Source organism: Homo sapiens, chromosome 3 (genome assembly GCF_000001405.40).
Source record: "Homo sapiens chromosome 3, GRCh38.p14 Primary Assembly".
NCBI lineage: Eukaryota > Metazoa > Chordata > Mammalia > Primates > Hominidae > Homo > Homo sapiens.
This window is the reverse complement of record NC_000003.12, coordinates 17,958,355-18,535,070: the sequence shown is the minus strand read 5'-3', so window position 1 is coordinate 18,535,070 and position 576,716 is coordinate 17,958,355. Positions and strand designations below refer to the sequence as shown.

Here is a 576,716-nt window from a genome sequence, read left to right as displayed (position 1 = left end):
CTGACCTCGTGATCCGCCCACCTCAGCCTCCCAAAGTGCTGGAATTACAGGCATGAGCCACTGTGCCCAGGCCTATACTTTTAATATATTTTATTGGCTCAGGGAAGGTATATAATTGGTCATTCATTCACTTGTTTTAAAAAATCATTTAAGAAATGATGATTGAATGACTATTATGTCCTAGACCATGATCATCCTCTGTGTAGGAGTCCATTGTCAACATAAATGCCATCCAGCCAGCCCTCTGCTAGGTCTAATCATCTTGATTCATATTTCTCCAATCATCTTCAGTTTCTTCATGTTTCTCTTTTATTATCTTGTTTCTTGTTCTGAAGATCTGCTTTTGGTTCAAAAGCTCAGAACTGAATTCAGCAAACGTCTGACCTAGTGCAGATAAAACCAACGACCCACAATATAATATCTTGGTATGAAGACAAAAAAAGTATAAATTTTTCTAATTATAAAACTAATAAATTTTATCACCCTAAAATACTTGAAATGGTAAATTTACAAGGAAGAGAATAATACAAAATAATAAAAATCCCTCTAATCCCAGCACACAGAGATAATCCTCTTTATAATTTGTTGTAGTTCCCTCCTATGCATATTGTTCTAAATAGTTCCAGTAGACAACTTATGCATTTTTCTTTTCCACTATTGATAATTTAAATTTTTAATAAATATCATAATATTCTGTTTTATGACATAATTTAATTACTCATTCCCATGATGCCAAACATATTTATTGCAATTATTTAACATATATGTAGTTGATTCATTAATATTGAACTCAGAGCCAAAAGCACTATAATGCATGCCTGATATTCATGTTACATGAATGAAGCTTATTTAACACAAATAAGTTTGTCATTTTCCTCATAAGGTACATCACAGGGGCTTCTTCTGCTTGGAAACACTAGACAGCACTTAGTGCCTCAGTGCTATGCTAAATAAAATTATACTCAATAACGTTGCAAAGGATTCGCAGACTATTCAAGTAAAGCCTTAGTCATTTTTCTGGTGGTTGAATATGGCCTGTTATTTCTGATTGATATACACAGCTTTAAATGTATTCTTAGAAACTGTAATACTCTGTGTTTTTTTACTTTCATTTGTGTTTATCAAGGTTGCTTCAAATTTATTTCTATTAAATGTGTGAATTTGGCAATGGAAATTTAAATGACTATATTTATAAATAAGTGAAACTTGAACAGAAAATGTGTAGAATAACATCTCTGCTATAAACAATACAAATAAAAAATTTTTTTATAAAACAAAGAATGTTATGATAATACCAAAAATGAGCAGGAAGTTTATATATGCTGGAATTCAAATTAGCCAGTAAAGGTGACAATATTTGGCCTACTTAGGGCAGTTTATTTCACAATAAATTATATATTTTATATCATGCATGATGACTAAAAAAATTAGAGCTCTTATTACTCAGATTAACATTTTCAAATATAAGTATTTACTTTATCATTTTAATCAAGGCAAATATTCTCACCCCTTAGTATTTATTGAGCCTCCCACTCACCCTAGGGAACATGGCAGTGCTGCAGTTTGCTTTGCATTTGCTGAAAATGGCAATTAACAAGTCAAGAGAATTTTTATTTTAAACAAAATTGTTAACACACTGCTAATAGGTAAAATCATGTGTTCTGGGAAGTAATTTGTGGGCAAGTGGTTATGATACAAGCATTTTTAAATAGACTTCAAGGAAGGGACACCAAACTGGAATGTTGAAAAGTATGTAAATGTGGGTAATGTTGCATGGAAGTAAATCTCATCTATCATTCTTCAGAAAATGCATGTGGTAAGACGGCACTTCCCTACCTCCTTGAAGTGAGACATGTTCATGTGATTTGCATGGTCCAATGAAACCTAAGAGTGTACGTCACCTCCAGATGACAATTTGAAGAAACATTGCAGAATTTGCCATGACTTTTCCTTTCCAGTGTGATTGTGGATGCACATTTTGAGACAGAGACTTCATCTGCTGAGTTCTTGAGTGACTAGAATGAACAGTACTACTGCTACTTTGCTTTGGAAATGTGGCATGAAATCTCAGTGGTTTCAAACATAAGAAATACACTTTTACTTTTGAAACCACCGAGATTTTGGGCTTGTTACTATAGCATAACCCTAAAATATCCTAACTATTACTACCTCTATGAAAAAAATCTCCAGTTAAAAAAAAAAAACACATAAAATGTTACTTATTCTCTGAGTAACTCTAGCTGCAAAGGACCAGCTAGAATTGGGGGAGGTGGGTCTTGTGAACTGATTATTTTTTCAAAGCCTATGGATCTGCTAATATTGGAAATTTGCCTTTAACACACACAAAACTGCTGGATTTTCCTTATTCTATGAAGTAAAATCCTCCTCTTAATTAATTTTATGTTTTCTTTTTTCCAAACTCATTTACTCCACAAACATATATTTGTTATCTAATATGAGCAGGTGATCTGAAGAATTCAAAGATGAGATGAAACTCATCCTTGAGGTCTTTATCACCTAAGAATGGGGATAAAATATTTACATACATTAGTGTATAAAATAGGAAGTGAAGTCCCCCACCCATAACCCCATACTTAGGAACTGATTAATCTGCTGTATAGCTTTTTGGATTGTAATAAACATATAAACATCTTTTTCTTTTATATAAATGAAAATGTATTCTAAGTGATTTTTCTGGAACCTGATATTTTCTCACTCTTTTAGAGTATCTTTCCACATGAATACACATAAATAAACCTCATTATTTTTTAATGGCTGTCTTGTATTACATTTAGAAATGTCTCAGTTTATATATCCAAGCTTTCTATTGTGCATCTTTTTAAAAGTGTGATTACAAAGTGGATAGAACCTTCTTATTTACAAAATGCTTTTTACTACAAAACTACATATATTTATTCAAACTGAACATAATATTAAAATAAAGGAAAAGAACTCATCTAGATAGGTCCTAATTCAAAGTTCCCTAAGGGGAAAAATTGCTTGTTTGTTTGTTTGTTTGTTTGTTTATTGTTGTTTATTTAACTGAAATGTCCAATGATCTGTTCTGGACATATCCGCTATGCTTCTTCCTCATTGTTTTGTTTCCTCTTTCATAACATTCATAGGCTGGAGTAGTTCAAGCATACATCCTCCAGACTCACACTCAGAAGAAAAGAGTTTTCTATAGTCCCAGGGGCTCACATACAAGTCCCAAAACTCTCTCAGGTTTGACCAACTTTCAACTCATAACACCCTTGATGAGTCAATGTGGGTAGTGAAATTGGGTAGGCTCTTTTACCAGGCTTGGGTCTCATCTTGCATCTCTGGAGTTGAAGTAATGAAGCACCTTCTTCAAAGCATGTATGTGAGTGAGAAGGGTTTTTTTTATAAAGACAAGGAATGGTGAGTGAGCATCGCCAAAAAATAATTGACATCCTCTACAGCCCTGCTCTATCTCCCTGAACTATTAGCCCTCCCCAAAGGCTGCCACTCTTAACATTCTCGTATTCGCTCACAAATTGTCTATGCATCTGCAAGACACACACACGAGTGGAATCACACTATAGATTGCTTTTTGTATTTCATTTTTCATCAATATTCTATCCTAGGCTTTTTGTTTCAGCCCACAAAAGTCTATTTCAGGCTTTTCAATGGCTGTATAATACTTCGTTATAAGTATGTACTATAAATCATTCAGCTAATCTCCTATCTATGGACATTGGTGGATGGGGGTGTTATAATGACAAATAATGTTTCACTGAACATATTAGTATTAGTCTATTATTGCATTGCCATAAAGAAATACGTGAGACTGGGTAATTTATAAAGAAACGAGGTTTAATTGCCTCACAATTCTGCAGGCTGTACAGGAAGCATGGCAGCATCTCCTTCTGGGGAGGCCTCAGGGAGCTTCAAATCATGGTGTAAGGCACAGCAGTAGCTCACACATCACATAGCAAAAGCAGGAGCAAGAGAGAGTGAGGCGGGGAGGTGCTGCACACTTTAAATGACCAGATCTCAGAAGAACTCACCTCACTATGCAAGGACAGGGCCGTAGGGGATGATGTTAAACCATTCCTGAGAAATTCACCCCCATAATCCAATCACCTCACACCAGGACCCACCTCCAACACTGGGGATTACATTTCAATATGAGATTTGGGTGGGAACACACATCTAAACTATATTAATACTTATACATAAATCTAGATGCATTTGTTCAAGTTTATCTCCAGATTCAAATCTTAGACATAAGATTATTGGGTCAAGAGGACATTAGCATTTAAAATTTTAACATACATGTTTAAAAATAGAAATAAAATTAGAGGTTGAAGGTCTTTGCCCTCCCATCCACAGTATATGGGAATGCCTGAGTCTCATTGTATCTTTGCAGTTTTGCTCAAGTGATGGCTGAAAACCAGTATTTCATTTTTATTTTATTCTGAATGTCACACATTTTTTTATTCGCCAGATGAATGCCATTATCTGTGAATTGCCTATTTCCATGTTCATTTTCTTCTAGATACAAAATTTCTCTTATTGAGTTATTAGTATATTAAGAAAATTAGCACCTAATCTACTGCATTAACATATTTTTTAAAAACTTTTGACTCCTTTTATGCCATTTTTGTTACATTAAACTTTTTTAAAGCTTTATATATTTATATTTGTGAATCTGTTTTCTTATAGTTTCTGGATTTTGTATGTTACTTATAAATCACTTTTAAATTTACACTAAACTCACTATATTTTCTATTCCTTCAATGGCCACATTTTTGTTTAAGTCATTGATTCTTCTGCAATTGTTGTTAGTATTGGGGTGTGGTCATCATTAATAATTTGTTTCTCTCATCTTCTAGGTACATGGTAGATTGCAAGTACACACCCAGTGGTAGATTGGAGCCAGGTAAGTAGCTCTGGGCAATCACTTGTGAGTGGAAGTAAGCACAAGTCACTACAGGGTAGACATTTCATTGTCAATGCAAGAGCTTATTTTTCTCTCTGATGCAGCATCACGCCATGTTTGAGATGGTAGCTATTCCACCAGCCGTCAGCCTGGGTCTTTGAGTTATAGAATCCACAGAGGTCTCCTGATAACAAGAAGTGAAAAATAAACTTTTGTGGTATTAAGCCATTAATACTTGGTTGCTTTTTAACTGCAGCATAACCAGCTGTATCCCATCTTTTCTTTTGGGGACAGTTTTGTAGCAGATGCTGTCAGTGCCTCTCATATTACCTCCCTGTTAGCATCTGTTTCCCTTTGGCCCAACTTCCAACTCCTAGCACCAGTAGTTCTTTGTTAAGGGTGTCCTCTCACTGCTGAAACTCACTCTGCCACCTGTTCAACAGGTTGGAAGCTTCTGGAATTAATGTCTCTAGGAGCAGCTCTCAAGCAATATCTGAAGAGTGTTGGTGTATAAATACTTAGCTCCCTTACCCCTTGGGTAGGATAACTTTAAGGCAGAATAGCTTGTCTGGGCTTCAAGAGCTTTCCCTGTGGGATTATGCTTCAGTTGCTTCCTGGAACTGAAAGCTGTCTTGATAACATGCTCTTCCAAAATAAACTTTCTTTCATTCTTTCACTTAATCATTCTCCTACCTTTACTCTCTAACAAATTACTCAACCTTAAAAGCTTGTCTCAGTGTCTATATCTCAGGTAACCCAAGCTAAGTCAAATTTGAATAGCAACAGTTTGGGGACAGAGAATGTCAGGTAGAGAAAGCAGTATGAAAATAGAGGCAGAGGTAGAAAAACAAAGCATTTAAAGAATAGCAAGTTATTTAGTGTATGGATTAAACTGTATGCAAAGGGAGATAATATGGGATATAGTTGGGAAAATAGATTGGCAAGATCATGAAGGATCTTGAATGATAAACTAAGTGTTTGGGTGTTTAATTATGTGGATTCTTAGCACACTTTCATTTCTCATATATTCTCTCATATTCTCTTCATCTCTCTCATTATGGATCAAAAAGAAAAGGTCATGTTCCTGCTAAATACAGAAAAGTAAAGAGAAGCAGTAGGCAGTTTTCTTGATCATTTAATCACTCAATAATATCTATATAAGAATTAGACTATGGCAGCTGTGTATTTCTAACCTCCATCCTGCATCCCCTTGCCTTTCAGCTGAGAAAGTGTAAAAGACATTATTTCTTAACAGAATCATTAACAAAATTTCATCCCCCAAAAAGTCTGATTTAAGAAATTCGGAAACACAGGGTTATTACCTACTCATTAGGTTAAGCAAGCACAAACTCAAGAAGAAAAAAAAGGCCAACTAAGAATTCCTTAGTTTGGCATATCAAAAAGCTGAAATCTCTCTCTGGAGATCACAGGCCTTAAAAAGGCAGCATATGGTAATCATAAAAGCATTTGATACAATACAAAGGATGTAGGATTCTAGTTTCTGTGTGAGCTTAACCAAGTCATTTCTCCTCTTTGGGATCCAGTTTTTACATCTTTAAAATAATGGGGTAAGACTAGAAGAACACCTAAAAAATTTTACCCTAAAAAATTATAGGCTTCCAAATAATTGTATTTGGTGTATGCTTTATTAGTAAGCAGAACAAACACCTACCTTTAGCTGGTTCTGCAATTCTAAATTTTTGTGGCAGCTGTATATTTTCTGCTCTACTCTCTTAAATCATCTTCCTCCTCTATATTTGCCTTCCCTTCCTGTGCATTCTTTAAAATACGTTATGCAAATATTTTCCCTAACCACTGTATTTTAAGATTATGCTGTCCCTGACCTTGGGAGAGTAGAAGTTAATTTTTTGGTTGCTAATGATTGAGTCTTAGGGCTTAATAAGCCCTCCAAGTCCCCTAAGAATAAGCCCTCGAAGAACAAGAGGATAATAGCTTTAAGAAGAAAGCAAACACCTCTAAAGACACTCTAGGAGTGGGGTGGTACTGCATAAGTCAGGGAATTACCAGATGAAGCTTCAGGAGTGTAGAAATTGACAGGAATGCTGAGGGCCTTTTAGTCCAAGAAGAGCTGTGTAACAAGAGCTATCAAATTATTTGGGTGCATTATTTGGGTGCCCAGCAGTCCCACAGCAAGGGGAGAGGTTTTCTTGGGCAACAATTGCCAGTATCCAGGGATCACATCATTGGTTCTTCCTATCAACAGAGATGAAAACAATTCTCTTCAACCTCAAGCACTTAAGGTGTTGACCATCTGACAGGAAATGCACTTGACTACACTTTGCCATAACACTTTGCTTAGTGTTTAACTGATTATAACTTTGGTAACTCCATTCTCACAACAACCCAAGATGTCCATATTCTGAAGAAGATACAGAGGAGGAAAAATGGTGTCAGCCATTAGAACTCAATGTGAATTAAAACCTGGAAGAATTAATCTATGAAGATGGAATTGACTTCCAAAAATATAAAAAGCCATTCAATTATCCCATGCTTACTCACATTTGCTATTTATATTTAAGCTTTTTATTGTTGTTGTTAAATATATTTGAAATTCTCCAGTAACAAGGATATCTCAATTTTAAACTAAATGATTATATTTTAACAAAAAAGTACATTTATATAGAGTAAGAACAACTGGTATGTGCATGACCAGAAAATCACTTATATAATTCGGAGATAATATCGTAATTCTTGATGTGATGATGATTGAATTAAACATTTTTGAATACTTTTATTGGTGAGAAAAATCAAGTAAGAAATATTTTTAATGAAACAGAATATAGTGCTATTCAAATAATTGAATATTTATTTACTTACAGTTAATTCAAAGCTTATTTAATGTCTCCCATGAGAAGAGCATTTCAAGAATGTAGAGGTCTGGGCTGTGAAATTGATACCTTTCCATCATGAATTAATCAGCATCCTCCGACTTGAACGGGTGTTGGATGAGAAAGTTCAGGCTTTCCTGACCTACGGCAGCAGGAAACCAACAAACTAAAATTCTTGTGATCTATTCCCAGACTGCAAATTGAAAATTGAAACACTATTTCAAATTATAGTTTGTACTGTTTTATCATTAGCCAATATTACTCTGTATTAGAGAAAAGGAGGCTTGAGAAACTCAGAGAATAAAATCCACTTTGGCAGTTTACATGAGATTACAGCTGTGGAAGAAATTTTTCCACTATTGCTAAAGCCAAGAAAAAAAAATCTTTGTTTGTTTTTTTGTTTTTTGCAGAATTTGCAAAAACAATAACTTTAAATCAGCCATCCTGATCTACCACAGGCTCTGGGTAATTATCCCCAATAGGTCCCTTTAGTGAGTCAGTTCCTATTTTTTTCTCCAAAAGTAGTTTCTTTCTGACATTTTTATGTAGTCTTTCTGTTTGCTAAAATAATAGAAGTCTCCTATTACAAAAACATCAACAACTGTCAAGGATTTTGTTTCTCCAAGGCTCAGCTCTCAAGTCTTCTGACTTAGTGGCTAATATGGCAATCTGAATTGCGAATTTCATGCAAATCCTTCTTTTTTTACCAGATTAATGAAACAAATTAAGACTGGCCCACTGCTCTACGTAGTTGTCAAACACCTATGCTGCATACCTGAAGTCTCTTCATGAATTTCTGGAAGATTCTTTTATTTATTTATTTTTGTTCTGGTGTTAAAGAACCCAGTATAAGGCAAGAAGAAAAATCAGCTAAGGAGAACTTCTGCTTCCTGTCAAGATGGAGAAACAGGAACAGTTTACTCTTCCACCTGAAACAACAAAAAAATAAACAAAATATATGAACAATAGTTTTTAAGACACTGAGTCACCAGGCAATGCAGGATACTGAGCCCTCAGATATGTGAAACAAGTGATGTGGACTCTGTGATTCCTCTACCTTACTACCTTAAGGGAGTTTCCAGGCCAGAGAACAGGGAGGGGAACCCAGGTGGAGTGTAGAAGACTCTATGAGCTGAGGAAATGAAATGGAGGGTCTGAGGAGACCAAAACAGCTTGAGTTCACAGAACAGATTACCAGAAAAGAAAGAGCTGTGCAGAGAGAGAACTTCAGATTTCTACAAAATGTCCCTCATTCTGAGTATGGGTAAATGCATTCATGTAAAGATACTACCTACGACCAGAGAAAGGACCACCCAAAATGTACCTAGTGAGCACTCACTGGGGAGAATAGTGCCTGCCATCCACCAGGAAGACTGGAAAACCTCAAGATTTATGTGGCATTGAGTATGGTATTCTGAAGGGTCTTGATTCAGTAGTAATGAATAATTAACCCATGACTAACACTACTCTGGTCTACCTAGCAATGCCTAAAAACAAGGGTAGAAAAGATCAAACTGTTTCCAAGTAACTTAACTGTGTCCTATAATAAAGCTCAAGAATATTTATAGGAACACAAAAATATATAGCATCCCACAAGGCATAATTTACAATGTCTGGCATTCAAACAAAAATTTCCAGACATACAAAAGAAACAGGAAAATATGATATATAATGAGGAGATAAATCAATCAATTGAATCTGATTAAGAACTAACCACAGATGTTAGAGTTAGCAGAGAAGGATATTAAAATGGTTATTATAATTGTATTCCATATGTTCAAAAAGTTAAGTAAAAACATGAAAAGCATAAAAAGATCCAAACCAAACTTTTAATGATTAAAACTAAAATGTATAAGATGAAAAATATACTTTCTAGAATTAACAGCAGATTAGACATTGAGGAAGAAAAGATTAGTGAACTTGAAGGCATGGAAATAGAAGCAACCCAAAATGAAACATAGAAAACATAACTGTTAAAAACTGGACAGAGTGTTAGGTGTGGGACAACTCAAACAGCCTAATACATGAGTAATTGAAGTCATAATGGAGGGGAAATATTTGAAGATATTATGGATGAAAATTTTCCAAACTTGATAAAAATGACAAACCCACATATATAAGAAGCTTAGCAAACCCTAAGCAAAAGAAACATAAAAGAAAGAATACTAAGGCACAGAATAATAAAATGTATCAAAATGGGTGATAAATAGGAAATCTTATAAGCAGTAGAAGGAAAAGATATGTATACAGAAACAGAAATAAGGGTAACAGTAAATTTCTGTTACAAACAATGCAAAAGTAAAAAACAGTAGGGCAATATCTTTAAAGTATTGGGAGGGAAAAACTATTCTAGAATTCTATACCCACTGAAAAAAAAGTATTTCAAAAATGATAGCAAAATAAAGACTTTTGAGACATACAAAAGCAAAATAATATGTCAGTCTTGAGAAAATTGAGAAAATTGATGAAATTAATAAATCCCTAGCCAGACTGGTCAGAGAAAAAGAAGGAAGATACAAATTGTCAGTAGTAGGCATGAAAGAAGTGAAACCAGGGCAAATTTTACAAATATCAAAATGACACTAAGGGAATATTATATACAACCTTATTTGAATAAACTCTACAACTTAGATACAATGGACAAATTCTTTGAAAGATACAAACTACCAAAGCTAACTCAAGAAAAAAATTAGGTAATATAAATAGCCCTCCACTATTAAAGAAATTAAATCAATAGTTATACAATTTCCCACAAAGAAATGCGGAGGTCCAGGTGGCTTCACTTGATAATCCTACCAAAGATTCAAGGAAGAAACAGTGTCCATTCTACACAAATTATTGCACAAAATTGAAAAGGAGAGGACATTCTTCAACTCATTCTATAAGCCCAGAATTAAATGTCCAAAACAGATAGAGATATTACAAGAAAAGAAAACTGCAGGCCAACATCCCTCACGATCATTGTTGAAAAAGTTGTTACTGAAATTTGAGCAAATTAAATCCAACACCAGGTTAAAGGATAATACATCATGACCAAGTGTGCAAGGTTGGTTTAACAACAAAAAATCAATTAATGTACTCCATAATAATAAAGAAACAAAAGAAATGTATTAACTATATGATCATCTCAATAGATGTAGAAGAAAGTATTTGACAAATATCAATATACATTCTTTATTTGCTTTAAAAAAGGAATTTTACTGCCTTAAAAAAGGAACTTTCTCAACTTGATGAAGGGCTTCTATGAAAATATAGCTTAAAAAAAATAAGGAATAGCTAAGATCAGGAACAAAGCAAGATATCCACTCTCACCACTTCTCTTTCACATTATATTGGAATTTCTTGTCAATGCAATAAAGCAAGAAAAAGAAATAAAAGGTATCCAGATTGAAAAGAAATAAACAAAACTCTTTATTCACAAATGACATAATTATTCATGTAGAAAATCCACTGGAATCTATATTTTTGAAATAAGCTACTAGAATTATTAAATGAGTTGAAGCAATGTTGCAGGATAAAAGATCAATATATAAAAATCCATTTTATTTTATATATTAGCAATGAACCATCAGAAGTTAATATTTTGAAAACAATGCCATTAAAAATGGCCTCAAAAATATGAAATAATTAAAAATAAAAGTGTCAAAAGATGTAAAAGACCTGTGCACTGAATAACTATAAAACATTGCTGAAAGTAATTAAAGATCACCGAAATAAATGGTGAGATATACAGGTTGTGTATTCCTCATCCAAAATGCTTGGGACAAGAAGTGTTTTGGATTGTAAATTTTTTTGGATTTGGAATATTTGCATATGCATAATGAGATATCTTGGGAATGGGACCCAAGTCTAAAGACAAAATGCATTTGTTTTATATACACCTTATGTACACAGCCTAAAGGTAATTTTACACAAAATTTTTTATACTTTTGTTCAGAAAACAAAGTTTGTATATATTGAACTATAAGAAAGCAAAGGTGTCAGATGTGTAATTTTCCACTTGTGGCATCATGTCATTACCGAAAAAGTTTCAGATTTTAGAGCATTTCAAATTTCAGATTTTCAGATTAGTGATGTTCTACCTATATTGTGTTCATTAGTCAAAAGACTCAATAATGCTAAGAAAGCCACTCTTCCCAAACCAATCCATACATTTAAACCAATCCCAGTTAAAATTCTAGCAGGGTTTTTTGTAGAAATTAACTGATTCTAAAATTGATATAAAAATTCAAAGGACCCAGAATAGCCAAAACAACTCTGAAAAAAAAAGATGAACAAATTTAGAGAACTAACACTTATTATGAAGCTACAATAATCAAGACAGTTTGGTACTGGTGTAAAGATAGACAAATAGACAAATGGAACAGAAGAGAGTCCAGAAATAGACCCACACATATACAGACAAATGATTTTGACAAAGTTTCAAAGGCAATTCAGTAGAGAAAGATTAGTCTTTTCAACAAATGGTGCTGGAATAATTGGATATATATATATATGCAAGAAAAAAAAATAAACTTTGATCTATATCTTGCACCATAAAATTAACTCAACATGAATCATAGACCTAAATGTAAAACTTAAACCTATAAAACTTTTAGGAGAAAACTTCTGCAACTTTGATTAGGTAAAGATTCCTTAGATATGATACCAAAATCACAATCTGTAAAATAAAATATAGATAAATTGGACATTATCATAATTTTAAAACTTCTATTTTTTGAAACACACTGCTAGCAAAATGAAAAGACAAACCAGATACTTGGGAGAAAATATTTGCAAACCACATATCTGATTTAAGACTTATATCCAAAATATATTTATATATATATATTTAAAATTCTTAAAATTCAATAATAAGAAAACAATGGACAAAAGATTTGAACAGACACTTCACCAAAGAAAACATATAGATGGCAAATAAACCTGAAAAGATTCTCAACACCATTAAGTTAAAATCACAATGAGATAACATTATAGACCTATTAGAATGGCTAATTTAAAAAAAAATACACCGCATCTGGTTTTAGCAAGAATTTTGAGCAACTGAAACTCTCATACACTGATGATAGAAATGTAAAATGATTCAACTACTTTGGAAAACCATTTGATAGTTTCTTAAAAAGCAAAACACACACATGCATATAATCCATGCAACCTACTTCCAAGTATTTCCCCCAAGAAAATTAAAGTATCTGTCAATATAAAGATTTGTACACAAATATTCATAGCAAATTTATCTGTAACATCCTGTGTTACCCAGGGTTCTCTAGAGGGACAGAACTCATTGGATACATATAAAGGGGAGTTTATTAGGTATTAACTCACACAATCACAGGGTACCACAATAGGCCATTTGCAGGCTGAGGAACAAGAAAAGCCAGTCTGAGTTCCAAAACTGAAGAACCTGGAGTCCGACGTTCGAGGTCAGGAAGCATCCAGCACAGGAGAAAGGCTGGGAGGCTGGGCCATCTAGCCTTTTCACGTTTTTCTGCCTGCTTTATATTCGCTGGAAGCTGATTAGATGGTGCCCACCCAGGTTAAGAGTGGGTCTGCCTTTCCCAGTTCACTGACTCAAATGTTAATCTCCTTTGACAACACCCTCACAGACACCCAGGATCAATACTTTGCATCCTTCAATCCAATCAAGTTGACACTCAGTATTAACCATCACAAGTCCACCTTTTGTCAGCTTGTACCCACACACATCTCCTGAGATCATACATACTCTTCAAATAAACACATTAATAGGTCATAATTATGCTTAAGATAATACAACTATCCTTCATAGAACTATCCTTCATAAAACCAGAAATGCACCAATCCTCAACCCAGATACTATTACCTAAAGTTAACAATACTTAAATGCTGATAGGAAGTCAATAAATCTTATGTCACATAATAAAGGAAAAAGAAAATGAAGATTTTTCTTAGTACAAGTGTGTACATGCATAAACATCATTTTAACAAAATCAAGAGGAAATATTCATGACAATTACACTCCTCATTTCTGCAACTGGTCACGTAGTCGTAGCTGGTGTTGATGACTACCTTCTTCTACTACCCATTCTGTATTCTCTTTGCCTTCAGCAAGCACCTCAATAGTTCATGGTTTTTTTCCTGGTGGTGTGACCCAAATCTTCATTCCTGAAGAGTCTGGGCCATCTGTAGTCCTGCCTGGATTGGGCTGTTGTAGTTTCCCATTGACTTTAATCACAGGCATGGTAATACTAAGAGACGCCCTAATGGGTCTCCTGTGTTCCATGCATACTCTTCCTTGCCTCCATTGTGGAATAGTAGAATGATTTCATCTTGATAGTCCAGGTAAATCACCCCAGCCAACACTGTAACTCCTTTCTTAGCCTGTTGACTTAAAGGTAGGAGGAACCCAAAGTCTCCAGGTGGCAATACTAACTTCCAGTTTAATGGAACTGTTGTGTCTCCTGGTGGCAGTGTTCCTCCCTCTGGAACTAAGACCTCTAGGCCAGCAGAATGCAATGTTGTGGGGACAGGAAGCAAAACTGTTGCTAGTGGATCCCTAGGGGTGACAGTGAATGGTGATGATCAAGAGGTGCCACTTCCACTTCCACCCCTCGATTCCTGGACTTGCGAATCCTGGCTATGGGAGAAAGAGTACCATACACTGGACGCTGATTCAGAGCATATACAGCCTTCTGGAGAACTTTGCGCCAGCCCTGCAAAGTATCGTCGCCTAGTTGGCATTGTAACTGTGACTTCAAAAAGCTATTCTAACATTCTATCAATCCGTCTTCTTCAGGATGATGTGGAACATGGGAAGACCAGCGAATTCCATGAGCATGAGCCTACTGACACACTTCTTTAGCCGTAAAGTGAGTGCCTTGGTCAGAGGCAACGCTGTGTGGAATACCATGACACTTGATAAGGCATTACGTGAGTCCACAGATGGTAGTCTTGGCAGAAGCACTGCATGCAGGATAGGCAAACTTATATCTGGAGTAAGTGTATATTCCAGTAAGGACAAACTTCTGCACTTTCCATAATGGAAGAAGTCCAATATAATCAACCTGCCACCAGGTGGCTGGCTGATCACCCCTGAAGTTGCTTATCAGCTTAAGGAGATTTTGGGCTGAGACAATGGGGTTTTCTAGATATACAATCATGTCATCTAAAAACAGGGACAATTTGACTTCCTCTTTTCCTAATTGAATACCCTTTATTTCCTTCTCCTCCCTAATTGCCCTGGCCAGAACTTCCAACACTATGTTGAATAGGAGTGGTGAGAGAGGGCATCCCTGCCTTCTGCCCGTTTTCAAAGGGAATGCTTCCAGTTTTTGCCCATTCAGTATGATACTGGCTGTGGGTTTGTCATAGATAGCTCTTATTATTTTGAAATATGTCCCATCAATACCTAATTTATTGAGAGTTTTTAGCATGAAGAGTTGTTGAATTTTGTCAAAGGCCTTTTCTGCGTCTATTGAGATAATCATATGGTTTTTGTCTTTGGCTCTGTTTATATGCTGGATTACGTTTATTGATTTGTGTATATTGAACCAGCCTTGCATCCCAGGGATGAAGCCCACTTGATCATGGTGGATAAGCTTTTTGATATGGTGCTGGATTCGGTTTGCCAGTATTTTATTGAGGATTTTTGCATCAATGTTCATCAAGGATATTGGTCTAAAATTCTCTTTTTTGGTTGTGTCTCTGCCCGGCTTTGGTATCAGAATGATGCTGGCCTCATAAAATGAGTTAGGGAGGATTCCCTCTTTTTCTATTGATTGGAATAGTTTCAGAAGGAATGGTACCAGCTCCTCCTTGTACCTCTGGTAGAATTCGGCTGTGAATCCATCTGGTCCTGGACTCTTTTTGGTTGGTAAGCTATTGATTATTGCCACAGTTTCAGATCCTGTTATTGGTCTATTCAGAGATTCAACTTCTTCCTGGTTTAGTCTTGGGAGAGTGTATGTGTCAAGGAATTTATCCATTTCTTCTACATTTTCTAGTTTATTTGCGTAGAGGTGTTTGTAGTATTCTCTGATGGTAGTTTGTATTTCTGTGGGATCGGTGGTGATATCCCCTTTATCATTTTTTATTGAGTCTATTTGATTCTTCTCTCTTTTTTTCTTTATTAGTCTTGCTGGCGGTCTATCAATTTTGTTGATCCTTTCAAAAAAACCAGCTCCTGGATTCATTAATTTTTTGAAGGGTTTTCTGTGTCTCTATTTCCTTCAGTTCTGCTCTGATTTTAGTTATTTCTTGCCTTCTGCTAGCTTTTGAATGTGTTTGCTCTTGCTTCTCTAGTTCTTTTAATTGTGATGTTAGGGTGTCAATTTTGGATCTTTCCTGCTTTCTCTTGTGGGCATTTAGTGCTATAAATTTCCCTCTACACACTGCTTTGAATGCGTCCCAGAGATTCTGGTATGTTGTGTCTTTGTTCTCGTTGGTTTCAAAGAACATCTTCATTTCTGCCTTCATTTCGTTATGTACCCAGTAGTCATTCAGGAGCAGGTTTTTCAGTTTCCATGTAGTTGAGCGGTTTTGAGTGAGATTCTTAATCCTGAGTTCTAGTTTGACTGCACTGTGGTCTGAGAGATAGTTTTTTATAATTTCTGTTCTTTTACATTTGCTGAGGAGAGCTTTACTTCCAAGTATGTGGTCAATTTTGGAATAGGTGTGGTGTGGTGCTGAAAAAAATGTATATTCTGTTGATTTGGGGTGGAGAGTTCTGTAGATGTCTATTAGGTCCGCTTGGTGCAGAGCTGAGTTCAATTCCTGGGTATCCTTGTTGACTTTCTGTCTCGTTGATCTGTCTAATGTTGACAGTGGGGTGTTAAAGTCTCCCATTATTAATGTGTGGGAGTCTAAGTCTCTTTGTAGGTCACTCAGGACTTGCTTTATGAATCTGGGTGCTCCTGTATTGGGTGCATATATATTTAGGATAGTTAGCTCTTCTTGTTGAATTGATCCCTTTACCATTATGTAATGGCCTTCTTTGTCTCTTTTGATCTTTGTTGGTTTAAAGTCTGTTTTATCAGAGACTAGGATTGCAACCCCTGCCTTTTTTTGTTTTCCATTTGCTTGGTAGACCTTCCTCCATCCCTTTATTTTGAGCCTATGTGTGTCTCTGCACGTGAGATGGGTTTCCTGAATACAGCACACTGATGGGTCTTGACTCTTTATCCAATTTGCCAGTCTGTGTCTTTTAATTGGAGCATTTAGTCCATTTACATTTAAAGTTAATAGTGTTATGTGTGAATTTGATCCTGTCATTATGATGTTAGCTGGTGATTTTGCTCGTTAGTTGATGCAGTTTCTTCCTAGTCTCGATGGTCTTTACATTTTGGCATGATTTTGCAGCGGCTCGTACCGGTTGTTCCTTTCCATGTTTAGCGCTTCCTTCAGGAGCTCTTCTAGGGCAGGCCTGGTGGTGACAAAATCTCTCAGCATTTGCTTGTCTGTAAAGTATTTTATTTCTCCTTCACTTATGAAGCTTAGTTTGGCTGGATATGAAATTCTGGGTTGAAAATTCTTTTCTTTAAGAATGTTGAATATTGGTCCCCACTCTCTTCTGGCTTGTAGGGTTTCTGCCGAGAGATCCGCTGTTAGTCTGATGGGCTTCCCTTTGAGGGTAACCCGACCTTTCTCTCTGGCTGCCCTTAACATTTTTTCCTTCATTTCAACTTTGGTGAATCTGACGATTATGTGTCTTGGAGTTGCTCTTCTCGAGGAGTATCTTTGTGGCGTTCTCTGTATTTCCTGAATCTGAACGTTGGCCTGCCTTGCTAGATTGGGGAAATTCTCCTGGATAATATCCTGCAGAGTGTTTTCCAACTTGGTTCCATTCTCCCCATCACTTTCAGGTACACCAATCAGACGTAGATTTGGTCTTTTCACATAGTCCCATATTTCTTGGAGGCTTTGCTCGTTTCTTTTTATTCTTTTTTCTCTAAACTTTCCTTCTCGTTTCATTTCATTCATTTCATCTTCCATCGCTGATACCTTTTCTTCCAGTTGATCGCATCGGCTCCTGAGGCTTCTGCATTCTTCACGTAGTTCTCGAGCCTTGGTTTTCAGCTCCATCAGCTCCTTTAAGCACTTCTCTGTATTGGTTATTCTAGTTATACATTCTTCTAAATTTTTTTCAAAGTTTTCAACTTCTTTGCCTTTGGTTTGAATGTCCTCCTGTAGCTCAGAGTAATTTGATCGTCTGAAGCCTTCTTCTCTCAGCTCGTCAAAGTCATTCTCTGTCCAGCTTTGTTCTGTTGCTGGTGAGGAGCTGTGTTCCTTTGGAGGAGGAGAGGTGCTCTGCTTTTTAGAGTTTCCAGTTTTTCTGTTCTGTTTTTTCCCCATCTTTGTGGTTTTATCTACTTTTGGTCTTTGATGATGGTGATGTACAGATGGGTTTTTGGTGTGGATGTCCTTTCTGTTTGTTAGTTTTCCTTCTAACAGACAGGACCCTCAGCTGCAGGTCTGTTGGAGTACCCTGCAGTGTGAGATGTCAGTGTGCCCCTGCTGGAGGGTGCCTCCCAGTTAGGCTGCTCGGGGGTCAGGGGTCAGGGACCCACTTGAGGAGGCAGTCTGCCCATTCTCAGATCTCCAGCTGCCTACTGGGAGAACCCCTGCTCTTTTGAAAGCTGTCAGACAGGGACATTTAAGTCTGCAGAGGTTACTGCTGTCTTTTTGTTTGTCTGTGCCCTGCCCCCAGAGGTGGAGCCTACAGAGGCAGGCAGGCCTCCTTGAGCTGTGGTGGGCTCCACCCAGTTCGAGCTTCCCCGCTGCTTTGTTTACCTAAGCAAGCCTGGGCAATGGCAGGCGCCCCTCCCCCAGCCTCGCTGCCACCTTGCAGTTTGATCTCAGACTGCTGTGCTAGCAATCAGCGAGACTCCGTGGGGTAGGACCCTCCAAGCCAGGTGAGGGATATAATCTTGTGATGCGCCGTTTTTTAAGCCCATCGGAAAAGCGCAGTATTCCGGTGGGAGTGACCCGATTTTCCAGGTGCCATCCGTCACCCCTTTCTTTGATTAGGAAAGGGAACTCCCTGACCCCTTGCGCTTCTCGAGTGAGGCAATGCCTCACCCTGCTTCGGCTCGAGCACAGTGTGCGCACCCACTGACCTGCGCCCACTGTCTGTCACTCCCTAGTGAGATGAACCCGGTACCTCAGATGGAAATGCAGAAATCACCCATCTTCTGCGTCCCTCAGGCTGGGAGCTGTAGACTGGAGCTGTTCCTATTCGGCCATCTTGGCTCCTCCCTCTGTAGCTATGTATTCTTATCACATTTGGGGGAAAGACTGGAGATAACAAGGAATTATCACAATAAAGGAAAATATATTTTGCTTAATCTATGTTCATATATTTTAATGTCTCACAGGGAAATGAATGTGTACATACATTTTTCTAAATTAAGCAAATATAAATAATTTGAAAACTTTACTTACCAAACTTAGACCCCAGTTTTTATTATTCCTACTGGAATTAAAACTCCAATTAACTAGAATTATCAGAAAAAGGCATCGTTTAATTAGTTTTTTTCTGCCTACCTTAAAATCATTAACCAAAACATTCTTTGTTTTTATTCTGTATTGCTCAGAATCTTCGTAAATTTTAAGTGGGCAAGTTTTTTCACTTAGCAAGGAGAATAGCCTGAATGTAATCTTATTTGATTAATTAGGTTGCTGAATTGTTTCAGGAGTGTGATTGTGGAAGTCAAGTCTCATCATACCAGAGATTTGGAAGATGTAAATGTTTTTAATGAAGGAATAGTCCTGGGGAGTGCCTGTGTTACTTACAACTCTTTATGTTGAAATTGACACGAACCCCATAACGTGGCTCAAACTACAAGTTGTTGTTTGAGCAAATATGTTTACAATTGAGCCCAGAAGCCGCTCTTACTTCAGATAAGGGTTGACCCAGGAGTCCAAAAGTTGTTGTTTTGACCCTGGATTCCCTCTGTCTTCTGCCCCAGTGGCTTCAAACTAAGGCTCTACACAGTGGTTGCCACACCAGAAACAGGCTGTCTCCTATAGGTAAAAAAATGTTTCCACCACTTCAGAACTCACATTCTTTTGCAACACAGTTAAAGAAGGGAGCTTCTCCTTCCAAGGTGACAAGGAAATATCTCCTTCTATCTCATTGGCTCTGATTGAGCTACCTACTTATCTCTGAGCCAGGCAGTATGGGAGGGGGAAATGAGGGAGAGGAATATAATATAGTGGTTGGCCTAAGTCAATCTGGGCTCACTCCTAAGACAGGCAGTGGGGTCAATTCCATACAAACTAAATGTCTGTGATGTGGTGTGGTATGGGGGACAGGTAGTGAAGGTAAAATTTTCCAAAGGAAAATAATGGTAAGGGAGAATGGATGTCAGGCACACAACCAACAAACGTCCACCACAACATCCATGAAAAGGCTCTTGAATTTAGGGTCAGTCAGTCCAGAGTTCACAACCTGTCTTAGATTGTTTTGTGCTGCTATAACAAAATACCAGTATCTGAGTAATTTCTAAAGAGAAAAAATATTTATCACAGTTCCATAGGCTAAGTCCAAGATTGAGGAGCTGGCATCTGATTAGGGCCTTCTTGTGGCATTATCCCATGGTGGAAGGCAGAAGGGCAAGAGAGGGCAAGCGACAAAGAGGACCAAATTTGGCCTTTTATAATGATCTCACTCCTGTGAAAGCTGGATTAATCCATTCATGAGGGTGAAGCTCTCATGGCCTAATCTACCTCTTACCAGTCCTACCTCTTAATACTGTTACAATGGCAATTAAATTTTAACATTAATTTGGGAGGAGACATTCAAACCACAGCACAACCCAATTCTATCATTTATTATTTATAGGACTTCCAGCAAGCTGACTTCTTTACATCTATTTCCTCTTCTGTAGAATGGTGATAATAATATAACATCCCAAGGTTGTTATGGAGGCTACATAAGATAATATATATACAATGAATAATATAGTGTCCAATACATAGTAGGTGCTAATAATAATTGTTGCTCTTGTACAAATTCTTCAATCCTATGAAAGCCTGCTATTAAAATGGAAGGAAGGAAAATTCTCTTTCACAGAGCACAAGTCACCACTCTGGTTAAAGGAAAAGCAATTTCAGGGAACATTTGACTTTTGACAATTGGCTTTACCCAATGTGTGGAAAACCCTCTGACAAACCTCTACTGAGAGGCACATTAGGATGGAAATATTTCTGGAGTTCCAAATTCAAAATGGAATTCATTTTTTTCCAGAGAAATAGTGATCTGGTGATCGAGTTTCTCCAGTAACTCAGAACTATTAATTTAGTCTACAGTGTAGCTGGAAAATAGTAACTTCACAGGTAAATTTGGTGTGATTACAGTGATATTCTGCCCCCAAATAATGACATCTACAGCAGAATGTTGATGGGGAAAACACATTTGTAAGTGACTTCAAAATAAATTTTTAGTATACACCCCATTATAAAATAATGAGCTAGTTTAAAGTCTGGCTGCAGTACATACCATCTCAACACATCATTGAGAGTGTTTATGTATATATATCTATATGTATGTGTGTATATATATAGAGATATGTGTGTATATATGTGTGTGTGTATATATATATACATAAATCTAAATTGGTTATGCAGAAAATTTTCAGGGGCAGGGTCTATGGGTGCATAGAGGACATCAAAACAATAGATTATTCAATGATATGTGCCACTTCACAAGGTACCGTCAAAGTCCATTCCGTTTGCTATCTAAACAGTCATTGACTCTGTGCCACATTGTTGCATCACCAAATGTTATTTCTTGTACTTCTACATAAAATGCTCTTTTACATATACATAATGTCTTGGAAATGTTTGTCTTTGGGGGAGAAAGGACAAAAGTGAAAAAGAGAGTTCGCATTAAGAAGCAAACTACTAAACCAGACCAGTACATGTTTCTGCCCTAATACAACAATTAATATGATAGTTTCTAGAAGGCCATCAGGTTTCCTGGCATCCTCAGCTACAATGAAGTTCGCTGCTTTATTTTTTTAATTCACGGCTCTCCCTCTGTGGAAGGTTGCAGGTGTGAAGCAGCTGTGTTCAAGGTAACATCTCATACATTTGCACAGCATGACAGACTGTGCTCACATCTTTTCTTTTCTTTTCTTTTATTTTTCTCTTTTCTTTTCTGTTTTCTTTTCTTTCTAATTTGAGTTTATAGGATTTCACTCTAGTGCTCAATAGCCCTTTTGCCCAGAGAACACTTTCTTCAATCCAGCCTAAAATCCTCGTGCTATAACAGCAAATAGTTTTCTTTTTAAATTCACTATGTAGAAATTTGAGCACAGCTGGCCAATCTATTCTGTGTTAAACCCTTTCATGAACTTGAAGATCATTAGTAAGTTTCCTCAGTCTTCCCTTCTCTTGGCCATAGAATAATCCCCACTCATTTGCTATAACATTTCTTAGTTACAAACTATTTTATCATCTCTGCTTTTTTTTTTCTTCTGTTTACCCTATCCCAAGTTCTCCTATCCTTTCTGCACTTCACCTCTTACTTTGGTTAGGAGGCTGACCAGGAGGTAGTATAATAAGGAGAGAATAACGTGACTGTGGACATGGCCTTCAGACAGACCAGGATTTGAATCTTGGCTCTATTGCAGACCTTTTTTTAAACACTCTTCCAAATTACTGAACACTTTAGTTCCTTAGTATGTAAAACAGAGATAATTCTAAGGGTATTGTGAGAACTAAATAGCTTTCTACACACACTCACACACACACAGCTTTCTAGGCACCACCAAACGCTCAATAAATGCTTAAAATGATGTAGTAGTCACTGCAGTGACCCACCTAGGTTTCCCTGAATTCCTTTACTGTTTCCTGAATTTCTTCCTAGGTCCAGGACTCTTATTTCCAATGGCCTGTCCATTTGTCTGTTTTTAGAGGATTACCCTATGGCTGTGAGAGAAGTAATTGGGAGTTTACATGGCCCTTGGGTGTTCTTAGCTATGACTGATAATGCAAGTGTATGAAAACCTAAGTTCCTCCCAGTTGATTTATGGCAGACAACTCAATTTATGCTCTAAGTTTCCCTTGTAGATTTAGGCCAAAGCTCCCTACTATAAGACTTGGCCAAAAATAGCACACTTTGCTTGACTTCCCTTTTCCTCTCCTCATGCCCCCACTCACTTACTGACTTCTTCTGGGGACACTTTCTTAATGAGTCATTTATTCACAAATTCTCATCTGCTTCTGGGTAATTTTTAAGACATGTACCAATATAATTATTGTTCTCACCTCCGCATAGTGCAACTTGTTCAAATGCTTCTGTTTAAGAGACAGAATATTGATTTTTGTTCAAGTGGACAAATGTTCTGAAAAAATTCCCAACAAGGCAATTTTAACTCATCACACCACAGATGAAATGCAGAGCATAGTGAATTTAGTGAATTATGAGAAGTAAAGGAGGTTTAGTGAATTATGAGAAGTAAAGCAGGTGGCATGGGCATTTATAAGATAATTCATAATAATTCACTCTTTAGAAATTGTTTTCCTTTCCCCACCTTGTTTCTGTACTGCTGAGCCTACAAGGAATAAAACATTTTCTAGTCTGTGAACTGGATTCTGCTCAACATCAAGAAAATGTGGTTTCAGTATGTCTCATCTCCTTTCCTCTCTTCCAAGAGAGCTAGGACTAAAGACAGCATCTCGAGATGTTGCAACAAGTCCCCTTACCTGAGCCACTGTGAAAAAGGAGACATGAGAATCCAACAACTGAGAGCCAAGCACGGATACATAGTGCAGCTGGAGCGGGAAGAGAAAAGTTGAGATCCTACAGAGGCAGGTTAAGGGCAAGAACAATGAAGAACCTTCAAGAAGCATCCAGAGTAATTGCCAGCCAGTCCCTTGGGTCATGGCATATGTGGTGGCACATCAGCCTATCTCAAAAGTTCGACCACAGAGATTTTAGAGCTAAAGACGACTGAAGATGGGAGGGGGAGGTGTCTATTGAACATCAGTATCAAGCCAACCACATCACTCCCAATGGGGTCATTAAGGGACTTAAGTATATTGTTCTTCTCATGGATTATCTCTTTGTTTCTATTCTCTCCTTTGTACCCCACTCCTAGATAGGTCACAAATTAAAAAGTAAGTTTTCTGTCACTAACCTCAAAGAGGAAATCAAATAACCAACAGGAATCAGTATGTTTAATGTTCCCCTCTGCCCTGAGGGGCAGTCCCACACCTATCCTATACTACATAAGCTTCGTGACAGCCTTCTCTAAGTGGCTGCATTTCGGTTAGTTGAGACTACCAAAAATGCAATTCCAAACATGTGGAGCAGCACTATCTTTATTTTTCACCTGTATTCACCTTTCTTGTGTTTCATGGGGGGAAGTTCTATCGTTTTCCAACTTTGATCACTCCCTTCCATCTCTCTTCCCTTTTTCCAATACTAGTTTAAATCAGACGGACCTTGGGGCATTCTAAAAAAATCAAAGGGATATACTTTTCTTTAGCAAAGATTAAACTCCACTCTGTAGCAAAATTAAACTCCCTACCAAATCCACCCACACAACTGCAACACCATTCACTTTTTTTTTAAATTGGGGCTTTACGTTTAAATTGACAACTACAGAGAGGACTTTTATCCATTTACATTAGGCCAGTTTTGTTTTTTTCCAAAAGATGAGAAATCAGTTATTTATTTATCTCTACCTCTTGTTCTTGCCAAGGCCATGACATGATAAATACATTGAGAAAGCAGAGCAGAAGCACACACACAATTTTTTTACAAGGCCTCTTTTCCCTGTTGTCATGGTTTCCATTGAAGACTGTTACATATAATCTATTCAGATGATGTTCTATTTGTTTGTTTGCTTGCCTGTTTTGAATATTACATTCTTTCAATACTTTAGTGTGCAAGAAGGTGATGGTAAGGAACTTAGAACTCTCAATATCTAGCTCCCTCACTCCAGCTTGCTTTCAAACAAGTTACTTACACAGGAGCACATTGTTTTATTTAATCCATAGAGGTTGATAAGCTGTTTTGGGTTACTTCAGACTTGTGCTCAACAGATATTCTGAAGTTATTCTGAAGGTCACTGATCAACTCTATATTGTTAAATGTGGTCACTAAATTCCATTCAATGATTCCCATCTTATTTGTCCTTTCAGCGACATGTGACCTTTCAGCAATCAATCACTGTATCTGCCTTGAAACATGTTTTTCACTTTTCTTCTAGGACATGGTACTCTTTTTATTTATTTATTTATTTTTGAGATAGAGTCTCGCATTGTCGCCCAGGCTGGAGTGCAGTGGTGCAATCTCGGCTCACTTGCAACCTCTGCCTCCTGGGTTCAAGCGATTCTTCTGCCTTCGCCTCCAGAGTAGCTGGCACTACAGGCACACGCCACCACTCCCGGCTAATTTTTGTATTTTTAATAGAGACAAGGTGTCACCATATTGGCCAGGCTGGTCTCAAACTCCTGACCTCGTGATCCGCCTGCCTCGGCCTCCCAAAGTGCTAGGATTACAGATGTGAGCCACCATGCCCAGCCAGTACTCTTTTTGGCCACTCCTTCTCAGCTTCATTGGCTAGTTTCTCCTCATCTCCCTGAACTCCAAGGTTCAGTTCATAGATGCCTTCTCTCAGAGGTGTTCTAAGGGATCTCATCTAATCTCATGGCTTTAAATACCATCTATATGCTGATGATACTCAAATTTCTATCTCCAACTTTGCCTCTTTCCTCAACTACAGACTTATATATTCAAGTGCTTACTTGCTACCTCCACTTGAATATCTAATAGACATCTTACTCTTAGCATGTCCAAAATCAGTGTCTTTACATACACATGCCACAAAAAAACCTCCTCCAGTCTTCCCCACCTCAATTCATTGAATCTCAATTCTACCAGTTACTTAGATTCATATTTTGGTTGTAGCCATAACTCTACTCTTACTCTAACAGGCATCATCAAATGCTATCGTTTCTACCACAAAGATGTATCCAGAACATGACTACCTACCACCCCTGCTACCGTCACCCTGATCCTATCCTCTCTGAATAACTTCTGTAGCCTTCTAACTGATCTCCCACCATTCACCCTTGCACTCTTTTCATCTATTCTCAGTCAACATAACATTCATTATTCTGCACAAAACCCTCCAGTGTTTTGTGCACAAAAAGCTCCAATGGCTTCCTATGGGACTCAGAGCAAAAGCCAATGTTCCTTTCATGGCTTGTAAGATCCTACGTGGCCTGGTCTTCATTACCTCCGTGACATCATTTATAACTCTCTCCCTCATTTACTCTACTTCAGTAATCCCAGCCTCTTTAGCTTTCCCCACAAAAATGTCGGGCATGTCCCAGCCCCACAGCCTTTGCACTTGCTATTCTGTCTGGATTGCTAATCCACCAGATATCTGCATGGCCACTTCCCCAACTCTCTTTAGGTCTTTCATCAAAATCACCTTATCAATGAGACCACCCTTGGCTACTCTGTCTAAAACTTTCCTTCCTACCCTCCTTTCTGGACTATTAGCCCTTATCTTTTTTTTTTTTTTTTTTTTGAGACGGGATCTGGCTCTGTCACCCAGGCTGAAGTGCAGTGGCAGGATCTTAGCTCACTGCAACTTCTGCCTCCCAGCAGCAAGCAATTCTCCCACCTCAGTCGCCCAAGTTGCTGGGTCTACAGGCATGCGCCACCGTGCCCGGCTAATTTTTTTATTTTTCATAGAGATAGTGTTTCACTATGTTACCCAGGCTAGTCTGGAACTCCTGCACTCAAGCGATTCACCCACCTCAGCCTCCCAAAGTGCTGGGGTTACAAGCGTGAGCCACTAATTCATTTCATCTAATTTCATTTACTTTGTTTACGTATTTTGTTTATTATTCCTCTCACTCACTAGAGTCCAAGGTCCAGGAAGGCAGAAATTTTTTTCTGTCTTGTTCATTACTGAATTCCAGCTCCTAGTGCCTGAAGCATTATAGTATCTCAATAAATATTTGTTGAATGAATAACATTCAATACAGAGATAGTTTTATCTAACCATCGCATTTAACTCAAGCAAAAAGAAAGTAGGCAGAGTAAGAGTTGCTCTGGAAATGGATACAGGAGTGGTCACCAGGGGACCGGACCAATCATTAATGAAGCAACATGGGATATCAGATTAGAACTTGTGACCATCCAACTTAACATTGCCACCAAATGCATCAGTCATTGGATGTACATGGTTGGGAAGAAACAGATTTCACCAAAATCATCAGGCATGTTAGGCTCCTAAGAACTTATTTTGTGCTAAATTATCTGCTAAGGTTTTAACCAAGCCCTCAACTTTCTTCCATGCAGTAGGCTTAGCAAATTTACTAACCAGTAGTAATGGTTTTATTAGGACCTACATCATTGTCCTCTTCTTTGAAGTGTGTGTAAACATGAAGTTTTTGGCCTCGATATAGTGAAAAGAATAATGAGAGTTTTGTTTAAAAATTGTTTTTTCATATACTGATGATAAGATTGCTCCCATAACTTGGAGATTCAAATCTCTTTACCCAATCCTTCTACCCCTTGTTTTTATGATCTTTTACAATTCTCCTTTTTGCCAACTATTTTTGCCCTCTCTTTTGTTGTTATTATTACTATTATTTTTTAATTTGAAGATACATAGCAGGTATCCTACATGGTTCACCTGAGAGCTACAGAAAATTAGTCAAGGAGTAAAGAAGTACCTGCAACTTTATTACTCAGTATAGACCAGTTTAGACAACTTTTCAGAATTGTGACAAGTCTTCCAGTTCTGTTTGGTTGGTTGCTTGGTTGTTTCTCTGTTTTTTCTGCTTCGCTGATTTCATCACACCTAAGGCCGAGGGGAACTTCCCTTCCCATATTATATCACCTACAGGCATGAAGATACCTATAGGCATTTGTGTGTATTTTCTGTTCATTTGGGGATTTGGTATATTACTATTAGGGTGTGGAAGATTTGTTTCATACAGGGAGTTATGTAGCATCTTCAGGGGATCTGAGACCTAGAAAACAGCAGTCCTATTCAAGGAAGACCATGTTACCAGGGAGCCCAGTTATCAATCAATGTACCACAAAAATTAAACTGTCTCTTATAACAGCAGTTGAAGCACTGTGGGCAATGAATTCTTAGGGGGTGGCAAAACAGATGAAATCCAGTCATCACATTTTACAACAGATCTGCTGCTTGATAAAGTACAACTGGAGAGCAGACTGTTAGCAATAAGGCCATTTCTAAGAATAAAATGAGTTTGTAAAAGATCTGTTTGAATTATTAACTCCAAAAAGTGGCTGGAGAAGAAAATGATTGCTGATATCACTGGCTTTTCTCCTCACATGTATGATTAGAACAAAGGGAGGCACAGGAGAGCAGGGAAAAGAAGTGAAAGCAAATTTCCCTCCGACATAAGGAGGCACATTTTCACGCAGTGCCTCATCGATACATGGAGAGGCCACCTACCAGGTAAAGAAAAACACTGCGGCCATTGTAAACGCAAGCAGATGCCGGAGCAGGGGAAAACAACATTCATTTTTACCAAATATTGTTTCTTTTTGTGCTTGCAGAAGCATTTCCTTAATACCAAGTGGACACATCTAGCCTTTATTCTGCACCCTGTAGATTTCCACTCCCTACCCCCAGACACCCCAGTCCAGATTCAATTTTAAATGCGAGCCATGTTGGAGGTCACAAGGAAACAGCCAAGGTGACCATTAATATCTTTTTCTTGTTTGGAAGTTACAAACAGACAATGACTCAATATGGGAAGACAATGTTAGTGTTTTCCAATTCAATATTTTTCACCACATTAATGATGAGATTTGAAATCTCTCATCCGAAGCAAAGCGGAGAAATATGTTAAACAGGTCACAATAGTCAATGCTCTCCTTTGATTTTGTAAGCATGTGTTCTCTATGTTGTAAGAAGACAAACAAATGCATTTTGACTTCCAAATATAAGACGCTTAGTTATGGAGCCTAGTCCAGTGAAGGAAAACAAAGCCATACTATCACTGCTACTGAAGATCCTGGGGTACTTTTTAGCCTTTTCCTCTATAGAATGTTGCTCTCAGGACCCTTCCAAGTCTTGATTTTCAAATTCTTTCAGTAGAAAACCCTGAAGTCTTCTTAAAAGAATGTACAACATAACCTTTCAGAATATGTGGGGCACTTCGACCGTAAATACTGTTAATAAGCAATGTCAATGTTTGCTGTTTATTTCATTGCTAAAAATGCATTCCTTTGCTATATAAAGAAATTGAATGTTAAGATAAGTTGAATAATATTTAGGATCACTAAGGATTATGTTGCTCTTCTTTTTAAAAGAAAAAAAAAGTAGAGTTGAATTTACATCTCCAGTATTGCAGATCTGATCAGAGCACTTCAAGGAAGACATAATAAAAGACCCTAAATAAGAAAAAAAGAAAAGGTATTACAGACATGCTTCCTCTGAAAATCTGGAGAATGAGAGGCATATGATCAAAGGCTACAAAATCATAATGGATAAATAGATTCATTCACCAAATTCTGGAATAACAGAACTAGAATACTTGAAAGAAATAGCTTTAGATTGAATTATTGCTTTTTGCTTGTTGTTGTTTTTAAGAAAAATTTCCAAATAGGGTAGACATTGATTTAGAAAGCCAGAGTTTTCTATAAAATTGATATATGATCCAAAGATGATTTGGTTTCATTTTATTTGTATATATTCATAGTATGTTAGGCATTCTTCTAAAGGCTTTTTAAAAATTAGCTCATTAATCCCCACAAAACTTCAGTAAGGTAGGTACTCTTATTATCTTCATTATTCAGATGGAAACTGAGGCTTAGAGAGGGTAAGTAACATGCTTGATATCACACAGCTGGTAGGTGGAAGAGTCTAGCCCTAGGGTTTGTGTTCTTCACTACTCCATCATCTCTTCAATAAATGTTTAGTCAGCACCTACTAGGTGCAAGTGGCTGTGCTAAGGTAAATTAGATGTTTCCTTTCTTCAAAATTTTTATAGATTAAGAAAAGAATCAGACATGGACACAAATGCCTACAGCCTAAGAACACATGAGACAGAGGAAATTACCTGACAAAGATGCCAGGAATGTATGAAGCAACTCCATAATCCTTACAAGTAGTCTTAATGAATTGAGAAGTGAAGAAACAAAAGAGAAGGACTTAGGAGGAGGGACCAGCAATCATGATTATGATAATGGTGAAGTGAGCCTATAGTAATTACCATTTAAATCTTGGGAAAACAAAGTTCTTCATGGGAGAAAAATGGATTCTTACAAAATACTAGGATTGTGCCAATTTCAATGTGCTGTGGACTCAGGAAGTCTAGGTTTGTTAGAGCAAAACTTGTCTCTCTTGCCTTTTCCTCCTTTAGACAGCAAAGAAATTGACCAAACATTTCAACATTTTAAAAATACAATTCATATACTTTAAATATATACAGTAAAAGATACAATTCAGGTACTACACACACATAATAAAGCTAAATTAAAAAAAAAAAGGATTGACAATGCCAAGTATTGCCGAGAATATAGAGAAAAATAGGACTCCTATGAATTGTGGATTGGAGTGTAAGATGATAAGCCTCTCTGGAAAAAGTTTGAGAAGTTTCTTTTAAAAAAACACCCAGATACACATCTACCTTCTGATCCAGCAATTCTACTCCTAGGTTTTTTCCCAAGAGCAATGAAAACAGATGCCTACAAAAAGAGTCGTACAAGGTTGTTCATAGTACTAAAAGGTGGAATAATCTAGGTATCCATCAACAGGAAAATGGATACCTAAACAATCTCTTATACAGTGGGAGATAACTCGGCAACAAAAAGAAAATGACTAAAAAACAAAACAACACGGATGAACAGCAGAGACATTATGCTGAATGAAAATAGCACAAAAGACTGCATGCTGTATGATTCCATTGATATGCAGTTCTAGCCTTGGAAAAACATTACATTGTAGAATCAAATCAGGACAATGGTTGGCTCTGGGATGGGCAGTTCAGGGACTTAGAAGAAACATGAAGAAATTATCCCGTATTATGGTGATGTTCTATATTTTGACAAGAGTTTAGGTGACACAGACACACACATTTGTCAAAACTCACTGACTGGTAACTAAAGATTTCAACATTCCATTGCACATAAATTTTACCCCCAAAGCAAGAAAAAAAAGCGAAAAACATCGAACTCTTTCAGTTAAAGACATGCGTGGAAGAGTATTTAGGAGCAAAGCATACTCGTGTCTGCTACTTACTTTGAAATGTATCAAAAAATAAGATGGATTGATGGAAGGGTAAATAGATATGTGAGAAAGCAAAGATACTAAAATGTTAATTATAGAATCTAGCTGATAGGTCTATTAGTAGTATAAACTGTACCATTTTTTAGCTTTTCTGTGTGTTTGAAATTTTTCATAATAAAATGTTGAAAACGTATAACTCAGATATAGATATACATACATATTTAAAGGGGTTTGAAGATTGAATTGCCAACAAGTTAAAGGTACTTTGCAGTGAGGAAAGCTTAGGTTCTTATTTTTTAAACTAGCCTTCTTTATTGAAGCACAAGAGAAAATAACCAGAGAGGTGACACCACTGTACATCATAGCTAAAGGAGCCCATTTTTATGCTACTAGACATTTGTCCTATATGTGTTATAAAAATAATTTGACTATAGACTTCAAATGGGTTTTGAATTTAAAAAAAAACCGGAATAGATAAACAAAAGATGGTGGAATATAAATGTGGTCTCTGGGGGCATCGGGAATTTATTGAAAGATATTTTTTGCTTGTTGTATAGAAAATTTGGAAAAGCACTTAAGTGCACAGAGAAGGAGGAAGAAACCACCCAAAATCCCACTACCAAAAGAAAAATTCACGGTAATAATAGTGACTTAACAGTCTGAAAAACTCATTTCCAATCATTCCTCTTTTCATATTTTTAACAGTTAAAATGGTAAATGCCATACTAAAGTATAGTATAAACATGTTTCATGAGAATAAAACTTTTTTCATTGATAATCTTAAGGAAGGCCAGGCGCAGTGGCTCATGCCTGTAATTTCAGCACTTTCGGAGGCCGAGGCAGGCGGATCACGAGGTCAGGAGATCGAGGCCAACCTGGCTAACACGGTGAAACCCCGTCTCTACTAAAAATAGAAAAAATTAGCCGGGCGTGGTGGCACGTGCCTGTAGTCCCAGCCACTCAGGAGGCTGAGGCAGGAGAATTACTTGAACATGGGAGGCAGAGGCTGCAGAGAGCCAAGATCATGCCACTGCACTCCAGCCTGGGCAACGGAGTGAGATTCTGTCTTAAAAATAATAATAACAATCATAATCATCTTAAGGACTACATAATGTTATTTTTAATGAGTATGTCACATTTTACCATGGAAACATGGGCGTATAGTTCTGTTGATTGTTTGTTTTTCATTTTATTTTGCTATAAAAAGTAATATTGAAAAGAAACATCCCTGGGCAAAAAATTCTTTACATTCCTGTTATTTTTAGGACAAAGAACTTCTGGAAATGTAATTTTAACAGAGTGTTTAGTTTGCCTGTAAGTTAAGAAGAGTCTTCTTGTACTCTTAACAAAAGTACTCTTATTGCTATAGACAGCTCTATGACATTACATAAAGTTTTAAACCCCATTCCATGGTTTGTCAGTATTCCTCCAGCTCATGAAAACAACTCTGTCTACACTTGCGGTTCATGCAGACAGACTTATGAACTGGACAGGGGGAGGAATGGGAGGTAGGAGATAATGAACTAGATTTGAAAGTGTCCCTGTCTTTCCCAGCAAGGAGAGAATGAAATATTTTCTTAAGTGAGGCAGAAGCCTAGCACTGAGGAAAAGAAGGGAAGAGTTGCTCTTTTTCACAGTGTGAGGCTGTGCTTGAATCTCTCCCAGACTGAGGCCTAGTGGCCCCTGGGTGGCCTCTGTATTATAAAAAGGAGGCCCTCTTTGAAGGTAGTGGGCACAAGAAGATAAAGTGTTTTTCATACATAACTGAAAATAGCGTGAGCTGTAGAGAGACATTCAGAAATGGGGATTCATAGCAAAATAATTTAATTAAACTCAATGTATCCTGCAAGCAAGAAGACCTGGTGTAAGGTGAGAAAATAATTGTATCTTTCTCATTCTCTGTCTCAGCAGATGACTCAGATCTAGCAGTTTGCTGGAGGTGGCAGTCACCAGCTGAAAAGAGCTGACTGATAAACATTCAGGAATTTTGCAATCTGGTTTGGTAACTTTAAATTGGTCATGACACAGTATTTACAGCATGGAAACCAGCAAATACTACAAGTCACACCTTTCCAGACCCTTCCCATCCCCAGAGATCTGGTGTATCTGTTCAGCACACCTCAGATCCAAAGCTCCTTTTCTGATTTCTCTCCCAAATTCAAGACCCATTATTGACACTACATTCAGGACATCCCTATTTGTCTCAAATTCATTAGATGACTCATTATTCTCTCCCAGGTATGATCTTACTAGTGTGCTCTGTATTTCTGTTAACAATTTATCATCTTCACAAACAGCAGCAACCAAAACCTGACAGCCATATTTGACACTTTACTAAGTAATAAACAAGAAGAAGGACAAAAAGGAGGAGAATTAGTCAATAAAGTAATTTCTTATGTCAGCCCTTGTGATAAGCCTTTTACATACATTCCTATAACATCTCTTAAAGAAGGTATTATTCTAGCTGTGCAAAGGGAAAACAAGTTCAGGGAGGTTATGTTACTTACCAGACTTTGCCAGCTAATAAGTTTCAGAACTATGGTTTGAGACTCTGAGTATAACCCAATATGTAAACCAATATGCCATATTTCTAATCAATTAATTGCAAAATCTGCCCTCTAGAACTTTTTCATTGTTTTAAGGAGGTATTATTTGCATACAATGAAATGCTCAAATCTTAAATGTGCATTCCCCCAGTGTTGATGAAGATAAACTGTTGTATAACTCACACTCCTATCTATATATATAACATTTCCATTGCTCAAGCACATTTCCTCCTTGTTTGTTCCAGTCAATCCCCGCTTGTTACAGTCAGCATAACACTGCCCTAACAAAATATTACAAATTGAATGACTTATAAACAACATTTATTTCTCACAGCTTTGGAGGGTGGAAAGTCCAAGATCAAGGCACTAGCACATTCAATGTCTGGTGAGGGCCTGTTTTCTGATTTATAGATAGTGCCTTCTTGCTGTTTTTTTCACTTGGTGGAAGGAGCAAGAGAGATTTCTGGAAACTTTTAATTGGGATTAAGGGCAGTAAATCCCAATTATGAGGGCTCTGTCCTGCTGACCTAATCACCTCCCAAAGTCCCCACCTCCTAATGTCATCACACTGGTAAGTAGATTCAACATATGAATTTGAGAGAGACACAAACATTCAGACCACAGAACCACTGCTTTATTTCATCACAGGTGAGTTTTACCTATTCTGGCCCTTCATATAAATGAAATCATATAGCATATACTCTTTTGTGGAAAACTTCTTTAGCTCAGCATTTTGAGAATAATTTATATTATTTATGTATATCAGTAATTTGTATATATTTATTGCCAAGTAATATTCTATTATATGAATAAACCAAAGTTTGTTTATCTACTGTTTTATTGATGGACATTGGAGTGACTGGCTATTATGAATAAGGATGCTTTAAACATTCTTGTACAAATCTTTTTGTTGACACATGTCTTCACTTCTTTTTAGTAAAACCTAAAAGCATAAATGGTGAGTCGTAGGACAGGTGTATGTTTACATGAGAAATTGCCAGACTAATTCCTAGGTCGTTTTGTCATTTTATACTCTCATTATCAGTGTATGGTGATTCCACTTGTTTCACATCCTCAACAACACTTAGTATTGTCAGTCTTTTAGTTGTAGCCATTCTAGTGACTCTGTAGTAATAACTCATTGGTTTTAATTCACATTTCTCTAATGATTTATTATGTAGACCTAGACATCAAAGAAAACACAGGCATATATCTTAGTGACTTAAGAATAACAAAAAATTCCTTTTACAAGACACAGAAAGCACTCACTATTAAAGGAAAAGCATAAAGATATAGTAGACTTCACAGAAATTAAAATCGTAAGAAAATAGGTTTAAAAGCCACATGTATGTACATATAATATATACATGCAAAGGACTTGTACCTAGACTATGTAACAATTTCTATAATGCAATTTTTTTAATCCAGTGGAAAATTATGGGCAAGAGATTTGAACAGGCACTTCACAAAGGAATATATATATACGCACACACAAAATGACCAAAAAGCACATGAGAAAATGCCTCATAGCATTTCATCATTACCTTTTATAGAAGCCATCACTTTTTATTTTTGTACCACAGTTTGTGAAAGTATAACTCCCAACCCAAACTGTATAAACCTGAAAGTACAATGAATATTTAAGGCACCTTTGTCCTACCTCCAAGGTATATGTACATGTGGAGGAGTGAGAGACTCACAAATATTTTTAAATCATTGAGCAAATGAATTAACATTGTATATCTTAAGACATTTTAGCAGACATTAATATTGCAAACAAATGAAGCAGTAATAAGGCAGTGCCTAGAGAAGAAAAAGAAAACAGATAACAAGAGAAATAAGCCTAAGAAGTGAGGGGGCGGGGGGAAGTATTTCTCACAGACAAATGAAGTGAATTTAAAACGCTAGTGTAAAATAAAAGAGGAAATAGGGTTAGTAGAATAAAACAACAAAGATAATGTGAAGCAAACTTTCCCAAAATAAGACACCTACTCTTTTGCATGGGCAACCCATCTCTGTGTGGGTAATTTTGCATTAACAAAAGCCCAGGGGAAGCTATCAGACCAAAACAGGAAGCCGTGCATGTGTGCTCAGGTGGAAGTTGCCAAGACATGCCCCTTGTGTACTCTGATGTGCATTCTGCTTGCCAGAAAACTCAGATTCCTTGTCAGAAGTTAGACCCAGAAAATGCAGATAGCATCATTATTGCATCCACAGTAGTGTTTTCAGATTCTGGTGACATCATCTAGGAATTCTCAGCCATGATAATTTTAACTCCTATGGGGCATTCTCTTTCTGAGATAAAATTTGTCCACTGAGCCATTTGTGAATGACTTATATGAAACCCATTCATCCCCATGATTCAAAGACTACTGTTCAGTATTTATAGTAACTCTATAAGGAATTTTCTAGAACTATAGGCTTACTCGAACCATCTTTATAATTATTTCAAAATAATAAGGCACATTGTTTCAGATGATGACCTCAAGACTCAGTTATTTTCAGGCTAAATCTCTGAATATATTTCAATGATCTTATTTCTATCTCAAATTTCAAACTAATTTGTATAAATCATTTAATTTCCATGTGAAAGACTTTTTTCTCTCCTGATCAGATACTAAAATATCAGAACTTTGAAACGTGGAAATTCTGACCAATAAATGCAATTTTCATGATTTTTCTTTTTGGGATTCTCAGGAGGAAAAAAAACCTCACCTATTGAATAAGTTACATTTCATGACTAGGGCAGTAAATTAGTGGATTCGAGGTAAACTCTGGGTGAGGTGTATATGGGTTCTGGGAATAGAACCAAAAACAGAAGTTTAAAAAAAGAGAGAAGCTTGAAAAAATTTAGAGAACCCTAAAAAATGAAATTCCAGAGGGATATCTTATACTTAACTGTAAAATATGTGTGCTTGTGTGTGTGTGTGTGTGTGTTTGTGAGGGTGGGTTGGGGGTGTATGGGAGTCAGAAAATGAAAAACTTAAGTGAAAGTTATAGTTTTGTTGGGAAAACCTTCAAGGCTGAGTTTTTCTGTCATGAAATCAACACATAAAGCTATTTTATAAACAAAGGAGATGGAGACAGTTAACTTATAAATAGATCTAATTCACACACTCATTCATTCATAATTTAAATCCTGCAACAGGAAATAGAGCATATTCTAAACTTAATCTCATCCCCTTCTTCAATGCATTATGAAGCTCAAGACATAGTTTTGAAACAAATTAAAGATACTATCTTTATGTAAAGGATAAAATTTGTTATCCTAAGATATAGTAAGTGGGTTTAGCCAATGTGAATCTTGTGTCTTAGGCTCACCCAAAAGTCCTATAAATGAATCCAACCTAACCTTAGAATGCCCATAACTACATGCACACTGAATTTCTGTCTGACCACCTGGACTTCAGCCCAAACTGTCATGCTCTCCTTAGCTTCCAGGTTCCACATCTCAGCTCCTGACATTGCTTTAAGTTCTTCTGAGTTTGGTGCCCTTGTCTCAGCCCTTCATTCCCACCATGCTCTCAAGACTTCAGTATTCAGTCTCTCACACCAGATCTCCAGGTGAGAGTCACCCACATAGCAACTTGACCCAGGTTGGTGAAACCAATCAAACATTTGCTTACTCCCATCAAGATTCCTACAGGGAAAGGGTTACATTCAGTAATTCTATTTGCCATCTTTGTTGCAAGCATTCTCTTCTTTTTCTAGAAAATGTCTCCTAGAAACTAAATCAAATGCAGGAGATGGCTTGGCAGTTACCAAGAGAAGTCATTGAAATAACTCCTGCAAAGTCATAAACTGTTGAGGAAGCAGAAACTAAGGACTGGCCATTTGCTTTTTTTAAACACCAAGCTGAACAAATTTTCTAGCTGTTTCTAAGAACTAGAAATTGTAATTCATTCCATTATACCTTGATAAAGTTGGGAAATATGAAATAGTTGACACCAACTTAAAGGAATTAACATGTCTGGGAATGTTTGAAATGACATTTTGGATTTCGGAGTGAATATGCAGACACATAAATGAGCTGAGTAAAACATCAGGGTGTTATTATACTAAAGATTCATAAAACAATAGCAAACTGTACAAAAATATTGCTTTCCTTGCACACTCTGCTCAAAGAGAATTTCCCATTTTACTTTTAACATTTGGATCCAACTGTTTTTACAGCCATCTCTTTGGTGTTAAAACGGAGGATAAACATATTTATCTCTAAGCAAAACATACCCAGAAAGTAAGAACTCCTTTAAAAAATGACTATGCCTGAGATGCCACCTCAGAAGTATTATTCTCTAATTGAAGACAACCATCTAAAATACACATACAACATACACACAGATGTTGTGTGTATGCCAGATCTGAAGCCAGAGACCTAGATAAACATAAGGCAAGGAGAAGCCACCAAAACCAAATGGCAGAGTACTCTTCAACCTGGGGGATGGACATACTACCTCAAACCATTCTTGAAGCCTCCCTTATTTCTCATGTTTTCTCAATGAATAGCTAAAAGGAGAAAAAAGTGCTGTGGCCAGGATTGGGAGAAAACAAAATTAAATGGTTCAAAATTCTAGAATGACATCAAGGTAAAGGCAAATTGATTACAGTTATCATTTTCTTTGTCTTTTCCAATTTATAGTAAACGGACTCTGAGAATACATGCTTGGGGCTCTTCTGCTCTCCTTGACTGCCCTCTCTCAGGGTAATGATGGCTTAGATTTTCCAATAAAAAATCTGATATAGAATATATATACATCCTAAAAAAGATGTATGTACATCATTTTTCAGATGTTTAATATTTTTTAAATGCTCAAAGAGGGTCTCATATTTAAAGGTCTCCCCAAAATTATATATGTCTAAGTTCTAATTTTGGCATTTGGGACTATAATGTGCATCATATAAGAATAGTATTCCATTTCAGAATTAGTGAATGGGTTTGCTACACCAGAACATCAGACTTCAGCATGTTATTTTTGTATTTTGTTTTACATCACAATTCAGATCATTTTTGTGACTACCTATCCCTTTCTAATTTGAATTTTGCTGATGGTTTAAAGCTTTTTTCTTTCTATCCATTCTTTTTTCTTTCTATCCATTCTAAGTTAGCATCTTACATTTTCCCCGCAGGGTTTTATTCGTGCATAATTCTTTGGCACCCCAGGCAGCAGGCTCTGAAACAGTTCTTGAGCTTTCTGTGGCCCCCAAACCATTCCAAGGAAAATGGGCAACTTGGGAGCATCCTGAAGGATTTGGTGCCTGGGGTAACATGTACTGTTTGTTTAGTGAATTAGCACCTCAGAAAAAGATCGTAAAAGAAGGTGTTCCTAATGGCATGGAGTGCAAAAATAGGAGGCTGATGCAATCTGTTTCAGCACTATTTGGTGCTCCGTCAGCACTATCCAAATTTTAGTCTCTGGTTTAAAATTGATAACCTAGAAGATGTTTTTAGCCATGTTTACAGTATTTGAAGATACTATTTAGAAGATGTCAGCTGGAATCTGTGATCTTGGAGGCGCTTTGTATGAGAATGTGGTTTATTTGGTCACGGAGAATTCAACTGCCTATCTTGTTCTCTTGTGCCTCTTTGCTGGAATGTGGTGCAAATTTTCCAGGGATCTCAGTTCCGATGTAGATTTTTAAAAAAAAATTCTGTACTGTAGCAATAAATTTATAATAACTATCTTAAGATCTAAATATATAAAACAAGTGAAAAGGATACCTGCATTATTAGGGTAGTAACAATGATAGCTACCGTTTATGCTGTGCTAACTAGGGCACAGTTATAAGACTAAGCTATTCGCATACATCTAATCTTTATAATAATGCTACAACTTAGGTACTATTATCTATATTTTTACAGATAAAGAAACTAAGCCTTTACATTGCTAAAAAAGTGTTGCCTTAACTCCAAAGTCTAAGTTTTTGACCTTTACACTACACTGCCTCTTTCTCTAATGCATTTAAGTATACTTTGAAAATGTATAACAATCTCTACAAATGTCAGGTGGTACTCTTACCATGGCTACTAGAAAAGAGTCTTAATCTTGCACTATTCTTATTGCTACCATCTAAAGGAAGTGATACCCTAAAGTGGTAAGAATGGTACAGCTATCCTTGTGAGCCATTTAAGTGAGTGTAGTTATACCTTGGGAATTGGGTGCAGTAATACTTCAAAACCAGTGTTTTACACTTTTAAGAACTCAAGATATAGGCCAATGTCACAAGAAGCTGTTGCTATTTATTTCTGAGTGAGAGAAGGAAGAGTCTTGATAAAAAACAAAAAATAAAAAAGCAAACAAAACAACTACTTCAAGGCTGATGAAGGCCTACCTTGGATGCCTGCATTTTTCTGAGGCAGTTACAAAGAAAATGTTTGCATTAGGAGAGCACTTCAAAATCAGTTCATTTATCCGCTCCCTGGAAGATACCCATATGTTAAGTTCCCTAAGGAAAAGATCTTGTTGCTGACACCACAAGTTAAAGACGTTTATTTCCATTATTCATCACTATTATTCTGAAGAGAGATATCAATTGAAAGTCAAAGGTCAATACTCCTGAAGCAGAGAACTCAAACAATATGTTTAGTACTTCAGCAACGCTTCCTCAATTTTTGTGGATATGATGCCTCATAGTTTAAGGATTATTGTTGTCTTACATGTTTCTGTGAAAACTATATTATTTATCAGTCTTCCCTGAAGTAAAAGTAGGCATCACTATCGAGACGTGAGACTGTTTTTGCCAACAAGTCGATGACAGGGGAAGCAATAAGCAATTGCAGGTTATCAATAATTGCTTTGTTAAGCAAACAGATTTTAGCAATTTCTCTCCAGTAAAATATTGCTTTCATGACATCAACCTTTTAACTGAAAAGAGGAATTAATCTGTTGTTGAGACAACCAAAGTGATCTTAATTACAGCTATGGGTTTGGTCTCATCCACAGATTAGAATAACTGTTTTATTGATCTCAATGAATTCTTGAATTTTCAAGAATTATCTTTCTCTGTCTTTCTTTCTTGTGCTCTCTTTCTCTCAAAATTGTGCAAGAATCCTCAGGCCTGAGCTAATGTAATAAACTTCTACTGAGGAATTCAAATTATGTACCACTCTACCATTATCAGTCAACACTGCTTTGGAACGGGCACAACAACAAACAGCCTCTGTCAGTTGAGAGGGGATGTCACTACATATTGCTTGATAAGGTATGATACCTGTGATCACACACCTTCAGGAGGGAGCAGATGGGGTGTGTTAGGGTGAGAAACATGAATAACCAAACTTGGTGACCATGCAAGCCAGGAGTAACCCAAGAATTGTAATTGGAATATGGAAAAGGGCTACAATGCATAACTAGTTTCTGCCCATTTCTATTTTTAAAATTCTTATTTTAAAAACAATGAAAAAACTGTACCCAGTATCCCCTTTCAGCATTTTTATTTTTCTCTGCCCCAAGGAAATCTAATTTATTGTACACAATTCTTGTTTTGCGTTATCACCAATTTGTCCCATTTTGTTTTAAATTGCACCATGTTTTATTCTGGAGGGGAAATCTTGAAAATTTCAGCCTCTCATAACAACAATATGGTAGAGAATGTTTAACTTTTATCAGCCCATATCTAAAGATACAAGTACAAAAATCACAGGGTTCTATGTAAATTGTTATTCCTGATTTAATGAGAGACAATGGCTTTGACCAATTAATACATACTTTTCAACCTTTAAAACAATGTGGAAAAGTCCTTAAAAGATTTCTGACAAAAGTAGCTAAAACAATGTGCATGTGTGCACACACAAAGGTAAAAGCCAGAATGAGAGGTGAAAATTAAACACGCAGAGTCTCGAAAGTCTAAGTACTGTGTTCAGTTTGAATCTTAAAGAAGGGTTTGAGTGGTCATATTCTATCTAAAATGGTTTGCTCATAAATAATGAATGACAGAAAGGCAGCTTCCATAACTAGCCCCTTTCCACCCAAAAAGAAATTTATGATTCCTTCAAAATTTTAAATCATTTCAGACTGTGTAAAAAGAATACCTTTAGGTATTACTCTTGACCAAAGTTTTACTCAGGCAACTTGCTAGCATTATATTCCATATAAGGCAGGGTTACTCAACCTCAGCACAATTTGGACCAGATAACTGATTGTAACAGGGAGCTGTTCTATAAATTGTAGGATGTGTAGCACTATTCCTGGTCTCTAGCCACTAGACGCCAGTAGTAACTCCCAAGTCTCGCTGAGAATCAAAAATGCCTCCAGTCATTGCCAAATGTCCCTTGAGGAAGACAGGGACAAAACTGCACTCAACTGAGAACCACTCATATACAAAATTACTAGTAGTGTCTGTGTATTTTGGGAGGGAAGATGAGGGAGGCAGAAGGTGGAATTTCTTACTAAAGAAACCTAACTAAAAGATAATTTCTCGTTTAAGATGCAACTGTACATTGAAAGACATGGCCACAGCATTTGGCATCTCCTCTCATAAGATGTGAAATGTATTTCCCCCTCTCCTCAAATTTGGCCTTGCCTTGTGAAGAACTTTGACAAAAAGAATGTGCAGAAGTAACATTGTGTGACACCTGAAGCTAGGCCTTAAAAGGTCTCCAAGCTTCCAGTTTGTTGTATTGGGGTGCTGTCCTGAGACCAGTATAAAAGGAAGCCAGTCTAGCCTCCTAGAAGATGAGAGAGCACACAAAAGCAAAACAAGATGCCCCTGTGAACAGCAAGCACCAACTGCCAGACATATGAATGAGGCCATCTTGGACTTTGCAGATTAGCCTATCCTCCAGCCAACTCACCCTCATGAGTGAACCTGGATGAAACCAGCAGAGGAAGCACTCAGCCAACCCACAGAATCAGGATAAATAAGGAGTTGTTGTTGTTTTAAGCCTCTAAGTTTTAGGGTGGTTTGCTATACAGCAAGGACAAATGATTCCTTAGCTTGGGCTCAAAGTATGCGGCTATCAAAAGACTTATATGTGCTATGTAATGTGGTGGATCAGATCCAGAGAGCTGAATGACTTATGGCTCAAGTCATGAAGACACAGGTCCTAATGTCTTCAGAGATTTCATACAACTTCTCAATAGCATATTTGTCAATAAGGAAAAAATACATTTATCAAATAGGATATCAATAATGTAGGAAGTGTATAAAAGAAGGAGGGGGAGGCTATAGTTTTCTGCCTGTTTTAAAGCAGTTTAAAACAAAATCTTGGCTATAACTGAAAAAGAAATAAAACATGCTGCTCTAGAAAAATATAGAAGTATATGCATTAAACTCATAAAGACTCTAAAGGTTTCCTATTGATAATTTATCAAATTGGCTATGCTGGAAGAATTTTCCCAAAGTTTCCTTTCACTTACAGTTCCAGATTACAGTTGATCAAAATCGAAATTCACATGAGGTTTTTGAGTTGGAGGTAGGCCAGGTGCGGTGGCTCATACCTGTAATCCCAGCACTTTGGGAGGCCGAGAAGGGTGGATCACCTGAGGTCAGGAGTTCGAGACCAGCCTGGCCAACATGGTGAAACCCAGTCTCTACTTAAAAAAAAAAAAAGTTAGCCAGGTATGGTGGCACATGCCTGTAATCCCAGCTACTCAGGAAGCTGAGGCAGGAGAGTCACTTGAACCCGCGAGGCAGAGGTTGCAGTGAGCCAAGATCACGCCACTGCACTCCAGCCAGGAAAACTCCATCTCAAAAAAAAAAAAAAAGTTGGAGATAAAGCTGTAGTCATTATACTCTGAAGTTTGTCATGGCTAGATGCAGTGAAAGATAGATGCAGAGATGCCTATAGATTCCAGCTTGTCCTTACTTCACTTCTCTTCCATGTCCAGTTCTGCTTCTCATCTGTGGCACTGCTGATCAAATGCTACCCCAGACACACCACCTGACACAGAGGCAACAGCTTTCCATATACTTCTCTACTCTCACCCCTTCACAGTACAACTTCAGCATCTGGACATGCTTTGCTTCCCAGATTTTCCTGTAAGCTACTGGTTCTCTCATACCAGTGTGTCAAAAGGACCACTGAATGGTCCTTTTATTTGAATCTTTACCTCCTCCTTTTGGACATTTCTTCAACTTTACCCTCACATTTGTATAAGGTCTTTCTATTATGGATTCTGTATATCATAATAGTTTTGTTCCCCAATTGAACTCTGACAGAGTAACACAACTGTTCAGAAATGAGATGCTAAGGATGAGATTTTGCTCTGGCATTCTATGTGTTCACAGTTTTATTTTGAGGATCCCGTATTAGTTTGCTTTTCTAGCATGAGTGATGCTGGAAAATGTCCTTACATTATAAGGGACACACAGCTCACTCATTCTTCACCTGGCATGGAGAAACAGAAGGTAAGAAAAAACATTAAAATCATTCCTGCCCTTCACTTGCTCCAGTTATACATCCAAGAGGACTCAGAAGGTATTTTTACAGAATAGCATAGGGGATTATGATACTATCTGAAAAGATAAAGATCTCCTATGCAAAAATTGTATTGAGGAATAGTAATTGTGGACATATTTTAAAACCAGAAATACAGAAAACTAACACTAGACATTTTAGTGAGACAAGAAAATGTTTATGGCATTTGAAGGAAAATGTATGTCAGAAATAATTTAAATAGGTTTCAGTGCCCATCATAAATACGAAAATACTGAAAGAAGAGTCTGTAGGCAAATGTAACCTTGAGAGGTATAAATTAGTAAAGAAAAAATTTTCTGTAAGACAAAATCAAATGTGTCAGGAAGAAATAAATGCTAGGCAGTCCATGCTTCATACAATTGAGCTTTGGACTTCTGAAAGTATTAGATGCACAAAAAAGTTATGTTTGTGGTGTTTTCCATAGTGGCTAGAAGGAGTTTTGAAATTATAAAAAAGGCTACAAGACTATAATTCTGAAATGTATATATAAATATTTTTAAGTTTGATGGATCGTGTCAAACATATGCTATTGGTTTTCACTTATTTGGGGCCCTAAATACTTAACCCAGGGCCAAAGCAGTTGCAAAATGTATACCAGTGGTTCTCTAACTAGAGTGACAAGAAATCACCTGGGGACTTGCTAAAAATAAAACATATGTACTTATAGCCAGAGATTCTGATTCAATAGATCTTGAGCAGAACCAGGGAATTTGTACCTTCTCAAAATGTTCTAGGTTATTCTGACCTAGACAGTCCAAGGTCACACCCAGTTATCCGGGCCCAACAGAATTGAATTCCACTTATGTATGAAAATACATAAATGTCATTTAAAAGTTTTAAAATAAAACATAATGTCCACCATGCCACTTTGCTGAAGACGAAGAAAAGAAAACTCAACCATACCATTTGCTTTTGCCCCAAGGAAAATGCATGTAAGTTTATTATTTGTGCGTGTGTGAGTGTGTGCATCAACATCCTGTACTGATGACCTTGATGTGGTTGCAGCTGTGCCTCAGGTGTGAAAGCGTGAGGGTCTCAAGTTTGCTAGCAGGCCCAGGAAGGTGGCTCCAGACAAAAGCAAAATCTTCTTTCATTGTGTATTGCTCATTCCAAAAAATGCAACAAATCGATCATATGAATTTCCTGATGCAATGAAAATCTATATTTTCTTTCTAATAGAGTATATTTAGGAAAATCAAGGAAAACTTTGGGTCACTATAAAGTGTTTACTTTCAGCAGAAGAGGTAATGTTCAAACATTCAGTTTTCAAAAACAGCAGAGGAACGAATATTTTGTGTTTAAGGATTTCTCAATAATTCAGATGTGAAATGGGATATCAATTTTCCAAACTTGGCATCTCAATTTTGCTTATTTTCCTCTGAGTGAAAATGGCATATCTGAAATGTCATTGCATTTAACAACGACAAGTGTTTCAAATGTTCTCTCTTGCATCCCTGCTTTGTAGACTGTGTTTTCCCTGACTGAAAGGTCTTCCCTATACCTTCTTCACCTAACTAAATCCTGCTTTCCCTAGACACTCAGCTCAGAATCCATCTCCTCCAGGGGCCTTTGTCTGAAATGCCCCTCTCCCAACTGCTTCACCCCCTGAATTAGACATTTCTTTTTACATGGCCTCATAGTGGCTATAGCTTCCCTCAGTGCACTATGATACTGACTTCTGTAGCCCCTTTGACTTTGCCAATAACCTGGGAATTCACTGAGGTCAAAAGCCTTCCCCTATTTGTTTCTGTGCATTTCTGGGGCTGAGCAAATAGTACGAGTTTTTTTTAAATCTGCATAATAAGTGGAGGCTAAAAATTGAACATTATTTGCCATACATTAAATCCTAATAAAGCATAACATTAGTGTTTCAGCATTAGTGTCATATGTGTACATTTTAAAAAACAGGTCATTAGTTGTAAGATATGTAACAACATCAAGAAAAGCAAACATTATATCACACAACCACAGCAGCAAACACATACCTTATCGCATAACTAAGAAAGTAGCATCATATGTTATGTTTAACTGCTGCAAAGTTAGCATAATTAGTAGGTGTTTTCCTCATCACACTGAAAAATACACACACATACACACACACTCAAAAGCAATAAAGTTTTCTGACCCTTTTTGTTTGCTCCACATATACCACCAAGCTCTGCAAATACTGATCTTGCTATTTTCTTTGGTCTTATAATAGGAATAATCCAGAACTATTCTTTGAGTTATCCTCACCAAATTATCCTAACCAAAAATAAGAACACAAAAAAGTGCTTAATTTTCAAAGAAAAGGCATAAGATATTTTCTTTCATTGATTTAATCATTTAAAATACAACTCTACCACTTAATTAGCATTGCTTACTTGAGTACAATTTTACATTTGTTTTTACTGTCCAAAACTTTTTTTAAGTACAGATTGCTTATTTGTTTTGTATTCTTTTCTCTAACTGCAAGTTGAGCTGTGCAATGCCAAGGAAACTGTGATTAAGAAAATTAGTTTTGCTTTTAATCAATTAAATTAAAAAGTTGGCACATGAAACTCATAGTTCCTTAAAAGAATGACTAAATAAAAAAGAGGTAGTTTAATATTTAGCACAGTGAGACAATCGTCAGAAGGTAATAAAAACAGACATTTTTAAATAGATAAAAGTGACAAATCTATATAATGTATAGGGTTTACTCCAATAATCTCCAAAATTAATATCTTATGAAAGAGTGAGTGCAAATCACTGCACTTTATTCAGTGCAATCAGATTGAACCTACTGTCTCCCTATAACATTGCACAGGCATTTATATCCTCAGCAAACAATTATTGTTCAGGTAGGAAAATGAACACATATGGAAGGGCAAAACATGAATATTTCAAATGGAAAACTATTTATTGAACTCAAAAAGAATAAATACCTCAAATAGTTTTGCCCTACATTCACTCAAAAATCCCTATATCACTTTGTATCATCTTAGAAATCAAAAAGCTTTATGATTTCAAATACAGTGCAGGTTGAGATGTGAGTGAAGATGCATTTATCTTTTTAGAAGTATGATACCTGGTTTGTTTATATACATACATACATACATATATATATATATATATATATATATATATATATATATATATAATTTCTTTTTAAAAGAGGGGCACCTACATTTTGGATTCTGAGATAGGCATGAACAAATATATTGATATAAATTATTCCAAAAGAAGTAGACATTGATGTAAAATAACTTCAGTATATTTTAGGGAACAATGCTGGGGTAATGTGAATTTGGAATTTTGACTAATCAAAATAATTCAGCAATTTAAGTAAAAGATAAATGCAAATTTCCCTATGAAAACAAATTTCTTTTTTTAAGAGTGCTTAAGGCAGCACTTCATAATGCTTTTCTACTGTTTCACCTCCTTCATGTCTTCACAGAAATGTTTCTTGCTCAACGAGTCCCACCTTGAAGACCCTATTTAAAATTTAAAATTAAAATATCTCACCCACATTTCTGATCCCCTTTACCTTGGTTTCTTTTTCTTTTTCTGCTTTACTTTTTTCATTATACTTTTTACTAAGTATTTAACTTTTATAATATGTTTATTGCTCAGTCTTTCTCCCCACACAAGAAAATAAGTTCCTCAAGAAAGGGATGTTCCACTCGATTTGTTCAGTGGTGTATCCAAGTATCTAGAGTAGCGGCTGGTGCTTGAGGGACACACAGTAAATTAGGTGACTTTCAGTGAATTTTTATACTGTTTCATAAAATCAAAAATATATGGGTTTTAGTAAAAGCCACTTTATCAATATATAGAAATTGTATTTGGGTATTATTTGACATCAATTCATGGTACAAATTTCAAGCAATTTTTAAATTTTACATAATCAAAATATTTTCATATATACGTTTGTTAATATAATAAATATGCCTGAAACTTCGGTACATTAGACTATAAAACTATTTTATTTGCCAATGTATAGACTTAAAGATATGCCTCTATGGGGAAATGACTCTTTCAAGAGTAGCTTCACAAAACACAGAATTCTGAAAAAACTGAAGACACGGCTTCACTTTATACCCAAAATTTTGAACCTGAAACTCTGCCTTAAATCTGACATAAGAAAACTTTTGAAAGAAAACAATCGAAAGGCATTTTCATAATACATTGTTTTATACCCATTTCCTTGATGATCTAATCCATCTCCATTACTGATCTACTGCCTCTGTATTACTTACTTATCCATTAAATTTCAACACCTGCTCCACATCTGTCTTGCTGGAATAACCTCAATGCTTTGTTATACATAGGACTATGCGTAAAACAAGTACTTTTTAAAAAAAACTTTTATTACTACACTTCTATTAAATTTTCCCAACGCCCACTTTTCTAGTCAGAGAAATGTGACCTTATTGTAAATTCTACTAGTAAGAGAGTTATCCTTGACCTAAGAATGCCTCTGCTCTTCCAGGGAGCATTGTAATCTTCAACCATGCAATGACATTTGGAAAGAAAATTTAGTATCTGCCTTGGAGTTTAGGGATGAATTGCCTCATCCTCTCAATATCACATCTGGCTACTTGGGCTCACAATTTAGAATTACATGTGATTCCCCACTATCAATACTCAAGTACCCACACAATTCTAATACAATTTCATTTTGAAGCAGCCCATGATCTACCCTTTATGCATAAAATACATGATGTAAAATTTGCACAACATATAACAGTACTAAAATTATAAAACTTTACTGACACTACTCCTCCTGACTATAGTGTGGATAAGGAAAAAGTAACAAGCAAAATAAATTACAAAAAGGTGACCATTGTGGTTGTTGGTTAATGATGTAGCTCTTTACATGAGTTGTAATGCCAGTTTCTAATAAAAGCGCATTTAGGGAAGGTATTGGGTCAAGTATTTTATGCTCCTTTTCCAGTCTCCAGTGCCATTGCAAAAGGTTAGATGACAATGATCCTTCTAGACTACAGGAATTACCTCCTAAAAGATTTTCCCTTTCCAGTCCTGCCTTCTTTCTTTTCATCCTTCATGGTATTTTTTTTAAAAAAAAATTTCCTAAAAACTTTTCATCATGGCCAGACAGGGTAGCTCACACCCTTAATCCCAGTACTCTGGGAGGCCAAGATGGGAGGATTACTTGAGGCCAGGAGTTTGAGATCAGCCTGAGAAACATAGCAAGACCCCATATCTACAAAAATAAAATGAAAAATAATAAACCAGTGGGGTGTGGTGGGATGCACTTGTAGTCTCAGCTACTTGGGAGGCTGAGTCAGAAGGATTGCTTGACGCCTGGAATTCAAGACCAGCCCGGTTAACATAGCAAGATGCCATCTCTATCTAAAACAGATAAACACAAAATTTAACCCCTTTTCAGCTACCTACTGTGTACATAATAAAATCCAAACACCTTAAGAAAGTATACAGAATGAGAGACCCCAATTTGCTGTTCAGATCACCTCTCTCTCCACTTTCTCTCACCTTTTTCTGTGTGCCTCAGAAGAAAATGCTTTAGTGTTTGCAATGTTCATGATGTTCTATTTGATTGAGGTCTCTACGCCTGCATTGTTTATCCAGTGATTAACATGGAACCTGACACATACTAGATAGCAATCAGCAGATTCCAGATTCAAGATGGTTGGTTAAAACATTTAACCAGTACTGTCCCTTCCAAATCACAGGAAAAAAAAATGAAGGTAAAAATATGTTCACAGCAACACTTAGGAATCTGTGACCCAATATATACTCAAGAGAACGCTCTTGTAAATTTTGCTGATTTTCAGTTTTTAAGAAAAATCTGTTTGTTTTTTTTTTTGCATGAACACAATAATGAACAGATTAGCAACCTCAAAGATCAAGCAAACCATTCTGTCAGAATGCATTGAGAAGGGTAAAGGTGTAGAAAGTGTGAAGAAACAGAAAAAATAAAGTATAGATTTAAAAGTTTCAATTTCTATTTAACAGAGATTCAATAAAGACAGAATTAATAAGGAATAAGTTTGGAATAATGAAAGAATAATAATAAAAAATTCCCTGAGCTGGAAAAAACAGATGCAAACCTTTAATCTGACAGGAACATCAACTCCCAAGCAGAAATGTTCATAACCTGGTGAAAATGTAGAACTTCAAAAATAAAGAAAAAATCACAAAACCTTCACAAAATTATGAAAAGAGTTATTTTCAGCTTCAAAAGCATGAAATTAGAATGAGAATACAAAAGTATCAACTGCAATCTGGATCCTAGAAGACAATGAAAAAATGTCTTCTTGGGTTCTGAGATTACATTATTTTGAACCAAGAATTCTATGTCCAGCAAAATTATCAATCATGTGTAAGAGTAAAGGAAAACACTCATGGGCATAAAAAGACTCTGACAGCTTAAAATCCACAAACTTTTTATGCAAGAATTACTCAATTCAGTACTCAAATGAAGCAATATATATACATATATATATATATATATATACATATACGTACACATGCAATAAAGAAAAAAGCATAAGATTAAAAAAGTAGAAAAAAGAAAGCCATTAAAATCTTTATTCAATTTAAATTATCATTATTAAGTAAGACATTTAAGGCAATTGTATAATTCTTATTCTCTAGAAATAATTTTTTAACATAGCAAATATATACCCATAAAAAAGGAGAATATTATATTACATACTCCTTTATACCAATACACTAGTAAATCTAGAAATCAAGACTCCAGAATCCTGGATTCTAGGTTTCAATGGGTCCATAATCTTAGATGTTAAAATAAATTATGTCTTTATTTCCACTCATCTCTAACTCAAGTGTAGCGTGGCCTTCAATTATGAATTTAGGTAACAAACACAGAGGTATTAGCAATATTTGCGAACTTCATCAATAAAAGTCACAGAAATGTTGACAGAGGCTCCTCGACTTATGTTGGGGTTACATCCTGATAAACCCATCATAAGTTAAAAATATCTTAAAGTCGAAAATGCACTTAATAAACCCAAGCGATTGAACATCATAGCTTAGTCTAAACTGTCTTAAATGTGCTCTGAACACTTACATTAGCCTACGGTTGATCAAAATCCTCTAATATAAGGCTTATTTTATAACAAAATGTTGAATATATCATGGAGTTTATTGAATACTGTAATGAAAGTGAAAAACGGAATGATTTTATGGGTACTCTAAGTACAGTTTCTACTGAATGTATATTGTTTTCACACCATTGTAAAGTCAAAAAATCTTAAGTTGAGCCATCATAAATCGGGGACCATCTGTATGTCATTTTTCAGTTGGTACATCTATGTGAAACTATCATTCATGGCAGTCATTAGATCAGCCTATAGACTGCACATAATCTCCAAGTTTCTGTCTACAGATGCCCCTGCAAATGAGCTGACCACCCACCAGGCAAATGTGCCTACTTATCTATGTTCTCATATTGGTGACCCAGCCCCTATTTTTCCCTCTAAAATTTTTATCTACCTATATTCATCAATACATGAAAGGGGGTGAGTTTTTTGCATTACTTATTAAAGCTTTGCAGAAGAGGACAGTTGAAATGAGAATTTTTAACTCTCCATAAGGCATTACGGTATGTTATAATATAGATAACTGTTGAGCTGAAAGTATTAGCCTTGGAAGTTCAAACAAATCACATGATTGAGATAACTGCTGAAGTATTATTTAAAGTAACTTCTTATTATTCACAGATTGTGTGGTGACACAGGCCGTACATGTTGCAAGTTGCACGGGTAGTATTTTCTTTTCTTTATTTGACTTCCTCTTCAATTCCCTTTTTGTACACTGTGTTATGAGGTAAAGGAGGCAAGCACACAGAATATATTATTCAAGCAGGGTTTATACAATTTTATTCCATAAAATTACTGAGCATATTAAGATAGCATTGTGAGAAAACCATGTATGTAAACAGAAAACACACACACACACACACATTTTTGTAGGAAGGCACAGAAAGTCATGTGACTCCACTCCCAAGTAGGATTTTTTTAAATGATTCTAAGAAGAGGTCTTTATCAACTTCATCAACTTGATCAACTGCCAAAGAGTTCCACAGGGAAGAAACAAATCCCTAATCTAGATGAAGGACAAAGTAGATGTTTTCTGAAGATAAAAATTACCAAAATGAACTTAGGAAGTAGAAGAAAATTGAGATAGACCAATAATTATAGGAGAAACTAAAGAAAAGGTTAATCAAAGATTGGCATACACACAGGCACACACACACATACACTAATATCACCCTTACCACTACTCAAAGACTTGTACCAAAATGCTGCTACCAAACTTTCAAGGAACAAATTTCTTAGAGCACCGAGTAAAAGGAAAAAGCAAAGAAACAAAAGAAAGTTTCCCAAGTCATTCTACAAGTCAAGCAGAATAAACCCTGATATCAAAACTAAGAAAAGCAGTCTACATAGGAAAACTGTTAAAATAATATTACATAAAAATATGTACAAAATTCCTAAATGAAACAACAGCAAAGCAAATACATTTCTTCCATGTAAAAAGAAGGAAGAGAGAGAAAAGATACACAATTGAGAAGGTTTATAAATTGGTACATGGAAGTCAAGGCTTCAATTTTTTCTATATTATGAGACATCATCAGTCTCTGAGAGGGAAAGTTGGAGGAGATCCAGGGAAATCTGACTTTTGAGGGGAATGGAGACCGTTTGAAATAATAGTGGCAGACAGTGAGAGGGTGACCTCACCAGAGAAACTAGCAGGATTGCCGGGTAGTATTGAGTGTCTTAAAAGGTGGGACATAACTGCCCTATGGCAGGATTTTCTTCAACAGTGCTTGTCTGCTTGGTTACACAGGGAATTGAGAGTTGTGGTTTTGCAGATGGGGCAAAAAAAGAGAGCGTCAAATGAAATAATAACTATATAAGCTGGAAAAGGAGAGAAGTGAAAAGCAGAGAGGAAATGAAGAAAAAGGTCAAATCTATAAATCCTGCTGTTGGAACAGAATGGTGAGAGTAGCTGATAAGTGTGGTAAGTAGTTGATAAGAATAATCAGAGTAGTTGATAAGAAAGGGTATTACACAATCATATTATGGAATACCACATAGAAATTTAAAGAATGAAGTAGATCTACATGCACTAACACGTAAAATTCTCCAAGATAAACTGTTGAATAAAAAACCAAAACAGAAGGTAGCATGTGTATGTGTGTGTGTGTGTGTGTGTGTGCGTGTGTGTGTGTGTCCCCTACCAAATTATGCAATTAAAAGGAAAAGGGCTTACAATTTTTACTTTCCTATAGTTTGAGATTTTTACACCTACTATGCATTTTAATTTTAAGAATATTTTAAGAAGCTATTTTCATGTTGGAAAAATGGTATTCACAATTCCTTTATATACAGATTCTACTGTTAACATTCTATTTGTTTTTATCCAGTATTTTTGATGCAAATTTTTTTTCTTACAAAAGGGAATCACATTGTGCATACTGTTTTTAATCAGCTTTTTTAACCATTTCCATGGCATTAAATATTTCTCTAGTATCATTTTTAATGGCTGAATAGAGCCTGGTTGTTAAATATTTATGCTTTATCCAGTTCTTGTTTCTACCAAAAACACTTACATAAAAATCTTGTAGCTATAATTTTGCAAACATCTACGACTATTTTCTTAGCATGAATCTCCTAAAGTAAAAATGCTGGTTTAAAGGTTTTATGCAAAATTTGGAGGCATTCAACAGATATGGCCAAACTGCCTTCCAGAAAGATTTTAAAAAATTATGCTTTCAACAACAGCATACAACAGTGGCTCTTTCCATGCCATTTTGCCAACACTGAGAGTGTGATTTCTTTAAAATGTTGAAAATCTAGTTTCAGTATCAGGTCGCTAAAACTAGATTTATCTTGAAGATAAGCATTTTTTAAATTATAACTCTATATTAAATTACATTTGCAAACTCAAATACTATACTGATGACCTCAAAGCAGTCAGTTTGATTCTGTGGGATGAAGAAATCAGGGAAATATTTGTGTACCTACTGCAGACGTTTTCCTGAGCTTCTGTTCTTTGCCAAGCAGTTTCACTAAAAGATTGAGGATTAAGTTCTGAAAGTCTCATTCTAGCCTCCAATGAGTATAATTATTAAAATTTAAATATAGCTTTAAAAACTGCGCATTGGACCTTTGTGCCATTGAAGAAGGTCAAGTTCAAGCCCCTTATTTAAAAAGACCTCTCCCTAAGAGATCACAAAAGGAAGCCTATTAACATTACATTTTTCCTTTTTCTTTTCTTCTTGTTCTTTTTAAAACACAGCTAATACAGACTGAAAGCTAAAATTGCAGAAAACAGTCCTGGTTTATACTCGGTTGATGCAGCATCAAACTTGAGTGTGCTCCCCCTGAACGAACTGGACATGATTATTAGTGGAAATCCTTGTTGAATTATCCATCTAAACAAAGCCTAGCTGTTTTGTTTTCTAAACAGAGCTACTAGAAAGGACCCATGAAATATTGCCATCTTAGGCATCTGGGGAAATTCAAAGTTTGGTATGGCTAAAGTTTGGTTATTAAACATTCTGTTATTCCTGTAAAAGACAGTGGTAGGTTTTCAGATACGAATGCTGTTTGAAATGCTTTAGCACTAAACTTCAAGACTATGAAATGGTCTAATTTTTAAAAAAGTATTCTTTTGGAAAGACAAAAAGATATTTGCTTGCTATTGCTGCAGTTATGCTGTATATATGCAAATGAAAAATTAATCTACTGAGAAAAAGATGAAGATGATGGTTGCAAATGGTTTTATTGTGTAAACACAGCCATACTCTTCAAATTAATTATGACAGTGTTAACTTTTATTGTTCATTCTCATGTAAAAATTTCAAAAATACTACAATGCTGAAAAAAGAGTAGCTGAGGAAGATCAAAGAGGATCAAAAACAATTGAAACCTCTGGTGTCTTAGCAGTTATCAAAGAAAATCACAAATCTCCCAAGACATTCAATACTTATTTATTTCACTAAAAACACACAGCTGAAGCCAAGAAAAGAAAAATGATACCACAGTAAAACGCTATTTTTGCTCCGTAGTTTCACCCAGGATCTTTTCAAATGTGTAAAGACCTGCTTATCTTATTTAAAAAATTATTACAGAACCCTACAACTAAACTTTTACTTTTCCTAATTATCTATTTTTTTCATTGTTGAGCTCCAATTGTAAAAGGTCCATGTTAGCCACGTCTATTTCATTTTATTTCCAGCACAATTTTTTTGTAATAGCCCTATCAAAATATTAAGTTGTTATTCTCAGTTGAGTTACCACATAAGCGTGATGCCATGTGATAAAGGAGGTGCTAGACCATATGGAAATTTACTAAAGGGGATGTGCTGAAACCTAGTTACAAATTTCCTGGAAGCCCTCACCCACCTCAAGGATATAAAAGTGTCAGGTTTGAGAGATGAAAGAGGAATTTCTGAGGAGGACCACTTTGAAAAGAACTGCTCTTGAGTCCAGTTCCCAACAGGGAGAGGGGACACTGCTACCTCCTGCACTATGAAGTGAGATTCATTTCTTAAAATCCTGTACTTGACATGACAAAATTGCAGTGTAGAACAAAGACTGGTAAACTTCAACTGGAAATGGCCAGAAAGTGCATATTTTAGCCATTGTGCACCACAGATTTTCTATTGGAGCTACTGAACTCTGTTACAGCGTGGAAGCAGCTATAGACAATACATACGTAAGTGGACATGACTGTGTTTCAATAAACTTTATTGGACACTGAGAGGACACCAAAATTTGAATTTCATATAATTTCTAATATGCCATGAAACATTCTTCTTCTCTTTTTTTTTTCAACCACTTAAAAATGTAAACATCATTCTTAGCTTCTGGACCATACAAAAACAGTCAGTGGACAGGATTTGCTTGGCTTTCATAGTTTCCTAACTCTTGGTGTAGAATAGGGGCGTCCAATCTTTTGGCTTCCCTGGGCCACACTGGAAAAAGAATTGCCTTGGGCCACACATAAAATACACTAACACTACCGACAGCTGATGAGCTTAAAAAAAATCGCTAAAAAAAACTCATAATGTTTTAAGAAACTTTCCAAATTTGTATTGAGCTGCATTTAAAGCTGTCCTGGGCAACATGCAGCCACAGGGCCGTCGGTTGGACAAGCTTGGTGTAGATAGAACACAATTTAGTACTGAGTGGTTCAGATGCAACAATAACAGAAGTGTAAGGAAAAGAGATGCATCATTGAGATCCCTTCATAGAAAAGTCAAAACTTAGATTGGATCTGGAAGATAGTAAAATAATTTGGATGAAAGGAAAAAGGGATGTTTCCAGTCAGCAATAGCATGATGAGTTGAGTGTGGTATTTAATAAATAGTGAGATTATGCTGAGTACAGCAGACAGTCCTTATTATCCACCAGCTATTGGGTATCTGTGTGTGTATATACGCACACTATATTTGTGTGTGTGTGTGTGTGTATATATATATATATACACACACACACGACCCTATATATTACAGAACCCTAAAACTAAACTTTTACTTTTCCTACTAATTATCTATTTTTTTCATTGTTGAGCTCCAATTATAAAAGGTCCATGTTAGCCAAGTCTATTTCATTTTATTTCCAGCACAATTTTTTTGTAATAGTCCTATCGAAATATTAAGTTGTTAGTTTCAGTTGAGTTACCACATAAGAGTGATGCCATGTGATAAAGGATTTGCTAGACCATATGGAAATTTACTAAAGGGGATGTGGTGAAACCTATATATATATATATATATAGGTGTATATATATAGGTATATGTATATATATAGGTATATGTATATATAGGTATATGTATATATATAGGTATATATATGTATATGTGTGTATATAGGTATATATAGGTATATATAGGTGTATATATAGGTGTATATATAGGTATATATAGGTGTGTATATAGGCATATATAGGTGTATATATAGGTGTATATATAGATATATATAGGTATATATAGGTGTATATATAGGTATATATAGGTGTATATATAGGTATATATAGGTATATATAAATAGGTATATATATGTGTATATATATACCTGTATATATAGGTGTATATATATGTATATATATATACACACACAAATATAGTGTGCGTATATACACACACACATACATATATGTGTGTGACCATAAAGTAGATAAAATGTAAATATTGCTTCTCCATCTCTCTTCTATTCTTGTAGAATTGCTTTTAGAAAAATATTGAACCTTCACCTTCTACCCTTCATGAATCAAATTTTCTTCCAAAATTTTCTTCTCTGTACTTCTTTGATCTTTATTCTGGATGATTTCCTCAGATCTGTTTTCTAGTATCTAATTCTTGCTCTTCATTGTGTCTAATCTCGTGTGTAACACTTCCATTGAGGTTTTAATATCAACGGCTTACACGGATTATTTCTAAAATTCCATGTTTTCCAAAATCTTCATTTTCTAGTTTCATAGTCATTTTTTTCTTAAACAAATTAAACATACTTATTTCAAACTATATTTTAGATTTTTTAAATTATCTTTAGTTTTTAGAGTGTTAATTTTCTGGGTTCATTGCTGATGAGGATTTGTTTCTTTGCTTTATAATTTTTGATAGTAAACTGACATTCAGTAGCTTTTTACCTGAGAGACTCTCTTGCTCAGGCTTATGAAAACATCCCTGCAAAGTGGTTTTGCATTTGTCCCTGCCAAGCCCATAGAAGTGTTACCCATTTCATAACCATTTCTACGTTCATTTATTAGCTTCTGTGCCATATAGATAGTATGAATTTGGATCCCACAACTACAAAGAGTGCAGGTTTGAGTTTGATAATTTATGAGTGATTATTTTCCCAATTGTGGCCCCTAGCATAAGGCGCACATCTTTGACACCTCCCCGGCCAATGATCGGTCTTTCCTACACCCTGTGTTTTTGAGGATGCAGGGTCCAGTTCTAGCTCCTTACCTTATCCATGCCTGAAGCTTTCTTTCCTGTCCCAGCAATGGCATTACAACTTCAGTCCTGCCCTCAGGTCCAGGGTTTCTAATGTCTACAGACCATCGCTTTCTGTGCTGGCACCTGGGAATTTTCCCTGTTTGAGTTTACCTATACATTTTAAAAACAATATTTTATCTAGGATTTCTGTACTTGGAGGGCAAAAGGAGACTTGCCATTCACTTCCATCTGAGAAATTATCCAGAAGACCCAGTGGCTTTTGTTTTCAAGGTGACAAGATAAACACATGTGAGGACAAAGGGGGTGAAGATTTTAAATGTGGACAGGAAGAAGGCAAAGATTTTAAAAAGGCAGAAAAATAAGATCCTATCAGAGAAACAGAGGACTGAGAGGTCTCTGTAGGTAGATGTTTTGTATGTTTAACTTTTTATTTTGAAATAATTGTACATTTACAGATTTGTAAAGATAGCACTGAGCTCCCATATACCCATCACTCAGGTTCTTCTAATGTTAGCATCTTACATGACCGGGGTACAATGATCAAAAGTAAGAAATTAACATTGGTACAATATCATTACCTGAATTACAGACTTTATTCAGATTTTGCCAGTTTTCCACTAATGCCTTTTTTCTGTTCCTGGGTCCAATCCAGAATTCCACATTGTATTTAATTCTTCATCACCTTAGTCTCCTCCAATCTGAGACAATTCCTCGTTTATCATTGTCTTTCATGACACTCTTGAGAAATATCTGTCAGGTATTTTGTAAAATACTCCTCAATTTGCATTTTTTTTTTTTTGCAGTAATAGCTATTTATTTATTTATTTATTTTTAGAGGTTTACTTTGTATTTCAAATATTGGGTCTCCTAGTCTGAGTAATTCTTTTTTTTTCTATACTTTTAAGTTTTAGGGTACATGTGCACAATGTGCAGGTTAGTTACATATGTGTACATGTGCCATGTTGGTGTGCTGCACCCATTAACTCGCCATTTAACATTAGATATATCTCCTAATGCTTTCTCATGATCAAATTGAGGCTATGTATTCACAGGAAAGATACCACAGAGGTGAGGTGCTCTTCTCAGTGCATCATATTCACAGTACCTGTTGTCAGTATGTCTTATTACTGGTGATGTTGACCTTGATCATTTGGCTAATGTGGTGTTTACCATGCTTTTTAATTATTGTAAAGGTTTTTTGTTTGTTTTTGTGTTTTTTGTTGCTGTTGTTGTTGTTGTTTTTTGAGACAGAGTCTTGCTCCGTTGCCCAGGCTGGAGTGCAGTGGCACAATCTTGGCTCACTGCAGCCTCTGCCTCCTGGGTTCAAGCAATTCTCCCACCTCAGCCTCCTGAGTAGCTGGGATTACAGGCACCTGCCACCACGCCCAGCTAATTTTTTGTATTTGGAGTAGAGACGGGGTTTCACCATGTTGGCCAAGCTGGTCTTGAACTCCTGACCTGGTGATCCGCCCGCCTCAGCCTCCCAAAGTGCTAGGATTACAGGTGTAAGCCACCGCACCTGGCCCCAAATAGCCATTTTCTCTCAAAACATTGTCCATTAATTTATGCATGCATAGGCAGATCCTCCCTGCAGCAACGTTTCACCAGTGTTCTAGTGTTCTCACAACGATTTTCTATTTCCTCCTTTCCTTTTGCATCTATTATTTGGAATTATTCTGTAAGAAGTTGTCCTTTCTCTACCATTTACTTTTATTCAATCATTTATTTATATCAGTATGGACTAAATTGTGTTTATTTTATTCTGCTTCATAATTCAATATTTTATTTTGTCTGAAATTGGTCTAGCTTTGGCCATTGGTAGCTCTTTTAGGTTGGCTCCTGTGTTCTCTCAATGTGCCCCCCCGCTTTTCTTGAGTACTTACTTTTTGGTACCATGACATCCTCCAGGCTCATCTTCTTTTATCCCTCCCCAGCCCTAGACAAATCACTTTTCCAAGGAGCTCTGTAATTGTATTAAACCATAGTGGTGGATAGTTTGAACCCTCTCCTTTCATTCAGGGAATGAGAACAGAGGCAGAAGAGCAGCTAAGGAACTTCAGTTGAGTCCAACATTCAGAGACTGAGTAGAGAAGAGGTTGGGAGCCAACAAATGAAAAGAGAAGGAACCACGAAAGAAATGGGAGCAAACTTAGAGCATGGTATCAGAGAAGCTGAGAAGACATTCTCAGCTCTAACTTCAGGGTCCCCCATCATTTCCTACCTGATCCCTGCCACCTTAATCTATTCCCTCTAAAGGGAAAACAGGAATCTTCCAGGCAGATATCCTTACTGTCCTGGCCTAACCACATCTCTAACTCTGCTGGAACTGCAGTAAACATAGCCACAACCAGCAAATTCAGCCCTAAGGACTTTAGACCTTCATCTCACAAGCTGAAATGCTTTTCCCTCCTCTCTCATAACCAAGTATCACTTATCTTTCCAAAGCCAGGCAAGTCACAACTTTTCTTGAAGTTTTTCCCAAACTCTCAGCCTACATTTATCCACTGCTTTATAAATATCATGGTTCTTATCTCTTCAGTCATTTTAGTACTTGCATTATATTCTCTAAAAATGTTCTGTTTCATACAATTTATTACCCAACAATACTGTAGTTCCTTTAGGTGAGAGCCTATACTTCATGCTCTCTGGTATGCATAGCAGTTAGTAATATCTAACTAATAATAGACGTTTAGTAAATATATGTCAGCTTAACATTTATATCAACAAATCAATCACTATAGATAGTCATCAAAGAAATAGTTGAAAATTGGGAAGATTCCAGGAGCTATCTTATCTATTCAGGAATGTTAAAAACTACTCCTTACGATACAAAGTTGGAATAGCTATCAAATTCCTTTTGGCCTTGGTCACATTACAAGAAAATGTAACTCTGAGCCACAGCAATTCTTATTTCTCATCAGAAAATAATTCATCAGGATATTTATGGCTTATCTATTAATAAAATAAGTCATTATGGTATTTTACACAACCCTTTCTTGCCTTGTTTTAGAACAACTACCTAATTTTCTATTTTCAAAATCAACTACTTATTATGGAATAACTAATATATAAAGTTATTAAATTTTCAAAGGACAAATGGAAGCATATTAATGGAATTCATTTTTTAAAGGTGAATGATTATTTTCCTTATTAAAAACATAATGCTTGTTAGTTGAAGGGTCAAGAATATACATATGAGAAAAAAATGTATTTCATAATCCAACACCCCAAACCAGAGACTGTTAACATTTCATTATATAACATACTATAAGTATATATATGGGGGGGTGGTGTATGAGATGATTTTATGCAAATTATTTTGTAACTTACCTTTTTCACTTAATATTTAGTATTTTCTCACATTACTAAATATGTTTCTACATTATCTCTTTGTGGTTGTGAATAGAATGTCAGATTGGATGTATCTTCATTTACTAAACTTCCAATATATGCCATGCTGTGATAAACATTCTTATGCTAAATTGGGAACACAACCATAATTATTTCATTAGCGTAAATTTATAAAAGTAAATCTCTCTGTATGAATAGCTTTATACAGCTTAAGGGTTTTCTTGTTTTGTTTTTTAATGACCAGTGCCCACCTGCCCATCAGAAAGGTTGTGCCAATTTACCATCCCAATCATTAGTAGTTAAAGCAACTTTCAGATACTATATCATTTCATATTTCTAAAAAAACCATGCATCTTTCTGAAGAGTCTCCATAAAGATGATGAAGTAATGCTACATTTTCTTTTATCTACTATGGGAGTGCCCTTTTTCCCTTCAACTTTTATAAATTTTTAAGTATTTTGCTTCCTGATATAAAAAATGCAAAACAACACAAATTATTTAGTATGAGTAGCAAAGAAAGCACAAGATCATTGAGCAATATAGTCCAAGAGAACATGGCTGCAGCTAAGGAACAGTAATGAAATTGATTAGTCAAGCTGCTATTTATAAATCTCTTGTCAAGAAAAATTATTTTTAAGTAAGTTTTTCTGCTTTCTTTGGTATTATTAGTGTATTTGCATGAAAGATAATATTTTGCACTTTTATTTGAGATTTACCATTTTTTTTATAAAAGAGAATCAGGCTTAGCCAACACTTGCATGTGCACAAACACATCATGGAAAGATAATTGACACATTTAAAGTAAGAAATAATGATGTTTCCCAGTAGAAATGTGATCATTAGTTATTTATTTATATTTATATTCATTTATACACTCACCTTTACACAAAAAATTTTAGACTGCAAATTTATATTTTAAATAACAGAATAACAAAATAATTGGCTAAACTTATTATTTTAAACAAACCAATAATTCCAAGACAAAGGGAAATACAAATATGTCAGTATGATAGCTCTGCTTGAATTTAAAATTTGATTCCATGAATTGTCTGCTCCTATTTGAGCCACAGGTCTTCGTTGCTAAGAAACATATCAAACTTACTTAATAAAAAACATTAAAATGACAATTTAATAATTTTCAATTATTAATACTTATTGCAAGAGAAAAATGTACACAAGTACTTAAAAGAAACAAATCGTTAATATATAAACTTTTCTATTTCTCTAGATAAAAGTCAGAGGAGCAGTGTTGGACTAAGATTACTTTTGAACAACTTTTGAAACATTTGATCAGGCTGCAGTTTAAAAAACTAGCCCACTTTCCCCTTCAAAGATCTGAAAGGCAGAGGATAAAATCAACATTTTCCTTTCTACTCACCCAGCATCAATCATGGGTGACAATCTCTACAAGATTGCTTTAAGTTGAACAATCTTTTAAACTAATATTGTATTCTTAAAGAGAGATGAAGTTGGTATCTAAGAAAAAAAAGAAACACTTTATTGATCCCCAAAGAGGAGTTAAGAAAGCCAAAGATCGCATAAGCAGTCTGTTTGGCAGTGGCAACAGCACAAGGAAAAGCTATTACTAACATGACAGGGCCCACCAGGATGCAGAGATCTGCACATACAATCCCATTTTGCTGTTTGCAATATTACTTATATTTCCTACAAATTGGACAATATACATTTGGTAAGCTAAACAAAGTTACTTCTAAAACAAAGAAATACTGGGCAAAAGAACTGGTAAGTGATTAGCAAAGCCAGGTCTACTTCCATCAAGCACATACAATATTTATAAGTCATGTACTGTGTGAGATTGCTAGAGTGGCTACAGGACCGCTGAGCAAGACTCATGCTTCTCGAAAAATGCCTCCCAGTTTAAATGCTAAGAGAGTGGCTCTGTAAATGCATGTTACACTTTGGAAGCTCCCAATATTGTGGAGTAAAAACATAACACATCTGCATGCAAAATGCTTTATTCTCTCATTGTAATTTTCCAAATTTTAAAATGTATTTTTTTATTGGTATGAGTTGTCTCTATGATATGAGCAAATTACCTGTTTTTCTAGCTTATATTTTTGGAAGAGTGTTTTTTTGGTAGATTAAGAGTATGAATTGAAAAAATGAAATATTATTTTCCAGGAACCATAGTCATTACAAACTTTTAGAGGAAGAAAAATATTCATGTAAATTGGTACTGTGCAACTCAGTAATTCTGAGAGCTTTAGTTCCTTCTTAGTAGAGAAGGAATTTTGTCTGTATGTGAAACGATATGACTAAATACAGTGAGTTACTGAGAACTTAAAATTAAACTCCAAAGGCAGCTTCACTTATGTCCAGTGAATGCCTAAGTAGTCCATCTTTTACTGCATCTCATTGTGTGCAATAATGTCATATTTTGGTTATTATGTTTCTTCTTTCTTTGTTTTTGTTTCTGGTCTTATAGAAGTGTGGTATATCTCCTATGTCTTTTAAATCTCTGACCAGTAAGCACTTTCCTTTTCTGACTGTATAGAGGAGAGAGGAAACACTTTAGAAAGGACCCCAGACTCTTGCTTCTCAGAGACCAGCAGCATGGCATCATCTAGGAACTTTTTATAAAATCAGATTAACGGGCCCCTCCCCAAACATACTGAATCTCAACCTACTTTAAACAAGATCCCCAAGAGATGCAAACACAAAACCAAAGTTTAAGAAGCATTGTCTTGAAGCACCTTTACTCCTCTCAGTTCTGGTATTTCCCCACCCCCAACTCCAACTATTCTTCCATTTAGAAAGAGAGACAACTATGTGAACAATGGCCCATTTGCAAATAGACATGAAATAAAGATAATTATATTAATCTACTCTCTGTTTATGACCTCCTTCATCATCTAGAAACATCCACCCTCAGGGTGGGCAGGATTTGAACTATTACAGAAAGACTATAAAGAAAAAGAGAAAGTTAATGCTCAACATATAGCATCCTAAGTGGAATGTTTTATGCTGTGAAAAGATAAAAGATTTTAAAATCCAAGTTTATTAAGAGGAATAATGTTTCTATCATCCCTTCCTTTCCCCCTTTTATTATATCACAAAGCAAGTGAATGTAGGACACAGGGTTTTTCATAGACTAGAGAAGATATCCATTCTATCTGTTATGTCGGCCATGTTTTTTTCTTATATTAGTTTTATTTTGAAATAATTTTATGTTTACAGAAAAGTTGTATAGATAGTAGAGTTCCTGTATACCTTTCACCCAGCTTTGCCTAATGTTTCTATTTTCTATAACCATGCCATCAAGTTAGAGATTAAAAACTTAACATTAGTACTACACTTAGACTGTATTCTCATATCCCAGCTTTTCTACTGTCCTTTTCTTTTCAGCCCAACTTATGAAACCATATTAAATTTAGTGCATTAATGTCCTCCAAGTTGTGATTGTTTCTTCTTCTCTCCTCGCCTTTCAGGACCTTAACTGTTCTGAAGAGAACTGGTTAGGTATTTTATAGACTGTCCCCATTTTGAGTTTGTTTAATGTTTTTTCATGATTAGACTATCCTTATAGCTTTGGCGGGAGAAAACAAGAGAGATGATGTTAGGTCATGAATGTTTATCCTTGATGTATAAGAATAAACTCCGGAGGCAATAAAAAGCTTCTACTTCTGGACCCCAGAGATGGCAGGGAGAGAAAAGAGGCAGAAATAGGGCAAGTAAATAAGATGATCTTAGGGTTTTAGTTTTTATTCTCCTCTGCACACACACCTTTTTGGGGCAGACCGTTATGGGAAGGGCAGCTTAGTAACAGCTAGATATGTATAGGGTTATCACAGGTCATTGGGTTAGTGGCTCACTTTCCCAGATGCAGGCTCTGGGTGGTTGCATGCTGGTAAATGTTTAACAACTGGCTGGGGGGTGGGGAGGTAAGGGAGGGTGGAATGCTGATTTGTAATATTTGCCAATTTCCAAGATATAAATACTCCTATCATGGCTGATTTCAAGCTACCAAAGTGATGTCACTGAATGCAGAGTTGTGAAGAGCTGTGTGGCAGTACACCATTAAATATCATTATGTAGTATTTCCACCATACACATACAATAAGCATAGATAGTACTAAAGTGTAAAACAATAAATAGGAAGTGATGAGTTGAGGGCATTATCTTTATTTTTAATATATTTGATTATAAGTTTATATTGTTTAATTTTCAACAATGGCTGTGTTTAAAAACTGGCTCACAAAATTCCTGAAAATTTAAGAATCAGCTAAGGTATAAGCTGCCTCCAACATTCCACTGCTTCTAGAAGACTGACCATTTGGCTCAGCACCACATTCCATGTGACTCAGGAGGTACAGAGGTGACAGCAGAAAGTGGGTAGATATATCGGACTTAGAAAGCATCTGTCTCATCATGGCCTTTGTGTGGGAAGCAGGATCCACCAGGCTTCTTACTTCCCCACTGAGAGTGTTGGTGGACTGGCAGAGGTCTAGGGGAAAAGAGGCCATGGGGCCTTTTTGATGCTTGGGGAAATGTTCAGAACTACGGCAGTAGCAGTAAGGGCAAGCACACAACATCTCAAAAGATCAGTTGGGTTCTAGTTATATTTCAGTGGTCCCAATTCCAGGGAGAAGATAAATTGAGCCTCTCTATAGTAGAAACTATTGATTATTTAGAGGGTAGTGCATGATCCAAGGGTGTCACAAGATTATAATAAGACCCCACTCATGTACCCAGATCTATGTTGGGAATGAGATGGAAGAGGGAGGTAGAGAATCTAAGAAAGACTGTGCATTTTCCTATAAGAGACCGTGTCATCTATAACAATGTCACTCGAAGTGTGGTCCAAGGGCCAGCGCAAGTCCACAAACTGTTCCTGTTCGGGGGTGAGATAAATACAGATGAAAGTTCATGTTTAGAAACTTCTATCATAAATTGACATTGCCATGACATCCTAGTATGTGATCAGTGGGCTGATCTTGTTAAACAGGATATAACCTGTTCAGGTGTGTGGAACTGGCATGGTGAGTTGCTTGCAGCAAAAGCTGAATACTGGTCATGTGAAATAGGACTATGTATTTGGTACATGATTGGAAAAATCAATCAGTTTGAGGAGCATTAATCTAAGATACTTTTTAAATAATCACTTTTGGATATGAAATAAACTCTGAATAGTTTGAATCAGAGGTTCTTAAAGTGTGGCCTGTGGACCAAAATGTCGGCATCACCTGGGAACTCAGAAATGCAAATTCTAGGGCTCCACCTCAGATGTGCTGAATCAGAAACCTTGAGGGCAGACCCAGTAACCTGTGTTTTAACAAGCCCTCCAGGTGACTGATGCATGTTTGCATGTTTGATTTTTAGAACTACTGGCTTCAATGTTGAAAGAGAAAGAAATATGTTCAAGCTAGAGGAGAATGAAACACTATTAATTAAGTGTCAATTATCCCTGCTAGACTGCAGAGCTGAAGCCCATGAAGATCAGACCAGGTAGAAAAAAGAAAGAAAACTATTCTTTGCACACTGTATTTGAATGATATGCAAGTGGATGAGGCCAAGATCTGGAGTTGAACACTTTTAGTGGATGATCATTTTGGATTTTTCTCTACAAGCTTACCGCTACAAGCTTACCACTTGTGGCTCCACATTTCTTTCTTTCCTTTTTTTTTTTTTTTTTTTTTGAGATGGAGTTTCACTCTTGTTGCCCAAGCTGGAGTGCAATGGTGTGATCTCGGCTCACCACAACCTCCGCCTCCTGGGTTCAAGCGATTCTCCTGCCTCAGCCTCCCGAGCAGCTGGGATTACAGGCATCCACCACCAGACTAATTTTGTATTTTTAGTAGAGACAGGGTTTCTCCCTGTTGGTCAGGCTGGTCTTGAACTCCTGACCTCAGGTTATCTGCCCTCCTCGGCCTCCCAAAGTACTAGGATTACAGGTGTGAGCCACCACACTTGGCAGGCTCCACATTTCTAAGCATAACCCATTTCCCAGCCCACATCAGCCTAGAAGTGGTAAAAATAGGGTCACAGTACTGGCAACATTAATTTCTCTAGCTTTATTCTTACCATACAATTGCTGGCTTGCTGGCTTTTCTCACTTTCCCTACAAATACTACTACTATTAATAGTTCAGGGGGTCCCCTCTTGGCTAATTTGTGTCAGCCTCTTTCTCCCTCTCTGCCTGGGTTGCTCTCCATCCCTAGGTTGCGTCCTTCCCAGGCAAGGTTGATCTGGTTTTAGCTTAGTATCTGATCAACCTGGATATTAGCCATATTACAGCCCAGAGGAAATTATTTCTGCCACTTGTGCTCCATTATTTACTGTGGGATGCCACAAGATCTTTTGAGACAAACTCTAATGTGCATACAAATCACTCAGAGCTCTTGTTAATATGCAGATTCTGATTCAGTAGGTCTAGGATGCCTGAGTATCTGCATTTCTAACAAGCTCCCAGGTGAAGCCTATGCTGCTAGTTTCTGGACAATATTTTGAGAAGCGGAGGTTGACAGCAGTGATTTTTTCTATTTTTATTATGCCTTCTCCCCAGGTCTTGAACACAGGTGAAAGGGCAGAGTCTTAAGGTGACTAATTGTCCCGCTTTGACAAGGATTGTCCTGGAAATCCTATGATGTGGGCTATCCCTCACTCTTGGGCAAACCAGGATGACTGGTCATCCTAGCCATCTGGATTGGTCATTCTAGCAATCTGAACAGCTCACCTCCTGCCTCTCCCCTCCATCTCCTTCCCAACTGACCCATGATATCTCTGTCTTGACTCTTTCCCCTTTAGGATAAATGTTTCCCTGCGGCTCTTCATTTTTCCTCCATGTAGTGTGCTCTCCTTTGGCAAATTTGTATCCACCAGCCCTAAAGACACAGGTGTGTTTGTAGCCAGTGCAGTTGGCTTAGTCCTTGGCATAGGCTTAGCTGCCCACTTTAAACCAATTTGGAAGGTTCCATTTAATGTTTCCCCACAGTTGGTCAGGACTAAAGGCTTACTTACTCCTCTCTCTGCAGAAAGGTTGGGGCCGTATTTGACAGTCCGCTCTCATTTACTTTTTTCACATAAACATTCTCATCCTGCCTGGGCTCTGCAGACCAAGTGGGTTTCCCCAGTGCCTGGGAGCAATGCTTGCTCTGCTTTGCCTCTTAGGTAAGTATGGGGATATTATTCGGAAATAGGTAAAAACAAAATCTTCATTTCTGGAGCTTGGCAAATACGGTGTGTTTTCCAGTACTTCTAATTGTCCTTTTAATGCTGAAGTCATAGATATTGTAGGTACAACCTTCTGCCTCATCATCCTAGAAATACGGCTGTGATTATGTCCACCCACAGTTGAAAATCTTCATTAGCACCGAACTTACAGAAAAATAATTTCCAAACTCCCCACCTTAATACAAAGTCATGGTTCTCAAAACTTTGCTATGCATCAGAATGACTTAGAGAGAAACAGATTGCTGGGTCCCACCCTGAGTTTCAAATTCATAATTCTTTTTGCATTTCTAACAAGTTAACAGGTGGTATTGACACTGCTGGTCAACAGATCACATTGTGAGAACCACAGACCCATTCCAGCTAGCCACATTCACATCCCTAACATCCAGTTCTAGTGCATGCTTCCAAATAGAATCCCTTATTCTCTGCTCATATTATGTGCTTTCCTACTCCATACCTTTGTTTAATTCATGTATTCACTTATAAATTCATTCATTCAACCAATAACTAATTATTTCACCAAACATTTTTTAAATACCAAAACGACTGGCTCTGTTAAGTGCCATCATGAAATTTATGGTAAAGGGAGAAAAGGAAAAAAAGATACCCTTTTCATTTTCAGAGTGTTTCTTGGTTTCCAAAGAGCTTCCACATCTAAGCTCCCATTTGATCTTCTCCAGAGTCCTGAAAGACCAACAGGGCAGGGATTATTCTACATCTCTCACAAGTGAAGAAGTTGAAGGCTACAGGGGAGAAGTGGTTCATCCAAGGTAATGCCAACCTGTCCTTCCAATCCTGGGACAATGGTTTTTCTCTCAATTATACTACAGTTGTCCCTCCCCTCGGCATGCGCAGGGGATTGGTTCCAGGACACCCCACAGAATACCAAAATCCTGGTATACTCAAGTGGACCCTGCTGAATCCGCATAGAAGAAAAGTCAGTCCTCCCTATACATGGGTTTTGCATCCAGCAAATACCATATTTTTGATCCACTTTTGGATGACAAGAATCCACTATAAGTGGACCCATACAGTTCAGACTTGTGTTGTTCAAGGGTCAACTGTGCTTCAGTCATGACTCATTGTATTTCCTCTCTTCTTGCTTTCCAAACTATACCCATTCTTTAAAGCCCAAACACTACCTATTCCATGAAACCTTCCCTGGTAACCCCAGTTAAAATGATTTTTCCTGCTTAAAACCAGGACAGTGCTTTATTTTGTCTCTCTAATGGCATTAAAAAAAAATCTCCCTTTCTAGATGCCAATGTCCTTGAGAACAGAACAATACCTGACTCTCCTTTGTGTCTCCCATAGCACTCAGTTCTTAGTTCATAGTAGAAATTTGATAAAGCACTGAGAAATGAAGGATGAAGAGATGAGAATTTTGCTGTTTTTAGGTTTACTCATAAGGTAATCAATGAAGGATATATGTAAAAATAAAAGTAGAGCTGTCTGTTATCTTTTTTCTTTCTACCTCCATAAATAGGGGTGGGAAGGACTAGCATTAATTGCTTGCTGGGTGCCAGGTGTTTTATGTTATGACATTTTTGCTCTCATAACCTAATAGACAAATAATAGATAAATACAATTGTTCTCACTTTCAAGCAGAGGTAGTGAAGCTCAGAATTGTTTAGAAATTTGCCCAAGTTCAGACACTGAACTCATGTTAGAGAGGGAACCAAATCTATTCCATTTAAACTCATGTGGCAAAATGAACACATGAAATTGCTTCTAATTATACTATGACAATAAGAAATTATCCAGTATTTTCCTATATAAAAAAGCAATTCATATGCACCAGTAATCTTGAGGTCATCTTTTAGTAACATTTTTTCCTCACCATTTTACCACTTTTCATTGATTCACCACTTGCTGTTTGAATCCTTTGATCCACTTTTTCAAGAAGGAAAATGAATTTCACTACTACCAGACTCTGGTTCTTCATGTGACCGGTTATTTCTGGTTGTGAAATGCTGTCCTGAGACTTAGAAGGTAAATCTGTCTTAATAAGTACTATTGTGTCATAACAGAACTTTCCTGTTAGAAGAGAGTGTGGAAGGTTTGGGGTAAATCCTGGAATGGGTCAGGGGAGGCATAAATCCAGAAATGCCTTCATGAATAAGCCTGAGAGGAATAATAACTTCAACAAAAATGAAAAACTCAAACATTAAAGCAATGTGTTAAACATTTACCATATGATAGAGCTGAGAATTATTAGGAAGTTTAACCAAAGGACTTTGCCAATGAATGTCAGATGGACGTAACTGAGGCAATTAAAACACAGTATTAGTGAAATGGTGGACTCACCTACAAGGATTCACATGTGGGTTCTGCAGCTAACTTCTTACAAGAGCAGAGGCCTGCAATATTATGAAAACCAAATAGACACATTAAAGGCAATTGTTCTCACAAATGTATGAAGTGCCAATTTGTATCCCTTCCTCTTACAGGTACTGCAATATCCTCCCTGGTAAAATCCTGTCAGTTCCATTGGTAGGGTTTGTTACAAGGTCTTATATCACTAGCCATTAAGATAGCTAACCATAAGTCTTGGTAACCTAACAGATATATATATTCAATTTTCATAAAACAACTTCAAGTAATGAGGGAATTCAACCAAAAGCTTCCAAATTTTTTTTGGATCTGCCAGGTGAAACAAAAAGTTTTAAAGCACATTTCTAGGTTCTCTGGGGCACTTAATTCCAAAAAAGTCCCTGCATAGCAACTCTTCTATTTTTTAAAAAGAACTTTCTATTGTTATTTAGCCTGTCAGGTAAAAAGTCATACATCAAGAGACAGGTGGAATTGGTGACATTGATAGATATTTTCTCTAATTCAGTATTGATAATGTTAATGTAATATTGCTTTCAATAGACAGTTTCAATCACGCATGTACGTATGTTTAGAGATGTGACACAAGCAGGGAGGCTGAGCTTACTGAAAGGTAAAGAACACATCGGATGTTTGATTTTTGTCACTGCCTCTGGGAAAGAATTCAGAAGCAACCCTTCAGCCAATGGCAGGTAGGTTCCTAGAAACCTCAGTATTGGGGAATTCATAATAAGGATGAATAAAGATCCAAATACAGAAATGAAACTTACTAATAGATGTGCCCATCTGAGGACCAGCTGGAAGGAACTGCCATTTTGCCTGGTCACCTAGGGGCTCTGAAACAATAAGCTTTGGTAGTAAAATAACAATAACAACAAAATAGCTTATGATTGCATATTTTCCAAGTAACAAATAGTGTTCTAAATAATTTAATCCTTACAATCATGTTATTAGGTAGTTACTACAATTATCTTCATTTTACAGGATAAACTTAGAGACTTAGAAACAAAAGGTCAATAACTTGTCCCTGGTCATACATCTAATAAGAGATGACACAGGCAGTCTGAGCCCATGCTCTGATCTAATACATGCTACTACTTTTTAATATTTGTTTTTTAATATAGGCAACACACATTACTAAAAATGTGAGAAAATGAGAAAAGAAACTATTGTGCTACTAACCTGACATAACTGCCATCAACCTTTTGGGATATTTGCTTTCGATCATATTTATATGCATACATCACATCAGAAGTATTTGCCATATTGCTAAAAGGGTTCAGAATGTTCACTTTTTAATACCTGCAAAATGTCACACAGACCAGGTATACTGCACTTATTTAGTCAATGTTAGCTATTTAGGTTGCTTTCAAAAGCCTAAATAAAGCAGGTTAAAGTGCATGTGGAACCAGGCAATCTGGTTCAAATCTTTGCCCCTCTATGCACTAGCTATATAATCTTGAGCAAGTTACTTGACTTCTCAATGTTTCAGTTTTCTCATCTGTACAATGAGGATAGTAATGTTCACTAGCACCATAGATTGTTGTGAGGATTAACCTGCATTAATTGAAATAAAGTATTTAAACATTGTCTGTAGATAGTTATTACTATCATAAGTCTGTAGTGAATATCTTCATACATGAGGCACTGTGGATTTAAAAACTTATTTCCTATGGCACATTCCCAGAGATAAGATTACTGGGTTAAAAGATATAAATTTTTTTGTTCAAATAGTGAATTCACATTATCAAAGTATTTCCAAAAAGTGGTATATAGGTTTACATGTCACCAGTTACATGAGAGAAACCATTTTCCAATACACCTTTTCTGACTTTGTTAGGTATTAACATCAAAATTTCTATTGCTCATAAGTTTGTTCTTCAAGAATTTCTAATCTGCTCTTATATCCAACTATTGAGTTTTTAATTTCAGTTAATTTTTCAGTTCTGGAATTTCCATTTGATTCTTTATCACAGTTAATAGTAGTCTGTTGAAATTTTCTATCTACTCATATAATTTTTAAAAGATAGCATAGATATTTTAAAATTTGTTACTCCTATATCTGGATCTCCTCTAGCTCTGTTTTCAGTCATTTTATCTTGTCTTCTGGTATGCCTGGTAATTTTATTGAATGCCAGACATTGTGTATGAAAAATTGTAGAGATAATTTAGACCTCTGGAAGATCATCTCTTCTTTAAGTGATGTTTTACTTTAGTTTCTGACAGGCAGTTAGGATCTTTCTTAAATTCTCTGCTCTCAAGCTCTCTCCACTGTGGAGCTCTCCAGTGCTTTTAAACAAACGTTTGGTAGATTTTATTCAACTTTTCTATTTGTTCTACTTGTCCTTATAGGATGAGCTGATCTAAATGTAACAGCTGAAAGTGTAAGTCCTTGACATCAATTTTAAATAGTTGATTAAACCTAAACATAACTCATTTTTTTTTGTTTTAGTGTATATTCATTTGATTGTTATTAAGGCTGGATTTTTATGTGCTTGCAAATGTGTTATATTTCATATTTTATGAAATGTGATTTCATTCTTATCTCATATATTGATTAAGTATGAGTTTGTATGAGCTCTTGTGAAATCATATCAACTCTTTGTTATTATGTTCAAATAATTGCAATTGCACATAGGCCACCCTTTGCTTGTTACATTGTTGTTTTAACTAATCAAGTGTTTAATATAATCAAATCTATTTTACTGTTCACTTTGCAATTTTGTTACAATGTTTTAAGCCTATAAAATAAAGTCTCGTTAGACTTCCTAAGGTTTTAGTTTGCATAATGTATTTTATGTACATAATGAGTGTAAAAGCTGATTTTTTTTTTCCATTAGCCCATATATTGCAAAACATTTTCCCTCTCCTTTAATCTGTGGTCCAGCCATTATCAAATATTTCATTTTTATATATAATTTATTTGCCCACATGTTTTGCCTCATTAATATATTTATTTTGGTGCCAGTATAGTTTTAATTATTATAACTTTATTATATATTTTAATATTTGATAAGACTAGTCACTCCTTCTTTCTAAAAATTGAACTTTGCTATTCTTGACTACTTTTTCTTCTAGATTTACACTAAAATCAAATTCCTCTCACCACTACCTCAAAAAGTAAAAAATGAAAGGGAGATTGTTATTACATTTCCATTAAACTTGGGAAATAACAATATAAAAATGTTATCGTTCACACTTGAAACCAGTCTGTGAATTTGTTTTTTATAGTTCTCTCTTTTAAAAGTTTATGTTTGAGTTAATGATTGCTTACATTTATACTGCTGATTTATGTTAATGTTTATATGTTTTAATATTTTACCAATTATTTTTATTTAGGTTTTCATTGACTACTTTGGGTTTTTAAACTATAAAAATATTTTTTCAATACATAATGTTGTATCTCTTTTTTCATTCTATATAGCTTTTCTTTCCTTGGTATGTTTTATTACATTGATCAGAGTTTTAAAAATACTATTAAATGATATTATTATGGCAAAACCATTATAGCAACTTTCATCCCATCCTGTTTTAAATATGTACATTTTTAGAATTCTTAATTAATTTTGATATTAATAATTAAGATAAAATATTTTATTCTATTTTCAACATTTTTTCAGGAACAGATAGTAAATTTTCTCTTCTGCTTTCAAAAAATGTATTAAATTAATAATTTATTTCTTATTTAACCTACTGATACAAAGTATTTCACTTGTATAGCTCCTAAATTTGTAAACTTTTGTACTGCTTGTATATATATTATTTTGCTGTGGTAAGTAATACTGTATTTTTAAAACAGAATGTATAAATTATTTTTTATTTGTAGTTATTTAATGCATACTCTTTCAGTACTATTATTCCTTCAGTAGAACGACATTATTAACAAGTATAAAATAGTCCCTTTTGTCATGATTACTGTTTTGGAGTTTTTCTGCCAAAAATTCTGCCCTGTTTGATATTCATATTGTATTTTTGATTTGGATGTGAACATGTTAGGCTGGAAAAAACTTTGCCATTAAAAAATAATTCTGTGTTCTTTTCCTTTACGTATGACTTTTTTAAGCACCACCAAACCATTAGACTTTGATTTTAATTTAATATAAGGATCTTTCCATTTGAATAGGAAAATTTAAGCCATTTATACTTGTCATATTTTTTAAGCTTGATTGGACTTAAACTTTCTTCTCTTCAATAATTCCTTGTTGTTGCCTTTCATTTTGTCTTTTGAATGGACTATGTTTGCTTTTTTATCTTTGATAATTATTTAGAAAATAGATATCCTGCTTTCAATTCTACTAGTGCCGACATTAAATTGTCTACAACTATACTTTTATATGCATTCTTATTTAATGACTTGAAAATAAAGCAAAAATGCTGCTTCTTATAATGCTTTTATTTCCTTCCTGTCCTCTTTCCATATTGTGATCACTAGGTATAGATGCTTTATTTAAAAATGTAAAACCCTCCAGGATTATTTTATTGAAAACATTGCTCCCTTAGTAAAAAATATCTAGCTATCAGCATCAATTCCCAATTCACTTTGATTTCACTATATTTCACTTATTTTGTCTTTGCCTTCAATGCTTAGTATTAATCTTTTTTATTGGAATTTCTTATTCTTGAGTTTTTATACTACCTCACCTCTCAGTGATCTGGACAATATTTCCTGCAATTTTTAAGGAAAAGACATTCGGTTGTTATGTTCTCTGATACCTGGAAGATTTTGTTATTCTGTTGCTTTTATGTATAAGCTGATAATTGGGTAGGCATAAAACGTTTTATAGAACAACACCATTTCTACATAAATAGCTGTAGTTCCAAATATACCATCGTGTTAAAACTAATACTAGCTGGTACAATGCAAATGTTGTAGCTTAGTGCATCATTGGTGTTATCTCCAATTGCATTTGTAAAATATCAGGAAGTAGAAGTGATTGAACTCTCATACGGAAACAACCAGAGTTTCTAGTATACTTCAAACTTGTTTCTCTTAAAATTATGTGGACATTTACCTGTGTTCTTTAAAAAGTTCTTGTTCTATATAAGAAAGATGAAGGCAATCTACAAAAGCGTGTATGTTTTTCCTTCACATGTACTTTAAGAAATTTTCTTCGTCCCAGAAATTTAAAAATTTATTTACTTATGCCTTGCATTCCTTAATTTTGCTCAAAAGAAATCCTACAATGTCAGTGTAGTTGTTACATATGGAAAGTTTTATTTTATTATAACATTATAACAAGTTTTTACTTCTGATCCATCTGCTCTATTTTTAAAACACTCATTATTTTATTTATAAATTCAAGAAAATAATGTTTATTTAACAATAATAGTATATACTATATGTTAAGCTATGCTATATGTTAAGCTATGTCTTAGGGGTTGGGTAACAACAAGATGTTTATTGCCATTAAGTAGCTTACATTCTAAATTAGAGCTCCATAATTTGTCATCTAATTACCTCTTATCCATTTAACTCTTATTAATTTCCTTGGATGTTTATGAAGTTATGAAGTTTTTCCTCTATATCTTTGATTTCTATTTCTGCAAAACAGAAGTTACATCTCTCTAGTACATTTTTTCATTTGGTCATGATCTATTCTTATTTTCACCTGTTCTTGTTTAATTAAAAACAATATAGTCTCTCCTACTATACTGTTATAATTACATTCCTAAGAACATTCATATTATCAAATTGGTATTATAAAAACAATTATTTCCAGAGGAAAGGGGGCTAGGGGCCAAAGAGTTTCAAATGCATAACAATAAAATAATTTTTACTACAATCTCAACAATAAATGTGTTTCTATATCTCTAAATGTTTTCTAACTCAAATTACAACTAATGAATTGGTCTACAAAAACAAATATATACAATTCTAAACATTATTGATCAAGTAATGGAATACCTACAACGTAAAATAAGATCAGATCTTAGACAAGAAGTTTCCAGGACCATAAAATAAATTGCAACAGTTTGTGACTGCCCATGGTAAAGACTATAACAGTAATTGAGCAACTAGCCATTCAAACAAATGTATTCCCATTTTTTTTATGGAACAACTTCATTTCTACATGGATAACTCTAGTTCTAAATATGCCATCATGTTAAAACTAATAATAGCTGGTAAAATGCAAATGATGTATCCTAATGTATCAATGGTGTTATCTCCAACTTCATCTATAAAATCCTCAGGAAGTAGAAGTGATTGAACTCTCATTTGAAAACAACCACAGTTTCTGGTACACTTCATGTACTGGGGGATGTTAATTGCCCCACCTCCAAAAGCTGCAAGGAGACCCCACCAAGTGAGAACCCAAAAGGAAAAGAACCCATGCTTTCAGTGTGCTTCCATGAAATTCTCCTTTTCCTATAAGCTCACAGTCAGCTTCTGGCACTTACAACTAGAAAACAAAGGAGAAAACAGAAAAGATCAAAGAAAAAATATCTGTGTGGTGCTAGCATATTTCAAGTCACCCATGCACTAGGCTCAAGAAGCCATCAGATGGGAAGTTTTTTATGTTTGTCCATTAAAATGCAGAAATAAAGTTCTGGCCAGGAGCAACTTTCACTCTGTTAGCAGAGGAAACTCTCAAGATATTTCAAGGTCAGAAATACAGAAGACCATATGATAGGGTTTGGCTGTGTCTCCACCCAAATCTCATCTTGAATTTTCACATGTTGTGGGAGGAACCTGGTAGGAGGGAATTGAATCACTGGGGCAAGTCTTTCCCATGCTGTTCTCCTGATAGTGAATAAGTCTCACAAAAAAGAGGAGTTCCCCTGCACAAGTTCTCTCTCTTTGCCTGCTGCCATCCATGCAAGACATGACTTGCTCTTCCTTGCCTTCTACCATAATCGTGAGGCTTCCCTAGCCACATGGAACTGTAAGTTCAATTAAACCTCTTTCTTTTGTAAATTGCCCAGTCTCAGGTATGTCTTCATCAGCAGTGTGAAAACAAACTAATACACCATAGGACCATGTTAGCAAGCAAACTGGAATTGAAGAAGCAAACCCTCCATCCCTTCCAATAACTGAAATATTCTTATTTCTTATATTTTTATTGTTGATAGTTTTTTTTTCAGATGATTCTGAAGCTTTTAAAAAGTAACTCAGTAGAAGAGTGTTCATATACTGAAACTCACTCTGCGTCTTTCTAGAGTCCCCCAAATTGGAATCTTAAAACATGCATATTAGGATAAAAAAGCAGCTTAAAAACAGTTTTGTTAAATAAGTCTATTTTTTAATTCAATGAATGATTTTAAAAATTAGCTTCATTGTTTTTTAATTTACCATCTGTTAACTCAATAAATATGAGTTCTTAAAGTTATCCTAATTGTCTTGGAATTTGCTGTTTTTGAAGTTGATTAAAATTATTTAAATTAATTTTATTGTATATCCAGACTAGAACAAATCATGTCTGGATTTGAATAGATCTTGGCTAATAATTTATAAACAAATGTGCCCATTTCTAAAATGAACCATCTTTGTTTATGGCCCTTAATATGTATTAGTCAATACATAGATATGCAGAGAGGAGATGCCGATATTAGATAATCAAAAAAGTAAAAAACCAACACAACAATAATTGTTGCCATTAAAAACTGTGACCAAATGCAAAATTTTTGTGAACTCTGTCTCATGTCTAATGAAGAGTAAATGTACAGTGGATCTCAACTGTGATGCAATTTCTTTTCACTCCACATTACAAGAGATGAAAGAAAATGCTATGTTTCTTTAAACATCATCCTGCCTCTGGTCACAGCTTATTGGAATAAGGGTGGTCACTGGACCCAAGCAGGCCAATCAGACTCTTCCCTGAGAATTGTGAAAGACAGGAAGATGGTCCTTTCTCAGGGTGGACTGACTGAAAATGGCTCAAGAACAATTAGAAACCATGATTCACTGTGTGAACTGAGGAGGCAGGGAGCTGGACTACTCTGAGGAAGAAAGACAAAGATGAGATATGGAGAGAAAGAATTGACTTGGTTCCCTATAGCACTTCAATAGTTCTTCTATTCTTTTTTTTTTTTTTTTTTTTTTTGAGACAGAGTCTCTCTCTCTCACCCAGGCTGGAGTGCAGTGGTGCAATCTTGGCTTACTGCAACCTCCGCCTCCCAGGTTCAAGTGATTCTCCTGCCCCAGCCTCCCAAGTAGCTGGGACTACAGGTGTGTGCCACCACGCCCAGCTGATTTTTGTATTTTTAGTAGAGACAGGTTTTCACCATGTTGGCCAGGATGGTCTCAATCTCCTGGCCTCATGATCCGCCCACCTCGGCCTCCCAAAGTGCTGGGATTACAGGCGTGAGCCACTGTGCCGAGCCAGTTCTTCTATTCTTAAGGCTCCATTGCATCCCTGATTTTGGATTGCATGAAAATCCCCCATGTGCTTTGCTTAAGCTCACAGAGTCAGCTTCTATCACTGCACTGCAGCCTGGGTGATAGAGTGGAGCCCCTGTCTCAAAAACAACAAAACAAAACAAACAAAAAACTTGAACTAAATGCACAAGAGAGGAAATCCTTCTAGTAGTAATGTTTGTTTAATAAGGAATTTCCAGATATCACTCCTCACTCTGCTTTTCTTTAAACATAACTTTTTAATTAATTAATCATAGAAATGCAGTCTTGCTATGATGCCCCGGCTTGACTTGAACTCCTGAGCTAAAGGGATCCTCCTGCCTCAGCCTCCTGGGTAGCTGGGACTACAGGCACATGCCATTATGCTAAGTTTTACATTTTAACATGTAATTTACCTATTTTTTATTTTATGGTTATTGTTTTCTATGGCTCATCTAAGAAATCTTTGTCTATCTACAATTTACATTATGTTTCCCTATAAAAGCTTTATACTTGTACCTTCTACATTTGGATCTATAATCCATTGCAAATGAATTTTGTGTATGGTATGATATGGATAAATGTTGTTTTGTTTTCCCACGTGGATATCTATTTATTCCAGCATTATTTGTTGAAAACACTTTTCTCTGCACATTGGATTACTTTGGTGAAGGTAACAGTGGGGCAAGGGTATGGAAAAGCATCTGAAACTAAACTAATGACTTAATACTAAAATGAAGAGGTAGACATTTTATTTTTATTAATTGTATTAATGAGCTTAAGGAAATGATAGCAGCTTCTTCACTTAACAAAAATAGGGGTTAATAATTCATTCATCCGAATTTACTTCCATGAACTCGCATGTAATACACCTAAGACCTATCTGATAACTAAGTCAACTCAGTTTTGTCTTCCACACTGTTGCCTGCTTACCCCTTTTCATTATCTGTATAGCATGTATCCATTATGTTTCAAACATTAATTGGAACCAGGCATGCTGGGATCCAGGCTGGGGCTGTATTCATTAGATGAATACATTTGTCCAAGATTATTAAATAAACACAAACTGATAACCAAATCAAAGCAAGATTTAATTGCTGGTCCTGCCTGTTTCTTTGTCCCATTTTTTTTTGTACTAGGGCTTTGTCTTTTCAATTGCATCAACCAACTTCCAGGTTATGTCATGAAGATCCTAGAGTAGTACTATTATTGTATGCCTGAGATGACTTCAAAATGTCATGTCAAACATAACAATAATGATTTTGACTGATTCTCAAAATCCACTGATTCCCATAGCACAAGTCACAGTTCACCTGCACATAGATCACCTTCATAGCTGATATGGTTTTGCTCTGTGTCCCCACCCAAATCTCATGTCAAATTGTAATCCCCACAAGTTGAACGTGGGACCTGGTGGGAGATGACTGGATCATGGGGGTGGTTTTAATGGTTTAGCACCATCCCCCTAGTGCTGTCTCAAGATCTGATGATATCTGATGGTTTAAAAGTGTATGGCAGTTCCTCGCTTGCTCTCTCTCTCTCTCTCGTGCTGCCACGTAAGACATGTCTTGCTTTCCCTTTGCCTTCTGCCATGACTGTAAGTTTCCTGAGGCCTCTCCAGCCATGTGGAACTGTGAGTCAATTAAACCTCTGTTCTTTATAAATTACCCAGTCTCAGGTAGTTTTTATGGCAGTGTGAAAACTAATACAATAACACGTGGAAAATACTTAATATTTTCCCCAAACACTGAGGTAAATAGGTGAGGCACCTGGCACTGGGACTGTGACCATCTTAGGTACTTCTCAGCCCCTGCTTTGTCACATTGAGGGCTGAATGCCTCAATGTCTTGGAATACTGGTTATATTTTTGTAACATTTTTGGATCATTCATCTCTAAATACGTCTTAAAAATGCTCAGTAGTGGAAGGAGATCTATAGTTTTGGCTAAAAAGCACCCATTTTCCTTATTTCTAAAAAAATTAATTCCAATTTGTCTTGGAGAACCATCCCACCTTCACGTCCAAGCCCACATGGTTTGAGTTGAGTGACTGTACTCCCAAATCCAAGGTGGGCATTTGACTCAAGGCTGCTGAGGTGTGAATCACAGGTGCTGACCATGGTGATGAGTGCAGGTACGGGTACCTGACATAATCTAATACAGTCAAGTTGGGTGTAGTTTCTTTAGCTGGAAAATTTGAGAAAAAGGAATACTCTTTGTGCTGGGGTTTCTATGTCAGAAGAATGGAAGCTAGGAGAAAAGGCAGATTAAGAATGAAGTTCTTAAAAATGAACTCCTTAAAGGAAAAACCAGACTAAGTATAAAGTTAAAAGAGAAGAAAGCATAACCAAAAGATGGTTGGTGACATTATTTGAACAGCTAGATCTAATTATGCCTTAAGCAGTCCTTGCATTGTATTTTCCAATTTATGTGCGGGGAGGGGAAGAGAGGGGGGACAAAAAATGAAGCAAAATAAAAAATAAAACCTTTCTTTTTAAGTTGGATTTTTGCTCCTTACAACCCAAGCCCCAAATCCATGTGGATTGCTGAATAGCATCTGGTTCTACCAAATCTGAATTTCTGGGCATGGACTCAAAGAACCTGCATTTTAAACAAAAACTCTATTTAATTCCATACACAATAAAGTTTAAGTTTAAGATCACATCTTTGTTTTGCAGCTGAGGAAACTGAGACTTTAACAAAGTGTCTTTCCCAAGATCATTCAACATTATCTATTTATTCAAGGTGTGGAGGATTATCAGTGAAAAGGACAAAAATCTCTCTCTTTATGGACATTAATAAGCCAGCTGGTTAGTAACAGAATGGGAAATAGAATTCAGTTCAGCTCTTTTCTTTTTTGTGACTTGATTTCCCTAAGGTCATGCTCTAATAATTTTCTTCTTTACCCCAACACATTTCTGGTTTAAAATCTGAACATTTAAATGGCAAAGATTCTGCACTTGGGCAGCATTCATAGCACATAAATACAGGAGGTACTTTCACAGTTTTGAGGCAAATGTAACTAATGTAACTAGTGTATATGGTCTGCTAATCATAAGCATTTCCACCAACCTGATAAAGGAGAGAGTGCAGCAAAAGGAAGAAAATGCAGTTCCCATTCTTCCCCCCAAAATCCGAAGCAGCTGAAAGATCTTTAAAGACTCTTGTTTTTCTTTAAAATTCATGCAAAATGCTACAGTTAATTCCATTATATGTGTCACTGTTTTCATAAGAAAATAATTTCTAAAATCCTCAAGTAAAAAATAAATATTCCAGAAATAGAAGCCATAATTCTTCTTTGGCTTGTGTACCCCCAGCACAACATCATGTCATCCAGGAGTTAAGTACTTATATCCCACTTACATCCTAGTAAATTCATTTTTCTATTCTGAAGCACTCTGCACCTACTAACCCCATCTACTAACTATTAGCATCCCTGTAACATGGATGAGGAAATTGAGGCATAAAGAAATTAGGAGATTTGCTCTAGGTCATATAGGTAGCAACTAATTGAACCAGGATTAGAATCCAGACAGTTGGACACCTAAAGTGGCTTTGCCTAGATATATTTATTTACTTCAAAGTTCACATAAAATATAATTTGCTCATGCTGCCCCTTCATATTCAAAACTCACAGAACACATAAAATGGATGATTGTTATTGTTTATAAGTTAGACAAAACAACCCAGGAACGTTGACTTTCTTTCAGTCAAGAAGATCGAATAAAATTTGTAATCTGTACAGCCAAGTTGTCAAGAACTTAAAGACCTGATGGCCCAGTGAATTGAATGACTTTAAGAATCTGGATGTACCCATGGGACCAAATCTACAAGAAAATGGTCAGCATGCGTTATGAAAGGATACCTAGTATTTCTAACATTATAATTGCTATAGGAAAGTGTGGGGTGTTGCTGCATATTTCTGACTATTGAGTGGCAGCAAGTCTGGCATGAAAGCAAGAGAGCAGCTAGGAAGAGTAAGTAATTAGTGGACTCAATTAAAAAAATGACAAAAATTAAATATCCTCAAGACAGTCCTTAGGCACATGGCTATGGGATAGGTTGAGATAAAACAGGCAATAGTCTTCCTTTATTTGAGGTTTCTCTTCTGGAGTTTCAGTTACCTGAGGTCAATTGCAGTCTGAAAATAGGTGAGTACAGTGTAATAAGATAACTTTGAAAGAGAGAGATCATAGTCTCTTTTATTACAGTGTATCATAACTATTCAATTTTATTATTAGCTATTGTTAGTAATATCTTACTTTGCCTAATTTATAAATTAAACTTCATCACAGGTATGCATGTATAGGACAAAACAGTATACATACAGTTCAGTACTATCCACAGTTTCAGGTATCCACTGGGGATCTTGGAACATATAACTTGCAGATAAAGAGTGGCTACTATTCTCCAATGGGTATAAACACTTTGACCTTCAGTAGAAATATACATGCAAAAGCTATACAAAATTTGTCTGTAGGTCAAAATTAGCTTAAGGACTAACAGTGTACTTCAAAATATGGATAAGTTGACAACATTTAATATTCAATTTTTCATATACATCTAAATTTCCTGCTTTTCTTTGGAGAATGGAGGCACCAATGGCATTTACTATCCCATTTGGACAGAGGATATATTCTTCACATTGCCACAGCCCCACGACTGCTTATAGTCTTAACTTGGTCTGCTTTAGTCATGTACATCCATGCATGGCCCAAGGTAGACATAAGAGTTTGCAGTTCCTGATGTATGGGATAATGTCCAAACTCCAGAGAATGTCTGCAAGGCCCTTCAGAATTTTCAGCCTTTACAAAGACCCCATGCGCCAGCCTCACTGAATTCCTTACAGTTCCATAAACAATAAGCTTTGTCATGTTCAGTGCCTTTGTCCATGCTGGTCTCCTTGGTTGAAATATCCCCTCTCTCCCTCCTCTTTCTGCCTGGAGAAGTCTCACTTATCCTCAAGACTTAGTTTAAGTGTCAATTCCTCTATGGAACTTTTCTAAATCCTGCCAGCTAGCTATTTGCTTCTTTCTAAATGTTCACATAACACTTTGTGCTTCTATTAGCATTATAATGACTTTTAATTCTGTCTGCCCAATCAGAAAATGTGTTTCTTGAAGAGGAGAACTCTTAATCATCTCCATATCCCCAATCCTTAAAAGAGTGCCTGCCTTCTACTAGGTAGAAAATGAATATTTATTGAATGAACAAAAGTAGGATAAATGAATGAATGAAGGATTTTTAAAATTTGTGTTACAAAATCATATAACACATTTGATGTTCACAACAAGGGAAGTAGCTACTCAGACCAAATTTCAAATTTTGATAATGACCATGACATTTTCAGAAAACAGTTGTTAAAAATGCCTGTTTATTATACCCTTGCCAGGAAAATAAGTCCTGAGAAAATACAATGTATATAATATTAGTAAATATAAAAGAGTGACATAAAATTGATAAGAGGCCACACTTTGTTAGGGGTTCTAAGGGTACAGGAGGTTGTAGTGTTGCATTCAAAGAGACAGTAGAGAGTAAAAGAAGTCACACAATGTGTTGCAGGAAGTCAGGGACCCCAAACAGAGGGACTGGCTGGAGTCACAGCAGAGGAACATAAATTGTGAAGATTTCACTTTAATATGGACACATATCAGTTCCCAAAATTAATAGTTTTATAATTTCTTACACCTGTCTTTACTGCAATCTCTGAACATAAATTGTGAAGATTTCATGGACATTTATCAGTTCCCAAAATTAATACTTTTATAACTTCTTATGCCTGTCTTTAATCTCTTAATCCTGTTATCTTCGTAAGCTGAGAATGTACATCACCTCAGGACCACTATTGTGTTAAACTGTACAAATTGATTGTAAAACATGTGTGCTTGAACAATGTGAAATCACTGCACCTTGAAAAAGAACGGAGTAACAGCAATTTTCAGGGAACAAGGGAAGACAACTGTAAGGTCTGACTGCCTGTGGGGTTGGGAAAAAAGAGCCATATTTTTCTTCTTGCAGAGAGCCTATAAACAGATGTGCAAGTAGGAGAGATATCGCTAAATTCTTTTCCTAGCAAGGAATATAATATTAAGACCCTAGGAAAAGAATTGCATTCCTGGGGGGAGGTCTACAAATGGCCACTCCGGGAGTGTCTGTCCTATGTGGTTGAGATAAGGACTGAGATATGCCCTGGTCTCCTGCAGTACCCTCAGGCTTACTAGGATTGGGAAACACCAGCCCTGGTAAATTTGAGGTCAGACCGGTTCTCTGCTCTCGAACCCTGTTTTCTGTTAAGATGTTTATCAAGACAATACGTGCACCGCTGAATATAGACCCTTATCAGGAGTTTCTGATTTTGCTCTGGTCCTGTTTCCTCAGAAGCATGTGATCTTTGCTCTGCCTTTTGCCCTTTGAAGCAGGTGATCTTTGTGACCTACTCCCTGTTCATACACACCTTCCCCTTTTGAAATCCCTAATAAAAACTTGCAGGTTTTGCAGCTCAGGTGGGCATCACGGATCTACTGATATGTGATGTCATCCCCAGCGGCCCAGCTGTAAAATTCTTCTCTTTGTATTCTTTCTCTTTATTGCTCAGACTGGCCGACACTTAGGGAAAATATAAAGAATCTATGTTGAAATATTGGGGGCGGGTTCCCCTGATAACAATGTTTCCCTCTAAGCTGGTGGCTACTCTGGCAGTTTGCCCTAAAAAATGGAAGACTTGGGCCATAAAGCTACAGGAAGAGACTGTTTAGCTGGCAGGTTATCATATGGACAAGGATTACTACCAGTAGCAGTAGTCTGCAGAATTGTGTACCACAGCTCTCTACTGTTGGGTACAAGATAGGCTGCACTATCCGACCTTCTTGTCATGATTCTTTGGAGCCACACAACTAATCCTGGTTAATTCTTTGTGAGGCCATATGATGTATGGCATTTCTGGGCCATAGCATTTAAATGTCTGCATGAAACCCTCCAGAGTGATCTTTATTTTTGCCATAACAACATGAAACATTCAAGATGGCAACTGTTCCATTAGCCAGGGACCTGGAGTGACAGACATGGAACAGACCAGCTGAACTGCAATGGATTCAAACCATAACCAAGAAAACGTTTGCTGTTACAGGCCACTAAAAAATTGGAATTGTTACTCCAGCACATTGCCTATCTTGACTGATAAACAAATTTGTTCTGTTTGGCTGCAACTGGCAGGACGAAGACTAACGGTTGGAAGTTTCAGGAAGACTAATTCTGTGCAATATAAGGTAAAAAAATATATATAAGGTAAAAACATAATAAAGTATATAAAGATGAAATACTTTTGAAATTATCCATTCACTTGCACAATATATAGTGAACTCTATTCTCTGGTAAGTACGGTATAGGTAAAAATCCTTGCCTTAATGGCGGTAAGTAGTAAGTTCCCCTTCACACCCAAAATATCTGCATTGAATGGCCTCTAAAGATTTGACAGAACAAATTAACTTTAAAAATACCTTCCAACCTAGAGCTTTAGGATCTCTGATTCCTCTGGTCTTAAGAGAAAAATATGTACATATATATATATATTTTTTCTTCCTCAAGTATTTCTTTGATTCAAACCACTAACTGATCCATTGTCTTTTCACATTTTGATGTCTTTTTTCCAGCAAATAACTTCCTTCAAGGCCAATGCTGTTTTATCCTTTCCCTTGATCTTTCTTCTAATATTTAGTAGGCAATATTTTATTGTCTATTCTTTTAAGGAAATAACCAGTGCAGCTTTTGATACCAGCTACTATTATTGGCCATTTGATATGTTCCAGATTTGTCTTTCAGTCATTTAAGTCACATTTGGACTTGTTAAAAAAATCTAGTAGCACAAATGTATTATTGTGTTAGTTCATTTGAGGTGCTACAACAAATTATCTTTGACTGGGTAATTTATAAGCAACAGAAATTTATTGCTCACAGTTCTGGAAGCTGAGGAGTCCAAGATTACAGCACCAGCAGATTCAGTATCTGGTGAAGGCTCACTCCTTGCTTCACAGATGGCACTTTTGTTGCTGTGTCCTCACACAGTGGAAGGGGCAAGGTAGCTAGATTCAGCCTGTCTTACAAAGGCACTCCTGTCACTCATGAGGGTTGAAGCCTTCATGACTTAATCACTTCCCAAAGGCCCTACTTCTTAATACCATCACTTTTGATATTAGGTTCTAACACATGAACCCCAATATTGGGGGAACACTAACATTCAGACCATAGCAACTAACCAAATAATCCAGATTAAATGCCCCTTTCTTCTGAAAAATGATCTTAGCCTTGTGCTATGAAATTTGTGGCCAACTACAATATTTTATTAACATCTGAGCTGTAAGGCTTAAGAGTTTATCAAACTATGTCATTTAATGCACTGCACCCAGAATTGCATAATTCTGTATTCTAACAGAGCCCATGTGCTTTCTATACAAGACTATTGGGAGGAAAAAGCAAATTCAAAAAATGAGGGGCAAAATGGTCTCGGTTCAACTCAGAGGAGCATATCATACTTTCAGTTATAGGGGCTTGGCTGATAACTTGGGGAAGCAGATGAGTATATAAGAGTGTAAGAAAGAAAAAAAAACCTTTTTTAAAAATTTCAAATTTCTGTTCAGCTTCATTTCAGGCTTTCAGAATTGGAAAATCAACTGCCTGCTACAATAAATTACTGTTAAGCAGTAATTAAATACCGAGAATGTATTTTTTTCCATTCCAAACCTGATGTCTTTCTCAGACACAGATATTGTTACTGGTTAGGAAATGCAGCATTTTGGTAAATTAAGGCAGGAGGATTTAATGTCTCCTGGGACCTGTGGGGACAGAAAGTGATCCAAGAAGGAAAACGTTTTACTATGTTTTGCTCATTATAATCATTTATACCTTTTTGCTTTGCTTTACAAAACTAGGAGTTGTGGTGGGCACTTGTATCTTTAAAAAGGAGGGTTGGTTCCCTAAAAGAACCCTAATTCATAATTTTAAAAAATTCCTATATGTTTGGAATTGTGGTCTCGGCATAAAATGATGATCAACTGAAAAAAGATGAATAACTTCCAGTGAATTCAATAACCATGGATGAGGGGAAAAAAGCAGCATGAATACATGCTGTATTCTCCTTTATTTAGAAAAAGCACACAAAAATACAGCAGAGTTGATGTGTTTGTCACCAGGGCTTGAAAGTCGAATCAACCACTGTGTAAAAGATAAAATAAGACTGCACGGATATCAGGATTTTCCCAGCGTGCTTTATTCATAGCCATCTGACACAACAGGACCTAACAGAGCTTTTAGGAAAAACTGAATTCTCAGCCCACAATCACTTTCCAGGAACTTCCCTGCAAACAGTGCTGTGCGCTGGCAGGATGGAAATCTTAGCAATCTCCCTCCTGCTTCCATAGTTTCCTCCTCTCTAAATAAAATTATTTATGGGGACTTAATGAGAGAGCAAGCCTTGTGTGAAAGGAATTCAAGAAAGTGCGGCTTCTAAAAATACACCTAGGCAGCTCTACAGTCCTTATTGTTACAACCTGACGTTTTGCAGTTCATGCCATGAACCTAACTACACTTCTTGCCAAATACACACAAGCGTACAAAGAAGAGGAAAAGTAAAAACTATGTTACTATGTTTTATCTTTCTGCAATCCCTTTGAGTAAACAGTAGTAATTTTCTGTTGACATACTCAATGCAAATTTCCCAAAGGCTACACAATACAAAACAAAAGACCTGTTAGCTTCCTCAGAGCTGGGGGGAGGAGAGGCAGGGGGAGAGAAATAAAGTTGATGGAGCTCCAGTTTCTCCTAAGCCTGCAGTCCTGAGCCTCCAGTCACCCTAGTCTTTTTGTAGAGATTTTTTGAGTTTCAGTCTCCACTTGGGAAGGTTCCTTGGCCCCTTCTCTCCCAATGTCAATAAAACCCTCATCTCTCCCGCTTTGCCCCCAGCTTTTTGGGGAAATTGGACCTTGCCTAGGCGTCTTGTTCCAGTGGGTTGAAAAGTACAGCTGGTGATGTGAGGATAAATATTTAAACTAATGGGCTGGGTCACAGCGTGGGGGTCTTCAAGAGAGGGCCTCCTCCTCCTTCCGCCACGTGCTCCTCACTTGGGGTGCAGGGCTCCTGGACAAGGGGCTAAGACGGACGAGGGTGGGATGAAGGGAGATGGACAGACCAGACTGTAAGTGAAGGAGGCCCTCTAGGAAACATCGTCTCGACCGAACATTGACGGAGAAAAAAAAAATGGCCCAAATGCCCCTAGTGGGGAAGCATACACCCCACGCAGGCTGGGTTGGGGTGGGGGTGCTTCGCGGCCTCTCACCTGACTTCCTCCTCCGCCTGCACACACACTACAGTAACCCCCTCTACTCACCCCCCAAAACCCAGCCAAACAACAAGCAACAAGAGGAAGCCGCAGGCGACAAGAGGAGGAGTGCGCGTGTTGGGGGCCCCCGGAGAGGTGAGGGGGCAGGGTTGGCGGGCGACGAGAACCGCGCCGCGCACCCCAAGCGCACCCCCAAGCGCCCACACTTACCCCTCGAGGCTGAGGGTCCTGTCTTCCGCGCCAACCCCCGTGTGCGCCCCCTGGCCCGCCCTCGCCCCTCCGGCCCGCCGCCCCCCACACCCCGGCCGGCGCGCTGGGAGGGAGCCCGGGAGCGGTGCGCAGCAGCGGCGGCGGCGGCGGCGGCTCGGGCTCGGCTCGGCTCGGGCTTCAGTGCGCCTAGTGTCGCCAGCGGCCGCCGAGGCTCCCACCGCCAGGGGGAGAAGCCGGGCGGGCGCTGGGGAGGCGGGCCGGGCCCTGGCCGCCCCGCTGGCCAGCCCGCGCCGCACAAGCTCCGAAGCGGCGGCTACGCGGGGTCCGCCGAGCCCCCGGGCGCAGCGTGCCCGGTCCGAAGCGCCACGTCTGGATGCGCGTCCCGGGTGGCTGCGGGCTCCCGCGGGGGACGCCCCGGCCGCTCCGGTGCGCCTCCAGACTGCAGGCGCCGCGACCGACGAGACGAGAGCAGCTCCCGCCGGCCCCTTCCCCCTCCCGCCCCCGCCGCCGCCCCCTCCCCCTTCTCCCCCCCCCGCCCGTTAACATCTCCTCCCTCCCCCTCCTTCTCTTCCTTCCCTTGGCCCCGCGCGCTCGCTCGCTCGCTCCTCGCCTCGCTCTCCCCTTTAAACGCCCACTTCGTATGGGGAAAGAGGACAACTTGAAGTCAAGTTGCAATTAACTTCCGCGGCAGCCGCAGCTCCGGCGGCGGCGGCGGCGGCAGGAGAGGCAGAAGCCGCCGCCTCGGAAGTCCGACGCCGGCGCGCCCGCCCGGGGAGCCGTTCTTGGTTTCAGGCCCGCACTCGACAGCCACCGCCGCCCCCAACGTCCATGCCTGAGTGAGTTCTGCTCTTTTGCCTCCCTTTTCCCCTTGCTACTCTTGCTGTTTTATCTCTGTCCCTCTTTTTCCGGAATCAATCCAAACTTCTCCGTAGCACCCACTCCTCGTCCCCTATTGGGGCGGCTGGGCTCCCCTCTCGTGGGCGCAGGGCTTCAACGGTCTTCCGAGCCCCTTTTCTCACGCAGACGGACCTTGGAGGGGTGGGCTGGTAGAGTAGGGGAGAGCGGTCGGGATGGGGGATTTGAAGATGCCATTCGTTTTCTGTCTGGGTGTGGACACACCACCACACCTGCCCAATAGACCCTGGCTGAACAAACTCCTTCAGGTCACCGGTATGGCCCCTTTTAGAAAAGGAAAGGGGAGTGGAAAAGACCGAAGGAAGCAAATGGGGAAAAGGGGAGCCTCTCGGTGCGTTCTGGAGCCGGGCGGGCAGTAAGGTGCCTGGAGGAGTGGGCTGCGGGAGTGGTAATGTTCCCCCACCGGATCGCGAGTCTGCTCAGCATCCTTTCCCGGTCCATCTCCGCCTCCCTCCGCTCCCTGCCTGCGCGGCTGATTGTAAGCATCGGCGAAGAGGGGCCTGGGAAGTTTGTGGCAACTTCTGCATCCCGGGAGCTACTCGGGCGCCGGGGCGCTCAAGTTGGAGCCCGGAGTTTGAAAGCCGCGGCACTCCTCATTTCGAGCCCTCGCTGGCTGTAGCGAGGCCGGTCCTGGAGAGGCTGCTGGCGTGAATGTGGGTTTGGAGTTGGGCAAGAGGCAGAAGAAAGGGCCGTCCTCTTAGCAGGGGCCGGGACATCACAGGTGCAGCCTCGCAGTCCACACCGTGTTTCCCTCCTGCTGTCCAGACCCGAGCGCGGTGGCCTTTTCCTATTGCTCCAGTGCTAAGGCTCCCGGGCCGGCAGAACCGGGGTTTGGGAAACCACGACGAGAAGGACGAAGCAGGCAGGTGGCAGGTCCGGGGAGTGCCACGTGCTTACTGGGGAAACGCAGTTTCCTCTTGGGATGACCTCAGAAGACCAACAGGGGAAAGGGGCATAGGGATCTCCTTGAAAGTTTTGGCCTTGGCCTCCACTGAGGTGTTGCAAATTTCACTAACAAATGTCAACCACAGGGTCCTCTCTCAAAGTGTCCTGGTTGGCAACTTTGACCTCTGCGCCCTTCCTTGGCGAACTTTCTCAGTGGCATTCCGGACTTACAAGCAAATGTTCTAAGACTTGGACTCCACATGGTTATAAAAGAGACAGGGAAAACAGAAGGATGCCCTATTCCCCAGAGAGAACCTTACTGCTCTGACTGACTGGGTTTCCATGTTTGCATCCTTGGAGGCCAGGGGACCTGACTTTCTCAAGGGGGTGGCGGGTAGGGTAAGAATGAGTAAAATGTTACCGCTCGGTGTCAGGTTTTGTCCTAAGCAATCTGAAATTTACGGTGTTTGTACTGCTGACAGAGTAACTCATCCCGTTGAAACTTAGTTGAAATTTACACTCTATCCAAAGTGGATTTTTCTGAGATGTCAGGAATGTGAGATTTATTCTGTGGTCAAATGTAGCTGCAAAAATCAAAAACAAAAACCCATACTTTAAGTCTGAAGAAAACCAAGGTTGAGGTGTTTGCTCTAAAAACCTCTCATCTCCTGTATGGTACTACTGCTATGATTTAGCAGTAGTCCTCTATTTCTATTGCATATTATTTTCTTAGAACAGTAGTACATTCATATACTGGCTGCTCCAGTCTGCTGGCAAACATTAGCATTCAAGCTTACATTTTTGACAAATGTGCAGACAGGAATAGCATGAATAGGCATCTTAAATATTAACAACCTAAGCATCTGTTGTGAAACAAATTTAATATATTTACTCTGTTTTTCTCACATTGTTAGAAAAGGTTATAATAAGTGCATAATTTCAACTTTAGTTAGCAGAAGTAACTGGCTGTATCTTTCACTACCTCTCCAAGTGTTTATTACACAATCATCAGACATAAATACTTTAATTAACTTGGTTAAGCACATTATTAAATACACTGTAGACAATGTGTATACTATATAAAATGTAACAGTAGCAAACTATGTATTCTATTTGTACACGTTTTAAATGACTATGCATTTTATAAATATACCAAATATGTTTATTCTTCATCTTCATTTGACACTTACTACTTCATAGTTTTTTCTAATGAAAACAATATTTTAAATGTAGAGTTGTTCAGTCATAGGTAATACATAATATTTAAACAGTAGCTATAAAATACAAGGCATTGTCAAATTTGGATAATGCTACATCTAACATTATACAAGAGAAATAAAATTACAATTCAATTTTGTATTTATTTCTGAATAATGAATATAAATAATATATGAAAAAATAACGAATAGGGATTTCCCTCCTAAAGTACTACCTCCTTAAAATTTGGTGGGAGGGCAGGATGGGGGGCGGGGGGAAGATAGAGAAAGAAGACCTAAATAACTTCCAAAAGTCTGAATAGTTATTTCCAGAATCAATGCATTCCTCACTTTCCCACAAGCTGAAATATGTAATAAATAATAGTTCTTTGTATGTAAAAGTATTCAAAAGGAATGTTTTTTGTTCAGATTTGTAAGAAATTAATATATTCTTTGGTTGATAATCTACAAAAGTAGTTCTTTTGTCTCCCAGCATCTTAAGAACGACAACAAAATGAATATTGGTTTATTTCTGCAAAGAAATCTGTTGCCAGCTATATGAACCTGTGATTAAATAAGACATGATATGCTGAGTGATGGTAAAGAAATACTACATTAACTTAGTAAAGACTAAAATATCTGGAGGAGAATTTTTAGTTCTTTTTCATATGACAGGTTGTGGATTGTAAATTAGGCCTAAAAGGTCAGGTGACAGGCACCTGTTCCTCATTATTGTAAAAATATTTTGGTTACAAACACTGTTAAGCTAAACACAACATGGATATACAGCAGGGACTCTATAAAGCACTCTAGTGGGTTTTCATCTGTTCTGTAAATTTCCAAAAGGGCTATACATAGATATGCCCTTTACACACATAGTTTCTTCCATACATATTGTCTTGGATGGCTGTAATTAATATATTAGCACTTGGAATTGATGAAGTATTTAAAATAAATGCATATGACTAAAGCAATCTTCAGACTATTTCTAGACATGATGTAGTTGAATGCAAAAATGTTTTTAATCTCTTTTCCCTTTTCAATATATTGATTATCAGAATTTTGTTCATGTTATAAATAGAAACCTCCCCAGATTGCCTTTTACACTTTTTAGATAAGATGGGTTCTTATTTTAAATGCTGCCACGAAATATTTTGCTCAGTACTCATATATAAAAAGAAAATTAGTTGCTATATACTGTCATAGCTTTGTGGCATACATAAAATAGAAAAAACACGTTTTACATGAATGCTGTTAGGAAGGATATCATCATTTGATCTTCAAACTTGCCGCTTCTCTCAGGAGAGTTCAGCAATATTTCTATTGGAATTAAGGAATGGGGTTTGATTTTTATGAATGGTTTACCTTCAGATATTTCAGAGAGCAGAATAAGCATACATATTGAAAAGACCAAAGTGGCACAAGGCTGCAAAATATTAAAGGTGCCAGGTGCTTTTAATTAACAAATGAGGACTATCTCGAGTAAATCAGATAACTTGGATTAAGTTCTATGATATTTCAAAATGTTTTTCGTCTTTTTCAGTTTTGTGTGGTTTGTGCTTATTATATTAAGTATTCATTTTTAGCATTTGTGATCAGATTACAGAACAGTCATTACTCTTGCTTTTCAAATTGATTTGGTTTTCAAACTCCAAAACTCTGTGATGATTTTTACAAATTGGTTTACATTTTGACAGAACAGAGTTAAGTTAATTAATAGATCAGGCACGAAAAATCATCCACAGTAGGGTATATTTTCTGGTAAAATGAAAGTTATGTTTCAGCATGATGAGCATCAGGCTTCAGTAATCTGTTCCTCGTGTGGAATGAACACTTCCTACTTCGAGCTAGCAGGCACCTACTGTTTATTTACGCTGCATTAAACTGACAGTGCAGCAATCAGAGGAAAAATATTACTTACCTTCCTGAAGTAAATACCAGTTTATAGTTTAGTGCACGTATTTATATTCCTGTCACCACTAAATAACGGCTCTGTCTCCATTTTAATATCTACCTGTGCTATAATCCAGGGCTTCAGACTCTTCCTGGTTGGGGATAGGGGTCGAGAGGAGTTTTTCTTATCATTTCCCTATGGCAAAACTTTAAAGACAAGTAATTTCATCTTTTCATTTCTGTCATGTGAGAACCAGTTGAAAGAAATGTTATGCACTTTTACTTTGCATACCTCAACTATAACATCAAAACCCCAAAAGAATCTGCATGCCACTTAAAATAGTCATCTTAAAGCAACCTCAGGATAAATATGTTCAAACACATTCAAATGTGTTTTGCTAAATTAACTTTCTACAAAGTTCCAAAAAGATTAAACTATTTGATTCCTCAGATAATAACTTCAATAAAGTGTCTCCTCTTCCAAGTCTTAGATGGAATGTTTAAGTTTTTAATGGAGTTCTGAAAATATGAATATAAAGTGGGGCTCATTGATTGATTTATTGATTGACTCGCTAAGCTTTTCTCTGAAAATATTCTTAACTCCTTCATTTGACTTCTTGTTAATCTGCCATCCTTAAAATAAGGGAGATTTCTACTTTGTTGTAATACTAAATGTATTTGTTGTTTTTCTTTTATGATAAAAATCCTTTCTTTTTCAAGACCCCTTTGAAACATCAAAATACTGTTAAAGTTGAATTCCAGAACTCACAATTAACTTGAGAAAAGGCTTATTTTCACTTAAATTATCTAAAAAGCGGTTACACTTAACTGTCTATACACAGTTATCAATACCTAGTCACATATTCCACTGACATCAGGGTAGAATATGGTCTTAATAACAACATATAAATCAAATCTGTTACATAAGGTTCTCCTTCACTACACTGAAGAAAAAGTGTCTACTATAGTAATTTATATATCGTTCCTAAATGCTGTTCTCAGTGGTAAGTCTATTTAAACTTGATGTCTTCATAGAGTGTGATCAACACATTAACACACATTATTTCATACTTTTGAACTTATGCCAATGGTATCTTTTGCTGTTTATTTTTTTAAGTCTTTTTTAAGATTAGATATTTCAGAGTAAATAGATACAGATTGTGTGTGTATATATTCAGGGTGAGATTTAGTAGTGTAGCATTTCTTCAACATATTGGCCTATTTTTATGCTTTCAAGTTATTTTGTATCACTTTTACAGTTGTTGCAGTTTGAAAGTTCAGAAGCGAAATTCTAATAACCTCTTTCAATGGACTTTCAAGGATGTAATTCAGTTTATGCGGTGATGTAGTTTAGTTACAAGAGATGAAAATTAGTTAACTGGTACCTCAGGATTTATGTCCCTGGTTTCTGCTGAAATTTATTCAGTCCAGTTATTTGACATTTGGTAGAGAAGTGGCTTGTAATCAAAAATTAAGAGTTGGTTCAGTTTCCAGTGGAGAAAAGATTTCGCTGGATAAAACATTTAACTGTGCAATATTTTATTACACTCCTCACTCATTTTAGAGCCTGCTTATTGTTGCACACATTTTTGAATACCTAGGGGTGCAGGTCCCCAGATGAGGCTGAAATGCTTGCGGAAGAAGCAGATGTCAGGCTGCACCTCGCTGTGCCTTTACTAGTACCTATGTGGACTTAAGCTGCCCGCCCCCCGCACCCCTTTCCCCCAGGTGTGCAGGAAGTAGAGGGCGTTATACTGGGTGAAGTGGGTGGACTCTACCCAGAGCTATGACCTGATTTGTGACGCACCCTCAGAACTGCAGTAATGGTCCAGCTGCTTCACAGGCAACTGGTAACCACCTCATTTGGGGATGTTTCTGCCTTGCTAGCAGTGCCAGAGAGAACTTCATCATTGTCACCTCATCAAAGACTACTTTTTCAGACATCTCCTGTAGGGCTAGATTCAGAGAGCAGCTTCTGATATTTGGAGGGTAAGTGCCAGAAAAGTTACTGTAATGTTACATGTGGAGAATCAGGACTCCAGCCACAGTGACAGATAGGCATTGAGTGTTCGGGGGAGGGCTTTCTGTTGGGATGTTGCTTTTTCTCAGCTCTAGAAAATTTGGGACCAGATACTAAGAAAAATTCTTCAGTGGGCATTCTTTTTTGGGTGGTGAGATACAGTAGCAAGTTCCCAGGGAGAATTATTAGACCTTCTTGAAATATTTAAAGAAAAGGTAGTCAGTAATCTGTGTGAGGGGGCATTCTTTAGATGCAGTTTTCCTGGAAGCTAGGCATGTAGTAGAGTTGATTGCTAGAGATTCCTCTATAGTCTTATTCATTGGTTCCTGATATGCCATTAAGAGCATGTAAATGACAATTTGGCCTTTTAATGTTTATAATGTTAAGGACTTTAAGGCAAAAGAGGTTTTATGTTATAAATATTTTATTGTAATAATTATTATAAATAGAACCTAGTGTATGCAGATATCTTTGAAATGGAGATAGTCTTGAATATAGCATATCCATAATTAGCTGTTTGATATTGAATGCAATTGAGTTTTCCTGTTCTAGTGAAACAGACAATGGAAATCATTGGGGATTAACAACAAGGCTATGTGATTCTTGATATAGCAAGCCTTTCTTTCCCCCAGAAAATATTTTATCAATGAATGAAGTACTAAATTAAGATGCATACAGTTTTAAATTTTTAAAAAATCTATAGAATTTGTAAAATAATCCAAATGCTTCCCATTGTATTTTCACCAACTGAAATGATACTTAGATGTACTGTTTAATGGTAGACAGTGATCTCCAGACTGTGGGAGGAAAAAACAATATTTTAATAACTATGTTTTAAAAATTTTCTTAGAGTTGCATTTCCCTTTGGGTGGTTCAAGAGGACTCAGAAACAATTTAGAACATTATCTTAAAAGTTTAACAATGACAGTTTGTATAGAATCACTGTATTTTAATAATACTGTATGCTTATTAGTGTTATTAGAGCAGTAGACAGTTAATTACAGCCTTTTCTGAGACATGTTAACTATATATTAACAACCATGTTAAAAAAGAATGATGTATACTCTTAACATACAAGCGGCTGCTTGCTTGATTCTTTAAAAAAAATCTTTTAGAATGTATGGAGTCAGGGTTTTGGTTCAGAATTATGAAAGGTTTTCTACTAAAGCAACTTAATTTTAAAACTTTTCACTGGGTTATAAAATTTTTCTCCTGTTTTTTTTTCTTTCCAGTGTCATTAGAAATTATTGCTCCTCAGTGGTTTTAGTTTTTCCAAATTGTATTTTGAGATACCCATGTTTTCTTGTTTTTTGATGACTTCGGCCAACATAATCCATTAAAAGCTTATTTAATTGATTTTGCTCCTCTTAATACTTCTTTTTGTGGAATAATTTTAGTCACTTTTTCTTTAGCCAAATTGTGATTACTTAAAACTCTATATAACCTAATATTCTACATACATTTCAGCAGTTAATCACAGAGGTAGTTCTAAGATTATTTCATTGTCTAAATCTCAAACCTGGATTTTCACTATGGCTTCTAGAATGGCAAAACAATGGGTTACTGAAACTAGAGGGATTTAAAGCTGGACTTAGGCTTACTTAGACAATTCTATCAAATTGGTTAACTATTTGAGTTATCTTGGTTGATTTGAATTTGTAGATCTTGTAACCTCGTAATATGGCTCTTAAAAACGCACTAGTATTCCCACTTTCTGAAGTTTGTAGAAGCTGCTATATATTTCTGTAAGTATTAAACTACAAAAAAGTAAGTAAGTAATAAGGTATGTCTGTGTTATATAAAACAGAAAGTTCATAGTTAGCATTCTGTGCCTTGTACGTATTGAGCACTCATTAAAGAATTGCTAAATTAATGATAAAATATAAAATGTAGCTTGTGCCGATAAAGATTTATTGGCAAAGAGAATTTTCTTTCTAATTTTCTGTTTTTACTAGGGTTATCTGAACACTTAATCTGCACATGCCTCATTTTCTGGATAATTGGATGATTTTTTTTTTTTTTTTTTTGGTAGCACCTGGGTCTCTGTTCTATCCTCATTGTCTGACCTTCAGTATTAGGTTAAGTGTGCCTGCTCAGCTTCATTCTTTGGTGTTTGGTTGTGGTAACAAACAATACCGGAGTCAAACAGAGCACTCCCCTGAGTTCCTTGCAATTTGAGCCACCAAGTAGCCATCCTTCTGATATTCCAGAACCAAAAATATTATGGACTAGTGCCTCAAGGCTGATTGACCTTCTATGCGTTCTTTCCTACAATAATGATTGTTTTTCAGGCTCCCATTGAATAAATACTACTGTAATTATTGCATAAAAAGATATTTTTCATTGCAGCTTAAATACATTGTTTGAAAAGTACTCTAAGATTTGGAGTGTTTGTATATGAATATTTTACTCCATTCCTTAAAACTAATTCTGAAATTGCAGTAGGGTTGTGTTAGCTGCATCCAAAATATTCTGAAAAGTTCTAGGCATTCTATGAAAGTTATCTAAAAAAGACACTTCCTTTTAAAATTTATTTTCATTTTAAAATATGAGTGGGGCTGCTTGTAAGACAGTCCTATTTAGTTACACAAAAGACAGAATTTCTTAAGTGGTGCACTGCTGTGTGACCTATTACATTATCATGCACATTCTGTCTCTTTAAAAACACAGTCTCCTCTATTTGCCCTATTAATTGTTGATATGTTGCCATCCACGAGACAAAAATTAGAGCTGTAATTAAATAATCATGTGATGCTCCTTAGTGCCAATGAGAGCAAACTCATTTTTCCAGGCCCTGATGGTCACTGATTATTGTATTACTACTGGCTTGCTTTATTTTTTTTTAATGATTCTCTATCTGTAGATTACCTAACTACTGTCCTTCTTTTCAAAATTAAAGAAAGTAGAAAACATTCAGCCAGTTAATTGGCTAGAGGTCCTCAGGGACATAAGGTAGACATACCTTTTTTGCTTTTGGTCACCTGGTGGGTTCTTTGGGGAGGCTACATCAGTGGTGTGGTTGCCTGCCATTTAATTTACACTGGTGTTTTGGCTGGGATGGAGGCATATGGGGAATGCCAGGAGAATTACAAAAGGAGCCGGGTATTAAAATTCAGAAATGATTAAAATTGAAATAAAAGGATGCTGCTTCTTTGCCAGTACTCTGGCAGTCATAATGACACATAGAGATTAGTTTCCACCTTCATCTTTTCCTTCTTTCTCATTTCCTCTTGTTTATTGTTGACACATTTTCCTTATGTCTGTCTCCTGTCTCTGTATCTTTTTGCACCATTATGCATTCCTACTTCTCCCTCTTTCTTTAAGCATGGAGAAGCCTACTTAACCTTATTATAACAATAACAGAATAGGTTATTAATATTTAATATGCACATGATTAAAATTTCTCTCCCTTAAACATAGGTCAGCTGTATTATTACTAACCGGCATGTAATTTTTCATTTAAAATATTGGTATTCTGCCCCATGCCGTTTCTGAAATGCAGTCTACTTTAGTAGTGATTTAATACACAACGTTTAGAAAATTGTGGTCGGCTAGTGAGAAAAGAATTTACCAGTCATGGATAATCAATTATGCATGAATTCAGATGTAACAGATGGAATCTGGTGAGTTAAAGTTTCTCTTTGCCTTAGCGGTTATTTTTTTTTTTTATTTGTTTGTTTGACACCTGTCTCTTATATAGAGATAAACATCTAACGTAGCATGTGAGAAATTTCCTTATATTTATATTTTCTCTTTCAAGTGAACTTAATTTTTTTAATTGAAGAAAGAGATTTTTTATGTGATCTTAAAGATGATCAGACTCTATCCATTCATTTTATAGATACGGAACCTGATCCTGCTTAACTAATGAAGGATCACTCAGCTAGTGAGTAGAGTAAGAAGCAAGACCCAAATCTAGTTTCTCTATCTTTTCTCCACTACTTTTCCCACTATGTGACTTATGTTCCTTTTTGTGGGAGTTACTTAATAGTAGGGGTATTATACTACCTCTGAGTTTTAAAGGCTTTCTGATGAAAACTGTGGTAGACTAGTTTTAAATTGTGGAATACTCTCTTGTATAACATGCAAATATTATCTGTGTACATATAAAAATGTTATGCTATGTGTATATTTTATATATATATATATACTTATTCTTACTTGGATGTTGGCCAAACAATTGGATTTTTCAAATCTATTGAGAATGCCACAAGATTTGGTTTTACATCCTAAACTGCGGCATATGCCAGCCTTGAAGATACATTTACACTTGGTTGCAGTGTTGTAAATTTTTAGTGACAAAACCCCTTTGCACAAAGCGAAATAAAAAGTTATTTTTGAGAGCCTTGTTACCTCAAAGAAGAGATGAGAGGTTAATTTTTATTAAATATAATGTGAATATGTAGTGTTTCTTCAACTGTAAAAGTAATAGAAGAATAGTGGATATTGACCTTTAAAGCAGTCTAGCCTTAAAACAGAAAGCTGGTTTCCATCAAAATTTTTCATAAATGTGCTATTTGTTTCTCTCTCAAGTGTATTTATGTATTAAATAACACAAATGAAAAGTCTTTGCAAAATAAATAAAAATAAATGATTAAAAAACAGCCTCAAGGCTCTCTAGTTCTTTTTTAAAGTTCTACTGTGGCATTATTTATCAACTTTTTCCTTCATGTTGGCTCAAAATGTCCATGTATAGTCCATGCTAGTTATCTAATAAATTTTTAAATGAACACATTAATAAAGAAAAAGGCACCTACAAGATAGGTAACTGGATATGCCTTAAGCATAGCTATACTGTGAAGCTGTCTTTTAGTATTTTATTTAATGCTTTTACACATAATAAATATATGTTTGTAAGTTGGTTTCACTTTATTAGCATTCCTTAATTATGCGTATAAGAAAAAAATACAGATACGAACTTCAATAAAATGATTTATACATGAATTTCCAAATCATTAAAAACTCCATCATTAATACAAGTTTTTAATATAAAATCCATAGGAATAGATGATATGAAAACTGAATGTGGAACAGTACAGGAAAAGATGATATTTCAAATTATTATATGTAGATATACTTTCATCCTTATTACTAGCACTAAAAAAGTAACTGAGCTGATTAAATTTGAAAGCGTTTTTTTAAACAAAATTTTCTTTTATTAAAAAAATAGAATCTAAAGTCTTTTTATGTAGACAATTTGCAAATTAGTACTTTATACAGTTGTTACAATTGCAGCTGTTCTGCATATATGAGCGTGACACTCAAAGTACTGTGTAACAGAGAAAATCTATTTCATGCATATAGTTAATTTTTACTGTTTTGAAAAACATTCCAAAAGAATTTTTTGGACTTAAGGAACTCCTGTTTGTTTTTGTCTATGCGCCTTTCTCTTTTTTTGGCTAAGATATTGTATTGAATAAAACCTTAAAAGAGAACCATTTTCTTACATTGAAGGAACCTCAAAGTGAGTGGGATCTTGGTCTCTAATTACCAATCCATGTTAATTATCCTTGGGTCAGGTATTCATCATATTAATTGTGTAGCATAGACTGGACTGTAGCTGTTAGCAGGTAAGGACAAAGCAATGTAAGATTGGGGTGGGGATGGGATTGTTCAATGTGATGTAGCTCATTGTTTCTCTGAGGCTTGGCATGATATTTTCCTGGTATTATATATCTGCCAATACTAGGCATACATGAAAGATTGTTTTGCTTTTGTTTTTTTTTTTTTGAAAATGTTTATATGGTAAAATATGTGTTAAAAAATACGCCATTTTGACTGTTTCTAGGTGTACAATTCAGTGACATTAATTACATACACACTGTTGTGCAACCATCACCACAGTTTGTTTCCAACTCTTTTTCTATCAGCCCAAATACAATGTGCTTTAGTTTTGAATTTAATTTCTCCTTCACTTCAACAAATTTCAAGTGTTACAGTAGTATTTAATTATTGTCCAGGTGTGAAGCATTTGTTTCTGATGGTGGCTTTCCTTCCAACGGACAATGCCTCGTCCAGTGCCTTATGGTGGTGGGCATAGCAGTACAATATCAGATATTGCCTTTGGCTGATGTTGCCACAAAAATGACCTGGACAAGGATTCAGGACCATTGTTATCGCGAATTCTTTCTCCCTCCAATTAAGCTAGGAAAGATTAGAAATAACATTCATATCAACTAAGGAAATTTGGTTGATATGTACATCTTGGTTAAAAGTTGATTGGGAACAGTTGCTGTTCGATTTCACCGGAATTAAAAATTGGAGGATTTTACCTCGAGCTTTCTGAGAATATTAAAGGCACAGCAACTAGGTCTAGGATGCTTTGCAGTTGGCTCCTTGACATGGACAGTCTAAATACTTTGGTTCTGTTCAAGTGCAGTGACAGTCTGGAAATAAGTTGAACAGTTTTCAGCCCTTCAAAGAGAAGCCCACTCAAGGTTGAACAGTTGTCTGAGAGAAAAATCATGTTATATTGAAAAAAGAATTAGAGGAAACTTGGATGGTTCTGGCTCCAGTAAATAATAGACTGGTTTGAGAACTGTACTTCCATGTATAATTTTGTGGTTAGTCACTTAATGTCTATCATGATAAATAACATACCTGCACAGGATTTCTGGCACCCCAGTAAATCTCAAACAAGTGCCCAAATGCTAGTTTATTATGGTTCCTCAAATAGCATGTATTTATTTGCCAAATCAATGATCCAGTAGCTTCCTGCCCCCACTTTTATTGCCTTTTTAGAAATTTGAAACAAGTAGCTTGCCCACATATACATTTCTCAAATTTTGGTCTACTGCTGGTTCATACAACAGGTTAGCTTTTCCAAGTGACTCCAGGAGTGAGTTAAAAACCACCTCAGAGATGTCCTGAGTATTTGATTCTCTGTCTCTAAAACATCACCTAACCTGGTAGATGCCAAACCTGGCTGTATATGAGAATCACCTTGAGAGCTTTAAAAAACTGAATGTCTTCTCCTCATCCTCAGCCATTCTGATTTAATTGCAGTGGGGTTCAGCCTGGACATCTGGATTGTGATCTCAGTACCTGGTTTTACGTCCTAAGACTGTCAAAGGGAATGCAGAAATATATACATGAGTAAACCTTCAAGATGCTTAGAGTCTTGCAGTTTGGAGAGGCAGACATATAGATAGATATGAAATGTCACATTGCATTCAGGCAGTGTGATGGAGCATGGAGAAGGAAATAACTAACAACTGGAGAAGGCTTCGGACTGACAAGGGGAAATCAAGCTGCACGTTAAAGAAGATAGCAGAAAGGAGGTCCTCAAGTGAGAAGGGACATGAAGGGCACTCCACGAGCTACAGGAAAAAAATGAGGCATCTTTGTGGACTCTAGGGCAATTTCAAGAATCCTTCCTTCTTCTTACTCGATTTTGGATCTGGGTCCAGATAAAGGTACCAATTTTGGTGGAATTATTACCACCGTGCCCTGTCAAATAAGTGATCCATACTGACATCCATGGAAGGAAAGGTAGCTAAAAGATTTTTTTCCAATGAAGTTCCCAATGAAACAGTATTGTTTCTGAGTAAAAGGCCCAGATATCCTGTCGGTTTCCAGAAGCCAGCTGCAATGGCTGCTCGTTTTCCCTCTCCAGATCTCCCAAAACAAACATAAACATTGGGTTTTTTCCCCCTCAACTATAATGACCTTTGTCTATTAAAACTGTATCATGAATTACCACTCTGTATTTACATCTATGCCAAGTAATTAGGGAAATAACTTTTGATCGCTATCATTCTAGCTAAAACTGAAACTCAACTTCTTAGGGGAAGAAAACAAAACCAAAAAATCCTTAAACCCTATATTTAGAGTTCATTATCATCACTCCTTTAACTCGCCTGCAACATTTTGAAGCTTTTTGCCATTATTCTCTGCAGTGCATCATTATTTGTTATCTGGATGCCCTCCCAGTTCGAGTAGGTATCTACATTAATGCTTCCAGAGAGGCATTTCTAAGGGTAGCTATGCTTATATAATATAGGTACAGGGGTAAGGGTGGGAATGACTGTGATTTTTAACTTCACCTATGAGATACTTAAATGTTCACGGAAAGCAGCTTTTGGAGTAAACACATTACTTAAAATGTATTACAGAACCCTTTCAAGTACAGACATGTCTAGAAAGTTCTTAAATTTGTATTTAGCAGTATACAGGTATCATTTCCTGCAACTTTACAGATCTACAGGCTAATTCTAAAATGGAAAATTATCTTGACTCAGATGTCATTGGAATGTCTGAAAGCCATTTAGCACCTCTAAGACTCCTCCTGGCCAGGTCTTGGATTCCCTTAGTTGTCTTTTAAAGGAGTTCTCTAGGGTAAGCACTGTCCAATGGAACTTTCTGCAGTGAGGAAGTGTTCTGTAATCTACACTGTCCGCTATTAGAGTATTAGTCACATGGGGCTATTGAGCACCTGAAATGTGAATGAGGAATTAAATCATAAATTTCATTTAAATTAATTCAAATTTAAATGATATAGCCACCTTCTTCAATGTTCCCTCTTCCTACAATCACTTTAAAAAACTGTCAATGCAATTTGTAGTGGAAATTGGTTGCAAGTGACACTGTGAGCTTTTGTTCCCATTTATTCATTTATAATATAAATATTACAAGGACACTGTATAAATTCCTAGTAATATGGCAGTGAGCAAGACACCCAGTCTCTGCTCTCATAGGGCTTACAGTCTAGTAAGGGAGACATGTATTAAGCCAGTAATTACCCAAATTGTTAATTAATTAAGACTGTGATGACTGTTTCAAAGGAGAAATACAAGATTCTGTGAGGGTATATAATGGGGGCCAGAACTTCTTGCATAATTAGTCAGAGAGTTTAATCAGAGTTCTAATTATTAACTAGACAAGAAAAGCATGAGGCAGCTTCCTTTCCCCAAGTTCAAGGCTGGGTCAGGTTGGCTGCAGGAGGCACAGCTCTCAGAGTAGGGCAGCTAGCATGTGCCATGCCATGACCTCCAAAGAAGTGGGATCTGTTTAAGACGTAGGATCTTAATCTGATTAAGCTCTGTGCATACAAATACTGCAAACTTCTGAACTTGAACAAGTAGATTGTTTCCCAAACTGTATGCAGTTGTAATGATGTCGGTCACAGATAATATGTGAGAAGAAGCGTGCAATGTTTACAGGATATTGCATTTCTTCTCCAATATATATTTTGACAAAGTTGTTTGGGCTGCAGCCCCAGCTTCTTCCTCCCTGCTCTTTCAAATTGGTATTTGGTCCATTCAGGAAACGATGCAGAAATCGGTCCTGACATCCCAGACAGACAAAATGAGACACATGACAGCAAAACATATGGCTCAGACACACATCCTTATATGGCCAACAGAGAACCATATTCCCAGAAATTCATATATGGAAAACACCACCTGCAGCTAAAGCCAAAAAACAAAGAGTTGACACGACAAAAAGAGCAATATGCTACATAAATTGTGCTGCTTTAAGAGTGTAGAGATAGCCAACTGTATTTGAATTTAAAAAGATGAAAAAAGAAAAAAAAACATGTCCTTAGAAAGTGTTATGGTGGTAAGCATTGCTTTGCTAACACAGTCACTGGCGGAGTTGCTATATCTTAAAAGCACTCGAATTCTAAATGCTTTCTCTGTTTATTACAAATGTATGTGCTATTCAGAACTCTGAATGTGTTTTAATGCGTTCGGATATCTGCCTGCATATTTATCTTAATACATTGCCATCTGAAACATGCAGTAGTCCTTTCATTAAGTTTTTAAAAATTTTGTGTGTAGCCAGGATAATGCCTTCTCATGTGATAGAAAATTGATGCACTCTGTTTTAAATGTGCATCCACATGTTAAATAGTTCATGTATTTGAATTGCAATATTTTATGTTCCTGAGGTTTTCTATTTTGATGGCCAGACTTATAAAGTTTAACTTTCTTCAATACTTGCATGCATCATTATTGCTTAATATAAGATCCCTGTATTGAAGTTTTTTCCTCCTGCCGTGATAGTTTATGTTCACATATGCCTAGGAAGGTGGTATTTTCTTAATTATTGCTATTATTTGAATACTTGTCCTCTCCAAAACTCATGTTGAAATTTAATCCCCAATGTGGCAATACTGAGAGGTGGGGCCTTTAAGAGGTGTTTGGATCATGTGGGCTTTGCTCTTGTGAATGGATTAATCCATTCGTGGATTAATGGGTTAATGGATTAATGGGTTATCATGGGAGTGGGACTGTTGGCTTTGTAAGAAAAGGAAGAGAGCCCTGAGCTAGCATACTCAAGCCCCTTGCCATGTAATATCCAGTGCCACCACAGGACTCTGCAGAGAACTCCCACTAGGAAGAAGGCCCTCACCAGATGAGGCCCCTCCACCTGGAATTTCTCAGCCTCCACAGTGTAAGAAATAAATTCCTTTTCTTTATAAATTACCCAATTTCAGGTATTCTGTTATAAGGAACAGAAAACAGACTAAGACAAATTTCTTTCTTTTTTTGTTATTTATTTTTATCTGGCTTTACACTGGCCAATACTCAGTGGCTTATAATGAAATATTCTAAAGGGTAGTTAATATATAGTAATTAATTTCATCAGTGATGTATACCACTAGTACATTAACCTCTATGTGCCATTTTACTTATGTCATTTCTTATAGTTCTGGAATAAAAAATGTGCTTGAGGGAAAGTTTATTGTGCTATATTGTTATTCATTATAATATAGTCATTCTTAGATGCCTTTATGCTCATTTATTCTGTTTATCATTTTCCAAGGCCATGTCAGTCCTTATTACATACTTTCATGTTTTGTGTTTTTGAATAGATTTGTGACTCAGATAAAAGGTGCTATTCAAATTTAAGGATTGCTGTATTAATTCCCATATTATATTAGCATTCACCAGGTCATTAGGAGGGTAAAACATTCAGATGGCATTTTGTCTTATTTATTTCTGTAAAATGATGTAATAAGCATGTTTACAATATTTTATTTCAGTCTATCTTAATATTGATATTTCCCGTGATCTTTGTTTAGTGGTGTTTTCTCTTAGTTTAAATTTTATTTTGCCCAACAGCTTTCTTTTCTTTTATAAAAAACATTCAGCTTGAGGTGACATTGCCTGGCTAAATTACATTTGTGTGTGTGTGGACCACTATAATTTTTCTTTATTTTTAAATGTTGCTATTGTTTGTAAATTTGTACAACAAGGCACTAGAGTGCACAGTCCCTACTGAAAACAAGGCAGGTTTCAGGGAAACATGTCAGGCATTACTAGTTTGAAGCAACTATTAAAGTATCCATATTGGAAATTTCAAATTTAACCTACCATATTTCTATTTCTTATACTTTAGCTAACATATCTTCCTTCAGATTTCCCCACATTTTAACTTTTAAAAATTTACTATCATTTGGGCTTTTTACTAAAAATTTGCCTTAAATTTCTTTTCCTATTTTTGATGCTGTGTTTTCTGTTTATCACATGTTCATTCTTTTGCTCAAGGCTTGGGTTTGTGTGCCAAGATTCACGGTTGCCTTCCCAGATTTGGCTAACCTTTCTGGTTTGTGGGTGAAACGTGGGTGCTATTAGAGTGATATATTTTCATTTTGTTTCTCCTAAACTTACTCTCCCCTAGGAGGCCATCATTTCCTACACTTTTCTGCTTTACCTTTTGGCTTTTCTTTAGATTTGTAATGTAAACAGTGTGCCTAAGAGTGTATTGGTGGCTTTACAGAGCTTAATTTGCAAATTTCCCTTTTATCTCAGTACTTGTGCTAACTTGTTGCTTTTTTATGTGTAACAAAATGTTTATCTGACTGATTTTTCTCTTTTCCCTACCAGCAAATTCTGAAAAATAATTCTTGTTTTTTGTTAATGATTAACTGCCTTCAGGGTGCTAAAATGGTAGAACTAAAACCTAAGCGATAAATGAGGCATTTCTATTTTGGGTTACATTGTAATATTCTTTATTTTTACATGAACTATATTTAATAGATTGTCTAAATAATAGGATCATACTTATGTGGTAATGACCATTTATCTAACTGGGTAACCTACCCTAGATTACAGCAGAAGTGTTTATTGCTACAACAGATGTATTTACCAACCCAAACTTTCCTCTTTTGCCTAGCGTAAATTATTTGAAGAATGATGGCATCTTTTCCTTTATAATAACAAGTCAGGTCTCTTTCAAGTGACCCAAATTTTGTTTAACTCGGCCACGTATTTCTTCTTCCAAAGTATTCTATGGCTCAGAAGTGAGGGCGATTTGAACCAACGTCTGACTAGTACAGAACGCTCTTACTCAGTTCTTTCTAATGTTGGCTCCTCATAGTTTAAGGACCACCCTCCTTAGAGGATAAACATTCCGAGCGTTTCGAGGCTCCTGGCCTTTATTGCTGTACACGTTTCTGCACCCTCCGCGCTTCCCCGGAGAGAACTGCCTTCCGTCTGTACCCCTCCAGCCACTTCCTGATGGCTCCCTACCTCATTCCTCAGCGCCTGTCACCTGCGTACCCGCGCCCTTCTCCCACGGGGCCGGTGCGTCTCCCTGTCCCCCCACCTCGCCTGTCCCTCTGCGACGCTCCAGGCGTACTCCTTTTTGTGGCTTTTGTGGCGTGTGGGTGGTTGGTTAGTTTTCTCCCCTGGCCCTCGCCCCCTCCTCCCCGTCATTTTCCTTCCCCCCGCCCCCCGTGCCCGTCCTGCCCGTCCTGCCCCTCCTCCCTCCCACTCACACACCTGCCCCTGCCGCCCGCGCGCCGCGCGCTCCCCTCCCCGCTCCGGCGGACGCTGCCAGGGAAGCCCCCTCTCCTCCTCCCCTCTGCGCCCTCCCTGGCGCGTCTGGCGGCGGCCGGCGCTAGCCCTCGCACAGCGCCCTGTTATTCTGGGTATTGTGTGTAATAAATGTCGGGCCGCCTCACTCTAATCAAGCTCATTACAAATTCTTGCGCGCCCGGGGCCGGAAATCGTGCGCTCCCCCCATTCCCTCACTCATTCACTAGTTACTTGTCTTTCGGCTTTTTAACTCGCCGCCCCCGCCCCCTCCCCCAATCCCGGCCCTCCAGCCCGGGTTTTAATCCCCATCCCTTTTCCGCCCGCTCCGTGCACCCTGCCCCCCCACGCCGCCTTCCTCCTCGGCTCCGCACCCCCTTCCTCCTCTCCTCCCCCCTCCTCCTCCTCCGCCGCCGCCGCCGCCGCCGCCACTTTCTCGCTCGCTCCCGTTCCCCGGACGCGGCGGATGAGCCGGCCCCGCTGGGGAAGGCTCCGGGCGGCGGCGGGCGGCCGGGAGGAGGCTGCGTGCTCGGGGCTGGGGCTGCGAGCGGGGTGATTTTGTATTAAAATGAGGAGGAGGAAGAAGAGGCACCCACAGCGGCAGCGGCGGCGGCGGCGGCAGCAGCAGCAGGAGCAGCGGCGGAGAGGGCTGCAGCCCGGGCGGACGCGCGGAGCCGAGCGGGGCACGGCGGCGGCAGCGACAGCGGCCGGGATGAGTCAACTAATAATTTAATGGGGGCAGAGACGGCAGCGAGGGGTAGAGCTAGCGAGGGAGAGAGCGAGAGAAGCAGCCCCGTCCGGGGACTCGCGCTCACACTCACGCACACACACAAACACACACACACCTCTCCCTGTGCCACCCAGCAACACCCGGCCTCGTCACAACAACAACAGCCGCGGCCGCCCTCTATCCTGCCCGGGGGCCCAGCCGAAAGCCAGGGCGACTCTAGAGGACGCTGCCCGCCCCCCTCTTTCATTTCGGGAAACTCCTGATCAGTTTTGTCGGGGTTTCTGGGTTTCTTTTCCCCCAAAGTCCTAGTGCCATTGTGGTGCTCGTTGTTTACCTCGGACTCTGGACGAGTGAGAGCTTGGCGACTTTTTGGGGGGAGGGGGCGGGGAGTTTGTCGCTGCCTAGGCGGTGGAGGTGGCTGGGGGTGCCTTCTGATCTTCCTCCTCCTCCCCCTCCCCCCGAACCTCTTCTCTCCTCACTTGCTGGGACCCCAGACGCTCACAGCCCCGCGTCAATGGGCAGGGAGAGGGTCCTTGCGGCTGTTGTCAGCGAGGGCAGAATCAAAAGTGGCATTTTAGTGCCTTTCCGGGGCTTTTCTCGCGACCCCCTGCCCCCCACCCTCGCTGTCCCCCGCTAGATGCCCTCGTTGGGGGTGCGAGGCTGTGGGGAAAAGTTTAAGGTTTGTTAATATTAGTCGCGATTGTTGGCGAGGGGGGTGGGGGTGATTGGAAGGGAGGCGAGGTGGCCTTCCCAATGCGCGTTATTCGGGGTTATTGAAGAATAATATTGCAAGTGACAGCCAGAAGTAGACTTTCTGTCCTCACACCGAAGAACCCGAGTGAGCAGGAGGGAGGGAGAGACGCGAAGAGACCTTTTTTCCTTTTTGGAGACCTTGTCCGCAGTGATTTTTTTTTTTTTAAGAGAATCCTCAGTCACCACGTCGTTTCCCCAGCACCATCACAGTGTACAGCTCATAACGGGTTTTGCTTTGTTTTTACGATTTCCCCCCAACGAATCACTTGTCAGATCAATTTTATCTTCTTCCTCCTCCCTGCTTCCCACTCTCCCCTCCTCCCCATCGCAAACCCTGTTCTCTGAGGTTAGACATTTTACAAACCCCTATATGTTGGTTTTCGAATTGTGATTTTTTTTTTAAACCCCTTTCTCATGGCTACTCTTCTAGACGTTTATTTCTGCCCTTCCCCCGCTTAGGGGGGCGGGGGTAGGGGAAAGGAAAATAATACAATTTCAGGGGAAGTCGCCTTCAGGTCTGCTGCTTTTTTATTTTTTTTTTTTTAATTAAAAAAAAAAAGGACATAGAAAACATCAGTCTTGAACTTCTCTTCAAGAACCCGGGCTGCAAAGGAAATCTCCTTTGTTTTTGTTATTTATGTGCTGTCAAGTTTTGAAGTGGTGAGTTTCAGGTCGGTTTTGCTAATTTCACTCAGTAAAACTGCAGTGTTTCTGTTTCTAGATAGTACTTTGCTTCTTTGTCTCTTTAAAAGGTCACAGTGAAAGCTTGGCCTGGATCGTGCCGGCCATATGGAATGGATAAGGGCACAATCTTAAAATGTGATTATGGGGTTGTGTGGGGGCGAAGGAGGCGATCCAGCTAGAAACTCATTGAAAAGGATCTCGCTTTGCAAAAAATCGGTTCCTAAAAAACTAGAATTTCGAGATTTTCTTTCCTTTTAAAGGAAATAATTGTTGTTACTGAGTTCACTGTTTTATTCAGTAATTATCATATATGGTCTTAGTTTATGGGCAGATAAATGGGATTTTCAGAAAGTAGCTTGCTTTCTGTGTGGCAACCAGACATTGCACTAAAATGGGTTGTAACGTGTAACTCAAAAGAAACTCTTCAGCCTGGCATCTGTTGAGACCATAGTTAGTTCCTGCTGCTGTCATCCAAGCAGGCCTGTTGGAGGTTGCTCTTTTCAATCCCAAACTGAGGTTTGGTGAACTTTAGCCCGGGCATAGAGTTAAAATGAGTAAATTGGGTGTTTTATGCGCATTTAATTTTGGTTTGTAATGTAAAGCTTTTTACACCACGACTTAGTGTTTAATAGATGCTTATAGGTGGGTATTCAAAGGACAGTTTTTCATGACCTATATGATACTTTAGATTGTCAATACATTAAATTATAATGTATCACTTTCATTTGCTGTACAGTTTCTAGTGTTGTTAAGCCTCATGATTACTTAATATGTTTTATAGCATTAACTTTGATGCTGTTGTCTACACCCCCTCCCTTTTTTTCCTCTTAAATTGCCCCAAGGGCTAAAGATTTTTCTTTTCAAATCATATGTTTTAAAATTCATCTTCTGCTCTAGGATGAGGCAACCAATTTCAGAAAAAGCTCTGTGTTATCCACATGAAACGTTATAAAGAGTGTTTTGAATAAGTTAATAATCATCTCTTTCTAATTTTGGCTTTAGACTGCAGTTTAATATAATGGAAAAGAGTAATCTTGCTAAAAAGTGGTTTAAAAAGGCACATTTATTGTTAATGAACCTCATAACCAAAAACAGATGGGACCTCTATCAACGGTAAACCTTTAGTTCTCAGTGTGCCACTCTGGAGTACAAAGATAAATAGCCATTAATTTTTCTCAAACTTTATAGTTCTTCAATTGGCATTCTTAAGGTTGCTTTTAAACTTCCAGATTAACATTGCTGCCCCCCTTTTCTTGATTATATGGTAAGAAGTAGGCTATGGTTAAACAGAAGAAAAAATATTTACAGAAAAGCCATGCTAATACAAACTGGCTTTCAACAAATCCAGATTTAAATAGCTCCAGTGTAAGAATTTACAACAAAAACAAGCTATATCAAATTACTAGACAGCTAGGAAAAATGGTAATTATTCTCTCTGGTTTTCCTAAATATGATCCCCTTAGTTTCATAAGCTCAATACTTCAAATACCATCAAAGTTCATAAAATAATTCTACTTACCTGTTCTTATCAATTCTAATTAAAACTATACTTTAAAAATGACTTTGATATTGTCTAATCACTTTACTATAAATGATGGGAAAATTGATGTCTAATATATAACTGAAAATAATTATCTGTTAATTTTTTTGAAGTTAATTACAATGTTAATGCCATTGCATGCTGAGGTTATTTCTGAATACTGGATATTTTGTTTTACCAGTATCATCAAGGTTTTTTGTTTGTGTTTTTTTTTTTTTTAATTGAGCTTGGCACTTCAACCTAATGTGCATATCACGAAGTGTATTCAATTTTTTAAAAATATTTATTGTTAACAGCCCTCTATTACTAATGGACACCTAAATACTGACTCTAAAACACATGAGTTTTAATGCATCAGTACGTTGGATATTTGAAAACCCTTCACTTCTTCCTGTTTCTTTAGGGGTAAACTGATCCAATCACATCTTTGGCCCAAAACTTGACTAGGTCTGTCACATAACTCTTGGAACTTTGATAGTAGAAAACTTTTTCTATGCATTAATTTACAAAAGCCAATGGGGAGTTTAAAAAGCAGTTAGATGTTTGTTACCTTCTTTTGAGATGGTTTATGTTTTTTTCATAAGAATTAATATACATACACATATAAAATGTATACATATAAAACATATACATTAGATTTCTAATATTTTGAACTATGATCATCTTTCCATCCTTTATTAAAGTGTTTCTGCTGTATTTTGTAATGTGTTTCTAATTGTTAAAAATTGGGACTACGTAAATGCAATTTGCTGTTTTCTTTTTAGCTATACTTGTAATAATTCTTGTTCTAAAAGTAAGCCCATTTTTCCCCACTTAGTTTTTTTATAGGCCAGTTATCTTTTTATTCATGTGTATTGGTACAGTTTCCACAGATCATTTTGTTAATTTGAATAAGAATGTAATGCTATCATCTAGAAATATAGTAACATCTGTATCATATCTAGATAGGCCATTTTACAAATACATTATATTTGTGGAGAGATATCTAGAGCTAAAACATTTACATAGGACACATATATACACGTAGGTCCCCGCCCAACTATAACGTGTCTTCTTTTTAAATTCTGGCAGGTGATCTTTAGACAGTGACTGAGTATGGATCATTTGAACGAGGCAACTCAGGGGAAAGAACATTCAGAAATGTCTAACAATGTGAGTGATCCGAAGGGTCCACCAGCCAAGATTGCCCGCCTGGAGCAGAACGGGAGCCCGCTAGGAAGAGGAAGGCTTGGGAGTACAGGTGCAAAAATGCAGGGAGTGCCTTTAAAACACTCGGGCCATCTGATGAAAACCAACCTTAGGAAAGGTAAATACCTTCAAGCCAAATCTTGAAAAGCTGAAAGCCCTGTTGTCTACACAAGGCCACACTGTGTGGGGGTGGAGTGGCAGAACATGTTTTGTATACTCTGCCTTTATTCTCCTTATGATCGTACATTAGTTACATTCTGGGTCCTTAGTATCAATCACGTTGGAAAGTATAGCCTCCATGCTTGGGTGGAGCGTTCTACTGTAGACTGGAATCATGGAACATTTTGGGTAATAAGGACTGAATTAAATATAATGGTTTTAGTTTTGGCAGGGTCCATTCAAAAGGTGTTGTAGTCGAGGATTGTAGGCAGCTGTTTCTTCAAACTAACCTGATTAAGAATAAAACACTTAGGTGATTTGAGAGTTACCCTAGCTTCTTCCTAAGATTCTTAGTTGTAGGGCAGTTTCAGAGATCTTGGACATCTTATGTAGAAGTTTGGTAATGTTATTTTTTGTGGCTTATTTTCTTAAGAGCAAATTCATTAGCAGTAAAAAATCTGATGATTCTAGTTTTTTATTTTTGTTTTAATTGGGTATTTTTGATGAAGAAAGAACAGATTTAGGCAAGTTTATAAGGGGAAGATGTGTAACTGTGTGACTTTTTTCTACCAATATTAAATTGATGCAGTTTAACAACTTGGACTGTGTTTAACAGTGTTGTTCCTGTAAAGCAGTGCCTACCCTGGGTGTAATGCATGTGCCTCATAAGGAGCTTCATTTTGTGTCTGAATAACATGTATAGGAATCAGATTTTCCTTACATTTGCTAAGCAATGGATAAAAATGCTATATTTTAGCAACCAAGAATATTAAGTAGATAAAGTTAGAAGGCAGAGGAATTTCATTGTGTTTGATGCGTAACATTTATCATACAATCATTTATTTTTTCCTTGGTTTGGCGAAAACAAAGAATATATTGATCCTGAAATGAACAGACACAGCAGTCCGTATTGTTAGATCTTTATCTATTAAAAATGGGAAAACAGCACTTCAGCAAATTCTTTGGCCTCTACTCATGATTACCCTATTTATTGATTGTTTGCCAAGAATGTATGCATCTTAAGAAAGCCAGGGTAAGAGCATTAAAAATATAATTTATTACGGCTTTTCAAACAGAGTGCATTAATATTGTACTGTGAAGCACTGGGGCTGTATAAAAAAGACTTTCTGACGCCTGCAAACATGTAAGTTCCATAAATTCCTAAATAGGAGATTTCAGCTGTCTCTGGTATTATGTGATATTTGCACAGCAAACTTTAATGCCAGGACAGTTTTAGACAAGGATTCTACAGACTTCACTGCTCCTTATGGCAGACGTGCTGTTTACACAGGCTCATAAACCTTCAGCAAAAGCTTCTAAGACTGCCTTCAGGTTTAAATCATGTGGTATTTTTAGCATTCAGCAGTGACCAGTGCTCTCCCCTTTAAATGCTGGAAGGTTATGAAGTTGCTGTAGTTGGAACTCTCGCCAAACACTAGCACGAATAATCATACAGTTCAGAAAAGGCTTGTGTTCAGCATTACTCCCAGAAACGGGAGGGTAACCGCAACAGTTTGCTAGAAGGTCTGTAATTAGATAGTACTATTGTCACTTTATAGCCGTCTTTATTATTTTAGGGTACCTCTAAACATGATCAATAAAATCCACAATAAATCCAATATATTTCAATAGTTTGAAAACCCTGCAGTTATTTCATAGATCTAAGGAAAAGCATATTGTAGAATACATCTGATTCATCCTACAAAAGGAAAAATGAATGTGTACATTTTTGTTGTACTTACCCAACTCTTTGAAGATATCAGGACAGGAGGAGGAAAACTAAAAGTACAGTAAATTCACTTCCTGCTCAAATGCTTTTTGGTTTTGTTTTGTTTTGTTTTGGATGTATTCTAAAAATGCAGTTTAATTGTAGGAGGGTCTCAGATACTCCAAATAACAAAATTACTAAAGTCTTTTTGTGGGTTTTTATTAACATTTTCATCTTATTTTTCATGTGCATGGTTTCTGTCTGATAGGTGCTAAATGAAAATTATGGCTGAGATGAGAAAACACTACTAAGAAAAAGGGATTGAATGGTTTTATTTGTTTAGGCGATTTTGCCAGAATACCTTCAAGCCAAGGAAGGAATCGCCAGTTTGCATATTGCTATTTTTGCTGTGGTCTCCCCAAGTTGTCTTCTGATCCCCGACGGGTTCTTTCTCTGGTATAAAACAGCTGAATGAATGACAAAAATATTGGCAAGCTCTGCGGCTTGTTTTTCATGCCTAGCCTATTGGTACCTCCGAATGAGTTTGTGAGTTTTTCTAAGTAAACCTAAAGGGTTTTGTCAGACCTAGAATCTCTTGTGAACAGTTCACTAAAGCTTTGGTGAAGACTCACATGTAGAAAGATGTAGCTGTTTTATTGCCGGCTTTTGTTCAGCAGAAACAAGCAAATAGAGAATCTTTGAAGGGCCTCTCTGGTGTCAGTAGGAAATCCTGATTTTTAGCTACGGTTGGTGTGCACTAAGTCATCTTCAGAAGTTGGTAGGATTCTGTGAGTCCAGAGGACAGAGCTTATAGAGGCATTAGTATTGTAGGACTAATTGTGGATCCTGGGTGCCCTGTTAAAGTAACCCTTGTCATCATTTATGCTAAAGATGATACCCTTCTGGCAGTTTGCCACAGTACAATTCAGATGCATCTGCTTTTAACCCTTTTCCGTTATCATTGGAAGTCTGACAGTGCGCTGCATAAACACCTTGAGTACCACAGCATTCCGTAATATCAATTTCTAGAAGAAGCCTCTTTCTAATAGTAGTGTGGCCGGTGCTTATTAATCATCTAGCTACTGAGTTACTGTATTGGATTAAAATATATAAAGAGAGAGCACACCAAATCTATGCAGATTCCTTTATCCTAGTATGTCAGTTTCCTTTTCTATCTCTCATTTTTACCTTATTTACTGTAACAAAGATTGTTGATTTTAAAGACTTATGGGTACCGTGCTCTCTTTTTAGTTAGGTAGGTTAAATGAGTATTCATAAAAGCAAATGTTATTTTTCTACATTATGCAGATATTGAAATTGTGTATTATGAGCACCAGTTTGGTTAAGTACTTTTTGTGGAACCAGTTAGAGCTAATATCTAAAAAAGGAAGAAAATGATTTGTGGAACCAGTTAGAGTTAATATCTAAAAAAGGAAGAAAATGAAAATTTCGTGGTCGAAGATAATTTGTTTGGACACAAACCCAGGAAAAGTTTATTATTAACAAAATCATGTAAGCAGTAGAAAGGTGGGTTCTTCTGAAGATAAATGGTGAGTTATGTTTGCATACTGTATACTACTCATAGCAAATTAGAGAAGATACATTTATTTCTCTTTCGTCACCATTATTATTTGATCAGAAAGGTAATTCTGCATTCATTGCTTTTGGAAAATGCACTGTTAATTTAGAGCACAGCTTACCTTAGGACCAAGTTCATATTCTACTTAAATATTTCTGTTACGACTTTAAATAATATGAGAATGTATATATTTGTGTGCATTTGCCTGTACTGTACCCAGTCTGCCTTGGAAGCACAGTGAATCTCTTGTGATTATTTATTTTCATGGCTAATATTTCCTCCCGCCACCCCCAAGCTGTATTTCTGAAGATTGTTGGTTTTCCATCTCTTCTTCTTCATCTTTTTGATAGGAACCATGCTGCCAGTTTTCTGTGTGGTGGAACATTATGAAAACGCCATTGAATATGATTGCAAGGAGGAGCATGCAGAATTTGTGCTGGTGAGAAAGGATATGCTTTTCAACCAGCTGATCGAAATGGCATTGCTGTCTCTAGGTTATTCACATAGCTCTGCTGCCCAGGCCAAAGGTAAATAATGTGTACGTGGGGTTGGAAAAATTGCTTAGCATTCTTTGTTTACCTTGCAGAGAAAGCACTGAATATTTTTATTCAAAGAACTGTAGCCTGTGTATTACATTGGTTCCTTATAGGCTGTGGCTTTAAAAAATTGGCTTAATTCAGTTTGGTTTAGTTAACACACATTTTGCTCATGTGGAATGTCGAGGTAGATTTTTTTTTTAAATTACTTCAGCTGAATCATTAGTATGCTTATTGACCTTAATAATCTGCTCCACTGAGGACCCACAAGGAAGTGAGGAGCGTATTTGAGCAGATGGACTGTTGAGAGTCAATTTGCATTTATGACTGAATATCTAGTTCTGTTTCTTTTATTCTGTTTCTGATGGTTTTATGGGCTGCAAAGTATTTTTCAATGCTGATTCCCACTGCAATAGAGAATCTTATCTAAATCATAAAGCCATTTAGAACTGGTTCGGCTATGTCTTATTAGAACTTCCTGTAAGTTAGGAAAATGTGGCCTTATGCATAGGTTTTATTGATGGGGTTTTATTTCCAAAATAATAAACAACCCTACAGTCATTTACATAATTTTACAATTTGGAAAGCTAAGCTGTGAATATTTTCATTGACCTGCCTTTTAGAGGGAAGGGAATCATTCAAACAGAAATAACGGTACTGCTTGTGGTAGGGGTAGTAGAAAAGAAAAGAACACCCTTCTAGTAGATATATTATCTGAGGGTAAAATATTTAGTGACATATTCTCTTTATCTGAAATAGGGCTAATCCAGGTTGGAAAGTGGAATCCAGTTCCACTGTCTTACGTGACAGATGCCCCTGATGCTACAGTAGCAGATATGCTTCAAGATGTGTATCATGTGGTCACATTGAAAATTCAGTTACACAGGTGAGTCAAGACAGCAAATCTAGGGTGAAACATTCTTCTTACCTGGTCTTTTGAAATGAAGCATTTCTCTCTGGTCGACCTTCAATTTTTTTTTAGTCTGTGTTTCAGAAAGGTTAATACAGATCGATTTTGTTACCCTATCCTTCTGCCTTTTTTCCTAACTTCAATGTATAATTTAAAAGCAATCCCCCCCCCCACACACACAAAAAATGTGTAGGTTTGTGCAGGTTATCAAAAGACAAGACTTTTTACGTTTAGTCAATTAAATAATGCATCACAAGAAGGCATTTTACATAAAGTTTACTTAAGAAAAAAATATTTTTGCATATCATGAACAGTGCCATCTGTGTACATTTTGTGAAAGACTGTCTTATTCACTATTACCACAGTCTTATTTATTTATTTATTTTTTTATGATTTTTAATTCATATGAACAGAGTAATGAAAGGAAATCGGTTAATACATTAAAGCTTTTCATGATGGCTCAGGAGAAAGCAGTACACCTTAAATTGTCTTCCCAAGCGCATCAGAGCAGGAAGGTAGAAGTAACATGAAAAAATAGCCACCACAGGCAGCTGATGTATAATTCATGCATCGATACAGCAGATGTGTTGTATAAAGTAATTAACTAATCGGAACAATCAGGAGACCGAGAGCAATCTCCAGATGCATCTGTTTGATGCGCAAAATGAAATCTGTCTGTCTTAAAGGAATGTTCTGCAGCGGGATGCAATCTTGTAATAATCCCCTTTCTAATCTATGTCTCAAATAGTTGCCCCAAACTAGAAGACTTGCCTCCCGAACAATGGTCGCACACCACAGTGAGGAATGCTCTGAAGGACTTACTGAAAGATATGAATCAGAGTTCATTGGCCAAGGAGTGCCCCCTTTCACAGGTACTTAGCATAGAATGTAATAAATAATAAGACATCATGGGCAACCCTGATTTGAGGTTTGATGGAGCTCCCTGGTTTAAAGCAACTGGTATCTGAAGCAAGAATCTGCCAAAAATGCAAAGTGACTTGACCACTGGTGACCTTTTAAAATATGCCTGATTCCTTGTGAACAGAGCCTATAGGCTTTTTCTCCCTTGGGGAAAAGAGGCAAAGGACTGTTTACAGGAAAAACAGTTCAGTGGAAGACTCCGCTGGCTAATTTTTAGATTTGTCTTCTGAGTGCTATTAGCATGATGGCTAAATTCTCCTGAATGCCCTTATTTAAGAAAGAGTCGAGGTGGTACTACTCCCACGAAGCTTCGGTGAGAGGGAATGGCAGTGTCAGTGTTAATGTGTAAAACTTCACCGTGCTATCTGAGTAAAATAACAGTACAATTCTTGGATACTTTACTCATTACCAAAAAATTAAAAGTATTTTAGTACAAATAATTATGAAAATAATTACTCTTAACTAAAGGTTGAATAGTTAATTCATTAGGATTTTGTGACCAGTTTTGTGGCTTTGGTTTACTTCTTTTCTGTTTTTTTAAGTGGAATTTTCTTTTTTCCCTCTGAGATGCCTGTTATACCATCAGGGATTTTTAAAATAAAGATTTTTTTAATGATTTTCCTTGATTTCTTTTTTTAGAATAAATTTGGTGGAGGGCAGCTAAAACTCTAGATAGAGACTGCCTACCTGCTTATAGACAGAAAATCAAACATCATTTTTGATGAAACTCAGCTGATTTCAAATAAAAAATAAAAAGGATGCTGTGAATCTACTCTTAAAGGGCTGCTTTTGTGGTCACCATGTAAATGTGTTATAGTCATCCCCTCAGTACCCAAACCCGTTTTAAGGCCATTCCATGATACAGTATAATTAAAATGTTGGTCCAACTAGATTTTTACCAGATTTTTAATGTTTTCTTTTAATTTGAGTTTTAATTCTGAATATTAGTCTTAGCCATTTGAACTTGAACTGTAGGATGCTGCTGTAAACATTTCTGCAGTGGAGAGATCTCAAAGTGTATTTCTGCTATATTCTGAGTAGCAGATATTCTCAAAATGTGTTTCTAATGTGAGGCTTATGAAGATTATTGGGTACCTTTGAAGGGAATCTTGTCAGCTTTGTGCTTCTGTTTCATAGAAACTCCATGCATTTCAGATTTGCTAAGTTACGTTCCAACACTTTTACTTTGATATTTGCTAGAAATTTTAGGAATGAAGCAAATGAATTGTTTATAATTAATAGCTTTCTATATATTCTAAAATAAGCTATAGCCACAGGTTACATATTCTCTGTATTGTTAAGTGTCCATTTCTTGCAATTCAGAGAAAACTCTTATTTGTCATTTCAGTTATACCTACAGCTAATCTCCTGTCTTCCCTCTCTCACCCTTGGAATAGAGAGGATATGAATTTATAACCATCAAATAAAAATAATTTAAATTAATCACAAATGAATAGGATGATAGAATAAAAGGGTGACTCTTACTTCAGGGACTTTGTTTCGCAGACAACTCCAGATAACATGTTACATGGTTGCTAACATATGAAAATTTGAAATGATCTAGAAATAAACTTTTTAAAAACTCAGTTAAAATATGATGTAAACACCCAGTACTGGAATCGCATGTGTCTTTATGTTACTAAATGTCCCATTGATCTTGGAAGTATATTCAGACAAATACTTAAGGCATTTACTATGAGCTGAAGAAGAGGCTGTCGTTACAAATATTTATTGATACAGTCAGTGAGAACTAATTGTTAAATGACATCAACATTCAGCCAATAAACTCTACCTCACTATAACTTATAAATAGAATTGTGAATTTACTTAATGTTATCATGGAAAATGAATTGCATACAATTATAACATTAAGTAGAATGACAAAATGTAATTCAGGACTTGGTTTTGGAGTCATACATTGGTGAATTTCTATAGAGAGAGGTTTTCAGATATATGGCTTCCTGTGGCTGGATACCTCACTGTAATCATTAAGTGATGGAACTAGGCTACAATATCAACATCAGTTATAATTGCAGTATTCTTTTCCATAAAAAAACTTCTAAAAATTATGCATAGTTTAGGAGTGAAAGCAAATATTTGAAATTAATATTTAATAATATGAAAACATGTAAATTGTTCTCTAAATGAGGTACTTATTTTATATTTTGCTGAATCATCTTCTCTTTTTCTATGAATCTGATACTCCAGTCAGAATTTTTTCAACATAAACTGTTTTCTGTTTGCTTCTTTATTATGTTTTTCTGTCTAGAGTTATTAAAATGAGAGATGCAAGTTCCCTAAAGCCTATGTCCAAAATATATGCCAAGTTTGACAAAACTACTCTTTTTCCTATGGTTAAGATTTGGTGATGAAGATGTCATGGTGAAAAAAGCCTAGCAAATAAATATGGCCTCAGTCTTGAGCAAAATGGGACCTAACACCAAGAAATGCCAAGTGTTAAGCCCTTTCTTCCCCTGTGGAGTGTTGATTCATTCATGGGAGAGAACCTTTAGCATGCAATACACCATACACATTTTACTGTACAGTAAGGGTTTTATTTTGTTGAATATGATAAAGTACTCCAGTAGCAAGTATGGCTACAGGGGCCCTAAATATTATAGTTAGTAGAAAGTTCACCCTGTGGGCAGGTAAATTCCTTTTATAGAGCAGGGGCCAGGAGGAGTGGAACTGGGGAGCCACCAGGATTTTGCCTGGGGTGTTGAATAAGCCCTGCCTCCAATGCTCTTAGGACGATTGTCTAATACTTGCTAAGCAAATGTCCATTTGGACTTGGATTCTTAGAACCAGAAGGGATTATCCTTCCTAGGCTCCTCCTTTTGATAATTGAAGGAGCCAGTGTCCCTGGAGATTAAAGTCACGGTGCAATGACTAACAAGAAAGTCCTGACTTGCTAAGCCTATGTCCTTGCCTGACAATAAATTTTAAAGTGCTGATTTAGCTACTTGGGAGGCTGAGGCAGGAGAATTGCTTGAACCCAGGAGGCGGAGGTTGCAGTTAGCCGAGATAGCACCACTGCACTCTAGTTTGGTGACAGAACGAGACTCCGTTTCAAAAAAAAAAAGGAATACTTACATTTGGGTACAATAATGTTTTCTTTGATGATATTCATAAGGTTTTCTTCAGCTGCAGAAATTCCATAAGTGGGCTTAGTTTGATTTACAACTCATACCTTTATTTCTGTTATCACTTTCCTATCATAAATCTGCCCAAATCGATTGACACTAATTTATTAAATTCTTTGTACCATGTGTTTTTTTATTTTTGTAAAATGTTCTAAGACATAAGAAACACTTAGCTCATTATAGGTCTGAGGTTAGATGTTTTGTTGTTACTTTTGTTTTTTTCGGTGGATGTGGTTAGATAAGTTGGATGGTGCATTCTGAACTGCAGCTAAGGAGAGAATAAACACTGATTTGGGGACAAGAGAGCCTGTAGTCATGAAACTTTTGAGGATATGGATTTGGGAGGAAAATTGGGAATTTAAAAAGTAAACATTTTTATTTATAATAAAACATTAACATTTTGATGCTTATTTTCCCTGGAGTTTTAGAAATTGCATTTAAAAACTAGATAAATGTATATACATTCTGATACAGGGTAGATTCATTTTGTTAAGTAAAGGTCAGCTATTACTTCTACCAGCGTAATGTCTTCCTTCTAAAAATGTTTAGGTCAAATATTTCATGGAGGTTTTAATCTGATTTGCGCATTTTTACCTTCCCTCTTTCACCACACATGTGGGCGTACATACTCGCGCGTGCACACGTGCACACACACACATCACAACTTTCACATTTTTAAGGCATTGGATTATTTTCTATCTTATTTCTCACCTGGAAAAGATATCTTTAAGCCAAGTCATATAAAGTGGGTGAGAAGTGTTATTTTTATTTTCAAGTAGCAAAATATATATAAAATAAATTTGAACATTCCATTTAGAAGTAATATTGAGAAAGATGATTTTCCAACTTTCCTTTTATTCACAGCATCCTGAGATCTCAAATATGTTGGACAATTTATTTATTAATGGAAAAATAAATTTTAAAAAGAAACTACCTCGTGCTCCTGAAGCTTAGCTTCAGTACTGCTCTCCTGAAACATGACAGTCATTTCCGTAGGAATTAAATACACTTAGGTGTTTAGTTGATGTTCAGTCTGTATTATAAATGATATTGGAGCAACAATTACAAATCTATCATGTTATACAAATGTGTTTTTAATAAACTGTACTTTATTTCACAGTTTTTGGACTGGAATGACATGTTTCTTAAAATTTTAAATCAGTTTTAGTAAGCACATTCTTAAGAGAATAGCCAGCATCAGTGTTCATATACTGCATTTCACATGAGAGTCTAATCTATGAAATTTGTTCACATTCATATATTCAAAAGTATGTATTGACAGTCTGCCGTATGCCAGGCATTCCATTTCCTATGTAGTGTTAAGGATATAACATCTTATTAGTTGAAATAATAGTATTACACTTTGATTTAGTGCTTTTGATGTATCGAGAGCGCCTTTGGTCCCCCTAAGTAGGATATAGTCTTATATCCCCATTTTTAAATGAGGAACCTGAGGCACAGAATGTTGACATGAGTGAGCGTCCATGGCTACATCGCTGGTGAAGCACAAGGGTGAGACTTCATACCGAGAGCCCGGGAGCTTCACCAAGTAGCCTTTTCATCACATACCACAGATAAAGGAAGTTTAAAAAAGACAAAATGAAAGCCTCTCAGATGAATTGGATAGGTTTTATAATATGCTTTGATTTCTCTAAAGTAGTGATAACTACTTGTAGTTTTCCAAGTGTATTTATTCTCATTGCTGAAAATTTTCTTTACCGTGCTTTGGTTTTGTGTCTTTGATTTTTTGTTTGTATGTTGTCTTGTTTTAAAAGTACATTGCTGTCATATCAAGCCCCTAATCATGGGTGATCTAGACAGGAACTGACTTTTGGGATAACTTGGTATTTGGGACGTTCCAGAAGATTTGCCGGTATAGTTCTGTGCAGTTACTTCTCTTTCCTATTCTTTCATATTCTCAAGACCAGTAGGCATAATTATGCTAATAGCCCTTTGTTTTGAACCCCAAGGTAACATTAGTCATTTTCATTAGAAATAGTGGGCAGATGAATTTCTTGGGTCTGTTTGAAAATACAGACTCCAGTCATCAGACTGGTCTTTTACGAGCAGCTCCATTTTAAAATAAAAGGATTCCTGTTTGAGATGAGCTGGAATGATTTTGTACTTGCCCCTTCCCAGTATAAAATTATCTTATGTTTAAACATCATATATTTTGAATAAAAGCTCTACAGAGAATCTTCTTTCCTTTTTAACATTAAAAAACTTTCCCTAGTTTTTACCCTACTGACCGTGGGAATCTTAGATTATAAATATCTGCTTTGCCAGGCACTGAAGTACTTGATACTAATTGGATATTATGACCACTTTTCAGCAATTGTATTACTGTAATGGTGGGATCCATAAAGGAAATGGTAAACCTGTCTTATATGGGTAGTTGTGTGAATTGCAAAACTTACATCAAATAATTTTTTTGCCTCGTCTTTTGAACAAGTCATGACATCATTCTAGTTCCTTTTTCAACTTAGTGAGATGTCTGCTCTGTGTTAATATTATAATGTGTATAATCTACAACAGAATTGTCCTCCAAATTGCAAGTTTTCCTTTTTGAATCTAATATATCAGGCTCATTTTTAGATGACTTAGATGCATAAGGATTTTATCGTAGCTTGATGTTAGCTCTCTGTAACCTTTCAGGTATATTAATCAAAAAAGCCAAACTTAATAAAGCATCTAATTTAAAATGGATTGATCTCAAATATTTTATAGCCACTATCTTTTCACAATAGTAAAACATAAAAGAGTTTAAGCTATGCCAATTTAGAGAGTGCTTAACAATGTGTAATTACTTTATTTTCACTTAATAGATTTTTACCTGTGCCTTGTTTCAGATCTGAATAGGTTTCCTTTGACCTCAAAATCACTAATGCAGGGAAAATTACCATATCATGAGAGTATTTTTCCTCTTTCTTTTTTTTGCCTGATGCTTAGAATAATAAATACTCCCAAGGCTTAGGAGTAGACATGGCCTGAGAGAAAGCCTATTAAATGCTATTTTCTAATGGTTTTAAAAAACAACTTAAACAAATCATGCTACTCAAACTGATTTTCTTGCTAAAACAGAACTAGTTTTAGAGTATATTTTAGACATCTTTTTTTCTCAATTACTAGTTAAACTTGAAGTTGGGCTCTATCTGGATTTGCTTTATAGATCTGCTTCATTTCATGCCAGATTTGGGCAAACCATGAACAACCCCCAACTCCAGGAAAAAAAAAAAAAACCTGATAATCAAAACAAACAGATACACGAACTCAATTTCCCCCTCTTTCATTGGAAACTGCTTGATTATAACGTGCTCTGAGTATGAAAAACATAAGAGAGCCTTTAACATAACAGAGGAGAGCCTCAGCCCTGGTTCTGCAGCTCATTGCCAATTGAAGTAAGGAACGCTCTGGCTGTTGGGACTTTTAAATCTAGACTTAAAAGTTATTTGTTCTGTTTAGCATTTTTAAAATGATTCTATTAGGAATTGTATGTGCTTCAGTTTTAATTTTAACTCATAATGATTGTAAAGCACCCTGGGATGCTTGCATGAAGGGCGCTACAGAAATATAAGATTGTATTGTGTTCTAATATGCAGTCTTACGGGGTGCTGGAGTTTCATCATGGACAATTCATAAGATTGCAGAATTCCTCATGGCAGAGAAGGTGGCTGACTTCTTTAGCAGTCTTTTTCTCTCATTCTTACTCTGAAACTTTGTTCTCTTTAGTCATCATCTTTCTCTCTTAAAAAAATTGATTATTTTCTATTGTAATATTTTCCCATAGAAATGCTAATCTAATTTAGTTTACTCAGGTTGAAGATGCAAACCAGTTGATAGGTTGGAAGTTAAGAAAAGATTAAAGCTTTAATTGCTAGCACTATTTGAGATCACATTCTTATCTGAATAACAAGACATGGTACTTCATTACTGGATACCACCAACTCTCTCAGGCTTGTCCCATTTTACTGTCCACCTACTATTTGTTCCAAGGAAGTTCAGAAATGTAACAAGTATTAACTTTGTGAAATGTCACAATGAGACTCTTCTCTGTATTGAAACTCCTGTCTTATGATAACATACGACACAGCTTGATCTAGTTTTCTTTTTACTTTTTAATGGGACTGTTTCTTTAGAGTAATGGCATTTCTTCAGCAACTTCATTGTGTTACTTTTTGTGTGTTTTTGTTTGTCATTGCTCTCTAGCATCACTTTAATTAGCTCCTAGCATCGTAGGAATCAGGAATGTGAGTTATGTTGTGGCCAGCTATATGAGCTTGGGCAGCTGACTCCATGACTCAATTTTCTCATCTATAAAGTCGGAAGATAATAGTACCAATGTCTCGCATTGTTTAGAGAATTAAATGAGCTAGTACTTAGAAAACATTTAGAACAGTTTTCAGTCCTAAAGTGTGCCATAACTAGTTGTTTTTCTAAAATGTGGGCATTGAGAGTTTGAAATCACACTTGTGCATGCCACATGGTCTATGTAACTCTCTGGCTACATGGAAGATTTTGGTGCAATCTTCATTTTTAGTGAAAACAACCAAATACTTTTCATTTGTGAAAAAATTAAAAGACTATATTATAACTCAATCTCAACATTAAGGAACACTTACAGTCATTATAAAGTTATGATGTATTTTAAATTGGAAGTGGAAGACTGCAGCTTATACTTTAAATAAATCCATTTGGAAGTTTAGCATATATGATACCCTAGGCTAGATAATGTCAAGTAGAATAAAGATACCTGATGGGACTGTTACCAAGAGGTGAGCTTTTCCCAGTGTCTTTTCCGTTAACTAACTTCGCCTGTACTCCCAGCACCCAAGGTTCTGTCCTCTCCTTATGTGCCCATCGTAGCATTTGCCACATTGTTCTGAAATAGTCTGGACTAACTAGGCTGTGTACACTGTAATTGTCCCAAAGGAACTAAGTTGTATTCATCACTGTCATAGATCCTGACACACAGTAGGAACTCGGGAATATTCGTCAGACTTAAACAATCTTGTAGGATTTGCACATGTTTATTTCATAAGCCAGTATACCGTGTCAGTAGTTGTATTAGTAGTACTTTATACTTTTATCTACAGTATCCTATCTTATGAAATATTTTCCTATTATACTTAATTCTGTATTTTTACCTAACAAAGAACAAATCACTTCTGAATTTTTCTCTAAGAAAACCTACTGACATTTCAAGCTGTCTCATGCTTTTGTATATTTGATAATGTTCATGAATATGTGTACTAAACATTTGTAAGCACAACAATAGCCTTGGAGTTACAGGGAACTCAGAGGTCTGAATGCTTAAAAAGACCTGATTATACATCACAGTTAAGGGCAAGCTTTAAAAACATATGCAGCATTTCTAAATTTTAAAATTTTTCTTCCACAATTGTACATGTATTTCAGCCTGGCTAATAATTTTCATTTTGTCTCAGTTACATTATATTTGAGACCCACACTTCTTCACTATTATTTTCATTTGTTTATTTTCTTCTCATATTCAAGAGTAAAATAGGAAATTTTCAATAACAGATAATTTATAGACAAAGATACTGATGTTGCCAATACGGAAATGTTAACAGTATCACCCCATGTTCACTTCCAGCGTCCATTCCTCAGTTGTGTTCTAAAGTCTACATTTGGCATAAGAGACTCCATTTAAGGCTATAAACATGCAGTGTTTTAAAGTCAGCTGTATACAGGTCTAGAGTCACCTGAATTTAGAGAGAGCTGCAAGGGTAGATAACTGTTCAGCCATTCCATAATGGGCCTTAGGGACTTGGTTTGTCCACTTTCTGCGTGATCACCAGCTCAGCCTGGAAAACACATGTTTAGTGATGGATGGAGCTCTTTATTATATGATTTACAACCCATTCCAACACATTTTTATCATTTCGCCATAACTTCTAATGAGATGATTACCAGAGGATGGCATTTTCCTACACTGTGAAGGATTTTCATAATATTGATTGAGATGAAGCCAGATTAATTTGATTTTTCTTTATGATCTAATCCAGAGGTGACATTGGTTTATGTTTATCTGGTAGACATGGGAAGTCTTATCTAAAAGCTGACAATGATGAATAAAACACAGAAATCAAAGCTGCGGTTTAGCCCTCAGTCTTCTGTGAAGTCTTGGATCAGATCTGAGAGGGGTCCATGGACCCCACAATCTGTGCAGACCCTGAAATTATAAGCCAATTTTGGGAATGCATGGAGGACAGCTTTCATAGGTTTTATGTAATTTCCAGAGTTAGTTCTGTGGCCCTGTAAAGAGCTAAAAGCCAGGAGGTATTTTACCTCCAATTTTTAGGCAGTATGGCTTAAAAATCTAATATGCTCCTGTACAGAAGGAATGCAAAGAGGTAATATAAAGTCTTCCTGTGAAGAGTTACAGAACCTAATTCTAATATTTACTTTTGGAAAATGAATTGCTCAAAGTACTTTAGTTCTTGTTTTCGCTCTGTGGTTTAAGGGTTTTTTGGTTTTGTTTTGTTTTTTTAAAAGGCTCTATTTAGGACCTCTGGAACTTAACACGAATTTGGTATCTTTCCAGATACTAGAAATTGTAATCTCTAGAGAGGATGAGCGATTTAACCACACAAGGGCATCAGAGAAAGAGATTTCTCAAATGGGTACATTGGTATAGAGTGCCTAAGATTCAGAATCAGGAAACAATTTTGTCAATAAAATCAAATAAAATTCCTTGGATTCATATTTATCTAATGAAAAACTTGTGAAAATTCTATTTGGATATAACATAATATATAAGTTAATAATGAGTGTATTTTAAATAATCATAAGCAGGATGCCAATGGGGTCGTAACCTTCCTAAAAATAAGACTCTAGTTGGAGACATTTGCACAGTGAGTACCTGAGAATGAATAATGTGCGTTACAATTGAATCTTTTTTAGTCACTCTGTTTGAGAAGACATACAGATTTCATAGACTTTTAAATCTGTTAGAGGAGACGTTGGAGATTATCTAGTTCAGTTCCCTTCATGTTACAGCTTCTGTGTGCAGTTAATTTGGAATATCACATGCTCTTAATATACCTTTTAAAAATATTTTATAGTTTAAGCTCTTTACCAGTATATTCATTTGGTTTGAGTTAGGTTTCAGTGTGATAAGAAAGGTCTGGCTAGGTACTTATACAAAAGGGCAGAATAGAGAATCTGGTCAGAACATACTATCTGGGCATTATGTAAGTTATTTTAACTATATGGAAGAGCCATATAAACTGTGAACCAACATTTTCTTTTAAAAGTTATGAATCGAGTATTTAAATAAATAAAATTTCTGTGCTTTGATATGATCACATTTTCATCTTTAGGAAATATAGTAGGAAAATTAAAATAGAATTGGATGTGTTCTCTTTGTGCTTCCTTTTGTATTCCTTTGGAGCTTTGTACTGAGTTTCCAATTTTAGCAATGTGCCAGGGTTACTTTGTATGAAAATGCCATTTTCAGGCACTAGGATTGATCAAGATGGCAAGAGCCATAACTATGACAACTGGAGTTTAAGTAAAATTTAGAAGTGATTAGTCTCTTCTCAACAAATTGAGATTCCAAATATGCCCCAGTTGTATCTCCCAAGAGAATAGCTTAGAAAGCAATAGAGGATCCAGAGGGAAAGATTTGGGAAACAGAAGCTGACAAGCACAAACAGAATATTGCACTTAGAAATCCTGCCATTCGCTGTCATAAATTGAAGCCCATTTCCTGTCCTTCCCACCCCAAAATACCAGATGGGAACTACCTGTTAATTTTCAACAAATTCATTTCTTGTCAATATATCATATCTCATACGATGCCTCTTAGAGCTTGTTTGTAGTATTTGGTGTCCTTTGAGATTAAAAGAAAACCTCATTTACGAGGAATCCCTGTGAAAATTGTATTTGAATGTGTAGTTGATGTGAAGTTAAAGTTTGACCTTTGAATTTTCCATGGACAGATAAAAAGCTGCTGTAAAAAATCAGGCCATAGGTAGTCAGGACATGCACAAAGGGGTGGGAGATTAGAATGTATGAAGTTGAACTTCTCAAAAAATAAAAATATAATAAAAGCCAGTAGTTTGACAGATTGTTCAGTAAATGCTCATTTTATTGAAAACTACAAAAAGGTGCTTAATGCCTTTGCGCCATTAATACAATACATAAAAAGGTTACTGTCAAGATTAGTGTTCCATCCCTGAAAATTAACTGTAGGGCTTTATACATCACCATGCATAGACTGAGAAGTTAAAGGTTTTTTTTAAATACACATTTTGCATTGTGCAGGCATTTATTTCAGAAAACAATTATTTTAGACTTTGTGCCAAAGACATTAGGAATGATGTGCTTTCATTTAAAGCACAGACATAACAGATATGTATTATAAACAGGTAGAACCATGAAATTTTCCTTATAGAATAAAACCTGTGCAAGATTATTTCCCTTGCTGTCTCTCTAGAGTATTCCAATTCAAAACATACATTCCTTCCTACAGAAAAAAGATATTCAGATTCCTTAGTTGAAATTAATTAGCATTCAGAAACCAGATAGCATGTTTTTGGGTATTCATGAGATCTCTGTTTGAAAAAAATGTTTTTAACTTGTAGAAATGTGTTGCAACACACAGATGGGAAGAAAAAGAAAAAAAAATCTCTTTAGCAAGCACTGTGTGTAAAAGGAATATTACATTTTGCACGCTCCTGATTGCTCTGTGTAAACAGTTTTTGACATCTGTCTTTATAGTTTTCGAGGAGAGGAAGACTTTGTTAAAAGAATCATTTTTATACAGCAGTCACCATTTCAGTCTTGCTTTACCTGTATTATGAAAGCAGATGGTCTGCATGTCTTTTGAATATTTATAACTATCAAAAACAATCTCTTGCTATTCACCCTTAGGCTTATGAGATGTCAGGACTGTTCTGGTTGAAAAAAATCATCTTGGGTGTTTACAGAAAGAGGATTACATTAAGCTGAAATGACTATACATTTTCCAGTTTAATATTTGTCCATCAGCTGTTTAATCGTATTTAGATAATTGTGTAAATAAGATGTTGTAGCCCTTGCCCTCTCTGCTGATGGAGCCTGAAAGCTTTAAACATGGGTGAACCACCATTTTGTAGATGCTCTTGCTACCTCCTCCCCACCTCAGCTAAACCATCGGCAAGTCCTTGATAAGTTTTGATCATGATATCACAGTCCTGTTTTTTTTGTTTTGTTTTTAAAGTAGTGCAAAAAACGCAAGCATGTAGATCATATGAAATACTAGGAAGCTGCTGGCTTCCGGTACAGGCTGTTTAGTTTATTAGGGTATATTGTAATATGCAAATATGGTACAGCACTCCAATTACCCTTTAAAGCTGACATGGTTTTCTCTTTATTTTCTATGAGCATGCAGAGCTCTGAGGGTATTTGGAAAACTTTTGGTATAGTGGGGGTTAACTGTTTTTTGACTGGAAGCTGAGCAATCAGTGATAACAGATTTTGCTGTGGTTGGTTGATTTGGCAGAAAAGCATGAACAGTTTTGGTTTAAATGATTGAATAACCTGATTAGCATTGTTTTGGGGTGGTTTTTTTTGGTTGTTGTTAAAGACACAACAAAGCAATTTTAAGGGTAATCAGATCACTGCCTTTCCCCATCTGATGAATCTTTTTTTGAGAAGGCCTCACCTCTCTCAAAACCCCTTCATTGGCTACTGAGATGAACAAGTAAAAAAATAAAACCATCTTCCTTCATTTTTAAACGTGTTATAGATATATACCTACAGTACATATGATATTGTAGCAGGGGTTTAAAAGAATAAAATTTTTTGAAACATTATGTAACCTTAACCGATTCTTTGTGGTTTTTGTTTTTCAAATTTAAAAGAGCTAGAGTATTTTAGAGCAAAGGTTCAGAATGTTCTATCTATCTTTAAGTTAGGCTTTAGAAAAATTCCACCCTTACCTTTTCACAATTAGAAAGGTTATAAATAATGTATTTGGCTGAAAAGGAAGCTCAGCCTGTGGCAGATGGTATCATTCTAGAGTACTGGGGTTTCTGTGAAGATGGCATTCTTTCAGATCGGAACTTCAGCAGACTCTCAGAAAGAACCGAAGCTCCTCATAGGGAGTAGACATGTGCTTTATGGATCTTAGAAAAGCTTACAACTTGGCTCCTAGGATGAGAATATTGTGTCACACTGGGGTTATGAGACCCACAGCCAATTTCTGCCAACTTTGAAATTGTATTTCCCAACACTGGAAGCTGTGGCCTATTTATTGGTTGGTGTACCGTGTAGCATTTGAACTTGGTATTTCAACCGACTGAGTTTTGTCGGTTGGTTTATTTTATTCTGTGAACATTGATGTTTTATACAGACCAGCCACTGAATAGGAAACTTGCCATACAAGTTGTGTCTTTTTCAAAGTGCTTTGGATAGCTTATATAAATAGACACTGAGAGAGAACTGGAATAACATAACCACCGAGCACTGCAACTTCCGAGACATCTGTGTGGATGTATTTTGAAAAACCTGGGAAGGGATCTCTTGCAAATTAATGAACAAAGGTTCTTGAAACTATGATTTCTATCACGACAGCCAAAGCGATGGATTTGAAAGATTCGTGTCATAGTTAAGCTGCTATTATGTTTGACCTTTAAGGGGAAAAAAGGGGAAGAGGATTTCTGGTGGCTTGTTTCAGTGACCCTTTTTATTGATCACCTAGTCTGTGTCCAGCCCTCTGATGAGTCCAGGATATATTCAGATGAGACCTAAGGCCCACAGTCCAGTGCAAAATAAACAGCAGGATGAGTGCTCTGCTGCAGGAGGTTTGGGAAGTTAGGAAAGGCCTCATGGAAGCAAGGATGCCCAGGCTGTATCCTGAAGGATGAGCAGCTGTTAGCTAGAGATGGGAGAGGGCATGGGCCGTGCATCCAAGCCAGAGGAGTGGTGTGCCTTCTTGATGCTTTCTACCAGATATAGGCCAGCTTCAGAAAACACCACCAAATTGGAGTATGAGAAGGAAAGAAATATTTCCCCGTGGTGTTTTCCTTTACTATTCCTTGTACCAACTTGTAACTTAATAATTTAATCAGTATACTTCATTCTACATTAAAAAGACTCAAAATACTGTATATCATTTGAAAATTTTATCTGATACTCAAAACATAGTCACCTGATATGAAATGTGATCATATAATGAAAGCCCAGTGATGAGGAGGAGGCAAAGGATTGTCATAGTAATTAATATCTCTTCAGTCTATATGTAATATGTTACAGGCTCTGTGCTAATTGTATCACATCTATTATTTCCTGTCCAAGGGCAGATAATATGTCTCTTCAAGTCATTATTTTCCTAGTGACTTGCCCAGTGCTTGGCACATAGTAGAATTTAAGTATATGCTAAATGAATTTTAAAAATGCCTGAATTGATGGATTCTCAGAACAACTCCATGAGGTGTATGCTATTATCATTCCCATTTAGCATAGGAAATTGTGATGGAATGGTCAACTATTTGACCCAAGGTCATACTACCAGTGTGTGACACATCCTCACTTGAATATATGTTTATTTCTATTCTGTTTTGTCAGATGAACATTTAGTGTTTATATTAATGCATGCCAGGCATTGAGCTAGAAAATAATATGGTGCCCCAGACCTACGTGAACTCACAGCTTAGTGCAATCTTTTTAAACCAGTACCTCCTTTTAAGTGACACAAGAATCCCAAGCCTTTCTAACATGGAACTTGGCCTACTATCTGTACATCCCACCACCTAGGAAAATTTTACCAATCATGACTTTTTTATTTGTGTTATCAAAACATTACGTGTTTTTTTCCTGATATTCTAAATTTAAGATTACACTACTGTATATGATTTTTCAAATGCCATGTGCACCACAAAATTCTGCAGTCTCTTTCCTGCCATTGAAACCGGCTGGCTGGTCTACTCCAATGCTATGCCTAAGCCTTTAGTAGGAATTTTACCACCTGAAACACACACACACGCCCACGCCCACACACATACACCTCATGAAGTGGCTATAGGAGCAATCTAATTGGACAGATTATTGCATATTGTCCAATAAAAATAGACATGACTCCAAGTTACCTGAATTAGGAAATATTTCCCAGTCACCCAAAAGCACAAAAAGATAGGGAATCCAAAAAGTTGCTTTGTCATGCATTATAAGTTACGGATTAGCCTTTTGATTTAAGTCTTGCTTAGGCTATTATTTACATTAATCAGAGTTTCCTAAGCATACACCATGTGACAGAAAAGCACTTAAGCCCAGAACCTACCAATTTAGGGTTAAGTAGGGTAGGGGGAAGCTTTGACAATGATGCACATATGGATATTATTTTCCATGTACGAATAATAATAAACTGTATAGCACTATTACATATAGGTTCTAGTTTTATAAAACTATTTCAGACATTTTTTCACACACACCATGGATGATTCTTCCTTCCGTCGTCCCCTATACATTTTCCACTGTTGATATACCAAATCACATTAAATTGAGATGATCTATTTACATATCTGTGTTCTTAATAGATAGTAAACTTCTTGTAGGCAGAGGCTGTCCGCCATCTTTGGATGACAGGTGCCTCATCTTTGTAGGCAGAGGCTGTCTGCCATCTTTGCATCCTTACTACCAGCCAGGCATATAGTAGGTGTGCAGCAAAGAGCAAATTTCATATATAGAACTGTTGGCAAACTGGAGTAGACTGGATGTTTGTCAAAAACCTCGGCAAAATTTGGATATTCCATACACTTCTAAAAAGTAAGACATAAACCACATCTAGAACTCATGTGTATTATTAACATTTAAGGAACTGCCAGAATGTCTAGATAAAGAGTAATAATTTTTTTAAAAATTGGACCAGAGTGGAAGAACATCAACTGTCATCCATTTGCAGAAGAATCACCATTATCCATCAGCGATCTCAATAGTTTTTATTAGTGTCTGACTTTATTGATCCCTTATTACAAGAGAGTAAGTGAGATTGAAGCTGACAGATCAGGTAATCTTCTGGCTCTGGTTTTGGCAACTTTGCTAAGTGTCTTTTTACACTGTGGACTGTGGGAGGCTCTTAGTGAAATTGCAAGCTATTGGATTAATGGCAGAGCATCATGAACACATTAAGAATGTCTTTTTAGAGATATAAAATGTGAAAATGACTATAGAGAGTGTCAAAAAAAAAGATATCACAGTGCCTCTTAGGAAAGATAGCTGTGTTTTACATAAATAATGCGACTCCAGCTTATCCTTCACTGGAAGTTCTTTAGAGATCCCCCAAATTTACATATTCCAGAAATGTGTGCATGCTACAGAATTAACACTGATAGTGGATGTCAGGAGAATGAATAATAACTGAAAGAGCTTTACATTAGAGGTAACTTAAAGAAGATAATTATATAAAAATACTTTTGTCCCCAAACTGGCTTTTCTGGTTGTTCACTGCCTCCTGAACAATGCTGCCTTCTATAAATTATTTCACCATAGACCAACTGATGTCTGAAATGTGAGTTCTCATGTTTCTGCACATAGGGGTGAGGGATAGATTGGTGCTACAAAATCTTACTCCTAAGACTCGGTAGGAAATTAAGTTAGCTGTTACTAGAGAATATGGGTAACAGGTTAATATGGACCATGAATTTAGTCATTGAAATTACCGTAACCAAAATTTGCTGGGAAGATTGAAAATGATTTAAAAAAAGAAACCCTCCTAGTGATTCATTAAAATCATGTTTTTCTTCATTTTTGTATGTTAAAGGGCTGACAGTTTTCCGGGCATTTATTAAAAGCAGGATAAAGATAAGTCACGATAGGTCATCTTTTTGTGGTATCCTTGAGAAATTTAGAAGCATGAAATGTATAAATTTAAAATTTTTATGATCGGTTTGAAATTCAAAACTTAAGCTTTACTATTGATGAAGCCAGTAATAAGATTGCAGAATGTTTTTCTCTTGATAGAGGATCTCTGTGAATAGTTTGTTTCTTCTCAAATACGGTCAGTTAACCTTTGATCAGTGTTAATGCGCGTCCACTTTAAATCCAAATAATAGAGTGGAAAGTGCAAGTTCTGTTTCTCAAATTTTAATATACATGTGAATCCCCTGGGATCTTGGTAAAATTCAGCTGCTAAGTGCACTGGTCTGGGGTAGGGCCCAAGATTCTGCATTTCTAACAAGCTTCCAAGTGATGCCCATATTGCTGGTCCCTGGTCTATACTTTGAGTAGAAAAGATGTAGAGTCCAGTCAAAAAATCGCGAAGTCTCGTATATTTATGAGTCACAATTATAAAGTCATCTTCATGTATTTGGATTTATTGGGACCAGTGAGTTTGACAGCCTAGTAATAGATGGCATTGATGGAGATTCAATGAATGCTAGAGCAAAGTCTGTGGGTTTGATAGCTTTATACTGGTCTCAGTGGGCTGTTGCTTTCTACTTAAATAAGCATTTGATGATCTACTTAATGAATATTAAGAAGTCGAAGCTTTAGGCTAAAGTGTGAAACCAAAATGTATTGGTACTCAGTTGATTAAAAAAATACAGTTGCCACAATTGAGATCATTTCTGTGTTCCATCTTGTGCTGCTGTGTATTACAAATATTCTCCCCCCTTCTTCATGCAGAGTATGATTTCTTCCATTGTGAACAGTACTTACTATGCAAATGTCTCAGCAGCAAAATGTCAAGAATTTGGAAGGTGGTACAAACATTTCAAGAAGACAAAAGATATGATGGGTAAGCAAAAAAAACATTGCAGCAGTGGCTACATACCATTACGTGTCATTTGGGGGTTTATCAAAGTCACATCTAAAGCCAGGTCTTTTGATTGCCCAATTAGAGATCAATTTAGAATGTTTCTTTGGGGGTGGGAAGTGGGTATGAGTATAATGAGATAATTAAATTCAATAAATGTTTGTGTTTAAATCAGCCAAACTGACTTGGTTGTCAGACATGCAGGAAATTGAGGCGTTGGGAGGGGAGCTGTCATTTTTTAACAACTCAGTGAAGACCTAACCAGGCCTTGAATAACTAATATTAGCTGTGATTTCTTTCTCTGATAAGTCTTGCTTTTAGGTTTTTTGTTTTTGTCTGGTTGAATGAGAAAGTGCCTATTTTTACACCCAATTTTAAAGGAAATTAAACTTCTTAAATTAAACTATTTATAGTTTCCACAGTAGAGATCAAGTGATTTTTATAGCTCTAACCCCCAGCCGCCATGGATGGGCACTTTGATAAGCACATTGCTTTACCATCCATACCAGAACAATTATTGCATCATTTCTGAACTTTTAATTCCAAGGTAGCATTCTATCTTAACACATAACTTTAGGTGAATATTTGTTATGCAAGAAGTACACTAAAATTATCTGCAGTGTAAAATGATAGATAAAAGTTGTGTATGGTACCTAAGCATTTAGATGATGGCATTTTCTCTCTGTTGAGTTTGTTAATGTTCACAAAAGCAAACACTGTGATTAAGGTTAATGTTTTAATTTTTATTACTGTTCTCTTTCACCTACTTTTACCCTCCAAAACATATATTTTAAAATAATATAGGAATGGGCATTATGTCCTGTTTTAAATCTATTTCTATTTATTTCTTTACATTCATTTAATTTTTTTTTAATTTTTTAAGAAAAATTAATCCAAATTTTGAGCAAGTTTTAGCTCTTAATATTTGAAGAAAAACCATCCATCTACCAAAATGGATTCTTTGCCTTTTATAGCTTAAGGCTGTAATGAAGACAATGCATCATTTTTGGAATAATTGCTTGAATTACTGTTCTCTGTGAATGGCCCACTTGGGCTGATATCACTGGTAGAAATTGAAGATTTCTTCCCCAATTCTTAGTTATATTTTGCGTATATCAGGAGCTATAGCGCTATGATAAAGTTCCTCTAAATGTAAAACCTGCATATTTAATGAAAAGAGAATTGATGATTAAAATCAAACTAGAGTCTACATGTGGGAAGTCTGTGTACAATTTGGAAAGTCCTGTTTATGTACAGCTTCATGCTCAGCCCTTCCAGCCAAGAGCATCGAACCAGTCTCCTCTTCGTACAGAAAAGCATTTACATACTTAGAGATGATGCTCAGCCAATCCATATGAGGAACCTAGCCAAGGAAGAAGCATTCATCCTGGGTAGGTGGGAATAAATTGCAAAATCATGACAGCCTCACCATTGTACCAGAACGATTCCCTGCAAGATTGTCTTTAGCATCTGGTGATGGCCATAGCTTCCTGAAGAAAAAACATTTGGATCTTAGCAACACTGGGTATGCTGGCTTGATATACAATAAATCACTTGCTTTATTCTAAAAAGTATTTCCAGATATACCTACTGCCCATGATGGTTAGAATTAAAATGAAGCAAGGCATATAAGATATTCAGCAAGTGTTCAATATACACTTATTATTATGCCCATTTTTATTTATTACATTAACTACTTCTATTCACTGCTGGGTAAAAATTGAAAGTAGGTGACTTTTTATGTCATATTTTTTCTTTTACACCTTTTTCCTAGAGTACTAAAGTTAATGAATATCATGAGAATATATTTGTAAATTTTTTTAGTTGCTTATTATAAGCTTATTTTCTCAGCTCAGCTCACTGTTTGTAGTTGTCATTAAGCAAATGACATTCTTTTAGAAGCCATTTTTAAAAATTGTTGCTTAGAAGCCTTCTTGGGGTAATAAGTGAGAGTGAACAACTAGTTGGAAAGAGTTTGGGTAATAATTGATTTTATGCCTTAAATCTAAACCACTTTTTAAAAATAAGATTAGGAATGCTGTCCCATTTCCAAAGTTTGTAGAATTGTTCAGGAAAGGAGAGCAAAAACACAGCCTGGTAAGTTGCAACTTGAAATTTTCTTGGTTTTATTGGATTTGGGGTGTGCCCTGTGCCTACCCTTTTTTAATTTAGGAAATGGTTAGAAATCTTTATCAATGCCAATCATTGTTGGCTGAATGTGATTTTACTCTTTGTCCACTTTAGTTGAAATGGATAGTCTTTCTGAGCTATCCCAGCAAGGCGCCAATCATGTCAATTTTGGCCAGCAACCAGTTCCAGGGAACACAGCCGAGCAGCCTCCATCCCCTGCGCAGCTCTCCCATGGCAGCCAGCCCTCTGTCCGGACACCTCTTCCAAACCTGCACCCTGGGCTCGTATCAACACCTATCAGTCCTCAATTGGTCAACCAGCAGCTGGTGATGGCTCAGCTGCTGAACCAGCAGTATGCAGTGAATAGACTTTTAGCCCAGCAGTCCTTAAACCAACAATACTTGAACCACCCTCCCCCTGTCAGTAGATCTATGAATAAGCCTTTGGAGCAACAGGTTTCGACCAACACAGAGGTGTCTTCCGAAATCTACCAGTGGGTACGCGATGAACTGAAACGAGCAGGAATCTCCCAGGCGGTATTTGCACGTGTGGCTTTTAACAGAACTCAGGTCAGTTGTGTTTCATAAGTGGTTCTGTGCTGTCTCCTATTTTCTCTTTCTTTAGTCCCATCTATAACTAAAGTTTATTCTTTTACTTCTGTACTAACATTTTCTCTCTCTCTTCATGTGATCATATTACCTATTCCTGGTGGAGCCTCAATTTTACCACTCCTTTTCCTATGATATACTTCTGAATCAAGGGAACCTATGTGCAGATTGATCCCAATTCAGGGCCTTTGAAAGACTAATTAAATGTCAAACGTACTTTAAACTGGCATTACTTATGCTTTTATATAATGGAATCATAAGCTATAGTAGATGGTTAAGAAAAGTTTCATGACTCAGTCAAGGCTATTGGCAGGATTCCAGGCTTCTAGCCTATTGTCTTTTCCATTTATGTTGTTACTACCCATATCAAACTTAGGTATATAAATGTTCCCTCTTAAAGTTCTACTGCAGCGTTGTTGTTGTTGTTGTTGTTTGTTGTTGTTAACACCTTGGAAGCAATAATCCACTTAATTCTAAGCAGCCATTTTGAAAAAATATTATATGACTTATTAACATAAAATATTTGTAAGCTGTGTGCGCTCCCTCATGCTATTGTCTTCCAAATTCATTGTCTAGACCAGGCATCAGCAAACTTTATTCTGTTATCGACCAGATAGTAAATATTTTAGGTTTTGAAGCACTTAAATCTCGGTCACACTGTAGAGTAATAAAGCAGCCATAGACTATAAATGAATGGCACTGGGTATGGTAGTATTTCAGTAAAACTATTTATAAAACAGGCCATGGAGTAAGTGTGGCTGGCAGGCCTTAGTTTGCAGACTCATTTGTAGAGATCTCACTGCCTGCTTATACCCCTAATGTGCACACCTTTGTCTTCCTGGCCCAATTCCTGTGAAGGTACTATCTATCAGCCTGGAAGATGTTTAAGAGGGTCATGGAGAAAAAGTGATATATATGAGAGGTCATAAGATAAAGATATTTGAGAAGCCCTAAACAAATTGACTCTGTTGAACTGTGAATGAGAAGAATTTTTTTCTTTGTTTGGAAACTAGTATGATACGTGATATATATGGTGTTTATTTTTGGCCCAGGTACACTAAAACAAAACAAAAAACAACAACAAAACCAAAAAACAAACAAAAACGAAAAACCGCGTAACTTTGATTAGAAGAAGGACATTATGCCTTTTCAGCTCTTTTGTTTTACCACTGTTCTTTCTTTTGTCAATTTATCTTATTTTTTGACCTGACTCACATTTTCCTTTCATATTTAAGTTATTTTGTTTATTACATGATTATGATTATGAGAATAAAATTCTGGTACAGAAGTAATCTAGTATTAATTCCTAGTTTGCAGAGTTTCCATACCTAGGAGAATCCCAGCTGTGACTTATTTTTGGCGTGCCTTAACTAGATGGGGAGTTAGGAGACCTGACAAAGCCTCTAATTCAGTGTTTGTTTTCAGTCGATTCATCTTTTTTTTTTTTTTTGTACGTTCGTCTGTTTTTGAAAAGGCAGTTGCACAAGGCTATGTCTCAGGTTAAAATTGTATGGTTTTACCTAGTTCTATATCTTTATAGCTTAAAAAACTGTGTTCATCATTAGCTGGTGAACTTAATATGACACCTATATTCAGTTGGGGGATAATTATTGAAAATGAATGGCTCAAAAGTCAACCCTCTAAATATTCCTGTTTCTGGTAGCATTCTTTATTTTAGTAAATATAGTAAGTACTAATAATTCTCCGTACTAGGCCAAAAAAAGTAGGTCTCTACATAACATTTCAATAATGCTTTTTTGAATTGAGTTAAAAGCCCACAAAGACATCATGACATAGACACAAATTATATATATATGTATATATATGTGTATATATATGTGTGTGTGTATGTGTGTGTATATATATGTATATATGTGTATATATATAGTTACTGGTGTCTTAAAAATTGAGCAGTTATTTCTTAAAGCACTAAGTAAGTGTCCTTTATATAGTGAAGAATGCTAAGACAGTAGAACTCAGAGAAGTGAGGATAAAGTTGTCACCCATCATTACAGCTTTTCTCCTTTTGGGTTTATGATGTTACAGCCATTACTATGAGGAGTTGGCCATTTGTTCTGCCTTTGGTCCTTAAAAGGACAAATTCCACAATATCTACAGGATTTGTTACTGGAAGAAAGGCAAAATTTTCTCTTTTATACCATATTAATCTCTTTGAAAAAGGTAATCATCTCTGTGGTTAATATCAAAAACAGTGACTTTTTTTTCTGTGAGAGGAGAATGAAAACTTTACCTTGTATAGCTTGATTGCAGATACCTCCTTATTAATAATAGCCAATTTAGGAAAAAAAGTCATTACCAAAAAAATATTTAGTGCCCTGGATTATGAAGGGTGTTTTAAAGCTTTATATTGATAATTGATACTCTTCAGTCAAAGTAGATATAGGGCCATATTTGAAGATGTTTGACTTAAGAGGAAATTTGTATATATATTTCAATATTAATTCCTTGAGAACTAACTTTTGCACATGCAGGCATGAATTTATTTTCATTGGTCATTCTTAAAAACCACACACACATACATACACAGCTGCATTTATTTTTTAATGATTATGCATTGGTATGACTGGATGTAGTGTGTTGATTTCAAAGTGTATGCATTTCAATAAAAGCAGGTGCAGAGGGTATGGTGTGAGTGTGGAGTATGAAAATACACATGCTAATGCGTATGTATAGACAAGGAGCTCTGCAGAGTTAAATCACACATCACACATTTGTGTGCACCTAGTACAATGTGCAGTTCCAACTCCAACTTTTAAAACATTAAAAAACCAAACACCGCATATTCTCACTCATAGGTGGGAATTGAACAATGAGATCACATGGACACAGGAAGGGGAATATCACACTCTGGGGACTGTTGTGGGGTGGGGGGAGGGGGGAGGGATAGCATTGGGAGATATACCTAATGCTAGATGACGACTTAGTGGGTGCAGCGCACCAGCACGGCACATGTATACATATGTAACTAACCTGCACAATGTGCACATGTACCCTAAAACTTAAAGTATAATAAAAAAAAAATTAATGTAAAATATGTACATACAAATACAAAGTTACATGATAGGGTCAGATGAAGATACTGTTTCTTATAAACGGCATTAAGACCTTAATATGATAGAAAACACTTGTATGAATTGAGGGTTATTTTAGTCATTGAAGCTCTGTATAACTTTAAAACCCTGGGTCTTAGGTTTTAACTATTGAGAATTTTCTTATCATCTTAATAGGGTTCCCTATATTAACACATTACCCTCCCAAGACTTTCGCACATGGGTTTTTTTTTAAGCCTACCTTTTCTGAAAATTTATGGTAAACTTATATAGTTACTTGTTTTAAGGAATTTTTCCCCTTCTGAATTGATGGGCATGGGTTCTTTAATTGCCGTTGAAGATATCAGCTTTTAGCATATGTCATTCATTCAGTTATGCCTACTTGATGTCTTTTTAATGGAAACCTATGGCTAAAAGTAATTGCCAAAGCTTCTAGATTTCTACTTTTCAATTCACTTCTCTATCTTATTGCTATTTAATGGTTCTGATACATGCAAATACATTCCTTAATACCCTTTGATTTTTAAAAGAATAAAATTCAGAGTTTAACTCTGATCCCACTCTGTGGCTTTTTTCCCCTTTTTCTTCCCCCTCCTCTTGTCTTTTGGCACACTTTATTTTCCAGTAAAATAAAGAATGAAGATGGATTATTCAAAACTGATAACAGTAATGGACCATCATGTAATGTTTTATTAAATTTGAGTTCTGTAAATTATGTGGTGGAGAGAAATTTGCCTGCTTAAGTATAACAGAAATTGCTACTGTGTTTCTATAATTCTTCACAGTGTAATTTAAGAAAAGTCCACTATCCATATCACTATTGAATAAAAGGTAAAAAGGTGCTATTACCCCAACAAGACAGCTCTCTGGTTAGCCTGCCAAACGACAGAGATAAATGTGTCTACTTAAAACTTACTTGGCATGAATCCATGGTAGTAGGTGGAGTTTGAAAATAGTCTTTTACCTGGACATAGGATTAAAAATTCACCAAACAACAGAGGCAGGTAGCCTTGAAGAATATTCTATGTATTTTCTTTTTAGGAGGGAGGTTTCATCAAATCATATTTTCTTCCTGAGGGCTTTGAAGTTCCATGAAGCTGATAAAATCTATTTGAATCAGTGATTATGTTCAAAGAGGAGACAAACGGGAGGCCAGACAGCCTTTTTGTTCAGATTGGCAGTCTCTTTCGCTTATCTGCTGTTTTAAAGAATTCATAATTAGCTTTTGGAAATACTGATAATATTTATTGGAGGTTTTTTCTTTCTTTTACAACTACTAATGAATTTTACTTGTAATAACTTGTAAACTGTTTTTGGAATGTAAAAACAGGTTTAGGAATTCAGCAGTAAATTCATTCTTTAGTTGAAAAAATTAGAACTCTGACTTAACCGCTATGTAATGACAATGCAAAACAATTTTGTGTTTTCATAGATACAGCACACATCTAATTATTGGTAAGATGTGAAGTCCCAATGAAAGGCAGCTTCTGATTTTCAATAAAATGAATATTTATGAGGTACTGGTAACTTCCTACATAACATACAAGTTCTCAGGTTCTTTTCAGACACAAGAATGACTAATGATTTTGTTTAATTTAATTCAACAAATTTATTGAGCGCCAATGATTCTTGATACTGATGACATATTTTAGTCCTGATGTTTCAGCATATTCTATGACATAAATAAGGTACATGATGGCCTTTTCATACTATTTTTTAGCATGAAGAATTTTTGGTAAAAGGTCACGCTTACTGTCCACTGTGTGGGCAGTACTACAAATGACCTTGGCAAGTCTGTACTATGTCTTCAATTATAGGATATGGGAACTGGTGGCCACATATATCTTGAATTCAGCATATAAATATGAGTGCAGCTATTCAAGTAACAACAACCTGAACAGGACCAAAACATACATTCCCATATCTGGGATCTGATAGCAGTCATTTTGCATCCAAAATTATTCTAAAGTGACTTTTTTTTTTAAGTAATTATCACTAATCAAAATGTTTTCTGACAATATTTTCAAGCATTTCCACCAGGGGGCACTCCCCTCATTGAAAGCTCTGGGCCAAAAAAAAAAAAAAAAAAACCCAAAGGTTTCTGAAACACCTGAGACTGTCTACACTGGCTGCTTTAAAGCTCTTTGAGTGTTTCAGGGTTTGAAACATCACTTTATACCATCAACATATTTCAGACGAACAAAAAACCTTGTTCCAGTAGAATAATTAAGTGGTAGTAAAATGCTTTGCCCCTAAAAACACTTGTATGCTTAAATAGGAAGTCACACCAACATCAAAATATAGGTAGAGAACTTTTAAAATTTTCTCCCAAGTGACATAACTACCTTCCAATCTCAACCATATGGAAATGACTTAGTCTTATATGTTAGCAAGACTTGAGAAAGAATATTATTTTGTATGTTTTCCTGTATTTGACTTTCTCACTATAGATCTCTGCTGCCTCAGGAAATATTTTTGATAGAAATATGTGATATAGTACTTTGTTATTTGGGATTTTTAAATACCTAATTTCAAGTTTCCCAAATAACATCCTAAATATTTATAACTATGTTTTGCCCTAATCTAATTTTTTTAATTATTAGACAATTAGGAAAAACATCTCAAAAAATGCCACAGAACTTTTCACTGTAGGCCCAACATGAGTGCTAATAACTACTACTAGAATTGACTCATGGGTAACACATCTTGTTCTTAAGTTTCTATCACCTGTTTGTGATTGTTTTCTCCATTGTGGTCTTTATACACATGATCAGTCCATTTAGTAAATACTTATCAAACATTTACATGAGAGACATTGTGCTGGGATGATGAAAGTGAATATTAGATTATTATGCTCAAGGAATTTGTAGCATATTGTGTTTATACTGATGTTTTCATGTATCCATATCTGTGTAGTTGAGAATATATTGCTTTGTCAAGTACATTTTTTAAGACATAACATTTGGTGGAGAGGAGTAAAGAGCAAGGGTTATTTCATTACACCTATTTTCAAACTTTTTTTTTTTGAGACCTGAATGTTTTACTTTCAATATGGCACATCAGAAACACAGTCAAACTAATTAGGTGGCCTTGTGCAAATTAAATAGCTGGATGATTGACTGCCTGTTTGACTGAATTTTAGTTAAATTGACTAGATGTTTTGCTCTTGTGTAGACACAGTTACAGCATTACTCGTTAGTATCCTAAGGACACATGCCCTTCATTCTTCAGTCACATTTCTTAGGGTAAAAACGAAAGTTCAGGTCCAATTTCCAGGCTTTAGCTGTAAGAGACTAAGTGAGAGACAACTTTAAAATGGACTCTGAAGCCCTCTGCACCTGTTAAAAGTTCTTTTTAAATACCAGCTTATAAATCATTTTAAGAAGTATCAGTACTTTTGTATTGTCTGCACCCAACTGTTGCATTTCGGCAACATGGTACATTATCTTTAAATTTGGGAACAAAACCAGGTTTGTACTTCTAACAAACCATGAAAAAAACAAATGTTTTAACCTTGGGGCTTCATTGTTTTGACATGACACGTTACCTTCCTTCCCCCAATATACCTTTAACTGTTTCTGCAGGATATTGGAAAGTAGATTTGCAAATTATATAGAAATCCTGACAAAATTTTATTCTGAAGCTGATACTCTGGCTAAGTGAAGAAACCAAATATGTCTTACTATTCCAAGCATTATTTCATGTACAAGATTAAAGAGAGAAGAGCTGCTTAGCCCTTATAAAATGAACAGAAAATTTTCCAATTCTTTTATTTCATATTGTCTCTTAAATGCAATGGGGAGAACCACCCATTTTTGAAAGAGTTCTTCCAAAAGTTAAAAAAATTAGTTGAAAATTGATGTTCTGTTATTTAGGGGGGAAAGACACCTTAAGAGTTTTCTAATGATTTATAAATTTCTTCTATCACTAACAATTTTTATTCCCCAAGAAATTTGATAATTACAGAATTTGATACTCTTTTCCTTGGCATGCTGTGATGGACTTTCGCAATGTTGAAAATTAGTTAATATATTTCAAATCTTGTCTATGGTTTTTAAAGTTCAAAATTTAAACCTGTTACCCAGTGGTATAATACAGCAAGATAGTATTTAGAATCATTTGTGATAATCAGTGAGGTTCTCTGAAAATGGTAAATTGAAAGGGTCACGTAGTGTCATGTACTTTGATAAGTCAGAGTTTAAGGAATAATTTTAAACATTGCCTGTGAAAATACAGCATAAACCTTAGGTGATGCTTTAGTAATAACCTTTGTTCTAATATGTTAAAATTCATTTTCTGGTATTTTCTTTGAAAGTTCTACTTCTCTAGAAATGGCTTTGTATCTTTACATATTGGGCTGTAGGCATTACACTGCCTTTGTCTAGGCAGCTTGGGAACTATACAGTTCAGTGCTGTTGCATTATAAGGATTTCGTTTATTCTTAACTTCCCTGGATCGTCTCTCTGTGAAAGATTTCATGGCAAGTTAAGCTACTCAAAGGAAGGAGACCAATTAGGCAGTTTCAGTTTATGTTATATGTAAAGCAGATGCTTAATAAAATTAAGAATACAATTGAGGCTCTCTTCTCTACCACTTCAGTTGTAACTAATATATTCCTATGCAGAATTAATGCCTCTGACTGTTCATTTTCTAAACAGAGTGGAGAAGAAAAGGGAAGGATCACTGCTGGCCAGGCAAAGCAAGGCAGCAGGCTCACCCTGTGCCTTTCATTTCTTGCAGGGCTTGCTTTCAGAAATCCTCCGAAAGGAAGAGGACCCCAAGACTGCATCCCAGTCTTTGCTGGTAAACCTTCGGGCTATGCAGAATTTCTTGCAGTTACCGGAAGCTGAAAGAGACCGAATATACCAGGACGAAAGGGAAAGGAGCTTGAATGCTGCCTCGGCCATGGGTCCTGCCCCCCTCATCAGCACACCACCCAGCCGTCCTCCCCAGGTGCGGTCTCCTTTTCCTCCTTGCCCTTCTTTGTTTAGCTTTTTTTTAATGCTTGAGGAAGAATCTCAATAAGAAATTAGATAGATAGATACATAGATTTATATGTTTTTAAATTCGTATAGTTGCTTGAGGAGAATTTGGTCCCAAATCATTAATTCTGATATAAAAACAATAAGCTCCTAATTAGATAGAGGGAAGAAAATTGCTTTGTGTTCCTTCATTCTTTGGGTTATTTGGGGGTGAAAGTAGTCTTTAAATGGGATATTTGTCTCTACTGTTGTTATTAAGTAAAGTATTTTAAACTCAATAGAAAAAGAATAAAGTCAGTTTTTTCCCAACTGGTTTCAGAATCGCCATTTGAATAGTAAATAAATAAAAATAAATAATTTCATTTGTATTTATACTTTCCAGTACGAACTGCAGCTGGTACCAATTACACACCATCTCATTTGTAATCTTTCATAATTAAGTTTAATAAAATCCTTGAAGGCAGCTTTAAATGGGGCTGATAAGGAATTCTATCCATACTCCAAGATACGGGCATGTTTTCTCTTTCTTAAAATTTTTGGACTTTTTAGGAAAGAAAGTTGCCTTCCGGGTAACTTTGGGTATGTGAATCTGTATTGTTTTTTAAACTAAGTTTTAAAAGTAACCTCATAACTGTTATAATTCAGTAAATCAATTTGCATTACAAACCCTTAGATAAAAGTTTGCTAGTTAGTGTATTAGACTCAAAAACCACAAGCAAATATATTATCTTTTTTTTTTTTTCTTTTGAGATGGAGTGCCGCTCTGTCACCCAGGCTGGAGTGCAGTGGCACGATCTTCACTCACTGCAAGCTCTGCCTCCCGGGTTCACGCCATTCTCCTGCCTCAGCCTCCCAAGTAGCTGAGACTACAGGCATCTGCCACCACGCCCAGCTAATTTTTTTGTGTTTTTAGTAGAGACGGGGTTTCACCGTGTTAGTCAGGATGGTCTCCATCTCCTGACCTCATGATCCTCCCACCTCGGCCTCCCAAAGTGCTGGGATTACAGGCCTGAGCCACCGCGCCCGGCTGCAAATGTGTTTTCTTACATGTTTAACTTGTGACATTTACAGCTCTTAAAAATAAGGTCAGTTAAAATTGGATAAAAATTGAACATGGAAGAAAAAGTCGAAATATTCATATGACAATCTCATAGTGAAATTGTATCTCGATTTTACTTCATTCTCATCAATGGTAGAAAGTGGTTATACATTTTCATGTATAGAAATCTAGAAAAAACTCATTCAACACTAAAGAGTGAAAGTACTACGGATACTGCATAAATAAGAAATATTTAGCCACTTGTTGAGTAGCTAAATAAACTGCTTATCATAAGGTTCTGAAACTATTACTTTTTAGAAATGTCACAAAATCCATTTTCACTAGTTTATTTAATGAAAATCAATCTGGTCTTGATGTCTATAGGAACAGACTATAAGGAAATCATTGCTATAATTGTGAATAAAAAAGTCATGCTTCTTTAGGAGAAAAGCATGGCATCTATATACGTATGTACACACCCACCTGCCCACGCACACAAAGTTATTGAATTTGATCTCTAAATGCTTCTATAAAATATTTCCTAAGATAAAGAATGAGGAACTCTTTATGTATAAAAAATATGACTTCTAAGTATGGTTAAAGAGAAAAGATAAACTATGACTTCTAGGAATGATAAAAAAGAAAAAATATACGAAATGAAATAAAATAATTTGGTTTGGTACTTTTTCTGTAGTGTTTAGTGTTAATACACACACTTTTATTAGTTAACTTTGCTCCTGAAGTCACCACTGACAGGGCTCTGAGCAGAGAATTACTTTACTTATCACTTAATCTGCAATACTAATAAAAGAATGGCTTACTTAAGACCAATATGAACTTCAACATTGAACTGCTTTAAAAAAAAAAAAAAACATCTAGCCAGATATTTGACTTTGTGGTTCCTTAATACAGCTTTTGTTTTCTAATTTTTCTAGGACTCTGGTTTTATTTATTTTCCAAATGTGATTTGGGTGTCCTTACTCATCAAGCTTTTTCTTGAGCTAAAGTTATACCAATTCTTATTAAGTGATATTTCTTTTCATATGCTGTTAAGATACTATAGGATAACTTTCCTGTATGTATGCTTAAAGGCTTTATCTGCTGATAAGTTGGGATAGAATATATGTTTAATTTATTTTTGCCTGAATTATTGGTTAACTGGTTGTGCCACCCTTAGCTGTATTTGTTTGTTCTGAAGAGGAGCTGAGACCAAGCCCATAGCTAGGGTATTCAGCCAATGATGAAAATATACAGTATATACATACTGTAGATTCTTAGTGAAACTCTTTCAAATAAAACATTTCTATTACTGCAGTATTACTGGCCATCTAACCAAACTCCAAAATGACTAACTGATATGTGTATGTGTGTGTAATTTTATTTTGCTGCTGCAATATAAATCTTTAAATTATTAATATTATTATAATGGAGATCACTACCAGTTTGTTCACATTCTTCCCTTTAACCATGATTAAATGAATTAAATTTTAAGAAATCTTAAGGTATTAAAGGTATTATCAATGCAAAATTAGTACTTTAGATTTGGAAAAACACGTTATAGAGCACTTGAATTAGTGCTGTCTTGTAGCAGTTGAAATAATGAAATGATGCTTAAACTGGAACCAGTATGCATATTAAAAATGAGTTAAAATAAAGGATAAAATGGAGAAAACCACAGATAACACAGACTGCAAAATTTTGTCTTTTTAAATTTTACATTTTGCCAAAGAGGAGTCCATGTGAAATCAGTATACATTTCATTTCCCCCAAAATGAGGAGATTTGAAACATATTTTGAGACAAATCTTGGGTTTGGGTTGCACCTGAAACCTGATTTCTTTCTAAAGAACCACATGTTAAAAGCAGAGGCCCTCAGTGGTTCACAGAAAACCCAGCCCCCATTAAGGCCTGGGAAACTGGATTCTCTTCCACCTCTTTATAGAGTGTAAAACATGCAGAAGATGATTTTGGAGTGCCCTTGGGACATACCATAACAAGGACCTAAACTATTGAAGGACTTGAATTCTAAGTCATCTTCAAGAAAGGACTTCCTGGCTAGTCAGACCCCACCTGGGGACACCTAGCCTCAGGAAACACCAGAGCTCCTTGGTGGCCCAGTCCAGGTGAGATGCCTCCCTGCAGAGGTATCCCATGTGCTCCAGTAGGGACAGTTATGCCCTGTGCTTCATCCTCTGCCTGGGCTATAGGCTCTGGGCCAGACCTGGTTGCTGCAAACATTTTCACAACTTACATGCTCTAATTCAACAAATAAGAATATCTTGCACCTGATAATGATTCACACCCTAACTTGATAAAAGCTATTCTGAAAGCAGCTGAATACATTAATTCATTGAATCCTCATACCAACCTTTCCCTAGAAGAAAAATGAGAAAACCAAGTTTAAGGTTGAGTCAGAGTTTTCAAATCCTCTGCTAAGTCTCTTGCTCCTTCCTCTACTTCAAGCCACCTCCTCAGAATAAAAGCAAACTTATTTTAGAAAGGGAAAAGTGAAACTTGGAGATCTTTTTGTTTGTCATAGAGGATGGGAGGTTTTCTTGTTAGAATGGGAAGAGGAGCATGTGCTAAAGCATTGTCCTAATGAAATAACTTGTTTGACAAATTATCCAGTTGGGAAAACTAGACAATGGCATTTCTGGGATTGTGGGGAGAACAGCCCCTTTTAAACTTTGGTCTCATGAAAATATCTGGGAGAACCCAGTCCTCCCAGCTTCCTTGGTCTTAAGGTTTCTTTTCACTATAAGCTTTGCAGATTTTCCTGATGAGTTTATTAGAGGAATTTTTATGAACAATAATAATTCATGATTATTATCTGAGAATTGTATATTTTACAGAATTTTAAGTGATGATTTCTACCGTAAGGGTATACTTTTTAAAATTTGATTTGTGCATTTTATGGTGTGTGACTTTTGGAGTTAAATTAATTTAGCAGTTTGTTTCCATGAAGACTGTTTGAAAGCATATAATTACTGAGTTACAGCTTTTACATGAATTACACAAAAGTCTTTTTTTCTTCATTTTTTACATCTCTTTATGTAATTCTTCATTTTTTACATCTCTTTATGTAATTACCTAAAGAATTACTAAAGGTATGCTATTTCATAACAATGCTTTAGAAAATTTATGAAGTTAATATAAACAGTATATGATTAATCTGGTAGTTGCACTATTTTGTCTCTTTACAAGAAATCCCTCTACGATATAATGAAACATAGGTTCATCTTGATTTCAGGTTCAGTTACAGGCAGGAACTTAACACTTGGTAAAAGTTTTATTTCTTATGAATCCCTTGAAGATCATTTTAAGATGTTGCTTATGTGGTTATAAAATGCATCCCATTAATTGTCGTCTTTTAAAAGCTGGAAGACTTTTAAAGGCTAGATTTGGAAAATAATACTGTTCCTGGAAGGAAAGAAATATCTAAAAATATGAAACCATGGTGCTAAAGACAGTGTTAATATATTAAAATTTGAGAGTGGGAAATATTTTCCATCACTAATAAGCATCCATAAAAGAGGACATTTCTTATTTTCATTAATAAGAAAATATAATTTTTATACCCTGAAAAATAAATTTAGATTGGATTTTAATCAAAAATCAATAGCTATTAAAAAATTAGACATTAATGAGCTAGATTTATCAAAGGGCCACCAAAAAACAAGTCCAGCCTGCTCTAAAAATTAAGAATTTTTTCAAGTAAAGAAGGTGCAGGTAATGTCATGAACTCTAAATAACTTTGGGTTTCTAGTTAAGTTTAGATCTCAGCATTGCTCCACCAACAAATTGTTTAACCTGTTTGTTTTAACGGAGTTTTCTCAATTTTAAAATGGGACAATCATAATACCTCCTCCGGGCTGTTAGGCAAGTTAAGAAGTTAATATACATTAATACAATGTCCAGCACATAATAAACAACTAATAAATGTCAGTGTTTATTATCACAATTATTAAAACTACATATAACTTTAATTTTGCTTGTGTAAAAGCAGTGTGCTTGCAGGCAATTCTTCATGCATCAGAGTAGGATGTTCACCAATCAAGGCTGAAATAGAGTTCATTTCGTGTAAAATCTAAAAGCATGATTCAATGCATACAGCAATCCATGAAGAAGCAAAATAGAGTTTTTATGGAAAATGTGTGTCCTGCGGCACAATTTTAGTGAAATAAAAAGCAGACTCTAGTGCTGCACCCTATCCCCACATGGGAGGGTAAGTAGTAGAAGCTCCAATTCTTAACTACTTCCCCGGCGCCGCCTTAATAATGGAGTAGTACACCCTACCTTGATAAAAGCTATTCTGAAAGCAACTGCATTTATTTTACCTCCTGTGCTATTTGCGGAGAAGAGCTGAACAGTAGTTTGTTTTGCCTGGAATGAACTACTTTATGAATTTTAATGTGTGATATAATATTAAAAGCTAAACCAGGATTAAAGAAGATTTTTTTGTACTAAGCTAAAATAGTACTTAGTAGAGTGAGGTATAAAAGATTTTTGTTTCCATTTTTACCTGGGGAAAAATTCAGCTTTCATATTTTTGAAAAGCTGTCCAAGTCAGTTTCCCTTAAGCAATAGCTTGTGTTTAGGAAAAAAAAAAATGTGATTCTAGAATTCTAATAGCTTATCTATGATAAGATGTGTATCTGGGCCAACAAAATGGTAAAGAAGAGCTTTCCTAAATATTTTTTAAATGAGTAGTACAGAGATACTTTCTAACTTTGTAATTGTTAAAGTTTCACCCTCACATTCTTTTTTTAAAAAAAAATATTTCTTGTATACTTTTTTCACTTTTGTTTTGATTGTGTTGGCTACTAGGAAATGATTTTTTAAAATAATTTAGAATTTGTGCTTGATTATAATTGCTTTAAAATAAAAAAAAAAATTAACCAAAGAAGTTTTTAGAAACAAAGTCACAGGGTTGAAACAAATGATTATAGCGCACCTCAAAGATAAATTCTTAAACATCATTTTTACAAAATAATGAAAATTACTTTAAAAACAGATCGAAACACCAACTTTCCAAAGTCTGTTCTTTTAACTATTGCTTAGCAGATTGCTACCAAGGATCTGTTTCTTCAGTGCACTGGACTTGGTGCCCCCATTTCCATAACATTCAGTTTTCAAAATGATTGAAATGGCTTTTCTTTTCTCTTTCATTTAAGCAGTGAGAAAAATAGGTATTAAAAGGGACCCCATGGGGTGATCAAATCTATCCCTCTGCCTCAAAGCAAGACCACCCCAGAGCAAAGTTTCCAATCTCACCAAAGCAACTTTGTAGGCAATTTATGGTAATGTGTTGTTAACTCTTCTGGCTCTTAAAGTGGTGTTTAACAGATTATTGCTTCAAAGCCCTGTATGTGTTCTAGTGGCCTCCAGTCATTAATATATCTCTATGAGTGCCCTTGCTTACTAGAGTGGCAAAGCTAGAAGGGGAACTCTGGAGAGGAGGCGGATGAGGCCCCACCTTTGGTCACCTGTCCTGCCTTACCTGCTGTGTCCCCTTCAGGCCTGCGGGCCAACTATTTCCCAGCATTATCTTTTCCATGCTTGGAAAGGTGGTATCATGGTGAAAGCATCTACCAGCTTTCTCAAGATAAGCAAGAGGTGAATTATTTTGCTAATTGGCTAGAAATTAGGATTCAGCAGGCACATTTTAAAGGGATCTCCTATTTATGCTTTAAGTACGGAGAATTGAATCACTGAATATTTTAGGAACAGAGTAAAATAAATCTTAAAGTCCTGCAGCTTGACTCAAAGGCTATATCATTTAATGCCAAAAAAATCATTTGTTTATTCTACAGCATACTTCATTTTCTATTTTCATGGTTTATGTGAGAAATTGTCCAGGATGGTAAGTTTCTAGAGGATAGAAACCTGAGTTCTGTAAAGTAACTGAAAAGATGTCTTTAAGGGATCAGTTTGCTGGAAGAAACATGGTTTTGTATCTGTAGTAATTTTTCATTTATATTTTCATCAGTTTCCCAGTAAAAAATCAGCTACATGGTTTTTATGTAAATTTTCCAGGCTAGTTCATACTACTGTGTAATAAAAAATAAATTTGGAGTTTTAAACATGAATTATAGTATCAGTACATTTTGAAGTTGAGATTTGCTTTCAGCCCCTAAAATTTTGTGGCATTTTACTGCCGATATCTGCTTATCACTATTACTAAAGGCATTGATGCTGATTTTTCTCTCAAGATTGTACTTTTTGAATATATTAGTAAAGTCACTGATTATATATTTTGTGATGCTTACAGCAATATTTTATTTAATATTGTGAAACATTATCTTATTGTGTGGTTTCACAAGTCAAAAGGAAATAGTTATATACAGGGGTGCCAGGAAAAGATGAAATAATTATACAGAACAGCTTGGACATGCACGTGTAAAATTCAACCAGCCTTTATGATAATTAAGCAAGGCACTCTACCTGCTTCATGGATGGATAGAAGATTTAAATACGCAGTTCTGCAAATGGCTTTGTTATGGAAGATTTTTTAAATGAAACATAAGAGGAAGATGCATAAAAATAGTCTAAAATTAAAAAGGCCATAGTATGTAATAGCTATTAGTGATTCAATTGTCTATTAGGCACCGGGCACCCAGTGAAGATACAGCACTGTGCATTATGATTTTAATTGTGAATTTCCTTTGTTAGGATTGCAATGGAAGGTAATTGGGAGACAATTAGTTTAGGGTTTTCAAGTCTTTGAAACTATTTCGTTTTCCAGAAAACTTACTTTATGGCATTATAATTCCTGGTTGTCAGCTGGCAGTTGCTGTCATATTACAGATGCAATCACCTGTGACAATGTGACTTCCCTTAACTTAAGCAATCTGATCTCAGGGCAATAACTAATGTTGAATGACTGCACTGTTGATCACCTTGATCATAAAAGGAACAACAGTGTCCAGTTTGGATGCTGAGCCTGAGAAGCTTCAAAACAATTCAGCCAATGAAAAATGACAGCCATGTTCAAAATGTTTTGTAGGTGAAAACAGCTACTATTGCCACTGAAAGGAATGGGAAACCAGAGAACAATACCATGAACATTAATGCTTCCATTTATGATGAGATTCAGCAGGAAATGAAGCGTGCTAAAGTGTCTCAAGCACTGTTTGCAAAGGTTGCAGCAACCAAAAGCCAGGTAAGAGCCTCTGTTAGGCATTGAGAATGTTTATCTGTGTTGCCTGTAGAATTTTCATTAAAAGGAGTGTCTATTTTCAGTATGAACTTGCATCACGGAGAGGCCTCTGTGTCTAGGATTATTTCCAGAGCTCTAAAATGAAACAATATTCAAATTCAGGTTATAGGCACTTAGTTTTGTTTTTTCCAATAGCCACTCCTCAGACCAAGGATTTTATGGTAAATCCCCAAGTCAGTTAATAGGTATTTTGAGAAGGATATCATAATGGATAGTCAGTTTCTCAGTCTGGTCTATTGTAGTAGAATAAATAATGTGAATTACTATTATTTCATTATTGCTTAGATGATCTTTATTTTTTTTCCTACTAAAATGCTACAAAACTTTATACAGTTTCTTCTGTTCCAATTCAGCCATCTAATGTGGCATTGGTGGTATAGCAGTGAGCATAGTTGCCTCTCAACTCAGCTGGCTGCAACTATTAAATACACTTATTAAGACAAACTGACACACACACACACATAGCTTTGCATATTAATGATTTTAATTTTTCTGTAGAGTATGCAAGACACACAGATTGATTACAACTTGTCCAACCCTGAATTACAGCTGAATAGCCTTGAATTGGAAAAGTTGTAAACTTCTACCAAACTAAATAAAAAAGGATAGGTCGTATAGTCTTTTATCAGCATAACTGTCAAATATTAATAATTCATGTTCATCAAAAGTGGAATCATCTATATGAACAAACTTAGTTATCTATAAACCCTTCTCCAAAGCCAAGAATACTTTTTAAAGGACCAGAAGAACACTAAACTCTTTTCCCCCTTGAAAAAGAATTTCATAACACTATCAAGGTGACATTAGAGGCAAATAGGGACTCCAGGTAAGATTTTAACAACTTGAAATTTTACACAAGTATATTTTTATTACCATTAATGAATCCTAAAACAGCCTGGCTGTTGTCAACTTCTGATGAAATACACAATTGTGGGAGTATTTATAATCCGATATATTTGTAACATAATAATCTTTTCAGATTTTCCTAAACTTTTACCCTATCGACATTTATAGTGTTACTTGACAGGAGTTTTGCTTTAGAAGAATGTTGTTCTTGTTTAAGTTATAGGCCTGATGAAATACTTAAGGGATATCTTGGAAATGTTATATAAAAATGATTAAACTCAAGCTGTGGACTGTAAAAATTATAGCTTTATAGGCCACATGCCTGCCTACCCTTCAATCACTGTCAAAGTGATAATTTCTACAATAATATGTTTCTTTTATTGTGAGATTCTAAACATCAAGTGCTGTTTAAACATTAAACTGAATTGTTTATGTTAGTGCTGTACTCAGCGTGTCATACATCAGGCCACCGTAATCTCTCATGGAATGTAAAATTCTGTCATGAATCATGGCTTGTATATCGGAAATTACTGTAATTTTGATTGGAAATTACAGGGCTCTTGAAATGTTTCTAATTATGATAGAATGTTAGAGCCGCTTTAAACCTGTGTGCTTCTTCAGATGTCTTCATTTACATGCCAAGACTACGCATTTAAGAGAAATGTCCTGGTCTCACTCCCCCCCCCCACCTACTTGCCCACCCCACACATTCTTGTTTTGGCTCTTTAGCCTAATTATGATGAGGATATCATATTTAAATATATATTATCTTGCCTTTCTTATTCTACATTTTTTTTTCTGACCTGTCCGATCATCAGTAATAATCAGACTGCATTCCTACAAAAGCCTGTTTCCCTAAATCTCCAAAATGGAGAAACTGGACATGTATTATAGTAAAGGTTAGCTTTAAAACAAAAATTAATATTATAACTTATTAATAACCATATTTAGTTATCTATCACCTGTCATTTAATTCAATCTACCCCCACCCCCGCCATCATTTTCCTTTCTGATTCCCTGTGATTGATAATTCCTTTGCTATCTTTGACTTCATCCTTTTAAATGATACCCCGGGTTCTCCCCAATCTGGGCTGAGTACTGATTTTGGAGCTATTTAGATAGTAGCAGCAACTGGCTAATAATGTCATATAGGTGATGTTCTAAGCCATTTTAAACATCCCTGCTCTTTGTTACCCTGTCCTACACAGCTCCTCATGGGTCTCTATTTCAGCAATGTAAATAAGCAAATTCCAAGCATCTTCTGTGATGGTGTGTTTCCCAAAGCCCCAAAGCTTTTAGCTAATTACTCATTACTAGTTAAGAGAAAATCAAAGGGGCCAATAGTGGGCTATGGGAGTCAAGCAAACTATTAACTTTATTCCCTTGGATAGTTATTCTCAACTTCTAATTTACTCTAACGTCCTAGTAGAGCATTTTTGTAGTCTTGACTTAGTTGTTCAGTTTAATGTTAGCACTACCCTGTTTATGAAAACATGTAGAAAGATTGATGATTGCTTAAAAAATGAGACAGTCCAAAACCTGTGTATATCACTAACAAAAGAAACCCGACTTAATAAGGAAAAGTGGCCATTTACTTAGGTTCTGTTCTCATGCTATGATGTTTTGTGAAGGAAACAGAAAAACTAACAACAACAACAAAAAAACCCTTCAAATCAGACTGACCTTTTTAATGGTCAAAATATTGCACTTCTAAAATAGATATTTAGGCCTCAGATGTGTGCCAGGACTTGCCAAAATGAGGCAGCAGTCCCCCAAGACAAAATGTGTGTGAAGCAGGAAGAACCAGAGTCTCTTCTGTCTCAGCCCATCTACCTACATCTGCTTCTGTGTCTTGCCCTGGTTGTCTGGGTTGACTTAACCATCGTGTTTTTTTGTGCTAGACCCTATCATGCATTATAGATTATCTGCATTAATTTAGTAACCCTGTGAGCTATTATTTTCTTACTTTTACACATGAGAGTTTCTTAAATAATAAATGTAGTACAGCCAACTCCAAATTCTCTGCATTTCTCCTATTTTAGACTGTCTTCAGGGTTCAAGGCAGCATCATCACTGAAGTACTACCCTGATCTGAGGAAGAGGAATTAGGGATACTGGTCTTATTGACAGTAGAAACAGTGAGGGCTTTCCTTTCTTCATTGACATATTCATGGAACACAAGGTTCTTACCAACACAGAGCCTTCAGAGTCCAGGCTCTATCATACCTAATGGAGGTGGGTGTACAGGGTGGAGGAGTCAAAGGAGGCCAACTCTGATCCAGGTTGTGTCATTGGTGGTATAATATTGGAAAATTTTAACTTTTGAGCCCAGGATTCTTTTAACATAGAAGGCACATGCTACAATGTATGCAAAAGAGCTTTTAAATTATATAGCACTATACCCAAATGGTAACGTTTCATAATGTGCTAAGCAAGAGGTTCAGTCCTCCACATGGATAGAGATTTATTTATCAGGTATTTATGTATCATAAATACCTTCCATTTTAAAAGGTAAAGCGTGCTCTGCAGTGACTAATGCACAGTGTATTTTCGGTAAAAGAAGCCAACTCGTGGATTCCACCATTTCACATGTATTGTCTCTTCAATGAATAATAGATATGGAATTGTTTTTAACTCTAATAGAAACGTCTGATAAAATATGCAAGTAAAAACTGAAGGTAGGCTACTTTTTGTGCTTGGTTAGGAAAGCAGGCTAATGCAAACTTTAAAAAGATGATATGCTTTAAACATAATGTGAGTAGCTACAAATGAATACACTTTATATTCTGGGTATTCAAATAAGCAGCAGTTTTTCCAAGTGAATCATATTGGAATTTTATCAAACATTTAGTCTGATAACATTCAAATAATTATGAGAGCAGAATTTGCTAATTTTACTGTTTAAAAAAATAGTTGATTTGGGTAATAACCATTACAGTATCAAGGTTCAGTTACTGTTCATTGGTTATAGTGTTTTCATATGGGAGATGGAAATGGAATTTTTTCCTTAATGGTGGCAGATGTTGGAATCTAATTTTATTCCACAGCAAACCCCTCGAGAGCTCTGAGACTTAAGGTGTGTGTCCAGCAAGGAGACATTAGCAGCACTGTAGGCCTTGCCTTGTATACTGAATTGTTACATTGATTTTCATGTTTGCATAGGTGGAGCTTGCAGGTACAGTAGTGCAGTAAGACAGTAAAGGGCTTTCACAGAACCACACTGCATCATCACTTGTGCTTAGAAAATAATTTCCTCTAGTGTTTTATTGAACAATGTATTTATTTTGGATAAAGCAACTAGCTGGTGAAAATTCTGTTTGACTAACATACTTTTGGTATAATATTTTTGCAGTCTCTGAGTTGTAGTACTTTCTGGCTGCTACAACTTTGGCTGATGAATAGGTATGTTTTTAATACAAAAAAATATAAATAAAGAGCATTTCTGACTATGCAAAAATAACATGGCTAGTAGAAGAGACTGAATAATTTAAAGCCTTCTCTTTCATCTACTTTTCAGTCACTTTTGTTTGTCATTGAGATTCATGGCCCCTAGGATGAGAGAGAGGGGAAAACAAGGATGAAAGAGAGAAAAAGAATACCTCCATTTTCCTTAGGTTTGTAGGTGAAAGAAAACGTCATTCTGACCTTTAGGTTTGGAAATTCTCACATGGTAATGGATGTCTTAAATGCAAGTAAGACACGTGTCGCAAATCATTGGGGCTAGAAATAGGGCTAAAAATGTAATTTTCATTGCTGAAAATAGATCTATAGTGACAAAATCCAGGAGTAAAATCATGGAACCATTGACATTGCATTCTGTATGCTAGCATGCTAGTGAAGGCATCTTTTATTCTGTTAGAATTAAATTACACTTCAGTTTTTAATTCTGTGCTGATTCATTCTTTTGGAATGTTCATATAACAGACTTTGCTACAACAAGAGTTCACCTGTGTAGCCTCCTATTTAAGGCACATAGGAGGCCCTGCAGATTTGAGAATCATGGTTTCTGTTATTTCCGGTGCTACATCCTTTTGTAGCGGTCTGTGGGATCTTCACATTGTGGCCTAAGAGCCCCTTCTCTTGGGCAAACGAAGCCTTCTTCATTCACTTTCTAAAGAGAGAACTGCCCCTTTACATGTTCTCCATCTAAATGTGTAGAGGACACCCTGAGGGGGATACAGCTTCTGTCTCCCTGGGACCCACTTGCCTGGAAGAGGAGGAGGCAAGAGAAGTATTTGTGAGGAAAACAAGAAGACAAGTAAGACAGTCCAGAGTGTGGTCCCTGCATCTCAGCAGTCTGCTGGTGTTAAGTTTAACACAGATCTTTGGAGGTCCCTGTGCTCCATTCTTGAGTAAGAAGGATGTGGAGTTCATCAGTCTCTTTATTTAAGGTGTTCTATATTAGTGGCCATTTATAACAATCTCTTACATCTTAATGTTGGGAATTCATATTGGATTCAATTTTCTAAAACGTTGATATATTTTTATATTTCTAGTTGAATGCCAAACAGGACTATTAAAATTAATGGCTTTAAATATTGACATTAATAGTTTGAAGGTACATGATTGTGTATGATTTTTTAAGAGCTAATTGTGGATCTGAATATGCCTTCTTTTGAGATTCTTGCCTCCTAAAAATAAGTATGTTTGTTTTAGTGTATCTAGGATTTGATCTGTGAGGTCCAGAATTATTAAATAGAACAATTGCTTACTTATCATATTTCTGGCTAAAAAGTCGTATCAAGAGGTGATTTATCCCCTAGACACTTGGTATTACCTACCTTTAAAAAAATGAACAGAAGATCTCTGGTTATCGTGTTGCTTCTTTGAAATAATTTAAAATTTTCACCTTTTCCCCATAAATTTAGAATTAACTGAAAGTCAAATATATTTTCTCTTCGACCCACTTAATAAGCTTAACTGTTACAAATATAGACATAACTCATTAAGCCTCATTTCTGCATCTTTAGAAGATGTCATAAGAAAATTTTTAGACCAGATTTGAAGAGAATTAATTTGTGAATATTGAGCCAGCTTTAAGGAGGTTCATCATGTAAGGAAACACAAAGAAGTTCACTGCAAGAGTGGTCCCTTTACAGCAATCCAGCATATATGTTCTGAAGCACGGCTATGCCAACTATGTATTCATAGAACCTGCTTTAATATGAGAGCACCTTTTGTCCTAAAATGTTAGTGTAAGCTGAAAAGTGTAAACTAAGAATATTCTATAAAGTTTTCTCTTTTTGGAAGCTCTTCTGTATTCAGCTTTGTCAGTTGAAGAGTTAGTTCTTCAGGACAGGTTCGGGTGGGTACAGAAAGTAGGGAAAACAGCAAATCAACAAGGTTTCACTCCTAACAGGAATTAATCTTAAAACTGAGTGTCATTCAGTTAAACTTATCACACAGCTATAACACTGATATAATCCTTTAACAATCTACCAAGTTAGAAGATGAAAGTGTTTTTTCTTAAAAGTCTCAGTAGTTGTCTTTTATGTTTTTGATAATGAAGGTAGGTTTTATTTTAACTTTATCTTCTTTTTTCCTCACATGAGAAACGAAAATAAAGACCCTGTGAAATGAATGAGCTATGAAAATGCATTTATACTAAAGGACAATAGAAAAATAGCTGTGGAAGAAACTGTACCATTAAAATTTCACATCAGTGAAAGGTGCTAAGAGAGGAATGGAAGAACTTACGTTAGTAAAATGAATCTAATGTAGAAATTTTCTGCCCTGCCAAGAATATCGATGGTATCTTAAAAAGTAACCTTAGAGATTACTCATTTTTCTAAGTATACTTGTTATACTTTTAGATATGCAACCCATTTGCTTGGCAGAATGACACAAATCATAGACCACCCATTTAAAAATATATATATCTATATTTTAGAGATTAGTAGACATATAACTACTCTGTAATTTATAATTACATACCATGTAAAAATAGAAGTTGTAAACCATTTATGAAATCAGCATACAATTGTCAAATTGATGTTTTTTCCCCTAAGTCTTAATCTACTTCTGTTGTATATTAATAGAAAATCTATTCTCCTTTGATTTTGTGATTCACCTATTCCAGTTGCCTTTGTGTATTTTTTTAACAATTCCCTTTTCAACCAAGATGCTTCAGGAATTGGGTTTAAACACACTGTTTCATAAACTGCCAGCCTCCTCGGCCGCCTCAGTGCCTCTGATTTCGTAAATCAGATCATAGGCAGCATGCTGTCATATAATAAGGTGTCTGATCCTTATTACCAGTTTGTTGATGCACAGACTCCTTCAAATTGACCATTGCAACACATGGTTTCCCCTGAAACTAGCTGTGATAATTAGCGTGGTTCTAATGAGACAGAATGTCACTGATCTTGTGCTGAACTGTCGAGTATCGACGCTACGGATGGGAACTGTCAGAGCCTGCCATCTGTGACAGCGCTTGGCATATTCCAGTGGCAAGGTAGAGCATGCTCAATAGAGTATTTTCAAACAAATGGCCCTTTTCTTGATGAGGCCTCTGTTTTCTGTTCAACAGGAAGAATGCATGCCCCAACTCTGTCCTATGCTAAACCCATTTTGAGGTCCAAATTTGAGTAAATATTTAAATCTGTTATGTGTTACATAAGAGAGGAATCTTTTGTTTAGCAGGTGAATCTTAAGTGGCATTTCTTTCCTTGTTTTTAGGGTTTTTTTTTTCTTTTCTTTTCTTTTTCTTTTTTCTTTTTTGTTTTTCCTCTTTTTTTTTTTTTTTTTTTTTGCCTCTCTCAGTTGTCCCATATTGTCAGTTAACAGTAAAGCAGTCATTTAAGATACTTTTCCCCAATTTTAAAATTGCCTTGTTTAGAGGAGATTTGTTGGGGAGTTGGGGATGGCTCTTAGTGATAAAGCAGTCTGATTTAACAGAGGGAAAGGGGAATTGAAAGAAGTAGTTCAGAATGTATATAAGAATACACAGGTTGGATAGAAGAATTAAAATGGACAAGACAGTTAGATCTGTCGGCTCCAGAGAAAAGAAGAGATTTTTTGCTATAGTAAAAGTCCAGCGCTGCTTATCATTCCAAAATATGCTTTGTTGCTTTTTATTTCCTCCTCTCTGGCAGACCACACAGGGCTTGTTCTGAAGAACATTTTCACTAATCTGATCAGGCAGCCAAATACGCCGGGAAAACTGCTTTAATGATCCCACTAATTACCTCAAGTCAATATGAACTGTATTATTAGACTGAGGGAAAATATTCCATTAGGTCTCCCCCTTGGGAGTTTCTCCGCTTTGTGATGTCACTGAAGCCTTCACCCTCTCGCTTGTAATTAATTTTATTTACACACGCAGGCACGCACAAGGTCACACCTGCACAACCGGCGCTGGCCAGGGAGCTTGTGGCACTCCGGCTTAATCAGATCTGTCATAATTACCATTCTGCATGTTTCTGACACACGCTGTGAAATATTTCAATTTAACTGCCGCTACCAGCACAACCAGATGTAGTGCGAGTGTGGCTGCATTGGAAATATTATTCCTCAGGATAAACTCTCTCCTCCTCCTTTTTCCTCCCACCCCCCCATCCCTTACAGCTAATGTGGCACAGAAGCTGATGTATCCTGTAAATCTTGAATGCAGTGCTAGATTGATAACAGGCGATTAGACAGTTTAACCACAAACAGCTTGTTCATTTTTCACAAATGAAAACCACATGTGGTGTAACTAAAATTTCAGGCCCCCCTTTTTTTTAAGGGTTGGGGTATGTATGTGTGTGTAAGATGTTCTTAAATAAAAATAAAATGCAGTCAAAAGAAGTTGTGTCTAGAAAAATGGGGTTGTCTAGTTTTTTTCCAGGTTATTTTATCAAAACCTTCATCAAATTCCATTTTTATACTTTTACCAAAATTCAAATGGTAAAAAGATTGTATTCTGTGTTGGGCTTTTCATTTTTTTTCTGTAAGTTTTTTTTTGTGGAGGGGGGTGGGTAGGGTGCATAATGTCCCTTGATTCTATGCCGTATTATGTTTTCAGTGTTAAACTGTTTATTTGAACCTAAATTCTGAAAGGATTTCTAAGACTGGACACAGGTAGTTTTCTAAAGGACAGCTTTTCTTTCTTTTTTTTTTTTTTAATGCAAAGTTGTTACTTCAGGCTTTATAGTCAGATACCAGACACTCAAAAAGCAAAAATGGCCCCAGTTAGGAACTTTATTTCATGGAGATATTTGTGGATTTGTGTAATTGATTTGAAAGGCAGAGTTGGAAACCCTGAGGATTCTGCTTTTATAGAAATTGGAGATAACCTGGCGAAATGCAGGCACAGTAGGTAACTGTTTAAGGCTAAAGTTATCACCAGTCTCGGAAGAATCCCCCTATAAATAATTGGATCCATAAGAAGGCAGATAAGCTGGTGGAAAACTAAAGCTAAGAGCGGAGGAGGAAATAGGATCAGTGGTGTTTTTGAATCATACGTCCTGGAACCAGATCACAACAATCCACTTTAGAGACCATTTAAAACATAGATATAGCCTACTTAAATATCTTTTAACTCCAAATAAAATACACTCTTTTTCTTTTTATCTTTATTTTTGTTTTATGACTTCAGTTATGAACCTAGCTTGGAAGCTACTTAGAATGGTGGTGGTGGTGATTCCTGCTGTCCAACTGAGAGAAGGTGTACTTTCCCAAAGAATAGTGGGGGTTTTTTGATTCCTTACTCATTTTCCCTTTTGCTTAGTAGTTTCCTCATGTCGTGTTTCTTTTTCTTCTTTGTATAATCTTTGCTTCCTAGTTTTTTTCTGGAACTTTCTTCCCACTTAGTCTATTTTCCATGTGTTTTGTGTTTACTCCACGATAACTTTCAGCTTTAAAATCTGATATTTTTTCTTCCTATTCATAGTTTCTTTTGGCCTAAATATCACTTTAAAGGGAAAATAAAATACTGTCTTTGCCTTTTAGTTAGAACTCTTCTTCCATCTAATTTAGGTCATTTGTTTCTCCCATCTTAATCTACCTTTGTAATCATTTTGCAAGATATAGTTATTGTAGAATATTTGATTCAATTCCTATATCACAACACTCTCCTGATGAGTACAGATATCACCTCAGAACCCTTCTTAACACAGAAGTAAAAATACCCATTGCTAATCAGGGAGATAAACCCATCCCTGCTGTAGTCACTTGTATTTTAGGATTCCCAAATGGGGGTTTGCTATTCAAAGCATAGTTGTGTGGGATAAGTCAAAGAAATAAGAAAAGTGGAGGTAAATAAAATTTATGGTTTCATTGCTAATGCCCTTGCTTTAATAACCCTGAAGTTTTTTGTACAGCTACTTGAAGGTATGTTAGGGATAAGCCAGCATGCAAGTTCAGTCACTTTTTGCAATCACTGGTGGAGCTCACCATTAAAAGGAGTCCTAAATTGTTCCTTTGCAAATGAAAGATTTCACTTGCAAGATAAAAAATTATCCCCCAGTTTTTCATGTTTGCAAACATTTTTGTGTATTTGTATTTCTTTGCCTGGCATGCCTGTTAATACAAAAGGGAACAGAAAAGAGAGGGGAAAAAAGTTGCTTCGTTAGGGATGCTGTTGTGTATACGGAGTTTAACAAGATCAGTATTCTCAGTACAAAGAAAGAGCACATCTTTTCATTAAATTAATCGTTAGACTACAAGAATCCTGCGTTTCAAAGACAAATTATTTATTTATGGACCCTTCCAGGTCCCTATCTAATAAGAAGACATTTTCCATTTGTCTGTTAACAAGTCACCGATGAAGAATCAATAGAAGTGTTACAAACTTTATCTTGCCCCAACTGAATCCACCATCCTCAGTCACTCTGCAATTGCTATTCTTCAGTGCTCTCATATCTTCATGAAAACATACAGGAAGGAAAAGTGATTCCTTTTAATGTTCTTTGTTGTTTTCTTCTGGACCCACTGTCTTCATTTTTCATCATCATTGTTGAAGTCATCAGTATCATTTGCAGTGTAGCCTAAGCTGAAAGGAACTAGAGGGCATGGCTCCTGATTTTCTACATAATACAGAAATAAGGTAATAGTACCTAATTTGCAAACTCACCGATGTTTTACCTAACAACTTGTACATGAATTGCATCATTCATGGAAAACATTGGGAACTGCAAAGAGTGGTAGTCCCAGTTCCACTGCTAACCTGCTGTGTAGTCCCAGGCAAGCCGTTTAACCTCTCAGACATTGAACTTCCCCTTCAGGAAAGTAAAATAGATTAGGTCATATTATATCTAACGTCCCTTAAAGTTCTAGGTCTGTGTGTTTGTGACTGAAACAGGTACACAAGTATTACAGAGGATGCTATTTTGATTGAAGACACTGCTGACAGGTGTTCTAGTCTGGGAAACAAAAGGTAAGAGTTTGGATAATGGAAGGGCTTAGTTTGGGGGGTAGGCGGAAAAGTGATATTTTGGGGTCTAGAGCCAAGAAGGGTTATTTACAGGTGGCATATAATGGGTTGAATTGATTGTTGGAATCCAGTATATGAACTCCATATTACATGGTGTGAGTTGAGCTCATGATTGATATACACTTTTCATCTGAGACTTGTTGATAGATGACTGGGAACTCTCCCTATTATCATACAGAGACCTAGCAGCATCAGTACAGTATAGAGTATGAGATGAGCCGAATTCCATTGGGGAATGGGCTTGGTTTAATATGTGGTAGGGTGGTGATTGCTAGCATGATATGATTTGAAGGTTGCTAAAGACTTTCCTCTTTAAATATGTCTCTTTTTTGTTTGCTTTTCAATTGATGCCTGAAGGTCCACCCTTAGCTGCTCTTTTGATTGATTGATTGATTGATTGATTGATTGATTGATGGAAGTTTTTTTCTGGCACATTAAAAACTTTAATAGCACATTAAACGGGAAAGCAGGGCAATGTGAGAATACTCGATTGATGAGAAATCACAGATTTGGAAGAGATTAGGGAGATAGGGAGTAAATACAAAGGAAAAGGAAGCAGGGAGTGACAGCTCATTTGAGAGAATACCTTGAAAAAAAAAAAGAATACCTTGAAATCCATTTTTGCAAGTTTATAAATTGGTACCTGTAGCATTTAATAGCTGCTGAGATGTGTCCATCCCCAAATGTCGCGTTTAAATGTTTACCCATTTTACTTATGGTACCAACAGGAGTGCTGCTTGTCATGGGTGTTACTTGACTGGTTTACTGATGAAGTATTTGGTTGTTTAAATGAAATGCAGATTAGGTAAAAATAAATTACTTTCAACAAGGTCAAGGAAGTGAAGGTTGTAAATAAAATATACATTCACAAACAGACAAATGCTATTTGGAAATCTAGCTTAGTCCATGCCAAGCTGTTACTGTCTAAATTACCTTCTTTCTTCCTGGCTTGCAATTAATTTTTGCTTCTATGTTTGGAGATTGGGGGAAGGGTAATAGCCTAATGGGTAATGATTTTATTTTAGTATTTTGATTAAAGAGACTAAATAGCTTGGACCCTGGATAACCATAAGGACGAAAGCCTTATCCATCAAGCTTAATTTCTAAACAGAAGTTTATGCTTGTATTTCTGAGCAAATTAGCATTGAGCCACATATAATATAAAGTTATCAGACGGTTATGTGCTCAATTATTTTCTACCTGTCTCCCCCCTTACCATCTTTTCTACTCACCTTCTTTGATCTTCTGTTAGACTGGAGGACAAGGCACAAGGCAGCTAGTTAGACAAAGACTGTATAGCCATGTGCTCTTTGAGAGGCAGTGATCAGAGAGCAGGGACTGGTATTTGATCACTGCTAGTTTCCTAGCATTTGCAGAGCCACTCCCCTCCCCGACCCTACCCACCCGCACATCCAATGCTTGTGCCACTCTTCCATTCTGTATCCTGCCTCTATCCTGTATCTGTCCTACCTTATCTCCTTCTATTTGGAAAACCCCTGTGTCTTTGGAAAAACTTGTTGGTGTTCTCCTGGCAGGTAGACATTTCTGAAAGGATACTCTGCTAATCTTATTTACCTTTAAAATTACTTGGATGACATGATGTCAATACCCGTAACAATTTAGATGCTTTATTCAGAAATTGTAAGCCCAATCTCTGTGTTTGTAACAGGACCAGGAAAACAATGAGGTATATATGTGCTAGTGCAATTGTAAACCAAAAATTGTAAGCTGTAGAACCATCATTTAATTAATGAAATCTCATTCAGAACTGAAATATATAAATGAGATGAAAGTTTTCTCCATTTTGATTGACCTGAGGATTGAATGGGGGCAGGGACCTTCTCATCAACCCCTTAACCCTACACATACACAACGCGGGTACTTCTGAAACACCTCTAATGGAAACCTGGGGCTACTGAGGACACAGTCTAGGAACCCCTGTGGTAGTGACTGTTTTTCTCTAACCCATCTCTAAGAGGCATGGTCCTTCAGTGGCAAAAAAAAAAGGAAATTTGTTTCACAAATCCATAAATACTAAGATTTTCTAATATGTTAAGAACTTATAGGAGATAGTTCTGGAACAGTATTTGAAGTGTGTCTATACGTACGTGTGTGTGTGTGTATATATATATACATACATACATATATATTTGATAGCTATGTATGTATACACACACACGTTTATGTGGGGTAAGAGGAAGGGTCACCCATTTAGGGGTTCTTAACCTTGGCCCACCTTCTCCCCCAGGGAACCATGAACTTGGATGAAAAAAATGACTTTATTTTCTCCAACCTCTTCTTACTGAAAGTTGACATTTTATTCAATTATCAATATAGGCAACAAATGACAGTAGCAATACCTATGAATTTGTCACCATTAAAAAAAAATCACAAAATATTTTCCTGTCCTATTATGTTGTTCTAGATATCTTAAAATATCATTTATGCCCATCACTATAAAATTACAGTAGTTATTAGATCTGTTGCTAAACCTTGTTATTTAGTGTGTTAATAAAGAAGTATATATATTACTGTATCACAAATTTTTGATACCTGTATTTCAGTATAATTGATTTTCTTTGTAATCTTATGTATTTTATTTCAGGCACATAAAAACGCTGTTCTGAAAAGGCATCCATGGGCTTTACCAGACTCCCAGAAGGGTCCATGGCACAAGAGATGAGATCAATGATTAGATAAATTTTGTAGAGGAAAAAAATATATATGTATTTTATCACATGAGCTGAGGGATTCTCAAATTAACCTGAGAAACATTTACTTTTTGTTTATTGCATTTTGGTATGCTTGCTCTTCAAGCATCCTTCACTCCAAAGCATGTAAACAGAGGTAACAATGATGCAGTGACATTTAAAACAACCACCAAAACAGAAACCTTCCAGACAACCTTTTCTCTGATATTCGCATGCCCACATGCAGTGCTGTAGGACTTTGTGAGAGAACGCCTTTGCTTTTAGATTAGACATTTTTTTTTCCAATTGAACTAACTATACCTTTAGTATCAACTTAAACCTGAAGTTTAAGTGGTTCTTACCTCACTGGACAAGAAGTTTTGTCCCCACATCTCCTGTTAGCCTACACAATGACTAGCACATAGATGGTACTCAGGAATTCTTTGTAGGAGGATAGAATGATTCAGAAGTAAATTTTAATCAGCTCCCAATATTACCCTCACAAATGCCAGCCTATTCCAAAGGGAGTCAGTGTGGGACAGTGGGAAGAGGCGCTGGAGTGGGCTCACAAGGATGGAGTAGGGTCATGCTTCACTGCTGCCATTCTCCCCTGGAGCCTTCTCTGAGCTTGCTTTCCCCAGATGTAAAATGTGGTCAGAGGAGTGATTGAGACAGTCTGTGCAAAGCCCCAGTCTCCCTTGTCTCCTTTTATTGGTAAAATTATAACCCGGCCATTGTCACTGAGACCCACATGATGCTTCTAGAAATATTTATGCTTGCCTTTTTTAATGCCTACTTGTAAATCACAAGATTTGGGTCTTTCAAATTAAGCCAACTTCTGATTAGCAAGTTTGTATAATGGATAAAATGATGCGGTTTTGGACACTTTATCAGCAAAATCATAGGCAAGTTGGGAGCTCATAGTGACCCTGCTTGCTTGTTCCTCTTAGGGTGTGATTCCCTAACTTTTACAGTCCCAAATTGCCTTGCCCTGCTTTTAAAAATTTTTTGTTATCTCTCCTAAAACATCATAGAGGGAATATTTAAATTTTTAATTCCCAGTCCCTAAATATGCATAATAGGGAGTGTAGCTCATTTTAGGATATACATGCAGTGTTGAAAAGTTTCACATAAATCAATGTAAAATGCAGTGGCAGAAATATTTATCCAAATCAACCTGGTAGTAAATTATTTTTGTAAGCAGACAAACTACCCTGTCAGGTAAATTGTCACCTTAAAATTATTCTTTTTATGATTTCTTATATTTATTTGGGGTTTTGGTTTTTTTTTTTTTTTTTTTTTGCACATGGCATATATGAATATTCAGCAATATTTTTTCTTAATGACCATTATTTTGAATAGGAAAATAAATATTATAAATTTTTAATAGTGACTTTAGGAAGCAACATAATAAATTTGCTTCATAACATTGCAATATGAGAGCACATACTCATTTGGGTTAAGAAATTTAGGAAAAGTAAAGTTTCCTAGCATAAATTCTTCTTTTTAAAGAAAATAATAATTTTATTTGCCTTTGACAGAGTTTTTTATGGTGCTGTCCTGTCTTAAACCTATTATGCTGAGCTCAATTTGAACCTTATTTTTTTTTTGAATACAGAAACATCATTATGAATACAGATTGTTGGACTTTGCTACTATACATGAGCCCTCAGAAATTGCAGAGGTGTATACAGTATTTTACCACTAAATAGCCCAGATTGGGCCATTTTTGTATCTTTCTGTGTACCCGCATTTGCTGCCGCTTGAATTTGTTGTGGTGAATCCTTTGCCGCATTTTTACATTTCACTCGTTGAAGTGTGAGCCTCAGGGTGTTTCCAAGCTCTTTGGGTGAAGGAAAGTGAGGAGTTTGCCACTCAAAGGGCTGTTTGTGTTCACATTTGTTTGTGATAAATGTAACTCAAATAGCAGGGTTGGGGGTGGGCTGGAATAAAGAAGGCCATCAGAATTAGATTATTGAAGAAATGCTGTGGGACTGAACCACAGCAGGAGGAATGGAAAAGAAGGAACAAATTCAAGAGATGTTTGAGGGAGTATTGACAGGAATTCATCAGTTATGGAAGAGACAGACAAGAAAAGTTAGATTTTTAGTTAAAGCCACTTGCTATATATTTTTATTACAAAACTAATACCTAGCTACTATAGAAAAAGTAGAAGATATAGGCATAAGGAAAAACATAAAATTATCCATAAATTTAATCACCTAGAGATGACCACCTTAAGGATCCTGATTGACGCCCTTTATACATACACACACATGCACATGTATCTATATGTATATATGTGTGTATGCATGTATGTCTTGCATTTATTCATGTGCTGAACATACCATTTAATTCCCCACTGAGATGTATTTAGGCTATATTCAACTTTTGCTAGTACAAATAATATGAATGTAAACATTATAGTTAAATATTTGTACATATCCTTATTTCCTTAAATCCTTAAAAGTGAAATTATTGGATCAAAAAGGCATTTGTGTTTTACAGGTGATTGCTAGATATTTCCACATTCTGCAATTCACAGTGTCCTTCAGAAAGACTATACCAATTTATGCTTCAAATAACAGTCTTTCAGCCTAGGTGATTGGGTATGTGGTAATACTATTAACTGAGTAAAACTTCCTAGGAGAACCTGGCTTAGGGGAAGATGCTTGGTTCAGACTGGAATATTATAACTGAATTATTTTCATTAGCCCCCTTGATATTCAAATCCCTTGTGTGATAATAACAACAATAAAATAATAATAGCTTACATTCATCATACTGTTACTGTGTGCCAAGCCCTTTTCATGAATTATTTTACTTAATTCTCACAACCCTGTGAACTAAGTGGTAAAATTAGACCCCATTTTATAGAGCAGAAAATTGAGGTTTAGCGAACCTGAGTAATCTGCCTAAGGTTACAAGGCTATGATAAATGGTAGAATAGATATTCAAATTAAAACCCAGACTTCTTAACAAATAGATCTTAAAAGTCCAGTAGAGGAAATGAGGTTACAGTAACTAAGTAGTATTCTCAAGAAAGTATGGTAAAGAGCTATTAAAAAAGGGTCATAGACAGTTCAAAAGCAACTGGTCTGTTTTCCCAGCCCCCTGCTAATTCATCTTGTTCTGTTATTTATTATTTTTCCTGTTTTAAATATTGTCCCCTTTTCAAATCCAAGCCAGTATTTCTCTTCATCAATGAAGAATTCCTTGACAACCCTACCTCAACTCTTCTTCTCCATGTGGATCCACTTGATGTCTGCCCATCAATGACCTTTATCACATGCTATCTTGCACTAATAGTTATTTTTGAATTCCAGGTTTTCCCAAATGTGCTTGGAGACATTTAAGGCAAGTGCTTTCAGTAAAGTTTATAAGACCTTTTGGTAGTTACCATGGAGCAGGCATTGGGCTGAATGTATTCTGTTTCACTTGTACTGGCTACTATCCTGTGAGATTAATACCATTATTATCTACAGTTTGTAGAGGAAGAATCTTGAGGCTCAGAAACATTATTCAAGTTCACATAGATAAATGCCTATATGAGATATAATCATTTTATTGGCATACAGAAGTGCTTGAGCGTGTCTTGAAAGACAAGTAGTATTTGAATGGGCACCAAAAAAAAAAATAGGAGAAAGGGCTTTCCCATTAGAGAGAATTGTATAAGGAATGGAGAATAGAATGTAGGGCAGTGCTCAGCAATAGCTAATAAATAGCCCAACAGATTTGGACATCAGTGTCATTGGGAGGAACCTCGAAAACAGCCCCTGAGAGGGTGAACTTTTCTCCTACCTTGGGAAGCCACTGAAGGTCATGGTGCACAGTAGGGTAACTATGGGCAGTTTGAAAGTGGAAGACTAATGTAAAGATTCTCACTCTGGGATCTGATTTACAAGGATATCACAAACATGGTTAAGAGGATTCAAGAAAGCTTAATTAAACCCGTTTCTTTACCTATCAGTAAGTTTCATGGGCGAAATTAAACATCAGATTAATGTGCTTTTTTGTAGGAATCACATCAACTCTGTGTGATGACACTGGTTCTCTATTCTTCTTGAAAACTCTGGTCATCATTGACTTACTTTTCCCCTAACTTAAGAGAGGAAAAGGAATGATTACTTAAAAGCTTTTTTGTTCAGAAATCAAAATAATTGCCCACTGGAAGTAATTAAAAAAGAATGTTGTTGTCTAACATAGTAATTCAAGGAAGAGGTGCTCCAGTTCTGACAAGTCAATAGTGGTAGAATGGAAAGGAGTGGATGGTTCTTAATGATAGAAAGAGACACGAAAACTGATGAAAATGTTACACCATGAACCTTCGGAGTACTGAGTTTTCTGTTTTTTTTAATGATACCAGCTATGAAGAATGAGGAGAAAATTAAAAGTTAACATTTGAAGAGAAAGTGCATAAATGTTAAATAGGAGCCAGATCATATCACTGAAATTTATGTAATGTCAAAAATATATCTTAGGCTGACGAGAAAAAAAACGGGAACATTTTTTTTCAGAGTCCTTATTCAAGTATCAGATATATAAGCCAGAATTTTATTTGTTTTGTTTCAGCTTTGACTAAACTACCCTAAAAGCAGGTTTGACGTATATATGAAAATTAAACTTTCAAATTAGGTATTTTCCAAATCTAATGTTTTAAAAATAAATTCAGACCTTTTTTTGGGGAAATTCTCTATTTCAATTAAGAGCTCCTCTTTTTGCTAACTGGTTTAGTGGGTTGTCTAGAATTTTATACTTTTATGTTCATTCCTGTTTGTTTTTTTCTCCCCCCTTCTCAAATTCTCCCTCTGAAAATATTCTTTAAAATGTGAGATCTCCTTGCTCAACAACCTATTTAAGTCAGAACCATTTGTATCTGCTCTGGCCAGGTTGTCATTTGATAATCTTGTTATGGACCAAATGATTTGTAGCCTAAGAAAAACCACCAAATCCACATGTGCCCTAAAGTTAGTGGCTTTGAAAAAGTAGAGAAGAGGTAAACATAAATACCATTAAAAACAAATGATTTGCACCTTTTTATCTGATTAAATTGTAAATAAAATTGAAAAATGAAGATCATTTACCAGTGACTGTGAGTATTCCTTCCAAGTTCACAAAATTTTAATAGAAATTTTTCTCCAGGTTTATGCTAATAATTTTCTTTCTGTGTAACCTTTAGAAACTCTGGTAGAGGTGTTTAACTTCTTAATGTCTAAGTGGCAAAAATTTACTCAAGCAAAAAATTTTCTGATAGCCATTTTATGTCCTATTATTACCCCAGTATTGGAACGCACAAATTTTTGGCTAAGATACTGAGTCTCTTAAATAAACTGGAGCCTCTAGAGAGAATTCAAAAACAGTAACAGTTTAGAAGTTAAGAATAGTAACATTTAAAAAGAAGATTATTATTATTTTTTTCTTTCAGCAAATATGAGTATCAGAAACCACACTTTGAAAAATAAACATATTGGGGGATACATACATGCACACACATATGCCTTTTAAAATATATTTCCTTTTTAAAACCCGTCTTTGAATCAAGTGGATGTAATGTGCTACTTTTAGAATGGAAAATGCATTTACTGGCACGTCTCTGTTCAAATTTATTTTCCATGTTTTCTTTAATAAGACCAATGTTAACTTAGCAGGAAAAGTTACTTACAGTGCCAGCTGAGGTTCTTTTCACTTTACACAAAGTAGATGTTATTAAGCTGGAGAGAAAGATTAATGCATTTCCTACTAATTCCATAGAGGAGAACATGTATCTTTATTAATGTTAATGGTGGGGGCCTCTCATAATGTTATAGAATAATCTGCTTTAGCGAAGGTTTTTCTTCTAAAGAACTTCATAACATTTAAAGGTTAATATGTTAGGTAAAGAACAATATCTTAAGACAAGTGTTTTTATTACAGGACATGATGGGATGGTTTATATTAAATTATATGATGATTTGAATGGGAAAGAAGAAAAAGTGCATCGCTTCTTGCCCTCAACTTTAATGCCTTTAATCAAATAATGACCTTCTGGAAAATAGTTAATTTTAAGCATTTGGAAAGATCAATACCACTTTGCCACCAAAAAATGGTCTAGATGATGAAATTTGATGTATTTAAAGTATCAGTTCACCCTTTTAACCTAGTAAATAATTTAAAATGCTTTCAGTATTGCTTTGCCACTGTTTCTCACTGCACAGTGTTATGATTCTTCATGAAAAAAGGTCACAAGTGGGTGTGTGAAGCATTTAGACCTCACACCTAGAAATGGGGTTGTATCTTCCTTAGGTCTTGGGTGTTTCTGCATTAGCCACCCCCTCAAAAGTATATATATTTAAATAGTACCTTTGAGGCACAGTGTGCATAAAACATATGAAAATAGAACCCTTCTGTAACTATACTGTTGTAATATTGTTTTAGTTGTTTTTTCAGACAGAAAAAGGGGTGGTTTAAAACATTATTAATCACTTGGCATCTTTGTGATATCTTTAAACCTTTATGCTAAAGGTGAAGGATTTGGTAGCTCTGACAATTAGAACTCATTTTCCCCCAGCTTGTAGAACACACTGATATGAAATTACCCTTGAGTGCCGACAGCTTTATTTAAAAAAAAAAAAAAAAAAAAAATTGCCCTCTATTAGCATGTTTGTGGGCAGATTAAAAACTGTCTTCATTAGCATAAGTAACACTTACAGATTCTTTTAAAAGTAGAAAATTATTTGCTGAATGATAAATTGCTAGCTTTATAGTTAGTTGTTGTTGAAAATGTACTCATTCAAATGCCTGGTGTAGTTTAGTCTACAATACTGAATTTTTTGTTAGAAGTACTATTTAATGGATTATGTACTTAATCCTTGTTCCTACTACTTGCTGAAATGTAATTCATGCTTTCCACTAAAATGTTTGTATCAAATACTTTCCTATTTAGATTGATTTCTTTTAATATCATATATTATTATACTGTATGCCCCAGAGATTGGAACAAACTATTCCTGCAAATAACACATAAAAGATGAGGGTGAGGGGGAATAAATACAGACTGTAAAATGTTTTGCTTTTTAGAACTCAAATTACCATTCTGTTTTTTCAGATGTATTTTTCCTTCTTAGTTGCAGTAAGAATTGTCATTTTCTTTCTCTTTTTATAGCTCTTAGTTTTAAAATGTATATGTACATAATGATAATATATACATATATGTATATTGCATTAAATGACTTTTTTTCTCAGAGAATACCAAAGTCTGTTTCCTCCTGGAAAAGTAGTTATGTTACATACTCCCAGCTTTGTCACAGAACAGGCCTTGTTAGGGGTTCTCATTCTATGCATGTGAGGCTTTATAAAGTACAATAAATTCATTTATGAAAGGAGGTTACTTTCTTGACTCAATTAAAATCATTGTGCACCCCTTCCTTATCTGTTAAAATGTTAGAAGCGAATTGACTTGAATTAAATGTTGTAAAAAGAGTGGAGTGGAAATCAGAGATTGAGTTTGGTTGGAAATTAGCAGCTGAGAGATGAAGGTGCCAGGATTTTTATTTAAATGTGGTACAACAAGATTTTGTCAGTAAAGCACATCATTAGAATATTGAGTTTAGAACTGCTAATTTTTCCTTTAAAATGAGCATACAGTCATGTGTTTCATGGACCATAATAAATTGCCATTGTGTTATCATTGAGTTTGTTTTGCTTTTTTGCAGTACTGATTTGGCAGTTATTCTGCATTTTCTCTTTTCCTTTTTTTTTTTTTTTCAATCTTACATTTCTTTAATAGATCCCTAACCAAAACCAGTCAAAAGAATGTTATTTATTTCGTACAGTCTTAGGTTTAGCATCTTTTGCACCATTTTCTTGCTTACGGTAGCAAGACATTTGCACATGGTTCTTGGTTACTATAAAGTACATAACAGTATTTCCTTTGTGGCAGATGGATTTAAGACTTTTAGTTCTCAATAAATGTAGGTTTACAATACATAACTTTGCAGGATTTGTGTTGTATATAACAGGTTTGAACATATTATCTCAGAATTCATCTGCATGGCATTTTCAGCTTATTCAGCGTCCATGCCAGTTTTTTTTAAGTAATAGGGGGAGCACTGTGATTGATTGCAACAGCTCAAGGCGTGATTTTGAATAGAAACAAAGGGTTTAGAACAGAAGGTGTCAAATTAAACTTTGTCAGTTTGAAAAGTAGTAACATCCTGAAAGTTTTACTAATTTATTTACATGTGGCTACTGTTTATATTTTGCCCTCTTTATATGCAGTGTAATGTTGCTTGGCAAATTTACTACATTTAAAGTTTAGGTTGTTCCTTGTACCATTTTAGTTTTCTGAGAATGGATCGGTCTCATTATTTTAAGGCTGTTAGTCCCCTGTCTTTTCTACTGTTCAAAACAGTTGTGAGCTCATTTAATTTAGAGAACAGTTCCCTGTTCTTCCTATGGTCTTATGTATATCAAGTCCCAGAGACCTCTCTTAAAAACGTAATTATGTTTTGTTTTGTTTTGTTGGTGTTTTTTTTGTCTTTTTGCAACAAAGCACTGCATTTCATTCCTCATCTCTGCTCCCCCACATAAGTCTATGCAGTTAACACTTAAAAACTAGTACAGTACTTTGGGGAATCATTATTTTTGTTAGATATTAAAAATATTGTGACATATTCATTTTCTTCCCAAGTTTATTTGTTCTAACAATATCACTTGTGGAAAACTGACCTAGAAAAAGGTACTGAAGCATTAGAAAGCATTTGGCTTCTTTAGTCATTTTCTGCAAAACATAAATCAGATTACTGTCATTATTAATAGAGTAACAATCAATAGAATTTGAGGTAGTCAAAATATTCCAAGGTATTTAAATAGCATTAGAATAAATTATCTTATTTTTGCCAGTGTAAACTGGGAATGAGCCAATTTATTTCTACACTGACAGAGAGCTAATGTGTCAAAATGTCTGTTTTCCATTATTTTTTTAAGAGCAATGCGCATCAAGAGAAGCATCCCCTCCCCCTTTTAAATTTTTTTGGAATACCCTTTAGAGCAAACAGTTCCCAGCTGCACCGTTAAATATTTTTCTAAGAAGCATCTGATTTCAGTCTCTTAAAATCATCGCATTTCTTGAAAGGCTAGCGGAGACATGCTTCGACTTATAATTCATCAAATTATTTTTAGATAAGGAATTAGAAGTATTATTTAAGGGCAGAGGTTAATAGCAAACTACTGGAAATGTTATGTTAGTCATGGGCAATTAATAAAAATAAGGATCTGTCTCGTAAGTCTAGAGACACAGAAGTGACAATATGAGCAAAATATTTGTTGAATGAGTCGGGGCTCTTTTTCTGAAATATTTGTTAAACCAGCATGAGTGTGATTGTTTAGGAATTAGCTATCATTATTAGCCATTTTAAAAGAACTAATGATTTTCTTTTCCAAAGAACATCTGTGATCCACATGTTTTTTTCACATATATCCAAGTGCTAACTGATCTCTGCATTACTTTAAAAAGTTCCTAAAGGATGTGAAAAATCACTGGAGTTTTTCAGCTCTCTCCAAGAAGCTTTTCTTACATGAATCATTCTTAATTTAACTTTTAGCAATTTTTAGTTACAAGCATTTATTTCTAAAAAAAAATTCTTGGATGCTCAATGTTTAGCATTTATTGCAATAGTAGAATGCTAGCTGAGTTTAAAAAAAATCTTCTGTGTTCTTTATGAACCTCTAACTTCTTTTGAAAGGTATATAAAACTGTGTGATTTGCTGTGTTCGGGTAGAGGGGTTCTGTCAATTATGATAGCTAAAGGAGGCAGACAAGGGGGAGAGGGAAAGTAATCTCACCCACAGTTAATATTCAAGCCTACCAGAAGATAATCTATCTAAAACATACATAGCAACAAAATTTAAAGGTAAAGTATAAAGAATAGCTTAGTTGTAGGAAAATGTATATTTTCATGGCTTAATTCAGATGGCAAATATTTACCAGTAAAAGCTAAGTAAACATCTGCAGGGCACCATATGCAAGTGGGTCTCAGATACTTCAGATGTTCACATAACAGTTTTATAGTTAATATATTCACATAAATAGAGCTGAAATATGTCATATTATAGTATTCTGGAAATAAACATAGAATTGCCATGGTTAGAAGAGAAGCAAATTCAGTGACATTGCCATCACAATGATTTTTATGTTTTATTTAGCTAACAGTCTTTCAGGTAAATCTTCAGTTTACTGCCTGCTGTCTTAACCTTGAATTATGCATTCAGTGGCATCAAATGAGTGCATGGTTACAAGACCATGACATGCATATATTTGCTTAATTAAAAGACATGTTGAATAGGAATACTAGTAGATGTCATGAGATACAGCAGTCGTCACGATGAGCTGCTTAGCAGATAGGCCTTAGGAAGCCAATATGTCAGTTTTCTACCTTTTCTTTTAAAATATTTCAAGGAGGCCATTTTTGGGAGAACAGGCCATGCTTCTTTCCACTATACATATTGCAGTTGAAGAATTTTCTCTCTAATCGTTTCAGTTTGAGAAGGGAAGGAAAGTCATGCCATCCTCTGGCCTCACTCCTGGTAACATAAGAAACAAAACCCTCCTTGGCTAGATCTAAAAATTACATAATTAAAAAAAAAACTATACTTCCATTTTCATCCAACTAATTTATTTAAAATTTCCGAGAAATGTCTTTGTCTTAGATCAAGTTCCCTAAATGCAGAGCCTAGGATGGGGAGTCAGGTGATCATGATTTGGTAAGGGCCCTGGGAAGAAAGGAGGAGGATAGGGAAGCGAAAGAGGTCCCATAAGGATATGGTCTCAGGCAAAATCTAGCCCCAGATTGATGGAGGGAGCAAGAAGAATGGGGATGACTGTCTCTAGAGAGTAAATTGAAGGGTAGAGTAAGTTGTCCATTTTCAGAAACAGGGGCAGAGACTTTGTGCCACTGGGTCAGCCAGTCACTGGCCACCCGGGGTGAGGAGGTCAATGAAGAAGTGTAGAGTTGGTTTCAAGACATTTTTTGAGAGCAGAGTGCAGGTGAGAGGTATTAGCAGGCAGCAGAACAGCTGAGGGGTAGCTGCCTTGGCTGGTGGGGGTCTGGATCAGACACCCTTACTCTTCCCCTTCACTCCATTGTTTAGTGTCCATCATGGCAGCCAAGGTGAAGACTCGAGATGACTGGAAAATATATTCTTCATGATCATTCAGTTCTTGATAGATAACCTCAGGGTAAAAAAACTGGGCCTTGGAAACATCAGAGAGGTGCAGATTTTGGCAGTCATTGGACATTTCCTTCTCTCTTAGCCCAAGAAACCTATTAAATTCTTGCCTGACAAATCATATGCTCCCACTGCAGCAGGCGGAAAAATAGGACTCCAGTGTCTCTCTTTGGAGAGTTCTTTCATAGCAAATTCCTGTAATGCCCATTCTAATCATTATGCCTTATACTGGAAAACATTCTTGCTGGTGTAATTGCACCTGTCCTTTCTGTTTCATACATGTACACACATAAATATTCACACACAGTTTTCTTTCAAATCCAAAAAGTACAAGCTTAGGAAATCCTTTTAGAAAAAAATTATTTCTAAAATCTGTCCTGCCTCTTAGGCACTTCCGTATCCTCAGATGGCCAGCCACTCGTCAGATAGCAAAGTTGTGCAAGACTGAAGCACATCAACTTTGTTTTTCTCCTATTTCATATATTAAAAAATCTGTGATAAATGCTCTGTTACCCTCAGAGTCTGAAAAAATATGTCCCTCCTTTGAGATGCAAATCTGAACTTTGATTAGAAACAGAGTCTGCCTCCTTGACAGCCACAGATAACCTCTCTTAACAAGTTAAAAACAATTTTTAAAGCAGAATGGTGTGTTCTGAGCTTATGAAAAAGTTAATTCATAGGGTTTTTCCTTTTTAGCTCCTAATGGAAAATGCCAGCCCCTCTCATAGGCACAAACTGACCTATTATGCCCTTGTCTCTAAGGGATGGTTGTGCGAGCTGTTACGCTGGAAAGAAGATCCTTCTCCAGAAAACAGAACCCTGTGGGAGAACCTCTCCATGATCCGAAGGTTCCTCAGTCTTCCTCAGCCAGAACGTGATGCCATTTATGAACAGGAGAGCAACGCGGTGCATCACCATGGCGACAGGCCGCCCCACATTATCCATGTTCCAGCAGAGCAGATTCAGGTTCGTTTACTTTGGCCAATTCAGTATAGCAATAAGTAAATAAAGCTTTAAACTTAGCAGGGAAATTAGCGTTTCTCTTCCTCCTGCCAGTCTAACCATAGGCTTTTTAGCAAGAGATAACAATACACTGCCATCTTGCTCAGGGGGATAAAATGAATATTAACATACTTTTTCCAGCGTATGTATCGTGTTCCTCTTTCCTCATCTCCCAGCCACCAAAGCAACAGGAACCCCTTTTTTACACTCGTTTGGCAAATGTGTCTTTGTTGGTATTGGGTTTTGTGTTAAGAGCTTAAAATTTTTGTGTGTTTTTTAAAAATCACAATTTAAAACACCACCTATTTTTTAATTAATACCACAGTGCCCCTGAGGAAAAGAGCAACCGCTGTTGCTGTAAAGGAAGTTTGTAGAATCACAATTTTATACATTGGATTCTGTCCAGAAAGAGGAGGGGAGGGAAGCTTAATTGGAATCTTGCCTTACAGTCCTTGGCCCTTCCTTCACCTTGTATGTAATAGCTGTCTCCCCACACTTTACAGAATGTAGGTTAGGGGTGAGTCATCTCTGTTTGTCTTTCCTTTAGAGCCCCTCTCCCACCACCCTTGGGAAAGGAGAGTCTAGAGGCGTTTTCTTACCAGGCCTGCCGACCCCTGCACCATGGCTCGGTGCTGCTCCTCAGGTGAGCGGGCACAGTTACCTATGCCACCAAGGGACACAGAGAGGGGGTGACCTAAAGACCTGCTCCCCAGGTCAGGATTTTCAAACCTGTAAAGGCCCTACTAACCATGGTCTTGGGCAGAGCTCACTGTGCCAGCAGATGCAGCCTTATGCTTTGTTTGTCATGTCATGGGACTTGTCACCATTCATCTCCTGAAGACACTCTTCTGTGAATTTAGATGGAAAAGTTCTGGGATCAGGTAGTCATTAGCGCTCTTAGGGCCCCAGTTGCTTAGAAAGCGTGTTGTCATTGAACTTGAGTTGTATAGCTTATTTTTGTTAAAGGGGATGATTTTAGCTCTCTTTTAAAGTAAAATGCCACTGCCTTCCAGAGTCCTAAAATTCTACCTCTGTTGAGTCACCTACATTCTGCAATTTTTTTGTATTTCTGTGAAAAATTATATATATGTGTGTGCGTGTGTGTATAGATAGATACGTATAACTAAAAACAGTAATAAAGTTATTTATCTACCAGGATAAAAAAATTCTCAAGTGTGTATTAAAGATAAAACAAGTTGACAAAGAGCTTCCCTTTAGGATATCAAGCACTAAAATAATCGTGAAAGCCTGAAAAACTTACTGTTTAGCAAAAACAAAAAAGAGAACGATATATGTTAATTAATTTAAAAAGTACTTATTCGAAAATATAAATTGTTTTTAATAAAATTGCTTCTTAGGGGTATAAAAGGAAATGCATAGACACGGTATCAGCATTCTAATATTTTGCCACTTAGGTTGATTTACTTTGCTGATAAGAATTATGGATATCGAGTGTACAGTATGTGCATGTGTCACATATTTATGTATAATTGTGTATGGAAATTGTAGCACATATACATATACTAATTATGAAAAAGTGTCTGTATACACTAAATTTAAATCCTAACCACATCTGAGTTTGCTATAGACAAAACAATTCGCTAGCTGTCGTATGGTGGATTGAACCTTTTGAGGTAAGAAAAAAACTTGCAGTGTCAGCCTAGTGCAATTCGGTAAGAAATTGTGTGTGTATTAAATTGGAACTGTCTGATAGAAAATTCACAAGTGTGAGAATATCAGAAATCCTTTAGTCTCATGACAGATAACACTGAATAAGAGCATAAGCTCATCTTCTGTTCTTCCTGGCCATCCAATGAAACGGAGCAGAACACAAATTTCTTTCCCCGCTGCTCTGTAGCTCACCTTTCTGAAATGTCTTTGAAATCCTTTCCTCTCCATCTTCATTTTAAATCTTTGTTAATTATTTACATCATAATTTGATGTGCTGTCTTCGCCTTTGATGCGTATCATTCTAGTGAATTTTATGGCTCACATTTTCAGAGCACTGAGTTTTCACTTCCTCTGCTGATCTCTGATAAGTAAGTGCAGTAGCCCCCCAAAGCTGTCTTAATTCATCCCTTCCTAGTCATATCATTTTGATTTTTTTGTAAATGCTGTCGGCCATTTCGCCGGCCTACCTTTTCTTTCTAAATCTTCATCCCTATCAAAGAAGCTATATGTAGGATCCGGGACCACATTTTTCCTGATTGGAGACGGCTTTGTGTGGAACTCCACGATAGCAGAGCTCTGATTGTCTCCTTGTTTCTTTGCAGCAACAGCAGCAGCAACAGCAACAGCAGCAGCAGCAGCAGCAGGCACCGCCGCCTCCACAGCCACAGCAGCAGCCACAGACAGGCCCTCGGCTCCCCCCACGGCAACCCACGGTGGCCTCTCCAGCAGAGTCAGATGAGGAAAACCGACAGAAGACCCGGCCACGAACAAAAATTTCAGTGGAAGCCTTGGGAATCCTCCAGAGTTTCATACAAGACGTGGGCCTGTACCCTGACGAAGAGGCCATCCAGACTCTGTCTGCCCAGCTCGACCTTCCCAAGTACACCATCATCAAGTTCTTTCAGAACCAGCGGTACTATCTCAAGCACCACGGCAAACTGAAGGACAATTCCGGTTTAGAGGTCGATGTGGCAGAATATAAAGAAGAGGAGCTGCTGAAGGATTTGGAAGAGAGTGTCCAAGATAAAAATACTAACACCCTTTTTTCAGTGAAACTAGAAGAAGAGCTGTCAGTGGAAGGAAACACAGACATTAATACTGATTTGAAAGACTGAGATAAAAGTATTTGTTTCGTTCAACAGTGCCACTGGTATTTACTAACAAAATGAAAAGTCCACCTTGTCTTCTCTCAGAAAACCTTTGTTGTTCATTGTTTGGCCAATGAATCTTCAAAAACTTGCACAAACAGAAAAGTTGGAAAAGGATAATACAGACTGCACTAAATGTTTTCCTCTGTTTTACAAACTGCTTGGCAGCCCCAGGTGAAGCATCAAGGATTGTTTGGTATTAAAATTTGTGTTCACGGGATGCACCAAAGTGTGTACCCCGTAAGCATGAAACCAGTGTTTTTTGTTTTTTTTTTAGTTCTTATTCCGGAGCCTCAAACAAGCATTATACCTTCTGTGATTATGATTTCCTCTCCTATAATTATTTCTGTAGCACTCCACACTGATCTTTGGAAACTTGCCCCTTATTTAAAAAAAAAAAAGAAAAAAAAGAGTTTGTTACTCTATTGTATGTTACAAAAGAACTATAGACTGTGGAATGCAGTTTAAAGATGACATATGCCAACAAATGCCTTGTATTATATGGCACTGCCGTAATTCAAATTTGTTTTTATTTTGGAAATAAAAGTTCACTGTACTTTTTTTTCATTCTCATTGTTACATGATTTTTTAAAAAAAGGAAAAGAAAATGTGAAACACAATTTAGTCCTCATTATTTATTTGTAGATCCTGCAGCATCATGTTGTAATTAATTTTTTGGAAGTTTCCGTTAAATGTAATATTGCTTCTCTTGTTACCATACTGATTCTTTTCTATTTATAAATGTATTTTGATGGGCAGTAAAACAAAGTGTCTTAAAAGTTTTAAATAGAGAAAATGTGCTTTACACAGTTGCCTATAAAAAGTGCTCTATGTTATCCAAGCAATTCATACTATAAGCTTCACTCTTATTGTTGTATGCAATTTTTACTATCATGCAAATAAGCTTAGGTAAATAAAACTAATAGATCACCTTAGAAAATTATGCAATTAATGTGAAAATAATTGATGTTTGCAATGTGTCTTCCTTTGGTTTACAATCAATTTTAAAGCTACATCTGTATAAAATTTCTGTATAAAGGTGTATTTCTTTTTTATGAGTTTATGGCTATGAAAACAGCTATTTTGTTACAGCTGGCTGTTTTTATAAGTGTATCACAATTTTCTTTATGCAGAAATGTTCTGACTAGGAGTGGTTATTGACTGTAACTACACAATTAAAATTGTTTGTATCGTATGACATGGTAGGGTTTGTCTGCTTATGTGAAGTAACTAAAGGAGTCAAAGGATGGCCCTCTCATTTAGGTGCATGTTAATAACTTGTTATTTCACTGATTTTAAAAAGAGCAATTGACAAGTTACTTGAAACACTGTAAATTTAAATCACAAACACATGCTCATTTTTAAATAGGTATGAAATTTCACAATGAAAATAACCTGTTTGGTTAACATTTTGCTTAATAAGTAGAGATAGGATGGTCAAAAGACTCTCCGACAAAAACAAATCCAGTCTCTAGCAGTTATGTTGTTAGAATGGATTCATCTGTGCTTATTTCACAATACTTCATTTATAGCAATGCTTTTCCTTAAGCTAATGTATAAATATTTCTAAAGGCCATTAATAGTAACAAAATAAGTAGGGGAAAAAATGGACCTTCTGTATAAAAACCCCTTAGCTTTTTTTTTTCACAAGTTATAAGTGGAATAAGTTAATAACTGAGCTCGTAAGTGTATCTCATAACTATAAGAGCTACATGAAGAAAATAGGAATAACACACCTGGTATTTAAACACAATCTTCAAAATTCTTGCAACATTAAACATAGTAAAATGCCAGAATATAAAATGAGGTGTGCTAATGGTCACAGGATTGAGGCCAGCATTACAGTTTGGGGTGATTTTTCTTTTATTTGCTCCCTCACTTTGTTTCCTAGATGCTAGTAGGGGTATCTGGGTTGCTTGAGATACCATTTTGCAATTGCCCCTTCTCTTTCTGCCTACCATCTTCTCAGGCCCTGATGAGCTTATTGGTAGGCAACTGGGCTGCTTTAGTGTTGAACTTGTACTTTAGAAACTGAAGTGGAATCATTGAAAACTTTCAATAAAGCTTTAAAGTTCCATTTACTTTTGAAGCACAGCTAAGCTCCTCTGAAGGCAGCTGGTTTGTTGCAAACTTAAAATTGTACTGAAAAGTTGCCACTTTTTATTTAGTAAGAAAACAAACATTCTGGCTCACTAGAGTTCAGAAAAGTAATAATTTGAGCCAAAGGAATTTGAATTAAGAAAATAGAAACTAGGTTTCATGTATTTAAAAAATAGGAAATAAAATAGAAACTCAAATGCCATGAAGTTATCTTCCTCTTCCTTATATCCCCTAAGTTTGGGTTGCAAATAACTTTCCAATTCCTAATAACCTAAATTATTTTGAAATAGTGTTTTCAGTGAAATGATGAATGTTTGAATGTTTGTTTGGTAATCAACATAACAATGCTAACAAAATTCCCACTTAGATTTTTTAACTTTTAAAAGTCAGCGTGGTTTTGATAATTTGATATTTTAAATGCCCACACATACACACACACACACACACACACACACACAAGCACATGTTAATAAACTGATAGGATGGAGTGAGCAAAATTGTTTTCAGGGAAGATGGCACATTTTAGAAAAGACTTGCCCAGATGATCTTCCATATTGCTCCCCCAATGTCATTTATCGCTCATGCCAATCCTCCTCTTGTTACCTGTGGCTATGGTAAAATTCCTTTAACAAGCTTCATTGTGTCCAAGTATTTCAGAGACTTTTAAAAGCTGGGCATGACATAGCGTTTTGTGCTGTTAAGACCTTAGCAGAGTCAGGTAGTTTACGGGTAATATTCAACCTTGTGCATCTGAATCTGTCATGGATTCCCTTCACTCAGCACTTTGCCACTAATTTGTATTACACTCTGTGGCCATATAATACTTGCACATTATGCAAAAAAAAATGTTGATAGTATCTCCTTGCCACACAATATGCAGAGTTGACAACCTTTGAAAACCAAGGTAACTAATATGTATGTCCTAGTTGTGTGGCGCTTGGTAACAAAGTCTGTACATATTATGTATAAAATGTGTATTGGTTAGCATTTAGTACTAAGAAATTCTGAGTTTAAAATAAGTGATTTTTTTCAAAGTAGCGATATCTATATCTGTGTTTATCTAAAAATACTGGCTTGAATAGAAAACATTCTCAGATGATTCAAGATTGAGTAAAAATGAGAATCCCATACATTCCATTATTAAATTCTGCCCTATTCCCAATTGTTAGCATCTGGCTGATATTAAGGTCTTTGATTGTCACAATATTCTCAATAAATGAGACATTCTGAACTGCCTGGTGATATTTTCAAAAAGAGCAATTAAAATGTGTATTCCCTCTAATACAGCTGATAGAACTGTTGTGTTAAAGCAAGTTGGAAATTTGCATGATAGTGTGGAAACCAATGGAGGTCCAAAATATTAATCATATCTAAAATATCAGAAAATATCAATACTAGTCTTCTTTATGCATATTTTTGACTTTTTAAGAGGGCTTATGAATTCAATGTTTCTTCTGAGGCAATCCTTTTAATGTAAATACTAAATACTTGCATGTCTTTTGACAAAGGCTAAACTACAATCTATTAATATGCACATTTTTGATAAAATATAAAGTACCCTAATTAAAGAAATTGTGGTAGAAGGTGTATGTCCTGAATACTATACCTGTTTAACAATACCAAATGTTAAATAAAAATAGTTTGAAATTAATGTTTAAAAGATGAGCCACATTTTTAAGACTTTCTTACATTACCCTACTTACAGAGAGCATATATCTCCAAATTTAATTCTATCAAAAGAACACTACCAAAACTCAATTACAGCTTCTTGCCTCGTACCAAGGTTGTGTGGTTACCGTTTCCCAACAATTATTTTCAGCTGCTAATACACTTACTGTGATCAAAAGCACTTGACTTGGGCCCTGTTCTCTATGATAGTGGTTGATGAGCGAATGCAGTAGAGCAGTATGTTATGCAAAGTAAACACTTGCAAAGAAACTCCGAAGTGACATATTTTGCAACAAAGTAAATGGTGAACGTTATTTACTGTGAGTTGAATCAGAAATACTTGCTTTTTGTGGTACTCAAATACAAAATTTTCATTACAATGACACTTTAATGCATGCCCTTACACCACCACCCCCACCTGACACAATGATGTCCCGTGTGCTACTCTGATTTTCCTTTCACAGGAGAACCAACAATACCTGTTAGATGAGAATGTTGAAGAAGAATATTCAAATATTTAAATATGTTTATTCGTTAGTCTGTGGCAATGTGATGCAAAATGAACATTTGTCCAGAGCACAAACCTGTTGAACGGCATCTTAATCTAGGGACAGGTTTCATCTATTCTACCTTTGTTTCCAAAGGGAATTTGCAAACATTTGTTTCACTAGATCTAGTACAAAGGCTTTCTCCTTCTGAGGCCCCCTTCTTAGCACCATCCTCACACATGTTTTAAATAATATAGAAAAAATATTTGCAGAATGCTTCATTTTATTAGGCACTGCCACAAACATATCTTGTTTAAACCTCTGCATTCCACCTTGAGGTATTTAAGGCAGGCACTGACATTCTCACTTCAAAGACAACGGAAGGGAAACTCAAATAGGTTAACTGATTTGTTTAGCTGTTAAGTGGCCACATTTGTCTCAAACTCAAGTCTACACATTTCTCTCTCTTTTCCCTAACAAAAACTCTCTCAAATGCAAAAAAAAAAAAAAAAAAAAAAAAAATGCACACACAAAAACCTAATGGCAATTCAAAATTTTCAGAAATATGTTGTAATGCATATTTTGCTAATATGAAGACTTTGATCACTAACTACTTGAAATCAAGTGTATGGAATATTTCCTCATGAAATAGTGACCTCCAAAGACCTATACACACTAAATGTCTTTTAAAAAACAAATTTTATTGTGGAAAATTTCAAACACACACACAAAAGTAGAGACAAGGAACTCCCATGAATTTATCACCTAATTCAACAATTGTAACATTTTTTCATCAATAAATACTTCATGAAACTAACGAAGATAAAACTTCTACAAAAATCTTTAAACTGTTCAATGGTTTTTACCCATAATGTCGTTATGACATCATCTTTTTTTTTAAGAAATGAATTTTCTGATTTCTAGAGAAAACATTAAAATTTGAAGTTTTTCTCAGAGCTCTCTGAGCATTTTCAAAAAGCCAAGTTTTAGAAGGAGAACATGTGAGAATTCCACAAATATTTGTAATATAAAAAAAGAGACAAACCAGTCTCTATTTATAAACAATACATGCTTTCATATCATTGTTGAAACTAAAGTACATAATTTTCAGTTATGCATAATAAAATATGTAATTAAGCAACATTCCATGGTGGATTAAAGAATTAAAAGCTTCAGGTGCAGAAAAGAATTTGTTGGCATTTTCCTTTTCAAGGTGGTATTTTGAGGTGTTACTTTTCATTTTCCTTTGACATCTTATACACAAATAAATAGACAAAAACAGGTGAGAAGCAGAGAAAATGAAGAATTGGCTCTACTACAATAGACCTGGAAAACATAACTAGGTAGAATATTTGCAACATGCCCAAGAAGGCTAAATAAAAAAGAACAGAAATCTTAGCCTGGAGAGAAAAAAAATCTCTAAACAGGGGTGTATGCCTCAAGACATAGAAATAGCATAATAAAAACTTAACTGGATTTGGTAATTCCTATATTTCAAACTACATTAAATTAATCCACACTCCAACTGGCAGAGTCCAGCAAACTTATTTTTCAAATGAAGAACTAAATTTAATTAATAATTCTGTGCTGTAAACACTGAAGTTGATACAGGCATTTGGCATTTGTCCTATTTTTTTAAAGGATAATATATCATGTAAAATCAAACTACTTAAATGTCAGAATGTGTCAGGATGATTCTGAAAGTAAATTATTCTACCAAGCATCTAAGAAGAAAATAATGTTACAGAAATGAAACTGCATCTAACATCAGTAGGACTTGCTATTTAGTGTCTAAAATTTTTCATGTAATGCTTAAACTACAGTTATAATCAACCACATAAGATCAAGTAAATTCAATATCATGTACTTATATCATTCAAATCCTGCCACAGAAATATGTTCAGTGAATGAATGAATGAATGAATGAAATTAGACAAATTAGAAAAACCATTGAACAGATTGTATGGGAATGAGAACTACATCCTATGGACAGTCCTCTTAGTGAGGCATTCTAAACTGACATGCAAAGAGGCATTTGTTGGCCTTTAAAATATCACATCTCATGGTCCTGTTGAAATATAACATTGTTATACATCTTATTACAAAAAGAATTTGCTAAGACTTTCATATATACTACAATGCAATAGAATCGAAAAGAAAAAAATACAACAAAATGAATGCAAACGAATAGAAAATAACACAAATTGAAAGGAAAGCTTGACACACACACGAATATCATGAGATCTTAACGCAATTTATTAGAGGGGACTACCAAAATTATTGATGTATGATTAACATAAACTTTACATATTTACAGTATTCAATTGATGTTTTGACATATATATGAAAAATATACATGAAATGTTTGTATATATCTATACAAATACATACATGCACACAACTTGGAAACATAATGAACATATGCATCACCCCAGTAGTTTTCTTGTGCCCCTAATCCCTCCCTCCTATCCTTCCCATTAGCATCAATCACCATCCCCATGAAATCATTGATCTGCTTTATAATGAATATTAAATTCAAGTACCCAAGTCTTCTACATTTCTTCTTTTTCTTCTAACTTGTTTCAGTGATTCTGGGTACTTACATTATGAATTTTAGATTCAGCTTGTCAATTTCTAAAAAAAAAAAAAAAAAAATACAGGATTTTGATTGAGATTGCTTTCACTCTCCACAGATCATTTTGGGGAGAATTGGCATGTTAACAATATTGAATCTTTAGATCCATAAACACAATACATCTCTCCATTTATTTAAATCTTTAACTTCCCTCAGCAATGTTTTATAGTTTCCATGTACAGTTCTAGCACATCTTTGTCAGATTTATTTCATATTATAAATATTAAATTATCTCATTTTTCTATTTGATTGTGAGTGATATTTTTACACATTTTCATTTCTAATTATTTGTTTTTAGTATAGGGAGATACAATTGCTTTTTTTGTATTTTGAGCTTTTATCCTACAACGTAGTCTGAACTCAGTAGTTCTAATAGTTCAATAGTTCTATCAGCGTTTAGATTTCACCGTCAGATTTTCTACATAAACAATAATGTCATCTCTGAATAAAGACAATTTTATTTCTTCTTTCCAATCAAAATCCTTCTTTCTTTTTAGTTCCTACAACGTCTAGTAAAATGTTCAGTAGAGATAGATAGTAAGGACAGATATCCTTGCTTTGTTCCTGAAGCTAAGTGCTAGCTCTGTTCTAAGTCCTTTACAATACACATTCACTTATTCTGTAAAAAGACCATGGAAGGTAGCTACATTATGATCACTATATCTACTGATGATAAAACTGAGGCACAGAAACATTATATAACTGGACCCAGTGGGTATGCTGTCCACCTCTCAAAATGCAGTTGTACTTTTCGCCCTACACTCACTGGTCTATCCTGACTTGCCACAAGGAATCAGCTTCTGATTAGATTGTCAGGCTAATCCATAAAATCCTATTTAACCAAAATTAAGATGAAATATGGTAAGGGGAGTAGGAGGAAAATTGTGCAAAAGAATAAAACTAAGAGAAGAATAGGAGAGCTAGGAGAAGGGAGAGGGACACAGGAAGAGAAGGATGAAGGGTGTGTTGGAGAGATGATAGGAAGACTTTGGCTGGTAAGTGCAATTACTCAAAGGGGAAGCATATCTGCCGCATGTGTTCATATTATGAGTGAAAAACAAATTCTAGGAACCATATAGAAATTTATTTTGTAATGATTCTAAAGACATTACCTAATTATAAGTTTGGTGCTTTCTATAAAATGCCCTAATTTTGGAGAAAGAATGTATGTATACATACAGTTGTCCCTGGAACAATGACAGAGTTAGGAGCACCAACACCCCACACAGCCAAGAATCCACTTACAACTTTTGACTCCCCCAAAACTTAACTACTAATAGCCTATTTTTGACTTGAAGCCTTATCAATAACATAAACAGTCTATTATTAACATCTATTTTGCCTGTTATATGTGTTATATAATGCATTCTTACAATAAAGTAACCTAGAGAAAAGAAAATGTTATTAAGAAAATCATAAGCAAGAGAAAATACATTTGTAGTGACGTACTGTATTTATTGATGTCATAAGTTTACAATCTATTCACAAGATGAATCCTCTGTCTGAAATGCTGGGCCACCATGGCTGCAGACCTCAATCTATGATACATATCAAGCAATTTAACTTTTTCTTGTAATGTCAACACTTTCCTCTGCTTCTTGGAAGCACTTCTAGTATCACTAGTGACACTTTGTATGTGTCCCATGTTACTCAAGATTTACAGTATTCCACGAAACATCATGAAAAATACACAGTAACTGCGAAAGATCACTTTTTACTGAGATGCAATTTACTGGAGAGAGGAACAGATCACATGAAGGTGATTAATTAGTGTCACATGGTGTTTTAAGCAGACACTTGAAGCATGTAAGTTCACCACAATGGCTACATGGGTACAGTATGGACTGTCATTAATTTTATGCAGTTATGGTTTAACACTGCACCTTTACATTTCTCTAGACTGTGAATGGCACATGTACAGTCTATGTTTGTGTTCCTAGGTTCTGATAATTTTAACTTTTTAAAATAGATTTATATATATTTTATGGTAGGGAATGATAAAAATAGACTGGTATCTACATACATTTTATGCATTCATGACATACTTAACTTTTTCTTAATGTTTTCATCATTTCTAGGCTATGTGGTTCTTCTTCAAGTTTTTTCAAATTGTCGCAAATATAAAAAAAAAAATCCCAGTATCTTTATTGAAAATAATTCATTTGTAAGTGGACCTGCACAGTTCAAACCCATGCTTTTCAGCATCAACTATATAATGTTAGAGGAGATAAAATGATAATGCCCTAGATCAAAGAACAGCAAGCTCTGGTTCATGGGCCCAATTTGGCCTGCCACTTGTTTTATAAAGTTTTGTTGGAACACAGCCGTACCCATTCATTTACCTATCTCTATGGCTGCTTTTGTGCTATGACAGCAAAGTTAAGAGTGGTTGTGAAAGAGACCATATGACCCACCAAGCCTAAAACATTTACTCTCTGGTCCTATACACAAAATGTTTGTCAACCTCTGCCCTAGATCATTAAGCTGTGCCTAAGTTTGCAAAGGTAAAACATTAAAGCAATTTTCTGAATAACTTCTATCAAAACAAAATAATCATTTCAGTGTTTTTCAGTAGAGTTGGAGCATGTATTAATCAGAAAACTCTTTCACTCCCAGTTCTACATCTCACTTGATGTGTATGAAGAACCTAATTTTTGTGTTTCTATTAATTACATTGGCCTATACAAGAGCATGAGATCAGAGATCCTACACCCTGTTGCTCACCAGTAAATATTCTATAAATTTAGAAAATTATTGAGTAGAAACTTCACCCCTTCTCGATAAACTCTAGAAGTGTTAATATTCTTGGCAAAATTGTTTTTGCACTAATTGCTGTATCCATCTGCTCTGTGAGATTGATTAGACTGTGAGAGCATTTGCTCTCTCCTGCAATCAATGCTTCCTGGCCCAGCAGAAAGCTAGAGCTGTTTTATTTCCATCCTGAGAAGGACGCGCCACTGACAACTGTAAGCTTTTCCTTTGAGGATTTGAGATTAAATTGGCACTTCGCTTGATGGTCCTTCGGGAAATGATTCAGTCTAGAGAGAGTTCCATTGAAGTAAACCAAGACCACGACCACGAGGATTTAAATGATTCCTTCTTACACTAAGAACCCTCCCCCACCCCGCCCCGATTTCAGAAAGGCTATTTTTGTACACCCAGTGCTTGGGTGCTATATCCTGGAGAAATGTTCTACTGACCACTGGAGAACCAACGTAGAAGAAAGGGCTCTGCCCTTATCTCTCTTAACTTTTTGGCTCATGAAACCTGCAGAGACTGAGTAATGCTGTCAGTGTGTCTAGGAGAAAGCAGCTGCATGGACTAATTCTGTCTGGATTGGCTAAATATTTATCTGAATTTTATTTATTTATTTGCTAAAAATCCACTCATCACGATAGCCTCTGGTAAAAAAAAAATAGGGAAAACATGAGAAAGACATAATAAAATTTTATGCCAAAATATTAACAAATTGTAATCCTCTTCATGGATCTTAATGTAACACCATATTGGACAATCATTCCAGAATCTGGGAGTATGTGGTTTAGTGTCCTGCACAGAATAAGCAACTTGATTTTACAGATCAAGTGTGAAAAGATACTCTTCTCTGCAAGCCTCACAGAATGCATCTGGAGACTATTTCGTTTAACAAAATCGTATACTCTCCTTACTTTGAGCCAGGCGGTGTTACTTTAAAATTCCCATTTCCAGAAAGGCCAACTACAACAGGAGTTCCCACATACTTGCCTCATACATGTCTAAGGAAAGCTGGGTTTCCACTGGACCAGAGAGAATTGAGAAAAATAAAAAGACAATGGAGGTCAATTTTTTTACAGTGCTAAATTTGTGCATCTGAAAGGACTGAAACTTCTGAGCCTTTAGTCTTTTACTTCTGGCGGTAAAACACCTCTTCTGTGAAAAGATGGAGATAAGTTATAAAAGGGTCATTTGTTTTCTACTGTCTTTATGTGGTGCAATGAGTAGAAGGCATTCTTACTGACACCACCTTCAAAGATTTTTGTTTTATTTTGTTTCACATATTTATAACATTTAATACCTAAGAACATTTGAATTTGGCCAGCAGTTGTCAAACCTTTTGGACTGAGGATTTCTTTACATTCTTAAAAACTACTGAGGCTTCCACTTCTAGGAAAATGGAGCAGGTATACTTTTCCTTATTCCTTCTGCTAAGTACAACTAAAAAGCTCTGAACATTATACATAAAACATGCACTGAAAGACTCTGAAAGTGGACAAGAAGAAGGAAGACCAGGTAGGGACCTCAGGACCGAAGGAACAACACAGTGATAAGTGCCCTGGATTTTCTTTTTGCCTCATCCATCCTAGACTTGAAGCTGAAGAGGCTAGCAACCCAGAAATAGCAATTATGACAAAGGAAGTCTCCCAAAGCCTGTTCTCTCTAACTGAAGGAAAAGAAAAAGGACAGCTCAGCAAGACAGAAAACTTTTAGACCGTAACTATGTTACTCCAGCCAAACACCATAGAAAAACTGCGGCCCTACCTCCACCCAGGCCAAAAAAGTTGAGTGGGGAGCCCGGATTTCTACCCTTGAGAGGCTATAAAAAGGTTCCCCAGTGTCCCCAGGGAGTGGTGTCAGAAGAGAGCCTAGTGGACAGTCAAGACTTTTATCACTGCCCAGTGGTGACAAAGCCACCCGAACCCCCACCCAATTATGTCAGTGGAAGGTGCAAAAGGAATAGTAACAAGGTACTCCCACTTCTCCCAGCCAGGAAGATAGCACTGGAGTCCTAGTGGGGAGCTGGAACTCCTATCCCCACTTGGCAGTAAAAAGGTGGCATCCCCACTTTCCTTGCCAAAGCAATGTCAAAAAAAGACAGCTAAAATAGAGGATTTAAATAAGATCCAGAGTCTCATAACATAATACCCAAAATATCCAGGTTTCAAGAAAAAAATAAGAAATTATACTGCAACCCAAAAAAATCTCAAACTGGATATAAAAAAAGGAATCAATAGGGGTAAAGGGAGGGAGAAGGATAAATATGTGGCACACAGATGATTCTTAGGGCAGTAAAATTACTCCCTATGATACCATAAGGGTGGGTACATGTCATTGTAAATGTGCCCAAACCCATAACATGTACAACACCTGTAATTAACCCTAATGTAAACTATAGACTCTTGGTGATGGTGATGTGTCAGTGCAGGTTCATCGACTGTAACAAACATACCACTGTGGTGGGGGATGTCACAATGGGCAGGCTATGCATGTGTGATCATGAGGGCAGGGATGTATGAAAATCTCTGTACCTTCTGCTCAATTTTGCTGTGAACCTAAAACTTCTAGTTTCTTATTTTTGGTGGTAAAACACCTCTTTTGTATTCTGTCTTTTAGAGCTAAAAACACATTTTTTGCTCTAAAAAGTGAAGCTTATTAAAAAATGTTTAAACCTAAGTATTACTTACACTAGTTTGAATTAATATGTTATGAGAAGATAAGATTTTTAACGTTTTTCATTACTGTGGGGAGCAATGAACATTATTTCAGACTAAAAAAATAGACCTAGCCTGGGCACAGTGGTTCACACCTATAGTCCCAGCACTTTGGGAGACCAAGGCAGGCAAATTTCTTGAGCCCAGGAGTTCAAGACCAGGTTGAGCAACATGACAAAACCTCGTTTCTACAGAAAATACAAAAATTAGTCAGGCATGACAGTGTGCACCTGTAGTCCCAGCTACTTGGGAGGCTGAGATGGGAAGATCATGTGAGCCCAGAAAGGCAAGGCTGCAGTAAGCCATGATTGTGCCACTGCACTCCAGCCTGGGCAATAGGAGGGAGACCTGTCTCCAAAAAAAAAAAAAAAAAAAAAAAAAAAAAAAAAAAAAAAGGCCTATTATGATTGCTTTGCTCCACAATGAAATAGAGAAATACAGGATATATTCAGTTTACCCACTTTAAGAAAAAAGATCAAGATAGAAAAGAACTTATATGTGTGCCTTTTTAAAAGATCATCTTTATAAAATAAACATATTAAGCATTAAAAAATACAATATGTGCAGACATTGAGATTACAGAAATGTTAGAATTATCCAGTAAAGATTTTAAAGCAGTCACATAAATTGCTTCAATGAGCAAGTACAAATATGTTGAAAACAAATGAAGAAATAGAAAGTCTCAGCAAAGGAATAGAAGATATAAACAAGAATCAAATAGAAATTTTAGAACTGAAAAGTACGAAAATTAAAATAAAGAAAAAAACAACTGAGGGGATGGGCTGAACAGCAGACTAGAGACAGAAGAGAAAAGATCAGTGTATGGAAGATAGAACAATATATGTTACCAAGTCCAAACAACACAGAGCAAAAATGCCAACCCCAAACCAAATGAGCAAACAAAGCTTCAGAGATCTGTGAGATGATCAGTAAAGATCTAACATCGATGTCATCTGAATCTTAGAAAGAATAGAAAGAAAGCAAAGCTGAAGAAGTACTTAAATATATATTTTACTTTTTTAGTGTAGTTACTACTATATCCCACTTCAAACCTCTATGGATTCCCATTTCATTGAGTTTGGCTATTATAAATATATCATTTGGAAAATTAAAAAAAAAGAAAAAGAAATAATAGCTGAAAACTTCCCAAATCTAGCAAAAGACATGTAGTCAAATTGATGAAAATTAATACTAAGAAATTATCTTGAAAAAAGCAAGAGAGAAACAACAAATTACAAACAGGGGAAAAACAATTTGAAAAACAGCACATTTCTCATCAGAAACCATGGAGAACAGCAGGAAGTGACACACCATTTTTTAAGTCCTGAAAGAAAACAACTGTCAATGCAAAGGTTAAGAAGGGGATGAGAGGGGAAGTAGGTCTGACTATAAAAGGGAACCATGAGAGCTCACTGTGATGATGAAAATGTTCAGTATCTTTATTGTATCAGTGTCAATGTCCTCTTTGTGATATTGTGCTACCATTTCTAAGATGTTTCTCTTGGGGATAACTAGGTAAAGGATGCATAGATCTCTCTGTATTAATTCTTAAACTGCATGTGAATCTACAATTATCTCAAAATAAGAAGTTTAGTTAAAAATAAATTGTTGAATCAAAAATAGAAATACCATATGATCCAGCAATCCCACTTCTGGGTATATATCCAAAAGAATTGAAAACAGGATCTTGAAGAGCTATTTGCACACCCATATTCATAGCAGCACTATTCACAGTAGCCAAGAGGTGGAAGCAAATCAAATGTTCATTGACAGATGAATGGATAAACAAAATGTGGTATATACATACAGTGGAACATTTTTCAGCTTTAAAAAGGAAGGAAATCCTGTCACATGTTACAACATGGATGAACCTTGAGGACATTATGCTAAGTGAAATAATCCAGTCACAAAAAAATAAATACTATATGATTACACTTATGTGAGGTATCTAAAGTAGTCAAATTCATAGAAACAGAAAGCAGAATGGGTTTTCCAGGGGCTGGAGGAAGGAGGAAAAGGGGAGTTGTTGTTTAATGGGTATAGAGTTTCAGACTAACAAGGTGAAAAAGTTCTGGAGATCTCTTTCACAACAATGTGAAGTTACTTAACACTACTGAACTGTACACTTAAAAATGTTTAAGATAATAAATTTTATGTTATTTGTTTTATTTACCACAATAAAAAAGAAGGAAAAAAATCACTAAAAATCCCAAAGACTTTTTGTTTATAAAGATGGTATCTATTAATATTTACCATATTTAACATTAAAACAGAAATTTTAAAAATATGTATTTGTAAATTCATTTAAAATGATAATTAAAAAACCATTGCTTATTAACATAAATATATTTTCATAAAAATTGCCATATATCTGGAAATAATTTACAAGAATAGTGGTATTGTTTTACATTTTGCAAACTTCTTTTTTTGTTTGTTTGGTTTCTTTGAGACAGGGTCTCACTCTATCACCCAGGCTGGAGTACAGTGGTACAATTGATCATGGCTCACTGCAGCCTTGATCTCCCAGGCCCAAGTGATCCTCCTACTTCAGCCTCCTGAGTAGCTGGGACCACAGATGTGCGCTACCATGCCAGGCTAATTTTTTTGTTTGTTTTATTTTTTGTAGACATGAGGTCTCACTTCGTTGCCCAGGCCATCTCAAATTCTTGGGCTGAACCAATCCTCTTGCTTCAGCCTCCCTAAGTGCTGGCATTACAGGTGGGAGTCACTGTTCCTGGCTTGCAAATCTCTTTAATGTCTGCTCCCTCAGAAGACAGCTGGATTTTTAGGTCTGCTTCTGCGTTCAATTGCTATCATGTTACACATCTTGTAGACTCTGGAAAACTACACTGTACATTCACGAAGGAATAAGCATAAACAGGTCAAATAACATCTCATTATTACTATTGTGAACATAGTTTTAACCTTGCAGAACCCTAAAATATTCTTGGGAATCCCAACAGGTTTCAAGATTACACTTTGAGAACCACTAAACAAGACCATTTATCACCCCAACGGAAAGAGCGTTGTAGTGCATTGAGCTATTGGTCACAGTTCTTGATTACCATGTGGTAGTGTTCACATCCTCACTCCTGCCATGGAAAAGTACATTTTCCCACACCTTAATTTTGGGCTTGGCCATGTGATTTGCTTTGGCCAATGAAATGTTAGCTGATTTGAGACAAGTACGGGGCGTTAAATGTCTTGGGTAGCTACTTTCCCTTCAGTTGAAACCTCATAACAAACATGGAGTAGAGCTGAGTTCAACTTACAGTGAGGAAACAAACTCAACCAAATACCCAGATTAAAGCAGAGCTCAACTGAGCCCACTTGATTAGCTTAATCCACAACCTGCAGATTCATGACTATAAGAATAAATATTTATCATTGGATGCCACTGAGTTTTGGGTTGGTTTATTATACAGTCTTACTGTGACAATGATTTACTAACTAAAGCCTAAACCTTGTCAACAGAATAACTGAGAAGAAACAGCAGGATTGTTCAGATAAAAGAAAGATAAAAGTAAAGGGCAAAATTATTATCTTATTAAAAGAATTCTGATCGTGAGTCTTGTCTTGAATGAGGTCAGAACAAAAGAAAATTCATTAAAAACACAGCTAAAGCTCAGTGAAATGAAAGATAAATTCTTTGATGAGAGTAGCCATGAAATATTACTGAAGCAGACCTAGACAGGAAGAAGCGCTCTTTCCTTGCGTAGGGAAGCTACTAAAGGTGAATCCCAGTAAAGACTTTTAGAAACCATGTAGAATGAAGCCCAAAGTTGCCCTTCTAGGAATGGGAAGGCTTGGATATTTATCCACCGATTTCTACCTCGTTGATTGTGAGATGCCACTCAATTTATTAAATCCAGTAGGTTTGAATTGTTATCATGATAGTTAATCTTAATATAATTTTATTGACAAAGAGTTGCCAACTATAGCAGGAAATACTAGAAATGTGATTGCGGTGGAACAGGCAAACTGAGCATATTCCAGATAACCACTTACCTGGGAGTATTAATAACCCACACGTTGATTAAGCCAGGCCTTTCATAATGTGGTCCAGAGAGGAATGCCCTTGGTTCTTTTTAGAAATGCCGATTCCTGGCCAGGCGCGGTGGCTCACGCCTGTACTCCCAGCACTTTGGGAGGCCAAGGCAGGCGGATCACCAGGTCAGGAGATCAAGACCATCCTGGCTAACACGGTGAAACCCCGTCTCTACTAAAAATACAAAAAATTAGCCGGGCGTGGTGGCGGGCGCCTGTAATCCCAGCTACTTGGGAGGCTGAGGCAGGAGAATGGCGTGAACCTGGGAGGTGGAGCTTGCAGTGAGTCGAGATCGTGCCACTGCACTCCAGCCTGGGGGACAGAGCAAGACTCTGTCTCAAAAAATAAAAATAAAAATAAATAGAAATGCCGATTCCTAAATATCTGAGGGTGACTCTTATATCCATGAAATGTCAGATTTATTTAGACTGAAATTTAGGATCTATGGATTAGGAAGTAAGAGTCTGTTGATAGGGAAAGCACAGGACACTGGAGAAAGATTTGTTTTCACTCGAGAAAAATGCATACTACAGTCTATTAATTTCCAGATTAAAATCTCACCTACACGTATCATTATATCTTTTATTCTATTCTATTGTCCCCAACAACTCTGTGGGTTGTGAAACTGTGTGGAGGACATACGAGGATATCTAAAACTGGTGACAAATAAATCATAAGTAGAAAAGCCTGCAATGAGGAAAATGCTACCATAATACAGAGAAAAATCTCTCTCCAGGACATTCACCACAAATCTTTATTCCTGAAAATGTTTCAAGGTTAATTGTTTTAAAAATGTTACCATGAAGTTCCTCTTCCTACTAGCTAAAATGGGTAGGGTGACAGTGGGGTGAAATGGGAATTCAATTCACAAACAAAAATAATATCATCCATATGATTCTCCAATCAGTAGCCTCTAATAAATGAAAATTTACTTTCAAGTTTTTCAGTTAGAGATTGAAATACAAAACAAATTCACTTTCACTATAAATATATGTTAGAAAAGCATCTTTATCAATGAGACTTAGGTATAAGATTGCTCTGATTTTAATTTATTCCAGTATACCTTTCCACATTTAGAACAGTTGTTTCACTGGAGTAGAGATTGCTGGCTAGATGACAATTCAAAAAGTTAAGATGGGGTAAATTTAAGAGAATCAAAATCACAGAGCATATCTTCAGACATAATGGAATTAAACCAGTAACAGAAAAATATGGGAAAGTCTCCAAACACAAGTTAAACAATATACTTGCAAGTAACCCATGGGTGAACGAGGAAATCTCAAAAGACGTTATAAAATATTTTGAAGTGTACCAAAATTAAAATGCACTACAGCTAAAGCAGTGCTTTGAAAGAAATTTATAGCATTAAGGGCTTATATTAGAGAAGAAAAAAGTCTCAAAGAAATAACATAGTTTACCATCCTTAGAAATTAGGAAAAGTAGGGAGGAGCCAAGATGGCCGAATAGGAACAGCTCCAGTCTACAGCTCCCAGCGTGAGCGACGCAGAAGACCGGTGATTTCTGCATTTCCATCTGAGGTACCGGGTTCATCTCACTAGGGAGTGCCAGACAGTGGGCGCAGGTCAGTGGGTGCAGCGCACCTTGCCCGAGCCAAAGCAGGGCGAGGCATTGCCTCACTCGGGAAGTGCAAGGGGTCAGGGAGTTCCCTTTCCTAGTCAAAGAAAGGAGTGACAGACGGCACCTGGAAAATCGGATCACTCCCACCCGAATACTGTGCTTTTCCGACGGGCTTAAAAAATGACGCACCTGGCTCGGAGGGTCGTACGCCCACGGAGTCTCGCTGATTGCTAGCACAGCAGTCTGAGATCAAACTGCAAGGCGGCAGCCAGGCTGGGGGAGGGGCGCCCGCCATTGCCCAGGCTTGCTTAGGTAAACAAAGCAGCTGGGAAGCTCCAACTGGGTGGAGCCCACCACAGCTCAAGGAGGCCTGCCTGCCTCTGTAGGCTCCACCTCTGCGGGCAGGGCACAGACAAACAAAAAGACAGCAGTAACCTCTGCAGACTTAAATGTCCCTGTCTGACAGCTCTGAACAGAGCAGTGGTTCTCCCAGCATGCAGCTGTAGATCTGAGAACGGGCAGACTGCCTCCTCAAGTGGGTCCCTGACCCCTGACCCCCGAGCAGCCTAACTGGGAGGCACCCCCCAGCAGGGGCACACTGACACCTCACACGGCAGGGTACTCCAACAGACCTGCAGCTGAGGGTCCTGTCTGTTAGAAGGAAAACTAACAAACAGAAAGGACATCCACACCAAAAACCCATCTGTACATCACCATCATCAAAGACCAAAAGTAGATAAAACCACAAAGATGGGGAAAAAAACAGAGCAGAAAAACTGGAAACTCTAAAAAGCAGAGCACCTCTCCTCCTCCAAAGGATCTCAGTTCCTCACCAGCAATGGAACAAAGCTGTACGGAGAATGACTTTGACGAGTTGAGAGAAGAAGGCTTCAGACGATCAAACTACGAGCTACAGGAGGAAATTCAAACCAAAGGCAAAGAAGTTAAAAACTTTGAAAAAAATTTAGACGAATGTATAACTGGAATAACCAATAGAGAGAAGTGCTTAAAGGAGCTGATGGAGCTGAAAGCCAAGGCACGAGAACTACGTGAAGAATGCAGAAGCCTCAGGAGCCGATGCGATCAACTGGAAGAAAGGGTATCAGCGATGGAAGATGAAATGAATGAAATGAAGCGAGAAGGGAAGTGTAGAGAAAAAAGAATAAAAAGAAATGAACAAAGCCTCCAAGAAATATGGGACTATGTGAAAAGACCAAATCTACGTCTGATTGGTGTACCTGAAAGTGACAGGGGGAATGGAACCAAGTTGGAAAACACTCTGCAGGATATTATCCAGGAGAACTTCCCCAATCTAGCAAGGCAGGCCAACATTCAGATTCAGGAAATACAGAGAACGCCACAAAGATACTCCTCGAGAAGAGCAACTCCAAGACACATATTTGTCAGATTCACCAAAGTGGAAATGAAGGAAAAAATGTTAAGGGCAGCCAGAGAGAAAGGTCGGGTTACCCACAAAGGGAAGCCCATCAGACTAACAGCAGATCTCTTGGCAGAAACTCTACAAGCCAGAAGAGAGTGGGGGCCAATATTCAACATTCTTAAAGAAAAGAATTTTCAACCCAGAATTTCATATCCAGCCAAACTAAGCTTCATAAGTGAAGGAGAAATAAAATACTTTACAGACAAGCAAATGCTGAGAGATTTTGTCACCACCAGGACTGCCCTAAAAGAGCTCCTGAAGGAAGCGCTAAACATGGAAAGGAACAACCGGTACCAGCCACTGCAAAATCATGCCAAAATGTAAAGACCATCGAGACTAGGAAGAAACTGCATCAACTAATGAGCAAAATAACCAGCTAACATCATAATTTCAGGTTCAAATTCACACATAACAATATTAACTTTAAATGTAAATGGACTAAATCCTCCAATTAAAAGACACAGACTGGCAAATTGGATAAAGAGTCAAGACCCATCAGTGTGTTGTATTCAGGAAACTCATCTCACATGCAGAGACACACATAGGCTCAAAATAAAAGGATGGAGGAAGATCTACCAAGCAAATGGAAAACAAAAAAAGGCAGGGGTTGCAATACTAGTCTCTGATAAAACAGACTTTAAACCAACAAAGATCAAAAGAGACAAAGAAGGCCATTACATAATGGTAAAGGGATCAATTCAACAAGAAGAGCTAACTATCCTAAATATATATGCACCCAATACAGGAGCACCCAGATTCATAAAGCAAGTCCTGAGTGACCTACAAAGAGACTTAGACTCCCACACATTAATAATGGGAGACTTTAACACCCCACTGTCAACATTAGACAGATCAACGAGACAGAAAGTCAACAAGGATACCCAGGAATTGAACTCAGCTCTGCACCAAGAGGACCTAATAGACATCTACAGAACTCTCCACCCCAAATCAACAGAATATACATTTTTTTCAGCACCACACCACACCTATTCCAAAATTGACCACATACTTGGAAGTAAAGCTCTCCTCAGCAAATGTAAAAGAACAGAAATTATAAAAAACTATCTCTCAGACCACAGTGCAATCAAACTAGAACTCAGGATTAAGAATCTCACTCAAAACCACTCAACTACATGGAAACTGAACAACCTGCTCCTGAATGACTACTGGGTACATAACGAAATGAAGGTAGAAATAAAGATGGTCTTTGAAACCAATGAGAACAAAGACAAAACCTACCAGAATCTCTGGGATACATTCAAAGCAGTGTGTAGAGGGAAATTTACAGCACTAAATGCCCAAAAGAGAAAGCAGGAAAGATCTAAAACTGACACCCTAACATCACAATTAAAAGAACTAGAGAAGCAAGAGCAAATACATTCAAAAGCTAGCAGAAGACAAGAAATAACTAAGATCACAGAAGAACTGAAGGAAATAGAGACACAAAAAAATCCTTCAAAAAATCAATGAATCCAGGAGCTCGTTTTTTGAAAAGATCAACAAAATTGATAGACCACTAGCAAGACTAATAAAAAAGAAAAGAGAGAAGAATCAAATAGACTCAATAAAAAATGATAAAGGGGATATCACCATCGATCCCACAGAAATACAAACTACCATCAGAGAATACTATAAACACCTCTACGCAAATCAATAAATGTAATCCAGCATATAAACAGAACCAACGACAAAAACCACATGATTATCTCAATAGATGCAGAAAAGGCCTTTGACAAAATTCAACAACCCTTCATGCTAAAAACTCTCAATAAATTAGGTATTGATGGGACGTATCTCCAAATAATAAGAGCTATCTATGACAAACCCACAGCCAATATCATACTGAATGGGCAAAAACTGGAAGCATTCCCTTTGAAAACTGGCACAAGACAGGGATGCCCTCTCTCACCACTCCTATTCAACATAGTGTTGGAAGTTCTAGCCAGGGCAATTAGGCAGGAGAAAGAAATAAAGGGTATTCAATTAGGAAAAGAGGAAGTCAAATTGTCCCTGTTTGCAGACGACATGATTGTATATCCAGAAAACCCCATCATCTCAGCCCAAAATCTCCTTAAGCTGATAAGCAACTTCAGCAAAGTCTCAGGATACAAAATCAATGTACAAAAATCACAAGCATTCCTATACACCAATAACAGACAAACAGAGAGCCAAATCATGAGTGAATTCCCATTCACAATTGCTACCAAGAGAATAAAATGCCTATGAATCCAACTTACAAGGGATGTGAAGGAGTTCTTCAAGGAGAACTACAAACCACTGCTCAGTGAAATAAAAGAGGATACAAACAAATGGAAGAACATCCCACGCTCACGGATAGGAAGAATCAATATTGTGAAAATGGCCATACTGCCCAAGGTAATTTATAGATTCAATGCCATCCCCATCAAACTACCAATGACTTGCTTCACAGAATTGGAAAAAACTACTTTAAAGTTCATATGGAACCAAAACAGAACCCACATCACCAAGTCAATCCTAAGCCAAAAGAACAAAGCTGGAGGCATCATGCTACCTAACTTCAAACTATACTACAAGGCTACAGTAACCAAAACAGCATGGTACTGGTACCAAAACAGAGATATAGATCAATGGAACAGAACAGAGCCCTCAGAAATAACACCGCTTATCTACAACTATCTGATCTTTGACAAACCTGAGAAAAACAAGCAATTATTAAATAGGGAAAGGATTCCCTATTTAATAAATGGTGCTGGGAAAACTGGCTAGCCATATGTAGAAAGCTGAAACTGGATCCCTTCCTTACACCTTATACAAAAATTAATTCAAGATGGATTAAAGACTTAAACGTTAGACCTAAAACCATAAAAACCCTAGAAGAAAACCTAGGCATTACCATTCAGGACATAGGCATGGGCAAGGACTTCATGTCTAAAACACCAAAAGCAATGGCAACAGAAGCCAAAGTTGACAAATGGGATCCAATTAAACTAAAGAGCTTCTGCACAGCAAAAGAAACTACCATCAGAGTGAACAGGCAACCCACAAAATGGGAGAAAATTTTCACAACCTACTCATCTGACAAAGGGCTAATATCCAGAATCTACAATGAACTCAAACAAATTTACAAGAAAAAAACAAACAACCCCATCAAAAAGTGGGCAAAGGACATGAACAGACACTTCTCAAAAGAAGACATTTATGCAGCCAAAAAACACATGAAAAAATGCTCACCATCACTGGCCATCAGAGAAATGCAAATCAAAACCACAATGAGATATCATCTCACACCAGTTAGAATGGCAATTATTAAAAAGTCAGGAAACAACAGGTGCTGGAGAGGATGTGGAGAAATAGGAACACTTTTACACTGTTGGTGGGACTGTAAACTAGTTCAACCATTGTGGAAGTCAGTGTGGCGATTCCTCAGGGATCTAGAACTAGAAATACCATTTGACCCAGCCATCCCATTACTGGGTATATACCCAAAGGACTATAAATCATGCTGCTATAAAGACACATGCACACGTATGTTTATTGCGGCACTATTCACAATAGCAAAGACTTGGAACCAACCCAAATGTCCAACAATGATAGACTGGATTAAGAAAATGTGGCACATATACACCATGGAATACTATGCAGCCATAAAAAATGATGAGTTAATGTCCTTTGTAGGGACATGGATGAAATTGGAAATCACCATTCTCAGTAAACTATCGCAAGAACAAAAAACCAAACACTGCATATTCTCATTCATAGGTGGGAATTGAACAATGAGAACACATGGACACAGGAAGGGGAACATCACACTCTGGGGACTGTTGTGGGGTGGGGGGAGTGGGGAGGGATAGCATTGGGAGATATACCTAATGCTAGATGACGAGTTAGTGGGTGCAGTGCACCAGCATGTCACATGTATACATATGTAACTAACCTGCACATTGTGTACATGTACCCTAAAACTTAAAGTATAATAATAAAAAAATAAATAAATACATAAATAAAGAAATTAGAAAAAGTAGACCAAAATAAACCCAATTAAGCAGAAGGAAGAAAATAATGAGCTGAAAATTTAAAAATAAAAACAGAAGAACAATAGGAAAATAAAACCAATAGCTGATTCTTTGAAAATATCAATAAAATTGATAAACCTCTAACAGGATGACAAAGGAAAAAAAGGACTCAAATTATGCGTATGGGAAATGAAAGAGGAGATATCACTACAAACCCAGCAAATGGTAAAAATGAATAAATAAATAAAAGAACACTATGAACAACTCTGCATACATACATTTGAAAACCAAGATGAAGGGGACTGCTTCCCCCAAATCCACAAACTACCAAAACTCACCCTAAATGAAATGTGTAATCCAAATATCTCTATAATTATTAAAGAAATTTATTTTAGAGTTAAGAAACAAATTCTTAAAAAAAAATTTCCAGGTTCAGGTGATTTCACTGGTGAATTCTACCAAACATTAAAATGAGAAATAATTCAAAGTTTGCATAGAATAGAATTTTCACAGAATATAAAAGGAAGAGACACTTCTCATTCGTTTTATGAGACTATTATCCTCATACAACACCAAAGACATTAAAAGAAAACTAAAAACCAATATCTCTCTCAAAAACAACAATACAAAAATACTTTTAAAAAAGAGCAAATTGAATCCAGCAACATATAAACAGAATAATATACCACAAACAAGTGGGATTTGTTCAGAGAATGCAACACTTGTTCAATGTTTGGGAATCAATCAATGCAATCCACCATATTAGCAATTGAAAGAAGAACACCCACATGATCATATCAATGCAGAAAAGCATGTGAAAAAATTCTATTTACAGCAAACTAGAAATAGAAGTAAACTTCCTCCAGCTGATAAAGGGCATCTATAAAGAAAAGAAAGAGAGAAAGAAAGAAAGAATGAAAGAAAGAAAGAAAGAAAGAAAGAAAGAAAGAAAGAAAGAAAGAAAAGAAAGAAAGAAAGAGAGAAAGAAACCCTACAACTAACATCAAAATGTGTAAAGGCTGAATGCTTTCTACTTAAGATCAAGGGAAAGGCAAGGATGTCCACTCTCACCACCTCTATTTTTCACAATAGGGTGAGAAAAAAAAAAAAAAAAGGCAAATGGTCTGGAAAGAATGTTAAACTAGCCCTATCTGAGGATAATATGATTTATTTTATGCAGAAAATTCCAAGAAATCTGACCAAAAAAACCTTCTGGAACTAATAAGTAAATTTTGAAAGGTCATGGAAATCAAGGTCAGCAAATAAAAATAAGTCACATTTCTATAAACAAGCAAAGTAAAATGAAAAACTGAAATTTAAAAATAATACCATTTACAAAAGCTTCAAAAAACAAAACACTTAGGTGTGTATCTATCAAAACATTCACAAGATCTGTGTACTAAAAGCTATAAAACACTGCTAAAAGAAATTAAAGAAGTTATAAATAAATATATGATGGATTAGAAAACAGCATAATGAAAATATCAATTCTCCCCAAATAATATATAGATTTAATGCAATAATGATCAAAATCCCAAAAGGATTTTTTTGTATATTTATGCAATGTTCTAAAATTTATGCAGAAATGTGAAGTAAAAAGAATAGCTAAAACAATTTTGAAAAAAAAAGTTGAAAGGAATCATACTACCCAATTTTCACCCTTACTATAAAGTTACAATAATCAAGGTAGTACTGTATGGGCAAAATGATAGACATAGATCCATGGAACAGAATAGAGAAGCCAGAAATAGACTTGCACAAATGTGCCCAACTGATTTTTGACAACTGTGCAAAGGAATTCAATGAAGGAAGTATAATCTTTTCAGCAAAGGGTGTTAGAACAATTGAATGTCCATAGGAAAAAATATTAACCTCTTCTGCATCTGTTGAGATAATCATGTGGTTTTTGTTTTTAGTTCTGTTTATGTGATGAATCACATATATTGATTTGCACATGTTGAACCAACCTTGCATCCTAAGGATAAAGCCTACTTGATAGCGGTGGATTAGTTTTTCAATGTGCTGTTGGATTCAGTTTGCTAGTATTTTGTTGAGGATTTTTGCATCTGTGTTCATCAAGGATATTATCCTGAAGTTTGTTGTTGTTGTTGTTGTGTCTCTGCCAGATTTTGGCATCATAATTTTGCTGGCCTCATAGAATGAGTTAGGGAGGAGCCCCTCCTCCTCAATTTCTTGGAATAGTTTCAGTAGGGTACCAGCTCTTCTTTATACATCTGGTAGAATTTGGCTGTGAATCCATCTGGTCCTGGGCTTTCTTTGATTGGTTGGCTTTTTAGTACAGATTCAATTTTGGAACTCGTTTATTAGTCTTTTCAGGGATTCAATTTCTTCCTGGTTCAGTCTTTGAAAGTTATATGTGTCTGGGAATTTATTCATTTTTTTCTATATTTTCTAGTTTGTGTGCATAGAGGTATTCACAGTAATCCCTGATGGTTTTTTGTATTTCTGTGGGCTCAGTGGTAATGTCCTCTTTCTCATTTCTAATTGTGTTTATTTGGCTTTTCATTCTTTTCTATTAGTATTGCTAGCAGTCTGTCTATCTTATTAATTTGAAAACAACAACAACTGCTGGATTTGTTGACCGTCTGTATGGTTTCTCATGCTCAAGTTTGTTCATTTCAGTTCTGATCCTGGTTATTTCTCATCTTCTGCTAGCTTTGGGGTTGGTTTGCTCTTGCTTATATAATACTTCTAGTTATGATGTTAGGTTGTTATTTTGAGATCTTTCTAACTGTTTGATGTGGGCATTTAACACTATAAACTTCCCTCTTAACAGTCTTAGCTGTGTTCCAGAGATACTGGTGTGTCGTGTCTTTGGTCTCATTAGTTTCAAAGAATTTCCTGATTTCTGCCTTAATTTCATTATTTACCCAAAAGTCATTTAGGAGTAGGTTGTGTAATTTCCACGTAATTATATGGTTTTGAGCAATTTTTTTGTACTGTGGTCCGAGAACGTGGTTGTTACTATTTTAGCTTTTTTTTTGAAAGGCTTTCCATAAAATACAACATATTTTCATGTTAAAAAACCCTCAACAAACTAGACATTGAAGGAACATATTTCAAAATAATACAAGCTATCTATGACAAACCGACAGCCAACATCTTACTGAATGGGCAAAAGCTGGAAACATTCTCCTTGAAAACTGGCACAAAACAAGGATGTTCTCTCTCACCACACCTATTCAACATAGTACTGGGATTCCTGGCCAGAGCGATCAGGCAAGAGAAATAAATAAAAGGCATCCAAATAGGAAAAGAGGAAGTCGAACTATCCCTGTTTGCAGATGACATGATTCTATATCTCTGGCCCAAAGCCCCTTGATTTAATAAACAATTTAAGCAAAGTTTCAGGGTGCAAAATCAATATGCAAAAATCAGTAGCATTCTTATACAACAACAGCATCTAAGCCAAGAACCAAATCAGAAATGCAATCCCATTCACAATTGCCACAAAAAGAATAACATTCCTAGGAATACAGCTAACCAGGGAAATGAAAGATCTCTACAACAAGAATTACAAAACACCGATGAAAGAAAACAGAGGTCATACAAACAAGTGGAAAAACATTCCATGCCCATGTATAGGAAGAATCAATATCATTAAAATGGCCATACTGCCAAAAGCAATTTACAGATTCATTGCTATTGCTATCAAACTGCCAATGACATTCTTCACAGAACTAGAGAAAACTATTTTAAAATTCATATGGAACCCAAAAAGAGTCTGAATAGCCAAGGCAATTCTAAGCAAAAAGAACAAAGCTGGAGGCATCACATTATCTGACTTCAAACTACCTTATAGGGCTACAGTAACCAAAACAGAATGGTACTGGTATAAATACAAAAATATAGACCAATGGAACAGAACAGAGAGCCCAGAAATAAGGCCACACACCTAAAACCACCTGATCTTCAACAAAGCTGATAAAACAAGCAATGAGGAAAAGAGTCTCCATTCAATAAATGGTGCTGAGATAACAGGCTAGCTATAGGCAGATGATTGAAACTAGATTCCTACCTTACACCACATATAAAAATCAACTCAAGATAAATTAAAGACTTAAATGTAAAACCTAAAACTATAAAACCCTGGAAGATAACCTAGGCAATACCATTTTGGACATAAAACTCGCCAAGAATTTTATGATGCAACCCCAAAAAGCAATTGTAACAAAAGCAAAAATTGAAAAAAGGGATCTAATTAAACTTAGGAGCTTCCACACAGCAAAAGAAACTATCAGCAAAGGAAAGAGACAACATACTGAATGGGAGAGACTATTTGCAAACTATACATACAACAAAGGTCAATATCCAGATCTATAAGGGACTTAAATAAATTTATAAGCAATAAACAAACAACTCCATTAATAAGAAGGCAAAGGACATGAACAGACATTTTTCAAAAGACATATATGTGGCCAAAAAGCATTTGAAAAAATGCTTAATTAACACCACTAATCATTAGAGAAATGCAAATCAAAACCACAATGAGATACTATCTTACAATAGTCAGAATGGCAATTGTTAAAAAGTCTAAAAACAGATGCTGGAGAGGTTGTGGAGAAAAGGGAACATTTATACATTGTTGGTGAGAGTATAAATTAATTCAGCCATTGTGGAAAGCAGTGTGGCAATTCTCAAAGAACTTTAAACAGAATTGCCATTTAACCCAACAATCCCATTACTGGGTATATACCCAAAGGAATATAAATCATCCTACCATGAAGACACATACAAATATATGTTCGTTGCAGTACTATTCACAATAGCAAAGACATGGTGGAGTCAACCTGAATGCCCATCAATGGCAGGTTGGATAAAGAAAATGTGGTACATATATATCATGGAATATGATGCAGCCATAGAAACAAATGAGGTCATGTCCTTTGTAGCAACATGGGTGTAGCTGAAGGCCATTATTCTAAGTCAACTAACACTGGAACAGAAAACCAAATACTGCATTTTCTCACCTATTAGTGGGATCTAAATAATGAGAACACATGGACACTAGGAGGAGAACAACAGATACTCGGGCCTACTTGAGGGTGGAGGGTGGGAAGAGGGAGATCAGGAAAATTATCTATCAAAGTTCTATGCTTATTACCCAGGTGACAAAATTATCTGTACACCACAACCCCATGACATGCAGTTTACCGATATAACAAATGTACACATGTAAGCTTGAACCTAAAATAAAAGTTAAAAGAAATTAACCTCAACCTAAACTTTACATCTTTTATAAAATAAATATATAGAGGCCAGGAATAGTGACTCACACCTGTAATCCCAGCACTTAGGGAGGCTGAGGTGGGAGAATTGCATGAGACCAAGAGTTCAAAACTAGCCTGGTCAACATAGCAAGACCCTGTCTCCAAAAAAATAAAAATGAAAAAAATTAGCAGGGTGTAGTGTCATGTACCTGTAGTCTCAGCTACTCGGGAGGTTGGAGAGAAGGATTGCTTGAGCCCAGGAGTTCCAGGCTGCAGTGAGCCATGATCACACCACTGCACTCCAGCCTGGGTGACAGAGTAAGACCTTGTCTTAAAGAAAAAATTAACCTAAAAATGAAACATGGATCTAAATGGAAAAGTATAAAAATTTTAGAATAAAAAGAGAAGGCTGCATGCGGCGGCTGACGCCTGTAATCCCAGCATTTTGGGAGGCTGAAGAGGGTGGAACACCTGAGGTCAGGAGTTGGAGACCAGCCTGGCCAACATGGTGAAACCCTGTATCTACTAAAAGTGCAAAAAACAAACAAACAAAAAAAGCTGGGCATAGTGGCAGGCACCTGTAATCTCAGCTACTTGGGAGGCTAGGGCAGTAGACTCACTGGAACCCCGGAGGCAGAGATTGCAGTGAGCCGAGATCGCGCCGTTGCACTCCAGCCTGGGTGACAGAGGGAGACTCCATCTCAAAAAAAAAAAAGAGAGAGAGAGAGAGAGAGGAAATCCATGTGATCTTGGATTTGGCAATGAGTTCTTGAACATGACACCAAAACCATAAGCCATAAAAACAAAAACATCAATAAATTGGACATAAAAATTAAAAATGTTTGCTCTGCAAAAGACACTGTTCAGAAAATAAAACACTGGGTGAAAATATTCACAAATTCTATATTCAACAAAAGATTTATGTCCATGATATATGAATTCTCAAAGCCAACAAATAAACAAGACCATTTTTTACACAAAGCAAAATCTATCAACAGACACTTCCAACAAAGAGTATGTCAGAATGTTGAAAAGATGTTCAACATCATTATCCATCAGGGAAATACTGATTAAAATCACAAGGAGATACCATTACACACCCATTAGGTGTAAAATATACTGAAAATACCAAGTTTTGGAGAGGATGTGGAGCAATTGGAACTCTAATGCATTGATTAGGGAAATGCAAAATGATACAGCCACTGTGGAAAATTGGTTGTCAGTTTCTTATAAATTTCAAGATATGCATGCTTTTTGATCCCACAATACCACTACTGAATATTTGCCCTAATGAAATGAAAACTTACATCCACACAAAAATCTGTACACAAGTTTATGGTAGTTCTATTCACAGTTGTCAAAAATGAGAAACACTCTAGATGTCCTTCAAACAAACAAACTGCAGGAAATTCATACAATAAACTACTATTGAGCAATAAAAAGAATGAAATTTTGATAAATGAAACAAGTTAAATCACAAAAGCATTATGCTGAGTAAACAAAGCCAACCTCAGAAAGGTTACATTTTGTATGATTCTATTTACAGTTGAACCTCATTATTCATGAATTCTAAATATACACATTCACCTACACACTAAAAATATTTGTAACTCCAAAATGTATACTTGGGACATTTTCATGGTCATTTGAAGACATGTGCAGAGAGCACATTCCCAGCTGAGGTAGAATAAGACAATACTCTGCTTTCTAGTTTCAGGTCTCATCCTAAAGAAGTGCCCTTTTCAAAGTATATAATTTTGCATTTTTGTGCATTCTGTTGGTGATTTTGCTGTTTAAATTGGCCCCCAAGCATAGTGTTGAAATGTCTAGTGTTCCTAAGTGCAAGAAGGCTGTGATGTGCCTTACAGAGAAAACATGTGTGTTAGATAAGCTTTCATTCAGGCATGAGTTACAGTGCTACTGGCTTGAGTTCAATGTTAATGAATCAACAATCTACAGTAGACCCTTTGTATCTGTGGGTTCCACATCTATTGATTGAACTAACCAATGATCAAAAATATTTGGGAAAAAAATTGCATCTGTATTGAACATATAAAGACTTCTTTGGTCATTATTCCCTAAACAACAGAAAATAACAAGTATTTAATAGCATTGATATTATATTAGGAATTGTAAGTAACCTAGAAATGACTTAAACCATACAGGAGGATGTGCAGTAGGTTTTATGCAAGTGCTACATCATTTTATAGTAGAGACTTAGGCATTCACAGATTTTGGTGTCCATGGGAGGTACTGAAATGAATCCCTCAAAGATACTGAGGGACGACAGTATACTGAATGAGATATCTAAACAGAAACACATATAAAACAAGATTATGTATTGATAAGTTGATGAAGATGTTGTGATCAGAGGTTCACTGTTTAGCCCCAAGTCAATAGTTTGGTATTTGCTAATTCAGTGTTCATAGCAACTTCATAGAAGATAGCAACTGAGAATCAACTGTATATGATATTCCAAAAAGGCCAAACTATAGGGATGGAAAATAGATCAGTGGTTTCGTGGAAGTGTGGAAGGGGAGTGTGAAACAGGTGTGATAACAAAGGAATGGCACAAGGGATATCCTGGTGGTGAGAGAAATGTTCTGTGTCTTCATTACGGTGGTGAATACAAAAATGTATACATATGTTAGAATTTAGGGACTTGCATATTAAAAGAGAAAAAGTCATTTTACTATATGACAATTTAAAAATAAAATTTTTGAAAGCTCAGCAAGGCCACGTTATTGCGAAGGTCTTCCCTGCCCTGATTATAATATACAACACTTACATTCTGTGTTTCTCCTTATACTGATCAAGTAATAATTGATGACTTCTATACCTTTGAATGATTATGAATTTGAACTCACATAGCTACAATCTATAGATTCAAACATTTGGAACATTTCACTTTGCTGAGTCTTCATACAATTTGTATTCTTCAAAATCAACATACAAGAATCACTAATATTCCTATGCAACAACATCCAAGGTGAGAACCAAATCTGGAATGTAATTCCAATCACAACTGCCACAAAAAGAATAAAATTCCTAGGTATACAGCTAACCAGGGAAGTGAAAGATCTCTACAAAACAAACCCTGATGAAAGAAATCAGAGGTCATACAAACAAGCAGAAAAACATCCATGCTCATGGATAGGAAAAAGCAATATCATTAAAATGGCCATACTGCCAAAAGCAATTTACAGATTCAATGCTATTCCTATCAAACTACCAATGACATTCTTCACAGAACTAGAGAAAACTATTTTAAAATTCATATGGAACCCAAAAAGAGTCTGAATAGCCAAGGCAATTCTAAGCAAAAAGAACAAAGCTGGAGGCATCACATTATCTGACTTCAAACTATATTATAGGGATACAGTAACCAAAACAGTATGGTTCTAGTATAAAAACAGAAACATAAACCAATGGAACACAATAGAGAGCACAGAAACATGTTGCACACTTAAAACCATCTGATCTTTGACAAAGCAGAAAAAAACAAGCAATAGGGAAAGGATTCTCCATTCAATAAATGGTGCTGGGAAAACTGGCTACCCATATGCAGAAGATTAAAATGGACTTCTTCCTTAAACCATGCACAAAAATCAACTTGGATTAAATACTTAAATGTAAAACTTAAAGCTATAAAAACCCTGGAAAACAAGCTAGGCAATAACATTCTGGACATCAAACTTGCCAAGAATTTTATGATGAAGACCCCAAAAGCAATTGCAACAAAGGCAAAAATTGAAAAACGGGATCTAATTAAACTTAAGAGCTTCTACACAGCAAAAGAAACTATCAACAAAGTAAACAGACAACCTACAGAATGGTAGAAACTACTTGTAAACTATGCATCAAACAAAGATCTAATATCTAAGGCTGGGCACAGTGGCTCACGCCTGTAATCCCAGCACTTTGGGAGGCAGAGGCAGTTGGATCACTTGAATTCAGGAGTTTGAGACCAGCCTCGCCAACATGATGAAATCCCATCTCTACTAAAAATACAAAAATTAGCCAGGTGTGTGGTGCATGCCTGTAGTCCCAGCTACTCTGGAGGCTGAGGCAGGAGAATTTCTTGAGCCAGGGAGGTGGAGGTTGCAGAGAGCCAAGATTGTGCCACTGCCCTCCAGATTGGGTGACAGGGTGAGACTCTATCTAAAAAAAAAAAAAAAAAAAAAAACAAAACTAATATCTAGCATCTATAAGCAAATCAATTTTACAAGCAAAAAACAACCCCATTAAAAAGTCGGCAAAGGACATGAACAGACACTTTTCAAAAGAAGACATACATGTGGCCAACAAGCATATGAAAAAAGCTCAATATCATTGATCACTAGAGAAATGCAAATCAAAACCATAATGAGTTACCATCTCATGCCAGTCAAAACAGCTATTATTAAAAAGTCAAAAAGCAACAGATGCTGAAGAGGTAGTGGAGAAAAGGGAATACTTATACACTGTTGGTGGGAGTGTAAATTAATTCAGCCATTGTGGAAAGCAATGTGATGATCCCTCAAAGAGCTACAAACAGAACTACTATTTGACTCAGCAATCCCATTACTGAGTATATACTTGAAGGAATATAAATCATTCTATCATAAAGACACATGCTTGTGTATGTTTATCGTAACACTATTCACAATAGCAAAGACATAGAATCAATCTAAATGCCCATCAATGGCAGATTGAATAAAGAAAATTTGGTACATATACATCATGCCATACTATGTAGCCATATAAAAGAATGAGACCATGTTCTTTGCAGGACCATGGATGGAATTGGAGGCCATTATCCTTAGCAAACTAATGCAGGAACAGAAAACCAAATACTGCATATTCTCACTTGTAAGTGGGAACTAAATGATAAGAACACATGGACTCTAGGAGGGGAAAAACAGACACTGGGGCCTACCAGAAGATTGTGAGGAGGGAGAGAAGCAGAAAGCATAAACATGTAGTACTAGGCTTAGTACCTGGGTGATAAAATAATCTGTACAACAAATCCCTGTGACATGAGTCTACCTAAATAACAAACCTACACATGTACCCCTGAAAGTAAAATAAAAGTTAAAAAAAATCAATCAAAAAATGGACAAAGGATTTGAATAGACAATTCTCAAAAGAAGACATACAAATGGCAAACAGGCATATGAGAAGATGCTCCACATCACTGATCATCAAAGAAATGCAAATCAAAACTACGATGAGATATCCTCTTACCCGTTAAAACAGCTTTTATCCAAAAGACAGACAATCACAAAGGCTGGCAATGACATCGTTGATCATCAGAGAAATGCAAAGCAAAACTACGATAACCTCTTACCCTAGTTAAAATAGCTTTTATCCAAAAGACAAACAACAACAAAGGCTGGCGATGATATGAAAAGGGAACCCTGGTATCTGCTGGTGAAAATGTAAGTTAGTACAAGCACTATGTAGAACAGTTTGGAGCTTCCTCAAAAAACTAAAAGTAGAGCTACCATATGATCCAGCAATTCTACTTCTGGGTATATACCAAAAAAAAAGAGTGGAAATCAGTTTATCAAAGAGATATCTGCACTCCTATGTTCACTGCAGCACTATTTACAATAGGCAAGATTTGGAAGCAACCTAAGTGTCTATCAACAGATGAATGGATAAAGAAAATTTGGTACTTATACACATGTACTATTCAGCCTTAAAAAGAATGAGATCCTTTCATTTGCAATAACATGGATGGAAGTGGAGGTCATTATGTTAAGTGAAATAAGCCTGGCACAAAAAGACAAACATCGTATATTCTCACTTATTTGTGGGAACTAAAAATCAAAATAATTGAACTCACAGAGATAGAAAGTAGAGGGATGGTTACCAAAGGCTGGGAAGAATATTGGGGGCTCAAGGGGGTGGAAGATAGGGATGATTAATGGGTCCAAAAAATAGTTAGAAAGAATAAGACCTACTATTGATAGCACAACAGGGTGACTATAGTCAATAATAATTTAATTATGCATTATAAAATAACTAAAAGAGTAAAATTGGATTTTTTGTAATACAAAGGATATGCTTCAGGAGATGAATTCCCCATTCTTTATGTGATTATTACACATTGCATGCCTAAATCAAAACATCTCATGTACTGTATAAATACATACACATACTATGTACCCACAAAAAATAAAAATTAAAAAAATTTACAAAATAATAAAAAAATTATCCTTGTTCCTAGGACTCTTCTGAAAACCACATTTACTTGTACTTAAAGTCAACTGTTCTGAAGTGAGCTAAAAAGTTCAACATTCTTCATTCATGTGATGCGAGATTTTCAAAGTAGCAGTAAAGGCCAGTATTTTACCAACTGCCTCCCCACTTGCCCACAACCACCATCACCATCAAAACCTGGAAATGTTAGAAGCATTGAACTGAACTAAGCTACTAGTACTTCATAATTAAAATAAAAATATTAAACCTTACTATCTCATTATTGACCAAATTAGTGAGTATCTTACCTTCCAGAAATAAGATGTCAGGGTTTGCTATGGGTATATAAAATCTGTACATACATACAACAACAGAACTAACTGATGTTTAGAATTTTTTTCACTCTTTGTTAATTTAAAACTATGAAATGTAAGTGTTGGGATATAAACATTTATTTCTATTTTTCATGAACTTAACTTGGTATAGCACATAGATGACATTTTATACACTAAAAACCACCAAAGACAGTAGACATATTTTTATTTAAGATCTTTGGTGATTAGGGAAATGTTTAGAAAAAACAGAGAATTTCTTTTTAGGAGATGCAAAGTGGTTTTAGGCCTATGAGACTGTAAACCCAAAAGAAATCATTCTGCCCTCCAAGGCCAAATGTTGGGAGCTAACATAGTATAAACACACGAAAAGGAAATGGGATTGTTGCACTGATGAAGGAGTAGTTGAGATCAACAGACTCTGGGATATTCTGAGGCTTTCTCCTGGAGAGGTGGGTCAGGACCAACCTGAGCAGAAAACGTTGATAGGATAAACTTCTGTTTTGCTTCCTTTCTCCTTTCTTCATGGAGTTCTGTTTATGTTCTGTGAAGGCAGATAGTTTCTGGGGGAGTTAAGGAAGCTCGATGACAATACGAAACATAAAAAACAAAGATTAAGAGAACATTAATTGGCTTTTTAAAAGTCAGGACCATATGATCCAGCCATTTTATGCCTAGATATTCACCAAGGGAAATGAAAGCATATGTCCACACAAAGACTTGTATACAAATGTTTGTAGCAACTTCAGTCATAATAGCCCTAAATTGTAATGTCCATCAATTGGTGAATGGGTAAACGAATTATGGCATATTCACACTATGGAATATTAGTTAGCCATAAAAGGGATACATTACTGATATATAGTACAGTGTAGATTAATTGCAAAACATTATACTGAATGAAAGAAGCCAGATACAAGAGAGTGTATACTGTATTATTCTATTTAAATATAATTCTACAAGAAGCAAAATTGATCTATAGTGACAGAAAGCAGATTAATGTTGCCTGGGGCAGGGGTGAGGAAGATTATAATGGGACACAAGGGAACCTTTTGGGGTGACGGAAGTGTTCTGTCAATTGTGGTGGTGGATATGCCAATAAATAAATTTGTCAAAACTTATAGAGATTGTTCCACTTAAAATGGGTGCATTTTAATTTATATAATTTATATCTTATTACTGTTTGCTTTTAAAGAAGACAATCTCTTTTCTTTACTTCTTTCTACCAACTATCTGGCTCTGAATTATCCTCCCTCCCTCTCTCTCTCCCTCCCTCCGTCTTGCCCTTCCTTCCTTCCTTCTTTCGTTCCTTCCTTCCTTCCTTCCTTCCTTCCCTATCTCTCTTTTTCTTTCTTTCCTTTATTATTACTATTATTATTTTAAAACTCAAATACTCTTCAAGCTACAGATGGTTCTACTGATCTTGGGATAAGAAGAAAATCAATATCCTCTGGTCAACACCCCAAAATATTAAAAAGGGATTGACAGAATGCTGGAATTATTTGGAATCACGTGTGATAAAAACATATTCAGTCAACTGGTAGAAGGCATAAATCATACCTGTATGGGTATTTCTGAAACAAGTTCAAGCTTAGCGTAAAATATGGTGGACAAACTCTCTAAAGTGGCCCGCCTAGGAGAAGGCAAGGCTTTCAGGCTGTCAAAGAATTCAGGGGGAAGAGAAATGTTTTGGAGGCTAAGATATTGCTGATGGTGACCCAAGCTGACTGAATTACTCTAACGGAAAAGACAAAGATGGCACTTTCTCTTATTGTCAGATTTGGGCTCAATACCAAGATGAAAGAAATTGTTAGGGAGAATTTCTCTTCTGGGACACTATGGTCACAAAACAGGACATTTTAGCTCTTGTTTTACATTATTCTGAGTTTGGAGTCTAATTCCTATATTCACATAAATTTTATTTGGATCAATAAAGAATTCCTTCAAAGAGGAAAATCTCTGCTTGGTTCACTGAGACAATAGTTTTCCTTTAGTTTTTTAATTCATAGAAACCAGGGTTCTTCCTAAGGACAATTTATTAAACAGCTAAAAGTTTAGTCAAGGAAATATCTTGATATCATTTAAAACAAAAATTGAGCTGATATAAACTTTTTTCATTTTCAGTAAATTATATTTGAAGGCACAATCTAAAACCCATTTCTCTGTCTAAAGTTCACTAAGCAAAAAAGAACCAGTAAGATTGTATCAGTGCATCCATGTGGGTACACAAATCAATTTGGCCAGGGCAGACAGGACAGAGTACGAATATGGATAAGATCAGCAGTGTTCTTTTCCAGTTCAGTGGACAAAGCCACATAGTGGTCGAATGGTTTGACCAAACATCTTGTACCATTAGTACAAGTGCAAATGACACACACAAGTGTGCGTGTGTGTGTATGTGTAATGGTTTCCTGTTCCCACAGGTTAATGGCTATATCTTCAACCAATAATCACTGAAAGTTTGAAATGTGACTACACCCCACCAAAACACAGCCAAAAGTTCATTAGTGAAAGAATGTTCTAAAATTAGCTGCACGACATTATTTGCTAGAATGACACTATCTGCCAGATACGTAGAGAAAAATGTCACTTCTGTACAACATTATTTTTAATTATAAAAACAATATATTGACACAAAATATACTTTGAAAGATAAAAGCCTAATGTCATCATCTTAATGGGACTTTTTGTTTTGTGCTTTTCTTTATTATTGGCCCATTAAAAATAAGTATCTATTTACTTTATTGAAGTTTTATGTTACTTACAATTGTGTTTTGAGAAACTATACCAAGAACACTTTGAAGAAACATTTCCCTTTTTTGCTGTTTTTTCTAAATGTCCTAAAATAAAACTATTAAAAATTTCTGCAATAGACCATAACTCACAAGGAAATGAATGTTTTAGTGAAATAACAGGTTTTTTCCTTAGTTCTATAGTACCTTAATTTTGATTCTGAAACTCTAAAAAATACCTACTCTGCTTGCCAGAATGGTTGATGAAATCCTACTGTGCTATAAAAGAATGAATTCTTGGTATCACATGTAGTTCTTTAGCAAACATTCTACTAGCTCACATACTAATGTTATTTAAGGCACACTCTATTAGTAATGTTTTAGTTCAAAACACTGCTTCTAAATGATATGAGTTAAGGGTTATTTCTGCATGTTAAAAAAAAAAAAAAGAAGTATCCTTTCCCTCATCCTCAGGATGGCAGCTGATATTCCCAAGATATCTGTATTTCTTTAATCTTAAGACTTGATCGATATGTAATGCTAATATAACCTTATCAGTTTGTATATGCAAATGAATTTTCAAGAACCCAAAGTTCTTGTCCTTGTCTCTGTCTGCCCAGACCAGAAACTTCCTTTTTTTCAAAATCTCCTCAGAATGTTTCTGGGAATCTCCAAAGGGCTAGACTTTATCTGGCACATGCTGGTCTACCAGTTATTTTTGGCAGGTTTTCAGTCAGATTGGCTATCATGGTATCATGCTGTACAGGTTGTTAAATATTTTACATTGAAACCCCTTATGTGCTGACAAACTAGGCTATGTGCTATGGACAACTATTGGCACCTGTTGCTTCTCCTATCTGCTTTGCAAGGAGAGTGACCTGTCTTATAAATAAGCCACTCTCTAATTTCACTCCTCCCATTGCCAATGGTACTTACTGTGAAAAAGTCTGCCATCTATGCTCCTGAAGCCACCAGTCTCTGATGTGTCATGACAGACTGTGCAAAGAAAAGGAGAATGACTCTTGTCTCCACTCTGGCCACATTTTGTCACCTATAACCTAAAGCAAACTTGCTTCTGCCCAGAGCTTCACGAAGTCCCTCATGAAAGGAATCACACTGTCCTCAGACAATTCCCCAGATAGACCCAAACCCAGCCCATAAGAACAGGGTCAGTCTTAGCTGCTTCACCAGAGTACTCATCACTTCTCCACATTTTGTGAGTTCTGCCCTCAACCATATACTACCCTTTTCAAATAGTCTCAGAAAGAAAGTTCTCGTGAGTATCAGTGAATGCTACCAGATAGGTGGTAGCTTGGGAATAAGTATAGTTCTCATCAGTTGCTACCTGGATCCCAAGTCAAGTCAAAAACATATCCCTTCATACTTATTAAAAGGTATCAGGCCTTGGAAGGATAAATGTACACACTAGTGTATATTAAAAGACTTGCATAAGTGACAAGGGAGAACACAGAGGGGTGGGAAACTGATGAAGACATCTGTAGCACTTATATTGAAATAGCTATTTCTTGGGTATTTATTGAAAGCATTGACTGTTGACAACATAAACTCTTCTATCTCCACTAAGCAATGACTGCCTTCTTAACTCCACAAGAAAAAAAAAATGCATCAGTATCTTTTATTTTTGTTTCAAATGGCAGGAATGTAAGGTATAGGCCTACACCTTCAGATTTACAGCTGCAAGAAAAATCTGGCCTTTAAAGTTTCCAGTTTCAAAACACAGATTCTGTGAAAGAATGAAAACACTGACGGTTAAGCAGCCATGGTCAGGTGAAAACTTTAGTGATATTGGTCAAATTCTATTCCAAAAAGCCTCTTTAAACAATCGGATATGATGCAGTCTTTCAAATAACATATGAAGTCCCAATCAGTGGAGATGGAATATTTCCAAAATTAAAAAATGGTGATATTTCAAAGCTGACTTCACATATTAAATCAATGCATCAGTGTAACTGTGGCATCTTATATTACTTTTGCTCTTTCTTTAAAGTTATGACTCTAAAAAGAAATGCTCAGAAAGGTAGTACATGGTCACGTAATACAGTAATTTTATTATTTAATGAGAATTATCTTCAATATAAACTTATATCATGATTCCAACTTTGCACGCAGAAGGGAAGGTAACATTAAGTGCTGAATATTTTTGGTGCCTAGATTATATTCTCATTAAATGTGGCAGAGGCTGTTTACCAAAATCTTGGTGCTTTTCTTCCTGAGCACACAGTTATGTTAATTTTCCAGACTTCCTTGTAGTTGGGTATGATCATGCGACCCAGCTCTAGCCATGGTGTACATATAAAAATGATGTAAGCCCTTCCTAGGCCAAGGCTTTTAAGAAATGGCAATTTTTTCTACATGCTCACTTTCTTTTTATAGGCTGAATGTAGATAATGGCAAGAGTTGGAGGGGAATGTGATGTTCAATGATTCATGGGTATAAATGAGTTTAGTGAATAAAGACGATTGCAATTGTATGTGTCACAGAAACATAGATGGACACATAGGACTGTCAAGAGTAGTGAGGGTTAGATCATGAGGACTATTTTTGTCATACCAACATGTACTGGCTGTGGAGCTATGGAAGAGTTCTAAAAAAAAAAAAAAAAGAAGAAGATACTTGTATGTAGAAAAATCAGTCCAGCAACGTTAGAGAGGATGGACCAGTGGCTCAGAAGTCTGGAGGTAGAGAGTCAAGTTAGGAGATGATTGCACAAGGCTTTACATAGAAGACAAGAACTTGGTCAGTGAGAAAAAAGAGCAACTGAGCATTCAGGAAATGCCTCAGAGACGCAATTCATGAGGCACGTGATTAGATGGATGTAGATAATGATGAAGAGAGATAAGTTTAAAATAATTCCTGTTTTGTGTGTGTGGTTTAGTTTTGCCTTGAAGGCCGAGTGGATTGTAATACCGTTTACAAAGGAAGAGAATTTTTTTAAAGGAGCATAATGTGGGGCAAAGCTGAGGAATGTTGTTCTGGATGTCAAAAATGTAAGATGTTATCACAGATGTAGTAGGCAGTTATATATCTATGCATCTGGATTGCAAGAGAAGTCAGGGAGTGAATGGGATTTGCAGACCATCAGCAGAATTAGGAGTTGAAATATTGAGTGAGGATGTGCCAATGTACAAATGAAGAAAAGACAAGGCCTGATAGAAGAGTATCGAAGAGCCCAGATTTCAGAATCAGGGGAAGTAAAGCCTGAAAGAATGAAGAACCTTATAGACCCAAGTGATTTGACAGATGTTGATGAGGAGAGAATTTTCGAGAAAAGAGAAAAAGTACATACTGTTGTTTTAACTGTCAGGCATCCCATTCTCCATGCTCCTTTCCTTCATTGCGAGTAGTGTTGGTCAGAGGGCTGGCCTATTCTCTATGATAAAACCAAATGAGGCCAGGTCCCTCCTTTTCCTTCCCTAAGCCAACACAGATCTAGGCTGGGCCAGAGGGAACATTCTCTGTCATAACTTTCTGTTTTGAATGTAAACAGCAAGAAGGTAGGGAACAATGGAGAGTTAAATCACCTCAGTGACAATGTGGACAAGTCTGAACCTGGTATGTGCTCACAGTAGTAGGTCTTTTACCAAGTTCACCTGGGCAGATTTGTCCCTCCTAATTTTCCAGTTTCCTAATCATTTTCCCAATAAATTCACTTTTACTTAAGATGGATAAGGTTGAGTTAAATGAGTTACACCTAAAAACTCTATAATAGTTTCACTGTATAAATAGATTAGTAAACACAGGTTCAGCAAAATTAAAATCACCCAGAATCACAGAGTTAATTATGATGTAGATGGGACTAGAATTTATGTCTCTTAACTTCTAGGTTAATTTTCTTTTTAATTTTAATTGTGATAAAACACACAGAACATAAAATTTATCATTTCAATCATTTTTAAGTGTAGAGTTCTGTAGTGTCAAGTACACTTCCATTGTTGTGCAGCTAATCTTTAGAACTCTTTTCCCCTTAGGCTAAGATACGTTTGGTCATACTACTTGGGTAGGTACTTCTGTATATCTCCCCCAGTATTCTTTCTCCCCTTTGCTTTCATGGTAAAAGGACTCCTCCAACCTCTGCAAGTTTAACCTGGGCACATGGACACCCAATACAAATCTACTTTCTGAGTATTCCTTGTAGCTAGGTCTGGTTGATGGATGTGAGAGGATATGACTTGTGCAACCTATAGATTGTAGCCTTGAAAAGAAACAGTAACCCTTCTTTTTCCTCTTCCATTGAAAGAAATGTGGATTATGGGCCAGGATGTTGAAGGCAATATGTAGAGATGAAGGCAGAACAAGTTTGAAGAACACCCTAACAACTGACAACTTCATGAAGCAGAGAGCCCATGATAGCTCAGCCTATTATATGCTAAAAACAATAACAAAATCCTCCTATACCCTTTAAACCACTGTTATTTTGGGTGCATCTGCTACAAAAGCTACACTAATTGCACCTCATACAACCATACTGGATCTTATTTTCCTTACACTTCTCAAGCCCCACAGAAAAATGGAAATAGTTTAGGTTCTTTCCTTCTGAAATGTTGAATAGACAGACTCACATTTAATATCTTTGAACTGAAAATCCAAGAATGACATTTACTTTATCTGGTTAGCAAAGTCAAGTTGATGGAGACACACATGCATATAATGCTACAATTGAGTGGATGGGGAAACCGGGAGGAAATCTATTTTAGACAATGTGTTTGAAGTGAGACCTTGTTACCAAAGCTTACCAGATAAATAAAGAGAAAAAAAAAATCTCTTTTATTCAGGTTTATTTCCAGAAGATAAGTGTGTGCAGGTGGGGCGGGGGATGAGCAACAAGAATAATGCACAAACATTTTAACGTACTCTTACACATGTGAAAACTAGGAATATTCACTCAGGAGCTGGTAGTTCCACCAGTTGGTAAAATGCTGGATAAATAATACAGAAAAGAACGTTTTGTATTTTAGCAAACCATGGATAGCACTATAAATGTTATTCATTCTAATTCACAAAAGCCTATAATTCTTACGAAACACTCCTTTACATAAAGATGAATTATAACGCTGAACGCTTTTCTTCTAGAGACTTCTTAGATGAATCAATCATGTACTACTTCAAATAATGACAACAAAGCTACTTAATTTTCCTCCAGTAAGGTCATTTAGTGTATTCAGTAGAGATGCTCAGCGCCTTAAACTCTCTCATCCAGGAATCAGAAAGAGTGCGGTACAAACTCTACCTCAACCACATGGTAGTTGGAGAAAGCTACTTAGCTTTTCTGAGCCTCAGTTTCCCCACCTGAAATTGGAGATAATTATGTTTTTACTATAGGGTTGCTATGTTCTTTAGAGAATATAATTATGTAAAGTGCTCAGTAAATAGTGCATGCTGCTATTGTTTATTGTTGTTATTACTATTTCTAAATGGTAATTTCATTATAATAAAGCTTGACAGTTGGAAGCATTCCCTTCATGTGTCGTTTTTAAAAATTTTCTTGGCCCTGGTGATGTTTTTGAATATGAATATTGAGTTTTAAATTAGAGAAATTACAATTCAAAAAACTTTAAGGAAATATTTTACCTGAATTAGAATCAGGACAAATATTTTCTTAGACGAGGGGAGAGACAGAGAGAGAGAGAGAGAGAGAGAGAGAGAGGAGAGAGAGAGAGAGAGAGAGAGAGAGAGAGAGAGAGAGAATTCAGGTCATATGCAAAAGTGCAGAAAACAAAAGAGTAAAAAATAAAATAAAATACAAAAACTAAGATGTCGCTGGGCGTGGTGGCCCATGCCTGTCATCCTAGCACTTTGGGAGGCTGAAGGGGGAGGACTGCCTGAGCTCAGGAGTTCGAGACCAGCCTGGACAATATGGCAAAACCCTGTCCCTACAAAAATACAAAAAATTAGCCGGACATGATGGTGCAAACCTGTAATCCAAGCTACTCAGAAGGCTGAGGCAGGAGAATCACTTGAACCTGGGAGGCAGAGGTTGCAGTGAGTGGGGATCGCACCACTGCACTCCAGCCTGGGTGACAGAGCAAGACTCTGTTTCCAAAAACAACAACAACAACAGCAACGACTAAGATGTCTAGTATTTCATTGGTGCTTAATAAATATTAAGTATCACTAGTGTGAAGTTTTATTATTGAAAAACATTGCGTCAACATACATAGACCAAAAGCTTTTGGAAATACAAGGAATAATACACAAAATATTATTTTACCAAATTACTTGATAATACAGGTAAAAAGTAAATAATGACATATAGGACCGAAGTAATACAACTTTTCTAATTGAATACAGTTAAATACACATACACACACACACACACACACACACACACATACATTAGTCTTTAGACCCTTCAGAAAATAATATATATATTTTAGGCGAGTATAGAACATGTACAAATTTTATTTGTCAAAAAGAATCTCCACTACTAAAAAGCTAGATTTATACAGGCTATGAATGCCAATGCAAAGAAAAAAGAAATTAGTATTGCGAGCTAAAATTTAAAGGCCAAATTACTACAAAAAAAAATTTAAACTCAACTTTTGTGTCAAAAGAGACAAAAACATTACAATTACAAAAATATTTAGAAAATAGTAATAACAATGCTATGCATCTATAACTGTGCATTGTGGCCAAAGATATACTCAGAGGAAAGTTCATAAACTTTCACTTTTTAATAAGAAAGAATTTTAGAAAACAAAGCAGATGTTTAACCCAGGGAGAGGGATTTGCTGAGTTCCTAAATAGCTTTAATCAGATAATATTCACTTTAACCAGATAATGTGTAGCCGAATCAACTATCTTGAATTAAGATACATTGAGGTAACAAATGACTCAAAAATTATACGGGTTTATAATAACAAAGGTTTATTTTGAATGATTTTATATGCTCATCATGAATTGGCTGTAGCTCCATGCTTTCACTCCCATCTCCAGGATGATGGAGTAAGACCTTAGGGAGCTGGCTCATGGCACAGGGAAAAGAGAGCAAGTTCATGCTTCTTCAAAGTTATTCTCAGTAGTGGTACATGTGTTTTCTGCTCACATATCATAGCCAAAACTGACTTCAATCAACATAGTGTAAATGTATAATTCAATCACAGGAAAGGACAGCAAATGCTTTGAACAGTAATGCAATCTTACCACCCTCCTACCTCTTGGTCACAAATATTTTTTCCTTCCCTTCTGCATGTAAAATACACTCAGTTCATCCCTAAAGGACACAACACAAATGACTCCTCCAATCACAGTATCAGTCTTAAATAACAGAATTCTGACAGTTTACACCAGGTGTGAATTGACCTCCATCTGGTTTGGAGATGTATGAACTAAAAAGAAATCAGGGGCAGGATAATCACAGTAAACACACTCTCTCGGAAAGGGAAAGAGTGAGAGTCATTGCAGCCACTGATGCATAACAGTGTTGAAAGCCCTTTCAACAGAGCCAGGACTCTGAACCACAGCACTGGAAAATATATCTTTAATAGGTCCTGGTTTTGCCTCTGCAGTTACTGCCCAGTCCATTATTCTTCATGGATCTTGTCCATTTTTGTGAGGTCCTGCCTTTTCCACATTCTCTCTTGACCACATATAAAACCTAGGGGAACACTTCCTCCTTGAGGACTGAGCAACTCTCTTGACCTGCTTCTTGGCTACAGAAACATGAGAGTCTGTGTATAATCTTCCTGATGTGTTAGAGAAGAGAATAAAAAATACTTTCTACCATAATACAATCTACCACACATACTTATTTTCATTTCTGTTGAAACCTTCCATGGAAAAACATTGTTACCAACTTGGGGCCATATTGGATTTCCTTTCAAACATGTATTTCAGGTTCTAGGTTTTTTGTTTAGTTTTATTTTGGTTTCTGCTTTTTTTTTTTTTAAATGAGGCTCACAACTTGCCTCAGAGAGACATTATTTTGGTTAATCAGCTTATTGTTTGATATGCCTGTATAGTTATCTTGACTTGGGGCCATTAGTTCTCAACTGCGTCCGTAGTTTCTAGGAACTTATTCTGCATTTTTGCAGCTGTCCACCAGGTCAGAGGAAAACGAAATTTATCAAGGTATGATGGTTTTTCTTATCTTGCTGTAAAGGCCTTAGAATAGTTCACCTGCAAAAAAAAAGAGCTACCCATGCAGCTACTGTAGTCTTTTCCTTGAATTAATCTCAGTACTAAATCCTATTCCTCAAAATTAGGAAATATGAGTTAGGGTTTTTAATTTTTTTAAGTATTTCTTTTACATTATGGTGTTTTCTTGAAGGTCATTGTGAGTTACTTTATGGTTTCATGTTTCAATTTGATTCCAATTTTACATGTTAGTTTCAAAATGGAAATATATTTATTCTCTTTTCTGGTTACCAAAGTAGTACATGCTCATTGTTAAAAAAAAAAAAAAAAAAAAAGCAAAATGAAATTAACAAACTCTGACCTGATTGCATCATCTGCTGGAAAGTGGGAATTTCCATTTGGACACCTCATATATGAAACAGAAGCAGCTGGATGGCACAATCCCAAAATGGGCTCCATATGTGTAGTAGATCATCTCCACCGACCTGTACTTATGCAACCAAGTCCAGTTTATTACCAGCTAACCAGCAGCACTCAGAGACTGTGCTTCCTTAATATGGGACAGAAACATGTGCAGTGTTCTGGCTTTGCAAGACCTACTTCATTTTCTCTACCATGAACCTCATTCTCCAGTGCCTAGACTGTGTAATTCGGTTTTGTGTTTGGCAGTAAAATTATTTCACTCAGTGCTCAGCATTTGAAGTCTGAATCTTTTATTTTCTTTAACAAGACGTTTTTATGAGCTTCTTGCCAATTTTAACCTCTGCCTCTTGTCATTACCTGTACCGGACTTTTCCTATTTTTTCATTTTCATCATTTTATGTGTTCATCTTTTAAATTTTTATTTGTAGGAGTACTATCCTTTTGTGAAATATGTTCAAGCTTTTATTTCAATTTGTTATTTGTTTACTGTGTATATTTTCGTACATAATATTTTACATATTTATAGAGTGTATTAGTCCATTTTCATACTGCTATGAAGAAATACCTGAGACTGGGTAATTTATAGAGAAAAAGAAGTTTAATGGACTCACAGTTCTACATTGCTGGGGAGGCCTCATAATCATGGTGGAAGGCGAAAGAGGAGCAAAGCCACATCTTACAGTAGGCAGTAGGCAAGAGAGTGTGTGCAGGGAAACTGCCCTTTATAAAGCCATCAGATCTCATGATTACTCACTATCACAAGAACAGCATGGGAAAACCCTACCCCCATTATTCAATTACCTCCCACCAGCTCCCTCTCATGACATGTGGTAATTATGGGAGCTATAATTCTAGATGATATTTGGATGGCAACAGAGTGAAACCATACCATGAAGTAAATGTGATATTTTGTTACATGCATAAAATGTGTAATGATCAAGCCAGCATATTTGAGGTGTCCATCACATTGAGTATTTATCATTTCCATGTGTTGAAAACAATTCAAGTCCTCTCTTCTAGCTACTTCCAAGTATAAAATACATTGTTGTTAACTATAGTCACTCTCATCTGCTGTCAAACAACAGAACTTATACCTTTTATCTGTTATGTTTGGATCTGTTAACCTACCTTTCTTTATACCCACTTCCTACCCACCCATTCCTCCTAGCCTCTATTATCTATCATTCTACTTTCTACCTTTATGAGATTAACTTTTTTTAGCTCCTACATATGAGTACATGTGATATTTGTCTTTCTATGCCTGCGTTATTTCAACTAATATCATGGCCTCCAGTTCCATCCATATTGCTGCAAATGACATGATTTCATTCTTTTTATGGTAGAATATTATTCTGTTGGGTAGATATATCACATTTTCCTTATCTATTTGTCCATTGATGGACACTTATGTTGACTCCATATTTTTGCTATTGTGAATAGTACTGCAATAACTATGCGAGTGCAGGTATTCCTTTGTTATACTGATTTCTTTTCCTCTGGATAGATACCCAGTAGTGGAATTGCTGGATTGTATGATACTTCTATTTTTAGTTTGTTGAGAAATCTCCTTACTGGCTGAACTAGTTTACATTCCCATCAACAGTGTGTAAGAGTTCCTTTTTCTCCACATCCTTGCCGGCATCTGTTATTTTTTATCCTTTAGATAATCATTCTAACTGGGGTAAGATGAGTATCTTATTGTGGTTTATTTACATTTCCCGGATGATTAGTGATGTTGAACATTTTTTTATATACCTGCTAGCCATTTGTATGTTTTCTTGTGAGAAATGCCCATTCATGTCTTTTGCCCACTTTTTAATGGGATTATTTGTTTTTATATTGTTCAATTGTTTGAATTCCTTGTATAATCTAGATATTAGTCCCTTGTCAGATGAATAGTTTTCAAATATTTTCTACCATTCAACAGGTTGTCTCTTCACTCTGTTAATTGCTTTCTTTGCTGTGCAGAAGCTTTGTAGTTTCATATAGTCCCAGTTGTCTATTTTTGTTTTAGTTGTTTGTGCTTTTGCAGTCTTAGCCATAAAATCATTGCCTAGACCAATGTGTTGAAGTGTTTTCCTCATGTTTTCTTCCAGCAGTTTTATAGTTTTGGGTGTTACATTTAAGTATTTAATCCATCTTCTTTGATTTTTTATATGATGAGAGATAGGAGTCCGGTTTCATTCTTCTGCACAAGGATATCCAATTTTCCCAGCACCATTTATTGAAAAGGGTATACATTCTCCAATGTATGTTCTTGGCACCTTTGTCAAAAATCGGTTGGCTCTAAATATGTGGATTTACATATACTGATCCATTAGTCTATTCTGTTTCATTGGTCTAATTTTAATTTTATTTTTAATTCTAATTTTAGATGCATATGCTGTTTTGGTTACTGTAACCTTATATTTTGAAGTCAGGTAGTGTGATGCCTCCAGGTTTGTTCTTTTTGCTCAGGATTGCTTTGGCTATTCTGACTCTCTTTTGGTTCTATGTGAATTTTAATATCGTTTTTTCTATTTCTGTGAAAAATGACATTGGCATTTTGATATGGATTTCATTGAGTCTGTTTATTGCTTTGGGCAATATGCTCATTTTAACAATATTGATTCTTCCAATCCATGAGCATGGGATGCCTTTCCATTTGTTTGTGTCCTTTTCAATTTCTTTCATCAGTGTTTTGCAGTTTTCCTTGTAGAGATCTTTCACCTCCTTGGTTAAATTTATTCTCAGATTTTTTGTAGTTATTCTAAATGGTATTGATTTCTTGGTTACTTTTTCACCTATTTCATTATTGGTGTCTAGAAATGCTACGGATTTTTGTATGTTGATTTTGTATCCTAGAATTTTACTAAATTTCTTTATCACCTCTGAGAGTTTTTTTGGTGAAGTCTTATGGTTTCTCTAAATATAAGATCCTGTTATCTGCAAAGAGGGACAATTTGACTTCCTATTTTCCAATTTGAATGTATTTTATTTCTTTCTCTGGCCTGATTGCTCTGACTAGGACTTCCAGTACTATGCTGAATAGGAGTGGTGAAAGTATGCATCCTTGCCTTGTTGCAGTTCTTAGAGGAAAGATTTTCAACTTTTTCCCATTCAGTATGATGTTAGCTGTGGGTTTTTCATAGATGGCCTTCATTATTTTGAGATATAGTCCTTCTGTGCCTAGTTCATCAAGACTTTTTATTATGAAGGAATGTTGAATGTTTGCAAATGCTTTCACTGCATCTATCGAGATGATCATATGATTTTTGTCTTTCATTCTGTTGATGTGATGAATCATGTTTACTGATTCATGTATGTTAAACTGTCGTTGCATCTCTGGTATAAATCCTATTTGATCATGGTATATTACCTTTCCTATGTGCTGTTAATTCAATTTGCTAGTATTTTGTTGAGGATTTTTGCATCTTCATAGACACGTTGGCCTGTATTTTGTTGTTGTTGTTGTTGTCTTTGTCTGGTTTTAGTATCAGGGTAATGCTGGCCTCATTGAATGAGTTATGAATTCACAGTCATATCACATGAATTCTTTTCCTGACCAATTTTTTGGAATAGCTTGAGGAGGATTGGTATTAGTTCTTCTCAGTATGTTTGGTAGAGTCTGACAGTGAATACATTCAGTCCTGGGCTTTTCTTCATTTGAAGACTTTTTATTACAAACTCAATCTTGCTACTCATTATTGTTCTGTTCAGATTTTCTGTTTCTTCCTGATTCAATCTTAGTAGGTTGTATGTTTCTAGGACATTATCCATTTTCTCTAGGTTTCTCAGCTTGTTAGTGCATATTCACAACATTTCTGATTATCTTTCATATTTCAGTGGCATTAGTTGTAATGTCTCCTTTTTACTTCTTATTTTATTTCAGTCTTCTCTCTTTTTTTCTTGGTTAGTCTAATTAGTGGTTTATCAATTTTATTTATTTTTGAAGAACCAATCTTTAGTTTCATTGATTCTTTGTGTGTGTGTGTGTGTGTGTGTGTGTGTGTGTGTGTGTGTGTGTGTATATATATATATACATATACATATAGTTTCCATTTTATTTAGTTCTGGTCTTTATTCTTTCTCTCTTCCTGCTATCACTTATTTCCTTCTTCTCATTTTGGATTTGGTTTGTTCTTGCTTTTCTGGTTCCTTGAGGTGCATCATTAGATAGTTTATTTAAAATATTTCTAATTTTTGATGTAGACATTTATTGACATCAATTTCCCTTTTAGTACTGCTTTTGCTGTATGCCAGAGGTTTTGGTATGTTGTGTCTCCATTTTCATTTGTTTGAAGAAACTTTTTTATTTCCATGTTAATTTCTTCATTGACAACTATAGTTCATGAGTGTGTTATTTAATTTCCATGTATTTGTATAGTTTCCAAATTTCCTTTTAGTATTCATTTATAGTTTTATTCTATTGTGGCCTGAGAAGATAGTTGACTTGATATATATGTTTTAAAATTTGTTGAGACTTCTTTGTGGTCTAACAGATAGTCTGTCCTGGAAAACATTCCATGTGCTAAGGAGAAGAATGTGTATTCTGCCATTGTTAGATAAAATGCTCTTTAAATGCCTGTTAGGTCTATTTGGTCTGAACTCTAGTTTAAATGCAATGTTTCTTTATTGATTATCTGTGTAGATAATCTGACTAATGTTGAGAGTGGGGTGTTGACGTCCCTGTTATTGGATTGGAGTCCATCTCTGTCTTTAAATCTAGTAATATTTGCTTCATAAATCTAGGTGTTCCAGTATTGGGTATATATGTTTAGAACTGTTATTTCCTCTCTCTGGATTGATAATTTTATCATTATATAATGATCTTGTCTTTTTTTTTTTAACTGTTTTTGGTTTATTGTCTGTTTTATCTAAGTATAGCCACTCCTGCTTGTTTTTGGTTTCTGTTTGTATGGAACAGCATTTTCCATCTTTTTACTTTCAGTCATTACATGTCTTTACAGGTGAAGTGCACATTTTGTAGGCAGCATATAGTTGAATCATGGTTTTTATCCATTCAGTCAGTCTATAGCTTTTAAGTGGAGAGTTTAATCCATTTACATTCAAGATTATTATTGATATGTGAGGTTTTGTATCTGTCATATTGTTTTCTGATTGTTTTGTATAGTCTTTGTTCCTTTCCTTTTCTCTTATTGTTTGTTATTGTGGTTTGGCAGTTATTTGTGGATGTGTCATTTGAGTCCTTTCTCTTTCTCATTTATGTGTTTGCTTTACCATTTTTATACTCTTAAGTGTTTTTATAATGGTAAATCTCATTATTTCACATCCAGGTTTAGGACTCCCTTGAACATTTTTTGTAGGGCTGGTTTACTAGTGATGAATTCTCTCAGCTTTTGCTTGTCTGGGAAAGACTATTTCTCCTTCATTTAGTAAAGATATTGTTGCTGGGTATAGTATCCTTGGCTGGCAGTTTTTTCCTTCCATTTCAGCACTTTGAATACATCATCTCATTCTCTTGTGGCCTGTCAGATTTCTGATAATAAGTCCATGGTTAGTCAGTTAGGGGTTTCCTTATAGGTGACTAGATGCTTTCCTCTTGCTGTTTTTGGGATTCTCTCTTTGTCATTGACTTTAGACATCTTGTCTGTAAAGTGCTGCGGAGAAGACCTTTTTGCATTGTATTTGTTTGGGTGTCATTGGGCTTCCTGTATCTGGATGTCTAAATCTCTTGTTAGACTTGCAAAGTTTTCTTCTATTATTTCATTAAATAGGTTTTTGTATCCTTTTGTTTTTCTCTTCACCTTCTGGGATACCAATAATTCAGGTATTTGGTTGCTTTATGGTGTTGCACATATCATGAAGGCTTTGTTCATTCCTTTTTTATTCTTTTTTAAAATTTTTGTCTGAGTAGGTTATTTCAAAAGACCTATCTTCAAGTTATGAGATTCTTTCTTTTTTTTGATCTAGTCTATTGTTGGAGCTTTTGAATGTATTTTGTCATTCAGTCAATGAATTCTTCAGTTTCAGAATTTGTTTGGTTCTTTTTTGTGATATCTATCTCTTTGGTAAATTTCACATTCATATTCTGAATTTTTTTTGTACTTTTTTTTTTTTTTTTTTTTGAGAGAATTTCACTCTTGTTGCCCAGGCTGGAGTGCAATGGCACGATCTCGGCTCACTGCAACCTCCACCTCCTGGGTTGAAATGATTCTCCTGTCTCAGCCTCCTAATCTCAGTAGCTGGGATTGTAATCCTGCCAGCACACCCGGCTAATTTCTGTATTTTTAGAAGAGACCAGGTTTCATCATATTGGTCAGGTGGGTCTCGAACTCCTGACCTCAGCTGATTCATCCTCCTCAGCCTCCCAAAGTGCTGGGATTACTGGCATGAGCCACTGCATCCGGCCTGTACTGTTTTTAAAGTTCTTTTGTATTTCACTAGGCTTCTTTAAAATCAATAATTTGAATTCTTTTTCCAGGAGTTTGTGGATTTCTTTTTGATTGGGATGTGTTTCTGAAAAATTATTTTGTTCCTTTGGATGTGTCATATTTCTTTGCTTTTTCATGTTTCCTGTGTCCTTATGTTGATATCTATGCATCTGGCGTATAAGTCGCTTCTTCCAGTTTTCTGAATTTGCTTTTGTAGGGAAGGACTTTTTCCTAAGGATGAATCTATGGTGTTAGTTGGCTAAGGCACTCTGGCTTTGATTCTTGGTGTATGCAGGAGAGTTGTCTCTGCGTGATTTGTTTGTCTGTAAACAGCGTCAGTGGTATTTTATATTTACTTGGTGGCTTAGAGTGCAGTTATTAGTAGATGCTGTGTGCAGTTTTCCTGGCAACTGGGATGCCAGATAGGTCAGGCTTTGGGCCTCAGTGATGGGTAGAATGTGCCTGTCTTAAAAGAGAAGCTGGCATGGCATGGGCAATGGCAATGGCAATGGCAGTGGCAGTTGTAGGACAACTCTCTGGTTCCTGATCACTGTGTGCTGGTGCTGGCAGTGGCTGAATGGCTGAACAAGTCAGTCTCCAGGCCCACAGGTGGCAGTGCAACTAGGTGATAGTGGCCCAGTTTAGGCCCAACCTCAGGTCCCTGGGAGGAGTGTTCAGGTACCATTGGTGGTGGACTAGGCTGGGCAATCCCCCGGTCCCTGAACTCTGTGCTGCTCTGTCATGGCAGAGGAAGGAAGGATGAAGCTGGGGCAGGCTGTCTTGCCCTCAGACCCCTTGATAATGTGTATAGGAACTGGCCATGGTATGCAGGGGTAGGGTAATTCCTAGGCAATCAGTGGAATGTTCAGGTAGGGGGTGGCAGTGGCCATGCTGCTGCTCTGCCACTGGGGGGCAGTGCTATCTTCAGTGATGGCAACCTAGACTGGCAGGTGGGGAGTGTGCATACCACTCATGCCTCAGCCCTGGGTGTGGTAGCCTGCAGTTACTCATGCCTAAGCCAGCTCTTTTCTTGCACCTCAGCCTCAGCGCTGCTGGGCTTCAGGATAGTGTGCAGCCTGTTGGGGATGGAATTCTAAAATGGCACCTTGCCATTGCTGCTTAGGTCTCAAAGAATGTGAGGGACCCAGCACAAGCTTTCCTCCCTGGCACAGTGCTTGTGGTACAATTCCTTGTCAGCTCCCTACATTAGTTTCAGGGCCTGTGAGGGTTGAGGGGTTCTTCCATGGCTAGGACTGGAGTCCAGGGTGAGAATGTGGACTGCTGAGGGTCTCTCACTCTTTCCCCCATATTGGGGAGTCTCTCTCAGCTCCCAGCTAAGCCAGCCAAGTAGGCTGCCTTGCTTCTTTCTCCTTCCTTGCTTTAGGTATTGCCTGTCACTTATATGTTGAATTCCAGTGTTTTCTCTTGGATGATCTATTTAAAGTGTGATTATCTACTTGCTATTTTTGTTCTTCTTAGTGGAGGAAGCAAGTATAAAATGCCCCTAGTTAGCCAACTTGGAGCCTCTTATTGTGTACTTTTTTACATAAAGACTCAACTTTGAAAAAAATAGTTAAAACTGCCAATTCTTTCCAAAGTATACTATTTTTGTGTGCTTTTTTTTTTCAACTTTAGGGAAAATGTTTTTAAAATTTGCACTTAGTATACCTGAAATTCCATTTAATTTATAATAATTTTCACTTTATATATGTGGTTGTAATTGGAATTGGTACAGGGAGGTTTATAATTTTTACATTTTCTTTACCAAATATATCCTGTATTGATGTAAAATGACCCTCTAAGACAAGGACATCCTTTACATGTTGCACTGAATTCTACTTTGCCTAATATTAATTAAACAATATGGTTTCCTTGATCAGCACTTATTAAACATATTTTAATCTGTACTTTAATGTTTAGTGGTACAGCTTTGTGTCCGTTTTTGATGTATGCCATTGTCAGCAGATAGTGGGATTTTGGTTTTGATCAAATATAAATCTTGGCTTTTAATATGGTATTTTAATCAATTAATTTTTTTACAAAATAAATATTTGCTTTTTAACTATCATTTTATCCATGTGATCTATTTTATGCGTCATTTTTTCACTTTTTTCTGACTTTTGCTATCAAAACTATATTTCCATATTTCATATTTTCCAAGCTTTGTAAAGATAGCTTCTGATTTTTAATTCCATTAATAGTTATAATTAACAATTTCAAAATGCATATTTAATCTATATTTCTCTAATTTTCAAAACCTTAGAAAAACAACAAAATTTGAGTTTTTTCCCACCCCACATCAATCAAAGTTCAGTACACTTTTTCACATATACCTCACTTTTCAGTCTTTCTTAGTATAAGATTTTAGATGCCCAGTATTATATATATACACACACTATATATATCTATAGTTATAAATACTATATATAGAGTTATACATTATATATACTATATTACTATGGATATATACCAACTATATCTTTAATTTTGAAAATAATTATTGACAATTATAATTATTTAATAGCTAGTCTTCAATAATATTGTAATGCTTTATACTTACTGTTACAGTTAATTGGCAGTACTTACTGCTTTTTGTATCCATCTTTTTTCTTGAGTGTTGTTTCTTTACTAAGTTATTTTTAAAATATCATCAATTTTTTCCAAGAAGGGCATATGTGGGGTGTATTTTAAGAACTCTTGAGTATCTAAGAATGTCTTAACTCTATATAAAATCATTGAGTCAGAATATTTTCTCCAAATTCAGTAGATATGCATTTACAGATATCTGCCATTTAGTGTTGTGGAAGAGAAGTCTGATCTATTTTTATTTTTGTTCTCTTAAGTAACTTTTAGGTAGAATGCTTATTATCAGCACATAACTCTTTTTAATATATTTTACATATAATAATTTTTGCATCAACATAATATATAGGTAGTTTTAAAATGATGGCAAGGTATGTCAGCTATCTATTTCAGCATTTTTAAATTACCCTCAAATTTGGGGGCTTAATGAAAACAGACATTCGTTATCACTTCTGTGGGTCAGAATCCAGTAGAGGCTTAGCTGAGTAATTTTGACTTAGCATCTCTGATGAGGTTGCAGTCAAGGTATTGGCTAGAGCTATAGTTATCTGAAGGCCTGCGTGGAGCTGAAGGATCCACTTCTAAGATGGTTCACTCACATTGGCTATTGGCTGGAGGCCTCAGTTCCTTACTCGTTCTCATCTGGATGCTTTTGTTCTTTACCACATAGAACTATTTTATAAAGCAGCTGACTCCCCTCAAAGCAAGTGAAAAGAAAGAGAGAGAGAGAGACAGAGAGAGAGAGAGAGAGAGAGAGAGAGAGAGAGAGAGACAGAAGCTGTGGTGTCTTTTATGTTCTAGTCTCTAAGTCACAAACTGTCGTTTCCAGAAGCAAGTTAGAAGCAAGTCACTACTAAATCTGGTCCATTCTCAAGGGAAGAGAAACTAAGCTCTTGAAGGGAAGAATATAAAATAACATGTGGCCATGTTTTCTTAAAGCATCACACAGAATAAGTTCAGTTATGGGTATGAATTCACCGATTTTTTTCCCTGCAAATTAATAGCTCATGAAATCTTTTTTTTTGAAAGACTTTTTCTCAATAATATTTTTGGTGTTTTTTTCTGTTGTATTTGCTTAAGATTTTCTTCATGAATTCTAATTATTCAGATAGATACATAGATAGATAGATAGATCAGCTTTCTGTTCTTTATAGTTATATCTTTTTTGTAACTTTCATATCTGTGTTCTTTTCCTCTGCAATCTGGTAAAGGATCCCAAGTTTGTGCTCTACACCAACTCTGCTCTTTCTGACCTCAAATATCATTTTAAATTCCCTGTTGCATTTTTAAATATATCTGCAATACTTTCACATCTCATCCACATCCGTTTTTCCCTAATACTGTTGTCTTTTTGTGTCAACTTATTGGCTTTCTTCCTGGGTTATTCTCACCATGCACATTTCAGCCCCTCTTCATCAAAGTAATTTTTTCTTGTATGAATTAAAGATGCCAAAGAGTTTCAAGATTTTCTTCTGAACTAGAAGCTGATAATTTTTGTAGTTACACTTGTCATTTGAACCTTCCAGATTGGCATTATTTTCTTAGGCCAACTGGTGCTTTCTTTTCACTTTCTTTATAATATTGTCATATGTCAACAAATAAGATATATGGATTCCCTTGGTTCTGTCCACTTGCAGACAGATGGCAAAATTCCTTGTTCATCATAACAACTAAAGGGCAGGTTGATGAGTTTACTCCAAGTTCAATATCTACTTCCTAGAAGGTGCTCATCTATTGCAGCTTTACTTTATTGATATGGCATCTTCTGCTGCTACTGTCTGGTTTTATGATACTGTGAACAGGTACTTTTTGATGCACATTTCCCAGCATTCTTCCTATCTCTGCCCCTAACTTAACAGATTTCTTTATAGAGCTCCGTATCCTAGGATGGGAGGTATTACCACCAGCATCCCATTTGTTTCATCAGTTGCACCTTGGGTATAACTGTTTATGTAGTGGTGTACAAAAAAGAGGTATCAAAAGGAAAGAGTGGCATTCTTAAGAAGAAACAGCTGTAGTGCAAAGAATAGCTTCTAATGTTCCATTTAGCGAAGATCTTGAATTCCGAGTAGGGGAAGGAGAGTGGGAATGCACATAGAGTCATTTTTCTTCTCAGAGGGCTTTTGTACTAAATACAGGAGATAAAGATTGGGCATCTCATGAGGTAAAACTTAAATAGTTTTGTTTCTTGCCCAGTTTTTTTTTTTTTTTTGCTTTGTAATTAGTAGTCCTTTGAGAGTCTAATGTTTAATTGCTAATAAATCAAAATTTTTAGAGTTTCTATGAGCTTTCATTATTTTCTGGTCTTTATAGTTGTTTTGTTTTAGTTGGAAATTAGATAAAGTTGTATTCTGGTGATCAGCCAGAATGGAATTTTAACCTGGAACTATCTCACGGTATTATTTACAGTAGCAAAAAATAAAATACTTTGAATGCCCAACAATAGAGGATAAACCAAATAAATTAAAATGTCTCGTTGTGAAAGAACACTTTGCAGTCATTAGAAATCATACTGTTGAAGCATATTTAGTGGTATAGGAAAATAATCACAATTTATCATTTGGTGAAAAAAAATTGCAGAACAGTATGTACAACGTGGTTCCAATTTCATAAAGTGAAAAAAAGGAGAACAAAAGAGGCAGGAGAGATATATAACATTCATGGAGGTTGTCTAGAGTGTGGGGTTTGTGGTAACCTTCATGTGTTATTTTGAACTTTTTTTCTTTATTTCTTTAAAATTCTTAAAATTTTATATATTTTTAAATGTTTTTATTAACATATGCATTACTTACCAAAATAAAAAAAGTTCTATTTAAATTATCAGTGTATATCTGCAAGTTAATTCATTTGCAAAGATTATATCTTCTCTAAGTATTAATTATATATAGTGGTTTGGGAGTCAAAAGGGAAATATATTCCCAGGTATAGACAGAAATTTCTATATCTAATTAAGAGCAAACACGTGAGAACCACAGTGTTCTATATTTAATGTAACACTAATGAGATATAGATTTATTATCTTTTAAAGTGATTGATATATAAATATTCTAAAGTGTGCATGCACCCACATATGTGGCGTGTCTTCTAAAATTGATTTGAGGGTATTCAATGGCCACCTTAATAGGATACTGGTATCCTATAGCTGTAATAAGGCAACGTCTGGCCACAATAAGAAAGACCAATCAATAGCCACAGTGTAGTCCCTGGACCAGCAGCAACAGCATCACTTGGGCTCATATTTCAAATGCAAGTCCTCAAGCTTCACCCTAGACCCACTGAATCAGAAACTCTGTGTTTTAACAAGCCCCCCAGATGATTCTAACATGTGTCAATCTGACAGACACTGCCATGGTCATGGTAATGTGAACATTACCAAAAGAGCAAAAGACTTTTACAGGTGTGGTCACAAAGAAACAAGAACACTCTGAGGCAGAAACCTCTCTGATACTCAGCAAGATGACTATTCAAAAGACATGATTGACTGTGAGTGCCAGATTGAACAATAGGAAAGTGAGAACTTGATCTTATTTCCTTTGTAGTTCTGGTAAGCCACATGTATTTATTGTGGAAAATAAAGAAGAACAAAAACTATAATGTGTATTATAAAGTTCTTGTGAACCCATCAGTTTAATTTGTACACCCATCATAACGTAAGAAATAGCAGGGTCCCAGAAGTATGTTACCCTGTGCTTCAGTAGAAATGATTTGCCAGCACTCCAGCCCTGTGGAAGAAGGGTGCTGATGTCAAGGAGCCACATCTAAGGTCATTTGTTGGACCACACTGCTTAGTGTTGGAAAGATTGAAGGTGTGAGAACTCAGAGACCTTAAAGCAGGATGGATATTCCCAGTCTCCCTTTCTTCTTACATGTGGTTGGCGTGGTAGAGGGGCCCTGGGCTACCTCGCATTTGGGAAGAGGCATCTTTGTGGTGAAGCCTGAGCTAAAATGGTTAGATGCATCTGCTATAGACTTTATAAAGAAAATCTCTTTCTTCCACTTCCTTATTTGTGATGTCCTTTGCTAGCTAGTGGGCTAGTGATGATGTATGTGACTGGGATATGGATGTAGGTCCAGGTGAAAGGGGCCAAAAAGGGCACTTGCCTTAGGCTTACAGGTAATTCAGGTACTGGGAGTCTTCTCTTTAATAGGTTTGCCAGATTTAGAAAAAACAAAACAAACAACAAAACCCCTAATGCCCAGTGAAATTTGAATTTTAAATAAACAACAAATAATCTTTTAGTATAAATATGTCCCATGCAGTATTTAGGACTTCCTATATACTATAGAGTATAAGTTTTCCTTATATAAAATATAATAAATATTTTATATGTATAATATATATGTTATTTTAGTATAATTATAATTTCATAATTATACTTGCATATCCTATGTCACTAGATGATTGGATATTTTGGGGGGGGGTTGGACTATACATTATACCTCTAGCATGCAATATTTGGGACATACTACTAATACCACTTATTTGTTGTTCATCTGAAATTTGAATTAATGGGGTGTCCAGTATTTTATCTGGCAGCCCTACCAGGTACACTTGGCTCACTGGGAGACTCCATTAGGATTGAGACAAAAGCCTTATGAGAAAAAAAAAATATTTAACCTGAATATTCATCCTCCTTCAGGAACGTGGCCTAGTAATAGGCAGATGGCTAGAGATTTGAGTGTTTAGTGCTCCTGTAACCCAGAAACCCTGAAGCTATCTTAATATGATTCAACCAGTAGTGGAACAGCCAACCAGCTATACATTTGAAGTCATTTTTTTTCTTGAGTAATTTCCTAATTTCTCATGAAGTTGACCCTCAAGGAGGTGAGATTGTGGTGGAGCTAATTCTTTTTCATGACCCATTATCAATTTCTTGAGAGAAATATATTTTTTTGGTTCACTAACTGCAGAAAATACAACCATAGTTCTTCTGCATACAATTTCCAAGTGGAAGTAACAGCATTGCTGATAAATGGGTCCATCACTAGGACTAGCAGACAAATTTCAGCCAGGAGCTCAGGAAAGCAATTGTGATTTATACTTGATTTTTACATTCCTATGTCCGTGACAGTTTACCTAAAGCAAACAACAACAAAAAAGACTTTCAAAAAAAGAAAAATGTCATTTATGAAAAAAAAATCAAGTCCAAAGCTCATCAAAGAAGGCTAAAGGAATTTATTTCATGTTCTCCAACTTGGCCTATTTGTCAGTTTGGAGGCACAGTTCTATGCAAAGGTTTTGTGTACTGCTGGTTTTCAGCTAGGGAAGTTGTGTATGAGCTATTGCTCCTCTCCCAGGTGAGAACAGGTGTACACCACTTTAAATTTCCCGTGGCTCTGATTGCATCATTTGTTATATTATCCAACATAATGACATGAAATACGTAAATAATAAAATGCCAGTTGCCTGCTGAAAATTTAAAGTGGCAGATCCTCTTTCTTCCATTGGAGAGGCTGCTATCTCTTGATGGGGCTTTCACCACTGAAAAATGACGATCAAGCTGAAGGGAGCCACAGGGAAAAACTTATTCCCCTGGGTAATAAAGTGAATACAAAAAGGAACAGCAGGACATTGCCCCATCTCCATTCCACACAACTGGCATATCTTCCTGCAGTTATCATATGCTTGACAGAACAGGTTAACTTTAAAGAATGCATTTAAATTGTAAGACTGTGGAAGGGAGTATATGCAAAGGTTAAATGCTCTGCTCTTAAGAACGGTGAAAGAAGTTGCAGCCTTTTCCACTGTTTGTTTGTTTAAATATATATGGTTACTTTTGCTTGCTTTTTTATCCAAGTGTCAATTTGAAAGGTAAGTGTTCATTTTGGGTAGAATCTATAGTTCCAGGAGTGGAGTGCAGAAACATAATATGTTGATTAAAGTATTTCCCACAGATTTGGGAATACAAGGCAAAACTCTTCCAAGTTGATTCTACATACTGTTTGTTTTGCTACCTAAGTTCTTTAAAAGCCCAGAAAATTTCCCTAAACTTGGGTAACATTATCATCAGATTTCCATATGTAGCATTAACAAAATGGGCCAGGCACGATGGCTCATGCCTGTAATCTCAACACTTTGGGAGGCTGAGGCAGGAGGATTGCTTGAGTCTGCGAGTTCAAGACCAGCCTGGTCAACAGAATGAGACCCTGCAATGTAAAAATTGCATTTTTAATTAACCTTAGCTATTTTGTAAAAAAAATTAGCTAAGCATGGTGGCACACACCTGTAGTTTCAGCTATTCAGGAGGCTGAGGTGGGGCAATTGCTTGAGCGCAAGAGGTTGAGGCTGCAGTGAGCTTTGATTGTGCTGTTGCACTCTAGCCTGGGCAGCAGAATGAGGCCCTGTCTCAAACAAAAAACCAAAATGAACCACCATTTTTTATTCAGTTGCATTCAACACAAACATATGAAGCACCCATTTTGGAAGTTTTGTGTGAAGTACAAGGAGTATGATTGCATTGAGTTGAGTGAATAAAACAGTTTCTGCTCCCAAAGGCCTTACAGTCCTGTCGATCATTTTAATATGAATTTAGGATTTCAAATCTATGATGCCATTTACAGCCAAGAGATAAAGAAGCTTCATAAAACAACCATTATTCACCTCTAATTTTCTTTTAAAAAGAACAAAAGATATAATTTTCAGCTAGTGTTTAAACGATTGGTACAGAAATGACAATTGAAGTCTAACTCAGCAAATGTCTCTAGATGCTAATACTAGGTCAAGAATTGTAAGGGATAAACATATATATGGAATATGAGAATAAATAACCCATTAACAAAGTAATGTTTGTCCTAACCAATACTGTTGGGCTTTTGTTCTGGACCAGAAAAAAAATAGATATACAAAATATATTCTGGAGACCCTACAGGAGACAGAAACAGTGTGGTGCAGGACTTAACGGGGGATTTGGCTATGGAGCAATTGCTGGTGTGTTGGATAAGGAATGGATGCCAGCACTGAACACAGTTATGAGAATTGCCAGCTCAAACTATTATCTGCTTATGAATTAAGAATGCATTTTGATGGAGCTCTGCTAATTTGCCTAAAGGAATGAGAGTGAGGGCCATAGGAATAGAAAAAGCTCCCAGATTGGTGAGATACTGATGACCTCAACTCTATGTCAGTTGTAGTTGAATATGTATGTGGGAGGAGAAAACATTATGTATTTATATTGTTACCATTCTGGGCAGTGTTTTGGATGGTGCACCATCTGACTATAACTATTCTGACTTAAAAACTTGTCATTTACAACAAAAGTGAAAATGAAGTTTTGAGATATTTATTCAGAACTATCATGGTGTCTTATGTCCTTTTCTTCATATATGTTAGCATTCCTTCTATGCTCTGTTTACCCTTCCCGTCCCTCCACTTTCAACTTACTCCTTCTCCCTCTAGGTAAGAGAGTAAAAACGTATGATGAACTGTTGAAGGCTTAAAAGTGTAAATCTGGATTAATGAAATGTAAATGGTATTTCTCCTAAAATTGAATGGTTACACAAAGTTTCATTATGATTATATATATACATGTCTTATCTCACTTATGTCTATTTTTGAGGGCAATGATTTTACTTTATACCTCTATGACCCCTCTACTATGCCTTAAGAACAATAGAAGCTCACTAAGTGTTTACTGGATAAATAAATAAATGAATAATTCTAGAGAATCGTTCACAGTCCTATTGCAAAATAATACACAATACCATATGCTTCTATGAATTGGATTTTTTTTAAAAAACAACAACTAAGGAACAAAAGTACCAAAATTTGTGCACCTACAACAAATAGTGCTTTCTAGTTCCAAACATGCCCAATTAATCACTATTGTTATTATAACAGATCTCAATCTTACCATCAACATGGTAGAGCATCAACTCAAGTTTGTAGAATGAGCTGGTCTTTTTCCTCAAATCCTGGCTCCACTTGATCATAGTCCTTCTATTCAAAGAGTTCACACTTCACAGTATAATTAGAGCTGTATATAACTAGTTCTGATACGCTTGGATGGTAGAGGCCAGATACTAGAAAATAAAATAGTTAAGCTATGGTGCTTGAAATCAGATGTTCGTGGATTTGAATCTCAGCTCTGCTAATTGCTAGCAACTTGATCTTGGCTTTCATTTCCCTTGTTTGTAAATGAGAGAAAATGATTGTGAGAATTAAGTTAGATAGGCGTATAGAGTACATGACACACAGTAAAAGCTTTTATGTGTTAATGTTATAGAATATTGGGAAAGACATGATCAATTTTTGTGATGAAAATTGGATGTAAATTTTGGGCAAGGCCTTAAAGGATGAGCAGGGATTTGTTTTATTTTATTTTGTTTTAGACATAGAAATAAGAGAACAAGATTCCAGACACAGGAAACCGCAGAAGCAAAGGCACTCAGGTTAGAAAATATATATGTTCAGAGGCCAAAAGGCCATCCACATACAGTGCCTATAACACAGTGAAGAGTACACAGGGATGGCCGGGAGGACATTCAAAGCCATGGCTTGTTCATAGAATAGATAATGCTTAGAACCTATCTCCTGACTTTCAATGAATGAGTTCTTTAATAAATACCAGTCTCCCTGAACCTAAAATTTAAATTTCCAACAGTTTTTAGTATCTCCAAGGAAGTTAAAATTCAGTCAACGCAGATTGCTGGGTAGAGAGGATCTTTATTCAACCCCCTGAAAGCCAAGAGCCTACCTGTTCTGGGTGAATATTAAAGCCTTCTCAGCATGCGCCGACAATGAGGACAGATGTTGCTGCCAATATTTTTAGACAGAATTCAGAGACCTGCTAAGAATTCTGAGCAGCTGAGCATTTCACTCTCCATATAGGCTATTAGTCATCCCACAGACATATCTTTAAATGCCCTAGTATGAAGTTTGCTCATCTTGATCCTGCAATTCCAACATCAGCTGTTTGTGGATGGTTACTTAGTAATTGTGATTTAAAGAAGTGCAGTGGGGTCCATTTAGAGTGGACCATCCTATTTATAGACAGGAAGCCCAGAATTACTGCCATGCTTTGGGAAAATTATAGTTCTTCTTATAATGACTTCTTACTTTTCATTACATTTGGCTTGGGGAAAATAACAACTGTTAAGTTTTTAACTCGGTTTTTTTGATTCTCTCTGTAGGAGTGCAGTGATTAGCATAAAATGTTCAATAGTATATGGATGCTTAGCATAGTAGGTGTTCCATGGCATATGGTAGGCATATTTTCAATAAACATTTGTTGAATAAATGAATGAATGAATAAAATCGGCTGACCTATACTTTTAAACTGTATCTCAGGATGTGTGAATCATTGGTTAAAGATGACACCTGTGGCTACGCTACTCTATGGAAAAATGAACCAGGATATGTTCTAGAGAGATTCATGGGCTGGTGTCAGTTTACTGACCTTGAACTAGTCATGTAACTTCTTTTATTTCCTCTTCAGAAAAATGAAGGATTTGAACTCAATGACAACTCATATCCCTTGTAGCTCAAAAACCCTATGATCCAAATTCTGGTTTGGCTGACGCCAGAAGACATAAAATGGTCTCCTGTAACACTGTCCAAAGTTGAATTATTTTGTTTCACATTTGAAGCATTGCAATCCATCTTAATTTTTTAATAAAAATAATGTTTCCTTTCATGGTTTGCAGCCTTGTTTGAATTTTTTCTTTTACACTCCCCTTGCGTTTAGTATATATTTTTCTTATACTGAGTCATTTTTAATTCTGGTGTTTCCCTCTCTAGCCAGGGAATCCTGAGAGGCAGAGTCCATGCTTTATTCATCTTTGTATCCTGTAAGCACCTAGCACAATGCCATGCATAACGGAATCCATTTTTTTTTTTACAATCCCAGTGTTATTTGTTTAGCAGTCATCCTGGAATAATGGTTCCACCCTAATTTGTGGGTTTAATAAAATGCAGCTGCTGCAGCAGCCAACCCATTTTATCTCTCCCTCCCTCATTAGGTTCTAGCCACGTGGCTGCCTTTTGATTCCTCAAAAATGCCAGTTTGTTCTGGCTTCTGGGACTATGTCCTATCTGAAATGCTTTTTCCTGAGGTCCTCATTCAGGCTTCAGGACTAAGGGCACCAACTCAGAGAGAAATTTCCTGGCCACCCACTCTAGGTTGCCACTCAGCAAATGTTGCCTCCTTCTTATCACACCACTACCTGAAATGACCATCGCTTAAAAACTTAATTTTGTTTGTCTTTCCCACTAGAATATAAGACTCACAAAAGCAAAAGATTGTGTCTGTCTTGTTTTTCATTCTATTGTTAAAGATTTGTGAAATAACTGGAGTGCCTTCTTCCTCCCTAGCACAACCAGCTCCCTGTCACCCTGTCACTTGCTGCTCCTTTTCACTGCTCCCCACAACGCTCTATGGCACACCTTGGTCAAGGACCATCACTCAACACTTCCATGAAAGTTTCCATGTTTTCTTTTTGCTACCTTCAGCACTATCAACCGAGACTTTCTTACATTGGTCCCATTTTATGACTAAAAATAGAAAATGTAATCTGTAAGCAAGTACAGATTTTGTCAGCGAAGAGAAAAATTCTTTGAAATTTTAATGCGATGTTACTGCTAGACATTATATGATTATAATAATGGGAATGGAGTTGAAGGCGTACCGGAAACTTACCAGTTTATGGAATAAGAGCATGCTAATAATAATTGTTATAAGACTTCATTAACACTGATACTATCCTGGGTTCTATATATAGAGGAAAGAAAAATAAATAGCTCATCATAAGGAAAGCAAATAAACTAATATTTAAAAAATAACTATAGTCTGGTGTCATAATATAATATTTTGTGTGTATTTTCAGAACAGTTTTTGGTACAATGAGATCCCTCACAGAACAGCTGCCTACAGAAAGCCCTGTTAAATAACTTATAGGCAGAAGAGTTAAGTGGAAGCAGTTTCAGACAATCCTGCTGCAGTTGCAAACTTTCCCTGAGGTTGCTGTGGCAGCCATTGGACTGTCGCTTCTCAGTTTATTTCCCACCCTTCCCTTGCTCTGCAGTGTATCACAAAGGACTGAGACATAGATTTCCCAGTTCCTTTGCCAACTGACTTTCAGTCAGACTCTGTCAATGGGAGTTCCTGGCAGGAAACTGGATGTGAAAGGAGGGTAAAATCCAATGCATTTCTTCCCGTTTCTTTGCTTTTGGCTGTATCTCCAGCAGTGGCTGCCTCTCCTCCCTGGTTCCAGCTCTCTGGAGGGAAGCCCTGGCACCTGAACTTGGGCTACACCACCTCTTCCACTTGTCCTTCCAGTGCTAGAGATGAGAACAACTTTTTGCTGTTGCTAATATCTCGGCTGTCTAGGCATCTACTATCTTCCTTTTTGTTTTTCCAATATCTTTCTAATTATTTCCTGCCATAAACTTCCCTCTATTAAATGATCTGGAGTGAGTTCTCCTGTCCTGAGTAAATACTGATGGATAAAATAGCTTAGCAGTCAATTCCAGAACTACTAGGCTATTGTATCAATTTAAAATTTAAAATTTAAATTTATGAACCCATGGTCTTTATAAAGACCTTAAGAAAGAGAAAAATGATCTTCACTAACTTGGACCATATTCTTTTCAAGTACTTTATACAATGCTTAGTCTCTATTGAAAAAAAAGTAATTGAAGTTTAAGAATGAAGGATAATTCATACATAATAACAATGAAAGCATGATTTAAATATAATAATGGGAACTTTAGCTTTTGAAAGACCCACTTAAGCATCTAATTAATAAAGGAACAAGGAAGGGCAATAGAAGGTTTTCAACACCAAGTGATTCGACTGAGAGCAAAAACAAAAATAGCTTTCTCAGAAGCCAAGAATATTTGCCTATTAAAAGGACATGGACATCTTGAAACTCATTTTACTGAATTTGAGAGCAAGCTAACTGCAAAGTCAAATGACATTCAACAAAACACTTCTAGAGAAAAGTTATAAAACTCTAAACAATATGTAGGAAAGGTAAACAAGAAGGGATTCAAAGGTTTTACTAATGGCCCCAGCCAAAAGAGTCCTCATGATACTGAAAAACAGGGCTGTGTGTTCTACTAGTGGACACAAGCTATAATGGCAGACAGGGAAAAGGAATATTGTTAGAAAACTGGAAACAAACTAGACAAAACATTATTTTAAAAATCTAATATACCTAACCCACATACTGTAAGACATAAACCTTCATTCCTTTCATGAAGATACAGCAGATTTGGCAGTTTTTATATCACCTACCATGGAATTCTCTCATTTTCAGACTACGCTTTGCGAAATACATGATCTGAATGAATGTGCCTCAAACTGAAGTTTCTAAAAAATAGTTCAACCTGAAAAACATTGCTTGTGCACATTTATTATCCTTCTCCTAACCCTCCCCAGGCTATTTCAAATCTTTCCTTTCTTCTCTGGCTTTTGCAGTGTAACTCCTGAGACCCATGAAAACACTTTCTTTTTTTTATGAATTCTTTTCTCTTTTCACAACATATCATGTTCTCATGATCTAAAAAGTTGTCATTAAAAAAGATCAGGCACAAATACATTCTGAGGAATACGTGATTGCTAACAATTTAAAATGTTGCCTATTCTGGAGAGAGAAGTTAAAGATATGAAGTATTAAAAAGTCACTCATTTCAATTCTAGCTCCAACACTTCATTTACTTTTTGTATGATAGGTATTAGATGAATTAATTAACTTCAATGTACCTCCATTTATTTTGCTCTTTAGGAGGATAACATAGGCATGCATCACTTAACAACAGGGATACCATCTAAGAAATGTGTTGTCAGGCAATTTTGTCATTGGCGAAAAGCATAGAGTGTACTCACACAAATGTAGGTGGTACAGCCTGCCACACACCTAGGCTATATGGTATGGCCTATTGCTCCTAGACTACAAACCTGTAAAGCATGTTACTGTACTGAATACTGTAGGCAATTGTAACACAGTGGTATATATTTGTGTATCTAAACATAGAAAAAGTACAATACAAGTATGATATAATCTTACAGGACCAGGGGCCACCATTGTATATGCAGTCAATCGTTGACTGAAACATTGTAATAATGTCTATGACTGTCCTAATAGTACTGTATTAGTCATATTTCTTAGCTGCAAACAACAGAATCTACTTTGGCTATGTTAAGGTGAGATCAAAAATTTTAAACGATATTAGGCATCTCATAGAATCTGTAGGAGTAATGAAAGAACAGGCTCAATTCTAAAGTTTCAGAAACAATGAACAATGTCCTAAGCCATGAAGAATTAAATGGATGAGGAAGATAATACAACTGTATCCCGAATCCAACTGGACAGGAATTCTTCTGCATTCACCACTGCTACCCACTTCTTCTGCCACCCATGAGAGAAAAATGGTTGTCCTTCCCCACCCATTCAGAGCCTCTTACCTCAGGCTGTTCAAATCTGAATGAAGCATGAGCAGATCATTGAAATTATGGCACATCTCCACCCTAGCTGCAAGGGAGCCTGTGGGAAGTGAATGTTTGTGTACACCTTGGGAAGGTGGGACTCATACAGGGAATCATGAAAACAACAGATGTCCATTGTTAAGTGTTCACCTCATATAATTGGAGTAAGGCATGCTTGTGATAATCCACATAAAATGTTTAGTAGTTGTTCAGTCCAGGAAACCTCTTTACCAAATAGATTTTATCAATAGTTGTAATAAGAAACTGGGAATGAACTTGTTACCCAAACCAAGCACCAACTAAAAGTTTGTCAGAAAAAACTAGCTCAACCACTATAAACTCTCACGTGATTAATTCCATAATCGCTTTAATGAGATCAAGAACAAGGACTCAGCCATTGAATATGGGGACCACAGGCTAGATATAAGGTAAGGACATAGAAAGCAGATGTGAGGATTCTGTAGGTTTATGTGAATAGATACAAGGGAAGCCTGGGAAGCAGAAATTTGAAGAGATATGAGAGAAATCAGGAGAGATATAATTGTAAATAAAATCCCACTTACAAAGATATCTTGGCCTTGTACAACTGTTTTTGTTCATTTATTTCTAGATGAAGGATATTTGTGATTGTTTATACTTTGGTTGAATGGTACTTATGAAAAGAGGCTATTATATTTAATGGCAGTCATTGAAATACAAAACATAGAATATGTAACAAAGGAAACTTAGGACCCTTATACTACTTTCCTTTCCTTGTTCAAATTCTACTTTGAATTGTACACCATTGCGTAACACAGAAGATGTTATTTTTCCAACATCAAATAAGGTAAATGGTGGTTTGCAAGAAAGCCTGGATGTTGTACAACCATTTGCTTAGCTCCTAGAAGATGTGCATATATCCTGCTTCCCTTCAGCATATGAGGCAACTTCAGTTTATTTAGCATATGAGGCACCTTCGGTTTAAAATGCAGATGTTCTTGGTTACAGTTGCTATGTGAAATGTTATGAGATAGAAATTACTGTCATAATTAATAATAGGTAAAGGTTTTACCTTTGATATGCTGCGTTCTACATTTGATTGAGTCTTTTTGATTGTATTTATTGTACATCTCTATCATCCCATTGGTTTTCCAGCTGTTTGTGTACTTAGCTTGATGTCTGTTTCTATTTAGTCAAGGCTATTAATGCCTTTCAGACTTACTTTCAACTGCTCTGTAAACCCATATGGTTTACGTTTAAAGGGAGATTTACACTATTACACTCCTGGATATTAAAACTCACTTGTGTCTTTCTACATTTTGCTATCCTTAGAAAGATGCTGTGATTTATTGAGAAGGTGCATATAATTTTGTACTCACAGTAGCTGAAATAAGAACAAAGACAGTCCAGAAAATAGGCTCTCCCAAAGCCAGAAATTTTAGTAAAATAAAACCCCTCCCTGGTATATGTGAATGGGGAATTCCATTGGTAACTTACAAACACCATTCACATATACTGGGGAGGTATTTAATATAACACTTTGGTGTTACGTTAAATTGGATTTTATGATTGGAATGGACAAGGTTTGCTTTTACTTGTTCAGCATCTTTTATCCTTTCTTCTGGAAATAGCATCCTAATTTTGCTTTGGAAAATGTCTCATCCTCAATTGAATATAATATGGATAAAACTGTTCATCAAAGAGATCTGACCTCTCCTGGCAAATGGGTGGGCACATGGTTGAAAAGACATTAGTATCCTTCTTCCTGGAATGTGAATGTTAAATATAATTCCCCAGGCTGAAAATAGGTGAAGGTAATTTATTTTGACCATGTACCCCTAAAGAGACTGCCTGTTAAGTTTTGCTACTCACCCATTCAGTGCTGTTTGGCTTTCTAAAACTTGAAATTTAGCTTTTCTTCCAATTCTAAAGGTTATCTGATATCCATTTTGTAAGATCATGCACATTTTTTTTGTCGTAGCACCTTTTATTTGCAACCAGAGAACCCTGATACAAACACTGGGAGGTGGAGTAGGGGGGCAGCTAACACCGTCAGGATAATACACAGTATTTGGAATTGGTAATTAGGCAAAACACACAATGGAAAAACAAGGAAGTTATTGCCTCTGGATACGCAGCCTCATACACCCATTGGAAACAAAAGTCTCCATGGAGTACATGTTTCAGTCCCACAGAACAACATGAGGAAACTGGAGTGAAGTTGGCATTGGCCATCTTTAAGGGGAGAGGATGGTAAACCAGAATAGGGAAATTCTTTTATCAAGGCCCCAGATGAAATTCAGAGACTGTCCTGACCATGCCTCATATAGAAAAAGGTTAAAATCACCAAAAATCAAAGCCCAGAGTAAGATTCACAAGTTGCTGAATTGTAATAATGGTTGAAGTCACAGCCACAAAATTCTTTTACGTGAAAGTTAGGTGGTAATCTAGCCTGTGACAACAGGAATGGTGACGTCTGGAGAAAGTTCAGGGTGTTTGTAATACCCTGAACCCAACAAAACACTCTGAAAAATTCCCGTGAAATACTCCCTTATCTCATGAGATATTCTCTTCATTGCCTGATGAAGCAGAGACTTTTGTGCAGGATGGGAGAACTAATAAAAGCTCCCCCAAATCTCCCACCATTATTCTAGGCCAGAATCTGATCTCAACATAGAATGGGGTGAGGAATTAGGAGTCAGAGCAAAGAAAAGAGTTACAAAAGTTTGCTAATGTATATTATAAAAATATGTGCGTTGTGAAGATGGACTCTCAAGGTAGTTGATAAAACGGCATAGATTGGTCTGAATTCTTTGATATGAGTGTACCTTGAAAATGTCTGCCCTCAATGTGTTAGCTCAGACAGCTGGCTGTGGTTCCGAAACTTTCTAGGTCAGTTAATACAAACATGGATTAAATGCTTTCCTCAGTAAATTAAACAGACAGGCCAGAAATTCTGTGGCATAATGTAGAACAGTGGTTCTCAAACTGTGGCTCCTGGACCAGCAGCATCAGCCTCCTTTGGGACTGTCTAGAAATAAAGAGTCCAGTCTCCACTCAGACCTGCAGAATCTGAAACTCTAGGGTTAGGGCACAACAAACTGTGTTTGTAACAAAACTTCCAGGTGATTCTGTTGCATGTTCAAGTTTAAGAACCAAAAATGTAGGGGAATAATTTAAGGAGTGGCAGGCCACAGTGCTGGCTGTTTCTGTTAGGTACTTCCTGCCCACTCACCCCAAACCTATGCCCTTCTAGAGGGCCTGGAAGATTCTCTTGTTCAGGAAGGCCTTGAGCAGAGGGTGGTAGAAATAACTCTGTTGGCCCCTTTCTCTCTCAGATGGCAACACTCGTGGAAAGGACTGCAATAGAAACTTCCCTGACTCTAGTGGGCATGATCTCATAGCGGCAGAGGGAACAGATGCCAACCATAATAGGCATCAAGGCTGGTGGGGCAGCCAAAATATTCGAGGCTTATTCCGACCTGCAGATAGTTCTGGGTGTTCTTAATTAAATGTGAACTCGAAAGGATTAAAATTAATAAGCAACCACCCCTAAGTCTTCTCTTCATTTATGTAATGAACAAACCAACAAAACACTCTGGGTCTGGTGAATAGAAGTCCAACTTGAGTCATCATCCTTCAGACCCACAGCCCTTCACCAGGTCCCAGACCTGAACTGTATAGCCCCAGAGTCCCAGCCATGAAAGAACAGTAGGATCCTGGGAAGAGAAAGTCCACAGCTATACTATTGGTGTTTATTTCATGCTTTCTGTGTGCAATAAACACAGGTCCCTGGAAGGGACCTGCAAAAATGTATCAAAGCAACTGTGTACTGGAAAAAGGTAACATCTAGAGAGACTTTCGCTTAATTCTGCCTCGTGGTATGTCTAATATGATCTTGAATATTTTCAAGAGTTATTTTCCCAGATTTCCAATATGTAGTTGGAGTAGATGTTTCTATAAACCATTAGAATTCCTTCTTTAGATTATTCAGCAAGTTGTGACTATTACAGAAAGGGACTAGACAAACTGATGCTGCTCTTTTTCCATCTCAAAGGGGTAAATCAAAAGCCACTGAGTATCATTGAAGGGACTATGGTGATCAGAGCCTATGTAAAAGACTTCATAAGAATAGGGTATCTTAGTCCATTTGGGCTATGACAAAAGCCATAAACTGGGTAGCTTATAAAAACAGAAATTTATGTCTCACAGTTTTGGAGGGAGGAAATTCAAGATTAAAGCACCAGCAGGTTTGGTGTCTGGTGAAGGCCTGCTTTCTGGTTCAAAGATGGCACCTTCTTGCTGTGTTCTCATATGCTGGAAGGGGCAGGACAGCTCCCTAGGGCTCGAATCCCATGAGGGCTCCCTGACTGGATCACTTGCCAAAGGTCCCCACCTCCTAATTCCATCACACTGGTGATTAAGTTTCTATGTATGAATTTGGGGAGACACAAACATTCAAAGCATAGCATGTGGGCAAAGTATCATTCACATATAAATCACTAAAACTAAAGGTGGAGTTAGAGCATTGATGATAAATGAGGTGCATCCTCAGGTACCTTGGCATGGCATAGTGGTCAAAAGCATAAACTCCAGCACCAGACTACCTGGAGTGAGCCCAGCTTTGCCACTTACTAGCTGTGTGACTAAGAGTGTCACTTGATCTCTATGTGTCTAAATTTCTCTCTGTATAAAATGGAGATGGTACTATTAATTTCCAATAAATAGGGTTAGAGTGAGGAATGTATGAGTTAATATAACTTTATTTAACAAGTTATATTGTTAAATTGGACAGTATCTAGAACATAAATGCCCTATAAGATGTTATATAAAATCAGAAAAATTCAGAACTATGGCTTAGTTTGCTTTTATTTATTCATACTCAATGACTACATTAGTCCTGTAGATCACTGTGTCAGGGGTTTAAATTGGTTCACATTGACTATATTTGATATGTTCATCTAGACAATGGATAGTCCTTTCAGTGTATCTGTTTAGTTTTCTAAGGCTTCCATAACAAAGTACCACAAATTGGGTGGTATAAAATAAAATAAGTTTATTCTCTTACAGTTCTGGAGACCAGAAGTCCAAAATCAGGGTGTCAGTAGGGCCATGCTCCTCCTGAAACTTGTAAGAAATCTTTCCTTGCCTTTTCCTAGCTTATGGTTGTTTATTGGCAATATTTGGCATTTCCTAGTTCATAGATGCATCGCTCCAATCCTCTGTCTGCATATGGCATTGTCCCTGTGTCTCTTCTCCTATAAGTAAACCTGCCATATTGGATTAGGGGCCTACCACATTCCAGTATGACCTATTTTTAACTTATGTTTGCAGCAAACCTATTTCCAAATAAGGTCACCTTCTGAGGTACAGGAGTCAGGACTTCAACATATCTCTTTTGCAGAGACACAATTGAACCCATAATGGTATTTTTAAATGAATTTTAATAACTTTGGATAGACATATGTTCTTGATTTTGCCACAGATCCCACCACTCCATATTGTCTCACACCTAACTTGCTTTATTTATTCATATGACTTGCTTTCCATTTGCTCTACACCATGAATATTAACAGACAATTAGATGAGAAAAGAGAAACTACTTTATTAAAATGTCATATTCAAAGCTGGATTATATTCCACATACCTAGAAACTTCCATGTGTCTATACTTGAATGCTGTAGAGAATACCAGATTTCAGACTTTTTTCTTTTTAAGGGCATGAGCTTTGGAGTTGAATTTACTTGGGTCAGAATGCAGCTCCACTACTCACAAGCAATGAGTCTAAACTGAGCTTGTTTCATCATCGACAAAGTAAAGGAATTAACATCAATCATATAGAATTGATCTACAAAATGAGGAAAATAACATCCATCAATGTGAAGTATTTAGTATAGTTCTTGGAACTTAGTAGGCCCTCAAAAATGGTAGCCTAGCAACAGCAGCAGTAGGAGTAATAAGAATGACAGTTATTCTTAGGTAGGTATTAATATCAAACTGGGCAAATATTTACTTTAACCATGCATTCTGTTTTTTAATTATATTTTTGCTTGTATATTCTTATTCATCTTTTTTGCTGATTGCATGTTTAATTTTGCATCTTTTTCCAAGAAAGCAAGTCCTTAATACTTATCCGTCCTTATACCACAGGGTCTCTCGCCTGCTGTTGGCACAGATTGACCCTGTCTGTGCCCAGTGACATTAGTACACCTCTTGAAAATTAATTCCATATATTTTTTATATTCAGCTATATCTTCTGCATGCTTTTAGCATTCAGACTTCATGTATCCTTGGGTCTATGTTTGCATTATTTGTTCACCCCTAGAGAAGAAAGCCAAAGAAAGATTAATTCATAAAAAATGAATGATTGTTGAAACTCTCTCTTCAAAACCTTGATTTACTGCATAATTAGTAGACAACACTAGAAAACAGAATCTCTTTCTGCCTGTGAATTAAGTAAATTGATTAATTCATTAATTACGTATGATAACTCCATAGATAGCATAATTGTATCACTGGTTAACAAAACACAGCAAAAGAATCAAGCATGTTTTCAACATGGTCAAAAATTTAATTTACAATATTGTATCTCTCTCTTAGAATACTAATTAAAGATCTCAGGCCCTGGCGCGGTGGCTCATGCCTGTAATCCCAGCACTTTGGGAGGCTGAGGTGGGCGGATCACCACGAGGTCAGGAGATGAAGACCATCCTGGCCAATATGGTGAAACCCCATCTCTACTAAAAATACAAAAATTAGCTGGGTGTGGCAGTGCGTGCCTGTAGTACCAGCTACTCGGGAGGCCCGTGGGGTGGAAGCCTCAGTGAGCCGAGATCATGCCACTGCACTCCAGCCAGGGCAACAGAGTGAGACTCTGTCAAAAAAAAAAAAAATTCAGAAGAGCTCTATATAGTCCAAATACAAACACATTACTGGAAGGAGAGTTGTATTACTTATAAAGTATGCTACAATTAACAACAATCCTCTTTTCTCCCAGAATTTCTTCTCAACAAGAAATAACCCATTCATTTGCTCATTAAACAAATGTTACTGAGCATACAGGATACAGCAGTGAAAAAATTAGACAAAAATCTCATCCCTCATGGAGCATACATTTGAGCACTGTTCTGTTCATTATGGTAGCTGCTAGGCACGTGTGACTTTTTACACTTTAAATTAATTGAAACTAAAAATTTGGCTCCTCACTTTGACTAGTTAAATTTCACATGTTCAGTAACCATACATGGCTAGTAGTTGTCATATATATCTGTACTTTTTTTTGAGACGGAATCTTGCTCTGTCGCCAGGCTGGAGTGCAATGTCACTGCAACCTCTGCCTCCTGGGTTCAAGTGGTTCCCCTGCCTCAGCCTCCCAAGTAGCTGGAACTACAGGTGCCCATGCCTGGCTAATTTTTTTGTATTTTAGTAGAGACGGGGTTTCACCATGTTGGCCAGGATGGTCTCAATCTCCTGACCTCATGATCCACCTGCCTCAGCCTCCCAAAGTGCTGGGATTACAGGCGTGAGCCACCGTGCCCGGCCTAGTTATCATATTTGACAGCACAGAAGAACATTTTCAACATTGCAGGGAGTTCTCTCAAATAGCGTTATTCTAGAAAGTGGAGACAGAGAACAAAAATTAATTAAGTAAAGAAGATACTTTTAGACTATGATAAAAACTCTGACAGAAACAAACAGGGAAATGTGATAGAGACCATTTGGGGACTGGGACAGACATGTCTAATGAGAACACATTTTAACTAAAACTTAAAAGAATTCAACTACATGAAAAGCTGTCAAAGCAAAGGATCAGCACGTGCAAAGGCTGCAAGGCATGAATGAACCAGATGTATTTGAGGAAAAGAAAAGGGGTCAATGTGAAATGTAAATGCAAGGAAGAAATAGAGTTGAGTACAGAATCTTCTGAAAATAGAGTTGAGTACAGAAACTTTTCAGAAATAGGCCCAGAAGCTGCAATGGAACAAGGTCTCAAGAAAGGACCTCTTTTATAATGGGAGAAAGAAGAACATACTTGCATGCTTAGGAAGCTGATGCAGTAGACAGGGAAACAATGATGGATCTAGGAAAAAGAGGGAAAGATCTTAAGAAGCAACATTATAGAGATACAGAGCATAAATAAAAAGGGTTGGTCTTCTACTGTACTAGAAAACAAAAGCAGAAAATGAGGGTGGAGATACAGATAGGTTAGCAGATTAAGTGGCTGGTTTGGAAGAAAAGAGAGTTCCAGTAATGTTGCTTGTAGCTTCACAACAAAATTTTTTAAAAAAATTGTTGAAGCCACAGTTGTAAGACGCAATGAAGTAAGTCATTTTTCATTGTCTTGGGCTGAGAAGAAATCATTTCAGTGTCCTCTGAGGTCATTAGCTGAAGACTGTACCAGATAGGACTTTGGAGTTAGACCAAATCTTGGTATCAAATCTTGGCTCCATCAGTTAGGACATATGTGCCTTTGAGCAAATTATTTAAATTATCCTAGCCTCTGCCTCTTTGTATGTAAAATTGCAATTATCACATATTTAGCCCATTAAGGTTCTGGATAATATGTAAGAAGCAATATACATATAAAGCACATTTGAAAAGACAAGCAAAGAAAATATAAAAGCAGCAAACAGAGATTGAAGAACAAGAGGGGCACACTAGTATTAATGTCAAGGAAGGAGAGAATTTCAAGACTAGGAAGTGGTCCATAGACTCACATGATACAGAATAATGCAAGGAGATTCAAGCAGAGGGAAGGCTGCTGTATTTACTCATGAAAATGCCACTGATGATCTTCAACATAATAGTTTCTGTGAAAAGGTAGTCACCAAAATCAGAATGTATGGGCTTTGTATATAAGTAAGCTGTGAGGACACAGGTAGATACTATAGAGTTTGAGTGGTAAGTAAGGAGAAATAGATCCTATTGATAGTAATACAAGAGTAGAGTTGGAACAAGAGAAGGCCCTCTTTCGGTATGAAGGAAATGGAGCTATGCTTTAGGCAGATGAGAAGGAGTTATGCTAAGGGAGAGAAGATGCAGGAGAGAGTGTCCATGTTAACAAAGAGCAAAGTACCTCAAGGACTCCATAGAGGTGGGACTTTGGAAAAGCAAATGAATTTCTGTTCTTATAGACAGAAAAAAAGGAGAGGATGAAAGCTGAAGGAACCAGGTTGATATGACCTCCAAGTGGAGAAAAAATAAAGGAGTAGAATACCAAATGAAAACCAGAGTTACTAGGAAATCAGAAAAATGGAATGAACAGGTTTAAGAGCATCAGATTTTGGTAGACTGAGAAGTCTTCAAAATTAGGATTCACTTGTCTGGAAGATGGACTTTCCCAATAGCCTTTCCCTTCTTGGCTTCCAAGACACAAAAATGACAACTTCGTTTTTTTTAATTAGTCTTTTTTCATGATCTGTTCTCAAATAGGTTCCATTATAGCAGATCTGGTCTCCCCTTCCTAGATTGCAAATGAGTTTCTGATCCATCATTACACGATGTCTTCCAGTTCATTCTGTCACTCTGAGATTTCCTTAGATAGTCCCAAAACATTGAGTCACAAACTTGTAGATACTCTTACAGTTGGCTAATCAAATGTACTGTGAGTGGAACTTATTCATTGAATTATTAATAGAAAATCTTAGTCTGTTGCTCCTATGAAGATCACTAACAGGACATAGCTAAAAATCAACCAATTCACAGATTGATGTAACAGGTGCTCATATTGGAATGAACTGCTCATCAGAGTTCTCATCTTATTCTCTCTCTCTCTCCATTGTCTGTACCCCACAGAAGGCCTGAGCTGTAAAATGGAAATGATCGTAAGACAAGTTCTCTCCACCATGGCCTCCAAGCACATATACCACTTCATTAATCAGCTGGTATTCCCAAAACCTCCAGGTTGTAAAAGCAGTCTATTTATGAAATATCTGGCTACGGCGTATAATAAACAATGCCAGAGTGAACTGAAAACAGACTAATTTAATAAGCAATTCCTTTCCCCTACACTGTTTAAATTTACATAATCAACTGGCTATAATATTTAGCATACTTTTAATGTTTCTCATTTGTTTACACTACAATTCTGTGCTTCAGACTTCTCCATTCACCAAAATATTGATTGGTCTACTAAGGGTACAGAACAGCAGATATTCCACTGGTAATCATTACGTGAATATGGAGGAAGTGAGAAGTGGAGCTACTGTATTTTTCTTGTTAATTACAAACCTAATATTCTATTAAAATGTATGAGATGACAAAATCTCAACAAACTCTTTAAAGCTATTACTAGCAGATAAAGTATTCTACCAAAGTATTAATATTAGCATCATTAAAATAGTTTTATCAAGTGTGCGTTTATCTCCAGATTGGAAACAATAGCAGCCTGAAGGTAAGAAATGCCCTTGAGTACTGTGGTATGAAAACCAACAGCAGCTTTAGAGTCACATAAAATCTCCTTGTGGCTTCACAACTAAAGAAAAAAAAATCTTGAAGCCACAGTTATAAGATGTAATAGAGTAAATGAGTCTATTTTTCATCACCTTGGGCTCTGAGAAGAAAACATGGCAGAGTTATATCGATAAGGGAAGAGCTCAGATATTAAAATACATTAACTTTACTTTAATTGATTTAAACAGATCCAGAGCTTTCTTAATGCACATGATGTTATTTCTGCATTAGTGGACAAAATAGATCTGCGTTAGATTGCAAAGCTCCATCTCTGTATCTCTGTCTGGTATGGAGAGAAAAACCTCTCCATTTCTTAATCTCTCTTAAAAAAACAAAACAACACAGGAAACCATACATATTTATTAGCTCTAGTCAAATAATTTCTTTCTTTATCTTCTCCTTGAAATGTCTTCTGGCAACATCAATACAGTGTTCTCCTATAGCTCAGAAAGCTATAATCAGGGAACAATAACAACAGATAGCCAAAGTTTCTTCTATACACCATAAGAATAAAACTTTAATTAGACCCCTCCAAATCTCTAACTGAAATAGTTTATCTCATCAGTTTCTTCCTCTCTGTTATTCTCTTTGTTTCTGTAGCACAGTTTGAAAAATGTCAGATGAATCACTGAAGGGTAGAACCAACTAGAAAGCCTCACCAGACATGACATCCATTCTCGCATTCACAGATGAGGAAACTGAAGCTCAAAGAAGGAAAGTGACATCACAGAACTTGTTTATGACAGAGTCCACTCTAAACTCTTGATCTCCTTTGTGTTATTTGAAGCATTTGTATGGGATCCCAGAGAAAAAGTGAAAAGTATAAGTATAGGCTTCCATTTCAACTCACTCCTTTTAAATTCAGAAAATTTTAATTTTTGGTCAAAAATCTGTAACAATCCCTTATTCTGATATGAGAAGAATGTGAGAAATGTGTAGATGTTTCTCTAGCAGTCAAATTAAATGATGAAGCTTCCTCTTTGTTTTTTGGTTCATAGAAAGTATTTTCTTCTAGAGTCTCTGCAGATTGGAGTACTGCTTTTATTCGTGGGTTTACTGAAGCACCAGTCAGGGCCATAAAAAAAGTTAGAAACCTATGTTGATTCTCAGAAAGGTAAAGTCCAAGGTGATGTAGAAATATGCTGCCACCACCCCCACTTTCAACATCCTACTGCACATACAAGGATCAGCAAATGAAAGAATAATCCATGTTAGCACACTGCGGAAGTCAAAACTCTGTATTTCTTTAATAATCCTAAAACAAATGCTATTGAATGGACTGATTTAAGTGCTTTGTTTATTTTATGGAAATATTTCCAAGGAAAGGCCTTCTATGTAATGCCATGAAAAGGCTTTTATAAAAGTATATGAATTATATGCTGAAGTTGAACCTATCATTGAGCAAGTACTTTCTGGATAAAATACCAATATACTATCACATAGATCTACTAATTTAGGCTAGTCCTGATCCTAGATTTCCAGCTGGGATCCGGAATTATTTAGCAATTATTTAGCTGAGCATAAATATTTAGAGACAGTTTTTGCTAACAAATCTTGCCTCTAGGAGCCAGGCCCATAACAATATTCTTGGCACTAGCTTTCCACACATAAATCAAGGATCTAACTTCACACCTTCTCTATTTCATTTTTACTATTTTGTGTGGTACCATCACTCCTTTTTAAATTTCTGGTCTCTTTTTGCAGTATCCTGTAGAACAGAAATCTGACTGACCTCATGGGGCCTGTAATGAGAGTCTGAAAAGTTACTCAAGAGAAACAGGTTGAGTTCTTTTTGAATATTCCATTTTGGATTTGTAAAATTTATAAGAGTTTGGGATTTTCCAGGCCTGGGATCTCACTTTTGTAAAATGTGCTCCTGTTAAGCATTCTCTCTGTTTTGTGTCTGTGCACACATGTGCACAAGTGTGTGTCCCTGATCCATGACATGGAAGGCTATGAAAAGCACTAGGATATTTCCCAACCTGCAGGAGATTCCCCTGCTTTGAATAACTCATGAACTGTTAATATGAAATCAAGTGTTCAAAGCAAGATGTGCCCTTTGGTGGAGTGGGGTAGGTTTTCCTATATCGTGTGGTTTTTGAGCACTATGACTCCTATTAACTTTTATCCTTTGAAAATGTAATTCCTCTTTGGAAATAAACAATTTGCTGATTTTCCAACTCTCTGCTGAAATTTCATTGGGAGCATCATTGACAGTAGCACTCCAGCTGAATTCTCTATATATGGTAAATAAATCATGTGAACAACAGTACCCAATTTCACATTAATTGTTTGGAAATCTCCACAACATCAAACATTTTGTTAAAAGTCTAGAAAGAAATAAGTGTGGCTCTTTTGTTGTTGTCATCGTTGTTTTGCTTCGGAGTGATTTGTTCTAAATACAGCTTAACAGGCAGATGACTGGTTTGTGACTAGAGTATCTTTTCTGAGATGAAAAAGCAATACAAATGCTTCCCAAAAGGATGCCAACCAGGCTCAGAGCAACACAGGGACTATGGAATGGGTGCACCTGGGGAAATCCTTATCACAAATTGGATTGACAGGGAGGACTCAGTGCCTTCCCCAGCACACGTGCCTCTGAAAAGCTGAAAGGGAATCACAATGCTTTAAGAACGAGATCTGGGAATTGCCTAAATATGAGAGTTTCAAATTGCTCAGGCAGTAAGAGAATAAAAACATGAAATGCAAATATTGTAGGGATAAAGGGGGAGAAGATGTGGCACAAAACTCATAATCATTGAGAAATGGGAGCAGAATCTGAAGCCATACTCTAGGATTGGTTTTAGAGAGATCGCTTGTTCCTTATGAAGGGCATCCTTCACTTGCTTTCATTCCTCCTTTTCACAGCTGACTTCTGCACACCATGCCTGAACAGAAAGAGAAAATGAGGATTCCTTCAGAATTCCGTTGAGCATGAAAGAGGAACATCTATTTAGACCTTTGTTGGTCAAGATCTTTCTCACTTGTGAAAAAAAATACCAGACGACAGAAATAGGTGAAAACCAAGCTATAGTTGTCTGCAAGAGTTGCTAAGGGTTAGAAATTAAGGGCTTTGATTTTTTTAACGTGATGCCCTCTTGGCTCTTCTAGAAAGTTAAGATGCCAATGCCTCTATTACTACAAGGGATTAAATAGCATAAAGCAAGACAATGAAAGTTATTCCACAAAACTCACCCAGAAATGTGGAAATGTTGTCATATTTCTATATGGTTCCTTAAACTCTACTTATATTTCCATTTAGAGTCTGCCTTGCAGGTAAGACCATGGCAAATTTTGCTTACATTTTTATTTTTATAAGATGGAATCCAAAATCCCTGTTGTAACGGGTTTCTATCTAATCAGTCATGCTCCCCAAAATAAAATAAATCACTTATTTTATTCTGATGAGCCCACTCATGTGAGTTATGAGCATGGGCATTGGCATTAAGGTACTGAGTTCCAAAGCTATATGAATCCTTAGACATTATTTCACATGAAGACTTCTGGATATAAGAACACCTGACCCCACTGAGGTAAAGGAACTGACTGAAAATCACAAAAGCAATTTTAAGCTGAAGGGCAGAAAGAGCAGCCTAGATTCTCCCAACATTACTTTTTTCACTCCATGCTCTCGGGATTGAGGCAGACTTGAGATTTTGCATAGCTCAGTATCAATGGAAGCTTAAATGTTGGGGTATTAGGATGAAAGAAATCAATCCTGTTGACTCTTCTCAATAGAAAATAAGAGGAGCTTGTTCATAAAATGAACAATGTGAGATCATGGAGTTTCCCCCAAAGTATTAGCTCCTATATTTTCTCTTCCTCCTCACTCTATAGAGCATATTAAATAGTCTTAGGAGGGGGCAAAATGTTCCTTTGACAGAGCAGTGGTTGATATACTTATGAGCACAAGACAGCGGGAGGCAGGAGAATGGAATCAGGAGGTTAAACTCTGCCCAGGGCTTTTAGGAAGCATAGGCTGGCTCATTACCCTGTATTGAGACCTAGACTGTTGCTTTCTAGAATGGGAACAATTCTAACCCACTGTATTGCTGACTTGACTTCCTTTCTTTATAGTAGTGTTTCCTATAAATACCACAGAACTCTTTCCAAGGGGCTCCTTCTGCACACAATGTATACAGTGCCTTCTGGGCTATCATGCTACACAGCAAAAAAGGAATATGCTATTCTTATTAAGAGTGAGGACTGCTACCCATTATACCTGAGTTGGCTCTTGAGTAAGCTGCTGAAGTTTCCTAAACCTCAGTTGCCTAATATGTAACATGGAGCTACTGGTATCTCCAAAGGTGATTAGGAATATTGAATAAGACAGCGTGTGTAGCATAATCTGAAAAATGCCTGTTTTATAATAAACTTGCAATAATGCTTGCTATTGGTATTATTATTATTAAAAGACGCTCAATAATATTTCTGGAATCATTTCATGACCAAACAGGGAACAACTGAAAGTGTTTTTCCTTAAAAGCTTAACCTATGTTTCCACCCGTGGTTCCGTAAACATTTGTATATCCCCTAAGGTTCTAATGTTGTACATGCAGCTGGCCCTTAAGTGAGATGGGCTCCTACCCTGGAATTCTGTCTTTTTACTGGAAGCTAAAAATGTAAAGGCTCAGGTATGCTAGTGATCCCTGGAAGAGGAAAGCAAAAACAGTAATACTAATTAGTAGCTACCAGAGCTGTTCAGCATGGCAATAAGCTGTGAATTTATGGTTTTGTTAAGAGTCAGGATACATTTGAAATCTTTTATATAATATTAGATATGAAAATACACACCATCTGGACCTCTTGCTGGTAGCCTTGAAATGTCTACATCTCACAGGAATCAAACCCATTTTACCTGCTAGGGAATAAAACACCTGTTTCACATATTACTTCACACTGGGTGATGAACATTTCCACTATCTCCAGCCAGAAAGAAAAAAATGAAACTGTGGCTTCGCATTGTTTAGTAGATTTTAAAAAGCTAGCAGGGCTGGGGGCTGTTTTACTGTCTTGTTGGAAGAAGGCTCTGCAAATTGCCCCTGTAACAACCCCTGATAATTTGGGGGAGTTCTCTGTAGCCCTGGTTACTATCAATAAAATGCATTTTCCTCTCATTATAAATCTGCTTATGAAAACACTTAGTGAGATGAGCCAACTGCATCTTGGCTTCTGGTTGCATCTTGTAATGGATGGTCCCAAAGCCGATAGAGGACTGTAATTCACTGGAGGAACTCTGCTGATGACATAAAATAGCTGAACAGTTTATGAATAGTCCTAGAATCTTGAAAGAGAATGAGGCTTTGCATTCTTTCCTAGGACATCTGTTGCTATTCTATAGATATCCTTCTGCAAACTTGGGGAAGTGGGGGCGGTGGCAGGGAAGCTTCCTTAGCATGTCCTTCCTTTTCACTTGCCATAAATCCTTTTGTTCTTCAGCTGAAACTAAACTGCCCTGGTAGGAAATCAGGTTGCTTTTTTTTCTTCAACATAATCACACTACCATTATCTCTCTTGAAAAATGTCACAATAATCCCTTAATATTTTGAAATATCTAATCAATGTTAAACTTTCCAGTTGTCTCATGATTTTTAAAGTTTATTTGTTTGAGTCAGGATCCAAATAAGATCTGTACATTGCTATTTCCTTGCAATGTATTGCCTGCCATTTATTCCTTGCATAACTATTTGTCTTATAAAGGTTCCCATAGTCTGGATTTTGCTGATTCCATCCCTGTGGTGTCATTTAACATGTTCTTGTGTCCTCTGTATTTTTGTATATTAAGATAAGACATAGTATATACAGTATATACTGTATGTTAAACACTTGATTGAATTCAGGTTAATTTCTTTGGCAAGAGAGTTTGATTGGCAGTATTTCTTCTCCTACCAGGAGGCATGTATTATCTGGCAGCTTGTGTTCTTGTCACATCAGCAGTCATTGATGATCAATATTGAGATTCATTAGTTCATTAATTGAAAAAGCATTGCTATTTTAGTCCTATCACACCTTCCCTGTGTATTAATTGTAATAAGAGGAAACTTTTTCCTGATCCACTCTTGGTTACTCAGTGAAGCATTTCATATAGGAAAGAGAGACCAAATACATTATTTTTCTCTTTCTATATCAATTTCAAAATAGTGATGTGGTTTTCTAGCCTGCCCAAAATTACCTATTTTCTGAAGTATCATTATAAACTCATAGATTTAAACATATTTGAAATGTTCCAATCAATTGAAGTTTTATACATTTTTATGTTTTTTCTTGAAGAGGAGATTTTTTGACGCTCTAGTAAATTTTAGTAACTTCCTTACCATCTGCTACAAGATGTTCCAGACTCATTTTGTACATATGCTGCCTCAAACCTGGAGTCGACAGTTTGTTAAAGGTGTCCAGGCTCCTCTTAGCGGGAAATCGTATTTGTATACTATCATCTGGACACTAGGATGAATCATTGTTACTGGGTTGGTCAATGTTTCTAGACGTTTTCAGTGGAAAGAGCTCAATGATATATACCCATACTATTAAGTAGTGGTAGTGATGCTTTCAATTCTAATTCAAGACCAAAAAACTCTTCAATCTCAAATGTGTATCTCCTCTTTCCCTTGCCAAGAATCCCAGTTCTTAACAATGACAACAACAATGATAGAATTGGAATATCCCATAATTATTTGGCTGCTTTATCACATGGTATACACAAAGCAAGGTCAGAATAGCAATACCTACCCTACCAATGATAATATGATTACTGAAAATAGTTTATGATTTTTTAAATTTCTTTCTGTACGTAAGATACATCACATTAGACATGTCAAAGTACAGAGTTTTAATAGCAAATGGAATTCTCTCTGTTGTTATGCCACCAACTGTAAATGCATTACGTCCATTTGTTTCTTTTTATTTCATTTCTCTCTCTCTCTCTCTTTGAGACGGGGTTGCAGTCTGTCACCTAGGCTGGAATGCAGTGGCGCCATCTCAGCTCGATGAAAACTCTGCCTCCCGGGTTCAAGCCATCCTTCCACCTCAGCCTCCCGAGTAGCTGGAACTAAAGGCACACACCACCATGCCTAACTATTTTTTTTTTTATTTTGTGTAGACATGGGGGGTTTACCATGTTGCACAGGCTGGTCTCAAACTCCTGAGCTCAAGCAATCCACGTGACTCAGCCTCCCAAAGTGCTGGGATTATAGGCATGAGCCACCGCACATGGCCTCATCTTATTTCTCTTTCTAAAAGTTACTTTTTAAATTTTGTTTTTATTTTGTAATTGTGTAAAATATTTACATGATGTGAAAATCAAATCTACAAATAAGGCAAATTAAATAAAGTGTAGCATCTATTCCTATCCCCTAGTGCTGCCCTCTTCCCATAAACCACAGGTAATTTTTTAAATTACCTCCTCCAGAGATTATTATATAGTATTTCAAAAACCAAATTATGGCTTAACCATTCAGGAGCTTGTTTCTTAAATATAAGTAGGTATATTTTATATCTGTCTCTATATAGATATATCTTTTTAGATAAACAGTAGCTCGCTATATAAATTTTTATCCACTTTGCTTTTTTGACTTCAGGTACAACTTGAAAATCTCATAGTGGCATACAAAGGAATTTCTTGTTTCTTTTAATTGCATAATACCCCATTCTATGGCTATACTACAGTTTATTCAATCAGTCTTCTATTGTTAACTGTTTGGGTAGATTTTGGACCTTTGTTATTAAAAATAGTTCTGTAATGAGTATCTTAGGGCACATATTTTTTCATAATTTTATCAGGTATCTAGCTGAACTAGATACCTAGAAATGGGATCACTGGGTCAAAGGGTAAATGCCCAGTTTTTGCCAAATTCCCTTCCCGTAGATATCATACTATTTTGCACTCCCAGAGACAACATAAGAGAGTAAGGCCCTGTTTTCATGGCCAACATCTTCCTTGCTGGGTAGAGTAGCAATTGGTATTTTTACCTTACTCCCTTTATTTCAGGAACAAGATAAAAGGACAGTCATTTCTTTAAGTGACGTTTGTGGAAAACAATATTTCAATATAGCAAAAATTGAAAGAGATTTATAATGATCTCTTGCTCTACTCCAGTTAGTCAAGAAGTAGGAGTATGAAACTTACACAAAAAAGCTATCAACTTATGAAAATGGTCACGTTCCTTATTCCTTTAATATTTGTTGACTAAGTTATTTCTTCCTTTTAATTTTTTCTTCATGTGATTTTAAATGGTTTGGCCTCCTCTGTGTCCTGCTAATCATCAGAATGAGTTAGCGTGTCTTCTTATCTATTTTATTTTATTTTATTATTTTATTTTAATTTAATTTTATTTTATTTTATTTTATTTTATTTTATTATTTTTTTGAGACAAGAGTCTCGCTCTGTCGCCCATGCTGGAGTGCAGTGGTGTGATCTCGGCTCACTGCAAGCTCCGCCTCCCAGGTTCAGGCCATTCCGCTGCCTCAGCCTCCCGAGTAGCTGGAACTATAGGCGGCCGCCACAACGCCCGGCTAATTTTTTGTATTTTTAGTAGAGACGGGGTTTCACCGTGTTAGCCAGGATGGTTTCTATCTCCTGACCTCGAGATCCGCCTGCCTCGGCCTCCCAAAGTGCTGGGATTACAGGCGTGAGCCACCGCGCCCAGCCTGTTTATCTATTTTAAAACATTCTGGGTTGAAAAAATTGATGCACCAGATTTACATCCTCAACTTACTACCCTCTATGGCAGTGTTACTCGAAGTGCACTCCATAGGCAATGCCAGTCCACAAATTGTTCGCTACCACAGTGAGATAAGCACACAAATTAGAATAGGTATAGCAAAACTCTTAATTTGACATCATGTCGACACCAAGAGCATGATCAGCAAACTTTACAAAGGTATTGATCTATGATGGAAGAGATATGATTTAAAAATGGCCATTTGCCACAGATAGTTTAAGTAGCACTGCTCTGTGGTCCTGTGTTTTCTTTCATCATTATCCTGAGATCCTGAGCCAATAGTTCTGCCTCTTATGTGTTTGCAGAATCTCCTTTCATTTGACTTAATCTTCGAATACGATTTTCTCCATTGGTTTGGTTCAGGGCTTTCCAAAGTAGGCCGTGCTGTAGAGTTATACAGATGTCATTTATGTCTTCCCTGCGGAACTTCTCAGGGACTTTGTATGCTAATGTGTATTGCCAGTCTCTCTGAGATAATACCCCAGAGGTAGTTGACTATGGAAGTCTTGTTTATAAGTGTTTTATAGAATCAGGTTTGCAGAGGAGACACAGGGAAATTCTGGTATAGGCTCATAATTTTCTTTCTACAAAAATGGCATCAAAATTGGATAGTTCTATCAAATCATCGGGCACGAAATAAAGGCAGGGCAAAAACAAACAAGCAAAAACCATCCCAAGACTTTAGATCACCAGATATGTCTTAACCTCTAAAATTAACCTTTATTCCATGCCTTCAAAATATCTGATTATTTATTTGATGCTGAAAGATTAGTTAGAAACAAGGTCCTGTAAATTTTTTAATAGCTTGCTGTAATGTTTAATAATTTCTATTTTCTGGAAGTTCTCCTATGTGACTGCTATAAATCTTATTGGCTTTATTACAATCGAAATTATCTTCTCTGTGTTTCTAAAGTACTTCAAGTTTCCTTTTCCATTTTTAATAATTCCAAGGCTAGAACTCTATACATTCAATCTTTGTCTCCCAAGAGCAGAATATTTCTATAGTAGCTTTCAATCCATGTGATAGCGATACAAGGGGCCTATGTTTTGGAAGCAAACACACCTGGGCACAAGAGTAGTGTAAGATGTCTAAGGAGACACTGACTACTTCAAGCAGATTTTTGCCTTGATGAGTTGAAATTCTGTGATTGACCCTTATTCCCCATCTCTTTATTTCTAATTGTGTTCAGTTATGTCCTATTCTCAAAATGAATTCCAGAGGCCATTTCCCTCTTCTCTCAGTGATTTTTTTCAGTTAATATTTATTATTATTCTTCCTCATTACCAAAGATATATTCATTGCAGAAACTTAAGAAAATATAGAAAAGTAAATATTTAAAAACAAAAATAATCCCAAATAACATCACCTGACATAAAAATCATTCTGGCATCCCTCCATCTGATGCTTTCCCCAAGAATACATATTATCTGTATATGCAATAGGTATTCAATCTGTACAACATTGTATATCTATTACATATATGTATCAACATATGATACATATATTAGATGACAAGTATAATAAAAAATAGGTTTGTATATTGCAAATATCAGTTCTCATTACTATATTTTATTTTATGAATCATTTTTAGTGACTGCATAGCTCTTCATTTCATGGATTTGCCATACTTTCTCTACATTAACTGCTGTTGTGTAACACTCAGCATTATGTTCTAAGCAAAAGGTAACACTTAATATTATGTTCTATGATTCTCCATTTTGTTGTATATAGTGGGGGTAGATTTATTTTTATTTTCACTGTTGTATATTGTGTTAATATACCAACATTTATTTATGTAATCTCCTCTCAATGGGCTTATAGGATGTTTCAATATTTTTGCTATTATTTTCTGGTGTATATTCAAGAATGTCTTTATTATTCTGGGTCAAATGATATGTGCATATTCAATTTTATAAGACAATGACAAATTGTTTTCCCAAGTGGTTATATCAATTTATACTTCTATTAAAAGAATATGAGAATTCCATTTCATCCAGATTCTGACCAATATTTGGTTTTACTAGACATTTTAATTTTTCATTCTGAGATATTTATAATGCTCATCAGCCTATTAAGGACTCTGAGAAGTTCTACAAAAGAAAGTTGTTTTATTTCATTTCATTCCAAATCTCTCAAATTCTTTGACGATGGAAGCCTTGTTTTGTAATTTACCCATGAAACTTATGCATCAGAGCCCACTTTTGGGAGCCCTGACCTGAACTGATGATGAAAACTAGATGAGGGTATGAAATTCGGTGAGCAGAAACTTCAAGCCCACAGTTGGAAAACTACTGGTTCAGTACAATCGTAGCCAAAGAAACAGGGTCATAGAATAATGCTTCTCAAAGGTACAAATTTATGGTTAAGAATCAGTACTTACTACCAAATCATTCACGAATCGATAATTTTATGAAAGTCCACTGATGACATGTTTGAATGTAACCACTGCAGAAGTTTCTAAAAGCTGAGTTTCAGTTTCTGTACTCATCTCATTGTGAAACGGTGACACGCGTTCATGGACCGGCATCATCCATGGACCACACCTTAAGCCAACACTAACATAAAGGATAGTACTTGAAGATGAAAATCTAATACATCATTTTATTTAATGGAGACTATTTAAAAATAAATAAATAAATAAGGGTATGTCCCTTTCCTTGGTGATAGTGACTAGTCAATGCCTGAGTAAAAAGGCCAGGCTTGGGCATGGTGGCAGGCGCCTGTAATCCCAGCTACTCGGGAGGCTGAGGCAGGAGAATCGCTTGAACCCGGGAGGCAGAGCTTGCAGTGAGCCAAGATGGCGCCACTGCACTCCATTCTGGGCGACAGAGCGAGACTCCGTCATTAAAAAAAAAAAAAAGGCTCGGCTTTCTTGCCTCCATTAGGGATAACGTTGACGAGTGATGCCATCTCCAGGGCTCCCTGTGGGATGGGCTGAGGCTTCTATTACAAATAACTTGAAGTTCACACGTTCCAAAACAACTTTCCCTCCACCCAATTATGTTTGCTTCACTTCCTTATAGATCTTCATCTTGTCCATGAGAACATTTCCTAATAATTCTTCTGCAAGTAAAGCTCAATCTCAGTGTCTGTTTCCTGATTACCTCACCTAAGACACCATATTTTTATATGCTTATGTGTCAGTTGTGTTTCGTTTTATAGGGTATTTCTGTTTATATTTTTCTCTATTTTTTAATTTATTGGGTTGTTTGATTTTTTCTTGTTGATTTGTGAAAGTTACTAATATGTTCTTTTTTAATTTTGTGGCAACTGTCTTTTTTCATTTTGTGTCTTGTCTTTTCGTTATCTTTTTGGTGACTCTTGATGTGCAGATAATCTTATTTTTATGGCAGTTAAATTTGTCAATCTTTTCTTACACAGTTAATTATTTTTGTATTTTATTTAGGAAAGACTTCCATACTCTGAGATCAGAAATACCTTCTCCATATTTACTTTAAAATGTTTTCTATTTTGTCTTTCACATAAATCTTTAATTTATAGGGAATTATATTTACAAGGACTGTTAAGTAAAGATTTTATTTACTTCTACAAGGATCTCATATCTATCCATATTGCTAAACTCTTATTTCTAATAAATATTTGGTAATTTTGGAAAATTTTTTTATATTAAAAACCACTTCCTCTTTGGAAAATGACAATTTTGTTTCTTTCTCTCTCTCATATTTTTTAAACCTTTTTTCTTGTTTTATTCCAATGGCTGGGAATTCAAATTCAGTCTTGAATATAAGTAGTAGGTAGTGGGCATTTTTTCTTGCTCCTGCCTTCAGAGGATCATTCTCACCATTAAGAAAGGTATTTGCTTTACCTTTTGGTGATAATTTTTACAGGCTAAAATACATGTTTATTTTTAAGGGAATTAAAAAAAATCATTATCAAATGCCTAAATTCATCAGATGTCTATTTTGCCTATATCATGAAGATCATATGTATTTTTATTTAGTCTTCTTTAAAATATTTTCTTTTTTTATTTTTTAGAGATGGGGTCTTGCTATATTGCCCAGGCTGGTCTCAAACTCTTGAGCTGGTGTGATCCTCCCACCTTGGCCTCCCAAAGTGTTAGGATTATAGGCCAGAGCCACAGCACCTGGACTTATTTAATCTTTTAATAGTATAACTGATATTTATAAATTTTTCTAACACACTGTCCTTGTAGAAGTGTGATAAATCCAACTTAGTCATGACATATTATCTCTTTTATTTTCTTCTTGAATAATTTTGTCCATAAGTTGTTTTAAAAGTTTGTATCTATGTTCATATATAATGGTGACTTCTCTTATACTCTCCATTGTCTGGCTTTAATATTAAAGTTTTATAACATTCATAAATTGAATTAGAAAATTTTTTTGTTTCCTATATTGTAGAAAGTTTTATGAAAGTTTAGAATGATTTGGGTTTTTTTGAAAGTTTTGTAGAACTCACTTAAAAAGCCATCTGGGCCAGGCGCGGTGGCTCACGCCTGTAATCCCAGCACTTTTGGGAGGCCGAGGCAGGCAGATCACGAGGTCAGGAGATCGAGACCATCCTGGCTAACATGGTGAAACCCCGTCTCTACTAAAAATACAAAAAATTAGCCAGGCGTGGTGGTGGGCGCCTGTAGTCCCAGCTACTCGGGAGGGTGAGGCAGCAGAATGGCCTGAACCTGGGAGGCAGAGCTTGCAGTGAGCTGAGATCACACCACTGCACTCCAGCCTGGGCGACAGAGCGAGACTCCATCTCAAAAAAAAAAAAAAAAAAAAAAAAAAAAAAAAAAAAAGCCATCTGGAACTGGTGTATTCTTTGTAGAAGGTTTTAAGCTACTGATTAATTTTTTTTAAACCTTATAGAGTTATGCAAGCTTTGCAATTCTTGAGAAAGTTTAGTGTCTTTATTTATTCTTCTTTTCAATGGATCAACTTTTGGCTTTCTGGTCCTTCTCTATTGTGTTCTTTTCTATTTTTTAATTTTTCTACTTTCTTTCTTATCTTGTTGAAGTTTTTTCTAACTTCTTAAGTTGGACATCTTCATTTCCAGCCTTGCTTTTTTTTTTTTTTTTAACTTAAACATTTAATGGTACAGGTTTTGCTCTAGGTACCACTGTGGCAAAATTCTGTTTTGATCTTAATATTTTCATTAATGTTTAGTTCTTGTGTATTGTTATATTCCATACAAGTTCATCTTTGGCCACTTATTTGAATTTATGTCATTTTGTTTCCAAATATATGGTTTTGTCTTTTGTTATTGACTTCTAATTTAATTGTATTTACAAAGAATGTGGTCTTTATAATAATGATTCTTTGAAATTAGTTTAAAAATGTATTTTGTAACCCAGTACATAGTGCTTCCATGTTTATTTGAAAAGAATGTGTTTTCTTTTTTGTAATATTCCATAAGTGTCCTGTATCTCAAGTTTCTTTTAAAGTTTCTTCTTTCAAGTTTTGCCCTTGAAATAGTCTTGGTTTATTAAATTTTTGGCCATTTGGAAGAGATATATTGAAATGTCTCACTATGATCATGGATATGTAATTTTCTCCCTGATTTCTACCAACTATTGATTTACTTATTTTGAGATATTTTAATGATGCATAGACATTTAGATTTTTATGTTTTTCTGGCAAATTTCCCCTTTTAGTCTAAGATTAGATTTCTTCCCTAACACAGCCCATATTCAATTATCATAGTGTCCTTTGTGGTAAGCAGAATTCCACAAATGTGCCCCAAGATTTCCTGTCCCCTTGCTAGACCCACACTACATAATCCCTGGGACTATGATTTTGATGGCTTTTTCCCCATGGTTATGTTGTGGCACTGTTGACTTTAAGAAAGGGAGATGACCAGGGTGGGCATAAAAGGCTCACACGAGCCTTTACACAGAGCGTTTTTGCTGGCTAGGGGCAGAAACAGAAACCAGAGAGATTTGACGCATGAAGAAAGATTGGATGCAAGAGAGGTCTCTGTTGCTGAGATGGCAAGGATCCAGTGTGAAGACCTGATAGTAGCCCTAACAGCTGAAAACAGTCCCTGATTAACAGCTAGCAAGACAATGGAGACCTCAATCATATAGCAACAAGGAAATATTTTCAGCCAACAACCAGAAGGTGTTCAAAGCAAATCTCTCCCTCCTTAAGCCTCCAGGTAAGAATGCAGCCTGCCAACATTTTGATACCAACTTTATGAGATCCTAAGCACGGAGTCTAGCCATGTTGTGCCAGTCTTCTGACCCATGTTTACTGTGAGATAATAAATTGGTGTTTTTTAAGCCCAAGTTTGTGATAATTTCTTACAGAGCAATAGAAAACGTATGTAACCGCCTTACCCTTAAGAGTGCTTTTTGTTGGGGCAGAGCACGGTGGCTCATGCCTGTAATCCCAGTACTTTGGGAGGCCAAGGCAGGTGGATCATAAGGTCAGGAGTTAGAGACCAACCTGGCCAGCATGGTGAAACTCTGTCTCTACTAAAAATATAAAAAATTAGCCGGGCAGGTGGCACGCACCTATAGTCCCAGCTACTCGGGAGGCTGAGGCAGGAGAATTGCTTGAATCCTGCAGGCGGAGGTTGCAGTGAGCTGAGATCACGCCACTGCAATCCAGCCTGGTTGACAGAGCGAGACTCATATCTCAATTAAAAAAAAAAAAAAAAGAAAAAAAAAGAATGCTTTTTGTTTTAACATCTATTTTGTTTGTTATGATTACAGTTATAACAGTTCCCTTTTGTTCATATTTTGGATGTTTTCCATCCCTCTGTTTTTAGGTTTTCCATATTATTATTTTTTAGACATTGTCTTATAAGCAGCATATATCAAACTGCAAAAATCCAAACTGAAAATCTCTGTGTTTTCATTTAAGAATTTTGTCTAAATGCATTTAGTGCAATTACTAATGTGTTTAAATTTGGATCTACCATCTTTTTTTCTGTGCTTTTTTCTTCTATGCTTTCTTCTACTTCCTTGCTTTTAAAAAATTGGTATTTTCTTTTTTATTGAATGTTTCCCTTTTAACAGTTTGGAAGTTATACATTCTAACTCTATTTTAGTGTTTACACTTAAATTTTACTATGCATATTCAATAAAAATATGGGCAATTTTGTGAATTTAGATGTCATTCTTGTCCCTGGAACCATCAAAATGTTCCTACATTATTTAAATTTACTAAACATGTAACTAAAGTGAGAAGTTGCCCAGTGATTCTTTGCCTTCTCGCTTCACCTCCTCTGAAAAAAGGGAGGGAAGATGTCTTCCTCTTCTTCCCACCTTTGTCCTGTCCGTGCTGATATCATCTATATACAACAGCGTTCAGATTCCAGAACTCCTGCAACTTTTGACAAGTTACCTGTTTTGAGTTTTACTTTGCTGATCTATAAAGTGGGGATAGCAAAACCAAGCTTATTGGAGTTTTTGAGATAAATAAATTAGATAATATATGTATAGCAGGTAAATGCCTAACGTGCAATAAAATCATTATTTTTACTCATTAAATATATTGATTTTACTTTTTATATCATAACTTCCTTTGATTAGCAACTTCTCTCTTCTCAAGGATATGCATATCTTTATGTATGTCTGTGTTCACATTATATCCCATTTTGTTTCACTGAATTAGACTCCCATATCAGACACAGTAGTCTATTAAAGGCCTTTTCATATAGGGTTTGGAGTGTAAAGACTATCAAGTGAAAAGTAGTCCCTAGGGAGCACCATTCTGTAGGTTCTCATAATACTTTTGAATATAGAATGAGTGAGCAGCAATAATTATAACCCTAAAAAATATTATCTCCTTAACAGCCAAGAAGGACAGGGCAACTTTAGTAAGTTTATGTAAATTGAAAACTGTATAATTTTTAACCTATGTATTTGGACTTCAGTAAAAGCCAAGTGGAGAGCATTGCTCCAAATAGGCTTTCAAAAAGAGTTCATGAGATTTTAGTAGCTTTCTAAATTTGACGATGGATGCTTATACCTTTTAATTTAGTGGATTTGAAATGCTTGGCTTCAAGTAGCATGTTGTAAGAAGGTTATTTCTGGACCTTCTCCATGTGTAATGTATAAAATTAGCATCCTTCTTTGGCAATTGAACCTCTTCGTTTCAAAGCTAACCCAACTCATCAGATTGTTATAAATGAAGACTAATTAACTATTCTTCTGCTTTAAGTTTAAATCCTTTATTGGCACAGATGTCTAGAGGTCAAGTTTGTGTGGCATGAGTCAAACAAATGATCAGCAGTATTACAATTACACTGAAGCACAAATAATTGAAAAAAAACCAGAATTACCTCTTTGTGATAATATTAAAGTCAAAATGTAATTGTAAGTGTTGCTCTTCAACGATTCAACCCAAAAGTGAAAAAAAGGAAGTCTACTTAAAGCATATCTCTCGGACCTTCACATTTCTTTCTTTCCTGAAGTTGAGCAGCTGCAATGGAAACTGCCAACACGTCTGCCTTGCACATGAACAATGAAAAATATACCCATGATTGCCAAGTTAGCTAGAACCCACGATGGTAGAGAGGCCAATGTTGTTAAAAAGGATGCAGATCTTCACTAAATAACTGTATAAAAAGACATGTCCTAGATCACTACTGCCAAGGGCAGGGAGGAGAGTCCTTTAAAGACTAAAAGACACACAGAAGACCATGTTGTCCTCATTTTTCAAGGAACTGGGAACATTACAAGCAGGGAAATGTTAAATGTGGGTATATAACAAGGTTTCACTGTGTTTCTACTTTCAAAAAGTTTCAACAAAATGAGAAAATTGAATCATTCTGCAGCAAGACCTCATGAAAAACAATGTATGGGGCATTTGAGGAAGAGAATGCACACAGACACTATGCTTATTTTGCCTTTAGAAATCTATATAGTGTGGATGCCCTCTCTTCAATGCACTTTGAATTAATAATCATTTTAAATTATTCTTCCCAAGAGTTTTGTGAGGCAAAACCCTTTTACGGATAAGGAAATAAAGTTAAGGAAGATTTAAGAAATAATAATCATAATACTTCTATTATTCATCAGGTATTGATGATACACCAGTCACTGAACTAGTGAATTAGAAAACATTATCTCGCTAAATACAGACAACAATCACAGGGATAGGTCACATGATTTCAATATTAGAAGTTAGAAATGGAAACTCAGAGAACTATAATAATTTCTCCCCAAGGACAAGTTGTGAAGGAATGGCAGAGTCAGAATTTGAATCCAAGCTTGTTGGATTCCAAAGTCTTGTCCTCTTTTCTAAAATCCTCTAATGAAAAGTCTCTCCCAGTCCACTATATTGTTGAGTCAAGGAAACTCCAAGGCTGACAAGTGTCCTATAATAAACAGCCCTGCGGGTTCCACAGCAATAGTAGAGCTATCACTCAGATGTACCCACTGAGCCAAAAGGGCTACACTGATCCCAGAAACTAGTAGCTCTGTAATGAGCTACCATCATTGCCGATGGACTGGTATTAAAACAAAAACTGGGATAGCCCCAACAGATGCTTTCCTTGCGGCTGCTAGCACAGGTACCACAGCCCATGGTGTGGCCCACCATAGTGAGCTTTAGCCTCCTGCCTTGGTTGTGGTAGCTGCTGCTGATATATATTTGTACCCAGGCTGCCATGTCCTTTTCAAGATGCAAGACAGGACAATACCGAGCTTAAAACATTTGCCAGTAAATGTTTGCTAGGGATCTTTATATTCATTCACCTCGCTCTTTCTCCAGGATGCAAGCCTGCCCGCAGCACGCTGGTTAAACGTAAGCTTCAGGGACTATGCTCCTTGAACCACTCAACTCAGCACCAGCTCTTCCTACTCTCATGGTGATTCTCAGAGACTGTCTTGCCTGAATCTAGGCCTTAGAGACGTTTGTTTCTCTAAAACAACAATTTTCTGAGGACTTCAGTAGACTGCAGTGCTGGTGAATTTTTTTCTGCTACAGTTTCATCAGAGATGAAACGCAGTATCTCCTTTCTCTCTGGTCAGGGCCAGCATTATGTTCCTAAAGAATTGACTTCCCCTTGCTAAGGTAGACTATTGATGTGGGAAGTTGATAACATTGTGTTTTGTAACATTTCAGATGCAACATTTAACATGATAACATTTCAGAGCAAGTAGAGAATTTGAATCATGGTTCTACCACTGTTTGATCTTGTGAAAGTTACTAAAGCTTTGTGTGCCTCAGTTTTTTGCATCTGTCAAATGGAGGTAATAATGGTACCTACTTCATAGGATTATGTGGAGGATTAAGTGATTTAAAACATACAAAGCAATTAGAAAAGATGTTGACTAGTGACTCTAGGTCCTAGAGTCAGGCAAGAAGGTCCCCGGGGGAAATCACCATGAGATTAGGAAGAGCTGGGGTTGAGCTGAGTGGGTCAAGGAGCATAGCCCCTGAAGCTTATGTTCATTTAACCAGCCATGCTGCGGGCAGGCTTGTGTCTGGAGAAAGAGCAATGTGAATAGAGAGAAGCTCCATCAGGGTGTTTCTGCCATCCTGCCATAAAGGAGGCTGTATATTTCAAACACTAATAAGAACATTAGCCTGACTCTGGATGACTCTAGAGACTGCAAGGAAGATAGAAAATTGTAATACAAGGGGCAGAAACTGGATTGTCATGTGACTCACCACATGAGGTTGACTGCATGGTACCCATGTAGGCTGGGCCTTCAGGCACCATGGCCTTGCAGAGGCTGAGCTTGGTATGCAAGGAGCGGAATGACAACAGAGCTGGAATTTTAAATAATCCATTCAGGCTTGAGCAAAAAACTACACTGTGGCCTGAGAACCTAAATCCTCCTTTAGTACTCTGGATTGTGTAAACTGCTAAGATATTATATAAGCAAAGACAGGGGAAGACGGCCCTTGACATGGAAAATTTACCATTGATGGATCTATCATAATTTTGAGTGATAGCTAGACCTAGATTTAATTTGATTTATTTAAAACAAAACAAACAAACAAAAAAGGACTGTAACCTTTTTTGCTCTCAAATCTGTCAGTTATATAGATCTTTTCTATTCTTTAGCTGCTTTGTAGGTATTAGGGATGACTGCAATGTTTGGACAATTTTGCCAAGCACTTAGGGGCTCTGCCATGAATTGTGGGAAGCAGGAAATGTACAAGCAGCATAGGAGTGCGCCACTGAGGAGAGAGTGACTATTTTACAGCAAAGTTTTCCTTTCTAGTGATATAAAAGGCAGTGGGACATTCACTGCTAATCTCCTCGTGATGACATAAGGAAGAATCCTTATAAAGGTTTAGGACTCTTAGGGAGAGATGTACTTCCGTTTTGAAAGGATATTTCTATCACTGTAGAGCACTGAATTTGGCTTCTGTCACACACATCTAATATGATGGGTGCTACACGTGAAACTCAGCACCTGTGACAACCTACTGAGGGACTGCTCAGAGACTACTGCTTCTAGGAATTCGCTGAAAGCCTTGCAAAAAGTGGGGAATCTCCATTTTCAGGGTTAATGGACTTAGGTATAATTGTTTCAATTATCTGAAATAACATGTTTGATTTTCCTCAGAATATCACAGTGATTAAAGGGCAGGCTCTGGTTCTGAAGTAGTTGGTTCAAATCCTAGCCCTGCCACTTCCTGGTGGTGAGACCTTGAGCAAGTTGTTTAGCTTCTCTATACCTCAGTTTCCCCCTTACTAAAAAGCAATAATAATAACCACTTAATTTCTATGAGTTTAAATATATGATACACTTGTAATCAATGAATTCAATACACCTGTAATCAAACTGGTATGTATTAAGGATTCAAGAAATGTTGGCTATCAGTCTTTTACTAATACTATCATATTTATACCCTGGAGAATGCACGATGCAGTCATTTGTGGTCATGCAGGTATGCATACTTGGGGTCCAGCCCACTGGATTCTTTGGTTTCTGCATTGGATAAGCACTGGGGAGTCCCAGCTGGAGTTGAAGCTCTGCTCACAACTAGAAATTGTAAAAGGCTAGACATTCTAGGGGACTGGTGGTGTGTACTGCCAGGGTTTATTGTATCAGAAGATAGACGATCTTCCTGGAAGACCGGTAAGGAACCAGCTGAGACACAAGCTCACCCTGGGGAAAGAGCCATCAGGTACACAGCAGAGTTGATTGGCAGTGGCCAAGCCACTGAAAAGAAGGGTAAGGGTGACTTCAAATACATCAGAGGAGACTATTTTATTCTTCCTATATTCCCTTGTTATTGAATATTTAAAAATTAGGGGCTATTAGAAAACCCACAAGCACTATTTTCATGAAAACCTGCACTAGATTGTCATGAGAAATCCTTAAGAAAATCCTTAATGTAATGGTTTCTCTTCCTCTAGGAATACAGGATTGTCACCAAGTTTGCTAAGCAAAGGAGGCTTGGGAAACACCAGTCGGATTCCCACCAGCTGTCCATTGGGGAATCTGAATGTTTTTACTGTGGGAAGGAAACTTCCATTCCTTTCTTTTGGTAATGAAGGGAGTCTGAAAGATTGGTGAGGACTAAAAGAAATAGAGGTGGATTGTGCTCATTCTGGCTGGTCGAAGTAAACTGAACAACCTTGTTCTCTAAAGCTTGCAAGCCTGATGATATTTCAGGATGGGCCTGGCTGACTTGCATTCAAATTTCAAAATGCTTCTCTTTGGTTGAATTTTTTCCTTTTTCCATTTCCATATGTTATTACATGGACATCTTTGCCTCTGGCCCAAGTAAACTATGATACCAGAGTCCTCTGAATACAACTATACATACTGTTTAGATTTTGGACTGTATTTCCAATAGGTTCTTACCTCCAAAGGTACAGCTAACAGTAAGTACACTCTTCTCCCCCACTCAAACTTCTACTCTGCTCCAGCCTCCCCTCTGTGCTTTCCCTTCAAAAGAGGTGAGGTTTTGTTCACAAAGACCTGTTTTAAAATAGAGACATTCATCTTAAGGATAATACACTCCACCTCTCCAAAAAGAATGAGGCAAACAAACAGTTACTGTTGGAATGAGAATAGGAAACCGATGCTAAATACCATATCTGCTCCAGGCATGGGATCTGGCTTCCATTGAACTCTGGCCTGTTTTTTGCATTGTGACTGGCCAGGGGGCCCAGAAACCAAAGGTGGCCTGGTCAGGATGCAGCCATGAATAGAGTGGGCATAGATCATTTACAGAAGATTAGTTCACAATACCTCTGGAAATAAAGAAGTCTAATAGGATCTGGGGTCAGAAAGCCTTCACCTTGTTTACCCTCTGGAGCTTCGAGTTTTGTCTCAGGCATATTCCCTGATTGTTCACTTTCCAAAATCCAGTAAAACCTCTTGTTCCAATGACTTACTGATGAATTTCTCTACAGGCCACCTCCCTGGGAGCTATTGAGAACTTCCACATATCAAAGCTGTTGAATTATACATCCTTTACACAGACTGCTTCAATGCATTGTTAAATGTCTTGACAGTGGCCCTATTTATCTGATACTGCTAATCTGACTTGATCTAGCCCAACCCCCCAACCCCCCAAAAATGTCTGCTAGGCGCCACAAAATGCAAAGGAACTCTCTTCTCTCTAACTACAAAGCTTGCTGCTTAATTGTACAAATATTTGTGGTTTTGGCAAAGGTGAATGCTAATTTGTTGTTTTAGTATAAAGCTGGAAAGGTTAGGAGAGTGCTAAGAAAATAGGATCTACATACATGTGATGTGCTAAATTCTTGGGAGAAGCTGAGGCTCTGCAAATAGGACTCTACAAGTAAATGCTTGCAAAAAATCTGAAAGGAAACATTTTTGGTAGTTATGGGATACACAGAAGAGATAACAGGAAAAAAAAAGGCAAGAACTGGCCCTAGGGGTAAAAAGGAATTTTTTTTCTCTCTATAGATGTGTGTCTTGCCTTCATTTGGTTGCTTACTGCATTTGATTTTTACTTTAGAAATTGGTTTAGGGATTATAAGGGAGGGAATAATTTAATGAGTCATAATGCTTCAGCCTGGAAATTAGAATATTCAACAATGAGAGATAATCAAATAATTAAAATTACAAATATGCCTTTCTTTATGCATCTCTAAAATAGGTGTAGTGTCCTGTTAGGAAGATGAATTAGCTAATGATTAGGAATCACTTGGAGACCCTCAGGTGAAAGTTTTATTGCTTTGCTGGATTTATTTGTCTGAGTTAAATGTTCTGTGGTCTAAGGCAGTGCTTCTCAAACTTCAATGTGCATACGAAACTAGGGGGGGCTCTTGTTAAAATGTGGGTTCTGATTCAGTAAGTTTGGGGTGTTGCTCAAGAGTTTGCATTTCTGGTCAGCTCCCAGTGTCAATCTGCCGGACCACACTTCGAACAAGGATCTAAAATCCCTGTTTCTGAAAGCTGGCTATAAATTGGAATCAGCTGTTGATCTTTGTAAAAACTTTCGAAAGATTCCGATTTAATTAGCCTGGGGCCTCTGCCGGGCATTGGGATTTTTTAAGTTCCTCCTTCTCTTGAATCTCATGTGCATCCAAGTGTAAGAACCACACTGGTCCAAGGAGCCAGTATCCTGGCCCAGTCTAACAGGTCGTGGTGAGAACTAAATGAGATAATGCAGCAAAGTACTTGGCCCAGCCCCTGTCACACAATGGTCCCTCAATAAACCTTAATTGTTAGAGGCAGCCTTGGCTGTGACAAGAGATACCACCCAAGGTGCAGACAACACTAACTCACAGAATATCAGGCAGATGTCAAGGATATTGGCAGACATCAAGGTCAGCAATAGGGCAGGGGAAACTTTGGCACATAGTAGCTGCACAGCAGGTATCTCTGTGTAAGCAGAACAAGAGAGGAGATGGGACAGCTGTGAAGCTGCATGTCATGGCCTCTGTGTGAACTTGAGAAGGACCCTTAAAAGGGTGGTTCACACTATGGAAAACAATATGTCAGATCCTCAAAAAATTAAAAATAGAATCACCATATGATCCAGCAATTCCACTTCTGGGGATATACCCAAAATAACTGAAAACAGGGTCTTGAGCAAGTATTTGTACACTCATGCTGATAGCAGCATTATTCACAATAGCCAAGAGGTGGAAGCAACCCAAGTGTCCATTGGCAGATAAATGGATAAACAAAATGTGATATATATGCACAATGGCATAGTATTCAGCCTTTAATAGGAAGGCAATTCTGACACACGCTGCAACATGGATGAATCTTGAGGACATTATGCTAAGTAAAATAAACCAGTCACAAAAGGACCAATAGTGTATAATGCAACTTATATGAGCTACCTGTATTAGTCAAATTCATAGAGACAGAAAGTAGAATGGTGGTTGCCAGGGGATGGAGGGAGAAGGGAATGAGAAGGTTGTGTTTCGTGGGTACAGAGTTTCAGTTTTACAAGACAAAAAAAAGTTTCGGAGGTTGGTTGCACAACCATGTCAATGTACTTAACGCCACTTAACTGTACACTTCAAAACAATTAAGAAGGAAAACTCTATGTTATGCATATTTTACTATAATTTTAAAATAATATATATTTAAAAATAACTAGAAAAGTGAATTTGGAATATTCCCAATGCAAAGAAATGATAAATGTTTGAGGTGATGGAAATCCCAGTTACTCTGATTTGATCATTACATATTGTAGGCTTGTATCAAAATATCACACGTACCTCCCAAAATATGTACAATTATTATGTATCCATAAAACTAAAAAGAAAAGTTTTTTAAAAAGATGTAACTCAAATGTCCTCAGAATGAGTGAACAAGGAATCAGAAAAATGTAGGCTTTTGTATAACTTGCCTTTTCCTGTAGACCTCTGGAATATGGAAATTTCTAGGTCCATAAGTAGAATGCATTTGAGAGTATCCAGTAGAACAGCTGGGCTATTAAAATGATAACTTTATCAACAGAGTAACAGTTAAGAACTTACTGTGTGGCAGACACCATGCTAATCACTTCGTATTGATTATTTCCATTTACCCTCATTTTAACTCTGTGCAGTAGGTTCAAGTATTATCCCATTTTCAGATGAGGAAAAAGGCTAAGGGAGCTCAAGGTATCTAAGGAAGCAAAAGCTGAGCTTCTAACTGAACCTAAAATTATGCTCTTAACTACCACATCATCCTATGCATATAATATATTGCTAGTGAACATTTCTTTATTTTTCAATCCTAAAGACTCATATTACATATTGGTTAGAATATGAGACCTACTTAGCATTTGCCACAGGAAAAGATTGCTGGCTAAATTACTCAGCTATTTAGAAAGATTGAATACTTTTTCACAAAAGAGAAGAAAGCATTTAGATTGCAACAAGAATGTATGTAGAAGCACTCTGACTTCATAAAAGTCTATTTTGATGTAGTATGTTACTAGAGATCTTTTCAGTTAAAAAAAAATCTAGGCAATGGTATTTTGAGGTAGACTAAGTGACCTCTTGAGCTTTGACTTTTTATATAGATTTACACCACCTAAAAGCTAAAAGTAAACTAGAAGTTAATTATTTTAAAAAAATGCTTCATTTAAAGACAAAAGCCTTATGGAATATCTTATGAAATGATATGGGGAAAAATAAATATATATATAACTACACACACACAAATAAGAGAACCACTGTAATTTTGAACAAAGCATAAGGAAAGATAAGTCTCTGTCTTTGAGAACAGTTTGAGGAGATGCAGCATGCATTCGTGGCATTAGTCAAAGGCGGGGCTTCATATGGTGATCTGTTACCTCTGTATTTACTTCTTACTACGTGCTAGACACTGTTACTAGGTACTTTGCATATCGTATTTCATCTGACCCTCACAACCACTCCACAAGCCAAATATTATGATCCCCAGTGTACAGATGAGAAAACTGAGGCCCAGAGAGTTTGAGTGACTTGCCCAAAGTCACACATCTAATCAATAGATGAGCCAGGACTGAGATCCAGGTCTTTCAACTCCTAAATCTGTGTGCCTCCAGGAATGCTGTGCAAGGGAAGACTTGGGACACATATCACAGAGGGGTAAGGGAACGTTTTAGCAGGGAGAGTGAGTGGGAGCTTACAAAGAGTGATGTCAAGGACTTTGGGATAATGTTCCTGTGTACTCCCCTCACCTCCATTATATGTCCCTTTCCATTTGTGTCACATTCTCTATTGTTAGTAATTGTTGGGCTATTGCATTATGTCTCAGGTTACCCCATTTTAAAATGAGATACTCATGACAGGGATCAAATGTGTGGATTTGTTTATTTCATAATATGAATTAGTTTATCAAGTCAAGTTCCTAAACGATCTGAAAATGGAGAAAATGGAAATGTAGATTGACTGGTCAAGGGAAGGGATCAGTTTGAAGCCCACTTGGGGGAAGCCTCAGTGGAAACCCAGATTGATGGGGCATTGGGTGTCTATGAAAATGGGCAGACTGAGGAGCACAGAGGCACCAAGGACAACCCTCCTTCTAATTCACCATTTACAAAAACAGTCTTGAGATGCTGCTTGAAGAAAATATTCAAAAATAAGTGAGGGTCTTCCTCACATAAACTAAGATTGAGGCAAGAATGAGTGGACAGGAAAGGGGGTAATCTCACTGGAGAAGGGGATCTATGTTGGGGAAACATGAGATGAGAACCTACTGGGTGAGATTGGACAGTAAAAGAAGAGGTGCTAGTGAGCCACTGCATGTTTTAGACGGGAAAAAATGATGGGTCGGTACATAATCTGAAGGATAATAAAAGGGAGAAGCAAGACAAAAGGTTGCTGACATAAACTCAGCTGCCGATGACATGGAGCAAAGAAGAGAACCCGGGGAATATGTCAAGGCAAATAGGCAAGATTTGGGGATGAATTTTAGCCTCAAGGACTTAAGAAAGGTCTTTAAACAAGTGGGCAAGCTAAAAGTTTGGGAGAGAGGATAATAAGTTCAATTCGAAATTGTGGTAAACATAAATGTGTACTGGTAATAATTCAACACAGACTCTGATTTTAAAATAAACCATCATTTAAAACTTTTTTTAAAACACTGTAGAATTATTGAATTATAATAATAACAGCTAATATGCATAGAGAACTCTATGAATCCACAGACACTGTTGCATATTACTTCAATGGATTATTGGAGTTGGAATTCGAATCTATGACTTCCGGCTCCTCTTAGAATCTGTGTTGACTCCCCTATCCTGCTTGCTAAGCCCCTCTTCTCAATGATAGGAGGGTGTAAACATGGCCAAATTAATCTGAAAGAAGAATTTCAGCCATGGGTGAGGAGAAGGAAGTATTTGTCTACAAAAATGTCAACAGCACTTATCCAGACCTCTTTAAATAACTATATAGGTTGGCAACTATTTTTCCAGCAAGTTGAATTTTCTCGGAATTGTAACCATTATATGAAAGAGTAGGCATCTTTGTTATCTGATCTGCCCTTTACTATTTCAGTACTCTGTCTTGAAAATGATACAGAATACTGGTCAATCCCTGAAGTGAATAATGAACTTCCCTGAGCACAAAAGGTCTTGGTTAATGTGGCTAGCAAATAACAAAGATAGTATTAGAGTGATAGATCAAATGACCCTGCCCAGGTCAAGCACATGGGGATGCTATTAGTTGTGTTTATTTTATTTATATTTATTTATATATTTATATATTTATTTATTTGAGACAGAGTCTCGCTCTGTCGCCCAGGCTGGAGGGCAGTGGCACGATCTTGGCTCACTGCAACCTCTGCCTCCCAGGTTCAAGCAATTCTCCTGCCATAGCCTTCTGAGTAGCTGGGACTACAGGCACCTGCCACCACGCCTGGCTTATTTATTTATTTATTTATTTATTTATTTATTTATTTATTTATATTTTTAGTAGAGACAGGGTTTCACCATGTTGGCCAGGCCAGTCTCAAACTCCTGACCTCAAGTGATCCACCTGCCTTGGCCTCCCACAGTGCTGGGATTAAGGCGTGAGCCACCGCACCAGTCCATTAGTCGTTTGTTTTTAAACGGCTTTATTGAAGTGTAATTTGCATACCATAAAATTCACCAGTTGTAAGTATACAATCCACTCATTTTTAGTAAATTTATAGAGTAAAACCACACTCTAATTTTAGAGCATTTCCATTCCCCCAAAAAGCTCCCTCATGCCTGTTTCCAATTAATCACTGCTCTCACCCCCAACCCTAAGCAACCTCTGATCTGCCTTCTGTCTGTATCAATTTGCCTCTTCTGGACACTTCATATAAATGGAATCATGCAATATGTAATCTTTTACATCTGAATTCTTTCACTTAGCACTTTTATTGAGGTCTATTCATGTTGTGGCAAGTATCAGTACTTTATTTCTTTTTCTTGTTAAGTAACATTCCACTGTATTGATACACAATATTTTGTTGTCTACTCGCCAGTTGAACTTTTAGGTTGTTTCCAGTTTGGGGTCATTATAAATAACGCTACTGTGAACATTTGTATACATGTCTTTGTGTGGACATTACATTTTCTCTTGCACAGATTCCTAGAACCGGAATTGCTGAGTGGTACAGAAGGTTTAATTTAAAAAAAAAAAAAAAAAAAAAAGCTATCTGCTTCCAGAATAGCTGTACCATTTAACATTCCCACCAGCAGTGCATGAAGTTTCTAGTTTCTCCATACACATCCTCCCCAACATTTGGTAATGTCTGTTGGTCTTTTTAATTAAGGCCATTCTATAGGTGTACAGAAGTATATCATTGATTTTAATTTGCATTTCTCAAATGACTAATGATATTGAGCATTTTAATATGCTTATTAGCCATTTATATTTCTTTTTTGGTAAAATGTCTATCAAATATTTTGTCATTTTACAATTGGGTTGTTTGTTTTGTTACAACTTGTAGCACTTTGTTATATGTATTCTGCATAAAGTCCTTTGTCAGATATATGATTTGCAAATATTTTCTCCCAGTGTGTGGCTTATCTAATCATTGTCTTAGTGGCATCTTTTGAAGCACAAAAGTTTTCAAGTTTGATAAAGTTCAATTTATCTGTTTTTTTTTTTTTTTCCTTTAAGGATCATGCTTTTGATATAGTAGCTAGGAACTCTTTGCCCCACCCAAGATCACAAAATTTTTCTCCTATATTTTCTTCTAGAAGTTTTATTGTTTTCACTCTCATAGGTCTACAATTCCGCCTTATAATGACTACATAAGGAATATAGAAGCAAGGCTGTGTTCATTGGGGTCACACAGAATATAATATCTTTTTTTTTTTTTTAATTTTCACTGTATTCTGGAGGTCAAGCAGAAAAAGAATCCCTGAAATTTGAATCCTAGAGGACAAAGATGCTTTTGGTGGGGAAAATGTTTTTTGTGAGACTTTGATGTAAGTGTGGAGGAGGAAAGGACAGGGCTGGGATATGCTGCAAGCATGTCCTTTTCCAGGTCAGCCAATCAGAATGTGCTAGATGCAATAGCAAGTAGAACTGGCCATCTGGTTTCAGCCTAAAAATGAAAAGGAACTATTTAAATCTGCTGTCTATATGCTCTAGGCATTACTTAGTACATCTGCATATACAATAAATAAAAATCAATTATAAATTCCATTTCTTCTTACATGTCTATGTTCATTTGATTATAGAAGTGGTTTGGGCACAGGTAGAGGGAAATGGGAGGACAAGTGATTAACCAGGAGGGACTTGATGTAAGAGGCAAAATCATTTTGAGTTACCAGGAAAATTGAAGATTTTATATTAGACCTACCAGAGGATAGATAATTTCAAGAACGTAAGGATCTTCCTAAATATTCTCCTTCCCCCTCCATCAACTACTTTAAAGTATGCAGTAGCCACTAGACCCCTAGCCTCTCTCAAATGAAAGTTTTCACGTTCTTCTCAATTGTAACAGTAACATTCATAAGCAACCATCACAGGGCTAATAAATAACACCTTAACAAAACATAAGCAAATCGTGATGATGATGAGAATGACAAAGGAAAGGAAATGTGCTCAGAGGATGGCTCTGTGCAAATGCCAGATGGAGCAGGAAGGGAAGGATTTGGCCAAAAGGGAATGCAGTAGATGTCTCAGTTCTTTCCAGGGAGCAGAGCCGTCAGTGCAGGACTAAGAACTGATATCATGAATTAATGTTTTAAAATTAATGTTAATTACAAAATAATACATTAACATCTAATCCTTCCAAAAAAAGAAAAAAACCTGATGGCAAATAAAAGTAAAAACGCTCTTTGTACCACCCCTATGATCTCCAGAGCCACTCCCTTTCCCTTTTCAGAGATAACCCTGAGTAAGTGGTTTGTTGTGGCACCTTCTAGAACTTTTCACCGGATTTACATGCATACATGAGTCCCCATAAAGTATGTAAGTGTTTAGGGTTTTTTTTTTTTTTTTTACATAGATGGTGTTAAACTATATGACTCACTGTGCAACTTGCTTTTTTCATTTATCAATACTTCTTAGAGATCTCTTCACACCAACACAGGGAGACCACCTCATTCTAGTTGTCTAGATGTGGTAGGTTGAAATAGTTAAGAGTTTTTCCTATGCAGCTGGACTACAGGGGTTCACGTCTCTGTCCCAGCTGAGTGACCTTGAGCAAGATACTTAACCTATCTGTGCCTTAGTTTCTGCATCTCTAAAATGGGAGTTAGGATGGTACCTACATCAGAGAGTTCTTATGCATATGAAAAGCACTTATAACAGGATCTGTGACATTATAAGTAACCAAGAAATGTTATTGATGCACATTTAGATTATCAACAATTTTTTGCTATTGCTAATAATGAATAGTTCAATAAATTTCCCTAAACATGCGTCTTTATGCATCCATGTAAGTGTTTCTGTAGAGTAGATACCAGGAAACAGAATTCCACAGATGTAGGAATTAGATATCTCAGATATAGCAGTAATGCAAAATTGACCTCCAATTTCTATTCCTGTCCATGAATGAGAGTACCCATTTCTCCCCACTCATGCCATCAATTAATGTCTTAAATGTTTATTCCTCTAGAAAGCAAGAAATGATCATGCTTTAATGTTTTAATTTGAATTTCTCTAGTTATAATGGGAACAAAAATATTTTCATATGCTTATTAGTCATTAAGGTTTCCTCCTAGGTGAATTCCCTTTTCATAACCTTTGGCTATTTTTATATTGAGTCATTTGATTTGCAGAATTTCTTTATATGTTCTGCATGCTAATACTTGGTTTGTTACATATGCTGAAAATATTTTCCCCCAGTCTAGGTATTAATTTATTAAAGTACTCCAAGAAAAACTTAGCCCATCCTCAAGTAGTCCTGTAATCAGTGGGCTCCCAGGGGAACTAAACCACACAGAGACCACCACAGCCACACTCAGACCACAGCTCTAACAGATTGAAAAATGACACAGATGAGCTGAGGGCTGTGGACACAGCTTAGAAAACAACTTCTGCGCCAGACACCCTTTAGCTTTCCTGGTCTAGACATAAGTGGTTCTGAGGGCCTGTGTATTTTGTTAATTTGATTATTCCTATGCCCTGAACCCCTGAAATACGGTTCCAGGCGAGGAAGTGGTGACCAGCAAGCCCCTGGGAAGAAGTACAATAGATATGAACAAAAAGAATAAGAATAAACAATCATGAAATTCCTCCAGGACCTTGCTACTCAAAATAGCAGCAGTAGCATCACTGGGAACTGGCTAGAAATGCAGAATCTCAGCACCCACCCTAGATTGACTGAATCAAAGTATGCATTTTAGCAAGATCCTCAGGTGATTCGTGTATACATTACAGTGTGTGAAGTACTGCCCCAGGCCTGTTTAAACAACAGAACTAGCTTCTTAGTGGACCTAGAGTTTCTCTCACCATCTGTTACGAGTTGAATTGTGTCTCCTTCTCTCAAATTCATATGTTGAAGTCCTGACCCTCAATACCTCAGAGTGTAACCTTATTTGGAAATAAGGTCATTGAGGATGTTATTCATTAAAATGAGGTCATACTGGAGTAGAATGGGCCCCTTAATCCAATATGACTAGAATTCTTAGAAAAGGGAGAAATTTGGACATGGGCACTCATACAGGGAGAACATGTGAAGATGAAGACAGAGATGTAGTGATGAGGTAGAAGCCGAGGATGCCAAAGATTGTCAACAAACTACCAGAAGCTAGAAGAGAGGCAGGGAATAGGTTCTTCTTCACAACCGACAGCCCGCACCTTAATCTCAGACTTCTGCCTCCAGTAATGTGAGACAATAAAATTCTGTTGTTTAAGCCACCTCATGTGGTACTTGTTACTGCAGCCCTAGCAAAAGAACACATCATCCCTTAGGTTTCCCATGGTGGAGGGACGGGCCATGCAATGCCCTAGAAAAGACCCCTGGGTTTATCCTCTGGATGATAAAACAATCTAAGGGCACAGATGAATAGGGCACAGATGCCACCTCCCTCTCAGGCAGTCACGGTGCTCCAGCAGTGCCTGCTGCTGCATGCTCTGCACTTTTTGCAGGGTCAAGTGACACCTCCCAAGGCTTTTGGCAGTTGGCTCTCTGATGCTGCTCACACTGTGGAGCACTGGGGCTTTTTTTTTTTTTTTTTGCCTTTAAACAGGAGTGGGAAGCAGTTAGATAAGGAGAGGAAAGGCTGGCTGATGAACAAACTCCATTATCCTTGCTTTTGTGTTTCTACTCAAGTGTTTTAACTAATGGGCTGTTTAGAGAGAGTTTGCCCTGGTGAAATTAAAAGCAAAAAATGGATTTGAAAGAGTATCCATTTCTTTCTTTATCACTCATTAGTGACTCAGAGCAGTTAAGTCCACAGTTTCCGATTTACTCACAGCCTGTTGAGGCAGAGTCTGTGGCCTTTATTGAATCACAGAGTAGACAAATCATCATCTTCCGGATTAAGGTTAGTTTCCTCCTACTTGGGCTTTTCTGAAATGTGCAGTACCTGCAAACAAGGTACTTTAGCCACTGACTGCCCGCTGTACATTACCTAGGTTTATCTCTGTGCATTAGAATATAGCATTTTTTTGTCCTAAATAGTTCTTTTAGAATGATGCTCAATTCTTCCAGAAAAGGGTTTTTTTTTCCTAATAACAATAGCAAATGTTTATTGTGTAGTTAAATGTGTTAAGCACAGAGCTCATACCTCACACATGGATTGTCGCACTTAATCTTCATTGCATCCATCCCAGGTAGGTGATGTGATTATCTCCATTGCACAGCAGAGAACACTGAGGCACAGAAAAGTTAACTCAGCTGCCCACACACAGCTAATAAGATGTGAGGCATTATCTTCCTGGTCACCTCCAATCTCCAATGGAATGTACGTAACAATAGCGCTGCAAGGAAGGCTCACTTATGACACATTTTACTCCTAAAGGGTCTTTTGTTCCTGGTACCACATAGCCATGAGTGGGAAGGGTGTAAACAATGGAAGGCCAAAGGAATGGGATGGTGAGATTTTGTTCTGGAGATAGCCAGATGCAAAGGCTGAATCCAGCTGAAAAGATCAAATCAGTTCAATAGATTAGGCTCACCAAGCCTAAAGTGCCCCATAAAGGGAAGCAAAAGTGTCTAGGGCATGGTTCTCAAACTTGAGCATGCATCAGAATCCCTTGGAGGGCCTATATTGAACTCTGGTGCCGGACTCCACTCCAGACTTCCTGATTCAGTAGGTCTTGGGTGGGACCTGAGAAGTTATCTTTCTTATAAATTCCCAGGTAATGCCAATGCTGTTTCTGTGGACCACGCTGAAAATTACTGGGCTAGGGGCTAAGAGCAGAGTCTCTTAAAGAGAAGGGAGAACATCAAAAAGAGCTAAATTTAAGTCCCAGTACCACCACTGACCAGCCGTGTGACGCTGGGCAAGTTTTAATCTTCTCTGTACTTCTGTTTTCTTTAGTAAAAAAAATGGGGCTTAAAATTGTACCTTATTTCTCACATTAATTATAAGACATGAACAAGATACTGCATACTAAAATAATTAGCACAAGACCTGGTACTTATTAAGCATTCAACAAATGCTAACCACTGCCACCACCACCACCGCCATCATCATCATACTTTTTGTTGTTACATACAGTTTATTCTTACACCTCTCCTCTCATCTCTAACATGCCAGACCTCTTTGTGTTTCTGTGCAAACAATGGATCTTCATAATAGGTCTTATGTCATAGGTCATAATAGGTCAATAGGTCTGTTGTGAGGATTAAATGAGTTACTCTTTATAAAGAATTTAGCACTGTGCCTTATACATAGAGCTCATTATAATTCCTCCTCCTGCTATCAAATGCATTCTACTAATTGTTTTATATAAATTATGTTATTTAATCCTCAAAGTAACCTTGAGAGGTAGAAAATGTTATGATCGTTTGATAAATGACAAAACTAAAGAATCAGAGGTTAAGTAACTTGCTCAGACTATGCAGTGGTTAATTTAAACACAGATCTGTTTGACCCAATAAATACTGCCCCTTTATTATTTAATAAGAGGCAGTATCTTGCTCGAACTTATAACTCATTTCAGAATGAATTGGGACCTACTGGATCGGGGACTGGGAGTTTTAACAGAAAGCAAGTTTTGATATAGAAATGTAGGTTTGGAAAAATAGTTTCACTTATTGGCCCACAAAATAGATCAAGACTTGTTGCCGTCATAACCCCCTTTGCTTTTGAGACAATCAAGGTGACTTCCACCTTGTAAAAATTTGCTGAGAAAGAAAGCAGAACAGCTACCAGCTAGGCTCATGCATATTTTCCATGTCACCAGCTGAAAAGCATTAATCTTATTCCTGATTCTACACCTTGTTCCCTTGCTGGGTCACCGTCTATCCACACAGCCAGACTTGGGAATGTTGAAATCATAGTTATAATAATTTGAAACTGGCCAATGCAATGTCACAATGTTAGACTCAGATTTCCCTGAAGTCAAGAGGTATTTAAAGAAAATCTAGGCACTAGCTTTGAATCTACCTAGTTAGTTACAAGATGAAAATGATTTTTCTTTCTGTAATTATGCAGGTAGTCCCCAAAGACATTTATTATGTTAAACTGGCACCAAGTGTCAAGGAGTGTTCATAGGTAGCTTTCAAGGTTATAGAGGAGGACCAGATATTTACAGAGGCGGGAGCCACAGGCTTGACCTAGGAGAGGAATGCCATCCAACTGATGCATGTGGTTAATGTCTCTAGGAATGAGAAGCCTCTAGCAGTGGAAGATCAAATTTCAATTTACCTGGAGGCAAAAAATAATCATAAACAGGTGCTCTTGAATGTTCAACCATGCTGTCTGAGTTCTTAACCAAATACCTCCTCATCTACCTCAGGCTTCAGTGAGGAGAAGGCAATTTTAATTTGCTTCCCTTTTACCTCTGGCTCCCTTAAAAAATGTAAAATAAAATCTTTTAGGATAACAGAACATGTGTACAGAATGTGGTTGTAGCCAGAAGTTATCCCACAGCCCTGGCCTGTGACCAGTTTGCCTGCGAGGATTTATTTTAAGCTATTCTTATCTGAATTCGTCTGGCTGCGCCAGCATGGGAGCTAATTCTCTGACAATAAGCCTGCTGGGGTGTGTTTGGGTCTCTGTTTGTTTGTTTTGATGTGCACAAAGACTGCAAAATGGATAGCGGCATCACACTCCTCTCTAAATGAGAGGCGCAGGCTGGCACAACAGGGGAGGCTTGACGATATTTGGGAATCTGGGTAGCGAACAAACAAGCACTTCAGGGAAATGCAGGTAGGCACATTCTCTCCCTGCAGGGAAACCCAGAAGCACAGGATCTCTTGAGATGAATAGGACTACCAGGATTAGAAAATTCCAGCCTGTCAAGATCACGGGGAGACATCCAAAGTCTCTGCACGGGCAATGAAGTGAGCAGAAATGCCGAGCTCTGAGCTGCAGTTGCTTGAAGGAGCCCCTGACTCAGCATTTTATGCCACTTACACCCCCAACTGAGGGGTACTCTTGCTCACAGTCTTCTGCTATCATGCAGTCTTCACCGGCAATAACAGACTATTAAAGCCTCTGGCTTCAGTTCTTTAACCTCCTCAGTTCCAAACCCTCCAGTCTTTTCCTCTCTTCACCTCAGCCACACACCTCACACATCACCTCTCAAAACTGTTCCACTGCCAGAATGTCACTCACTGGAATTTTCCCCAGCTCCTACTACCTTGTGTCCACTGAGCACACGCCTTTTATCTTTTACCAGTGGGCACTACCTCTTTTCCATTCCATCACCATCGTTCTGATAAAACCTCTCTCAATACAGCCTAGACCTTCTTGCTTCCTTGATGTTGCCAGAACTCCATTCTTGGGAATACTGTGGTCTGTCAAATACCAGGAGGTCAAGATGTTGATGTTGGGGTGATGGGGTCTACCGCACAGTCATGCTGTTTGACCTCAGGTGGCCCTTTAGCCTATGCCAACATATTTGTGTTGCTCTCTAATTGACTGTCAAATTCTCCCATGGTTCTTGTTCCAAATGTTTCATTTCTCCCTAATACTGCCACCTTAGCCCTGGACCTTCATTTGAGAGAAATATCCTGATGGTTAAGTTCACCCCGCAGACTGAGGGCATGCAATAGCTAAGCATCCTCACTTTCTTTTCTCTTCACCTCAAGATCCCTCTACCCTTAGCTTCTCTACCCTCAGAGGGAGAGATACTTCTCCTTTCTGCCAAGTCGTTCAACCTTATCCTATAGTTGGATCTTATTCCCTATAACTTCAACAATTATTTAATCTCATCTTCCATCCTTCTTTCTGTTTCGTCAAACTCTTCTTGCCAATAAACATGCTCAGATCTTCTCTATATTTAAAAGTAAAACCTTTCCTTGACCCTGCAACCATCTTAAATTACTAATTGATCCCTGTCCTTCTTTAACAACCACATTTAGTAAAGAGGTATTTCAAGACATGCACACACCCTAACTTTATTATTTTGTTTTTTGGCATCTGAATTCTGTTTCTCACTCAACAAAAACTGTTTGTTCCAAGATTACCAATGAAAATGCCAAACCCAATGTCTGCTGCTCCCTTGGTTTCTGTAACTTTCCACCATCCTGGTTCTTTTGTCTTTGTAGCTGGTTTTTCATCTATCTTCTAAACTTTTAATATTGTTTTACCCTCTCAGTGCTTCTCCCATCTCTACGCTCGCTGTCAGCAATCTCACCTGCTTTCCTGGCTCCAGATGCTATCACCAAGCAGAGAACTCCTCAGATGAGCTCTAGCCTCTCTTTCAAATTCTACCCTATAAATCCAACTGTTAGCTGGTTCTCTGAGGAATAATACTAGTAATGATAATATCCACAACGTATTCTATGCATATACTATGCATATTCTATGCATTCTATGCATATACTATGCATATTCTATGCATTCTATGCATATACTATGTTCCAGACACAGTACTAAGTTAAATTATCTTGTTTAGTTTCTTCCACAACTCTACAAGTAGATATTATTGTGCACTCTTTACAGAGAAAAACATCAGGGCTCAGGGGGATTAATTAACTTGCTCAAGATTAGATATTCTATGGCAAAGGACTAGTACATGAATCTGACCCTGGAAAGAGCATTAGGCTAAGGGTTAGAGGATGTGAAATTAGAGTCCTGGCTTTGACACTAACTGGGTTTGAGTTTTGAATGGACCATTTAGCCTTACTGGGCCATGGCTCTCTTATCTAAATGATGACAGTAAAAAATCCTACTAGTGTTACTCAACTCTAAACGTGCAACTTCTTATAGTTCTACTATTGCAACGTATTTCTATGACATCTGAACTCCAACAAGATTAAAATCAGTTACTTGTTCATACAAGTCCAAATCTACTGTACTCCCTTTGGGCATAATCATTTCAGAATGTCTGGCAAGTGCCCCTACAAGAGTTTCTTTCCTTGATGGGTGTAGGATGCGCTGTCCCAAGACCATTATTACAATAGAAATAGCAGCTGTTTGTACAGGATGATCACTGTACCAACCAACTGCAAATAGTGAGTTTGGAACACATTAAAAAAGGTCTGCAGTGAGCTGAGATCGCACCACTGCACTCCAGCCTGGGCGACAGAGTTAGACTGTTTCAAAAAAAAAAAGAAAACAGTCTTTGAACTTGGTAATAGGGCCTTATAAAAAGTCATTTTAAAAATCTATTGGTTTCAAAAAATGTTACTTTCAAGTTGGTCTGTGAAATATCCTGGATGACAAAATGAAAAAATACATGAAATCATCCTGAACAAATCACTATGTAACCAATTAGGACCTCCTAAATCAAATGTCTGTGATTTTTTTAAACTTCTACTTTTTTTCTTTACAAAAGTAATAGAAACAACATAAAAAGTATATAAACTATGATAAGAAAAAGAAAAAAAATCATTCATAAGCCTCAGTCCCTGGAACATCCACTATTAACATTTTTGTGTATAATTTTCTAGCCTTTTTTTTTCCTACATGTGTTGTTTTTTTTTTTTTTTTTTTTTTTGACAGAGTTTCACTCCGTCACCCTGGATGCAGTGCAGTGGCATGATCTCGGCTCACTGCAACCTCCATCTCCCGGGTTCAAGTGATTCTCCTGCCTCAGACTCCCAAGTAGCTGAGATTACAGGTGTGTACCACCACATCCATCTAATTTTGTATTTTTAGAAGAGATGGGGTTTCACCATGTTTGCCAGGCTGGTCGCGAACTCCTGACCTCAGGTAATCTGCCCGCTTCAGCCTCCCAAAGTACTGGGATTGCAGGGGTGAAACACCATGTCCGGCATACGTGTACTTTTAAAAAAATAGTGGAATCCTATTCTAAATACTGTTTTTGATTGGATTTTTTATTTTAAAGTACATCTTGAATATCTTTCTATAGTATTAGGTATTTTTTCTTCAACTTCTTTCTTAAATGAATGGATGCACAATAATCTGGAATCAGGATGTTCCATCATGTATTTAGCCTATCTTTCAATATTGGCTATTTAGGTTACTTCCAAATTTTTACTCCTCAAAACAATGCTCATTGAACAGTCATATAATTAAGCCTTTGTACAAATTCTTAAATATTTCAAATAGATTTATAAATATGGAATGGGAAAGTTAAAGGGTATGCAATTTAAAAAAATATTTGATATATTATTACCAAACTGTTTCCGAAAAGGTTGTACTAATACATTGTCTACCAGCAGTATAGGAGGTTTTCTGCTTTCTTCCAATTTCACCAGTGCATCATATTATTGTTTCAATTTTTGCCAAATTGGGAGTTGTTTTAATTTGTATCAAATAAAATGCATATCAAGTATTGTGTCTAAATTGATATTAATTGGACAACTGTAACTGATAACTATATAGTTATAAGTAAATTGGACACTATATATATAGTGCTCTCTATAACAAGAAAAATTTATTAGTGTTATTGATAGCACTTCATTATTGATAGTACTAAGAGTTTATTAGTGCTATCAACAACAAAGGTATCAGTAGATTATTTTTCTTGTTATAGAGAGCATATATATATATATATATATGCGTGTGTGCAGTGCATGTGTGTGTGTGTGTGGTTCTCTATAAAAAGCAAAACAGCTCAAGAAAAGAGAGAAGCAACTCCAAAAGTGTTACGGATATGGAGTAAAATGTATTTCTTGAAGCAGTTGGCGTAAACGACTGTGCCAGGACTGGTTGTACAAAATCAAAGGAAAGAATAGACCAAAACAAACAAAAACAAAACACAAAAAAGTCCTGATGAAATAGACTTTAAAGGAAAAAATGAATTGATCATAGGAGAAACTATTACTCTTGGGGGAAAATATTTCCTTGTGATTCTATGAGAAATAGAAAGGTAGTCACATTACACATGATAATAGTTAATGCAAAGAAGACTGTGACACAGGATGCAAGAACTGGTTCACACATGATGCTAGAATAAAGCATCATCCAAAATGTTACAAGGCTTAAGCCTTGTAACATGAAATTTTTTTATGTACCAAGAAAACTCTTGGGTACATCATTGGGAAAATGTCCAGCAGCCCAGTTAATAGAATAACCAACTCACTTATCATTTAGTCCTCAACAGCCAAAAGGTTTAGACCTTATAATCTTGGCTCTCACTAAAAAGGAGGCAGAACAGTGGGGTGTGAAAGGTTTCTAAGACTGGGGTTTACATCCTAATGCCATCAATTCCTAGCTATGTGACCTCCATTGGGCAAATTGTCCAGAGCCTCAGTTTCCACTTTGGTGAAATAGGGGTAATACTATTATCTCACTTACCTCAAAGAGTTGTCATAAGGCTCAAGTAGGATGACAAATGTGAAAAAGATCTTTGTAAACAGTTAGGACTGGGGACTACAAAGTTAAATATGGTAGGATATTCAAATCCATAAATCTCACATGACTAAGTTGAAAAGATATCCGTAATATTTTTCAAATCCAAAATGTTAGTCACATTCTTAAATCCCCAAATCTAAAAAGGCTGTAGGGTCTAGTTTTGCAAACTATTTTAATAACTATCAAGATCAAATAAACGTATGTCTTTCTGTGGTCTGGGAAGCCTAACTTTCTTAATCTTGTCTTGGCAAACGCATATCACAATTTGAAAAACATGTTGTCTCCAACCCATCTGACTCTGTCTCCAGTGTTATATTATGTTCTACATCCCGCCAGGTGCTCGGCGTAAAACTCCAGAGTCTTTTGATGTTTGTCACTTTCATCTCCTCCCTCTCTATCAAATTAACTCAGGAAAAAAAATCCTTTCATGAAGATATATATATATATTTCTGAAAACTACTCTATCAAAACTATAAAATTAGTCCTCAAAACTCAAAGTTAAAAAAGTTATAACTTAAGTAGGTGAGTAGGTATCTTGATTGCTGTATTTTTATTCTGAATTATTATTTGCTATACAATTTGTTTATTACTTTGCAAAACACAAAAATAACTTCCAACATGAGTTTTCTTCTCCCACGTGCAAATTAAATACTTGCTACTGGAATTATACATTGGTTGGTTGAAATTGGCTAGCTCTTTCTTATCAGTGGTCAGTGCTTCCTGCCTCAGAATTGACAATTATCATGTCTCCTGCTCACCCTGAGAATTTTATCAAGTACATGTTAGCACATCTGAAGGGCTGTTGTCTATCATTTCTCGGTAGTTGATATACCTTTGCTGAATGGCTGCACTATCAAAATACTGTCTGTGACTCTTTGTTCTAAAGAGGTTATTTCACGTAAGACAAGAAGGAAGCCAGATTTATTCATTTATCTAGTGTTTACTGTGTGCCAGGTACTATTATGGGCACTGGAATATGGCGTTGAACCTGTCTTCTTGCTGTCATGGCCTTTGTATTCTAGTGAAGGAGACTTATTACAAACAAATAAATCAATGCCCGTCTAATGGCACAAGGTGATAAGTACTGTGATGGTTACATTTTATGTGACAATTTGGCTAGGCAATGATGCTCAGTTATTTGGCCAAACAGTAGTCTAGATATTGATATGAAGAAATTTAATAAATATGATTAATATCTTCAATTGGTTTTTTATAAATAAAGGATTTACATTTGATTACGTGGGTGGGCTTCATTCAATTAGCTGAAGGTGTTAAGAACAAAAACTGAGGTGATGCCAGAAGAAAAAGGAACTCTGTCTTAAGACCATAACACAGAAATCCCCTGAGTTTACAGCCTACCAGCCTTCCTTACAAATTACAAACTTGTCAAACCCCTCAATTACATAAGCCAATTTCCTAAAATAAATTTATATATTCATACGTAGATTTATTCTACTGGTTTCCTGTCTCCGGAACACCCTGACTATTATAAGTACTATGAGAAAAATGAAGCAGGTGAAATGGGGAGACCATGTGGAAATCAGGGGGAGACAGCTTGGAAAGATTGTTGAGGGAAGGCTCCATGGGGAAATGACATTTCAACAGAAGCCTGAATCAAGTGATGGAATGAGCTAGGCAAAGAAACAGAAGATATTCCAGCCTAAAGGAATAGTAAGTGCAACAGCACTGAGGTGGAACTAACCTCAGTGTGTCTGAAGAACAAGAAGTGAGACTGGGTAGAGCAGAGTAAATGGGGAGAGGAGTGACAGACGATGAGTTTAGGGAAATGGGCAGGGGAAAATCTTGTAGGGTGTAGTAGATATGAATGTGATAAGAAAGCACTGGAGAGTTTTGATCAGGGAAGCAATACAATCTGATACACATTATGAAATAATTGCCACTCCAGCTGCTGTGTAGAGAACTGACTAACAATGAGAAATGGAAGATCAGAGAGATCAGTTAAGAGACCTTGCAAGCCAGCTGTAAGATCATGATGGCTTGGATGAGGGTGAAAGGAATGGAGGTATTGAGAAGTGTTCAGATTTGGGATATATTTTGAAGGTAGAACTGATATCACCTTATGCTTTCCTATCTCTTTAATAGGGAATATGGTTAAAAAAAAAAAGAGAATCAAGAATGATACCCTAGTTATAGCCCAGGCATCTCGACATAAATGATGCCATCAAAGAGATGGGAAGCCTAAGATTTAGTAAGTTTTGGAGTAATAGAGAACTCAAGAATTCTGTTGCGAACATGACCCATTTGAAAGATCTGTTGGATAGTTAAGTGGAGGTGTCATGTAGACAGCTGTCTGTCCTGAAAAATTGCCCAACTCAAAATATTTTTGAGAGTTTAAATCATGGTAATCCATTTTGCATCTTGGACATCAGTTATGCACCAGTGATAAGCAAGTGGGTGTATTGTTTATAGATTGCTCTCAATAGTCTCAATCTGATAGAATGTTTACTTAAAGGTGGTTGCTCTCTTTATTAGCTATCTAAATACTGAAACAGGTAGTTTAGGAAAATGGATAAATTATCATTACTTTTTTCCCAAAGCAAATTTTTTAGGGGTTTTCACATATCCTTGTAATGTGATAAAATCCCGATCTAATATAATAAAAGTGCAGTTATTAAACAAATAGTCATTAGGTAAAAAGAGAAGAGGCAATATCTATTAATTTGTTAATCCCTGATAGATCCAGTTAATATATATACATATCCCTAAGCAGGTGATTCTAAAATTTCTATAAAGTAGTATTAGACCTAGATTCCAGTGGAATGTGATTATAATTGATTCAAAAGAAGATATGCTGCTAAAGTGTTACCCAAATGTAAGTTTCAGTCATAAGCTAGATCCTGCTTCACTTAAGCAATACATTCCTTTACAAGTATTGGTCCCATGAAAATTCCCAGTAAAGCAAGCTGCCTACCTAATTGATAGAGATTTAAGTTCAAGAAAAAGTTGCGATTTAATCCCCCAAATCACCATAAGTTGTCCTTTACATGTTCTTAGGAAACAGGACCTGTATCAAGCATTTCCATTTCTGTCATGCCTGCTCTGGACAAAGGGCCATCATCTGAGCTTGTCACATGAAATCCAGCCAATTCCATCATACTTTGCAAGAGTCCAGATCTCTCTCACTGCCGATGCCTTTGGAGCCACAAAGTGACAGTCAGCCCGGCTGTTATGGATGCCCAACACATGGCAAACCTGAAAATAAATGTTACGAAAAAGGCCACAGGGCCATAATAGAGTTGTTATTAGAGCCGAGATGAGTGCTGCAAAATGACTGAACGTCCACTATCTAGAGAGGAACAGAAATTTCAGAGACTGGGGGTAGATGACTGATGGAGTTGGCTAGTTCCAACTTCCATTTCTGCAACTGACACACAGATGCAGAAAAAGCTGAATGTATTCTAATGCCTTTAAAAAAAAAAAGAAAATCCAAACAAACCATGAGTGGGGCTAGTTTACAGTCATCAAATGGTGACTTTCATTTGATTTGGAATGATTTGGAATGCTTTTCTGATGTGTTCTATCTTTCCTATAAGGAATTGTGAGCTTATTATACTCAGAAATCTGAGAGCCAGATAAAAGAGAGATCTTGCCTCAACTTCTCTGACAAGGAGATAGGAAGGAATAGTGTAGGCCCAAAACTTTAGGGCTCAGATCCTGCAAAAAGTCATCACTCTTCATCTATTCAACTTCCTGTCTTCATAAGTATTAATTTTGAAACGAATGCGTAAGTTGAAGCTTTTCTTTAAGATTGACTATACTTTGTCAAATGATGGAAAATGCTTTTAGCCAGAAAATCTATTCTTTATCATAAGGCACTCTTCATAATGGCTTTTTAAATTCAATGTAATTTGTTTTTGGAGTACAAACAGGTTCTGCTGCTCAATTGGTAATTCAGGATTCGTTTTCAAAATAAACTAAAGACACATTCGTGATCACCACATGTTACTGAATGTCTATCCAAACATCTAACACGAAAGTTTTGAAAAGTTAATTTTCTGACCATTCCTCTGGTGTCATTCTTAATTCTGTCACCTTGACATCATGTTGACTCCTTCAGGAAGCAGTGTTAAGAAAAGTGAAAATGTGTCATCAGGCAGTGTTGTGGGTGAATGTACTACTCTGACAGCATTAAACTTTTATGGATGTGTTTATGTATCATACATGTACAAGTCAGCAAGTCTGTATTAGAAATAATCTGCAGAAGCAATAAATTAATGCTGTATTACTAATATTAGTTTACATGTTCATCAAATGGCTCCATGTTTGTGACCAAAATCCCCCTCCACATGAGCTATCCAGCCTGTTCCTGCCCTGAAGCTGGCATGTGCCCTTTTCAGCTCTGAAAAACCTCAATTTGCATAAAGGTCCTCAGCCATCTGAATTAGCTTTGTTTTTGTGTGGAACTGTAAAGGTTGAGTGGTAAGGGCTTAAAGAATCTCTTAAATAATTAAATGGAGTAAACAAAGTGACATCTTGAAGAGTGAGTTTTTTTTTTCTCCCCTTGGGAGAAAAATAGCAAATTCCTTAAGATAATACATTAGATAGAAAGGGGCAAACATTTTTAATGAATAGAGTAGGGTTTGGAGGAGTGTTGAAGAAGCAATGCAGGTTTTTGGCTAGCTACTTCTGGTGCCAGAGATGGTTTTTGGGGTCTTCTTTATCAATGTGGTGGCAACATCTGTGAAAAGTGAAGATTTAAAAAACAACATTGCAGGCTGTTACAGAGGATACTAAAGATGCATCACTAATGACATAGAAGGGTGTGTGTGTCTACATAGGAGAAAATGGAGTTACCTCTCTCAAAAGTGTTTCATGAAAGAACAAAGATGACTGCAGGACATAAGGGATTTTTTTGAGGTATCATACTGTTCTGCCCACCAGCTGATGATGAAGCTATAGATAATTTTCAAAAAAGATAAAAATTAACAAAAAGTGAAAACAGGAACATTTTCTGATGCTATTGATAACTTAATGAAAATGTAAAGAGACTTATGTGAAACTGAATTTTATTTTCCAAGGGATAAAGGAGAAACGTAGACTTCCAGAGCAGGTTCATTTTTGCTATCGGAAGTATAGCTGAATAAGGCAGCCTCAAATGAAACCTAGAGCCAAAGGTTTTCTTCATTCCCTTCTAGTGTGTCCATAACTCTCCTGGAATCTGTGAGCTTGCAAGACAATCTAGCACACATTTGAGCTTTCAAGATGCATGGCACATCCAGACTCGATGTGGTGTTAGTAGCTCCTGTCATTAATAAATTCCTTTGCACAGTGGCTTCAAACTACCTGTCCACCAATTGCTTTCTCTGTTATTTGGTTCCCCTTATTTCTCGATTTTCTGAATGTCAGAACTTGGCTAAACAAAATGAAATACAACTTTCTACATGTAACCCTTTTACTTCCTCATTTCCACATGGCAACATATTTTCTTACTCCAAACACTGCAGTCCTTAAAATTCTACTCAAAACCTCTTTCTTCTATAAACTTCATTCAGTTTCTTTTCATTTCTTATAGTATCCTTTCAGAATTCATTCATTCATTCATCAAACTTTTTTGGAGCACTTACTATACATAAGGCAAAAAAAAATAGGATCGGAGACTACAGAGATGAACAAGTTGCATTCTCTACTCTCAAAGAATAAATCGTCCAACTGTCTAGACGGGCAATAGATTGTGGTAACTGCAGTGAGAGAAATATCTAGGAACAGGGGAGTGCACCTGAGGGGGTGTCAGTAGAGAGACAGGCTAACGCGGAAGTTTCCTGAAAGATACGATGTCTGTGATGAGTCTTAGAAGATGAGTAGAAGTCAGCCAGGCTGGGCATCCCAAGTATGAAGGTTAGTACCAAGCCTGAAAACAGTATACTAGAACTTCTCTTCACATTGACGCTTTTGTTGCCTAAGTGTTCACAATAGTCTGTCTTGGTTCCACCTTCAGGCTGACTTCAGACCATCTGAGGGAGGAATTAAGTGAGATAATGGGTTTATCACAAAGTGGTGGGAGACAGCTTCTAGAATTCTTATTATGATTATTAAACCTGGTTTCTGCTTTATCTCTTATTTTCCTGAAGTACCATTAAAGTGCTCTAAGTACCCAAATCTTGCTATTGGTTTCTTTACTCCTCTCTTGTCACTCTGGTAGCAGGCAGGGCAGACCTCGGCTACCAAAGTGAGAATGAGGACTCAAGGAGGAAGTGAAAGATGGTCACAGAATCAAAAAGCATCCCCAGACTTCCTGTTGGGAGCTCTCTGCTAGTGTCCCCAGGGTGTTGACAGTAACTGTTCTGGGGGATGAGGCGAGGGAGGGGTGCAGTGGGCTGCAGAAAGACACAGCAGCTGGCTTCATTACTACATCCCTAACAAAGGGTCTCTATAAATCAGACAGGAGGGAAGTGTATGTTTGGCAGGGGGAGGGAAGTTGGTGGGTGCTTGCTCTTTGGCAAATGGTTTAGAACTCATTGGGGCTTACAACCATAATCTACTGATTTGGGAGCCATGGACAAAATCTTTTCTTTTCTAAGCGTTATACTAACAGTGAATATAGATTTTGTTTTCTGGTTTAAATGTGAAGCAAAAAGACACATGATATGATTTTTAAGTAATATGTTCTTAAGTCTATTTCGTTTTAAGCAACTCATCTTCACCAAAAGTGCATCATTAAAACTGGTGGTAAATATATGTATACAATTTTTAATATAAATCTGCCTCTCAATCAGTTTCCACATCGCCTGTACATTTATATCAGATCTCTGAAGCCCACTGAACATTAGCAAGAGAAGTGTGAAAAGACAGAAATAGTATCCAGTCCTTGCAGAATGTCTCATTTAGCGGAGTGGGGAAGCTGAGGGGAAGAAATAGTAGTAATATTTTTTGTGTGTGGCCCCATTACTTTTTCAAAGCATTTTCCACCTTTAATTTAGTTGTGACTTCCAGCTGTTTTTGACAGATGGGAACACAAAAACAAGTAGCAGCCAATCAAGTGACACCCAAGCCACGTTTCCTATAGCTGCTGTATCCCAGGCTTAGTCTTTGCTTTCCTCTGCCAAATCCCTCTGCTTTCTTCACAATGAATGCAAGTCTCTGATCACACCTCAAAATAGCCAGCACATTCCTCAGCCTAGCTTTGTGACCAACGTCAGGCACCCAGAAAAGCTCCAGGCAGAAGTCACGAATTTCACAGCCCACTGGGACCAAAGAGGTGATTTAAGAGAGGAAAGTGGGCAGGGTGGAAGACAGCATGAAGAGGTGGGAACCCAAGAGAATGCAGGCCCCCCTGAAATACAGTGCTGTGATGGAGTGGACTTCAGAGGGCCGATTATACACATCTCTTCCCAAAGCTCTTTTCGGTGTCCTCATCTTGGTAAGTCAAAATTGACCATTTACGCCACAGGAATTGTCAAACATTGCAAATCAGGGCTTCCACTCCACTCCCAGAGAGTTGGTTATTAAACATTTACTTGCACACCAATGCATAAGAGCATTCAAATCCAATTCTTAATTACTGGTGTATGAGCCAAACAAAACTCATTTGCTCCTGTGTCTGCCCCAAGGCTCCAGGTTTGAGACCTCTGCTCTAGGGGTTAGGCTGTCTTTGGCATGGTGACAAATTTGAATCTTTGTTGGTTCTCCTACTCTTTCCTTCTTTTCTCCCCTCCCCTCAACTTTCTGACTTCTGAAGGAAAAGACCAATAAAGTAGCTCTACAAAATTACTATAAAGGAAACAATCTAAAGGAAAGAATACAACTTACCAACAGGTGTTTGGATAACTTCAGTCTGAGTTACATTCTCTTGGTTGAAACTCTTCGGCCCACCTCTATTGTTAACACCTGTGAAATTGTTCAGTCAAATAATCCCACAGCCCTCTCTGTCTCTCGAATGTGTAGTCTGTTATATTTCTTGTCAATGAGGCAGCACAGAATTCATTTAGAGGGCCATGTGAAGTGTTTGTAAATAACAAATTAAGATTTAGTTCAAATATCTCTGATGGGGTCTTGGTGTGCTTACCAGGTTTATGGATCTGTCTCATGGGAATGCACTTTACAAAGTCGCATTTGTGGGTTGTTTATCCAGTTAATAAAGGTATACATTATATATTTGTCATAGATATGAATGGAAGAAAGGGAAATAATCACTGGAAAAAGCTGTTTCAGATTTTTGCAAGTTGAAGTACTGTGTTAAAGAAAATGGAATAATATGACAAGTATTAGATACTTCATTAGCTAAAATAAAAATAATCATAAGTATTACTCTATTGTTTTTCTTTTTGTGAAATGATTTTCAACCAACATTGGAAAAGCTTGGTAAACAAAACTCGTGGACTGTCTAAAATCAGGTTCTTACTCTGGGGTTCACAGACCCAGGATGTCTGTGAACTTGAATGTAAAAACAATTACAACATTATTTTCACTCATTTCCAACTGAAATTTAGCATATCCTTCCATTATGAATAGAGTCAACAACCTATGGTACTATTAGCAGTACCTGTCTGTCACTAATAGAAATCACAGTTTTTTTTTTCTATGAAATTACAGTTGCTGTAGATATATGAAAACAGTCTTTATACTCTTCATTTCTTCGAAATTATAGTAATTATTAGATGCACTGCAAGATTTTATTTTTTAAAAGCACATACATTATTACATCACACATTTGACTTTTATATATTTTGATAACTATGATTCCATATAATTGGTTTCCTTTGTAATACCTATACATTCTATTTTTTTCACTTAAAAATATTTTCCTGAGAAAGGGTCCACAGACTTCACCAGATTGCCAAAGAGGGTAGGATCCATGGCACTAAAAAAACTTAAGAACCCCTGTTCTAAAATTGGCCCCAAATTTCATTTATTAATTTATTCAACAACAATCAATAACAGTTAAGTGCCTTCAAATGCCCTGCAGTGTTCAATGAACTAGGGATATAAGAACAGATGAGACAAAATTTCTACCTCAAGGACCTTATATTATATAGAAGATAATTTATTTTCCCAAAAAGGATAATTCTTTAAACATTTAATCTCAAAAGCAACAAGAACAAAAACTCACAAGTAGCACTATCCAAAACGTGATCCATGAAACAGCAACTTGGGCATTGTCTGGGGTTTTGTTAGAAATGTAGAATTTCAGGCCCCATCCCAGAATCTCTATTTTAATAAGATCTCCAGAAATTAGAAAATTTGAGATGTGCTGGCCTAGACTTTAGTCATTCATACTACTATCCTTACCACTTCCTTCTTCCCATTTGGCCTGAACAATGATCTAAAACAATGACAAAGTCCCAAGGAATCAGGAGACCACTAATAAAGTCAAGTGTAGACCAAACTGATTTTTCCAAGGCTTGTGAAAGAGAGCATGGCTCTTTTGAGAATTCTATTTCTAGCAGTACCGAAGAGTACAAATCTAAGCTGGGGAAAAAAAAAAAAAAAAAGAAAGAAAGAAAGAAAAGAAAAACACGATTGGAAATCTTGTCACATTTTCTCATGCCTAATTTGGTCATTCCTTTGTATGAAGTAAAACAAGCTCATCTTGTTTAGTGTTACCTCAATGGAGTGAAATTGGCTACACCGTTCTTTCACTCAAAGAACTATTCATAGATTTCTATTCTCAAGCATGTTATTTATATTCTGCCTAAAAGTAGGTTTCACAGTTATTCAGAATCATGCAGCATCAACTGAATACTTCTTTAATTTTGATCTGAAAAGTGAAACACATTTGAATTTCCTAATATAATATTTGGGGAGAACCCCAAAGTGTGAATATTGAGAAAACAATGATATATAAAAGATATTAGAATCCAGTGATTACTTAAAAGCTTGAAATCAATTGAATTCTATGTATGGTGGATACTTATGAAATCACATGCAAACTGCAGTGATGTGGCTTGATAATCTAAATCTTATTAATGATCCAGGGGCAGTGCTCTCTGTCCATTGCAATCTCTGACCCTGTCTTTATTTAAAATTCCAACTTTTTTCCATTATTAATTTTTCGCATTAATTTTTATTTTTAAAACTATTGCATTAAAATATTTATCTTGATTACTGAGATTTTGGACACTCCTTAAATTTTGTACTTCAGATCCTAGTCCTGACCCTGTTGGACATACAAGGTCAGAGATGAAGAAATAATTACAATTAGAATAAATTCTAAAAATTACAAATAAATATTCATTTTTGCCTAGCAATTGTATTTTTTTTTTTTTTTTTTGAGACGGAATCTCGCTCTGTCACCCACGCCAGAGTGCAGTGGCGTGATCTCGGCTCACTGCAAGCTCCGCCTCCCAGGTTCACGCCGTTCTCCTGCCTCAGCCTCCCGAGTAGCTGGGACTACAGGTGCCCACCACCACGCCCAGCTAATTTTTTGTATTTTTAGCAGAGACGGAGTTTCACTGTGTTAGCCAGGATGGTCTCAATCTCCTGACCTCGTGATCCACCCGCCTCGGCCTCCCAAAGTGCTGGGATTACAGGTGTGAGCCACCGCTTCTGGCCAACAATTGTATTACTATTACTCTTAAAATACTACCAGTGTCATTAGAATAGTTTTTTAAACAATCGTAATACTTGTGTCACACTGTATATATATGCCACTCATAAACATAAAGATCTTTTCTTTCCAGCACACATTACAGGCAAGAAATTCTTTCAGTTAATTAATAGGTAAACTGAGGCTTGGATCATTAACTTGTAGATTCATAATTTCTCCTAACTGTTCCCAAGTAAAATGTTTACCAAAAGATCATCCCACTGTCCTGTAAGAAGCAGAATTTTATTGTTTGTACATTGTGTGAAATGCTATTGTCATCAAAGTTAATCACCAAGAAAGCCAAGGCCAATAAATAGCTTAGATGAATTGGAAAATTTGATCTTTACTTGGATTTAAATTAATGAAATTATACGGTACCAAAGACAGCACCTCGCTAAGGCAGTTTAATGTTAACAACTTTCATAATAGTCTCAGAGGGCATTGTTAAGAGGAACTCTCTGAATTGCCTGATTTTAAAAAACTGCACTGTACCAGTATTTTTTGCAAACAAAATGTAATGTCAAATAGAAAGGGGTACATCATAGGAAAATTAACTTTAAACCCTATCATCCCATAAAGCACAAATAATTCCAAACTTTCCCAATGGCAATAACTGAATAAAAATTGTCTGGTGCCATACTGAATAATGCCTGAAGGATAGAAAATAAGTAAATAAGACACGGTGATCAAGCCCTTCACTTGCTACTATGTTAGCTTTGTTTGGTTTTAAGAAGCAGAGCCCAACTCAAGCTGGTTCAAGTTAAGGGAGATTCATGTTAAGGATGCATGGAGAGCAATAAGAAAGATAGAATTGAATGGAATGTGGCTAGTTTTGAGATTTTCTGCAAGTGTAAAACACACAGTGAACTTTAAGTAGTATGAAAAAATGTTTAAAAAATTATATTGCCTATAGATTGATAATATTTTGGATATATTAGGTTACATAACATATTGTTAAAATTAATTTCATCTGTTTCTTTTTACTCTTCTTAATATGGCTGATAGAAAATATAAAGTTGCATATGTGGCTTGCATTTGTGACTCACATTCTATGTCCACTGGACAGTGTAGCTCTAGAGATACTGGTATTGGGTTTATGTGAGGGGAAGGGATACTCTTTATATAAAACAGGGAAGGCAGGTGGAGCTGAGATTGAAGTTTCCTTTAGCAAAGAGTGAGGGCCTGACAAGAATAATGTACTGTTAACCCACTGAAGGGTAGGAGAAACCAATGTGTAGACTAGATACCACAAGTCTGTATGAGAAAACACTCTCCTTCCTTCATCTCCTCCCTCCTTTTCCTTCCTTCCTCGCTCCTTTCTTCCTCTTTCCTTTCCGTCCTCTCTTTCATCCTCCTTCCTTCCTTCTTTTTTTTCTATTACTTTTTAAGAAAATAGAAGAAATCTTGATGATCCTGAGTGGGTCATACAAGAAAGCAAGTCATGACTAACCACTTACTATAATCCTTGCTAGAAAATCAGAAAGGGAAATGAGCAAAATTTAGAAGTTAAACATTTATTAAGTTAAAAACTGAAACTGAATTTCTCATTGTTTCCTAGGGACGACAATGTCTTGTTTGCAAGGGGGAGCTTGTTGCCCATGCCTTACTAAATTGTTCTTCCTAATCAGCTTCACAGCGTTTGAGGTGATCCTTAAATGTTTGCGCAGACCATCGTTTATATATATGTCAAACAGATTGCATTTGTAACATTTAATGCCCACAATAACAATAATAAAACATGCTGGCATGTGCTCTATGTGTAAACACTTTCTTCTGAAGATAGAGCCAGTGAAATGTTTTAGGAACTTTGACATTTATAGCTGTATTTATAATCTTTTTTGGATCATTTCCTCACAGAGTCACATGTTTGTATATTTTAAATTCTCTGGAGAAATAAAAATGTTTAAACACAATATAATGATGTGATATGCATTTTATGAGCCCTTACTCACCATCTAAGCACGAGCAAAGAGAGTTGTATAGTGAACCCTGGGAAGGGTTTCTATATAAATGTCGAATTTTCTAGACATATGTGACAATGCCAGAGATTAGAAAGAGAAGGAGGTATGTATTCAACTCAGGTAGAGATTTTTTTTTCTTTTTTCTTTTTTTTTTTTCTGCTTAAAACCATACTATTCTAAAAGTAGGAAACTAGACATTACGTATTTGGGAATATACACTGTGGAGAGTCCTCTGGGCGTCACATGCACTTTTTTCCTACTTTCTACAAGGGTAAAGGAAGCCCAGGAGTTTTATTGTCATGCTAAACTGACACATCATAGGAATTTACCTACTGTTGATTTCTTGAAATTTCTCAGCCTGTGGCACAGCAGCACAAGGTGTATTCATTATGGTCATACACCTTACATCATATGGTTAATGATTATTCAAACAAACAAATTACAATCCCTTTATTTTTAGCTAGAGCAACGAAGTTATGTATAAAAAAACATTTAATTTGGTAATGCCAAGTATCTTACATGTGCTAATTTATTAAATACTCACAAATCGAAATAGTAAGTGACCAAAATGGTATTCAAGCCAGGGTATATCTCACACTGAAAGCTGTGAGGTGTACCACTTTTGAATGAAAGTGTATGGTGATTTAAAAACATATTTTCAAATTATTTGGCATTCCTAACAAGAGGTGAGGTGTATTTGTATTCCCCTTGAATCCAGACCAACCTTAGTGATTGGTTGACCAATAGAGTATGGTGGAAGTGACTCTGTTGGCTTTAGAGGTTAAGCCATTGGTAGAAAGTCATTCAACTTCTATCCCATTCATTTTGGACATTCATTTTTGGGGCCCTAAACTGTTTTGCGAGAAGCATGAAACTGCCATGTTGTGAGGAAGCTCCAACCACAGTTGGGGATGAGTTCTTATGTAACTTTATGTAAAGTTTTAAAAAATATTACCGTTATATTTTTAAATTTCAGGAAACACTTCACTGCTTTTTAAATGTGTATGGAATTTTCTTTTAGTGAAGCACATGTGTTAGACATCTAGATTTCCTTTTCTTTTTGGTCCACTCATTGATTCTCATTTTCTGACCAATATCACATTCTACTAGTTATTATAGATTATAATTTGTTTTCATGTTTGGCAGGATAAGTTCTCCCTCACTGTTCTTTTCCAGAAATATCTTGGCTTTTCTTTTCTTTTCCAAAGTTTGCAGATGTGTTGTTGAGTTTCTCTAGAATTGTAAATTAAGATTTCATTGAGTTATTGATAATTTAAAAGGAAGTAATACCTTTAAAATCTAGGAACATGGTCTTCTCTTCATTTATTCAGGGTTTCCATAAGTTTTATAACATTTTTTTTCATCTAAGTCTTGCTCCTCTTATTTCATCCCTAAAAATTTAATTATTTTGTTAAAATTGCGAGACAATTATTTAATTTTGTTAAGTTATTTCTAGGACATGAATCTTGGAGTTGGTCTCTATTTTTCTATCTTAGTCTTCTTGGGCTGCTGTAACAAAATACTACAGACTGGCTGGCTTAAACAATAAACATTTATTTCTTACAGTTCTGGAGGCTGGAAGTCTGAGATCAGGGTGCCAGAATGGTCTGATTCTGGTGAGGGCCCACTTCCTGGCTTGTAAACAGCCACCTTCTTGCTGTTTCCTCACATGACAGAAAGAGAAAGGAAGCAATCTCTCCCTTGTCTCTAGTGAGGGTACCAGTGTCATCATGAGGGCTCTACTCTCATGTCCTACTCACTTCCCTAAGGCCTCCATCTTCATATACCATCCAATTGGGGATTAAGATTTTAACATATGAATTTGGGAGGGAGGGACACAAACATTCACTGCTTAGCATTATCTGTTCTCACTTCAGCCTCTTCTATTTTCTGAGTATAAGATGGTATCATCTGTGAATAATTACTATGTTGTCTCTTAGTTCCCTCAAATTTACAGTTCTTATTTTTCTTTATTGTTATGTTGATTGAGACTTCCAGTAAAGTTTTAATAAGTTGAGGTGATATTAAGCACATTTTCCCTGCTCCTGAATCTAGTATTTCATTACTAAGTATAATACTTGCTGTTGTTTTCTAATAAAAAAAACTTTAACAAGATAAAAGGGTTCATTCTGTTTCTAGCTTTCTTAGAGTGATAAAAAGGGGATATTGAATTTTATGAAATACTTTTTCGGCTCAATTAAGATATGTTGTAGATTTTTTCCTTTAATCTGTTAATGTAGCAAAATAAATTAAAAGATTACATCATATTTGTTCAGTCAACACATATTTATTGAGCACCTATTATATGCCAAGAGCTATGATAAATGCAAGGAATAAAAATGAGAATAAGCTGAACAAGTTCTCTGCTCTGAGGCTGATTAATCTTTGCATTCTTAGGATAAACTCTATTTGCTCTAGATATATTACTTTTTTCATATGCTGCTGGACTTGATTTGATATTGTTTAGCTTCAGATTTTTGCATGTATGTTCATTAGTGGGATAAGATTATGTTGTTCAAAGCCCCATTCAAAACTGACAGCCTTACAATTTCTCAGCAAACAAATAGATCAAAGTATAGTGTTTCTCCCCATTGATTCAGATCTTCTTTTAAAACCATGGCATTTTGTAATTTTCTTCCTGTAGATCTTAAACATTTCTTATTAAATATAGTCTTAGATAATTTATTTATTTTATTATGAGTGGAATGTTTAAATTAAATCTTCTAGTTAATTATTGCTTGCATATATATAGAACCAATTGATTTTTGTACACTTGGCTTATGATTTGTTGCCTAGATAAAATCTCTCATTAAGGCTATTAGTTTTTTAATTGCTTTCTTCCTGTTTTTGAGATTTCTGTATAGATAATCACAATGTCAGTAAAAAAAAAAACATTTGTCCTCCTCCTCTTCAAAACTATACTTTTTTTTTTCTTTTGCCTGATCTTATTTCCTGGCTAATAAATTACAGAACAATGTTGAATAACATTCATCACAAGGAACTTTCTTGTATTTTTTTTATTTTATCTTTTAAAGTGACTATTTCTAGAGTCTTATTTTTAGATATCATGTATTGAGATAAATAAGCTGGATCAACTTGAGAAAGAAGACTTCATTCTTATCCTCGTACTAGTTATCAGCTGTTCTACTAGAAATGGATGTTGCAATTTTTTCAACTTAATTTTCGGTATACATTTGGATGTTCAATCCGTTTCTCTCCCATGACATATTCATGTGAAAATTATAATAATAAATCAATAATATTTAATTATCTCTTCATTTTTGAAACAAAATCTTCTGGGAGTTTCTTTGCATTATTTCATAAACAGCTAGATAAATTTCATATTACATTTCTGATTTTGATGTTCATAGTTCTGAAAGTATCTTATCTCTTCCCCTTTTGTATTAGTTTTATCGGTTTTGCTTTTTTTTTTTTTTTTTTTTTGAGACAAGAGTCTCGCTCTGTCGCCCAGACTGGAGTGCAGTGGTGCGATCCCGGCTCACTGAAACCTCCACCCCTCAGTTCAAGCGATTCTCGTGCCTCAGCCTCTCGAGTAGCTGGGACTACAGGTGCCTGCAATCATGCCTGGCTAATTTTTGTGTTTTTAGTAGAGACAGGGTTTCACCATGTTGGCCAGGCTGGTCTGGAACTCCTGACCGCAGGTGATCCACCTGCCAAGGCCTCCCAAAGTGCTGGAAATTACAGACATAAGCCACCTCGCCCAGCCAGTTTTATCAATTTTTGATGTTAGGGTTTTGCCAGTAATTGAATTAGAACTTTGTCCCCACATATTTTAATGCCCAGAAAGAGTTGATAAAGTCAGAAAATTATTTGTTGTTTAAAATTGAAATACTTTTTCTTTAAATGACCTGCACAGGTTAACTTTTACAATATTTTTCAATTTCTTCTTGAGAATGTTTTCTGCTCCTTCATCAGTTAATAATCATATTTGATATAAATGAGAACGATTCATTATATAAATATTTTCAAATGTTTTTATATCTGAGATGACCTCTCCTTTCATATGCAATTTTTGTCTCTTCTCATTACTTCCTCGATTAAGATAAATGGAGTTTTCTACGTTTTATTCTTTTTGTTCTATTTATTGTTTGCGTTTTTTAAAGAACCAATTAAAGATTTATTTATTCTATTCATTTTTCTCCACTAAATTTCTGCTTTCATTTGTAACAATTTCTTCTCCTTTTTCTCCTTTGTTACAAAACAAAGTACGTTTTGTAAATTTTTGCTTGCTTATAGCTTTTACTAAACACCATAGGTTTGATTCGATAATGTTTTTATTATTGGAATTTTTACTTACTTTTCTGAGTTACTCTTTCTTAGGTATCTTTCGTAGAGAACTATTGTTGATTGGGACCTAATCTTTGCCATTTAATATAATAAAATCATTACATTTATTATAAATTACATGTTTGTGCTTACTCAAATACATTTGTGCATATTCATGTATTATTGTGTTTCAGTTTCTTGGCTATTTCCTTTGATATTTATCCTTAATTATCATACATGTTTTCTTTTCCCCTTTCTCTCTTCTAATGTAAAGGCATCATACTTCGAAGTCTGCTAAATCTTACTTTTAAAAAATAAACAACACTGTCTGTCCACATCACAGGGAATCATTGTCTACCACTTTCCTCCAATGTACCATGAAGATATTCTCATGCTATTCCTTCCTACTACCTCTCTTCCACTGCTGGGAATATAGAACCAACTTCTTATCTCTTCAAGATTATTATCTACATTCTATATCTTAACATTCAAGAATCATTGATCAGGTTTGCAAACTCTGTTGAACTACATTATATTTACAACAATTTAGACTTTATCCCATATTAAAATAATTCAATGCTTACTGCCGGTCCTTTCATAGCACACCTTCCTTGTCCATCAGGTTTTTTTTTTTTTTTTTACTGGACTCATTTCATGGTTGTCTGAAAAAACTTTTTTTTCATGAACAGAACTTGATTGATTTTCTTTCTAACACTTTGTTTCACAGAATTTTTTTTTGCTGATTTCAAATGTGAGTAACAACATGCCCAGATACAGTGTTCTTAGATCTTATTTTTTGCCCCAAATTGGGCCTCTGTAGAGATTGTTATATTAATTCCTGGCCTTGATTTTTCTTCCTTTTTTGCTAACTTGTTTGTTATTTTTGGTTGTTTTATTTTGTTTTGTTTACGTTCCAGTGTATTTTTTTGGAATTCAAATTCTGGACTTCTATAGAAATTGGTCTCTTTATATTAATTTTACCTAATTCACATCAAACCCATTTGATCTGAATACTGACTTGCTTCTTAAGTTTGCGAATGTTGTTATTTTCTATACACTCCAGAACCATTGCTAGTTTTCTATTTGTTCAGATGTCTTCTTTAGGGATAGTGGTTGTCTTCATGTCGAATTTCTACTATTTGCCCACAAATTCTAGTGTTTCCTTTCTCAGTGTTTTCACCTCTTTTACATATTCCTTTAGTTCTGAAGGACTATGCCTCAAATTTGTCCTTTCTATTACTTGATTATGTTTTGCTAATTATTTTATTAATTCTAATGTACTTTTAATTTTCATATTTCATATTTAGTTTTATAACATTGTCCTCATTTTATCTTCCTCTATATTCCAGTTTCTCAACCAATTTTCTTCTCACTTCAGTCTGTTTTCTTGTCTCATTTTTCATCTCTTGCTTCATGGGGTCCTTGAATGTTATTTAGATCACAAAGCATATGCTGTTTAAAATTTATTCCCATTTCCTGTAGTAAATCTTTTTCAAAGTGTGCTCTTCCTCTGCCTCTTGAGTGCTATATTTTCATTTCTTAAAGTTGCAAAAATTTTCACATGCCTCATAATGAGGTTTTATTTGCTTGTTTATTCATCCTTGAATGATGACTATTTTATCTGGCCTGTTATTTTTCTGCAAAATACAGTGAATAGATTTCTCCTGAATCCCATCATATTTTACATGTTTTTTTCTAATCCTCTCTTAGATTTTATGCTATATAATGTTTTGCCCATTCAGAGATTAAACATTCTGTTGGAAGATTTATTCAGACTTTACACGAGCTGAGGTCATGTTTCTCTCTGTGTATGGCACAGCCATTGTGCCAGGGGCTGGATCTGACATGGCTTGGCCATGTTTTTTTGCTACCACAAAACAGGTTGAAAAAGAGCCTTTGACCTTTGTGGAGAATTCCCTACTCTGTAATCCAGCCACAAACCATATGGTGCACCCATAAAGGCCTGGCCTCAACTTGTGGCTACCCTCAAGTTCAGTAGGACCTTCAAGCAGAAGGAGCCACAGTGTCTGTTTTGTGCTTATTTTTCACCTTCTGCTGCATTAGACCTTACTGACCACTGCCTTCATAAACTTTTCTCCTACCTTAATTTCCGTGACTCCACTCTCCACTTTCTATCTCCTTGCTCTATTCCCCCATCTACTTTCTGTTTTTATATTTTCCATTCACCCAAACGTTAGCTCAAAGGTCCCAGCATTCCTTTTTTTGGCCTTTGTTTTTGTTTTTTAATCATAAAACAATCTCTTCGATGTCTAGAGCTTCAACTGACATCTGAATCTGATTGCTTTCAAATCTACGTCCAGAGTCTGGCCCTTTCCCTTATGCTACACTTCTAGCTGAGATAGAGCAGCCATGTGAAGATATTCCATGGGCACCTCAAAGGTTTTCACTTTCCTCCATTGCTTTGTATTCCTGATTAGAGATGCTAGTAACCCCATCCTCAAAATCTTCCAGCCCTCCCTGCTTTTCCTCAAGTCCTGCATTCAACCAGTCACCAAATTCTGCGTTTTCTATCATTTTGTCATTTTTTTTTAATTTTTTTAATTTACATGTAAATATAATCATTTTACTTCCTTCCTAGAACCCTATCATCTTCAGGACAAAGTCCATGTATCTTATGATTCCTATTGAACTTCCCAAAATGTCCAGAATGCCCACACATTATCTCTCTCCCTCCCTTTGCACATGCTGTTCCTTATTCTGGAATTTATCCTTCTCCCTTGCAACACTGTCTTCTTGGGAAATTCCCAGTCATTCATCAAGACTCATCCCAAACATAATTTCCATTTTGAATTTTGATCTTACCTTCCAGAAACGCTAATACTGTCCAGTTTGTCATTTCTCTATGCTCCCACAGCACCAGGTATACACACTTCTATGTCAGCAGTCAGCATATGGATTTATAGTGGGTTTGTTCACTTTTCAATCTCCCATATGAAGCCATAAGCTCTTTGAAGACTAAGACACTGTTTTTCAATGGTCCACTTAAGTCTCCAGGGTCCACTGCTGCAACTAGATCAGCTGTTTTAGCTATTCTGTCTGGTCGTCCAGACCTTGAGTAGTGCTGCTATGAATAAACCCATAATGCTCTGTGCCTGTGTCCAAGTAATGTCACAGCCAAATGGGGGAAGTGAAGAGAAATGCTGTTATCATGTGGTATTCAAGCACTAACTCCTAAAAGGGATGGCTTATTTCTCAGGATAGTAGACACTCATGCTGACTGTGGTAAGACAAAACATACGGAGAAAATAACGTGTTGCTGGAAACCAATGTGATCTAATAATGAAATTTTCCAAGGCATAAATGATTGCTTTTCCAATTTGCCTTTATCCATAACTAGAGTTGTGGGGAAAACATAATTCATGAAGGTGTATTGTCCAAAGAGGTTAAAAAAAGGTTTGTCATATGCCAATGAGGGATTGACATTTGTTTGAATCTGGTGACCTCCAAGAGGAAGCTGCTGTGGGACTGGGCTTTCGATAAATTCTAATTTGGTATCCTAATGGGTAGTTATCACCATTTTCAAAGTGTTTGTTCTTATTGACACGTATTTGCCTTCTTGTTTATACTCTCCTATTTGTATTAGCCTTTTTGCCATTTATCTGTCTGGGTTCTGAGTTTCAATATTCAACCAATTCTACAATAAGCATTTGGTCATGTTTTGACATCTCTGAAATTGGAGTGTGTTAGTACAATTGTTGACATCTTATTGTCATGGGTCAGCCAGGACCATTTGTGACTTTGCCGCTATTGTCTGTGCAAACTTGGTCATTAATTATTGGTGGCCTGACAGACTAACTGTAACCCCTTGCCCCATAGGAGAACTTTTTGTATCCCCCACTGGTGTGAGGGCAGGACAGGGTTTTCTCCACTCTGTATCTTCACTAGAGTGATCTGGATTCTCTATTTCTTTCATCTGTTGTCAGGAAGCTTCTTTGCCAGGGCTACAATGCCTAGTAGTCCAGAAGAGATGTGAGCTGAGGAAAACATGAGGTCCCATCCTGCTCACCCTTATCTCAGTGTAAAGATAGATGTCTTTCCATGCAAAAGGAAGAACAGTCAACCTCAGAGTTCCTCCTCTGTACCACAGAGATTAGGAGCAAACACTTCTGCATTTCACTAGGGTAATGTGTCAGCCTCTCCACATCCTAGCATTACTAGATGTGTTTGGAAGAAAAGAGTGCTAACTCATGGTGGCCTCCCAAAAGCCACGTGGTAGCGTCTGTTCTACACTGCCTGCTTCTGCTCTTTACTCTCAGCTCTACCCTGGTATATCTGTCAGTGTTCGTTCAAGAAAATAGACACATGCCTGATATTCAAATGGAGAGGACTTAATAAAAGCAATTGGTTACACAGATGTTGAAGATTAATGGCAAGAAGGAAACCCAGAAGCAATAGTAGCCACAGGAAGCAGCTACAATTCCTAGGTTTGAGGGAACCAAAAGGAAAATTTATGGGCACCAAAACCTAGGAGTCAAGAGGAAGGGCCCCATGTTGCCAGTGCTCAGGGATGGAGGTGCCACACACTGATAATTAGGTCTCTGAGGGGGTCCAGACACAGGGCTGATGATGGTACCTCTAAGGGATGGGTCTGAAAGGGTTTTTAAAAGCTGGAGACTGGAGCCATAGCTGCCCTCTGCTGCTAAAGAGATGTGCCAGGAGCTGCAAACAGGAAGATGTTGTCCAAGGACTCTTTCTCTCATCCTCTCATGTTGCAGTCTCCTGCCAATGCTGCTCAAAGGCAGAATTTAATGGGAATCTATCCAGCAGAGGAATCTGGGAAATGTAGCTTGCAGACTTCTAGTAGAATATAGAGAAAATGTGGGCTTGGGACTCAGAGACAACAAAGAAATAAATGTCACAATAGGCCACTGAGTTCTTTGCAGCTGGTTACTGCCTGGAACTGGAGATTCATTTCCTCCCAGATGTGATGCGTTCACCAGGGGATACACTTCAGAAGTGGGGTGATCTGAGGAAGACCACGTTTCCCCATGTTGCCCCCTCCTGATCATCTTCCATAGCACCATGAGCACAAAATAACATGTACACAACATACTCCACTGATGGGAATTAAAACTACAAGGAAAAGAACTTAAGTTAGGGAGCATAATGTGGCTATTCTTAGTCTAAAATAGGGGTTCTCAACCTTGGTTCTACTGACATTTAGAGGTAGATAATCCTTTGCTGTAAGGGGCTGTCCTAGGCATTGTAATATGCTTAGCAGCATCCCTGGCCTCTACCCACTAGATGCCAGCAGCACCCTGCCCTAAGTTGTAACAATAAAAAATGTCCCCCAACATTGCCAAATAGTTGGAAAGAGGCAAAATCACCCCCAGTTGGTCTAAGAGTAAAGCACAAAAATTTAAACCTTAAGCATTTCCCTGTGGGTATTTTCCAATTCCTAGATTTACTTCTCTTCAAAAAGAGCCCTTCTAATGTCTTTCTATTACAACTATATCCCTCTTTCTGGAACATTCTATATCTTTCCCACAGGACAATTGGTTATATCATGGAGAGATCCCTTCTCATAAGAAAGAGGGGTGGATATTATAACTCACAACTTACATTTCCCAAAGTGTAAATTATGTGTTCTAAAATAGCCTCAAGAACCAGGGTGCATTATGGCACTCAATGCCTGGCCCATCTCAAGGTCTCTCCATTAACGTGTGGTGGCAACGCTGTAATATTCAGAAGCTAACTGCCTTCACCTCCCACACATCCCATGCAACATGAAACTATACTTCTCAGAAACCATGCAGTTGACACTCATATTGAAGGAGGAAATTTTTCATATGTGCGATATAATCTTCCTCTTGCTGCAGCAGAAATAATGTTTCACTTTATGGTATGGTGCATCATCAGCTTCTCTTTATTCATTCTCTGACAACCAGACCATGCCTACACATCTGTTGATAGATAAGAGTCTCTTCAAGCAACAAAGCCATATAGCCCTCTATAGCTACACACAAACACTTTGAAATGACATCTTGCTTTACAATGTAATCTTATTTTTAGGTAAGGTAGCCACTACAACCCTAAGTGGAAAGCAACAAGAATAAAGATATATTTTCATCTTATTCAGGTTTGGAAATTGGAGTGGGAGGATGGAAGACTGTTCTTTTAATTATACTCTCACTGGATTAATGATCTCTTGCTGACAGTAGTGCCCTGGATGTTTAAATGGACATTCTAGAACCTCAGCTTTTGATGGTAGTTATGAACAACTAGAAAAAAACAAAGACTTGTCATAAACATCATTGGTTTGTTAATCTTTACCACATTCTGGTGTGATTACAAATATAAGGGAAATAACTCTCAAATATCAAGTAAACACTGAGAGCTGACATCCTTTCCCATTTTGAAAATAAAAAGCCCTGTGTTTCACATATAACTTGAGCACTCTACCATATTTTAACTGGCATATGTCTATTTCAGAAAGCAATGTCATAATGCCTGTTTTTGGGTTACAGAAAAAACTAATGTTTTTATCTTTCACAGCATAGGGCTCTGGAATTACAAGGCATGAGTTCTAGACAATTCTTTGCCATTAGCCTAACATGTCTCATTTAATGCCTCTGGATTCAATTTTCTCATTCATAATAAGGGAATGAATGAGGTAAACACTAAATATATTTTCCAGTTCCACGATTCTGTAAACCAAAGATCACCTTCCGTAAAACATGGATAAGATAAAAAAATGCCTCCACCAAGATAGGTACAGCATTAGTCACTGTCGTTATCCAAAGAGAAGTCAACTCATTATGGTAAACCATATAAATCTTTGTCAGTGGCTTTGGTGCAAGAGTTACCCAAATCTGACTTTATTTCAGACAATGCATTACTATGAATAGCCAGATAGTGAACAGAACCTGGACAATTCTCTGCTCGTTAGGCTCATTCATTAATGAAGGATTGATATGGTACAATATTTGCTTTTAAATAGGCTGTTTTGTTGTGGTGGTAAAAATAAGAGTTGATGAGATGAAGCAGTAATCTAATACGTTAATGGAATACACTTTTTTTTCCCCAAATCAGTGAGAAATCTCTATTACAAAGTATTCTTTGTGGGTATGAATAAAAGCTGATCAAATGGTATTTCTAGTTCTAGATCCTTGAGGAATTGCCACACTGTCTTCCACAACGGTTGAACTAATTTACACTCCCACCAACAGTGTAAAAGCATTCCTATTTCTCCGCATCCTCTCCAGCATCTGTTGTTTTCTGACTTTTTAATGATCGCCACTCTAACTGGCGTGAGATGGTATCTCATTGTGGTTTTGATTTGCATTTACACACCAGGGTCTGTCAGGCGTTGAGGGGTAGGGGAGGGATAACATTAGGAGAAATACCTAATGTAGATGACAGGTTGATTCGTGCAGCAAACCGCCATGGCACGTGTATACCTATGTAACAAAACTGCACATTCTGCACGTGTACCCCAGAACTTAAAGTATAATTTTTTTAAAAAGCTGATCAATATGTGAACATTGAGATTTCTTTCCATAAATTGTGGATTTTGCAGAAATAATTGGTATATGCCTAAGTAGTATTTTTTACTCTGGCTTATAATTATTCCTTTTATTTTCCCATTCTTTCTTCATCAGTTTGATCATTTTTTTCTTCCTTTTGAGGCCCCAAAATACAGTTATAGAAAGTTTGTGAAAACCGCTTTATATGAGGAAATGGTTATATCTTCAATCACCAACAAAGAAATAAACAAAGGATTTGAGTGCTGGAAGAGCCATCATACATAATTCATTCAATATCTACTTGTCCATCAGTTATTTCCTAAAATTGAGAGAGAGCTTAAGTTTAATGTTTTGTTATCTCCCTCACTCTTCTTTAAGCACTAGGAACTTTCCATCCTTATAATTATTTCAAATATGCCACAACATTAATTACAATCAAACAGTTCTGTATCCTAATCAGATCTTGGACTCAGAGCACCCATAAAACTATTTTTCTTTGTATATGTAATAATATTCAGTTTGAACTATTCTTGGCTGAGGTCCCAAGACAATAAAGGTCACAATTCAAATCAAGTTGTGAGGTATCTATGCAGGACATGTAAAGGTAGTCTTTGATAACCAGTTTTTGCAATTCTTAGTTGAAGATCCACCTTTATACTACGAAAGAAATTTGGAGAAGATAAAAGGGTCAAATTAAAAGTTAATATTTTGGAGAGAGCTGCTGTGATGCTATGAATCCTACCTTGCCCTCAAAGTGGAGACCATAATGGGCAGGGAATGAGTTTTGAGGAAAATACTTGGAGAGTTTAAAATGAGTCCTTTGAGCCTTGCTGCCACAGTGGCTTTGTGTCCTCCCCATTCCTGAAAAATTTAACATAAGAGAGGCTGACTGGTAGTAGAACAAAGAAAGATGGGTGCGTTCGAGTCAGCCTGCATGCCCAGAGTTTTTGTCACTTAGGATTTGTATGTGTTCTATGCACCAGAAATGGGCTTCTTTGCAAAGAGAGTGCTGAAATAGGCACCATCTTAGGTGCTGTCCAAGAAGACTCTGCAGGCACAAAAAGACAGGAGAGAGAAGCTGTAAGTAAACCATGGGCTGCCCACAGACTGAAGAAGTAGTTTGGGATCAGCTGAATGCGTGCATTTACTCATGTCAAGGGAACTGATTGTATGATTTTGTATGGATTATCCCTAGAAAGCAGAGCCTGAGACAAGAGTTTGAATACAGATATGCTATTTTGTAAAGTGAATGAAAAGGAGTGGGAAACAGGCAAGAAATAAGAGGAATAGAGGAAAGCTTATGCAAGTGTGTTATTGAGCTAGGAGCAAGGTAGAATGTGTCTCAAAATTGTCTACATGACAGACTTCACATGTTCTCACTCATTTGTGGGACTAATGACTGAAACAATTGAACTCATGGAGATGGAGAGTAGAATGATAGTTACCAAAGGCTGAGAAGGGTAATGGGGTGGCAGGAGTGAGGATGGCTAATAGCTACAAAAATGTAGTTAGATAGAATGACTAAGATCTAGTATTTGATAGCACAATGGGGAGATTACAGTCAACTATAATTTATTGTACATTTAAAAATAACTAAAAGTATAATTGGAATGTTTGTAACGAAAAGAAATGATAAATACTTGAAGTGATGGATACTCAATTTACCCTGGTGTGATTATTATACATTGTATGCTTGTATCAAAATATCTCATATACCTCATAAATATATACACATACTATGTGCTCATAAAAATCAAAAATTAAAATTTTTAAAAATGTCCACTTTCTTCCTGAGAGACAGGGAAAAAAAGCATTTATCTATGGGGCAGCAACTCCCTCATACTTGCCTGTGTGTTTCAAATGGGTTCCCAGAGGTGTCATACACAGTAGCATCAGAAAATCCACACTGCAGAAAGAAAGAAATGTATGGTGCACCAGAGATAAGATGCAACCAGTTACTTCTGAACTCTGTGGTTCTCAGAGCAGTGACTGAAGCAAAAGGTCATTAGTCAAGAAGATGGGAGGTAAGGCATATGAGGTGTCTGATACATACGATATCTTCAAAGAATTCAAAAAAGTATTGTCAAAGAATGTGTCAGATTTTAAACTTGACAAACCCAAAGAGAGTGGAATCTAGACAATCATACAGGTATTTGTCAAGCTCCTGCTGCTTTCCTCTAAGCCCTTCTCTCTTCTTATAACTATGTTACAATACTAATTATTATTATATTTAAGTTATATGTTATAATAACAACAATTATTATAACAGTGGACTGAAGATGTTAAACAGCTGTTATTCCTTTAAAGGAATAGTAGATAAAAAATGAAGTAACTTTATGATTACATCCACCATGGTATTTCTGTTAATAAAAAAAAAAAGCAGTTAAACAACTGCATATGGAATAAAGTTGTGGCTTTGGCCCTGCCATTGGTTATAAGTTTATGCATCTGTGGAAGTCTGCTTTTTCATGTGTGGAGGATAAATCAGAGAAAGGACAAGAATCCTTCTTGTATTTGATGGATTTGTTTTAGTATAATGAATGCCTGGGAATTTTCAAAACCATGACCCCATGCTGCTATGGACACCACCATTCCACTGAGTGAAGACTGTTTCCATATAGCCTTATATAGCTCTAGGAAGCACAGTCCCAGAAGCTGCTATTTAGTGGAGAAAAATATTAGGGATTAATGCTGGGAACATTTGCTACCATCCTCCACGATTTATTCAGACAATGCCTTATATCCCATTTATTGCAGGTATCACCAGATGCTGAGCCTATGGAATTAAAATAGAGGTCTCCTAAAAAAGAAGAAGAATCAGACTGGCATCAGATGATCCAGAAAAAATGGAGGGAGAAGACAACAGAGCAAGACCTTCAAAGTTATGAAAGGACTACTATATCCAGTCAAACTGTCAATTAAATAAGAAAACAAAAATAACCTATTTTGAGACATGTGAAAACTGCAGAGGTTTACCTCTCATGCAGCCCTTTCCATAAATTTTTTTGAGGATATACTCCAGTAAAATAAAGAGGAAGATGTAGATTGTACAAAATCATAGATCTACCATAACTCAGAAAAGATGCCTCTGATCACCCATTCTAGGTCAATTCTGACCTTTCTTTATTACACCACCTTGGTCATTTCCTTCTTAGGCTTATAAAAATCTATATTTATTTCCTGTAAGTTTATTTAAAATGTATTTCTTAACTTGCTTATTCTTGGCCTCACCCATTAGAAGGTAAGCTCCATAAAAGGTGACTATGCTGTATCAAGGAATCTTGTATAGTGTCTGGTATTTAGGTAACAGACAATAAATATTAAAGAATGAATAGCATATCTCTATTTTTTAACTTGAGTTAAACCAAACTCCATAGGTGAGACTTCTAAGAGCCTTTAAAATGCTTTTTGAATTTTCATAATGGAGGCATAGTAAGAATTATAGCCTAAACATAGAATCCTGGTAGCATCTTAGATGGTGGTTAATGCTTTGTGTAACACACTCTGGCACTTTTAAAATTGTAAATCAGTTTAATTTTTATCACAAATGTCCAACACTTTTCTCTTATGAAGAAGTAAGAGTCATAAATCAATTGAGAGATTTCTCCCAGTACCTGTGTTTTTGTGTGTGTGTGTGTGTGTTTTTCCTTAAGAGTTGGGGCCCGGCACAGTGGCTCATGCCTGTAATCCCAGCACTTTGGGAGGCCAAGGTGGGTGGATTACCTGAGGTCAGGAGTTCGAGACCAGCCTGCTTAACATGATGAAACCCCGTCTCTACTAAAAATACAAAAATTAGCTAGGTGTAGTGGCGGGCGCCTGTAATCCCAGCTACTCAGGAGGCCGAGCCAGGAGAATCGCTTGAATCTGGGAGGTGGAGCTTGCAGTGAGCCGAGATCACGCCATTGCACTCCAGCCTGGGTGACAGAGTGAGACTCCATCTCAAAAAAAAAAAAAAAGAGTTGGAAGGTTCCTTTAGTATTACCTCAACTGACCACCACAACTACATTGAGACATGTGTTGAGAGGTAAACTTACTTTTTTGAAATAGATAATCTTCATAAGGTTGATTTTCTTTTTGTAATTTGGTGACCCACTCAATTTCTAACTTATTAGACAAGGACAACATGTGGGGGTCACCTCTCTGCCCTTCACACCACAGAGCACAGCTGCAACACAAGGATACACAAAGGAGCCTATCTACCACCCATTGCTCTCAAGTGTTATCTACTGGAATGCAGTCCAAACTACAACACCAAAAACACTTTGCTAATTTCCCCCCACTGAGAAACTAATATGGTTTTGTTGTGTCCTCACCCAAATCTCATCTTAAATTGTAGTTCCCAAAATCCCCATGTGTCATGGGAGGGACCTGGTGGGAGGTAATTGAATCATGGGGGCAATTATCCTAATGCTGTTCTAGTGATAGTGAGTTAGTTCTTACAAGATTTGATGGTTTTATAACAGGCTTTCCCCGCTTCGCTCGGCATTTCTCTCTTCTGCTGCCACATGAAGAAAGACATGTTTGCTTCCCCTTCTGCCATAATTGTAAGTTTCCTGAGGCCTCCCCAGCCATATGGAACTGTGAGTCACTTAAATGTCTTTCCTTTATAAATTACCCAGTCTCGAGTATGTCCTTATAGCAGCATGGGAATGGACTAATACAGAAACCAAAGATAAGAATTTAATATAAAAAAACCCTCTACAGAGACTTACCCCTCTGAAAACCTCCAGAACAGAATGCACTAACTATACTCAATATACACCACAGTTCAAGGAACACCAGCCTTCTCATATGAGAAAGAATTAATGCAAGAACTGTAGCAATTCAAAAAGCTGGAGTGTCCCCTCACCTCCAAACAAGCCCACTAGCTCCCAGCAATGGTTATTAGCCGGTCTGAAATGGCAGACATCGAATTCAGAATCTGAATAGCAAGGAAGCTCATCAAGATCCAGGAGACAGCTCAAACCCAATCCAAGGAAGCCAAACAATCCAGTGAAATGATTCAAGAGCTGAAAGATGAAATAGTACTTATAAGACAGACCTAAAATAAGCTTCTTGAGCTGAAACATTCACTACGAGTATTTCATAATACAATTGGAAGTATTCACAACAGAATAAACCAAGCTGAGGGAAGAATCTCAGAGCCCAAAGACTGGTTCTTTGAATCAACTCAGTCTGACACAAATTTTTTAAAAAATTAATGAACAAAACCTCTGAGAAATATGAAATTATGTAAAGAAAGCAAATCTATAATTTATGGGAATCCCTGAGACAGAAGGAGAGAAAATAAGCAACTTGGAAAATATATTTAAGGTTATAGTCCAGGAAAATTTCCTAAATCTTATTAGAGAGGTTAATAGGCAAATTCACGAAATATAGAGAACTCTGGCTAGATAATACACAAGAAAATGATCTCTGAGGCACACAGTCATCAGATTTACCAAGGTCAATGCAAAAGAAAAAAAATCTTAAAAGCAGCCAGGGAGAAGGGTCAGGTCATGTACAGAGGGAATTCAATCAGGATGGCAGTAGACCTCTCAATAGAAACCTTACAAGATGGAAGATATTGAGGCCCATTTTCAGCATCCTTAAAGATAATTCCAATCAAGAATTTCAAACCCTGCCAAAGTAAGTTTCATAAGTGAAGGAGAAATAAAATCCTTTTCAGACAAGCAAATGCTGAGAGAATTCATTTCAACTAGACCAGCCTTACAAGAGGTCCATCAGAGAGTGCTGAACATGGAATCAAAAGAATAACACCTGCTACCACAAATACTCACTTAAGCACATAGCCCACAGACACTACATAACCATAGCAACTGCATAACCAAGTCTACATAACAACCAGCTAATGACACAATCTCATATCTCATACCATAAAATATGATCTCAAAATCTCATATCAAAATCTCAATCTCAAAATCTCATATCAATACTAACCCTGAATGTAAATGGTCTAAATGCCCCCTTAAAAGACATAGGGTGGCTAGCTGGATAAAAAGATAAGACCCAATCATCTGCTGTTTTCAAGAGACCCATCTCATATGTAATGACATCCACAGGGTCAAAGAATTGGAGAAAGATCTACCATACAAATGGGGGAAAAAAGAACAGGAGTCACTATTCTTACATTAAATAAAGCAGACTTTAAACAAATGGGAAACAAAAAAAAGCAGGTGTCACTATTCTTACATTAGATAAAACAGACATTAAACCTTTAACAATTAAGAAAGATGAAGAAGGCATTACGTAATGATAATGAGTACAATCTCAAAAGAAGACTTAACCATAGTAAATATATGCACCCAACATTGGAGCGCCTAGATTAAAAAAAGTTCTTGACCTATGAAAAGGTTTACATAGCTGCATACAACTACAGAATATACATTCTTCTCATCCACATGTGGAACATATTCTAAGATCAACCACAAAAGCAAGTCTCAATACATTTAAAAAATTGAAATCATACCAAGTACACTCTCAGAGCGGAGTGCAACAAAAACAAAAATCAATATCAAGATGATTTCTCAAAAGTACACAAATAAATGGAAATTAAACAACTTACTCTTCATTTCAATAGCTTTTGGGGTACAGGTGATCTTTTGTTATATAGATAAGTTCTGTAGTGATGCTTTCTGGAATGTTGGTGCACCTGTCACCTGAGCAGTGTACACTGTACCCAATACGCAGTTTTTTATCCCTCACCCCACTCCTACTCTTCCACCCTTATGAATCCCTAGGAAATACTCATCTCAACATTTGTCTCAGCAAAGAATATTTGGCTAAGCCCCCAAAAGCAATTGCAACAAAAATAAAAATACACAAGTGGGATCTAATTAAAGTAAAGATCTTCTGCACAGCAAAAGAAATTATCAAGAAGTAAACAGACAACCTACAAAAGGGAGAAGATATTCACTGTGTGAATATCTTGATATTGAACTATGTGTTCAACAATGGCCTAATATCCAGACTCTATAGAAAACTTAAAGGAAACAACAAGTAAACAATAAATAACCCCATTAAAATAACCCCATTAAAGTCTACTATATCAGTCTTATTCCTTTGCATCCTCATAGCTTAGCTCCCGCCTATAATTGAGAACACACAATATTTGGTTTTCCATTCCTGAGTTCCTTCATTTAGAATAATGGCCACCAGCTCCATCCAAGCTGCTGCAAAAGACATTATTTCATATATATATATATAATATTTTTTATCCACTCATTGGTTGATGTTCACTAAGGTTGGTTCCATACTTTCCAATTGTGAGTTGTGCTGCTATAAACATGCGTGTGCATGTGTTTTTTTCATATAATGACTTCTTTTCTTTTGGGTAGATACCCAGTAGTGGGATTGCTGGGCCAAATGGTAGTTCCACTTTTAATTCTTTAATGACTCTCTGTACTGTTTTCCATAGTGGTTGTACTAGTTTACATTCCCGCCAGCAGTGTAAAGTGTTCCCTTTTCACCACAGCCATGCCAACATCTAATTTTTTTTTTTTTTTTTTTTGCTTTTAAATTATGGTCATTCTTGCAGGAGTAAGGTGATATTTCATTGTAGTTTTAATTTGCATTTCCCTGATAATTAGTGATGTTGAGCATTTTTTCATGGCACTGGTACAAAAACAGACACATAGACCAATAGAACAGAATAGAAACCCCATAAATAAAGCTACACACCTACAACTATTGGATCTTTGACAAGGCCAAAAAAGCAAATAGAGAAAGAACTCCCTAAATAAATGGTGCTCAGATAACTGGCTAGCCATATGCAGAAGATTGCAGCTGAAACCCTACCTTTCACCATATACAAAATTAACTCAAAATGGACCAGAGATTTAAATGTAAGACCTCAAACTATGAAAATTCTAGAAGGCAAGCTAGGAAATACTCATCTCAACATTTGTCTTGGCAAAGAATTTTTGGCTAAGCCCCCAAAAGCAATTGCAACAAAAATAAAAATACACAAGTGGGATCTAATTAAAGTAAAGATATTCTGCACAGCAAAAGAAATTATCAAGAAGTAAACAGACAACCTACAAAAAGGGAGAAGATATTCACAAACTATGTGTTCAACAATGGCCTAATATCCAGACTCTATAGAAAACAACAAGTAAAAAATAAACAACCCCATTAAAAAATGAGCAAAGGACATGAACAGACAGTTCTAAAAAGAAGACATACAAGCTGCCAGTGAGCATGCAAAAATGCTCAGCATCGCTAATCATCATAGAAATGTAAATCAAAACCACAATGAGATACTATCTCATACTTGTCAGAATAGCCATTATTAAAGAGTCAAAAAACACAGATGCTGGCAAGACCACAGAGAAAAGGAAACACGTATACAATGTTAGTGGGTATTGTCCAGCCACTGTGGAAAGCAGCCTGGAGATTTCTCAAAGAACTCAAAACAGAGCTACCATTCAACTCAGCAATCCCATTGCTAGGTATATATCCAAGGAAAAATAGATCATTCTACCAAAAAGACACATGCATTCATATGTTCTTCACACATTATTCACAATAGCAAAGACACGGAATCAACCCAGTGCCCACCAATGGCAGTCTGGACAAAGAACATGTAGTACATATACACCATGAAATACTACCTAGCCATAAAAAATAATGAAATTAAATCCTTTGCAGCAACATAGGTGCAGTTGGAGACCATAATCCTAAGTGAATTAATGCAGGAATAGAAAACTAAATACCACACTTTCTTACTTACAACTGGGAGCTAAACATTGAGCATACATGGAGATAAACAAGGGAACAATAGAAACTGGGGACTATTATATGGGAAAGGAGAGGGGCATGGGTTGAAAAACAATCTGTTGGGTGCTATGCTCACAACTTGGATGACAGGATTGTACCCCATACTTCAGCATCATGCAATATTCCCATGTAACAAACCTGCACGTGTACCCCCTGTATCTAAAATAAAAGTTGATATTTTAAAAAAATACAAAAACAGACTAAGAAATCTGGAAAAATAAATATATAAATAAAATGTAAAGTAAAGAAAAATGCTTCATTTAAAAAATCAACTAAATACAAAAGCAGACAGTAATGCAGAAAGCACATGACAAAAAAGCTATAAGGTACATAGAAAACAATTAGCAAAATCAAATAAATAAGTCTTTTTTATGAGTAATTACTTTAAATGTAAATGGATTAAACTCTCTACTCTAAAGACAGAGATTGGAGGAATAGATTTTAAAATATATGATCCAACTATTTGCTATCTGCAAAGGATTCACTTTAGATCTAAATACACAAATAGGTTGAAAATGAAAGGATGGAAAGAGATGCTTTATGCAAATAATAGACACAAGAGACCATGGGTAACTATACTACTTTCAGACAAAATAGACTTTAAATTTTATACAAGATTGCAAGACACAACAAAAGGCATTATATATTAATGTTTGCTAGTACAGCTAGACAGAAGATAAGTAAGAAAACAGAGGACTTGAACACCACCACAAACTAACTAGATGTAACAGACATATACAGAAATCTCTATCCAACAACAGTAGAATGTACATTCTGCTCAAGGGCAAGTGGAACATTTCCTAGGATGGGCTATATTTTGGGCCCTAAATTAAGTCCCAATAGAGCTATAAAGATAGATATTATACAAAGTATCTTCTTTGACCACAACAGGATGAAGTTAGAAACCAATAACAAAAGGAAAATTGCAAAGTTGACACATTTGTGGAAATTAGAGAAATAAATAATGGTTACCAGCATCTGAGAAGGGTAGGAGAGTGGGGGGATAGAGAGAGGTTGCTTAATGTGTACAAAATTACAGTTAGAGCAGAGAAATAAATTCTAGTGTTCTATAGCATAGTAAGGTGATTATAGCTAACAACAATTTATTGTATATTTCAAAATAGCTAAAAGACAGGAATTAGAATACTCCCAACACAAAGAAATAATAAATGTTTGAGCTGATAGACATCCCAGCTGCCCTGATTTGATTGCCACATTTGTAAACATGTATTGAAATATTACATGTATCCCATAAATAGATGTAATATTAGATATCAATTAAAAATTAAAAATAAGTTTAACAAAACAAAAATAATAAGTATTGCCAAGAGTGTGAAGAAGTTGGGGAACCCCTATGAATTATCAGTGGGAATGTAAAATGATATAACCACTGTAGAAAATTAAAAATAAAATAAGAAATATGAGTCAGCAATTCCACTTCTGAGTACATATTCAAAAGAATTGAAATCAGAGTCTGGAAGATATATTCATACACACATGTTCATAGCTGCATTATTCATGATTAGCTGAAGTGTAAGCAACCCAAGTGTCCACTGAGGAATGAAGGGATAAGTACAATGTGGTATACATATATCATATTAGTCAGGGTTCTCCAGAGAAACAAAACCAAGAGGATATACATAAAGGAAGAGATTTATTATGAATAATTGACTTACACAGTTATGGAGGCTGAGATGTCACACAACCTGCTTTCTGCAAGCCAGAGAGCAGACAAGCCAATATTGTAACTCCAGACTGAGTCTGAAGGTCTGAAAACCAAGGGAGTGAATGGCATCAATTCCAGCGAAAGGACAGAAGAAAACTGATGTCCCAGCTCAACAGGTAGGCAGGAAGCAAAAAGGGGTAAATTTCTTCTTCCTCTGCTTTTTGCTCCACTCAGGTCCTCAGTGGATTGGATGACACCCAACTGGGGAGGGCGCTCTACTTTATTAAATCCACCCATTCAAAGGCTAAACTCATCTGAAAACACCCTCACAGATACATCCAGATATAATGTTTAATTTGGGCACCCTTTGGCCCAATCAAGTTCACACATAGAATTAACCATCACACATACAATGGAACATTATTTTAGCCCTCAAAATGAAGGTAATTCTGACAAATGCTACGACATGATTGAACCTTGCAGACATTATGTGAAGTGAAATAAGCCAGTCACAAAAAGACAAATACTATATGATTCCACTTACATGAAGTACTGAGAGTACTTAAAATCGTAGAGACAGAAAGTAGAGTGGCCATTGTAGGGGCCAGGGGGAGGGGAAATGGGGAGTTATTTTTGCATGGGTGTAGGGTTTCAGTTTTGCAAGACGCAAAGAGTTCTGGAGACGGATGTGGTGATGGTTGCACAACAACATGAATGTACTTAATACTATTGAACTGTGCACTTAAAAGTAGATAAGATAATAAATTTTATGTTACGTGTGTTTTACCATAATAAAAAATTGGGAAAATCAGATTAAACACACCTTTAAAAAGAAAATAATCATTCTCCAAGTAAAGAAAATAATCACTCTCCAATAGGGTCCAGTCAAAACTACCAGTGGAACCACGAAGCCAACCCACAGAATGAGAAATAATAAATAAGATATACTTTTTGAAGATATTAAGTTGGGGCTGGTGGATGTTTGTATGGCAAAAGATAACTGAAACAATTGCTGATTTCTAGAGAGGGAAACTGGGTGGATAGAGGACAAAAATTAGGACATAGTTTTACTTCTCACTTCATGATTTCTTTGTAACTTTTGACATTCAACCATTTTTATATATTACCTTTTTTAAAAAAACTAATTTTATTTTAAATTTTAAAAAATGTTATTTTGCAAAGCAACAAAAAGAACATATAAATGTTCCCCTAGGAAATTGTTTTAATTATCTATTCCTAGTGCTGCTAAAAAGGTAGAGACAGAGAGAAATTTTTCAGAAATATTTTATTACATGAAATTTGAATCAATTTTCTTTAAGACATGTGTGTCCTTTGATCTAGCAATTTCTTGTCAAGAAATTCATCTTAAAGAAATTATCTAAGCTTTGACTAAGTGTATTTACCCAAATGCACTTATAACTCCTTTACAATAGCTAAAAATAAAAATTTTTTTAAATCTAAATGCTAAACAATAATAGGTTAATTACTTGATTGTTACTTCCATATAGTGGAATACTATGCAGCCATTCTAAATCATATGGTGAAACCTCACTTATTCACTTGAACTAATTATGGTATATTGTTAAGTTTTAAAACATAATAAAATGATATATATCACATTATACCACAACTCAGAGAGCCATAAACCACTGGCTATATATGCTGCATGAAAACATAATAGACTTACCAGACAAAAAAGAGTTTCCTTTAGACATTCAAAGATTTCTACATTTAGAATGAATTATTTTATAATAAGAATATGTATTTTATATATAGTAAACAGATATTTAGTCCTGCATATAAACTATGCCAACATAATAAAAGTGACTTGCTTGAATTTAATAAAGTGGGGAAACAATTTATATAAATAATAAAAATGAAATTTTTAATTTTTTAATTCAACTATTATGCATCCTGAAAAGTCCTCAACACACACATTCATGACTATGGTATATGGTTATGTATGCATATATATATATCCATACATTTATTCAATACACAAGGCATATGTCAAAATATTCATTATTAAATAATGTTTAAAATAATTTTACTCCTAAAGCCATTGCTACATCATGCTTCTTAGATTTAAGCTATGAGTGAGACCTGTAAGTCAAGAACAAGGGCAGGAATTCTTAGCAAGTAAGTTTATAGGCTTTTCTAACATCACTGCTCACCTACATGGCAGCCATTCTTTCTTTTTTCCTCCATAACAGAATCCCTCTTCTATTCAAGTACTAGATATCCTTGTGCTTCAGAAGGCTGTCCAATGGAATGAACAACCCCAGGCCCAAAAGATGAATACTGATCCATTTAAGACAATCATGGTAATTTTATTCCTGTTGTCAGTTATTAGTTTAAGAATAAACGCTTGACAAAAGTTCTTGCCAGAGACACATGAGTGAAGTCTAATAAGAGAGCTTTAGGAGAAGACTTTCTTGTTCTCAGAGATGGACCCAAGGAAGGGTCACATTCCTTTTCCCTCTTCTAGCCTTTCAGGGTTGTTGCCTATTGTGATGGCCACCACCTTGTGACCGTGAAGTGTAGCTGATATATTGAGGATGAAAGAATGGAAAGATGGAAGGAAGCTAGGTCCCTAATCACATTATTGAATTCTTACATTATTAAGCTCTGGAAATTTCTTACCTTTGAACTTCCTACCAACCGAGAGAATATTTTTTCCTTATTTTTTAAGTCACAGTGGGTTGGAGCTTCTGTTAAATGCAGGTGAGAGCACTCTGACTGATACAACCTCTAATAGAATCTATACCTCATTTAACAACTTTAACTTTTCCTAAAGTCTTGCTGCTGTGTTTAAGTAAAATAATACTCTTATGAATTTTAATGAGGAAAATTATGGTGCATTCCATCCCAACCCAATGCATTCAAATAATTTCACAGATTGAAAAATCTATCAATCAAACAATGAGAACAAGTTCATATAAGTAACAATATAATAGTAAACAAACATAGCTTGTACACAATATAAAGATAATGAAGGTTTATTGTACTCATCAAGGGTGATAATCAGTGGCAGTTATTGGAAAGAGATGTAAAGTTGTTAGAGGTAGCATCCCCTGAAACAGAGATTAGCATGCCAAAAGTGTGTTAAGGAGTGGCCTCAAGATCAGTATACTGTGAAATGGAAGAAAAGAAAGCAAGATTGGGCAGAGTGGTCTCAACAAAGTCCTCAGCCAACTCCATTCATAGCTCTGACGTTGGGGCAGCCTTTCCAAATTGTTCTGAATTGAAATGAAGAAGCCAGAATTTTACAGGCTCACTTTAACCAGTTGTGGGATTCGGGCTGCCCCCTGAAAATGCCACGGTAGTTCTCTTAAACTTAGGGCAATTCCCAGAGAGGACTGCACCTTGAAAGCTGTCAATGGATTGTACTTCTAAATACTGAGTAATAATCCTTTGGTACTAAAAGGAAACCTAGTCTGTGTATCACCACATCAGCTCTACAGTGGAGCCTTTTTTGGAAGGTAGTGGAAAGGCAGGTGACTGATTTTCATGTGCACAATCAATATTAGAATCATACAGCCTTGTCTTTTTCTTTAAAGCTTTGACCAAAAAAGGTAAAGTTGACTTTTGAAATACACAGAAATAGCATCATGGAAATGCTGCTACATCTTCCTCCCTTTTACTTGGCTTACATATACAATGCAAAACCTGGGGACTCATTCAAGCATGACATGAAATTCAAATTTGTTTCACATGATATTCTTTGATTAGAAGCTATTGTGTTGAGTAAATTAGAAGTATGTCCTTGCCTGAAATAATAATGTGAAAAATGATTTCTTATGGTATGTGTTACCTAGTGGATTTGGGGAATTAAATGTCATTATACAAAAAAAATTGTTTGATAAATAGCATAAGTTTTCAAGTGTGGTTATAGTTAAAATTCATTAAATGAACAATTGTTATATGCAGTAAGCTTATGTATAATATATCCTAACCACGTATCCATAAAACGTACCTCCCAATTGTCAGGTAATTGAATTTTCTTTACTTTTCTACAGTTGTCCATAAATCATTACTCACTTTCATGCTGATGGTATTAAAGGTACAGAGGAAGGCACTGCCTTGAAAATGTTCACTTTAGTTGACCATTTATAGAGTTGTCATTCTGTGGGATTTTTAAGCAGCATAGATACATTCAAATATAACACCATTAGGGTCAGTCTGTGACAAAACCCATATCTTTATATTATCTTGATACTAAACATTGTAAATACTCCCAAATTATCTAAAAAGAGGGCCATGCAAGGCCAACAAAAGGATTTTTTTTAAAAGAGTCACTTACCTAGCCACAAATATCTCTCTTCTGCTATCACAGACATAGGCTCTGGGTGAACCACTATACCCAAAATGCTTCCCAGAAGCAGACTCTGCTGGTGACCTACCCACTTCTTGACATAGATCAAATGGTAACTCTTCTGTGGGAAAGGGCTGGCTGAGACAGCAACATGAAGACCAGAGTCTAGACACCAAGATTGTAAAGAATGTTGGAAAGAGAGAATTTACATAACAGCCCTGTAACCCAAAAGATCCTGTCTCTCTTTCATAAGACATAGTCAAGCTCATTATGGAAGCAACCTCCAGCAGCTAATTGGTATTGCAGTGCTTCTGAGCTGTGAGCTAAAAAAGGAGGGAGATGTAAAAGACAAATAAAGTGACATAAAGAAATTCCCATCCTGGTCCTATCATTGTCTTGTGAGCTATTTCTATACTGTATGTACATAAACAGCTCTTCTTGGGTGGTGGTTTAATGTCTCTATACCTTCCATTGCAATTACACTGAATGGAGCTGCAACAAATCTTCGTAACGCCAATCTCATCTTTCCACCTCATTGACAGCTCAGGAAATGCATCTGAAATTCATAGTAGCCTCATAGCCTATGGCAAGAGAAATCCATGCTGCTAAAATTTTATTTTAGAATTCAAGCTGGTTTTCCTCAGTTTAGGATGCTCCGTTTTTTAATCTTTTGCTGCCTACCACACTGTATCAAAATAACCAGCCAATATTGTTCAACTGTCAGGGGCCTCAGCTGCCTTTGAATTTTATCAGTACAAATAAATACTGGAACATGTTAAAAATAATCCCAATAGATTAGCGTTAACAGTAATAGAATTAAAAGCAGAGGGGAAAATGTGTATAAACTTTGACTTCACTGCTCTCTCCCTTCCTTTGCTGACTTAAAAAAAAAAGGTTGAATAGATATTCAGACTGATTTCATGTTTAGGCTGATAGGGATGCTAGGCTGGGTCCCAAATTTGTGCAATGTTCAAAAAGAGAGAGATTTTAAAATCCCAGAAAAAGAGATATTTCCAAATTAATGGCATTGCCCGAATGCCTTGGCTCCCTGCACCCCACCAGGAAGGTTTATTATTTTCTGGTAAAATGTTGCTCGGATGGGGAGTGGTAGTCAGCGATGCGTCAGAGCTGCTCTTTGAACACATTAAAAAGCTGAATGCACAACAAAGAACAGATGTTCCAGCATGCCTTATTTATGCACCCATCAGCAATCTTCCAGTGACCACAAAACACAGCCTTTTTTTTCCCTCCTCCTCTCCATAATATTATGTTCTGATAAACTCACCCTCTTTATTAATTTATTTATTTTTGGCCCCAACTGAACTCCTGGGTAATTGTCTATGTGTGTGTGCACAAGTGTGTGTGCGTGTGTGCATATGTGTGTGTGTTATTTGAAAGTCTGCCTCCATCAAATCTGAATTCTATTGAACTGTGGAACAGGTGTGGATTCTGCAATTAGATCACATTTCAGAGAGAGAGACACTGAGGGTAATAATGGCGGTGAATTCTTCAAAGTCGAATGCAGCACCATAGCGACCAGCAACAATGAAGGAGAGGTATTAGTATTAGAGGTGATTATTTTTAGTTTATGGGATCATCTGATTGAATACAGCCATAAGGCACTGTGTACATGTACTTGGGGCTCACCAGCTGTAAGACAAACTTGTTTTACTGGCACTTATCTGAAATGCCCCATTCGCCCACCCTCTGCTCACAATTGGAATGGAAGTAGCGATTAGGAAGTGAGATATAATGCAGATTAAATATTATGATGGACCAAGATACTGTTGGATTATTAAACTCCATTTGCTTTCACTGGTTTTAAAGGCGTAGCACTTTTATTTAAACCTCCGGCTCTAGATCTCTAAGCTTTAAAAGGTGGGAGGTGGAGGAGTGCTAGGGAGGGTTAGGTAGAGAAAAATAATTTAGAATCCAAAGAGAAGCAAGAATATTTCCTCTTCCTACACAAGAGAGCTATATTTTTCAGTGAGTGAATCTAATCTGTGACCTCAATTTGAGCTTCAGAAAAACATGATACATTAATACAGAAAATACTCACCCCCATAAATTGATTTAATAGACTGAAAGTAAATAATGCAGCCAATTCTCACAACACTATTTGGTCAATTTTGGGAATTCTGGTTCTAGGTGGCATTTCCTTAATATATATTTTCACGAAATGGGAAATATTTGGGACCAGACTCAGTGGTGTAAAATCAGCCCTTGGGAGAGTTCCAGCTGTTCCCTGGGGCATCTCAGAATGGTGCTATGGGCTGGCTGGCAGCAGCTGCTATCCCTGAAAGAATAAAGGAAGCCGGACAACAGAGGGAGGGGTTTGCACAAAATGAAGTCGTGGACATTCTGTGGACACATCAGAAATCTGGGCTCAAAAGAATGAGATGTGGGTAGCTTGGTAGGGTACAGATTACACCATCCCATGGGCACAGGCCTAGGAGCTCAGAATGAGAACTTCTGCTCTTTGTCCAGTGGTCTTTGAACCCAGGATGGCTCAGGATCTGGGGTCTGCATCATGGGATATGGGACCACAGCCAACATTTTGCCAAGACCAGTATTCTTTTTCTGGTGCCAAAATAAGCAATTCTGATGAAAAATCTGAGAGATGGAAAATTGTTCTATTGTCCACAATGCTAGTTCATACTGAGAAATCTGTTACAATGACAGGAATTTTCTGTTTTGTATAGGTGGCCTAACCAAGATTCCTGGCAGAAAAAAAATGCATTTTCTAGCTAAGAAGCAGTAAAGCAGGAGTGGTGGCAGATGAATACCAATCAAAACGTGTAGCTTTTCTGTTACTAGTCAATCCATTAGTTCTCCAGCTACCAAATTCTACTCAGCATTTGTTATTTCTCTCAATCAGACAAAATAAAATTCTCATATTATAAATAACCTGAATCTAGCCAAATGGCTTTGACCTTGGGTAAATCACTTTCCCTTTCTGGACTAGGTTTCTGTGAAATGAGGGTTGGAATTCAAATTGTAGTTTTACAAACATTAGCACTAAAACCCTTTTACAAACAAAGTGTTAGCTAAGAATTGGAGGTGCTATATTCAAAAGTGGGCATTGGGGCCCCCATGCTTCTCCTCTGTTGCAAATGAGTTGTCTCTACTAAAGTCCGAGGTTGCTCAGAACCAGGTACAACATGTCTTAATTAGATAGTATTGCACATCTCTTCCAAGAGAAACTGTGATTGAATATCTGGGTCTTCCCCATAGTATCCCTACATAAGGTTAGTGGCAAGGAGATGCTATGCCAGCAATCTCACCCGCCACACCCAAGATGGCATCTGCATCCTCTATGAGTACAAGTTAATAGTCTCAGCTGTGAGGATTGTCTCCATGAGATCAGGCAACCCAATTGGTTAGCTCTTTTTCACTATATAGTTTGAAGTCCCTGTCTTTTCCAGTTGTCCTGAAGTCACAGGTTTTTGCTTCAGTTTTCTTTCTCTCTCTCTGGCAATGAAACAGAAGTTTTCAATGAGAAAGGAACCTTTCATTTGTCTTGGCTGTCACTTGCCATCACTCATTTTAATAGTCATTATCAAGAGCATAAAGATTAAGTGGGGTTTTGTACAATATTAGTTTTCTATTTTTTCTCATTCAAGCTCCAGATAACTCTGGTTCCACTCTGTGTCTTGTCCAATCATTACATTGAGTGTTTACCTTTAAATATTTGAATATATTTTCTTACACTTTTGTTTGTTTTGCAAACAGCCTTTTACAAAAATACATAATAAAACATAGTCTAATTTTTCCCATGCTGGCTCAGTAACAGTGTCTTTCTTAGCTGAAGCAACAGGAAAGAAATGGCAATATTACTTACTGTTATTGACATGATGATGACTCCTTTGCAGATGTTACAATGTCAATGTTTTGTGGCAAATTTGCACTGTAGTTTTAACATGTATTAACACACCTTGCCATTTAGTCATCTCAGTGAACACTGACAAGAGCCATGGGTACCCTGTGTTGGCATAATGCAGGAGCCTGCAAGCTGTGGAAATGAAGTCAGACCATAGAATTCTGGTTGAAAGCTTTACATCATGGGACCAAGTAATCCAAAGAAAATGTAAATCATAGCCTATGAAACAGAAGAATTCAGTACCTCTCTGGTAATTGGTGTAGTAATAAATCAGGATTGGATTTAGCTTAAAATTATATGTTCTTTGCCTGGTTAAAAAAATCAGATTTATGAAAGAGTTAGTGGTTTGTTTGAAAAGCAAAGAAACACCTACTTAATTTTTCGTCTAAATTTTACAAAGCCTACTCACCTTTTCAAAAAAAAAATTAAGACATAATGATAAAGCAACATTGAAATGTTGCTGTCAATGCCAACTTAATGCATAACAAAGTTAATGGCTAGTTATAGATACCTATCTTTCAAATGGACTCAAATTGGAATTTCTGAATATTGCTTTCGCTTCTACACTTTATTTCTTTCAAGCCTGGGAGAGAGAGCCTCAGCTCTAACATGTTCTGCATTTGGCCAAATACAATACATCCAACCTAAATACAAGGTATCCATAACAGAAAATTAGGCTTTGACCCCAAATTCTTAAATTGGAGTAAGCCATTTCATTCATATACACTGAGAACAAAATCAACAAAATAGGTGGCTAGAGCATTTGGTCAAAGGGTATGTAAATAAATGTAAATTTTTTCTCTAGCTTTTAGTGTGTTTAATAAATTATGTTGGTGACCCTCATGGCAGAAACCTGACCACATGGGTCATGCTTACCTTCCAGCCCTTATTTCCAATCACTGACATTATAGTTAGTAAGAACCTATTTTTCTCTTAAAATATATGTAGAGGAAAAAATGAGAATTTTCTGTATTAATGACACAATAATGGCATTGTGAAAACAAAATGGTGATGACATATCCACTATGGGAATAATATGCCCTCAGGCTAACAAAAGCTGCTTACCTGTTTAACTTATTAGAGTATTTTATAAACATATTTGAAATGAGCAGCTCAGTTCATCCTGAAATAAAACAATGCTACATTTTTTATGCATACGAAAAGAGAAGATGTTAATTGCTCACCTACAATCCACCTAAAAAGCTGATGGAAAAACATCTACAATAAAATCAGAACAATATCATTTCCAGTACCTGCATGATACTCATTTTGATGAGTCATCCCAAAAGACTTTTTAAAAGAAAATAGAGTTTTGATTCTATGTTTGCCATTAACCTGCTATGGAGTTGGGCAACCACTTGGTTCCTCAGCTCCCTTCCATCAAAAAAAGTCAGGACCAATTATTTGAGTGGAGTGTAAAGTGGATAGGTGTGAGTTAAAGAACTTTGGAATTGCAGAGATAAGAGGTTTTCTCTCATGGAATGCCATTATTATTAATATTATTGCCATCATCATTATTTATGCTCCCAGCACACGTATTGTGAAAATCCGTTATTCGCGTAACTGCTATGCCCTCACCATGTCATTTGCAAAATCACCATGTTCTTCTCACAGAAATGTCAGTGAAATGTCATTTTTACAATAGCTGCATTATGAATCTGCTATAACTTGAATTGCTTTACAATGAAAATGCAATTTCTTAGCAATTAAAATTATTCCACCCACCCCAGTCAAATAATAGAAAATCGCCTCCCTGCCCAATGTTGCTTATAGTGAACTGCAGAATACTGCAAATTGAACAGAGCATGGCTTCTCACATGCCAGGGAAGGTCTACATCTTGGCCATACCAGTGGTTGCATTATACTATCTGTGATTATCTGCTATACCTAATGTAAATTAGTATAGCATATTACTAAAACTCTTACAAGATTGAAAGATTGCACTCAGAGTCTTTGAGTTTTCCCAGGATCCTAACCACATCTAAGTTTGCTATAACAATGCTAGATCAAGGTATGTAAAAAACTAATGTCAGTTTTCATTATAGGAAGAAATTCCTTTTATAAATGCAAGTCATTATCTTTAGGTCTACTTATATCCCCTTCTGGTATTAATTGGAAATTTTATTCTTCATAACTGCCTCTCAGAAACTGTTGACTTGACATGCATTAGTATCATCACTAATAAGAATGTAGCAGTGTACAAAGCATAATACAAGTTATCAGCATGCTGCTCATGAAGTGAAATTATTAATGGATATAGGGTCATGTTCGAAGAGATTTTTAAAGGCTCACTTTAAAGGCTCATTCACTTGTTTTCAAATGAAATCTTACATGGAAACCCAAGATGTAAAAGGCTAAAATGTAGGGCAACGGAGATTGTTCAAGATGAGAGTCTGTACCTAGACCTCTAGAAATAGTAGACAATATGTGTTTACAAATATACCTTCAAACTGAAATACAGCTACGATGAAAACTAAAGAGCAAGAGCTGCCATGGGATAAATATAAGTGTTAATAGCCAAGAAAATGCATGTGGGACAACATGGCATTTCTAGACTTCCTCTAGAAGTGCAGGTGGTATGTGTGCTTGAGCCAAAGAGTCAGGACAATGTTTTTAATAGCTGCCAAATTAGGAGAAATAGGGCAGCCTCCATGCATGAAACATGTTACAGGTATACCCCGTCTCAAAGCACATCCAATCCATACCCAAAGACCAGAGGAACTATGCTTATATATTGAAGCCAGAATCCTCATGGAAGCAAAGAGGTATTTTCAAACAGAAAAATGAGCAGACAATGAAAAATTCACAAACGTTTAAGGAAATCCAATAACATAGGAAAAATAAACAGGATTATGCCTGTAATCCCAGCACTTTGGGAGGCTGAGGCGGGCGGATCGCTTGAGCTCAGAAGTTAGAGACCAGCCTGGGCAACATGATGAAACCCTATCTCCACTAAAAATACAAAAATTAGCTGGGCTTGTTGTCGCATGCCTGTAGTCTCAGCTACTCAGGAGGCTGAGGCATGAAGATTGCTTGAACCTGGGAGGCGGAGGTTGCAGTGAGTTGAGATCACACCACTGCACTCCAACCTGGGTGACAAAGCGAGACTCTGTCAAAAACAAACAAACAAAACCAACAACATAGGAGAGATAAATAGAAGAACTAACTCTTGAAGAAATAAAGCTAACAAAATAAGGAAAAAAGTTGGAGGTGCACTTTAAAATAAAGATATCGGATATCATTAGAGAGATTGCAAGTGATGTTACAAATGTGAAAAGTGAATATTTACTTTATTATTCTGTTCTCATGCTGCTAATAAAGACATACCAGAGGTCGGTAATTTATAAAGGAAATAGGTTTAATGGACTCACAGTTCCACAGTTCTCTAGGGCAGGGGCAAAATGCCACCAGTCTCTTTGCTATAGCATAACAAGAGTCATCTTCACTCCAGTTACCAATAAGCTCCTCATCTCCATCTAAGACCACCTCAGCCTGGACTTCAATGTCCATATCACAATCAGCATTTTGGTCAAAGCCATTCAACAAGTCTCTAGGAAGTTCCAAACTTTCCCACGTCTTCCTGTCCTCTTCTGAGTGCTCCAAACTGTTCTAATCTCTGCCTGTTACCAGTTCCAAAGTCGCTTCCACATTTTCAGGTATCTTTACAGTGGCACCCCACTCCCAGTACCAGAATCTATATTAGTTGGGGTTCTATAGAGGGACAGAACTAATAGGATAGATTCATATATGAAAGGAAGTTTATTAAGGAGTATTGACTCACACAATCACAAGATGAAGTCCCACAATAGGCCCTCTGCAAGCTGAGGAGCAAGGAAGCCAGTCTGAGACCCAAAACCTCAAAAGTAGGGAAGCTGCCAGTGTAGTCTTCAGTCTCTGGCTGAAGGCCTGAGAGCCCCTGGCAAACCACTGGTGTAGCTACAAGAGTCCAAAAGCTGAAGAACTTGGAGTCCCAGATTGAGGGTGGGTCTGCCTCTCCTAATCCACTGACTCAAGTGTTAATCTCCTTTGGCAACACCCTCACAGACACACCCAGGAACAATATTTTGCATCCTTCATTCCAAGCAAGTTGACACTCAGTATGAACCGTCACAATGAACAACCCCAAAAATCAAAAGTATTATTATCAAAATTAAAATGTCAGTATATGAACTGAATAGCAGAATCAACATGGATAAAGAGCAAATGAGTGAACAGTAAGATTATAATTAAAAAAAAAGTTGAGATTTCAGACTAAAAGGTCTCATTGAATGCCAAACAGAATAAATTAAAATAAATTATTTTATATACCTAAATACAAAGAGTGAAACTTTAGATCACAAGAATGAGAATAAAGCTTCTGAACAAATATTGCATGATCTCACCTATATGCAAAATCTTAAAAGGTCAAATTTATAGAAGTAGAGAATACAATGGTGGTTACAAGAAGCTGGGGTTTGGGCTGTGGAGTGGGAAAGGGCAGATGTTGGTCAAAGGGCACAAAGTTTCAGTTAGACAGGAGTTCTAAGTTCTGGTGATCTATTGCACTGCAATAATACAGTGCAACTGTATTATTAACTACAGTTAATAATAATGTGGTATACATTTCAAAATTACTAAAAGAGTGGATTTGAAATATTCTCACCACAAAGAAATTATAAGTATGTGAGATAATGGATATGTTAGTCTGACATGGTCATTCCACAAGGTACACATGTATTGAAACAGCACATTGTACCCTATGAATATATGCAATTATTATTTATCAATTTTAAAAAGAATACCGATTCGAGATGGGTTTGGGAGAGATAAAAATAAAAACAAAATCAGATTTAGAGTCTGAGTTCTCATTGGCAAAAGTGGATAGTAGAAGAGAATATAGGATTAATGTTTTGAGAGAAGATTGTTTTGTAGAAAAGTCCTGTATCTAGCGAAACTAGCATTCAGTAGAAAGACAAAATTAAAATAACTATTATTCTAGACCACTTTGGAAGCAAAATGTGTTCTTTCAAAATAAAACATAAGCCCCAGAAAGAGTAAAATGTTAGACATAAGAAATGGTAGTGAACAAAGAAAACAATCACACTCCTATTTAAATCAAAAAATGTTTTGATATACATTGAAAAAGTAATTAACAATCTGGAACTAAAATCCCGAATGATCTCAACATGGAAGGAATTGTAATAAAGAGTGTGACTCTATTTCTGATATTTTGATACAACAATCCTACCGTTTCCCCTTTTCCTTCTTCCCAGCATCTGAGCAGGCTGAAAACAGAACTCTGATTGTCCCTCCCTTGGTGCTAGCTGAAGTGCAAACCACATAAGCCTCTGCCAGTGTGCAAGAACCCTCACTGCAGCCCCAACCCCAGTCACAGGCTGAGATTGTCTCTTTTCCCTCCTCTCTCAAGCCAGATTTGGACCAGCTAAAAAGTCCATGCTGCTCTCCCCCAGAAAGCCTTAGTATGTGAATAATAAACCTTTTCATAACATGTTGGTAGGTATGTGGTATCATCAGTCTTTATACACACACAAAATTTTGGATGGGAGAGCTGTGCCACCTCTATAAGATGACCACAATAGCTGTAGAAAGAGGGATGAGAATATGATGAAGGAAATTAAATAGAGCATGGTTAACTTTAGAGACTGATTTTTTAAATCAACACATTTAAATTATAAGTATTACTAAAGTAAATCCTAGAAAGTAAAATACACAAATTCAAAACAATTAAATAATTGAATAAAGAAAACGTGTCCAATTCAAATAGGAAAGAAAGCAAAAAGAAAAAAGAAAGACTTGTAAAATAAAAAAAAAAAGTTTAAAGAATGTTCAAAAATAAGTTCATAAGGCAATAAGTGTGAATGAATCAAAACCCGTATAAACAATTAAGGACTCAGACTGGAGTAAAAAGGAAATTCACCTCCATTAACAACTAAGTGACACTTAGGCTGGGATAAAAAGAAAATAAAAACATTAAAAACTAAATAGCTCTTAGGTATGGGTACAAAGGAAATCCATCTTTATGCTGACAGATACCAATAAGACCAAATTTTATTTAACAGGCCAAAGATACATTATGGAAATAGATGTGCCATGGCAAATATCAACAAGAAGAAAATAATGTGACATATTAATATTAGATGCAACTTTTATTGCAACTTAATAGCAGCTTAATAGCAAAGGCCTTATAGAGGATACTTAATTTTGAGAGAAGCTGTAATATACCAAAAAATAACAGTCATGCATCTTTATGAACAAAATTTCACAATAAATGTCAAAGATAATTTTAAAAAGTAAAGAGCACACACACTGGAGTCAATACACCTGAGTTAAAAATACCAGCCCCGAAGCTTAGTAGCTTCAGATTTGGGGAAACTATCTCATATACAGTGCCTCATTTTCTGTTTTGGAAAATGAGGTAATAATAGTACCACTTCATATAGTTATTATGAGGATGAGTTAAAATATATTAAGTGGATAGATGGATGAATAGAGATAGCTAGAATGTTACAGCAAATTGTTATCAGGGGTTACCCACAGGGTGTGAAGTAAGAAGGGGTGAGGAACAGGGATACCCTTCTTAGTTCACACATTTGCATTTTTATTTTAAAAAGCACTTATTATTTATTTTTAAAACAATACAAATTTACAAGAAATAGCACAGTGCATATATCATGAGGAAGGGGCTCAAAGTTCCAAATCCTTTATCTCCTCCTGCTTCTGCTCATCCCACATGGGAGGTCCTCAGCCTCTGGGTAAGTGAAAGAGAAGTCAACACCACTCTCTCTTTTGATGAACACACCTCCCTTAAGACCATAAGATTTGAAGGACCAAAACACTAATCTGGGTAACTGGGACAAAAGTTTGATTTTGTTGTTGTTGTTGTTGTTGTTTTAACTGATATACAGTATACAGTGAACAAGAAAGTACTTACTGTTCCTTTTTGCTTGAATGCCCTGATTAAAAACCCTCCCTCCCTATGTCACTCTGATGGTAACACTTTTGCAGTGGTGGTTTTGAGGAAAGAGAGAGGTGAAATCAAAATTGTTTTATACGAAATGAAGGAAATCAATTTTGACACGACACGAATCTAAATGAAACATCTTTCTTTAGAAGTAGGTAAGATGTGTGAAATGACAGCAGAACTGGAGGTGGAAGAAACTGCTCTAAAAGAACTGAAAATCTGAAAGAAAATTCTCATGTTTGTGGATGTAAGAGAACAGTGATTTAAGATTCCATGGAAGCAAAAATAACTGATCCAAAATCAATAGTGGAGGGCAATCCAACAACCAAGATTTTGGAGAATTTAAAGGCAGAAACAGAAAAAAAAAACTGTGTAGGCTCCAAAATTTGTATAAAGGAAGACTGAGGATATTTAGGGATGACAATCTGGTTGAAAGGGGAGGCCAAGAGATTTATCATGAAGCTGTGTTTGCAGAGCAAGCACATGGTTTTTAATTGGATTTATGTTTATTTTTAGTGGCTGAGAGAGTGGGTTTGACGGTGTGTGTGTATGTGTGTGTGTGTGTGTGCGTGCACGTGTGTGTGTGTGTTTGATGAGGGGAGATTGTAGTGGTCACTGCCTTCCCCAGCCAACATTTGGGTTTGCAAATGAAATGGAAGGTACAGTGAAAGTAATACATTACTAAGACAAATACTTTTGCTATTTTTTCATATACACTATGTCTGGTATATACTGAAGAAAACTAAATGAAGAAGCCAGTGGTAACAAGTTACCCTAGATGTCCAAATATAAGGCAAATTTTCCCCAAAATGTAGAGAAAAAGGAATCATTTGATATTCAAATGATAATAAAGATTCTCAGGTTAGAAGTTTCTACTATCACTCTACTTTGAACAACAAAGTCCAGTTTGTGCAAGGACACCATCCATAACATAGCTAAATCCAGGGAGGAGAGTCGGTGTAATTTCCCCAGAGGTCTCTGCCAATCCCTGGTGGCCCATTGCCTGGACTTAATGGGCCAAGCACATGGCAGGCAGAAGACAAAGCCTGTAAGGTCACACCAGAGAGCATCACTTAAAGTTTAGGCCCCTGAAGGTTGAATTAGGGAAAATCTATCCCATTACAGAAGACAGAGGGGGTAATTGCCAGTCTTGGCTTTGGATTTTTGCTAAATAGTAAAATGAAAATGTCTCTCCTGAGAATGGTCAACTACAACACTATACTTACTCATGTTTGAGAACATTTCTGAAAATGACTGGAAATTTATTTTAAAGTTGTCCCAGATTAGTAGTGTCTATAGGCACCAAGCACAAGCATATACACACACCCCATTAAAGACATTTTAAACCCAGATGTAAAAAAAAATTCCAAGAAACATTAATTGATAAACAAAAATTACAACACATATGAGACAAAATACCCTGAGTAAAAGTAAGAAAAAAAAAAACAAAAAATGGCATAATCAGACATCTAAAGACCATAGATATTGAAATTATCATATACACAATAGAAAATAAATTTATATGTTTAAACAAATTTTTAACAGGTGAGAAAAATATAACAAAGTAGTAACAGTTTCTCAAAAAATAACCAAGCAGGTTAAAAAAAAAAAAAAAAAAACAGCCAAGCATGGTGGCTCATGCCTGTAATCCCAGCAGTTTGGGAGGCCAAGGTGGGCAGATCACCTGAGGTCAGGAGTTCGAGACCAATCTGCCCAACATGGCGAAACCCTGTCTCTACTAAAAATACAAAACAATTAGCTGGGCGTGGTTGCAGGTACCTGTAATCCCAGATGTTCCAGAGGCTGAAGGAGTAGAACCACTTGAACCCAGGAGGTGGAGGTTGCAGTGAGCTGAGATCATGCCACTGCACTCCAGCCTGGGTGACAAGAGCAAAACTCTATCTCAAAAAAAAAAAAAGAAAGAAATTCTTGAAGCTAAAAATATAGCAACTGAAATTGAAAACAATTTCTAATTAACAATTAAATTCAGTTTTAATGGAGTGGATTTAGTATGGCTGAAAAGAGATTAAAGAACTGTAGGACAGTTTAGAAGATATTGTTCAGGATGTAGCAGAGACAGAGTGGAGACAGTGTATCATGATATCTAACTAGAGTACTGAGAAGAACTCATATTGAAAATGGGGAGAGATAGCTTTCCAAGACCCAAGGGCTGAGCGTTTTCTAGAATAGATGAAAGATATCAGAATCAGATTTGAGAGCCCATAGACTCTCAACAGAATAAATGAAAAGAAATGTTCACTTAGATCCCCCTACAATGAATGAACAAAACTCTAAGATAAAGAGAAGATAATAAAAGTAGCCAAACAGATTCTATAGAAGCACAATAATTAGAACAACAGAGAACTCCTTGACAACAGCAATGGAAGTCCAAAAACAGTGGAAAAATATCTTCAAAGTGCTGGGTGCAAACCAACCGTTAACTCAAAATTGTATACCTAGTTAAATCAATCTTCAAAAATGACAGTTTAAAAAAGACGTTTTCAGACATTAAAAAATGTATTAACCTTAAGCATACAATTTCCTGAGTTTTTACAGTTGTAATTTAAGCCCTTATCAAGATATGGAACATTACCACGCCCCTAGAAAATTCTATCATGCCCTTTCCCAGTCAATCCCTACTCCCCCGCCCCACCCAATGGCAACCTGATACATTTTCCACGATAGACTAGTTTTACCAGTTCTAGAACTTCATATAAATGGAATCCTACTCTTCTGCACTTTTTATGTAAGGCTTCTTTCAGCATAATGTTTTGAGATTCACTCACATTATTGCATGAATTATATGTCATGTCTTGTTCTTGTTGAGTGTTATTGAATAGTGTTCCATTGTATGAATAATAAACTCTTTATCCATTTTTCTACTGATGAGCTATTTCCAGTTTAGGGCTATTATGAGTAAATAGATATAAACATTTTTATACAAGTCTTTTTGTGGATGCTTATTATTTATAATCTCACATGAAAATCATTTACAAAAAATGATTCTGTTTTTTGAACCCAGCCTGAAAGAGCAGCTTATATTTGATGCAAATATAAGCTAATCCTTTTTGTACTTGTTACAAATCAAGATGCAACATAATTCACTATCAAACATATGTATTCTCTGAATAACACAATTGAAATATAAACCAGTAATTTAAAAACACACATACAGGTTGAGCATCCCTGATCTGAAAATCCAAAATCTAAAACGTTCCAAAATTCAAAAGTTTTTGAGCACCAATATGTCACCTCTAGTGAAAAATTCTAAATCTGACTTCATGTGATGGGTTAAAACTTTATTTCATGCACAAAATCATTACAAATGTTACATAAAATTACCTTAAGTCTATGTGTATAAAGTGTATATGAAACATTTCATGTTTAGACTTGTGTCATACTCTCAAGATATTTCATATCTATATGCAATAATCTAAACTTAAAAAAATCTGAAATCAGAAATACTTCTGGTCTCAAGCATATCAGATATGGGTTACTCAACCTGTGCTTGTACATTTAAATATACTTCTAAATAATTCATGATTAAAGGAAAAACCATAATGAATATTAGAAAAAAACTAAATAACTTTTAAAACTGCATATTATAGTATTAGATTCAGCTAAAATTGGTCACAGAGGAAAATTTATAGGCTTAGATGTATGTATTAGTAAAAACAAGCTGAACGGACAAGGCATCCAACTTAAGAAGTAAGATAAGAACAACAGAATTAAGCCAAAGAAAGTAAAAGAAATAAAATTGTAAAAACAGGCACAAAAATTAATGAAACAGAAAGCAAAGATATACTAGAGAGATACCACAAAAGCGAAGTTGGTATGTAGGAAAGATTAATAACATTGACAAACTTCTAGCCAGATTAAGGAAAAAGAAGAAAACGCATAAATAAGTATTGTTAGCAGTAAAAAGTGAGCATAATTACCAAAGAGATTAAATTTTTAATATAAGTATAATAAAATTTCATAAAAGTAAAATTTAAATGTAAGTAAAAAATACATTCCATGCATAAATACACACATCTCCAATATGTAAAACTTATGACACGACCTAAATTTTCTTTCTAGAGACATGCTTTGTTTAAAAACATCTCTGCATAAGTCACAAGTTTGTTAGATATATTGAGTTTTTCAGTTATTGCAGAGGTGAAATAAAAAATAACAATCCAGAAATTTCAGGAATTGAAGGGTTGAAAGTTACAGCTATTGCTCATCTACAGATAGTAAAACATTTTCAAATTTGCGCACGGCCACAGGGATAAGATGTGGATATTAAAGCACAGTTTGGGATCAAATATTCAATCAAAGCCTTGGCTATACACCTTTGTTGAGAGCTCTGATTGAATTAACATGGCTCTCTATAAACTCTTTCAATTGGACAAAATGGCTCAGTAACTAAGACTAAGGCGAAATACAACAGAATCCCAATAAGCTCAAAGGACTCATCATTATGTGTTTAGCATTAAGCCTCTAAAAGAAAATTGAATCTTTTTTCTTTTTTGAGACAGTCTTGCTTTCTTTCCCAGGCTGGAGTGCAGTGGCTGTAGCCTTGACCTCCAGGCTCAAGTGATCCACCTATCTTAGCCTCCCAAGTAGCTGGGACTACATTGTGAGCTGCTATGCCCAGCTAATTTTCTTTTTTAATATTTTGTAGACGCAGTGTTTCCTATGTTGCCCAGGCTGGACTTGAATTGGTGGTCTCAAACTCTCCTTCCACATAGCTGGGACTACAGGTGTGGGCTACTGCACTGGCTGGAATCATTTTCTAAAAGTGTTTTTATTTCATTTCCAATAGTGCCAACAGCCTGAATTAAAAGAGACTATGACTGTAAAGAAGAGATTGTAACTGTTCAATCCAGCTGGGCTGCAAACATTTTATTGGCAGGAAGCAGACTGAGAAAGCCTTGCTTTTGGATTTGGCTGAGGAAAATGATGGAATATGAAGGATGATCTAAACAGTACAGTTGAGAGTCAAGGAGAACAATTGACAGGAACAACTCCCAGGAACCATGACCAGAGTCTAACAGAAAAATACCTGCTAACCCCCAAATAAGAGGCCTTACCATATTTTCCCAGAGGAATTTCAGAATCTCTATGAACTAGTAACAATAAAGAACCTCCCATTCTTACCCTTTCTAATGAGGGCGTTTGTTTCAGTTCTACTGACTCTGTTCCACCATTATAGATGGGAGATGGGGACAGAAGCACCTAAGTTGTCCTTTTTGTACTTAGGTTTCAGAAGTAAGAGAAGTTGAATTCAGACATGATGTAGATCACTTGATCTTGGAGTTAGAACCTAATGCTATAGTCAACTGTGACATTGAATGCTGTGGTAAGCAGTTTAGTGTATCTTACTTGCAGAAGAGAGAAAATTTTTGTGACCAAAATGGATTGCCATGGTAGGCTGCTATTTATTACTACTCATTATCACTCTATCAGTGTCAAGCTCTCTGGGATAGAGTGTAATGTCTCACATCATTGACTTTAAGCTTGTCCGTGTAACTGCTTTGGCCAATGAAAATATGTGATGTTTGTCACATTTGGTTTGCATCATGCCTCTTATGACCCTCAGTCATGAAAACTACATGTGCCAAATATAAGCTGCTCTTTCAGGCTGGGTTCTAGAAGGAAAAGGCATCTGGAGAAGAGCCCACCTGAATCCCAACCAAAGCTATAATAATTACAATATAACATGTAATATGACCAAAAAATAAATGATATTGCAAGCTACTAAGAAACTAGTTATTACTGCAACAATAGCTGAATAAAATACTCCCAACTTATGTTATAACATTAGTATAACCTTATCAAAACTAAGAAAGAAAAGGAAAAAAAGTGTAGATTTTCTCACTCACTGATATGGTTTGGCTCTGTTTTCCCACCCAAATCTCGTCTTGAATTGTACTCCCATAATTCCCACGTGTTGTGAGAGGGACCTGCTGAGAGATTATTTGAATCATGGGGGCGGTTTCCCCCATACTATTCTCGTGGTAATGAATAAGTCTCACAAGATCTGATGGTTTTATCGGGGTTTCCACTTTTGCATCTTCCTCATTTTTATGTTGCTGCCACTATGTAAGAAGTGCCTTTCCCCTGCTGCCATGACTCTGAGGCCTCCCCAGACATGTGGAACTGTAAGTCCAATTAAACCTCTTTTTCTTCCCAGTCTCAGGTATGTCTTTATCAACAGTGTGAAAACAGACTAATACAGTAAATTGGTACCAGTAGAGTGGGGCATTACTGAAAAGATGCCTGAAAAGATGGAAGTGACTTTGGAACTGGGTATCAGGCAGAGGTTGTAACAGTTTGGAGGGCTCAGAGGAAGACAGAAAAATGTGGGAAAGCTTGGAACTTCCTAGAGACTTGTTCAATGGCTTTAACAAAAATGCTGATAGTGATATGAACAATAAGGTCCAGGCTGAGGTGGTCTCAGATGGAGATGAGCAACTTGCTGGGAACTGGAGCAAAGGTGACTCTTGTTATGGTTTAGTAAAGTGACTGGAGGCATTTTGCCCCTGCCCTGGAGATTTGTGGAACTTTAAACTTGAGAGAGATGATTTAGGGTATCTGGAGGAAGAACTTTCTAAGCAGCAAAGCAATCAAGATGTGACTTGGGTGCTGTTAAAAGCATTCCATTGTAAAAGGGAAACAGTACATAAAAGTTCAGAAAATTTGCAGCCTGGCAATGCAGTAGAAAAGAAAAACCCATTTTTTGAGGAGAAATTCAAGTTGGCTGGAGAAATTCGCATAAGTAACAAGGAGCCAAATGTTAATCCCCAAGACAACAGGGAAAATGTCACCAGGGCATGTTATAGGTCTTCATGGCAGCCCCTCCCATCACAGACCTGGAAGCCTAGGAGGAAAAAATGGTTTTACGGGCCAGGCCCAGGGTCCCCATGCTGTGTGGAGCCTAGGTACTTGGTGCCCTGCATCCCAGCTGCTCCACCCATTGTTAAAAAGGGCAAAGGTACAGCTTGGCTCATGGTTTCAGAGGGTACAAGCCCCAAATCTTGGCAGCTTCCACATGCTGTTGAGCCTGCGGGTACACAGAAGTCAAGAATTGAGGTTTGAGAACCTCTACCTAGATTTCAGAAGTTGTATAGAAACACCTGGAAGTCCAGGCAACAGTTTGCTGCAGGGGCAGGGCCCTCATGGAGAACCTCTGCTAGGGCAGTGCAGAAGGGAAATGTGGGGTCAGTGCCCCCACACAGAGTCCCTATTGGGGCACCCCCTCATGGAGCTGTGAGAACAGGGCCACCATACTCCAGACCCCAGAATGATAGATCTACCAACGGCTTGCACCATGCACCTGGAATAGCCGCAGAAACTCAACGCCAGCGCATGAAAGCACCCAGGACGGGGATATACCCTATAAAGCCAAAGGGGCAGAGCTGTCCAAGACTATGGGAACCTACCTCTTGCATCAGCATGACCTTGATGTGAGACATGGAGTCAAAGGATTTCAGACTTCCGTGGGTCCTGTAACCCCTTTGTTTTGGCCAATTTCTCCCATTTGGAATGGCTATATTTACCTGCATTGTATCTAGGAAGTAACTGGCTTGCTTTTGATTTTACAGGCTCATAGGTGAAAGGGATTTGCCTCGTCTCGGATGAGATTTTGGACTGTAGAGTTTTGGGTTAATGCTCAAATGAGTTAAGACTTTGGGGGAGTGTTGGGAAGGCATGATTGGTTTTGAAATGTGAGGACATGAGATTCAGAGAGGCCAGGGGCAGAATGATATGGTTTGGCTCTGTGTCCCCACCCAAATCTCATCTTGAATTATACTCCCAAAATTCCCACATATTGTGGGAGGGACCTGGTGGTAAATAATTTGAATCATGGGGGTGGCTTCCCCTATACTGTTTTCATGGTAGTGAATAAGTCTCATGAGATCTGATGGTTTTCTTAGGGGTTTCCTCTTTTGCATCTTCCTCCTTTTTCTGTTGCTACCACCAGGTAAGAAGTGCCTTTCACCTCCCACCATTATTCTGAGGTTTCTCCAGCCATGTGGAACTGTAAGTCCAATTAAACCTCTTTTTCTTCCCAGTCTCGGATATGTCTTTGTCAGTAGCATGAAAATGGACTAATACACTCACAAACATACATTTTAAAAACTAAACAGAATATTGTCAAAGTAAATATTTGTACTCAAGAAATAATACTTGGTGACTAAGTTTGGTTTACTCCAGGAATGCAAGGTTGAAGCAACAATAGAAAACGTATTGATACAACTTATAACATTAAAAGAATACAGAAGAAAAGTCATCTGATCTCCAAAGATGTAGAAAAAGCATTTTTAAAAATTCAACAATTATTTATAATAATATTTGTAAAAAGCTCACAGAAAAGAGGATATCCTTAATCTGATAAAATATTCTGTGATAAACCTACAGAAAACATCTACTTAATAGTAAAATATTAAAATACATTTCTTCTGATATCAGAAAAATATCAAATTTAGTGGATGATCTGGTAGACTATACACAAAGATAAAAAGAAAATAATTAAGATTGGAAATTAAGAAACAAAAATATCCTGTTTCATAGATGAATGACAAACTGCCATTTGAGAGAAAGTAAAAATATTGTGTTCCTTCTAGTTCTTGTCTATTTTCTCATATCTTTGTGTGTTAAGACTGTACACATAAAAAACTTATGAAATTTTCCAATAATATATCTAAAAAGATAATTAAGCAAGTTTGCTAAATATAAGATTAACAAACATAAGCCAATTGCATTTTATATACCAGTAACAAACATAAAATATAATTTTAAAGAGATTCAATTTAAGATACCAAAAAATAAGATATACAAAAATCAAACGTATGTATATATGGGTGAATTTATAAAATGGAAAGATATAAAGGAGATCAAATAAGTGAAAGAGCTAGTTATGTTCATAGATAGTAAAAAAATATTTTAAAGATGGCAATTCTCCCCAAATTAATCTCTAGATTTAGTATGGTTCCAACTGGAATCCCAAGAAGGATTTAGGTGGAACTTGGCAAGTAATTCTAAAATTAGAATTAATTAGGAATAAGGGATGGTGAATGGCCAAGATAATCAAGATACTACTAAATAAACTAGTCCTAAAATATATCAAGAATTTTTATAAAATTCTAGTAATTAAGACAGGGTGGTGGTGGTGCAGAAATACATATGGAGCAGAACAATACGAAGCCCAGACCCAGAATTCCACATATATAACGATTTGGTCTGAGAGCTTCAGTGTATCTTGTGGGGGTAAAGAATGAACTACTCATCAGACACCAGAATAACTGGCTCTTCATCGGAAAAAATTAATTTGTAGCCTCACTTCACATCATTCCCTCAAATCAGTTTCAATTGGATTAATGTGACAAGCAAAACTTTAAATTTTAATATGAAATACAGTAATATAACCATAATATAAAAGGAAAGATATCTTAAACAAGACACACAGAAATACACATTTAAAGAAAAGGATCAACAAATTCTACCACATTCAAATTAAAAATTTCTATTTATTAAAAAAAAGAGAAAGAATGTGAAAAAGCAACTCACAAACTGAGTAAAATATTGGAACACAAAAATGCAACAAAGGATGTGATTCCAAAATATGTAATGTAAATACAGATATATTTATAAATACTTTATATTTGCAAAATATAAATTTGCTTTTACAGAAGAAAAAGCATACCTTTCCCATTAACATGCAAAAAAAGATCAACACCCTTAATAGTCAGAAAACTCTGATTTGAAATCTCAAAATAACATTTTACACACACCAGGTTTGTAATAATAATAAAGTCTTACAATACCAAATTTTAGCTGGAACATGAAGCAATGTTGTCCCTTATACACTACTGGTTGGGTTACTAAACAGTGCAGCTATTATAAAAACCCACATGGAGTTACTTCTGAAGCTGAAGATGTTCTTCTCCTATAACCCAGCTATTGCTCTCCTAGGTAAGTACTTCAGAGACACTTACACACGTGCCCCCAAGTGACATTGTTTGTAATAGCAAAAAATTAGAAACCATCTCAATGTCCATCAACAGTAAAATGCATAAGTCAACTGTTGTATATTCATAAATGGTGCAGATAGAGTAGTGAAAAATGAATGAACTTTACCTATACATATCAATGTGAATGAGTCTCAAAATTCAATGTTGAACAACAAAAGCAAGTGATAGAATCTATTCTGTATGAGTTCATTTATATAACAAGCTAAAATTGTCATATATGATAATATGTTAAAGAAAAATTAGAGAAGAGTGGTTACTTTTGGAAGGGAGGAAAGAGATACATACATCGAAGAGCATATGGGAAGTTCAAAGGCACTGAGATTGTTCTTGTTCTTACACTGGGAGCAAGTGGTCTCATTTTATTATTATTTATTACTATTTTTTAAATTATATTGATACATTTTACATGTATACATTATATCTATGCTGTATTCTCACATTTAAAGAAAAACACAAAAGGAAATGGATGACTTGCGGAGATCACAATATATTCCAATTGGACAAATGAGCAAAATCAACTCTTTTAATGTGATATAAATAGGTATTTGGGGGTTTGGTATTTAAAAAATAAAAATCCAGTGTTAACATTATACATGGATTCAAGAAGTGCTCGTCAGTTCCCATGGAGGGCCCTGCATATGCCATACTTTCAGACAATAAAATTATTAATTGTACTATTTAGGATCTTCTGGTTTTAAGTGTTCACAACCTAAAAACCTAACTATCTTAAGCTCTTAAGCTAAATAGTGAAATATAACTCTTTGGTTCTATATGGTAGAAGCCTGATCTCTGGCTGACTATACTACCCCTACCTGCTTTTCCCACTATCTCATGAATTGTCCAATAAATATCAATTTTGCTTAAGAAAGATAGGTTCTAAGTTTCTAACAATGCCAAAAGAATCCTAAATAATACAATTCTTTTTTTTTTTTTTTTTGAGATGGAGTCTCGCTCTGTCACCCAGGCTGGAGTGCAGTGGTGCGATCTTGGCTCACTGCAAGCTCCGCCTCCTGGGTTCAAGCGATTCTCCTGCCTCAGCCTCCCAAGTAGCTAGGACTACAGGTGCCCGCCACCAAGCCTGGCTAATTTTTTGTATTTTTAGTAGAGACGGGGTTTCACCATGTTAGCCAGGATGGTCTCGATCTCCTGACCTGGTAGTCTGCCCGCCTCGGCCTCCCAAAGTGCTGGGATTACAGGCGTGAGCCACCGCACTCAGCCTACAGTTCTTAATTTTACTTTGAACAAAAGACTTTTTTGCTGTCTTTTGCCTCTGTTTAACTCTATGTGCCTATTGTCTTCTTTTAAGTCAATGTCCTCTACAAGGCAAGAACATTATTGATGACTACTCCAGGACTTCATATTTACAAGCTTCATCACATATAGAATAGAAACATGTTCCCTGAAAAACATGTTTAAAAATCTAAAGGAAGTCCTCTGATTGGCCCAGCCTAAGTCAGGTGCCTATGCCTGGGCTAATCCACTATAAGCAGAAGGACAGGATCTGTAAGAAGATAATGGCACCAAGTCAAGCCCCATTGATTTAATGAGGGAAACTTCCTTCTCATCCTTCATTGCTCACCTTGAATATCACCTTCGCTAAAATGTCTCTCCTAACTACACTATCTAAAGTGGGTGCCCTATTCTCACCTCTCTCATAGCACTCTCTTTATGTCTTTTTCAGCATGTGCCACAATATGTAACTATTTTATTGTATTTGTTTGTTAACCTGATGTGGTAGGCAAAATAATGGCACCCAAAAGATGTCCATGCTCTAACCCCCCGGACCTATGAATATATTATCTTACATGGCAAAAAGGGACTTTGCAAATGTGCGTGAGGATATTGGATTTTGAGATGGGGAGATCATCATGGTGAGTCCAGTCTCATCACATGAATCTTTAAAAGCAAACCTTTCTCAGCTATTCTCAGGGAGAGATGTGATGACAAAAGAAGAAGGGTCACAGAGATGTGACATGAGAAGGACTTGCCCTGCCATTTCTGGTTTTGATAATGGAGGAAGTGGACCATTAGCCAAGGTAGCCTCTAAAAGCTGGAAAAAGCAAAACAAGTGAATGAATTTGCCCCTATTTCTCTCTTCTTTTCTGGAGGAAGAAATGAATTCTTTTGTCCAGAGAGAAACATGCCTTTATTTTATACAAGTGTTACCATGTTGGATTTCTGACCTACAGAATTGTAAGATAATAAACTTACGTGGTTGCAAGCCACTAAACTCCTGGCAATTTGTTACAGTAGCAATATGAAACTACTACCTCTGGCTATCATCTTTTACTGAAGGTAATCTTCAAGTGAGAGGGAATATGCCTGTCTTTTTCATTGTATCTCCAATTTGTAGCACAATGCCTGGCTATTTGGCTATTCAACTTATTTGTTGAATGAATAAGTAGACAAACAAATGAACTAGGACACCTGTGACTTATATCCAAAAGTTCATATTGCAGTCTTCACATGAAGTGTTCATCTTCCCTTTTCCAGAGTCACAAATGTAGAGAATCAAATAGAAAATAAAGCAGATGATCTCAAGTTTCTCTCTATGGGTCAGAAGGGAAAACTTCAGCTGAAAGAAGGTGAAAAATGAGTCCTCTTCTGCAAAGTGAGAAGAATTATGCCAAGCCAAGAAAACAATCAAATATGCTAGCAAATCATAGAACTGAGACAGCACTTACTCTATTTGAGCCTTTAGATGGAATGTGTTTTCAGCCAGCTGACATTTCCTATTCAATTTCCAGAGAGATCCTACTGTCAGAAGTTTGGTAAAATACTGGGTCATCCACATCCACTCCAAAATGGCTTCTTTTCTGGTGAAGTTAGATTTTATGATTTACACCCATTAATGGGAACCACTAACTTTTCCAGAAGAAAAATGATGGCATACTCTGAAGAATGTATCCTTTTTCAGGCAATTTGTTTTTGAATAGGAAGTTCAAATTATCCATTAGATAATTCAATCTGTCTCCACAGGTTCAGTAATAGAATACCTTTAGAAATCAGAACCAACCAGTTAAAACTGAAAGCTCTCCTCATCTGGAATAATAAGATAAGAGTTGTACCAGAAAATGAGCAAGTCCCTGTAAGGAAAGGGTTAAGCAATATCATCTGAGACAGACTTAGAACCACTGAAATACTATAAAATATATGCAACAGAAAATATTGTCAGAGTGATAAAAGAATGGTCCTTGACTATTTTCCTACAAAAGTTGTGCTTCTACACCATATTCTTGACCAAAGCATATGCATACATATATAATATGTATGTATGTGTGTGTGCATGTGTGTGTGATATGATATATATATACATATATAAAATATGCAGTAGCTGACATATTTTTTTTACTCAAAACATGTATTATGGAATGGCTTTGCATGGTGGTTCAGCCAAGTCAGGTTCCAGGATAGAGAAGCCCTATCTTTGCCCAGAGGCCAGGAGCATCCACTGGCAGTAAACTACTATCCTCATTTGCAGATGAAATGCACATGTAACTAGAGGCCTTACTCTCACTTCCTTCCTCCCATCCCCCCACAAAATATTTCTAAATCCTTGAATTCCTGTCTTTCTTCATAGTAACTGTGAAGAAAATTATTTTGGAGGGAATTAAGTGGGCACAGGTGGTACTATAGCACATACTAGCTCCCAGCATAACATCTGCTTCAGATTCTTCAAAGCTTCTTATTTTTACAACAGTCTTCTTTGTCTTTTCTCTCTTTTTTGTCGTTTTGTGAGGTTTTTTTCTCCTATTTTAAGTCTCTGGAAGAGAGAGGAAATGGGGGGGCAGAGGACAGAGAAATTTCCATACGCTTCATCAGATGATAGCATGTAGTTATGTCTGTCGGTATATGATGGCAAAGTGCTCAAACTTTCTACACAAGCACTGTACAGGAGGGCTTTCAATGATGGAAATGTCCTACATCTGCCCCAGGTCTGTCCAATACAGTAGCCACTAGCCTCATGAGTTTGCTGCGCACTTAAATTGTGGCTAGTCTACTGACTAACTGCATTTTTTATTTTGTTTGAAACTAATGTACTTTCAAATAGCCACCCATGTCTAGTAGCCAACATATTGGGCAGCACAGTTCCAGACACTTGAGGAATGTTTCAATTCCAGTTCACTTTTTTCTATAGTTTGCATTCTATTCAAATTATTTATGATAAAATCCTTGAACCTTAAAGTTTGCACCTCAAAAGGGAACATTGATGTATTTTAAGAATAATCACTATCTCTCTCTCTCTCTGTTCACTCTACCTTGCTTCTGCTGTAACGCTTATTCTTTTCCTACAGTCACATACAATTGATTACAGACACCCCTGGAAGATGAGATATCACCAAGAAAGAGATATGTGTCATTTCTATTTGATGTTTGCTTATGAAACAAAAATATGAGTGAATAGAAATGGGAAAAATGTGTGATGGCTAGTCTCATAACATTTTCAAATGTAAATACTAGGGAAAGTTTATAAATATAGTGTCATGTCTACATGCAGAGGCATGTACTTCCACAATGACAATGTTTTGCCCAAAGTGAACTGTGTGATGAAGTGTTATAATTAAAAGAGCAGGCAAAGTAAAACAGCACTGGAGATTTTTGAGAGGTTTAACAACTTTGGAGTTTCGTGAAACTTTTTTTTCTCTCAAGGGATATTTTTTTCCCTTAAGCCACTGTTGGTCAAGTGAATGTTAATAAATAACTTGCTTTTATTTCTAAGTGGAAGACTGAACTGTGTGAATAATAAAGCCTATTATTTGACAGACTTGCTGGCTGTCTTTCTGTCATAGAGCTAAATATAGTGATGCAGCATTCCAAATCCCACCAGATCCAAAACTTTCCATCAAAAGTTAAGGTTTGGTTTCCAAATTTAGTATCCATAATTTCTCAAATGTGACCACTAACAAGAACAACTTTATTACAACAAAATTTTTTCTTAGAGGAACATAAGAACTAGCATGCTGTTCCAGTGGTTCCTTCCTATCGAATGCTGTCTCCAACAGCAAATAGTGACATGAAGGGCAAAGCTGCTTGGAATCATGGCAAATATTTGCCATGATCCTTTAGAAGGTGGGGCATAATCTTAATATCCTTTTTAGTAATCTTCTGGTTCCCTAAGGAAGCAGATGTGACATAAGGATTAATGCACATGGTTTATTTGGGAGGTGCAGGGACATTAGTATGCCAGTAGGCAGGTAATACAGGGAAGGGAAGGCAACAAATAAGAGTGCATCATTAAGCCAGCTACTACAGTGAGTAACTGAAGCTTCATGCCAGAGATTAAGCAGGATACACTGTAAAATACTGGTCAAGGGAACAGGGATATTTGTACCCTTACAGCTGCTAGTTACCGGTTAAAGAATGCCCACAAATGGTACAAGAATTGCAGACATTATCACCTGGATGAAGTGGATTCTGTAAAGCCAAGGGCAGCCCTCTGACAAAGACGCAGGTGCTAACCATCAGAAGCAAGGTTGGCATGCACCAACATGGTGAGCTGTTCCAAGGGCATATGAACAGAGCATTGACAGAAACTGCTGCATAAATATTATATGAGATGGAATCCTCCTCAGGATAAAGAATAATAATTTTATAGTGTTCTCTAGCTATTCCAAACATTCAATTTTCCAGCTATAAAAGGAAGTCTACACTTTGAGAGGCCGAGGTGGGTGATTACCTGAGGTCAGGAGTTTGAGACCAGCCTGTCCAACATGGTAAAACGCCATCTTTACTAAAAATACAAAATTAGCTGGGCATGGTGGTACATGCCTATAATCCCAGCTACTTGAGAGGCCAAGGCATGAGAATCCTTTGAGCCTGGGAGGCAGAGGTTGCAGTGAGCTGAGATCCCAGAGCCTGGGTAACAGGATGAAATGCCATCTCAAGAAAAAAAAAGAGGAAGAAGTCTAGAATTTGGTAAATTTTGCCATCTTTACTTCAGGATTTAATGAATTTTAATAATGACATCCCTACATATCTAAAATTAAGAGGGACTACTCTTTTGGTTTCCATACAGAAGCCACTCTGTCTTTGATCATTTCAGTTACATAATTTTCCTACCTCACTTAAATTTTTCTTCACATAGAATTATCTGAATTTCTGAAATATGCCAGGTTTGGAGCCACAGACAGATGTGTCCATATTGAAAAGGCACAGAATTCCACGAAACTTCACTTGTAGATCTCCAGATTTATGAGGCATATTACAAAAAAGGAAAGGAACAGCATAGAGCTTTCATCTAAGTTGTGAGTATATGCTGAGTTAGTGTAGTTAAAACTTGAAATGATTAAACAGTAAAACCCCACATGGCTTCATTCATGCACATGAAAAATTATAATAGAATCTACCTGTCATGCATCACACTCAAATGAGAAGTTTCTTTCTCTCCCTCTCAGAGAAATCCAGGACTTTATATAATATACAAGGTAAATGCTATAAATCAGACCACCCAAGCCCTACCCATGAGGCTGATAGAGATTTGGTGAAGGGTGGCACGTGACGGTGAGGTATGGAGGGAAGAGGAGAGGGGCTGGGCTGAGCTCAGGGCAGTTTCCATGAAGACCACCCACAGAATGGCAGAGCAGAAAAGATGGGTATAAACAGGAGTCAGAAAACAGAGCCAAAATAAGGATGATGAGACAAAACCAGGCATCCAACTGGGCAAAGGTATTACTGGAGGCACAGTCAGGAACATAGGAAAGGAAGAAGACAGAGGAAGGAATTTCCTGAGGAAAAAGAAGGCAAAGAAGGGTAGAAGGGGAAAGAAATACGAAGGGTACATTCTGAGGAGGTGGCTCAAAGTGGTCCAGGGTCTCCCCTGGCAATGCTGGCAGCCATCAGGGGTAGCAGGCGTTCATGGGACCTTGGTACATCCTTCCAGCCAGAGTCTGTCTGAGAACTCTACTGAGAAGAACACGTTGGCATATGTGTAAACAGCAATCTACACAGCAAGGCTCATTCACTTTGTAGTTACTTACTTACAACTGGCATATGACTTAATATATGTTTAGACTTTTGTTCATTTGCTAATAATTTTAAAATGTTTATTTACCAATATAATACATATTTATTGTAGAGAGTTTAGAGCATGTGAAAAAAGCAAAGAAGAAAATTTGTCTCTAACAATCCACCTTCTCAGAAATGCTTATATGTATTCTATAGTTTCAACAAAAAACAATATAATACATACCGTTTTATACTTTTTAACTTCCTATTTCAGAATGTATTTCCACTGAATCAACACTTTGTACATTTGTGAGAAATACTTCTAAGAATATGTATTTGTGGAGGCAAAAATATCACCACCACCACCACCACATCATACACAAAACATACGAAGGAGCAAAATGTTGGTTCGTGTTGGGAAACTCACTTCCCACATTTCAGTGTTACCAAGTAGCCCACACTGTTAACACTTTAGTGTATGTGTCAGTCAGTGTCCCAGCAGGACATAGATTGCACACTCAAATGAGAACAATTTGAGGAGGATTTAGTAAATGGTGTAGAGAAATTGCCAGTACCCAGGAAGTGGCAACAGCAGAGCTACTATCACCCCTAGACCTGAAGAGCAGGGAGGAGGGAGCAGTTACCAGAACATGGAAGAAGAGTCCCGTGAGGTGACCACCTTGGTAGAAGCTGTAATCTGAGTCAAAGGACATAGCCAGTCCAAGGCAAGGCTGCAGGAAAGGAGCCTAGAGAAAATACTCACCAACCCTCCTCTTCTCTTCCTTTTGACCTTGGCCAGTGTTTCCACTCACCCTTGCTGAACGTGGCCACCCAGAAACCAGAGGTCAAGGAAATCTTTTGATACAGCCCGCAAAGGCAAGCAGCTGGACTATATCATTCATTTAACTATTTATTTATTCAATAAAGATATTAAAACATCACACTGATATTCACAAAAAAAATTGGGACAGGAGGATAACCTAAATATCCAGTGATAGTGGATTGTTAAACAAATTTTGGTACAATAAAGGGTGGGATACTTTGCAGGTAGTAAAAAATATGTATTATCCATAACTATGTCAGTTCTCTTTTTCATTTTAGTCTGCTGACATAGTCACATTTGGAAGGAATTAAGATTGTAAGGAATTGAACCATGAGTCTAAAGGTGGAAAATATTTCATTCAAACGAGTGTGGGTAATTTTCTAAGTGTCTGTCCCAATTCCTTTCTACTCCTGTGTTTGAAAAAAAAAAAAAAATCACTGCAGTTTGGACCAGAGTTCTGGTTTAATTTTTACTTCCTCCTTCTTTCCCTGACAGTCAACATACAAGTTTTGGTATCAAAGATGTTTTAGCACAAACTTTAAGAAACAATTAGTCAAAACAGACATAGGCTTAAGCCTATCTTACAGAATAAAGATAAAATGCAATTTTCCCTGTTTCCATTGACTTTATCTAGCCAATTATTTTCTTCCTCCTACTTTATATATTTTATCAAGTTTTCTTTACAGTCAACAGCTGACACAAGGTTTCAAATTATTAGCCACGTCTTACTACAATAGCAGAGCGTACACAGCACACATAAAACAATATCCCTGCAGCTGCACAAATGAGAATAACATTGACCTCACTTAACCAGGTCGCTTTTCAGTGAGAATAAAAGATATATCCCTCTAGTCTAGGTCAGAATGACCTTGACAAGTTTCTAAGCTAAAACGGCTTCCAGTTGTTTTTTGTACCCATCAGCCATGTTACTTTTCTAACTAGAAATATTTCTGGAAATGCCACAGAGATTAAACTCTTTATCTAAATCATGAGACTTTTTAGCTGTTGCATTTTACATTGCAAAAAGGTAGATTAATGCCTTCTACAGAGCCAAGCCCAGTGGCTCATGCCTGCAATCCCAGCACTTTCGGAGGCCCAGGCGGGCAGATCACAAGGTCAGGAGTTCAAGACCAGCCTGGCCAATATGGTGAAACCCCGTATCTACTAAAAATACAAAAATTAGCTGGGCATGGTGGCGGGTGCCTGTAGTCCCAGCTACTCAGGAGGCTGAGGCAGGAGAATCGCTTGAACCTGGGAGGCGGAGCTTGCAGTGAGCCGAGATCCCGCCACTGCACTCCAGCCTGGGCGACAGAGCGAGACTCCGTCTCAAAAAAAAAAAAAAAAAAAGGCCTTCTACCGATGATTTGAATAACCAACAGTACACTATAACAAAGTATATGAGTTAGTATGTTTCTACTGACATAAATGCCCTTCTTCTATGCTAACTCATTTTATTTAGGGTCACACACATGAGAAAAGATAATTTGCAACAAAAATAAATATGATAGTCACTATTGTTAACAATCTCAGAAAAATTGGCATTTCTTCTTTATGGCATATATTCCATACTCCTTCAACTGACAATTCAACTGATGTCAAACTGAAGGTTTTATTCTCCCAAGAGAAGAGAGAAGTAAAATGCTCCTGGGAAAATAGTATGTTTATTGTGGTAGGTGCTTATATTTTCTTACCCTAGTGAAATACTGTGACAAATTTCCTTCTGCAAGCAAAAATTCACATTAGGTATACAAAACCCAGGTAATTGTGATTATAAATCATCCCTCCTTAGATATTAAGGTGCTATTTGTGGGTTATTCAAAAAGTGAGCTTACAGAGATATTTTTAAGAAACTAATTTTATTACAAGGCAAGGAATCATTGTAAGTATTTAAACAACAAATTGATACTTTTCAACATTATGGCCTAACCAATTCAAGTATCTCTCTTAGTTTGGGACAAGCATTTTGCCAGTAGTTGAATGAAATAACGACTCCTTAGAAAGCACTCACAGGCTGCCATTTATGTAGCACCATAGTTACTGGAAAACTTTGTCCCCTGTTTTGCTGCCCTTGGTATATCTTCCTTGAAAGTTCAAAAACTGTCAACAGGCTTTACTTTTAGTTACATTTTATGGAACACATTTCATCCATAGATGCGGGAGATTGGGGAAATCACATGTTTAGGACTGTGGCCACTTCAAACTAAGGGGACGCCAAATCACAAACAGTCATGCAGCTGATCCACTTTGCAATGTTGTCACACATGCCTAACAAAATATTGTACTACTGACACAATCATCCTATTCTGCACTGGTAATTAACCTTGTAAAGTTATTTTAAACAAGCCTCATGCATATGTCATAAAGCAAATGACGAATTAAATGTTCAGATATGATTACAAAAGCTATTTTCCTTTAGGATTTAATTCTTTTCCAGGTGGAGCTTCTGTTAAGTAACACTTTATAGATCCATAATGCTGGAAAGAATTTTAAAGACTCCACATACCCTTTGTGGTTTTGTTTTCTTTGTTTTGGTTGAGGCCCAGAGCCATGATATGATTTGCCCAAGGTCACACAGCCAGTTTGTGATGGAATCAGTAATAGATTGTTCTGACCTTGAAGTTAATACTCTTTACTCTGGTCTTTGTCATAGTGTATTAAGCATATGGCCCAACCTAAGAAGAGCAAGCATTTGACCTTATGGATTAAAAACAAGCATATGTATTTGCCTCTGAAAAATGTCCAAGATTCACTCTTGTTCTACTTCGTTTTTCCATTTTCTTTTGCTTCCATGTCCACTAGACCTTGTCTAGGAACTTTCCTATTTTCCCAAACTCACTAAAACCTCCAAAATTCCTTTCATCTCACCTAATACATTTTGACTTGGTCCATGTACTTCAATCATATCATTTATGCTACCTTAGTCATTTGCTCCCCATTCCACTAGGTGGAAGTGATTTTAAAAAATTGTTTACCCATGGAAAAGGGCATGTGGAGATGTGTTCCCAACAGGCAAATCATGAGATGTAGAATTTCCAATCGAGGAGCTAAATACACACAGGCTATCAAGTTTACAAATGTATGTAGGGGAATAGCAAACTGAAAGTAAATGGAGACTGTTGTTTCCATTAAGCTTGCCACCTATTAATTTTTAAGGTCTGCAATTATAATTATCAGGGTTAACATATTTACCCACATTGTCTTCCCTTTGACCCTAATATTGCTACTCCACAATTACTGTAATTGTGGCAAGGATGACTAAATATCACCCAGATATTCACTTAACTACTGTCTTTAGCTATCATTCTCATACTCCAGTTCTAAAACTTAGAAGCTCAGCCCCAAACCATAAATCATTAGTGATAAAATTAATGTAAACTTTCTTTGTTCTAATCTCACATAGCAATTCCTCCTGATCCTGAAATGTACTTAAAGTGGCAAAACATAAATAATTATAAAGAGCATGTATTTCACAGGTTATTATGATATGATATAAAGGAAATAGAGAGAGACAAAAACACAAAATTGGCATGATTTTCACAATGAGAAGCTCTCAATGAGCTTCTAAATTTCTTTCCCTAGTGTTAGCTTTGGGGCTTTAGCACTTTGTGAAGATGCACCAGGCAGCTGGTACATTCCCAGTTTCCTACTCCAGTTTTACTCAGGTGGCTGAAGTGAATATGAGTGTCAAATAAATGCACCATAAAATAAATATTCACTTTTTCTCTTGACCACAGTTGGCCACAAATAAGCAGATGAATGGAAAGAGATCACGCAACAGAAGTAGAGAGAGAAATTTTATTTCTCTCCTTGATCATCTCTGAAGTAGGACAGTAGCTCACTATTCCCTTAACTTTACTTTTACAAAATCTAAGTGAATTTGGTTTTATACCCACAGACACACATGCAGATACACCCATATATTTTCTCAAATGAAAGCACTTTAGGAAACAGGCCCTTTTGTGTGTTATTGTCACCTTTTTCTGTGTTATTTATGTTTTATAATTCTTATCTGTGTGGTCAGAGGAGCTTGAGTGTAACACCATTGTAGACAGATGCTGTCATTTTTCCTCCCATATACTCTCAAGCATTCCCATCTACACATGGGAAGACTGCTTACTGCAAACACCTGTGACTCTCTGCCTGGGGGCTCTTTTCTGGTCTTGGGACTACACTCCACCTATGTTCAGGTCAAGCCAGAAGTGTCAGAGACTTAACAACCCTGGAAGCAGCTCTCAATCCATTATAGATGGAAACCAATTATAGAGGACAAATACTCCAGCTCCTTCACTCCTCAATTGAGATAACTCTAAAGCATGTTCTGCACTGTCACTCAAAGTTCCCCAGCACGTCCATGCTCCAGTTGCCTGCAGTGGTCAACTTACTCAAAAACTCATTTATTATTGACTTCCTTCCCTTCCCTGTTTCACTTCTTCACAAACCTACTGGTGTTTACTGGAATCAACTTACAAATACACTTCTTGCATTTGAATCCTTCCTTGTCTCAGATCTGTCTTCTGGAAGAATGCAGCCTGAAACAACCATAGTGGTTAAGAGTATACATAGGCTCTGGACCCATTTCCAATTCTAGTTATACCACATCCTACCTGTACAATTATGAGCAAGATATGCAAGCTTCAGTTTCCTGAGCTTTAAATTAAGAGTAAGGGCAATACGATTATTGAGAAGATTAGTTGAGGAAATATAGATAACATGTTTGTTACAGTAAATAGTACATAGTAAGCATTTAATGCATGTTGACTGTTTGTTCTGGTTTTCTATTGCTGCATCACCAATTAGCCCAAAACTTAATGGCTTAAAAGATCCATTTTATTTTGCTCATGATTTTGTGGAAAGGATTCTACTGGGTGGCTCTCCCTTGGAGTCTGTCATGCAGGTGTAATTGGAAAGAGGACAGAAGTCATCTCAAGTGGGTGCTACATCCTGGATGGCTCATTCGCAAGGCAGGCGCTTCATTCTGGGGCTGTCAATGTGACACCTACACATGGCATTTTCCATGCCATTTGCACTACTCACAGCATGGATGCTAAATTCTGAGAAGGAGTAGCCCAAAAGTGAAAGTTCCAAGAGACTCAGGTAGAAACTGCCACCTTTCCTCACCTTGTTAGAAGTCATACAGCCTCACTTACACAACATTCTGTTGTTTACAGCTGATACTTCCCAGATTCAAGGAGAAGAGAATTGGACCTCAGCACCTGATTGGAAGAATGTCCAAGAACTTGTAGCCATTATAATCTTCTGTATCATTATTATTATTATTATTATTATTATTATTATCATTACCATTTATTGTGGCCAGCTTGTTCTGGCTGTGGAAGTTCACCATATGTTTGTTGAATTAACACAATTGTGTATACATCACCCCGTTATCAATTCCATTCCAGTCAGTTGCCAAGTCTTATCTTTTCTAGCCACAAATGTTCCTAATGTATACACAATGTCTCTAGATATGTTCAATTTTCTCCCTTGTTATTGGCCCAAATCTTGTGATTCGTGCCTGCATTATTTTTCACCTGCACTCTTGTTATAGATGCTAACTAGTCTCCTGATTTCTACCTTCTCTTTGCTCCAGTTCATCTTAAACTTGATTCCCAGATTAATCTTCTAAGGGATCAACCCTAATCAGGTTTTAATTTTCCCATGCCTTCTCGTTGCCTACTTACTTAATAAAATCCAAACTCCATGGCTTGGAACTCAATGTGCAATCCAGCTTTCCAGAATCACCTTCAATTATTCCATTTCTTGAACTCTTTGTTTCAGCATACCAGACAACACATTTTTCTCTATAGTTACATAAGGGTCTCTCTCATTTGTGTCTTTGACCCTAAATGTGTCACTTCACTCATACCTCATCAAAACCTGTGAAGTATGCATCACCTCCTTTCATAAATCAGTGTAACATGAATTAATGTACCACTACCACCATTTACTTCCTTTTACAGATGAACATTGCAAAATTTAAAAAAATCAGGGATGACAATAATATAATAGTAATTAATACTTCTATTAGAACAGATGTTGTTATAAGTGTTTTACATATATTAACTTGCTCTGTCCTCATGACAACACCATGAAGCATATATTATTATTTCATTTTATACTAAGCACCAACTTGCAACTACTTAATAGATCAAACTGACCAGTCTGTCTTGCTATCTTCCTATATCCACACCAAACACAGAGAAATGTTGCATAAACAATAGTGTATTTTAAATACAATAGCCAAAGTTGTTGTTTTTTTTTTTTTAAGAAAAGAAATCACTAAAGGGCTAGAAACAAGAAGGACCTAAGAGCCTAAATGTCAAGTCAGTGTCATTACCAGCCCTGGAAGTACCAGAACTCACTTGGTGATAGGACACATAGCCTTGAACACATACAAGTTGAAGAACTGGAATGCAGAACTCTAAGAATGGTTTATTTGGGGAAAAAGAGCTTAGAAAATTTCCATTTACTGATCCAATAAGAAGTTTGTCATCTGCTCAGAGTCCCCAATGGGAAAAAAATTCTCCAAAGAGGAATTAGTACCTCAAGTCTGTGCCACATGCAGGTATGAGGTATAAAAATAAATACAGATATCATAAATGGTGAAGAAATCCCAAAATAAGCAATCAATATAACTATTTGTCCTAAAGCAATAATGGCTTTAGGCCTGAACATCTGGCCTCTGGCATATAGGTCCCCTTGAATCTTTGATCAAATACTAAGTTGCACGTGTTCAGGATTAAACACCATGAGACTGAGCACAGAAAAACTACTGAGAAAAGAACAATTCTGTAACTCACACAGGACTGGGGAATGTTTTGGTTCCAACTGATGAGGTTGGAAAGGCTTAACTGAGCATCTTAGGGATTCAGTAAAGATTCTAGAAAGTTCAACCCTTGGGAACAGGGTTATTTTAACCCTAGGCAAAATGCTACTCTAAATCTTTTCTCACAAATTTTAGAACAAGCTTTGAATGGATCGAGGTGACCTGCAGGTAAATTGACTAACTTCCAGGGAGAAAAACAAAACCAAAAACAAACAAACAAACAAACAAATCCTCAAGACTCCAGAATTAAGAGGACAAAATCCAAACATTCAAGAATGTTGGATTGACAACGTCCAGCATGCCATCAAAAAGTACTAGCCAGGTGAAGTAACAACATTTGACTCACAACTAGAAGAAAAATTGGACAATACACAGGTTAAAATGAAAGAAATAATGCAATTTACAGAGGGCTTTCAAATAACTAGTATAAATATGTTCAAGGATTTAAAGGAAAAACATAAACACAATAAGGAAGTGAATAGAGAATCTCAACAGAAAATTAGAAACTATAAAAGCAACCAGAGAGAAATGACTAATTGTTTCAGAAATCATACACTTCTTGTCTACAATAATATGTCCAAAAGATAACAGTAATAATTCCAAAGTGCTAAAGGAAAATAACTATCACCTTAGAATTCTATATGCAGATAAAGTAGTGTTAAAGCTTGAGTGCAAAATCATTTTCAGAAAAGTAAGTTTATATCATAAAAATACCTACTGAGGGTCAGAGCCTCATTATAAGCACTAGTAAATCATTTACTTCACCAAGAAAATAAATTGAACTCAGAAGAAGCAGTAGAATACAGGAAGTAATAGAGAACAAATAAACAATTAGATGTGGTTAACTGTAAATAAGCATTGGCTGTAAGAACAACAAAATAAATAATAATTATAGCAATAACAATCATAATAATAGCTTAAGTGTGGAACAAAAATATGAGAGGATAATACTTTAGAAGTCATGAATGTGGCTGAATTTAAAGGATTCTAAAAGTCCTTGTAAATTTAATGTTTGAGAGAAGCATAAAGATATTATCCTCAAACTTTAGCAATTTTTTCTCATTGAAGTATAACCTTTTTTTAAGAAATAATCTTTAAAACCTCTTGTTCAATAGACAAATTTAACCTTTTAAAGTCAGTTTTATATTTTAAAAATGTTAAAATAAAATAAGATTTTAAAGGAGTAAGGAAACTTGATCAATTAAGGTAACAAAGTGGGGGAGAAAAAGCAAAGAGAATACATAGAAATATAAAACACAAAATACAAGGAGAAATATGTCCCCCTATAAGTAAGCTTCAATAAATATAAACAAAAAAAATCATCATATTGTTTATGAGAGACATACCTAAAACATAATCAGACCTAAAAGTTGTGGGATGGTTGGTTTGGGTATCAACTTGACTGGATGAAGGGATGCTCAGATAGCTGGCAAAGCATTATTTATTCTTGATGTTTCAGTAGGCACTGAACGCATCCCTCTACTGCTGGAAAGGAAACTCAGGCTGTTTGTTACTTTTGATTAGAATGATTGCACTGCCCCAGGTGTGTCTGTAGGGGTGTTTCCAGAAGAGATTGGCATATGAGTCCCTGGACTCAGTGGGGAAGATCTGCCTCTAATGTGTGAGAAACCATCCAAACAGCTGAGGGCCTGGATAAAGCAAAAAGGCAGAGGAAGGGTGAATTCTCACCCTCTCTTCCGAGCTTGTACACCCTTCTTCTCCTGCTCTTGGATGACATAACTCCAGGTTCTCTGACCTTTGGACTGTGGGGACTCTCTAGTTCTCAAGCCTTTTGACTCACACTGAGAATTACACAATTGGCTTTCTTGGTTCTGAGGCGTTTGGACTTTGAATGAGTCACACTATCAGCTTTCCTTGTTCTCCAGCTTGCAGACAGCCTATTGTGTGACTTCTCAGCCTCCATAATCAAGTGAGCCAATTTCCCTAAATCCCTTTTCAAAATCTCTCTATATATTCTATCATTTCTGTCTCTCTAAAGAGCTCTGACTAAAACAGATCATAAATATTGAGGAAGGAAAAGACATGCTAGGAAAACACTGACCAAAATAAACTACTATAACAATGTTAGTATGAGCCCACTATAACAATACTACCATGAGATAGACTAGATAATTACTAGGTGTGAAGAGAACTATTACATAATACTAAAAGAAAAGAACAGTTTACCCAGAAAGATAAGACTATCCTGATTCTCAACATACATAAGCAAAAATAGAAAGAATTCTAAGAAACTGACAAATCTTCAAACATGCATGAAGATTTTTTACACATCTCTTTCAGAAACTTCACAGGTCAGCCAGAGAACTTAAGAAACTTGACAAGTTTACATATTAAGTGATGGAGTAAAGATGCAAGCCAGGCTGTCTAAACCAAAACTTGACTCCCGACAGTGACGCGTTTTGTTCCTTCCATCTCTGTATGCTCAAATCTTCAGGAAACGACGAGTTTCAGCTTAAATGTGTCCTTTGTGCACCCTTCCCTCTCATCTCTTTCCATAACCATGAGGCATCTTGCCACTAATAATAATAATGGTTAACATGTTATAAGTGCTTTATATATTAATCTTCACAACTCTATAAGTACCATTATTATTTCCATTCTATAGATGAATAAACTCACAAACAATGAAGACAGCTCTTCACTCTGTTCATCAAAACGTATGCCCCCACCTCTCTCTAGCATGTACTTTTCTGTTGGGCTTCACTATTACCTATATGCACCCATATGCATGTGTCTTATCTGTCTTGATAGAGTTGAAGCTCTTTAAGAGAACAGGGCATTTTTACGCATCTTTGTAATTCTCATTCCCCAGGCCCTGTTCCCCACTGTCCAGTAAGGTTCTTTACCCACAGTAGATGCCAAATAAATATATTTTAAAAGAATCATATTTTCGTTTGGTTAGATGTAATTTGCTTCAGTTTCCCAAGGAAAGGTGAATATAGCCATGAGGTTGCAATCAGCATATTTTGACAAAGGAAGCAGATGTGAAAAGTAAGAAAAGTTAACAATTTTTATTCATGCTTAGCCACCATAATCACCCAAATAACAGATTAGACCACTTGCTAAATATGATGATTTAGTGGAAAATCTACACAGTATGTAAAGTAAGCATGGTTCCTGGCCTCCAGAAGTTTATATTTCAGAGACAACTTCAGAAACAACTCTGGAAGACTTGAATGCCACATATTACTCTGGCTAAAGATGCCTATTCATCTTTTAAGGTAAAACAAATATAAATCATTTCATCCTTCCAACAACCCTGTTAGTTAGGCACTATTGCTTTCCACATTTCCAGATGAGGAAACTAAAGAACAGAGCAATTAAGTAACTTGCTTAAAGTCAAAAAGACAGTAGTTGTGGGAGGTGGGATTTTGACCCTGACAATCTAGCACCAGAAACTGCGCTCTTACACAATATCATCTCTAACAAGACTATATGTTTATGTGCATATCAAATCATTTTTTAAAAGTAAAACCATAGCTACACACAAGAATCCTGACCCCTGATGACCCCAAACAGCTGTAATTGTCAGTGAGTGCAATTCTTCTCACTAGTGGCAGTGTATATTCCCCTGACCTTCCATCATGTATATCAGGTTTGGCTATATGGTTTGTTTTGGCCAATGGAATGCAGGTAGATGAGGCAGTGTACCAGTTCAAGCCTAGACCTTGAAATGTTTCGTGTATTTCCACTCATCTGTCTTGCACTTGCACCATTGTTATGAGAAGAACATGGCTTGGTTAGCTACTGATCCAAAAAGTACAAAAGACTCCTCCATCAGAAATGAACCTATCCTGCAGCTTGGAGCCAAGCCTGCCTAAGCCCTACCTAGATCAACCAAAATCTAGCTGACCCAGAGACACTGGAATAAATGATTTTAAGCAACTGAGCTACAGTGGTTTGTTACACAGCATTCTTGCAGCAATAGCTAACTGACAAAGACTGGTAGCAGGGGTTGTAGTACTTACTTTAGCATCAATGACTTTCACCTTCCTCTTCCTTTCTAACAACAGAAATTCCTGAGACAAGTGGGTGTGGGGTCCGAATTAGGAGAGTAAATGTCAAAATCAGACAAGATACATTTGGGAGTTTTCATTTTCTGCCATGTTGGCATTTTACTCACACATTAAAAGTCCCTGAAATATCGCTTGTTGGCTGTGCTGTCACGATCCATTCTATAGACATTTTGATGCACTTTATTACAAACTTTAAAATCATATTAGCAGCTGTTATTTTATATCACAATGGATTAATAAGATGCATTTTCACAAATAAGACACATTTTAGATAGTTTTGAAAAAATTTCAGTGTGAAAATCTTATGCCAGGATTCCACATTTTAAATGACACATTTCCAAATAGCCTAAAGTGAAAATGCTCAAGGAATATGCCTATTTGTACTGTGCTTGAAACTATCAGCCCTCCAACAACCCAGGAAACACATAATCTTCCTACATATTGTGTTATTTTCTATTGTTGCATGTGACATTCAGGGAAAATACATCTCTTGGTTCTTGCTGCAGGGTAGTTCAGTGAGTAGCACTAAAAAAATGAAAATACGTATTTTTTCAGTTTCCAATTGCAATACACAAATGATGTACATGAGAATTATCAGAAAAACATTTATTCCCCTTCAAATATTAGAATAATGGAATGTTCTATTGCCTTTTCATGTGAAATAATTAGGAAAGATAAGGATTTTTTTTTTCTTGGAGGCAATCCTGCTTCCTATGGTGTTGCTAAGGAATAAGGAATTTTCTTTCCAACTGATCTTAAAAGAGATATCTAAGATCTATATCGCCTGTTTATGGATTACAGCTAACTTTATAGTCGTGCATAAACTGTACATTTGAGTGCAGTAAGACACGTCCCCTGTCTCACAATAAAAATATTATGGAACATTATATTTCCATATAGTAATGGTACTCTTATTTTACTAGTAGAAAGGTACAGTACTAATTTAATTGACTAACATAAAAGTCTCTCAAGTAAGATCAATACTTTATTTTCTCCACAGTTTTCATAAATGAAGATTTAATTCCACCTGCGTTCCTGAGCCCCCAAGGCAGCGATCAGGCACACGTCTGCTGACCACCCTGCTCTCTGTGACATAGACACGAAACCTTCTGAGGAACTTCGTAATGTGAGCAGCACATCTCAACATTGCTGCGCATCACGATCACCAGGGAAGCTTTTAAAAGGCACCAATGCCCCAGCTCCTCCTCAGACCAATTAAATCAGAATCTCTAGGGGTGGGTTTGGGGTACTATTATGTTTTTAAAGCTCCCCAGGTGGTTCAAATGTGCCTCCTGTTTTGTCATCCACTGACTCAGGCTCTGAATTTCAGGGGGACTGACAGAAGTTACAATCTCAGGTAGACAGGCCCATTGCTTGGTGTCTACCCTGCATTCCTGCTCTGGTTGCTAAGGGCAGAAACTCCCTGCTTAGTGCCCACGCTAAGCAGTTTTTCTTGTTGGTGGTGGTTTTTTTTTTTCCTTCGTACACTGTGGATCTTTATTGCCATTGCTTCAATGCTTTTGAGTGTAGAGCTCCCACCGACATCAGTGGGGGTGCTGCTCCTGGAACGAGTTTGGAATGCACAGTTGAGAGCGCCTTGGTGCAGTTGGAGAGGGAATCTTGCCCTAAGCTTTTTATACACACCAGGGTTTAGGTTTCTTCCTTCCTTTGCTTTCTTCATTTTAATTTTGCATCCTCATGTCTGTGCTTTGTGATTATGAATTTTGAATTTGGAGTTGCTCCTTTACTTTCTCTAAATTTTGCACATATTGTCATTCTTTTTAGGTCTACTGAGATTCACTCTAGGGTAGCTTTTCCTCTGAGTCAGCAGATAGAAAAAGAGAGGAAGAGACAGGCCCAGTTTTACTCCCGACCAGAGCAGATCTAGGCCCACTGAGGTCAATGGTTTAAAACTCACATTCCTCTTCAATGCGATGAGCATACCAAATAAGAGGAATGTTTTAGTTCCTTTTGATCATCAGATGTTATTAATCTGGGTAGGTCTATCAGGATTTAATGACATTGGGCATATGATAGTTTTGTAGCATATGAAGAAAACATTATTTCATGAAGTTTTTTAGAAGGGGAAGGGGAAACAGAGACAGTTAGTTGCCTGGGAGTTTCTCTAGACTTCCACGGGAGGGATACCCATGAAAAGTCCTGAGTGAGAAGCAGCTTGCTTTATGAGATTAACAGTTCTACCTTCTCCTATCCTGAAAGGAAACCTACAAACACTGATACTACTCCATCAGTCAAAGTGGATAAATTGACAGTTGGGGCCCTTTTCCTCAGGAGCACCATCAGAATTCTACCCCATTACAATGGATGATATGAAATGATGCATCTAGGCTTATAATATATAGTCAGATCTTGCAATTATTGAAAGGGAGAGAGGGCACCCAGTGCAGCTACACAAGTGGCTTTGAGTGTGTTCGATTATGATGGAGTCTTTCAATTTTTAATTGTTCTGTAGAGTACTTATGATAGCACAGGTTATGTAACATGCCGCCACTCCAGTTATCTTCCTAGGAAAAAGTCAAAGGAATATTTTTTCTTTTTTCTTTTTTTTTTTTTTGAGATGGAGTCTCACTGTGTCACCCAGGCTGGAGTGCAGTGGCACAATCTGAGCTCACTGCAACCTCCGCCTCCCGGGTTCACGCCATTCTCCTGCCTCAGCCTCCCGAGTAGCTGGGACTACAGGCGCACACCGCCATGCGTGGCTAATTTTTGGTATTTTTAGTAAAGACAGAATTTCACCGTGTTAGCCAGGATGGTCTTGATCTCCTGACCTGGTGATCCGCCCGCCTCGGCCTCCCAAAGTGCTGGGATTACAGGCGTGAGCCACCAAGCCCGGCCGGAATTTTTTGATAGAGAATATTTTATTTCCATTACTGCCATTTTCTTTGGATAACTATTCTTCAAATCCTCTAATCCAGAAAAACCCAAGATTCTATGATAGTTCTCATTATAGAAAATCCAAATTGATGACTTTCCTTTTTTAGAGGAAAATGAATGCTTTCATTGAAAATCATATTGCCCACTTGATGCTGGGCTCTTAACTCTTGTCATAACCACTAATCACGAAGCTCTCATTGGCATGGAATTAACTCGTCATTGGATCCCATGAAACCTACCAGGAGATCTCACTGTGGTGAATATTTTTTTTCTTTAGTCAGTTATTTAGGAGATTTTTTTTCAAATAAGATATTTTAAGACGAGATCAGGCGTGTTCAGGGTGGTATGGAAGTACACTCAAATAAGATATTTTAAATATTTGAGGAAGTGGGAAAGGTGGAATTCAGAAGTTAGTCAAATACCTATGTCTTTATTATCTTCAGAGGAAAATCACATATCAACAATATTTAGAGTATTCCCTCCAAAGGAAACCTTGGAAAATGATAATCAGCATTAAAAATTAATATAAAAGCCTCTATATTTCAATTGTTAATTTTTTCTGGCTGCAACTAAAAGGGAGCGGGTTGTGACCAATTTGAGCCAGTAAATACTGGACTTAGACAGAAGGTTGGTCAGGAATATTTCTGATAATAAAAGAAAAGTATCCAAATTCTTGATAATTACTGAGGTTTCCCCCTTACTTGCTATCTTTAGCTCAGTGCTACTTGACATAGAGAAGATCTGTGAAAAATCATGGATTTTCGCTATGAATTATTTAGCAAAACAAAGGAAAAAGGAAAAAGACAGGCTCATTTCTTTCCTAAATCTAACATACCACTACTCTCACAGCAAAAATAATCAAGCAATGCTGGAAACTTGAAATGGGAAATTTTCAAATTCACATTTCTATTTGGCCATAAGATTTCCTTATTGACTCATCAGCCTTCAAAAATGGAAAGGTCATAATAAAAAGCATAGAAAAAGAATCAACTTAAAGGAAATGTGTGGGAAATTTCCCTCCAGGGTTACATTTTTTAAAGGGCTCCAAAACGAGTATACAAAATGTGGGTGAATATGCTAGTGCACATACACAGTCATTTTGGTGTGAGAGAAACAGCAACGTAGGTATCTCACGAGGCAGACTGTCTATTCAGTACGCAAAGCTTTGCATGAACAAGGTGTAAAAGGTTGTGAATAGGGAGAATCCAGAGCAAGGAGCTCCACTGGGCAGTATCTAAGCCTGCAGCAAACATGCTGAGTTTGGCAGAAGGCTGGGCAGAGATATCTAAGTAAGCAGTGTGTGGTGAAAGTTATTTTAGAATAAATCAGATGCATTGGTTAGCTGATCAGAGCACAAAAGCAAAAGTGGAGCTGCAAGAGACCCCCAAAACATTTATTCAAACATTGGCTGAATCAGTAGCTTTCTTATAAACATGATCAGTGAGTTTAGAAGGCATAGGGTGAAAAGGAGGGGAAGAAGACAAGGAAAGAAATGAATATGAAGGAAGAAACAGATCCAAATATAGATAGTACATGGTTAAGAATTAAGACTACACGGGTGAAAAGGTGAATATCTGAGTAACAGAATAAAGAAGTTAACTGGAACAGTCCCTGATTAATGAATGAGTTAAGTGCCCAAACTAAGTCTGCAAGTCGTACTCTACCACCCCTCAAATTACTTACTCGAGGACTCCTCAAACATTTCCATTGGCAAAGGACAGTGAATACATTCCCTGGAGGCTACAACAGCAGAGTCTGCAGCAATCCTACAAATATGTTGTTTTCTTTCTAAAATAAATGCAAATCGTATATTCTAATCTCCATTTTACCCATGCTTAGCCATACAGGTTTTCCTCAAATCTAGATTGCCGGGCCCAGTGTTCCCCATTAATGGCATAGCTTAGCAAATCTGGCAGTACACACTGTAATCCTGAGTATACACAGTCCAGTTTGGAAATAAGGGAAGGGGAAATGGATCTCCAGCTACTAAGGATGAGCCTTGACCTGGACAGAGGACTAAATAAAAAGTACCAACAGCTTGGAGAAACAAAGAGCCTTGGGCTTCTATGAATATTTCATCACAGTTTCTGGGCCACAGTAGGCATGACATTGATGAATTAAAGCAAATTGGTACCTGAGAAAGAACTGTAAGAGTAGACATAAGCACAGCCATGAGGGGAGTGAAATATTAGACTGCAGTTTTGATCCAGTGCTTTCTTCCAGTCTCCACTCCTGACATCGCTCAATATAGTCCACTTGATCTAATGCACTCAATCTAGTTACCAAATTCTAGCCTGCATAAGAACCACTTGAAGATCTTATCAAAACACAGATTCCTGGGCCCCACACCAAGGGTTTCCTGCCTGCTCAGTGGGACTGGGATGTGGTCTAAGGATCTGCATTTGTAACACATTCCCAGGTGATGCTGATGCTGCCGTCCTGTGGTCCACACTTTAAGAGACACTGATCTAAACAATTCTTTGCTCAATGATCCAGGAAAGGGATGCATAATGGAAATTTGAGAAAAAATCTGAGATTTGAATTTTAAACCCTAGACTTTGAATAGACAATGATTTGGAAATATACTCAAAGAACTGGAAGCAAGTCTTCTTTTCCTGAAGGGAACTGATTAGAGTTTAGATACTGGTGAGGTCCCTGAGAAATGAGCCTGGATTCTGACACCTTCGCTATGAGTCTGGGATGGAGATATGGGGGAAACGACAGCTGATGAGATGTAAAAGTATAAGAAACCTACACCCCAGTCCCCAGGTAGAGCCCTGGGAATGTGGGAAGGTGGGAAAAGCCCAGAGAAGATATGGATACCCGGTGTGTCCGAGTCAAGAGCTGGCAAACTATTCCTTAAAGGGCCAGATAGTAAACATTTTAGCTTTTGTATGCACATGGACTCTGTCACAAATACTCAGTTCTGTCATCAGCACAAAAGTAGCTACAAGTGATATGTAAATGAATGAATATGGCTATGTTCCAATAAAACTTTATTTACATAAACAGGCAGCAGGCCCCGTTTGGTCTGTGGGCCATAGTTTGCCCATGCCTGGTCTAAGCCAACAGAGCTTTAGATAGCTCATGAGCACTTCCTACATTCCAGCATGTTCCAGGGGACCCAAAATCACACCATATGCTAGATGGCAGCATGCAAGTTGGAAAGGGCCTTGGGCAGCTTCTCTGAGATTCCAGCAACCAGCATGGTGGGAGAAGTAAGCAAGCCCTGGCTCTCAAAGGGCTTTGCTGAGGTGGAAGGATTCTAGGCCTCACATCCCCACAGTATCTTGGGATCAGGTAAGCCCCCAGAGCAGCTACAAATCCAGGCAAAGGAGAGAAGGGGAGGGTGACTCCAGATTGATTCTGTTTTCCCAACTCTTGCAGAATGGAGGCTCAAAATAGAAATAGAGTTATGACAGGCAGATTTATGTCGTAGTTTTATGTTTGTAAGAATAAGACATTTTCTTTCAAATTTGATATGTATTTTACACTTGCAACACATCACTAGCCATATTTCAAGTGCTTGATAGTCATACTATTAGCTGGTGGTTTCCACATTGAACAGTGCAGATTTAGATACCAAGATTTTCCCTTTTACCCCTTCCCAGAACAGTCAGACACCTGTCCCATCATTCCTGCCTTTTCTGACCTTAGAGAGAGTTCAGAGAAGGTTGTGTAGGGAGGGTATAGGGTCCAGAGGCTGGAGGGGTGGAAGGAAAATGAAGGAAGGAAGTCAAAAGCCTCCCTTTGGAACCAGTAAAGAGACCAGGAGGATAACCAAACTCATGAGATAACTACTTGTAAGGAATGTGAAAAATTCAGGTTCAAGTCAAGGTCTGTGTGTCTGACCATTCTAGGAAAAACTGTACCATGGATTAATTTAAAAGGCTAAATATAGTAACATTTCCCAGCCATGTTCACTTTTAATAATTTTTAAGTGAAAGATAAATACAGAATAGGAAATAAATGCTATAAAGATAATTCACAATTTGTCAAGAATAGTAAACAAATAGGATAACTTGATGTTCACACATTCTAAGAGAAATAGCCATAATTTATTTATATACCCTAGTACATGGCTTATAGTCAAATTACTATCTAAGGATAAAAGTTGGAGATCGGATGGTTCACCCAGACACTGGTGCCTCAGGCAGGTTCAGAAAAGGGGTGTCCTGTAACTAGAGTGCCCTGAGATCCCTGATTTCTCAAGATCTAGGTACTTCATCTCTAGTCCAGTGGGTTTGGAAGTTTAAGTAACACTCAGATATGTGATCCATAGAATCATGCAAACAAAGCCATATCTGGAAGCAGAAAGTCTAAAGCAGAGGGAAGAGCCCCATTGAGCAGTCTATGAAATTTAGAGACATGATTGCTAACACTACACTCGTGAACACTACACATTGCATTCTCATGGACTAAAACGGCTAACAAAACTCACTTCCTTTTAACCTGTACCAAAACAAGGACATGGTCATAGATTTCTGGATAAATAAAATAATGTTTTTCAATTCAGGAGAAAATATGTCATTTAATGTTTTAAGAAATTACATTCATGAGGTGACAATGGATTAATCATGGATTTCCATTTGGGCAACACCTTCCCTGCCTCTCTGGGATCAGTATGGTCCTATCAATATGTAGGTCATTTTAAATGTTATAGTAGCAATTCTTATAAAAGTAAAATAAGCAGGTGGAAGTAACTTAAATAATATTTCTTCTTACCCAATACATCAAAAAATTGTTTTGACATGGAATATAAAACATCACTCATGAGATTTTTCCTTTTTTATACTAAATTTTTGAAATAGTGTCATATTTTACACTTACAGCATGTCTTCGGCCACATTTCACATGCTTAATAGCCACATGTGGCCATACTGGACCCCACTACATCAGATATCCTGTGATCACCCAGGGAGTAATGAAAAACAAGACCTGCTTTTCGCCAGAAATGGCCAGAGCTCTCTTCCCCTTCAACCAGCACAAAGCTGCTTCACAAACTGTGAGTTCAGTGCAGTCAGCAAATTTCACTGAATGGAGACTCTTAATATCACTGATTTAAACATGTGGCATGTGTGGAGACCCTGATTATTTCTACCGACAAAATAAGAATAATGCTTAGCTGTTAATGACAGCTGAGTGTCAAACAGCAAACACTCAGCATGACACCTCGAGACGATCACATGTGCTTTGTCTTTTTTTTTTTTTAAGGAAATTGAAATCTTTAAAAGCTTTCTTGAAATTGCATTCTTTTTATTCTTAGATTTGATAAATAGCATATGTTTTGGGAGGTGGTGGGGGGGCACAGGGCACCAGGAGAGGGAAGATTCGTGTTTTTACAGCTGACATGTCGCTTGGGAAAAAGTCCCAGGGAAAAACAGTTTGGATGGAGGAGAAAGAAAAAAATTTTACTGCAACCCCATCTTGCCTAGCTTGCTAGCATCTCCTGCTGCCTGGATATTCTGGCCAAAGTGGTAGGTATCACCTCAGGTCACAAACTGCCAAATAGGAAGACGACACTTACAGAAGTTATTAAAATTTGCCTTGAAAAACAAAATAAAAATATAGATTAGCCAGTGTGTTCAAGGAGCTCTTTTCTTGTCCCTAGAGGGAAAGCAGAGGCTACCCTGCTAAGGTAGCAGGCAGCTGGGATTCAAAATGTCCCAGGATTTGGAAGGCATGCCTCTTAGAATCACTCCCATCAATGTATTCACAGCAGAACCAGTGACTTGCCAGGGTTTGTGGGGATTTTAGGAGGGTCAGTGTGTCTTTCTCTTCCACCAAAAAAGAACAAAAGGTGCAGGCCACTCATGCTGTCCTGTCTGGTTTTGGGCCATACTGATAAATAATCTTGCAAAACATCCCAAAGGAAGTCAGGCACATGGGTGTGTCTATACAACCTGAGCCAAAATGGACCAGGCCGAAAATGTTTTGCCACCTGAACGAGCTGTGGGGCTGCCAAATTGGCTCCAGAAGGCACAACCAGGACCAGTGGGCAGAAGCTGCTGGATGTAATTTTCAATTCATTATTTGAAAAGGGCTTTTAGAAATCAAGAGTCCAACAATGGCATGGATTTGCGAAGAAGAGAGCTTCAAATCAATGGATCTGTCCAAGCACTGATTGATTGATCTCTCAGGCAAGCTGCATCGGGAAATTCTATATTTTGAAAGATTCCTTCATTCAGTTGATAACCTCTAAGTGCCCAGCACTGGAGTCAGAGAAATGAAAAGGACATGGTCTCAGGTCTCAAATTACTCTTAGTTCATGATGGGAAATCGCAGAGTTAAATCTCAAATTGGGTGGGTTCGAGGGAGTGTGGCCCATTCTAAGCCCCACATCCATATAGGCAGCCTGTTCCAATAAGGTAATAAAATCAATCAAAATACTAACGATGACACAAGCCTCAGGGCATGCCAATCTTTCTGCCTGGAATTTCTCCCTCCATCCCCTAAGTTTACTCCTACCTTCCTATGGTCCCCTCTATTTTTTTTTTTTTTTTTTTTTTTTTTTTGAGATGGAGTCTCGCTCTTTCGCCCAGGCCGGAGTGCGGTGGCGCTATCTCGGCTCACTGCAAGCTCCGCCTCCCGGGTTCAGGCCATTCTCCTGCCTCAGCCTCCCGAGTAGCTGGGACTCCAGGCGCCCGCCACCACACCCGGCTAATTTTTTGTATTTTTAGTAGAGATGGGGTTTCACCATGTTAGCCAGAATGGTCTGGATCTCCTGACCTCGTGATCCGCCTGCCTCGGCCTCCCAAAGTGCTGGGATTAGAGGCGTGAGCCACCGAGCCCGGCCCATGGTCCCCTCTTTGACAATGCAAACTGACAATCAAAATATTTCTCTTCTTGGGAACCATATTACACAGATAGTTAACACTGTCAAGCTACTGTCATTTCATGCATTTTTATCTTCTTGGTAATATTACAAAGTTCTTTAAATTCAGGGGTAAACATAGTCTGCATTTTCTATATCTAGAACTATGATAATTCTAGGTTTGTTGCAAGAATGATGAAAAATATATATTAAATGAATGAAAATTCAAGAATATTAAGAATATTGACAAGGTGGTATATTAAAAATAAATGATCCCAACCAAGAAAACCAATGAGAAAACTATATCATGCTACTTAGGTCTCTAGAGTACATATGGGATAGGCACAGGAAAGACACAGAAATGCAGAGATTCATGATAAAGAAATTCAAGTAGTTGTTGAATTACTAAATTAATATTTGAAACTCAATACATGCATAAATTAACTGTTAGAAACTACTGGGTTTGGTTGCATTTATATGCTCAATACAAAAGAATTTACAGTATGTCAATTTAAAATAAAAAGTCCCAATTGTGTTCTCTTTCTCTAACAGTTTTTGTCTGTTAACATTAACAGACAAAATTTGTCTGTTAAATTAACATTCTTGTCAATGTTTAATTTAGGTATATAATTGGCTTAAAGTTCTCTTCACGTTGTTGAAGGATTTCTCTATGGTACTCAAGCATCCCTCAATAACATGGACCAATCAAGCCACGCACAAAAGCTAACCAAAGCTTTCTCTCAGGGAAAGGCTTCCTTACTTCCTGCCTCAACTGAGTCACCTTCAGCTGATACATTTCCATCTTCCTCACCTTTCTACAAATGCAATTAACAGTATAGTTTCCATTAAACAAGAAAACTCACAAAAATATTATGTTTCATTTAATGTGTGTAAGAAGATATGAAGAATCAACTGCTACTTCATTTTAGCTATTAGAGACATACTATATGACTTTTCTAGAGGTATTTTAAAGAATTAAGAATTTTAAAAACACTCTTTTTATTTTAAAACATAATGATTGCAGTCAAGTTACTTGTGCTGATGAGAGAGATAAAGAAATGCAGCCAACTAAGACTTTTAAACCTAAGTATAATCAGTACTCCTGTCTGTCTTTCCTATGAAGAATGGCTCAGAGCAAATTTTAAGTATTCTGGTAAACACAAATAAGGCAGTTCTTTTATTTATCTTATTTCTGTTCTTATGAAGGTATTCATGACAATGATATAGAACAAACTTGGAAAAGGAAAACATGAGCAGATTATAAATAATCACACCAAACAGTCAGGTATCAAATCACCGACAGGCATCCTATCACGGCTGAGAAACAGGAGAAAAAGATAAAGGAATGGCCATATTCATGGCCAGCCCCACCTGTGAAAATGCAAGCCTCAAGAGGGAAGAAATGTAAACAACAGATCTAGTTTTGTTAGCTTGAATTACTGAGGTTCTATTCACATTACAAGGCTTTTTGGGCCCTTCCACATCCAGGGTGCCTCGCCTTGGATCTCTCTGAGCCCTCCAGGAATGTTTAACAGCCCAGTGACCCATGTCCTGACTATCTCTTCACTTGAGAAGAGAAAGTTAAAACTTTTGCTCAGTTACCCCTAAGGAATCCCATCCCCTTTAGTTCTTAGTTCTTGTGTCCCACCCATTGTCTAGTTTTTCCTCAGTGAGACAACTGGCAGTGACATTAACAAGCCCCTGCCCCTGAAACCAGGAGACTGGTAGTCAGTGAAGAAATGGACCTTGGTGACCTGAGATCCCCAGTACCATCACTGTCTTCAGACTCAAGGAGTGAGGGGTTAGAAATCCCTGTCCCCTGGACTTATGCTTTTCTATCACAGCCCACACACCTTAGGCCCAGGCTCCCTTATTAAATCACTTTAGTTACACACCTCTCTCTGGTTACACACACATACACCACATAGCTTCTTTGGCTGAGACATCATCATTATCATCATATTTATTGAGGGATTACTGAGTTAAAGCCTTCTTGTCTATAACTTATTTAATCCTCACAACTCTTTGAGGTGAATTCTACCACTAACCCTATTTTATGGGTGCCAAAACTGAGGCACACAAAGAGTAAGTAACTTTCCCAATGTCACACAGTTGGGAAGTGCAGAACCGGGATTCAAATCAAGCAGTCTGATTCTAGAAGCCACATTTTGTTCTGTGCCCAGTATTACCTGCCATTCCCACCCCTGGCTTGCACATCCCAGTCAGAGAGAGGAAGAAGCTACCACAAAACCCATGGAGACCTGGTGACTTGCCCAAGGTCAAGAAGAGATGGCAAGAAATTAGTTCACATGGCATTCATGTGAATTACCCCTGTAATAGGCAGCATATGGTGACTTGGTCTCAGTTTTTGGCAGAGGTCTGGCAGAGAATACTCAAAGGACTCTGTCTCTCCAGAATCTCTCTGGATGAGCTCTGTGGAGTTTGGTATATCAAGCCACAGAGACATCTTCCTCATCCATCCTCCACATTAGCAGTCAGCCCTGCTTCCTTACTAAGCTTTAAATTCCCTTTGTATAGGAGCCAGCTCTGGCTTTGTCTTGCTGGGTAAGAGCCTGCTCTCACTTTAGCCTGATGTCCCAATGTCTTCTGTGTCTAGTGTTTATTTTTCAGATATAAGGATTGCTGAAACCATTCTAGATGAACTTCTGAGAGTCTGGAGTGCGTCTGGAGACCATATTGGATATAATAGCAAGTGGTTTCTACAATATCTACTGGATCAGAGAGTGTATTTTTGGGCTGAAGCTTATGCATTTTCTGTGCCATCTTGCAATTAAAATGGAAAGTAATTATCCAGTTCTAAAATGTGGATGAACTAAAAATTATACTGTAATATTTCCCCATAAGACGAAGGGGGTAATAGAACTACGCTGATTCCATTTATTTTTAATGGCCCATCAAAGATGACAGGATTTGCCATTTTGTAAGAAACCATCTGACTCATCTTGAACTTCAGTGAATCCAGTGCCTAATTCTATGTGACATGTCTGGTGGTGCCTTATATTTTTGCAAAAATAAAATCCCTCTGATTAAAATTTCACACCTAGCTGAGGACCATGAAACTCTGATTACCTGGTCCAGTCCTGGCCCAGCATTGCCAAAAGGTTTACAAACCTCAGTACAACTTGAGGGGAACTTGGCCTAGGCTTCAAGTTAGTGGAATCATTCAAAGCCCAAGGCATTTGCCAGGTGGCTGTTTCCCTGCCCTGTGTCAGCAGCTCTAAATTAGGCACATGCTCTTTAAACCAGCCATGAAAATGATTGGCCAATATAGCCAGAACCCAAAGGAAATATGATCAGGCTGGCCGTGACTGAGGCTAAGGGCATAAAAGAAGTTCATCATTCCTCTCCTTTGTCATTCTCCATGGGTTTGAGGAGAGAAAGCAAAGTTTATTCTCTGAAAGCAGATGCTAGAGTTCCAGTGACATTGAAAGAAACAGAAAAAATTGCAAAAGCCCAGATTTGCAAATGTTGGTGTTATGAAATAGAGGCAGGGGCAATCTTTAGGCTAATGATATTATAAAATTGTTTGTAAAGCCTGGGGCTTAAACATCTCTAGTGCCATAACTAGCTACTGTTTTAAAAAGGACATTTGGTTCACATTTGCATCTTTGAGATAAAGATTTTTATGTCAGAAGTTCAGCCCTCTGGACAGCGTAAAATCTTAAGAAATACTGTCTGGGTTTTACGAATTGTCCACAAACTTAGTGTTTGGTTTTTGAAGATGGTTTGTGGCCCAGGCTCCCATGTGACCTCACCCTCCAAAGGTTAAGGATGCAGTCTAAAGAATTATCCATAAGTTTAAAGCCTTCTAAAAGTTATTAATGTTCTCAACTTGTATAACCTTGTCTATGCTACCTACATGCTATATAAAACAGTGTTTTCTCATGTTTGTTCTTGAATTCTTGCTAGTTTCAAGCAGGTTCACTAGTTTTCTAATTACTATAGTTGGTGAACAAGTTCTATACTCACTTCTTTTGATTAGATATATTTCAATCATTTCCAAGCTCAGATTGTGGTGGCAAATATGAAAGATGAATTGATATCTGTGAGATGTCAGTGAGAATACCCCAAAAACTATGCAGAAAAAATATGGGGAGGGGTTGAACTGAGAGAGTAGCACAAGGTTAGAAGAGGGGGGTAAAAGGGATCTATATTGTAGCCCTAAAATCATTACAGTTTATCTATTAAACCTCAAAGAAGAATAAAAACTTTCTGAGACCTTTTGGAACTATCTAGAGATCCTTAGCAGAAGTCATGAGTGCTGAGAAAGAAGTAATGAGAGAAAGCAAGAGGTGGAATCTAGGACAGAAGCTTGCTAGCGAAAAATCTAGAATTTGGCAGAGTCATTTGAAAGGATATGATTGAAGAACACAGCAAATGGAAGGGGTTCATTTAAAAATATTTGGCACATCCTGATCTGAACAAGGACATAACAAAAGAAGAGGCACACGAAATATAGATAGAGACGTAAATAGCGTGTAGGACCAAGGTCGAGGCTGGGCCAATTTTGGAAAATAAGCATTAGATGCTACTGCAAGGCACTGACAGGGTCCCCGAGAATTAGGGATGCATTAGACCACCTGACAGATGCATGGAGGTGTGACCCACACGAGTCCCAGAAATGAACAGAAGAAGCAAAAAAAAAAAAAAAAAAAAAAAAGAGCAACTGATGACTTTAAAATTAGAAAAACTAAATTTGGGCTTATTATACCCAAGAGGAATATAGCCTGATGCACAATTTATGCAAATTGATAAAGCTGATTACACAAATTAGCCAAGGCTTTGGCTTGTTTTTTCTCTGGTCAATAAGTCCCACCCCCCTCCCTCCTTTTTTCAAACTCAGTCTATCACTATTGGCATTTACAACAAACCATCTTGTTACTTGTGATGGCCAATTACTTGAAAACACTGAATGGAAATAGTTTCTTATTTCAGGCTCTAGGCCTGGACTTGTAGGACGCTGAATGAGCAGGACAGATTAGAATAACTAGCTCTCCTATAATAGTGACATAGTTAATTTAACATAGCCCAAAATCAACTCTCAGGAGATTTTCCATTCAGATAACCCTCAACAAAACTCCATCTGAGTTTTACTCAACAGAATGCAACACATTATTTGTGAAGTATTATTAATATGCATCTCAGCCAATCCTCAGAGTTATCCTAGGAAGAAGAATCTATGGACATAATATAAATGTGAGAAACTAAGTTTTGGTAAAATTAAGTAACCTTCCTGATATGGTTTGGCTGTGCCCCCATCCAAATCTCATCTTGAATTCCCACATTTTGTGGGAGGGGCCAAGTGGGAGGTAACTGAATTGTGGGGGTGGGTTTTTCCCATGCTGTTCTCGTGATGGTGAGTGAGTCTCATGAGATCTGATAGTTCTATAAAGGGGAGTTCCCCTACACAAGCTCCCTCTCTCTTTGCCTGCTGCCATCCGTGTAAGATGTGACTTGGTCTTCGTTGCCTTCCACCATGATTGTAAGCCTTCCCCAGCCACGTGGAACTCTAAATCCAATTAAACCTCTTTCTTTTGTAAATTGCCCAGTCTCCGGTATGCCTTTATCAGCAGTGTGAAAACAGACTAATACACTTCCCAAGGTCACGGAGTCAGTAGGGAATAGAACTAGGACTGAAATCCAAGTCCGCACTCCTCTATCAAAAAGGGGTTATCACTTATATCAGTTATCTTGGCTCAAAAAGTTGAATTGAATTTTCTGGCTCAAGCACTCACCCTAGTGTGTGTAGTTTTAGAGAGTGAAAATACACTACATGATGGGCAGGAAGGCTCCCTGCAAGTCTTCTGGTGAGGGTGGTGTGCTACAGTGTTCAGGAACCTAGGGTTAGAGTCCTGCTACTTAGGTATCTGTATGGATCATGAAAAGAAAGTTAATATCTCTCAATCCCAAGTTTCTCATCCATACAATGAGGATACTATCATACGGTATCTTCCTTATGAATTGTGTGAAGGCTAAATGAAAAAAATTAAAGCACGTAAAACACAATGCCTGACCCAGAGAAATCAGTCAATAAATCATTAACTACTAGGACATTCTTAGTGACAGAGAGAACCCATGTGTTATTCAACAAACCACTCCTGTAGTCCTAAGTAGCAGCTACTATTCATGTATTAACTCATCGAATCCTTACAACCACTCTATATGAGGTAAGCATTATTACTAGGCCCATTTTACAGTGGAGGAAATGGAACTTTGGGTAAGTTACATGCCTATGGCCACAGACCTGGTGCAGGGCAGGCAACGGCCAGCAGCTGGCCCTCACTTCATCAGTTTATGGCAGCGCTGTTCTATTCAATCACTCTGCTACCCACGGAAGCCTGTAACTACAGACTGCTGCTCCTTCTTCCCTGCTTTGCTTAGTTTCCACATGGATTTAAGCAGCTATTAGAAGCCAATCTATCCTCCAGAAAAGTACAGCCCACTATTAATAAAACAGAAGCCATGTGACCAATGATCAGGATTCTAACAACAAGCAGAAACATGCACTCTGACAGCCTTAAAAAGATAAATATTCCCAGACAGAAATCCCTGATCTCCCAGTGACTCATTTTATTCTACTTTCTTCTCTTATATTTAGAGCATTTTCTTCGACGAGGCATACCATTTCCCATGAATGAAAATGGAGAAAGTAACAAGGAAAGGGAATCCCATCTAAAAAAAATAAAAGCTCTGTCTTGTTCTTTCCTCTTCAACCAGCCCACATGCCAGCTGTGAGCTTTGATGGCTTAATAGGACTTCCCCACGGCCAAAGGACAAAAGAACTGTCTGTCAATGTGGTGGGATCAGTATTGCCACCAAGGTGCAGATTTAATTTCTTCAGTTTGGTGACATGTGACTGATGATGAGGTCACCAAGACAAGGAAGAAAGTTGGGAGGAAAAATGAAACACCCTGAGTATTAGTAAGAGATTTAAATAAAAATATATTTCCTTCTTAGAGGGTTGTTCCTTATGAAGTATTCTCAGGCCATTTACTAAAGCATTTGTAAAAATCTACCTAGTAAATAGAGACCACTTATTGTTTCTCACTGTCACTGTTCTTAGCAGTGGTAATTTTTCCAAAAAAAACAATTAGCAACAATTGGGACATATTTTTAAATCATAGGATACATGAGGAAATACTGCATATGTGAAATACAAAGATGAATCATTGAGAAAAGATGTTGCTGTACTACATAGAGAAATGACTCAAAGTGGGAAAGGCAAAAGCCTTGATAAGAATTTATCTCCATGCAAAGAGAAGAACCGAAAAGCAAAAGTAGAAAGAGGGTCTTCTGGTATACAATTATAGCTTTGGACATAAAGCAAGACACCAGAATTATACATTAATATTAACAGGACAATAGCTTTTCCTTCCTTTTAATTATTGTGTGAATACTTCTGTAGAACCAGATGACTGCACTTAGAATAACACTGAGATCTGAAGGAGTGCACCGGGAGAGCAACAAAAGATTCTGAGGAGTCTGAGGTCCTAAATTACTAACAGACAACATTAATGGAATACTTACCTTACTACTTACAAATATTAATGAGTACTTAACGTAAGCTTGAGTAGATATAGGAAATAACATAATTCCAGGTATTACCAAGAGAATAGATACACAAAGGTGAACATCCTTTCTCTCACATTCTTGCTAAAAGTTTCCTAGTCTTTTCTTCCCATGCACACTAATATGAAGGGGCCAAATTTAAAATCCTATGAATTTGTTTCACCAAACTGTAGAGGAAGATGGCAGACAAAGTAAACAGGGGAATTATAACATCTCAAGACTTCCATTGAATTTTCAGAGGTGAATCCTCTGAAGCAAACTACCAGTGTGGCATTTAGAAGGGTCTGTTTGTTAATTTTCTCTATTCATACGCCCCACTGCTCGGCACCTATACTATTCTCAATGAAGTTGGCCATGACCTCCACGTCACTACAACCAATGGGCTGTTTCACTCTCAAATTCCTTGATCACTCAGTAATAGTCAACAGCATGGACTGTTGTTCCCCTGGCATCCATAAGACCACACTCTCTTGACTTTCCTCCTACCTATCTAGATACTTCTCCTTAGTATATTCTCATCCTCTTCTACCCAGCTTTCAATTTCAGAGTTTCTCAAGGCTTGATCCTGGAGCTTCCTGCCTTCTTACTATCAACTCTCTTCCTCAGGGAGCTATTGATGTCCATGGCTTCTATTACTCTCTATATACCTATGACTCCCTGAGGTACATCTCCAGCTCAGATATCTTCCAGTCTTCACTTGGATGTCTCAAAGGCACTTACACTAAGCCAAACTCATGGTCTTTCCCCTCATCTTGAACCTTCTCTCATATTTCTGAACTCAGTCAATAACACGTCCATTTACATAGTTGCAGAGGCCATAAACAAGTCTATTTCTCATTATCCATTAATTTCATTCTTAAAATATTACTAGGGCCTTTCCCTTCTTGATTTCCACTGTGACAACTTTCATTTAAGCCTCTTTCACATTTCATCTGAAATATCTTTCTAATTTATCACTCCTTATCTTCCCTTGAGGCCCTTGCATGCATTCTCCCTTTAGCAGTCAGGGATATTCTATGAATATGGAAATTTGATCTGGGTTCTCTCTTAAAGGCCTTTAAACTTTCTCATTTTTCTGAGGATTAAAAACTCCCATCTTTAACATGGCCTAAACATGAAGGCCTGCAAAATAGGGGCAGGTTATCTTTACTGCATCCCTGCAATTTCCTGCTTCAACCACACTTGCCTCTTTTCTGCTCTTCCAAAGGGCCATATTCCTACCTGCTTTGGTGCCTTGTACATGCCTGGGCCTTTTCTCCTATTCAGCCTTCAGAGTTCAATGCCACGTTATATCCTCAATAAAGGATTTCCTGACCTCTCAGCCTAGGTCAAGTCTTTTTTTTAGATGATTATTTAGCCTGTGAACTTTTGCCTCATAACACTTATCATACGTTTGCTTATCTATCTATCTCATATGCACTTAATGTGGTCAATAAATGGATGCTCATCTTAGTGAACATTGGCCCAAAGTTTCCGACCAGGCAACCTGGGTAGTAAGCAACATTGTAGGGCATCTGTGATAATTACTGTGGTAGATTAATTGACAGCCCAATTAATAACTTCCCTGTATTCACACCCTTCACAACGTGACTTTGCAAATCATTCCATCAAGTATTAGAGTTGATTTCCCTACCTTTGAATGGGGACTGGGCTTGAGATTTGCTTTGGTGAAAGAATGAATGGGGGAAGAAGTGACAGGGTGCCAATTCCAAGCCTAGGCCTCAAGAGCCTTTGCATGCTTTCACTCACTCATTCTTTGGACCTCTGCTTTTGCCATGTGATCAATACCAGGATTGTTTATCAGATGATGAGAGATCCTGTAAAGCAGATCCTAGCCTTCCTAGCTAAGGTTTTCTTAGACTATGAAGCTTCTACCTAACCCACCATCTGACCACAGACCCATAAGCAAGTCCAGACACACTCAGCCAAACCTGGCACAGATTAGCTGAACTGCTCAGCTAAAATATGGACCCATTAGAAACAATAAATGGTGTTTTAGCCACTGACTTTTGGGGTGATTTGTTACACAGTAATAGATAAAGGATTCAGCTACCAACTAAAAGTTTCTCTATAATGTACACTTTATCCAAGGAAATGTATTTGAAGCCTCAAATGTTTAGCTATCAACAAATACCAGTGCCTTCTTTTCCTTTCCTTCTTATCTGGCTGGGTAAATGTATACATATTTTTACAGGACAGTGAATTCATCACCAAATATAGCCCTCTGAAAGGAATATAGGTGAAAGTCACTCCATATTTACAGAGAAATTTTATCAGACAAAAGCATCAACAGAAAAGACATGTTTAGTCTCCATTAACTACACAGCTGGACATTCTGGCTGGTCTGGGAGTTCAGCCTTTATTGGTGGGAGGCAATGTGTCAATTCTTCACCTGTATGTCCATCGGCTTTTGGGTCTTGAGGGCCATTGAGTGGAGTCTGATTATAAATTTGCTGCCTTATATCTACTGTATCCCCAAATCTACAGAGAAATAGAGAAATTTCTTGGCAGAAAAGAGAATAGAATATTGATACAGTCATGTGACAATAAAATATATCTAAAGGACAAGTGTGAATGCACCCTTGACCAAATAGTGGGAGGGGGCAGCAGACTCTGAGGGAACTCTCAATTGGTCCTGTCTAAGGGTTAGAGGTGACTCTGGTTTTAAATGCAGCCTTTAATATGCATCAGATTCCATTCTGACAGACTCATCCAGTTACTGGAGTATACCTTGGAGTAAATAGCTCCATGTGCATATATATATTGAAAGAGATAAACAACAAATTATAAATAGAATAAAAACTTAAGGATGGAAAATAAAACATCAACATTTAGAAGGAAATATGGGAGAATTTAGTTAGAATGTTATGTTAGGACATTATCTCCTAAACAAAATGCAAAATTTATAAAATCATAAAGGAAAAGATTCATATATTTGGCTGCATGAAAATTCTAAATTCTGTTCAGTAAAATTACCACATACAAAACTAACAAAAGAAAAGCCATAGACTGTCACACACACATATATAAACACACACACACACACGGAATCTAAATATATGGAAAAGGATCAGTATTCAAAATATACAAAGAATTCTTCCAAATCAATCAGAAAAAGCCAAGTACTCCCAGTGAAAAAATGTGCAGAGAATATTAATAGGAAATTCACACGATAAGAAATCTAAATGATTCACAAAACATAGGAGAAGATATTCAATCTCACTAAATGATTTGTCCACTTTATCTATCTGTTGGCAAAATTTTTAAGTCTGACATTATCAGGTGTTGAGCAGATTGTGGAAAAGTACAAACTATCATAAACTACCAATGGGCATATAAATCTATTGAGCCACTTTGGAGAGTAGTCTAGCAATGACTAGCACAATCCAGCAATTCCACTTCTGGCTATAAATTCTTTTTAAAAACTGTATTGCACATGTACAGAACAAAAAGTTCATCACATCATTGTTTCTAAAAAGAAAAAAAAAGAAATCTAAAATGTCCATCATTAAAGTGTGAGCGAATTAAGTTGCTGTGTTTGTATATAATGAAGTACTATATGGCAATTAAAATAATTTACATTATGTGTATGAATATGGCTAAATCTCTGAAAAGCATAATGTGGAGTGAAAAATACAAATTGCAGTTTCATGCATATGTAAAATACTATATATGAGAAAAATATATACATGTCTAATTTAAATATAACAAATGTATGTGAATAATAAACATAGCACCCATGATTGTGGCTGCCTTTGAGATTGAGAAAGAAGATAACAATGTCAGAATATATTTTAGAAAGACTTAACTGAATCTGGATTGTCTTCATTCTTTCATGAAAAATGAAAAAGATTGAAGCAAAAAAAAGAATACTGGAATATGTTAGTTCTACGTGATAATACATTGATATTTAACTTGTGTTTCTCTATAGTTTTCTGTATTTTAAAAATATTTAATCTTATTGTACAAGAACTTATTAAGCACTGATTAAGTGACAAAAAAAAAAGAAAAGAAAAAAGCAAGAAAAAAAGAACTCAGTTAGCTTCAGGTCCCTGTCTGCTCCGAGAAGTGTTCTGCAAAGTTACAAATGATGCCCGTGCATAAAGAGTTTCATGGTCAACAGAAATTAACATGAAGACCCAGGCTTGGCCTTCAGAGAGCTCCCGCTCCACGGGAAGAACTGACTCAGTTGTGTGTCTATGTAGCAGGTGACCAAAAGCTTCCCAAACTTCCATTTCTAGTAAACTAGGTGCACGGAACTCTGTTTTCACTTTCCTTTACTCCTTTCTGCCACACCTTGCAAGAGCTTCTTAAATTGTGAAATTTCTGACATTCATTTCTGTGAGTATTCTACAAAAGTAAGGATATTTTTGTCATCTTCCAAATGTCCAACACCTTTCTGGTTTTCTTTTTATATGGCTTCTAGATAGATTAACTTTTTTCTACCACGCTGTCTGAAAAGGTTACCATTTCAAAAGCTTTATTCAAGAAGGGTTGTGATAAAAGTGCCCTAAATTTCCACCCTATTGGATTGAGGATGTTGGATAGAAGTCTGAAAAATAGAAATATAGAAGCCAAAAAGAACTTTTTAAAAGGAGTGATAGAAAACCCAGTAGCCTAGTGAAGATCAATAGTACAGTGAAGACAAATGATCCAAGAGGCCAAGTTCACCTTTCCTCCTGGCATCCCTGGTATGTTCCAGGAAGAAAATCGGTACTGCTGAAGAATGGGATTGCCCGTAAATATTTCTTTAAAGCTGAAAGATATGGGGGAGACAGTGTCTTATTTTCACTTTCCCCTGAACTCTCCCCATCCATGTTCAACAGGAGTAGCTGGTGAAAGTGGGTATCAATGTTGCTTATTGGAGATGTTGTAAAGGGGACTCCAGCTTGGAAGGAAGGTTGGATTAGATCACCTCACTGCTTCCTTCTAAATCCATGCTTCTGATCCTAGAACAGGATGTTGCTGACTGAGACTCTGCAGGCTGGAAGCCTCAGAAAATGCACTCGGGTGGGGTGCTGAAAGCAAGTGGAATCTGAGGGAATTTATTTGGGCATTTACCCTGGGACCGCTTTGGAACCAAAGCGAGAGGCTGAGGAAGAGGGGAAAATGACAAGGAAACAATTTCTGAATGTGTGCAGAATCCAGAAAACATGTTTTACTATGTCCTCAGCTGAATTTTTGTCTCCCACTTTCCCTATGCCAAAAATGACCTCACTATATTCTTCACAGAATGAGGCTCATGGTTAGAAGTCTCTTTATACACAACAATAATTTTAGAATGTGATACATGAAGGAAAGCTATCCACCACATTATAGAAAATCCATGGCTTCCCTGTATCTATCAGGTAAAAGAAGTTACCTGAAATGCTCTGTCCTCTTCCTCCTCAGGGGTCAACAACTCACCCAACCCCTACAGCCCTGTCAAGGAGATCACATACAAAACCCACATGCCAGCCTATTTTTCTCCATTAAGCAAAATATCATCATGACATTCACTGAAAAAAGGGGTAAAGGAAGTCTGTGTTTCAGATTTTGTTTCAGTCTTCTGGAATCAAACAAAATAACCCACATAACGGCCTCTGGGGCAAAAAGTGTGCAAAAATGAAGGTTTTAGGAAAACTCCAAATTGGATCAGGCCTGAGACTTAAACTATATACCGTGATTCTTTGGTATTGTTTGGTTTCATCATCTGTCTCCCACTTTGCCCAACTTTTATCAGACAAGACAGGAAGCAGGCACTCTTTATTCTGTATGCACAGTAGCTCTCTCAAAAACATCTTTATTCAGCTTCTTCGCTAATGTCTCCGGCAAAGGCATCAACATGCTTTGTGCAAAATGAATTACTGCTAATTAAAAATCAACAGAAATGAGCATGCAACACTCTGTGCCCCATTAATATTTTAACCAGCAGCATGAGTAATTAAAGCTGCGCTAATTTTTTCCTCTCTCGCACAGCATCTATAACCAGTCAATAAATTACATAAAAAGTACAGGTGTGTTTCGCTGTCAGAGGCATAATATAATGATAAATCGACATCATTTCTCATACTTAACGGTCCCCCATTTGGTGCCAACTAAGAACTTGCTGTTATCTTTGCATTTGTAAATGACACACACGCATGCCACACACACACACACACACACACACAAAATACTAAAAGGGAAGGCCATACGCCAGTACTGGCCCAAGTTCATGGGCTTCAGTTTGTACTTCAAAAGAGGGAAGCTAGTTGTTTGATAAGCAAAGTCTGCTGCCCTATATTTTGTTTCCTCTATTTTTTTTCCTGATGTTCATGAAGAGGGGATATGCTCCCCAGCCCCCAGGAACTATGTCAGAAAGTAAGATGGAGGAAACCATTACCAATTTCTATTATATTTTTCAATGCACATCAAGATTCACACACACACACACACACACACACACAAACACACACACACACACACACACCCTGGTGAGTACAGACCCTAGCCCTCTGCCATTCCCCAGTTCACTAGGCAAACCACTTCTGCTTTTTCCATTTCAATGATTACTCTTTGTAAAGCTTTCTCTTTCAAAAAAAAAAAACCCGATATGTACAGATGTTAAGTGTTGCTCTTTTTTCTTCCATAGAAAACATTAAGAAGTTGTTATTTACTGCTTCCTTTGGAAAGGTTCTAAATTATTTATCCCTCAGTAGTTCTCACTCTTCTTTTCCCAGTTACATTCCTCTTTCTTAGGACCCCTCTTGCCCTCCTTCCACTGGCATCAGCACCACACAAGCCCCCAGGTTGTGCCTAAGAAAAGCACTACCTGTTTCAGGCCTTTCAGAAGGCAGCCAGTAGGTCCTGCTGTAGCTCTACATTTGCCTTCGTTGGTGAAGAGCTAGAGCTCCAACACGGCTTTCTCTAAGAGGCTGACTGTGAATGCAATTCTGAAGGATGGATTCAGCAATTCTGGGCATCCTACAATGTGTCTTCACTTTTCTGCTAAAAAATGAATGTCAGCAGACAGGATGAGAGAGACCATTTTTAATTCAGTATTACTTAAGTCGAAAATACGTCCCTCAATCTTTCCTCCTCTAAGTAGCTTTTTTATTTTTACTAATTAAACAATTGTTTGCTTTGGAGAAGCAGTAAAATACGTTGAGAGTACTTTTAGCCTAAGGCAACTAGATGCCCCAGATATATCAGGCCAGTACCATCTTTTTAATGGACTTTCTTGCTGTCTGCTGCAAACAATCTGGGCAGTGAGATGCTCCAGCTCTCCTGGTCTGTTTCCCCTCCACCCTGTTGCCGTTCCAATGGCCCGGACTCCTTCATGCCTCACATCTGCACCATTAGGCCCCAGAAAGGTGGGCAAGGGGCCCAGTGGCCACAAAACCACTTCTACTCACTGGCAATACTTCAACAACCCTGCTGCCTGCATCACAAAAATCTTCGATGATGTTCAGTTCACAAATCTGGTTAGCTTATTTTAGCCAACTGTACTATCCACAAAAATTAAGGCAATTATTGTTTGCTTTAGGAGGAGTTTGATCTGACAGTCCATTCTGCTCAGAAATTTTGTTTCCCATTATGGTGTGATGATTTTATTTCTCTCTAGCTCTCTCTCTTTTTAAAGATGTGTGTGATTGCTCAGACCCACAGACATACAACATACAAAGGTATAAATTTTACAAGTTAAATACAATTACTTCTATCCAGAATTCTACTAATGTTTGTTAATGACTTGACCTGTCTAAAATACATAGGAGGTAGTTTAAGGTGCGAGAAGGAACAGCAGTAAACAGAGGGGGAAGCTGAGCTCCAACCCTCGGTAATATCAATCACCCTCTCTCCCATAACTCCAAGTGCCAAAGGAAATACAGGAAATCTATGAAAGCTATTCTGCTTTTTTTCTCTGGGAAAATTCTATTTAAGTGGCAAGAGGGGAAAAAGGAAACAAGGAAGGAAGGAGGGGAGGAAGGAAGGAATGAAGGGAGGGAAGGAGGGAGGGAAAGAGGGAGAAGAAGGGGAGGAAAGAAAACACACAAAGCACACATAAGTGCCTCTCAAAATGTGAAAGATTTCTGTTTAATTTTGTTTAAGTGTTCTGTGCTATCAGTTGCTGCTTGAATTAAATGAAAAGCAATTTCAGCGGTAAGCTGAGCCCTTAAATGTAAGAAATAATTTCCACTTTTCCTCAGCTCCAATCCTAAATTAGAAGAGACCCAATAGCTCCAATGAGGCAAAGGTGGAGGTGGGGTGTTGGTTTCCACTGGCCCACCTCCTCAGTGGTCCTCTGGGAAACACTCTTAATAATAGCTCAAGGGCTGAATGGAAAGGAGACATCAAAGCCCATATTTGAGAATCACGAATCTTTCCTCTGTGATTCTTAAAAATATGCTACAGAAAGAGCTTTGACATTGCCTGAAAGAGCCATGTGCTTTTTAAAATCGTGAATTGGATTCTACACTATATCTTTGTTAGCATTTTTTTCACTTAAAAGTGTTTTAAATGAATTCCTCTTGCAGAATTTTATTCTTCCTTTGGATGCTCAATTTTCTAAGAAAGAAAGTAAATCCTGCCAACTTTTCGTTACACATGATAATGAGAGAGGGACATCATGGGCAAGTTACATTTATAAATAATCCTAAATTCCCCTTCTATGCAATGGTTTGAGCAAAAATTTGATCAAAATTGTTTTTAAAAACGTTTTAAAGAGAGAAGATAATAGTTCTATTTGTAGTTCCACTTATTTTTTTCTGCAGGGCTAACAGAAATAACCGTGAGGAGTGAAATGTTAAAAAGACAATTAAAAAATTGTTAATCAATGTTTATAGAAGGTCACTGCTTTTAGAAATCCTGGAGAAATGGTCACCATCATCAGAAATACTGTCAATATCTTTGACTTGTAAGATATGCTATAGTCAAGTTGTGCATCAAAAGCAATTGAAACAGATAAGAGTGTAATTAATTCTGTCTAAGAGTTGGAGGGGGAGACAAAGAGTGGAGAATGAGTATAAAAAATAGTACACAAGAGTTATAAAAGGTTTTCTCAAAAAGCTTAGATTCAATGGGGAAGAAAAAAGTAATGTGCATGAACAGATAGGCATGGTCCTACTGATCAGAAATATGGTCATCTTAGGCTCTCCTCTCTCTCTCCCCCATATTTAGTCTTTTACTAAACTCTGTCTCTTCTACCACCTTAACATCTCTTGAACTTGTCACTCCTCTCCCTTTTTGCTGCCATGCTATTATTTCAGGCCCCTGTTTCCCCTGACCTGGTGGTCAGAATAGTCTAAGTCATGCAGTGATAACAAATAACCCCAAAATCTCCGTGGCTTAACACAAATTTCTTATGTATACGACATATCCAGCATGCATCACCTGGAGCTCTGTTTATCATAACCACTCAGGGACCCTGGCTAAGTTCCTAATGGAAGCTCCATTATCACCAAGTTAGGAGCAAAAAAACAAGATGAATCATGCACTGGCTCTTAAAATTTCCACCCAGAAATGACACATGACACCTCAGCTAACATTTCATTAGCTAAAGCGAGTCACACAGCTACACCCAGCCTCGCAGGGAGCAGAGCAATCATGCCATGTGCCCAAAAGAAAGAAAGCTAGAAATATTTGTGGTTGCACAGCATGAATAACTACCACATCTGCTTTAACTGAATAGCCCCTTAACTGGTCTTCCAGCTTCCGGCCCCACCTCCTCCAATGCATCCTCCACACTGACCTTTCTTAAATTCAAATACGATTATCTAAGCATATTATCACTCTGATTAAAAATGTTCACTGCCACATATATCACTTGAGATGAAGCTAAACTTGTTTCCCATGTTGAGCAAGCCAGTTTAGATCTGGCCTTGGGCTCACTTACAGTTTCTTCCTCGTCCACCACCACTATGGAAAGCATCCCAGTGTGTACCCAGTGTACCATGTACTCCAGCCATATAGAAATATAAAAGTGACATATCTTTGTTACCTTTGCACATGCTCTCCCTAAGCCTAGAATGACTCCCAACCTATCCCATCCCTTTCCTCTTAAAGAAGACATCCACTAAGACTCATCTAAAATGTGATATTCTCTGGACCACTTCCCTGACATCAAAGGTTGAATTACATGTTTTTTCTCTGCTCATATGGTGCCACCTATATACCTCTTTTCATGCCTTTTTTGTGTGAGAGTTACTACTTACCTATTCAGTTTCTCTACCAATAGATTTTGAGCCCTCCAAAAGGAAATGGACTCTTTTTATGGCAAGGGCCTGGCTTATAATTGGTTATTTGAAAATGTTTATTGGGTAAGTAAAGTAAAGCACAAATACAAAGTCAACTTCTAAGCTCCAGTACATATTCTAAAGTCTATGGGAATACCGAGTAAATGAAACACTAGTCTCCATCCAAAAGTATATTCATTTTCTCTTATTTGCACATATGTATGTGTTACAATGCTGAATCATTGAGAATAATTAATGCACTTTCTCTTTTGTATTTTCAAGTACAGGTCCTTCATTTCTATTGACTTGGGACATCTGTCTTCCTAGGGAGAAGATTAGAAAGGCTGAACATGGAATATGAAAAGGAAATAAGGTAATTTTCAGTTTCTGACATTCAAATACACTGTATAAGATTTTGTGGCAAGACAATAATCCTGCAAGCTAGTCTCTTATATTAAGAAAAATTGTCCAAATTTAGCATATTGAAAGCCAGACTTGGTAGGCTGGAGGGAAGTTCAGACGAGAATAAGAGAAAACGCTTGTCCTCAGGAGTCAGATGAGAAGACACTCCCTGATTTAGTCTCTACAGACTACCTGGAAAGGGAGTGGATTGTTAGACAACTGGGAATAGTACTGAAGGCAGAAAGAGGCTCTTCTCCTTATGCCCCTCACCTCTAACAAACTCTCTAATTAGTGTTCAAAGAGTAGGCCACTTTGCAGATTATTTTCACTAATGTGGAATACAACCACATCCAAGTAAAAGAGGCAACAAGCCATGTGAAAAAGGAAGATCTGACATTTATCCTTCCCAAACCTGTGCTGTATACATGAGACCCAGAAGTAGCTACCATGTTTTCCCAAGGAAGTCATCATAACTAGGTGAAGTGACTGTAGTATGAGCTGTGGAGTGGACCACTGTCTCACTACGTTTTGTGTTGCTCTAAAGGAAAACCTGAGTCTGGGTAATTTTTAAAGAAAATAGGTTTATTTGGCTCACAGTTCTGTAGGCTGCATAAGAAGCATGGTGCCAGTCTCTGCTTCTGGTGAGGGCTCAGGTTGCTTCCACTCATGGCAGAAGGTGAAGGGGCACTGGCCTGTGTAGAGACTACATGGTGGGAGAGGAAGCAAGAGGAAGGTTGAGGAAGCAAGAGGAAGGGAGAGGGGTGGAGGTGCCAGGCTCTTTTTAAACAACCAGTTCTCCTGGGAAACTAATAGTGCAAGAACTCACTCACCCCCACAGCCAAGGTGCAGATTAATATATTCATTAAGGGTCCACCTCCATGACACAAACGCCTCCCATTATACTCCCACCTCAAACATTTGGATCAAATTTCAACAGGCGGTTTGGGGACACAAATGTTCAAACTACAACAACTACCAAGAGCAGCTCTCAGCCAGAGCTCAGAGGGGTTAAAGGTGATCCTAGGTGAGACCAAGTCAGGTATGGCTCACCATCATGAGCACTGTACAAGTCAAAGAGAGGACCATGGTGCAGCAGATTCCAATATCAGAGGCCAACAGGACATTCAGCGGTCTGTGAACATGAGTCATGACCTCAGACATCAATGAACTACAGCCTCAACACACCCAACAGCAGCCTGAAGCACAAAGCTTCTTCCTCTCAGTATTAGGAGGGTGTGTAGTAAGTCTCACATCCCTCCACCCTGTTCAGCTGGATGCTATCAGATAGAGAGGATATTTGGAAAAAAATAATAATTTTAAAGAAACTGATAAAATTATTGCAGCAGTGAAAGCTTTAAGGCAAATTACAAGAAAGAATGGGTAACCCAGTATCTTCTATGTCTTCATCACTGCAGCTCAGATATTTGCCGCTAAACCACAGGTTCCTAGATATTTAGTTAATATTTTTCCTGCCTTCCAATGAGCAGGGGATGTAAAAGACTACATTATTACAAAAAAAGAAATTTTTCTTTGCTGTACATCTGGTTAAATTTACAAACCCACTACATATGTATATGTGTATTTCATTTGGACTTACATGTCTTACAAGAGGAAAATATATTTCAAATGTTTCAATCACATATGTTTTATCCCTTGCAGTCTACACAATACTAGAATCTGGACTTATTGATTGTAAAATTCATTCCAGAACCTTCTAGAATTGTCCTTCCAGAAGGTCACAGTATTCATTTTTAATACCTGTGCTAGAGAGGTCTGGTACTTTCCCAAGTCTGGTTCTCGTCTTCCAGGCACACAGGAAGATGGCATTCCACCAGCTCTTTGTCATGCTGAAGGTCCTGTACGACTGTTTTTGGCCAGTGTGTTGTGGAAAGTGTGGCGTGGTCACTTCTAGCAAAAGAGATGAGCATGACCCTCCAAATGTCTCTTCCTCTGCCCCCGTCACTGAGAAGGCCATATATTTCAGGCGATATATTGGTAGTATAGGTCTCCAAGTTCTGTGTGAAGGAGAGGCCCCAGCTCTCTCATAGGGTACATGTAACATAAGTGAGAAATAAACTTTTGGTATGTTAATTAAGGGAGATTTTGGAGGTATTTGTTACCACAACAAAACCTACACTATCCTGACTAATACACTATATTTCAGTTTCTCAGACTGAAAAATAAAGATACGAACTGGGGTTTTATCAATAAAATGGTATGAATATGGGAACAAAAAGATATTTTAAGCCACTTAAAAGAACAATACAAATAAACTCTGCTCGCAAATATCACAACAAAGAATGGGTAACCCAGTATCTTCTATGTCTTGGTTACTGAAGCTCAGATATTTACCACTAAACCACAGGTTCCTAGACCATCAATGGCTCTTTGCTTCTGTAAGCTTCACTGGCCTCATCCAGATGGCAAGTGTGAATATGATGATAGGAAGCATCATCATATTAAAACAGTACACCTAGCTTCAAAACAGCAAAACAGTGAGATTCCAAATACCAGTGTGTTACTAAAATATGATACTATAGAACAAAGGATGCTATGATAGTCCAACATGTTCCAAAACACTTTTCCTGAGTTATTTTCTTTAGCTAGCTCTGTGTAAAACTATTGCATACTCTCTCAGGAAACATAAAAATGATCTTGAGTGAACTTAAAAGCATGGAACAATCTTTATATATGCTTTTGATTGGGGAAATGAATAAATAAAACACGCTTTAAAAAGAACAATTCACAAAATTAGCAATTCCCAATACATAAGAGTATGTTGGGTGCTGTACCTGTGGCAAAGTTCCAATACAGTGGGATAGTTTGTGGCGCCAGGCTTGGACTTTTTTGTAGCAGAGACATCATCATTATAATCCATTAATAGACAGCTCACTCCATAAATATGTACATAAATTCAAAATCTTAGTGGTGGTATTATTATTCTAATGGAAATATTGTACATCTCAAATCAATAGAGGTGCTGCATTTAATTTGGAATTCAAGTTTCTGTGACAATGTCGGACTGCCTTGAAGAATCCCATTTACTCTGTGGCGTCTTCATCTCTGATAATGGACCTTAGTTTTTTGATTACCTGAAAGCTAATTACTTTTAGGGCCTTGGAGATCAGTAGTCAATCATTTTGCCTTTGTTGGATCTTAGATGTGTTATCCTAGAGTGTATAGTGACCCATGTGCTCATTCTTCATTAATTCCCTCAACATATATTTATTGTTTCCCATGTGACAAAAACTGTACCAAGTGCAGCAGTGAACAAAACAAACAAAAAATGTTTGCTCTCATGGCACTTATGCTATAGCGGGGTATAGGGTTAGAAAGTCAGGGTCAAAGTTTGGCTCTGCTAATCCTCAGAACCTCAGTTTCCTCACTGATAAAACTACGGGGCTGGAGGAAGTTCTCAACCTAAGGCACCGCCTTAGAGGGTGTTTGGAAATACATTAGAAGGTTTCTGTTATAATAATAACTGAAGGATGCTATTGGTATTTAGTGTCAGAGGCCAGGAATGTTAAACATCTTTAAGGCAGGACAGTCTGTCACCAGAAAGTCTAGTTCTACCTAAAAATCCAAAAATGCAAGTGAAACTCCCTTTGAAAACCCCAGATGCTTTCCAAAGCTCTTTCCAGCTCTAACATCATATAAATTTGGACGAATTGGCTTCTATCTCTTCTTGAGAGAAAACAACTAGGTGCTTGCTATCGCAGCGGACACATCTAGGGAAGAGAATCTCTGATATTTCTTCGTTTCTCTTGGATCTTTTAACTGAAAATATAAACCTAGAGCCTTGTGAAAACGAAAACGCAAGCCAAAGACACATTGTCTCATTCCAAGAACAGATTCCCATCAGAAAGGTGTCTGGATTTTTTCCCCAATAAAGTACAGTAAGAGTTTCTTACAACCCTGAGAGAGCATTCTATACCAAAAGAGGCACCCTATTCACACCACAGATACAAGAAGCACACATTAACCTGGAATCTAAGTCCATCCTGAACAGAATTTTGTGGCTTAATTAACCAGATTGATCTCCCCTGCTCTTCCTGAACCACAATAGATAATGTCAGTGTTTTCTTACTATGAGTCTATTTATGGCATCAAATACCTACAAATGAGTTCCGTGATGCTCAAACATATATACCCTTCTCAGGCTGTCCTTCTTTGGAGATTTTGTTTACTTGCTTAGGGGAAAAATAAGAAATGAAATCAGTTGAGGGGAAGGGATGAATATGTGCATTTCTAACTATTCCCAGGTGACGGTAATGCTGCTGATGGCGGTCCCTGGCCCTCAGTTTGAGAACCACAAGTTCAGGCAAACTTTCTTCTAAGTAATTTCTGGGCTGAGTAAATGTCAAAATTGTTCTGTAGCTAGAAAATGCAGAAACTGGTTCCAGAGTTTGACCCTATTTTTGATGTTCAACTTTGGTGCCAAACTTTGACAAATATTGAACTCATAGTTTTCATTCAGGGTGGCTGACGGCCACTAACTACTAAAACAACAACAACAAATTCCATCAGTGGTATCTTTACCCAGCCCAACGAAGAAGCAAGTTTTAGGGGTAACAGCACATATTTCCTGGAGTTCCCACCCTTTAAAAATAGTGCTGCCCACTGGCCGGGCTCGATGGCTCACGCCTGTAATCCCAGCACTTTGGGAGGCCGAGGCGGGCGGATCATGAGGTCAGGAGATTGAGACCATCCTGGCTAACATGGTGAAAACCTGTCTCTACTAAAAATACAAAAAAAAATTAGCCAGGCGTGGTGGCGGGCGCCTGTAGTCCCAGCTACTCGGGAGGCTGAGGCAGGAGAATGGCCTGAACCCAGGAGGCGGAGCTTGCAGTGAGCCGAGATAGCGCCATTGCACTCCAGCCTGGGCGACAGAGGGAAACTCCGCCAAAAAAAAAAAAAAAAAAAAAATAGTGCTCCCCTATCTGTTTCCTAACCCAACTGGATTGGAAGCACTGGATTCAAGCTTAACACACTGGAGTCTGGACATCAAAGGGCAGCTAATAACGAGTGCCAGCACTCCCCACAAACTGATCTCATTCTGGCTGAATTTGACAGTGATGCAGGTTTTTGCAAGGTCATATTGCCCTTCAGGATATTCTGTGCCAGAGGCCATTGACACAGAGCAATATGAACTTCCTAAAGTCAGGATATGCTGTGGAATAGATTGAGAAGACTTGGTACAATGACTTAGGTTAGAGTCTTAACTGGCAGACATTTTTTTCTAACTTTTTTTATTTTATTTTATTTATTATACCTTAAGTTCCAGGGTACATGTGCACAACGTGCAGGTTTGTTACATATGTATACATGTGCCATGTTGATGTGCTGCACCCATTAACTCATCATTTACATTAGACATATCTCCTAATGCTATCCCTCCCCGTTACCCCCACCCCAGGACAGGCTCCGGTGTGTGATGTTCCCCTTCCTGTGTCCAAGTGTTCTCATTGTCCAGAATCTACAAAGAACTCAAACTGGCAGACGCTTTCTGCCAGTAACAGTGAGTCAGTGATTTGAAGACTCCGAAGATGCCTTATCTCCAGAATGGGGAGGTGAAGACCTGCTTCAAGGGTTGTTGTGAGAACTTAACGCAATTACATACATAGAGGAAACTTGTAACTAGTCAAGCGCTGCATCAAGCAAGTTTTTAATATTAAGTCCTATCTCATGGTGAGCAATAGGGAATAGTCACATTCTGTTTCTACCTAGAAACTTTATTCAGCAGCCCAAAGGAGTTAGAGTTTTCTGAATTAAATTTGTAGACATGTCCATAAAAATATAAAGACAGGATTTTTTAAATGTACCTATATCCTTAATAAGAATATCTATATCCTTAACAAGACATTTTATTTGATTAGAGATCCAAATAGTTTTCAGATCTCTGGCCATCATGTTAGTCTCTCTCATTTTCTTTTTCATACACATATACACATCCTACAGTGTTTCCAAAATCCCCAGGGTGAAGGTGGGTGTATCTCACTTGGTCCGCATTCACAATTACTACATCATCCAAAGTTAGTGTATATACTTGACATACACTAACTAGACTAGACTAGTGTATGTTAGACATACACTAACACTGACTAGAAAATACATTTATGCTTTACATTATGTTGTTTTCAACTTTGAATAAGATTCTGGACTCACACTACCTGATTTTAAGATTTACTATAAGGCGATAATAACCAAAACAGTGTGGTATTCAAGACAGACCAAACAGATCAATGGAATAGGCTGGAGAGTCCAGAAACAGACCCATATATATGGTTAAGAGATTTTAAGAAAGGTAAAAAGATGAATAATTTAATGGAGAAGGGATACTGTTTTCAACAAATGGTACTAGAACTGTGCCTATAGGCAAAAATGCAAAACCAAAACAAAACTACATTCTATACATTGCATCACATACAAAAATTAACTCAAAATGGATCATAGACCTAAATGCAAAATTGAAAATTGTTAAGTTGCTAGAAAAAAAAACACAAAAGTAAATATTTGTGACCTTGCACAAGGCAAAGATTTCTCGGATATAACATCAAAAGCATGACTCATAAAAGAAAAAAAAAATTGAGCTCATCAAACTAAGAAATCCTGCTGTTCGAAAGACACTGTTAAGAGAATAAGACAGGCTACAGGAGTTGGGAGCAGGTTGGAGAGATGTTGGTCAAAGGAAACAAAATTTTAGTTAGGAGAAATAATTTCAAGAGGTCTAATGTACTATGGTGATTATAGATAATAACAATATTTTGCATTCTTGAAAATTGCTGAGAGTAGATTTTAAGTGTTCTCAAAAAAGTAACTATATGAGGTAGTACATATGTTAAATAATTTAGCCATTCCATGATGTGTATATATTTCAAAACAACATGTTATACAGGATAAATATACACAGTTTTTGTCAATTATAATTTTTTTATTGAGTTACATAAATAAATAAATAAGACAAGCCACAGACTTGGGGAAAATAGTTGCAAATTGCATATCCGATTAAGGGCTTGTAAAATATGTATATACATATATATATGTATATTTAAAATTTTTTTTTTTTTTTTTTTTTTTTTGAGACGGAGTCTCGCTCTGTCACCCAGGCTGGAGTACAGTGGCGCAGTCTCGGCTCACTGCAAGCTCCGCCTCCCGGGTTCACGCCATTCTCCTGCCTCAGCCTCTCCGAGTAGCTGGGACTACAGGCGCCCGCCACCACGCCCGGCTAATTTTTTTTTATTTTTAGTAGAGACGGGGTTTCACCGTGGTCTCGATCTCCTGACCTCGTGATCCACCCGCCTCGGCCTCCCAAAGTGCTGGGATTACAAGCGTGAGCCACCGCGCCCGGCCTATTTAAAATTTTTAAAAGTAAATAATAAGAAAATTACAACTCAATTACAAAAAAAAAAAAAAACAAACAGGCAAAACATTTAAATAGAAACTTCACCAAAAATGCAAAGATGGCAAATAAACATCAAAAAATGTTTAACATATTTATTTGTTGGATTAAATATGCATTAAAACCACTGCATATTTATTAGAATGGCTAAAATTAAAACAAAAATATTCTGACACTTCCAAGTGCTAGTGAGGATGTGGAGCCACTGGAACTTTCATACATTGTTAACGAGAATGCAAAATAGTCCAGCCACTTTGCAAGTGTGACCATTTCTTACAAAGATAAACATATACTTACCGTACTACTCAGCAATCACATTTCTAAGTAGTTACCTTAGTGAAAGAAAATTTATATTCACACAAAGGTATGTTCACAAATGTTTATAGCAGCCTTACTCATAACTGCCCAAACCTGGGAAAAACCTAAATGTTCTTCAACTGGGTAATGGTTAAACAAACTGTGTTAAACAAACTGTGATACAATTATACAATGAATACTACTTAATAGCAAGGAATGAATTACTGAAAAGCACAATATAGGTGAATTTCAATATATTAAGGTCAGACCCAAATGTTAGCATACTGTATTATCCTATTTATATGACAGGTTTCAAAGGGCAAAACTATAGAACAGAAAATAGATGAGTGATTGCCAGGGAATGAGTGTGGGGAACAGGTTGCCTGCAAACAGGTTTCACAGGGCAATTTTTAAAAATGATAAAAGTGCCCTATATCTTTATCATAGTGTTGGTTACACAACTATACATGTTTGTGAAAACCTGTAGAACTAATTGTACACTAGAAACTACTCCTTTTATTGTACATAAATTATACCTCAATAAAAAATGAAAAAAAGACAATGTTTATCATTCCATTTTTAAATGTAAGATTATGTTAATTATTGAATATAGCCTTGAGAGTACAGATACCCTTTTTCACTTTTCTCTGAGACAGTAACACAGCCCGGTATAAGTAGTCATGGGCATAGCACACAGATTGAGAACTGGTGTTACGGAAGTAGTGATATCCCTCCTCCTCTTTCCTGTGACGGCCTTTTGTAAACCATAGATTTCTGGACTAATTTAGTTGATGTGAATGACTTATTAACTGTCACCCATCCAACTTAGTGCCTGAAGTAAGAATCAGGTTGCCCGGAGTCCCCCAGGCAACAGAGGCACCTCAGCAGCATGCCTGGGCCTGACTTGGAGCTGAGCTGAGACCACAGCTGCTGAGTGCTGAGAATTCTGGACAAATGGGAGTCAGGCTCCACCAAGGAAGATGCTACTGGTGGGGTCAGTTTTAATGACACATATCCCTTTTAAAGCGATTTCAGTGCTAAGAAATAGAGAACTGACAAAAATAATAATATCTGACATTTATTGAGCATTTATATCCTTTTTTACACTATTATTTTATTTAATCCTCATAGTTACTTTTTGAGGTATATGTGATTATAATCTACTTCTCATAGATAAGAAAAACAAGTCATAGAGAAGCCAATTTCTCAAAAATCACAGTTAGAATATGGGGGAACTAGTATTTGAGTTTTGGCTCTAAGTTCAGTTCTCTTAACTGGGCAGAAAAAATTAAAAAGTCACTTTGGGGTTTTATTATTATTATTCTTTTAAAGTGTTCTTGGAGGTGACTGAAAAGCCAGTATAGCCAACTCTAATGGCTCCCAACCCTTATTATTAATGTCATTTAGATATTTATGTATACTTTAATTTAAAATAACTCCCTCGCCCTCCTCCTCTTTGTAACTGTTCATCTCTCCCCATGCACCAGCCAAATGGTGTGCCAGGCTGTGTTGCTAACACTTGCATAATAACTTAAGATCTCACAACCCCTCTATTTATCAAGCAACAATATTACTAAAAATAACTGCACTCATAACCAGAGAGGGGGAAACAAGAGTGGGGGAGAATCTAATATATTTGGAAATGTACAATAAAGAGCCGGTGGAAGGGCTTTAACTTTCTGAAGTCATAGCTTTAGGGCATTTGGAATAAAGAAAGGACCATTGGGCCATCATGCAGAAGGCTGCAGAACTTGGACTGACGCCAAGGGTAGTGAGATGGGACAGGGTTGTAGTTCTGTGTCACCAACATGTGGCACTTTGCAGCAGCAGCTATGACTTGAAGAAATAGAAAGAGAGGTGGCTGTCACGATACTGTAATACACGTGCTGAAAGGGAGCTGCAGGCACCCTTCTGGAACCCAGGCCAACCTCAGCTCCAAGTAATCAAACTCTCTCTTTTTCACATTGCTCTCAGGTCCCCAACCTAGACAATGGACACCCCTCAGAGGTCTTCCTAGAGGGGTAGCAGGGTTAGCATAAATGCTTACTGATGGGGTGTTTCCCCACACCATCTGAGGTAAAAAGTGGCAAGGAAAAGTGGCAAAGAGTAAAGCAGCTTTTTAGAGAAGCCCCCTCGTCCTCAAAGTTTGCAAAATACCATCAGCACTGCTGAACTCACGAACCACAAGAAAATGTTGTACATGGCTTTTATGCAGGCAGTTCTGTCAAGATACAGAATTGTGGGGGCCTGCAGTGTGGCACTGCCTCTTCCAGGTACAGCTTCAATGATTTTTATCTCAGCTTGGAACACAAAGTGTGTTCTGATACTAATACTGATAAAAGCATAAAGGCTGGCGCCATCTGCCATGGCAACTATCAAGATGGCAGATGCTTTTCATCAGCTTTATCTGAACTTTGCTTTAATGGGAATTCAGAGACTGTGGGTACGTTTTCAAAAAAAGGGGGAGAGACATTAAAATGATAGCACTCTGAATGGAACCAATTCATCAAATATCAACATATTCTCATCTCCTTTATCTCTCTTGTTAAAAAAAAAAAAAAAGGAGGAAAGAATCTTGTTCTTTGTTGTTGTTGTTGTTGCTGTTGTTGTTTGTTTGTTTTTGGCTTTCCTGTGTGTGTACCACTTCAGTTGTCCTGTGACTTTATCCAGAACACTCCGAGGGAGCTGACCCAGGGAGTTCTCTTCAGAGGGGGCTGTCACCTCCAAGCAGTCCTGACGCTGCTGCAGGCAGCAAATGGGATTTAAATATGCAGTCTCTGAGGGCGGGGCAATCAACAAAATAGTGTATGAATGCTCAGAGCCTACCACAGGTAATAAGAGACATTTTTCACATTAAAAAAAAATAGGCAGGGATGGGAAAGAAAAAATCATGCTCCAAGAGTGCTGCCTAGAACAGGCATCTATATTTTCTAAGTTTACAGTTTATATCGGGCACACCTCCCCATCATTCATTAGCCACAGTAGAACAGGACAATTCCTTACATCCAGAAAAGATGCTAATTGCATTCAGCCCATGAGCTTAGCTCTGTTGGCTAGGAAAGCATGATGGTAATAGCAGGCAGTGTACACGATGCTGTTCTGCTTCTCTGGTTTATTATATATTATCTTGAGAAGATATTTTCCCTCCTTGTTGCTTGTTAATTAAATCTATATTTTATTTATCTACCTATAAATATATTTTTGAGAATGTTTACTCAGGCTTTTATTATAAGTAAGATATGGGAGTTCAAATATATAAATATATGTTAATATTATTTCTGTATTTTTATTTCTATGCTTCTATGTATGTGTATATATACACACACGTGTGTGTATGTGTATACATACACATACATACACACAAACCATAGAAATACATATATAAAGCATAGGAATACATATGTATATATACATAAATGCATACACAAATTTACCATTTATGTGAATATACATATTCTCACATATAGCATAGTAATAAAATGAGCAGGAGCATGTGAATTCAAAAGCAACAAACATTTATAGTCAAAAATCTTTACAACTGCACAAATGACTACCAGGAATTGTGGGGAGCCCTTTGAAAAGAACTTTTTCAATCTGAAAAGAAAAAAAGAAAATCAAAACCAGAGAACATAAATTAAAAAAAATAAACTAAATAAAAAGAGCAGCACTGCCCTTTTATGAAACTTGAGCTGGACCACTGACCTCCATCTGGCTTCAGGGCTCGGGAAGACAGAGCAGAGAGCGTGTCCACCCCGCCCACTGGGTAGGGTAATCTAACTTGAGCTTCTCACACAAAGAGGGCTTTGTGACTATCCTCCTTTTCCTGATCATGACCAGGGTGATGGTGGGTTTTTTTCCTCAACATGAGCACAGGGATATTTTTCCCCTATAATTTCTTTGTACAAAGATTCACTCTCAAATATGTTTCCAATTTTGTTTATGTTAAAAACATAAAAGAAATAGCAGCATAAACAAGAGCGTGGCTGTTTGCTGGTGTGCTCTCCTAGAAATCACCCACGGTGTTCAGAGGGTGAAATTCTATGCCCTGTGAAGACGCAACAAACAGTTTTGCTTTCATTTTTAGTCTATCCAGTTGTCTACTTTTCAAAAAAATGATGGGCTATATTTTAAAAAACAAACAAAAAAAGGAGTTTATTTCAAACATCCTTATACATCCCTCAACATCTCATTTAATAATTTATAATTTCCCTTGGGCTGAAAATTTACCCTCAGCTCTCTCCACAGGTTCTCAGGTTGATGCATTATTTTAGGGGAAAAATAAAAGGCCAAACCCCACATTAATCATAAGGAAAAACAAGTTTTAATGGATCTTTTTATTATAATAAATGATTAAATAACCACTTAGTCCTAACAACTCAATTAAGTACTAAATAAACAAGTTTGTGTTTATAGAAGGAAGAAAAAAGGTAACATCGTGTAAAGGAAAATGCTATTACACACCGGGAGCAAATCTCTAGGAAGAGGACATAAATACAAATTTTATCAGAATGAGATGACGAAGAAAATACATGCTGAGGATGGAACAATAAAAGGCACAGTAAGAAGAAAGTGTCTCAAGTAGCAGAAAGCTTCCGGAAAACAGGGTTCAAACCCAGCTTAGATACTAGCTATGTGTTTTTGTACAGGTTACTTATTTTCTCTGATCCTGGAGATCTCTTAAAATTAGGATTGGTTAAAAATCCTTCCAATGACTCCCTGTCTTCCTTAGGATAAAGCAACAAATTGCACACTTTTAAAATAAAATGTAAAAAATTAACATAGGGTACAATGTATGACTACCAATGTTTTATTTTATCAAGTAAAGACATCAAAGGAGAGTCATTTTTTTTTATTATTATACTTTAAGTTCTAGGGTACATGTGCACAACGTGCAGGTTTGATACATATGTATACATGTGCCATGTTGGTGTGCTGCACCCATTAACTCGTCATTTACATTAGGTATATCTCCTAATGCTATCCCTCCCCCCTACCCCCAGCCAACGACAGGCCCCAGTGTGTGATGTTCCCCTTCCTGTGTTCAAGTATTCTCATTGTTCAATTCCCACCTATGAGTGAGAACATGTGGTGTTTGGTTTTTCATCCTTGCGATAGTTTGCTGAGAATAATGGTTTCCAGCTTCATCCATGGCCCTACAAAGGACATGAACTCATCCTTTTTATGGCTGCATAGTATTCCATGGTGTATATATGCCAAATTTTCTTAATCCAGTCTATCATTGATGGACATTTGGGTTGGTTCCAAGTCTTTGCTATTGTGAATAGTGCCACAATAAACATACATGTGCATGTATCTTTATAGAAGCATGATTTATAATCCTTTGGGTATATACCTAGCAATGGGATGGCTGGGTCAAATGGTATTTCTAGTTCTAGATCCTTGAGGAATCCCCACACTTCTTCCACAATGGTTGAACTAGTTTACAGTCCCACCAACAGTGTAAAAGTGTTCCTATTTCTCCACATCCTCTCCAGCATCTGTTGTTTCCTGACTTTTTAATGATCGCCATTCTAACTGGTATGAGATGGTATCTCATTGTGGTTTTGATTTGCATTTCTCTGATGGCCACTGATGATGAGTATTTTTTCATGTGTCTGTTGGCTGCATAAATGTCTTCTTTTGAGAAGTGTCTGTTCAAATCCTTCGCCCACTTTTTGATGGGGTTGTTTGTTTTTTTCTTGTAAATTTGTTTGAGTTCTTTGTAGATTCTGGATATTAGCCCTTTGTCAGATGAGTAGATTGCAAAAATGTTCTCCCATTCTGTAGGTTGCCTGTTCACTCTGATGGTAGTTTCTTTTGCTGTGCAGAAGCTCTTTAGTTTAATTAGATCCCATTTGTCAATTTTGGCTTTTGTTGCCATTGCTTTTGGTGTTTTAGACATGAAATCCTTGCCCATGCCTATGTCCTGAATGGTATTGCCTAGGTTTTCTTCTAGGGTTTTTATGGATTTAGGTCTAACATTTAAGTTTTTAATCCATCTTGAATTAATTTTTGTATAAGGTGTAAGGAAGGGATCCACTTGCAGCTTTCTGCATATGGCTAGCCAGTTTTCCCAGCACCATTTGTTAAATAGGGAATCCTTTCCTCATTTCTTGTTTTTGTCAGGTTTGTCAAAGATCAGATGGTTGTAGATGTGTGGTATTATTTCTGAGGGCTCTGTTCTGTTCCATTGGTCTATATCTCTGTTTTGGTACCAGTACCATGCTGTTTTGGTTACTGTAGCCTTGTAGTATAGTTTGAAGTCAGGTAGTGTGATGCCTCCAGCTTTGTTCTTTTGGCTTAGGATTGACTTGGCAATGTGGGCTCTTGTTTGGTTCCATATGAACTTTAAAGTAGTTTTTTCCAATTCTGTGAAGAAAGCCATTGGTAGCTTGATGGGTATGGCATTGAATCTATAAATTACCTTGGGCAGTATGGCCATTTTCATGATATTGATTCTTCCTATCCATGAGCATGGAATGTTCTTCCATTTGTTTGTGTCCTCTTTTATTTCATTGAGCAGTGGTTGTTTGTAGTTCTCCTTGAAGAGGACTTCACATCCCTTGTAAGTTGGATTCCTAGGTATTTTATTCTCTTTGAAGCAATTGTGAATGGGAGTTCACTCATGATTTGGCTCTCTGTTTGTCTGTTATTGGTGTATAAGAATGCTTGTGCTTTTTGCACATTGATTTTGTATCCTGAGACTTTGCTGAAGTTACTTATCAGCTTAAGGAGATTTTGGGCTGAGACAATGGGGCTTTCTAAATATACAATCATGTCATCTGCAAACAGGGACAATTTGACTTCCTCTTTTCCTAATTGAATACCCTTTATTTCTTTCTCCTGCCTAATTGCCCTGGCCAGAACTCCCAACACTACGTTGAATAGGAGTGGTGAGAGAGGGCATGCCTGTCTTGTGCCAGTTTTCAAAGGGAATGCTCCCAGTTTAGAATAGTCATATTTATAGACTTGTGTTACCCACCAACATTTCAAAAACAACAGTAAATTTTAACCCCCTAAAATAAGAAGACATAATAGTAGAATAAATAACAGTTATTTAATTTGAAGAAATTTAGTTTTAGGGAAACCTCATTACATTATCTTTATTTTTCTCATCACACCATGAACCAGTGACAGTGAGGACCACTGTTGCAATGAGAGCACCTAAGAGGAAATATATCTGTTAGTCAGGATAATTTAGCATATGCTGTAATAACAAAGTAACCACCAAAACTCATCACAACAAAGATTACTTTCTCATCTTTGCTCCATATTCAACTGGTGCTCTGTACTCCACATGGTCAGATAGTAGCTCAGACTGAAGGAGATTCTACTGTCTGGAATGCTACTTATCACCACGAAGCAGAAAGGAGATAGAAAAAAATCAAACATGAGTTTTCACTGCTTATGAGATTGCCTCGTGCCATTTCTTCTCTCCATTCTGACCATTTTTTGCCCAGAAAAACTCACATAACTCTGCCTTATGTGCAAGAGGATTAGAAAATACAGGAGAGCACTTAGAATGGTTGTGAAACATTATTGTGAGCCTGTGCTACAATAATCTAGTCTCCATCAGAGAAGTCCCCACTGAAGAGGTGAAGTTGAAACTAAGATTTAAAGGTCAGGTGAAGGGGAAGGATCATGGCAGCAGTGGAAGAAGGAAGGAGAACAAAGGGCTCCAGGCAGAGGGAATTATACATGTGAAGTCCCAGAAACAACAGACAGCATGGCACATTTAAGGAATTAAAAGCATATAATACAGTTAGAAGGCAGAGATTAAAGCAAAGGCTAAGGAGAGTCTGTAATTTGTTGCTTTATCCTAAGGGAGACAGGAAGTCATTGGAAGGGTTTTAAATTCGAAATTCACCTGTTTAATAATTTTTACTAATCAAGTCACAACTTTTATTTTCTGATGACCTTTCATTAAAGTAACTATAAATGATATATATATATATTTTTTTAAAAGCAGATTAGAGGGAAGTCATTATGAAATGTTTATGGAAGTAAAATATAACTTCGTATTCATAATTTCCTAATGGGATCAACCAAGTGCTAATCTGTTAACTACCAACTACTAATCCCTTTCAGGTTAGTGGCTTTTTCCATCTTGGTTGCCCACTAGAACCCCCTGGGAAGACTTTCAAAATCCCAGTGCCTAATTAAGGCAGAATTCCTTGGAGTGGTACCTAGCTAGCCACCAATAATTTTTAAAACTCCCAGGTGATTCCAATGTGCATCATAGACTGAGCGCTACACCTCTACAAGCTTTCAGGAATAGAGATTCTCAGTGGGAAATGGAAGTGGGAGAACACATATGAGAATAAACTGGGGCCTTTTAGGGACTACCCTTCACCCAGATTCTAAAGCACAGTGAGAGGTACTGTTTTTAATGACATTGTATTATATACCTCAGATATGTTGGAGGTATAGAAAAGTTGAGAACAACTGATGTGGAGTGGCACTGTTAAACAGAACTTTCTGCGATGATGTGATGGAAATGTTCTGTAATCTGCACTGTCCAACATGGCAGCCACCAGACACATGTGTCAATGGAACACTTGAAATGTGACTAGTGGGACTGAGGAAATGAATTGTTTAATTTTATTTCATTTTAATTAATTTCAGTTTAAATGGAAATAGCCAAATGTGTCTAGCAGCAAGTGTATTAAAAAGCATAGCTCTAGAGCCTTAAGCTAAAATGGTTGTCTTAGTTACATGTCACAAATACTACAAATGCATGTATCTAATGCTTAAAAATATTACATATAGAATTCATCATTTTTTTATAAAGTTTCCTATCTTCTAATCAAGATGTAAGTATTTTGGATGGTCTGTTCCTAATATTATCTGGCAATTCCTGCTCTCTTGACAGTCACATGTTGTTGAGCTGCCTGGAAGCTTCAAGGTCATCTAGTCTAGGACTGCAAACCCAAATGCCTAAGGGAGCCAGGCAGGTTAAATAAATGACTAAAGCAAGCCATTTGCATAGTAAACTCATAGAAACAGTCTTCCTTTCCACAAAGGGTCTCTTCCAATTTTCTTGAAATGTAGGGTCTCTCTGTTTATCTGCCCTTTTCTGTTTTTCTAGCCTAGTATTTCATCAAAAATCTGAAATCTGTAGTTTTGGCCCCTCATATAGGAAATGCAAAAAAGAAAACTTTGAAGATAGTCAGGGACCCTGAGATGGAAGAAGTAAGTATTTGGCTGAGGTGAGAAATACAGTAGCAGGACAGGGTTTTAAGACTGGAAGAGACTCTTGAGCTCTGGAAATCCAAGAGCTTCGGAAGAGCTACTTAACCTCATTATGCTCCAGTTTTCTCCTCTATGCAATGGGAGTATGTGCCTCCTTACCATGTTTACCTGAGGTCACAGGAGTAGCTAGTGCCAATTCCAAAGCTAGAACTCCCCCTCCAAGTAACCTCATTAATTTGCTTTCCATTAAACCCTTGCTAAGGCTTGTAATGAGCCAATAAAATCAGATCTGTAGGTATGTTTTGCAAACTATAAATCTCTATACTAATATTACTATTGTTACTACTTATCTAAAACAGCACACACTTAAAACACAGTCTTCAGTAAAATAAAAAATAATTTCAGAATATTTTTAACTTGGATGTCCCAAACTCTGCCAGCTTGTAAGTATTATATAAATATCCTGCATCAGTTAGAAATTATTTTTAGCTGCTAATAACAGAAACTGGATATAACAAGTGCTTCAACAAGACAGAAGATTATTTATGCTCATGAAAATGAAATCCAGAGGTGTACAGTCCAGGGTTGGTATGCAGGCCACCAACATATGGCTAATTCAGTCAACAACCGAAGAATTCCCAAAGACAACTTGAATTTTCTCATCTTAGAATACAGAAACTGGGTTTTTTAGAGGGCATTTTTTCTAATTTCTAGAAAGTCATTAAGATTCAGTTTTTGCCTGGCATGCCATTACGAGAACGTTTACTTTCTAGACACAGCTCTTCAACATGGCACCTTGGAGTAACAAAGAAGGATTATACCATGACACGATAAGAGTATAACCATAATCCAACCATTTATATACAATCTAACACAGTTGCCTAAAAATCTTTTACAGGTTGAGTATCCCTTATCCAAAAAACTTGGGCACAGAAGTGTTTCAGATTTTGGATTTTTCAGATTTTGGAATATTTGCATTATACCAATGTATTATGCACTCAGCATTCCAAATCCAAAAATCTGAAATCTGAAATACTTCAATGAACATTTCCTTTGACTAGCATGTCAACATTCAAAAAGTTTTTAATCTTGGAGCATTTTGGATTTTGCGTTTTCAGATAAGGAATGCTCAACCTGTATAATATTTCTGATTGCCTGATGATAGGCTTCTAGAAGTGGAAATACAGGCTGTTGATATGCATTGGCAAAATGCCATTAGGGAAGTTTGGAATCATTTTCATTCTCAACAGTGAGAAATGAGAGCTTCTTTCACCACAAAATTACCAAAGTTGAGGATATTCTACCTTAAATCTTTCCCCCAAGGTAGGGTATGAGGGAAGGGGAGGAATATATAAATAACATTGAAATGTTGTCTTATTTTGCACCCTTTGAATCATCACTGGGCAGTCATGAAATGCAGTTCAAAGAGTGTGATCACATTATTATGAAGATTGCTGTAAGAATAGCTCCATCTGGGCTGCCATAAAAGCAACTCCATAAAATGGCCGTCATCAATAAGACAAGAAAATCATTAAAATAAAACAGATTTATCAAAGTGCAAACTGAATGGTATACAGGGGGTCTCAAACATTTGTGTTCTTAAAAATCTTGCCTAGCTCATTTTGATACCCCTACCCCTCTCCCAGCACACACACACACACACACACACACACACACACACACCCCACAATCCCTTAGGAGTTATTGCATAAAAAGTTAAGTTGTTCTGACCCAGATATTTCTAGTCATTTCAAATTTGCTACAAAGATTTACTAACCAAGTTATTACAAGTCATTATAGTTTGTCTGATTTTTGAAACCAATTGGCACATTAGCTGACAATAGTTGATAAAACTGCTCCAAATTTCCAGTCACTTTGGCACTTCTGGAATGAATACGCACATCTAATGAATACGACTACATGGAGGCATGGTTTTAAACAAATATTTGCATTTTATCATTATTGCATGAATATATTTGAGAGAAGCAGAGTACTGATACAATGGATTGTGATTGGTCAATGTTATTTAGGCAAAACATTTAGAAGTTGGACATTAGTAATTTAAAGAGATGGAGAAAGAAGATTTGAAAGATGTTGGGAGGGTGTTAAAACATGCATTTGAGATAACTGGGAAGGGGAGAAGGGGACAAACATGAAGAAGGGCCAAATCTAGCAGAAGTAGCTAGGTGACAAGAAGGCAGTGAAATGGCATAAGATTACTTCGAACAGGCAAGTCCAGTTCAAGTTGTTGGAGGCCCTCAAAGGCAACAGTGGAAGGATTTATTTGATTAGAGCCATGAAGACTCACTGGAGGATTAACTCACTGAGTACCATGATCCCAGTGCCAGGCATGAAAAATTATTTTGGCAGCCACGTGCAGAATAATTTGAAGTGGAAAGAGACAGTGTATTAGAAGCGGGCAAGAAGAATGTTCTGGTAATCCAAGAAGTAAACCAGAAACTGCATGTAGTAGAGACATAGGGAAGAATTGGAAGACTCAAGGTGGATCAGAGGAGGGCAGGAAATATCACAGCAGCCTACAAGATAGGTACACTGAGGGCAGTGGTAATTTCTGCCAATGGCATCAACATGGCAATGGCCTTCATTGAGCATGGCTATTACTTCCTTGAACCCAGAAAACTTTAGCAATTTACTGCCTATGTCCCCTTATGAGTTCATTAGGGCTCTCTCATGTCTAAATGTCTCCAACTACTTCTTGAGTGTATTTATATCTTCAGCAGGCATAATTTCTCAGCGTAAGCAGTCGCCTATTGCAGGTGACTATTTGTGATCAAGGACAGATAGAAAGAAGCTGAAGATAGCCCTGAAGTTTACAGCTTAATGAGTCATTTGGATAATAAAGAAAGCATAGAAAGAAAAAGGAGTAGGGGAAAATTCCAGCAGCTGAAGAATAAGAAATGGAATCCTGGGTGCACAACCAGAGAATACAGGTCAACAACAATTATTGCATTATAATGGAAGGGGCTGAAAGAGAGTCTCCATTTGGAATGTAGCAAGAGCAGTCCTACAAGACAGATCGCATTAATATGAAAAGAATATTATTGAAATCAAGAAGGTACAACAGAGGGCAACCAGAATGATACAAGGACTCAAGGACCTTAATTATTTACAAAGGTTGGAAACACAGTTGCTCTACTTTCCTCTATTAAAAAAAGAAAATGTAAAGGGAATTCACTAAGAACATCCTCAATTCCAAGGTAGCAAAATAAAGGAAGATTTGCAAAGGCTAAATGCCAAAAAGAAAACAGAAAAAAGGGTCATGTACTTAAGCCCAGAAAGAACATGGTATTAAATAAGTTTTAGTGGGATTTCTTTACAAAGAGAGAGGTAAATGCACAGTGCAATCTACTATGCAGGTTCAGATGGCTAATACATATGTAGTGTTCATATATACATGTGTATTTATACAAATACTATATATTTTAAGGAGATAAGCATTACAAAGGAAAATAATTATGGGGTGCCACAATTGTAGACTCAGCTAGACTTACAGAGATTTCCTGTTCTAAAATTTCCTGTGTTCCATAGCCCTTCCATGTAATTTTCAATGTTTTGAGTGCCCATTGGCAATACAGACTAAACACTAAAACAACCTAGAATGATATTCAAGTGAAACATACAGGAAAGTAAATTTGATCTCGAGCTGTCAAAATACCACTTAAAATACAACATATTGACACTCAGTCAAACTATACACCCTCTGAAGAATACCTTCTGAGAAAGAAACCAAACAGAAATTGAAAACCCATTTTACCCTAGCCAGTAGATACCAAACCCACATCAAACTCACAGTGGACTCATATTTTTGTTCTGTATTTTGACTATAATGTTACCTAAACAAGCATTTGTTAAATGCTTATAATACATTCTACAATCTATTTTACAACATGAAATAAAACAGAGACATAACCCATGGTCCCTATTCCCAAAAAAGGAATCCTAATCCTGCCTTGTTCACAACTGTATCCCCAGGACTTAGGGCTGTGCCTGGTATTTGGTAGGTGCTCAATAAATCAGGAGCAATTAGGAGACATATCATTAATTGTTCATGGAGAAGCTACTAAGGGATAGGCTTTAGGAGTACATTCTTGCATTTAATATTCATGAAGATCCTGTGAAGTACATAGTATGTGCTCTATATACTGGAGAAACAAGGAGGCTAAGTTGTCATCTAAGGGCACACAGCCTGCAAGCAGTAGAGACAGGACAGAAGCCCAGACCCGTGTACTTCCCTCTAAGCCATGATGTGTCATATAATCTAGTTGTGAAAACAAGTATACATGCATGTGAAACAACGATAAGTGACACAAAATGCAACATACTTAAAAGCTAGGGCATATGGCCTGGACTCCATATGTTAGAGAGGTTTGGAGTAGATGAAGACAGGAGCGGTCAGGTACTTCTTAGAAATGGGAACATGAAATGAGCCTTGAATGATGAAAGGATCAGAGGGCAAGATCACCAAAACAGCTGTGTGGTTAGCTAGTGGAAAAGGGTAATGGTTCCCAAACCTGACTAGGAAAATTTGGATTAGGGTTGAAAAGAACGACTAGTATTAGAAACTGGTGTGTATATATCCCTAATTATAATGTATTTGTGATAGGAAGAAAGAAATGTTTTAAAACACTGTCTCCGGCCTCTTAGACTATTTCTTTCCACTTTTTTTTTTTTTTTTTTTTTTTTGAGACAGAGTCTTGCTCTGTCACCGAGGCTGGAGTGCAATAGCAAGATCTCGGCTCACTGCAAACTCCACCTCCCCGGTTTAAGTGATTCTCCTGCCTCAGCCTCCCAAGTAGCTGGGATTACAGGCATGCGCCACTACACCCAGTTAATTTTGTATTTTTAGTAGAGATGGGGTTTCACCGTGTTGGCCAGGCTGGTCTCGAACTCCTGACCTCAGGTGATCCACCCACCTTGGTCTCCTAAAGTGCTGGGATTATAGGCATGAGCAACCGTGCCTGGCCATCTTTCCACTTCTACCTGAGATTCCAAATGTCCCACATTAAAGAAGGAGTGGTAATTTCAAAATTTAGAGCAGTGCTTTGTGGTGCTAAAGCTATGCTATCCAAGATGGTAGCCACTAGCAACATATGGCTATGGAACACTTGAAATGTGACTGGTCCAAATTGAGATGTGCTTATCACTCAAATGGGTGAACTATTTCAGCACTTGATGCATCTGCTTTGCTAGGACTGCTGCAAGGAAGCCTTTTTATCACCAGCAAAATGACAATGAACATACAACCACTTGGTGTAAGTAGTTGCCTTAAAAAGCCCAAGCAAAAGGGATGGTGTGGGACAGAGTTAAAAGACCAACCACAGAAGGCAAGATGTGAAGGAAATCAGAAATTCAGTAGGTAAAAGTAATCGAAGGAGGTGACCACAAGAAATATAAGTCCTTTGAGACTCTCCATAGATGTTGGCCTGAAGCTTGTGAGGTGAGTGAGTTCACTGTCTTTCACCATATGTGAATGTGGAATCAGGACTTGAACCAATTTATTTAACTATTAAAGAACACACAGGGTATAAGGGCCACAAGACTGGAGTATTTGCGGAATGTCCTTATACCTGTATTTTGAGTCCTACCTTGATGAAATTCAGCTTTTGACCATAGGTCACTCATTTCATTTCTGTGCATCATTTCATGATTTTCAAAACAATCATTCTCTCATTTGATTTGCAAAAAAGATATGAAGTAGGCAACTATACTGTACCACTTACCATTCCCATCTTAAGGATGAGAAAACCGTGCCTCAGAGGACTTACATGATTTGGGAACTAAAACAGTAGACATATTCAGTGCTTTTCCAATTCTCCCATAGCCTTCTACCACCATCTATACCCTCAAGTAACAACAACAGAAACAATAACACACACACACACACACACACACACACACACCTTTACATGTATGGATTTGAATCCCAATGCTCAGTTTTATGTTAGAATCTCTATCTATTGTTTTCTTTTCTAAATTACTGTATTATCCAATTCTAAACACTTCTGGTAGAGTAAGAAAATACACTCCAGGAAATTGTCCAAAAAACTAAAGCCAAATTGAAAAATATTGTTTAAAAATACCAGCTAGATGTGTCTTACAGGTGTTTTAGTAAAGTGGTAGCCTAAATTGGGTGAACTATCTCAGCACCTCGGATCTGTTCCTTTTTATGGTGATTATTGCCCAAGGCAAAGATTTAAAGATAGAAGGACTGATTTAAAGTGTGTCTAACAGGAGGGAGGAAGTCAAACTTTTTCTTCCTTTATCAGCATGAAAATGAAAACATATGAAATGGGGGTAAAGAAACTTTCATTCAATGATAGATTAAAATTTTTAGTAAATACAGCTCTCACTTTTTGTTTTACACATACCACCCTCCTCCCAATATGAATCATCCACAAATCCCCTCCCTGATCCAAGGAAGAATGCCTCCAATTGTGTAGAAGTGATATAGGAAACTAACTTATCTTTATATGTTGTTATGTACAGTTGTTTGATTTGGTTGGTTTTTTAAATTTCTAATTTACACATGGACACAAGAATGCTGTGCTAACACTATTTTTAAAGCAATCATAACTAAGAAAACATGTAAAATCCCTACATGATTCATTTTTCATTGGCTATGTGGCAAAATATTTAGTGCTTTGGTTGAAGAGATAAGTTCTAGGAAAATACTAGGGGGAAAAAAGGAGTCATATGTTTCATTATCAACCAGTGGCAATTTTCACACATCTCCAGAAGAAAAATATGGGATATTTCTGAGATTCCCCAAGTCACCTCACACTAGCTCTTGCTACTCAAAGTGTGAGCATGAGCCTCACATGGGAGCTCGTTAGAGATGCAGGTTCTTGGGCTCTGTGTCAGACCTACTGATTCAGAACCGGCGCTTTTAAACAACCCCAGCTCCTTCCTACACACAGGAAACTTGGAGAACCACCGCTCTGGACAAATCTCAGTTACAGCACCTGAATCCTGACAGAGCAGAATTTTAAGTCCTAGCACCACAGCAACACTTGGGGTTAAAAATCACACATAAACTCTTCCGTAAAAACTTCAGAGCCCAGATAGCAAACATCTGTGACCCAACACAAAGCTGCGTGGAATTATGGCTGTCTGAAATATAGCACATAATCCAACTTCAAGTAAGGTTGAAATTCCGCAGAAGGTTCTCGAACTATTCTTCAGGGACAGACCTACATAAGCAAATGAACAGTCTGTCACAGCAGCTCCAAGCCAGAGAAGAACTTGGACCGGCCATTATTGCTTCAGTGAGGAAGAGTATGAGAAAGGGTGTGGACAGTCTCAGAACAGGAACAGGAATGAGAAGGGGGAGCAGAAATGGAAGCAGAAAAGTGAGAAAGCAGTTTACATGTCCTGGGGAGTCCATCGTAGGTCACAAACCTCTAGAAAGAGGAGAGAGGGAAGAAGCAGGAGGGGGTAAAGATGACATTTTGAGGCTAGGTGAGTCACATGGGCCCCACCAGGCTGAATGACTTCACGCCCCAAGGAATAAATGACTCTTTCTTGGCTCTCCTCAAAGATATGCCACAGCACATCATGAGTCACCAGCCCACCCTGCAAACTCCTGCCATTTCCTGCCAGCTTTTAGGGCCAGAGGACTTGCCCTCAGGCCATGAGTCCCATCAGCATTTATATGCCAATTCCAAAGCGGCACTTGTGGGGAAAAAAGGAGCCAATTTGCCTGGTTTACTTTAAAAGAATCATCTGAAGGTCTTTAACCTATTAACGATGCACTGACAAACCCTGAGTTTGTCATTATTGGAAGTGACGCTGGGGCCAGAACTGAGATTGCAGATTGATTGATTTTTTTAATTTACTATTTGTTCATGGGGAGGCTGGCTTCTTTATTGTGGCGGCACCTGCTAGTGCCATTATAGTTACAAGGCCTGTTGGAGAGGCTTTATGGTGAAGGCTTATTTCTATTATAAATACTGGTTGGTGTGGGTGGTTAATATCCCAACAATTTCTGTTATACTGGGTTCAATACAGTCTGGCCCACATTGTTAAGTCATACATATCATCCTTGCACACAAAAAAATGAAAAACTAAATGTTATGCCAAAATCAACATAATTAAGTTACAGAAGAAATATTATCCAAGTCAGTCCTTAAATTAATCATTAACTTCAGATGAAGAATTATTAAATTGAGCTCTAATAACTAGAAGTAATATAATATGAATATACTATAAATATATATATTTGATTGCTAGAAAACTACCTATCTCACACAAGCAACTCAGCACACATTTTCATTTGCTCAAAGAATAATTATACTATTCATATCCCAAGTTCCCAAATTCAAATTGATGCTATATTTATATATATACTACCTGCTAGCAAGTGTAGATTATATTTCCCTATACTAATACCTCAAAATGGGTTTTACCTTTGGAAAGTGAAGTTGCTAACCGCACAAAGTAGTCCAGTGGTTAGGAGCACAGGCATGAGGTGAAATATACTTAGACTCTAGTCCCTTTCTTGTCGTCAGCCCCTTTCCTGCTATGTAACCACGGTCTGGTTAATCAACCTCTTGACAGTTTATATTTCCTCATTAGTCAAACAAAAGTTTTAATAGCATCCACCATTGTTGTTGTAAAGACAAACTAGGCAATAGATGGCTAACTCAAGGTCAGGGTAAAGAAAGTACAAAATGAACCTGGAATATCTTTTTTCTAGAAAATATGAACATGCTTAAAGAATGATGGATACATGTGGGAGAACAACAGTCCATGTTCTAATCTCCAGACCTCTGAATATGTTACTTTACATGACAAAAGGGAATTAAGGTTGCAGATGGAATTAAGGCTGCTAATTAGCTGACTTTAAGGAGTTTATCCTGGATTATCCCAGGTGTGTCCAGTGTAATCACAAGACCTTAAAAGTAGGAGAGGACGGCAAAATAGAGATGAGTCAGACTGAGGCTTGATGATGCTAACCTGCTGGCTTTGAAGATGGAGGAAGGGGCCACAAGCCAAAGAATGTAGGCAGCCTCTAGAAGCAGGAAATGGCAGGGACACGTATTCTTCCCTAGAGCATCCAGAAGGAATGTAGTCCTTCTAACATCTTCACTTTTAAGCCCAGTGAAGCCAATTTCAGAATTCTGACCTCCAAAACTGTAAGATAATAGATTTGCCTTGTTTAAACCACGAAGTTCATGGCAACACAGTTATAGGAAACTAATACACTTGTCAAGCAGCTTACATATATACCTAGAGAGAGAATGATAAAACAACTGTTAACATTTGAGGAATCTGGATGAAAGGCATAAGGAAATTCTCTGTACAGAATTCAATTTTACAATATGTCTGAAATTATATCAAAATTAAATTTTGAAAAGGAGAAAAATAAGTTTCTGTAGGAAGGTGTCAGATCCTCAGCACCCCTCTCCTGCTTCACACAGCCAGGCAACTAACTATTCCTTCCTGGCCTTCAAAGGAGATCAGAGTTTTACTCTGTTAAGAAGCTATGACCTGGGACCAACATGCAAGCAGAGATAGGAAAAGAGGCCCAGTATTGGGAATTGGGAATTACAATAAATTCTACCTGCTAAGTGGTGGGTCCCTGCTAATTCTTCCTCCCTCCACTAAGCTTCAAAACAAGCAGCCAGTTTTGATGTCCCCACCTCCTACCCACTGACAGAAGTTTGAATTACTTCTCTCTGGAGAAAGTAAGCAGTCCTAGAGACAAGGCCTACAGAAACAGAAAGTCAGAGGCCCCCCCAGTGATAGAGCAAGGCCACTGCTCAGTGAAGCCCACAGGTTGAGGGAATTCACATGCACACACTGTGGTAGGCAACAATAACGGTCCCTCAGAACTATCCTGATCTAATCCCTGAAACCCGTGAATATGTTAGGTTATATGACAAAAAGGGTATTAAGGCTGCAGGTGGAATTAAAGCTCTTAATTAGTCAACTTTACAATAGGAAAACTATCCTGGATTATCCAGATGGGCCCAATGTAATTGCAAGGACCCTTACAAGTGGAAGAGGAAGGCAAAAGAAGAAAGAGAAAGACGTGACTATGGAATAGAGTGAGTTACATGATATGAGAAGGACTCGAATTGCCATCACTGTCTTTGAAGAGGGAGGAAGGAGCCATAACCCAAAGATCGCAGACAACCTCTAGAAACTGGAAAGGTCAAGGAAACAGATCCTCCCCTAGAGCCTCCAGAAAGAAAAGCAGCCCTGCCAGATGGGCGCGGTGGCTCACGCCTGTAATCCCAGCACTTTGGGAGGCAGAGGCGGGCGGATCACGAGGTCAGGAGATCGAGACCATCCTGTAACATGGTGAAACCCTGCCTTCTACTAAAAATACAAAAAAATTAACCGGGTGTGGTGGTGGGCACCTGCAGTCCCAGCTATTCGGGAGGCTGAGGCAGGAGAATGGCGTGAACCTGGGAGGCGGAGCTTGCAGTGAGCTGAGATCGCGCCACTGCACTCCAGCCTGGGCGACAGAGCGAGACTTCGTCTCAAAAAACAAAACAAAAAAAAAACAAAAAACAAAAAAAGAAAAGAAAAGCAGCCCTGCCAACACGTTGTGTGTTAGCCTGATGAGACCCATGTCAAACTTCTAGCCTACAGAATTGTGAGATAATAAATTTGTGTTGTTTTAAGCTTTATATCTGTGGTAATTTGTTAAGGCAGCAATAGAAAACTAATACACACACACACATACACACACACACACTCACACAGAGACAGAGAGAGAGAGAAAAAAAAACACAAACAATTCAGAAGGCAATAATGTTCCCAGAGAAATCAGTGGAGATATTACATCTATGAAACAAGAACAGGGTGCTCTTTATTTACTGTATTTATCTAACACTTATGCAGAACTTACTAAGTGCCAGGCACTGTACTAAGTGCTCCACAAATATTAAACCATTTAATTACCATAACAACTGTATGAGGTAGGTATTCTTATCCCTATTTTACAAATGAAGAAACAGGCACAGAAAGGTTAAATAACCTTCCCAAGATCACACAGCAGAGCTGAGTTATGAACATAGGCACTCTAGCTCCATAGTCCATTCAAGAATACTTAGGAATTTAAAATATAATGGCAGAAATTGAAAAAAACATTACTAGATGGGTTGAAATATAAAGTTGAGGCAATATTTTAGAAATAGATATATATAAAGAGATCAGAAATAGAAAAGGAAATATAAGAAACCCAGCAAATTCAACATCCAACTAATAATAGTTTCAGAAAATAAGAACAGAGAAAACAGAGAGGAAGAAGGTATTTTTAAAAACATTCAAGAACATTTTCAGAATAGCAAGCCATGAATTTCTATATTGAAAGGGCTTATAGAATACCCAGCACAAGAAATGAAACATAATTATTATCAAGACACATTGAAATTTCAAGACAGCCTATATAAAGAAGTCCTAAAGGGTTTCTTAGGGGCAATATAACAGATCTTATTTTAAAGACTGCAAAAATAATGGTATCAGATTTCTTAATGGCAGTGGTGAAAGCTAGAAGACAAAAATGCTGTCAAAATCTCTGAAGAAAATGTGTTCCATATCAGAATTACATACCCAGACAAATTATCAGTCAAATGTGAGATAGAATAAAGACATTTTAAGATATATAAGGTCTCAAAAAATTACCTTTCACATACTCTTTTCTCAGGAAGCTCATGAGGATATTATACAAGGAAACAAAATCAAAAACAGGAAAACATGGGAACCAGGGAACAAGCAATCCCAAAGATGATGGTAAAGGAAGGTTCCAAATAATAGCTGTACAGTGGCCTGTGGAGCAACTCACCCATACATAAACAGGAGGGTAAAGAGTTCTAGTCTCCTAGAACAAAAAATAAAAGTAACTGGTAGATTACTTGATGTGTTTCAGTAAACTGAGAGAAATGTTAATGTTTTTAAAGAGTTTGAAGAAATAATTAGTAATAGTTACATGGAAAGCTAAGTTTTTAAAAGAGAAGCAATTATTAACTGCAAGAAAAATCAAAAGTGCTATACATTTTTTTCGCCTGTAAACAATAATTATACTATCATAATAAAGCAAGTGCTGAAATTAAATTTTTCGAGGGCTTTGAAACAGGTATAATGAAAGGATGGGAAAGTGGAAGAGGTGTCATAGGAAACCCGAGTCCTCATCTTCCAAGGCAGGAAGTCAATAAATAATGTTTACAACTGAAAATTCAAGATACTGAAATGCAAACTTTGCATTTGAAAATATGAAGGTAAATAACAAAAGAAACACTGAAAATAGCTGAAGTGGTTATCTCTGGGGAGGGGGACTTCAAAATAGGAGCGGTTAGAGCAGGAAAATAGTATGTTCCATTATGAATTTTGTACGATTTGATTTTTTCTCTTCTTTTTCCCCTTCTTTCAGTTTGTTATACTATACACAAGCATCGTTTTGATAGTAAAAAATAAACATAAATGCCTTGAACAGGATTTGGTACATAGTATGTGCTCAATGAATATTTGATGCTGATGTTTTTGCTACTGTGATCTTTATTAAAGCTGCAACACTAAAGTGAGAATCAATTCATATTCTGCATGACAACCCTAAGATAAGTTCTTTTATACCTCTCTGTTTCTCCATTCAAAGAAAAAAAATACTTAATGAATCAAACTCTCGATAAGGTATGTGTAAATCTTAAAATACGCTAAAAATATTGAAATTCAATTCTCTAAAAACATATTGAATGTTTTCATTAGATGTGCTATGGTCTGAATGTTTGTGTTTCCCCACCACCCACCAAAAGAATTCATACATTGAAACCTAATCTCTCATGTGATAGTATCAGAAGGTGGCAGCCTTTGGAAGGTGATTAGGTTATGAGGGATCTGCCCTCATGAATGTGATTAGTGCCATTATAAAAGAGACATCAGAGAGTTAGCTAGCCCCTTCCACCATGTAAGGATGCAGCAAGATGATACCACCTATGAACCACAAAGTGGCCCTCACCGGACACCAAATCTGCCAGCATCTTGATCTTGGATTTCCCAGCCTCCAGAACTGTGAACAACAAACTTCTGTTGCTTATAAGCCACCCAATTGATGGTACAATATCGAGCATAATAAGACTGAGTGAGGTCACCCAGGAAATAGATAGAGGAGAACCAAAGATTGAGCTATGGATCATTCCAGCATTAAGGGGACGAGGAGGTAGAAGAAAACTGACAAATGGTCTATGAGGTAGTGGATTACCAGAATAGCATCTTATCCTGGAAACCAAATGAATGATGAGCAACCCAGTATCTTCAGATGCTATGCATGTTCAATTTTTTGTAAAAAAAAAAAAAAATGTATTATCATTGTTAAGAAAGAAGATATAAAGAGTAAATATCCTTGAAATTCTATTTAGGTAGAAGTAATCACAAAACATCTGAAAAACTACTCCCTATTATGTGTAAGTATTTATATAATAACAGTTCTGTATACTCACATATTTGCTATTATCTATTTTGTTATAGCAGCCCAAATAGACTAAGACAAGCACAAAAAAAGTTTAGCTAGCGGTGTCTCCTATTAAGTTGTCCCTAGAAAGCTTCAGATCTTATCTCTTCGTTTATTATTCATCACTCCATTTAGTTAAAATACAGAACACCGACTATGTGCCAGACACTATTCTGGCAAAGGATCAAATAAGACAACATTTTCTACCTTTAAGGAACTTAAATTCTATTTGGAGAGACAGAAAGAGATTTTGAAAACAGGGACAACAGAATTTGTTGACCAATTTTATGTGTGGGAGAAAAACAGGAATTAAAAGTGATTTCGAAATTATTGACCTAAGCAACTGGAAGTATGAGTTGTCATCAATTGATAGAGGGAAAGCTGGGAAGGAGCAGGCTTTGGTAGGAAGATCAGAGTTAAGTTTTGGATTTAAGATTGAGACGCCTATTGCAAATTCAAATTCAGATGTCAAGTAGGCAGTTGGATATACGAGTCCAAAGTTAAAAAAAAAAAAAGTCTTCTCTGGAGATAAGATGTTTTAATCATTGACATATAAGTCAGGGTTCAGTGCAGAACAGAAAAACCACTCAAAGTATTTGAGGCAAAGCTAACAAATTTGTTGGAAGTGCTGAAAGAACAAAATTCAGGGAACACCACTGGATTTTCTATTCTGAAGTCCCTCCATTATATCTGTAATCCAGAAGGCAAGAAACTGCTAACCCTTACATGCCTCACATCCATGAATTGGCAAAGAGACATGAAATGTGCAGCCAGCTGCTGGAAATGCTCATGTCTGTTGGAACTTGTATGTCAGGTAGAGCTGCCATAGAAAAATGGCTTCAATGTCTTTTCTGTCTTTCACTTCTCATATGAGTACTTCTTGTTAGCAGAACCTAAATTGTATTCATAGTTCAAGCCACAAAAGAGTCTTGGAAGTATAGTTTTTAGCCTTCCACCTAAAATATAGAGGGAGAATATAAAGGCAGACATTTGGGTGCCAAAGGACAACAGACAATATCGAGCATAATAAGACTGAGTGAGGTCACCCAGGAAATAGATAGAGGAGAACCAAAGATTGAGCCATGGATCATTCCAGAATTAAGGGGATGGGGAGGTAGAAGAAAACTGACAAATTGTCTATGAGGTAGTGGAGTACCAGAATAGCATCTTATCCTAGAAACCAAATGGGTGATGAGCAACCCAATATCTTCAGATGCTATGCATGTTCAATTTTTTGTTAAAAAAAAATGTATTATTGTTGTTAAGAAAAAAGATATAAAGAGTAAATATCCTTGAAATTCTATTTAGGTAGAAGTAATCACAAAACATCTGAAAAACTACTCCCTATTATGTATAAGTATTTATATAATAATAGTTCTGTATACTCACATATTTGCTATTATCTACTTACAATTGTATAGAAATGAATTATATGATTTTATATGATTTTATAATCTGCTTTTATCAGCCAATGTAACATGGCCATGTTTTCACAGTCAATAGATGTATATTTACATCATTGTTTATTCCAGGATGCATTGTATAAATATACTATATTTATATTAATATAACCATTCCCCTATTGATGGACATTCAAGTTGTTCCAGTATTTCAATATTATATGCAATATTGCAATGAGCATCCTTGTTAATATGATATAAAATTTTCGATATCTAAAGCTTCTTTCCATCAAATTAAATATTTGAGGGTAGAATGAATCCATTATATTCAGAAATGGTCACACAGCTGCAAAGCCTAAGAAAAGAAAATAATTTGGAATGAGATGATGTTATTATAAAATCTAGCTCCTGGTCTTGGTGTCATGAAGTTGAATAAATAAAATATATTCTTATACAGTTCATATCAAGTCACATGGGTCTAAAATTTGGTAACTATACCAGCACAGATGCCCTTTTGAAACTTATTATGCTATATCAACCTACAGTACTATATTTTTAGAACACTTAGAAAATCATTTTCAATAAGTTTCTTTAGCATTATAATTTGATAGTTAAATCAGTCATCAATGCTCTGTAGATATAAAATTAAAATATTTAAATAGAGTACAATTCCTACTGCTTGATTTTCAATGTCCACCAACTCTGGGTTGAGTATTGTAGGAAGCAAGAGGAAAATAAAAATTCATATTGTGCTTTACTTAACCATTTGGGCAGGCAGACTCGAAAAGCTTACAGACATTCTTGCACTGTGTTTATCATCCTCCAACAAACTATTTCACTAACAAAAAATTTATTGGGCATAGGGTGACTTGATATCTCTCCCTTTCTGTGTATAATATTAGCCACACTGTGTAGACAAACATGAGTATAAGTGTGAGTGTGAGTGTGAGCCTCTATAAATAGATACCCACACAGTCTCTGGATTAAGTGTACTATATACAGAAAGTGTGAGGTGTTATTGGTATGTAAAATAGATCTTAAAATTGTGAAGCAAATTATATCATAAGAACACTAGGCACCAAATGGTAAACAAACATAAACAAATAAGCTTTAAATCATTCATCTCTGTTTCCAAGAATATTAAATCTAAGTCTAAAGCCTTCCTATTTCCTTTCCCTTTTTGTAGGCTGTCCTTCCTTGTCTACATTTCTTGATATATGTTGGCTTCTTCAAACATTGTACAGCCATAAAAATCTCAAGGAAACATTTCACTACTTGACAGACCATTCTGAACTTGGCTGGCTCCAGGAGCCATGGGTGCCATCTGTTTACTACAACTCCTTAGGCATCCTGAGGGCTCTTTTTCCTCTACAGGAATGATATTAAGGGCTCTGGAAAAAAAGCCATTACTCTTGGGCCTCCCTAAACAGCCAAGACTCTCAAGGACCTTCAAGTTCCCAGGGCCATCAATGGGACTTTTTTAGAACCTGTCAGCTGTTAGTGGAGAAGGAGGATCAAACAAGAAGGCATAAATAGTTGCCCCTCGTTGAACCCTTAAGTCAGGTTCTTCAGAAAACTGATTCTGACACAAATTTTGGTGCAGGAGGCTTATTGGGTGTGTTTTAGAGATCAACACCTGTGGAGACATGAAAGAAGCAGAACATGGAAGTGGGAGAAGTTGGATTTTGATGCAGTTGCAGCAGAGGCCTCAGCCTATCCCACAGGGAGCTCTGGAGCAATAATGGCTCTTCAGAGTTGTCCCTCATGGAGGCAAGGGTATCTGGCCTTAGTGCCTTTACACTAAGGATGGATGTCAGTGGATGAAGGCTGCCCCCTAGGAAGGGGTGGAACCTGGAGTGGGGAGCTCTCTTCGGCTGAGGACAATTCCTGAGCAGAGCCTTAGCTGAAAGCCAGCAGCACCCATATTCCCTAGCAGTAGAGGGGTGAGTGCCCAAGTCCTTAAGGGAGTTGTGGGTAGTACACTAAGACATCCACTACACTATCCTACCCTCAGGAGTTTCCTGATGCCCCAGAAAGCCACCTCTAGAGCAGGACTTTAAACCTGAAGAAGTGACCACCATCTTTAGACATGGGAGAGTGGTAGAAAGGCAGTTATTGTAGAGCAGAGGTCCCTTTTGGCACCCAGGACAGGCTTCATGGAAGACAATTTTTCCACGAATGGGGTTCAGAGGAATAGTTTCAGGGTGACACTGTTCCACCTCAGATCATCAGGCCTTAGATTCTCATAAGGAGCACACAACCTACATCCCTCACATGCACAGGTCATAATAGGGTTCATGGTCCTATGAGAATCTAATGCCACTGCTGATCTGACAGGAGGTGAAGCTCAGGCAGTAAAGCTCACTCGCCCTGTGTTCACTTCCTGCTGTGTCTCTGGGTTCCTAACAGGCCACGGACTGGTACCATGGCCCAGGGGTTGGGGACCGCTGTTGTAGAGGAACCACCAAAGTTCAGAATTTCCCAAATGCAGAGCCTCAGCAACCACAGACACAGTTACCATGAAAACTGCTGCAGCAGGTTTTAAAAGGTTTTAAGGAGCATCATGAGATCTGTAGTGAGGTTGATCTAACTGAATAGATTTTCCTTGGAGACATGAAATTTTCCTTGGGTAGCTCATACCAGGATATAATCAGCACCATTTATACCTGAAGTTTCCTTAAATGTCTACACAGGTATTCTGTCCATATCCTTGAGCCCACACCTGATATCACAGGCAGTACCCACACATATCAACAGCTTCCTGCATCTTTCTACCTGAAAGTGCTCCCTGGCCCCTGGAATGCTGGGCAGATTGGAAGAGCTGGGGATTTAATACCCCAGAAGAGACCCTCAAATACTCAAGGATGGAAGTTGGTCTCCTCGCCTCTTGGTGACACAATTCCAAAACATGTCCTGCACAGAGGTCCTCTGTTGTCTACTCTTTCAGTCTTCTCATAATACACCATTTGCTGGCTCTCCTTTCTTCCCTGATTCTACCACTTTCTCCCTGGTTCCTAGGATTACCTCTTAATAAATGACCTGCAGCCAAATCTTTGTCTCTACATCTGCTTTGGAGGGAACCCAACTTAAGGGGATACGTGAAAGTTATTTTCTTCTTCAATGATCATCATCATTATGATGAAGTGTCTCGAAGTAGGGTGTAACTATATCCCTGCTGGGGAAAAGCTTTTGCCATTTCTTCACCTTCTTCTCCAAAAATTCTGGAGAGTAAATCCTCTCTGGGATCATTTTTTTCTGGCTCTTTACATGTAGAAAAGGATAGAGGGGTGAGTGGATACATAATAGATAAATAATGGATGGATGGAAAGATACACAGAAGATAGATAGATATAGATAGATAGATGATAGATAACATAGATGATAGATTAGATAGATGATAGATAGATAGATGTATTCTCATGTTTTTATAACTATTCTTGTCCATGTACCCAAGGTCTATAAAATTTCTCTTCAGAGAAAATTCTAGCAGTGTCACATCTTTTATTTTGGCTGGCTGCCATCCATCCCCCTCCTTCTGTGCACAGCATCTTGGATTCCATTTAAGGAAACGGCCCTACCCACACTCAGTCCCTGTAACCACACTGGAGCTGAGCTTCTTGAACCACAGCTCTACAGTTCATCCACAAACACAGGCTCTGCAACATCTCTCACCTTTTTGAGCCTCCTTCTCTGCCCCGTGGCTTCCTGTTGCACTTAAAATAAAACTCTGACTCTTTCCCTGATCTAAAAGTTTATGGGTGACCTGGATCTACCTACTTCTCTGACCTCATCACACACGCCTCTTCCCCCAGCTCACTCCAGCTCTCTCTTCTCACTCTTGCCAAGCTCATCTCTGCCTTAGGCCTTATCTGGAGAATTCCTTTCCCAAATTTTGTTTACCTTATGGCTGCTTCTTGTCATTCAGTTCTCAGACCAAATGTTACCTGGTCAGAGAGGGGCTCCCTGACCACATAATCTAAGGTAGCCAACCCCTTGTCACTACCATATAAGCCTGTCATATTTTAATCAGAGCCCATAACAATACAAAATTATCTTTTGGTTGATTTACTCATTTATGTCTGATGCCCCTATGAAAACATAAGCTCTATGAAGCATGGATTATATCATTCTTGTTCACTTTATTATCCTCAGCACTTAGAATAGTACCTAAAACATAATAGGTATTCAATAAAAATATTTAAAATAATAAATGAATGAATGGAGTATTTCCTGCTTATATATACATAGAAAACACAGGCTTTCAGAAACAATATAAAACCTCTACTCCAAAAAATATTGATCATTGTTTTTAAAGCACCCTAAAAATCTTAAAAATCTAAAAGCAAAAGGATTATATAAATACGGAATATAGCAATCATTAGTATGACTATTGGTTATCAGGTTTCAATTGTTATTCCAGATTGTCTAGGGCTGTAAGATCTAAAATTCCCTCCAATTCCAAACTTCCTTAATACCATGAATTTTGTTATCTCAGACTGAGTTACTTGTAGCTCCACAGTGTTAAAGTAATAACAGGCTAGTAATAAAATAATGTAATGACAACAAAAGCAAGAAGTTAATGTCGCTCTTTTCTTTGATTTGCAGAGGTCCTCTAGATGGGAGACTGAAAGGCAGCTGATTTCTGAGTCAGGCAAAGTCCATCATAGTTATGGATACTTCAAGTCAAATCAGAAAAATGTGCCATCCACGGTTACCCATGAAATATATATTGATAGATACTGCCAGGCAAGGAGGAGGGAGAAAAAGGTGTGCCAGCAAGGATATGTGACTGTGTTGTCTTAGCAGGACAAAAAGGAGCGAAGCCTGAAAGATTTAGCCCTTCAGAGTGACAACTTGGAGAGCTTGCTGTGATTTATTTGACAAGGAAGAGGAGGGTGACTCCCCTCCTCTACAGAATCAGCTCCTTGATTATAAACACTCAATAACTTTCCGGTTGAAAATGCATTTTCCCTCTTGCCTATACATTTCTGACGCCTGCTTTATTATTTCCTATTAGGAAATGCTATTTAATTCCATCCACAGCTTGGCGACCTTTGTGTGGCTTCCCCATTTAGGAAATTTACAAGTAAATCACCAAGAAGTATGTACACATACACTTATAAAATATACATGTGCTTGTAAATGAAAATGCACCAAAAGGAAAAAAAAAAGAAACAAAGCTACGTGCACTGCAAAAACCAGGCATATGTGCATAAGAGGTGGGAGGCAGGTGTTTGGGAAATCTTCACACCATCCCAATATTTTTCTAATGGTTTCCATTTTCAATGCAAGGGAGAATTTGGAAAATATTAGCCACTGTGGTGTGATCTGAGCGGTGACATGTAGCTGGCAACGTTGTGGGTGGTATCCCCCGCTTTTTTTCCTCTAACAAAGAAATAGGGTGAGTTTATTAAAGCATAAATGCCATTTTCATCCTGCAATGTTAACTGTGTGGCTGAGATCCCTGAGGTACAGAGGCAGTCAAAGCAAACAGCTGTGCCACCTACTTGCAACAGTTGTACGCCCACCACACGGCACTGAGGGGAGGAGCAGGTCAAAGAGAGCCATAAAGAGGATGGGGAACCTTGCTTAGCTCGCTCCACGTTAGCCCGAGGGAAAATCCTGCCCTTCGGAGGGTAGGTATTTTGTGTGTGGCTCAGAGCACAGAGCATTCTCTTGCAACTTGTCTCCTATAAACCACCTACTGCATTTTTATATTCTACAGTCACATAGACCAAAACAGTGTTTAGCAAATTAACAGAAAGCTAAATAAAAGACATATCACCCAACCTAGCAGGCAGCTTGTCGATGATCCTGAGTGGGGGGTGGCAGTAACTGTTTTGGTGGCAAGTGGTTGCTTCGCCATCCAAGTCTCTTTCTGGGGTTTAGGAAGAACAAGAGCTCTGGCCAAGCTGTTATTAGGTTATCTTTGCAGAGCCTAAGGGTGGCCCCATGCCTGCCTGTATCAACAAAGGGTGCAGTGGAAGAGCTCATGCAGAAGGAAACTGAGCACCGCTTTGCAAATGTTCCAGGGCAAAGAGATCTGCTCTCTCTCTCAGCTGCCTCCTCAGCCCGTGAGAGGTGGTGGAGAGAATACTATCACACACCCTCAACACCCCAGGACAACATTCCTCTCAACCTTTTCTGTGCTTAAGAGAAATTTGATCTTTCTCCCTTCCATGAAACTCTCTCCTACCTTGATTTCCTGGACACCATTCTCTCCTCCTTTCCCTTAATCACCTTCACAACTCTTCTTTCTCAGCAGGGCTGCTCTCAGACATTGGTGCTCTTCCAGTTTCTTTATTATGTCCTCTTCCCACTTGATAACACTTTTATTGGGCAATTCCCTTCTCACCCATGAATTACACTTCCATCTTTACGCTAACGACACCAAATCTTTTATTTATTTGCCCAACGTTGCTCTGACCCATATATATACAACTGCTTAGTAAATATCGTTACTGGACAGTAGAGGTCACAGAATTTCTATATCAGAGAGGTTTAGAAACAGTACTCTAAAGGGAAGGGGAGGGCTGGGCTTATCTTGAAACTACCTTTGCATAGCATAAACTGATTTTACTACAACTGTGTACATCATTAGAGAAGCCAACTAGAAGGTTAATTGAAACTATGAGGAGGCTATGACCCACAAGCCACCCTTTGGCACCACCACTGACATTTGGATGTCCCATATATAGGCTGAGTATTCTTTATCTGATACGCTTGGGACCAGAAGTATTTTGGATTTCGAATATTTTCAGATTTTGTAATATCTGCATTATACTTACTAGTTCAGTCTCCCTAATCTGAAAACCTGAAATCCATGAGCATTTTCTTTGAGCATCATGTTGGTGCTCAAAAGTTTCAGATTTTGGTGCATCTTTCACATTTTGGATTTTCAGGTTAGGGATACTCAACCTGTATATCCAAAACTCAATACAAACACATCCAAATCCCTCATTCCATTTCCCCTGTCCTAGGAAATGGTACCCTCATCTACCCAGTCATCCAAACTCCAAAATGGGCATGTCTTTACGTTTCTGAGTATCTCCTCAACATCCTCCCTCCAACATTTTACCCTGGGTCATGAAATCTGGGGTCAAACTCAGTCCTTTTTTCAGGGCCCTGCCCATCTAACCCAGCCTTCAACCTCCAGGGGCTTGGCCCTGGGTCTACCCTTGGCTGTCAACTAGCTGGGCTCTTGCTCCAAATCAGAAAATTATCCTGAACCACAATGATTCCTTTCACACACACACACACACACACACACACACACACACACATATATATATATATATATATATATATTTTTTTTTTTTTTTGAGACAGAGTCTCACTGTGTTTCCCAGGCTGGAGTGCAGAGTGCAATGGCACGATCTCGACTCACTGCAACCCCCGCCTTCCAGATTCAAGTGATTCTCCTGCCTCAGCCTCCCAAGTAGCTGGGATTACAGGAGTGCACCACCATGCCAGGCTAATTTTTGTATTTTTAGCGGAGACAGGGGTTCACCATGTTGGCCAGGCTGGTCTCGAACTCCTGATGTCAAGTGTTCTACCTGCTTCGGCCTCCCAAAGTGCTGGGATTACAGGCGTGAGCCACTGCACCCAACCTGATTCTTTTCCTTTCATATGATTGTAAGTATCATCACTGCCCAGAGAATTTTGCTACTGTGTCCTGCTCATTAGATCAAATGTTCTTTGGTACTGACCTTAGTCTAGAAGAAGCATCATTCTAGACACTGTCAAATGAACTCCCTTCAAGGGCTAGCTCTACAGATATGTCCGTCCAAGCTTTTTTTCCTTTCATATTGGCTCCCACTGAAGCCCCAGTATGTTCCTCAGCCAAGCTAGCTTCTCAGAGTTTTAAACAGGCTATATTAGTCAGGATAGGACAGGCAGTCCTGCTGTAACAAAGTTTAACACAACAAAGGCTTAATTCTTGCTCATGTCAGAACCTGAAGTGGATCAGATAGTAGTTGTCCTACATAACATCTTTTCAGATGGCAAATTGAGGATCCAAGATGCCTTCACTTTGCAATTCTATTGTCTGGAATACTTGTTCCCAAAATTGCCAAAGCAGGAAAAGTGAAAGCATGGAGAAGGTTTATCCCCTCTTAACTGCCTCAGACCAGAATTGACATGGCACTTCTATATGCATTCCATTGTTAAGAATTAGCCACATGACCCAACTACCTGCCTTGGGGCTGGGAAGTATAGAAGACTTGGATGTTTGATGAGCTCTAATAAATATTATTTCTGATATGGTTTGGCTGTGTCTCCACCCAAATCTCATCTTGAATTGTAGCTCTCATAATTCTCATGTGTTGTGGGAGGGATCTGGTGGGAGATAATTGAATCATGGGGGCAGTTTCTCCCATCCTGTTCTTTTGGTAGTAAATAAGCCTCACAAGATCTGACGGTTTTATAAGAGGAAACCCCTTTTGCTTGGTTCTCTCATTTCTCTCTTGCCTGTCACCAAGTAAGACATGCCTTTCACCTTCTGCCATGATTGTGAGGCCTCCCCAGCCACATGGCACTGTGAGTCCATTAAACCTCTTTTTCTTTATAAATTACCCAGTCTCGGGTATGTCTTTATCAGCAGCATGAAAACAGACTAATACAATTTCATAATTACTTCAAGAAGCTAAATATTATCTCCAGGGCCTGAAAGAGATAAAAACAACTTAGGTTGATCTAAGAATCATAGTTATCTACATCATAACAGTTGGCCAAGTAAAACAGAAGGCTGATTTGAGGATACCTCCATATGCAACTCATGCTTGGAAACTATTTAGAAGGCTAACTGACATATAGAGAGTCTGCTTCAGTAGATGTTCCTGATAATGAAATAATGCCTTGTTTATATTTAGGGTGAGACTGAGTAATTGGTGGCTGTCTGACAAACCAGCAGAAACCATACAGACATTCTGAAAAGTTCATTAAAAATACACATTTAAATATACGAAAATTACTTGTGACTCTTTTCCCGCCTGCAACATAATTAAATAAAACTTTATCTGACCATTTTACTTGTATGCATTATGAACTCCAACCAGTGCTCTCTTCTTCCCAAGACTTTAATAGGCCCTTATCTGTTTGTACTAATTGAGTTTTCTCATACTGCCACATGGGCAGTAGCTAAAAGAAGATGAAAAGTCAGATCTGATATGCCTATGGGATGGTGCTAGGGTTCCTAAAGATCTCTGAATGACCTCAGATCTTTGGGGCCTCAGATTCAAAATCAGAGGTTTGAAAATCTCATGCCTTCATACTAGATGATCACATCCATACACACACACACATTTTAAAAAAAAACCTGAAATATTCATAAGGGCCAGATGACTGCATGAATGAGTGGAACAGCCTAGGTGGAAAGCACATACACCATCAAGCTCTGCTTAATTCTAGTGAACAGCAGTGGTTCTCAAATGTAAGCATGCATCAGAATCACCTGGGTGGCTTATTAAACAGAGACTGCTGGGCCCCACCCCCAGAGTTTCTAACAAGTTCCTAGTTGATGCTGATGCTGCTGGTCTAGGAACTATGCTTTGGGAACAACTGGTTAAGAAGAAGGTGGGCTCACAGTATTGTCAAATCTTTTACTTTTTCAAGAGAAACTGGAAATCTGGATTGATATGTGAAATCTCCCCATTTTAAAAATCTTGGCAATGAGTTCAAAATTATTTTTAAAACACTGTGAGGCAGAGTGTCTAGGCTAGATTTTGCCCTTCATCTGCCTGTTCACAACTCTACCATAAGCCTTTGATCAAGAAATGACAAACACACACACACTCACACACACACACGTCTTTGTATGGGAAGGTGACATCTTTAATTTAGCACCCAGCTTTTGAGGACATATCAGCCAGGCAGAGGAGCCAAATAACTTTAGTAGTACATGAATGAGCAAGTATTAATGTCCTCTCATTCTTCCTTCCTATCCAACAGGTGACTTTGTCCCCTGTCACCCTAAAAGCTGCATTTGCCTTAAAGTGGATTACGACCCTTATAATTATATTAGCCTGACATTCCCAAAGTAAGCCTCATAAACCCTTTTAAATGTTGCCAAAAAACATATACTTGAAAGACATGGATCTCATTTGGATCAATTTTTTTAAATAGGAACTCCAGGAATTTCCACCTAGCACATCTTATGCACAGGTTTCTATAATGCTAAGTTCTGTGTAATTTCACAGGCAACAACTGGGCACTCTTGATGTGCCAGATGCTGTATGGGTATTGATGGTGCAGTGACGTACAGCCCCTGACAGCTCTGTCCAGCTCTGGGTTCCGTGACATCTAGACTTGGAAAGTTGGGAGGGCAAGGAGCAGAGAAGAGGGATGCATGCAGACATAACTCCAGGCTTCATCTGTTTTATATGCATTTGGGTTCCACTAAAGAATTTATTGGGAAAAAAGGTCTCTCTGGGTAAAAATTTGACCACTTATTTAAACAATGATTAAACACATCAAATATTATTTTTGTTCCTTCACTTAGATGGATCCAAACTCTCTGGACCATTCAGTTTCTTTCAAGATGGTTTAAACTTTGAAGGCCAAACCACGCAAAGTAATTGTTTCTAGTGTGGAAAACGCTGGGCTATTATTCTAACTATTCTTACCAGGCTATATAAAAATAGAACAGAATTATTTTTATTCCATTTGGGAGATGGAGAATGCAAAATTGTGATAGGCACATCTAGCCTGATGCTATCAGGATATATATTAATACACTTGCTCCAGGCAGAAAGTTCAAATAGGTAATGATTGTAATATGCATTTGGAGTGTTTGATTCAAGTAGTCCCAGGATTACCCTAGCATAGGATTCCTAACTCATAGACCTATTCTTGTGCCTAACTTAGGGGGGAAAATTGCCACGATATATATCTAAGAACATGTTGTGGCAAAATGTTTAATGAGTGAAAATACTGTCTTGTCTTTTAAAAAGGGGGTTTGATTAGTTCAATCTGAATTATAGAGTTCTAAATTACGTTGCTCTTTTTCATCTATTAAAATACATAATTTCTGTATAATGTTAGTTTTTATCTATTCTTTCCTCTAGATAAAACAACAGAGACTGAAGAAAAGGCAACTCTGGTAAGATTATGGAGTTTACATTCACAACTAGGTATTCTTATTACCTCTGCCTCAACATGTCTACACTCTTGTTTTAAGCAGAGAAATCTGCCCTTCATTGAAGTAACTCTGCTGAGGTGATAAGAGCACTGCAAGCAATATCTTTAAAACCAAGAGTCAAGTGAGTGAGTGGAGGGGAAACAGAATTGCATCAGCAAGTGTACAGTTCAGGGAATGTCTGAGAATAAATGAGCTGTCAGCCCTTTATACTTTTCAATATCAGAGACCAGTTGCTTTGTGCAGATGGAACTGTCTCTCACTGCAGCCCTCCCTCTTGGGCATGGGACAGAGAACACCTCCCAATTCCCTGGAGATATGCATTAGGAGGTGTGCTCCTAACTGAAGGAAGAACCAAAAGAATGGAAAAGGGCTGACTTTGGAAAGCTACAGTCAGAGGAATAAAGTTCCCTGAGGTTTGGAAGAGACACTGTATGAGTCACTGAGGCTGTTCTGATTGTATACAAGTTGGAGGAGAAGAAAACAGTGTCTATTGTCATCAGAAGATGTCCAGGGAGAAAAATCATAATTTGTAATGAATCTTTAACCTATTTAAAGTAATTAAAGATCTACTCCATATATGAGAGCCGGGCCTTTGTCTCTTTACTCTCCTAATTAGTCCCTTCACTGCCTGGTACTGGCTTTACCTACAGCAGATTTTGTTCTTCTCCTCTGCCTTTTTGATCACTGCAATGCTCATGATACCTCCTAGAATTTGCTTCCCGAAATGATGAAAGGGTGTTGCTTTTGGCACACCTCCAATTGTCTCCTTGCTTCAAATCAGTTCCTTTTTTCTTCCCTTCAAACTCCTACCCCCAATTCTTCTGTTTGATGAGTCAGCTAACATCTCCCCCCACATGGCTGTTAAACCTCCATCTTCTTAGATGTAGGAGAATACACTTAGACAGATTAGATATTGACGGCATTTTAAGGCAAAGAACTGAAACAGATCAAGAAAATACATGTCAATTTGGCAATTTCAAAATATAAAAGGCACACACCCCCGTTTGATTCAGCAATCCCACTTCTAAGAATTTATCCTACAGATAGAATCACAATGTGCTCAGAGACGTATGTATAATATATTGCAGTGTCTTGGCAATCTCAAAATTGGAAACAAGTAAAATGTCTATTACTAGGGGACTCTTTAGATAAACTCTGCTACCTAATGCTAAATGACGAGTTAATGGGTGCAGCACACCAACATGGCACATGTATACATATGTAACAAACCTGCATGTTGTGCACATGTATCCTAAAACTTAAAGAATAATAATAAGAAGAAGAAAATTGTGCAACCATTAAAAAGACTGGGGTCGCTCTCTCTGAAATAATTTGGGATGATCTTCAGGACACATGGTCAAATGAGAAAAGCAAGGAGTGGAACAGTATGTAAATAATAATAATGATAATTGTTTTAAAATAATTTATTTTTTAATAATTTATTATTTAAAAATAATGTCTTTAAAAATAAAAGTTTCCACAAAGTATGTTGCCTAAATGGCCTGCATTCGAATCAGTAAGAGGTACGGGGAATGCAGATTCCCAGGCCCTTGCTCCAGACATCCTGATTCAGAAGAGGTGGAATGAGGGCAGAATATGCAGTTTTAAGAAGTTTCTCTGGTGATTCTAATGTACACAAAAAATTTGAAAAATTCTGCCTAGGCTTTGCTGATGGCTCTAGTAAGTGCCAAGTGTTTAGGGAAGGTTTACGTCAAAAGTCCTTGTGATTGTCTTCCACATAGACTTTGGTTTCTTTTGCAAGATAAACCTTTAACTGACTGCTAAAAAGTTATCAAGTTATTGATGAAAGAAGCCTGTATGTATTGCCATGTCTCTTTGTTTCTCTTTTTTTCCCCTAATCTTAGTGGGGGAGTAAAGGAAAAAAAAAATTACTGTGTTCTAAGGGGCTACAAAGACATTTGAAATAGCCTTCTTTCCAGTGGGCATGCTGTTTTTAAGTCTTCATATTTCGTATCCAGTAGAAATTATCTGCCTTCCTCTGGACCTTGTTTCTGTTTTTGTTTGTTCATTTGTTTGCTTGTTTTTTGTTTCTTTGTTTGTTTCTTGAGACGGAGTCTCGCACTGTCACCCAGGCTGGAGTGCAATGGTGCGATCTCGGCTCACTGCAGCCTCCTTCTCCCGGGTTCAAGCGATTCTCCTGCCTCAGCCTCCCAAGTAGCTCGGATTACAGGCGCCCACCACCATGCCTGGCTAATTTTTGTATTTTTAGTAGAGACGGGGTTTCACTATGTTGGCCTGGCTGTTCTCAAACTCCTGACCTCGTGATCCGCCCACCTCGGCCTCCCAAAGTGCTGGGATTACAGGCGTGAGCCACCACACCCGGCCTGGACCTTGTTTTTGATCCATCACTTGATCTTTGTTTGGTAGGTCTCTAAATAACTACAGTTTTCCTTTATATATATAGTCACAAACTTAGATTAGAGGCTGTCAAATCCAGTTGTACATTGTAACTGCCCAGGGATCTCACCTCAAACAGACTGTCCTGGAGCTTAGGAATATACATATATATTATAAGCCTCCCAGGTGATTCAAAAATATAATGTATGTTCAAAGAATATCTCAGTAAGAATAGAAAAGAAAATTTTGTATTTCCCGGGGTTGTCCTCTGGGAAATAGAAGCAGAAGGCTAGGGTAGAAAGTGGGAAAGAGACTTCCATTTCACTTTTTGAAGTATTTGAACTTTTGAAACGTGAGTGAATCACTTCCACAAAAGCAAATACATTAATTGACAATAAATTAATGAATTAATATGACCCACAGAAAGCAGCATCATAAATAAGGCTTTTCTCACCATGATGGAGCCAAGATTTGATTGACCTCTGTCAGTCTAATGCTCCACGTAACACTTTCAGTGTTTCTGATTAAACCCTTCAACTGACTGCAACAAGTGTATACTGAGCTAGGAGTATCCTTAACACCAGTAAATGTCTGACATGCTAAGAATAGAGAATCTCAATCTGTGCTCCCTAAAAATCACAGCCTGAGATTGGGTGCTTTATTTGGAAGGCATAGTCCCAGGATAGGGAGAGTGAGGGAAAAGGGAAGTGAGACAGAGGAAGTTGGAAGAAATCCCAGGTAATATATCACTGTGTGGGCCACAGCTTCAAGAGAAGCCTTGAAAAGGACACTGCCGGTTGCTTGGTAGATAAAGGACATATCCAGACAGGCTTTGCAGAGAAACCACTCTCAGAAAGCCCGTCAGGGAGAGGAAAGAGAGAGAATTTATCTGCTCACCTCCCTCCTGTCTCCATCTCCGATCTTCAAAGTTTGAGCCATAGGGAGTTAACGCCCCTGCACTCTGGGCCAAATCACCTGCCCCCTTCAGCAGCCACTCAGGAAGCCAGATCTGACATGGTGTTTCCTCCACATTCAGAAGTGGTGGGAAGAGTCAGAGAGACTGGGCCAACAGCCTTCAGCCTCAGGCAACAGGACCCTATAGGCCCACGGGGAGTCGGGTAGCTATGGCAGCAGCTGAGACAGAGCAAGTGAGTTGAGGTACAGCAGGCTGATTAAGCCAAATGAATCTGATGAGACCAGAGAGATGTGTCTGCTACAAGGAGCAAGAAACGTTTTTGCTGCCAGGCGTGGTGGCTCACACCTGTAATCCCAGCACTTTGGGAGGCCGAGGCGGGTGGATCACGAGGTCAGGAGATCGAGACCATCCTGGTTAATATGGTGAAACCCTGTCTTTACTAAAAATACAAAAAATTAGCCGGTCATGTTGGTGGGCACCTATAGTCCCAACTACTCGGGAGGCTGAGGCAGGAGAACGGCTTGAACCCGGGAGGCGGAGCTTGCAGTGAGCCGAGATGGCGCCACTGCACTCCAGCGTGGGCAACAGAGCAAGACTTCGTCTGAAAAAAAAAAAAAGAAAAAGAAACTTTTTTGCCCCCAAGGAGTGTTGCCTAAAGAAAGAAACTGACACACCTCATAAAAATGAAAGTATCAAAAACTTTTAAAGAGATTTGCTCTCTATCAGTTAGCTTTCAGTGAATCATAAACCACTCTGAAATTTAGGAGCTTAAAACAAGAACCATTTTATTATTGGTCACAAGTCTGTGTGTTGATTGGGGTCTGAAAGAACTAGAATAGCCTATCTCTAATGTTTGGAGGTAGGGATGGCTGTCAACCACTGTTGGCTGTCAGCTGAGGAATTTCTCACCCTCCAGTAGGCAGGTGAGCCAGGCTTTTTCACATGAAGGTGATTACAGAGGAAAGTTCCCAAGGGTAGCAAGAAGGGGCAAAACACACTGCACTGGTTCTTTACATGTCTCCCCTTGCTGATGTCCCACTGGGGAAAGCAAGTTACGTGGCCAAGATGAAATTTGAGGGATGAGAAAACAGAATTCTCTTGGATAGAAGTGGCAAAGTTATTTTGCAAAAGGGTATGCATAGAGGGGTGGGAGGAATTTGTGGCCATTTTGCAATCTACCACAATCTATCAAGTACCCTGATAACTAGAAGTGCTCTCTTCATCAATACCTTTCCTAAGCAGGAATGAAGAAGACAGTTTTCTGATCACCTTTAGCACTGCCAGGTTAATTTCCTTATTTATCTACACTGACTATCTGGGGTGTTTTCAAAAAGAGACAGAAATCCTAAAGATAGCAGGCAGCTCTCACCCTTCTTCACAAGACCTTGAAAATTCACAGTTCAGTCATTCAACCAGATGTTCACAACACATGACCTCATGTTGAACTCCTTAGCAATAAAGAGTTTACAGGATGATTATTTACATCAGTATTATTACTTATGCTCATTCTTACTGATGGAATAACTAACATTCTGGCACTTTGCACAGAATTTTATGAGAAATCTATTGCAGTCAACCTAAAATGACTAAAATGCCATAGCTACTAAGAGCGCTGCTCCTTTTCATTCTGTTAAGAGAAAATAAGAATTGTTTTGATGCTCAATAGCTAGGCAAATACCTCAAGGTTTACCATCACCTTGAGAAGATATAGTAAGGTTAACACACTAAACAAAATCCTTCCTTCTAGGCACTAATTTCTTTTTCAATCCAGGTAAACTGCTCCCAACTGCTCAAGCCACAGCTTCATGGTTTCAGGAGTCATGCATCCTATAATGTGGTTCACTAAATCACAGAAGATGTATCTCACTCTTAAGCACCTTATTACTCTTAACCTTAAAACCAACTATTTATTAAATAATTATTTAAGATAATCATTTATCCTTAATTGCTACAACTGAAGTGATAGAAAATTTAAAACACAATTTAAGATCACTCCTAGGAATAATTAGTTACCTAAATAATGATTACTAACTGATGTGGTTTCTCACATCTTTAGAACCTTGGCCTTAAGCAGAATAATTTCACCCAAGTCTCCAATTTTGAGAAAACTTCTAGGGCAGTTTTCACAAAGTATGTTGCCTAAATGGCCTGCATTCGAATCATTAAGAGGGATGGGGAATGCAGATTCCCAGGCCCTTGCTCCAGACATCCTGATTCAGAAGAGGTGGAATGAGGGCAGAATATGCAGTTTTAAGAAGTTTCTCTGGTGATTCTAATGTACACAAAAAATTTGAAAAATTCTGCCTAGGGTTTGCTGATGGCTCTAGTAAGTGCCAAGTGTTTAGGGAAGGTTTATGTCAAAAGTCCTTGCTATTGTCTTCCACCTAGACTTTGGTTTCTTTTGCAAGATAAACCTCTAATTGACTGCTAAAAAGTTATCAAGTTATTGATGAAAGGAGCCTGTATGTATTGCCATGTCTCTTTGTTTCTCTTTTTTTCCCCTAATCTTAGTGGGGGAGAAAAGGAAAAAAAAAATTACTGTGTTCTAAGGGGCTACAAAGACATTTGAAATAGTCTTGTTTCCAGTGGGCACGCTGTTTATAAGTCTTCATATTTCGTATCCAGTAGAAATTGTCTGCCTTCCTTTGGACCTTGTTTTTTTGTTTCTTTGTTTGTTTTTGTTTTGAGACGGAGTCTCGCACTGTCACCCAGGCTGGAGTGCAATGGCGCAATCTCAGCTCACTGCAACCTCCTTCTCCCGGGTTCAAGCGATTCTCCTGCCTCAGCCTCCCGAGCAGCTGGGATTATAGGCGCCTGCCACCATGCCTGGCTAATTTTTTGTATTTTTAGTAGAGACAGGGTTTCACTATGTTGGCCAGGCTGGTCTCAAACTCCTGACCTCGTGATCCACCCGACTTGGCCTCCCAAAGTGCTGGGATTACAGGCATGAGCCACCACACCCAGCCTAGATCTTGTTTTTGATCCATCACTTGATCTTTGTCTGGTAGGTCTCTGAATAACTACAGTTTTCCTTTATATATATAGTCACAAACTTAGATTAGAGGCTGTCAAATCCAGTTGTACATTGTAACTGCCCAGGGATCTCACCTCAAACAGACTGTCCTGGAGCTTAGGAATGTATATTTTATAAGCCTCCTAGCTGATTCAAAAATATAATCAGATTTGATAATATACTTAAATCCAATCCTGTTCTAAAAACTAATACTAAAAATTACATATGATGAGCTCATAACAAAATGATTTATAATGATTTCTCCAGTAAGATATTTTGGCTCATATAGCCACTCCAAAATCCATACATAGAAAATTATATCAAACAAAGGATATACAGCTCAAGATTTCAAATGAATTTCTTACACATTCTTCACAAGTTAAATTCACATTCCATCAGGAGTAAGAAAAAGAAGGAAAACATTATTTTCTAGGACTCTACCCTTAGCAATAACATTATCTTCTACCTTCTCAAGATATCAGGTATGTTCATAGATTTTGTAATCAAACCACCCTAATCTCTCATTTACTTTTTCTATTGAATTGTGGAAAGTATTCAAATTCTCTCAGCCAATTTCCTTATCAGTAAAATAAAGATTTTACTCTCAAAACCTGTTAGGAATCTTTTGGTTGCCAGAAGCAGAAAATCCAATTCAACTTAAATGTGAAAGGAAGTTACTGGCTAAAAAACCTAAAAGTCATATAGGCTTTAATTGAGGCTTAATCTAGCTGATCAGTGAAATCAACAATGTTCCAGTTTCTTTCTCTTTTTCTTTATTAACTTCTTTGGTGTTACTTTTACCCAAGGCTGCCCCCACTAAGCAGATTCCATGCTTCCGCATTAATATTTCACATGATGGGTATGTCTCTCCAGATATTTCTACAGAAGACCCAGGATCCCCCAGAAAATTTCTCCAAGATCTAACTAGTTCAAATTGGGTCACATGATCATACCTGAACTAGTCACTGTTGCCTGGAGAATGGGATTTGCCACTTGACTTAAGTCAATCAGGGAACAACCTGGAGATGAGGATGAGATCTATTTCCCTCAAAGCACAGCGAATATCCAGGGGGTAGAAATGAAAATCTGGGTGCACTTATTAACAGAAAGGGAGAGAGAATCTGGGTGGCCTAAAACAGTGAATACACACTACCCTTCTACATAAGGATTTGTAAAGATTACATAAAGTAATCTGTATAAAACATTAATGGCTGGCACACACTCAATAAAAGTTTACTATTGTTATTACTACCCTACCCTCAGCATCCATTAATGGACTCAATGTCTGGTAATGTTATTAAGGCCTGAATATTACCCAGAATCTATGGGCATCTACTTCTTATCTGTGGAAATGAAGGAAGGGATGTCATGCTTAAATTCCATTGAAGCATGCTTTTCTTAAACACATACGGTTAACAGTAAATTGTTCAGAATGACAAGGTATGAAAATTCCAGGAAAAACCTATTGCTTGGCCTTACCTTCTCATAAAGCCACCTCTCACCACCAGAAAGGACGCTTTTATACTACCTCTAGACATACAATTATAGAGTTCCATCTGTCAAGATTGCATTCTGCAGCTACCATGAAAATGAGACCTGCATAATACTTATGTTGACTTTAACATCCTGTTCTTATAGACAAAGAAGGTGAAGAACTGATCCAATGTAGTCAAAATCCTAACTTCTGAAGTGCACTGTCGGCTGGTTGTGGTGGCTTATGCCTGTAATCCCAGCACTTTGGGAGGCCAAGGCAGGTGAGGCAGATTGCTTGAGCTCAGGAATTCAAGACCAGCCTGGGCAACAGGACAAAACCCTGTCTCTACAAAAAATACAAAAATTAGCCAAGTGTGGTGTTGTGCACCTATAGTCCCCACTACTTGGGTGGCTGAGGTGGGAGGATGGCTTGAGCCTAGGAGGCAGAGGTTGCAGTGAATGCAGTGAGCTGAGACTGTGGCACTGCACTCCAGCCTGACCCTGTCGAGAAAAAAAGAGAATGTCTTTGTTATCCATTCCTTTTCATTGTGTTTTTACACCATAATGAAGAGGATGGAGTATGAGTTGATGAAGGCAGGAAATGAGGGGGAAATTTAGACAAGTCATGACTACTGATGACCAAATATTCTGCTTAGCTGGCCCATTGAAACCCAAACAAATCTAAAACTACACTGAATTAGAAAAAAACAGAAATTCCTACCTGGATCCTCAGGGTATCTCTATGCACATTCTCTGCTCCAGCCAATTTGGACCTATTTTTTCTAGAAGAGAATTAAGTGGGTGGCAAGGTGTGAATTATATTCTTCTGCAATTAAGTTAACCACAACAAGGGCCCTAGCCTACATACACCTTGGTCATTTATTCTGGTTGAAAAGAGAGTGACTAAAAAGAAACAATTCTTGTGTCTGTTGCTGGCACCCCCAAGGGCTTGCTGTGTGGTTTTCACAAAAATTCTTTCATCTCTGTTTGCCTTTGTCCTGTCAGCCACAAAATGAGACAGCCTTCTCACACAAGAAATTATTTCCAAACAGAACATTCTAAATCAGTACTTCTCAACTGGTTGTACAATAGGAAAATCCAAGAGGGCTTTTAAAATTTTAGAGGCTGGGGCCTCATCCCAGAACTACTAAATCAACATATCTAAGGGAGAAACACACACACACATACATATAGAATATTTTCACCTCTAAGTCCATTTCAGATAAACATATTCATGGTTATAAATCACTATAAATATAATATAAAGGGCCCATGTGTTATAAAAATGTACATTCCATAAAAGAGAAATTCTATACATTTCTTATTTAACTCCTCTTAAAAATGAGCTAATCTGCTTTTAAATTCTTTTACTTTACTGCCTTCCTAAAATGGCTAAAAACACATTGAGAGCACAAATGGAGAATTCTAGAATTAAATTCATGTAAAAAGTTAAAAGCAATCACAGGAAGGATGTACCTTATTTACATGTTGCCAATAAGGTTATATACCTATCATAGAGGTGATATCACTTTACAAATGAAGACAAAGAAAACAGTAAGTAGGCTGTGTTTTCTCTTATTGGACTATATAAAATTCAGAAGAGCAGGCTTTTTTAGGAAAATCATATTCTTTTCATCAGAAAGAGAAAGCTGCTAAGACCAAAGAAAGAAAAAGAAAAGCAAGGGCATTAATTCTGACCTCCTAATTTAATCCAGATCTATAGTCATCTGGAGGGCAAAATATTTTTTAAATTAGTTACAAGGTGTGAAATGAGATAATTTCATTTCACAAAGCTTTACCTAGAACACAGTGAAAGGGGAACCCCAAAACGGGGGGAGGTGGAAATCTTTACCAACATTACTTAATGATGTGCTATACTTTAGAGACAGAAAAGGCATAAATAAGTAAATGATTGTTTCTTGAATCAATGTACTAGTTATTGTGTACATGAAAATTCTATCTTTTGGCCTGGTCTAAATTATCCACCCAGGTTTTTGCAAGCAAATTAGAAACAGATAAGCCATAAAAAATCAAATGACTATAGGCAAATATATTTTGATATGTACTCTTACAATGAAAAATTAGAACACTTTCCCAAAAGATTTCTTTATATTTAAGACCCCAGTTAGCCTCTCATATTCCAATCAGAAGAAAAGTCCTAGAGAAGAATAGTGACAACGTTATCTTCACCCGTTTACTTTATCAGTTTAAAGAAAAGCAGCAAAGGTGTATTCAACATATTGCAAATATTTATCACCATGCACTGGTGTGACTATTCATTCTTCTCCTTGGTCAACTAATCACTGTCTTTTATCATCCAGCCTGTGACTTAAATCTATCCAGCAGGAATTAAGCAAAGGTGGAGGAGCAGGCACAAAATAGAAAAGACAACTGAGGAAGAGTATATAAAATGTGACATTCCTGGAATAAAGAAGAGGATGGTCATAGAGCATCGTCTAGGTCATGTAAAACACTAGGTCAGCATTTCCCTAAATATGTTTCCTAGAATACTTGTCCCATGAGAGGTTCCACTAATAATAGGCTCTGTAGCCAAATGAGTTTGAGAAATATTGCATACTGTATCTCCCTGACCTCTCTTGCAGGTTTGCAATACACATTAGCACAAAAAGACTCGGGGAAGTCCTTCAGAAGACTGATTTACTTAGATTAAACCAAGTTACTCACAAATTTATTAAACTGTGGAACATTTTATGTGTATCCTGGCACCTATAAATAGTTCATGGAGTTGATATTCTGTAGAACACCTAGAAACTGCTTGAGGCAGCAACATAAGACTAGTGGTTGAAGGTAACCCAGAAAAAAATTAATGCTTCAGAGATTAGCCAAGAGGAGGGATTCTCATTGTTTTTCATTTCTGTGACAGACTAGGACATGTACATGGAAGGAAAGGGGCAATGCCATGTTCTCAAATGAGACTCCATGCATGAGATGAGTGCACCATTGAAAATTCAGCAATTCTCAAAATGAATTAAACTATAAGAAGAAGACAGCGATGATAAGGACACCACACTATCAACTACTTTAATAGACAAAATAGTCTTTCTGGTAGACAACCATGTCTAACAGAAATGTTAGAGTACTAATGTATGTTTGCATCTGGGATGTACCAGGCTTTGGGTGGTTCACTCTACATAGCTAATCTTAATCTCTGATTCATCATGACAATTCTAGTGAGTAAACATTATTATTCATATTCAAACATGGGGAAACAAAGCTTCAAACAGAGTAAGTGAACTTTCACTACCTTTTGATGTATTTGGGGAAGATGGAAGAATGTGGATAGGAAGAGATAGTAAGAATACTAGAAGAAAAGGAAGGAAAGGCCCCACCTTTGTGTAAGGAGGGATGAAAACAGTCATCATCTACTTAGGAAGGGAGCAAGGCTACAGAGGTTGTGGAGAAGTCATCCTGAGGCCCACCTCCGTGAGGGCTTTTGTAATGCACTAGTATAGCATCACTGGGTCTAAGTAATCCACACACAGAAGATGCTTATGCTACATGATGAGTTAATCTCAAATGTTTTCCTGCAGGGTCACTCTCAAATCTTCTGTTTTATTAGTGAGTCAAAAGAATAGTAAACAAAAAAAAATTCAAGACTTCCCAAAATTCACAACAAATCAAGAACAAACCCAGGATTCAATGGCTGATGAGATACTGGGCATGAAATCAGTTGGATTAGGTGGTGAGTCTCAGATTTGAGGAGTAAAGAACACACCTATGACAGACAAAGTAATCAAGAGAGTAAGTAGAGGGAGAGAAAAGCAATAAAAGAAAAGATGGCACAAGTAAGCAAGATGATATTTGTCTATACTCAATCTCCTTGAAATAGTATGCCTAAGGACAGTCATTATTGAATGAACCCTGTCTCCATTTATTCTTAGTAAGGAACATATCTTATGCTACCTCTCTTACTCGTATTATCAATAGATTTTGGTGTTTTAGCAAGTTACAGTTTCAGCTGTTGGAAAATTCAGAGATCTTTTGGTTACATAGGAGAGAAAATCCTGCTAAAAATGGCACAAGCTAACAAAATAAAATGTAATTACTTCACTGAAAAGTTCAAGAAAGAATGGCGGTTGGCCTAGTTAACCCCAGGAGCTCATGGCTCAAATTATATTGTCAGCTTTCTCTCTCTCTCTTTCTACTTGTGTTTCTTCCTCTCTCGGTCTTTCTTCTGTGTTGGCGTCATTCTCAAGCAAGACTTCTGACAGGAGGCCTCAGAAAGCCCCAGCTCCCATTACTCCTACAGCTATGAAATGAAGTGAAAAAAAAAAAAAAAAAGAAGGTTCTCTCTCTTAAAAATGCTAACCAAATTCCTGGCATGGAGTCCCATTACACCAGCTTGAGGAACCTGCTCATCCCTGCACCAAGCACAATGTCCAGGGAATGGGATATGCTGATTGGTCACGTGCTCCCCTGGAGCTGAGACGTTGGTCAGCACTTCCCAGAGCCATAGACTAAAGGTAGAGGACAGATTTTCTCCAAAGAAAAGGAGGGGAATGGGTGCCAAGGGCACAAAAATAACAGATGTCCATTACAGAAGACCAATGTAGTCATTTTTACATTTCATAAGGCTCAAATTTAAGCCACTTGGGCCTCAGTATCAGTTATCTAAATATATATATGTAAACACTGTGGAAACATAAAGAATGAAGCAATTTGTTATCCTTGGGAGGGGGGCAAAAGAAGCTGTGCCAGTCTTCACAGAGGACGTGCTCTTTGATCTGGGGCTTGAAGGAGGAGTAGGATTATGGCAGAGGTTATTTGTGCTCACAAAATATGCATGTGCTCCCCAACAGTTCTCAGCCTCCTTTGCATTTAGGTTGGAACCACATAACTAGTTCTGGCCATGTGACTGGTTCTGGCGAATGGACTTGGAATGGAAGTGACATGGGCAAAGGTCATTAAAAGCTGTATGCCTTATCCATTTCTCTTATCCCCTTTGGCAGAGTCTGAGGAAGTTGTGTGTTGAAATAGTAGGGCCTCAAGATGGAATCCTTGGGTTATTGCATGAAAGAGAGTCATCCAGTAAGGACACCCAACTCACATGGATCTTTGCATGAGTGAGAAAATCTCTGTTGTAATAAGTTACTGAGATTTAGGATTAAGGAAAGATCACCATACAACAAGATGTCTTTTCTATTTCTAGACTTTAGTCAGAAATTTTGTTTCTTTGTGAAAAAATGATCCCCCCTCAAGAGAAACAAGTAACAGTGTTTGCAGGTATTTTAGTCCGTATGTGCTGTTATAACAGAATACATCAGACTGGGTAACTTATAAACACCAGTAATTTATTTTTCCTAGTTCTGGAGTCTGGGAAGTTCACAATCAAGGTACTAGCTAGGAGGGTCAGTGTCTGATGAAAACTACTCCCTGTTTCACGGTGGCATCTCGTTGCTGCATCCTCTGGAGGGGAGGAATGCTGTGTCCTCATGTGGGGGAAGTAATGGAAATGCAAGAGAGTACTCCCTTCAACCCCAAGCCCTTTTATAAAGGTACTAATCCCATTCATAAGGGTGCAGCCCTCATGACTTAATCACCTCACAAAAGCCACACCTCTTAATACTATTGCATTGATGATTAAGTTTCAACATGAATTTTGGAAGAGACACCATCATTCAAATCATAGCTGTGGGCAATTCAAAGAAAAAGTAGGGATTCTAAGCTTAAACATGTTAAAGTTTACAGTGAGTTAACAGTATTAACTTTCTTAAGAATGGTTTCATTTATTTAGTTATATATCTTATTCATCAGCTATGGCTGTGAAACAAATCTGTCAAGAACTCATTGGCTTAAAACCACATTTGCTAACTAACCCTTAGGCATCTGAAGGTTGGCTGGGGGTTGGATGATCTAAGCATCTCTGCTCTGCATATCTTTCTTCCTCCTTAAACCAGTGAATGAGACATCCAGGTTATTTTCTCATGATGAGATAGGCACATGAAAGCAAATGAAAATGCACAAGGCCTTCTCAGGCCTAGGCCCAGAACTGATACACTGTCACGTCTTGTGCCATTAGCCAAAGCAAAGTCACATGGCCAAGCCCAAGTCAAGGGATGAGAAAATGCATTCTACCCATGACAAACAATGAAAGTGGTATGAATCTCAGGAAGGTAAAGATTTGGGACTAATAATTCCATTTACCCCTTAGGTATTTCACATCATGACATCAGAACTCATGGAGGCATCAGAAGACATCTATAAGGCCAAGCTATGATTGTCCTGTACTATGAAATCAAAGATAACTACCTCCAAGCTTCAGAATTGTGCTCATTTGGGACACTGAAAAGCCACAAGCATCTCTCTCAGCCTCTCTGGCCTTCTCTGTCCACCAACATGCTTTCTTATGTTATGGACTGCAGGAGTAGTTCAGTAGATCCCCCACAGATCAGAAGACTGTGTCTGTGTCTTTATTTACCCTGGTGACAAGCAAGGAGATGTAAATAGGCCATAAGGAAAGCTGCTTTTTCATTTGCACTACTTCATTCGTTTTGTATTTATAAGATATACAGCCCGGGAAAGCTATAAATAAGAGGCTAGAAACAGCTTGAGGGGCTGGTGATGGAATCACAAATCACCAGAGTTACATCTTCATTGGTACTCTGATATAGAACCTTTATAATTGCCAAAATATATTTATCTCTGCTCAGGCTACAAAATTTGTATATCACAAGCTAAAACTAAGTGACCTCAACTTTCCTAAAATTTCTATGAAGTTTCATATTGATAAGCCCATATCTGGGCTGGAGTGGATGCTACTATTTCTTGTCTTGCCCAAGGCAAAATTATCCATTCTGGTGCTTCTGCTTATATGTGTTTGCACGTGTCCTTTTTCTGCTTTTATCTTTATATAACACGCCCAAGTGAGCCAGAAAATGATAGGAGAGTTTAACCCCATTAATCTACTTACCCTGATATAAATTCTTACCAATTGAATTCCTTCATGATTTATAGCATAAAGTGGGAAAATATGGGGAAGTAGAAGGTGTTGACTCAAAAACATCTAACTTAAAATGCACCTAAGATTATCTGAAACTAATTCATTTACCTTCTTCATTAGAAAAAAGAAATGAACTTTCAGATAATCAAGCTGATGTTGTGGATTTGAAAGAATGAGTTGCACGTTTTGTTGTAAAGGGAAGCTTGGATGCCAGAAGATTTGATTTGGTAGAAGTAAGCAGTCAGAGGGCTCTGAATGGATAAAATCTGGATATGGCTCCCTAGTGGGGCACAGAGAGAAGTAGGGGCAGACTTGTGGCTAGAAAGAACAATCAACAAAAAATAAAATCTTCTGAGGGCAGAGACAATTTTATTTTCTTCACAAGGTTGGTCAGGCCTCCTCCTGAAAACTGGCTTCATACAGAGCCAGCACTTACTGAACAAGTGCTCTGAGCCAGGCATGATGCTAAGTGTGGGACATGCCTCATCTTATTCACTTTTCACAGTGGCTATTATTATGCCATTTCAGATCAGAAAACTAAGGCTTGGGAGAGAGTGAGTGACTTGCCCAAAGTCCCACAGCTAGTGCGTGGCAATGCGTGGAAGGTGAAAATGGGCAGGAGGATTTAACCAAAGCAGTCTGACTCTTACCTCAAGAATGTGACCACTGTCCTACATTTCCATAATTCTCTTTAAAGAAATGAAAGGACCTGGCCATCGAAGTGCTGAGAAAGAGGACCAAAAAAATAAATAAATAAATAAAACAATGGCAACAACAACAACAACAAAAACAAAAATCCAACAAATAATGAGAGAAAAATAATGCTAAACATGGAGTCAGGAAACTAATGGTTTAGTCCTGGCTCTGCCTTAATTATTTGAAAGACAAGACACAGGTCCTCTGGGCTCCAATATCTCACACAAAATGTTTACAAACAGCATAATGGGATGTTAACAGAGATGTTCTGTTGCCCAAAAGTTGGTGATAAGCCACATAGTAGAGGACAAAGAGGGGTCAAGTACCCCACATTCTAAAGATAATCATAAATGATTTGGTCTAGATATCTACACCAGGGATTACTAAAAGGCAGGCAAACAGGCGTTGCTACCTCCAATTATCACCTGTAAAATGCTGTCAGTGTTCCACCCACATCTCCTTGACATTTACCATTTCCACATACTCCTTCAGCTTTCTACAAAAAGAACCTACACATTTCTGCCTATGAGTTTTCTCCAACAACAGGAGCATGTTCAGCCTGTGCACAAAACAGCCTAGAAGTAGAGAGAGAGTCATTTCTTCTAGGAGCAGCCCTTAACCAAGAATGGAAAGGAATTGTCAGAAAAATAAACTAGCTTCCTTCCCTTCAGGAAATATCTCCACAAATTTTCACCCACTTTTTTTTCTCATTCTGAAATGTCGCCTTATATACTTGGGAAACTCCTTAAATTAGTCATAATAGGATTGACTAACTTGTAATTACAAGTAACCCTAAATCTCAGTAACTGTATTATACTGCAGTATATAGTAACCGTATTCATACTGCCATGCAGAAATGCCCTAGACTGGGTAATTTATAAAGAAAAAAAGATGTTTAATGAACTCACAGTTTCACTTGGCTGAGGAGGCCTCACAGTCATGGCAGAAGGTGAAGGAGGAGCAAAGGCATGTCTTACATGGCACCATGCAAGAGCGTGTGTGCAGGGGAACTGCCCTTTATAAAACCATCAGATCTCATGAGACTTACTCACTATCATGAGAACAGCATGGGAAAAACTCACCCCCATGATTCAATTACCTCCCACAGGTTCCCTCCGACAACACATGGGATAATGGGAGCTACAATTCAAGATGAGATTTGGGTGGGGGCACAGCCAAACCATATCAGTAACTTAAAAAAAAATCTCAGTATCTTACCACAACAGAGATTTTCTCACTCATACAAACTTCAATGTGAGTTGAGTGTCTTTACTAGGTGGCTCTCTTCCATACAGTAATCCAAGGATCTCATCTCAAGGCTCTGCTATTTCAACACACAGCCACAGACTCTGCCAAAGTGGAAAAGATAAATGGATGAGGTACACTGGCTTTTACTTTTGCCTAGAAGCTTGTCACTTCCATTCAAAGTCCATTGGCCAAAACTAGTCACATGGTTCCAATCTAACAGCAAAGGAGGCTGGGAACTGTTGGTGAGCACATGCGTATTTTGTGAGTGCAAATCACCTCTCACAACCCTATTCCTCCTTCAAGCCCCAGCTCAAAGATCACCTCCTCTGTGAAGGCTTGCATAGCTTCTCTTGCCTTCTTCCGAGGAGAACAAATTGCTTCGTCTTTTATGTTTCCACAGTGCTTTGATATATATCTCTGATTTAGGCTTCTCAGACTGCCTTGTAGTTTTGCTCTTCTATTATTTTGTGATCCCTGCAAAGGGGAAAAGCATGCTTGTTTCTTTTTCTAACCCCCATCACAGTGCCAGGGAAGTAACTAGGATTTAATAAATGTTTAGTGAATGATTGAATAAATGAATGAATGATGGCTTCATAAATAGATATAATCTTGTGAATTTCCTGCCATGTCTAATCATTGGGTGTGCAATCAACATCTCCAAGAAGCCATCCTTGACTCTTCTGATGTGGAAATGCTCCTTGACTACATTTCTCCTTCTGGGAATGGCAAGAAACCAAAGTCAGAGAAATAGCAGATAACAGTAAAACCCAGGATCAGGAGCCTTGAATTAGTACAGCAGGACTCAGATGCCAAACACAGGTCAGGAATAAAAACTGGACCTCTGGGCATTAACACACTCTCCAGGCTGTCTGCGCTGCTTCCCACTCCCCCACCAAATACATAGTGTGCCCAGCTCAAAGCCCCTAGGGCAGCTGGCACTTCCAAGCGTACCATCCAAAACTTCATAAGAAGACATGAGCTGAGCTGAGCTGATCCCCGACTGGCAAGAATAAATGAAGAAACTGGAGATTTCTCAGCTGAGGAGCCTTTGAGAAAAGGAAAAATTTAAGCTTCCTAAAATTCATCACTCTTGCCATATGCTGTGACTTTTCCATTCATACCAGCAATTGTGGGAATTTCAGCTTCTGAATATAACATTGAGAAATTAACTAAGAGTTTATAAATAAGTCCTGACTCAGAGCAGAGCCCTTGTTAACGTTCTTGAAGCCTGTGGGATCTAATGCCCCAGCCAAGGCCCTTGGAGAGTCCCCGCCAGAAAAGAGGCCCTCCTGCCCTTCCGTGACCTTGTTACTGCCCACCTTGCCCTTCCTATGATATCAGAGCTGGTACTCTCCAGAACTCTCAGCTTGTCCCAAAAGTCAAAATAGATCGTACCAAGACAATAGCTGGGAGAAGGATGTAGAAGATGGGAATGTGAGAAGTAGAATCAAAAGTTAAAAGCAGAGGATAGTGCTTTGTGCTCTGGCCAAAGCAGGGCCACCCCCAGCATGTGTGGGGCCTCTGACTAAGCAATTTGAGTCACCCAGAATTCCTGTGTCAGCACCATTCTGGCAGCCTGGCCTCACCTGACCCTGCAAAAGACATACCACACCCTCTAGTATCAGCAATCATCTTGCCAGGGTCCTCTCCTAGAACCAGGCCCCCAGACAATCCCATAGGCACAAATCCTAGAGCTTCTCAGGGCATCTGGTCAACCACACATGGGAGTTAGAGGCACAGAGCCTTAAAGGGAGATATAGGAATCAGGCTCTGCTTTAGATACAGCCATCCAGTCCAGATTACATAATTCTCTAGACTGGCTACATGCTGTAATTGGGAGGCCCAGTGCAAAATGAAAGGGTAGGACTTATTTTAAAATGATCTGAAATTCCAAGGAAGTGGCAGCAGAGTATTAAACTCATGGGGCTCTTCTTAGCATGGGGCTCTGTGTGACTGCACAGGTTGCAGCTCATCAAGCCAGCCTTGACTGTTGGCCTTGGTTGGTTCCAGGCACTAGAGAAGGACTTAGAAAATGTCAAGGAAGGCACCACAAAGTGTTGGCCCCCTGAAACACAGGAACTGGGATGAGGTCATGCTTGTCTGACTCCAGTGAAATACTGGGCCAAGATTATAGAGATAAGGTGCAATATTCAAAGTGATTTACCACTATTTGTCCCCAAATCCCCAGATGTCAGGGAACTCATGATAGAAAATGACTAAGAACTTCATAATGCACTTACCCAGTAGAGTAATACACAGCCACCAAAAAACAATGTTTACAAGAGACTTCTAATAATATAGGGTAGAATTATTGCAATATAAAGTCAAGTGAATTAAATATAGTCACAATTATGTAAATATGTATGCATTTGAAAGAATACTAGTTTAAAATAGAGTATAATTTCAACAGTGGGTAATCCTGGGTGGAAATATTACAGGTGAGGTTTATTATCTTCTTTATATATTTCTACTTTCAAATTTTCTCCAATGAACAAAAATGAATTTTATGAGGAAAATAAAATTTCAAAGACATTAATGAAATATAGCTTCAAATTATAACTATGTATGGTACCTAAAGACATCTTCTGATGAGGCCTAGAAAAATTTTATTATGAAGTTTTATTACTGAAATATATGCTATTTAGAGTGTTCTTTCATTTCTAAATGGTAAGAAACATACATTATTTAAAATTTTTTAACTATTTAATGTTACTTTAAATAATACTAATTTTTATAAGCCATTTTTATATAATAATATTAAACACTAAAGGAAAAATCATATTTTGAGCACTTGGCAAGCCAATTTACCTAATGTCAACCTATCCTCCTCTGTCCCTTGAAGGGGGTCATATCGCTATTGTAAATGTAAAAACTATTGTCATCGAGAGTAGTTGAGGACCTGGAAGACAGGTATTTACACACACATGTAGCAGAGCAAAAATTTACATAATCTGAGGCATACTAAAATTATAGTTTTCTCTGTTTTTTCTATATCTGACCTTTATTTCCTCATGAGCTCCTTCACCCCATTTCCATAAAATTATTTTATGAGAGAAAAAGGGGAAGCTGATTTTGCCAGTTGGAGACTATTCAGTCTCCACTAGTTTAATACAGTCCATTTCAGATTTGCTCAGTATAAACTCAAATTTTTAATACCTTTACTTACAAAAGCTCAGTTAAGAAAAATAAAAGACAAGGAGAATTTCTTGACGATAATAGGAATATTGATTCCTCTAGATTCTACAAACCAAATCTTTGGATTAAGCAGATGTCAGTTAAGCTGGAGATGTTGTTCTGAAATACTATCAAGAGTTTTTGCTGCCTTTGCCTTGCTATTACTCCATTAACCTCTTTGAAGGAAGGCATAAGAAACAACTCTAAATGAGATTTATTTGGTTAATGTAGGGACAGTGAGAACCAGAGGTCAATTAGGAAATCAAAGATACATTTCTCTTGGGTATCTACCTGAAATAATTAATTTGTTTTGTCATATGAATACATTGACCATAGAAAGGATCACATTTTTTTCTCTTTGCTTTGGCTGCTAGGAAACTCAGAAACAAATGTATAGGTCAGCTTTAATAAGCGCAAATTTTATGCCATGCATTTTAGTTCACTAACTTTACATTTAATTTCAACTGCCTTTTCATTCCCTTATTTTTTTTAGCCTGAACTTTCTTCACTATTTAGTTTTTACCTGCCATCCTTTGTAAACCACTTCAAAATTGTTTTGAAACCATGAATCTCCCCTTGAATATCCAGCACTGTCACAGTCACAACAGCGCTCTACCTTAAAGGTTTCTCTTGTACATACTGCTATTGAAAGTTGTTTCATAAATGATGTCTTTCCCACTGGACTGTACTCCTTCAGAGCATAGGCTATGTCTTACTATGTGGCATCTGGCACATAATAAGCAGTTTTTAAATGTTTGCTTGACAGCATGAATGCAAGGGTGGGAGAATGCTTTAAAGATGATTGAAAAAATTGTTGTATTTGTTGCACATGACAGTTTGCTTTAAAATATTGTGATAATCTGTTATCATAAGATAGCTGTATAAAAATGGGATGAAATTTTAACATCAGATTTTTCAGTGCTACCCACAAAGTCTTGTTCTGCAAAATGATTGGCTGTAAACATGTTTGACGATCTTCATTCATTGTGAACGCAAACATGTATCTCCATGAGGCAGGTCCCATTGAATCTGCTGTCAACTTGAAGATCTTTCCTTCAAGTCACAAAGTCTTTAAGCAAAATGCTTTAGTGTTTGAGTTAGCACAAAACAAGCAAATCTTTTCTATGGGGAAGCTAGCTCAGTCTAAAAAATTATACTGAGAAACCCCTTAGTGACTGTGAAAGCCATCACCTCGGTAAGACCTAAATCCACAGCTTCTGTGCCCCCTAGGCTTTGTAATGGTTTCTAAACACCACAATAATAGTCGATGTCTTAGACTTTCATAATACTTTATAACCTCCCAAACTTTTACCAGGTACCTAATAATACAAAAATGAGAGCCATTTGTAAACACCACCATATGTCAGGCACTAGGTTGAGCACTTTACATACATTTATCAGGGAAAACATTGAAATTAATAATCACCCCTTCTCCCACCTGCAATGGAGAGTAGATTCCCAGGACCCTCTTTATATGCTGAGAGAAGATGATGGGTGAGGTTGCAAATGAGGAAGCTGATACAGAGCTAAATCACTCCCTGGAAGAAAAGGGGCAGAAAGTTCCAGGGGACTGTATAGGAAGGTGGTGGAGCTCAACCAGCCAAGGAGACAAGAAAGAATTCAGAAAGATGGTCTGAAGTAAGAAGAGAGGTGAGACCTGGAGAAGGATGTAGCAGCTGCCATAAGGAAATAGAAGAAATGCTTAAATGTGACAATTAAAATGTTTTGTGGTGCAATGTGCAACGTAGTCCCTTCTAAGAACTCTGCATAAAAAACAAAATGTGTGAGGAGTCTCAATACAAAAACCCAAGTGAGGTGTGTGAAAGGGATATGAATATGAAAACATGCCCAGGTTATATAGATTCACTGTTGAATTTATCTCTTCGTAAGATTCATTACTCTAGACCTGGTATCAGCAACCTACAGATAGCCTGTGGGCCAAATCTGGCCAGCCTGGTTTTGCAAACAAAGTTTTACTGGAATGCAGCCATTCCTATTCATTTTAATTATTGGCAGTGACTTATTGTTGCTACAATGACTGAGGTGAGTGGTTGTGACCGAGGTAGTTGTCTTACTTACTATCTGGCTCTTTACAGAAAGTTTGCCAACCTCTGCTCTCAATTTCCAAATAAGAAATATAGAAGGATCAGTGAAAGGGAAAATATTTTATCAATTAGGTTAATGATGTTGGAGAAATTTTAGTCTGCAAACCTGATTTTAAGATAAATTCACTGTTTCCTTGGCCAAGTTTTTCTATCTGTAAAATGGTATTAGTAATACACACTTCACAGAGTTATTGCGAGACTCAAATGTGAAATTATTTTTTAAACATGCTTTGCAATTCATAAACCTTAGAGAAATGTCAGGCATTGCTGATAATGGCTTAAAGTGGTTACTTTGTAAATAATAAACTCTATAGAAGCTTCAGGTTCTCTCAGAGAGAGAGAGAGATCCCTGGACAGGAAGTGGCTGAATAAAGGGCTTTGTCTTTCTACTGGACTTACAAGTACACTACTTTTTGCCTTAAAAGTTGTTATCAACAGTTTAGTTTGAAATTGTCCTCTGTGGGCACTTCTCATTTTCTTGAAGTCCATCACCTATGAAGTTCAATTCACACACAGGAATTTCACCAGACTAAGGAATAAATATGAAGAGGTAATATGACTATAAAGAAAACTATATGTGCCAGCAATGAAAATGAAGCCATCGTAGTGACTTAAGCATGAGAAGACTAATACTGTTTCAGTCTTTCAATGAATAAATAGTGTTCATAAAATTCTAATTTTTTTTAACTTTTGGAGTTTAACTTCTAGGTTGTGTGAGACAATGGTATTTGAAAGCAAACCCATAAATGCTTTTAAGACAACTAGAATATATCTCTGCATAACTGCCATCCATCATGACATGAGGCTCAGATGATCAGTTTATTCCTTCAGTCTCATGAAGGCTAACTGCCTTAAGTTCTATTGTGAAATACAACTGTGTTGCATCAACAAAGTCTTTAACGTGCTCCTATAAAAGATGATAGATCAAGTTAACAAGTGGGCAAGCAATTGATCCACCTTTCTCCAAATGACATTTAAGGGCTTATTTATTAGTTTTAGGATAGCTAAAATAGATAATTATACACTTCCACATAACCATCCATCTTCCCTGTTGCCCATTTGCTCCTGAAAGATACAACAGTCTCCTTGTTGATTTGTCATTGATGAAATCCATTTCAGTAAATTTCATCCAAGTAGAGGTTAAAATGTTATGCACTGCACTCTTCTGGTTGAGAGCATAAAATTTTCATCTCATAACTGATACAGACTTCAATTTGCCAGCCATCTAGCCGTCATCATTGCAATTATAGTTGCCATGTTTTTGTTACTGGGCTTGGAAAGAGAATAAATTGCACATTGTGGATTTGTCCTTAACTACTTTAATAAATTTATTTTTAAATGGTATTCAGAGACTACCTAGCGTATCTTTGATCTAAGGCATAAAAGATAAAAATTGTACAATACAAAGGGAACCCCATTGGACTAACAGACTTCTCAGCAGAAATCTTACAAGCCAGGAGAGACTGGGGGCTTATTTTCAGCATTCTTAAAGAAAAGAAATTCCAATGAAGAATTTCATATCTCACCAAACTACACTTCAAAAGTGAAGGAAAAGTAAAATTATATCCAGGTAAGTGATCACTAAGGGATTCACTACCACTAGATCAACCATATAGGAGATCCTCAAGAGAGTTCTAAACATGGAAATGAAAGAATGATACCTGCTACCACAAAAACACACTTAAGTGCACACTTCACAGACCCTATAAAGCAACCACACAATAGAAACTACAAAGCAACCAACTAACTTCATGACAGGATCAAAATCTTACATATCCATATTAACTTTAATATAAATTCCCCCCTTAAAAATCACAGTGTGGGCCAGGCGCAGCGGCTAATGCCTGTAATCCCACAACTTTGGGAGGCCAAGGCAGGTGGATCGTGAGGTCAGGAGATCGAGACCATCCTGGCTAACATGGTGAAACCCCGTCTCTACTAAAAATACAAAAAATTAGCTGGGCATGGTGGCGGGCACCTGTAGTCCCAAGCTACTTGAGAGGCTGAGGCAGGAGAATGGCGTGAACCCGGGAGGTGGAGGTTGCAGTGAGCCGAGACCATGCCACTGCACTCCAGCCTGGGTGACAGAGCGAGACTCCGTCTCAAAAAAAAAAAAAAATCACAGTGTCGCAAGGTGGATAAAAACAAACAAGACCCATCTGTCTGCTGTCTTCAAGAGATCAATCTCTCACATGTAATGACACACACAGGCACAAAGTAAAGGGTTGAAGAAAGATCTATCACACAAACAGAACACACAAAAAAGCAGGGGTCACTATTCTTATATCACATAAAACAGAGTTTAAACCAATAACAGTAAAAAGGACAAAGGGAATTACATAACAATAAAGGGTTCAATTCAACAAGAAGGCTTAACTATCCTAAATATATAAATAAACACACAACACCAGAGCATCCAGATTCATAAGCACTTCTAGACCTCTGTTAGTTCAATGTACACAAATCAATAAATGTGATACTTCACATAAACAGAATTAAAAAAACAAAAACCATATGATCACCACTATAGATGAGGAAAAAGCTTTTGGTGAAATCCAACATCCCTTCATGTTAAAAGCCCTCAGCAAACTAGGCATCAAAGGAATATACCTCAACATAATAACCATTTATGACAAAGCCATAGCCAGTGTCATAATGAATGGGTAAAAACTGAAAGCATTTCCCTTGAGAATTGGAACAAGACAAGGATATCCACACTCACCACTCCTATTCAACATAGTACAGGAAGTCCTTTCCAGAGCAATAAGGCAAGAGAAAGAAATAAAAGACATCCAAATAGGAAAAGAAGTAAAATTCTCTCTCTTTACTGGCGATATGATTCTATACCTAAAGAACCCTAAAGATTCCACCAAAAGTCCCCTGGAACTGATAAAAATCAGTAGCATTTTTATACATCAATAATATTCAAGCCAAGAGCCAAATCAAGAATGCAATCCCATTTACAATAGACACACACACACACACACACACACACACACAAACTAGGTATACGTATACCCAAGGAAGTGAAAGATCTCTACAAGGAAAACTACAAAACACTGCTAAAATAAAACAGAGATGACAGGAACAAATGGAATAGCATTCCATGCTCACAGTTTGGAAGAATCAATATTGTTAAAATGGCCATACTGCTCAATGAAATCTACAGATTCAATGCTATCCCTGTCAAGCTACCAACATCGTTTTCCACAGAACTAGAAAAAAAAAAATTCTAAAATTCGTATGGAACCCAAACAGAGCCCAAATAACCAAAGCAATCCTAAGCAAAAAGAAAGAAGCCAGAGGTATCCCATTACCCAACTTCAAACTATCCTATAATGTTACAGTAACCCAAACAGCATGATACTGGTACAAAAACAGACGCAGACCAATGGAACAGAATGGAGAACCCAGAAATCAAGCTGCACACCTACAGCCATCTGATCATCAACAAAGTTGATGAAAATAAGCAATGGGGAAAGGACTCCCTTTAAATGGTGCTTGGATTGCCTGCTACCTATATGCAGAAGAATAAAACTGGACCCCTTACTTTTCACCATAGACAAAAATTAAATCAAGATGGATTAAAGATTTAGATGTAAGACTTCAAACTATAATAATCATAGAAGAAAACCTAGGAAACACCATTCTGGACATTGGTCTTGGGAAAGAATTTATGATTAAGTCCTCAAAAGCAATTATAGCAAAAAGAAAAATTGACAAGTGGACCTAATTAAACTAAAGCACTTCTGCACAACAACAAAAAAGCTATCAACAGAGTAAACAGACAAACTACAGAATAACAGGAAATATTCACAAACTATGCATCAGACAAAGGTCAAATATTCAGAATCTATAAGGGACTCAAACAAATCAAAAGCAAAAACCAAACAACCTACTAAAAAATGGGTGAAGGACATGAACAGACACTTCTCAAAAGAAGACATATATGTGGCCAACAAGTATATGAAACAATGCTCAATATCAGTAATCATTAGGGAAATGCAAATCAAAACCACAATGAGATGCCCAAAACCACAATGAGACGCCATCTTACAACAGGCAGAATGGCTATTATTAAAAAATCAAAAAATAACAGATGCTGGTGAGGTTGCAGAGAAAAGGGAAGGCTTATACATCGCTAGAGGCAATGTAAATTAGTCCAGCCACTGTGGAAAGCAATCTGGAGATTTCTCAAAGAACTTAAAACGGAGGAACCATTTGACCCAGCAATCCCGTTACTGGGTATATATCCAAAAACAATCATTCTACCAAAACCACACATGCACTCATATGTTCATCACAGTATTATTCACAATAGCAAAGACATGGAGTCAACCCAGATGCCCATCAATGGTAGATTTTAAAATGTGATACATGTTATGCAACCATAAGAAAGAATGCAATCATGTCCTTTGTAGCAACACAAATGCAACTGGATGCTATTATCTTAAGTGAATTAATACAGGAACATGTATGTATTTGTAACTTACTTTCTGAGCTTTGTCATGCTTTTTGTATGTTCCTATATTAATGTACCACATGTTCTCATTTATAAGTAAGTGGGAGCTAAACAATGGGTACTCATGGACATAAAGATGGCAACAATAGACACTAGGGACTACTAGAGGGAATAGGGAGAGATGAGGACAAAAGCTGAAAAACTAACTATTGGCTACTATGCTCAGTACTCGGGTGACAGATTCACTTGTACCCCAAACCTCAGCATCATGCAATATGCCTAGGTAACAAACCTTCACATGTACTCCTTGAATATAAAAGTTGAAATTATTAAAAAAAACATGCATTTTAAAAAGTACAATAAATTTATGATGAATCTATATTTATAATGACAACTGTTCCTTCATATCTCAGAATTATCTTTTCTCAGGGAAATCTTTCAAGTGGAGACATTTGAATCATTTTTTAAAACTCGAAATAATCTTTTAGCACAATGAATGGTAGTTCCCAAACATGGCTGCCCATCTGAATAATCTGAGAACTACTAAAGATTCAGATTTCTAAATTCACTTGAACCAACCAAATCAAAATCTCTGGGGGAGTTGGACACCAGTCATTTTTATTTTTAATGAAGACCCCAGGGGCTCTTCTCAGCCAGTTTAACACAAGTCTGAGAACTGCTTTGGACAGCACCTGGTTCAAACAACACTAAATGACACATCTTTGTTCCAGAAGACTGACCTTGTACTGCTGAAGAAAGACAGCACATGTTGAACATGGACAGTTCAAGGGAATGACAAAGCTCAGACAGCAAGTTACAAATGAATCCATGACACCACTATGGATGAATATATAATTACATTAAAGTACATAAAAGATCAAAATAAAACAAGAGACGACTCCTGGTCTTGGGTAGTATGATTTACTATATAAAGATGTCAATTCTCTCCAAATGCAATTCCAATTGTTATTCTAAAATGTATCTTAAGGCCAGGTGCAGTGGTTCACGCGTGCAATCCCAAGCACTTTGAGAGGGCAAGGCAGTCTCAATTTGCAATCTCAAAGTGCAATCCCAGCACTTTGAGAGGGCAAGGCAGGTGGATCACCTGAGGTCAGAAGTTCGAGACTAGCCTGGCCAACATGGTGAAACCCTGTCTCTGCCAAAAATACAAAAATTATCCAGGCGTAGTGGCAGGCACCTGTAATCCCAGCTCCTCAGGAGGCTGACGCAGGAGAATTGCTTAAACCCAGGAGGCAGAGGTTGCAGTGATCTGAGATCGTGGCACTGCACTCCAGCCTGGGCAACAGAGTGAGACTCCATCTCAAAAAAAATACATAAAGAAAATAAAATTTATATTAAACACTGTTCATGAATAGCTAAGTCAACTTTGAAAATTAAGAGAAAAAGTAGGAGAGGGGTGCACTGACCCTACCAAATATTAAGACATATAATAAAAACATAATAATTGAGAGTAATATGGTACTGGTACAATAACAGACAAAGCTCTATGGAAAAGAATAGAGAATTAAGGGTATGAATTCAAGTAAGAAAATGATGGACAAAGTTAATAGACACATGACAGGCCAGGTATGGTGGCACACTCCTGTAATCCCAGCACTTTGGGAGGCCAAGGCAGGTAGATCACCTGAGATCAGGAGTTCAAGACCAGCCTGGGCAACATGTTGAAACCCCGTCTCTACTAAATACATAAATTAGCTGGGCGTGGTGGCAGGAGCCTGTAATGCACCATTTATATGCAGCAGTTACAATCAACAGGCATATGTGTACAGAGCTACATGTAAAGATATTAAAAACACAGTGTTGAACATAAAAGGAAAAAGTGAATAAGGTCTATAACACAATACCATACATGTAAAACTTAAAATCGATGTTTTAAAACAACGATACACATTTTGTAAGAACATATAGAAATAAAAGGATACACATCAATGATTTTAATGTCGTTGAGGGAAATGGGGAAATGGCAATAATTAGGAAGGAAGGATGGGAAGGACCTTGCACTACAAATGATGATAGTATGCTATGAAATGTGAAATATGAATAAATGAATTATCTGAATCTGATGGTGAAGAAAGAGAAATATATATGTGTATAGAAATCCTAAGCAACTGAGATCCTTTGTGAGGGTCTTTGCATCTGAAATTCTTATTAAACCAAAGCAGTTGCAAATAAAGGTAAATGTTAGTTTTAGCAAATACACATGGTATGTAAGATCACCCAGGCCTGTAAATCCCTTCCACCTTGACCACTGCATTCACTGAGAAGGCCCAGGAATTGTCTCATATTCCTTGCCCAGTGGCCTTAGAGCTGGAACCTTATCTTTCATCCCTCTGTTTGTCTGTGAATAAATATATACATTATTCTTGTTCTTTTAATTCTGTAACCTCTTCAGAGCAGTTAAAAATTATGTTAAAAACTCATTAACTTTGACGAGATATTGATGATGCCAGCGGTTAATTACGAGCCAGCTGGTGTTATGGCAAGAATTAAAAAGTTAAACGTTGGAAGTTTTTCTCTTTTTTTGTTTTTTAAAAGCCACACTGCATTCATATGGGGGATTGTCGAGACAGCATCACTCGCTGATGACTTTACAACACAGGTCAACAAGAGATCTGTGGACGAACAGATGAAATTGCATCCCCTTTACTCCATTACAGTACTGGCATCTTCCAGATTCTCCCTTGCTGAGAAAATAAAAAGTAAGGGCTATAAATTCCCATGCTTCATGGTGTTAACTGATTGCAAGCTGAGGTCAGAAAGACATTTCTCCCCAAGGAGTACTCCTGCACAATTTAGAGGCACTGTGGGGGTTCTAACATGCCTAAAAAGCATTAAGCAGTGGTCATTGTCAAGTACCAAGTAGCAAAATTTAGTATGCTTTCGGTTTGTGCTCACAAGGGAAGCCTGAAAGTGTTGAAGGGTCCCCACCTCCTCAAAAGTGAGAGCATTTTATAAACCTGTTACCCAATGAGGTGTTTCCTTTAGTAACCAATAAGGTATATTTTTTGAAAGAGAAAACAGATTTTAAGGCATAGTCATGGTTTTTTAAAAAGAAGGAAAATAAACTAAAAGAAAAAGTCTACCTTTTAATGTATAAATAAAAAGAGTATAGGATGGGTCATATAAAACAAGGATTTAGGGTGCTGATTCTGGGGTTCATCAAACCTCTCTTAAGCAGGAAAGTAGCCTGACTTTACTGAAACTATATAAGCCCCTCAGTCTCATTTGTAATATGGGCATTGTATTTGTACCTGTGTCATCAACTTTGTAATGATTAAATGAGATGACCCACATAGAATACTTAGTACCATCTGGGGAGTGCAGGAAACACATAAGAAAGATTCATTATTTATTTCCCAGGTAAGCAGTAGAATGCAGGACCTGGAATCAAACTGCAGCAGTTCACTTCCTGGCTTTGCCTCCTATTTCCAATGGCACTGGGTGACTTAGAGGGCCTTGTTAAGCTCAACCTCCTTATCAATAAAATGGGAGCAATAGAGTATGTATCACATAGTATCATATTAGGATTAAATGAAATAATCCATATAAAGCATTAGAGTATTTTGCACCTAGTGATCCCTCCCTAATGTTAGCTATTACTTATTGTTATTGTCATGTCTATTACTATTAATACTGTTGCTATATGAATAACCCTTTATTGATGCTAGTGGTAGCCAGTAGGAATCAACAAACTTCGTGGCACTTTGTAACGCACATAGAAAGATGCATGAAAATAGAGATATAAAATCACTCTCTCCAAAGCCCTGAAAGGGGTCGGAGCAGAATGTGAACACCTATTTTTAGAACCTTTGGTTCCTACTCCTCTGTTTAAGAACCTATATCTACAGCCTTCTCCCACCCAAGCCTCATCTTGTGGGGATGATGGGCAGCCTGTGAGCTGTGCTGAGTGGTTTTCCCACTAATTACCACTGCCTTCTCCTCCCCAACCCATCTGCAGCTTGCATTTCCCCTAGCCACGGATGGCCCAGTGTGCCGCTCCCTAGCTGAGAACCTAATGGTGGATCAGGCCATTATCATCTCTCACCCATCAGTGAATAATCATTATTGTTTACTCTCTTCTCTTTTTATGACGAGCACAGTTACCAAGACGGTTTTCTTTTCTTGTTTCCCATGAGGCTCTTTATTTTATAGACCTGCTCTCAACTTAGCACAGCTTTATTCTGTACAAGAAAACTACTCATCATTTAAGGATGTTCAACATAAAAAAGCTTTTCTTTTCTCCTGCAAATCAAAATGTTCAGCCCAAGCCTTACTGATCTTGACCCCCCTCACTTCTGTAAATACAAACCTTCCAAACTCATCTCAGAACATTTGCTTTTTTCTCTACCTATTCCATATGGCTTCTCTCTCCTAATGCTATTTCATTTTGAGAAACTGAAAGGAGGCGGGTTTGTGTGGGAAATGCCATGAAAAATGAAGCTTATTATATTGTAAATGCTAATTAGTTTGGAACAATGGGGCAAATACTTGCCCAAAAAATGCCTTTGTTTCCTTAGAGGTCATAGAAATTACCTTATCTTATTCTCCCACTGATGGCCTTTATATGCCTGAATAATTAAATACATTGAACCACAAACAATCTGTGTCTAAACTCAGAAATAAAAACAACCAATTACAGTTGGTTGAAAGATCATCCTAAATTCTTCCCAATTCTGTTCTCACTACGAATTTTTTGTATTTTCTGATTTTTTAAAATTGTGAGCATGTATGACTTTTACAATCAGAAAAAACCTTTTTAAAAACCCTTTATTAGTAAAGTTGAAAGAAGTAGACAGACAATCTCACTAAACCAATGCTCTGCTCTTCCCTGCTTTTCTGGATGTATTGGGGTGTGATTGCTAATAGCAGCGATGCCTGACTGTTTGTGTCATGGGCTGGATTTCGGAAAGCTTACAATGTAATCTCTCTGCCAAGAATCCAATATCACATTTTTAGCTTACTGTTTGGGGTCTCATGTTTTCGCACTCCAACTCTTGACTCATTGTATGTGTGTACGCACACTTTGTTCCAGACTGTCTGTCAGAAGAACACTTCTTCCTAAATGAAGAAAAGTGTTTCTGGTGAATGCCAAGATTATATGAGGAATCATAGTGCAGAGTTGCTATTTCTTTGTTCCTGCTGCTTAATTGCTTTAAAGACAAAAATCAAGGGCAAGTGTGCTACTAAAAAAACCTTTTGTAGGGCACCCACCACTTGTACCTTTCGAAAGATCACAAACTGCATTTTGCCAACTTTTGATCAAGGTGACAAATCTTGGCTCAGAAAAGAAATTTAGCGATGTGTCAGCCCATCAATAAGCTCTGAAGAAAAGTAATTCATTTTTAATGGAAATTGTGTTTACAAAATAGACTAGGTATATAACCAAACTCTAAGAGGAGATAACTCACCCTGGCAAATAGGCTGCATACCTAATAGAGTAAAATAAAAGTGAAGCAGAACACATTGTACTTACGAAAATTAAGTACATGCAACATTTTATAGTTACTACAACAGTAATTGTACATCATACAGAAGCTTTCATGTTCAGCCTTGATTTAGATTCAAGAAGCAGAAGATAAAAGTTGGGAAAGATGGAAAAGGAATGGAGTCATTATATTAAGTAAAATTTTATACTTATTTTTCAAAAATCTTTAGGCCAATACAAGCTCCTTTTAGTCCCTAGAATTTATTGGGTCTTTGCCAATTTCTAACCTCCACTGGTCTAACTACTCTTGTTCCTTAATAAGTGTTATTATTCCCATTATAGATATTATTAAGACATTTTCTAATTTCTTTTGTTTCTGTTCTTTAATCTGCATTTTACTATAATCCTATAAGCAAGTAGGGCAGAGCCAATTGGCAAATGCAAAAAACAAGGTACCAAGGAGCTCTGCTCCCTGCCTAAAAAGACTGGAATAATCCTTCTAACAACTCTGGGTACTCACTACCTCCATTTGCCAAAAGAAGAAACAGATGAATGATGCCACCATTTGACCTAATGAACTTTAGCTTTCCCAAATGTATTCAGTTTTTTACCACAAACTCAGAGCAAAGGGAATAAACAGAGTCCTTGGAAAAAAACACAAACAGAAGTCAAAGCCTTACTAATCTACAATAATTTTCAAGGCTGGAATAGCGAAAAGAGACATATATGCAGGATAACCAGTGAATATAATTGAGATCACCAAAAATGTTTGAAAATATTCCAAAGATTTAAGCAACAAGAACAAAAACAGAAAGAAATAAAAACTAAAAGAGTCAAAGCAGGAGTTTGAGGAAGGTAGATCTGAAATAAAAACCTATGGTGTTGAAAATAACACGATTATGAGTTTATGTCCTACTGGGGTCATTCATGCTCCAGCTCCTAGCTCCTAGCATATAATTGATGTTTAATCATTTTTGATGAAGAATTTAATGCATTAAGGTCCCCTCTCTCAGTGAATCTAGCTCTAGAAAAATAAAAAACATGAAAACAAATAATTGTTACAACATAATCTCGATAATAGCTATCAATTTTTGAGCACTCACCAGGCCTAAGATTCTTAAATGTATTAATTCACTAGTCACAATGATCCTATAAGATAGGCCATATTAACAGTCTCACTCTACAGATAAGTAAACTGAGGCAGAGAGTCACACAGATGGCAAGCTATAAAATTGGGATGAGAATCCAACATTGGTACCTGTTAGTACCACTTAGTGTAACAACACTCTGTGCTATAATGGGAGGATACTGTGTAAATCATGGCCACTGGCAGATTGAAAAAAACAAAGTCACAGTTATTCATTCCCCTGTCTTCATATTCTTCACAATTAACTTTGTATTTCCTCCCAGCAAGAGGTAGAATCTGTTTCCCCATCCAATGAATCTGGGCTGGCCTCATGACTTGCTATGGCCAATGAAATGTGATGAAAGTGACAGGTGTTTCAGTTCTAAGCCTAGGACCCAAGAGACCTTGCTTCTGTTCATTTTCTTGGGGCTCTGCCATTGCCATGCAGGCAAACCTGGGATAGCCTGCTGGATCATCATCACATGGAACATAACTGAGTCAGCTAATTAATCCCAGCTGAGGCCTAGAGATGTGAGAAAGTTTCTCCAAGATCAGCAAAGCCTCCTAGCTGACCGGCAGCTGATGGCAGATGCATGAAAGGGTACAGGTGAGATTAGAACTGCCCAGCTGAGTGCAGCCTAAAGGGCCAACCCATAGAAGCGGGAGCTAAATAGTTATTGTTTGAAGCCACTGTTTTAAGGTGGTCTGCTACACAGAAATAACTAAGTGATACATCCACTACATCAAAATCTGCTATGATCATGCTTAACTTTTTCAAAAGGCACATTAATGATCTGAGAGGGGAAATGTACCTTAGAATTGCCAAGATAAAAATATTTTTGGAAGGCCAATATGACAAACTGTTAAGGTCTTATGGCAGGACAATCTCAAAGACATAACCCAAATAAAGTGAGACAAGGGGCTGCATAGTTCCTGTTTAGTTATGTGGTAAACTGTTTCTAAAACTGTCCCCAGTAATCTTCAACTTCCCTTCAGAGTCTCCTACAAAGCTGCAATCAAGGTATCAGCTGGGTCTATTGCCTCATCTGAAAGTTCAACTAGGGGAGGATCGGTTTCCAAGCTCAATGTAACTGCTGGCAGGACCCAGTTTCTCAAGGATTGTTGGACTGAGGACCTTAGTTCCTCACTGGCCATTGGCGAGAGGCTACCCTATGTCCCTGCCATTTGGACCCCTCAGTAGGACAGTTCACAATGTGGTAGTTTGCTATTGCAGAGAAGGCATGTGAAAGGAGTCCAAGAGAGACAGTACAAGCATGGTGAAAGTCGCAGTCTTTTATTACCTAATCTTGACATTGATATTTCATCATTTTTGCCATATTCTATTCATTAGAAGCAAGTCATTGGGTCCAGCCCAAGCACAAGAAAGGAATTTACACAAAGGCTTATAAATACCAGGATTTAGAGATCACTAGGAACCAGTTTAGAAGCAGCCTACTATATAACTGAATTCCAGGAAATCATGAAGATGGGAATTTTGTAAACGGACTTGTGGATCAAACCTCAAAATGCTAGGCCACAGGAACCAACTTTTGAAACTTGAGGAAAGCAGTTTTTTTATTCAAATCAAACAGTGATCTTATTGTCCCAAAAGTATAACAAAGGGTGAAACTATAAATAAATTTTAAAAGGCTTAGGAAAATTCTCAGATGCTGGTTCTATAATGGAATATTAAAGGAGGGGGATGTAAGAACTATGTGCAGCCAATTCCTAATGTTTTCAGAGTAACATCAAGAAAGACAACCTTAGCTCCCTGCAAAATGTCCCTCAGAGGCAGGCAAGACGGACCATTGGCCTAATCCGTTGTGGCATTTCTTATATAGTTATGCATAACACTATGTGGGAATGCAATAAAAATTTAAACAAGGTAATAGAGTTCAACAAAATAGGAGGATGCGGCTTTTGAAAAATGGAGACATGGCATTCCTACATGGTCTTTAAGACATTTGATGTGCCAGTGCTCTTTCATATTAGCTTTATCCACAGAAGCTCTTCTAAATCAGAGCTTCAAAAAGCATGTCTTAGTTCCTCACAGAATTAAGGAGACAAAAACAGGGTTTTGTAGAGTATTACTGTTAAAGAGAGGAGGAAAATATCTGACTCCATGTGACAGGGCTCTCTTTTATACCTGCATTATGTTCAAGTGTTTAAAATGGCAAAGCCATCTATTTTGCCCTGAGGCAATGTCTAAGTAGATATTTTAGGCATACACTTGGGGTTTGGGGGGATTTGTTTTCCTCAAGTTTATAAAGACAAGAATGAGGATGGGTATATTCAAGGTTTATGCTTTACAATACACATAGTAGGGCAAATAAATGTTCCTTGCTAATGCAATAGCACTTAATTAGAAGATAAACATCCTCAGTAAAAAGAATGAATTTAAAAGTTTCTGCATAAGCAGAGTCTACATTTTGACGTTGTAAGAGCAGTAGTTTCTGTCAATCAACCTGAATTCTCTTTAAGCCTTAAACATATAAGTCACATTGAGAGGGTTATGCATTTCACAAGTGGATTTATATATAAATACTTTTGCTGGCTCCAGTTCAACACAACAAAAGAAGTCAAACATTAGTCTGTATTTGTATTTCTTTGCTGAAGTGTTTTGACATAAACTACACACAATCCTAGCTGAAAAGCAGCAGGCAGTTTGGAACTAACTGCTCCTCACACTTGCATTCTTTGTGATATGATTTTTTCCTACTTGGAAAATTAGAAAGCTATAAGTAAAAAGTTTACTCAAACTCAAGAGAAGAAATTTTAAAAGCAGCATAGCATTTTTGAAAACTGCTAGCTTCACACATAATTTACTTTCTACATCTCAGAATTCCTGTAAGTATTCAATTCCCAAATTCCAACTGCACAATTTATAGTCAGCATTTATATCTTTTGGAGACAGAACGTAATACATATTATATCTAGAAGTCACTCAGAATGCCCATTTCACCAATTCAGTTCTTCCAATGCAGAGAAAAGACATTCTTAGTTAAAACCACTAAACGCCCAGGTAACATTGCAAATTATGTTGGAGACATCTAAGAAAAGGAATATTTGAGGAAATTTTCATACTTACATATGTCTGCATAGAGTTAGAAAAAAAATATCTGTAGATGACCTGTATTAGTCAGTTGTTGCTGCAACAATGTTTAATAACAAACTAACAAACCACCCTAAAATTCATGAACTTGAAGAAACAATCATTTATTCTCACATTCATCAGCAGCATGCTAGCTGCCACTTGGCTAAGCGAGGTTGGAGTCCAGGCTCCAGTCTCCAGGGTAGGTTCAGATCTAATCCACGTGTCTTTTATGTTCCTTGGATTAGCAGTTGCCAGGGGCATGTGGTCAGCTCAACACCTCTCAATTTGAGACCCAGGCTGAAACAGCAGCATGTTATATGAGGCAGGTTGTCCTTCCTGGGGATCTCAAAGTGCAAAAAGGCAAACCTAACCATGGAAGCATGTGCAAAGTCTCCACTTATATCATATACACTAACCTTTCTTTGGCTAAAACATGATCAAGTCCAGAATCTAGGGATGGGGAATTATCCTTTGCCACAGTGAGGCCATGGTAATAAATCAGCCTTTCACACTACCATTTCTGGGTGTTATTACCAACCTTAAGTAATCAATGGAAAATTTCTGCTTTCTTCCAAATTGAGTATAAATTTACTGTTGTACTTAAAAACTAAGAACTCAGAGGGCATATTTAATCAAAATATTCTTATACTTCTTTGCTGTAAATCTGCATACAAAGGGAAATTCTATATTTTAAAAATGCCCATGGTTGTAAGTTTCATATCAAATATAAATTAATGAATATATAAATAAATACATACAGATATAGACACAGATTAAGTTTAGATTTAAATTTAGATATATAACTCTTTTACTATTTTCTTCCTCTTCTAAATTATTTAGTTGGAAGTCAACACTGCTATAATCTATACTGCATTAAGTCCTTAAAAATAGCTTATTATTCCAAAGAGAATAAATTTTAAACAAAACAACATGAAAATAATAAACCAAAAAATAAATGTTAAAATTCAGATTGCATTTTGCTAAAACCAATAATACAGCTGATATTTTTAGTCCCACTGAGACAGGGCAGCAGCTTCAACTTCCGTTAATTTGAGACTTTATATGACAACCCTAAGTCAATGGCCCAACACTCATACACTATTCCTCCAGAATCCTGGTTTGTCTAAACTCCTGTGACCTGATAAGCTAGAAACTGCTTTCGTCCAGATTGTACTCGTTTCTAAAGCAAATGTGTGAGGTTGGCACAGCAACCTCTGTTGCTTGCTTTCTCTGGAGCAAGTTATAAAAAATGTCTATCACAGTATCTGTTCTCTGATGGAGCATAAAAAGTAGTAACACAAACATTTATTTCCAGTCACTCTATAAAAAAGCCTCTCACGGTTAGTTTTGGGTGCAATCACATGTTCCTTTAATGTAAGTTGAGTAGACGGGTTTTGTCTCTTGCAGACTATATCCTCACAAACAATTTTGTTTGTGCACATTTTCCCTTTTGGTATATAACTTGACTGCAAATTCCTTCAGGTCAAGAATTATTCTCTTTGCATCCCTGAAAACACCGTATGCCATGCCTTGTATTTAGGAAGTATTTGATGAATCTGCCCAAATGAACTGAATCTTTGGATTCCACCTCCTATAAATCCATTGGCTTAAAGGAGTATTTACTAGTCTCTCGGGGAAGATAACAATTGTTCTTGACAGCCCTAGGTAAATTATGAAAAATGAGGTAAATTGCCAGAATAAAAGACCAAACTATGAGTCAGATATACTTGGGCTCCAACCAAAATGGCCAGGATAAACCATATTGGCTTCACAACAAACAAATGGAGTTGGACTTTGTCTTCTGTCTTAAAAGAGAATCTTTATTTCCACGAACACGTTTTGGCCGGAATATGAAGAGAGTGTGTGCCCTGGTGAAAAACTGCATTCAATAAAGCAGTGTTGGTTGCAAATGATTTTAGCCATGTAGTAAATAAAAAACTGTGAAAGCTAAGAAACTTAAAAGATACTATAGAAGCTATGTAAAATACATGCTTGTAAACTTACACATAAATTTGGTCAATTTGTTTAAGTAATGACAGTCAAATATCCAAATAACTCGGCTAAAAACTATTAAGATCTTTGTTCTGTGTTCAGAAAATAGCTTAACAAAATTCTTAAGGGAACTGAGTCTACAATGTGATTTTCGTGTAGCAATAACCCACGTAAACAGTGTTTCTAGCTTGTTTTCAGAAGTTCAAAAATAATTGTTAAAAAATGAATTCGCATGTTAAAGATGTGTATCATCATATACTAATTTTGTTTTCACTTTGTTAAAATACACACAGATAAGCACTAAAAATAACCAGATAACAAAGATTGTCATCCCATTTCTTAACAGAAAATGATTACAATTTAAACTAATGTTAAGTTCTTCCTCTCCATATATGTTACCTGACCATCAACCACTCAGAACACCATTAAAAGTCATCCATATAAAGTTATCCAATTAAAAAGTTTTGCTTCACCCATGCCCACACCCACCAATACCCATTTACCAATTAAATAAGCATTTGCCCTTTACACAAATCATCACCTGTCTGATTTTTTGGAATTAAAGTCAAAGGAATAAATTTTTTAAACTTTTTATTATGAAAAATTTTAAACATACATAAACACATTATACTAGTATAGGGTAAGGATTTTCTAACAAGGAGATCCTATTGATTTCAGTCTTATTTGATAGAACTATAAACAGAAACGTAACCTAGCATCCTATTCTCTTTTATGTCCCTGACACTGTTCTTCACTAGAATTCCAAACAGGGAGGAAACAAAAGATATTCTGCCTCCTCCCTGACTCCATTCTTGGATATTTCTGTCCATATCGTTTCCCATCCATCCTCAACTCAACTCAATCTCTCTTAACTCTATGAGGAATTTGAGAAAATTAAAAAGACCTCATTCATTCATTCGTTCACCAACTATTTGTAGTTACATACCAGGAACCGCAATAGGTGGTGGAGTGCCCACACAGAAGTTGGACATAATTTCTATCTCATATGGAGCTAATAGGCTAATGAGATAACAAAACTTAGACAATTACAAAAAGATGTGATAAGTGCTATAATGTGAACATACCACTTACCATTAGAGCAAAGAGGAGGATTCCATCCAGAGATGTAAAGTAGCTGGGTCATCAAGGAAGATTGTTCAGAAGAAGTAATATCTAATCGAAGACCTAAAAGATAATTAGAAATTAACCAGGTGAAGATACAGGGGAAAGTATCCAAGGCAGAGAGAATGGCATAGGAGAACTTACTACATCTGAAAAAAAAAAAAGGTCAAAGTTTAGAATGGTTAGAGCATAAACTTGGCGTAAGGAACAGCACGTTGAGGAGAGAATAAAGGAATAAATGAGGCTGGGGAGATAATCAGGGGCCAGTTTTTGCAGCATCTTGTCTTTCAAGTGAAGGGAGTTTATATTTTATCTTCAAGGCAGTAGGGATCGTATATGAAGACCATGACATGAACAATAGATTTGATTTTAGAGTAATCCTCCTCGCCATATGTGATGAATAACAATGAAGGGAGGGTGGAGAGGACAAGGAGGGAAGAGGGATATGTGAGAGGCTGCAGCAGTATTGCTGGTGAGAGATGATGGTGGCTTCTTCTAGAGTGGAGGGAGTGGAGATGGAGAGAGGTAGAAGGATTCACGGGTTACATAAAGGGGGAAGACAACCATTATTGAACAGTTGGTTCCTGGAGGAGAAAGAAATCATGATGCTCAGGTTCCTGCTTAGCCAACAGAGTAGATGATGGTATCATCTGTTGAGATAAAGAGCCCATTCTGGGCCTAAAGTCACTAGGATATGTCCAGGAGCTATGTTGGAATTAGGATGAACACAACTAGATTGGATAAATGCAGATCCTGGGAATCATCATGGAAGTTTGATGGTCATTTGCCTGACTATTTAAATGTGTCCCCTATTTGGACATTTGCCCCTTTACCACAGGCCACCAACCTGGTGAAGGGGAAAGGAATCCAGGTTAGGAATCAAGAAACTTGGATTCTAGTCCAAGTTCTGCCTCCAAGAAGCTGTGTGGCCTGAGAAAATCCCTTTTAGTCTCTGGGCTTCATTATCTGCAGAATAATATGATTAAAATTATCTCCAAGTTCCTTTTGGGTTTCAACATCCTATTGCTATGGTTCCAGTTAATCTATTCCCTGTTTATTGAAGTTTACTCTAAAAATAATTAGCAAGACATTGAACAAGAATTACCATAGGCAGTAAAGCTCCCTTTGTTCTTTGATATTAGTAATACCTTAAAAAATCTTTTTGATAGTAAAAAAAAAGTATCCTAGGTTGTTAAAATGACTATATTTTATTATTCTACAAGATATTTGGAACTGTATTTTTTAGTTTTCCTGCTGTCTTGCACAGCTACTGACCCATTTTGAAGAATCTGTATAACGCAGTACCTGAAATATAAATACTGAACCTGAATTTTTTAATCAGCTAAAAAACATCAATTAGTATTTGACTCGTCTTTAAAATTATTTTGCCAAGTATTTTCTAGCCTTATTTTTAATTACAAGAGGAAAAGAAAAGCTGTTTCCAACTTCTTTCGTTATTCCTTCTAGAAGAGCTATCAGGTCTTCTTTCTATACCCCTCCCTAACCCCTACCCCTCAGGAAGAAACATTTAATTCTTAGGAAGAAACTTAGAAACAGAAGCCAGTCATGTTTCTTGATAGTAATTTTCTTTGTTATTGTGAGTCCCTTACAGAAGATATATCTGAAATAGATTTGGAGACTGCTTTCTTCCACTGTTATATGGCCAATAGTAGCAATCCAAGTCAACAGGAAATGAAATAAAAGCATATTTGAACACCAGACTTGTATGTCCGATGGCTTCTAGAATATTTCCATTGGCTTGTCTCACTGCCACCTCACACGTTGGGACAGTGCCCAATGCATGGTAATAACAACAGCTATCATTTATTGATTCCTTAGTAGTGCCACCCACTGTACCAGGAGTTTAGCACACATATCTCAGTTTTCACATTAGTCTGTGTATTATCCCCATTGTACAGATGAGAAAAATTAAGACTCAGAGAGTTTCTTCCCCAAAGACCCTTCACGGGTAGAAAGTGGTAGAGCCTGGGGCTCAAACAGATGACATCCAGTGTCAGAGTCTGGACTTTAATAACTGGTCTGCATGGCTTCTACATAACCACTAAATAACTATTATTGTTGAAAAGATGAGTAGATGCATATATGCTGTCATCATTTTATCCCAATAAGCTTGTCCCAGTTTCTTTGCTTTGTCAGTCTCCTTTGCAATCCTATGACTACCGATAGCTTAAAAGTGTTTCCTGCCTGTCTTATATTCATCTGACACAACTTACAAGTCTGGTAATATTCTAGGAGCAGTACAATCTCTTCTCTCTAGAGTTTACATTCCAGAGTAGGAGATGGATAGTAAACAAGTAAATACATAAATCAACAAAGGACTTACAAATTGTAGAAGTGTTTTGAAGGCAATAAAACAGAATAAAGGGATAGAGAGTGACTGGGGGGAGATCTATTTTCCTTTGTCTTCTTGATATTCCCCCTATCTATTCTCACTGCCAGACCCCAGTAGATGTTCGGTTCTTGGAAACCTTATTACCATTGTACCTTCATACCTGTTCTTCCTTCCTCTAGGTTCTTTTGTTTTTTTTCAGTCTATCATGCTGACGTCTTTAGAACAACATCCCTAAATTGTCACTTTCACATATTGCATTTTGCTGTACATTGGGCTCAAACACCTCATTTTACACTCAAGTCCCTCCGTCATCTTGTCTCATCCTACAAATCTAAAACACTTTCCTTCCTTCATCCACAAGTGTCTCTGGAGCATCTCCTATGTGTTAACCATGACGCACTCCTCAACATAAGACATCTGGTCCTTTTGGCCAAGTTTCTCAAGTGCCCTACATACCCCATGCTCATTCCCACAAGCCTGATACCAGAATGGATTTTTCTGCTCTGTCAACCTATTAAACTCTCCTTGTCATCTACGGCCCAGCTGAAGTCTCAGTTTTGCAATTAAGTTTTCTCTATGCCATTCTACACTAATGTCCTTTTCCTTAAAAATCACATTAATTTTCATAGCTTTCCATTCAAGTACATTGCTTTGCAGTGCTCCCTAATCATTGTGTGAATGTGTGTGCTGTACACGTGTATGTGACTGAAGGCTGTACCTTTGTTCAGGACAATAAAACAACTCTTACATTGCTGTCTTATTCCTGAGTGTCAATGATCACAATAGCAGCGAAAATTTATTTAGCACTTAACATTTGCAAGGTACTGTGCTAAATGTTTTACACAGTGTAATTTATTACCCCTACAACAGTAGGGTGGGTGTCACCCTTATTACCCCCATTTGGCAGATAAGGAAACTAAGGCTTGCTAGATGAAGTGACTTGGATAGGATTACATTGTTAGCAAATAGCAACCCGGAATTTAAGTCTAGGATATGTGGTTTCAATGTCTGTAATCTAATCTCTAAGCCATGCTGCCTGAACATGACCCTCAGCATTATTTTATACTCTCATTCCCCAGCTACTTCCCAGAAAGACTCAAGACCCTTTACAGGAAAATGCCCTATGCTGGGGGTGGTGTGGTGGGGAAGAGAAAAGACGTATAACACCAGAGCAGGATTCTGCCTTCTGGGGGTTGTTACTGTAAGGACTCCAGGGGGAAAAGCCATGACCACCACAACTGACAAAGAGGTAAGCCTTCCACTGAGGAACTGGTAGGTAAGAAGTGAGAATATCTTAAAGTCACTGGACAGGACAGCAGTGAGAGTCGCTTTATGGTAAAGCTGACGATACACATCAAGAACCTCAGAGAATCACTCTCAACAGTAAGGGGACACAACGAACTCACTCGGGGTTCTCTGTGAAGGTCAGAGGACTTTTGATAACTATGCTGTAAAATAACTGGAAATAGAAGGAGATGTATTAGACATTTATCGGGGACAAAAAGTGAGCTGTTCAGCAGTTAAGACAATCCTTAATATTTTTTTCTATTTTTAAAATAGTTATTTTATAATGTAGTGTTTAATACTGAATTGGTTCTGTTCTCTGGGAGTCCCACATTAAAACATCTGGTATTTTGCATCTCAGTGTGGATTATTCATTTTCATTGGTTTTCCTCTGGCCGATTTTTTATGATTCCCACTCCCGCTGCCTTCCTACAGCCTTCTGTTATATATATATATACATACACACACATATACACGTAAAGCTATGTGGACACTGTGGAATAAGGCTACCTTTTCTAGGACTGGGCATTTTCAGGTTTGTCTATGACAAGATTGATGGCTGGGAGTGTGCCCAAGGGCCCTGAAGTCCCAGCCAGCAACTGCTTCACTGCTAGAACTTCTGTGGGAGATGGAAGTTTTCAGAGGACTAAATGGAGGAAGAAAAGGTGCTTCATTAACTTGAACCTACCTTTAAAATTAGATGGACTGGACTAAAAGAGGGAAAATTCGGTTCAAAGTGAGGAGAGTAAGTTATGGGTAATAACCATAATCAGCTCCAAAGGTGTCTTCACTGTAGAGACGACGCATTTTTAGAGTTTTAAAATCTTGTCAGAAAATGCCACATAATAATGAAAAAGGCCACACAGAAGCATCTACCAAGGAACATTGCTATCTTTTGATTTTGTTTGTAATTTTTGCTTGGGGCATGGGTTTTAAGTTGTAATTGTCTATGCCAGCTACATTTTTAAAAGTAAAATATTTGTAAAGTCTGTTGTTTTTTTTTTTTTTTTAAAGCACCACACAGTTGGAGTGTGAAATACAAATAAAAAGCTAAAAAATCGTATACAATAAAGATAACAATCACTATTCCAAAAATACAAATGACTATCAAGTTTAATGTAAATATCTCAGCAACTAAAGCAAAAAGGAATTTTAACCAGTTGTACAGTTCTGAATTTAATGACATCATCTGCCATGGAAAGAAAATTATTTCTACTTTGTTTTTCTTGAAAATTTCCTCATTGCCCTGTGATTTCCCACAAATACATGCACTTTCAGAGACTTAAGGGGTTTTTCCCCTTACTTCTTCATATGCAAATGCAAATATCATCCCAAGCATATTGCCTAGTACTCTGTAGTGTATTGAGTTCAGCATGTTGAAACTTTCTGGTTTTGATTAAAACACACACCTGAAAAATTCATGAATGTAATATATTTCCTTCAAGTCATTCCTAAATAGCTCATTCCACCATTACCAACATGTGAAAGTTATGTAATTATGTCCTGAGGAGATGAGGCTCAGCAGGGTGTAAGGTGATAGGCTTGAAGAATAAGTGTTCAAAGACAGCATCTTGCCCAAGAGCCATGTCCTAACACAGACACTGAATCCCAAACTACACCCATTTAGCAACCTTAGAATCAGCCTTCTCCAACTATATGCACTTCAATAGCATGCCTTGCCAAGGAGACAAAACCACTGTTTGTCTCTTTCTTTCATGCACTATCAAGCTTCCATGAATGACATGCTTTTGGTTTTTCCTTAGCTGCTTTTAATAGGTTTAAAACCCTGAGGGTGCTGATATATGATTATATAAACATTTTTTTCAAGATACACATTTTCTCAAGTCTAAATAAATAGCATATATTCAGTCTGTAATTGGCTTTTATCAGGAGCCATTCTCCCTCTCCCTTAAAAACAGTATGGGCTTTGTGGTTCTCACTCAAAGTCCTTAAAGAAGAAAAATATATGTATTAAAGGTACAGTAAGCTTTAGAGTCTTACATCGATTGTTCTCTGCCAAGAATCCCATTTTGAATGTTTTATTTTCCCCCCAAAGTTGTGTAAAGGAACAAAGTGGATATTATTCTTTAAATCTAAGTTTAAACAGCTTAATGAGTGGAGCCAATTGAAGTAAATCATAATTGCTAAACAGGATTAAGTTTACAACAGCCTTGTGAAAGTCTGCAGAAAAGCACAACACGAAAATAGCCCTAGACAACAGAAATGCATTTGTACGGAGCCGCTGTCCCAAGACTCCTTTCTCTAAAATGCCGGTATTATGAATCAATGTGTGTAAAACAGTAACCTTCGTGGGCCTGTGTTCTAACTTGATCCATATTATTTATGTTCCACACTTTATCATATAACTGGCAAAAATTTTCAAATAGTAAGACTCAACATGCCATCATCAGTGATGTACAATCAGGCTGAATTACTTTCTCCTGCATTAGTAAATTAGGGCAATCCCACCCAGTTGTACTCATTTGTCCACCTTTTGTACTACACAATTTTTCTTCAGACTAATGGATTTTATGCAGGTGATCAGAAGTTGTGGGTCTTCTTCTCAGTTCAATTAGCTAAATTATTTCTTGCCATTTCAAATTATAGCCGGAGTCTCCACAAGGCAGCAATTTTTAAAAAATGTAAAGTGGGATTATTTATGCTCAGATATCAGACCTGTAGTAAGAATAGCCCAAACCCTGATAAGATACAGAGAAGGAAAGGACAATAAGTAGGTGAACTGGAACTATTGCCAGACTGCCTGCCCAACTTTATAAGCCCTCTGCCCACAATGATCTACTTGCACTCACTTGCACTCTACTTCCAATCTACTTGGAATTTTACTAAGGCTCTAAGATAGAGCAAACACTTTGGTGCAAGTTTCTCAACAAAGCTTTGTCCAACCACTCTTCTGGCCAGATGCTCAGGAAAAAGGGGTGCTGTGGACTAAAAATTTGGGAAACACTGCATTTTACAAAGCTCATTAGCATATTAAAAGCTCCTAGAAGCCCTACATAAACTTTTAATTTCGTTAACTTAGCTAAACCCCCTGCTTCCCAAAATTAAGAGGACACAGAATCTCATTTTCAACATAACATCCCACAGAACCAATGTTCTGCCAGGATTCACTTTGGGAAACCCAATTTTAGAGTTCCAATTTAGCTTTCTGCTTATGTTGTCTTGACTGATTCAAGCTGGATGATATGTTGTAAATAATCCACTGTACCTTTATGGAGAGTGCCATAATCTCTAGAGCTTGGTGGATGGTTTGAGTTTTATGTAAGTTGGAATTTCTTGTGGGGCTTAAGCTACCTGCTAATTTTGAGATTGAACCATGCATTCACTGTTACATTCTACCTTAGTGCACAGAGTGAAAGGTTTTTGGAGTGTGCCAAGTTGACTTGTTACTGTAACTTCTACAAACACTTAATTTTTGCCCAACATTGAACCTCACTTGACTAGTATTAGGGTAGGCAAAGTGAATTATTTAATACTCCACTTGACTGGTATTAAAGTCTCCACTTGACTAGTATTAAGGTGACCAAAGTGAATTGTTTAACACTCACTCTCACTTTATTGAATCCAGGTCCAGGCCTTCCACAGCAAACAAACAAACAAACAAAAAACCATCCTCGATTAATTACACTAAACTTCTGATTTCCCTTTCTGTGGTCAAGTAACATCCTCAGAACACAACATCCCATCTAATCAGGTAATGTCATAGACCCTTAGCTCCCGAAATTCAGAAATCTGCAAAAAGTGTCTCCACCATCAATGTGATTCAGTGAGGACCTAGCATAATAAAGTCTTAGCTCCAAAATGCTAAGTTTTGCCAGAGCATATGGGGTTATAAAAGCAAATGTGTACTATGCATAATATTATGTCACATTATCGGGCACATTTTTTAAAAAGGCAACACCCACAGGTCTGAACAACTTCAGTTTTATGCAAATTCTGCATGCACTAAGACGTGCTTACTTGTCACTTTTTTGTTGTATCAGCACAGTGCCCCAGGGAGGAATCACATCTCACTTTGCTTTGCCATTATTAGTGTCTACCTTTGTAAATACTCTTCTCACTTGCTAAAGGTTTTCTGGCTCTACACAAGAGTTCTTCATTCACAATCTTCTTTTGTGACTGGCAGAGAGGAGATTCTGTGAGTACAATGATGCAACTCAATCCTCCTTGGGAATTCAATATGCTGTACCATTGATGCCCAACCCCACACGCTTTTTATAATCATAGCCATCATCTTTTTATTATGTCTTGGACTTGAGGAGGCCTGAAAGCAGATGTAACTCATGATGACCTGACTTCAATGAGAGAATGAACCAGGTGGCTAATTGTCTCTAAAACAAATACACTGATAATTAGCAGGAGAGCACAATGCAACAGAAGCCTAACCACCAACCTTTATTTAAGTTAAGCAAATGGGTGAGCAAATGATGCAGCTGCACCACACTTTGACAAGTTAATAAGGGAGCCATACTTCATCTCCTCAGCCACACTAGCCAAAGCATGCCCTCAGGACTTGGTATCAATGATACTAAAACTGTGAACTTGGGAAATTGTCAATGCTTACAGTGAAAACCCCTTGCCTGACTACTTGGTGGAGCCAGGGTTTAAGCTGTTAGATTTTCTCACCTATGGGACAGTGCAGGTCAAATCAAAGACAAAAGAAAATTGATGAGATCTCATCCATACACACTGGAAGTGCTATTAATTGCAGCTCTCTAAGAGTGCTAATTTAGTGACAAAATCATTGCAGATTTCATTTTTCTAGGGTTTAGCATTACTTGGCTTGGGTTAGCTAATGTCTAGATCAGGGTTCAGCAAGCTTTTCCTGTAAAGGGCCAAACAGTAGATATTTTAGTTTTTGCAGACTTTATGGTCACAACTACTTACCTGTGCCATTTTAGTGCAAAATAGCAATAGATAAGACATAAATAAATGGCTGGCTGTATTCCAATAAAACTTTATTTATGAACTCTGAAATTAAGTTTTATATAATTTTCACTTCAGAAATATTATTCATCTTTTGATCCCTTTTCAACTATTTACAAATTTGGTAAGAATACTTCTTAGATCCTGAGCCATATAAAAACAGGCTGTATTTGAACTATGAGCTATATAGTTTGCTAACCACTGGCCTAGATAAATGAATTGATCTTCATTTAAGGATTCAGAGATAACATGGGGTTATTCCTGTTTATTTGTTTCTTAGTTGCACAAGGGAATTCAGTTCATGAGAAAGAACTGAAGCCATAAGAAAGGGCTATTCAAATTACTCGGTTCAGTAAATACATATTGATAATAATCTGCTGTACAAGTCACAGGTCCTAACTAAGGGCCTAGACTCTCTGAAGTAGATTTTGATTCAGAGTTCCAGTAGCAAACGGATCAACCTTAGGGATCAGGCAAAGGGACTCTTCCCTGGATGATTTGTCAATAGGTATTAAAATACACATATTATGTGGCCCAAATTCTTCATTTCTGGGAATTTATCCTAACAAAATAACTAAAATTGTGTGCAAAAATTAAACAACATCAAGGATGTTTTTTACCTTATTATTTACAAAGGGAAAAAACTGGAAATACACAATAGAAATGTCAAACAGTGACATTGTTATTGTCAATGTTAAATAATAGGAACTTAAAGAATTTATGGTAATATTCTATAAAATGGATTATTATGTAGCCATTAAATGTATGATGCATAAGACTATCTATTATGGGCAGGGTGCGGTGGCTTATGCCTGTAATCCCCGCACTTTGGGAGGCTGAGGCAGGTGGATCACTTGAGTTCAGGAGCTCCAGACCAGCCTAGGCATCATGGCGAAACCCTGTCTCTACAGAAAAATACAAAAATTAGCCAGGTGTGGTGGCACGTGCTTAAAGTCCTAGCTACTTGGGGGGCTGAGGCAGGAGAATTGCTTGAGCCCAGGAGGCTGAGGTTGCAGTGAGCCGTGTTTGCACCACTGCACTCCTGCCTGGGTGACAAAGTGAGACCCTGTGTCAACAAACAAACAAAAACTACGTATAGTGAAAGGATGTTCATCTAGGAGAGCAAGCATGTAACAAAACAGTAAAGACCAAATGATCTCATTTTCACTTTTAAAATTGCAGAAAATATCTAGGAGGATAACTAAGGTGCTGGTTTGCATCACTGAGAGATGGTTTACGACTAGTCCTTAATTTCTTCTTCTTTTGTATTATATTTTCTTGTTATTTTCAATTCATTCATTCATTCAAACCATATTTATTAAGCACTTAACATATTCTAAAACATGTTTTTCTACAGTGGAAACATTATATTGTGTAATTTTTTTTAAAAAACTAAACATTTAAAAGAAGAAGTGATCCCCCAAAACTTAATGTAAGAATGTACAAGCAATTGGAGTGAATTGCATGGATGCCCACCTCATAGAGGAGATACTGAGGAAGACGAGGACCAGAGTGACTAAGGCAGACACAGCTGGGAACTGGGTCTAAGATATCTAAAGCTACATGGTGAACAACTGTTAGCCATACTGCAAGTACCTATGCCACCCTTTCTACTATCTTATGAAACCATTTCCCAACCCTATGAAGGGGCCAGTGGATAAGACACTAAAACAAGGCAAAGATCTAGCCTAATAATACTGTCCTATAATGCCCCCTTCTTCTGACAGAGAGAGTGAAAAAATGAAAGAAAGGGAGATTTGGGCAGTCTGCCTATTCAATCTGGAGACTGAAAAAAAAACAAAAAGCAAGTGACTTAATACAATATCCTCATCATGGTAGAGTCTAGACTGCACTAGATTGGGATAATTTTGACATCTTTTGTCAAGCATAAGTATTTTAAAGCACATACGGCAAAGTATCAGAATATGCAGAAGTAGAAATGCAAACATTTCCACGTTTTTCCCACAGACCTCTTTGACTTGCTGGTCTCACTGAGGTATGTATCTTTTTTTTTTTTTTTTTTGAGACGGAGTCTGGCTGTGTCACCAGGCTGGAGTGCAGTGGTGCAATCTCAGCCTCACGGCAACCTCTGCGTACCAGGTTCCTGTGAAATGATTCTCCTGCCTCAGCCTCTGGAGTGGCTGGGATTACAGGCACGTGCCGCCACACCTGGCTAATTTTCTGTTATTAGTAGAGACAGTGTTTCACCATGTTGACCAGGCTGGTCTCTAACTCCTGACCTCAGGTGATCCGCCCCCCTCAGCCTCCAAATGCTGGGATTACATGCGTGAGCCACTGCGCCTGGAGGGTATGTGTCTTTTCAGGCGCTAAGCCTAAATAATTGTTCTTCTGACATTCAAGAGGTCAATCATTTTCTACTGCTTCTGAGATTATACCTTTTGTGTGGTTCAGAAAACCATAGAGATAAGAAGAATTTACAGGGTTATTGGAAGATGAGGACATACAATCCCAAGACCATCATTTATCACATATTATTTCAGCTATGAGATTTTGTAGAAAACTCAGATATAGAACAATTGAATAACAATTGAGCCTGAATACTAAAGTGCATTGCTTTTAGTAAGTTCTCATATGAATTCAGACAGTTAGATGTGGCTTCAAACAAACTGATGCCTTATTGAAAACACAGAGTGTCTATTTCATTTTCTGTATCTCTCTCTTCCCATTGACATTGAATAATTCTCTTCCAGCCGCCTAAAATAATAGTTCTGGTGTGTAGCTGGCTGACAACCCAACATACAATCAAAACCATGCTGGCCAGATATGTGTAACTGCTTCTCAGCCATTGCTGATCCATCTGTCACTTTCCATACATTGGGTTGGAAAAAGTATTCAGTGAGCAGATAAAGTCTACCAAGCATGCATGCATGCATGCACACATCACACACACAGAGACACACATACTTATTTGCCCTGTATGGGATTATGTGGGCGTATGTATTTATCTAGAATATAAGCCAATATTTTTCAACAACAGTTTTATCTCCATTTACATAACAGTTTGTTGTTGTTGTTGCTTAATTTCAGAATAAGCTATCCTTTCTCCTCCTTCCAAGAAGAAAACCAGAAATGTTGCTTTCACTACTGCCATTTTTCAAAAGACCCTCATCTGTACTCCAGGGAGAACCAGGTTGGGGCACAAATATTTGCATCAGCTATTTTGGTTCTATAAACACTCAAAGGAGCAGCAATAGTAGGAACAAAAGAGAAACCTAGAAACAGTTGTTCTAGTCTTTAATATAACACTTAATATTTCCATTAATGTATGAAAATTCTCCAGATGCTGGTTATAAGTTGCATTGCTATTTTTACTTTTATTTTCATCAATAATAATCTCAGCTTTTATTGGGCATTTCTTTTCCAGAGAGCTCTAAGAAGTTTATGGAAATCATTGTTTTACCTTCACACCATCTTTGAGACATAGCCAAGAAGTAGATCATTTTCTACTTGAAAAGATAAAAAGAAATTGGTAGAGATGTCAGCACAGGGAAAGATAACTGGCCTGTCTCCAACCAATTCTCTCTCCAGTTATTGCCACTCTGGCAAACCATGATTTTTTTTTTTCCTTTTTGTTTTTTTTTTTTTTCCCCAAGATGACATCCCCCAGGCTGGAGTGCAGTGGCGTGATCTTGGCTCACTACAACTTCCAACTCCCAGGTTCAAGCAATTCTCCCTGCCTCAGCCTCCTGAGTAGCTGGAATTACAGGTGCCTGCCACCACGCCTGGCTAATTTTTGTATTTTTTAGTAGAGATGGGGTTTTTGCCATGTTGGCCAGGCTGGTCTTGAACTCCTGACCTCAGGTGATCTGCCCTCCTAGGCCTCCCAAAGTGCTGGGATTACAGGGGTGAATCATCGCACCTGGCCGATCTTTTTTAAAAGAAAGTTAGGTCATGTCTTTCTGATGCTTGCCCTGAGGGCTGCAAAACCTTGCCTGATCTGTCTGCTCTGAAAGCATATCTCCTGCCTCCTTCTTTGCTCACTATGCTCCTGTGTTATTAACTGCCCAGGGTTTGGTATCCCAGAATCATTTCCAGTGACAAAAATTCATGTAAGAGTCATTTATGTGGAAAGCTTCCAGAAAAAAACAATAGGGGAACGAGGAAGTGGAACCAGAAAGGGAAGGAAACCAACTGAGATGAAAAATCAAGCAAAGTCCCAAAGAGGACATCTTCAGCTCAATTCCACAGAGAATCTCTGGGAAGGTGACCCTCACTGGGAGCAAGGGAGATGGAGAATTTGTACCTCCACACCCATCAGTCATTGGGAAGGGGCTTCCCTGAGGGATATACATTCCGAAAGCTTCTAACTCTCAGGATTTGCAGGCAAAGTGAATTCTGGCACTCTGAAGGCAGCTCTCCAACAAGGCAATGCAGATGCTGCCACTGGGAGGGAAAGATACCAGATGCTAATAAATCTGAAGGGATATGGGCAGAGCCATGACAGTGCCTGCTACACTGGGCTTCTGTCCTAAAACACTCCATGGAGGTGTCATGAGGCCTCATCAAAGTCAGTTCTCCTGTGAAACTCTCTTCCCCTGGTCCTTTGCACAGGTGACTTCTTTTTCTTAAGATGGCCTCTGATTCATTTTCACCCCCTTCTCTCTCTTGTAAACGGAAGTGAAGCTATCTGTTTAAAGGAAGCTCTCCCTCAATCCATCCCTCCAATGCCCTGTTACATCCTTCTTGGCATTTAACACAATCAGTCATTGTTTGCTTACTTCTTGTCCATTGCCCCAGTGGAATGTAAGCTCTGTGAAAGCAGGGATAGTGTCTGTCTTGTGTCCACTGTATCCTGAGCACCCAGCCCAGCTTCTGATACCCAGGAGGCACTCACTCAACTGGTATTTCTTTAAGAAGTGAATAAGTAAATCATACTTTTTTACACAAAACAAGTTCATGTGCTCTGCTATGGATCGCAATTAACTTTAAGATACCTAAAAACAAACTTGGAAGAATAGAAAAAATTTTCACGGTATTAAAAGCCTAAACTCTACAGTGATATATCGATAAGCTAAGGCCAAAGTAATCCAAGCATTAAAAAAAAAAAAAAGGAAGTTAAAGATGAAACTTTCTCCTCTACGTTTAGTGGAAAAGTCAACAAATGGTAGAAATGAGAAAACTAAAAAAGGATTTTTGCGGGGGGATGTTTCTATTTTAATAAACCAGATTGTTTCTAAATTGGGTACGGGAACTTCTTTCACACATAATGTTTATTTTTAAATTACTCTCCCCCCTAAAAATAAGGTGTTTACCATGTAGGCTGAGCTTACTTGAGTTGTCTGTGATAGATGGATACAAAAACGGCCCCAATTTTTTTTCTCCTATATTCAGTGGGAGTTGGTTTTTCCCCCTTACTGAGAGCCATTTCTCACCTCTTAAATCCGGATAGTGTTTGCCAATAGAATGAGGTCAAAGTGGTAATGTTCCAGTTTAGATTCCAGGCCTCAAGAGAATTTCCATGCTTCTACTCTCTTGGAACCCGGCCATCACCATGTGAACACATCCAGACTGAACTGGAAGGAGAAGAGACCACAAGAAGCCAAGATGATATCTCCCAGCCATGACCATCCTAGACTAGCCAATCCCCCACTGACCACAGGACATGAACAAGCTCATTGAGATTGAGATTGGTCAAGCCCAGCCTGTATCAGTTAATCTACCCCGCAAACACACAGACTTACAAGGAGTAATAAATGTAGTTTTAGCCACTACAGATATTTGCTGCACTACAGTAGCTAAATGAAGCATTTCCCCCAGTCATTATGCTATAGAACCAGCCTGGACTTGAGTCTCACAACAGCTTTGGTGGATCTCTGTTTTGTGTATTTTTATGGTTATTGCAGTTGTGGTTTTCAAGTCAGCTTAATAAAAGTATAATTTAAAAAAAAGCCATCCCAGAATTATTTAGTATAAGTGATTAGCATAAAAAGCAACCTCAACAGGCAAGCTCTTTCAGAACAATAGCTCTTTCAAACCTCCAATAGTCTACTGAGGCTTAAAAGCAAAGCATTTACTTTGGCAAAAAAGATAAAAAATACACATGCCAAAATAAAATAAAATAAGGAATACTGTCTAGTTCTACTCCCTGTTATACCAATCAACCATACTCATTAAGACTTCCATACTTTCTTCTTAAGTTTATAAATAGTTAGTTATGATTTAATAGTAAGAATAGGATTAAGTGAATCATTGTTCATTTTTTTTTTAAGCTACAGTGGTATGTGGGATTTTTCTCTTGCTGTTGCTTTTACCAGATCATCTGCCATTTCATTGTCCTGCACAAAAATAAAAATCTAGGCACCTGCCAAACCAAAAGAAAAAGAGAAATAGGAAGGAGGGGGGGAGGAGGAAAGCTTTGTTCAATGTAACTGCTCATTGGCCTATATGAAAAAGAATAGCAAATAAACAACCTGCCACAAATTGAGGTGTATACGGTGGTATAGACCTTTAAAGCATATTTCAGTTGCCACAGTTACCATTTTGCAAAATAAAATAAAGCAACAGAATTGTCAAATGAAATTTTGGCTGCATTTCTCGTGGAGTTTCAATGCGTTTTTTTTTTTTTTTTTTTTTGACAGCCTTTTCTTCCAAATTTGGGTGTGATAGTTTCTGTTCTAATTGTATATTGTTCTGGGGAATGGCTCATTTTCTGATGTGTTTTTACTATATCAAAAACCGAAATTTTTAAATCAAATCATCCTTTCTTCTTCTTTCTTTTTGTCTTCTCCTTCAAACATGTATGCCTTTACATGTATTGTTTATTGGTTTATAATTGAATAAAGAATAGTTTCATTGCTGCACAAAGAGTTTTGGAAATGAAAAGTTTACCTCCTTATAATACTTAGAATCTATCATTTTACTTGCAAAATTTTGGAGTTGTGGTTCCCTGTGAGTTGTTAAGGCACCCTGTAAACTTTAATTTATCCAGTGTAAACCTTGAAGAATCCTGGATGAAATAACATGGATGAAATAGCAACAGACCCTTGTCTGATCTTTTGTCCTAGCCTTCCATGGTGAACATTTTTTTTTTTTTTTTGCAGTGCTTCCTAGAACCTATTTTCCCTTTCTCCTTTCCTAATTTCACTCTGAATTTTTGAGGCATGTGGTTTGGGCGGGATTGATCCCATTCCCAGTTGTATCCAGCCATGTGTTTGCTTAAGCCAATCAGTGTATCTCATCTGCTGTGTAACTATAAAACAAAACTGATAGATGCACTATTTGAGCCCAGTGTAAGTTCTCATCTGAATCATCGCCTCTGGAATGATCAATTGAAACCTCTAATAAATGCTATTTTCTTCTTTCGGCCAGTTTGAGTTGAGTTGTACACCATCAAGTATTATCAAAAAATTAAAATTTGAAACAGAACTACTGAAAGATAACATGGCAAACTTTGGAAATTAATGTGTTTCTCATTAAGAGTATCCAAGTGGGGTGGAACAGCAGAGAAGAAATCCAAGCATCATAGAAAGAGTTTTCTTCTAAAATTACTATCAACCCTTTTGCTCCTGAATAGTGAATCAAAATGCATGAAAGTTAGATTAATATAAAGCCCACCGCCTGTCTCACCCAGATGGATAGTAAAGTCACAGACATGGCAAGTATAGAGAAGCACCCAGATTCCCTTGAAATAATTAATGCACCAAATAATTGCCTCAGAGCCTCTCTTTGTTTTGCTACAGGAGTCTTAGTCTGTGGGAGCCAACCATGAAAATAGAAACCACTCTAGACACTCAACTGAGAAGTCAAACAGGGATAGGATGGCAACCCAGAAATTAGCAACTGCGTGAAGCTGGAGAATCCCTTAGTCAGGAGGTTCAAAGGGAGGAGGTATTCCTGGAGCCCAGGGCTGAAGGGGGAGATACCAGAACCGCAAAGGACCTGACCAGTGAGAGGTGGTGCCACAGAGGATGCTCAGGCCCCGCTAGTAACGCTGCAGGAGGTATAGAAAGGAGGAGAAATATCTTGGCTTTCCCCTTCCTCCCACACTCTAGTCTCTTGCAAGGGCCTCCTAGCAGCCACCACAGCCAAAAGCCCCAGACCAGAGAGCCTAGAAAACACAGTCTGTAGTTATCAGCTCATCTGTGATACAGGGCAGAGCAGGACAAAGGCAAAGAGTAAATCTGAGTCAAGGACCAGCACAGGATCTAATCCACACTGGGTGACAGAAGCACACTGACCTCAGCATACACAGGTAAGGGACAAAACCATGGGATGCTCTTTGTCTCCAACCACAATCAAATCAAAGCCAAAATTCAAGGTATTTGTTAAACTTAGTGCCATGTGTTCAATCAGCTCCTGCTTATGATTCATAATTGGAGTGTTCCATGCTTCTTGATCCCCTGCTCAGACCCTTCTTCTCTAGCAGTTTTCCCCATCTCACTAAACAGCAACCCCATCCTAACAATTGCACAGGCCAAAAATCTTGACTTATTTCTATCTCTCTCTGCCCCCAGACCACATCTGCCAGCAAAGTTCAACAGCTCTACCTTCAAAATATATCTAGAAGCTGAATACACCTCCACTTGTGGGGCTGCCATGCTGGCTCCAGCCACTATAATCTCTGCCTGAATCACTGCAGTCACCTTGTAGCAGGTCTCCTTGCCTCTGCTCTCGTCCCCCCTCACCCTACTGCACAGAGGAGCTGGGACAATCCTTGTAAAATGTGTTTGTTTCTGTCATGCCTCTGCTCAAACATCCATGACTCCCATTTCCTTCTGTGTATTGTAAGCCCAAGGAAATCTTTCAGGAACAAGACCTCTTCAAGTCCAGCAAATTTGTCTTGGATAATGACAGTGGGGACTGTCATTAAATCCATGAAATTAGGCTACAGTTTATGGTTTAAAAAACAGTTCTAACCATTTGTACCTGCAATGTTGTAAAATGCTATTCCATGTCCAGAGCACTGTTGCTGACACAGTAAATATTTGTTGAAAGGTGTAAATATTGAATGGGTAGATGGATGAATGGATTGATGGACGTATCAAGAATGTGAGATTAACATAGACCTGATTAAGTGGTTTGAGCTGATAGAATATTATTTTTTAGATTATTTAGATAGGACTTTGAAAGGAATCCATTCAAACCACGCTCTGAGTTATTTATAAAGTGAACTATGTTATGTAACTTATTTTTGTAAATCTGCAACTTTGTGAGTTTGGATAAAAATGGTTGTAAAGAATAAGAATTAACCCATGCAATATAGATATTTCCAAACCAGAATTATTGCCCAGAGCCAAACTCTACAACTTAACCAAGCTACCTTGAACAAAGTTTATCATTTAATGTGTGAGGCAGCCAATATCATCTTTACATGAATAAGTAAATTGAGGCCCAAATGGTTTATTCAATCTACTTTTTAAAGAAATATTATTGCATAACCACTGTAGGTTAGGCACCGGATAGGATAGGAATGATTTTAACATGAACAAAGCAGACATAAATGCTAGGCTCATAGGATGCTAGGAGAAATCAACTTTGATCAAATCACTATAAGTAATATGCGTACTACAAGTAGAGACAGGCAGAGCTGTGAGAAATGTAACAAAGGGAACAAACGAAGTCTAAGAGTTTAAGCTAGGACTTGGAGAAGATAATAGTGCAAACTCTTTTAGTGGTTCTCAAACTTCAGGATGCCTCAGAATCACCTGGAAGGTTTGTTAAAACACAGATTGCTGGGTTCAGCCTCAGAGTTTCTGATTCAGTAGGTGTGGGCTGGGACCTGAGAATTTGCATCTCTAACAAGTTCCCAGGTTGATACTGTTGCTGCAGTTTTGGGGGCTGCATGTTGAGACCTACTGAGCTAGGTAAAGTTGGAGACCAGAGGCTGGGGAAGTGGTCTTCTAGGCATGGGAACAGCATGTGGGAAGCCCCTGGTATAAAATTTTGGAATCAAAATAATGCCTTATATTATTCAGGATCCCAGCAACAAACGATGATACACTTAAGCCATATAATTTTGAAAAGTTTAATGAAGTGACTATTCACAAATCTTTAGGCAGAGATAAGGGAAATGAACCAAGGAAGAGATGCTAAAACATCAAAGGCTAGCAACAAAGGAGACTCTACCTGCCCTAAAACTCAGGGGCATGGGAAGAGATCAGAAAGGAAAACCAGAGAGAGCTGGAGCCCCAGGACAAAGCCGCCTCACGGGAGCAGTGACCCTTGGTAGGGAAAGGTAGATCTTTCCAACCTACAACCTGGCAGGGAGAGGTTTTCCAAACTCATTTCAGTGACAATGAAAAGCCAGAGGTCAAGGAAGCACAGGTGATGCTTCCCAGGAAGTCAGGCTTCTGAGGCCCAGAGCAGAAGGGAGAAACATGCAAAAGGGCTCGGAGGGGCACGCAGAGAACACCAGCATTTGCCATGGGCTAGAAGAGGCAGGCAGGCAGGACCTTGTGGAAGCCTTTGTAACCAGTTTTCTATTGCGATGTGACACATCACCACAAACTTAGCTGCTTAAAATAACATATATTTATCATCTCCCAATTCTGTGGGCGGGGAGTCCAGGGCATGCTCAGCTGGGCTCCCTGCTTCAGCTTCTCACCAGGCTGCAATTAAGAGGTGGAGTTTAACGAAGGTAGCATAAACACTGGAGTGACAGCCCACCATCTGCCATATTCTATTGGTTAGAAGCAAGTTGCAGGTCCCACACACACACAGGGGAGGGGATTAGACAAGGACACGGATAATAGAAGTCAGGATCATTGGCGGTTACCTTAGAGCTTCTCCACATTATCACCTAATATTAAAAACCATATTAAGGACTTAAGATTTTATCTTAAAGCCAATAATGTGAAACCATTCAAAGAGCATACTAGATTGAGAAGCTGCAGAATTAGATCTACACTTTAAGGCTCACGTTAGTTCTCAGACAGTGGATTACCAGAAAACACAGAGGGTCTACTTACGGTCACAGAGTTAGTTAGTAGCTGAGCCAGGGCTACAGCTCTTTGAGAACTACCATGCTTCAGTGTTATTACAAGGTCCCTTTCTGTTCCATAATGCCATATTTCTCTGCATCTACAAGATGATTAACTGTCAAATTTAATAGCGTAGCATCAACGTGAAGGATAGAGAAGTAACAGAGAGACTATTTTGGTTAGCAAATATTTGGACTTGGTCTTATATAAAATCTAAAACAAATTCAGAGTTTAATTTTTTCCCCTTTAAAACGTTTATGTGTATGGACTCTTTCTTTGGAAATAAAAGTTCTTTCTCCTGGACGTCATCTGGAGGGGTACTGGATCCCTCATGCAAGTGGAAGAACTCTGAGTTCACTCACCTCTCCCTTCAGCTGCTGGTCTACCTGGGCTCCCAGACCTTGAAGCAGGATCTAAGCCCTCTCACATGCTACAGGTAGGAACATAATTAGGTACAAGCTTTCTGGAAAGAAACAGCAAAATATGCATCCAGAGCCTTGCAGTGGTATATGCTGGCTCGCGAGAACCAATCATTTAATTATCAGGAATTTTCCAAGCCAGGCATTAAACCATTGGTAGCTTGAAATCAGCAATGGTTGGAATACTTATACTCTAGAAACTGGCGAATGCTACAAATCAGGGTGGGTTTTTTTTTTTTTTTCTGTAAGATTTTTGTTAAACATTTACCAGCACACCACTGCTTTAAAGTGTTCAAACTCTCAACCCTAACAACTCTACTCTAAGAAATATTCAGAGAAGAAAACAAATATTTACATATAAAAAAGTTCTTTGTAGAAAATGAAGTTGGAAATAACCCAAATATCTAAGAAGCAGCAAATTAAATGAAATGCTACGTAGCCACTAAAATTATATTTTTAAATCTATTTGATGACATGGAAAATTATTCAGCATATAAGGGGAAATGAGAATATAAAACTCCATATATAGTACAAGAGAAAATTTTTGTAGGGAAATAGTATGTACATATATACAGAAAGAGAATTTAAATTTTTTTAAAGAACTCATATAGTATCAGTGATATCTTTGGTAGGATAAAAGGTAACTTTTATTTTCTTTTTTATCTTTGTACATTTTCCAACTATTCTTTGATAAACATGTATTACATTTGTAATCAGTCAAAAATAAATACTATCCAAAAAAAAGTAAGGTCAGAAGAAACTGGAAAACATGAGCTTAAAATCAGCCAACATTTTATGCTTACCATAGCATTTGCTGCACCATATTGACACCTACCAATCAGAAATAGACTATATACTTTCTGCATCCCAGGTATAATAGGATGGTGACTCTGGATTGTATTGAGTCTGTTCTCTAAACTCTTAAGGATGTAGCCAGTTTTCAGAATGTAGCATAGAACTGCACTTCTGACCTAAAACCCATAAAAACAGTGAATTAAGCACTTAATTTACCACTTACAAGTCTAGCCCCCTCTTAACATCCCTTTCCAGGCCTCTCTCTTAGGAAGGAGCCTCACATTTTCTTGTAGAAACTGGAATGACACTCTGGCCCCAGCTCCCACTCCCCTCCATGACGGGCATGACTTATCTGATCAGAGAGTTAGGAGAGGCTCTTTTGGAGCCAGCCTGTCCAGAGGACAAGCATTCCACTCTGCTCTCTGCCTTGGGGGATTGTGCCCAACTCCCGCATCATGGGGGATGCCTGCGGTTGACCAGCTGTGCCAGTGACTGCAGGTAAGTGCTGATTTTACTGGTGAGTAGGCAAACCCACTTGGCCACAGATCTAACACATTCTCCAATCAAGTTTATTAGTAATCTAGGCAATATGATTTCCCCCTTCTCTAGGATCTATCTATTAATTCATCCCTAATTTAGGAGAATATAGAGATATTGGTTATTAGTCTCCTCTAATCTCCAACACAATCCATCGGTGTCTGTGTCAAGCAGAAACTGCTGAAGACAAGGGTGGTGTCTTATATTCCCATTTTTGTATTCATAGCACTTAGCGTGGCCATTTCTGCACATAAAAGTGCCCCATAGAAGATTGGGGGTGGAGGGGAGAAGAAAGCTAGTCAAAGAAAAAGATTCAGAATGCAATCTCTTTACCTGTTACCTCTTACGTCCTACTGAATTCAGTGAGAGTGGCCCTTCTCTCCGGCAGATTTTGGCCCGTTATTTCCATCCTTGGTTTAACAGTTGGTGCAGCATTTGTGGTTTAAACAATTTACAGTGATTGATGGGAACTAACACAGGTGAAATGGGGTCTCATCTGAGGAAAATCCTTAGTAATGACAGACAGGGGAGAGGTATGGTCATCTGTTCTTAATTATAGTCTGTCTTCTCTTGGCCATCTAGTTTCTCCTTCTCTCCCTCCTTTAACACCAATTTTAAATAAAGTGAAAATTTTAAACTGGGAAACATCTCTTCGTAGTCAGTATAACTTTCTGTTGCCTTGGCTGCAGCCCCCTGACTAAATCACTCCTGAAAGTCACACCATGTCTTCCTTCTCATCAATTGGTACCAATTAGACACCTTCTAGGTAGAGAAATAATTTACTTAACTGCATAAGAAAATAGCCACTTCTAGCCCTTTAAGAATTTTGGTTCTCAATTACCCAGCCTTACTTCTCCTGTGAAGTGATAATTAGAGTCTGGATGATAACTGGATTACCAAGGACATCTCTCCCGACAGTCGTTTAACACCTAATCAAGTGTTAAGGTCGTAAATTATGCATTTCTCAACAGCATTCAGACCCATTTGAAAACAATTTGAAACAGTTCAAGAGTTCCTAGATGGTCTTCAGTTTTATAGGGCTGTGAAGGGTCCTGCTTAAAGGAATTACCCGCTTAGAAGAATTACCCGGTTAAAGGAGTTACCCACTTAAAAGACTCAAACGTGTAAGGCTCTCTAAGTTCTTTAATCTGCTGCAGATCATTATTTTTTTAACTGACAATTGAGTACCCTCCCCTCCCACCACATAAGAGAAATTGGAGTGTTTCCCACAGTGTCAAGACGCCTCCCCAGGGAGCTCAGATAAAAAGATTCTAGAGAGAATTTGAAAGGGAGAAAAATGACTTAAAAAAATAAAGCCTTACAACTTTGTTTTTCTTATGACTTGTTCAAAAGCAGATGCAAAAATTAAAAGTTTGATACTGCAATACTGAAAACTACAGACTGTTTCTCATTTCTGGGTTCAGAGGGAAAAAACTATCCTAAGTGATTGGGGGTAGAGGAGATGTGGGGAAAGAGAAAACAGGGGAGTGCCATGTCTTGCTCTGCCCACCTTTAAACAAAACCAAGCATCCTGTAAGCAGTGGGCTCTTCCGATGACATAGACCCTATTAGAACAATTCAACCCCACTCTCACCACCATCAACCCCATGTCTTCAGTTCCACCAGAGACCTGAGTAGAAGTCCATGTCCCAAAAGGCAGCCATCACCATAGTCTCATATTTTGCAATAAAATTTTCCCCATCAATTGGTCTATCAGTCCCTCTGCCTTCCCTTCCATTCCTCACGGGCAGAAATGTGGATGTCTCTAAAAGCTCTGAGAGTCACACACATTTATGACAACATGTCTCTAACTCCCCTTTAATAACAACAGACACGCTTCTTTTGGAGCCTGAGAATCTGTTCGCATGCTCAATCTCTTCCTCTTGGAAGGAGAAATGGTATAATTGGAAGCAAAGATTACACCATGTAATTGTACCAAGATAAGGATCCATCTTTAGTCTAGCCCAACTCAATTAGAATATTTTTACTGCTTAATTTGATCTGAAGAGCCTCAGGAAAAAAAAAAAATCTATCTTCTTGGAGGAACAGGCAAAGCCTGACACATATGGTTTCTTCCCTCTTCCTCCCTTACTTGCATCTCAGTAATATTCCACGTATTGAAAAGATAAGGACCAGAAATCCAAAGTGAGGGCAGCCCTTTTCCATCCCTTCTGCTACATTTTAAGACTTCATTCATTGGAACAAGCTGAGTTATTTGTGTGGCAAATACATTGAGTCTCTTCAAAACAAACATCTTTTATTTCAGTATACTTCTTAGAAAAAGGAGAGAGAACAGAATTGGTGTAAGATACATAAAAGATCATTTTACCTCAGCCAACGTAAAAAACCTCTTGCCTGATCTCCTTGTTTAGCTTTCTAAATCAAAATATCCCATCATCATCACTCTCCTGATTAAGAGCCTGTGATGGGCATCCATGTCTAGAGGAAGGAAATCCAGGCACCATTCAAAGACCTTCACAGTTGGGCTCCTACTCACCTTTTCACCCTTACACTGTCATTTTCCCTCAAATAAACACAATGCTTCCATCATCACTTACATTCTGCAAATGGGTATGCACATTCTTGTCTCTTTGTCTTTGGTCCCACTGTTCCCTTTGTGTCTAATCTCTTTTCTCCACTCCTTGCAAAATCCTCTTCATCCCTCAAGAACTAATTGAAATGTCCTCTCCTCTATAGACCTCCTCTCTGAAGCTGATATAACATCCAGCACCTGGGTTCACCTGTCACTTTTAAATTCCTCTGTTCTACTTTTATCATAGTTTATTTGTGTGTGTTTTTCTCAAGGGATTACAAATTTCCTGAAAGCCATGATTATGTCTTCTAATTTATGTATACCAGTATCTGTAGCACCTTACCCGGCATAGATGTGTACTATCTATAAAGACATTCTAGAAAGAAATCAGATTTTCTCTTGTATTAAATGAGATTTTAAAATCTGTCTTTTAAAAATTTATGGATGCATTTTTATTTTGTTCAGACCCGAATTTCTGAACATTCATTCACATGAAAAGCTGCTATGCAAAATTCAGAGAAATGCAAGAGTTGGTATTATAATCAATTTTCTTCTTCCTTTAATCTTTCATATGAAGTTGTGTGTGTTTAGACATGTCTTCACTTGCAGTCATGTTTGACAGGGGTCTTTTGCTCTTTGTATGTCCCCAGTGTGTGTCACATAAACAAAAGTCCTTCTCTCACTGGAATATTGACAGAAATAAATCACTTTGCAAAGCAGACTCAAATGATAGTCTCCTGAATTTCGAAAAAATTTCTTTTATTGAGATGCTGAAAAAGTATATGATAAATTGTGATCATTAAAGTAGAGTAGTTAACATATAAAATCATTTAACTCAAAGAAAAGCAAGGTCCCAGGTGATGTACAAATTAGGTATATATAGAGCTGGAGCAACAAATACATCACTTAGGTGGTGTATTAGTCCATCTTGCACTGCTATAAAGAACTACCAGAGACTGGGTAATTTATGAAGAAAAGAGGTTTAATTGACTCACAGTTCTGCAGTACAGGAAGCATGGCTGTGGAGGCCTCGCGAAACTCACAATCATGGCAGAAGGCAAAGGGGAAGCAAGCATCTTCTTCACATGGCTGCGCAGGAGGAAGAGAGTGAAGGGGAGGAGCTACACACGTTTAAACAATCAGATCTCAGGAGAACTCACTCACTATCACGAGAACACAAGGGGGAAATCTGCCCCCATGTTCCAACGCCCTCCCATTAGGTCCCTCCCCCAACACTGGGGATTACAATTCAATGTGAGATTCGGGTCCAAACATAGTGCCAAACTATATCAGATGGGTAATGTTTCTGTGGAGTCCTCACTCTTGGACATTCAAGTCAAGGAGGACCATCAAGGCAAAAGCTCACTCACAAATGGTTGACAATCCCACCTCCAATCCCCCAGCCTACAGGTGAGATATAAGTACAGTGTTCATACTTCCCCTGTCCCTGCTCACTTGGGGGCAGGCTTTGTACTCAGGCTTTTTGCCTGCTCTAAATCCTGCCTTGGGACTGCTCTCTAGCCACAGCCTTTGGTCATCCCCCATGAATGGCCAGTGATCTAAGTTTATGGACGTCCCTGTGGATAGGCAAACCAAGCTGATATAACCTCCCTGTCACCAACTTCTGCTCCACGGTTTCTATCTTCCAGGCTCACAGATTCTGAAGGATCTCCAAAGTCTGTTCCTTTCTCTCTACATCCTAAAAGTTGTATCGGGTAATAATATAAAAATATCATGAAATATCATTAACAAAGTGAGGGAAGGCTCATGAATGCTGAGAGATAGGAACATGAGGCAGAAGTGGCCTCAGTCTCACAGAAGGAGGAAAAAAGACAGTTGGACGCAGTGTCTCACACCTGTAATCCCAGCACTTTGGGGGGCCAAGTCGGGTGGATCACCTGAGGCCAGGAGTTCGAGACCAGCCTGGCCAACATGGTGAAACCCTGTCTCTACTAAAAATACAAAAATTAGCCAGGCAAGTGGTGTGCGCCTATAATCCCAGCTACTCTGGAGGCTGAGGCTAGAGAATCGCTTGAACCTGGGAGGCAGAGGTTGCAGTGAGCTGAGATGGCACCACTGCACTCCAGCCTGGGTGACAGAGTGAGATTGTCTCAAAATAAAAAGAAAAAAGAAAAAGAGAACCCGGTGCTTAGAGCAGAGCAGAATATCTCACTAACCTTTGCCTGTTATCACAAGGGGATCATTGCTGTATAGCACAATCGTGTTTCCCTAGACGGAAACCCTAGTGGCCACCTTGACACCCTATGGCACTGTCTGGAAGGTTCACTCTTCTTTACCTGCCTAAAAGGATGCCCCCTCACCCCCACCAGTGACCTCATAGGGTGGCAGCTTGTAGCAAGGAAAGATGGTTGCAAAAAGGAAGAAGGGAGATGGGCCACTTCACGGTGTCTGCCCATGGATGATGTGCTATATGTGAGGTAGTAGATAGATACCATTAAATAAGATTAAATCTCAGAGTGAGGGATTTATTCCCATAAGGCTCAATTATCTTTAGAGCCTTATGATGAGTCAAAGCTAAGTGCCAGTTTAGTGCTACCAGGTCTTTAGCACCTTTCAACACTTGGAAGTTTCCCTTTTTAACAAAGTCAGCTGACATCAGACTCAGACCTCGATCAGGCTACTGTATGCAATGAGTCTTTTAATACTATTGTTTTAACATATTTAATTTTACAGTTATTTTATGTTTGTGGCAAGTGATACTTTCTATTCATTATGTTCACATGACTTTCTTTTCAGAATAAATTATTTAATATGAACAATGAATCAGTTTAAAGTGAAATAAAGTAAATAATTGTGCAGGCTTATATAATTATTGTAAAAATCAGAAACAATGACTAAAGTTTGGGAAACATCAGTATAATCCTCAAAACATGGGATAATGAGACTAGAGGACCTGGAGTAAAAATCCCATCTGTGCTCCTTTGTAATCTCTCTGAGCCTCAGTTTCTCACCTATGAAATGGGAATAAAGATAATATTCCACACAAGATTGTGGTTGGCCCAAGTGAGCTAAATATAGAAGATGAGGCTGAGTAAATCAGTGGGCTGGCACTCATTACAATAAGAAGGCATGACCAGTGCAGGCCAGTTAACTTACTTGTACACTACAGTATTATATTCTAAATGAGTGGTCTTGAACCTTTTTGGCACCAGGGACCAGTTTTGTGGAAGACAATTTTTCCATGAACCGAGGGCAGAGGAATGGTTTCAGGATGATTCAAGCACATTACATTTATTGTGCATTTTATTGCTATTACTGTTACCTTGTAATACATAATGAAATAATTATACAACTCACCATAATGTAGAATCAGTGGGAGCCCTGAGCTTGTTTTCCTGCAACTAGATGGTCCCATCTGGGGGGTATGGGAGACAGTGACAGATCATCAGGCATTAGATTCTCATAAGGAGTACATAACATAGATCCCTCACATGCACAGTTCACAATAGGGTTCACACTCCTATGAGAATCTAATGCGGCTGCTGATCTGATAAGAGGTGGAGCTCAGGCAGTACTGAGAGCAATGGGAAGAGGCTGTAAATACAGATGAAGCTACACTTGCTGGCCGGCCACTTACCTCCTGCTGTGCAGGCTTATACAGACCAGTAGCGGTCCTTGGCCTGGGGGGTTGGGGACCCATGCTGTATACCACGCATGGTATTTGGTTGTATTTGCCTCCCCCAAGAGACTATAAGCTCCTTCATGGCAGTAACCATGTCTTATTGATCTGTGCCTTGGAACATTGCTTCTCTGTAGTACAGATTTTATGAATATTTTTAAATTGAATTCAATTAACCAATTGAATGGATGATCTATTTGTCTTGACAACCCAGCAAAGATCCTTGAGATCAAAAAGTGTCTGCTGTATCACATACAACTATTAGTGTAGTCCTTTCTCAGTAAAAACTCACCGATTGATAACATATGCATCTCTTATCTGGACTACTGTGACTGTCTTCTGGTTTAGTCTTCCTGCCTCCACTGGGGTCCTCCCACAGTTCACTCTCCACATGGCAATCAAAGTGATCTTCCTAAAACACAAGACTGACAATGTTACTCTCCTGCCAAAAACCCACCTGGGGATAGAGTAAAACTCCCTAACACAATATACAAGGCCCTTAATTATCCATCTCCTACTTATAGCTTTAGTTTTGCCCCTGAGTATACCGTCTCCTCCAGCTAGACTGAAGCATTTTCAGGTGCCCAAAAGAGCTGCATGGTCTCTCAACTCACGGTCATTGCACCTACTCTTGCTTTCTCTGGAATGCTCTTTTCTTTCCTGTTTCTCTACCTGGCTAGGTTCCACTCATCCCTCTAGATGTCCCCTCCTACAGAAGGCCTTTCTGCCCTCTTCTGCACCAGGCTGGACATCCCTCACAGGGGGATGTGGGCCACGTGAGAAAAAGAGATATCCCTTACAACTTTCAATTCAGGCATCACATTGAATCCACCATTTGTAGTCTCTGCCTGCAATATCTCAGGCACCTGGCGGGTCTCTGATCACTGACAGCCATGAGGCCTCTTGCTATTGTTAAATTGCTGCTGTGACTGTGTGTCTTGTTGAAGTGATTCTCTCAAAGAAAAAAATTACACCGCTTATATAATGCCTGATCTTGTCAAGCTTACTTTCAGATTTGATTTTTTTAAAAAAACCTCTATAGCTCTTTTTATGTGAAACAGCTTCCATGGGAGAAAATAAAAGTTGAAAACATAATTGTATGCCTAGATTACGTTCCCATAGCCTGTAAAGCTTCCGACACTATGTGAGTGGCCCGTGAATTTGTGGGAAGGAAGGAAGGAAAGAAGGAAGATAAAGAGAAAATGTATAATAGGGCAGTAGAGAGAAAGAAAGGGAGCAGGAAAAAGCCAGAAGAGATAAAATTTTGTCACAGTTGCTGTTTATCTTCAGTAGCCCCACTGGATTTCACCCTTGCCAGCCTCTCCTTCTACCAAGCTCATTTGTGATGTTCTCATCTGACCACACTCGTGGCCACACCTTGGCAGCCCCATCCAGCCCATACTCCATGCAGTGTCTAGACACACATGAGCCTGGGCTATCTCTCCTCCTTCCCACTGGCTTCTTTTATAATCTTGGCTGGGGGGGATACAGGATGCACAATGGGCCAGCTGTCTCCTCTAACTCCATGTGCTTAATAAGGCTAAACATCTTTGAAATTTGAGGTAATTGCAGGGTTTCCTTAGGCGAAAAACCCCAACCAGACAGGATGTAGCCAACAGCATTTGAAAATGTTCAAAGTAGTTAACAATATTTTAAATTTAAGAGATTCTCCACAACAATTTGGAGTTTCAGTTTCTTCCCAAAATTGAAAGAACTGGCAACACAGGGCCAGCTCTGGTTGGATTTAAATAGAGCTGCTTCCTTCAGTGGTGGCACATGGTTCTCCCTCTAGTTTGCCGCAGACCCCACCCCTCCTTATCGTGCCCCAATATTGAAGCCAAGCATACCTTGCCATTTGTCACATTGCTCTCATTTTATTTGTACTATATTTGCCTTACACTCGACTATGTTTATTCATTAACATTCCCTGTGAAACCCCAGAGACCCTTGAGTGTGCACTGTGCAGACCAGACATTCTCCACACATGCAAAGCAGATGGCCACCTAAACAGGGCTCATCTCTTTAGCTCTGAAGAAGAGCCTGTGCTCTATCATTTGTTGCTGATAATTCATGCCCAAAGGAAAATAGGCAAGAAGAGTTCTTTTTTAATTAACCCAGAGTCTCCAAACATGACTTCCCGTTTGTCCTTTTTCTTGGCTACTGGCATTAGCACTTGCTATCATTATTGTTACCTGATCTCATTACCTCTCAGGCTCTTTACCTCCCATTGCAGCATTTGCCCTCAAGGTAAACCTGTTGCCCGCCCAAGAGATAATAATACTTATCAGGATCTTTTATAGTGTTCCTGGACCTTTTGGGATTGAACCACATTTTGCACACATAAAGCCCTCTATTATCACCACTATTGTCATTATTATTATTTGGGATTAGGCAGCCCTCTCAGAAGTCTTGCCAACCACAGGCAGATGAAACCCCAGAGCCTCACCTGGCCAGGCACAGTGACTGAGGCCGGACGCACCTGGCTGTAGGATGCTGGTTCAGCCTGCAAAGTCCTGGGCTCTTGCCAGAGAAGAAACCTGCCTTGAAACATTCACTCCTCCCTTTATGCAGGAAATAGAGAGAGTGCTGGAGGTGAGAAGGAGGCCTTTCCCAGGGAACTCAGTCTCCAGACCACGCTGGTGGATTATCATTGCTGCAGCAGTCCTCAAACCAGGCAGATACTTAAAGAGCCAGATTCTCTGTCTCTCTCAGAAGAGAGGGATGTACAATAGAGTTTGGAGTCAGAAGCTGAGTTCCCATCCCCACTGTCACTCTGTAACTCTGTGAGCCTCAAACAACTGATTGACTCTTCCAGTCTCTGGTTCCTCATTGGTAAAATGTGGATACATCCCAACTTCATGATAATACCATGGGACTTATATGTAAATAAATTTGAAATTATATATACAAGTATTTAGGTAAATATCAATTTATAGTGTCTGGTATATAGTAAACCCTCTATTAACTGATGAAGGAAGGGCCCCATCTCTATTCAAGCTTACTGCACCACCCAGAAGTTAACTGTTTCAGCAGTAGACCCGGAGTAAACAGACAAGATGCCCTCAGCAAGCAGAGGTGAATACAAACCTCTCTCACCAAGAGAATAATTCCCACTCAACAGCAGGCTGCCTGCCACCTGAATTCCTATTTCGTTTTTCTCCATCTCTCACTGACTACCAACCAAATGCCTTCCAAGGAAACATGAGCCTTTTCCTCTTTTTGATACACAACCTGTCCATCTGTGATACCCATTGGTCAAGTTTGCCCCAGCAAAGGGGTGGAGATATGGAGCATCAACACTGCTTTCTGATCCCTTCATTTTGCCCTTTTCTCTTCTAAATAAAAAAAAAAAAAAAGCAAGCAAACAAACAAAAATGAAACAAAATGCAAAGCAGCTTAAAACTTTCAACATTTCAAAACATTCAAAGGGGAATGTGTTGACCCAGAGATGAGCTGGGCATGAGAAGGGCAGGGATAGAAACAAGTCTCAGGAACACTGGAGCCAAGGAAGGAAATTCTGCCAGGACCCTCTCTCCATTACTTGTTTCTCCTTTCTGCACATCTGCTTCATTCCTTCTCACTACAGAGTGTCAGGAATCAGCTACAGCACTGCACAGCTTTGCAGTCATTAGAAAGTCAGTCATTAGAGAGACTGGCTTATACCCTTTTTGATACCAAATTTTAAAATCTGAGATAAAAGATTTGAGTGGCCAGCTTTGGTCAGGAGCCCATTCTTGGACCAATCAACTATGGCTGTGGTTACTGATGGTGTAGTTTGGTCAGGGACAAACCCCTAGACGAACAAATTGCTGGTTGGGATGATGAGCTCATGTCAGAAGATGGAAGCTGCTGTTGTAAGCTTGTGGTTGAAGTAAAGAGAAAGGAGGCCACGTATTATAGAATACATAATGGAACTAGATTATCTTTTTGCGAAACTTTCTAAGTTGCCAAACCATGAGCTTCTCAAGAATGGAAACTAAGCTAACGCATCTTTGTATTCTGGCCATGATAAGGACTCAGGAAATGTTTGTAGAACTGAATTGAAATGCATCTGACTAATTGTAAAGCTGTGTGTCCATCCTAGATGCTATGTGTCCAGAGAAAAACCAAAAGATCAGCTGCAGAAATGAAGATCCTACTTTGCCTGAGGGGAAATTTTCCACCAAACAGAATTGCCTAGAAATGTAAACAGAAGCATCAGGAAGCTAAGTACCCCCTTTTAATGGAGGCCTTCAAGACTAAGTAAATGATTGTCAGGGATGTTGAGGAGGATGTATATGCAGTCACCTAAATGCCCTTCTAAACATTTGATCTTATGATTCTGCAAACTTAGTCAAAGAAGAAAAATTCACCATGCCTAGACCAAGCTTCCCAGGACACCACAGAAAGGAGAAATAGCCACAGCAATACAGCCAAGGCTTCTGCTGGCCACATCTGAACATATGCTTTGATGTGATCCTAGTCTTTCTTCTTCCTAGTGATGCTGGTCGTGGAGATGAATTAAAAGGACTTCCTCACCTCCATCAATGTACCTGCCTGTTTATAGACGAAAATGTGCCCAGTTTAAAATGCCCTCGCTCTTGTTTTGTCCCAAGATATGAGACTTCATTTAACTGCATCTAGTGTACAATGAATAAATTGAAACTATATGCTATTTGGGCATTATTTCTAACCTGTTTTTCACCGAGAGCTCCCTGATAAGTTGGTATCTTTGATTTTTATTAGCATTTTCACTCTTATTTTCTCATACAAAATTGAGCACACTTGAGAGATTTCCTTAAAGGGGATTTTCCTGAATCACCAGCCACTATAATGTGATGACAGGACCAGCATCACCCCCATGACGCAAGCCTACGTGGGAAATCCTGGGCAAGTACAGGAAGGAAGGTCTCCTGGGATATCTTTTACCAGAAACTGGGGCATTGGTTCTCAGAGAAGAGCTGTGGTGGTATGCTAGAGCTAGGTCATATTAGCTTATGAAAGCCAATTATTCAATTTTCAGGAATTTTGTGAGCCCACTGTTAAACCATTGGTAGCTTGAAATCAGACTTGCAGTATTTATATTTTGGCAAGTGCTACGAATCAGGCTTTCCAACATACCACCTCCCCCAACCCTTCCCCTAGTTTAACGACATTAGTTAATCAACTCTGGTCACTGCCTCTTTGCCAAATGACAAAACTGACCCTGGCAACAATACTTAGCTAAAGCAGTCAATGCTTCTTACAGTTCCACCAGGCAACAGGGAATCTTGTTTTTCTGGCAGTATTAATAGAGTCATACCTAATTTTGTAGCACTTTATGGATATTGCAGTTTTTACAAATTGAAACTTTTTGACAACCTCGTGTTGAATAAGTCTGTCAGCACCATTTTTTCCAACAGCATCAGCTTACTTCATGTCTCTGTGTCACATTTTTGTAATTCTCACAGTATTTCAAACATTTTAATTATTATGATATCTGTTATTATGACTGTAATCAGTGGCCTTTGATGTTACTACTGTAATTGTTTTGGGATGCCATGAGCTGTGTCCACATAAGATGGCGAACTTAATCGATAAGTATTGTGTATGTTCTGACTGCTCCACCAATAGGCCGTTCCCCCCTCTCTCTCCCTCTCTTCAGGCCTCCCTATTCCCTGAGACACAAAATTGAAACTAACCCAGTTAATAACCCTACAATGGCCTCTAAATGTTCAAGTGAAAGGAAGAGTCACGTATCTCTCACTTTAAATTAAAAGCTAGAAATGATTAAGCTTAGTAAGGAAGACATAATGAAAGCCAAGACAGACCAAAAGCTAGGCTTTCTTGTGCCAAAGAGTTAGCCAAGTTGCAAAAGCAAACTAAAAGTTCTTGAAGGAAAATAAAAGTGCTACTCCAGTGAGTACACAACTGATAAGAAAGTGAATCAGCCTTATTACTGATCTAGAAAAAGTTTTAGTGGTCTGTATAGAAGATTAAACTAGCCACAACATTCCACAAGCCAAAGCCTAATCCAGAGCAAAGTCCTAAATAATAGAGTAGAATCTCTTAAATTTATGAAGGCAGAGAGAGGTCAGGAGACTGCAGAAGAAAAGGCAGAAGCTAACAGGATTGGCTCATGAAGTTTAGGAAAAGGCCATCTCCACAACAATAAAGTGCAAGGTAAAACAGCAAGTGCTGATGGAGAAGCTGTAGCAAGTTATCCAGAAGATCTAGCTAAAATCATTGATGAAGGTGGCTACACAAACAACAGATTTTTCAATGTAGATAAAACAGCCTTCTATTGGAAGAAGATGACATCTAGGACTTCCATAGCTAGACAGGAGAAGTTAAGGCCTGGCTTCAAAGCTTCAAAGGACAGACTGACTCTCTTGCTAGGGGCTACTGCAGCCAGTGACTTCAAGTTGAAGCCAATGCTGACTTATCATCATTCCAAAAATCCTAGGGCCCTTAAGAATTATGCTAAATCTACTCTGCCTATGCTCTGTAAATGGAACAACAAAGCCTAGATGACAGCACATCTATTTATAGCATGGTTTACTAAATATTTTAAGCTTCTATTGAGACCTATTGCTCAGAAAAAGATTCCTTTCAAAATAGTACTGCTTATTAACAACGCACCTGGCCAACCAAGAGCTCTAATGGAGATGTACAAGGATATTAATGTTGTTTTCATGCCAGATAACACAGTATCCATTCTGCAGCCCATAGATCAAGGAGAAACTTGACTTTCATGGCTCATCATTTAAGAAATACATTTCATAAGGCTGTACCTACCATAGATAGTGATTCCTCTGATAGATCTGGGTAAAGTACATTGAAAACCTACTGGGAATAATTCACCATTCTAGATGCCATTAGTAATATTCATGATTCATGGAAAGGTGTCAAAAGATCAACATTAATAGGGGTTTGGAAGAAGCTGATTCCAACCTTCATGAATGACTTTGAGGACTCAAGACTTCAGTGGAGGAAGTACAGATGTGATAGAAATAGCAAGATAAGTAGAATCAGCAGTGGAACCTGAAGATGTGACTGAATTGCTGCAATCTCATAATATTTTCACATATAAAGAATTGTGTCTATGGATGAGCAAAGAAAATAGTTTCTTGAGATGGAATCTACTCCTGGTGAAAATGCTACGAACATTGGTGAAATGACAACAAAGGATTTAGAATATTATATAAACGTAATTGATAAAGCAGCAGCAGGTTTTAAGAAGATTGACTCCAATTTTGAAAGCAGTTGTACTGTGGGTAAAATGCAAACAAACAGCATCGCATGCTATAGAGAAATATTTCCTGAAATGCAGAACATTTTATTATTGTCTTATTTTAAGAAATTGCCTCAGCCACCCCAACTTTAAGCAACCACCACCCTGCAATCAGTAGTCATCAACATCTAGGCAAGACCCTCCACTAGCAAAAAGATTACAACTTGCTGAAGGCTCAGATGATCATCAGGATTTTTTAGCAACAAAGTATTCTTAATTAAGTTATGTACATTTTTCAGACATGTTATTGCACACTTAGGCTGTAGTGTAGTGTTAACATCACTTTTATATATATACTGGGAAGCCAAAAATAAAAACGTGTGATTAGCTTTATTGTGATATTTGCTTTATTGCAGAGGTCTGGAACTGAACCTGCAGTATCTCTGAGGTATGCTTGTATTAACATTTATGTTGGGTCTCTTCTGCGGTTGATGTATTGATTCATTATAGTGGACATAAATATGTAGTGTTGTGTCCCGTTGTCTTGAACATATCCCCCCATATTTTTTCTAGGACTTGTATACTATCTTTCTCAATGGTGCTAAATGAGAAAGAGAACATGAGAAAAAATGCCACCTGTTTTTGGACTGTAAGTTTTCTTTACATATAAAGTACTCTACTAATGTCTAAGGTTTCCTAGATTTGTCAAAAACAAGTTTAAATGGAGCAGAGTGTTAGTGGAAGAAACATGAGAGGCTGATACATGAAGTTGGACAAGTTATTTAACTTATCTAAGCCTCAGTTACTCAATCTAAATGGAACTTTTAATTTTGGTTTAGTGAGTTATGTAAGAAGGGGGAAAATGTATGAAAAGTGCCATGTAGCATTCAACCAAATATTGATTGATTAGGGAAATCTGTCTTTGGGGGAAAGCCAAGTAAAAAGAACATGCCAGTAGTCTTGACTTAAAAATGTTTGGAGAATTAACCCTCTAAACCTGTGCTGACACTTCAGAGATGGGCAGTCAGGAGTTGAATGTTGGTTCAAACACTGGTTGAGGTGGAGCCAAGATGGCTGAATAGGAACAGCTCCAGTCTACAGCTCCCAGCGTGAGCGATGCAGAAGACGGGTGATTTCTGCATTTCCAACTGAGGTACCGGGTTCATCTCACTGGAGAGTGTCGGAAAGTGGGTGCACGATAGTGGGTGCAGTGTACTGAGCACGAGCCAAAGCAGGGCAAGGCATCGCCTCACCCAGGAAGGGCAAGGGTTCGGGGAATTCCCTTTCCTAGTCAAAGAAAGGGGTGACAGGCGGCACCTGGAAAATCGGGTCACTCCCACCCTAATACTGCGCTTTTCCAATGGTCTTAGCAAACGGCACACCAAGAGTTTATATCCCGTGCCTGGCTCAGAGGGTCCTACACCCACTAGCACAGCAGTCTGAGATCAAAGTGCAAGGCAGCAGCGAGGCTCGGCGAGGGGTGCCCGCCATTGCCAAGGCTTGAGTAGGTAAAGAAAGCGGCTGGGAAGCTCGAACTGGGTGGAGCCCACTGGAGCTCAAGGAGGTATGCCTGCCTCTGTAGACTCCACCTCTGGGGGCACGGCATAGCCAAACAAAAGGCAGCAGAATCCTCTGCAGACTTAAATGTGCCTGTCTGACAGCTTTGAAGAGAGTAGTGGTTCTCCCAGCATGCAGCTGGAGATCTGAGAATGGACAGACTGCCTCCTCAAGTGGGTCCCTGACCCCCGAGTAGCCTAACTGGGAGGCATCCCAAAGTAGGGGGAGACTGACACCTCACATGGCCGGGTACTCCTCTGAGGCAAAACTTCCAGAGGAACGATCAGGCAGCAACATTTGCTGCTCACCAATATCTGCTGTTTTGCAGCCTCTGCTGCTGATACCCAGGCAAACAGGGTCTGGAGTGGACCTCCAGCAAACTCCAACAGACCTGCAGCTGAGGGTCCTGTCTGTGAGAAGGAAAACTAACAAACAGAAAGGACATCCACACCAAAACCCCATCATACATCACCATCATCAAAGACCAAAGGCAGATAAAACCACAAAGATGGGGAAAAAACAGAGCAGAAAACCTGGAAACTCTAAAAATCAGAGCACCTCTCCTCCTCCAAAGGAACACAGCTTCTCACCAGCAATGGAACAAAGCTGGACAGAGAACGACTTTGACGAGTTGAGAAAAGAAAGCTTCAGACCATCAAACTACTCTGAGCTAAAGCAGGAAGTTCGAACCCATGGCAAAGAAGTTAAAAACTTTGAAAAAAAATTAGACTATTGGCTAACTAGAATAAACAATGCAGGGAAGTCCTTAAAGGACCTGATGGAGCTGAAAACCAAGGCATGAGAACTACGTGATGAATGCACAAGCCTCAGTAGCCGATTCGATCAACTGGAAGAAGGGGTATCAGTGATGGAAGATCAAATAATGAAATGAAGTGAGAAGAGAAGCTTACGAAAAAAGAATAAAAAGAAATGAACAAACCCTCCAAGAAATATGGGACTATGTGAAAAGAACAAATCTACATCTGATTGGTGTACCTGAAAGTGACGGGGAGAATGGAACCAAGTTGGAAAACACTCTGCAGGATATTATCCAGGAGAACTTCCCCAACCTAGCAAGGCAGGCCAACATTCAAATTCAGGAAATACAGAGAATGCCACAAAGATATTCCTCGAGAAGAGCAACTCCAAGACACATAATTTTCAGATTCACCAAAGTTGAAATGAGGAAAAAATGTTAAGGGCAGCCAGAGAAAAAGGTCAGTTTACCCTCAAAGGGAAGCCCATCAGACTAACAGCTGATCTCTCGGCAGAAACTCTACAAGCCAGAAGAGAGTGGGGGCCAATATTCAACATTCTTAAAGAAAAGAATTTTCAACCCAGAATTTCATATCCAGCCAAACTAAGCTTCATAAGTGAAGGAGAAATAAAATACTTTACAGACAAGCAAATGCTGAGAGAGTTTGTCACCACCAGGCCTGCCCTAAAAGAGCTTCTGGAGGAAGCACTAAACTTGGAAAGGAACAACCAGTACCAGCCACTGCAAAAACATGCCAAATTGTAAAGACCATCAAGGCTAGGAAGAAACTGCATCAACTAATGAGCAAAATAACCAGCTAACATTATAATGACGGGATCAAATTCACACATAACAATATTAACTTTAAATGTAAATGGGCTAAATGCTCCAATTAAAAGACACAGACTGGCAAATTGGATAAAGAGTCAAGACCCATCAGTGTGCTGTATTCAGGAAAACCATCTCACGTGCAGAGACACACATAGGCTCAAAATAAAGGGATGGAGGAAGATCTACCAAGCAAATGGAAAACAAAAAAAGGGAGGGGTTGCAATGCTAGTTTCTGATAAAACAGACTTTAAACCAACAAAGACCAAAAGAGACAAAGAAGGCCATTACATAATGGTAAAGGGATGAATTCAACAAGAAGAGCTAACTATCCTAAATATATATGCACCCAATACAGGAGCACCCAGATTCATAAAGCAAGTCTTTAGTGACCTACAAAGAGAGACTCCCACACAATAATAATGGGAGACTTTAACACCCCACTGTCAACATTAGACAGATCAACAAGACAGAAAGTTAACAAGGATATCCAGGAATTGAACTCAGCTCTGCACCAAGCAGACCTAATAGACATCGACAGAACTCTCCACCTCAAATCAACAGAATATACATTCTTCTCAGCACCACCCCACACTTACTCCAAAATTGACCACATAGTTGGAAGTAAAGCTCTCCTCAGCAAATGCAAAAGAACAGAAATTGTAACAAACTGTCTCTCAGACCACAGTGCAATCAAACTAGAACTCAGGATTAAGAAAGTCACTCAAAACCGCACAACTACATGGAAACTGAACAACCTGCTCCTGAATGACTACTGGGTACATAAAGAAATGAAGGCAGAAATAAACATGTTCTTTGAAACCAACGAGAAGAAAGATACAACATACCAGAATCTCTGGGACACATTTAAAGCAGTGTGTAGAGGGAAATTTATAGCACTAAATGCCCACAAGAGAAAGCAGGAAAGATCTAAAACTGACACCCTAACATCACAATTAAAAGGACTAGAGAAGCAAGAGCAAATACATTCAAAAGCTAGCAGAAGGCAAGAAATAACTAAGATCAGAGAAGAACTGAAGGAAATACAGACACAAAAAAATCCTTCAAAAAATCAATGAATCCAGGAGCTCGTTTTTTGAAAAGATCAACAAAATTGATAGACCGCTAGCAAGACTAATAAAAAAGAAAAGAGAGAAGAATCAAATAGATGCAATAAAAAATGATAAAGGGGATATCACCACTGATCCCACAGAAATACAAACTACCATCAGAGAATACTATAAACACCTCTATGCAAAATAAACTAGAAAATCTAGAAGAAATGGATAAATTCCTCGACACATACACTCTCCCAGGACTAAACCAGGAAGAAGCTGAATCTCTGAATAGACCAATAACAGGAGCTGAAATTGAGGCAATAATTAATAGCTTACCAACCAAAAAAAGTCCAGGACCTGATGGATTCACAGCCGAATTCTACCAGAGGTACAAGGAGGAGCTGGTACCATTCCTTCTGAAACTATTCCAATCAATAGAAAAAGAGGGAATCCTCCCTAACTCATTTTATGAAGCCAGCGTCATCCTGATACCAAAGCCTGGTAGAGACACAACAAAAAAAGAGAATTTTAGACCAATATCCTTGATGAACATCAATGCAAAAATCCTCAATAAAATACTGGCAAACTGAATCCAGCAGCACATCAAAAAGCTTATCCACCATGATCAAATGGGCTTCATCCCTGGGATGCAAGGCTGGTTCAACATATGCAAATCAATAAATGTAATCCAGCATATAAACAGAACCAAAGACAAAAACCATATGATTATCTCAATAGATGCAGAAAAGGCCTTTGACAAAATTCAACAACGCTTCATGCTAAAAACTCTCAATAAATTAGGTACTGATGGGACGTATCTCAAAATAATGAGAGCTATCTATGACAAACCCACAGCCAATATCATACTGAATGGGCAAAAACTGAAAGCATTCCCTTTGAAAACTGGCACAAGACAGGGATGCCCTCTCTCACCACTCCTATTCAACATAGTGTTGGAAGTTCTGGCCAGGGCAATCAGGCAGCAGAAGGAAATAAAGGGTATTCAATTAGGAAAAGAGGAAGTCAAATTGTCCCTGTTTGCAGACGACATGATTGTATATCCAGAAAACCCCATCATCTCGGCCCAAAATCTCCTTAAGCTGATAAGCAACTTCAGCAAAGTCTCATGATACAAAATCAATGTGCAAAAAGCACAAGCATTCTTATACACAAATAACAGACAAACAGAGAGCCAAATCATGAGTGAACTCCCATTCACAATTGCTTCAAAGAGAATAAAATACCTAGGAATCCAACTTACAAGGGATGTGAAGACCTCTTCAAGGAGAACTACAAACCACTGCTCAATGAAATAAAAGAGGATACAAACAAATGGAAGAACATTCCATGCTCATAGGTAGGAAGAATCAATATCGTGAAAATGGCCACATTGCCCAAGGTAATTTATAGATTCAATGCCATCCCCATCAAGCTACCAATGCCTTTCTTCACAGAATTGGAAAAAACTACTTTAAAGTTCATATGGAACCAAAAAAGAGCCCACATTGCCAAGTCAATCCTAAGCCAAAAGAACAAAGCTGGAGGCATCACACTACCTGACTTCAAAATATACAAGGCTACAGTAACCAAAACAGCATGGTACTGGTACCAAAACAGAGATATAGACCAATGGAACAAAACAGAGCCCTCAGAAATAATACCGCCTATCTACAACCATCTGATCTTTGACAAACGTGACAAAAACAAGAAATGGGGAAAGGATTCCCTATTTAATAAATGGTGCTGGGAAAACTGGCTAGCCATATGTAGAAAGCTGAAACTGGATCCCTTCCTTACACCTTATACAAAAATTAATTCAAGATGGATTAAAGACTTAAATGTTAGACCTCAAACCATAAAAACCCTAGAAGAAAACCTAGGCAATACCATTCAGGATATAGGCATGGGCAAGGACTTAATGTCTAAAACACCAAAAGCAATGGCAACAAAAGCCAAAGTTGACAAATGGGATCTAATTAAACTAAAGAGCTTCTGCACAGCAAAAGAAACTACCATCAGAGTGAACAGGCAACCTACAGAATGGGAGAAAATTTTTGCAATCTACTCATCTGACAAACGGCTAATATCCAGAATCTACAATGAACTCAAACAAATATACAAGAAGAAAACAAACAACCCCATCAAAAAGTGGGCAAAGGATATGAACAGACATGTCTCAAAAGAAGACATTTATGCAGCCAAAAGACACATGAAAAAATGCTCATCATCACTGGCCATCAGAGAATTGCAAATCAAAACCACAATGAGATACCATCTCACACCAGTTAGAATGGCGATCATTAAAAAGTCAGGAAACAACAGGTGCTGGAGAGGATGTGGAGAAATAGGAACACTTTTATACTGTTGGTGGGACTGTAAACTAGTTCAACCATTGTGGAAGTCAGTGTGGTGATTCCTCAGGGATCTAGAACTAGAAATACCATTTGACCCAGCCATCCCATTACTGGGTATATACCCAAAGGATTATAAATCATGCTGCTATAAAAACACATGCACACGTATGTTTATTGTGGCACTATTCACAATAGCAAAGACTTGAAACCAAGCCAAATGTCCAACAACGATAGACTGGATTAAGAAAATGTGGCACATATACACCATGGGATACTATGCAGCCATAAAAAATGATGAGCTCATGTCCTTTGTAGGGACATGGATGAAGCTGGAAACCATCATTCTCAGCAAACAATCGCAAGGACAAAAAAACAAACACCGCATGTTCTCACTGATAGGTGGGAATTGAACAGTAAGAACACATGGACACAGAACGGGGAACATCACACTCCGGGGACTGTTGTGGGGTTGGGGGAGGGGGAGGGATAGCATTGGGAGATATACCTGTTAAATGACGAGTTAATGGGTGCAGCACACCAACATGTCACATGTATACATATGTAACTAACCTGCACGTTGTGCACATGTATCCTAAAACTTAAAGTATAATAAAAAAAGAAAAAATAAATATTGGTTGAATGTTACATGGCACTTTTCATACATTTTCCCCCTTCCTATTTAACTACTATGACTTTTAAAAGCCCAACTTTTGGGGTGCTTCCTCTTCCATGCCCACAAATAAATACTCTTTCCCCATGTTTTAGGAGTAACAAAAAGAATGAAAGAGAGTTTCAAAAGTACTATAAGATCTTTGGCACGAATTTATGTAGCTTCTCCCTCCCCGCCAAAAAAAAATTTTGAGCATACTTTACAAATTCTGTTCCTAAAACCATCTGTTATTTGGGGAAAGCCAGGTTAAATGAACGTGCCAGTAGTCTTGGCTTAAAGATGTTTGAAGAATTAACCCTCTAAATCTGTGCTGACCCTTTAGATATGGGCAGTCAGGAGTTTCTGGTAGTTCCTCATAGCTGTACAATTAGAAACCTGGAATTCAGTGGAAGTCTAAGTCAGCTCTTGACTGGAAAGATTTCTGTCCCTTTCTCAGCCACTACAAAGCCTTACAATATGAGAGATCTTAGGGAGAGTGGAATCTTGAAGCCCATCTGATAAATAAGCTGCAGACCCAGGAGAAGCATGTTGAAATAATATTAAAGAAGTTTTCTATTCTTTAACTATAGCAGAGTGATAGGAGGCCTCTTGAGGACTGAGGAAATGCGGCACTGTGGTATCCCAGGATACCTTTCTAGTCACAGAAATCAGGATTCCTTTCTAGTCACAGCATTATCAGATTTCCAAAACATGCAGAAGCCATGGAAGAAAGTTCTCTGGGTGGCTTTGAAAACATTTCATTCAAATCTGAGGCAGCAGTTTAGTGCCTTGAGTGGTCATCCTTCTCAACCCCAGCCTGTGCAAGCCTGGAACTTGTACATGAAGTGGCAAAAAAAGATAAAGAGTGAAGTTCATAACTGCTGCTATCTTGAAAGTTCTCATTGTTCTTACCCTTAGGCATCAAACTGTCACTGGTTTTGCATCTAAAGAGAATGCCAGATAGACAAATTTCCAAAAGCTTGTGTAGACATTGTAGAGAGTTTTTCCTACTTATGGAATTAAAATAATAAAGACATAACTCTGAAGAAATTAGCCACAGTCCAGTCCCAATTTGCCCTATGTGTGTCTAAGTGTGAGCACTTTAATGACACATTGGCTTAACTTCTCCAGGGTGGAAATACTGAAGCGATTATGAATTTTGCCTTCTTAATGCTGACAATCACCCCGGAGCAAGGACAAACCTTAGCAAATATCATTTTTTTTTTTTTTTTAAAAAAAAGCCTCTTCATAGTACCAAGGAGCATGGGAAAATGAGAAAGGGGATCATGAAATTCTGCAAAATGAGGTGCTTGATGGGTATTTCCTGGTTATAAGGTGTTGTTTATTCCATCCAGTTGAGACATATGGGGATGCCCACAAGGTGTGCCCTGAGACTTGGTGATAATTGCAGAGTGGCTACAGGCCAGAACCTCAACCTCAGGTAAGAGCCAAAATTATATAGCTAAGCACCTATTAATCAGGATTAACCTCCAAGGATGCCAACTCTGGAAGCTTCTTCACAAATAAGCATCTTCATGTACACTTTAAAAAGAAAACAAAACACTCATTTTCTCAGGTGGAGTCATCTGGCCTGGTAGCTCCGGAAAAGATATTTTAGCCCCATCATGAAAATAAACCAGTCAACGCCCTAAAAGAAGTTAGGGTAGGTCGAATGAGACCCCACAGCCCTCCCCATGGGCCTGTACCTGAAGCCTGCTTTTCTTTTCTATGAGTTTCATGTTTCTGGGAAACCTGTGCTTGTGGCAAAATCGGAAGGTATCTCTGTAGGCAAATAGAGAATTGAGGTCATTTGACACATATTTAGGCCAAGGAGACATTTTTATTTCAATTACCTGCTTATTTCCAGAAAAGAGAGGAAAAATAAATTAGACTCTACTAGATTTAGAAATAAATTTTGTTTACATACCTCTAAATGTACTTTTGCCCAAAATTCATTTTCTCCTTTCCCTATTTGCTGAGGGGCTGAAGATGGCCTGAGGCCAGGCAATACAGCAGAACCCTCCCCTGAGACAAAGCTTAAAAGAGTGCAGGAACCCTGTGTTCCCAAATATCATGAACAAGTCTGGAGGAACACACAAACCTAGAGGATGGGTCCATGTCGCTAGCAAACACTTGGATATTTTCTTTGGTTTATAGCCTATATGTTTGGTCCATTAGGGTGTTCTAGGTGAATGGGAGTCCAAGCAGCAGAGGGTTTTCAGAGCTCTGAAAGTCCCGAATATTTTAGGAATTTTCATTTCAGTTTTCCTGTGTCTTGGCAGCTAGGCCATTAATAAGAAAATGGATGCTTAGACAAGTTGGACAGTTTGGAGGTAAAAATTCTCCCAAAAAGAAAATGATAGACCTTCGGATGGGCAGCTATCTGTAGGTCAATACTTTGAGGGAACTCTCTGAGCTTCAGGCTGCCCATATATAATAAGGAAACCAGAGTTTGTTATCATATAAAGGAAATGCCTTGAATTAATTTGCAAATGTGTAAATTGGATAGTTTAGGAGAATCTACTCTTGTTTTAAAGTATTTAGATGACTGCAGTTTTTGAAAAAAAAAAAACTCATAGATGATCATAAGGAAAAAACTCTTATAGAATATACCTATAGCATACAGTATAAAATATCTCCTCTAATCACAGGGGGAGATGTATGTAAATACAAAAATATATAATAATTTGCTTGATCAAAGTTACTCTACCAAGATATTTTCTGGTCTAACTTACATAAAACACATTTTATGGACACCTGACTTTTATTGTAATCTTTCATCCAAAGTAAAGATGAATTTTTACTGAGCTCCATGTCTTAAAATTATAACTCTTCATTTTGATCAGACTTTGTAGTATACATAAATTAGCAAACATACACAGCATCTTGCTGTTAAAAACAAGTTGTTTTAATGAAAACATAACCTGAAAATCAAGCAGTATTTTTTGGAGGGAAAAGACATTGGTTGAAACAGCAGTGTCTTATTGACATTAAAAACAGTTGACATAACTCTGCAAGGATGCTGAAATTTAACTTTTGTATGTTTTTATTATACCCAGAGTATCAAAGATAACAGAATTTATTCATAGAATGGCAGTCATTGAATTCAGTTTTCTGGTACAATTTTCTTCCCATATAAACTCATAAAAAATGTGATGGGTGAGCCATTAGGAATGCTTAAAGCAGCCCCTGATGTATGCCCACACAGAAAGAACAGAGAGATTGCAAAATGTTTATGCCTTTTACATTTTTTACAGTATTAATAAGGAAACACTGTGATTACCAATCAGAAAAGACTCCAGAGTGCTGCTTGTAAAGTGCACCATTATAAAGATTTATATCTGTATCTGGGGAGTAATGTGGAGCATTGATATTTTAAGGAGCTCAGTTCAAAAATCTCTTTATTCAATGAAAGCCTGGGAGAGTGAAATATCTTTTTTCTGTGACAGAAGTGTGTGTATCGAGGTTAGTTTATGATCCATATGGTAGGAAGAAATAGACTTGGTCCCCCAAATATTCACCAAATACTTGGCAATGGATTACAAGGTAGCTATGGAACTTTTTGGCAAGGCTATCTATCACAATTAGAGGTGAAATGGGTATAAGATTATCTGTTCAATGCCAAATCCTGCTTTGGTTATCTCCTGACCTAGGGCCTGTTCTGTGTCAAGAGTATGTAGTATGTTAGCCCCACCCAGAGGCCTCCAGCCCCACCAGTGCCAATCTGTCTTTCACTCTCTGAGAGTAAATGTTTTCAGCCATCTAGAGACAGCAAATAAATCTTTAGGAGGAAATGCCCTATATTATTCCAAGGTGCTTCTATCAGCATCTAATAGTTGGTATTTTGAAAGTAAATACCTAGAGAAGACACATTTTCTAGTTTATAGCTGTAACCTATATTCATTTTCCAAGTTTCCTAAGCAATACTCATGCAGAATTTTTCAATCAGTTTCACTACCTCTGAACCCAATATGTAACCTTAACATGGCAGTGTTAACCCACCTTCAACCAGAACCTGTCCAAAATAATCTATGCTAGTCATAATACATTCTGACGCAAGTACCAATGGTTAGAGTTTTATTTGTCTAACTCATCACTGAGTCCAAAAGTAGGGAGGCCAGGGCAGATGCAGCAAATCAAGGAAGGCCCTAGGATTCAAGCTTCTTCCATCTTACAGCTCCACAATTCTTAACATGCAGCTTTCTTCTTACTGATGGTAAGATGACTGCTGCATCTCCAAGCATGACATATGATCAAGCAGGAAGAAAAGAGATAAGGAGAAAGCAAAGAGCAAGATGCCTTCTCTGCTCCAGGCATTGTCTTCCACATGGGATGGGAAGCTCCCATGACCACCCATAGCTGTCTGAGAAGTCAGATTTTGCTTGTGTTTGTTAACTGGACATAATAACACACCAAATAAAATCAGGATTCTGCTAGAAAGAAGAGTAAATACTAGGTAAGGAATGAGTTGCCATCAGCCACAAACATCATTTTTTAAACCTTCAGAAGGAGATTGTTTCTGATGTCTAAAGCTGTGCTGTCCATTACAGTAGCCACTAGTCATATGTAGCTATTTCAGTTAATTAAAATTAAAATTTAGTGCCTTAGTCACATAGCCACATTGATGTGCTCAATAGCCACAAGGGGCTGGTGGCTACCACATTGGATAGTGCTGGCCCAGAGCCTTCTTTCCAAGGAAATGGATGCCTATGTCTTCTAATTCCCACGTTTCAGTTCAAGGCCATTTTTCTTTGCCTTTGTCTTCAATGGAAAAAAATAGCAAATCATCATTCTTTATGTAAAAGTACTTAAAAATCATTGCATCCCCACTATATGTACCCTTTGTCTTAGCTCAGGTTTTTCCAAAAGCTGAGGGCAAGAAAAAAACTTGAGGGCAGGTAGTTTATATGAGAGGTGCCCCATCATCATCATCATAAAAAAAACAACCCAACTAAATAAACAAACAAACAGGAAACAGGAGTGAAGGAATGAAGAGAGTGAGACTGGGAAAAGGAAAACTCCTTAAAGTGGGTTACTGAGGTCCCTGCTGCAGCCAGTAAGGGCTCAACTCCTCTAGGACCTCTGAGAAACATGCAAAATGCCTCCCAGAATCATCTGTTCAAAGCACAGAAGGCTGGAGCATATGTGCACTAGCTCCCATACCTTGTTGGTCGAGGGTTGCCCCTGGGATGTTAACTCCCCTCCCTTTCCTCTGTCTGTATGTACTGGCTGAATGAGCTTCTACAGCCTTAAAGAACTCTGTCAGGCACAGAAGTGGGTGGAAGCCTGCATAGAACTTACGGAGGCGCCTGTCAGCGTGCACAGCGCTATTCATCAATGCTACGGCTGATATCAGGCTTGGATCTAGGACATGGGACATGGCCAACCAAGATCTCTTGCTATGCTCCTCCATTCTCTGTCAGTGACTAATTTTTAAGCTTATTTCCCTTTATAAAGGATCTTGGTCCTACTCAATCCCAGTCGGTTGAGGAGCTCATGAGTTCACCAATAGACATGCAGCCATTTGTTAGCTATGATTACTCTTTGTACCATTCTCTTTCTCCACCATAAATAGGATTAAGAGCTTAAATCATTAGGCAGGGTTTTTTTTTAAAGCAGCTACTGAATTATTGTCCCTTACAAAATATATTTTATATCAATGTGTTTGGGGAATTAGATGTGATTTTCCTACAGAAACAACAAATGCCTCTCTCAGATCCAAACATTTACCCTGATGCTGCTTAGGGCAGACAGCCTGCACTGGGCTGTGATTTGATGGATTCCAGACATGGATCCTCTCCAGAAATGATTCCACCCGTTCATGTGCCTCAGCCCAGAAGACCACCATTAGGGGGCTACACTCTGGTGTTGAGGCTTTGCATCGCCAGGGTGCCCTATTAATGGCAACTACTTTTGGAGACGGTATACACTAAGCCCATGTCTGTTGCCATTGCATGGAATGGGTTCGACATATGGCTTTATGATATAACAGGTGGGAGCGGTCCCAAAGAGCTAAGTTTATGGTGAGAAACTTGATCATGAAACACAGCAAAAGGCAGTAGACATCCCAGAGCCACCTTTGAAGGAAGGCTCCTTGCCTACACACCCCCACCTTCCCACTGCTACCTAGGGACAGGAGCACTGATAGATGACACCAAAGGCAAAGTGTCATTATTTTGCTTTGAGCCAAGAATGGCCTTAGGTAAAGTTGGTTAATTCATTCATTAAATATTAATTGAGCATCTACTAAGTGCAGAGCCCAGTGCTAAACTCCAGATACCTAGTGATCACCAAAACAAACATGGTCCAGACCTTGAGGGGCCTACAGTTCTAATGGGGAAGACATTCAGAACTCAAGCAAATAAATAGGTACAAAGTCTAATGAGTGCCACAAGAGAAAAGAACAGGGTCCCGTATGACCTACTTTCTGAGAAATGACACCTACACAGAGGCCTGGAAAATGGGTTTCAGGGAAGAAAAAACATTCCAAGGAAAAAAAAGTTTATCTAAAAAGCATGTGGATCTAGGAGGAGCTCAGGTGTCAGTGGTATTGTGGGCAGGATGGGTTTGAAAAGAAAGACGCTGGCTAGGATACAAAGGACCTCACTGGACATCCATCACTCTTATTTCACAATTCTAGAACAAAATGCCACATTCCCAGTTTTTCATTTCTACTTGGGTAATTCTCATGTACCCCCTCTTCTTAATAATCGTAACAATAATTAAAGTTGTATGGCTCATATCTTGTGTGACCCATAAAGGGCTTTCACATTAGCATTTATTTATTTACTATTATTAAGTATCAAAATAATGTTATTTAAGCGAAATGCCAGGAATTTTGGGTTGATATCTCCATTAATTCTCAACACAACACTTCATAGCAAGAATCATTACACCTCATTTTACAGACAAGGAAAACAAAGCTTAAATAGGTTACGGGTTGACCCCAAGGTTGCACAGCTAATAACCCAGGTATATCTGATTCTGAAATCCATGCTGTAGACCAGGAGTTAGCAAACTACACCCATGGGCCAAATACTGCCCACCACCTTGTTTTGTTAATAAAGTTTTTGGGAACACAACCATGCCCATTCATTTATGTGTTGTCTATGGCTGCTTTCCATTACTATGTCAGAATTGAGTACTACAGTCATAGCAGAGGCCTAATGGCCCATAAAGCCTAAATATTTGCTATTTGGACCTTTATAAAACAAATTTGCTAACCCCTGCTCTAGACAGGACAGGGGCTTTTATGCAAAGATTCTTGGAATCCCCTAGAGATAAATCCCTTGAAAGTACAAGTGTCTGTTTACCTGTGCTTTTTTTTTTTTCTGAGAAAAAGGTTTATGGCTTTCATCAGGGAAAAAAAAACTTATGGCTTAAAAAGAATAATAAGAGCTCAATTGAACCAGAAAATGTTTTAGAACAGTGGTCTTCATAGTGTGTGTGGTTCCCATATTAGCAGCAGAGGCATCGCTGGAACTTGTTAGAAATGCAAATTTTTACTAAATAAGAAATCCTAGGGCTGGGGCCCAGCAATCTGTTTTTTAACAAGCACCACAGCTGGTTCTGAAACTCACTTAAATTGAGAGCCTCTAGACCAGGGTTGTCTAGTCTTTTGGCTTCCTTGGGCCACACTGGAAGAAGAAGAAGAATCATCTTGGGCCACACATAAAATACACTAACACTAGCTGATGAGCTTAAAAAACAAGCCACAAAAAAAAAAACTCTCAATGTTTTAAGAAATTTTACGAATTTGTGTTGGGCCCCATTCAAAGCCGTCCTGGGCCACATGTGGTCCCTGGGTCGCAGGCTGGACCAGGTTGCTCTAGACTAACATTAAAAAGTCAAAACTCAAAAAACCAAAGTCAAAATGTTGAATGCCAACACATCAGAAGTCTTTGGCTTAACCATGATTTATTTCATTTTATGAAGAGAAAGAAGACACAGAAAAAAAAAATGGCTTATTTAAACAGATACTTGAAGTTGCCATCTTCTCCATTGCCTAAAAACTGTGGCTTTTAAACCTAAACATCTAAGTTCATCAGAGATTTGAAATTCAAGGGCATTTCACATTTGGCTTTCTTGCCTTTCAACACTGGGCTCTCATTTAAGCTGTTCAGACTGATTGTTAATGGCCAACTAGGGTAAACCCCTTTGCAGACGCCACACTGTGGAAAACATACTAGCGACCACCATCTGGCCCATTCCTTTTTAGTGACACAAGTGACAAAATGGTCAAACATAAAAATTCACTGCCTCAGAACTAGAATTTTCCTCCAACAAACTAGCTATCATGCGTCTGCCTATCCCTGACACTGTCTACAAACCCATTTTTGGTCCAGACCTGGATGGCTCCCCTCACAGCCCCTCAAACCATTCCTCGCGCTCTTCTCTTAACCATTTGTTCATTTCAGAGCCGTTTCTTTCTGGCTCTGAAATAATTATTGTTACTTTAGAGACAATAGTGAGATTGCTGTTATGGTGGTGATGGTGGTTTTTAAGGTTATAGTTTTAAATGAAAACGTGATTATCTGGGAGATTCTCCACAGTTTCCATTTCTATTGCTTTCTCTTAAGTCTTAGGACTGCCTGTTAAGAGTAGCTTTTTCCTCTATGCACTGAGGCCATTTGGGGGAAGCCTTGCCCTTGGTTTGAATGAACTCACCCAGAGAGATGTGTACCTACAGATGAATGCAAAGTTAAGCGGCTGCCCAGTCCAACCATAACTTCAGAGCATTGTCTTCCAGCTCAGAGCCCCATGCAGGGTTTTTCATTGTCTATACCACTCCTGCAGTGATTCCAGAAGTTTCACATAAACCTATCCTACACCTGCATAATTTAATTATTATATCAATATTTAATTACCCTCCACCTGCATAATTTAAATCAATTTTTTTTGCTTGTTTTCTCCATTTGGAGCTTAGGACATATAAAGCAGGTGTGCTGATGTTGAATGTGGCACTTTCTGGAAGATTCCCTCTGTAGCATTAATAAAACTTCACTGCCTGGAAGCAGAAAGGAAGCATTGTGTTTGTGTAATTAGTGCAGGTAACCCTGGTCTGGTAAGGACACTTTTGGTGGTTAACGGGGATTTGGTTTGTACTTGCCCACAACCAGCTGAAGAAAGTAGACTGGTCTAAATAATTACTTTCATTCTTCAATTGTTTCCTACATTTTATGTTTACTCACTCTTTCAGTGCTGTTTTCTCCTTTTCTTCAGAAATCCACTAAAATCACTATTCCTGAAGAAACTCCACTGCAACCAAATTCTCCACTAAATGGAGGAGGAATAACAATAGGAAATAATAATACCAAATAGTGCCAGGCACTGTTCCAAGTGCTTTACATTGATTAACTCATGTGATCTTCAAAACGACCCTGTGAGAATTTGAGTATCACCCCCATTTTACAGATTAGGAAACTCAGTTTAGAGAGGTTAGGTAACTTGCCCAAAGTTATACAACTAGTAAATAGTGGAGGTGGGATTTGAACCTGAGCAGTCTTGGTCCAGATGTCATGTTCTCAGCCACTAGGCTCTGCTACCTCCAAAAAGGACTCCTCTGCCTTCTTTTACAAATCTGTTCTTTGGCTGTAAGCAGTATCTTCCTCCTGAACATGAGAATGAGCTCTCCACTGGGGTTCCATGAACCACCTGCAACAGGAACTGAAGTGATCGTTAAACATGTTATTTTTCGATCCACTCTCCAGGACCAAAAATGTGCTACTGAATCAAAATGTTCAGGGTGGGGCCTAAGGAATCTGCATGATTACAAGCTTCAAGGCAATCTGGTGCCTACAAAATCCATACTGTTCAACTTAGAACCACTGAGCAAAATTCAAAATTTTCTGAGTTTTGCCACTTACTACCTGGCCCCATATCACTTCTATGTGTCTTCAATGTCTACAAAGTCTTCTTCTGTTTGAAACATTTCTTCTGGACAAGCTTAAATCCACAAGCTGGAAGCCCCAATTGTGGTATAACTTGGAGTGTACCCCAAAATGCGCCACCCCCACAGATGAAGCCACGGCACTTAGAATGTTGTGACTCAGATTCTCAGAGGCTTTGCCCATCTGAGGAGTGTTCCTGGGAGAAGCCCCGGACCATTATTAGCTAATATCAGCATGTTATTTCGAAGACAGGCTTTAGAAGTGGGAGAGAAGCAAGAACACCAGGAGAAGGTAGGCAGGATCCAGAGAAAGAGAGAGGTGGGGGAACACAAAAGTCCACATGGCCCACTCCATCCATGATTAGCCAGGATCCCCATGTTTCTCATCTACAGCAGGAGCTACATTTCTGTGAGTCATCAACTTGAGGGAAGAATTTCTATGTTTATAACAAGGGGGGAAGCAAAAAAGGTGTTCCTTTTTTCTTTTATGAAAATTAGAATGATACGACCACATGGATGAACCTGGAGGACATTATGTGAAGTGAAATCTGCGAGGTACAGAAAGGCAAATACAGCATGGTCTCACTCATATGGGGAATATAAAAAAGCCGATCTCACTAGAAGGAGAGAGTAGAATGCTGGCTACCAGGAGCCTCGGTGGTTAGTGGGGAAAGGGGGATGGGGAGCAGTTGGTTAAAGGGTGTATAATTACAGTTAGATAGGAGGAATTTTTTAAATATCCAGAATAGGCAAATATATAGAGACAGAAAGTGGATAAGCAATTGCCTGGGGGTAGGAGTGAGAGGATAGGCTGGGGGCTTGGGGAACAGAAATGGGAAATGACTAGTAAAAGTCATGGAGTTTCTTTTTTGGTTGATGAAAATTATCTAAAATTGATTGTGATGATGTGTGTACAACTCTGGAACATACCAACAGCCATTGGATTGTATACTTTAAATGGACGAATTGTATGATATGTGAATTATATATCAACAAAACTGTTTTTAAAAAAACAGAATAAAATATGGCTTATTCTTATCTACAGGCCCACCTCTAACATTTAAAGGGCTTGAAGTGGAAGCCCACATACCAAATGTCCAAATATTTACAAATTATAAATCAAGTAAGCAAGCCATCAAATCAAATATATATTATGTTCTTGCCTTGACAAATATAGCTACATAATCACCTAGAAAGCCACCCTTGCATTTAGAAACCTGCAGGTCCTCAGGACGCTATGGTGGAACACAGAGGTGAGAGAAGCACAGCTTCTGGATTCTGACCCATGCCTTGCCCTCATTTCTTCCAATCCCTGCATTTATCTTGACCACAAGGGCCAGCATACATAGATACAGGCATATAAGTCTGCAGGTCCAAGGTCTGTCCACAGCCCCAAGCAAAGAGCCATCCCATGGCCACCTCTCAGAACTAATGGTGCACACATCAGTGAGATGGTGAGATAGTTCTCACTTCTCTTTGAGAAGAGAAACCCAGGAAAGAGGCCCACCAAGTCCTGGAGATGCATATGGACCACTCAGGGGTATATGAGCAGAAAAATCCAAGACCTCAGATTATCCCAAAGAGTAGTCTAAAAGGTGGGCCATGAGTTGTGAGTGGGCACCACCCTCTTGGCCCTGCAGACCTTTTGCCATATAAAAGAGGAGCACAGCCCAGAGTGGGGTTCTCTAAAGCAGTGCCACTCAGTGTATGGTCCTCAGACCAGCAGCATCAGCATCACGCGGAAGATTGATAGAAATGCAGACTCTCAGGCCCCACAACAGGCCCCACCCCCACAAAAACTCAGAGGTGGATTCCAGGAATTGAGTTTTAACAAGTCTTGCTGAATTCTGATGCATGCTAAAGTTTGAGACTCACTGCTCTGATAAAGCATGAGGCTCAATGCCAGTAGCACCTCACCCCCAACCCCTTTTCCCAGGTCAAAGACAATATGGCTTATACATATTTTTTCTTTCCTGTAGGCTCATGTCACAGGTTCCATGGACATCTTTCCCAATTACCTTCATCCCACTGAATATTATCTGAGATCCATATCACATGTCACTTTCAATGCTTACCTACACCTCCAGCTTCCCCACCCCATAGCACTAAGTAGCTCTCTACTGTCAGATATTCTTAATTTCTGTAGTTATTTTGCTTTCTCTTTTAAATTTCCAGGAACTGCCCTCTTCACCTTTGGATGCCTATCCCAAGGCCTTGTGGAGACCACAGACTCCATAACACATATTGACTGGAATCAGAAAGAGGAGAGAGGAAAGGATCTGCAAAGAAAAAGAGAAATGTAGATTGAGCAAAAAGGAAATAACTTTCCTTTCACCCCAGAATCCTCTGGTTTTTTCTCCTCTCTATCCCTGCTTATGCAAAAATAATTGGCTTCCATTTGAGCTGTGCCATTTTCAAGCCATGTGACCTTCACCAAGTTATCAAAACTTCCTGAACCTGTTCCCCCACTTTGCAAAAAGTTAGATGTGGTGAGTCTGAACTAAGGAGGTGTTTATGAAAGCATTGGTTAAATAATAATCTCTCAAAGAAGCCTAGCTTTCCTTCTTAAGGCCAAGAATTGCAATTGTGTGGTAAGGACACAGAGCAGGCATAAACATAGTTTGGCAGTTTAAGACCACACAGATCCACTTAGGAAAAGGAGTGGTTTCTTGAGGGCACAAAAGCTGCAGACATTATGTGTCAATGTGTCAACGGGACTCAGGTTCAGGAGCAGATTCAGATCTGTAAGGCCTTAAAACTTAAACAATTTGGAGGTGTGAGGTAAGGCTCATTAAGAAAAGAATTCTTTCACAAATTTTGCAAAAAGATATAACCTTGTGAACTCAGTGTTAGGGCCCTCCTGGGACTTACAAGGGGCCTGCGCAAGTGGGAGCCCTGAAGCTTAAGCTTCATCAGCTTCATGATATCTCCATCTCTGGCCGGGTCTCAAGACAAAATTGGGAGGTCTGAAGCAGATGATACAGACTGGCAGCTAGATTGGACAGCAATAAAAAGAATTCAATGTGGCCCATATCCTTTTTTTCATCTTCCCTTTGGTCTTGCCTAAATGGAGGTTTCCCTTCTCCTTTTCTAGAAAGGTCTCTGAGTGTGGGTGAATTCTTTTTCCTTCACCTGTCTCCAGTCAGATCACATCACTGTACTCACTCATCACCTCCTTAAATCCCCAGGGGCAGCACTCTTTCTTGGCTGCTTCCTGACTGATTTGACTCCAGATTCTGCTCAAACTTGTCCCCATGCCTGTGGCTAGAAAAGCGGCCAGAAACCAAGAGCCCCATGTTTTGCTCCCCTAGTAGACAAGGACTCCTTGAATCCCTAGGTCAAACCGCTGGGGCCTCTGGGTCTTGATTTCTCACTCTCTAAAGTGGCATGGCTCAATGGGCATTTCCCTTATACCTCCATCCTCAGAAGTCCTATGAACTGACAGGAGATGATAGATGAATGAGGTCATGCTTTTAATAGACTTGGCACTCGTGAGTGGAAATGCACTGTTTAATTACAAGAAAAATCTATTCTCAGGGCTAAGAGTTCACTTATTTTTTTTAAAATAAAAGATTCTGGGGACAAAGTAAGCAGAAGCTTGTATGTGCAGCACTCAGCATTCATGGCGTGAGAAATGTTTATCAAAGAAGAACACACTGAAGTGTGGTAAGAACAAGGAAAGAAATAAAAGGAAAGTGAGATCATTATCAGGTTTACTGACACTTAAAGGGAAAAAAAAGGAAAGAAAGAGACAGAGGTAATCCTAATAAGAGAAAGAGAGAGGGCAATCCTAATGAGAGAGAGGAGAGAGAGAGAATCCTAATGAGAGAGAGACAGAGGAGAGAGAGAGAGGGCAATCCTAATGAGAGAGAGGGGAGACAGAGAGAGAGAGAGAGAGAGAGAGAGAGAGAGAATCCTAATGAGAGACAGAGGAGAGAGAGAGAGAAGGCAATCCTAATGAGAGAGAGAGAGAGAGCAATCCTAATGAGAGAGAGAGAGAGAGAGAGAGAGGGCAATCCTAATGAAAGAGAGAGAGAGAAAGAGAGCAAGAGAGAAGGCAATCCTAGTAAGAGAAAGAGAGAGAGAGAGAGAAGGCAATCCTAATAAGTGAGAGAGAGATAAAGAGAGAGAGAGAGAGAAGGCAATCCTAATAAGTGAGAGAGAGATAAAGAGAGAGAGAGAGAGAAAGGCAATCCTAGTAAGAGAAAGAGAGAGAGAGAGAAGGCAATCCTAATAAGAGAGAGAGAGAAGGCAATCCTAATGAGAGAAAGAGAGAGAGAGAGACAGACAGAGATAGAGAAAAGGCAATCCTAATAAGAGAAAGAGAGAGAAGGCAGTCCTAATGAGAGAAAGAGAGTGAGAGAGACAGAGAGAGAGAGAGAGAGAGAGAGAGAGAGAGAGAGAGAAGGCAATCCTAATAAGAGAGAGAGAGAAGGCAATCCTAATGACAGAAAGAGAGAGAATGAGGGCAATCCTAATGAGACGCAGAGGGCAATCTTAATGAAAGAGAGAGAGAGAGAAGGCAATCCTAATGAGAGAAAGAGAGAGAGAGGAGAGAGAGAGGGCAATCCTAATGAGAGAGAGAGAGAGAAGGCAATCCTAATGAGACAGAGAAGGCAATACTAATGAGAGAGAGAAGGCAATCCTAATGAGAGAGAGAGAGAAAGAAGGCAATCCTAATGAGAGAGAGAGAGAGAGAGAGAAGTCAATCCTAATGAGATAAAGAGAGAGAGAGAATCCTAATGAGAAAGAGAGAGAGAGAAGGCAATCTAATGAGAGAAAGAGAGAGAGAGAAGAGAGAGAGAGGGCCATCCTAATGAGAGAGAGAAGGCAATCCTAATGAGAGAGAGAGAGAGAGAGAGAAGGCAATCCTAATGAGAGAAAGAGAGAGAATCCTAATGAGAAAGAGAAAGAGAAGGCAATCCTAAAGAGAGAGGAGAGGAGAGAGAGACAGAGAGAGAGAACAATCCTAATTTGAGAGAGAAGGAGAGAAAGAGGAGATAGAAGGCAATTCTCATAAGAGAAAACAAATAGAGGAAAACAGGGGCAAAAGTTTAAATTCAAACAACATTGTTAGAAATGTGCCACCCTACCTACCCCAGCCTTGCCCCTTCTTTCTATTAATTCAAACTGGGATTATAATATTCTCTGAAATTCACAGCTTAATGAAACTGAGCCCCAGGGAAGCAGGTCCACTTATGAGAGACACCAGAGCCAGTTTCCAGCAGAGATGAGATTAGAGCCCAGTCTCTGGACCCCTGTGGAGAGATCTTTCCACTATACGGTCCTACTATATAAAACAAACCAGCCTGAACAAAGTCTGCTGATATGCTAGTTTATTAATTTCAAGTATATATGATGCTGGCATTGTTAGAATTGTCAAGTGTGAAACCCTTAAATTCTGCTTTTGATAAAATTTATTTGTAATTAACAGCATTCCTCACACAATTCATCAACCTACAGAGTTTTGTGCAATAGGTAAAACATCTTCTCCCTCTAGGAGTTTATAGTCTAAACTGAGGAAACAGAACCTAGACACATCAAAAGCTGACAAACAATACAGACAAGGTTAAGATTTGGTGATGAAGAGTCCAAGGAGATGCTGGAAGAGTTTGGGAGGAGAGACATCCTGGAGGCTGGAGGAAGCAGGGTTTAAGCTGGGCTTGAAGAACTAGTGAATTCAGAGAGGAACAATGAGACTGCATGGCCAGCATAAGGAACTATATGGGTAAAGACCTGGAGATAGGAATCATGGGCTATAGGGACAGTGACTTCACCAATCTGGCTAGATTACAGATGGTACAAAATCAGGATGCAAGGATGGAAAGAGTTTGTGGCCAGAATGGGGAAGGCAAAGTTAAATTTGAGCAAAACGAGAAGAGATTTATCCTAAAGGCTAAAGCAGTCATTGAGATTCTGGTAATGGCATGATGAAAATGTCAGAATTAATCTGGCTGTGGTGAGCAAAAACGATTCTAGTCTAAAAGATTTGAGGGAGGGAGATTAGTTAGAAAACTTTTCAGGTGCGAGTGGATCTGAAATAGGTTAAACATGTCCCCCTAACTCTTGTTTGTATCATCACTTTAAGCCGAACTCTTCTTGATAGATATGGGGAAAGGAAACTTCAACCACATCCCAAAGACCAAAATAGAGGCATCCTCATCTATCAGGAGTCACAGTCATTAAAAAGTTAGGTAATGTCCAGTTTGGAAGGGATATCTTCTCCAAAATTCCCTTGAGCAGTATTTGTGTTTAAGAAAGAAGCTAAAATTGTCACAACAGTAATGAAAAATGGGGGTTGTGGGGGTGACTGGAGTCAGAATTAGCACCATTTGCAGTCTGACCCCAGCCTCCAGCCCCTAAACTCCCTCAATACTAACTGCTGCCTCCAGGCAGAGCCAAGAGGAAATCCACAGCCACAAGTGGCTGTTTGTTTGAGCCTGGTTGGCGGTTCACCGGGACCAGCCGTAGTCCTTGCACAACCACAACTGTCAGTTGAAAAGAGGAGGAAGGACATCTGGGGGGCTTCAACCTTAAAATAAGATCTGTGAACCCTTGCAAAAAACCACCTCCTGTGCAAGCTGCCTCTTAATACATTTTTATTACTCTTGGCTTTGGACTTCTGCACCTCTGCAGCTAGTGAAGCAAATACATGAGTGGAATATGTTGAAATGGAATGTTTTATCTCTACTATATTTTGTGTTTGTGCGTGTGTGAATACACACAAGAGTAGGGTGACTAATTCACAGGAAGCCTTAAAGAAAATGCCAATTGGTACTTGCAATGGGGAAAAATATTGCTGAAATTTAGTTTACTCTTTGAAAAAGCCAACACATTGTTTGTTTCCCTAAAATGTCGGTCTTTTCACCCACCAAACTTTTGCTTATGTGTCTGTCTCTGTGAACATTCTCCTTCTCTCCACTTATTGAAAGCCTCATCTTTAAAATTCCTTCTCTCTGTCAGCTTCCTCCTCCCAACCTTCCTTGGACCATGGGAGCCCACATGGCAAACTTCTATAATATTGCTAAATAAACCTCCATAGTAAGTTCCTATTGTATGCCCAACACTTTGCCAGGCATCAGGAAAAACAGGTTTCTGCCCTGAAGGAGTTCATAACCCATTACAAGAAATAAATCCACAAACAGCTAGCTAGCCCTAGTCAAATGGGCCCCGTGATCTAATGGGTCACACATATTAAACATTAGCCTCAGTGCGTGGCTACAGCCTTCACTAAGGGGGCAGTTTTAAGCAGCTCTGTTCACACCATATGACCCTGTAGTCCTCCAGTTGTAGCTGTTTGACCAGTGAAGGGCAACAAAGCCAAGGATAGCCAATTGGTAGGCTGGTCAGCAGCCTATGAAGTGCCTGGGCCTAAAGCAGTCTCCCCACATGGGGTTGAGCCAATCAGACACCTGTTCTTAGGAACATGGCAGCAAGAGTAAAAGATGAAAGGTCATGAGGTAGAAGGAGGCAGGACAATCATGATGGGTCGGGAAGAGCCAGCAAGAACCTCTATAATAGTAAATATTTGTTGAGTGCCTACAATGTGCCAGACTTGTTATAATTATTCCCATTTTATAATAGAAGAAAATAAGACAGATGAAGCAATTTCACATTTTGGGGGTCTCAATTCAAACATCCCCCCCTCACACAGACCACTCTATCTAAACCAGCTTTCCTCTCCCTCTACCAGACCCTCCTAATTCACTGTATTTAGAACCTCACTACTCAAAGTGTGGTCCTAGACCAGCAGCATCAGCATCAACTGGGAACTTATTAGAAATGTAGAATCTCAGTCTCCACCCTGGACCAACAGACTCATCCATAATCTGCATCCCAGATGATTTGTTTCTACATTAAAGTTAGAGAAGCACTTTTTTAAAGTAATTTTGTATTACTTACATTACTTTATATTGCTTATGACAGTTCTCTTCCTCAATAAGACTGTGGGTTCCATAGGGGCAGGGTTTTTTCAAAACTTGACCATATCACCTCTGTATTCCCATGTGCTAGACATTTCAAAACTACTAGCTTAATGAATAAATGATTTTGCCCAAATTCTCATTGCTAATAAGTAGCTAATAAATAGTGGAGTCAAAATCACTACCCAGGACTCCGAAATCTAATTAGGTGGCTTCCTGTTTGAAGTACTCATTCCCCCAGCTCTGGGAGTGCAGGAGACTGACAGTCTCAATTAAGCCCCTCCCTGGGGTGCCCTCAGCACCCCACCCATGGTTACAACCCCTTCTCAGGGGCAGCCTGCCTCCAAGGACTGGTGGATGGGGAACATACAAAGACTCGGCCCCTCTTCCCTCAATTTAAGACAACTTCAAAGAACCATCACAGCTCCAGAGCTCCCCATGGGATCAGCTAAGGGCTTTGTGCTACTGCATTGCAGGCCAACTTCTCCTTCCGTGCAATCCTGTTTCCTTCACTTCCCCACAGGAATCAGTCCCAAGAGCACCACCCTTAAAATTTTCTGTACCCCCATTTACATCTCAGAGTATGTTTTCAGGAAACCCAACCTGAGATCAACTGACATACACAAAGAGGTGGAGTCACATTGATGGTGGGCTCCTCAGGACAGATGCAGGAGCTCCTGCCAAAAAGCTGCCTGGAATCATTTCCAGATTGCATGAGGGCCAGTTCGTCCTCCTCTGGAACTCCATGACACCCATCACCATGTAAGTGAGCTTCTATTCCTACAATAAAAGTGACTAAGCGAGAGAGGTATGAGGAGGAGACTGTGAAAGTGCAGAGGAATTGCAACTGATTTTAATGCAAGGGATAAGAGAGACTTCTAATTGTGTAAGTATTGTCTCAAAAACAAGATTTTAAAGTCAGGCTGCAGTGTAACTTAAAAAACACTAGGCAAGTAGTATACATGTGACAAATACTTAACAGACCATAAGGCACCAAAAACAAAAGCCTAAATATCAAAAGTAAAGTATAAATAAAGGAAAATGAATGTTTTTCTCCCACTGAAGGCATGAATTAGCATTTGCATTTAGCCATAAAGTATACAACACACTTTACGTAATCTGATGTGGTAATCTTAGCATTGGAAAGTGGGCGAATTGGCCTCAAATAGTATCCAAGAGGGTTTTTGGTGACTGAAATATTTAAAGCACCTACAAATTGGTCCCATTCAATAGTCCTGAAGGCAGGGTTCCAGAGAGAAGGAAAACAGTTGAGAACAAGACTGATCTCTAAATAGTGGTCCAATTTCAACCATCTGTCAATGGTTGTGTTTTCTTCTGAGTCTTTGAGACACACAGGACTTCCAGTTACTCTCCTACCTAAAACAACTAAAACATGGAAAAAATACATGAAACAATAAGGATTCAGACATTGAACATCAGGCAACAAAGAGCAATGACTCCTGAAAGACAGAAAACAAGTGAAGTGCCCCCTACAATTGTCCCAGTTTACTGCCTAAAGAAAGATTCTGGGCCATGGTACAGGGAGGGGAAATCCAGGCAGGGTCCAGTGGTCTCCCTGAGTTCAGGAGACAGAACTGGGAGTCTACAGAAGCCAGGGAAGCTAGAATTCATAGGGCAGACTGCCCGAGAGGAGAGTTCTGTATAGACAGAGGACTCTGAAGATCTGCAGAGGGTCCCCTGGAGTGTTCATTTGAGACTAACCAGTGCATGTGTGTCCAGAGATTAGAGGAACTAGTGCCCAGAGCTTCAGTAACAGGGAAGAATTAACCCTACTTGAAGTGCAGCTCTCGTTCACCTAAAAAAGCTTAAAAGCCAGATTTGGAAAGATAAAACTAGCTCTGAGTAATTCAACCACATCTCAGAACAACGCTCAAAAATGTAGAAATATTCACAAGGTAATATTCACAATAATAGGCATCAAATTAAAAATTACCAGGCACACAAAGTAGCAAGAAAAGGCAACCCATCTGGGCCAATTGAAACTGACCCACAAATGACACAGATGATAGAATTAGTAGACAGAAACATGAAAACAGATAGTATAACTGCATTTCATATGTTCAAGAAGCTAGAGAAAAGATTGAATATGTTAAGCAGAGACATAGAAGATAACTTTCAATAATCAAACTTCTAAAAATGATGCACAATGGATGAAGGCATGAGGTCTGCACTAAGAATCCTCAGAAGTCCTTGTGCTTTTCCCAGAATAATGAAAGCTCAGCTGGTATCCCTCTCTTCCACCCCTCCATCCCTGAGTGGAAACTTACAGAGCTGCTATTTTGGCACTGTTCAACAAAGGAGACGCTTCTGGCTTCCTACAAAGTTTGGAGCTCTGGATAGTATGAAGAAAGATCAGCTGCCACAAAGGGGCAGCAGTTCTCTTCTTGTAAGGCAACTGGTGCCAGGCACAGCAAGGGATGGGAGGCCAGGGGACATGAGTTCTGGTCCCCTCAGCCTCCCTACCCCAGCAGCTGTGTGACTTTGGGCAATATATTAACCTCTCTGAACCCCAGTTTCTTAATCTGTAAAATAAGGATGATAATGATGATCATACTCATTTTGTAAGATTTTCGTGACAATTCTATTGCATCAAACAAGGAGATGCATTTGAAAGTTCTCTGTCAAGTCCAAATATTGGTACTTATTTTTGCATACCACAAAAGCCAGGAGATATGTACCAGCATTTGTGGGCATGTTACATGTTCTTCTTTCTCAATCCCCAGCCCCACCCCCCAAAATCTCTTAATCATGTTTATCTTTTTATCAACATGCTTCTGACATTCTTTGGGGCTTCTCAGTTAATAGCAAATAAAGTAAGAGCAAGTAAGGCATTATTTGAAAAACTAAGAATGGGAGAGAAAATTTAAAAGCTAACTATTCTGGTTCTCTATTTTGTGTAACAACCACTCATAACTGAATAGTGTGAAACAGCCACCGTTCCATGATGCTCACTGACTCAGTGTGTTGGCTTTGGGACTGCAGTGGGAATGGCTTGTTGCTGCTCCATTGTGTCTGGAGCTGCACCTGGGAAGAATTGAACTGCTATGGGTTGCAATCATCTAAAGGCTTTTTCTCTCACATATCTGCACCTGAACTAGGATGACTTGAAAGCTGGACTTCGCTAGGACTATCATCCGGAGCACTTACACGAGGGCTTTTTGTGGACTGGGTCTTTTCACAGCATGACAACTGGATTCCAAGAAGGATGATTCAGAAAGTACAACAAGAGGGAGAATTGTAAGAGAAACAGGTGGAAGGTATTGCTTTGATTTTCTGCCCTTGACAGTTCATCATTAGTTGAAGCAGTTACAAGCCCACCCAGATTCAAGGGGAAGGGACAAGGCTTCCCTTTCCAGCGGGAGAAGGAGCAGAGTACTTGGGGCCATGTTTTAAATGTGCCGCACTTGCTATCTAAATTCTGCACAGCAAAAGTAATATTAACGCTTATTCAAGTTTTCAGAATAAATGATTGTCAACGATGCTATCTTTCCCTAAATTAGTCTAGTCCAAGAAAACCTCACCTTCAGTAGTCCAGTCCTCTGGTTTATCTGGGCCATCATTTACATTCATCATTTTGTATCATCACTGAGGACTACAAATAGCATTTTATTGGCAACCATGAAAATTAGGCCTGGCTTGTCAGAGCATAACATTCAAACGCTCCCTCAAAATTATTAATAGGATGGAATCAATTACAGAGTTGCCCTCTGACCTTAATTCAGATGATCCTAGGACACCACCAAAGAGAATTTTTTTTCCTGAAGCAAAATGAAAATCTCAGAAAATTTTAACTGATAATGTGTTTGTATTAGAATTCCTAGTCTGAAAGAGGTTGCTCCAAAGAAAGTTGAGATTAATAAAAGTATGCATAGAATAAGAGACATAAGTAAAAACAGGCCTCTTTCTGAAGGGATTAGGTTTGATGCTTTTCAAGTTTTACAGCAAGAATGACAAGCCTGGTATGAATTAGAAGGACTCAGGCTTAATATTTACTGTGGGATAACGGGAGTGGTGTTAGGATGTAAACATGTCCGAAAAGTTAGCACAAGAGCTTGGGGAAAACTCTGCCTTCAAAAACATGCCAAAGTTGCTTCTAAAAGTTAAGCTCAAGTCAATGGCTGGAGCTGTTACAACCTGGAAGGACAGTGTTGAGAAGCCCTGCTCATTTGGTTTGGTTTGAACAAAAATTGAGCCTTTCATTTAGAAAGAAAAAGAGAATCACCAAAAGTGACAGTCCTTGTGAAAGGAAAAGAGTAGATTCCAGGCTCCTGAATGATGTGAGAAGTAGCCACACAGCTGCCTCTTTTAGCAAAGAATTCATGACACCTTCCAATGGTTTATTTATACATAAAGTGTGCGTGAAGAACAGAAAGGTAGCTCCATGCAGTGGTTGGAAATGAGGCCCTGGAACAAATCCTGGATTTGAATTCTAACTGCTGTTTACTAACTGTATGACCTTGGGTAAAATTATTTTGTCATGTCTCCTCTAAGATTTAGTATCCTCATCTGTAAACGTATATAAAAACTTAACATAGTGTATAATTCATTAAAAATAGACTCTAAATTCTCATTTTTATCATTATGTTTATTTTCTTACAGTTTCTATTAGTTTCATTTCATAATCCATGCATAAGATATAAAATAACAAAAATCACCCATAATCCTGCCATCTAGAAAACCATTTTTGTTGATATTTTAGTATATTTCATTTAGTCTTTCTACAATGCATTTTCTCTATCTGAGATCTCACGAAGGATATACCTTTGCATGCTATATATTTCCCTTCTGATCATAGGATCAGTATTTTCCATGTAACTAAAAATCCTTGATGAGTATTCCTTTGGATGGTTGCATAGCCTCCCACTGTACACTTATGTAACTCTCTTAACTATAACACAAAAATCTCTCTGGGGAAAAAAGTAAGTTTGTGTTCTTTTCTTTGGGAGAGAAGAAGCTAGGAGGCACCTGCATTGCAGGGGTTGTTTGTGCTGTCTACATACTTAAGAAGTGATAGGAGTAAGGGATTTGAGGCATAAGGGCATTAAAATATAGCCCTAGATCTGTCCACACAAGGAACATGGTCTTAGCTACTAGTCCAGTTTTCCAGATTTCCAAGCATGAATTTCTACATAATTTCCTCAAGAAATCACAAACCTCTGACTTTCACAAGGAAATGATTTCAATTTTCTGATTTCCACTTAAGTATCTCCTGTTACTTCTTACTTCTGAAAAGGCTTTTTTAAGAAAATATAAGAAAGCACGGTTGTTGTGGTTAAAAATCGCCTTCCTGCCCGTCACAAATAAAGCTATTTTCTTCTCTTTCTTAAGTGTTCCGAGAAATCAGCAGGTAAATAGGGAAGATATTTATTAATAAATATATGGATGTTCTGCAATTGCCAGACATACATGAACGAAGCTGGGAGTTAACATATATCTATTTCTGCTCACACAATGCAATCATTAGTTGGGCTGGCTTTTGTTGAACAATTTTAAAGCCTTGATTTGTCCATGTTTGTTTTAGACATCCTTGCCTAAACATCTAATGCTCCGTAGAAGTGCTTCCTACGTTTGTTATTAAAGCTTCTTACACTCTGGTTTGGGGTATGTCTCCTTCCACAGGCCACCAAGACCAAACAGAAAATGCCTTGAAATGCAAACAGTCCCTGAATTATTATACCTATTACTTTTTATTAGTAGTAAAAACAAAAAAGAAGCAAGAAACAGTTCTATTTATGCAGAGCAGTTAGAACATAAATAATAATAAAATGCTAAAACTATAAAACTACTTACATGATATTAATTTAATTCTTATAAAAAGTAGGTTTAGGTATTGCCTCCATGTTAGCAAATGTGGTACATTTTGCTTTCATCCAATATTTATAACCAAAAACATTTTGGTTTAGGAAATAAAGTAGAGATAAAAAATTAGTCTTTGAATATTGGGCTTTGACTAGTCCCCTGCTGCCCTTTATTGTATGTTTCAGTAAAATACAGTACATCTTGCTGTTTTATTTCATTGTTTGTGGCCCATGCAAAATCCTATTGTCCAGCTGCCCAGCATAAATGAACAACAAATCAGAAGAACCAGAGAGACACTTTAACTGATTAAACTGGGTCTGGAATTTTCCTTTTACTGCTAAATTATCATCTTATTGCAATTATTTTTACACATTTTGATTATTTTTACATATTGTGATTATTTCTGCAAAATTCTAGGGGAGATGCTAGTCAGAGGGCCAAGGCTATAGTACTCCATCTTAAAATCCTAAGCCCAATAAAGAGTCCAGCTTTCATATTCTAAAGTTGTGTTTTTCTCTCTCTAAAATTATTTAAATCAGCTGATTAATGGAGCTTGAGTAACTAGGCCTTTTAAAAAAAATTTTACTCAGGGCTCATCACTTTACTTTTTTCGTAAAAGTTCTTTGAGCTGAGGAATTCTGTCATAAGTAAAGTAACATTTCATTTTGTCACAAAACAAAATAGAATAATGACATAATTCAGCCAGGCGCTGTGGCTCACGCCTGTAATCCCAGCACTTTGGGTAAGTGGATCACCTGAGGTCAGGAATTCAAAACCAGCCTGGCCAACATGGTGAAACCCTATCTCTACTGAAAATACAAAAATTAGCCAGGTGTGGTGGCACACACCTGTATTCTCAGCTACTTGGGAGGCTGAGGCAGAAGAGTCACTTGAACCTGGGAGGCAGAGGTTGCAGTTAACCAAGATCACACCATTGCACTCCAGCCTGGGTGACAGAGAGAGACTCTGTCTCAGAAAAAAAAAAAAAGAAAAAAGAAAAGAAAGAAAAAAAAAGAAAAGAAAAAAGAAGAAGAGAAAATACCCTTGCTACAATTAAGAATCTCCTTCAGAGGTACCTGATAAAGCAGACTATATGACTTTTGAAAATTAAGAAAATATAATGTTTCAATGAAAATCATAGATATTTCTTTATCTTTATCATAGATATTCTTTATCAAGGCCAGGTGTATACAGACAAAACAGAAAACCAGAGCCACCATGTATGGATGCACAAGTTGTACACTGCACAACTCCAGGGGAAGCCATTTATGGAGATAACCCTGTGAATGCTGCCTTGGTTAAATCTAATTTTGCGCCTTCTATTCAGGAATGGGTCTCCAAGTAACTTAAAACAAAATTTAGGACCAAATATTTTTACAAATGTTGCTGAGTCAACATAAATCAACAGATATGTATTAAGTCCACTGTGATGAATTTTACTGGCTACACATAAAAAAAAATAAAAATTTTGCATTAGTGGGATTGCAAAGAAAAACAGTTAAATTGCATGTAGAATTTTTAAACTATATAAGGGAACAATTTTCAAGCACTTCAGGAACATTCACTACCAACAGACAATTATTGTCCTGTCACATATGGTCATTTTCCAGATGTAATAGTGAATCTGGCCAGAGCTCCCTCTGCCTGGTTACAGTGGAGTAGCTGTTCTTTGTACTTGAAAGTAATAAAGTGACATTTCTTTTCAAATATTGTACTACTCACCTCTGTCACCAATTTAGACTCACCTTTTTTTTTTTTACCTCACATCAGAATTAATAAGGTTTAAGTGCATCTGGAGGAGGGACCCACATATTTACAGCTTCATTTCAATGTATAATAGAAGAAGATAAATTCAGACAGCAAACCAATTCCAATGGCAAGTTTTTACTTACAAGTGCCATCTCTACTGAGTTTATCAGAGTCTCTTCTTATTTAAAAAAAAAAATTGTCACCTGCTAGATTTAGGCATATATTAAAGACATCTAAATGATTAAACTGCAAGTGATCTACATATGTTAGTATATGGTGGAGAAGGACTTCTGATTCTACTCTTTAGCTACTTTTGTTTCCTTGGACCTAATAACCTTGCCTTGACTATGCCTGATGACAACTGCTCAATCATATATTAGGATCAACTTAAGATGTATTTTGTAAGGGCAAAGCAACTCTGTTTACCGTGATCGCGCAGGTCAAAATCTTTCTTTATATATCCTTACCAGTGAGCACACACTTGCACAGAAAAAGCCAGGAAAATTCAATCCCCAACTTGTGTACACACAAACAGGCATTCAGATATTTGATCTGAGCTTGTGTTGAAAGTAAGAATTCCTCTGCAGAAAAAGCACCCCCACCCCCACCATTGGCATATTTGTGACATGGGAAATTGCTGGAATTCTCAGATTGCTAAGGTGCAGGCAAATGATTAACACGTCTCCATAAATCACTGCAGATTTAGGATTTAAATACATACGAAAATGGCAGGGACTCTTGGGTCTTCTATTTATAAATGCAGTCATTCTTTTCTTTCCTTCTTTTGCTTCTTCCCAAACCCCTCCCCTTTGGATCAAAGAGAGAATTCCAAGCAGACTGAAAAACAATGGTAAATGTTTGCATTGCTGAAATTCACGCTGGTGCCATAAGTGGATTTAAGGCGGACTGGGCTCTATAAACAAAATAAAAAGATGGCATCCAAATGAAAACATGTAAAAAGGATACTGGGAGAAAAATGCTTCAGAGAAGCAGTCTGGTTAGTTGTAAAATGACTTTAAATTAGGCTTTAAAAAGGATTGCTAAATCTTGACACATATATGAGCAGCTTATTATCATGCAATTGTGCAGTAGTTGCTTGATCTTGTTACTGATTCGTCACATATGAATAAATGATTAATTACCAGAAAGGCTAAAACAGAGTAGAGTGAGAGTACTGAAGCTCACCCTGAAAGAGGGGCTTAAACACGTTTATTGCCCTTTAAGTGCATTTCATTAAGGCCAATTAAGGACTTTCATGTCTTATTAGAAAAATGAAGTAGATTTATGAGGTTTTCGTAGGTTGTAAATGCTGGGGCTAGCAGATACAAAACTGAGTAGAAATGTGGTAGTTAAGAGCTAAGAAAATATATACAAATGCTCCCAGAAAGCAAATATTTAATGGCAGTAAAAAGCTGGTTCAACATGAAGGTGATCTTTAAATAAAAGAAAGGGCATAATTTTTATTTCCTCTCGTCTACTCACTATAAACTTAGGGATTTGTGCATGGGAAAGGTTTCTCTCTGCAGTTCAGAAACCTACTTCAGGGTGGGAAAAAAAAAAGCTAACCCTAAAATGACCTGACAGCCACAGAGTCTTTTGTCAAAACCAAAGTATACACCAGTAAAAATGCTCTTTCAATTCTAGAGTGAGAAACACATTTTTGAAAGAGAGAAAGCTTGAAAGTAAATCCAGCACTGACATGGTTGTTAATAAACAAACAGTAAGCAAAATTCACTGGCAAGGGCCTAACTTCCCACTTTTCTGGTCCTGTCAGATGGTGTCAGAACCTTAGCCCAGCCAAATGGTTACTATACACCCTGGATTTCCTTGATTCGTTTTCAAGGAAAATTACCATGACAGGTTAGCAAGCATGTTCTGTTGCCCTTTGGGAAGGATTATCACCCCAACACCATTCTAGCCATGGGGTTTATCTATTTACTCAACATTCAGATGGCTCCTTTACTCTTTCTGTCTCACACACACACACACACACAAATACACACACTATACACCACACACACACACCATACCCACACACTACACACATACATATCATACACACATACATACACACACACCCATAAACACACACATACACACTATACACACACCACACACACACACACACACACACACACACACAAAGACTTAGATAATATTTCCTCAGGGGACTCGTGCAACTTTTTCAAATGCAGGAAAATGCATTTATGAATGCTTGGTAAAATGCACATTTTTACCTTGCACACCATTATGGAAAGCCTCAACTGTTTATCACATACCCTCTTGGATAAATAATTTAAAACCACATGAAACTTCTTCAAGAAAATAATCAGCTAAAGATGTACAGCCACAACTTTTTAAGCTCAAATCTCTCCTCCTTTAAAAAATGAATATTGGCAACTCAGTAGATTATGTCTTCTTGATTTTTAAAAAAAATACAAGAGAAGTGCTATACAGCACATGAAAGATGTCCAAAACTCACCAACAGTTTTTCAAGACACACATATTACTTTAAAATGGATGCCTTGGTTTTGCTTGTTTAAAACCTATTTACTGCCACAGAAAAGACTGAACATGGAACTTTAGCACTTCTTCAAGAGCACTGACAAATTTTTCTGCTGAGAACCTTTAAAATGGTATTACTAGAAGATCTAACAGCAGGAAATCAGATTAACTGTGCTGTTTCTGAAGAAAAGATGAAGAGGTGGTGGATGATATTTATAAAGGTGGAAGTTGTGAAACTGAAGGTAAAGTCCTACAGGCACATCTCTGTCAAAAATAACAACAAACACACAAAACAGCAAACAAAATATTAATTTCAATGTCTTTAGTGTAACACTATTTTGTTCTGTGAATTAGATTTTCCAAACAAATGATGGCCTGGACAAAGACCTAAAGCAACTAGCCATGTATCTGTTCAGACTCTGCAAAGAATTTTATTGAACTGAAATGTGATGAGCATCTGTCCTTGGTGATTTATTCCAAACAGCGGAGATGTTATAAAATGAACACATTACAACTCCTGCTATAAAAGAGAAACAAAATGATCTTTTAGTTAATATCCAATCAAACTTCAAGACACCTTATGGAGCACAAGGATTTCATGGGATCATTTTATTCCATTGCACCTTTCTCCGGAACGCTAAAATGGGATTAACTTAAGAATTTCTAAAATGCAGAGCTAAATGTGTGTATCCAGTTTTGGGTTTTTCCAGATCAACAGATGTCACTTTATTTTTATTTTTATTTTTATTTTGACAACCCAAAATGTAAGCCCGGGCTAGGGTGCTAATTACCAATAAGTTCTTATTAAAGAACCAAGAGTGCTTTTTCTGAAAGTTCAATACCAATTTGGGCCTCAGGGTCACTGAGTTACAAATAGGAGTGGAACCTTTTCAAGTTCAGGATTGGATACATTTTGTCAGGCAAAATAGACTATTTCTGGGAGAATTGCTGCCTAAAAAGAAAAAGAAAAGAAGTTGGGTTTAAAAGCCTCCCAAAACTTCTAGTATGAGAGTTTTATTCCATAAAAGAATTTTCAGATGGCTTCTGTACAGATGAATCCCAAATAGATTAATACCCATGAGATAAGCATAGGGACATTAAAATTATAAATCACACCCCAATATTTCCATAATAGCACAGTTTGAAATTGTCAGATAAATAAGACAAGTTTTATCTAATGTAGCCAATTTATTTTTAAGGAGTTCATTAAAACTAGGGAATTAAACTTTCAAGTGGTGAAAAGGTAATTTCTGTTTATACCCAACACAGAAAAAAGTCTCAAATTATTAGAGTTTAGAATAAAATGAAGTTTTCATATTAGGAAAAGAGAATAGTTTCTATTGAATCATAGAGCTAAATCTGCCAAACACAAAGAGCAGGAATGAGATAAAGAAGGATTTAGCACATTCAAGCAGAGCTGGACAATTTCAGATTCGACATGGACTCATTTCTCTCTGAATTTTCTGAGTTGGTCGTCCATAAATCTTTATTGTAATGAACAGGCTGCCAAGTCTTGCCCTTTCCTTCAGGCAGTTCAAATTCTAATGAAATCCTATCTATCTATAGATATTATTGGGCATGCTTGGCATACCTTGAACATACTGTCAGGCAGAGCTTTGTGGTGCCACTGTGGGGTAGACAGTTTTGAAATAGAGGGGTGACTTTAAGGAAGCAGGCATAAGTCTGATCAGTCCTTGTAGATCTCAGACTATGCTTGGAAAAACCTACAGCTCCGTTTCAAGGCAACTAGCAGTTTTCAGAGGTGGAAAGCTCTGGGCTGAAAGCAAAGGTCACAAACTACCAGCCTGAAAGCCGGATTTCAATCACATATATGTTTTGGTAGGGTTGCACAGTGCTTTTAAAACTGGTAAGCCATTATTAAAAAATCAGGAGGTTGTTTGTTTGTTTGTTTCTGGCTTCTTTTGAAAAATTGGAAAATCTGAAACAGTGGTCCAAGCTCCCTATGGCAATGGCCAGCTCTTTCTCTAGCATCCGACCCATGCTTCCAGTCTCTATCATCTTATTAGGGCCTGCTTCTCACGTGTCTGACCCTTAAGTTTGGACCCCAGGCTTACAGTCTCTGAGCCCTTTCCTCAAATCCCTTAAAATCCTCATGCGTCTTAGTTCAATGAACTGCTAACCAGAAATAAATAAGAAATGAGAGGTGCCTTGTTTAGGAACTATGTGAGCTACCTAAAAGTTTATTACAAAATAAAATTCTGAAGATTGACTTAGCAGATTTTTAACCCCTTATGCTAGAGATCAGAGAACTATGACCCATGGATATGCCAAATCCTGCTGCTGTCCAGTTTTATAAATAAAGTTTTATTGGAACACAAGCATGTTTAACTGTTTGCATATTGTCTGTGGGTGCTTTACATTACACTCCTTAGAGACCATATGACCTGCAAAGTCTAAATATTTACTATCTGTCCTTTTACAGAAAAAAAAAAGTACCAGCCCTCGCTTTATACTCTAGACTTAAAGATGGGATCGCATTTCTAGAGCCAATGAATGACGCTGAAGCTCTGCTTAATGACTACTGCCCCTTCCCAGGGTGCTTTGCATCTGCTAACGCCATCTGCATGGATCAACTGTTTATTTTCTGTGTGGGCATGGCCACATTTTCAAATCCAGAGAGTATCCATTTAATGGATCTATTTCCCCAGTACCTATATATCGTAGGTTTTTAAATTCCCTTTGGTGGCCACCTCAGGAGATGCCTATTTTGTTGGTAATTTACGAACTGGCTATATCTCAGCTTAATTTTCTAAAATAATACATTCAGGGGGATAAACCTGAAGTCTATCCTGCCCACGGTTTCACTGAGCAATTTTAATCATTGTGTGCCCTGTCTGGCACCATGTTATTTGTAGTCCAAAGTGTCTCCATAACACAGTTTTTTCTGCCTCATTAGAAGCAATATAGTCAATAAATCTGATGGTCACCCAACGAGATAAAAATGATGCAGCTCTAAAGATTGATGAGTGGTATTCTTCCCACCCTAGCCTATGGAAAATCTTAACACTAGCCAACATCTATTTAGGTCTGATTCTGTGCCATACTTTGTGCCATGAATTTGTCATGTAACACTGCCAGTAGCTCCATGAGATAGGTACTGTTATTTCTCCCATTTTATAGAGGAACAAACTGAGAGTTTACTGAAGGTCAGGAATTTAACAAAGAGCAGAACTGAGACTAGAATTCAGATCTATCTGACTTGACTTTCACTGAGATTTCATGAAGCTGGAGAGACTGCCATTGGGAGCCATTGGGACAAAATCCTTTTCCAGCTGCAGAAATTGAGCAATAAATAAGCATTCATCTAGACAGGATGACAGATTTGTGATTTCAGTCTGAAATTGCTCAAATTCCTGATAGGTCATTTAAGACATTATGCTTCGTAAAGCAAAGCACCTTCTATTTTGCTGTAATTCATCTTTCTCTTTGAACTGTGTCTATAATTCTGATGCAAAAGATTCTAGAGTGTAAACAAATGTCAGAAGGCTCTCAGATGTAAAGATATTCCAGAGGTATTTCTGAATTGCCTTCATTTATACTTAGCTTACCTTCTAGTTGGTGAAGTTCTCAAGTTGATTTTCACTTCCTAGGCAAGCACGAGGCTTCCTATTACCAGCAGAACTATCCCTGCACCCCATCAGGGGGCAATCAGGCTTATTGGCTTCCTCCTCCTACCCTCTCCACCTCTACTAGCAGAACATGGTCCAGTATTCCTCCCCCACTGAGGGAAGTTTGGACCCTAGACTTACAGTCTCTGAGCTTATTTGTTGACAAATACTATAACTATGTTTATCTGTCTATTTGTTGACAAATACTATAAATGTTACTACCTCTTGTGACCTGGAGAACCCAGCCCCCGCCCTCCCGGCCTGGCCCCGCTACCTTTTGTAAGTCAAAAGTCTCTGGATAAGGATGTGGGGCAGAAATTTAGATGAATTAAAACAGAAAGAAGAATCTTCTGGAAATTCTCATGTTGCTGGGGTTATTTGATTTTTTGTTTGTTTGACTTAATTCAGAAGCTTTCCTCTCAATAAGAAAAACAGTAAAAATTTGTGTTTGAGATACAAGATTTTGTATTTCACTTCACATCTTCCTACCTGTAAAAAAATGTTCCCATTGCACAAGCTTTCTTACTAACAATTACTGGTAATTTGAGAGAAACCCCCTTTTTAGCGAGGAGCAGGCACATCGTCTGAGCAGTCACCCGGGGAGGAATGTGTCATAAAGGCACATTCCTCATAATCAAGGATAATTCAAAAGGGAAACAGTGATCGAACATCTATGAGAGCCAACAGAAGCCTAATCCTGAGCCCAGCTCTGCAGACGGGGACACAGGCTGCTGCAAAGCCAGGGCAGATGCCAGGGAAGGGACCAGCCACAAACAGAACAGAAGTCCAGTCCAGAGCTTGGCATCTGGGTTCTTCAGCTGCCAGCCTTGCCTCGCGAGTAGCCACAATGTTTGGCTCCTGTGCAGAAAACAACAGAGGATGAGGCTAAAGAGGTCCATGCTCTGTCCTGCCAGCAACAGGATGAGGCAGTGCCAAGAGAAGACTGCAGTGCCACATGGGTGCCAATGTGCCTTGGAACGGCTTTTATATTTTCTAAAGGGACAACAGAATTCCTGCAAAAAGAAAAAGCTGGATCCAACCCTCAGAACTATTTTTCCCATTTTCCTCTCAAAAAAAAAAAAGAAAAGAAAAGAAAAGAAAAACCCTGCTATTCCTGTCCGCAGTCCATTTTTTCACAAGGTTAACATGGCCAGGTCTCCTTCTGCTTCTCTTCTATGTCCCATATCCTCACATTAAAACCAAGCTGGCAATTTGTTTAATACTCATTACTAACCTTCTGATTATAACTTCCCTATTATTATTTGCTTTTATTTAGTTTCTAGAAAAAAATCATCAATAGAATGTGTGGAATGGGGTGGGGGATGCAGAAGGTAATGGAATAGCCTGAGATATCATATGGGTTATGAGTTGAGTAAGCCCTTTCAACCCTGGGGATTTGTAGTAGGCTTTAAAAGACCTAGTCTTCTATTTATAAGGCAGTATTGTTGTGGTTGTTCAACTGGGAAAACTGTGACAAAACCAAAGAGGTAAGATGCCAGCATTAGTAAAATCCACTACCTAGATATTATAATTTCTTGAAACGTCAGAGATTAGAAATAAAAGAGTAGAATCCTTTTGTCCATTCACATGAGGTGAATGAAGAGGCAGGAAGAAGAAAATAAAGAAGCCATGGAGGACACAGAGACCCTTCACTGTGGTGGGGCTCCTCTTGCCTTACTCAAATTAATGCGCAGACCTGTCAACCAGAAAAACTCAAGCACAGTTTATTTTTGGTAAGAAAATACAAAACCTCTTGTCCTCATGGAGATCTTGATTTTGTCACTTCATGTCTTGTAGAAGATGGGTAAACTTGAGGATGTTATATGTAAGGCTTTCAAGATAAAAAGGAAGGACATTTTATTTACTAATATTACTAGGCTTTCATTTTCCCATTAAAAATGCAAATTAGGCTCAGCACGGTGGCTCACGCCTGTAATCCTAGCACTTTAGGAGGCCAAGGTGGGCAGATCACGAGGTCAGGTGTTCAAGATCAGCCTGACCAACATGGTGAAACCCCGTCTCTACTAAAACCACAAAAATCAGCCAGGTGTGGTGGCAGGCACCTGTAATCCCAGCTACTCAGGAGGCTGAGGCAGGAGAATCGATTGAACCTGGGAGGCAGAGGTTGCAGTGAGCCAAGATGCCACCATTGCACTATAGCCTGGGTGATAGAGTGAGACTCTGTCTCAAAAAAAAAAAAAAAAAAAAAAGAAAAACCCAAATTAGTAAATACTAAGGTCAAACATTAACATCTTCTTAATTATTCTCACATGACCTCTTATGTTCTAAAGTTTGTTCAGCAGAATACCTGAATGATTGATAAATAAAACAGGCACAGGCCTTCAGCATTCTAAGTGCAATTCTTACATAATCTGGGGGGGGAAAAAAGGCTTCTCAAGGTAATTGTAACTATCTCACTATTCCCTAGCATGAAGCAAATACCACACTCCACTCATGACTCTAATTTTACTATTTTTCTTCTAATCACAATGCTTTTGCTTGAATTATTCCCTTTTATCAGGCTAACTTTCTTCACCAACATTCTTTTCAAGGCTTAGCTTCAGTTATGAAACTTTACAAGGACCTTTCTTTTTCTCCAGTTCATTCATCATTCATGGTTTCTACCACAGTTCTCCGCATTGATTATACTGCCTTGCAATTTAGTAGTTGCCATGTAAGTATTATTTAAATGATGGTGGTCACCTTGAAGGAAGGAAGGGGTCATGACTTCTAGTTTTCTTTATCATGGGCTGGACCCATGATAATAGTGTGTCATTTTAGAAAAAATAACTTGCTTTTCAAATTAAAATTTATCTCCATACAGATTTTAATCTCTATATGGATGATTAAAAAAATAAAGTTTTGACAAGACAAGCTTTACATCTCTGTCAAAAATTAATATTTTTATGGTGAGTTAATATCATTTATGGGGCACCAACTATTAATACAAAAGGCTAGGGTTCAAAGAAGAGGGACCCTATGTTCAAAGGAGCTAAGTCTAGAGCAAGGAGCACAATAACAAACACTTGTGACTTGGTCCCACATGTTTACTATGAAGAAAGGACACAGGGTTGGGTGCCTCACTGGGTTAGGTGCCATCACAGTTTCTGGAATCTCTCCCAAATATTATTTCATAGTTTACTAGTAGGATTTTTAATCTTTAATGGCATACTAAATTCTTTTAAGCAACATATTTGAGGAAAAAACGCTTCGAAATGTTTTTCTGGGGAGTTCCCAGAGCCATTGTTCACCTGAAAGTATTGCTTTACTATCAGAGAAAGAAAAAAAAAGAACTCAAGAAAATCAACATCAAATGCTAATTTAATGCCTGTCTTGTCTGGGGACTATGACTCTTAAATGTTTAAGGAGTTTTTATTTATTTTATTTTATTTTAATAAGAACATTATTTTAAAAATCAACCCCAGTCTGCAAACTTAAAGGCTACCACGTAGAACAAAGAGAATAAAAGAGAAACAGAAATTGGCTTAAGGACTTTCAGCAAAACCAACAGAAAGATTTATTCAGAGATGATATAGCAATGACATTTTATGTCAGATGTCAACATGTCAAAAATAATTGTGTTTTGTTGCAATAATGAAATAAAATCCCTTCTTTACTTTTGTTTCTTCATAAATGCATATACCACATAAAGCAAGCACTTCCAAAATGTGCCATTCTGCTTACAAACAATATTTACTCTTCTGATGTAGTTTGGATACCTGGTGTTAGAAAAGAGTTAAAGGCCAGACAGTCTTTAACTGCCAATGGAAAAGCATAGCCAGTTGCTAGGTGGAAAGAGACCTTTAGCTGAGTATTGCTCACTCTTCTTTTCTTACCTCAACTGTCTCCTAACACCAGTCCTAACCACAACCCTAACCCACCACTTAGTGGTAGAGACATCTGTTTCACAACAGTTGAAGAGAAGATGGCTCTTTTTAAAATGTACAGTCTACTAACATACTAAGGCATTGCCACTCATAATTCATATGCGTCCTTTTGTTCTTTTACAAGACATTTGTTAGAGGTTGAGTAGGCACAGCCAAAATGGCAACTGAAAGGACCAGTGTGGGGAAACCCATTAAATGTAGCCAAAACAGGATGGCTATTTCAATCCATAAGATCCCTCTTTTCCTAACTGATTATTTCAGTCTTTTGCACAGGCCTTTTTCGTGAGTGAAAATGAAATTCATATACGTACTTTCACCAAGAAACAAAATGGGGCTTTAATGAAGAAAAAGTTTTCTTGCTTTTCAAATTGGCCCGCTGTGGATTTTAGCTCTCTGTGTATCACAGGAAATAAAGCTGTAGGCAAGACAAAGATGTTCACACCTCTGCCAAAAATTAATATATTTTTAAATGGTAAATTATCATCAAAAGTTTTATACATATTAGTGATGGTCTGACCTCCAACTGTTCACAGCCATGTCCAATCCACACACACAGAAGGAGAAAATCTGTCTACTATGAATGTTCAATTTGTTCAATTCCCTGTCATGTCTTTTCAGCTGCTAATGCTGCTCTGTGAACAGATAATGACTTTAATGGGAAAGGAAAACCAACAGGGATAAACTACTTTAATTTTTGGAGGTGATAATGTGTAACTTAGATATGCTTTACCATCACGTTTACCAGAGTATATATACGTGTATACAGTGTTAAAGCAACAACCCACTTCCGGAAGTTGATAGCATTTCAAAATAAAGTCTTCTGTTATTTTGAAAGTAGCATCTGCCATATTAGAAAGGGAACCTCTTCCAACTCAACTGAACAAACATTTACTGAATACCTACTATGTGCTAGGTTTGCATGTGTTGAGGGTTTTTGTGTGTGTGTTTGTGTGTGTGTTGAGGGTTTGTGTGTGTCGAGTGATGGCAGGAACTTGCAAAACCAACATAGTGAGTTTGATGAAATTCAATTGAGAACCTAAAAAAGTGCCTTCCAATCCAGTTTCATATTCAAAATACAGGACAATTAGAAACCATCCTGAAATCTATCAAAGTGCAAGCCAAGGCTAAGTTACCAATGAGAAGCTGGCCATTCCATCACATTTCTATATGTTCTTTCTCTAGAATCCTTTTTATTGCAACAGAAACAGCAAAAAGACCTCAGACAGGAAAAATGGAGGTCTTAAGTCACATTCAGTCCCATGATAATTATAACCCCAGCAAAGACAAAAAGGGACAATTGACCAAGGGACCATCCCTACCCACAAGGAGAGTCAAAACAACAGAGGTAAGACCTTTACAGAAACCAGGTTAAAATATGCACATTTACGTCCTACAAAATCTTAACTTACACATCACTTGGTCTTGGAAATTGTGAAGGGTTTCTCCTCTGAACAGAATTTTTGTTATTACAAAATGTATACATTAGAAAACTAATTCAATAGCCCTCATTTTAGGCTTACATTTATAGAAATTTCAAAAATTATACATTTACAGGAGTGTATGAAAGATCACTCACCATGTGCATGTGGCTGCAGGATGCCAGCCCCCTGGTTCTCCTAGGTCACTGGTGGTAGCTTTTTCTCCATCTTTTTGCTTGTTCCTCCCCTTCTCCCCATTGGAGTCTCCCAGTGCTCAGTCCTTGGTCTTCTTCTCTTCTCTACACACATTCACTCCCTGAATTTTAAATACCGCCTCTATGCTAACTACTCCCAAATTTGTACCTCCTCCCCAGAGCCCTGTTCTGAACTCCAACTGCCTACTCAATATTATCACTTGTGTGTTTAAATTCGACAGGTCCAAAACTCTTGATCTTTTACCCCAAACCTATCTCACCCATGGTCTTTCTATCAACTGGTAACAACTCCATTCCTCTAGTTGTTAGTAACATAACTGATGCCTCTCTTTCTTTCAGAAGCCATGTCTGTACTGTTAGCAAATCCTGTTGGCTCAATCTTCAAAATCTTTCTGGAATCCAGTCACTTCTCACCACCTCTACTGCTACTAGACTTAATCAAAACAATCAATAACCTGGGTTATTGTAACTGCCTCTTCATAGGTCTCTCTACTTCTATCCTTGCCCCATGCCTGTTCTCAACACAGCAGCCAGAGACATCCTTTTAGAATGTAAGTCAGATTGTGTCGTTCTTCAGCTCAAAATTCTCCAGTGGCTCCCACTTCACTCAGAGGAAAAACCAAAATCCTTATAATAGCCTACAAGGCTTTATACTTTGGCCTCCAGCTGCCTCCCTAAATTCATCTCCTCTCACCCTCTCACTTTATTCCCACCACTTGGACTCCTTAGGACCTTAGCACATGCTGTTCTCTCTGTCTGAAATGTTCTTTTCCCAGACACCCACCCAGCTTTTGTATCACTTTCTCAATAAGGCCTAATCTATTCTATTCAAAATTGCAACCTGTCCCTCCCCACTATTCCACCTTACTTTTCTTTTTCCATTGCCATATGACCTTTCACCATACTCTATAATTTATTTATGTGGTATGCTTATTATTTAATGTCTATCCACCCCTTTAGAACGTAAGAACTACGAGGCAGGAATCTTTATTTGTTCATTTCATGTATGTATCCTCAGCACCTAGAACAGTGTCTGGCTCATAGCAGGTATTCAATACATATTATTTTAATGAATTTTATGTGATAAATGTATATTGAATATTTAAACTATCTAGGCACTGGTCACATATTAATAAATCATCTCCCCGTTCTATGGAGCTAATATCTTAGTAGGAAGAGAGAGATAATTAACAAGTAAACTAATAAATAAGATAATTTCAGATGGCAGTAAGTACTGTGAAAAACAACCAGGGTGATGTGAAATTGTGGATGGGCAACTTCAGATGGAATAGTCAAGGAGGTCTTCTCTGAAAAAGTGACATTTGTGTTGAAATATGAATGATAGATGGAACTAGGCCACAAAGATTTTGGAAGAGAACATTTTAGGCACAGGAGACAGATCAATAAAAGATCTAAGGCAAGGATATGATCGGCCTGTGAAGGAAGAGAATGAGAGACAATGTGGATGATGAAAGTCGGTGTGGAGGATAGGTGGAAGGTGAGTTTGAAGAGGTAGGCATGGCCAGGTCACATAGGCCTTGTGTACCAAGTTAAAGAGTTTAATTTTATTCTTGTATAACATGACTTGATTGATACTGTAAAAATATTATTCCAGTTACTTTATGGAGAATGAATTGAGGAAGAAAAAGAGTGGAAACAGAGGCTGATTAAGAATCTATTGCAAGATGGGAGTCTTCCACTTCTGGCAATATGATGGCTTAAATATTCTAAGGGAAAAAGATGGTCCATTGCAAAATACCTTCTGCTGAATATAGTACAATAAACTTGTTTTTAAATACATTATTGAGCTCACAATAAAATAAAGGGAAATCACTGGGGCAAAAATAAAATAAGATTAAACAAAGAATTGAAATCAGAGTGCTAAGAAAACTTGGTAGTCAAGACAGTCCTGGGGGTAAAAGTCAACATGTGAACCTAGAGATGTGGAAATCAATGGTCTCCACCAAAATGAAAGACTAGGCCACAAGACTGAACAATGTAAATAAGCTGAATTCAAACCCCTACATAATAATTGGACCCTCAAAGAGGCCACAATCTCGATGAGAGGATGATCTAGAAAAAAAGATCTACTTGCCTGCCCCAAAGGAAGTCATTAGAAAAAGCTGTCTCACCCAATCTTGGCTCCAGATATAAGAATAATTTTATTTATAATTTATATTAACTGTACAATTAAGGAAATTCTAAACTGAGAACACAAAGTCAACACAATGACCCATACGTTAAGAAATACTGAAGTAAAATTACAAAATGACACTATAGAGAGAACATCTTAAAAACATCCAGACAGAAAAGACAGAACACTGGTATAGGTCATTGCATTGAACAGAATCATGAGAAAGATACTGATTAAATTTAGACTTTGTAAACTTGGTTAATAGTTAAAGGCTGATCACTAACCAAAAAGAAATGGAATATAAATTCTAAACTAATAGAGGGGAAAAATTAAGAAAAAAATTTAAATAAGAAGAAAAATCGAATCTAGGGGAAAAACAGGATACACTTAAAAACAGAATGAAGACAAGAATAAAAAAAGTGCTATATTATCAATAAAATTACAGTAAATCAAACTGGAAAACAGAAATTTAGCTCTATGTTGTTTACAAGATATACACCTACATGCACAGAAATGGAAAAGTGGAAAATAAAAGCATACAGAAATACGGCAGACAAGTGCTGATCAAAAGGAAGAATAGCCATATTATATCATATCACAGTCCTTAGGGCAAGAAAGCATTATTAGGGATAAAAAATTGACATATAGAAAAAGAGAGACCGACAGACAGACAGAGACAGAGACAAGAGTGTATACATATATCTCAGACCAGAAAGAGAAAACGATTAAAAAATTTATTGTACCAAATAAAATAGCCTTGAAATACATAAGATTACAAGAAGAAATTAATAAATTCACCATTCTAATAGGAGATTTTTAAAATTTATCTTACTAATTAAAAGGTCGAAATTAGTAGAAATATAGATTTGAATAGCAAAATTAACAGGCTGAATTTAATGGACATTGAAAGAACCTTGCTCCAATTAAAGAATGCTATTATCTTCAACACATATAGAGCATTTACAAAAATTAATCAAGTATCAGGGCACAAAGTATTAATAAATTTCAAAAAAATACGTATCATATATTCCATACTCCCTCACCAAAATGCAATATCATTTAAAATATATTAAAAGAATAACTTAAAATAGTATTTATTAACATTTAAAATATACTTCTAAATGCTCAGAGATTAGAGAAAAATAAAATACAAATTTTAAAACACAAGTCAAAATAAATGAAATGCAGAGCCATTTTTTAAGGTCTATAATAGAAAAGCAGAAAAGCTGAAATTTAGTGAACAAAGTGTCCAAATTAAAAGTTATAAATACAAAATCCATGAATTAATGAAGTAGAAGAAAAAATTTTAATAATATAAAATAATCATTAAAAGTAATTCATTAAAAATGAGACATAATATTAAACAACAAAATGAGAAGTTGATTTTTTAAAATACTAATAAAATAGTCCAATTTATGGTGAGATTGGTAAAGAAAAAAGAAGCACAAATAAACAATATTATAAATGGAAATGGGGTTACAAATTCAGACACAGAAAATTTTTAAAAATCAGGATATCCTGAACAGTATTAGGCCAATAAGCAACAACTTAAATGAAGGGGACAAATTCCGTTAAAAATACACAACTTAATAAAACTGACTCAAGAAGAAACCAAAAATATCAATAATCTAGTTAACCTTTTAAAACACCATAGTTAAAAAATCTTCCACCAAAACCCACCAAGTTTCAGATTGTTGAATAGGTGAACTGTCCTAAATTTTCAGGGAGCAACATTTTTAAGTTTATACAGTGAATACAAAAAGAAGGATCATTTCCCAACTCACTTTATGGAGGTAGTATTATCTTGATATTGAAATTATACAAGGCCCTGATAGAAAAGGAAAATGCAGGCCTATATCACTCACAAATATGGATATAAACTTTTTAAAATATTAGCAGACTGAATCCGGATCTATAATTTTATTTGAAGTAACTCATCTTAATCAAGTTAGGTTTATCCCAGGAATGCAAGTCTGATTTAGTTATAGAAGTCACATAATCAATCACAATAAAAAATAAACAAAAGATAAGAATATAAGATAATCTCAGTGGATACAAATATTTCAACAAAATTTAAAACCTATTCATGATAAAAATTAGTAGCAAGTCAGAAAAGCAAGGTAACTTCATTAAGCAGAAAAACAATGTC

At 37.4% G+C, this 576,716-nt stretch overlaps 1 protein-coding gene and 3 long non-coding RNA genes across 16 annotated transcripts, besides 11 other annotated features; 1 reads left to right on the top strand and 3 right to left on the bottom strand.

Moving 5' to 3' along the window:
• Positions 1-4,956: 4,956 nt before the first annotated feature.
• On the bottom strand, positions 4,957-89,834 carry SATB1-AS1 (SATB1 antisense RNA 1). Its single transcript, NR_125803.1, has 7 exons — positions 89,629-89,834; positions 71,526-71,591; positions 70,732-70,784; positions 69,032-69,108; positions 8,531-8,684; positions 7,745-7,897; positions 4,957-5,090 (listed from the first exon to the last, which is right to left on the bottom strand). It is a non-coding gene; the product is annotated as an SATB1 antisense RNA 1 (long non-coding RNA).
• Positions 18,254-18,776: an enhancer, noted in NCBI's record as "NANOG-H3K27ac hESC enhancer chr3:18557787-18558309 (GRCh37/hg19 assembly coordinates)". NCBI's record gives its function as "activates a minimal SCP1, AML or CMV promoter by ChIP-STARR-seq in naive and primed H9 embryonic stem cells {active_cell/tissue: H9 hESC(naive and primed)}" and the evidence as "EXISTENCE:reporter gene assay evidence [ECO:0000049][PMID:30033119]".
• Positions 18,777-19,301: an enhancer, noted in NCBI's record as "H3K27ac hESC enhancer chr3:18557262-18557786 (GRCh37/hg19 assembly coordinates)". NCBI's record gives its function as "activates a minimal SCP1, AML or CMV promoter by ChIP-STARR-seq in primed H9 embryonic stem cells {active_cell/tissue: H9 hESC(primed)}" and the evidence as "EXISTENCE:reporter gene assay evidence [ECO:0000049][PMID:30033119]".
• SATB1 (SATB homeobox 1) lies at positions 89,479-189,694 on the top strand. Of its 13 annotated transcripts, none has more exons than XM_011533989.3 (12): positions 89,479-89,553; positions 114,080-114,314; positions 117,993-118,169; positions 118,938-119,064; positions 119,837-119,960; positions 137,781-137,892; positions 140,155-140,609; positions 148,460-148,672; positions 156,746-156,901; positions 182,876-183,079; positions 183,663-183,758; positions 185,389-189,694. In XM_011533989.3, exons 2-12 carry the CDS (start codon positions 114,104-114,106, stop codon positions 185,899-185,901), a joined length of 2,388 nt encoding a protein of 795 aa, XP_011532291.1. In that variant the 5' UTR covers positions 89,479-89,553; positions 114,080-114,103; the 3' UTR covers positions 185,902-189,694. The 13 variants fall into 13 exon arrangements, with proteins under 13 accessions (XP_011532291.1, NP_001309801.1, NP_001309803.1 ...); NM_001322872.2 differs by lacking the exon at positions 183,663-183,758 and adding an exon at positions 90,279-90,464; NM_001322871.2 differs by lacking the exon at positions 89,479-89,553 and adding an exon at positions 90,199-90,464.
• Positions 89,709-89,928: a silencer, noted in NCBI's record as "silent region_14129". NCBI's record gives its function as "represses an Ori minimal core promoter by ATAC-STARR-seq in GM12878 lymphoblastoid cells {active_cell/tissue: GM12878}" and the evidence as "EXISTENCE:reporter gene assay evidence [ECO:0000049][PMID:35858748]".
• Positions 189,680-190,300: an enhancer, noted in NCBI's record as "OCT4-NANOG hESC enhancer chr3:18386263-18386883 (GRCh37/hg19 assembly coordinates)". NCBI's record gives its function as "activates a minimal SCP1, AML or CMV promoter by ChIP-STARR-seq in naive and primed H9 embryonic stem cells {active_cell/tissue: H9 hESC(naive and primed)}" and the evidence as "EXISTENCE:reporter gene assay evidence [ECO:0000049][PMID:30033119]".
• Positions 203,503-204,072: an enhancer, noted in NCBI's record as "H3K27ac-H3K4me1 hESC enhancer chr3:18372491-18373060 (GRCh37/hg19 assembly coordinates)". NCBI's record gives its function as "activates a minimal SCP1, AML or CMV promoter by ChIP-STARR-seq in naive H9 embryonic stem cells {active_cell/tissue: H9 hESC(naive)}" and the evidence as "EXISTENCE:reporter gene assay evidence [ECO:0000049][PMID:30033119]".
• Positions 204,073-204,643: an enhancer, noted in NCBI's record as "H3K27ac-H3K4me1 hESC enhancer chr3:18371920-18372490 (GRCh37/hg19 assembly coordinates)". NCBI's record gives its function as "activates a minimal SCP1, AML or CMV promoter by ChIP-STARR-seq in naive H9 embryonic stem cells {active_cell/tissue: H9 hESC(naive)}" and the evidence as "EXISTENCE:reporter gene assay evidence [ECO:0000049][PMID:30033119]".
• On the bottom strand, positions 266,149-572,519 carry BALR6 (B-cell acute lymphoblastic leukemia associated long RNA 6). The gene is made up of 5 exons (NR_161333.1): positions 572,377-572,519; positions 521,297-521,416; positions 518,360-518,453; positions 493,530-493,622; positions 266,149-268,053 (listed from the first exon to the last, which is right to left on the bottom strand). It is a non-coding gene; the product is annotated as a B-cell acute lymphoblastic leukemia associated long RNA 6 (long non-coding RNA).
• Positions 300,340-300,634: a silencer, noted in NCBI's record as "tiled region #1190; HepG2 Repressive non-DNase unmatched - State 24:Quies, and K562 Repressive non-DNase unmatched - State 24:Quies". NCBI's record gives its function as "represses a minimal TATA promoter and a strong SV40 promoter by Sharpr-MPRA in HepG2 and K562 cells {active_cell/tissue: HepG2 | K562}" and the evidence as "EXISTENCE:reporter gene assay evidence [ECO:0000049][PMID:27701403]".
• Positions 341,043-356,529, bottom strand: LOC124909351 (uncharacterized). The gene is made up of 2 exons (XR_007095842.1): positions 347,931-356,529; positions 341,043-347,560 (listed from the first exon to the last, which is right to left on the bottom strand). It is a non-coding gene; the product is annotated as an uncharacterized LOC124909351 (long non-coding RNA).
• Positions 406,326-407,201: an enhancer, noted in NCBI's record as "VISTA enhancer hs250". NCBI's record gives its function as "enhancer in: heart[5/12]" and the evidence as "EXISTENCE:transgenic organism evidence [ECO:0001131][PMID:17130149]".
• Positions 435,240-436,439: an enhancer, noted in NCBI's record as "P300/CBP strongly-dependent group 1 enhancer chr3:18140124-18141323 (GRCh37/hg19 assembly coordinates)". NCBI's record gives its function as "activates an origin of replication core promoter dependent on BRD2, BRD4, P300/CBP, MED14 and CDK7 cofactors, with strong dependence on P300/CBP, by STARR-seq in HCT116 cells {active_cell/tissue: HCT116}" and the evidence as "EXISTENCE:reporter gene assay evidence [ECO:0000049][PMID:35650434]".
• Positions 435,699-436,334: an enhancer, noted in NCBI's record as "NANOG-H3K27ac hESC enhancer chr3:18140229-18140864 (GRCh37/hg19 assembly coordinates)". NCBI's record gives its function as "activates a minimal SCP1, AML or CMV promoter by ChIP-STARR-seq in naive and primed H9 embryonic stem cells {active_cell/tissue: H9 hESC(naive and primed)}" and the evidence as "EXISTENCE:reporter gene assay evidence [ECO:0000049][PMID:30033119]".
• Positions 487,719-487,892: a silencer, noted in NCBI's record as "fragment chr3:18088671-18088844 (GRCh37/hg19 assembly coordinates)". NCBI's record gives its function as "represses an EF-1alpha promoter that drives an FKBP-Casp9 reporter gene in an ReSE screen in phorbol 12-myristate 13-acetate-treated (for megakaryocytic differentiation) K562 erythroleukemia cells {active_cell/tissue: K562(+PMA)}" and the evidence as "EXISTENCE:reporter gene assay evidence [ECO:0000049][PMID:32094911]".
• Positions 572,520-576,716: the final 4,197 nt, after the last annotated feature.

What these genes read in the sequence shown, in the direction of transcription:
- SATB1 (XM_011533989.3), top strand. Translation starts at nt 114,104, where the DNA reads ATGGATCATTTGAACGAGGCAACTCAGGGGAAAGAACATTCAGAAATG. An exon ending in TTCCAGCAGAGCAGATTCAG is followed by an intron (nt 183,080 to 183,662) that starts GTTCGTTTACTT and finishes TCTTTCCTTTAG; the next exon opens with AGCCCCTCTCCCACCACCCT. An exon ending in GGCTCGGTGCTGCTCCTCAG is followed by an intron (nt 183,759 to 185,388) that starts GTGAGCGGGCAC and finishes GTTTCTTTGCAG; the next exon opens with CAACAGCAGCAGCAACAGCA.